The sequence below is a fragment of the Prionailurus viverrinus genome, chromosome A1 (assembly GCF_022837055.1).
Source record: "Prionailurus viverrinus isolate Anna chromosome A1, UM_Priviv_1.0, whole genome shotgun sequence".
In the NCBI taxonomy this organism is placed as follows: Eukaryota; Metazoa; Chordata; class Mammalia; order Carnivora; family Felidae; genus Prionailurus; species Prionailurus viverrinus.
In genome coordinates, this window is record NC_062561.1 from 205,979,947 (window position 1) to 206,556,662 (window position 576,716).

Below are 576,716 nucleotides of genomic sequence, written 5' to 3' on the forward strand. Positions count from 1 at the left end.
AGCCTTCAGTTTTCCTCTCCCTGTCCTATTCCACCCCAAAGGTTGCAGGTTGTGAAGTTTTCACGCTAAAAAATTTTCTTACGAATGAAACAGATGGACAGCATCCAGTAAGCAATTCTTCCTAAGCATTTTTGTGCAAGCCGGGATTAGCAAAAGAATAAACTTCGTGCAGGTTGGGTCTGATGCCAAACGAGTTCCGCAGTCCTGCCTCCATCTTGCACTGTAGGCTGGCAGAACAGTTTGGATTTGGGCATTGCTAATAAAGAACTGTGGAACTCTCCTCCGAATCCCCTCAGTTACGGACAAGAGGGTTTTTAAGGGACTGTCATTCTCTCAGTGAATTGAAAGCATGTTTTATTTATTACCCCCTTCCTCTTAAGTGTTACTATTGAAATCACTCCCCAGAAAAGCTGAGGATGAAATATAGAAACAATTCAATTCTGGACAATAATTTACCTCCCATCCTCACTTATCTTCTCTCTTAAACAAACCTCCCAATGGGTGGGGGGCGGGGGGGGGGGAGCCAAAAAAGAAAATGAGAGACGTCAAGTAATTAATGTCTCCAAAACACATCTATGATAACAGTTCCTAGGGTGGTAGGCTAGCTCATATGGGAAAACCCTCCCTTAGATACTTTTGTTTTGTTTTGTCTTTTTGAGACTGCAAAGGGAAAATCCCCTTGTGGTCCAAGACATGGAGGAGCAAGTACTTTGCAATTCACTGAGGACATGGTGTTCACAGTGGTCCAGCAACAGCATCCACACCAGCAGAGGTGGCCCAGAAAATCCTGAAGGAGAGGAGGGAGAGAGTGGGGCATGGGGTGGGATCTTGGAACAGAAGAGGCGAGGATATATATTTTACCTGTAATCGGTATTTTAAGTTGATGATACCCAATGGTATTAAGAGCATTAAGAGTGTAGGGCAGTGCCATATACGCTAAGTCAAATTTGTTGCTGCTGAATTTTGATTAGCAGTAAAACTATATTTAAACTTATAAAATTTACAACACAAGAACTTTATACAACATATAAATTTAACTTCCAGCAATGTATTCCACCATTCCATAGGATTAAGATAATTTAAGCCAAAAGGGAGAAACTGGGAAATGTCTAAAAATAGGAAATTGGAAATAAAAATTTCTGGCACCCCTCAAAATGACATATACAGTTGGTAAAAGAAAGAAAGCAGTTTCACTAGTAGGCGTAATAAAAGTTGGCTGGGTATTAAACATGTTAAGACGTAAAAGTGTGTCCCAATGGTGTCTATATCATGATTACATATTTATATATAACTAGAACACATACAGGACATGATAGCTTTTAAGAATTACTTAGGGCACGTTTGGTTTAAAATTCAGAAGGTAGAAAATTCTAGACAGGCAAGTGAGTGCCCATGCTGATAGAACATAACCCTGAGTATCTTGACCTGTGGTTGGTCCCACTCTGTCACATGATGTTTCCATTGTGGAAAGTATCACTATCTCTGTTAACTGGGAGAAACAAAGAGTGTGGTATACCTTCTCTTCACTTCAGGTCTGCTTTGATGCAAAAGAGTTTTGGAGCCAATTGTGTGTGTGGAGAGAGTCCAGGCTTTAAGAAGTTTGGGACTGTAGAATCTCCAGTAAGACATTCTAGAACTGTATTCCACACTCTACCAGTGGTTATTGGCAAGCAGGATTGTAGAATCCTTTCTTTTCTTGTCTACACAGGAGCAATTTATCCCTTCTCCCTAACCCCCATTGATTAGTTATTGCTTTGGAAACAAGAAAAGGAAAGGTAGAGAAAAAAGAAACAGTGTAATTTGTGGCCAATTTTATCTTCAATGATTGTGTCTTTTCTTACATATACTCACTCAGAACCAACAAATTACTGTGTTTAAATAAAGGCACACTAGCATCTATAACATACGTCAACGTCTTCAATTCTTCAGGGGGTAGTATGTATGTTCACAAGCCAAATATGACTGGAGAAATCAGCATTGAGTTTGAAACAGCAGGAATATTATCCTGCCGCCAAACAGGTGGACTAGACAATGGTTTTCAATTCTCCAAGAAAGGCCAACACTTGTTTACTGGATAAGCTCCATACAGCCTCAGACCAGTGAGGGTGATAGCTCAGAAAATAAAGTGGGGTGAAGGGAGTTTAGGAAATAGCTTTTGGGGATGAAAGCCTAGGGCATTCAAGTACCACAAATTGGTGAAATTTGTCCTCCCAAAGTTGCTGGAAAAGAGCAAATGGCATAAAATCCCAGTTAATATTTATCGACATTACGTGGTGCTGGATGTGTGCTTAAGGGAGTACACCATCTAAACACATTGATGTGGCGGCATGTATAATTGAACGTTGTTTTCCTGAATGAGGAAAATGAAGCAGAAGGGATAAACTAACGTTTGAACGTCAAGAGGTGAGAGATTTGAACAACAGAATGACCACAGCAGAATCCTAACACTGAGACCTTCAGCCTACATGGGCCAGGTGTCTAATTTCACCATGTCTGGGGCCACCATTCTCAGTGGACTCCCTCCTATCTCCCATCCCCTCACCGGGAACCCCAGACAACAGAGGCCTCTCTTCCTTGGACTTGCTCTGAGTTCCCAAGGTGACACCGAACAAGTGAACAAGTGTATATGTTTCTGGTGGGAGAAGGGAAGTTCAAGAAACACTGGTGCAAATGATGAACAATCCAAAGGTACTAGGAGGCACCTCAAGATAGACTCTATCGGACAATGTCCTAGGCCTCCCAGGGGAACACTGGTCTCTTAATTGTATTTTTTTACCCACCTGTTCTCCCCCCCACGCTGTCCTATCCCTTCGATTTTGGTGAGAATTGAGTCTTGCTGAGTGACTGCCTTCTTACAGCTAATCTTTTGCTTTTTGAGAAAGAAATCAGATAAAAAGCAGGCTTCATCCCAGGAAAACCACAGCGGGATCACAGTTGCATCACTCTGGTAATGCAAGTAGGTGGCATCTGTGGCCCACCTGACTTACAGGAAGGCTGTGATGTGGAGCTTATGGGAAATAATCTGGTGAGCACTGGTTATTGCACAGAACCAGTAATATTCTGATTCGGATTTGAACCATTATTGTGCCCTATAAGTAGAGTAATTCCAAAGAGGTGTATTTTCTCTAGATAAGTTTACATCTAGGAACTTATGTTAGAGGGTAGTCTATAAATTGGATTACCATGCTGCTTTAAGTAGAAGACACTATTTTTGAGTAAAAAAGGAAAGATGTCCAAAATATGAATAAGTGACAAGTTGTTGATTCCTGTACGTAATGCGATTTCCTTGGAGGGAAATACAAGTTGATTGTTTGCATTGGTATACGTTATAGAAATACTCCAAAATATATCAATAGTGGTTACTTAACCGTTGGGAGGTAGGAAAAAGGAAGGTATAACTTCTGTTTTTACTTTGTATCTTACTGTTTTATTTCACTTGGAAAGAAATATGTATCATTTTGGTGGTAAAATGTTTAGCGATAACTCAAAAGTAATCAAATAATTCTATTCACTTTCCTTTAAAAAATTATCCTGAGGGACACCTCGGTGGCTCAGTCAGTTAAGTGTCTAACTTCAGCTCAGGTCATGATCTCACAGTTTGTGAGTTGGAGCCCGTGTCAGCCTCTGTGCTGACAACTTAGAGCCTGGAGTCTGCTTTGATTTTGTGTCTCCCTCTCTCTCTCCCCCTCCCCAACTCATATTCTGACTCTCTCTATCTCAAAAATAAATAAACATTAGAAAAAAATTATGCTGATATTTTTGAAGAACTTACTATATATTATGTACTATTCTATATGTTTTATTTTTATTGTGTTATTTATTTATCATTTATTTAGATGTTATTATGTCTATTCTATAGGTAAGGAAATGCAGCTTTCCAGAATCTAAGTGTTTGTTGGCATGAGGGGCTGCTTAGCAAGTGGTTAGTCTGGTAATGTGGCTTTCCATTGGGAGACCCCACACCTCTGTTATAGTCAGCAGGGCCCCCATCTAAAGCCATCACCTTCGTTTTCCTACCTGGAGACACATTATCTAAAGTCATGTGGCTGCTGAATGGCTATAGAACCTATTCAATTTGCTTTTAAGGAAGATAAAAATGATGTACATTCCTTGTAAGATGGGGGGGGGGGGATAATGTGGCTTCCAAAGAGTCCCCCCTGCTCCAATGTGAAATCCAGAGAAATGAGCCCCCACTCCACTGCTGTGTCAAGTCTAGAGAAAGAAGAGGCAAATAATATTTACGTTATTAACAAATATGAATCCTTCTTTATTTTTATTTATTTATTTTTTTTGGAGAGAGAGACAGAGAGGGAGAGAGCACAAAGTGGGGAGGGGCAGGGGGAGAGGGAGAGAATCTTAAGCAGGCTCCATGCTCAGGACAGGGAATGAGGGGCCAATTGCAGGGCTTGATCTTAGGACTGAACCGTGAGATCATGACCTGAGCCTAAATCAAGAATCAGACACTTAACTGACTGAGCCACACAAGCACCCTGTGAAGCCTTCTTTAAAAACAAGAATGGGAACTCTCTTGAGAAATGTGAATTCCTGGAGGTGGACTCCAGCTGTCTGGAGGATGGACCCTGAAAGCAAGAGCAGACCCAACTGGCAAGTGGTCGTTGGGGATTGTAGTGGTGACCCCAGGAAGGTGGCTTCAGCATTTCCTGGGCTAAGGAGCAGGGATATGTCTCCCGAGGGTGAAGAGCCAGTAGACATTTGCATTGTAGAGAGTGGATGGGACGGGGCAGTAACACACAGAGGAGAGGGTCTCCCAGTGGGAACCTACATTACCCAGGTGGAGACCTGCTGAGCAGCCTTAGTTCCATGTCAGTCGCGTGGAAACAGAAACCACCCACTGCAGCAGGAGATGCTCTATTAGGGAATCTTGATTTACCCAATCTAAAAGTACACTCTTCTTCTTAAATCAAATGGTACTGGTTTCCTGGTCTCCAGTGACCATGAAAGTTTCCTTGAAGGATCACTTAATTATGTTTTATTCTTACACATTTTTTATTTTCTATTCTATTCTGGAAAATGTCTGTGTGTCTTAATGTAGAAACTAAACAGCTCAAATGAAATGGGGTAATATAATCTGACACACTTAGGAAGAAAATGTAACAACACATCTCCAAAGACATTTGGTTGGATCTCCCTTGCCAATCTCTTGGGTACATGTCTGGTCAATCTTATAATTGATTGGGTCACTGTCATATATTTGAGTGGTCTTATTGTCAGCAATCAATTGAAAGTGAACCAAAACTTCCATCTTTCATCTAAATCATTTCTTAGGTCTGCCTGGAGGCCAGCAGGCCCTCTTTGGACAGGATCGTTGCAGTCCAGATACCTCCCACCTGGGCCACCATTTGCCTTCTGTCTGTCCGTGATTGTATGAAACTTGTTCTAGACTCAGAGCTTTTGCAGTTTAATGTTCTCTCTTGATGATAACTCCTCTCCCAGGCTCTGCTTGGCTCCCTCTATCACATTATTCATATCTAAGTTGAAAGGATACTGGCACATCTCTGACAATTCTATCCTGACTACCCTAGCTAAGACAGCACCCTCCCAGCTACATTCCTTTCTAATTAACTTGCATAACGTTTTTGATAGCACTGTCATTCACACATAGTCTTCTTTCTTTAATTTGTGAGCATGTGTCTTGCTTGTTTCCTTCCATGGAACTGTCAGATACTTTACAGCAGAACTCATGTCTGCCTTGTCAGTTGCTGTATTTCCAGGGCCTTGATTACCATGTAGCCCAATATAGGCACTTAGAAGGTATTCGTGAATAAAGAAGGAATGAATGCATACAACATACTCTCCAGCCATTGGCTCAACAGAGGAAGGGCAGATGTAAATAACTTCCTTGGAAGCTTTGTTTGTTTGTTTCATTTTGCTTCTGGGAAGATGCAAGTAAGCTTGTCACCACCATCTAATGCTGGCGTGACCCAATCAATTAGACTTGCAAAGCTATGCTGAACTTCCTTTGATTAAAATCATGCAGAAAGAGCATGTTTATGTGCTTCATCTCACCAGCCCAGGCTTTCTGAAGCAAATTGCACTGAAGGTTAACATCAACTTCCAGTTTTCAGCACTTTGTGTCTGACAACTAATAGTCCTAGGCTGGAAGCCTGCCGCTTCCTTCTCCTCTCTCTTGGCCTGGACATATGAGTTAACCATCTAGGAGCCTGAAGGATTGGAGCTTCATTTCTCTTGCTCTGTGGGTTTGATTGTTTGCCTGCAAAAGTTGAGAGCCCGGGTTATTACCCCTTCGCACGTGATACCAGCCTGGGTCTGGGACGGATCCAGGTACTGAGAGGAGACTCAGTTGAATGCCCCAGACTACTGGGAATAAGGAGAATGTGGAGACTGTGTCTGTGCCCCCAACTCTTTAAAAAACTGCCTAGATGGGCTTACCTGGGAACTGATACTGAAGTTCTGACTGGGCCCTAGTAGACCCAGGGGAGGTGAGTCCTATAGACCATACGGCTGAGTGGGACCCAGAAAAGCTGGGCCATGCCATTGCTGGTGGAAGCTGAGAGATCTGCGACCTGGTGTCCACACATGCAGAGGTCCTGGGACTCTGCCCCCTCTAACCCTAACCTGGTGGTTTAGCCATAGCGCTTTCCTCTCTAACTTGGGTTTGTCCACTCCTTCCAAGCCTTGGTGTGGCCACCGCTAGTGCACGCAGTTCTGGGTTTGTGGTTCTGTAGGGCAGCCTTTCAAAATGATTTATTTCACTTTACTTCTAAGGACTGCATAGTTTTGGGTTTTCAGATGTACCATTGCTTCCCCCAACTCTTTCCTGAAAAACACATTTATTTGTTTGTTCTAATAGACTTTCTCTTTTTTTTTTCAACGTTTATTTATTTTTGGGACAGAGGGAGACAGAGAATGAACGGGGGAGGGGCAGAGAGAGAGGGAGACACAGAATCGGAAACAGGCTCCAGGCTCTGAGCCATCAGCCCAGAGCCTGACGCGGGGCTCGAACTCACGGACCGCGAGATCGTGACCTGGCTGAAGTCGGACGCTTAACCAACTGCGCCACACAGGCGCCCCTAGACTTTCTCTTTTAGAGCAGTTGTAGGGCACAGCAAAACTGAGCAGTAAAGAGGGAGAGTTCCATGTATCCCTTCCTCTACACCGGCATCGCTTCCTCCACAATCAGTCAACATCCTTCACCAGGGTGGTAGAGTTATTCCAATCTATGAACCTGCAGTGAAATTGTTACAGTTTCATGCTTGTAGAAGCAGAGCAATTTCTAGATAAAAAGAGTATTCACCTTTAAATATTTAATGCATATTGCCCTATTGAATTTACAAAAATCCTCTGAAATTTATTCCTGCTGGTGTGTATTAATCACGTTTTCTGTTTTCTGTGTCTTGTGACGTTTTGACATCTTAGAAAACCTCTCTGTCTGTGGACAGACCGCCCCTCCCAGAGCAAGCCCATTTAGAAGTAGCAAAGGACCAGCCAGGAGCCTGCCTTTGCTGTGCAAACAAACCAACCCATAGCCATACTTCCTATGGCCCAGCCAGTACATTCCTGGAGGCAATATTCCTGTGTCTAATCATTGCAGGGCCAGGTGCCAGGCAACTGGGGACCACCCCTGTAGCCCAAAGCTGGCCCTAAATATTCGAACTGGCCAATGCTAAACTATTTACTCCACATGCCTGGTCTTCTCCAAGGAAACTCCAATAAAGGCTCTGGCCTAACTGACTGCTTACTCCTGCTTCTGCTTCCTGACTAAAACCGGGTGTAATCCACTGGCCCTGAGTGGTGAACTACGCCTCTCACTTCTAGGGGCACTGGGAGTAACAGTACACTTCTCTTTCAATGGTGTTGACCTCTCCTTGGTGTTAATCAGTCACTTTTAGCAATTAAGACATGGGGACAGAACACAGCGGTGTTTGGGAGTTACTAATTTCCAAGCTGTCACCAATATGGGGTATAATAACAAAAGTGTAATATGTCCTAATGCCCTAGGCAAAATTATAGTCATTGTTTTAAATTGCATTTCTTTGATTTTAGTGAGATTAAACTTACCTTTGGAGGTAAGGTTTGAAGGACGCTTTTCTGAAAATTAAGTTTATGGAAATTAAATTTTTGTCAGCAATTATTTTCTCCAATTTTTCTTTGGCTTTCCAAAAATTCTTTTTAATGTTTTTATTTATTTTTGCGACAGAGAGAGACAGAACATGAGCAGGGGAGGGCCAGAGAGAGAGGGAGACACAGAATCAGAAGCAGGCTCCAGGCTCTGAGCTGTCAGCACAGAGCCCGAGGCGGGGCTTGAACCCACAGACTGTGAGATCATGACCTGAGCCGAAGTTGGATGCTTAACCGACGGAGCCACCCAGGCGCCCCTCCAAAAATTTATTTTAAGTTTATTTATTTATTTTGAGAAAGGGAGCAAGCACAGGTGGGGGAGGGCAGAGAGCAGGAGAGAGAGAGAGTCCCAAGCAGGCTCCACAATGTCAGCCTAGAGCCTGACATCGGGCTCAAACCCACAAACTGTGACCATGACCTGAGCCAAAACCAAGAGTCGGACGCTTAACTGACCGAGCCACCCAGGTGCCCCTTGAAAAATTTTTTAAGAGGAGAGAACAAAGAATATTTAGCATTTATATATTCAATTGTGTCAGTCTCTTTCTTTTTAGTTCTGAGTCTACACTCATTTTTTTCCATTAAATTTTTTTTAACGTGGTGAGGGCGCACATGTAGACTTTACCATTGACCTGTTTTCAAGTGTGTGGTCAGTGGCATTAACTACATGCACATTGCTGTGCAACCAGCAACACTGAATTCCATGCTCACAAATGTATTTCCACATTGGCCCCTCCCCTAGCCCTTGGCAATCTACATTCCTCCTTGTGTCTCTGTAACTTTGACAATTCCAGGTGCCTCATAGAGGTGGAATCACACAGAACTTGCCTTTTTTGTATTTTTTTTTAATTTTTTTAATGTTTATTTTTGAGAGAGAGACAGAGCGTGAATGGGGGAGGGTCAGAGAGAGGGAGACACAGAATCTGAAGCAGGCTCCAGCCTCTGAGCTATCAGCACAGAGCCTGATGCGGGGCTCGAACTCTCAGAGTGTGAGATCTGACCTGAGCCGAAGTCAGATGCTTAACCGAGGAGCCACCCAGGCGCCCCAAGAATTTGCCTTTTTTGAATGGCTTATTTCACTTAGCATAGTGTCCTCTTCCTTCATCCATATTGTAGCAGGTGTCAGAATTTCCTTTTAAGGCCAAATAATACTTCATTGTATGCATATTCCTTATTTTACTTATCCATTCATCTACTGATGGGTGCTGGGTTGCTTCCACTCTTTTTTTTTTTTTTTTTTTTTTTTTTTTTGAGAGGCTGAGACAGAGAGAGAGAGAGAGAGAGAGAGAGAGAGAGAGAACAAGAGGGGGAGGAGGCAGAGGGGCAGAGGGAGACAAAGAGAATCCACCACCAGAGTAGCTTGGTGATGGTTCGATCCCATGATCCTGGGATCATGACCTCAGCCAAAATCAAGAGTCGCTTAAAGGACTGAGCCGCCCAGATGCCCCTGCCTCCACCTTCTGACTGCTGTGAACAGTGCTGCTGTGAACCTGGCGGTAAAGATACCTGTTTGAGTTCCTGCATTCCCTTCTTCTGTCTTTACCCCAAAGGGGAATTTAGCTGGATTGTATGCTAATCCTATTTGTAATTTCTTTTTTTTTTTTAATTTTTTTTTCAACGTTTATTTTTCGGACAGAGAGAGACAGAGCATGAACGGGGGAGGGGCAGAGAGAGAGGGAGACACAGAATCGGAAACAGGTTCCAGGCTCTGAGCCATCAGCCCAGAGCCTGACGCGGGGCTCGAACTCACGGACCGCGAGATTGTGACCTGGCTGAAGTCGGACGCTTAACCGACTGCGCCACCCAGGCACCCCAGTAATTTCTGAGGAACTGCAGTACTGTTTATCATTGCGGTGGTTCCATTTTTTACATTCCAGCAGGAGTGCACAAGAGTTCCAATTCCTCCATGTCCTTGCTAAGGTATCTGCTCTCTTCTTCTTCTTTTTCGATAGTAGCCATAGTTATATTTACTTTTGTATTTTGGAAAACTGGGGGACAAAAGCCTAGGGCACAGTCAATGTGTGTTAAAATGTGGTTCAAAATAAAAAAACAAAAATCCTGTACTTTGAATTTAGCAGCTGTTTGGGCCAGACCTGTCCCCAGTACCTCACTGCCTTTCCTGAAAACTGTGGCTCAGAGAGTCACGTCATCTATTTTTACAAGATTGCACAGGAAGTAACACATGGTGAGAAGAAATATAACACCCAGAGGTCTGTGATGTTTATATTCTGGCTTTGAATCAATACATTGTATTATGCCAAGCACACAATTACTAAATTCCTTACACCCTCCATTCTATTATTTTTTCCTGATCCATAAGTGTTTTCAGTATAAAAATATTTCAAAACATTTATTATAAGCTTTCCTTTAAGAAATTGGTCATTAGAAGAATGGCATTGAGTAATAGAGTAATCATAGTCCTTATTTGAAGACATATGTGCTTGCATTTGTATTTACTTATTCTTTTTTTAAATATTTATTTATTCTTGAGAGAGAGAGAGAGGGAGAGAGAGAGAGAGAGAGAGAGAGAGAGAGAGAGAATCCGAAATAGGCTCCAGGCTCTGAGCTGTCAGCACAGAGCTAGATGTGTGGCTTGAACTCATGAACTGCGAGATCATGACCTGAGCTGAACTCAGACACTTAACTGACTGAGTCACCCAGGTGCCCCATGTATTTACTTATTCATTGATAATCCTATATTAAAAATCAATAAAGCCCCACTGGAGGGAGGTTCCCATTCCTTGCACACCATGCCTCTGCCAGCCCTTGTCTGTAGAGACTTAGAGTATCTGACTTACAGATATGAAATCCCCCCCATAACAATGGGGGAACAAAATCCCCCCCCCCCCTCAACTCACCTGCTTTATGGTAGATCAAGTGCACTAAGAGGAAAAAAACCATGGGATTGATTGGTTGTACCTCATACCAGAAACAGGTGTCCTCATAGAACAATTTAATGCCTATTGAGGACTCAGCTGTTGCACTATCTTGGAACAATACCCTGTGGAGTTGAGACATGGTTCTCCAGGATGTGCTTTGTGTATTGAAATAATGATGGACACATAATGTGATGTCATGAATAGCTATAGTGTGCAGATCTGGAAACTAAGGAGTGAAAGGAGAATTGGCTTCCCTCATGTCATTACCCATGACCTACACGTCCAGAATTTGTGATTTGCATTTCTATATCTCTCCATTCTGCTGGGTTGGAGGAGTTCTTGGTTTTTGTGATGAAGAGGATGGGGTCCCTTTTACCTGGGGACATAACATGGGTTCCATTAAACTTGATGCTATGCTATTGCCTAGGCACTTTGAGTCTCTATAATGGTGAACTGATAGGCAAAAGAGGAAAATGTTATACTGATGATCAACCTGATTATTGTGATAAGTTTTATAAAGAGGCACGGGGCAATATCTCTGTAATATGGGGGACTCACCCAGGTGGTAACGATAATCAGTCAATTGTAGAGGCCGTGAACTAGAGCTTATAAAAAGTGAGATCTCTCGGAGATAGATTGAACATTTCCCACTACATCAGTAGCATCACAATGCTGGTGTGCTTAGAGGTGAGGAAAATCTAGAATGAGTAGTAGAGTGGGGAGAAGGTGAATATCAGTGATGGTTTTTAAAGCTGCTGCTTCCATGAATATAGTGGGTCTTGTTCTGTGTTCCACTCACCCTATATTCATAAGTCTTTTAATAGAATTGCTATTGGCTACCACCTTGAAAATTAGTCCATGTTTCACCAACTCTATGGGTATAGAGGAACTTGTTCTGTGTTCCACTAATCCTATGGGCACAAATCTTTTCATACAGCTGCTATAAGTGCCACCTTGAAAATTTGGTGGCAGAATGGACTTAATATGACACACGGGAATATTTGTGGTACAAAGAAAGGACTGTAATATATGCTTGTGATGTGTGGGACCAACTGATTTTAGAAAACTGTGCTGGAGATTTCTATCCCAGCGAAATATCCCACCGAATACGTGTCTTGGTGGGTTTTCTTCTGCTTTTTCTGAAGCTATGGAAGACCACTTAGCCATGTGCAGTGTTCGTTCAGGAGTTAATATCCCTGGTTATAAGCCTCAGACATTTATGGAGCAGGAAAAATTAAGCGACTGGAGGGTGTATAGGAATCTGACAACTGTATGCTCGGCATAATACAATGTGTTGATTCAAGGCAAGCATGTAAATATCACAGGCATTAGTGTTATATTTCTTCTCACCATTTGTTACTTCCTGTGCAACCTTGTAATTCTCTGAGACACAGTTTCCAGGGGAAGGCAGTGAGGTACTGGCCCAAACAGCTGCTACAGTGTTTAACCATTATCAACCTTTGGCAATCTTGTTTGATGTATGTGTCTCAGATTTCAGATAGAATGTTTTAAAGAAGATCAGAGGCATCATATTGTTGCAACTCTCAATACTGGAGTCTCTACACAGAACAGATCACACCTTGTTCATAGTGCCATCATCATATCTTATAATTTTAACAAGAATTAACACCATCCAGTAGTCAGTACTCATGACCTTCTCCCCACTTGTCTCAAAAATACCCTTTTAGACTTGAGTTCTTTACATGAGGATTCAGAGAAGGTCCATGCATTCCATATGGTTAATATGTCTCTGAAAACTCTTGATGTACAATGATTCCAGTCCACTCTTTTTTCTTGCTTTTCATTTCTGAAAAAGCAGGGTAATAAATCCTGTAGAATAATCCACATTCTAGATTTGGCTGATTGATTGCTATGTGTTGCTTGTACTTCTATTCCTCGTAACTCTTTGTGCTGTCAGATTTAGAGGAGTGGTTAGATTTAGACTGAATTTGGGGGGACGAAAATACTTCATAGGTGATGCTGTGTTTCCTTTCAATTAGGGGCCACATAGCCTGAGTTATGCCCCTGTTAGTGGGTCCCACTGTGAGCGAAATTCAAACATTACTAGGGAAGCTTCTGGGTAAGAACCATGTTTCAGTATAAGCTTCAGTATAAGGACTGCCTACAACTAGGACTAAACGATGAGGACAAGGAGGTTGCTAGTGCAACGTGGAAATCCTGATGTGGTTCACCAGCAACAACGTCTGGGAAGAGGGACAGCATACAAAACAAGAAAAACTTCCATTCATTGAAGAATACACACAAAAAAGTGAGAGATGACAATAAATAGAAGATTACTGTAGCATGGCTGAATTGTATGTGAAGAGAAGCTAAAAATCATTCTTGATAAGATAACACGCTAATTAAACTATGCAACTGTCAAAAGGACACAAATTAGAAATGTGGGTAATTCATTGCTTTGTTGCTCAGGCTTTGAAGTGAACAGACCTCTCAAAAGGCTGGTATTCCTGTGAATTCTGGAAAGCATTATGGAAGTATTGGTGGAAAGCTTTGTCCTTTGTTTGTCTAAACAGTACTCTTGGACCCATCTCACAGAAAACATCTCATACAGGTCCCCAGGGATACATACATGAGACATTGATCACAATATTTTTTTGTGACAGAGGGAAGTTGGAGGCAATTGTGCTGTTTATGGAAAATGTCCTGTATTCATTCTATAAAATGTTCTGTAGCAGTTAGCTATAACAAACAAGTTGTATATAGAGCTCAACTGATTAATCTTAAAATCCTAGTGAGGAGTAACTAATTAAATAGAAAGAGATATATACCAGAATCACGTTTATATACGTGAAGAATATTTACATGCCCAAAGCTACAGATTCCATGGGATACATGCATGATTCCATGTAAGATCCAAGCAGGTGAGTTATCTCCTGCTGTGTAACCAGCTATCTCACATGTAAGGAACTTGAAACAGCAAACATTCTAAGATGAAGAGAGTTCTAGAGATAGGTGGGGATGATGGTTGGCAACATGAGTGCATTTAACACCGCTGGCCTGTGCACCTGAAAATGGTTAAGGTAGTAAATTTTATGTGATGTGTATTTTACCACAATTTGAAAAATTAGGGGATAGGAAAATCCTCAGCAAGCATGTACTATCTTACACAGCTTGTATTAACCAAGGAGGAACTTTGCGGGGTGATCATCTCACACAATTTCTGGAGATCAGGGAGGAGCTTAGCTGGGGTGTCTTGCGGAGGGTCTCTCAGGAGGGTGCCGTCATCTGAAGTATTGTCTGGGGCTGAGGGATCACTTTCAAACTCACTCATATCCTTGCTGACAAGAGGTCTTAGTTCTTTACCACAAGGGACTTTCCTAGGGATGTTCATACTGTAGAAGCTGGCTGCCGCACATGTAATGATCCAAGAGGGAGGAGGGATCATGATAGAGTAACCAAAATAGACCTGCAGTGTCTTTTGCAACCTAGTCTCAGAAAAGACACATCATCCCTTCCTACATATTCTGTGGGTCCCACCAACCAACCCATTACAATGTGGAAAGGGACTGCAAAGGGATGTGAATGCCAGGCTGCAGGGATCATTGGTTGCCATCCTGGGAGCTGGCTACCAAGTCACTTTAACATTTAGTTTCCCCCAACAATAAAGTTTAGTTCAAAGGGAGAAAATGTAGGAGCACCAGGTTGGCTCAGTTTGTTAAGTGTCTGACATAGCCTGGGGTCTTGATCTCATGGTTTGTAAGTTTGAGCCCTTCGCTGGGCTCTACATTGATGGTGTGGAGCCTGCTTGGGGTTGTCTCTCTTTCTCTCTGCCTCTCCCCCACTCATGCTTTCTTTCTCTCAAATGAGTAAATACACTTAAAAAAAATAGAAAATATAGTTACATAATAATTCTTAATGGCAATCAAATCATCAATGCTTCAAAAGTATTTACAAAGAAATAATAAAATCATGCTCAAACTCTCCAAAATAAAACTGGGATATATATATATATATATATATATATATATATATATATATTCAAATCACTTGTATATAATATATCTATATTGCCTATTATAGATATTTTAAGTTGATACCCAATGTTATTGAGAATAGGGCAGTATCTTCTCATATAATTCATATAGGAAGTTAGTGCTGCCATATTTTAAAGAACACTAATTTATATAAATTATATTTATTATGCACAGATCTTTCTACAACATAGAAATTTCACTTTTAGCAATGTATTCATCCAAAAAAGTTCCATACAATGGAGATTATATGAACCACAAAGTAGAAATGGGGAAATTTGAAATAGAATATTTTTACTCCCCTCAAAAAAGTGTAAGTAGGGTGAAAGAGAAGACTCCACTATGTGGTCTTTTAAAAGAAAATACCAGGATATTAAGAGGAAAAAATAATTATAAAATGGAGCGTTTATCATGATTTCATATTTATATGTAACTAGGAGAAATATAGGACCTCAATAGCTTTTATGAGATATTAGGGGCAGATGTGCTTTGGGATTCAGGTTGTGGAGGGTTTTAGATGGACTCGAAAGTGCATATTTTGAGATATGGTAACTGTGACCATCCCGGTCTGGGGCAGCATTTTGTAACATATCATTGCTATTATGGTGTTTATGGCATGAAAAAAATGAGTAGTCATGTTAATTGGGATAAATAAAGAGCATAATACATATTTACCTCAGTTCAGATCTGTTGTGATGTCTCATACTTTGGGGACCAAATTGTGAAATAAAAAGAGGAGGTTTTAAGAAGCTTTGGACTTTAGAACTGCTAATAAGAAATTGTGCTCCGATCTGAATCTGTGGTTATCGGCAAGGAGCTTTGTAGAATACTTTCCTTAATCCATTCGGGGACTGTTTATCCACTTTTCATTCCCCTCCCCCAGTGATTAGTTACTAATTTGGATAGAAGAAAATAAACAGTAAAATTAGAAGTAAAGATGGAATTTCTGGCAATCTGTTATCTTTGATGCTTCCCTCTCTATTTTCCTTGCTCGTCTTAGAAATAAAGATTAATCCAAGGAAATTGAAGTATTTAAGTAAAGGCACACACACCAGTGTCTCTGGCATGTATCAACCTCTCTGGTGGTATGATTTATGTTTTATGGGCTAACTTTAACTGAAGTACTCAGAATTGATTGAAATAAAGAGATTATCATCCCATGGTTTCAATTTTTCAATTCCCCATGGAAAGGACAATGTTTACTTCCTGGATAAGTTACAGTCTCAGCTCCAGTGAGGGAGGCCCAGAGAATCTCGTAACAGGAAAAATGGAAAGGGTGGTGTGGTATCTTAAAAAATAAAGAAAGGGTTCCTGGCTGGTTCAGTCAGTAGAGTAGGCAATTCTTGATCTCAGGATTGTGAGTTTGAGTCCCATGTTCAGTGTAAGGATTACTTAAAAAATAAAATCTTAAAAAAAAAGAAAAAGAGGTGAGTAGAAAAATGTTTAGGAAGTAATTCACAGGGAGGAAGGTACATTAAAACCTTGGTTTGCAACATAATTGTTCAGAGAACATGCTTGTAATTCAAATCACTTGTATATCAAAGTGGATTTCCCCATAATAAAGAATGGAAACTGAGATGATTCATTCCACAACCCAAAAATATTCATGTAAAAATGATTACAATACTGTAATATAATACAAAATAATAATGACAACACAAAATATAAAGAAAAGTAAACAAATTAATCTGCACTTACCTTTGAAAACCTTCATTTTTATTTTTTTTATTTTTTTTATTTTTGGGACAGAGAGAGACAGAGCATGAACAGGGGAGGGGCAGAGAGAGAGGGAGACACAAAATCGGAAACAGGCTCCAGGCTCCGAGCCCCATCAGCCCAGAGCCTGATGCGGGGCTCGAACTCACAGACCGCGAGATCGTGACCTGGCTGAAGTCGGACGCTTAACCGACTGCGCCACCCAGGCGCCCCTGAAAACCTTCATTTTCAAACAGAGATGAGAGAGGACGGTTACTGTGTAGGATGGCTTTCACTGTCACTAATGGAATCACGGCTATCTATCGGCTTAACGGAATCTTTTTCTTGCCATGGAACTTTAACAAGGAACCTATCCAATGACACTTGGTTTGGCCTCCTTTTGAGGATTTCGTGGAAATGGGACATTGCATTGTGGTTAAACAGATTCATCGCTCGCACTGCTACTGCCTTCTTTGGGTGGTTTCTACAACATTTTGCACTGTTTCCCACATTTTACACATCTCCCTAATCTCATTTGAAGTGAGGGATTCTCCACCTTTTTCTCCTCCTCCTCTGCAAAGGAGAGGCAGACTTAGACTTCTCATAAAATCCTACAATTTTGGCCACTCTCATCATACTTCTCAATGATTTTCTTCTTTTTTTTTTTTAATTTTTTTTTAACGTTTATTTATTTTTGAGACAGAGACAGAGCATGAACGGGGTAGGGGCAGAGAGAGAGGGAGACACAGAATCGGAAGCAGGCTCCAGGCTCTGAGCCATCAGCCCAGAGCTCGACGCGGGGCTTGAACTCACGGACTGTGAGATCATGACCTGAGCTGAAGTCGGACACGCAACCGACTGAGCCACCCAGGCGCCCCTCAATGATTTTCTTCTTAACTTCCACCGTAATCATCTCCTTCTTACCGCCTTTATTTTCAACATTTTCCTGCATGGGGGCCATTGTATATGCTCACAGGGATGTTGACTATAGCACAGTATTAATAAACTCTTGCCATATACTATATTTACAGTAACTGGCAATAAGGCAGCAGAGGAAAGGGTCTATATCTGCAGGCAGCTTGACCTAGAATGAAGCAAAGCATTCCTAAGCTTACTCTTGTATGGAAAAGAAAAGGACTGTCCATAGGTGCTTTGAAGTGACAAAAAATACACTAATGCCAGTTGTGGGCACCTTCCAACGTTCTGAAATATCACTGATTTCTGTCAAACACCACGGCCTGAGACCTAGCATCTGAGCATGGGAGCCAATCACCCACAATCTTGCAGTGAGAGAGAGAGAGAGAGAGAGAGAGAGAGAGAAGAACCATTGGCTCAGCTGTGATCATGTGATGTTCGGCATCACTTACTACTGGTATTATAAGATTTTGCTTGTTTATCAAGTGAAAATTTATTAGAAATATTTCCTCCTCTTTTGGAACACTTGCAGGGCAAGTTAATCACAAGGTTTTACTGTATGAGTTTTCAAGAGCTCCAAAAACTGGTACTGGTGAAATTTCTAGGAAGGAGGAATTAGAATAAACCCCTAGTTAACATTTTTTTGAGTTTACATTGTGCTAGATGTATGACTAAGGGAGAGTATCCATTAAAGACAGTGATATGGTAGGAATTACAATTAAATTCTGTTTTCTGTTTTTTTAAGTACTATTTTTTTTTTAACTGAAATATAGGGGCACCTGGTTGGCTAAGTTGTTTAAGGTCAGACTCTTGATTTTGGCTCAGGTCATGATCTGAGGGGCGTGGGATTGAGATCTGTGATAGGCCCGCACTGAGCGTGGAACCTGCTTAAGATGCTCTCTCGCTCCCTCTACCCTTGTCCCCCACTTGTGCGTGCACACACACTCTCTCTCTAAAATAAAAAAAAAATTAAATAAAAAATAAATTGAAATATAGTTCACCTAAACTCTATTTTCTTAATGAGTAAAATGAATCAGAAAGGATCAACTAACTTCTGAAAGTCAAAGCTGCAAAAAACTCAAACAGAGAAACCACACCAGAATCCTAGTGCTTAATCTTCCAGGCTATAGTGGCCCCATCCATGGCTGGTGTCACCACGCCTCAGCCATCATTGCCCCCAGACTCACTTCTCCATCTTCCAGAACTGATTCCCTGATGCCATGGGCATCTCTTCCTTGGGCTTCACCTGAGATCCAGGGAGAGGTGCACAAGGAGGCCTAAATTGTATGTCATTTGGGGGTGTAGGGGTGTTCAGTAAATGTTGGTAGAGACGGCAAAGCAACGTAAAGATGCTTGGAGAGCTCCCAAGGTGGACTTGGCGAAAACTATCTGAGGGCTGCCCCAAGGGGACTTCAGCAATTACACTCTCAGAGACACATGGGATCCAGTTCCTGTTGCTCAATTTCTTTCATCCCAGCCCCTTTTACTTGCTACTTTTTCTCATCTTCTCCCCCTTCTATTCTGTTTTCTGTCAACCTTTCTCCCTCACATTCTGAAACTGTTCTGTACCTGAACCATTTCCTCTGATCTCCATTTTTTTTCTTATCTTTTCCTGGGGTTTACTTTTCTTTGCAATTTCTAGTTCTTGCTGCTGGATTCCGAGGTTTCACTGACCTCTGATGTCGTGCTCTCTTGGTTCTTATCCATCTTTGTTCACAACCTGATTCTGTTGGGCCCTCAAACCCGGCAGCCCTAGGGCTGATGTGAGGTGAGAGCGCAGTCCCAGGGGCCACCTGGCCGCCCCTCCCCTGTGGGTATGGAACCGAGACCCTCCCCTGTGGGACCCACGTCTTTCCTCACTGTGGAGGCCAAACTGCCTGGCATCTTTGTGGTTCAAAAGAATCCCTGAGGACAGGGAGGGGAAGAGGAGCAGACTGACTTTGGGACAGGAAGTAAATCTGATCAGATTGGGAAGCCAACTCCACATCCAGACCACAAAACCACTCCAACTCCTCTTTGACCACCTATGTCCATTCTCAAACACCGACAACTGACATCTGTTTGATCAGTTCTGCAAGATGTGCAAGGCAAATGCAGCTTTGTCCCAGTTCCCAGAGATCGCAGTACCTCAACTCCTCCACACAGATGTCCCTGGTCTCCAACAGTTTGACTTACCTGACTTTATGGTGGTGCTAAAGCGATACACATGCCACAGAAATTGTACTTTGAGTTTTGAAGTTGGGTTTTGCCCCGGGCTGTGATATGCGGGATGATTCCTTCTTGCCATGCTGGGCAATGAGTCTGCAGCTCCCATGATCATAGGGGTCAAGAACCTATAGGCTTCTAACCATTCTGTTCTCATACAAGCATTCTGTCTTTCACCTTCAGGACAGTATTCAATAAATTACATGAGATATTTGACACTTTATTATGAAATAAGCTTTGTGTTACATGATTTTGCCCAACTGTGGCTAATGGAAGTGTTCTGAGCACATTTAAGGTAGGCTGGGCTAAGCCGTGATGTGATGTTCAGTAAGTGAGGTGTATTAAATGCATTTTCAACTTAGGATATTTTCAACTTATGATGGGTTCATTGGGACATAACCCCATTCTAAGTCAAGGATGATTTGTATTGAAATGTGGAACAGTCTGTGTAAAAGGAGAAATGTCTTCATAGGGAGATTCAATAATGCCAGCACCTAGTTTCTGAATCTTGAATTCTAACTTCTCAGGGGACAGAAACATTTAAAAGCCCAAAGTGTCTTTACGACATGCTTTTTCACTCCTTGTAGCCCAGCCATTTTCATGTGGTATGCAGACTGCAGGGCTGAGGACTAGAGAGCTTCCTCCTAGGACACCAGGAGAGTAACTCTCAGATGCATACATGCCAAATGGCTGCATGTATGAGCCTTCACTGTTGCTGGATCTTGAAGTACAGTCCCTGTGAGTCCTGGTACAAGGTGGGTACCAACAGAAGTCAGGGGAGTTGGATTCTGTAGCTGCCTGGAATTGTCTGACCTGGGGCAGATGCCCTGGAACTCCATGACTGTCAGTTCAGATAGCACAAGGCTTAAGATCTTCCTCTTGTCCCTCTTAAACTTAACCTCTCCCCCCCCCCCCCCCCCCCCCCAGCCCTTGCTAATGTATCCTTCAAAGCATTCAAGGAACACCGATGCCTGCTCTCTGCACTCAGCTGGAGGGCCACATTCAGCTTCAAGACAACCCTTCTCCCAGGAGGTGTCATCTGCTCCCCCTTCTCTCCCTAATAACCATGACATCTGAAAGGGCACTCTAGCTGAGCACAGCTCTTCCTGCCCCAAAGCCACCCATATCTCTTCCCATTCCATCTCGATGCCACGTTCTGAGAATCGGGTCCACAGTGGAGAATAGGAAAAAGGGTTTAAACCTTGTATACATATTCAATTAGAGAACCATGAAAATTATAAGTAGATCTGAAAGTTTCTTAGCACATTATTGATTACATTAAGACCGGCTTTTTTTTTTTTTCCAACTAAAAAAATCTGCAAGTCATTCAACGGAGGGAAGATAAGATAAGGCATGCTCTCTATAGCAGTGTAAGAACTCCTACTGTTGTGTCTCGGGCTCCTTCCAGCGCATCGGTTGAAGGGGCGCTGTGGGCCCCGGCGACGATGCTGGAATTCTTTCCCTCTCCGGCTTCCACCTTGCCTTGAGCCACGGTTTTCAGCAGCTTCCGGGGACGGCCGGGGCTCCTGGAGGCGGTCTGGCCGTGGGTCTGTACACCTCCGCTGGCGCTGGCATCTCCTGGCCGGTTCAGGGTCCATCGGGCAACACGGTCTGTCGCATGAGCCTCTCGTGGAGGGGACTGTAGCTCCATCGCGGTCTCAGCCGGGACGTGAGGGTCTCGGCAGCGTTTCTGGCCCCTCTCAAGCCGGAGACCATCTCCGTGCCAAGGGCCAGCGTGGCGCAGCCTCCTGCACGCACCGGGGTTCCAGTCCCCGCACAACTGGGGGCGTTGGCAGGAGGGGCGGCTCAGCGCCGGGAAGTTATCCAGCGCCCAGGCCCAGGCCTGTTCTCGGTTCAGGCCCGGGGGCATGAGGGGCTCCGGACGTGCCCACCTGCAAGACGGCCCTTCCAGCGTGGGCAGATGGGGGTCCATGGCTTCAACCTCTGACCGGGCCGAGACGTGCAGCCAGTCTGGGAGAAAGAAGATGCATCCAGCGCTGGGTGTGCCCTATTATAGAACTCTGTCATGATCCATACCCTGTAGGATCTCAGAAAGGACTGTCCTGATACTTGGGGCTGATCCTCATTAGCCTTGCAAATTACCTGGGAGCCGGATAAGATTAAGGAGAAAATTGCATCATGCCAGGAGGCACTATGGAAACTCCAAAGGGTGATGATTGGGGCATGAGAAGAAGGGTCCAGTTATCGACAGCTCCCTTAGATATAGAAAGGCTCCACACGTTTCAGATAAGCCTAGACAAATTGCACTTCTTATATCCAATTCTCTTCCCATCTCACAGAGGCACTGCCCGGTGGTGGAGCTGAGACTCTGGTGAGGTTGGATCGTCACAGATCACAAAGCTAGTTCATGCTGGCACTGGACTGAGAACCTTAAGCATGGGTATGAGGTAAGGGAATGAGCAAAGGAATAATTAGGTTGGGCAGGAAAAAGGAGAGTCTCAGACCTACTTAGAATTGTAATTTTTCTCTTTCTTTCTACACTTAATTGCCTGAATGAAAGGGATGTTCAAAACTGCTATGATTTTCATACCCTGTAGGCAAATGACTTAAGGTCACATTTTCAAGCGTGTTTTTGCTGGACCTTTTCCTTTGCAATGCAATTATGTGCATTCTTAGTTATTTCCCTTATTTGCTTTCCCTTCTTCCACTGCAACACTATTTACTTTAAATGTGTATTTTTCTATTAACCAGTCTTGTAATAAGTGATTTATTTTGTGTGTGCTTTTATTTTCAATACATGTAGAAACTATTAGATTGCATGTTATTTTATTTATTATTTTGCACTCATTTGCAAATTTCTAAGATGTTTACATGGACATTTGATCTGTTGCTTCCAAGTCTGGCATATCAGCCTCTGATGAGTCTCTGCCAGTCTTTACCTGTCTGCTGTCCCCAGGGGATACTCAGATTGCCACTTAGCCGCCATCACCATATATGACAGTCCCTTACAACCTGTAAAGAGAATTTCTCTAGGCTATGAACCCATAGCAGAATTGTACCATGGAAAATGTCTAAACCCAATTTTACCAAGTTCCGCCAGATTGTTTTTTTAGCACGAATGCAGCACTTACCTGGCACATGAGGATTACTTGGTGCACACATTCCCCCCAAGCCCTTGGAAGACCCAGCATTAGAACACTTGCCGGGGTGGCATGGTTCTGAAGAGACCAGCTGTGGTGGTGACCACCCGATTCAGTGTGTTCTGATTTCTGACGGCATCTCTCTTGGTGTGTCAGTTTGCACAGCTACACTTGAGATCTTTTCTCTGATGTTCAGTTAAAATGTGTGTTCACCTTCCTGTTGGACTTGAAGTTATTCTTTATCTGCTAAAATCCTTAAACTACTGGGCTTAAACTACTGTTTCTGTTGCAAAAAAAGAAAAAGAAAAAACAGAAAAAGAAACAACAGTGACTGCACATTCAACTTTATGTATATATATTTTTAGCTTATTACAATCTATTTTCTTTTTCTTTTTGTATTTTTTTATTTAAAAAAAATTTTTTTAACCCTTATTTATTTTTGAGACAGAGAGAGACAGAGCATGAACGGGGGAGGGTCAGAGAGAGGGAGACACAGAATCAGAAACAGGCTCCAGGCTCTGAGCTGTCAGCACAGAGCCCGATGGCTCGATGCGGGGCTCGAACTCACGGACTGTGAGATCATGACCTGAGCCCAAGTCGGACGTTTAACCGACTGAGCCACCCACGCACCCCTATTTTCTTTTTAACAACCTTGGTAGAATGAATGTAGTTTTTCCTCATAAACTATTTAAATATTTAACGTATTTTTTTTCTATTTTCAGGATATTTCAAGAATTGTTTTTGTTTTTAGATTTTATTTTCGAGTAATTTCTACACCCAGCCTAAGGCTTGAACTTACAACCAAGAGATCAAGAGTTGTATGTTCTATTGACTGAACCAGCCAGGCACCCCTATTCGAGAATGTTTGTTTGACATTGCACATGATTTTTAGATGAGAAAAAAGTAAATAAGAAGAAAAAAGAAATTTCCCTCATCGTTGCATCTGGAAACCTTACATTTTTCCTTTCTTATAAGCCCTTCCATCAAGAATTAAGTAAATTATTTAAATAAAGATATTTTGATCCTTTCTGTATATGTTAATTTCATTCACACAGGGATCTCGGGGCAGGAGCCATGAGGGCTGCTTTCCAGGACCTACTGTGATCCTGGTGGGGTTGTTGATCTAGATCACACATTGGAGCCTGACTCTATGGCTGGAGGGCAGAGAGGGCAGAGAAACTCAAGATGTAGGAACTACTCCTTGGCTGAACTCAGAAGAAAAATTGTCCAAGCAGAAATATATCCTCCTTAACCAGATTCCCAGATTCCTGTCTCATTGCATATCCACTCCCAGACCTGCCCAGATTTTAAGACTGGCTTTGAGTGAGGCTGAAATTAGCACTCCTTTGCCACTGGCCGCATTGAATACTTTTTACCCATCCTCCCAGGACCAAAAGGAGAGGAGAACTCTAAGTTCCCACTGCTAGTAGGTCTCAAGGATAGCTCAGGATCAGAGCTTTGTCCCCTACCCTTCACCCTTCTGCAGTTTACTACCTTTATTCCAAGTACTAAAAGGAGAGAAAAAGTGCTTCCTCACAGGTATACCCTCCCTCTCCTCTTTTCCCTCTTTTCTTTTAATTCTGTTTACTATGGAGAAAGATAACAAAACACTTACAAAGGCCTATAAAGAACATTTATTGTCTTACTAGTGAGTATATGAAGAGACTTTTATAAGTGAAACATCTCTCTAGAAGAGGATAAACAAATACAAGTTCCCAGGCTAACACCTCAGTTTTCCTAAGACCATATGGTCATGGCTCAGAGGCTCAAAAGTAGCATGTATCTGGGGAGCATCATTCTGGAAGTCCCCACTGCCAGAGATCTCAGTCTCCAGGGGTCTCTCCAGAGCTGGATGGATCTGGCTAAGAGAGCCTGCCATGGCAGGTACCTGTCCCAGTGTTCTGAGGCACCCTGCTCTCCTGGGGCTGACTTGCACTCCTTCTGGCTCATGGGTGATGGCTCCTAGGCAGACAGGTCTAAGTCTTGTTCCAAAGTGTTCTGGGCTCTAGACAAGTGTTGGTGTTGAGGGCAGGCCCAGCTCAGGAGTCCGCACAGACTGGAAAGCAGTTCCCAGTTGAAACTGGGCTCCCCCAGCTTAGGGTAGAAAGGCAGTGGTCATGGCCCCGAATCTTTTGAACTCAGAGACAAAGGCAGCTGGGGTTCCAGTGTCACCTCTGCAGAATCCCAAGCCAGCTTCACCCAGGGGCAAAAAGCTGGTCCATGACGTCAGCCTCTAGATCTGGAGGAATGGAGTATCTGGACCAAGGGAGGAGGCCAAAGATGGACCCCAGCATGGGAATTTGCACCGTTTGGTCTCTTGTCCGGTCCCAAATGACAGTGCATTAGGTAGGCTGGTGACATTACTTTTGGAGACAAATTGCTTCAGAAGGCCGAAGGCTGTTAAGTCGGAAGTGTAAACGAATTGACTGCAATTTTATTGAACTGGTATCAGTGCGTAATTGGATTAAGGTTGAAAACCAGAAAGGCCACAAATGGGGTTAGTGATTATGAAAAACCAGATACATTCTGTGTCCCTTATATATGTGATGTCTGATGTTCTCATCACCTGAAATCAAAGCACAGGCTCTGGTGGAGCCCAGATGAAAACCTAGGTCTCCAGAGAGAACATTTCTGTAGTGGGGAGCGGCTTGGAGAGGAGATGGGGGCCAAGGTAACTGATCAATTCTCCAGTCTTGACTTGGACTCTCAACTTTCTGTTCTGGTCCTCTTCTTTGCAACTCCTAAATTATAAGAACTGACACAAGAGAGCCAAAGGAGCTTTAGATACCAAAAGGTTACATATTTTGGGTTCCAAATCTGGTTTCGACCTTTACTAAACGTACGTAATTATTATTTAAACTCTCTAAGCCACAGGTTTTGTTTTTTAATCTCCGAAGGGAGGACAAAAATTACTAATTTCAAAAAGTAGCTTTGAGGATTTAATAAAGTAATATAGGTAAGGTGACAGTTCCTGACACAGAATATCATTAATAACCTTTGCAAAGGTATAATCATTATTATTTGATCAATGCTAGTATGGTAGATGTCCGCCGTTCTATTATGGCTCTTTATCCCCAGAAGAACAAATGGAAAATGCAGCTTTCAAGAAATGTCTCTAATGTAAGTAGATTTTTACATTCTTTTATTGGATCCACAAATTGTAGCTAGTGTACCTATTTTCTGTTTAGCATTTTGCATGACCCAAGTTTTCCTCTTCAGTGTCATCGACATTGCGTAATCATTCAATTAACAGGCGTATATTGAGAGCCTGCCTTTTGCCAGGTGCTGTGAAAGGAGCCACACATACAAAGGCAATGAAGGCCCATCTCTCCTCTCCTGCCTGAAGCAGGTGCGGGATTCTGCAGCCCCACAACTTGAGCCTGAAAGGGACCAGACGCTGTGGAATTTGCCCACCAGGGAACGGCTCTCTGAAAAGCACTGGGCAGGTAGGAACCCCAGCCAGCCTCCCTGCGAGCTGCTTGGCTCCGTGGTTAAAGACACGGACAAGGTCTGGACACCAAGCGTACATGGCCTCTGCCAGGCCATTTGGGGCCCAAGCTCCGGTCCTGGGTCCGAAAGCCCAAAGCAGCGCCAGGGGAAGTTGGCCCACCTTGGCCAGCCAGCGGGGGAAGCGTCGCAGGGAGGCCGGGCCCTGCACAGGGCCTGTCGTGCTTACAGAGCGATTCCCGCGGCTTACTGGAGTCTTCGCTACATCCCACACCCATCCACCCATCGCTCTTTCACATCCACCCCCCACCCGCACCCTTACACTGCCGCCTGCCCCCGAGCCCTGCTGCGGCCCTCTCCGCTCCCCCTTCTCTTCTGTTGGGTGGAGAATAAGCGCGCAGCGCGGACCCAGGTCGCGAGCCCTGGATGCATAGCCTTCCGAGGGCCTCAGCCCCCCGGGGGCCCGCTTCCTTTCCGTGCCCTTCGTTTTGTGCACATTTAAAAAGTCTTCCGAATTGAATCATCCGCTTATGATCAATAAAAACGTACCGAGATTTGTCTTTACGGGTTTTAGAGATTTCGAGGGGATGTTTTTCAAAGAAATTTTAACCCCCGCCCCCCAAGTCACAGTCATTTCGCTAATTCACTCGTTCAGAGGTGAAACAGGAGAGCAAAAAACTCCGTTAACGTTAACGGGAAAATGCAAGTCTTTTTTTGCACCCGCCTTTCATCTTCCAGGTTGAGCCCTGACACGCTTTTGAAAGCATTAGCTAGTGTTTCAAATCTAAGTTTGCTTAAAATTAGACTAGTGGCCCAAGGGCACAGCATTATTAGCTAATGAGAAGAAACAAAAGGCATTCACGTTAAAAACCAGCCCGCAGCTACTAGGCATTAAAGAAACAAAGTTTAAGCCAAACGCCAGAAGGGGGAGCACAAAGAGAGTGGATCCCTAAGTGTTTCCAACACACACACACACACACACACACACACACACACGCATGCACACAAAGGTAACGCTGTGAAGCGATGGATGTGTTAACTAACTTGATTGTGGTACACTTCGCAATGTATACAGTATATTAAATCATTACGTTGTACAGCTCAAAAAAAAAATTAGAGAAAATAGAAGAATGAGGGACCTGGAAGCTCGAACCAGAGAGAAGCTTCCTCCAGATGAGAGAAACAAGTTTCCACTCTGTTCTCTTCCCTCCTATCACCCAGTACTTTCCAGAAACACGGTTAATTACATGGGTTATCTCAAATGCACCCACGGGCATGCCAGAATAACAATTCCGACTCCAATAATACAGTTATAAAAAATCATTATAATTTTGAGGCACTTGAAAGAGTCTTTGGTCTATTCTACTAGAGAGAAATAGTAAAATTATGGTCTTTTAAAGTCACTTGAAATAGTTCCTCCTGGTGTGGTATGACACAAACTTGTTACACATTTAGGACCTTTGTTTTTCATTTTGGTTTCAATTTTTAAGAATTATTTTATATAATTATAAAACAATTTTTTAAGTATTAAAAATTTTCCCAAACCAAATTTACAAATTACATCCAGAGGTGTTCAGATTCTGTTCAAATGTCTTCCACTCTGTTCTTCTATATTCATATATATGGAGAGAGAGAAGGAGAGACTATATTCTCATCTCCTTGCTTTTTTCCACTTACTAGGTTTCCAACAAGCTTCTCCCTTGGGTTCAATCCTTCCCCCATCTTTCAGGATTCCATAAGGCAATTCTCACTACGTCTGTCTTCTTGTTGGTAAAGGACATAATTTATGATGGAAAATTGAGATTTCTCCCCCCTCTCCCAACTCCCTACCTGTCTTACTGATTTAGAATGAGAAAATTAGAGGGAGAAAGGCAGAGGGTGGAACATGAGAAAAGGGATTCCCATTCAAGAATGAAGAAACTTAATTTTGATCAATAATTAAAAGCATTCAGATAAATGGATTCTACTTTTCTGGTTTCCTATCATTTGATGTGAAAAGATAAAGACTCTCTTGATCTCTCATTGCTTATTATTGTTTTGAGGTGAAAAGGTGTTTTAGAACACAGGGAAAAATATTTAAGATTTTAAAATGTTTATTTACTTTTGGGGCAGGAAGGGGCAGAGAGAGCCAGGGAGACACAGAATCTGAAGCAGGCTCCAGGCAGCTCAGAGCCTGATGCGAGGCTCGAACTCACAAACTGTGAGATCATGACCTGAGCCAAAATTGGACACTTAACCGACTGAGCCACTCAGGCACCCCTGGGGAAAAATATTTAAAACATGGCTAGGGTGGAAGGTAGTGATAATCATTCGTAAGTGTATTATTTATCATTAATCACTCTACAGATCATTGAGCATAAAATGCCTTTATTGAGATTTAAAAATAGTTCCCACCGCCTAAAAAGACTCCCTATTCTCCAACACCATTAAAACCTTGGAGTGCCTTCAGCAATTTCAGACTGTAGTCTGACTGCTGTCTCTGCACTCTTGCCCTGAAGACAAGTGTTTCTGACTGATTTCCAGCAGAAACCATACAGAGCTTTGCTTATACTTAGATATCATCCACCTCTCTGTGCCCAACGGCCCCTCAAGACAAGTTTTTATACGTCCCCTGGTAAAGACCTTTCCTTCTCTCCTTTGTGCTGGCAAATTGGTGCCACTGCAACCCCCAATGGGAAGGTTCGATTTGTAAATAGAAAGCAAGAAGAGGCTTTTTCCCCTTCCCATTCTTCCCTCCCAGTGGGGCCAAAAGTAAGCTAGGATTTGTAGTCTAACTTGCTACTCAGCGTGTGGTTAGCAGATAGTACGGGCATCACCTGGGAGCTTGTTAGAGATGCAGTATCCCAGGCTCCACCCCAGACCTACCGAATCTGAATCTCATCGGTGGCAGGTGATTTGTGTTCGCATTAGAGTTGAGACATACTCTGCAGGATTGGGGTCTGGGAGTTTGGGAACCAGCTCTTGTAATAGGCCGAGAGGACACAGACGCCCAATGCGGTTGTAAGATCCTTGGGCACAGGCTTTGGAACACAGGTGGCACTCTAGCTGCTCAGTGCAGAACTGTTCTTGGGAGACATGCTGCTTCCTGCAGAATAGCTGCCAAACTGGCCCCGTGATTTTGAGTCAGATGAAGCCAGCGTCACCTCCCAGTAATCTCCAGGAGGCAACCTCGATGCAGCCATGGCCCCTTGTTGAGGACAGTTACTTTTGTTATTTGGAAGTTTTGTGGGACTGCTAGTCCATGATATTTTACACACAAATTAAAATTGTTCAATCCTGGTCAGATTGAACTAGAGGTTGAATCCAGAGACAAATGGCAAGATCCTTACGAGTGGATAAAAATGTTTTTTCTAAGTGTGAATGTTGAACTTTCATCAATGATTTTTCTGTATTTTTCTTTTGTTCTTTTAATGCATGGAGTTGCATTCATCAATTTACCCTTAGATACATCCAATTTGGTATCTATCTATCCATATCTATCTATCTATCTATCTATCTATCTATCTATCTATCTATCTTGGCTGGTTTCAATTTCCTAAAGAGAAAGGGAAGCTGAAGGGATTCCATAAAAATATGCTTTTTGCTCCTTTTCTTGCTAAGACTGGCACCCCCACCTTACACATGCCGTTTTCAGAAAACATTTTTTATTTATTATTATTTTTTTATTTTGGGGAGAGAGAGTTGGGGAGAGGGGCATAGAGAGAGAGAGAGAGAAAGAGAGAGAGAGTGAGAGTGTGTCCAGGAAGGGCAGAGAGAAAGGGGGATATAGGATCTGAAGCCAGCTCTGTGCTGACAGCAGAGAGCCCGATGTAGGGCTCAAACTCACAAACATGGAGCCTACCTAAGATTCTTCCTCTGGGGTGCCTGGGTGGCTCAGTCAGTTGAGCATTTGACTTCAGCTCAGGTCATGATTTCAGTGAACTCAATTTTTTTTCTACCAACAAGAATGAGTCACAATAGAATTTTACTGATATAAAGAAACAAACTCGGGGCGCCTGGGTGGCTTAGTTGGTTGAGCATCCGACTTCGGCTCAGGTCATGATCTCACAGTTCATGAGTTCAAGCCCCGTGTCGGGCTCTGTGCTGAAAGCTCAGAGCATGGAGCCTGCTTCTGATTCTGTGCCTCCCTTTCTGCCCCTCCCCTGCTCATGCTCTGTCTCTCTGTCTCAAAAATAAATAAAACATTAACAAAATTAAAAAAGAAAAAGAAACTCAAATCTATCATAGAACTTTGAAACTATTGTACCTAGAAATTTTAAACAAATTAAATATTTACAGTTTTCCTGAATAGCTTGTGTTTTTTTATCATAACCGTATAAAAAAGTAATGATTTTTAATATCAGGCCTCATAAACCTCTCCCCAATCATCTTCACTTTATCTTAGGTACCAAATATTTTCATCATATTCTTTTTTTTTTAAGTTTGTTTATTTTGAGAGAGAAAGAGACAATGTGAGTGGGGGGGAGGGGCAGAGAGAGAGAGAGAGAGAGAGAGAGACAGAGAATCCCAAGCACTGACACTGCGGAGCCCAAAGAGGGGCTTGATCTCATGAAACCGTGAGATCATGACCTGAGCTGAAACCAAGAGTCAGATGCTTAACCGACTGAGCCCCCCAGATGCCCCAAATATTTTCATCTTCTATGTGTGCCAGGATATGAAAACATTGAGAAGAGTTGTTTGAGATTATAGCACAACTTAGTTACAAACTATATTTATATTGCATATTTTTAAAAACTGGCCATGTACATATAACTTATCTGACTTAGGAAAACAAATATTTGGTAGTTTAAAGGCCTCATCCATTTCCAGTTTATGAAAAAATGGAATCTTTGCAAGGATGAATGCATGCTTGCAATCCGATAATGCTTTCTGTGTTAACTGCACTATTACTAAGTGCAAACTATAAGGTCCTGTTAGACTCTAGAAGCATTTAAAAAGTACTGGAGTTAGTAATTTAAAAAAAAATTTTTTTTTTAACATTTATTTTTGGGACAGAGAGAGACACAGCATGAACGGGGGAGGGGCAGAGAGAGAGGGAGACACAGAATCGGAAGCAGGCTCCAGGCTCCAAGCCATCAGCCCAGAGCCTGATGCAGGGCTTGAACTCACGGACCGAGAGATCGTGACCTGAGCTGAAGTCGGATGCCCAACCGACTGAGCCACCCAGGTGCCCCCGGAGTTAGTAATTTTAAGAGACCTTACTGTTGGCCGGAATCCCAGTTAACATTTAGCTCTCCTCCCACACCTCTTGTGGTTCCAGGTGCTGAGATATTCAGCCCTAGAAGAACAGTTGAAATAAGACAAATTTGAAACATTTCCCCCTGAGATCAGATAAAGTCGGAAGGAACATGTGAGTCCTAACTGGGCCACAGTTTCGTTAGGACATTTCCTTCCTCTTTCTCATTCCTCTCCTTGGTCCCATATTTCCCCTCTCTAGTACATCTTCCATCTACCCTTTGCCAGATGACTCCTTTTCTCAACACAATTTCTTCTTATCAAGCAAAGAATGGTCAATATTTGTTTAGTCAATAACATAAACAAGCATTAACAGGCTGAATTTCAAAAGGGAGTTTCCACCACAGCACAGATATTATTTGCTCACAGCTCGGAGTCCAGGGATGCGGTTAGGAGGCATCCCAGGAATGGGATCGGTCAGAACTATGAGTCTTACTACCACTAAGGACAAAGGTCTGGAGGTCTCCGCTTCAGGTCCTCCGGGACTGCAAGTGAAATAGCCCAGGCAGACAGTTAATCTAGTGAGTCAGGCAGAAAAAGGTGGTGGAGTCACGAGGGAGTGAAATGGTAAAATTGTCCCTTTTGGAGGCTGGTTTCCCATTGTCCTTAAGCTCTGGAGTAACATCTTAAAGAATTAAAAAAAAAACAAAACAAAACCTTCTTTCCCCAATAGCACCTTTCTATATGGAGAATTAGCCCTGCCCTTCTCTTTCAAATCCTCAGCCCTCTCCCGTTTCCTCCCTCCAGTATTCACTGTGTTCCAGTGTTTCGTGCTGGCCAAAAGCCAGTTCATCCTGCAAAGAGGGCATCAGAGGATTCTGGTGGGAGGAAAAGGTAGAGAAAGGGAGAGAAGAGGTTAGAGCGTCTTTTGGAAAACTATAAAATTTGTTCTATACTTATGAAAGGACTTTATTCACGGGTAACCACAATATTTTTATAGCATGTCCAGTGAATGTTAGCACTGAAGGGATATAATTTATTTCTCTATATTTTCCACTCAAGCCCAAGCAAGGAATTTCTGTTTCTGAGCTCATATATATATTATCTTCATTTGTATCTGACAACTTCTGCTAATAAATAAGTCAAAAACATATGTTTAGTATCATTTGTCTACTATTTTTCTTAAAAAAATTTTTTTAACATGTATTTTTGAGACAGAGAGACAGAACACGAGTGGGGGAGGGGCAGAGAAAGAGAGGGAGACAGAATCCGAAGCAGGCTCCAGGCCGGATCTGTCAGCACAGAGCCCGATGCGGGGCTTGAACTCATGAACCGCGAGGTCATGACCTGAGCCGAAGGCAGACACTTAACCCACTGAGCCACACAGGTGTCCCTACTATTTTTCAATCAACTGGGGGTCAGAGATGAAAAATTCTGTCCTCTAGTTATGAATATTTATATCTATTCAGACACACATACTTAACACATCATATACCAGGCACTGTGCTATGTCGTGGGAAACAATGAAGAACAATACAGACATGGTTCTATACTGTTTTGTCCACAACCATCCCTTGTAATTCACCTGAGTCTGGAAAGGGACCAGAATGCTTTCTCAACGTATTTCTTCTGGCTGCTCCATTGGCAGCAGATGTTGTTTCATAACTTCTTGGTGTATACTACACGACTTGGCTCACCCTTCATTATCCTCTTCTTTGAGCACCAAATCAAGTCTTGGAAGGAACCTAGGAATACATGAGGAACTGGAATAAGATTAGGTCATTAGGGCTACAGTTCAAGTGATTAGGAACTTACCTGCGGCAGCTTGTTATCCTCCATCGAGCAGGTGGGAGATTGAACCAAGAAGCAAGACCAAATTGAGAGCTGGGATCAGCACTGGATACTCATCCCTGGTCATCCTGACAGATCAGGGGAGGCTTATTTAAGCCCATTTAAGTTGGGTGGGGCTGGAGTGGGAGAGGCTATAAGGGACTGGGGCTATCTTGGCTCCCAGCCTGTCTCCAATCTTAGATGACTTGACAACAGAGGGAGAGAAGCTAATCTTGCAGGGGAGAGGTGAGGGGCTTCTAGGAGAACTAGCACAGAAGGCAACGACAGAGACAGAAAAATGTGGTTGGGGAGCGTTTATACTGGAAGTAATGAGACTTGGGAATCATTACATTTCCCTAGAGTGGTGATTCTCAGCCCTTGCTGGAGCTATGGTCATCTGGGGAAGCTTCTAGAAATACTAATGCCCAGGCACCATGCTTCCAGACTCAATCATTGGTTAGTGTGATGCTTGAGCACTGATGCCTTTAAAGCTCTAGAGGTGGTTCTAACATGTAGCCAAAGTTGAGGACAAACAGCATCACCATAACCTGGAACTCGATAGAAATGCAAAATCTTCAACCACCGATCTACTGAGTCACAATCTGCATTTTAGAGAGATCCCCAGCATTCTGGGGTGGCTCTGTGGTTGAGCGGTTGACTCTTGATTATGGCTCAGGTCATGATCCCATGATCCCAGGGTGGTAGGGTTGAGCCACTCTTCTGGCCCTCATGGGGCCTGCCTAGGAATCTCTGTCTTCCTCTGCTCTTCTCCCCCACTCATGCTCTCTCTCTCTCTCAAATTAAAAACATAAAAGAGGTCCCTAAGTGATTTGTATGCCCATTAAGTTTGATAAACATTGTTCAAAAGGAAAATGGACTGTGGGCAAATAGGAATTGGCTAGAGATGGGGCTGGGTGTGCTTCAGCCTCAGGCTTAGCCTGTCCTCCCTTTTTCATTAATGATGGACCCCTTTCAGCTCCCCCTTCTTCATCTTCTCTCTTATTGCTCCTCTTCTGTATTCTTTGAACCATTTGCTGTCACCTTGCTCTGTTTACAGCCATCCCTTCTGATCCCCAGGCTTCATCCTGCCCTTGAATTCATACCAGTGATACGCCAGCACTGGGATATACTCCATCCTTTGGTGTCCACATCTACCCAGGCTGTGTCGTCAGGGCTACATCATTCTGTTCATGAGTCTCCCTGAGCCATTCCCAGACCAGAGTTGTGCCATCATTAATCTGTCATCCTCAGCCTCCACTCAGCAGTATGACTGGCCTGTGTTCCCGTTTCTCTGTGTCCACCTTCTGCTGCCCATTGCTCAAGTTTCTAATTGCTGCCATTTTGTGGGGTCTCAACTGCCTTCTCTGATTCCCTCTGTTTTCTAAATTCTTGGGTTTAAGAAATGTCTTTTAGTATTTCACTATACCCTCATAAAATATGAGCCATTATAGAAGATATCATGAGCATTCAGCATGATCTTTCTGGTGTTCAAGCCAACCTTGTGGGGTCCTGGTGTTTCTTGTCTGGCTCTCAATCTAGACTAAGAGTGTAAGGAGGATGGGAACCAGGCCTCATTCGTTCATTTTTTGTGTGCCCAGCATTCAACACGGTGCCTAGCATGAAGCAGATGCTCAGTGTCTGTGAATTAGACTGTGTTTATTAAATTTTTTTTTTCAACGTTTATTTATTTTTGGGACAGAGAGAGACAGAGCATGAACGGGGGAGGGGCAGAGAGAGAGGGAGACACAGAATCGGAAATAGGCTCCAGGCTCCGAGCCATCAGCCCAGAGCCTGATGCGGGGCTCGAACTCACGGACCGCGAGATCGTGACCTGGCTGAAGTCGGACGCTTAACCGACTGTGCCACCCAGGCGCCCCTAGACTGTGTTTAATGGACAGAATTGGTTGTTTAATGGACAGAACTACTCCATTAAACATAGAAACAAAGGTACGATCAATCTATATGCTAGATGGAGGAAAACTATATTTGTTTCCACCAGTGTTTCTGAAAACAGAGGCTCAAGAATTAACTGTAGGTATAAGAAGTATAAAGAGATTTCACAGTGTATATGATTTAAAGAGTCAAAATTATCTTCTCATAGAAAGAACAACCTAAAACTCTGTTACTATTTTGGTGTTTATTCTTCATTAATGGCGAGTTGTTACCTTAAAGAATAGCAATAGAAGCAATAGACATTGACTGAGCACTTTCTTTGTACTAAACACTTTGGAAAGCATTTTACCTGTTGTACCATTATTAACTCTCTGAGGCAGGTACTCTTACTGGCCCCACTTTGCAGGTGGAGAACTGCCGGAGTCAGGGGTTCCCGAAGGATGAATGGCGTTGGCGAAAAATTGAAAACAAAACAGAACTAAAATAAAAAACTAAAATAAAAACAAAAAACAAAAATGGACACAGACAAACGCAGTGTGTTGATCTGACCGATTTATTGTAGCAAATGTGGCATTATATTTGCTAGTGATTTCCTTGTAGCATACACGTCATCTATGCTTTTCTAACGTTACCTAATTTTAAAAATGTTCCTATGTGTGATCAACCTTTAAGAAATAACATGGTGATTTTCTCCTAATGTTCCGGCATACCCTATGATTATTGATTAATTTCTTACATTATTCCATTATGCATCTGCGTTTATCTATAATCTACAAAGCATTTGCTTTGCTGTTCTCGTGAAAGGCCCTCCATTTCTCAACACCTCAAGTGGAACAGTTACAGGGACATGACCTCCTAACCACATGAGGCCAGAAGAACAATGTGTTTGCCTTTGTCCGAGGTGCCAGAAAGGGGCTGAAAAAGCCTTAGAAACCCACGCCTCATATGTTCTCAGAGAGACAATGCACCTAGGAACCGATGAACCATCCTGTACCTTAACCGACTAGGTTCAGTCATCATCTGGAATGCCTCCGGGGGCCAGGCGGGCCTAGGGGTTGAAGTCACCTGTGCCCAGAGATACACTCCTTAGTTGCCAGAGTGGGGCTTTCAAATCCATATGTCTCTCCTTTACAGGCCCTCTTTGCTGGCAAATGCATGAGGCTCTCCTTCCTGTAAGTAGAGGAGTCTCCATGGGGAATGGCAAGGGCTAAACGTAAGGCCGCACAATTTCTTGCTGAACCTTACTTTCTTCCCTAATGGTTCTTTTCCCAGGGGGCCTGCCGAGGGCAATTCCCCAACAGACAATACCCCAGGTAGTTTTAAGGCCAAATTACCTAAAAGCGGGAGTACAAGAAGCTTCTCTGTCGGGCTGCCCTGCAGTCACCAATCTGTCCATAGCCCGGGCCCTGCCACTCAGGCTGGGAGAACTCGGCTTCCAGCAGAAAACCTAAGGTTTTAGAGGTGATACTGACACAAAGTTACTCAATATTGAGGCCCATATAGTCTGAATCCCAGAGCCAATGATCTTGTACTTTATTTGCTCACGTGCACATAAACATATTCGTGTTCTTAGATTGGAATGTTCAAAAGTAGAAAATGAAAATAGGGAGATGTAAATCAATCTCGAGAGGGATTAGTGTAGATCTGAATTCGACTCCTGCCCCAGAACTAACTAGTACTGTAAACTGAACCTCGTCCATAAAACCAGACTAGTCTTACCTGGAAGAGATGCCTTAATGAATAGACCATGAACATTCTAGAGCAGACTTTCTATGATGGTTGGAAGCTACACCAGCCCTCAAAGGACCTTTCTTTACTAGGTCCTCTGCTGAAGTTTGTCCAACTCTGCTTCTGCTCCAACCCATATGACAGTCAATTCACATTGAAAAATATCATCCAGATCATCCCAGTTACCCCCTCAATTCTATCAGTTCTGGCATTTTGAATCAATGTCACCAAAGATTAATGCCAGCATCCGCCATTCTGCCCTTTATTGATTTCTGATATGCTTAGAGGTTTGGAATAAACTTCACCTTATGTCTCTGTCCAGACACACTGCTTCTTTAGGTCTGGAGACTGACTCTATGGCAAACCTACATGTTACCTGTGGAAAGTGGGCTTGGAATTCTGCAGTGGAGGAGACAGCACCTCAGGTGTTATTAGCCTGGCTATAGGAATGTTTTGGGCTGTAGGAGCTACCTTACTACCCCAAGTTGGGTTATCCCTTTCAACAGAGCCCCAAATTGTCCTTGGATTCTTGGACAATTTCTGTGTCTGTCATCCTGGAATTGCTCAATGTGGAGGTTTGCTCAAGGAAAACTGCAAACCCTGCCCAGAGTGTCCTGAGCCCCAGCCTGCAGCTGGGGATATGAATCCCAGGGCAATCAGAGCAACTGAGCTTTGGGAAGCTCTCAGGAGGCCAAGGCCCACCTCTGGGTTGACAAGCCTGCCGTCCTCCCCACAGGGCCTTCCTGGGGCGACCACTAGAAAGAGTGCAGCCTGTAAGGCGAGTGCCACTGGCCACGGTGCTCCAGTCCAGATGCTAGCAGTTCATTCGGGTTGTACAAGGCCTGGTGATTTCCAGGGGAGAAAGAAAGGAAGGAAAGGGGGAGACTCTAAGCAACACGATGGATGTTATTGTGCTGCCCTGGCCTTTACTGAGAACTGGGAAGCAGATAAGTCAGCAGAGTGGTGACTTGGCTCAGGATTTACAAGGAAAAACCATGCCTTGGATGGTTCGGTGAAGAAAGAAAGAAGAGGTAGCTTATTTGCCTGGTTCCCTGATGTCTCCATTTTTCGTTGGTTCAATTTTATCCTTAGGGGAGCTGACTGTATTGCGCTTTGGATTGTTTCATCCTGGATTCCAGGCTTTTCAGGATGTTAGATCCCATACCTGGTGGCCCAGTGTTTCATCTAAGACCCAAGGTGGCATGGCACCAAGTAGGAGAAAAATGGGGTAGTTGAAGGTGTCTAAGAAGATGTGTAAGTTTGTGTCTTAAAACTTTACCCCTTAAGGGAAACAAAAATAATATAAAAACAGGGAGAGGGACAAAACAGAAGAGACTCTTAAATGTGGAGAACACACAGAGGGTTACTGGAGCGGTTGTGGGAGAGGGGATGGGCTAAATGGGTAAGGGGCATTAAGGAATCTACTCCTGAAATCATTGTTGCACTCTATCCTTACTACTTTGGATGTAAATTAAAAAAAAATAAAATAAAAAACAAAACGAAACAAAAACTTTACCCCTTTTCCCACTTAGATCCACTCATATCTTCCCAATATATGCAGCTCCCAAACCACAATAAAGGGCTTCCCTTTCTTCTTTGGGAACAAAAATGTCCTCACTCTTTGCCTGTAAGGAGTTCAGGTCCAACCAGCCACAGATTCTTCTTCAAGGCAGGTAATCATGATCTCTTGGAAGAGGAAGGCAAGAGTAAAAACAAGGAACATTCTCCACTTCTTGGTTGGTCTCAATGCAATCAAACAGCTCCCCAGCTCTGCCACCAGGTGGAGCCATTGCACCCTCTTATTTTTTCCAGAAGGCAGCCTGTTTGGCAAATTTTCATTTTGTGATGTCTTCCTTAAGTTAATGGGCGCCACTGAAACTTTTAAGCAGAAAAAGGGCATGCTCAAAATCAAATAAAAAAGTATGGTGGCATTTCTATGGAGGATGGATTGAAGGAGGCCATGACATCAATAAGGAAAATTGTTAGGAATTTATTGAAATAGTCTGGGTGATAGGTTATTGCAGGTTTGAATTTGGACCATAGTAGTGGGTATAGAGAACAGGCCACAGGAGTCTATAGCACATAAAATAGTTAGGTCTCGGTGATGAACTGACATAACTTGATATAATTGGATTTATATCTACCATCTTAATATTTGTTTTCTATTTGGCCCATAAATTTAGTTCCATTTCTCCTTCTTTTTTTTTTATCTTTTGGAATATCCAGACATTTTTATCCTTCCAATGTTTTCTTCTATTCACTTATTGGTTATACATTATTTTACTATTATTTTTTTTAAATTTTTTTTAACGTTTATTTATTTTTGAGACAGACAGAGACAGAGCATGAATGGGGGAGGGTCAGAGAGAGAGGGAGACACAGAATCTGAAACAGGCTCCAGGCTCTGAGCTGTCAGCACAGAGCCCGACGCGGGGCTGGAACTCACGGACTGTGAGATCATGACCTGAGCCGAAGTCGGACGCTCAACCGACTGAGCCACCCAGGCGCCCCAACTATTCTTTTAATGATTATGCAAGGGATAAAAATATTCAAACTAGACTTATTTAGTCTAATAGATATTATTGATTTTATGGTTTTCCTTTTTTTTTTTTTTTTTTTTTTTTTAGTAACATCAATATCTGGATCATCTGTGGGTTTAGTTCTATTATCTGGTTTTTTTCCACTTAGTTATGGATTTGCCTTATTACCTATCATTTTGTTGTATGCCAAAAGCATGAAAAAGAGCTAGATGGAGCCTCCATATAATGTGATCTTCCACCAGAGAGGGCTCCCTCTCTGCTCCTTAGGCAGATAGAATGAAGGCTTATCAATGTTTGAGGAAAGATGAGGCTGGGCTCGAGACTTTGCTGCACTTTCAAAGAAGGTCCTTTTCATTGAGAGCCATGCTAATCTCCAACTTCAGCCCTAAAAGACTGAAGGAGATCTGGCTCTCTTCTTCAGAAGTTCTCATCCCAGCTCTAGAGTCTCCTGCTCTATGCAGCTCCTATCAGGTATCTGGAGGGAGAGAGTGGCCATGGGCTTGAGACAGGCCTTCCCTGCTCACGGGTCATGTTTCCTGAAAGGGACAAAACACTCTGCCTTCTAGAAGCTTTCTGGATAGTTTCTCAGCCTCTCATGAATTTAGCAAATGTCACGTAAGGAGAAAAGGCTATGTATTTGAGGCACATCAAGTTTTACATTTGCCATTTTAATATTTCTATTTGCCTGCAGAATTGGCCTGTGCCATGGTAGAGCCTGTTGTCTCCACTCAGAATTGGTAAATCCTCTGTGGGGTGTGTGTGTGTGTGTGTGTGTGTGTGTTGAGGGGAGGTGGCTGACACTGTCAACATATCTCAGAACAGTTCTGTTTTCCCTGGAATGTTAGCTCATGTACTTTTCTTTGATTTGACAGATCTCCAAGTCCCTTTTCCAGTGTGCCCTTGTTACTGAGCTGTTCTGACACTGGTCGCCTGACTGCTTCTTCCACTTCCTGTTTTTCTCTGAAAAGCATGTGTGAAGTCTTGGCTTTTGGCCACGATTCAGAGACTGACTTAAAGCACATTTCACTGGAAATCCACAAGTGACATTTCAGTAAAAGAGCAACATTTTTGAACATCAGAGGGGGAGGTCAGCTCCTGACTTGTTGCCTGGGAGTTCATTTCTCTCTGGGACCTACCTTCCAAGTCCCCACCTGCACGTTGGTAGTCTCTCAGTCACCTGCACTAATATTCGTTGGGCACATACTAGGTGCCAGGCCCAGTTATAGGTGTTGAGGATGTAGAATTTAACAGTTCAAAATCTCCTTGTCTGTATGGAGCTTATGTTCTAGCAGAGGAGAAAGAGCAATAAACAAATGTGTGTATCCTATAATGTCAGGATAAGTAAGAAGGAATATAAAAATATATGAGTAGGATGGAAAGGAAGAAGAATAAGGGTGGTGATTTAAGATAGAGGAGTCAGGAAAAGTCTCTTTGGGAAGGTGACATATGAGCAGAGATTGAACTATGGGAGACTGTGAATCCTGTGAATATCTAGGGAGAAGAATGTTCTAGACAAACAGGACAACAAACACAAGGGTGAGTTTGGCCCATCCTAGGAAAAGCAAAGAGGTCATTCTGGCCAGACTGAAGGGAAAAAGGCAAAGAGTGAAAGGAGGGGTGCCTGGGTGGTCCAGTCAATTAAGCATCTGGCTCTTGATTTCAGCTCAGGTCATGATCTCACGTTTCATGGGATTGAGCCCCACGTTGAGCTCTGTGCTGAGCATGGAGCCTCCTTGGGATTCTCTCTCCCTCTGTCTCTGCCCCTCCTCTGCTCATGTGTTCTCTCTCTCAAAATAAATAAATAAACATTAAAAAAAGAGTAAAAGGAGATAAAGCTGGAGAAATAAGCAAGATCCACATTGGTGATCTTCTAGGACATGGTGAGGAATTATGAGAAGCCATTGAAGCAGGGATGAGATAAGATGTAACTTATGCTTTGGAAAGAGCATTTTTCTTCTCAGATGTTTATATAAATTCCAGTTAGTTAACATACAGTGCAATACTGGCTTCAGAAGTAGAGTTTAGTGATTCATCACTTACGTGTAACACCCAGTGCACATCATAACAAGTGCCCTCTCTAATATCCATCTAGCCCATTCCCCACCCACCTCCCCTCCAGCAACCCCCAGTTTGTTTTTTATCTTTGTTTTATTTATTATTTTTAAAGGTTTAATGTTTTATTATTTATCTTTGAGAGAGAGAGAGCGAGAGAGCAGGGGAAGGGCAGAGAGAGAGGGAAACACAGAATCCAAAGCAGGCTCCAGACTCTGAGCTGTCAGCACAGAGCCCAATGTGGGGCTCGAACTCACAAACCACGAGATCATGACCGGAGCTGAAGTTGGACGCTTAACTGACTGAGCCACCCAGGCGCCCCTGTTCTTTACCTTTAAGAGTCGAGAGAACATTCTTTCTATCTGAAGATCTGACCAGTGAGGAGTGAAAAAGGAACCAGGGAGTACAGGTGGAGGGCTACTGTCACAATGTAGGTGGACAAGGATGGTTTCTTCAGTCTAGATGGTAGCAGTGGAAGTGGTAAAATGGGGTGAATTTGAAATAAAATTTGAAGGTAGAGAGAATAGAAATTTCTGATGAATTGAATGTGAGATATGAAGAAAAGAGTTAAAAAAAAGTGTCCTATATTTTGATTCTGAACAACTGGGTGAATATCTGGGCCATTTATTGAAAGGAGGAAGGCTGGAGGGAGGGCTAGGGTGAGGCTTTCACTAAACACCGACAGCTGGAGACATGAGGCGGGAGTTCAGGGGACAGATCAGAGTAAAGATGTGGGTTTGAGATTCTCCAGTATCTAGATGTATGTAAAGCTCTGGTTCTGAGTGAGACCGTCTAAGGGGAGGAAAGAAGATAGACGAGAGGGTTGAAGACCGAGCCCCAAGATGTTGGAAGAAGGAAGAGGTACCTGAACGAGATCAAGTTCAGGCGAGTGGTAGGAGTGACCACTTAATCGTTGTGTGTTGAAACCACAATCAGTAAGAAAGTGGAGGTCTAAGTATAGACAACTCTATTTAGACGTTTTGCTCTAAAGGAAAGCTGAGAAATGAAGCAGCGGTTGGAGGGAGATGACGGGCCTAAGGAGCGATCTTTGGCGCTTATCGGGAGAGATATTGCAGCATGGTTCCCTTTTCAGAGCTCAGGTTTAAGGGCAAATGTACAGGACTTGTTGGACAGAGCTCTGCTCCTGGCAGAGGCACAAAGAGCAGACTTTTGCCTGAGAACTTAGATTCGCCAGAAGGGATGGAGCCTATTGGCTGCAGCAGCGTAAACAACACCACTGGGCAAATTGAGCTGAGCAGATCTCCATTTTGTCCTGAAGTTTCACGGTGAACATTTTTTTTTTTTTAAGTTTGTTTGTTTGTTTGTTTGTTTTTAGTAATCTCTACACCCAACATGGAGCTGGAACTCATGACCCTGAGATCAAGTCACATGCTCCTCCAACTGAACCAGCCAGGGTACCCCTGATAGTGAACTTCTAATTGGGTAGCCCAATCATGTAGCCTTCAGCAACCCCACATGTGTTATCCCCCCCGTTATTGGTGAAATTGGGTCTAAGCAGCTGATGGGTGGGCTTGAGGTCGATGGACTATGCTAGGGCAGCGGGGGCTGTGTGCTGGGTGAGTGCAAAGACAAAGGGCACATCCACGGGCCTCTTTCTCAAGAGGAGATAACAAGGGGGGACCTACTGGTGCTATTCTCTCCATCTCTTCACCTTCTCTTACACTTCTTTGCCTTGTTTTTGGAGAAGATGTAGAAGCAGCCCTTTATATCCCTGTCACACGAGAAAAGTAAATTAAAATGCACTGACATCATCTGAGGTCATAAGAATCCCATTAGAGAGTGTGATTAAAGCATCCGAATGAGAATAGAATATCCCAGTTATCTTATGTTGTTGTGGAAATTGCACTAAACTAAAATCACGGTGTGACCTTGATTGAGCACGTTATCTTTGGGCCTAAGTTTCTTCACTTACAAAATGAAAGTTTTGGTAGGACAAGACAATGTCTAAAGTCCTAGCTGCTTAACAGTTTCTGGCTCTATGATGTATACAATTTTGAAGTTGTGGTGTGAATAGAGCTGGGGTTCTTAACGTTGGCTACACATTAGAATCATCCAGAGGAGTTTTAAAAGTTCTTGACCCCAGGATGCAGGCATCGTATCCTTTGTTCATAAAGCCTGTCCGTCACCTGACTGCACCATGCAAGACCTGAGGCTGAGCAGCAGGGCTTGGGAGCCTGGCTATGCCCAGCGTGCTTCATGAACCCAGAGAGGCGTCCCTTGACTGCTAATTAGACACACGGACCTACTGAATTAGAATTTGCCTTAAAAAAAATTGTCAAGGTAGCTAACATACAGTGTAGTCTTGCCTTCAGGAGTAGATTCCCGTGATTCATCACTTACATACAACACCCAGTGCTCATCCTAACAAGTACCCTCTTCAATGCCCATCACCCATTTTCCCCATGTCCCAACCCGCATCAACCCTCGGTTTGTTCTCTGTATTTAAGAATCTTTATGGTTTCCCTCCATCTCTGTTTGTATCTTACTTTTCCTTACTTTCCCCTATGGTCATCTGTTAAGTTTCTCAAGATTTCAAGGAGATTCACCTGCGCAGGAAAGTTGGGGAGGCTGTTTTAAGAGTTTTGCTGACACCTACTGGAGACAGCAAATTTTGAGTTCCCCAAAATAAGTTTTAAAATCCCATTGCAATACCAAGTGTCGCTGTAGTAAGTCAAATTTGTGAAAAACCAGTTTTGTGAATCCTGAGAACAATGTCTAAAGGAATGACCGTGCACTTCTTAAGAGTAAATAGTGAATACAAGAAACATGACAAACGTATTCCCTTTACTAGAAAAGAAAAATGAAAATTGCTGGTGAAAGCACCCGCCTTCTGTAAATATATGCCAAGATTTAGCTTTTCGCATGTAGATTTTTTTTCAGTTTAATTTCCGGTATTAAAAAAAGCACCAGAATTAGAAATAATTCAAGTGTTTTCCAAGAGGGGGAATGGCTAAGTAATTACTACATCCACTCAATGATTTTCAAGAAGATACAGTGAGGTTTTGGAAACATGAAAAAAGACAGCAGTCAAGATTTAGTAAAAAAAAAAATATATAGGTACACATTTGTACACAATGTGATGTACAATGTGAAAAATAAACAACGCAAAGCAAGCCCAAGGGCACCTTGCTGGCTCATCAGGAGAGGATGCAACCCTGTGGGCTCAAAAGGAACTTTTGCTTCTCTCTTAACTACACAGAAGAATCTAAATTGGGGGTCTTTCCCAGAATAAGGGTTATTAGCAGAGACAACTTTTATCTGAGTGACCCACCCGTATGACAGGACAAACATCTAATTCCCAAACATCAGCTCTTCTTATGGCTCCGTGAGGTGCATTCCTTTCCTCTGGAGTCCCAGACCCCACATCCTTCTCCTTAGTTCAAGATGACATATAGATCTCATTCTCCCAACTGTCTTTGGAATTTTCATGTCACTGTGGATTCCTTGTACATACACTATTAAATTTGATCGTTTCCTGTTGCTCTGCCTCATGTCTTTTGGATCCTTAGTCCAGCTAGAAGAACCTTTGAGAGGACGGGAATTCTTGCTCCCTGACACTAGAAAACCTCTCCACAAAAGTAGGAGAAAAAGAAAACAGTTTTATTATTGAATAAACACTAAATCAGTGAGCATCATGAGCAACCCATCGAGAGATCGCAAAGACAGAGGAAATCTCACCTTTCACATAGCCCAGCAGAAACGGCCCATCACATACATGTAGTGTACTTAATAATAGCTCCATTTGTCATACACAGTCCACCATAAATTCACCTGGTTATTGGGATACCTATTTGCATTAATTAGCTCAGTGGCTTTATCCAAAGGAGAAACACATTTCTATCTTCACGACAGGAGTTTTAAAATTTAAAGTAAGACACACACCCTGAAGTTGGACTCCCACTTTCCTGGAAACTGTGGCTCAACTTCCCTCATGTTTACATTTCAAAGAGATAGCTCCCAGGTCCTGGAGAAAGACATTCTGGGTCCTAAAGCCAGCGGTGGGAGCTGGGATCCAGCCTAGGCTTGACCTAGCGACCAGGAATTCCCCTGAGGGAATTTGTTCCTTTTGATTCGTGGAATTAGCGTGACCTTAAATGTTGGCTCTAGATTCAGGGGAGGCAGATTGTAAGATTTCTGTTCCTCCCCTAGTGTTGGAGCTTAAGAGGAGACACACATTTCGGAGGGGCTGGGGAAGCTGTTTGTCAGCTGCTTGGGTGGACTCAATTAAAAACGAGCAGATGCAGGTCGTTTCCTGTATTACATATACCTTAACATGGCCTTAGGAGTTAATGGCCTTCACAGTTGAAGAGGCCTCACCTCAATCCAGAAACTTCCATTGCTGCTGCAGCGGAGACCATCAAAGGCCTCAGGGTTGTTGTTGAGAGGCCCCCTCTATCTGGTTATGTCTCTGAGCCCAATTCTCCATATATCCCATGTGAGTAACCAGAAGCTGCTAATTTCTTATTCACTTGAACCCCAGCTGAATCCCTCCTTCACTAAAGCTGTGCTGATTGGATCTGTCCAGTGCCCACCCCCCAGAATCCTTCAGTCTCTGATGATGTAAACTCACTTGGCTCCTACTGTGCATTCATCTTTACCAGAGGCAATCCAAAACATCCCCAGGAATTTTAGGATTCTTAGGCCAGGGCACAGTGGCTGAGCACCATTTTGACATGGCCTCTGGTCCTGCTTGAGCATCATTCCCTGTTCCTCTTACCAGGCTTCTGTTTGGTTCCTGAATCTAAGCCCCTATCTCATACCACGCCAGTGTCTTGTCCAACTAAGCCCCTCTGCCCGAATGATGACATTTATAATCTACCCAGGACTCTACTTGCTCTAAAACCTAGGCTCCCACTTGATAGTTACGTGCTTGCCCTTGAACCACCATGCAGACTCTGGGCTCTTTCCCTGGTGCTGCAGAACCCCAATGCTCCTCCCAGATCCTCTGCAGAAGCATTTTCCCAACTGTCTTCTCCTCCTAGGGCCTTTAGGACACAGCCAGGCATCAGGCTTGTGTTCTTACTAAGTGTTTCGATGCCTTCTGGACACCACACCCCCTGGATTGGATCTGTCCTCCAACCTCTAGGCACTCAACATCTGCTTCACCCTGAAGAGCTGCTCTAGCTGTTCTAGCAGTCAGGAATCCACTTCTCCTTTGGCCACCCTATATCTTTTCCGTTCCAATGCCCCTTGTGTCTATCCCTTCCCAGTGTGGACACTGACTGAACTGGGCAATAGGAATAGAGGTGTTGGTTAAAGGTTAATGGTCTCTTTCAGGATGAAATGTGACTCTGAAACCCTGGATGAAGCTTGGGTAATATCTTCCTTTAGAATCAATACGATAACTAGTGTTCTAAATTACTAATGACTGTACTTTTAAGAAACGTAGTCATTACCCAAATAATACCCATTCATTATAAAATTAGAAATTATGCATAGAGGAAAAGAAATAGTCACTTATAAACTACTCAGCTAGGCTCAGCAATTTCCAGTGCTGTTTGTTCATCATTACTATATGGAGATAATGCTAGGAATACATATTTCTGGTCTCTAACCCAGAACTACAGAGTCAAAGTTTCCAAGGGTAAGGCCTGAGAATCTGTGTTTGCTGTTTTTTTTTTTTTTAACGTTTATTTATTTTTGAGACAGAGAGAGACAGAGCATGAACGGGGGAGGGTCAGAGAGAGAGGGAGACACAGAATCTGAAACAGGCTCCAGGCTCTGAGCTGTCAGCACAGAGCCCGACGCGGGGCTCGAACTCACGGACCACGAGATCATGACCTGAGCCGAAGTCGGCTGCTTAACCGACTGAGCCACCCAGGTGCCCTGAGAATCTGTGTTTTAAAAAGATTTCTGATGTAACAAGTTCACTAATCTGAAGCCACAAGTCTAGATAGAATCACTGTTAATATTTGGTAGAGTCTACCATGTTTTCTGTTCACAGATAATTTAATTTATTTATTTTAATAAAATTTTGGGATAATATTGTGTATTACTCATGATGGCACCCAAGCCCTAATTACCTTCAGCAAAAAGAATTTATTGACTCATAACTTAGAAGTCCGGGGATGGCTCTCACTTTAAGAATACTCAGTCCAGGGGCGCCTGGGTGGCTCGGTGGGTTCAGTGTCTGACTTTGGCTCAGCTCATGATCTTGTGGTTTGTGAGTTTGAGCCCTGTGTCTGGCTCACTGCTGTCAGCCTGTCAGTGCAGAGCCCACTTCGGGTCCTCTGTCCCCTCTCTCTGCCCTTCCCCGGCTTGTGCTCTCCCCCAAATACATAAATATATATAAAAAAAAAAGAATACTAAGTCCAGGGTGTCTGATATCTTTACCACCTTTAACTTTATTTGGAAGTCAAGGCCCTCCTCTCCTTTGACAACTGGAAGAAAAGTTCCAAGAATTGTCCTCATGAGCCTGTCTTTCGTGTTGTGCTAAGGGGATTCTGGTACTTAGGTTTAATCAGATTCACTTCTTTGACCTGTATGGGTTGAGTCAGTACCACCTGAAACACACGGCTTGTTCCTTTATGAGAAGGGGAAGTTCTATCACCAGGGGAAGGGGAAGGACATTTGCTGACCAGACGGAAACAATAGATACGCAACAGATTGCACAGATGGGCCTGCTTCCCATTATTTTCACTTAATATTGTCTGCTCTTCACATTTCATGGCATCATGTATTCTTTGAAAATCTGATATTTTATTGCTGCGCAATGTTCTCCTTTATGTGGACGCTGTATTAGTTCTCTATTGCTGCATTTCAAATTACTTCAAAATTTAGCAGCTTAAAACAACAAAAAAAACCTTCTTGTTTCACACAATTGCTGAGTGTCGGTAGTCTCAGAGTGCTTGGCTAGGTAGTTCTGGCCCAGGTCTGTCATAAGGTTGCATGCTAGCTGTCCCCCAGAGCTAGTCCTTGAGGACTTGGCAGGGTGGAGGGTCCTCTTCCAAGCTCACTCACGTGGCTGTTGGCTAGAGGCTTTGGTTCCTCGTCATGTGGGTTTCTCCACAGGGCTGCTGATGACATGGCTTGCTTCAAGGGAGACATCCATGAGAGAAGGCAAGGGAGGTATGGGCAGCGAGAAAAGAAAGCTGCAAGTTTTTATCTTATATTGTAATCTTGGAAATGCAATATCATCACTTTTGCTTTATTATATTGGTCACACAGACCTACGCAGGGGCAATGTGGAGGGGCTGCACAAAGGTGTGAATACCAGGAGGTAGAGATCACTGGGGGCCATCTTGGAGGCTGCCAATCACAGATACCATTTCTTTCTTGTCAGATAATTAGGTTGTTTCCAGTTTGTCAAGAGTTTAAAGCATCTTGTATAGCAAGCATTATGTTTAAAATTGGGAAAAAAATATAATTTTAAAAAAAGAATTAAGAGCAGGGAGCCTGAGTGGCTCAGTCAGTTAAGCATCTGACTCTTGGTTTTGGCTTGGGTCACGGTCTCACAGTTTGTGAGTTTGAGCCTTTCATCAGGCTCTTTGCTGGCAGTGCAGAGCCTTCTTGGGATTCTCTCTCTTCTCTCTCTGCTCATCCCCCACTCTCTCTCTCAAAATAAATACATAAACTTTTTTTAAAAATTTAAAAAATAAATAAAAGAATTAAGATCAATTCTTGAGAACTTTGATGATCAAGACCAAAAAAATTGTATCTTGGCCAAAAGAGGAGTTTCCTATTGATCCAAAGAGAACTTGTAACTCTCTTGAGCTTACATAACGCAAATGACAGGTATATAAGTGGTTCATTCTGTGGTAAAGCCTCTGGGCCACCATCAGACCCTCTGAGCCCACCTCTGATTTCGGGGGCAGCTGTGATGGGCAGGAGTGACTGACTCACATTTGGCTCTTGCCTTGTGTCTTTCCATATTCTTCCCCAGGCCTTTCCTTTGCCCTCGGAGCTTGTCTGGTTCCTGCTAAGGGCAGTTCAGAAGTACTAAAGAGTTCAAGCCCATGGGACACCCCTTGGGGACTGACATCATAGTATTGATTCCACCTTCCATCTTTCAGGAGAACCACTGAAGAGAAAATTCTGCATGCCACTCAGAAGTCCCAGCAGAATTGACTGTTAACTGTCTATGGCAGGGACCATAAAAACACACCCACCTTTCCTATCTCACTAAGTTGGCTTGCTCCTGCTTCCTGGGATAACCTCTCCAATAAACTCCCCGCACAATAAACACAGTGCTTACCTCTGGGTCTGATTTCAAGGGAATACTCAATAAGTCAGCATGGTTTTATAATTACATAGTAATCATCCTGTTGAATTAAACTGTGAAGTCCCAGAAAAGACCAAGGATTCTTTGCTTTCCTATGAAGTACCACAGGACATGGTATATATACCATGTCTTTTGTGCTTTTGGGTTAAAGAAACATCATTTCCCTATTTCCTTTACTGAACATATTACAACAAGCTACATTAATAGATGTTAATAGAAAACACTGCTGGGGAGCCTGGGTGGCTCAATGGTTAAACATCCTACTCGATTTTGGCTCCTTTCATGATCTCACAGTTTGTGAGTTCAAGCCTGCTTGGGATTCTCTGTCACCTTCTCTGCCCCTCCCTGCTCGTGCTCTCTCTCTCTCTCTCTCTCTCTCAATAAATAAATAAATAACTGAATAAACTTAAAAAAAAAAAACCAACATTGCTTCCCAGATAGTTTTCGAAGCTATATATTTCAAATGATCACAATAGTTTCTCCTCCAGAAAAAAGAGAGTAGTTAAGATCCACCTTTGGCAAGTCAAGGCCATTAAGGAGTGGGATGTTTCCATTTAAGCAGGAAGGACTTATACCAACTGCACCATCACTGGGCCAGATGTGGAACACACCAAAGCTACTATTCAGGACAATTTCCAATTTTGTGATGTGTCAATCCTAATAAAAAGAGTACAAAAGATAGTCCAAAGTCCTATGAGTTGGCCATGCACTAAGCCCCATGACTTTATGCAGAATCCAATTGCTAGGGACGTGGCTTCAAGTCAAATCTAAATTACCCTGGGTTAATGGGAGGAGGAGGAGAAGAAAGGCATCTGCTCTATCAATGTCCTTTATCCTTTCTGTACATATTTTTGCAAGTTATGGGTATGCCTTACTTTATGCAATAGAAATTTATATGAGAAAGTTCTGAGCAAATCATATCATTGTTTAAAATCGCTGTACTTATCTCTAAACTCATCAAGTTATATATACTAATTATGTACAGGTTTTTGTACGTAAATTTTTAAAAAATAAAATCACTATAAAAATGGAGGAGGAAGATGTTTATTTACTCCTGATGACATGAGATAATTTTATTTTATTTTATTTTATTTTTTTTATGAAATTTATTGACAAATTGGTTTCCATACAACACCCAGTGCTCATCCCAAAAGGTGCCCTCCTCAATACCCATCACCCACCCTCTCCTCCCTCCCACCCCCCATCAACCCTCAGTTTGTTCTCAGTTTTTAACAGTCTCTTATGCTTGGGCTCTCTCCCATTCTAACCTCTTTTTTTTTTTTTTCCTTCCCCTCCCCCATGGGTTCCTGTTAAGTTTCTCAGGATCCACATAAGAGTGAAACCATATGGTATCTGTCTTTCTCTGTATGGCTTATTTCACTTAGCATCACACTCTCCAGTTCCATCCACGTTGCTACAAAAGGCCATATTTCATTTTTCTCATTGCCACGTAATATTCCATTGTGTATATAAACCACAATTTCTTTATCCATTCATCAGTTGATGGACATTTAGGCTCTTTCCATAATTTGGCTATTGTTGAGAGTGCTGCTATGAACATTGGGGTACAAGTGGCCCTATGCATCAGTGCTCCTGTATCCCTTGGATAAATTCCTAGCAGTGCTATTGCTGGGTCATAGGGTAGGTCTATTTTTAATTTTCTGAGGAACCTCCACACTGCTTTCCAGAGCGGCTGCACCAATTTGCATTCCCACCAACAGTGCAAGAGGGTTCCCGTTTCTCCACATCCTCTCCAGCATCTATAGTCTCCTGATTTGTTCATTTTGGCCACTCTGACTGGCGTGAGGTGATACCTGAATGTGGTTTTGATTTGTATTTCCCTGATAAGGAGCGGCGCTGAACATCTTTTCATGTGCCTGTTGGCCATCCGGATGTCTTCTTTAGAGAAGTGTCTATTCATGTTTTCTGCCCATTTCTTCACTGGGTTATTTGTTTTTCGGGTGTGGAGTTTGGTGAGCTCTTTATAGATTTTGGATACTAGCCCTTTGTCCGATATGTCATTTGCGAATATCTTTTCCCATTCCGTTGGTTGCCTTTTAGTTTTGTTGGTTGTTTCCTTTGCTGTGCAGAAGCTTTTTATCTTCATAAGGTCCCAGTAATTCACTTTTGCTTTTAATTCCCTTGCCTTTGCGGATGTGTCGAGTAAGAGATTGCTACGGCTGAGGTCAGAGAGGTCTTTTCCTGCATTCTCCTCTAAGGTTTTGATGGTTTCCTGTCTCACATTTAGGTCCTTTATCCATTTTGAGTTTATTTTTGTGAATGGTGTGAGAAAGTGGTCTAGTTTCAACCTTCTGCATGTTGCTGTCCAGTTCTCCCAGCACCATTTGTTAAAGAGGCTGTCTTTTTTCCATTGGATGTTCTTTCCTGCTTTGTCAAAGATGAGTTGGCCATACGTTTGTGGGTCTAGTTCTGGGGTTTCTATTCTATTCCATTGGTCTATGTGTCTGTTTTTGTGCCAGAGATAATTTTAGATTTAGATTTTATTCTCATTAAAATTTTCAACATTCAAAAAGGATTCTGGCTAGTCTTTCAGTCCAGCAGCCTTTTTTAAAACACTTGTGTCCGAACTTAACTGAAAACACAATGCCCAAAGGACTTGGTAGAACTATATCTAAAAATAAAAAAAAAGAACTATATCTATAAACTTGCTGTGATTCAATGCATATTAAAAAGTTAAGATGAAATGTGTAAGAAAACTCTAATATTTAAACCCTGTGAATATTTTGGTGAAGTAACTATCAGGAACCAGTCTAATTTATGTTTGGGTTTTTCACATATTAGATTTTCTGCTGAATCACAAATTATCTGTAATAATCATTAAAATGAATTGACATAATTTTAGCTAAAGCAAAACCAAAAATGAACCCCCAAAAACACCAAACAAAAAAACTTGAGAGTCTAGTAAGTATTTGTACCATAAGGGCAGGCAAATGAAGATAGAGTTTTTTTGAAATACAATTTTTTTTAGAGTCCTCATGAACAATTTTTTTATATTTTCAATTACAAATACAAATTTATAGATGTAATCCAATCTCTGGATTTGATATATTTTCCCTTGCAAAAATACAAGTAATTTGAACACTACTGGACCCTTGTACCACAGCACTGAAAAAAATCAAAGGGATATAATTGGAATACCAAGAAACGGCACGTTTGTATAAGTGTAGTAAGATTCATATAAGCTATAATCAGTTTAGCTTAGTTTATATTCTAAATATTTCTATATATTTTATTGAAGTATAGTTGACATTGAAATACAATCTTAAAGAAACTTCTCAGACCCCATTACTACTTTCAAAGAACGTTGGGTATGTGAAGTCCCCAAATTAAGAGTCCCTGGTTTAGGTCATTCTATTTCTTGGAAGTCTGTCTGGGTCACTTGATGCAAATCAAGCTGAGGCCCTGGTAATCTAGAATTATCTCCCTTCTAATGCCTGACTGTCTGGTAACCTAAAGATCATAAAACCATGTCAGAGAGAGGACCTTGACCACTGGGAGATGAGTTCATAGCTAAGTCCACACTGGAGGTTACTCTTTTACCAGTAGATTCTGCAGGGAAAATGTTTGATTAGCATTTCTAGATCAAAGTGCCCATTTGTGAGGTCAGAGCTTTCCTGTGGTCTTACTACCCTGTGCTGGAGAGTGACAAGCTTGTGTTTGTGTGTGTGTGTGTGTGTGTGTGTATGTGTGGTGTGTGTGTGTGTGTGTGTGTGTGTGTGTGTGTGTGTGTGTTTGGGGTGTCCTCAGCGTCTTTTTCTCTCCACACACACACACACACACCCACACACACCCACACACACTTTGTGCTGCTTTGGAGCAGGAAAATGGACCCGAATACACAGTTCATTGTGCTTTTCCATGTTTGACATCTAATGACTCTAGATGTGGGTTATACTGGAGAAGAGCTGAATATCAGGACAAATATTCTATAAATATTCTCTCTTCTCTCCTCATGGTCTTTTCTTTCTCATTGAATGGGCTAAACACTGAATTCACAATTTTTATAGTGAAACCATGTTATCTTTTTCTCGATCGAACACTCAGATTTTTAAGTAGTTGGCTTTGGTCCTTAAAATTTATGAATTTTTTTCCCCTTCCAGCCCTCCCTTTAGAAAAAATCCAAAAGAGAGCTCATTTTGCATTTTGGGTAGTATATTTATGATGAGAATCATTCAAAAACAATGTGTGGCTCTGTATCTTGGCCAGCAGAGCAGCACTGGAATGCTGGCATAAAATCTATCAATGGGGCAGGGACCATTTCAGCAGCTTTTGTTTTGTTTTGTTTTGTGTTTTGTTTTGTTTTGTGAACTCTCTGGCTGTTGACCAAAGGGCGGTTGCTGTAATCGGAGAGGGGATAATTTTTCACGATTAATTTGCTTCCTCTTGTCTCCTTTTTTTCTGAACGTTTATTTATTTTCAAGAGACAGAGAGAGACAGAGTGCAAGTGGGGGAGGGGCAGAGAGAGAGGGAGACACAGAACCAGAAGCAGGCTCCAGGCTCTGAGATGTCAGCTCACAGCCTGACGCGGGGCTTGAACCCAACAGTGAGATCATGACCCGAGCTGAAGTCAGACGCTTAACTGACTGAGCCACCTAGGCACCCCTTGTCTCATTTGTTTTTAAGTTTGTAGTCATCGCATGAGGATTATCAGCCCTGTACTCTCCCAGCAAGGATGCTGCTTCCCAAGGCTGCTGCTTCCATCCCAAGGACAGTTCTGCTGCACTGTGCGCATCACTTTCTATACTCCTTCTACTCACCCTGAATCCCTGTTTGAGAGAGAACTTGATAAAACAGCCAAGAGGGAAGTGAAGGTCTGAGCTCTCTGGTCTCCTCTGGCCTTTGACCTGGCTCCCCATGTGTTCTTGAGTTTAGCAGGCCTCAGATAGAATTACCACAGATGAGAAGCTAACCAGCCTTTGCCTTCTTCTCAGAAAGGTCCTCTTTTCCCAAGGTCTCTGGACGCTCAAGCTTTCTCCAGCGATCCAAAGTGCAGGGACGGAGCACAGTGTAATTAATGATGACAGCAAGCAGTCCTGAGTACCTATGGTGTTGGGAGTCACGCACTAGCTGTTTACATGCTATCTCATTTCATCCTCAAGGTAAACTTTGCAGACTGTCACCTTCATTTAGGGGTGATGAGATCATTTACACACTCCCCTGGTAGAACTTTTTCCTACAGCCTGTGTCCCAGGCCTGCAAGCTGCTCTCTGAATGCCCAACTAAAAGCTACCATTTATTGAAGGTCTGTTACAGTCCCAGGCATTTTAACGGCAGCCTTAGATAAGTTCTCTTAGTTTATTCCTCACCACCCTATTAGTCAGCTACCATTACACCATTTGCTATTTCTCACTTCTCATTGCTCATGAGAAAATTGTAGCTCAGAGAGTTTGAGTTGCCCAGTCACCCAGCTAGTAAAAGAGAAAATATTCAAGCCCAGTTTTCTTGATTGAAAGAAAAATATTGTCTTTCCAAGGCATTAATTATGACTTTGCTTTCTTAACTGAAAAGTAATGCATGAATTCATATCAGATTCAGCATGTAATAGGGCCCCCTAATAGAATATTTGAAGTTATGATTGTCCTAAATGAATGGGGAGACAAGTTGACTAAACCCTATTTCATGGTCACCTCTTGTCCTGTCTCCCACATGCCCCAAACTGGTAGATATCAAGTAGCTTTTAGGAAGGAAGCAACGTGATGAAATGAGTCATCCAGATCAGGCTGGTGTGCTTGTTGTGTTGTGTTTTGTTTTCTTCTATGGTGTGAACAATGGATAGCTTCAAATTATGGAGTGCTTTGAGGATTTTCCTGTTTTTATGTGGAATTTTAACATATGTGATTGCTAACTTGACAAGAACTCTCTCTTTTCCTTTCTTCTTTCTTCTTGAACAATGTACAAAAGGCCCAAGTTTCCTATTGGCCTCACCCAGCAGATTCAAAGCCTTCCTTTGTCTGCCCTCTAGACAATGCAGGACCATGTGATCTCTTATCGATGTCTTTTTTTTCCTTTTAATAATCAGCTTTGTACAGGAAGGTAATTAACCCCAAAAGGAACGTCTAATTGGTGAGTTTCTTGCTGGAAGGGGTTTCTGATCCCTCTGAAATCACATACTGGGTGGACATGCATGCACCCCAGGAGTGAAGTGAGTACCGGGTGAAAGGAAGAAGAGGAGAGTCCATGAGCTCCCCAGCAGGGGGAGGAGGTGACAAATCCAGGGGTGCTGAGACTTCCCCACTCCCACTCAGTTATCTCCTGGACTATACATGAGGCAGGTGACCCAGGCCCCGAGGGGTCTTAAAGTAACGGCTTGGTGGTCTGCTCATCAAGATTGCTTTCCCTGCGCTGACTCCTGTCGGTCGGACTGCAACCTGTGCCCATTCACTTCCTGTTTTCAGCTTGACCCTGGGCTCTGCTTCCTCTTTCATCTCTGTGTCCTGAGGAAGAGGAAGCACCGGAAGAGGAAGGTGACTCCCCAGAGGAAACAGAAGCTGTGCTGAGTCCAGAGGCTTAAGTGATTGACTCAGCACGTCTCACTGGAGCAGGGAGTAGACATCCTGAGGGTACATTCTGGATCTTAAATGTTTGGAAATCTGGGGGCAGAGGAAAGGGCACCGGAGAAAAGGGGAAATTCATCAGACCAATAGGTTCTGGTAAAAGATGTTGTAGCATTATGATTAGGGGACTTGAGACCCAGATTCAGCGAAGCCAGTGAAGAGGGTCACATTGCTTCCCACACACTGGTCCATGAGGGTGCCCTCAGGTCAGTGAGAGGTTTTTATTAAAATTTTACAAGTTACTAACCTGAGATTTGCTGATCTTCTAGTTCACAAAATACTCAAATACTTTAAGTTGTTTTTGCTGCTTATTCATTTCTGGGCACCTTTTCACACGCATAGGGAGAAAGGGCATGAACACATCATAGCCCCCCAACCCCAACACAGGCGTATTTACTCCTAATAAACCACTGAGGCCAAACTCCAGTGGGCACAGGCAACCTGAGTTTGGTCAAGTCTCTGAAGTTAAGTTTCCTCCTTTGTAAGTGTGAGAGAAAATAGGGTGTTGTGAGGGTTAAATGGGTTAATAAATTTTCCTTCATTTTTTCCCAGCAGATATTTATCAAAAGCTTATCCTGTGTTCCCTTCCTCCAAACTGTGGGATTCTCAGCAAACACAATAGATGGGCTCTGATTATCAAGGCACTTCCATGGGCATAGTGCGTTAGTGGTTTCTAATCTTTAAAAAAACATTTTTTTAAAATTGAGTAACCCTTTGTCTAGTAGTAACCTTACCTGGAAATCACTGTGTGAAATAAGTGAAAAGGAAATAACTGCAGAAGCTAAAGTTCTGCTTGCTTATCCCAGTCCCAGTTTCCTGGTGAACTTTGGGAGTACTGTTTGAGAACCACCTCGTCAATTTCTTCACACACGCAAAAGATACAGATTGGGAACACGATGACTCTCAAATCTGCAAATACTCTGTGTAGATGCTGTTAGTGTCCTCCCAGACCCCCTATGCTGGCTGGAGCCCCAGCCTTGCTGCTGGGACTGTTGGCCACTCGCAGCTCACAGCTGACCCCCCACCCCGATCCAGAACTTTGTCCTTGGCTTTGGGGAGCCTACTTGTCCCGAGAAGCTAGGGACACCTCCTTCCTTTGACTCAACGTCGAGAAACTCTGTGGAGCCAGCCCTTCATGCATCAGAACGCTTTGTGGGACCCGGCTGAGAGTGACTTCAGCTAGAGCCCTCACCTTTGCCTGCCTTCTTTTCCCGCCTGTCCCGCTTCCTCCTTCCATTCTGATTTCCCCTGCAAACACCCTCTGCACAAATCTCCTACACAAGGATTCCCGTCGCAGGCTATGCTTTTAGGGAGCCCCACCTGACACTTTTCTCTGTTCCATATGACGCCTATTTGGCACAAAGGCACAGAAGCACAATGTTGATGGAACCCTAAAGGTTCTGTGTCCATCGATGCTCACTGTTAAATCGCGATACCAAGGCTCCTCAGTATATGTTAGCATTTCCTAAACTAAGTACTAGGCAAATGTGAATCTTTTTTTTTTTTTTTTTTTCTGGCCAGGAGTGATAGCAGCAGGAATGGTATAAGCTGCCTTCAGACACTGACTGCTCTTCCCCACCTTTCACTAAAGTTCAAGTAAGTCAGCAGAGATGCACTAGCTTCAGAATGCTTGCTTAACTGACCTGGTTGGGCTGTGTGGTGACTCAGAGACGACATTATTTTGTCCTCCCAGGAAGGACAGCGCAGGACTCTCGTGGGACTGAACAACAGATGCCTTGCAAAGCATTTGAAAAATTTACCATTTTTGGTAAAAAAAAAAATCTCATTCTTGAAAGTTGTTTGGTTACAGTTATGTTTTATTTCCATGGGCAAGGCAGAAACTTGGGGAAAAAAAACCAAATTCATCTTTCATAAATTATTTGTCTTAAAATAATTTTAGTGAAGTCTGCAAGTGGGTGGGCTTTTGTCTGAAATAAACGTTATTCATGCTGCAGCAGAAAATGCGGCGGTGTCTTGTGTCACTTGTGTCTTCTCAGCCCTTGAGGCTGGGGAACACGACGCACATAGGCCAGGGAGGTCTACAGCACGGTGTTGGCTGGAGCTGGAGATCCCTCTTGATCTGATCTTTCTGAGACATCCTGGGGAGAAAGTGTAAGTGTGTGATGCGTATGTGAGTGTGTGTACGTTTGTGAGAGTGTGTGTGTCCATGTGCACGTGAGGGCGCGTCTGTGTGAGCGTGGGTATGTATGCGGAAAGAGCTGGAACCACCAAAATCCAGGAGGGGCTGTGGAGTCCTCCAACCTCAAGGGGTTTCTCTGGTGGTGTAGAGTGAGCCACCAGAGTTGTTTCTCTGGACGAGAAGTAAGCATCCTGAGTGTGTGTGTCTGTGTGCGTCTGGGGGACGGGATTTGTGGAGCTAGAGCTGGGGTTCAAGAGGAAGTTTACTTTTCAAGCGCCATGCTCTTGGAAAGACTTTGACCTCTGAGATGGCTTTCATACCTAAGTTGTCAGCTATATGTTTTCCTGAATTACATCACGTCGAAAAAAATTCTTTGCAACTCCATAAATATTTATATGCATCCTTATTGGTTAGGGCCTTATCATAACACACACGAAAGAGAATTTGTGAAAAGGGGTGAGTGAACAGAGTTTAATGGGGAGTGTTTACAAAGGCAGGGGCATGATTAGAAGCAACGAACTCAGTGAGAACTGTAGCCAATGGAGAAGCTGCCTGATGACCTTTGCAGACTTTAGTAGAGGAATGCAGCGGCTGCCAAACCAAAGCCTGGTCAGAAGAGGCTCTGATCTCTGCCTCTTCCTTCCCTCCATCTCCTGTCAATGTTCTGCACTGGTGGAGACCAACCAGAAACTGAAGGCAAGGAGCTCCTGGTGATGGCAGGCACAGAGCAGGGTGGCGATGGGTGGGAGAGTAGACCTGGACAGGCAAATGGAGAATGTCTGTGACGGCACACTGCGACATGTGGGCTCTATGCGAGGTGCTGCAGGTACACAGCGGACGAGGTGTGGCCCCTTTCTAGAAGAACGCAAGTTAGTAACTCTAGGAGAGAGCTAGCTTAGAATCGTGGCCTAGATAGTGGCTGTCTTATGGCAGAGCAAATGACAGCTTATAATCAATCTAGAAACTGGAATCCATACGCCTAAGAATAGCAGCCTCTGAACCAAAACCCTGATATTGATATGCAATACCTTTCTCGTGTCTTTCTCTGACAGGGTCCTGTCAGAGAAATGCAGACCCTGACCCTTAGATATTTGGCAACCTGGGTTCCTTGTCAGTATGACCTGTTTTGCTAATGGCATTAAAAGGTGCCTTGCAGTAACGCAGTAGAAAGGAGAGGGACCCCACCCCCACTCCACTCCCACCTTACCTGCCAAGTTAGCTCACAATGTCCTGTCATCTCCGAGGGGGTGGACAATTGGCAACTGAAGGAAACATGATGAAACGTGAAACAAGGTAATACAGGACGTCCGTACATGACAAGTACGTGACATTACTTAACTTGTCAAACCTGTCACAGCTCTACATGGCAACACGGTAAACATCATGGGTGCGTGTGTGTGTGTATGTCTTATTTTTTAAAGTTAAAAAAATATATTTATTTTGGGGGGGAGGGAGGGGCAGAGAGAGAAGGAGAGAGAGAGAGAGGGAGAATCCCAAGCAGGCTCCATGCTGTCAGCACAGAGCCTGATGCGGGGATCCGACCCAGGAACTGTGAGATCATGCCCTGAATTGAAGTTGGACACTTTACCGACTGAGCCACCCAGGCGCCCCAGGTGTATGATTTCAAACACTGAAAACACAGACAAATTATGTGGATTGTATGGATCCACTCCTGCATTGGATTATTCCCTTCCCATCTCAGTAAGCTTCTGCTGTGATGAAGAGTAGATGTGGAGGTGGGTCTATATGTCAACCTAAGATGGGGGTGGCAGGGCTCCTGTCCCCTGAACATCGATGGCCCTTGTTCTGCGGTGGCTGACTGTCAGAAGGCAGCTCCCAGGAAGCCTGAGGGTTTGCTGGGCCTCTAACCTCCTGGGAGAGCACCTGCCCATCAAGAGTGGGCAAGAAATCTCCTCTTAAATGTTGTAGTTCAGTCTCCAGTTGAACTGGCACTGGATGGTTAGGAAAACTTGAAACAAATTCTTAATCAAATAAAACTGTGAAAAGAATTGTTTCTGGTCAGAAAACATGCGTTGATTTTTATATAAATGCCAGCAAGTATGTGGAGAAAACATCTGATTTATCCAATGCAAGACTCCACAATTATGACTCAATTTTTCTAAGAATTGGAAACGAAATCGTTTCCCTGAGATAGAAAGGAAGTGGTTAACTGACCCCCTCTCAGAATCAAGTCTTCGAGGGAAAGGGAAAGGAGGAGGCAGCACATAGATTGGCAGTACTCCGCCATGTCTGAGTCCCTGGGAAGGTGGGGAGGTTGTAACGAACCCTGTAGGCTCCCTTAGCGAAGCAAAACCTGCCTGACATGGTGTTCGTAAGTTCCTTTCTGAAAAGTAACACAAAAAGATCAGGAAGGTCTGTTTTGAACACAGACTCTCTAGTCTGACTTTGTTTTCAGAAGCTGCTGTTTCCATTCACCTAAGAATGTGCTTTTTTTTTTTTAATGTTTATTTATTTTTGAGAGATAGAGACAGAATGTGAGTGGGGGAGGGGCAGAGAGAGAGGGAGACCCAGAATCCGAAGCAGGCTCCAGGCTCCGAGCTGTCTGCACAGAGCGCGACGCGGGGCTCGAACCCACGAGCTGTGAGATCATGACCTGAGCCGAAGTCGGAGGCTCAACCGACTGAGCCACCCAGGCCTCCCGGGACTGTGCTTTTTAAAGGTGTACTATGCACAGAAAGTTCCTCTGGGTGGGACCCAAGGGAAAGGGGCCCCAAGCCGAGAAAACAGTTAAACAAACGTGCCCAGAACGACGGGTGGCCTACAGGTTTTAAGAGCAGACGATAGGGCTGCTCAGTCTTCACCTACGGCCGCTGGGTCGCTTGGTGTGGGGAAAGCTGGAGCCCCTCCTTGTCACCCAGGACGTGACAAGAAGGACGTACTTACTCCATGTTCCTGAGGAAATAATTCATGGATGGGTTGTTGGATCCACGCGACTCCTGAAACAGAATGCTACGGACACCAGTGACAATTGCAACAAAGTTTATTACAATGAGAGGCAAGGCCAACCGATCGGGACCAACACTCTTGATAAGAGTGTGGCCCGGAACAGCCAGGGTACAGAGTTTTTAAAGCCGATCACATCGTTTTATCATTATCTGGGAATAGAACAGAGAAACAGTTCCCAGATGAGTTAGAAACAGTTGCCAGATGAGTCAGAAACATCGAATGAGGTGATTATTTTAGACTTTCTGCCGCTAAGTTGCAACCAGTGGATCTCCTTGACCTTGTCTCTGATGCTCTTTTTTGAGCTTTTGTTTCCTTCATTGGTAAAGCCTGATTCACAAGAGTATGAAGTATGATTTACAAGAGTAAAAGCAAGGTTGTTATCTTTTGACCTTCTGTGTCAGAACAAAGTTGTTATCTTTCAAGGTAAGCGTTAGCCCTACAGTACCATTTAACCCTTACAGGGTCTGCACTTTGTCTTCTGAGATTCCTTAGCAAGTAATCAGTCAGGATGTTGGTAGGTTAAGGCTTGCTGATTTCCTCTTTCATGACTGTGAGAATGGTACACGTATAGTTTTTTAAAATCAGAGGTTGAAAGTATCAGTGTCATTAATGGAAAAAAATGGCTGGAAGAATGCTGTTTGGACTCACTGCCAAAACAGAGCTTCCTTCTGTTTTCTCCTTTGAAGTGTGTTAACACATTAAGCTATGGAGAGTTGAAAAGGAGCCAGTGGAAAGGGGTAGAAAGGTAGCTGGGCCTGCCCAGAGGGAGGAAGGCAGGGAGCCACTGCCTCTGGGTACTGGCTGGTGGGGGAGGAGGAGAGAGAATGAAGGTGGAGGAAAAGTGGGGCACTTGTGTCTTCCTGCCCACAATATTTTTTTCCCTCTGTTGTCCCACCGCTAGAATAGAGGAATGAATACCCTCCTCCTTTTCCTGTTTCTCTCCTCTTGTAGCAGCCACACATACCACTGTAAAATGCTGGGCGCGTGCTGTTCTGCCAACCCTTAGTGTGTACTTTGGGCAAGCTACTTAACTTTCTTTTCTATTTTATTTTATTTATATTCAAGTTAGTTACCATACAGTGTAGTCTTGGCTTCAGGAGTAGAACCCAGTGATTCACCTCTTACATATGACAGTGCTCATCCTGAAAACTGCCCCCCTTAGTGCCCATCGCCGATTTAAACCCCCTGCCCCCCGCCAGCAACCCTTAGTTTGTTCTCTTTATTTAAGAGTCTTCTGGTTTGCCTCCCTCTCTGTTTTTATCTTATTTTTCCTTCCTTTCCCCTATGTTCATCTCTTTTGTTTCTTAAATTCCACATATAAATGAAATCATATGATATCCGTCTTTCTATTCTATGACTGACTTATTTCGCTTAGCATAATACCCTCCAGTTTTATCCACATTGTTGCAAATGGCAAGATTTCATTCTTTTTCATTGTTGAGTAGTATTCCATTATATATGTGTATGTATATACATATATGTGTATATATATATATATATATATACACACACACACACACACACATACCACATCTGCTTAATCCATTCATCAGTTGATATTTGGGCTTTTTCCACAATTTGGCTGTTGTTGATAGTGTTGCTATAAACATTGCGGTGCATGTGCCCCTTGAATCAGCATTTTTGTATCCTTTGGATAAATTCCTAGTAGTGCAATTGCTGGGTCATAGGGTAATTCTATTTTTAATTTTTTGAGGAACCTTTACACTGTTTTCCAGAGTGGCTGCACCACTTCACATTCCCATCCCACCAACAGTACAAAGGCTTCCTTTTCTCCTCATTCTCGCCAATATCTGTTGTTTCCTGAGTTGTTAATTTAAGCCATTCTGACAGGTGTGAGGTGGTAACTCATTGTGGTTTTGATTTGCATTTCCCTGAGGATGAGTGATGTGGAGCATCTTTTCATGCATCTGTTGGCCATTTGTATGTCTTCTTTGGAAAAGTGTCTATTCACGTCTTCTGCCCATTTCTTCACTGCATTATTTGTTTTTGACTGTTGTGTTCGATAAGTTCTTTATAGATTTTGGATACTAATACTTTATCAGATATGTCATTTGCAAATATTTTCTCCCATTTTGTCAGTTGCCTTTTAGTTTTGTTGATTGTTTCCTTCGCTGTGCAGAAGCTTTTTATCTTGATGAGGTCCCAATAGTTCATTTTTGCTTTTGTTTCCCTTTGGGCAAGTTACTTAGTTTTCTGGTTCCCTCATTTGTAAAACGAAAATAATAAAAGTCCTTAAACATCCTAAACATCCACTGACAGCACTTAGAACCGTGTCTAGCAATAGCAGGTTCTCAGCAAAGCTGATAAAATCACTGCGCCTCCTGCTGATAACTCTTTGGATTTTCCCAAGGCCCATTGATCACCAACTTAGGGGTGAAGGAAGTCATGGTACAAGCAGCTAACTGGGAAGTGGAGAAAGAGAATTTGTCAACAGAACCCTCTTCTTTCTGGAAATTCCTGAAGAGGGTGAGGTCAGTGGCAACAATTGATTAGGAGACCACCCAATAAGCATTGAAGATCTAATGATAAGGGACCCTTGCTTCAATGCGCACTGTTGATTGTGCTGCACAGGCCTGCAGATTTTTCATCCAGAAGCAGGGAGGAGCAGTGTAGATAAAGAATGGGAGTAAAAAGGTGTGGGAGCACCTAGAGAAGGTTAGGATTAGCATAAAAAGATCTTCACTTGCAGAGAAAACTCGCACTGGCTTGGCCCGAGGGGGTGGAGCTGACTTTACTTCCGCCAGTAGGATTGAGAACTTGAGCAGAGTAAAACTGATAGAGGGACTTGGTAGGGAGAATTTTGAAATGTGAAGGGTTAAGGCCAGAGATGAAGCAGAGAAATCATAGCTACCACTTTCACCATTAATAACCAATATTCACTAAATCTCTAGACAATTTTTATCTCATAAGTAATATACACTTGGATTTCAAAACCGGACTGTTTACATGGAGTAATCTCAGTTGTATAGTGTTCTCACTGTAATGATTCAGGTTATAGCAAAAGTTTTTATTTCTTTTTTTTTTTTTTTTATTTTTTAAAAAAAATTTTTTTTTTTTTTCAACGTTTTATTTTATTTTTGGGACAGAGAGAGACAGAGCATGAACGGGGGAGGGGCACAGAGAGAGGGAGACACAGAATCAGAAACAGGCTCCAGGCTCTGAGCCATCAGCCCAGAGCCCGACGTGGGGCTCGAACTCACGGACCGCGAGATCGTGACCTGGCTGAAGTCGGACGCTTAACCGACTGCGCCACCCAGGCGCCCCAAAAGTTTTTATTTCTAAGTGACTGATTGAGTAGATACCCATGATGAATCTGCCCTGAGGAGAAATGCATGGGAGAGATAGAGCAAAGATGACAATGTGAGGTCTTCGCCCTTCAACATGGAATTTGCCTTTAGCCCCGATGGCAAGGACAGGGCAATGTCTTCACCAAACTACGTACATTCCATTCCTGAGCACTCAAGGAAACCACCCTTCTCAGTGTTTTGGGTCCATATGATTAATTCTGGCCAACAGAATATTAGCAGAAGTGGTGTAAGCCACTAACATTTCCAGATCTTCTACTCTCTCCTTGTCCGTTTTAGGGAGTAGAGCCATGGTTGGGAGGGAGCCTGTATCCCTGAGTCAAAGCTTGGAGAAAATCCACTTGGGAAAGCCACCTAACCAACATCAGCGTGCAAAGTGGACTAGAAATAAAACAGCTGTATTAAGCCACTGAAGTTTCAGGCTTGTTTGTTGGGGAAGCTAGTAGCCTCAATGACCCTGACTAGGTCATTGACATCAATGACCCTGACTAGGCTGACAGCCTCAGACAGCAAAAGTGTTGAAATCTGACTATTAAAATAACCATGGCATTTCATAGCAAAAATAATTTATTTTGTCTTAAAATTTTCCTGTTAAAGTACAAATATAGAAGTAGAATATATCATGTGATCCAAAAGGCATGATGACACCTGCAGAAGTCAGAGACACATGGAAATGCATAGATTCATTCATTCACTCAGCATTGAACAAGTGCTTGGCAATGGGATAGATGCTAAAGGGACTGGCATTGGTGCTGGTTGGTGATTTGCGAAAGGCTTGTCTACTAGGATGGAGAGGTTTTAATATTTATTTATTTATTTATTTACTGTTATTTTACATAATCTGTACACCCAGTGTGGGGCTCAAACTCATGACCCTGAGGGGCGCCTGGGTGGATCAGTCGGTTAAGTGTCCAACTTCAGCTCAGGTCATAATCTCACCGTTCATGAGTTCAAGCCCCGCGTAGGGCTCTCCTGCTGACAGCTCAGAGCCTGGATCCTACTTCGGATTCTGTCTCCCTCTCTCTGCCCCTGTATCGCTCACATTCTGTCTCTCTCTCTCTCAAAAATAAATAAACATTAAAAAAAATTTTTATTTATTTTTTTTTATTTATTTTTTTTTTTTTAATTTTTTTTTTTCAACGTTTATTTATTTTTGGGACAGAGAGAGACAGAGCATGAACGGGGAAGGGGCAGAGAGAGAGGGAGACACAGAATCGGAAACAGGCTCCAGGCTCTGAGCCATCAGCCCAGAGCCCGACGCGGGGCTCGAACTCACGGACTGCGAGATTGTGACCTGGCTGAAGTCGGACGCTTAACCGACTGCGCCACCCAGGCGCCCCTAAAAAAAATTTTTAAAAGCCCCTCATGACCCTAAGATCTAGAGTCGCGTGCTCTGCTGACTGAGACAGCTGGGTGTCCCTAGGATGGAGATTTTTTAGATCGAAATGAGAAGCTTACACATTCTGGTGTGCCTCCTCTCTGGGTTTTATTCCTCAGTCACACCAAGGAAGGACAAGGAAAGAGTGCCAAATGGTGAACATCTTGACTCACCCTTTGCAGTATAAGTGGAGACAACTCCCTGGTTGAGAGGCCCTGGGCTGGGCAGGGGAAGAATAGGGAATCCTTATGCACCGGAGAAGGGTGGGTAGGAGAGGACTATGTACTCATTTATGGTAAGGTAGGAGCCTGGAGGGCGTACAGAGAGCTTGGGATTCTTTGGAATAGGGACCTATTAGGAGGTCTTGATGTCTAACAATGTCCACTGTGTATTCAAACAAATAAAAGCAGTGTGTCATTTCCCACCTATAGATTTATATCCTTTGGAATTCTTTCAACTCTCTCAATATGATGGAGACTCTGAAGAGTGGGGTGAATGGCTGATGTAGAATTTTAAAATACTTTGTGAGAAAATTCCATATTTATAGAAAGATAGAAAATCACCTTGGTGTAGACATTTGTTTCACTTGACATTTGAGATCACTTGAGTGGCCTCCTCATAATTGTCCAAGATGAGAGTAGAATGCCCTGATGCCCTAGGAAAAAGATCTGAACATTAAAAAAAAATTTTTTTTTTAACGTTTATTTGTTTTTGGGACAGAGAGAGACAGAGCATGAACGGAGGAGGGGCAGAGAGAGAGGGAGACCACAGAACTCAAAGCAGGCTCCAGGCTCTGAGCTGTCAGCACAGAGCCTGACTCAGGGCTGGACCCAACAACCGTGAGATCATGACCTGAGCCAAAGTCAGACACTCAACCAACTGAGCCACCCAGGTGCCCCAAGGATATGAACATTTTGTATTTGATGAAGAGAGCCCCTTCCTTGGTTGGAACTTGCAGAGTTCTGGAGAAGGGGACCAATTGCATAAAGAGATCAGGACTTCCTGCAAGAAAGGGATGGGATTGTAGCTCCTGGGTGGCTCAGTTGGTTAAGTGTCTGACTCCTGATTTTGGCTCTGTTCACTATCTCATGTACTTATACCTGAGAAGACACTCCTATGCTTTTTAAGCACAATGTGACATTTATTATGAAATAATGAAGTTCCCCAAGATGGTCTTTCAATTTCCCTAAACGTACCAGGTTCTCTGTTCACGACCATCTACCCTAAGGAGGAAGCAAACTGGGTCCAGTTGCTGATATTACTAAATAGTGAACTTAAAAAAGTCTTGTAAGAAAAATAATACATGTATAGATATGATCTAATGATGTACAAATAAACAGTACATACATACTATGTGTGATAGGGTTTACTTTACAATGTGCCTTTGTATACATACCTAATTTGATTCTCTAACTTATCTGTAGCATGATTATTATTAGTGTCTAAGGATTACACATTATTCTTAATTTTGTTATACAATATAATGCTTGTATATTACAACGGACACTGCGGTTGCCTGCCCTTCTCCTTGTAACCACTCCATATTTCATTTGTAGGCACACCTCCTCATGGAGTTTCTAGAGCAGGTTTCTCACCTGGCAGCTATTTCCCCCCCCACCCCGAGGACATTTAGCCATGTCTGGAGACATTTTCAGTTGCCAAAACTGGAATAGAGATGCTTCTGGCAACTTGCGGGTAGATGCCAGGAATGCTTCCAAGCATGTGACAAAGCATAGGACAGTCCCTCACATCAAAGAATGATCTGTCACAAAATGTCACTAACATACAGAGAGGTTCTAACAGCGGGGCACATGGTTCAAGCCTAGCTTAAAAGTCACAATCCCATCTCCTTGCAAGACTTATGGATTCAGGGTGAACACATGACCATTAATGATCAACGAAGCTGAAGAAGATATTTTCTGAGGCTTTCTGGGAAAAGAAGCTTCCACACTCTTTTCTTTTTTTTTTTTAGATTATTTATTCATTTATTTTGAGAGAGTGTGTGAACAGGGGAAGGGTAGAGAGAGAGGGAGAGAGAGAATCCCAAGCAGGCTCTGCACTGTTAGCACAGAACCTGATGCGGGTTTCCATCTCACCAACTGCAAAATCATGACCTGAGCTGAAATCAAGAGTTGGGAGCTTAACTGACTGAGCCATCCAGGCAGGTGCCCCCATACTTGTTTGAGAAAGATTTTGAAATTGACTCTTGATGGTTCACTTTCCAGCCTAAATGGACTAGCAGTCACAGTTTTACCCTCCTGTTGGAAATTACTAAGAAACAGAAAAAAATATATATGAAATGATGGTTTTAAGACATTGGACATCAGATTGTGCAGGACAGTCATTCCTGAGAAAGGAAAAAAGCTGAAATAAACACAGTATCAGTGAGCTATGGAACAACTCCAAGCAACCTAATTCTATGTGTTACTGGATTAAATCGGGGGAAAGAATAAAAAAAAATAAAGAAATAATAACTTAAAATTTTCCAAATATGATTTTAAAAAGCTCCAGAAACTCAAGATCCAAGACTCTTGATAAGCTTCAATCATACAAAAAAAAAAAAAAAAAAGAGAGGGGAAAGAACATATTACTATAGTGAGAGTAATTTACATCAGTGGTGGAAATCCATAAATCGTTTTTCCTTAAAAGAGGTCCATATGATGTCTTGTAGAGTCTGTTGTAAATAAATTACTCTTCTCTAACTCAGCAGTACACTGGGGATAGTTTGGTTTCTGTTTTGGCAGAACTCAAAACTAGCTCGGATATGTGAATAAGTCTCATTGTCCTGCTAATATATTATTCATCTTGATCACATGTTCAGGCCAGACCACTCTTGAGATTGTTGACAGGCAGGAAGAGGATGTGCCCAGCATGTTGGCAAAGATGGTGAGTAGCTCATCTGTGATCCTCCTAATTGTCTGGGTTCGGCTCCAGCGATAATCTATCTTTATAACCAATATAAAGCATGCTGGGATCATGCAGACATGCTGTGTATCAATTTATAACAATTGCCCAATTAGACCATGAACATGAATAAATGTAGATTAATAGAGATTTGGAAAAGACTTTGAAAGGCTAAGATTACTCCTCCAGGAGAACCTAAGTGATAATCACACACTAGCGCATGGAGGTCGCCGTGACCTGGTGGGACAGGTTGGCTATGACTACTGCTCCAAGCCTGACTCAATGTGCTCAAAGTTCAGATATCTTCCAGGGATGCTCCACTTACAGAAACAGAAAGGAAAATGTCCTCTACTTCTGCTTCTGCAGGAGAGGAGGGCCAGCCCAGGCAAAACTGAGTCCTGCTAGTTTAGCTTCCTTGTTTGGTGAAGGTTCAGTGATTGCGGAGTATGTGATCAAGCAAAACCTGTCAATTAAACGCACCAGAAGCTGACTCTTTAGAAAAAATTAATTGTAACTTTAAATTTAAAAAATATGGAAAATAACAGACACGTATCTATTGAGTTAACAACTATTACCATATTGTCATATTTCCTTTAGATCATTCTTTTTCTCTATAGAAATTAATCACACTCATTCCTACATCCATCCTAAAACCACAATTTTGAAGTTCTCTTGCTTTGAAATTAGAGACTGTAATTTTATTTCTACAGCGGTTATTCTTATATTAAAAAAATCCTCTAAAGAGCCAAAAGTTAATAGAGCTATACTTTTTCTGAACAAAACAATGACTTTAGAATTCTTTACTCTCAATCACCTTTCCACCTTCCATTTTTTGTTTAATATTTTAATTTTACCTCCTTTTTTTTTAAATTAAAAAAAATTTTTTTTTTCAACGTTTATTTATTTTTGGGACAGAGAGAGACAGAGCATGAACGGGGGAGGGTTAGAGAGAGAGGGAGACACAGAATCAGAAACAGGCTCCGAGCCATCAGCCCAGAGCCCGACGCGGGGCTCGAACTCACGGGCCGCAAGGTCGGACGCTTAACCGACTGCGCCACCCAGGCGCCCCGAATTTTACCTCCTTTAAATCCCCCTCTTCAGCCGTTGTTATCGTTGTTATTTCAAAGAGCCAATGAGTATTAACCTGAGTACTTCCACAATTCTTTGGTCCCTACTCTTCCTGGTTCCTTTCCTGCTCCTTAAGTGCATCCTTTAGGGGTTCCCTGAAGGACTGTTTGAAAATGTATACCGTTCATTGCATATGGCATACACACTCGGACTTTTTCAATTTTCTCTCTTCCCTTTTATGATAATTTGGCTGACATGTTTCTTAGGCACTCTCTCTTATTTTGTGATCTTAGTTTTATTTCTATTGAGAAGTTTCCTTTAGTCTTATTGTTACTCTGTAGCTAATCTGTCTTTTTCTGATTACTGTTAAGATAGATCTCTGATCTAAAACACACACTTTGTTGCTTCCAATAGATTTTAAGAACTTAGCAAGAATTCTTTCTTCATCTGGGAGATGTTAGACATATAGAACATAAAAACTAGGAGGGACCTAGTATTATCTGGTCCATTTTTCATATTTCAGTGATGAGAAAACTGAGGTCTTGAGAGTTTAAGCAATGGCGCTATGGTTGGATCCTTTGCAATGGCTAGTAAAGTGTTACGTACATAGAAATGTGCTCAATAAATGTTCATTATATGCATGAAAGACTAGAAATAACTTTCAGATGGACACCAAAGCTGGCTTACCTTTCAATATGCCTCAGGAGCTCTATTCTAACAACTTTCAAGCACAAATGTCTGGTCAGAAAATGTGAATTGGATTTGCCCTCTACCTGCTGATCTCTCTCATCCTTGAGTTTTTGTGACATTGTAAGATTTACTGTATGATCTAAGTGCTTATTATCTGAAATACTTTTCTGTACATTATTGATGCTTTTCTGCACTTTAAATGTTCCGAGAGCATCTTAGTTTGTATTGCTCTGCCTCCCTCCATCACACCCAATCTTGGAACAGTGCTGGGATTTTAATAATGGTTAACTAAATTCTTTGTCATTAAGCACTGATAGATTACTGATGCCTAATTTCTGAGTAAAGGTGTTATACAGGTGACATTTACCTTCTTTGAGCTGAATACTGTCACTTGACATAGTCTTCACAGTAAATGGGTGAGCAAAGGTTAAATTCTCTTTCAAGCATAACTTTAGCAAACAACACATTGTGCTGCCTTGTTTTTGGAGACTCAAAAACACAAAATTTGGAAGTAACTTCCTGTTCTTTAGGGACATGTGATCTTAGTCTGCAAACATTAGTGCATTTGAGAACGATGTCTTATTTACTTATTACACAATGACAAATCCACAGCCTTGTGAATGTTAATATTTTCTGGAATGACAACAGACTTTGAAAAGATAAGAGGTGCAGTAATAGTCAGAAGTCACCTGCAGCTTGGAGCCTGAATGCCATTATTACACAGGAAAAGATGAAGATGAGGGGCCTAGAGCGGCAACAAATTAAATCTCCTGTGAGTCAGGAGGTTAGAGCTCTACTGGTTCAAGTCAGCTGTGAGGCCTCGGATAAGTCTATAAATCTTGCTGGGCCGACAGCTTCTCACTTTTAAAACCAGAGGATTGAATTTCAAGTGATTTGTAATGTCTCTTCCAAGTCTAAGAGTCTACCATTTATTTGAATCCATAACCACTATGATGGAAAGAACATATAATGGTGACAGCAAGTGTTAGCACTGGGAAGATGGGCTGCAGGATGGAGAGGAAGAAGCTAGTGGTCTTGGGATACAGGGAGGACTTAATCCTTCAACCTAAAAGCCCAAATTTCACAGCATCTGAACTGAATATTTAGGTGTTTATTTCCTTGCTTAAGAAGATTTTGAGGGGTGTCTGCTTGCCTTGTTGGTAGAGTGTGTGACTCGATCTGGGGGTCATGAGTTTGAGCCCCGCCTTGGGTATAGAGCTTCCTTAAAAAAAAGATTTTTGGGGCACCTGGGTGACTCAGTCTGTTGAGCATCTGACTTCAGCTCATGTCATGATCTCTCCGTTCGGGAGTCCGAGCCCTACGTTGGGCTTACTGCTGTCAGCCTGTGGGCGTAGAGCCCACTTCAAATCCTCAGTCCCCTCTCTGCCCCTCCCCCACTTGTGCTGTCCCAAAGATAAATATTAAAAAAAAGATTTTGAAGTACATAGATATGTCCGGTTGAACATTAAGTGAGTGAAACCAAGATATACGTAGACATAGATAGAAGTTCGTAGATACTAGGATCTCTTCTACAGTTTTCAATCAGTTGTTTTGATTCTGGGACTATGAAGACCAAGTTTTCATGGTCTCTATGACCAAAACTTCCAAATAATTTCTGCAAAGGTATTACTGAATTCAGCCAAAAGTCCATCTGACATGGAAGGCAGCATGTTTCCGAGAATGACGGTTATGGCTTTGTGAAGCCTATTCTGGGTGATGAGCCCACATGCCTCCCCCCCCCCCCCCCCAGCTCTGCTTTTTGAGGTTGGGTGTTGGTGGTTGCTCTTTCTCTGCCTATGTGTGAGGTAGTCCTGGGTAAGCATCATGTGATGAGTGGGCTTTTAGCTCTTTCAGTTAAAAGATATTAAGACTTACCCTGGCTGAGTGATCAAGGTTTATAGAGAGGATGATCCACGTGTAGAAAGGATAAACTTATAAAGTGACTCTAAGGGATACAGAAAATCCATGAAAAACCAGGGGAGGCTGGGTTGATAGTTTTCAGGGAGAAAAGAGGAACAGCATTTGGGTAACAGAAGAACAGAGCTTGAATAGCTGCGTTATCTTGCTGAACCTTCAGCACTGGACTTTCTTCTCTTCACTAGAGTATCACCATCAATGTGACTCAACTATGCCCTTATCTTTGTTTCTCTTTGTGCCTGGTCATTTCTCCCCTCAAAATCAATAGTCTGAGGCTATTCTTGTTTCCCAGATTCTATTCCGTCATCAAAGTTTACCAGTCTAGCTAATAATTATCACCTCTGTTTTGGGCCATGTGCAGAAATGAGTTAATACAGCAGGCCCAAGACTGCTATGTCTAGAAGGACAGTTTACAAAGTTGGCCCTCGGCTGGTATCTGGGTGTTTCCACTATTCTCATAACTGATAAGAGTGGTCCTCTGTGCCTAGACTGTTTGCATAAACAACATGATTCATGCTGAATATATTATTTCCTTCTGGGAGTCTGGAATTTGGAAAATGATAAGCAGAATGCAGATGTGACCAGCCCCCAATAAAAATGTTGGACGCCGAGTCTCTAAAGGGCTGTTCTGGGCAGGAACACCATACACATGTTACTGTACTTTTCATTGCTGGAGAAAGTATCATGTTCATGTGTACCCTTCACAGAAGGAGAGGGCACAGGATGCCTGTGCATGGATTTCTCTAGATTCGGCCTATGTCTTTTCCCATTATGATCTGATGGTGTATCCTTACTATGTCATTGTAATAAATCTTAGCCATGAGTCTAGCTATGTGTTAGATCCCATGAGTTCTCCTAGAAAATCTTTAAATATGGGGAAGGTCATCCCAACTCATGCCACCTCAAAGGACCCAGGCCAACTTAGGTATTGGCTGTCCTTGGGCCAACTGTTCAACATGGGTCCAATCAATCACATATGGGGGAGGAAGTGTGGGATTGTACTTAGCCTGGCCAGTTCAGCTTATGGAATAGTCTAGCACAGGGGTTCTCAGTGCAGGCTGAAAAACAGAATCTTCTATGGTGGCTTTAAAAATTAGACCCTATCCGGGGCACCTGCGTAGCTTAGTCAGTTAAGCATCCTACTTCAGCTCAGGTCGTGATCTCGAGGTCTGTGAGTTCGAACCCCACGTTAAGCTCTGTGTTGATAGCTCAGAGCCTGGAGCCTGCTTCGGATTTTGTGTCTCCCTCTCTCTCTGCCCCTCCCCAACTTGTGCTATCTCTGTCTCTCTAAAATTAAAAAAATAAACTTAAAAAAATTAAAAATTAGACCCCACCCAAGATTAATTAGAATCTCAGAATTAGAATCTGCAGGAATGGGGTTTAGATAGTGACATGTTTTTAAAGCTCTCCAGCGATTCTGATGTATATCCAGAATTGGGATAGATGGTCTGGAGCACAAGGCTCTAGGTGGCAGATTCCTCTAGAAGGAGACTATAGTCTTAGGAGGCATTGTGATCCATTTGGCCAGGGCAAAGTACATTTTTCACATGAAGAAAGGAACTCATATCTTCAGTCGTCTTGAAAAAAATGAGTGTGATTGCTTTGTGCTTATGAGCAATATTCTGGGAATTATGTCATTTTAGGGGTTCTACTGGAGCCACCTTCATAGCATAAAGTTCATGTTGACAACTTTCTGTGCTTCTAAACTGTGGTAGAAAAACAAGCAGGAAAAAATGAATTATAATGTATGTAATCAGTTACAGCAATATTTTGCCATGGATCCATATTCTTGAACATATTATTCCACAAAATCTGTCTCTTATGAGATAAACAGTCACATCTGTTTCTTAGGGTTATTTGTTATTCAAAGATCCATGTTAAATTGTTTATCCTTAGAGAGATTCTTTCTTTGTCTTTCTTTTTTAATTTTTTAAATGTTTATTTATTTATTTTGAAAGAGATAGAGAGAGAGAGAGAGCACAAGCAGGGGAGGGGCAGAGAGAGAGGGAAAGAGAGACTCCCAAGAGGCTCTGAGCTGTCAGCACAGAGCCCGACACGGGGCTCCATCCCACAAACCATGAGATTATGACCTGAGCCAAAATCAAAAGTAGGATGCTTAACAGACTGAACCACCCAGGCACCCCCTTTCTTTGTGTTTGAAAAAGCTGACTGGCCGAAAATCCCTATTGGGTCAGCCTGTGGTATCATGGTGATCCTTCCCTTTCAGTGCAGGGGGGCACAGCAGTTGACCCTTGGGTATGGGGGTGAGGGTGAGGGTTCCTCGGCCAGTCTTCCTGTTGCTCACTTCCTCACAGCCTCCAGTTCCAAAGCTGGCTGGAAGCTGCTGCATGAGAGAGCTCCCAGCTGCAGGACGCTGCCTTCATTGGGCAGGTCTACCGTGATGCAGTGTCCTGTTCACAGTGGATGCCTGGCAGATATTTGTTGAGTTGACTTGATGTGATGGAGTTACTGGAAGAAAAGAACTGCAGTTGACAGGTGGGCACTCACAGCCTTGTGTTTTCTAGAGAGTCCAAGTTCGCTCCACAAAGTGCGACCTATTTTCTATATGGAAGCCACCTTGGTCTGCATGTCCTGGGAGAGATCCTGAAGCCCAGGTGGAATGTGTCTTTTCCTCTGTAGCGTATTTGTAAGAGACCTCGACTACCAATCATGCCACCTCATTGCCCCCAGAGCTTAGACTGGTCCTTGCACATTCCTTAGACTGTTTACCTTGGAGGCAAACAGGACTTAACTTCCAGCTTCCCCTTTGGAATCAATGTCTTTCTTACCCACACATGCCACACGTTCTCTCAAGCTGTTCCCCTGCCCCCGTTAAAACCTGCTTTTGGAAAGAACCTGCAACTCATTTATCCTAAGAACTTGAGGTTTAAATGTTCTCGTGAATTTTTGCATTTTAGGAAAGGTCAGTGGACAGAACTTCAGGTGAAGGAGGTTGCTTTTCGGTGGTAGAGCCAGGATACGGGCACCGAGGGGGTAACTTCCTGGTACCTTTGGCACCACAGCTGGAGTCTCCTCCTACAGGCCTGCTCTGTCTTGTGGTGGCCTGGCTCTGTCAGAGGTGTGGGCTTGGGGCACAGCTGACTCTTAGAACCACTGCTAAAATCAGCAGAGGAGCAAACGTCCATTCAGCCACCACCATTTTGTGGTCTCTAAAGCATTTCATTTCACGATTCCATTTTGTTTTCCTTTCCATGAGTTAACCAAGACATCTGGCAGCTACAATGTGGAGTCAGCAGGAACGGTTCTGTTTAGTTTTCGCCTCCTGGCAGTGTCTCAGATTTGAATGAGTTCTCGACCCCAACTGTGCTTTTGGAAGTTTTCTCAAACACAAGGAGCCTGCTAAAAGATCAAGAGTCTTAGAACGGCATAGAATTCTATACCAAGAGGTCTAAAGGAAGGCTGTTCAAATGAAAACATCATGAGACCAGAAAAAACCATTCTTATGTATGGGGCATTTATATATCCAGAAATGAAACTTAATAAGTAGATAAAACTATAACAAACATGAGAAAATCTAGATTGCAAAAATAATGTGGACAGAATGACCCCATTTTGGTAAAATACAGACTTGGTAAAAAGACACAGAATATTTATTGTTTGCTTACTATGTACCAGCAATTAGGCGCTTTATATCCAGCACTCTATTAATATATAATTGACAAAAGCCCAGAGAGGCCGTTCTTATTATCCCCATTTTACAGATGAGCTCATAGAGGTTCTGACTGGGTCAAAGTTGGCTGAAGTCACATTGATGATATGTGGGAAAATCCATGATCCATTAGAATACTGTGAACCATCACTGCGTATATCTGCTGAGACAAATCATTGGTGCTACATCATAATATAAGTTGGTAAAGGATAACAAGTGATTTTTAGTTTCTTCATTTTGCATATGTATATTTTCTACCCTTATGTTTATTTTCTAATTTTCTAATTTCTCTATTTTCTAATATTCTCTAATTTCTAATTTCTCTCAAAACATCTTCTGATAACAGAAGGTTATTCCTTAAGTAAGAAACCCATACCAAATATAGGCTTCCCCCACTATCCAAGAGTTGTAAAGTTGTAAAATCTTCCATAGTCAAAAAGGCATAAAGTGAAGAAGCAATTGCCATGAATTTACATGGAAACATTTTCGAGCATTCCCAGACCCCAAAAATAATCTCCTCTAGGTTTTCCTAATACTTCAAAACACATCTTACTTAAAGATGATAAAATAAATTAAGATAAAGCACAGACGCTCACAGACCTACTCAAAAGCTGTAAAGGCTTGATACCGAGATGCTGAGTGTAGTTCCCAGGGAAGGCGTTGGGTGGCGCCATTCTCGCTGCCTCTAGAAGACTGCGAAACCAATGCTGTGCGCTATTGTCACTTTTTGCCTTTTTCGTGAAAGCAAAAATCCTCTTTGGATTTCTTTTGGTTAGCGGAAATAGGTACTAATGTAAATCTTTTTTGTACAAGCGAAAAGGTGTAAGGCAAACATTCAAAAAGCAGGGTAACCTGCTGCAAACAGTTTATAGATGAGTGAAAATATATTTACTATGAAAGAATGATTTTTAAAGTTTTAAGTAAATTCTCTTTATTCTGTTTGTGAAATGATAAAGACTTTAGTGTTAGTTTGCTAGGGCTTCCACAACAATGTACCACAGGCTGGGCGGGCAACCCTGCCGATACCTTGATCGTGGACTTCTAGCTTCCAGAACTGTGGGAAAATAGATTCCTATTGTTTAAGCCACCCCGCCTAAATCCCCGATTTTAGTGGGGGAGACAGATAATAAACAAATACAGAGATAAAGAAGCACCCAGAAAATCCAGTTATGGTATGAGCTGTGCTAGGCATTAAAATAAGATGAGGTGAAAGAGTAAGCCGAAGTCTGGATTATAGTACAGGGTAGGGGGTAAGAGCAGGGACGCAGGGACTTCGGAGCCACCTCTCTCATTTACTACCTGTGTGACCTTGGGCACATTATTGTGGTTAAAAAAAAAAAAGTCTTATAAAAAATCTACCATCTTGTCCATTTTTAATATTTTTTCAATGTTTATTTATTTTTTTGAGACAGTGTGAGTGGGAGAGGGGCAGAGAGAGGAGGGTTCAGAGGATCCAAAGTTGGCTCGTGCTGAGAGCAGCAAGCCCGATGCCGGGCTCAAACCATGAGATCACGAACCGTGAGATCTTGACCTGAGTCGAAGTTAGACGTTCAACCGACGGAGCCACCTAGGCGCCCCCCCATCTTAACCATTTTTAAGTGTACAGTTCAGTAGTGTTAAGTGTATCCACATAGTTGTGATCTTCAACACATTTTTGCAGGAATTTGCCTGATGGGAAGATTGCCTGGACCCAAGAAGACCCATCTCTCCAAAGAACAGTGAGAACCTTGTCTGAGGCAAGTCTCACCTGATTGCTTAGGCTGAGGTCAGGGCCTCCACTCCTGGGGACTCTGATCTTAGAGCTCATGAGACGTTTATCCTGGTGGTACCCTAGTGAAGTCAAAGTCTCTGGACAGACCACTGTGATCTACATGCTGCCAAGTGTGGCTGCTTGATTGACGCTCGATTGTTTGCAAAGAAACACAGGAAGGAAGGAAGGAAAGAAGGAAGGAAGGAAAGAAGGATACAGTCAGTATTGTTGCTAAGCAACTTTTACCGTCTTATGTAGACCCAGCTTTCATGGTGTCAGCATTGGACTAAATGATATTTCTTGTGTAACTACAAAATGACCAATGTGCATGTTCCAAGGGCTCAGAATGCTGGAGAAACTGATTGCAAGTCTGCTTCCTTGAGCTTTCTTCACTAAAAAAGAAAAAGAAAAAGAAACATATTGTTTTTCTTCCCTACAGGCCTTTAGCTGCCTGGCATAAATCTGTTTTCTCATATTTTCCAGAAAACCTTGCCGTTGGACTGAGATCAAGAAAACTCTAGGCTTTTCTCAGAGCAAATGCAAATAAGATTCTGAGTGAAGTCTTCAACTCTGAGGAATGCTCTGTTTACTTTCACCCAAATACATGCTTACCTGGCCCCAGGCCTGGGGGGCTCTGTCTGGGCACTGCTGGTGGAAACCCAGGAAGACAGAAGCTGCTAAAAATCTGCCAGAAAACCAGTCATGCCTCTTCTTTTCCTCTAGCTGTTTTGCCAACTCACAATTTCCCTACCTGAAACCTCCTTTCCCAGCCCAAAACAGAACCTTCTGAAGATTCTTGACTTCCTTATCAGTCACATCTGTACTTTTCATAGTGACTCTAAATTCTATTACTTGAGGGGAAAAAATTGACTTCCTTTTCTCAAGACAACTAACTACATATAATATATATTTGCGGTCACCAAGTTGACAAGGCATGAGTTTTGAGTCTCACTTGAAAGCTAGGAGGGTAGATAGGAGTCTAGCAACAACCTTAGGCCAACTCTTTAAATTGAGGGCACCTGGGTGACTCAGTTGCTTAAGTGTCCAGCTCTTGATTTCAGCTCAGGTCATGATCTCATGGTTTGTGGGTTCAAGCCCCACATTGGGCTCTGTGCTGACAGTGTGGAGCCTGCTTGGGATTCTCTCTCTCCCCCTCTCTGCCCCTCTCCAGCTCGCTATCGATCTCTCAAAATAAAGAAATAAAATTTTTTTTTGAATTAAGAAAAAAAAAAAAAGAACAACTCTTTAAATTGAGTTGGTCCTTTTTCCAGCCCTGAACTATTCTGGCCAGGTGTGTAAATAGCCCCTCCGAGCTCCTTTTGAGCCTCTGGGAACCTTCAAGAAGCGGGCTTATGGTTGAAAAGACAGAGATTGGCCTTTGGAGAAGCCTTTCTGGACTATCTAGGCTCCACCTGCCGTTCTTGCTGCCTTTCACCCCATTCCTCACTGTGCGCTAAAGTGATCTTTGAGAATACAAATCGGACATGTGGCACACAAAGTCCCACCAGGTCTGCATGGTCTGGCCCCTGTGCATGGCTCCTTTTCATCGCTTACCCTCTGCTCCAGCCACACGGGCTTTATTCAGTCCCTTCTGCCTGCCATGCTTCCTCTCACTATAGGTCTTTGCTCATGTTCTGCTCTCTTCCTCCAGCTTCATCTGATTAACCCCTCCATCTCACGTGGGTGGCAGCTCAGTTGTTAGCTCATCAGGGAAGCTTTCACCAACTCTATGAACCGGCTGCTTTTCCTGTTTTCTGCTCGATGTTACTTAGCACTCGCTGACATTTGTTCTACTGTTAGACTACAGTGTCGTAAGCGTAGGGCTGAGTATTCTTCTGCTTTTTCTTTTCTGCTCTCTAATATACAGCTAGTGCTCACAGCAATATCAGTATCTAGATACTCAATACATGTTTGTTGAATTAAAGAAAAAACACATCTTAGGAACAGTGACCAAGACAACAAACACTACATCTTCCCTTCCTGGGATATCTTGAGATTTTTGCCATAGTTTTTATTTTTATACTACTTTTAAGTGATAGGGTATCATTCTGACACCCAATTCCAATGTGCGTGTCTTTCCCCCACACCACCAAACAATTCCCTGAGACCAGCTGGATGTCCTACAATTTAACTCAATTCTGCCACTATCTACATGAAGATGGCATTAGATTCCACATGTTAAGGGCTCGGTCCCACACGACACTCCCTTCCCTCCCAATAAGATGTCCAGGTTATCACCTGCGTGTCTCACCACCCGGCTGTAGGTCAGAGGTTCCAAGGACCCCCTTCTTGGGTTTGATTAACTGGCTAGAATGGCTCACAGAACTCAGAGAAACATTTTATTACCAGATTACCAATTTATGGTGAGAGGATATAACTTGGAAATAACCAGATCGAAGAGATGCATAGGGCAAGATATGGGGAAGCAGGGGGAGGGGGGGGGCTCCCACCGTGGGCCATGCAGGCCATCCTAGCAAGTGAAGGAGAGGACAGGGTATGAAGAGTTCACTGGACAGTGGTTTTCTGCTCCAGTCCTAGGTCTTTTTATAGTCCGATTCCTGAGGTGAGGGGAGCTTGTTAGAATATTGTATCACTTGATAAGTAAGACAATGTGTAATAGTTATTGCTACTATGAATTAGCAGCCTTTCAAAACTTACCATTGATTAAGTATCGGTTCTATAGTAGCCAAAAGGTAAATAAAAAGAAAGGTTATTACCTAGATAATTTCATAAAAACCTATCAGCTGTACAATTCATCAAGAGAATTCCTTAGCTTTAAAGAATCTGGCCACAAAGTACAACCAAAAAACGTGAGGAAACAACTTTTCCAATGCTTCAGGGGTTCCAAAGTTTCTGAACAAGCAACTGATTATTCACCGAGCAGCACCGAGCAGAACTGGGCTAAGCATTGCAGGGAGAGCTCAGACTATCACATGTGCCCCCTACAACATAGTATCTACCTGCAGAGCTAGGAAATACAAGTTTAACAACCACAATACTAAAATTACAGCAGTGGGAGAGACTTAAGGCTCAGTGAATGGCGCAAAACGTAAGCTTGAGAGTCCTTTGAGAAGGGAGGTCTCATGCAGGCTGGTGGGCTTTGGAGCCGCTGGGACTTAAGGTGGGGTTTGAAATAGCAAAATCAATGAACACTTCATGAGCACTTACGAAGCCAGGCATTGCGCTAGGTGCATACGTGCATTTTCTTATTCAGTCCTCACAACTGTGCAAAGCTCTTAGGTAACAGAACCCCAACTATGTCAGCATAATGAAGGGGAAGCTTACTTGTCCTCACATAAGAAGGAGGCCAAGAGCGGGCGGTCTGGGGCTGAGGCAGGTGCTTGAGAAAACACAAGGCTCCAGCTCCTTCTAACTTCCTGCTCTACCGGCTTGGGTGTGGTTTTTTATCCTCGGTATAAAGTCCTTGACCGATCCACTTCGGGCGTTACATTGGCATCCCAGCAGAAACATAAAACCACAAGTGCTGGGGCACCCGGGTGGCTCAGTCCGTTGAGCATCTGACTTTGGCTCAGGTCATGATCTCACGGTTCTTGAGTTTAAGCTCCATGTAAGGCTCAGTGCTGACAGCGCAGAGCCGCTTAAGATTCTCTGTCTCTCTCTCTCTGCCCCTCCCCTGCTCTCTCTCTCTCTCTCAGAAATAAATAAACATTAAAAAACATAAATAAAACCACAAGTGCTAACAATGGAAAGAAAAACTTCCCTAGGCCTCCCCAGCAGACTTCAGACTTCTGCTCCGTTCCAGTGGTCAGACTGTGTCACATAGAGACCCCGGCTGCAGGACTGGCTGAGGAAGGGAGGTGTCTTTGTTTTTATTATTTAGCCTGAGTACAGAGCTGCTTAGAAACTTGAGAGCTGTGTGCAGAGAAGAAGGAAGGGAGTGGGTGTAGGATGGGCTGCTGGCAGGGCCTCTGCAGAGAGCACTGCCCCTCTCATTTTACACTTAAGAAAACCTAAGCATTAAGAGTTAAGTAACTTGCCCAGGGTCATATAGTTAATAAGTAGAAAAGCTGGACACACGCATAAGCAATCTGATTCCGGAGCCTGAACTTCTAACCCCGTGCTAGGGTCTGAACTGGAGAGCGGAGGGAAAGGCACTCTGGGGCAAGGGGGGCGGTGTTGACAAAGGTGCAGAGAGGGGCGCCATGTGTGAGTGAGGCCCTAAGGCTGGAACAGGGGAGCTACCCCAAGGCGTGGTAGGAGATAGGCTGGAACAAGTGGTTTGGGCTCATTCCATCTGCTTGGTTAGGTCTTCAGGGTCATGAGAATTGTCAGTCCTGAGATTGAAATAATGATAAAATACATAGGTGAGTGCTGGCAAGAAGCGAAAGCCTTGTCCAGAAGGCGAAAAGCCAAGTCAGCAAGTATGACCAGGGTCAGTTTATCAGGAGCTGCTAGATGTGAGCAGAGCCCAAACCCACAGTTCATGGCACATTCAGCACTGAACTTGGGGGACTCTGGAGCAGCAGCAGAGGTGTGGTCCAGGTCTGTTCTGGAGAACAGATGATTCCAGCTCCCCCAGAGCTGGAGGTCAGGGTCTGGGTCTGATGGTTTGGGTCAGAGAGGGGAAGAACTGGACCCCTGGATATGACATGCCTAAAGCCTGGTTGGTTTTATAGCAATATTTGTACACTTGAGCACCTTTGGAACGTTGCTGTCAGCCTCCAGAGTCGAACACTTAACTTTCGATAGGATGTGATGACACCAGATGTTTTCCATCGGGACTTACTGCTTTCAAATATTAGCTTTACCTTAGTTATCTCACAGAGTAACTGGAGTGAGGACACAAAGAGAAAGGCAGAATTCATAAGGAGGGGGCTCTTTCTGTAGAAGGACCAACCATATCAGGTTGAGCGCATATGCCTTTCTGTGTAGCTCCTGAGATGGCGCTTGTACCGTAAGACTTCAGGGTCATGTCAGGAGACATTATTTATGAGACGGGAGACTCAGCAAGCCTGCACACGACCACCCAGAGTGGGAATTTTCCACACTGGCAGTGTTTAAGCAGAGCCTCAGAGAGAGGTTTCAGAACTGTTTCCTGCACGGGGTTTGAGGACTTCAAGTTTACGTCTTTTATAATTGTACAGCATGCTCATCTGAAATCATCTGAATTTTAGGCTCTAAGTAGTTAATCTGAGAGCATGCTGTTCTGAGTTGGCTGCCATCCAAACGGTAGGAGCGGCTTTGCAGAACCTTCTTCCTCCTCCCACATGTTTATTCTTTCTTCAGTTGAAAAAGCCTAGCAGTTAAAGTAGTTTGGGAAATAGTTATAATGACATTTCTCTAGCAATCGAGAGAATGGAATTCAACTTTAGGTGTCACGCATTTATTTAAATGTACCAAGCTTCAGCACACATGTGCCTAGCCTTAAATGAAACCAGATGTACAGATGATTCTTGAACAATGTGGGGTTTGGGATGCCAACCCCCTGTGCAATTGAAAACCTGTGTATAACTTTTGACTCCCCTCAAAAACATAACTACTCACAGCCTACTGTTGACCAGAAGCCTTCTCAGTAACACAGTTGATTAACACATATTTTGTATGTCATATGTATTATATACTGTATTCCTACAATAAAGAAAGCTAGAGAAAAGAAAATGTTGTTAAGATTGTAAGGAAGAGAAAATGCATTTACAGTACTGTATTTATTTTAAAAATCTGCAAATAAGTGGATCCATGAAGTTCAAACCCATGTTGTTCAAGGGTCGACTGTACACACACACACACGCACACACACACACACACACACACACGTATTTACACGCACACATACATTTACGATGAGAAGTAAATTCACATTTATTACAGCAGTTGAACTCTCCAACTCTGGAACTGCTGAATTTGATCTCAGCTCCTCTACTTTCTAGAACCAACTCTGGTGGAAGCTACTCACCATCTCATCGCTTCAGGTGTGAGGATTAAACGAGCTGTGACCTATAAAAGACTTAGGATCGTGACTGGCACATAAGAAATGATAACCATTACTGTGAACTGTTTAGAAAAACCAACTGAGAGCAAAGAAGAATGAAGTTACCCTTATACTAAAGGAGAACCACTGGTCATTCTGAGTATATCTTCCCAGTCTTTTTCATGTGCATGTCTTCTGTTTATTTTCACTCTGGTCTCAGTGAATTTCTTGTAAAGGTTAGATTTTTTTTTTTCTTTTGCTTCTTGTAAAGGTTAGAATGTGTGCTTTAATGGTTAGATAATCCTGCACAAATATGCATTCAGGATTAAACTATGCACCAAAAGGTCAAAACTTGCTTTAATAGTTATCTTGGGGTCATTTTTCGAAAAGGGACAAATATTTTGCCATTTTCCCATTAATTTTCTAATCAGAGAAAGTATATATTCTTCTATTGGTTGCTTTGTTTGAATGTTTATATTTTTTAGTTACATAACCACAGAATATCTTAGGACTGAAATGGATGTCTATTTACACGGCCTGTTTCAAAAGGGAAATAGAGTATATTAGTTGCTTTAGTTGTAAATTACTGATAAATTGCCAATAGTGTTTCAAATAGCTAACAGGTCCCTTCATCCATCTGATCTGCTCCTGCCTTCCTCCCCTTCCTTCCCAATGTAGAGAAGTCATTTTATTTCACAAGGGTCTCTGCTCACTTATTTGTTGGTTAAGCGCCTGACTTCAGGTCATGATCTCGTGGTTCATGAGTTCAAGCCCCACATCAGGCTCTGTGCTGACAGCTGGGAGCCCAGAGCCTGCTTCAGATTCTGTGTCTCCCTCTCTCTCTGCCCCTGCCCCACTCATGCTCTGTCTCTCTCTCTCTCAGAAATAAACATAATTTTTTTTTTAAAAAGCATACTGTTATACAAGTTAGAAAACTGAAGCACAGGGTGATAAAGTTCCAGTTTCCAGGAAGAACTGGAGTGGTGTATCCCTCATTTATTTCCTGTTCTCCAGCAGGAATATTCTCTACCTAATTTCTTCCCTTCTTCACGTGAGGATTTCTGCAGGCTCAGGGACCATGTGTCTCATTGGTGAACAATATCACCCAATAAGTACATGAGAAACAATAGGTGATGATGACAATGTGACTATTTACGTTCTCTACAGTTCTAAGCTCTAAGTTGCATTATCAGACCCTCCTGGCCTCATTTCCTTAAGCCCGTGGCCTTGTTGCAGCACTGAGTTACTGTGCTAACGGTAGCCTTCTTTCTCAACTAACCATTTGCTATATCCCAGCGCTTTCTGGAGTCAAGGACAATGCTCCTAGGAGGACTTAAGGTACAGAGGAAGTAGTTTTGTGCCTCTCAAACTAAACCATATAGATGATTATTTACGTGCCTAAAAAGATAGCTGCTTCCACAGGCTGCTGTTTTCTTTATTTCTTTTTAGAAGGATGATTTTGTTTTTTTTTTTTTTCTTTTTTTTTTTCAACGTTTATTTATTTTTGGGACAGAGAGAGACAGAGCATGAACAGGGGAGGGGCAGAGAGAGAGGAAGACACAGAATCGGAAACAGGCTCCAGGCTCTGAGCCATCAGCCCAGAGCCCGAGCGGGGCTTGAACTCACGGACCGTGAGATCGTGACCTGGCTGAAGTCGGACGCTTAACCTACTGCGCCACCCAGGCGCCCCAGGAAGGACGATTTTCATGACTGCTTGCACCAACTACTGGAAGGGTTAATAAGAAGAAAATAGCAGAGGAGAGCCTAGAGCTAAATTTGGGTGCTGGCTCTACATATTTTGTTACTAAGATGTCTCCATGCTACCAGCATTACACTGAAACTGTGTTGTAGCAAACCTTAGTCTTAAAACTCCAAGAAAAACTGGGGTTCCAGGCTTCTGTTTGGTATTTTAAGGGCACGAGAAGAGTAAAATCCCTTTTGCACCTAGACTTATACTGTTAATAAGCCAGAATTTAAAAGATACACTTACATAAGTTGATATGTAAACCAGCAAAGAAAAGCACGAAGTGAAAGTATAATTTCGTCAATATACAAATAATCTTGGTAATAAATTTAAAAAGGTGACCCAATTAATAGTAAAATAGCCAGCTGGCATGTACTGGCATTTCACAGAAGAGGACCTACAGATGGCTAATACTATGGTCTGAATTGTATTCGTCCAAATTCATATGTTGGAATCCTCATTCCTAGTACCTCAGAATGTGACTATATATGGACACAGGGCCTTTGAAGAAGTAGTTAAGGTAAAATGATGTCATTCAGATGGGCGCTAATTCATCATGACCGGTGTCCTCTCAAGAAGAGATTAGGACGTAGGTACACAAGGAGGAAGACTGTACGAAGACAGAGAGAAAATAGCCATACAAACCAAGGAGAGAGGCTTCCAAATGAAATCGACTCTGCTGACGCCCTGATTTTGGACTCCTGGTTTCCAGAATTGTGAGGAAATAAATTTCTATCGTCTGAGCCACCCAACGTATGGTACTTTGTTACGGCAGCTCTGGCAAACTAATCGTTGGTAAACTTACAAATGATGAAATAAGCTCAAATTACACAACAATTTGATGGTGGAAACAAGTACTACCATGTACTTTTAGGTGGGAGTATAATTTGATACACTTTGCGGTGCAATTTGGTAATAACGATCAAATTGGAAAGATGCACTCCTTTGATCAACAATTTTACTTCAGGCAGAAATTATACGTCATTCACAAGTGCATGTATTGTATAAATATGGTCATTCGTTCGTAGAATGAAATTTTGTGCAATTTTTTTTTAAGAATGAGGTAACGCTATGCACATTGACATAGAAAGATGTCTACGGTTTGAGAAGATGTCCATGATAAATTATTAAATTAAAAATAGCTGTGGGGGTGCTTGGGTGGCTCAGTCTGCGAGGTATCCAACTCTTGATTTTGCCTCAGGTCATGATCTCACAGTCGTGGGATCAAGGCCTGTGTGGGGCTCTGTGCTAAGCATGGAGCCTGCTCGGGATTCTCTCCCTCCCTCTCAGTTTCTGCCTTTCTTTCTCTCAAAATAAATTAATAGACATTGAAAAAAATGGCTGTGAAACAGTAAGTAGAAAATGACTATGTTTATTTATACCCAGTATATACTTTTTCACCTTTTTAGGATATAAATTAAGACCGCATTTCCTTTTTTGAAAAGTTGAAGTATTTTTAATGAACACTATATAAACCCACCTGGTCTGATATTATTATACTTAGTCAGTTATTCTGTCAGAAAATTCATGAGACTGCTTTAAAATTTTATCAGAAACTCTTTAGATTTGAGAAATCATCAAACACAAGTCCTAGAAGACTTTTTAGTAGTACACACATATGTAAAATGGAAAGTGGCAAATTAAGACCACCATAAATTAATGTATGTTGTCTTGAAATATCCATTTAACTGAGATGAGAGGTGTGGTTCTCCTATATGAACCTGGCTTCTTTGCAAACTGGATAGCATGTTAGACATGCTCTTGGAGACAGCTCTCCAAGTTTTTTTTTTTAAGTTGATTTTTATTTTGAGAGAGAGATAAAGAGCAAATGGGGGAAGGGAAGAGAGAGAGGGAGACAGAATCCCAAGAAGGCTCTGTGCTGTCAGTGCAGAGCCTGATATGGGGCTCAAACCCATGAACTGTGAGATGATGACCTGAGCCAAAACGAAGAGTTGGACGCTTAACTGACTGACCCACCCAGGTGCCCCAAAAGCTCTCCAGGTTTTAAGGAAAGTGGGCATAAATGGTTTTTGATAGTCAGTCTAAGGCATTGTTAGTTTTGGAAAGGAATTCATCAGATACAACTATGTTTTGGGTTTTTCTTTTTAATCTGGGATATGAAAAATGAATATTCACTTGAGTTTTACTGGGAATACTGCAGCTCTGATCATGGCAAATATTCTGGATAAGAATGAAGGAAATGATTTACTTCATTATGTTTGAATGCTCTTTGGGCTACAAAGGATTTCACAGGGATTTCAATGGAATCTCATAATTCCAGAATTCAGACTTAGTTCATACGTCTCAGGGAAAAATTCACCATTAATTTACACATCCCTTCAGCAAATATTTATTGTGGATCAGTAATTTATCAAGCTGCCCAGTGAATCTCTACTGTTGTGATTCAGAAGCCCCAAGGGCCATGAGAAAATGTGGCATGTTCCTAGTGCTTGTCTGGGACACCCGTCTCTGGTCCTTGTCATATTGCCTTATCAAGTATGTGAGAGCCAAGTACTGTCAACATTGCCTGTACAGGTGTCTGTCCAGCCATGGCTTCCAGATTACTCTTTTGATTCCAAACTCCCTGATTCTTTTTCTCTCTGCTCCTTTTTCCTAGTTCCATACCTGATTTTTTTGAGCACTGACACTAGCTCCCCTTAGTTTGTTGACCTATTAGAGCCCTTACAAACCTCAGCTTCTGACTCAAGATTTTATCTTTATAGGCTCCTTCGACTTTAGTGTTTCCTGAAGCTTTGAGTTGAAGATAGTCCAGTCAGCCCTACGTTCAAGAACTCTCATCTGCTGGGCTAGTGGGAAAATTATAAAGGTTAAGCGTCAATTATGAGAAAATATAAGAATAAGACCCAGAGTTGCATTTAATTTCAGATTTTGGGAAAGCTAGATTGCACACTTAGGAAGAAATTCCATAAAATTTACTCCAGACACCAATCTAGACAATCGTATAAGGGCTGATCAATATTATTTTTTAAAGATTTTTTATTTTTAAGTAATCTCTACATGCAACGTGGGGCTCGAACTCACAACCCTAAGATCAACAGTCACATGTTCCACTGAATGAGTAAGCTGGGTGCCCTGATCAATATTATTATAATGAAAAATAATTGCAAGATTTGCAAGAATATTCTTGGCAAGAATATTCTTTTTATAAAAACCGTTTTCTAAAAGTTAATAGACTCACAGAAGAAATCCTTGATCAAAGCCACACATTTAGTTGGAGTGCTGGTTAACTACGATATCAGTGTGCTTTTTCTTCCCTGAGGACTGGGGGCATACCTACCTATAGTACAGGGCAGATGGTGTGAATCAGAACACCACTTTCCCACATGATCTCTGTCTAGTGTGGCTGCAGTTGACTCAAGAATCTCCTTAGTGCTTCTCTAAGCTCAACAGCTGTGTGTGTTAGAGCCCCAGTGCAGCTATAGTTAGGTGGACACCTCTCTAAAAACACAAAAATACTTCTTCAAGGCTTAAAAAAAACCTAATGAGAAACACTACTGATATTTTTAAAGATAAGCTAAAGTAAGTGAATAGAACATTGATTTTTCAGAGTATGTGATTCTTAATAAGTCACAATAATGTTAAAATTCCATGTTAAACACTTTAAAAAATTAGCTAATATATTATTCCCTATTTTTCAAACAATGAATGTTTTAAAAATCATGAATACTAACCTCATTGTTCCCCCCAACCCCCCCAATAACTATGCTTTAAAAAAAACTAAAAATTCTTCTACCAATTAGCAAATGCGTTAATAATACTTAAATACATAGCTGGTTTTTCATTGGTCAAAACACAAACGTCATACTCTATGAATGTGGTGTTTCCTTAATTCAGGGGATTATGTCACTTGGGGGCCATCTGATGCCCCTACATGCTTCTTGCATGTTTGTGCCAACACCGTGTCCCGTGAGGAGCTGTGGGCGTCAGCTCCGGCTTTGACAAGTTTGTTTGTTTTAATTAATAGCATCCTATTTCAAGCAAAATGTGTCTCTTGTTTGTTACCTTTGGATGTGCTCAGTCCCACGTGAAATTTGTCACCATATAGTTACCTCCATACCTGCATTTATGTTCGATACAGCAAACAGTTCTCAGATCTGTAAACTTGTGAGCTTGAAGAAAAGCTCCCATCAAAGCAGATCTCAGTCTCATGAATCGCAAAGGATCAAATTAGTCCTTATCTAATCAAAGCTGCTGTTTCCATGCCTTCCTCTGACTACTGTTCTTATTTATCTACTTTGAAAACATCTTGAGTTTTCCTAGGCATCCCTTCCATATCAGTGGCTTATCTTTCAACACGGATGCTCAAACAATATTAGATTTGGAACAATGCATAGGGTGAAGTCTAAAGCACCTTCTAGTATATGCAAGGGAAAGGACCTTTTAGTAAATGCAAGGGAAAGGAAGAATCATACAGGTAAATTGGTGCTATTTCCCAAGATATTTCCCTTTGCATGTAAAACCCCCACCTAACACTCAAGCTAAGGGGGTTAGTACTTTACATAGGCTCTTCATGTAGCAATAATACTTTCACTTTCTCATATATTGAGACATCAGTGTTTTACAAATGCTGATGGATCAATGCTGTATTATCACCTGCTGTAGCTAATAAAATCATTTATAGAGTCACAGCTCATAGCTCTTCTCTCTTTTAAGTGTATATTTGACTCAGATTCGTAGGGTCCTATTCTCCATGGAAATTACCTACTACCTATAAAAGGGTGAGCATGCTTCTTAAAACTTGGACCTAAATAAATGCATCAACATTCTGGGGCCAAATAATAAGGATGGGGAAGAATGAGATAGTATGCAGAGAGATCATTAGGATAAAGTTGAACTTGATAGAATGTAGTCGATGAACTTAATGTTCGATTGTGTGCTGGTGGCTGGAGCAAATGGTCAGATTTTAATCATTCATACAAATTGGAACAAAAAAACTTTCTAGACGGTGCTGTGGCCAGGTCTGCTGGGTGCTCTGAAGTAGAAGGTAAAATAAAAAGGGCCTGTTGAACTTGCTTGAAGTGTACTAATCCAGCATGCTGGCCTATCTGTAGGCTGGGTTTAATGCTGCTTTTTTCATTTCCAACTCTCCAACAGAACCTTGCGCATGCAGCCATTAGGACACTGTCACACTTTACGGTTTTGTTTTGTTTTTGTTTTTTTTCTGTTTGCTTGTATGTCTACCCTATTAGATTTTGAGATCCTTGAGTATAAGAGAACTTAATAGCATCGTAAGGAAACTTAGCATTGTGCCTGGCCTAAGCACCTAATTAAATGTTTAATTTCATTTGATTTAATGTAATTTAACATCCCAGAGAGGTTTGTTTGAAAATTCTGTTTTCTTTTTCTTTTTAAAGTTTGTTTATCTATTTTGAGAGAGAGTTTGAGAGACAGGATCCCAAGCAGGCTCTGCACGGTCAGTGCAGAGCCCACGCAGGGCTTGATGAGATCATGACCTGAGTTGACACGAAGAGTTGGACACTTAACTGACAGCCACCCATGCGTCCCCAAAATTCTGTTCTCTTAACAATGCTGACTGGTCCCAGTTTGCTTGGCACAGAAGAGGCTGAGGCTGTTAAGGATGGATTGGTTCCCTGCAAACATCCCCGCCCCCCACTCCCAGTCTTCTCCTTTTGCCATCTGGGGTTTTAGACACACGCTGACCTGCACTCACAATCCTGGGTACTTTGCTGTGTAGCTAGAGGCACATCTGGAGGGAATCCTTTTGGGGCAGGAGGCAGCTGCTAAGCCACTTGTAAAGGAGGGAGGAGCTGGTAAAATTTCCTGCTGCAGACCGACCCAAGATGACTACTCAAATAATCTGTCAGGGAAATGAGGTACAGGGGGGACAATTGGCTTTAAACAAAGATTTTTGACAAAAGTCTTTCAAAAAAATGAGTCTGTATATTTGCATTTTTATTCCCTGGAAAAACTAGGCATTTCTCAAAGGGATCTGGGACCCAAAATAGTACTACTGCTTAGTTTGAGTAAACAGTTTGGCTTTCAAAATCAAGCTTCTAATTTGATAAATTTCTTTGTGGGAAGGCTGACATCTGAGCCTCTTTGTATTCACCCCTGTGTGGTACAATAGTACTCAGTACACAACAATCAATAGGGGTTTGTTTGGGGAAAATACATTAATAGTATAAGCAAGGCTTACTTGAAAACCAGGGCTACCCAGGGATGACATTTGACGTTGCTCTTACCTTATACCCCATGGTGTGCTCACGTGTAGCAGTTATTGGGAAGCGTTTACCCCCTTCTGAAAGAGTAAGAACTTTCCATTTAATTTGTGAAAAATGTGAAATTTCTGTATCTTTTTCCATGCTCAACTTCTACCACTAAAATTTTTTATCTGTATGGTACTTATATTTGTAAATATTTCCCATTCAATTCTTAAATGCTTCTGTGGGATCCACAGGTCTTACAGGGAGTACAACATCTGTTACAATAAACTGAGGCTTGGTTTCCCTCTGCTAGGAGGCTTAGTTTCTTGTTCCTTTCCTTAAATGAAAAAGAAGAGAGCAGAGATCCTGTGAGATCCCACACAGATCCAAGTTTTAAACACAGTAAAATAATCCAAGCAACTCTGTAACAGCAGGAGAGGGAAAGATTTGAAACAGCAGGTGACTTTTGTAACAAAGCTCACACAGTCTGGGTCAAGCTAACCTGGCCACAACAGAGCAGAAGGAAAAAACAGATTTTTTTTTTTTTTTTTTTTTTAAAGCAGCAGCTTAACTTGCTGGCTCAGCAAATGTTTTTCCCTATTATAGTTTGAAAAAGAACATGACTTGGAGGCCCTTTTACCCTTAGTCCTTCCTCCCGCCCCCGACTGTACCATTAAATCCTAGATACTGGGGTGACTAAAAAGGATAGGGATTAAATCAATAATCACAAAAAAGTTCCCCCCCATTTTATGCCTGGCAGCACTTGCTGCTTTCTTTTAAGTTGATTGTAACAACCAGTTCAGGGGTTTGCTCTGCTTGCAAGGTCACAGCCAGAGGGGGGCAGTGAACTTTGGACTACAGCCGGGGAGAGAGGTAAACAACAGGACTATAAATATCAGGGCTTCTGGCTGTGGAGCTGCGGAGCTGAGCAAAGAGAAAGGAAGCAGGCTGATCCGAAGGGGTTGTGTAAGTAGGAACTTTGTGTTCTCCAGCATTTCTTTTAGAGTCTGGTAAATAATTTGATTTTGAGTCTGATAAAATGTTTCTGTCCTTAGAATAGATTTTTTTAAAAAGAGAGATGGGTAAAGTGATAAAAATAATACAAAAGAAAGAACAAAAGGGTCTGGACTTGGGTGTGGTGGGTGGAGGTCCGCAGCCCTTTGCTGATTTCTGCCCTGTCTTGTGCCCCCGGAGGATAGAGATGGGAGCAGAGGAGGCTGGAAAAATCAGTTACTCTGCAAAGAGCTGTGATGTTATAGAGGCAGTTTTGCTTGGTTAAGCTTAAATGTCTCCCACTGCAATGCAGAGTGAGAACTCTAAGGAGAAATCAGCCCGTGGGTTTGAAGAGCAGAGACTGAAATACGGCCATTCTACAGTGCTGTAGAAACATCCAGGGATACTGTGAGGAGTTTCAGGAAACAAACAAAAAAAATCCCTGGCGGCAGGGAGAGCAGGTTGGGTCCACTGGGCAGAAGTGGTTGCCCTTAAAAGAGTTCAAACTCATTCAAATCAGGTGGCCTGTGATTAAGTGCAAAGTTTTGCAGTTTACAAGGTGAGTGGGTACTTTTAGGTCAATGAGGAAGGACCTTCAGATGCCAGTTTGAAGTTAAGGGAGAAAGTTTCTGCATATTCTGCCTTTTAATGGGGGACTTTTAAACAAATGTTAGTCTGTATGTGGCCAGAAATCAAGTTCTGTGATTGAAAAGTGGTGAGATTAGTGAAATTTACAAATACTTTCAACAGCTTCTAATAGATCCTATTTAGTTATTTATAGATAGATATAACTATAGTCAAATGTTTATTATGCAAAAAAATGATCTTAAGACAAAGTTGAACGGCCTATTGAATATAACAGAAGAGGAAAATTTGCGAGTGTGAACACTGTAACCCACTACCCTTTATGCCTTTTTTCATCAAAAAAATTAAATGAAGGGAATAAGGGGAAAAGCCTTTTCATTTATATTCGCTACTTAGCCACTAGAAAGGGTATGCAAAAGTGAAAGGGTATGGCAAAGTGAGGAAACCAAGCGCTGAATTTATGCTGAAGCTTCTATAGTTACTGAAATTCTATTCTAGAAAGTAGGGGAAACCTCTCCATCCTAGTAAAAAACCAAACAGATTGAATTATTTTGATGTTCTCCTTGCCATCCCAGGGCATAAACAAACAAAACCCTGGCTACTATAGTTATTAAAGGTGATCTACCTCATAGCTAAGAGGTCATGTTTTGGATTTAGCAGAACTGGTTTGAATCTAGTTTCTTTGGTGACTTAATATCTGTGTGGACTTGGGCAAGATGCCTACACTCTCTTGGCCATGTTTCTTCAGCTGCAAAAGGGGGGTAATGGTCATATAGTTGTAAGGATTAACTGACATGATAAAAAAAAAAAAACTGCTTAGCACCACCTGCATAGAGTTCTGTAAATGCTCAATGAGCAGTAGCCATAATAAGGATAATTGTGTCACCAGTATAAATACTATCCTAAAGAAATTCCCTAGATTTAGTCCAGATATATCCTCTTTTTTTAAATATTAGAATTTTAAAAAACATGAGAATAGTTGGGATGGCCTTAATCATTTGATTTATCTGTCTCTCTTTAAGTTAGGCTCTTGGATTTTGTGATATTAAATGATATGAAAGATAATCAAGTTTTAAAAATTCTATACTTATCAGTGCACCAGATCCCAAATCAATCTGATTCTAACCTTTCTACTCCCATCTTAATTCTGGGCTCACTCTAACTTATCATTAGCTGCCTACTAGCAGCTATCATTAGCTCCCTCCTCCCATCCCTCCCCCCCCCCCCCCAAAGTACCTTTACTTTCTTATCCCAGATCAGTGCCTGAAAATGTGTCAACTTCCTAGTTCTGGAATGTTGCCCTGATCTCTCTCCACAGATTCTTACATCAGAATAAGCCTGTTCCTGGGTTTTTCTTTTTCTGCTCTTCTCTGCTGAATGTGTTCCTTGTTTTCACTACCTGTCTATAGTTCACCTGTTTCATGTGTACCTCTCTGCTGAGAGTTAGCCCTAGTCTGGGGAATATTTCTAGTCAGATATTTAACTTTTCTACTCAGAGGTACTTACCCAAGAACGTGCCATCTAGTCACAGAAATTTCTTGAAAGTAATGGTAGCCAATAAATAGACTGAGTGTGAATTGCAGTGGGTCTTAAATGGTTGAAGGGGTCGTGATTTGTGACATTTCTCCTTGGTCAGTCAGGCTTTTTCCTTTGGTTCCTATCTAATCTTGGATGTGGTAGTAACATTTTGGCAGGCAGTTTTATACCTGAAAAGATTCAAATCCTTTAATATTCACATACAGCTAGACTTTAAAGAATAAGAAGAACAAAAGGGAGCCGGACCCAAGAGACTTATAAATACAGAAGGCTTGAACATGAAGAACTAAGGGCCCCATATGGGCCACCTTCATGTTGGTAAACTGCCCTTACAGCCTCCTCTTTCTTGCGGGGTTCTCTTTCCATGCTGGCTCTTTTCATTTCTGTGCAGAATCCTCTACTTACCCTTTCCTTTCTTAGATTGGTGGAGGACAGAAAGCAGCAATCAGAACTTGGTGCATTTTAAATAAAAACAAAATCACGTCTGCAGAATGTTATTGGGTTATAGAGGGCACAGTCTCAAAATTTTTCTAAACATGTATATTCTCCTAGAGAAATACTGGGCTGCCTGTTCAGGCAGATTTCCATAGCATGCTTACTAAAGTATCTTGTCAGGTCAGGTAGTTAAGAGGTGCTTTGACAACTCCCTTGTCTCTGGCAGATTTTTTACTCCTTTTGGGAAGATTTGGTGCAGGAACGCCCAACGTGATGAATGAGCCCAGCAACACTGGGATAGAATCCATGGGCTAGATAGTGATAGAAAGGGGGACTGTACTGGCTGTATTTCTAGAAATTCCTGGCTATGTGAAGTCACCTGTGAAGATGACAGCAAGGTTTCCTCTTTTACAGGACAACCCCAGCAATGTGGAAAAGCCTGGGGCTTGCCCTGGCTCTCTGTCTTCTCCCATGGGGAAGAACAGAGAGCCAGGGACAAAGCTCTTTTTGTAAGCAGCCTCCAGCCTGGAGCATAAGGGATCAAAATCCAATGCTAAACTCAAGTGGTTCCGTGACCGTGGTTGCTCTTCTTCAAGCCAGCTGATACCTGTGCATCCTGCAGGCATCCAGGTGAGCTGGTTTCAGTGGTCTAGGATTTCTCAAGGGGAAAGCTATTAAATACATAATACATACATACATAAAATAAAATAGAAATGGAAAAGATGTGTTTATTAAATCACATTTTATAAAGAAGAGATATGAGTAAGTAAAAAAAAAGTAGTAAGAGAGTCTCATGTAAAAAAAGAGTGAGGAGAGAGAAGTCACTAAAAAATTCAATGAGATTTTTCCTTTTTTTTTTTTTTGTATTTTTCCCAAATATTTTAGATTGGAAGACCTGAGAGTAAAACTGGAGCAAGCAGGATATTTGAACATCTCTTATGTTGTTGTTAATCATCAAGGACTCTCTTCTCGATTAAAATACATGCATCTTAAAAATAAGGTTTCAGAACATATTCCTGTTTATCAACAAGAAGAAAACGAAACAGATGTCTGGACTCTCTTAAATGGGAAGAAAGATGACTTCTTCGTATATGACAGGTGTGTATACACACACACATGCACACACACCCCCCAAATTAAAAGATGCCTTCTTAGCATTTAATTTAATAGTGATTTAAAATAAGACATCTTCTTTTGTTTTATTACCACGTACTCAGAGTGAGCTATTAAAATGGTTTTAATGTTTTATCTCACAAACTGACTTTCTTTTGTGCAAAAGAATTCACCATTCTAGTAGGGAAATACAGAAAATTGACTATAATCCCCCACCCCCCCAATAAATTAGCATTCTGCCTGAATAAAAGGATCAATTTGTGTATCAAGTACAATTCAAACCTGAGCATTTGCAGAATAACTACACTTTGCAGACCACTTTTTTATCTTTAATCTGATTAATACTTTTTTTTTTTTTTTAATTTTTTTTCAACGTTTTTTATTTATTTTTGGGAGAGAGAGAGGCAGAGCATGAACAGGGGAGGGGCAGAGAGAGAGGGAGACACAGAATCGGAAACAGGCTCCAGGCTCCGAGCCATCAGCCCAGAGCCTGATGCGGGGCTCGAACTCACGGACCGCGAGATCGTGACCTGGCTGAAGTCGGACGCTTAACCGACTGTGCCACCCAGGCGCCCCAAATCTGATTAATAATTTAAAGGGTACACACCTGAATTTCTGAACTATAAAGTGTTAATCATTTAGATCTAATCTGCGTGAATCTGCTTTTGATTCCATGAATGAATAAAACATTTGTATCTTAAGGGAACCTCCATGCTTACATTATTTGATATTACCAACATTTTTAGTTGGTGCTGTTTTCTTTTGACTCTTCAGAAATGGTGAGGCATACTCTGCTTAGACCTAAGCCCTACTTCATCTTACTCTAAATATTTTTAATATTACATACTCTTTTAGGACTGCAGACTTCTAATTTAGACAGTTGCAAAGTGTAGCTCTTTGATAGTCACATAATATTATATATCCTGGGGAAAATGTGGGAAAGAAGGACATTTCAACTCCACTATTTCTGAGAATGCTGAGTATTATAATTCCATTTCTTTCATTATGCTGAAATTTTTGTTGCATCAGACATGTTTTTAAATAAATGGGCTATTGGCCAAGACTTGAGGATACTGTAATTTTTTGTTGTGTGGAATTTGTGCTGCCATAGCAGTTATGAAAACCTCATGTGATTTGCAGAGCGTGATTTATGGTAAGGTAGTGGTTTGTGCATTCATAGAATTTATAAGTCTATACCAAATTGTATTTGACCAAGTCACAATGACTTATGTATTTTGATATCCTTTATAGTGGCATATCTAGATTTCAAAACGCTGCTATGAGACTCCCGGTAGTCTTGCTCAGACCTAACCTGGTATGTGGTGCCAGGGAGCTCACGTGAGACCCCATTCAAGGAAGTTTATTGGAGGTGTGAATGGGTCTTAGTTATAAGACCATTAAACCAATAGCACCTATCCCAAACTGCTTGAGTATGATCATGATACAGAAAATATTGTAATGATATGTAATGATAAATGTAATGTTTGACCTTTTTTTTTAGATGTGGCCGTCTTGTATACCATCTTGGTTTGCCTTACTCCTTCCTAACTTTCCCATATGTAGAAGAAGCCATTAAGATCGCTTACTGTGAAAAGAAATGTGGAAACTGCTCTCTCATGGTATTTTATTTTTCTCAATTATTTCTCCTGGGAGAAAAGAGAAAGTCTTTTAAGCGTTCTCTAAATAAGTTAATATTTCATGACCAATTAGCTAAGCAATGTTTCTGTTGGTATACTAAAAATAAACAACAGTGATTTTTATAATTACTTCCTATTATGTTACATACACTGTAAGACATTTTTTCCAGATCCGTATTGCTGCTTTTATCTAGAAGGAGTTTATAAAACAAAAACCAACATAGATGGCATATTTCAAATACCACCGAATGATGTTGGGTGTGTTCAAAATGCCTAAAGAGTTCAGCCAACATAAAATATTATTGTAGTACCCTGAATGTGTTCACACGAGAGCATAGTGATGGCAAAGCTTATTCATGGGATTACCTGAAATGGAATTGAGGCCCAGATAGTTACGATATCCAAGATCTAAGACTGCAGCTTTCCCATGAAGCCCTTACACTGTCTGCCCACTCTGCAGTCAGAATTACTGCATTTATTTCACAGTGGAATAAGTTTTCTACTGATATTTTTCTCCTAACAACCATGAGAATATTTACTCCTTCTTATGAGAAGCTCTACATTTAAGTATTGTTTATAAAAAGATACTCAAGGAATTGATTTTAATTTATATTAACTAGACTCCCCCCCTCCCCATATTGAAAAGGAAAACAATTCCAAACAATGTTTTCTTAATAGGGAAAATTGGCAAAATTTGAACTCAGGTTTAAAAATAGTTCTGAATTTTATTTGAGAGCTATACATCCTTCAGATTTTTCCAGTTGTAAAGAAGCCATCTCGATTTGCAATGAATTATTTAATTAATTAATTTAGTTGTTGTGGAGCACAACAGGTTAATTACTCTAGTTATATAATTTTTCACATTTTAATCTTCATTATAATCCTATGAAGCTTCGTCTACTCTTTCTAAAGATGGGGAGACTGAAGTAATGCAAATAAAGTATTAAGTCAATGTCTGACTTCTACTAAGTATGTAATAAATGCTAGTTATATTGATTCCTCATATTCTGGGGCTATTTTGCATTTTTGCAAATGCCTAATAGTTATAAATATACCCCGTTATATTGAAACAAAGGCAGAAACAGTCCCATAACATGCTTAAAATTTATGAACCTCTTGTAAATAGGATCTACCATATATATCTGATGAGCCAAATCAAATTGGAGTTTTCCTTTTTCATAGTATCCTAGATGCCATCAATTGTAGGACACATTATTTTATGTACTATTTTAAAAATGCTGTCTGCTAAGGTAGGACACTGTTATTACAACACCATCAATAATAGGATGCATTCTGATTTTAAAGATATTAAAATGTGAAAAAAATACCTTGTAGGATCAATAAAACCTAGTAATCCATTTCAGAAACTAATTAGACCGCTACTGTCAACTTTTGAACATTTAGAACATTACATAGTATATTTTAAACATTTATCAAGTTGTTTATAAGCTTTTAATCAAATCACATTAAATACTCAAAAGGAAACAAGCGACAAAACTAAAAGGCATCCTGTGGAATGGGAGAAAATAGTTGCAAATGACATATCTGATAAAGGGTTAGTATTCAAAATATATAAAGGATGTCTAAAACTCATCACCAAAAAAAAAAAAAAGAATAATTCAATTAAAAAATTGGCAGAAGACATGAATAGACACTTTTCCAAAGAAGACATACAGATAGTCAACGGACACATGAAAAGATGCTCAACATCACTCATCATCAGGGACACACAAACCAAAACTACAATGAGATGTCACCTCACACCTGTCAGAAGGGCTAAAATCAACAACACAAGAAATAACAGGTCTTGGTGAAGATGTGAACAAAAGGGAACCGTCTTATACTGTTGGTGGGAATGCAAACTGGTGCGGCCACTCTGGAAAACAGTATGGAGGTTCCTCGGAAAGTTAAAGATAGAACTACCCTATGACCCAGCAATTGTGCTACTAGGTAGTACTAGTATTAGTACTAATTCAAGAGGATACGTGCACCCTGATGTTTATAGCAGCATTGTCCGCAATAGCCAAATTATGGGAACGGCCCAAGTGTCCGCTGATTGGTGAATGGATGAAGATGTGGTGCATATACAATGGAATATTACTCAGCCATAAAAAAGAATGAGATCTTGCCATTTGCTAAGGATGTGGATAGAGCTAAAGAGTATTATGCTAAGCGAAATAAGTCTGAGAAAGACAAATGCCGTATGATTTCACTCATATGTGAAATTTAAGAAAAAAACAAATGAACTCACAGGGATAAAAAAGCAAGGCAAACCAAAAAACAGATTCTTAATTACAGACAACAAACTGAGGGTTGCGGGAGGGGAGGCGGGCAAGGGGACTAGGGTAAATAGGTGATGAGGATTGAGGAGTGCACTTGTCATGAGCATCAGATGATGTGCAGAAGTGTTGAATCACTATAGTGTACACCTGAAACTAATATTACACTGTATGTTAATTAATAGGAATTTGAAGAAAAGCTTAAAAAATAGCATGAAATTCTCAAAAGTAATTCAGAAATAACCAAAAACTGTACCACTTAATAGTTGTATGCAAAAATCCATGGAATTTTTAACCTTTCACAACACGGAACCATACCACTTAGAAAATCAGTTTGAGAGATGAAAAAGACTCACTAAATTTATTTATAAATCACTTTAGGGTAAAAGTTTCATATGATATTGCGATATCTATAAGCTTTGAGCTTATATTCGTAGGCACACAAGACAATAAAGACTTGGCAGCAAATTAACTAGATTGAGGCAGAATGGGATTGTGTGCCCAATGGAAGATGGGCAGTAATTTGCTACTTGCAGCTGCCAGCTCAACAGTAGGGACACAGTAACAAGACTGGTGAATGGTGAAGTTCAAAACATTTCCTGGCATAAGCGGAGGCATGAAAAACTGATTTTCAGCAGAGTTTATTGGCATTTTTGAATTAGCAGAAATTAGTTTGCTTCAGAATAGAACATTAAGTATGAATATAATATTAGAAGTATCCATGTAGTTCAGCTGCTTTTAGGATTTGATATTTGTTTGACTTTACTGCAATCGATGTAAGTTCTTTTAACCAGTTTATTTAGTTTTGCTTCTGCAGATGTAAATATAGTGGTTTGGCTTTCTTTTTAAGCCTTCTGTATCTCTTAAATTCTTCTTCAGGGTTCTTAAAAATCGGGGAAACGCTCTTGATAAGAAAAGGAAAATTTGAATTCTGCTATTGATTTAACCAGTATAGAAGCTTAGGTGAACTGCTGAATTGTATTTATTTATTTATTTATTAAAAAAATTTTTTTTAAACATTTTTATTTATTTTTGAGACAGGGAGAGACAGAGTATGAACAGGGGAGGGTCAGAGAGAGGGAGACACAGAATCTGAAACAGGCTCCAGGCTCTGAGCTGTCAGCACAGAGCCCGACGCGGGGCTCGAACTCACGGACTGTGAGATCATGACCTGAGCCGAAGTCGGCCGCTTAACCGACTGAGCCACCCAGGCGCCCCTGAACTGCTGAATTTTAATTGTCTTGTGCTTTGTTTTATCTATTTGCAAAACATTAATGTTAATTCCTTTGGAAGATGCTTGAGGAGTCTCTGATTAAATGCAAACTTTGCACAAGAAGAACTTTATAATTATGTATGATTGGAACCAAATTTTAATAAAAAGTCTGGGTGTTGAAACACATCAAAATTTTATCTCATTAATATGATGCTAGAAAAACAAAGCCAGTTTAATCCTAATTACTTTGAATTTTATATATGTTAGCTTTACAAATAATTTTTTGTGCACAGCTCCTAAATCTACAAATTTGTTGAAAAATGATTCATAAATTTGTTCTAGACACCGGAAGATGAGGACTTCTGTAAAATTGTATCTTCAGCTGCCGTGGGAAATACAACTGAGGCTCCACAGCCACATCACCACCACGACCATCACCACCATCATCACCATCATAATCATGAGCATGGGCATCAGCATCATGGGAATGGTGAACTTGCAGAGAACCAGCAACCAGAAACACCAGATGCCCCTGGGCACCCCCCTTCTCAAGTCCCTCATAACCACCACAAGCACAAGGACCACCAAAGACAGGGCCATCCAGAGGACTGAGATATGCCAGCAGGCAGTGAAAGTTTACAACTTTCTGTCCCACCAAAGAAGCTCTGACGAAAGGGATGTATAAATCAATTACACTGCAAATTGCCCAAAGATTCAGAGTTGGCTCCTAGCAGCTGATGCTGACACTGACGACATCTGATATTTGAAAAAACAGGGTCTGCAATCACCTGACAATGTAAAGAAAACCTCCCCTCTTTATGTAGCTGACAGGGACTCTGGGCAGAGGAGAACGTCATTGAATCTTGACAGTGACGTTTGCCTCCAGCTGCCTGACACGCAATTCAGCAGCCCAAGCCCACAGAGGCCAGCACCAATTGAAGCTGAGAAAATAAGGCCAAAATGTGAAAATGACCTTCATACTAAATATTTTAAATAGGATTTTACTCCCCAAGTCAGTCTAGACAATTTCGTTTCCAGCATTTTTATATGCTACCTAATTAACAATGATCTAAAACTAAGAATTGGATTTGTACAAAACACGGGGAAATCTATTATATTGGCTCCCAAATTTTAAAATTTAAGTCAAAGAAATTTTGACCTAAACCAAATTTTTATTATTTTATTATAAAGGTGATTGCAGCACTTGGTTAATATGTTTTTCTTTTTCTTTTTCCAGCATTCTACTTGTATTAATGAGAACAGAGACATAAACTATGACCTAGGGGTTTCTGTTGGATAGTTAGCAATTTAGAATGGAGAAAGAACAACAAAGACATGTTTTCCATTTTTTTCTTTACTTATTTCTCAAAAAAATACTTGCCTTTTTAATCTTACATTTTTAACTGATTAAATCTTATAAAGAACTGCCTTTATAATTCTTTCAGTTTCCAGAAATACTGACACATGAATATTTTGCTGTGACTACATTTTAAATATCCATTTATACTTTGTATGTCTAACAGTCATAGTTCTTGATTTTTACTATCACATATGAATGAAACTCTTATGTCTTATTTTCTTTATCTAGCATTATTATAGCATACTGTTTAAAATTTGAGATAGTCTGTCTTGAAAGATGTAATGGAGAAGGTAAATGAATGTTGTCTGTCTCTTGATTGCTTAGGAAGTATTTCCATAGTCAATGATGGTTCAATAGGTAAACTACGTGCTATAAACCTGAACTCCTCTATGGTTAATACTATTAAGCAAGAATGTGGTACACACAGCTGGCCAAATGTGGATTTGTTTAAATAAACTCAATTTAAAATGTTTAAAGCGATCTTTTTTTCATTGTTATTATTTAGGTAATATGTTATATTAATGACAGAAGTGGCATTTTCAACTGCTTTTAAAGAAATTAAGTAGCAACTAATGAATTTACTGTCATACTCAAAACCATCTACGCTTAGGGCAAGAACCTTTGTCAAAAGGTTTAAGTTGAGAATCTTTGTCAACAGAGAGACGTTGCTCTAAATTGCGAATGGTATTACGAAGAACTGCAATCTCCTTGTTTTTTTCTTCTTGAAGATGTTGAAGCTTCTAAATAAAGCAGCAAAAAATTTGTTATTGCAATTCAGAAATAGTAAGATTAAATACAAGAAGCAATAAAACAACAAAAACTACATTTCTGGTTTAAGTAGATTAAAAAAGCTTGTTTTGAAAGGTTTATGATTTTATTTTTATGAGGCTTATGGGGTACAACTGGAATAAGGATATTAAAACACGTTTCAGCACCATTTGTTTTAGTTTATTCTCTTTTTTGTATATAGTTTGAAGTTATGAATCATAAAGTAGGAGTTGAACAATAAAAAAAAATATTACCTAAGTGCCTAAATAACTTCAGAATAGTAGGTCAGCCTTAGTTCAGAACAGATCATGGAATTCCTTACATGACCAAAGATCAGAGGACTTCTCTAACGTTTTAATTTACTGCTAAGCTTTACCATGTCTTTAAATTTTTTAAAGTTGTATGTATTTTTGAGAGAGAGAAAGGGGGGGGGAGAGAGAGGCTCAAACTCGTGAACCACGAGATCATGACCTGAGCTGAAGTTGGACACTTAACTAACTGAGCCACCCGGCTCAGTTCAAAACCTAGTATCTTTCTGGTTGTGTGATCTATTTTAAGAAAAACTGTTAAGTACATTGTTAGTAAATACTAGATAGCTTTTATAGAAACACACTGAGAACATTTATTTTCTTACACAATGGCTATGGAAAAAAATCTCACATACCCTTCTGTAGATACTCTGTGGCAAAACAGTAGACTCTGCATAGGATTTTGATTTAGTTTGAACTCTTGCTAGTTTGGCATCAAACTGAATCAAGTTTAAAAAGAAAGTCATTGAGAACATTCTAGTTAAACAACTGCTTCTATAAATATAAGTATAATCCATTATATCTTTTAACATGTAATCTCTAATTTTCTCTGTACAATACAATATAGAGAAGTTTTTCTTTAAGAAACAGTTTTTAAGGAAGAGCAAGGAACACCCAAACAAGATTAACCTTGCTCCATGTTAAAATTTCCTGGGGAGCTTTTTAAAAGTACCAAATACCTGGGCACTACCTTAGAGATTCTGGGATGGAGTCAGCATTATCTTTTTAAGACATTAAAAAGATAGATGATAGATGATTCTATCATGCAAGGCAAAGAATCTAGATAACTAGGGTTGAGAATCTAGTTAAAGATGGATAAAAATATTTTCACGTTACTGTGAGTATCCTTTTGTAAAGAAATGTAGTATAGTCAACAGTCATGGGATAAAAACTCATATACTCTATTGTAAAAACTTTGAGACTAAGTGGTAGAATCTGGATATAATTTTGTTGATTCAGTCTGAACTCTTACTATTTTGACATTAAACTGAATCAGGTTTAAAAAATTCTCATAAGTCATTCTTACAGGTCATATATACATATTTTTTTGCAAAATCTTTCATTATAATTCTTCCTTTCGGGTTGAGTTCAGTGTAGCCTCTCTGTGGTCTAAAAACAAACTCTGTGAGATTGTGTTCTGGTTTGAGGAGGAAAATGGATAGCTACAATGAAGACGAGGAACAAAAAGAGTTGTGTGCATCAGTGTAAACCACAGATTTGGGCTCCACCAGAGACAGGGCACAGATGGCAAACAAAATGCACATTTGCAATCAATGGATTAGAAGTTGATGGTAGAACCTGAAACATGGCTTATTGTTTCTCAGTTGGCTATCCAGACCTCTCCGTGGGTTGTGGGCACACTTGACCAGAGACAGTAGCAGCAGCAAAATGCCTCTCAAGTCAACATCAGTTCCCTTTTGCTCAAAGATTATACAGATTTCAACACTGAACCTCACCAAACACCCCAGAGATACCAAACTTCCATGAATGTGAATAGTAAGTTATCTTTAATAACTAAACTGGGGAATTCTGACAACATAAAGTAAGGTGGGAGTCAGACTGGGGAAAAGCAATGGAAGAATGATGGAAATGGAGATGGGTAGAATCTAGAAAAAAAATGTTAAAGAACAAATATATTGTCAAAACATCAATGTCTCTGAGATTCTGACATCTGGTTAAACAACCTACTGAAAAGGCTTTAGAGCCTAGAACTAGAACTGCAGCCTTTGAGATGCCCTATGTAAGGTCCCTTTAACATTTATTTATTTTTTAAATTTATTTTTATTATTATTTTTTAAATACAATTTATTGTCAAATTGGTTTCCATACAACACCTTTAACATTTTTTTTAAACATCTAGTTTGTCTGCCCTTCTGATATGTATTGTCCACACATTTATTAGGGAGCAACCTGCCTCTTTTTAATAAAAGTTGAAGGAATTTCTATTGGTTTACCAGGGTTCCACAATTTCTGCTGAGGAGAGAAAAATGTTAATGATTAGATACACTCTCCCCACTGCTGGAATGGTAGTCCTATGAAGCTTGCATAGACTCAGCTACAAAGTGTGGGTAATCCTTGAATTATCGATCTCCAGTCTCAGAGTAAACAGTACCCTCTCTGGAAACCAGGGCCTTTTGAATGACTGAAGAATCCCACCTTCCAGCCAAATGCTGCAAGGTAGCGTAGCTAGCGTGGTCTGGTGTTTGAGAACTGCACGTGATGGAGAATGAGTGTGTCGGGGTTGTTTCTATACCTGAAATTTATCTCACTGTGATGAAAAATAACCAAAATTCAATCTAGACTTAAGGGATGCATCTTCAAATTTAGCAGACCCTTAAACACTTACCTCGAGCTGTAATTTGATTATTTCACTTTGTTTTTCCTTTTCTTGAGTTTTTAACTTTGCATTTAACTCTGAAATTTCCACCTCCTTTTTCTCTATCACTTCTTTATGCTTTTCTTCATTTGACTCAACTGAAGACAACGAAAATAAATAAATAACTAATCAGTTAATTCATCTTAACATTTCAAACATTTTATAAGCTTGTATTTCATTAGCATTTTAAACAATCCATAAGCAAGTACATTTTGGTAATAAGTACACATATTTTAGAAACTGTTTATATGCAGGGTAGGTTTTATATATTTTGAATAAGCCCCTACAAAATGCTTGAAACACAAAGATCACCCATTAACTGCTTCTGAACAAATAAGCTGATTTGTATTCTTAAACATGAATTATATATAGGGGTGTCTGGGTGGCTCAATCAGTTAAGTGTCCGACTTTGACTTGGGTCATGATCTCGCAGTTTGTGAGTTCGAGCTCTGCATCAGGCTCTGTGCTGACAGCTCAGAGCTTGGAGCCTGCTTCGGATTCTGTGTCTCCCTCTCTCTGCTTCTCCCCTGCTTGTGCTCTCTCTCTCTCAAAAATAAACAAACATTTAAAAAATTTAAAAAAACATGAATTCTATATAATTATATAATATATAAATAATATAATATGTAATATAGTAATAATAAAATTAATAATTAATTATTAATAATATAACATTAATAATATAATACATATAATATTATATATATATATATATATATATATATATATATATATATATATGAGAGACAATAAATAGGAGACTTAGTGGTTACACAGGGACACAAGGCCTGGGTTCCTACGTACAGGGGGTCTCAAATTACTGGATGATTCTAGAGCTACATCACACCCCCGCTATACTCTGTTCCACGTGACTGGGCCTCTGTCATGTTCACACCATGTCTCTATGCTTCATCAAATTTCCTCTGCTCTTAACTTTCCTATTCCTACCAGTGATACCATATTATCCAGTATGGGAGTCTCAAGGACATTTCTGACTTTGGGGGAAAAGAAGGAGTCAACTCATCCACAAGCCCCACAAATAAGGGGTCTCCATCCCTGATTAATCCACTATTTACTTAGTTTCAAGCCTCATTTTTGCCTCAGTTGGACTCTATGTCCAGGCTCTTAATCACAAGTCTCTACACCCTATACACTGTTGCCAGGTTAGTCTTCCTAAAGCATACCTCTAAGTATGGCCATCACTTTCTCAGAAACCTTTAATCCCTCCCCCCCTTTTTTTTTATCCTAAAATTCAAGGGGTCAAAGAATCCAGCCCTAGCCATGGCTGCTGGCTTTTTTTCTTGCTAACCTTTCTGTGTGGTGCAAAGAAGAGGTAAGAAATAGACTATTATTCCCTAGAATGTCCTATGTCTTCCCCTCTCTACGTCTTGGCTTCTATTTTCTCTCTACCGAGAGACTCTTTTTTTCCATCCTCTCCAGTGAACTTTAGCCATATTCAGTCTTCAGGATCAGGGCCTTGTACTTAACAGTGCTGAAGGACAAAAGTTAGTAACTTTGATAAAGTTCAAGTTAGAATGTTTTCCTTCATTGTTTGTGCTTTTTAATTCTTTCCAAGGAGTTGTAGCTAACTCAAGTTCACAAAGATTATCTTCTATGCTTTCTTCTAGCAGTTTTGTAGATGTAGGTTTATATTCTGACATTCATTTCCAGCAAATTTTTACATATGTTGTACATAAGTATGGGCTCATTTGGAAAAGTTTTTATTACTTTTATGAAACCATATAACTCTCAGCATAAGATCATGAGACCTGCTTTAATAAAGGAAGAAATTTTATTATTGAAATTATATCCTATATGCCAAGTATATAAATATTAAAGGTATTATACATTTCACATTAATTTTTATATAAGGACATTAGCTGCTTCATATTAAATAATGTTAAGTACAAAAACCATAAATCCAGCTTAGAAATGTTGTAATTTATATCACATAAATAAATTGAAAGGTATAAAACCCAAATTAAAATGCATCAAGGCAATGTTCATTCAAGAATACGGGCAATTACTGAAAAAAGTTTATACATGCATTTAAATTATTTTATGATGTCTTAGAATTCAGTAGGTCAAAAATAAAAACTTACTTTTTTCCTGCATATCCTGATAAAGTTTCCTTATTTCTATTTTATGTCCCTCCTCTTTGATTTTCATTTCACTCATAAGTTTGGCAATATTATTCTTATATTCCTAAAGATTAAAATACATATTAATTCTTCAGTTTAAATATATGTACACAACTTTCCACTAATTAGAAAGGTGAAATTCTCATACTTTATATTAATTGTTAATATGTAACCATATCTAGAGAGGAAAGATATTGTTTATCGCTTGAATAATCAGCTTTGAGAAGGAACAATTTCTGGTCCAAGTAGATACAGCCTATCCAGAGACAATGTATTCTTATCTTTGCTTCCTGAATACTCATCACCAGTGTTTAACATATCATATAATCTCAAAGTATTTTGGTAACTGTATAAATAAATGCCATGATACCATTAAAATATGTCAATTAAAGCCAAAGTTATACTTTAGAGCTAATAGTACATTCTGTTCAATAGCTGGCAAGCTTAACCTAACATAGGATGACTCCTTTGAATGTGACCTGAAGTTCTGTTTCTGAAAATTATATAAACATCCCTAATTCCCAGAAGGAAGTTAAGCACTACCCATGGTAAAGGTTAGTTTTATGAGGAGGAGGCTAGAGAAGAATGAATTTGGGAGTTGAGAAGTGCTTGACAAGTGCCTGAGATTAGTTTCTTAGGTTGCTGCAGCATAGAAATGATTATTGTGTTAATGTGGACAGTCGCATTCAGAGAGGTGTTGGAAGAGAAAGCCCCCAACGATAAAATTTACAATTTTTCCAGAGGGATGTTCCTACATAAACCACTTACAGTCCTAAGATGTAGGCAGGAGAAAAGGAAAGCAGCAAGACTAAAAATAAAATAGGATACTAAGAAAGGTACATTAATGAAGGGAAGAGGTTCAAGAAAAGCTTCTAAACATCATAAAAGCAGGGACTTTATTTTTACTCATCATGATGTCTCCAATTCCTATAGTATCTTAGGCTAAGCAATATTCTATGGCTTGACATTTTAGAAGAGAAAGAAGGTAAAAATTTCTCCCCCTTTTCTCTGCCCCAATGATACCCTAACTGTACCATCTATCATTGAGCTTTATAGGAAAGGTATGGAAAGAATGGGAAAGAAGAAAGGAAAGGGATAAAGGAAAGGAAAATAAAGGGTGGGATATATTCCAGACATATTTAAATTAACTCAAGTGAGGAACCAGATTGAATATGGAAATGATACTTCAACTTGAAGTTCTAAGCTTGATACAGATCCAATCTGAGTTTTGGAAATCTTAGGTCTGCCAAGGTTTGACATGTTGGCTCTTGGGAAAGGAGAAAAAAATTATGATAATAAGCCTCCCAAAGGGTTGTGGGAACTGACATTTACTGAGTACTTTTTATGTTCTAGGCACTGTGTTATTTGTTCTATAATTGCTGCCATATGCTGTTCCTATAGGAGAAAAGAAAAAGTAGCAGAGGGCATGGTAGCCCTGGGGAGAGAAATAATTGGTTATCCACATAAAGTCTTCCCTTCGTTTGGATGATGCAATAAAACTGCAAAAGGTTACTTAAATCAGAAAGATCAAAGACTCATTTATTTTATGGTAAAAAGTTTAAAAGTGCTAATTAATATAATAGAGTATACTCTAGAGTAAAAGTTTTATTAACATAATTTAAAAATATGTAGCAAAATAGTTGTATCTCTTTTTGGTGGGAAGACAAAGTAATGTAAGTGATACCTTAGTGCGTTAATAGTCTGCAAAGAGACTAGAGTCCTTAAAACTGTTATTTCTTTAAGAAGTTTTATTCATTAAAAATTCTGGCACACACATACACACATATATATTTCCTTTCCAAATTTTAGCTGTCCTTATTAATGAAAACCACCCTCCTTTTTTTCTTTTGAGAAGACAAATGCTCTACAGGAATTTGATTGAATATAAAAATACATAAACTCACTTGTTCATGAGACTTCAGCTTTTCTCTCATAAGATCAGCATTTCTTTTTAGTTGTTCATTTTCACCTGTGTAAAAATAACCAGAGGGCATACTAATACACAAAACATTTTAATTAACATGGGAATACATTTAACATTTTGAGTTTCCTTTCATATATGCATTCAACACATACAGCATCTACTACACACGAGGTTGCATGCATGGCGCTGGAAATATTGAAACAAACAAAATTATTGCTTTTCAAAGAACTTATGGCCAAACGGTAAAACAGATGTGTAAGTGGTTATGATATGCTATGATAATTGCTCTGGAATGGCAGTGTGTCTGAAATACCATGGGGACTTGTGGAAAAAAAGTCTTATTCAGCCTGAAGTCAGGAAAGGATTTACAGAAGAGAAACCATTTGCACTAAGACTTACATGATAAGGGTTATCCCATGTGGCAGGAACACATTTCACATACATAAAACTGCACAGAAGACTTTGGGCTTGAGTGACTATAGCACATTTGGGCAAGTTACAATTCAAATACAGTATTGTTGGAATGTAAACTCTGAGGAGGATGTGCTACATAGGTTGAAGCCATATCCTAATAGGAGATGGACATATTGCATATGAATGGCTTTAAATTTTATCTTATAGGTTACAGTCAAAGAACTTTGAACAGTGAAGGGAAATGATTAGTTACATGTTGAAAAAATGATCTGGCAGTGTAGATGACGAATGGGCAGGTTTTGACCCTAGATGAATGGGTATCAGTAAAAATAGATCAAGTAAGAAATAACAGGAGCCTCAATTAGGTCAGTGGCAGCAGGACATAAAAGAAAATGAAGATAATTATTTAGATGGTAAGATTACCAGGAGACTTATGACTGACTGGATAGCAGAGGCAAAAAGGAAAGGGGAACTTTTGCTTTCTAGGTTTCTGGTTTGGGTAATTGAAAAATGTTTGGGTGCCTGGGTGGGCTCAGTTGTTAAACATCTGACTTTGGTTCAGATCACGACCTCAAGGTTCATGAGTTGAGTCCCATATCCAGTGAGTTCAAGCTCTGGTAAAACCTGAGACCCGCTTCAGGTGAGCCCTGCTTCTCTCTCTCTCTGTCTCTCTCTCTGCCTCTCACTCACTTGCGCCCCATCCCTCTCTCTCAAAAAACAAAGCAAAATTAAAAAAAAAAAAAAAAGAAAAAAATGTTCATCAGTTTGGGAAAGATTAGAAGAGGAAGACTTTTAGGAGTGAAATGAAGACTATAGATTTTTACCTGCTAAATTTGATTGCTTGAGATATCCAGAAAACATTTCTGGTAGGCTGAGAAATATTTAGAGGTGGCCAAAGGAGAGTATTCTGTAAAGGAGACTGAGAAGTGTCCAGAGATGCAGGAGAGAGTGGTACTGAGAAAAGAGAGGTTAAAGGGATCATAATAAGTAGCAATAAAAGCAGTAAGAAGATCAAGTAAAAGAACTTTGAATCTGAAAACTTTGGGAAATGCTCAATTGTTGTAAGTTGAAGACTAGGCAAAGGTAAGGCAATGGATAGAGTGAGTACACCAGACCATTCCCTTGAGGTTTGATTGTAAAAGGAAAGAGTGAGGGCATTTGGAGGGAATCAACCTAAAGTTAAGGAAACTTTATTTTCTTGTTTATTTAAAATATGGGAAAGATGTGAGTTGTTTAAATGCTGAGAGGAATGGACAGTAGAAGTAAATGAAAGACAGAAAAGAAGGGACAATTGAAGACGCAATACCCCAGAAGAGAGACAAGAGTTAAACCCAAGTGGAGGAATTAACTTTGGATAGGAAGAAGGACTTTCTCTCTCTTTTTTTTTAAGCTAAAGAGGAAGGTAGTAAGGATATGTCCAGGTATGTATATATTTGGAAGAGGTATAGTGGGAAGAAGAGGTACTAGGTGGTAAGAAATGAGATAATTTATGTCTGACAGCTTTCACTTTTTCTGTGAAATAGAAAGTAAAATAAGTTGAAAGAAAAGAACAGGTTTAAAGTTGGGGGCTAGAAGATTGCAAAGTTTGAAAAGTCAGGATAAATGAAAGGTATAATTGAAACTGAGATTCATAAATTAACATAGGTCTGCAATGTATGGTGTTTTTTTTTTTTATCATTAGTCTTCAGTAATTGCAGCCTTATAAGTAAAGCAGGTGTATGGTTGGATTGATCCATATTTGAAAATTACTATAGTTGGTATTACAGGATGGGTAATGGAAATAAAACCACTGCCAAACGAGAAGATAAGTAATATTCTAAGCTAGATATATAAGCTATAAAGGGAGGAAGGTTTTATCTTACAGCAACATTATTGAGAGCATTGTTATATTTACTTAATGTCTTTTCATGTAAAATGTAAATAAGAAAAAAAGAGAAACATATTAAAATATGGTTTTGCATCTTTAATTTGCCATATTGTTTCAGACCTACCATAATTGACATCTTTTGTATATAACCAAAGCTATCTTCTGACTTGGGATGATTAAGAAGGAGCAGTGCTTGAGTTTTCTATACTCACCTTGGTAATCTCTAGATTAGATCAGGAAAGAGTCCATCCTGATATAGTGTGTGATGAGGGTTTGAAACAGAGCCAGACTCTGTACCTAAGCCAGACATAAAAGGCTCAAAGCTAAAATATAGGCCAGAAGTAGACTTGGCATCAAGACTTGTAATTCAAAACCAGTGTGAAATAGAGGCCGGGGCTTAAGTTCAGGGACTACTGGGGACCAGTGACAAGGATGAATGAGACACTAGACTTGGATAACAGTAATTATAGCTTTGTATTGTTTAGAATCAGTTTGTCTGTCAATATAGACAAAAAAACATGCTAGAATTTTGATTGGGATCACACTGAATTTATAGATCAAGTTGGGAAGAACTGACATCTTGACAATATTGGGTCTTCCTATCCATAAACATGGACTATTTCTTCATTTATTTAGTTCTTTTTGATTTACTTCATCAGAGTTTTGTAGTTTCCTTATATAGATCTAGAACATATTTTGTTATACATATAGTTAAATATTGAATTTTGGAGGTTATTGTGTTTTTACTCTCAAATTTCACTTGTTCATTGCTGTTATATAGGAAAACAGTTGACTTTTATGTATTAACTTTGTATAATGCATGCAACCTCGCTATAATTGCTTATTAATTACAAGTAATTTTCCTCCCAAATCTTCTGAATTTTCTACCTAGACAGTCATGTCATCTATGAACAAGGACAGTTTTATTTCTTACTTCTGAATCTGCATACCTTTTATTTCTTTTTCTTGTCTTATTGTCTTGTCTTACTGTCTTATTGTACTAGAACTTCTAGTACAATGCTGAAAAGGAGTGGTGAGAGAGGAATATCCTTGCCTTCTTCCTGATCTTAGTGGGAAGTCTCTAATTTCTCACCATGAAATATGGTGTTAGTTGTAGGCTTTTATAGATTTTCCTTTTAAATCAAGTTGAGTACATTCCCTCTACTCCTAGTTTACTGAGATGTTTTATTTTCAATCATGAATGGGTGCTGGATTTTGTCAAATACTTTTTCTGCATCTACTAATATGATCATCTTTTCAATCTGTTGGTGTTCTGGATTAAATTAATGAAGCTTTGAATGTTGACCCAGTCTTGTATACTTAAGATAAATTCTACTTTGTTGTAGTGTATAGGCCTCCCAAAGCATTTTTCATTTCTGTTACGGAGTTTTTGATCTCTAGCATTCCTTTTTGCTTCTTTCTTAGGATTTCATCTCTCTGCTTACATTGCCAATTTGTTCTTACATGTTATCTACTTGATCCCTTACAGTCCTTAACATAGTAATCATAGCAGTTTTGAAATTCCCAGTCTGATAATTCCAACATCTCTGCCATGTTTGATTCTGCTCTGTCTCTGCAAATTGTGTGATTTTTTTTGCCTTTTAGTTGGGCTAATATAATAGAGAGTCTAGGTTCACCCTAACTTTTGGTAACATGTTAGCAGCTCTCTTTAGAATACGGAAATATTTAGCTTAGAAATATATATTTTTAAATCTTGTGCCCTAGTTAGTAATTTCAGGTTAATAGCACAAGTCCCACTCAAAATCCTATTACACTTTTCCTCCTACAATCTTAACATAACATAATCAATAACTAGTCACAGCAATAATGAATCTTTAAAGATTAAAAAAAAAAATTTTTTTAACGTTTATTTTTGAGACAGAGAGAGACAGAGCACGAATGGGGGAGGGTCAGAGAGAGAGGGAGACACAGAATCTGAAACAGGCTCCAGGCTCTGAGCTGTCAGCACAGAGCACGACGCGGGGCTCGAACCCATGGACTGCGAGATCATGACCTGAGCCGAAGTCGTACGCTTACCTGACTGAGTCACCCAGGCGCCCCATTAAAGATTTTTTTAATGTTTATTTTATTTTTTTGACAGAGAGAGAGAGAAAAAAAAAAAAGAGAGTGAGCAGTAGAGGGGCAGAGAGAGAGGGGGACAGAGGATTCAAAGCAGGCTCCATGTTGACAGCAGCGAGCCCAATGTGGAGCTCCAACTCACAAACTGTGAGATCATGACCTGAGCCGAAGTCAGACGCTTAACTGACTGAGCCACCCAGGCACCCCTAAAGATTTTGGATGTTATATGAACAATGCTTTAGGAAGGCTTGTCTTGCAATATAGTACTGTTAAGAGGAACTTTGGAAATGGAGTCTACATATGAAACTGTCGCAGAAGCATGGGTAAGAGGTTATGAATATGCAAAATTGATATTGTTGGAGAGGAAGAGTACATAGTAACTGCAAACTTTTGGAGTCCTGGTTATTAGGAGAATAGAAGTATTTGGGGCAGAAAGAGAAAATCCAGAACTATGTTTACAGGGGAAGATGATGAGTAGCATAAATATCCATTAAATCACAACGTTACAGTGAGAGTAGAAATCTAAAATCAGTTTGCTTTCAAAGGCTGTAATCAGACAGATAAGAAAGTGTTATATTTTAAAGGGTCATATTTTAAAATGAAGAGCTTAATCTGAATGGTGGCTTTAGTTTATAAAAATTTTGCTGGAAAATTGATATTTCCTTGAATGGAAAGCACCAATAATTTGAAAATATTTCCAACTTAAATACTTACTTATAAACAAATACTTTAGAACAAATACTTCAGATATGTTTCTCCCACTCACTCCCATTCTAATGGGATTTTCAAACCATAGGGACACAGTACATTAATAACCATGTAACCTGAAAGTTTCCAAGATGAAATGTGACTTGTTAATAGAATATATGTATTCTAGAATTAGGAACTGGAGATTTTGGAGGATTTTGAACTCTATAATAAAGGAGTTATACTTTCCAGTATCATTCAGTTTTGTATGATTTTCAAGTTTAAGATTTTCTGTTTTTTTTTTTCTTTTGTTTTGTTTTTGTCACAATAATTAAGGGCTGGGAACTGTGTGAAAAAAAAAAAAAACATTGTGCTAACTAGGCAACTAATACCTCTTGTACCTATTGGAAATGCTGAAGCATCCATCACTGAAAGATGAAAGAAAAGGTATTTGATGCTTTCTTTTTTCAAAAGTTTTTTAATGTTTATTTTTGAGAGAGAGGGAGACAGAGAGAGAGGGAGACAGCACAAGTTGGGGAGGGCAGAGAGAGAGAGACACAGAATTCGAAGCAGGCTCTGAGCTGTCGGCACAGGGCCTGATGTGGAGCTCAAACTCACGAACCACAAGAACGTGACCTAAGCCAAAGTCAGACACTTAACTAACTGGGCCACTCAGGTGACCCCGATGTTTTCTAATTTATAAAAGTATACATGCTTGTCTTAGCAAGTGAAGCATCTGTAAGGGGAAGCTAATCATCTCTACATGCCTTCCCTTCCACTTACCTCACCAAAGTTATCAATGTTAGCAGCATGGTCTGTATTTCTTTTTTTTTTTTTTTTTTTTTTTTTAATTTTTTTTTTTCAACGTTTTATTTTTATTTTTGGGACAGAGAGAGACAGAGCATGAACAGGGGAGGGGCAGAGAAAGAGGGAGACACAGAATCGGAAACAGGCTCCAGGCTCTGAGCCATCTGCCCAGAGCCCGACGCGGGGCTTGAACTCACAGACCGCGAGATCGTGACCTGGCTGAAGTCGGACGCTTAACCGACTGCGCCACCCAGGCGCCCCTGGTCTGTATTTCTTTCCTACTTTTCTTCCAGCTTATATAATCATATATAAACATATCACACATTTGTACTGGTTTTGTTTATTTTTACCAATATAAAATTGTACTACATACATTACTTTGCAAAAAACTTGTTTCCTAAAAATGGATGTTCCTTCAAATCTGTAATTTTTTTATGCATATATGTAAATACATTTTTATAATTTTATATACATAGGGTAATATCATAGATGCTGAGCTACCCTTAGGACACTCTTCCCTTCTCTCTCTTTCATTTTCTTTCTGCTTTCTTTCTCTCCCTCTTTTTTTTTCCTCCTTTTTCCTCACCCCTCACCCCACACCCCTGGTGTAATTGTGTTTCCTTCTCAGTTTTTCCCTTGAACTTATTAAACTCTGGATCACATGTATGTATATACATACACATTTCCATAGTTTTATTCATATCTTTTGTTCATTTAAAAAATTCTATTTATCCCTGCTGGTCAATTTGTAGATCTCTTTGTATATGGAGAGCTCTTTGTAGATTGTAGATATAAACTACATTTGTATTTGAAAACACTTTTTGAAATAAATTACTTGTTTTTTTTTTTTCACTTTTGCATGACAAAATAACATGCAAAGTTTTGTTGTTGTTGTTGCTGTTGTGTGGTACTTTTGTTGTGTTGTTGTTAAAAAAGTCTGTTAGGTCTTTTTTTCTTTATATAGTATCTGAAGTTTCCAGATTGGTCAAGAAGACACCCTGCAGCTAGCTCTAGGTTGTATCCTGGATACAGCTGATGATATATCCTGACTTTTCTTTTAAGTTTTTATTGTTCTTTTTCATACTGAAGTCTTTTCTCCATCTGGAATTTATTTTTAATGTGGTAGAAAAGAGTCCAACTTTCTTTTCTTCCAGATGGAAAGTTAGTTGTGCCAGTACCATATGTTAAAATGCCATTCTTTTCCCAATAAATTGACATATTTCTTGTGTCAGCTATTACATTAAAAAATACTGAGGCCTGTTTCTAGAATCTAGTTCTCTATTTTTTCTGTGGATGTATTTTTCCATTTTTATGCCAATACCATAATGATTTCATTACAACAGCTTCAGGGCATGTTGTTATCTGGTAATAAAACTCCCTTTTCTCTTCATTCTTCTTATTTTTTTACAGTTCTCTTGTTTATTTGTTTTTTCCATCAAATAGCTTCAAGATTATTTTATACAATCTCCTCCAACCCCAACTTAGAATTTTACTTCAAATGGCATTAAATGTGTATATTAACTTCAGGAAACTGACATTTTAATGATGATAAGTCTTCCCTCTGCCAGAATAACTGATCAACCCATCCAAATGTTATACTGCTTGCATATTATCTGGTTTTGGCACATCTATAATTATGCTAAATGCTAAATAGAACCATATAACTTATCTGTGAACTAAAGCCACCTACTGAAGAAATAACAAACCTTCCTTAATGCTTTATATTACACTTCAGTTGGCTCTATGTTGCCTTTCATTTGTAATACAAACAACATATGATTATTGTTGGCACCGTTACTTTTTCGTCATCCTACCAGATTCTACATTAGATTTTCAAACACAGGTTCCTACTCTGGCTACTTCTTCAAGTGGTAAGGCTCTTGATGCTCTGGCTAGAGTATCTGTAGATTCAAATAGTATTTTGTATCAGTGTAGAGTCCACCTGGTCCTTATATTTGGCAAGTAATCCTTCTCTGGCCCAGTCAAAATTCAACTTATTCTCTTGGACTCTAATAATTTTGCAGTATATTTTTCTAAAATTAGCTATTCTCCTTTAGTACTGAACTGGGAGGAAGTCCTTAAGTGTACATTGTCTTTATGTTCATTGTTCACTTACAGCGAGTTTTTAAAATATCATTTATGATTAGATTGCTTAGCTTTGTAATAATTTCATTCCATAATAAACTAGATATTTTTACATTCAAAGTTTTTACTTGATTGGTTGCCTGAATAAAGGCTATGTTGATCTAGGGGCGCCTGGGTGGGTCAGTTGGTTAGGTGTCTGACTTCGGCTCAGGCCATGATCTCGGGGTTCGGGCCCCGCGTTGGGCTCTGCGCTGACAGCTCAGAGCCTGGACCTGTGTCAGATTCTGTGTATCCCTCTCTCTTTCTGCGCCTCCTCTGCTCATACTCTGCCTTTCTCAAAAATAAAGGAAACATTACAAAAAATTTAAAAGAAAAATTTAAAAATTTAAATTTAAAAATTTAAAATTTAAAAGAAATGCTATGTTGACCTAAATTAAGATTGTCCTCCAGTGGCATTTACTCAGATCCTGGAAAAGTTTTTGTCTTTTAACTAACTGAATGTTTTTATTTTATTTTATTTTAAATTGGAAATTTATGGGGCGACTGGGTGGCGCAGTCGGTTAAGCGCCCAACTTCAGCCAGGTCACGATCTCACGGTCCGTGAGTTCAAGCCCAGCGTCAGGCTCTGGGCTGATGGGTCAGAGCCTGGAGCCTGTTTCCGATTCTGTGTCTCCCTCTCTCTCTGCCCCTCCCCCGTGCATGCTCTGTCTCTCTCTGTCCCAAAAATAAATAAACGTTGAAAAAAAAAATTTAAAAAAATAAAAAAAAATAAATTGGAAATTTATAGTTATATAACCATTTTTTTTTTCTTATTTTGTTTTGCCTTGGTTTCTAGAAAATTTAGAGCTAACTTTTGTGCAATACTGAAGCACCTACTCCTTAAGTGAGTTTTCTGATCCAAGTATTTTCCTAACTCTCTTCCTATTCATTACAGGCAGGGCCAGCATTATGAGTGTGCAACCTGTGTGTCCGTGTTGGGCCCTGCACTCGGAAGGGTGCAACGCTTGCTTTAACATTCTGCCATTAATGTCTTGAAGTTCTTTTTGTCTTCGAACTTATATTTTTAAGTAAATTCCAGTGGGACAATGGAGCATGCATGTGAGCAGAGAAGATAAGAGCAACATCTATGTCTACTGCTTCTTGCCACTACATTCATACACGGCACTTGCAATGCCCCATGAACACAGAATTCTGGTGGACTCATGATACTTGGGAGTTCAGCAAGACTCAAAAATACAAGTACAAGGTAAACATGTTCCATCTGCAACTAAGTAAGCAAGGGGCCTCATTTTCTTTTTCACTAGAACTCGCTTCAAATGCAGAAAGAAAGCAGTAGCATTCTAAGAAATATGAATGACCAAGGAACTCTACCACGTCCTTTCTTAATTCTGTTATTTCCCTCTATTAACCCAATAATTATGCTAAAAATGAAGACATAAAAGGAAAGAGAAGGATAGGAAAATTCACAGTTCCTTTTCCTTTTAGTCCATCTTTAGTAAGTGTAGGTAGAGAGTATTGGTAGCAAGGGCAGGTATCCAGAAGTAAAATGAGGGGCTTTTGGGTGGTTCAGTTGGTTGAAAGTTTGAGTTCAGGTCAGGTCATGATTTCACAGGTTTGTGAGTTTGAGCTCTGCGTCCTGGCTTGCTGCTATCAGCGTGGAGCCCGCCTGGATCCTCTGTTTCCCTCTCTCTCTCTGCCCCTCTCTTGCTCTCTCTCTCTCTCTCTCTCTCTCAAAAATAAATAAAATTTAAAAAAAAAGAAGTAAAATGAATAATAAATGGTTTAGGTAGTTTTGCGTAGCATTTACACTATTCTGGTAAGAATGAAACAAATATGCATGTGCAAGCTAGGAAGTATTAATTATGTACTTTTGTGATTCTGCATAGGAGTTAAATGCTCATGTCTTTGGATTGAAAATTCATTTGCAGAATATAAAGATGAATGGTAACATTTATGTTCCTAATTAAAATTTTTCATTCTTTTTTACTTACAGCAACATTAACAGCAAATACAAAACCCTGTCAAGTTGAGAGAGACCACAGAAGAAAGAAAAAAAGCTCTATATTTTAGAACTTTTAATGTTACTTTTTTCCTGCCTTTTGCACATTAGGCCCCACATTTTCATTTGGCATGGGGCCCTGCAAATTATGTAGTTGGCCTTGTTTATATGTTTTGCTCTTTAGCTTCCTTTTAACGTGCCATTAGCAAATCTCTTTTGGAAGGAGGCAATTTTTAAATAATGAAGATTCTGAAGTATATTCTCATAGCAGATCATTTCTCCATACAGAATATACTTATATACATGTAGCATTTTCCCAAGGATGTACTAGAAGCTAACATGTCAAATTACTGCATGTTGAAAGAAGTTTTTCTACATTTTTCAAACTACTTTTAATTTGAGCAATACTTTTTTCTTTAGGAGTAACTTGTCATTGATTAGTTTACTTTCTCAGATAATTCTTTTACAAAATAGCACTCAACTATGTGCTATTGTCCTTTTTAAAACATTCTTGTCAGTAATCAATTCTGATTAAATCACTCTGCTTACTACAATTTTGTAGAGTAAAGTTGTACTATACATAATGATGTCTTCCTGGAAACCTACCCTGATAGAGTCTAAGGGCCGAAATAAATTCAAATTATTCAAGTTCATTTCAAACAGGGGAAAAAAAGCAATACGAAATTGCAAGAAATCATTTAGAGATAATTGGAAAAAATGAGTTTGAATTCTACTGATTTTGAAGCTGCTCTGTGTTTGCAGTTGATTTCATGTGTCTCCCTCTTTTCTTCATATGACACCCTGCCAACGTGTTTGAATTTCTAAATTAAATTCCTGAATTCTCCTCTAATGGACAAAAATCTCTGAATCTTGTTTTCTTTGCCCTGGTAGTAACTAACCATAAGTTAGATAGCATAATGTAACTATCTTTAATACAATGTATTATAGGGGTTCTCCTAAACCAGTATATAATATATAGTAATATGATATAGGAAAAATCCCTATCATTTGATATATTGTGATGAGTTACTCTACTAAGGACCCATGTCCGTACTCTAAACTCCAAACACACATTACTTCAAAGACAGGATATTATGACTATGAAAATATTGTATTCTTGACCATTGGTCAATATTTAATATCTTTTGTACAAAAAATTAATTATAATTCAGTAATGAATATGTTAAACATTAACTTTCTGAGACTTCAAGTAACTTTAATTTCTGGTAGATGTTTTATTTGAACAAAATCCTAGGAAGAGTTCAATTAAAGTACCATTTGTATCCTAGAATAAGAGGACTGTAAGGATTATGCACATTCACAATTTTTTAAATGCAGCTGGGTGTTGTATTTAGTCACAGAGAAGGGAAAAGTTGTTCTGAACCATTAGCATTGAGATGGGAAAATGAAAGCCCAGACCAGGTGTGGGATGGGGATCAAACCCTGAAAAAAAGTGAGCAGACAGCTAGAGTCAAGAAAAATGAAAATCTATTGGACATAAGGGAATCAGAAGTCTGCAGGACTAAGCCAAAAGAAAAGGCATTGGAGAGGCACCTGGGTGGCTCAGTCAGTTAGGTATCCGACTTGATTTCGGCTCAGGTCATGATCTCATCATTTGTGGGATGGAGCCCTGTATTGGACCCTGCTTGGGATTCTCTCTCTCCCTCTTTCTGTCCCCACCCTGCTCGCACTCTCTCTCAAAATAAACAAACAGTAAAAACACAGAAAAGAAAAGGCACTGGAGAAGGTGTAGTTCTCTATATTACTCTTTTGCTCTCCAGAAGAGCTGAATCCTTTCTGTACTGCAGATGCTGCTTGACAATGTAAGTGTAAAGTCTTTTAATACAATTTCTATATTTGTTTCATCAACCCTTGAGGAGATATTTTAAGGTAAAACAATGGGGAAAAAGGAAGAATAGTAATTCTTAAAGATAAATACCAGAACATTATAAAGACAATAAGGAATAACATGCCACAGCAAATAAATGCAAGCATTCAATACAAGCAAATAAATACTTCACCTACATATAAAAAGTACTTTATGATAACAAAAGAAGACTAAGGTAAAAACATTCTTGTTTGATGAGAGTTTTATGTTGGAAGAGACTCTGAACTAGGGACTTTCATCTAGTCTCCTATATGAAAGGAAAATCCCAGTAACACTGCACTGTAGCTAACTCAGGACAAACACTTGGTTGCTTCATCTGTTTTGTCAATGAATAGGCCTATTGGGTTAGCATGACTAGTAAAAATAAAATAAGGTGAATATGCTGGCTTCATTTACACAAACATAGCTTTAGTCTCTGATAAAACACTAAATAATGAACTATCACTGCTGTTTGAATAGTATATTCATCATGTAACTACTATGAAATACCTACCCTTCAAAACTGAACACAGGATCATTAAAAACCAAGAGTACTTCTGAGAACAAATATATTTCTAAACTTTTGAAAATAATAAAGAGAATTATTATAACTGATTATAAAACATCCTCTGATGTTCCTGTCAGAATATGACTGAATTATTCTGTTCAGCATGGTATTTCTTATTTCATAACAATTTAGGAACGTATTATTTTGTAATGAGAAGTCTTGGCATTAGCTGATGAGTTTAACAAGACCAGATTAAAAGAAACTTACTGTCAGTGATGTAAAAACTCTATTTTTAAAGGCACTCAAATATATCATATTTTCAAAGATTTTTTTCTAACTTACCTTTCAAATTATGTTGATGTTCAATGGTCTGCTGTAGCCCTTTTATCATATTATGAAGAGCAGAACATTCTAAAATACGAAAGACACATTTATTTGAAAATTATTCTCTTTCATTTTGGAACTATTCTCTCAAAGTTGAAAGACTTAAAATAATTGACAATATGAGATTTCTAAAAATGTTTATTTTTGAGAGGAGAGAGAGAGAGAGAACGAGAGAGAGAGAGAGAGAGAGAGAGAGAGCGCATGAGCAGGGGAGGGGCAAAGAGAGAGAGGGAGACACAGAATCTGAAGCAGGCTCTAGGCTCTGAGTTGTCAGTACAGAGCCTGATGCTGGGCTCAAACTCACCAACCGTAAGATCATGACCTGAGCCGAAGTCGGACACCCAACCGACCGAGCCACCCAGGCGCCCTGACAATTATGAGATCTTTATGGAGCAGCCAGGTATCTCGAAGTAAATAATATAATAAGTAGTTTTTAATTACCCTTTAAACCAAATGCATTCTGGGATTTAGTAATGAGTTTTCCACAGCACAATAAATTTAGTATAGTAGGGATTCCCTACCGCATGTGCTTTAGCAATATCTACCCTAAAGGTAAGGCATACTTGGACATGCCTGGGGAACTATGTGCGGTGTATCCGTGTGAGTTTTCCATGAAAGAACATCTCAAGGAAAGAGAGTCAAGGTACCCTAAATTTTGTTAAGATCAAGAGCCAGAGTTGGTGAGGTGTCATTTGGGAGAAGATAGTGTTTTTCTTCCTCACTGTCCTCCAACCTGTCCTCTTAGTACTCATACCTAAGTCCCGGGGCAAAGAGGTAAAAACTCAATGTGCTGAGTTACAAGGAATTAGCAACTTTGGTACTTATGACTTCTGCCACAATGGGAGATGGAGCGTTCATTGCAAGCATTCATACCCTGACATGTGAATATAAGCTGGTTATAACTAGAAAAAGCTAAACCTTTGATGGGTAGCAACAGAGATGGACACTTCTGTAATTTCAAGCAGTCCACTTGGCTGTAAGCTGTAGGAGATCAGGGACTATTTTGTTTTGTTCACTATTTCTCTAGAGCAGTTGTGATCCATAGCAGGCACTCCATAAATATTTGCTGATTGACTGATTGATTGATTGATAGACAGGCAATGTAATAGTAAACTGAAGCAAGAAAGGGGTAAGTGGAAAAACTGTCTGAAAATAATATATATTATATTGCTATTCTAAATGCTTTGCAAATATTGAATAATTTAGCCCTCTTAACCCTATGAGGTAGGTCTTAGTGTTTGTCTCATTTAAATATGAGGAAGCTGACACATAGAAGTTTAGTGAATTGCCCAAGGTCACACTTCTACTTAGTAAGTGGTAGAGCTACAGCTTGAACCCCAGCAGTCCAACAACACGTCTGTGATTTAGCTACTTTACTACCACAAAGACCAGTCCAGGAGCCGTCCTTTAGAGTAATATGAGTAGGTTGGACGCCCTGGGAAGAGGACAAGAACAGAATCAGAGACTCTTTCTGATTGTTATTGCTATCACATTTTTACTATAAGGTTAGGGAGAACAGGTTGCACTAGTTTAAGTTTACAATTATACTAGCTAAATATACAGTGATGAATGCTTCATAAAAGACTAACAATATTTTTCAAATATTAAAACTCCTAAAGCTTAAGGAAAATTTCACCTTTTTTTTTCAATAGGACAATTTCACCTTTATGTAGTTGACTTAACAACTAATAAATATTGAGCCTTATTCTCTTTCATTAGGTTTTAGAGGCCCAAGACCAATATTCAGCCAGTATGCACTGGTATGACATACTAACTTCCATTCTAGTGGGGCATCGGTTTTGATGGTTAAATATTAAATACCATATTTGCATCTAATGAAAAGTTACTTGTGTATAATAATACCATTGATTGTTTACTCTGCCAGGTATTACACTAAGTGCTTTATAAACATTACCCCAATTAGTTTTCAAAATGATACTGAGAAGTTGGTATTATCCTGATTTTACAAAGAGAGATGGTCATCCATAGAGGTTTGGTTACTTGCCCAGGATTTTAGAGTTAATAAGTGGAAGGTATGGACTTGAGCATATGTTTTTCTCATTTCAAATCCTGCTCTTAATCTGCTATTCAATACCTCCTGGGGAATTATAGGATATAGTGATTAAACCATGAAACTTGGAGTCCAAGGAAATAGAATAGAGTTTCCTCTCCACTCTCTAGCTATGACACCCTGGACAAGCTTTTTGAGCTTTAGATTCTCCATCTGCAAAATAAAAGTATGGGTAATACCTATCCTCCTTCACATATAAGACTATTCTCATACATAAGACTAATCTGACAACCAAATGAGAAAATAGTACTCTCTAAATTTACTCACAAATGTTCAATATTGTTATTGTTGTTATTTCTCTCCTCTGTCTCTCAACAATTTGTATATATCTCTTTTCTCCTTTTATCACATTTCATTTATTTGTGGTTCCTCCTACTAGATGGTGAACTCTTTCAGGTAAAGATCATATCTTATCAATTTTGATATTTCTTGCTTCTAATATGGTGGCTATTTCATAGGTATTCAATAGTATTTCTATTTATGACTAAAGGAAAGAGCCCATACTGTGAAAGGAAAATGCAAAATTTTGCCTTTCGGTTAGAGGTCCTACACTCAGTCTCCAGTACTTTCTTCAACTATGCTAATAGAAATGAAAGTACTTTGCAGAAGTTAAAAGCTTTAAGGTTCTTCTGTTGTGGTTTTTCACTCTTCCTTGTACCCCCTCTACCACCCCCCACCACCTACTCAAAGTTCCCACCATCCTCCATTTTTTCTCTTTTACTATTTCTTAGTAATAGATTGATAGTTAAATCACCCTTGACATTGCCTACTTCATATATGTTACTGTGTTAGCTGCTATAATTAAAAAATTAAGGGGGCACGTAGCTGGCTTAGTCGGTGGAGTGTGCGACTCTTGATCTTAAGGTTGTGAGTTTGAGCCCCACATTGGGTGTAGAGCTTACTTAAAAATAAAATCTTAAAAAAACTAAGGAGGCATAGACTCTGCCATCACTTCTCTTTGTGCCTTTTAGAGGAATAAATAGCTGAAGCTATTTCAGTACAGTTGACTCTTGAACAACATGGGTGTTTAGAGGTGCTGATTCCTGTGCAGTTGAAAATCTGAGTGTGGATGTGCTTGGATGGCTCAGTCGGTTAAATGTCCAACTTCGGCTCGGGTCATGATCTCGCGGTTTGTGAGTTCGAGCCCCGCGTGGGGCTCTGTGCTGACAGCTCAGAGCCTGGAGACTGCTTCAGATTCTATGTCTCCCTCTCTCTCTGCCCCTCCCCTGTTCGCATTCTGTCTCTCTCTGTTGCTCAAAAATGAATAAACATTAAAAAAATTGAAAAAAAAAATCTGAGTGTGACCTTTGACTTCAAAAAGTGAATTACTGGGGCATCTGGCTGACTCAGTTGGTAGAGCATGTGACTCTTGATCTTGGGATTGTGAGTTCGAGCCTCACATTGAATGTAGTTTGCTTTAAACAAAAAAAAGTTCCAAAACTTAACTACTAATAGCCTACTATTGGCCAGAACCTTACTGATAACATGAAGTCATTAACACATATTTTGTGTTATATGTATTATAGCCTATATTCCTATAATAAAGTAAGCTAGAGAAAAGAAAATGTTATTAGGAAAATCACAAGGAAGAGCAAACACATTTATAGTATTGTACTGTATCAAAAAAACATGCACATGTAAGTGAATTCATGCAGTTCAAACTCGTGTTGTTCAAGGGTCAACTGTAATCAGCAAATTGAAAACAGAGCCCTGAAACTGAAAGTATACTGAATTTTTTAAAAAATGTGTATTTTCAAAATATGAACACAAGGTGGCTCTCTCAACACTTTTTTTCCCAAAGGAAAATGGCTCAATAAAAAATTGTTCATAAGGTAGAATAACATTCCTTATTTTAGAATAATGGCTTTTAATTTTCTTTGCAAACCTTTATCCACATTATCATTTCTGTTGGATTTTAGAATGAATACTATCCCATCCAATGCTTCTTAAAAGCTAGAGCTCAGAATATTAAGCTACTTCTTTAAAAAAATTTTTTTTAAACATTTATTTATTTTAGAGAGACAGAGCATGAGCAGGGGAAGGGCAGAGAGAGGGAGACACAGAATTCGAAGCAGGCTCCAGGCTCCAAGCTGTCAGCACAGAGCCTGACGTGGGGCTCGAACTCACAAACCACGAGATCATGACCTGAGCCAAAGTTGACGGCTCAACCGACTGAGCCAGCCAGGTGCCCCTAAGCTACTTCTTAATACTGTATAATTTAGTAAATAAATGGTGGTTTTGAGCTCAATTTAGGCTCTGCCATTAACTAGCAATTTGAACATTAATATCTATTTCACAAAGCACTTGGAAATGTTGAATACAATTATGTATGAAAAGTACTTGGCCATTAATACTGACATTATTATCATCTTCAACTGGCACAGAAATTCTTTATCTGGTATCCAATGTAGAAAATATAATGTCATGACCTCATTCTTTATTGTTGAACAAATCGAATCATATATGTAGTTTGTTATTCCTCTCTAGGTCAGTTGGTACACACTTGACTCTACAAACTTATTCCTACTAGTTCTTTTACTTCTGCTGCGTATTATCCAGTAAAAAGGCCATTAGATTTAGAATAAGTAGAGCTGGATTTTAAAAAAGTATTTAATTATTTTTTCAAATGATAAATACACACGAAATACTAGCATAGTAAAAAATGATTATCTCTCCAGTTTCGGCCTCTAGACTAACCAGTTTCCCTTCCCCCAAAGCAAGCACTGTTACCAGGATACTGAGGCTGTTTATCTTTCCAGAGATATACAAATGTACCAGGGAGAGGGTTTTCTGTGTGTACAAAGATATTTTTATAAAAATGATAGAAGACGGTTGTGAACACTGTTGTTTTCATTTATGGTATCTTGGAGATTAATGTATCAGGGAGAGGGTTTTCTGTGTGTACAAAGATATTTTTTTAAAAATGATAGAAGATGGTTGTGAACACTGTTGTTTTCATTTATGGTATCTTGGAGATTATTCTGTATCATGTAGAACTACTTTTTCTTTTATCAGCTGCCATAATTTAACCAGAATCCTACTGATGGATGTCACACTCGGAAAGGCCTTCTCCGTACTAAAAAACAAGCACACAAAAAACCCCACAAAAACCCATATTCTATTCTATTTTTTGGGGTGGTTTCATTTTTTTCACCTTTAATTAACTTTATTTGTTGGCATAGTTTTAGATGTACAGAAAAATCAGGAAGGTATTAGAGTTGCCAAATATCCTACACCCAGTTTCCCCTGTTATTAATACCTAACATTAGTATGAGATGTTTGTTACAATTAATGAACCAATGTTGATACATTATTATTAACTAAACTCTATACTTTATTCAGATTTTCTTAGTTTTTACCTTATGTTCTTTTTCTGTTCTAGGATCCCATCCACAATACCATATTGCATTTACTCATCATGTCTTCTTAGTGTCCTCTTGGCTGTGCTAGTTTCTCAGAGTTTTCTTGTGTTTGATGACCTTGACAGTTTTGCAGAGTGCTGGTCAGGTATTTTGTAGAAAAGCCCTTTTTGGGGATTTGTCTGACGCTTATCTCATGGTTAGATGGGGTTATGGGTCTTTAGGAGGAAGATCATAGAGGTGAAGTGCCATTTTCATCACACCATGTCAAGGGCACATACATATGGCTTTCTCTCCTTTCCCTCCTGACACAGGGCACTTTATTAGTGAGGAGTGTTGGTCTGGGAAAAGGGTGTTGGGATGAACAGGATCAGCAACTATCCTGGGGAACATTCCTAAACATCAAGCATTCCTCCACGAAAATTTAGAGAAAACTCCATCATGGATGAAACCTCCCCAGAGGACAGCACTGTGACCACCCGGCCCCGCCAGCAGTGGTACAAAGGGCACCTAAGGCACAGATGGGCTCCAGTACAGCAGGGCTTCAATGTCAGGCACAGACTGTTGGGGGCATACCAGGAACTTCTCATAGTTCCATGTGAACATGAGGGAATTCTGGCTCTCTTGAGTTCTCCAGATACCCTGAACTGGTTGCACAGTGAAGCCAAGCACTACTGGGCCTTGAGGGCTGCAGGTGCAGCTGAAGCTCACTTACCTGGGTGTAATCCCAGACCATTGTGCCTCAAAGCAAGTTGGCATTCTCAAAGAGCAGCGCCTTGCCCTGCAAAGAGCCTGGGTTTTCAGGTTCCCTGCAGGCTAGTGGGCGTGCAAAGGATGGACCAAGACCAGGGACACAGCCGGGAGGACAACTGGTTGCTGGGAGCTGAGAGGCACACATGGACTGGTTGTCCCAGAAGTAAGGGGAGAGCTTTGGACTAGAAGAGCCCATTTTTGGCACTAAAATTTTTGACCCATCTGAAATTTCTTTTGGTGTAATTGTGAGACAGGAATTCTACTGTTATTTTCTCCCATGGTTTTGAAGGCTTGGACTTGCCATTTCTTGGTTTAGTGGTCTCCAACAGATTATTTAATTTCTCTCATCCTATGTTTCTTCATTATTGAGGTGGCTTAGTAATACCAATCCTATGTATCAGGGCTATAAAAGATAAAATGAAATGATAGCTCGGAAAGTTCTATGTGAATTTAAAATATTTTACAAATGTATGGTATAATATTAATTGTTGTGGTACCAAAAAATACTCTTATGAGATTTTGTATTTCTTCAGGCAGTAAAGAACTAACCTTTTTTAATTGAAACCTCCTTTGTTTGCGTTACTTTTAACAAATAGTTAGTTTTTTCCAACTGCATATCCAGTATATTATTCTTTCCACTGGTTTCTATCATTTTCTGTAGAAGAAACAATATATATTACCAAAGCAAGGAATGTCGCTATTTTTATTTTATTTTTTTTACCTAATGATATGAAGACTAATGAAAATACAGACCACTTAATACCTGAAAGTCTAATAATTAAGTCTGGCATATGTTTTATGTAAGCCAACTTCCTCATTTATGTAATTTTAAAAGTAACATGGCAGAAAATTAAAACAGACTAACAGCTATAAAAAGTTATGAAAAGTAAGAATATGAGCTAACTTGGAATCCCCTTCTTTCCAACTATTCAACCCTCAGTCCTATGGTTAACAATTCCTTATACATATTTCCAAAATATCTTATGATTAACTATACAACTATAGGAAAGGATCATATTATACTCTGTTCTGCACCTTGGATGTTCCACTTAGAACTATGATCTTGGAGATGATGTCCATACAAGCACATTTAGGTCTACTTCGTTCTTTTTAAGACCTGCATTGAGTTTCACTTATGAATGTACTGTAATTTATTTAACTAGTCCCCTTACTGAGGATAATTTGTGTTGTTTTCACTTTTTTTTTGCTATTACAAATAATGAATAAACCTTCAACATACCTTTTTGGTATCTTTGTGTACAGTGTAATAGCTGACATATACCCTTCAGACAGCTTCAAAAATCCTCAATTCATTGTATCATCTATATCTCTACCCACTTCCCCATTCTCTCTGCCTCTGAATTTATCTTAAAGCAACTCCCTGACATTATATTATTTCATCCACAAATATCACCATCTATATGTATCTCTAACAGGTAAGATTCTTAAAAATACAATCACAATACTTTATCACATCAAAAAATCAACATTTCTTATTTAAAATATTTAAGGATATGACAGATATTTCTAAATAATCTCCAAAAATTTTGCACCAATTCCTCTCCCACGAACAGTGCTTCTTCTTTCTTTCTCTATTCTCTCTTATTTTAGTAAGAATCACTTGGTTAAGAAAACTCAAGTTCATTGTTTAAAAAAGTTCATAATGTAGGGCACCTGGGTGGCTCAGTCAGTTAAATGTCTGACTCTTGACCCCAGCTCAGGTCTTGATCTCTGGATCATGAATTCAAGTCCTGCATTGGGCTCTGCAGGGGTGTGAAGCCTATTTAAAAAAAAGCTCATAATGTTATCTCAAAATACCCATTGTCATGAAATTCCTTTATTATGGACATACCAGACTGTGCAGAGGAAAAGAAGGAATAGAGAAGAATGATAAAGAGAGAAAATAGAGATAGGTATTATTCTCTTTCCCACCCTTGCTTCAAAAACCCACTCCCCAAATCTTTCATTTATTCACCTTTATCTTCTCAACAACTATTCTTATTCCTCTCGAAGGCAGACAAGGGGGAAAAAACCTAATATATACTTGTGGGTTTGGTCTATCATGTAATTTGTCTATATTTGGGGAGAGGAACTTCAAATACATCTGTTTTTAGGCAACAGAGAAGGAAAAAGGAACAGCAGAGGAAAGAGTAAAAAAAAAAATTAGAGTTAGTCATAATGGTAAGAGACTGAGGATTGAGTTTATTTTATTTCAATTCTTATTAAACCATTCCTGAGTTTATGGACATTTTGAACATTTAAGTATGTATTTTCCTTTTTTTTTTTTTTAAATTTTTTTTCAACGTTTATTTATTTTTGGGACAGAGAGAGACAGAGCATGAATGGGGGAGGGGCAGAGAGAGAGGGAGACACAGAATCGGAAACAGGCTCCAGGCTCTGAGCCATCAGCCCAGAGCCCGACGCGGGGCTCGAACTCACGGACCGTGAGATCGTGACCTGGCTGAAGTCGGACGCTTAACCGACTGTGCCACCCAGGCGCCCCTGTACTTTCCTTTTAACTTTAGCCAAAGTATATCAACTATTTCCTTGTCCCAGAAACATTTTGATGTATTAGTACAAATGATCCAAAATGAAATATATTTTAAATATGGATTTTAAAAATGAGAAAGGACTTAGCAAAAATATATTTCCATTGTCTTTACTTTGCTTATTTTGGTACATTTTTCTTTACTTCCCAAATTCTTCCACTGGCAAAATCTATTTCCCTTTTATACTATAACTTTTATACTATATACTTTTATACTATATATAGTTTTTCTACTACAACTGTTTTATATCTTTACATACCTTTTCTATCTGTGAGAAATCACTTATAAGCTTGTCAAGATTCACACCGCTAATCTTTTTCATACATCCTTCGCTGCTTTGACTCATGTCTAAACTAGTGAAGAGTAAATAGGGTTAAAAAATAGATGAAGAAGTAAACAAAAGCTGTACAATAGTGACAATAAGTCAAATACTAACGTTTCTATACTCCACGCATACAGCACCTACTTGAGCTCCACTGCACGTGGAAAATTTTTGCTATACACATTATTAATAATAGTCAAAAGCATTAAGGCTTCTCCATTCTTCTGCATGCCACCCAAGTTTTCTCTAAACAAATCTAAAATTAGTGCAATGTTATGTGCATATGTAGAAATTATTTGTCCCTGTTACACAAAAAACTATTCCATTGTTCAACTCATCTTCTTGCCATCAGTATGACAGGACTCAAAATCTGGTGTACTGCTAAATCTGATGTGTGACTTTTAAATATCGGTATTCTCGGGGCACCTGGGTGGTGCAGTCGGTTAAGCATCCGACTTCAGCCAGGTCACCATCTCGCAGTCTGTGAGTTCGAGCCCCGCGTCAGGCTCTGGGCTGATGGCTCGGAGCCTGGAGCCGTTTCCGATTCTGTGTCTCCCTCTCTCTCTGCCCCTCCCCCGTTCATGCTCTGTCTCTCTCTGTCCCCAAAATAAATAAACGTTGAAAAAAAAATGAAAAAAAAATAAATATAGGTATTCTCAATGTACGGTGTTTAAAATATTTCATAACTATCATGCCACGAGTATTTTTTGCTGTATTTCCTGGTAGTGTGCTTATTGCCATGGACTGAATTGTGTCCCCCTGCCCCTCAAATTCCTTTGGGTATAACCAGCTAACTGCAAAGAATGAGTTTTAGTTTTAGTCCTATGGAACCAATCATAAGAAATTCTACATTATTCCAGAGGTAAACTCATCCAGTTAGGATGAAGAAATTGACTTTCACAAAACGGCTAGCATTTACACTTGGGGATGGGAGAGTGTTTAGAAGAATTAGGATTAATACAATCTAAAAATATGAGACATTTTAGACTTTTCACAAGCAAAGTGTAAGGAGAAAATACAAATTTGAAATTTAGGCATTCTGGATTAAGGAAAGAGCATATGCCAATGCCTGGTGTGTGAAAGTAGTAATGGAAACTAGTCCAAAGTAAAAGGTAAATAAAATTCCTAAAGTAATTTTACGGGTCATATTATTGTTTCAAATGAAGTACAACACAACAGACATTGCTTTGACAATTTGTTACTTCACAAATCTCGTTTCCTTCCTCTTTTTGATTGGACGTTAAATCAAATATATGACATCTGACAACTATTAGTGGTTTTTAAATGAAAGAATTTTAGCTGTGCATTTTCAGCTTACTGAATTATTATTCAAGTAAAACTATATAAAAATCCCTTTAAAAATTATAACTTGATCTTTAAGGCAGGAAAATAATTGTAATTAGCACCCCATAATAAATACAGCAAAATTCTTTTTTGGGGTAAAGCTTAACAATCATCAGTATTTGATAACTGTTACTCTTTAATAGAACTATAGGATAATCTGAGGTAGTTAATGCAAAACTTTCCCCCGTCCCCCCCCTCAACATTTTCCTTTTTAGTTCCTAACATTTTAAATAAAAAGGTTTTACTACAGTTCTCAGATCCCAGCTCTTGAATTAAATTCATCTTAATTTCAGCTTGATTTTCCTCCCAAACGCCTCTGTTCTAATGAGACTCTGGGAGTGTTTTTCTTTTTAAAACCATCGCTAATATTCCACTGGCTGTTATCGCATGCCGTTCCGCCCGGTGTAGGAGTTTGTCACACAGGCTGAAAAGCCATCCAATCCATTTCTAGGTGTCTTCACGGTACCCCCCAATTTCCTCCATCAACATCTCTTCAGTGGCTGTGGCCTTCTTGCCCGTGAAGCTAGGAAACAAGCTGGTGATTCAGTGCCGGTCAAGTTCATCGGTGAGAAGCAGGGACTGACTTGTGACCTTCCGGCCCAGCAGCAACCACCCCCCTCAGGTGGGTGACAGAGCCCTTTACTCCCTGGCTCTTATGCCAACCAGCATCTGGGCCTCAGCTCCGTCTCTCCCCCTCCCCGGGTTCGGCGGGGCCCGTGCGGGGCCCGAGGACAGACTGGGGGTGGGGGTGGGGGTGGGGCTCCTCCTCTCCCCTCCCTGCTGCTCTCGGTGAACGCACGCTCGGTCCCGAGGCCCGGGGCCCCCGCTCCCTCCCCCCGCGTGCCCGGGACCAGAGGGACCCAACTCTACTGCAGGACTCGCCGCACCAGGCCTGACGGGAGTGGATGGCTTAGGAGACGTGAGGAGGTATGAAGAAAAGAATTTCCAAGGCCAAAGTGGGAATTTCGAACCCGGGGACAAAAAGCCTGGAGCGTACCTGACGCCGCTCACAGTCCCCCACAGTCTCCCGCGTCACCACTTCCGGGTGCTGGTCCGCCCCGCACTGCTGTCCCCTCCCCGGAAGCAAGTTCCCCCAACAATAGGCCCGCCCTTCTCCCGGCCCCGACCTGGGCCGCCAGTTTTCCACCTCCGGTGGTCCCTGCCTCCTTGGCCCTTGCTCGCCTCAGCATCTGGTGCTTCTTAGATATTTTTTTCTGGTTTCTGGGACATGACCCAACATCCAGTGCCTGCCAGATTCCTAATTATTTCCCTAGCCAAAGAATAAATCACATTGGTTTTAAGTTTGGAGCAGTGAGTCAGCATCATTGAATTAATAATCCATATTTATTTGAGTAACTTATGAAATAGGCTTATAATGTACGAAGAGACTGTGCTAGGTGATGGAGATGAAAGCATGAATATAATCAGTCTGTGCAGTCCAGAGTCAGCTGATGGAGATGATCTCCCATCTACAAAACGGTCTTGGTAACTAATGGTAAAGGCTTAGGCTCCCTCCGCATGAATTCAAGCCCCCAACTCTTTTATATCCCAACTGGGTGATCTCGGGCAAGTTTTTAAGTATACCAGCCTCGGCTTCTTTATTTGTAAAATTGACATTGATAATGATGCCTACTTCATAGGCCTGTTGTGATGACTAAAGGATTAGAATTTTGGTCAATAACAGTTTGAAACTGTATCCACTGCCAACTCTGGCCTACTTTTTTTTTTTTTTTTTTGAGTGGGAGAAGAGAAATATTTTTTTATGAATTTTGTTTTCTATGAAATCCAAGATGTGGCCAGCACATACATGTATACTGTAATAGGATAATTCATACTTGATTATTGGGAAGGTAGTAGAGCATGATGGCAAGATAATCTGGTCAAAGTGGGAAATGTAGGGTGGAGCCCTCTCTCTGCTGTTAGTCAGCTGGGAAGGTTGATTCATCTTCCCAAGACTTTTTTTTGCCCCCCTAATTTTAAAATAAGAAAAGTGGACTAAATAAAAAAGCTAATATTTTAGGATTTTAAACTGGTCTTATCAAATATTTTGAAAAATGTTTTTTTCATGTTCTTGAGCTCATTAATTTCACAAAATTTGTGTATATTATTTATGCATATATGTCTGTGTGCATTTTTGTTTAATTTTTATTTATTTATTTATTAAAGTTTATCTGTTTTTTGAGAGTGAGAGAGAATACGCAAGCTGGGGAGGGACAGAGAGAGGGGATGCAGAGGATCTGAAGCAGGCTCCATGCTGACAGCAGAGAGCCTGACATGGGTCTCGAATCCATGAATCATGAAATCATGTCCTGAGCCAAAGTTGGATGCTTAACCAACTGAGCTGCCTAGGCACCCCTTATGTTTAATTTTTAAACTTCTGGCTACCCAATAAGCTTTCCTTGATGTAACAACACATAGGGATATTAAAAATGGCCTTTTGAATTGCTGGTTCTATCCAATTAGCACATATAAAATGTTCCATGTAACCCATATCATAATGGTTATTGAAATAAGCCCATTTTAAGACCCACCTAAGATGCTACCTTCTCCATAAGGCATTCACTGATCATATCGATCAGCTGTGACATGCCTTTCCTTGCTCTATGCTCCTATTACACTTCGGACCAGGCTGGCCTTCCTGTGGCCTTTGTTAGGGCTGTTGGAATTTTTTTCCCGCTGTTTGATCAGCTCCTTGGGGGAAGAATCTCTATTTTATATATATATTTCTCCATAGTGCCTAGCTAATGAGAATAAATAGAAATGAACCAACACACCAGAAATAAATCAGAAAAATTTAGCTTGATTTTTCTAGTTTGAAATGAGTCATAAGCTTCTCTTCCAGTTCATAGATACTAGTTTTTTTTTCCCCAAAGAGTCTAGTGAGTTCAAAATATCTCTGTCAATGAGAAACTATATAAACTTCCCATGATTTCATTTTTAAAAAGGGAATGCCTTTCACAGTTGTATTCACAGTTTTATTCATCAAGTATCATCCAATTGAGAAACAGAAAGGATTCATTGAGTATTTGCTCAGAAACTGCCTGAAAAACCTAAGAGGAATAAATTATATTATTGTGCCATATTAACAAAGGGAGTATAAAGAAAGTAATGTGCAAGTCCATTAAAAAATACCATGATATAGAAAATAAACATATGAGCCTACCCAACTGCAAAAAAATCAGAGGCTACTGATTAATTCATATAAGGATCTTAAGATGAGTGATACGTCGATTTTTTTTTTTTAGGTTACAAACAGCTTCAGTTATTAATTCATTCAAAAATATTTGTTAAGTCCTTGCAAGGTATCAGCTACTGAGTGTCTAGGCAGTATGGAGAGAAAGACAAATAAGGTGCTATCTTAATTTGGACCTCACATCTCATAGGATTGCCTTTTTAAGACCATGAGCAATTACCCATCTGTTCAATCAAGAAATACCTGCTGGGCACCAAACCTGTTCTGGGATCTATAAGAATAGGAATGAATAAATCAGACATGGTCCTGGACCTCAGAAGGCTTACAGTTTTGAGAGAGAAATACATAATAAATAAGTAAACGACTGATAAATAAAAACTGAAATACGAGCAAAGAAAGAAACACAAATCCAGGATATTGACTCAAAAAGTGAATGGGAGCAGCTTTAGATATAGTGATCAAGGAAAGTCTGAGGAGACTTCCTCCTCCTCTTCTTCTTCTTCTTCTTCTTCTTCTTCTTCTTCTTCTCCTTTTTAAGTTTATTTATTTATTTTGAGAGAGAAAAAGAAAGCACCGTTGAGGGTGGGGCAGAGAGAGAGGGAGAGAGAATCAAGCAGGCTCTTCACTGTCAGTACAGAGCCTGATACAGGGCTCAAACTCACGAACCATGAGATCATGCCCTGAGCTGAAGTCTGATGCTTAACCGACTTAAGCCACCCAGGTACCCCTCAGTTTCTTCTTAATGCTCACTTTCCCTGATCGATTTTCTTATTCTTATTTTTCACTAATCTGTTTTAGTGGCCTTTAGATCTCCTATGGGAATTCTTCATGACACTACTTACAAGGGAATTGGTTCTTGTCCTCCTGAGTTTTAGGGCACTGTTGGTTGGTAACCTTCCAGGAAGCTTCACTGATTTAATCTGAAACCAGTCCCCCTTACTGTGAGGGCAGGAAGAGACCAAAGAAAGAGACTTGCCACTCCAGATAGGTAGGTGGCAGTTTTAATAAACGAAGGGAACTTATGAGGTTTGTCTTGGGTGGCAGCAAGGCGAATGGATCCCCAAACCCACCTGTCAAACCATAAGTTTACATAGAGACTGTAACTAGGTTCAGTCATGTATACTATGCAGGTGGTTCTTAACACCACATCACTATCTCAAGGCCCTGCAGCCTCTAGAAGTGGGAAAGGCAAGTGGAACGCACATTTCAAGGACAGCAGAAGGGATGAAGAGCCTCTGAGTGCCCAGGTCCAGCTCATAGGTCAACTGGCAGTCTCATCTTTTTGATGACCTTCCTCAACAGGCACTTTTCACTCTTTGAATCTCATGACCAGGTGAGAGAGAGGCTTTCAGCTTGATGGAGACTGAAGGGATGCAATTTCTAGTAATATCCATTATACAACCAAATATAAATGTCCTATTTCATGTTAAGTTCATTCATTAATCTATCTTGTCTCTGACTTATAGTTGAAGACTGGGAATTGAGTTCTAACCACTTTCCAGTATCTTGAATGTGGAACAAGTTTGATAAAGCTGTTTGCAGCCTTTGTTGAAAAATGGGCTTAGCGATCTCCTCTGAGGCTGTGTTCAATCTTCACTAATGGAATTTACCTTGTAATAAGAGCTTATTCTACTCCATGGGATAATATCTTCATGTCACCGATTGTTTCTTAGGCTGCTCATGGAGGTCTGAAGCCTGTGTTCCAGCCGAGACTCAGCCCAAGTTTTTCCCTCCGTCCATTTCACCTGGGAGATTTTCTACTTCTCCACTCCATCCTTTCCTATTATAAGGAAGTATTTGTTTAGTCTACTTCTCTCCATAGTTAGGAGGCATAAATGGAAGTCTCGGGACTTTTCTGACTCAACAGTAATGTTTGTAAGGGGTGACGGTGGGTAGAGGAGCCCTCACTAACCTGCCTGTGTTACTCTCTTTGCTGTCATCTTTTTAAAAAATGTGTATTTATATATTTTGAGAGAGAGTGTGAGCAGGGGAGGGGCAGAGAGAGAGAGGGAGAGAGAGAGTCCCACGCAGGCTCTGTGCTGTGAGTGCCGGACGTGGGGCTCAGTCTCACCGTGAGGTTCAATCTCACTGGGAGATCATGACCTGAGCCAAAATCAAGAGTCAGTTGCTTAACTGGCACCTAAGGCTGTCATCTTTTTAAATGTATGATATGGGGTTGTCTGGTTCTTGTTGTTGTTGAACTTTTTTATGGTTTCATCTATTTTTTGTTTATCTTGCTAGGTTATAGGGTGATGGGATTCTGTGATTTGTTTATTATCTCCCATCTTTACCAAGAAGCATCAATAACAATTGTACACCAATTGTGTGCATAGTTTGAAGAGATTTAAGGAGATAAATCGTACTTGAAATATCATTTACAACTCCTACGAAACAATTTATCCATGGGCTTCATATGCTTGCATGATTCTCAAATTGCTTAGTGTCATGTCTCCTCAGCTACATGGCATGCATTATGAAGACTTCATGTCCATTTCTTAATTGATGTTGCTGTTAAAAGGCAATTTCCAGTTCCATTTAAGTTGATCTAGTAATCCCTAAAGGATTTATGCTAGGATTTTAAAGAGAGAATCTGGGTCAAACAGAAAGAAGTGATAACCTGTCTCTTCAACACCTTCATCAGCTACTCTGGGGCCCCCTGGGTGGTTTCCCCCTGCAGTCTGGTCTCCATCAGGAGCAATGTTGTTTATTTGCCAAAGTACTTTGAACTCTCTCAAAGCCTTGGACGGGAACAAACAAAACAACAATGGGAAATAAAATACTGCTGAGAACCAACAAGACTAATTTCGGCTCCAGGAACTTGAATTACAACAGAAATCTAAGTTATAGTCACCTCACGGGCTCAGCTGAAGGATTAGGCACCTCTAAGTGGTTGGGCTCAAAGTGCCAACCCTCCCCCTGGATCTTTAGGCCAAACACTCAAAACCAGCTCCCAACAGTGAAGCTGATTCCATCACAGCTGTTGTAAATACTGGAAAATAATATTGCCAAAAACAGGAAGAAGAAAGTGAAAATAGGCACACAGGAAACAAATGAAGATAATTAGATTCCACCTGGATCCTCTTGCTTACTGAAAGAATCAGAGAAAATCAGCTGCCCAGGGTTAGCAAGTGGTAAAATGAAACAAACACTGGCAGAATGTCTTCTAACCAATTTTAAATCGAAAGACTTTATGGCTGGACTTGGATTAAAAAAAATTTAAAAAAACCTTAATGAAGAAAATCCAACACATCAAAGATTTCCCTAGGAAAGGCTTAGTGTGGCTGAAAGTGCCAGGCTTCAAATCTTTTGACCAGAACTGGCTACAAAATTTGTGGGGCCTTGTGTGAAATGAAAGCGTGGGGCTCCTGTTAAAATAATATTAAGAATTTTGGGACAGAAGAGCAGAACATGAAACCAGGAATAGGCCCTTCTTTTTTTTAAATTTTTTTTTTTCAACGTTTTATTTTTATTTTTGGGACAGAGAGAGACAGAGCATGAACGGGGGAGGGGCAGAGAGGGAGACACAGAATCGGAAACAGGCTCCAGGCTCTGAGCCATCAGCCCAGAGCCTGACGTGGGGCTCGAACTCCCGGACCATGAGATCGTGACCTGGCTGAAGTCGGAGGCTCAACCGACTGCGCCACCCAGGCGCCCCAAACCAGGAATAGGCCCTTCTATACGTGAAGCTCGGCTCTGTGCTACTACTCTGGTCACACATCCGTGCAGCTGGCCCTGCCTTTGACTCCTGCACTCTCATCCCACAGCTTTTTCCTTTTTTCTTAAAAAAAAATTTTTTTAATTCATTTATTTTTGAGAGACAGAGAACAAGTGGGGGAGGGGGAGAGAGAGAATGAGGCACAGAATCTGAAGCAGGCTCCAGGCTCCGAGCTGGCAGCACAGATCCCTATGTGGGGCTTGAACTCACAAACTTTGAGATCATGACCCGAGCTGAAGTTGGATGCCCAACCGACTGAGCCACCCAGGCGCCCCTTTTTACTTTTTTCGAGTTCCTCTGTTATTTATATATTTTTTGCTTAGATGTTTAGGACTTGTCTGTGTGTGGCGGGTGGGCAGAGAATGTTTGGGATGCAGAGGAGGAGGGATACAGCTCCCTCTGTTGACGCCTCAAAGCACTGCATAACCCCCTGCCAGGAATGCAGGCTCCTCCTAGGTTCCCTCTTGTGCTTTATTGCTAACAGTCACTGTTTTATAGCTGTGAACCAGTGCGAAGAATTCTTTAAAGTGAGCTCAGAAACTATGGTGTCAGTGAGCTATTCAAAAGGTTACAGGTGTATTTGTTTATTCCCAAAGTTTCTTTGTTATGATCGGAGGGAGGAAACACTGCTCTTTCAGTAGGTCAGATTTGGTGGAGTCAGGGGGATACAGGACACAAGGCAAGGTTAAGGTCACTAAGTCATTTCGTTAAAAATAGAATCCACACAGGCCATCAACATCTTCAGGCCAAAGCGAAAGCTCAGAGTTTTAAGGATTGGCTCTAGATAGAGATAGGAGTTAGAAGTGCCTACAGAAGGCTGGTGCCGCAGGCCAAGTTTGTGATGAGTCTTAAAGATGAGGCTAAGGAGCATAAACTTAACCTTGATAGCCGTGGTGTTGCAGAATTTTTTTTTTTTTTTTACCGCAATACCTGGGATTCATGGTCTCACCATTTCGAAGAATGAAGAGGTGAGCAGCAGACAAAATGAGCAAAATGAGCAGCAGACAAAAGTTTATTAGAGAATAAGAAAATAAGTAGTATGAAAGCTCTCTTTATAGAGAGAGGGTATTCAAAGGTGAATACCCACGACTATAGGAGAGGGTCCTTATTTCGTAAGGTTCTGGTCACCCCCCCCCCCCCCTTCCCCTCATTCCTTCTCAGGTCCTACCCTTACTGGCTGGACAACTCTAGGTGCTGGGTTGTCCATTTCTGATTGTCTCGACTCCATTGTGTGAGGAGTCTGACTGGTCATACTACTGTTCCTCCCTCGTATAACATAGGTTTCATGGTTTACTTTCTGTAGTTAGGTATTTTGATTGTCAAATTCCTGAGGGGAACCCCAGGGAGAGTAGTGGGTGTCTGTTACATTCTTAAGAGGAAACTTAAGCCCAATGGGCTTTGCTGTGGTCAGATGCTCCCAGCAGTGTTCCAAAAATATGTGTTTTTCCCCACCCAGGGACCTCAGGCCCTAACCTTTCCCTCTCTGTCTATTTTATCCTATCTTTCCCTATCATAGTGGGAGCTCATCAACATGTTTTAACCAAAGGATTGGCGTGATCCCATCTATATTTTAGAAAGACAGTTCTGGTGAGACCAGAGCTTATGGAAGAGAAATTTGGGAAATCAGACAATAAAAGTCTGAACTTTTAAAAGAGAAAATTCAAGGGATATGTAGAGGTTAAATCCTGGTGATGGAATGGGTGTTTGGAGGTCAGAGAGTGGATAGTTAGGGCTTAGATATTTTGTAACTTAGATCATCATAAATGCTGATGCATTATTGGATATAGGGAGTACCAGAGGAATAACAAGTCAGTAAAATTCCTGTCTGGGGGCAAGTGTAGGGGGGCCTCCATCCTATGGAGTAAGATAATAACAAACCAAGAGATTTATCTTTTGACTTCTACCATTTGCAACCTCATCTTTAGAGATGTAGTGCATTATAACTTTTGAAATTATTGAGCAAAAGTAAACATCTATTGCCCAATAAACTCCTTTTAAATAAGGCCAAATAATTAGAATATAGCTGAGACAGATGTCTACTAAAAAGCTCTGATAAAAGTTTTAATAAAGTAAGGCATTATGCTATGCATAGTGCTCTTTGGCATGAGGATCATACTGAGCTGATTACTTTGGGAAACAGCAGACACAGGAGAAGCTCTGACAACAGAGTAGAAGTTGCCCTTTTCTAAGGGTAATTTTACATTAGAAAGGGGACCTGTACCAAGAAGAGAGCTATTACCAGAGATAATTTCATCTGAGAGACTTATCTACCCAGTAGGGCAATCCTTGTTGAACAAACATTTTCCTCTTTTCACTTTCCCATAAATTGCCTTCCCCCCACTTTGAAGCTCCGGACCCCTAGCCCTTTCTTTAGTTCCAGGAGGTATATAATCCTCAATTGTCTGGCTGCCTTTTGTAGGGCTCCTGTATGTTTGAACATAATTTAAATAAATTTTCTTCTCCTGTTAATCTGTCTCATGTCAGTTTAACTCTTAGACCAGACCACATAACCTTGAAGAGTAGAAGGGAGAATTTTTCCACCTCGACAATATTAACAGTCCAAAAAATGGATTTTCTGACTCTAGCTAAGTTACCTTATTTATTATGTAAAAGGAGATTTCAAAATGGAATAAGCAAGCCTAGCTAAGGGAGTCTCTTTTAAAATGAGGTCAGGTCGGGAGCTGAAAGGTTGGGGGAATTTATGCATGTCCTCATTGGAGGAACCATGAACTTTTTGCCTGCTGCAAACCTTCAGCCTGGGTTTAACTCTCTCTTCACCAGGACACCTGTATCATTTGCAGTCTTCAGTTTGAAAGGCGTCAAAGTGATTGACGAGTCTCAATCCCTCATCTGCGTATTAACTCAAGCAATCCTTGGCTCGCTTACTTTCTATCCCTGTTTTGCGTCAGGGACCTGATTAAGAACCACACTTGTAATCTTTTGCCTTTATAATCCTGCACCCTCGTTGTCGAACTTGGATATGGATTCAGGTTTCGACCTGAATCTGTGTCTCCTTAATTGCCCAAATAAATGCCTGTTTGCTTAATTTTTTTTAGCTAATTCTTGTTCAACAAATTCATTGTAACAGTCACCTACAAATCAGTGAATTATATTTCTGAAACTGATCTAAACGGAAATAGCCCATTCTTTTAGACTCATTAGAAATTCTAGTCAGAGAATGGCAGAGAAATAGAACAGAAGACTATTAAATGTCATCTTTCAGTTGAGCCCATTTGAGAAACCTTCAGAAATACATCTCATTGGGATATGTCTTTGTCCTGTGTGCGTGACCTTAGGCGATCAATGAACGCGAGGTTACTTTGGTCGTGTTACAAAATTAACCGAGGCATATTAAAAATTTCAAGAGTTTATCTGAGCAAAAATTGATTCCACTGGGCAGCTCCAAACCAGAAGTGGTCAGGAGGCCTCTGAAAACGGGAGCTGGGGAGAGATTGTTTACAGAGAAAAGGTGGAAGCCAAGCAAGGAAATTATTGATGGAATATAGCTTAAAGCCCAATTGGCTGTTTGTGATTGGTTGTCCTTAGGTTTTGATTTCATAACCTTGAGGCATTTACAGGCTTAGATTCTGGTTTGCTGACGTAAACCTCATGGCATTTGAACCTCCTCAGTCCAATGACCTCCTTGTTTAATTAATTTAACAGTGTCATAGGACTTGTCTTCTGTCAGTGTTATGAAAACTATGAGGCTGAGTCGATACTATACTTCTAGGCCTTTAGAGGTAGACTCCCCAAGAAATTCCAGGGAATTTCAATCTGAGCCCATTTTACCTAGCAGAAATATTTCTATAACCTTCCCCACCCTTCCTGGTGCTCTGTCCACTGTATTACTATAAAATGTAACTAGTCCAGAAATTGAGATAACCAGAAGACCATAGTGGTGAAACACACTGATTTTGCCTGTGGATGCTGGGAAGCTTTTACAGTGAAGACAATTCTTGTAGTTTTTAGCCTCTTCTAGAAGGAGGGGTAAGAATTGTTCTGGTTGAATAAAGAAAAGTGTAATATCAACAGGTGATTCTGGCTTGATCTCTTTGCAAAAGAGACTCTCCTCTCCCCTTTGAGAATTGGAAATCCTTAAGCAGGCCAGTGCCCTCTGGAGTTGCTCTAGTGTGATCTGCCCAATAGATATTCTCTATATGGATTGAGACTACCCAACAAAATCAGAACTTCTTTCTTAGACTGTGTCAGGAAGTAAAAAGGGGGATATAGAAAAAGAACATCAGGGCCACAGGAACAGGGTGGGATGATTAGAGGAGAGAGACCTCCAGATGAATGCCTCTGAGGAAATGTAAGAGTTAATAAGAGTTACCGTTGGGTCACTGTTGGAGTCTGATTGCATAGCTAAGAATGTGACTTTCTTAATTTAATTTCTTAAGTTGATTTGTATAGTGAGATCCACAAAATGGAGACTGCCCTAGTGGCCCAGCCCATGTCACAAATCTAAACCTAAGTCAGCCTGCTCTTACAAGAAGTATCTGTCAAAGAAATCTAACCACAGGTCTCCAACTCAGCTTTAGCTAGCTTACCTTACTCTAGAAAATGGGACCTGCTGGTCTTAAAAAGGAAATCCCTGACCTAGTCAATCCTGCTTTGCTTCCCTGTTGCTTTTTCTAGGCTCTATAAAACTTGAGCTTGCCTAAAATCCCTTGGGAAAAGTGCTTCGCTGCTTAGGAGACATTGTACTCCCCCAATCCATGGCTTTTTTTTTTTTTAATGAAGGACATCAAGGTCATTAATAAATTGGTTTTGTTTTGTCATTTGACACTTCTTCACTTTTTACTGTGTGTATGAAGGCTCATCACATAGCATGGTAGATTAAAAATGGCCAAAGATTCACTATAGCTCCTGCCCTCAGAGGGGGTTCTGTTTCTTCATCCCTTTTAATTTAGATTGGCCTTGTGACATTCCCTAAGAAGGGATGTTGTGAGATTTTGAGCCTAGGCCTCAGGAGGCTTTGCACATGAATCACCCTGTTTTAGAGGCCATATGGAAGAGCCTCTCTAGTGGAGAGCTCACCCAATGCCCAACAGGTGTGTCCATCCTAGACCATCCAGCCTCAGCCAAGCCATCAGCCGACAATTGAGTGAATGAGCTTGGCTGAGATAAGCAGAAAAATTGCCCAGCTGGGCCCAGCCCCAGTGGCCAACACACCAACTTGCAAGCTAATAAATTATTGTTGTTTTAAGCCACTAAGTTTTGGAGTGGTATTTAAGGCATCAAAGGCTGAGGATACTGCTCTTACTTGAAACGTGAGAGAGTGTAACATATCTGCAATTGAGAGTGCAATTGAGAGTGTAACAAATCTGCCAATTGTTTTTCGTTTACTGCCATTTTCCAGAAATGACCGTTTCAAATTAGATGAAAGGTAGCTTTCCTAATCTGATGCAAACTGGGGGACAATTTAGGAGATTAAGGCATGAGATAATCAGAGCCTGGACCAAGGTAGTGGAAGTGAGGATACTAATAAGAGGATGCATTAATGGGTATTTCAGAGACTTTCAAGTCACATTCCTGAGCAGGGCTATGGATGACATTTTCATTTTACAAATATTTCCTCTGTCATGAATAATTAGAAATAATAGAATAAAAATAATAGAATAGAATAGAATAGAATAGAATAGAATAATAGAATAATAGAATAATAATTATAGATTTGTGTGCCAATGATTGTCCTGAGCAATCCCAATAATTGAAATTTCTGGAAAAATCCTAAGTTCTGCAATTATTTGGGTTTTCCCCTTCAAACCACTGGTCATATGAGTGAAGAAAATATTTCAAATAGGTTTGTGCATATAAAATTTCAAAGAAAGTTAAAATAATAGGAACAACAAAATATGAAAACCTCATTTGAGAAAAAAAACCACAGACTAGAACTCTTAAGTTCATTTCTCTGCATTTTGACTTTTGAGAGAAAGAGGTATATGGTAGGAATTTCAGTAGAAAATTGAAAACATCTTATATATTATTTTATGACCCTAAAATAATAAATATTAATTATAGACAATGCAGGAAATTATATTGAAGTAAAAACAAGAAAAATTTAAACACCCATCTTCCTACTTGCCAGAGATAACCATTATTAACATTTTGATGTATATACCATAAATGTTCCATCTAACATATACATACATACAAGTACTTGTGTACATGTATATGTGCATATTATATCAAATTTAGACCATACTGATTATATTGCTTTATATCCTCCATTATTCTATTATGAACATTTCTTATCCCTTAAGAATATGAATTTTAGTAGTTGGGCATATTAAAATATATCTAAGTAATGTTGGGTAATAATGTTCTAACTTTTACAAAATACATGTGATAGACTTTTAGGTTCATCATTCTTTGTAGACTCTTTAAGACTAATTTTTCTGATTAGTCTTATAATTAAATTCGTAGAAGTGCAAATACTGGGTAAAGTTTACGAATGTTGTCAAGGTTCAAGATACATATTGCCAAACACCTATCTAGAAAAGTTGCACCAATTTGGACTTGCACCATTCGCCACTAAGTATTGTCATAAATGACAATAACTTATAAGACTTCCAGGATACATACGATCAGTAGATCACTTACATCTATATACATAGGGCAACATAATTTGAGTTGAAATCCAGGGTAATGACCTTGATACTTAAAAAAAAATTTTTTTAACGTTTATTTTTGAGAGACAGAGAATGAGCAGGGGAAGAACAGAGTGAGGGAGACACAGAATCCGAAGCAGGCTCCAGGATCGGAGCTGTAAGCACCGAGTCCGATGCGGGGCTCAAACCCAGGAACCGTGAGATCATGACCTGAGCCTGAGCTGAAGTCAGTTGCTTAACCAACTGAGCCACCCAGGTGCCCCTAATGACCTTGATACTTTATGGGAGACTAGAGAAGTGGACTCAGATACTTAGTAACATTTGACAGAAAGTATAATGAAGCATTCTTCAAATTGGGCATTCTAGTTAACCAAGGGTTTACCCTTCTGCCATCTCTTATTTTTCTAGTAAAACTGAAATCATCTAGAGACTGGTGTTCTGGTAACTATAAGCGTCTTTCACCACTCTGAATATAGGCAGAAAGAAGACAAGGAAAATAAAGTGTCTCTCTTGGTGAAAAAGAAACTTAGAGCAGAGAACAATCATGAAAACACCCAAGAGCCAGAGGTAGCTTTCCTGACAATTACATACCATACGCTCTGATCAGTTATCTCCTGAACAGAAGGAACCCTACTGGTCTGACTCTGTCTTTAAAGTTCAGATTTTTTGAATGAGATTCAAGGCTGCTGTAGAATAAGCAGAGAAAGAGAAAAAATAGGAGTAGATACAGTAGAGGGAAGACAAGTTTAAAACTGCTTGGGTGATCCTGGCTTCAAGGATATAGAGGAGAAAAGAAATAGGAATATAAATGTCATATCAATGGTGTGGTAGCAGTCAAACCACAGAGGGAGTAGGAGGGGAGAGAGAGAATGTTAATAGGCTTGCTCTTTTTATAGAGAGAAGGAAAGTGGAAGGGATGGGGTCAAAAAGACCCGGGATAGAAGTTTGGGTTGAATAAAGCGATAGGAATTGTTTGTAATTTTGAAGTCAGAGTCACGTTTTCAGCACTTTCAGTTCTTTTCATTGATTCATTTCTATCTTTTCTCAAAAATAGCTGGTAATGCATTCCCGGGGAACACGTATCTGACCAGGATTCCTGAAAATAACTTATTTTATTTTTTTAACAGTTTTACTGAAATATAACTGACATATAAAAATTATATATATTTAAGACATAGCACTTGATGTTTTTAAAAATTTTTTTTTTCAACGTTTATTTATTTTTGGGACAGAGAGAGACAGAGCATGAACGGGGGAGGGGCAGAGAGAGAGGGAGACACAGAATCGGAAACAGGCTCCAGGCTCCGAGCCATCAGCCCAGAGCCTGACGCGGGGCTCAAACTCACGGACCGCGAGATCGTGACGTGGCTGAAGTCGGACGCTTAACCGACTGCGCCACCCAGGCGCCCCTTGATGTTTTAATATAGTATAGCTTGTGGAATGATCACCACAATCAAGCTACTTAATATATCTATTAGCTCTGAATAGTTACCATTTTGTATGTGGGAGTGGGAGGGTAGAGATTTAATTCAGGATATATCCTCTTAGCAAATGACAAGTATACAATACAGTATTATTAACTATTATCACTATGTGGTACATTAGACCTCCAGAAAGTATTCCTCTTACAAAACTGAACCTTTGTACCCTTTGACCTATATCACCCTATTTCTCCCTCTCCCTAACCTCTTAACCTCTGTGTTTTTGTGAGTTTGACTATTTTAGATTGCATATATAAGTGAGATCATGCAGTAGTTCTCTTTCTGTGTCTTATTTTGCTTAGTGTAATTTCTTCTAGCTCTATCCATGTTGATACAAATAGCAGGTTTTCTTTGTTTTTAAGGCTGAACAATATTCCTCTGTGTGTGTGTGCACGCGTGTGTGTGTGTCTGACATTTTCTTTAGCCATTCATCCATCAGCGGACACTTTGGTTGTTTTCCTATCTTGGTTACTGTGAATAATGCTGCGATGAACATGGGAGTGCTGGCCTCTCCCTGTGATCCTGTTTTCATCTTTTCAATTCTAGAAGTGGAACTGCTGGATCATATGGCAGTTCTATTTTTTTTTAAGTTTATTTATTTTGGGAGACATCATGAGTGGGGAGGGGCAGAGAAAGAGGGAGAGAGAGAATCCCAGGCAGACTCCGTGCTGTCAGCGGGAACTCATGAACCGTGAGATCATGACCCGAGCCGAAACCAAGAGTCAGAGGTTAACCAACCGAGCCACCTGGGTGCCCCGGCAGTTCTGTTTTTAATATTGTTTTCCATAGTGGCTGCATCAATTTACATTCCCACCAACAAAGAACAAAGGTTTCTTTTCTCCACAACACTTGTCCTTTGTCTAATCGCCATCCTAGCAGGCGATAATCGCCATCCTAGCAGGTATGAGGTGGTATCTCATTGTGGTTTTGATTTTCATTTCCCTGATTATGGGATGATGAGAGTTTTTGTAAATACCTGTTAGCTATTTGAATTTCTTCTTTTGAAAAGTATCTATTTAGGATTTTTGCTCATGTTTTTCTCCCACCAAATTTAATAAGTGTTTGTATGGGGAATCCACATAGTGGATGATATTCCCCCTTTACCAATGTTTTAATTGGGTTATTAGTATTTTTGTTATTGAGTTGTATGAGTTCCTTATATATTTAGAGTATTAACTCCTTATTGGCTATATGGGTTGCAAATATTTATTCCCATTCTATAGGTTGCCCTTTCATTTTGTTGATCTTTTTCTTTGCTGTGCAGAAGCTTTTAATCTTGATACAATCCCATTTGTCTATTTCTGCTTTTGTTGCATGTGCTTTTGGTGTCCTATTCAAAAAATTATTACCAAGACCAATGTCAGGAAGGTTTTTCCTATGTTTTCTTCCAGGAGTCTTAATAATTAGAGTTTTAATAATTAAAATTGTTATAAAACCCAGAATGAATATTTGAAATGGGCAGTAAAATAGATAAACATCTGATGAGTTCAATGATGAAAAAGGAGAAAGAAAACACAAATATCAAATAAATAAGAAAGTACATATAACTGTAGCTGAATAAATTTGATAAAATTCATGACCAATTTCAAGATTTAGATAAAGTGCTGGAAAAGCATAGATAATAGACATTGACTAAGAGTTCAACAAAGTACAAGAAATTGAAAAATTTGTTAGCAATCTATTTCCATAAGTGCAATAGATCAAGGTCTATCAAAACTTTAAAGAAGTCCTTTGTTATTTAAATTATTCCAGAGAATAAAATAAAATTTCCCATTTTATCGATGAGCGTTATTTTAGGAACAGCATTCCTAAGATATAGAATATTCTGCTTAGAAAGAAAAGCAATGAAGACCTATACATTTTATTCCTCCAGCTGAAACCAGAACAGAGATCAAACGTTCCAGACAACGTTATCATGCTTATATTTAGACTGATGCTTTTTAATATACATAACTGTAATTCAATTAATATAGGTTGGTATCTCTTTTTGAAATTAATAATTCATTTAGAAATTTCATATTTTTGTGTATACATTCACATTTGATTATTGTTATTGATAGGATAGTTGTAATTTTTCCAGTCTCAGTCTGAACAAATCCATACAATTTATTTAATTTCTAAAAATTTTTAGGTTTTATTTATTTATTTTGAGAGAGAGAGAGAGAGAGAGAGCGAGCATGAGCAGGGGAGGGGCAGAGAGAGAGAATCCCAAGCAGGCTCCTTGCTATCACTGTGGAGCCTGATGCAGGGCTTGAACTCACGAACCATGAGATCATGGCCTGAGATGAAATCAAGAGTTGGATGCTTAACTGACAGAGCCACCCAGGCGCACGAAGTCCACACAGTTTAAATGAGGAAAGAACACAGAACATTTAGTGGAAAGACATGGATACAGTATCAGACACTCTGGTTATGTGGCTCTAAGCAAGTTCATTAATTCTCTGTCTCAACTCCGATAGGAGTGTAATTCCTCTTTTATCTACCTCATAAGCAAGTAGAGAATTAATTTTGTGTGAAGACACTTGGCTAAAGTGAGTAAACAAGTGCAATTAATGTCTATGTGTAAGGTGCTGTCATCTTAGCTTTGCCTTAATATTTGGTTGTTTTAAAAATTTACACTTTCAGACTATAAAATCCTGTATGCTTTTAGGACTATAACATTCAGTCATCTTGAAATCACTTGAAATATTCAAGTTAGTAATAACAAGACATGTATTGATCTATGCTGTCATTTCATTGCAATAAGAACTTACAAGTATAAAAATACAGGCAAAATATCATAAAAATATTCCCATTTACTGTAGTCCAGGAGTTCTTGCCCGTAGCACTGAATTACCTGGGCTCAGCCATTGCTTTGGGTACTCACAGATACAAACTGTCCAGATTTGGCAGTGTGGCCAAGGTATGTTGGTCATTCCATGGGCCAGATTAAGCTTTTCATCCTCCTCATCTGTGATTACATCTTACCTCTCAAATATATCAACGATGAAATGACAGAAAGCATTTGAAATTCAAAAGCATCAAAAGCATTTGAAAAGAATCAAAAGCATTTGATTCAAAAGCATCCAAATTCCCTCACATACACCCAAACTATCAAAATATTTATTTTCTTCACAATATTTAGCTGGGTCACCAACTTTTCTTTGATTTTTGTCACAAGCTGATTTCGTAAGAGTTATAATTCCTTCTGAAACTCTTTCTTCTTGCTAAGTAGTGATGTGGGACACTTGGTAGGTGAAGAATTTACTGTGGTAAATTCAACCACATAAATTAAGATTATTCTTAAGAATTTAACTTCTGGAAAGTTAATCAGAAAAAACATTTTATCATGTGCTTCAGTCAACTAAAATTGAACAGATGTAAACAACAAAAATACGCTTTGATCAATGCCCTTTGGCTGCCACCACCAGAGAAAACTGGCTGGATTCTGTTTTCTTCTAGACTGGTGGTCCGGGACCAGTAGCCCAAACTTGGCAAGTGGCGAATTCCTCTTTCCATATGTTGACCCTAGTAATCATTTGCTCTTCCAAAAATGAATTCCTTCTGTAAATTTCAAAAGGTCAATTCAGAATGTAGTAAACTTAAAAGAAGTTGGGCATAGATGTTTGTTTAATACCAAAAGGCAATGAGGAAAATAAAGAAAAAACTGAAAATCTAGAATGAAAGATTCCCTTTTTCACTGAGGGAAAAGAATTCTAGTAGTTTTGTCAAATGTCAACCCAACCTATTTTCTCTGGAAATTTCAGCATCCCTGATTATGAAAAAAAATGAACCCTACACATTAACACAGGGATGAATATGGAGATCTCACCCAGACTGGGCCAAGTTCATTTTCCTCCTGATACTTAAAATGGAAATTCAAACGTCATCAGTTATTCTTTTGAGTGGTTGGAAATGTGCTATCAGCTGCGGAGCTGTGTGGAGGCTGCCTTCTTCTAATTGCACTGGGGAACAGAAAATCAAGTTTTCAGGGGAGTGGGGAGAGAGAGGAGAGAGAGAGCGAGCGAGCGCTGAGACTGAAACCAAAGGGTGGAACGAAGTTTCTTTCAGGACGTTGACACCTTTCCAGTTTCTCATTTCGATTCATCATGAGGCTCTTCATTCCTGTGCTTAGCTTTTATGAGACACCACTATGACTTCAGAGAGAAATCTTTTTAGCCAGCCTTTTGTTTCTGTTACTTTTTTTTTAAAGTTTATTATTTATTTTTGAGAGAGAGAGAGAGAAAGCATACGTTTGCATGCACAGGGTGGGGGAGAGGCAGAGAGCAAGGGAGAGAGAGAGAATATCCCAGGCAAACTCCATGCTGTCAGCCAAGAGCCCAACGTGAGGCTCAAACTCATGAAACATGAGATCATGACCCAAGCCAAAACTAACAGTTGGAAACTTGATGGACAGAGCCACCCGGGCATTCCTGATTTCTGTTACTTGTAGCCAAGAGTCTTAACTACAACAAAGGACCAATGAGGTAAGATAAGCGGCAAGGAAGTAAAAGATAATATGAAGACATCAAATATTAATTCGTGGCGTCAAGAAGGCAGAGAACAGTCTCAGGACTAAAATGTGTGTTAGAAAAAGGCCCTTTGCTTCTTCCCTGCTCCACATCACTCTGTGTTGTTCTTTATCCTGGATGGTCTAAGAATATAAGAGATGGTTGATCTTGGGGGTTCAGTGGTCTGGGATATGTCCAACTATCCCTTTCAAAATTTAAAACTAGCTATTGCACCTTGAACCGTGACCACTAAAAATGCTTGATGGGATTCTTTGGATTTTGGAGACAACATACATTACGTTTGAGTGTGCTGCTCTGAAACATTTATTTAGTACCCCAGAAGGCTGCTGGGTTTCAGTGGGCCCAGAGTAAGAAAAGGCACTTCAGCAATTCCAGGATGTAGTACAAACAGCCCTCCCACTGGGAGTTATGAGACAGCAAATGCAACAACACTCAAAGTTTCTGTGGCAAATGGAGACGCTGAATGAAGTTTCTGAATAGTGCCAATAGGAGAATCACAGTTTAGATCTCTAGGGTTTGGGGGTAAACCATGTCCTCTGTTGTCCTCTATTTTTTGAGAAATAGTTCTTGGTTTGATACTGGATCTCGGCAGAGTCTGAATCCTGACTATGGGACAACAAATGGCTGTGGAACTAGACTGCCAGTCACGAACCAGGTGTTAACTAGCTCATCATGTTTTAAGGTTGGGAGTGTGTGGGGGGGGTGCCTGGATGCCTCAGTTGGTTAGGCATCCGACTCGATTTCAGCTCAGGTCATGATCTCACAGTGGTGAGATCGAGCCCTGCATCAGGCTCTGTGTTGAGTGTGGAGCCTGCTTAAGATTGTCTCTCTCCCTCTGTATCTGCCCCTCCTCCACTCTTGTAACCTCTCTCTCAAAAATAAAAATGGTTTGGGGGTGTGCAGCAGCAATCCATCATCAAGTGGAAGTGGTCTAAAAGAGACTGGGTTCAGGCAGGCAAGTAATTTGGTTCAAACTTGTACAACTTCTCTTCCTGCATGCTTCCTGTCTCTCAGGCTCTCAGACTTCACGCACACTCTACTCTCACGGCAATTTCTTATAGCCAGTTGACAAAGGAGGGGAGAATTCAGGTTTGGTGCAAATGGTTTTGCATGATATGCTAGCACTAACCACATTTATAGTCATAATCCGGAACGTCCTAGAAAGACAATACTGGAGGAAAAATCCTTCCAATAGGCAGAAATGTGAGCAGTACATATGGCTGCCCCGTGTTTTCTTCAGCCTACACCAAAACCTTCTTCAAATGCCCCAGGCAGATTATTTCCTTCCTTGTGCTTTCATTATGTTCTCTGTATAGCACTAATACTGATTTATCACTGTGTCACAGCCGTCTATCTGTTTGACCCCCCGTCTCAAGTGTGATCTTGAGGGCAGAACCTGTTTTGCACTTATATCCTCTTCATCTAGAAAATCCTTGGTGCACAGTAGGTGCTCAGTAACTTTCCTCAAAACCTCTTTATGGTGTTGGCTCCTCGATGATTATCTGTGGCGATGCTTGTTCCTGGGGTCAGGGAGGCCTGACAGAAGCATTGTGGTTTAGTGAGAAGGCTGCCTCCGGAGACAGAGGGGCCATCCTTCTTCTGCCTCTCACTGGCACTGTGACCTTTCGCACACCGAGGAAGCTCCTGAAGCTCAATGTCTTTACCTTTCAACTGTGAAGGAAGGTAACACTGACCCTGCATGGCCTCAGGAATTATTAGGGGTGGAGGTGGGGGTATGAGACAAACCAACCTTTGTGGTAGTAGGGCAGGGATTTTCTAAAAAAGTGAGATAATCACCCTTCGATGGTTTGAAGAAGGTTGGTTTGGAGGTTGTTTAGGAAGGAAGAGGTTGGGGATGTTCACGAGAGGTACCCTATTAACATGAGAGTAACCCTGTTTACTGTTTTCACGTGTTCACACGCGCCATAAAATAAAATTTTCTTGGTAATGTTATAATTCTGTCTAGTTAATCACAACCTTTAACATTTTTTAATACTCTATTTTATTCCCCCCAGTATATCTAAAATATCATCTCAACATGTAATCAAAATATAAATTTATTAATGAGATATTTTAAGTTCTTCCTTATGTGGCTGTTTGTACTAAGTCTTAGAAATGCAGTGTGTATTTTATACTTCTAAGACACACGTGGCTACTATACTAAACAGCACACCTCTGGATTATCTTCCCAGAACATTCGTTTAACAAACGGGAAAAGCAAGGTTCAGAGGGGGCAATGACGGGCTCCAGGGAATGCAGGCGGTCGTCTTTATCCCACATTACTCTGCTGTGTAAAGTGTCCGCGGTCCTGTGCCACCTGCGGTGACTCCCAGAATGGCGCCAAACCCCGGCCCCCTAAGGAGAGGTGTTGCCCACACGCGGATCGGGCTTGAGGTGTACAGCCTCTTAGTTAACCCACCAGCCTGTGATCATCTTCTGAGGGACTGTCAGCTGGAAGCACTGAGCTCACAGGCAGGGAGGGAATGCTTGGGGTCCGCTGCTTCTCTCACTCCCCGGCATTCGGTGACTGAAAGGGAACCATGAATCACACGTTTCTTCACAGCCTAGTTTAGGAGTGCTTTTGGTAAATAAAGGGAGCAGAGAGTCTCAAGAAATTTGACCTTCCCCAATTCACTGCATCACTAGTACAAGGAAGGTCTATGGTCTGGTTCTGTTCAGTGGCCAGCAGCAAACTTGGAGCAAAGGGGAACGGCACAAGATGAAGTCACCATGGTCATACGGAAGACTCAGAAGCAGCATTTGCCAATCTCTGTTTTTCCCAGATATGAATCTAGATGATTATCCCTGAGGGCCCGGGAGGATGATGCTGTGTTATGTAAAGATTAGCAATACTGAATGTGAACTATTTGCTTGGATTCTCAAGTGCTCAGTAGTTGGCTGACTTTTGTTTCATTATGTACATCCAATCTGGACACAATTAGCATCTGGAAATTGGCGGGCACTGAATTTAGAGCATAGGCTCTGGAGCTAGAGTGCACGTGTTTGCATCCTGGTTCTAATATTTCTTAATTTTGTGACTTAGGTCAAATTCATTAAACTATGTCTGCCTCAGTTTCTACATCAGTACACTGGGAATAACAGAATTTACCTCATTGGATTGTTGTAAGGATTAAACTAAATTCATGGATATAAAGTGCTTAGAACGGTGCCTGGCACATGATAAGTGCTTAATGATTGTTAGCTAGAAATGTGGTCTACTCACTATTAAAACTGTCATCCATTAGATGGAATTAATTATAAAATTGCGTAGACTCAGTGGCCTACTGGAGCCAGTTCACGCAGTCTCACGAGAGCCTATTGTACAATCTCTTCCCAATTTTGTGTTCAGTGATGAAACTGATAGCTTAAAATCAGCCACATTGGGAGTATTTACACAATGGAAACTGGCAAATGTTACACCTCTGACCTCCCCTCTCTCCCCCAGAGGGATTGTTAAACATTTATTAATATGCTGCTGGTTATGGTTATCAGAAAAAGAACATTTTATCTTTAGCAGGTGGTTCTTTGGATCCATGGAGATTATAAAACTATTTTCCATTTTCTCCAGACTATGAATAGGATCAGAAACTCCCTCCTCCCTCATCAAGAAATGTTATCACCTCCCCTTTTTTAGAATACTGCACTAGTCAGAAGTTCTGTATTTTTGTCCTGGCTCTCTTACTAGTTAGTTAACTCTGGGAAAATCTATTAGGTTTTCTGAGCCTTGGTCTTCTCTCCTGCAAAATGTTAAAAGTAATGTTTTGGGTTGTCTGCAACACATATTTGTTATGTTTAAATGAAATATTACATATGGAAGTGCTTTATGAAATAAAAATCCTATGCAAATAACTTTTATCATTTGGTACCATTTAAAAAAAAGCTAACAATACAAATCTTTCTACTTTGGCTTTCCCAATGGTACTATAATAAAAAATCCAAAGTGCATGCAAGTTCCTGACAAATTATTTCATGCTTACAGAAAATATTGGTAACATCTCTTAATGCCCACAGAACAATCATGTATAGATTCTTTTAAAAAAATCCGTAGAAAATTTCTCTTCTATATACCCTGCAAAGACTGTTTCCTGGGCCTATTGTGCAAAAGTTTATTATGTTTGAAGTTCCATCTGGGTATTTTTTTCAAAACTCAGCAGATGGCAGTAAGGAATGAATTATTTTTGTTCAGGTAGTAACAGATACATATTGTTCTGGAGCTTTACAGAAGCAAAATATGCTCCTTTTCATGAAGAGTGATATAAGCATTTCTGTGTTATAAACCTTAGTTGAGAGAAAACGAGGTGCACTGAGACTAAGAGTTTTGTTGATGTTGGCAAGTCTCACGTGTTAAGCATTCTCCTCCAGTCTTCCAGCCGAAGAGGTAGGAAATTCAATGTCTGTTTCCTCAAGGAGATAGAAAGTCCTTGGCACAGAGAGGACAACAAATGCTCTAAGACTTCCAAGCTCTTAGAAAATGTCATTCCATATATGAAAACAAGTAATGCATCTGAATTGTGAAAAATCTGTGGTTATTTTAAAGGTGTAGCTGCTTTGCCTTTTATATGAGAAGTGTTGCTGAGAAAGCAAGCTTAATGGCGTCACATAAAGATGCTTTGTTCGGATTCACATTCATCTGAAATTTATTATAACTTCATTTTGTGTTAGGCCTGTGAATTCTCAGAGCAGCTCTTCCCAAGTGTTAATAGATATAATAATGGGTGCTCTTTCGCCATTATATTTTTGGCTGTTAAATAAAGTAGGAAATGATGTGTTGAGTTTAAACAGGTGCGTGTGTGTGCATGCAGGTGTTTTGTAGAAGCTTTAAAATGTCAATAGGCACACTGGCTCTCCCAGAGGGAAGTGTAGTGTGAAGTGTTTTCCAAACTTATGTGACCACAGAAGTACTCATTTAAGAACATTGTAGAGAACATTTATGCTCCGGGATACATGTTGGTACACCACCCATCTTACATGGTTGTTAGGGGACCCAACAACCAGAGTGTTATAAACGCCATTAAAAATGGTTTCAAGAGGGGAATGATCACTTAATGTGACGGGAACTGGGGACTGCAAGAAGGAGGCATTTGAGTGGGGCCATGAGGGATCAGGGAAATTCCAACAGGTAGGTTTAGTAATTGGGAGGTTTTCGGGTGCAGGAAGAGGAATAGGCAAGGACATAGAGATGCTAATTGCCTAAGTTAATATAGTTGGCATAATACCCTTATTAGATTTCCAAAAGAACAGAGCTTGAATCTTAACCAAAGGTCACATTCTCATTCAGAAGCTGTACCCTTCATGCATAGCCTTCACATATTAAGCTAGCAAAGGAGACTGGGCAAATTGTGTAGATCTTGGATTCTAAACTAAAGCATTTGGATTTAAGTAATGTGCAATTTCCCCCCCCCCCCCCCCCTATTTCTTACCCTAAGCAGAGAACACGAACATTTAGTATTTTAGTGTAAAACTGTGTAAATATGCAACGGGAGCAGACTTCAGTGTTAGTAGGTCTGAGTAGAACCAATGAGAAGATTAAATACAGAAAAACACATGTGTGGCCATCTTCAACAGGACATTAATGTTCTGTCATCGAAAGGGTTGTGCTCTTCCAACCCAAGGAAGTAAAGAGGTCTTCTTTCCCCTTCACCCCCGATACCTCGAAGCACCCCATAAGACTGAGAAGCCTGTAATACCACAAGGCTGAGTTTTCTACAGCATCTGTAAGAAATAAATATTTCATGCTTAAAGTGGTGAGGTTTTATTTGGTTTGTAATGTTAAGGCAGTGTGTGTTCCAAAATCTTAGTGACAGAAGAGACGTGATTTTCTAAACCATATTTGCAAAGGAAGGACTAGGGAAACCCTGAGGCTTCACCCATAGTTCTTTCAGGTAATAGCTGCTCAAAGGGCAGAGGCAGCAGGTAGAGAATTATTTCTGGATTGAACGCAAACCCTCTCGTGTAACGAAAAGTTGTGGCAGTTTGCACTCAACTTGCTGCGGCAATAAATCATTGCTCCGTGGGCTTCACACCATCACTCCATCCTCACTTTTCATGGACCCGGTGCCTGCACAAGAGACTGTGATTTATTAGTTAACCCACCTGAGCCTGTCTCCTGAGGAGGAATCTGCACTTCATGGCTTTATTGCTCCTTCAGGCTCCGACACAACCTACCTACCGGGCATCCCCATGCAGGCCTGACTTATGTCCTTCCCATGATGACAAGTATCTAGTGTGACACACTTGTGCCAGTGTGTGCGTGGGACGGAAGGCCTGCCTTCCCTCCTCCTGGGCAACGTGCTCCAGCTAGAAGTGTAGCTTCAAGGCAATGCTCAAGTATGAGAGGGAAAAGCTAGGACAAAATAGGCAGAGAGGGAGAGGTTAGGACCTGAGGTCTCCGAGTGGGGAAAAAACCACATATTTAGGAACAATGCTGGGAGCGTCTGACCACAGCAAAGCCCCTTGGGCTTAAGGTTCCTCTTAAGAATGTAACAGACACCCACTACTCTCCCTGGGGTTCCCCTCAGGAATTTGACAAAAGACCTGACTAAACATAAGTAGACCATAAAACACATGACCCAGGCCCAAGGAACAGTATGGCCATAGACCATCCCTCATACAATGATTGAGCCAATCAGGAATGGACAACCCAGCACCTAGAGTTATCAGTCAGTAAGGGTAGGACCTGAGAAGGAAGGAGGGGGAAGGGAGAGGGGTGCTGACCGGAACCTTCTAAAACAAAGACCCTTGCCTATCTTCCGTGGGCATTCACTTTCGAATGTCCCCTCTCTATAGAGAGAGCTTTGCTACTATTTCTACTTTCTGGTCTTAGACTCTAATAAACTTTTACCCGTTGCTCATTTTATTTTGTGTCATTCTTCGAAGCGGCGAGACAACGGACCCGGGTATGGAGGTAAAATAACAAATCCTGCAACACAAGCACCACTTTCTCCTCCTCACTCTCCCGACTCCTCATGTCATACATGCTATGTTGCATCCAAAACATGGCTCTAAGAGCCTCTGCCCACGAGGTGTTACAGCCAAGGAGAAGGCACAGTCCAGGCAAGCTGGAATAGTAATTTTGAGCTGGGCTCCTGCTTCCTCAAAAAGAGAGGGAGGGAGCTGCCAGCACATAACAAAAATCTCCACATCCATTGCCAATGTGTTTAAACTAATTGTGCTCAGCTCCCCTTCCAATGAGAAGAACTGAAGAGCATGCGGTCTGGTGTAGGGTGCCTTTCATGTGGGTGTTTGACAATAGAAGCATGCCACCACGGGTCCAAGAAAATAAATTTATTAAACTTTGAAGGAAAAAAATCCACAGACATGAGGAGAGTTAAATATAAACTGCAGGACACAACTAGTCATACTAGTGAATAATGGCTTGTGTGGCCAGCAAAGTACCAGAATGACATTCTGAGACTGATTGAGGTATTTAGCTATTTTTGGCTATAGAAATTGTTGTCAGCCTATGGTGAAATAGTAAGATAGTTTTCCCAAGCACACAGTTTTAAGTTGAATTAGGTTCTACACTGATGAAATTGTATATGAAACGAAATTATGTAGCTCTTAGAGAAAACTATAGCAGCAAGGTAGCAGAAAAGATCTATTAAACACCTATTACAAAGTAACATGTTGAACTTGGAACACCCAGTTCTAGCTTTTCACTGTCCTTCCCGCAAGAAAGAGGGAATTTAAAATCACCAACCATTAAGCCTGTTTCCTAAAAAGGTCTGAGCTAAATGGCAAATACTATTTAAGTTAAAGCTAACTTTAAAGTTTCGTTAAATGTAAAAAAAAAAAAAAAACCAACCAAAACTTAAAGTGAGAAGCATTTTTCAGTGAGATGAGATTCTTCTCTTTGGACAAACCTTTTGGGGAATAATCCCAACGCTCCCAAGAATGATGTTGAACGATAATTTCAACATTACTTCAGGACGCTTCTTTCTCTTCTGACTGCCCTCTTGGAGGCCAATCCACTCAGAGGGGAAATAAAAAATGAGGACACTTCTTCGCTACTTTAAATAAACCCTAGAAAGAGTTCGGTGAGGAAGAAAGTTTCCCCATTGGTTGAAGAACATTTTGACTTATCTGAGGGGATTGGAAATCTTGTTTCTTCTGTTTCTTGTTACAATGAATAGTGGGTATATTTCTTGATCTTTTGGTTCCATTATCTGGTTAACTTCATTTTCAATTTGCTTCGACTTACAAAATGCTTCTTGTACTTTATTCCCTTCTTAGGTCACTGTGCAATAGAATCACATTGTGTTAGAAGAGATACTACTACAAAGGTTCTGGGGCCATCGCTCATGATCTGCCTGCCTAAACACTCACTCCGTGTGCAACAATAGCCCCTGAGCAGCCTGTCAGTAAGGACCAGCTAATACCCTCTCCTCCTCTTAGTAGGGAGCTCTCTGTCCTGAGCCGAAATTTGGGTAAGAAAGAGTCTTTTGTTTGTTTGTTTTGGTTTGGTTCACGATGAGTAGACCTGTGCATACATCTTAAAAGTTGTCTCAATTAACAAATATTTCTTTAAAAATTTAAATTAAGACAAGCATGTGCCAATAACGCAGGTAACAACAATCATTTCAGAATTGCTTAAGGAGTTTTGGGAGGTACAAAAAGGGCCGCGTAAAAAACTAACTTGCTTATTTGTTTTTCTTTAGGTGGACCGACCAAAGCATTAAACCGGCTTTAGAGTGCGGTTGCTACATTCTCCAGATGGGTCTGCATGAACTACGGTACACGGCGTGTAGTGTAATATAAAATAGCCATGCTTGTAGTGTAAATTCTTAAAAATACCTTTATAAATTTTATGTCAAAATAAATGTTTTACATATCCAAACTATTTCTTGCCTTCTTACCTATAATTTTAGTTCCGGATTATCTAAAAAACATTGGCGTGTGCTCTGATTTGCATTCGATTTTCCTGAACTGCAAAAGCCACCTGATTTTTTGCTTTTTCAAAAAGCTTGATTTACTATACATTAGAGACAGCCATTCAATGCTTAGTATCACAAAATTAACACCCACATTAACAAGACAATCACTGCCACTAAACAGTCTTTGAGACGATTCTTTAAAATATTTACAGTTCACAATAGGAATATCTATCTGATCAGGCGTTCTTGTTTCTTTTTTAATATTATCTTTCAACACTTCAGGAAAAAGGCATTTAGAATCCGCTCCCCCCATTCCCCCCAAAAGTTTAAACATTGTTTTGGTGTAAGCACTCATGCCCTAGCCAGCTCCTCACCATTCAATATGTAGCTTGTGGGAAATCAAAGAAAGGCTACGGCATGATTTTGTTCAGTTGGTCTGTGCTCACGTAGCCACACGATGAGAGAAACTCTTTGTCAGGCAAGGGCAAGGCTGTGGCATTGAGCACGAGACCCTGCGGAGACTGTACTATGTGAATGGAGGTATAGTCTGGGACAGGCATCTCAGAACCCGGAGCCCGTTCTGCTGTCCCAGACTGGCCAGCGGTAGTGGTAAGGCTTTCTGTGGTGATGTAAATGTCTTCCTGGTTAAAGCTTGGCTCCACACGTGATTCAGCCTCGACGTGAGGGGCCACAGCGATGCACTTTTTGGCGTCTGCCTCGCAGAAGTAGGCGTTGTCCATGATGAAGTTTGCTTGGCAGAGTGAGACCGCTTCTGGATGCATGTCACAGGGGGATATCCCTGCCTTATTCTTTTGGCCTGGGGAAAGGACCACACTCCCTGCTGGAGTAATGTCGCTTACCTGGGCATAAAAGTCGATGTTTGCCAGTGAACTCGGATTGCTCAGCTGAGTATGGGCAGCTTGATGAGTTGACTCAGTTCCACTAATAAGAAGCGGTCTTGGTTTGTTTTCCTTTGCTAGGATAACACTGGGCTGCTGAGTGGTAGGGGTAGCATCAGTAGAAGGTGAGTTATTTTGATTCTTCTGGTCAAGGCACAAGAGATCTACTTCCCCTTTTAACCTCTGTGGCTGAGCAACCTCTGAGGTACCATCACACATGTCACTGGCATTGAAATCAGTCTCCAAAATGTCAGGTTCATAACAGCTGGTACGTCCAGAGTCATCATCCTTTGCTCCAAGGATGTTAAGTGATTTCTCATGGTCATTGCTTAGAAGTCTGTCTGTGTCGGAGCCTTCAGTCTTTTCATCGGGGTCATCAATATCCAGCTCAATGAATTCAACCCAAGAGTCATCGTTGTAGAATTCAGGTTTATAGTTGTCATGAATGGCTAAGATTGTGTTCACCTCTTCTAATTTTCCTTCCTAGGAAACAGAAAGAAAATGAAACCTATCAAAAGGAACTCATAATGATGAAATGTTTTCACAAATAACATTCAGAGACTAAAATTATGGTCACAAGAAAAGCGATAGCAACAAAGCCATATAATAAACACATTAGTGTAGAACTTTCAAATACATCATAAGACATTCTCATAATTTTAAGAGATACATTATTATTTTGAAACATTTTTCTCCAGAGGGGTTAAAAATGGAATGGGATACACATAGCTTGCAAAAGCTCTCAACATAGGACAGCATGCTTCAGGCGGCATTTAATTAGTGTTATCTAGGCCTTAGATAATTTATTGAGTACCTTGAGGAGATCTGGATCAATTCCTTTAATCTTTGGAACTGGAACTGGGGGAAGAATCAGCATCTTAATCCTTGAAAACAAATAAAATTTTGGTTTGACGTATCTGCAAAGTTATACATTCTCATGTTTCAAAAGATAGGAATAAAATATTAATAGAACTATTACTTATTCCAAATATTCTGGTACTCCATATAAGTGGAGTATGAGAAAGAAAATAGTAAGCAGTAAATGATGAGGAAAAACTACAGAAGAAGAAAAAAGCAACAAAAATGAACAAAAAGCCCTCATGTGAAGTCAATTTAAATAAAACATAATAGGTTGATGGGGGGTGGGAGGGTGGATGATGGGTATTGAAGAGGGCATCTTTTGGGATGAGCACTGGGTGTTGTATGGAAACCAATTTGACAATAAATTTCATATATTAAAACAAATAAATAAAACATAATCTTTTTTTCCTTATGTCTTTATTGACAGCCAGCAGCAGTATTTGGGAATGAGAAATCTGACTCTATCTGAAGCCAATTTCCATTTCATCTATAAGGATGGCAATTTTAATGTACTTCTCATCAGTAGTTTGCAGAAAAGAGGAAGGAAGAAAGAAAAAAGAAAGAAAGAAGAGCTGATTCACTTGAAGCCAAAATTATTTGCACCCTCAAAAATGGGATGAATTGAGATAAGTTTGTACCACACAGCTCACATTAATCATAAAATTACCTAAGATGATCTCATAAACCAAGGTGTCATTGCAGGCTTCATTTCAGTTGGGAAAGGCTACACTTGAGCTATCTCTAACTGATCAATATGGATTTATATACCCAATTCTATGATGTGCTTGAATTTTCTGTTCCCAATATTTAAATTATTTCTTGATCATGATTCATTTCAATGTCTCTTCTGCCTGTCTTGCAGTTTATTGTATCCCTAGCACTTAGAACAATTCCTGGCACATAGAAGGTACTCAATAAACACTTCTTGAATAAACTTGAATACCTCATATATCTATTTTGTTAATAGCATAACTAGAATTTGTGTCTTAAAATTAACATTGCAGCTCTGGAATAAAGCTCAGAGATTAGCTATTCTAGTGAGTTCATTTGTTGTTTTAAAACAACAAGAGTCAGAGGCACCACTGTTAGGCAGGGATGATAAACTGCTTTTTGGATATTAGTTGATATTCCACTTAATGTCAATGGATCGTCTAGTCTATTCAATAGGGAACCCATCTTCTGAATATTTCCATTTGCCTTTTTACCTAACCAAGGAATAAGCCAAATTTCACTTTTTAAATTGCTGTAAGTAGCCTCCACTAGGTTTACTTAGCGGAGCAAGTGTTAAAACAGATTTTTACTGATGAATAGAAGATACAGAAAAAATATAAATTATGAATAGTTGCTACCATTTTTTTGGAATGCCTCTGATAAAACAGACACCATAAGATATATTTCACACTAACCTATGGGCTAGTAAATGATGGTCTGAGGGCCAAATCTGGTCTGTTCTCTGCTTTTGTAAATAACGTTTTATTGAAACACAGTCATGTTCATTAGTTTAGATATTGTTATGACTGTTTTCATGCCATGGTGGCAGAGTTGAGTAGTTGTGACAAAGATTTCATGGCTCCAGAAGCCTAATAATTTACTATCTGGGCCTTTAGAAAACAAGTTTGTCAACCAGACACTAAACATTTTATTTGTTCTTATAACTACCAGGGAGGCAGATATTATCTGTGGAAAGATTTAGAGGTTTAAGGAAGGTACTCAAATCATACACTAATACTTGGCACAGCTGGGGCTCAAATCCAAAGTACCTAACCCCCAAACCCAGGCCTTTTGCCTTCTGTCATGCTGCTGTGTTATTTGGTCTTACATCTCTAAATGAATATTTCAAATGTCAAAAACATAGAAAAATGCAACACAATTGTAATTGCAGGAAACAAAGATTCCTAAATGTCTAATGCTTGACTTTGTTTGCCTCTTGATTTGCAGAGTATAATGCATTTAGGCACATGTTAGCTTTCTCGGACTTGTAGTTGACTTCCCGCCAGGGTAACAGAGCCTGCAGCCTATAGGGCTCAAGCAGGTGATGCAAATGCACGAAGCAGGCCTGTTGCAATGTCAAAGGGAGGGATGGGAATGGTCACAGAGAACACATATCCTTCCCAAATGGAACAGCTGGTCCTCTGCTTCAACACATGTTGCCATGCAGGAATATCAACTGAATGTCACGAGATCTTTCAGATTTTAAACATGACCTGGAAATCTGGGTTTTTGTGTGGAAATTCCCTAGTTTGTAAACATTTTGTAGCAAAATTTTTACTCCAAAATCAAATACATAAAATAACAAAACATAAGATCTGCAGGCTGAGCTTGGCTTTCAGATTGCCAGTTTGCCACTCCTGTCTGATGCTGATTCAGTTGTTTCTTTCCCCGTTAGTAATAGCTCAAAGGCTGGGATGAGTGTATGGTGAGAATGACTGAATACAGAGTAAAGATAACCTGGCCTGAAGCTATGTTTGTGACTTTGCCATCATTTTATTCAAATCCAAATCACATTATAGATATGGAAAGGGAAAAGTGGCATGGACTCAAAACTTCATACAAAATGTAGAACCTGAGCCCTTTAGAGCCCTAACATTCTGGGGAAAGCTGACATAAGAATCTTATTCTTTGGAGGATCATTTTATTTATTTATTTAAAAATTTTTTTAATGTTTTATTTATATTTAAGAGAGACAGAGAGAGACAGAGTGCGAGTGGGGAAGGGGCAGAGAGAGATGGAGACAGAATCTGAAACAGGCTCCAGGCTCTGAGCTGTCAGCACAGAGCCTGATGCGGGGCTCAAACCCACGAACCAGGAGGTCACGGCCTGAGCTGAAGTCAGACACTCAACCAACTGAGTCACCCAGGTGCCCCTGGAGGATCATTTTAATCATTAGAACTTCATGTTCTTTCCACACCTGTTGACAACTGTTTTCTCCTGTTTCCTACTTTCGTTGGAACATGGAAATTTAGACCATGACAAGGGTTTTTATGGGCAAATGAAAGAACAAAACTAATTCTTTTCTATAAAGAACTTATTTAGTACAGGAAATGTGAGAGTACAGTGAAGATTTCAGAACAATTTTATAATTTGGTAATTCTGACTAAGCATTGAAGTTAAGAGCTTCATTATTCATAGAAAACTCTTTTATACAAAGATTAATATATTTTCTTTAACATCCTATTTGTTGAGAGAATTATTTTTTCTTTGAAATATTGGTAGCTAATATAATTAACCAATATAACAAATTTACATGGCCTTCACAAAGACTCAAAATTGACAGCTTATGTTAAGAGTGAATTACTTTATATACATAGTGGGTATGTCTACTGTACTTATATATAAATTAGTCCATCAACTATATAGATCAATGAATTCAATGAATTACTTGACTCTTCTGTTGTTGGCATTATTTAAATATGTAAATTGCTTAAAATTCTATAAATTTATTTACATTTACTTACTATTTCCCCCCAACTAATGAAAACCATATTGTCATGCTTTATAACATTCATGCTTGTAAAAGAAACTCTGTTAAAAAGTTAGATAAAAGTGAAATTCTGCAGAATGACTTCTGCTTTCCCATTGGTTTACAGTATGAAACTGGAGATGCTACTCTAATTAAAAAGCTTGTGCAATGTGTTCACATAGACCCTATTTTGATTTGTAGATGTCTCTAGGCTTCAGCTGGAGAACATGTCTTTAGTTCTAGGAAATATGGCCAACCACCTTGGTTTGTCTGGAACTGAGGGGTTTCCCAGGACACGGGACTTTCGGTGCTTAAACTCCCAGGAAAACCGGGAGTGTTAGTCACCCTAGTCTAGGAGAAGGGGCAGGATTAACCCAGGGGACTTAAAAAAATACTCTAAAAGTAAGAAAATTTGCAATCAGTACCAATAACATTTCCTATATTCCTATTTCCAGTCTGTATGGAATTTCTTTCAGGGAGAAAAACAGAGAGTGATAGCTCATACAGCTCAAGGGACATTTAAGCCTCATTATAATCCAACATCCTCATATTATTGATAAGAACATGCAGCCTGGAGAAATTAAGGGGATAATCAAACAGCAGTAGCAGAATAATAGCTGGAACCAAGTCTTCGACACCAATACAGAATAGAATCTCCTCAAACTTAGAAAGCATTGTAGCTGTATTTACAAATTCAGGTAATTTGTAACATTGAAATAAAATTTAATAATTTAAAGAAAACCCAGATTTACTTGAAATCGCCATCATACGAAGTCTAAAACGGTTACATTAGATTGAATTATCTAGGTGGCTTTAGTTCGCCTTTTAAATTTGCTTCTATTTTAGGCCTGTGTCAAACTCAGCCAAAGGTTCTGTGCCACCTTGTCATCCTAGAGTGGATGGGCCTGCTCGTTCAGGACTCTGAAGAGGTCAAGGGGCAGCTCAGAGGTAATGATTTTGTGAAGGAGGTTCATATCACAAGGTGTGCAGTCGCTAGCCTCAGCCTCCTTGTGTCCTATACAACTTCCCAGATAGAAAAGACACCTGTGAATTCTCTATGATGAACACAACAACGTGGTAAATGTATACCTAGGGATAATATTTTACTGCATTAATTAAATTTTTCACTCATGATTTGCAAAAGAAAATATCAAGTAACAAATGGAAACACATATGGAAATCTAAACACTGGAAGAAACATCTAAATATTAGACCATTTCCCACCTACCTTTGCTGTTTAGAAAATATGAATAAAAATAGTATCATCGTTAGCCCAAATATTCCAAAGATAGTAATTAAGAACCATGGAAACTGGAAATCTGAAACACACAAGAATAGCATCTCACTCATAGGGTTAGGAATAGTTGAAGTTTACATTTCACTTTCCTTTTTCACATAAAAAGATTTCTTAATTTGTATTCATCTAGTAAAGTCACCGATTTTTCCTGCTAATCACTAAAACAGAATGCAATGATTTGGAGTATTTTCTTTTCCAAGAACATTTCTGTCCACTGCTTCAAATCCTTTCACATATGAAAAAAAAATCGAAATGAAGAAACAGCAAACAATTAAACAGAATCCATGTTTGCATTAAAAAAAACCCTGCAGCAACCCCTTTAAATTAAGCACCTTATGTGTTCAGGGTGCATCATTAGTGGCTTCAGCTCTAGAAAAAAGTGCTGTTTGTTAACATACTACTTTACCTAAATAATGTCTACTTGGTTCTTTCTTTTTTTCTTTTTTTTTTTTAAGTGTGGTAATATTTTTTTTTAATCCTCCAGACTGAGGATATATCAAAAAGATGGAGGCAGAGTTTCTATTTTTGAATCATGACTGAAACTTCTTAGACATGAAGACCATATATTTTACAGCTTAAAAAATATCCTGTGATATGGGGCGCCTGGGTGGCACAGTCGGTTAAGCGTCCGACTTCAGCCAGGTCATGATCTCGTGGTCCCTGAGTTCGAGCCCCGCGTCAGGCTCTGGGCTGATGGCTCGGAGCCTGGAGCCTGTTTCTGATTCTGTGTCTCCCTCTCTCTCTGCCCCTCCCCCGTTCATGCTCTGTCTCTCTCTGTCCCAAAAATAAATAAAAAACGTTGAAAAAAAATTAAAAAAAAATATATCCTGTGATAGAAGATCACTACTGGGGCTCCCATTTTCAGATTTTAGTATACGTGTTAACAGACTTGGGGGAATCTATTTGTAAAACTTCCGTTTCATTTCTTTTTGAAAATTAAAAATTTTTTCTTTTTTTACCCTTTTTTCCCCAAAGTTTATTATTTATTTTGAGAGAGCAAGCGAGAACAAATGCATGCCAGCAGGGGAGGGGCAGAGAGAGGGAGAGAGAATCCCAAGCAGGCTTTGTGCTGTCAGTTCAGAGCCCAAAGTGGGGCCTGATCTCATGAACCATGAGACTGTGACCTGAGCCAGGATCAAAAGTTGGACACTTAACCGACTGAGCCACCCAGGTGCCCCACTTCTATCTCATTTCTTAAGACCAAGTGCCTACCAGCTGCTTGCAGTAGGTCCCCAGTGTTCTTACCACTTACCAAGAGGTTACCCACTTTTTAATTGAAATATAGTTGACATACAATCTTATTTTGGCTTCAAGTGTACAACATAGTGATTCAACAGTTCCAAACATTACTCAGTTCTCACCATGATAACTGTCGTTACCACCTGTCACCATACAATGCTATTACAATATTATTGACTACATTCCCTATCTTGTACTTTTCATCCCTGTGACTTACTTGTTTTATAACTGCAAGCCTGTATCGCTTAATCCCCTTTACCTATTTCACCCATCCTCCCTGTGCTCTCCCATCTAGCAACCACCAGTTTGCTTTCCGTTTTTATGAGTCTGTTTCCATCTTGCTTTGTTGTTGTTCTTTTTTTTTTTTTTTTTACATCACACATATAAGTGAAATCACAGGGTATTTGTCACTTAGAATTATACCCTTTAGCTTCATCTATGTTGTGAATAGCAAGAGTTCATTCTTGTTATGGCCAAATAATATTCCACTGTGTGTGTGTGTGTGTGTGTGTGTGTGTGTGTGTATGTATAAATCACATCTTTTTATCCATTCACCTATTGATGGACATTTAGGTTACTTCTATATCTTGGCTGATACAAATAATGTTGCAATGAACATGGGGATATATATATATATATATATATATATATATATATATACACACACACTTGAATTAGTATTTTCATTTTTGTTGTATAAACACCCAATAGTAGAGTTACTAGATTGTATGGTATTTCTATTTTTAATACTCCATACTTTAATACTCTATTTTTAATATTCCATACTGTTTTCCATAGTGGCTGCTCCAATTTACTTTCTCACTAACAGTGCAGGAAGGTTCCCTTTTTTCCACATCCTCATCAAGGTTATCCACTTTACACAAAAAAGACAGGTGGAGTTTGCCTTAATGTTGCTTTATTAAAAGTAAGATTTTATGCTGTAATGTTCCTTTATTATTTTTATTTTCTTATTGAGTTATTAAAATCTCCAAAGGAGATATTATGTATAGCATAAAGAATTAATGGAGGAGAGAATACCATTTTATATCTTGTGGTATCTGTAACTTTGCATCAATTGCAGAGTATCAATGACAGTTCCCATATGTATTCAGGAACATAACAAAGCTAGAACTTCAGGTTTTTTTTAAGGAAAACATTTTTTGGAAGGAAAAATCAGTTAAAAAAAATCTATACTAACTGAATTAAATGGCATCACAATAAGCTTAAAGGGTGTGTGGCAAATTTACTTTCGAAACCAGAATTTCATTATATCAAATATTATACAAAATAATAAGCCTGTTAACTAGAACTTAGAAAAAAAAAACCAGTGCTACAGGCATTTTCATTTAAGTGCTATTTAGCATCATGGATTTTACTTGTACCATCAATGCAAAAAGATAAATTTAATTTCTCTATTGCTTGTGATTGCTTCATTAACAAACTTCACATCCTCATACATAGCCCTGTGAACCCTCTGTGTTTAATTGTAGATGCACTATAGCTAATTCCCATGTGGGAGTGATAACTTTATATACTTATTGTTCATTATTAGGCAGACTTCTTTATGTCTGTATCAAAAGTTTTAATTCTTTTATTTTGAATTCATAGATCTCATTTCTCTGAACTTGCATTATCTTTGTATTTTTCTTATATAAGATCTTCAAATGTTCCATGTTATCCTTGCACATAACTAGCATGCTACTTATTAAGGCTTTCTCCCGGTGAAAACCATACCTAAGCTTTCTAAAACCACTAAGCAGCTGCCATTGACAACCTATGCTGACACAATAGTAGGCTTTTAGATGCCACATATCCATCCATCCATATATTTCTTCACTATGTATTTGAAATACACAGTATTTCTTCACTATGTATTTGAAAAACATTTTTCTGATTATAAATGCAAAACAAACTCATAGAAAATTTTAGAAGTATGGAAACATATAAATAAAAGAATCATCTGAAATTCTGATATCCAGAGATATCCCCCATTAATATCTTAGTACATCTTCTCCTCTCTAACTTACACCTCCCCCAGGACATTTCCTGAATTAAATAATTCAAAAACTAAGTTCTCCTTCCCCTTCTGTAATGAATAATATCTGTTATAGACTGTGAACTTGAGGTCTCTCACCCCGACATTTGAAGCTAATGGACTGTGATCTGAACAATGTTATGACATTGACAAAAGCCACGTTGGCTGCCATTTTAAATCTTTTACCTTCTTCACATGCAAATGGGCTCATTTGAGGAAGTGTTACATAGAGCACCTCACTGAACTCGCCATATTTTTCAGAGTTTCGTTGTCTGGATCTCACACGCACTTCATATTCTTTATCTAGTCTCAGTGAATAAACTGGAACTGATGTTGACAATACAGGGTCCATCTTTCAAGACAAAATATAAAACTTACTGGTTAGCGAGACAACAACTCAATGCAATAAACTCTATAAAGTGTTTCTGCATCTTTACTCAAAATGAATTCTGTGAAATAGCACAGGGGGAGTTTGCCACTTAAAGGAAGATCAAAGCAAATAACTTTGTTAAGAAACATTTTGTTACATGGATCACAGTTCTCCAAGCTATTTTGGAATAAACCCAAAGAAATAATAGGTTTGTTTATAGAATTGCAACTCCATTTTTGTACCAGGCCGTCAGATATTCTATACAATCAAAGCATAATAGAATTACTATGGAGAATGGTGGAACTATAAAGAAAACTACAGATATGTTTTCTACCCTTTGGGATATTACAGTTTTGCATGAAGACGTAAGAACAGAAAAAAAACCCCAACATTATTTCTACACCAAAACAAATTATAGTCAAACACACACACACACACACACACACACACACACACAGAGTTTGTTCTTTGGAAATTATGGGTAGTCACTCATAAGATCACAGAACTGGAAATGGTCCTAGAAAAATCACAGTTGTCTAAATTATTCTGTTAGAAGCAACTACATACCTATTCTGCTTCTTCTAGAAGGCTTAAAAGTACTTCAAATGGTTTGCTATTCAAAATTTGCAAAGACATGCCGCTAGAGTCCTTGGTAACAAAAATCAAGGTCCCACAACCCTTCTTTTACCTTCCTGGGGAAGGGTAATAAGGCTATTAGACTTTTAAGACATAAGGCCATCAAAGAAATAGACCCAAGTAATAATGGTGTTTTCCTTCAAGTTAAATTCTCAAAGTAGGTATTCAATATGTGCTTTTCATGTGTTTTCAGATAGAACACCTTGTTACCATTTATAGAAAATTAGGAACACTTACATTTTCAACAGCATGGATTTTTCCATTAAAAAGATTCTCATAACTTGTCTTATTAAGTCAGAGGCTGGGCCTGCAGCTTCTACAATAAATTTCCTTTCACCTCAGTAAGTTTCTACTCACAAAGTCCCTATTTTTTCCCCATGTGTACATGGGATGGTTAGTTTGTATCTTTTTTGAAGCTTTTTAATATATGATATATTTGCATGCCTAAAGTGCATTTTTATTTATTTATTTAAAAAAATTTTTATTATGTTTATTTATTTTGAGAGAGAGACAGAGTGCGAATGGGGGGGGGGGGCAGAGAGAGAGGGAGACACAGAATCCGAAGCAGGCTCCAGGCTCTGAGCTGTCAGCACAGAGCCCGACACGGGGCTTGAACCCACAGACCACAAGACCATGACCTGAGCCAAAGTCGGTCCCTTAACCGACTGAGCCACCCAGGCACTTCTAAACCTCACTTGTTTTTATGGTTATGGCATTTGTGCTCATAACCAATTAGATGGTGTGTTTCTTTAGCAGAGGTCAATTTTTTTAAACATTTATTTATCTTGAGAGAGAGAAAGAGAGAGTGGGGGAGGGGCAGAGAGAGAGGGAGAGAGAGAGAATCCCAAGCAGGCTCCATGCTGTCAGCCCAGAGCCTGATGCGGGGCTCAATCCCATGAACCGTGATATCATAACCTGAGCAGAAAACAAGAGTCAGATGCTTAACTGACTGAGTCACCCACTCAGTCATGAAAACCCTTGGTGTTCGTGACAACTCTGTCTGAGACCCTTGTAAAAAATACCATGAGTATATAACTTCACTTATAAAAGGTAAGTGAAGTAAAAGTTAACTGATCCCTTTGGACTATCTTATGAGATTGAGCAGAGATGCAATTAAAAGTGAAACAAAGCCAAGCTGGGATGCAGCCCTGAATGGTCAATTGACTGAGTCCCAAGCTCCCATGTACCTTCTTCAGGGTGTGAGTTTCATATCTGTGCATCAGCTGATACATAACTATATGCACACTGGGCTTTCAGGGTTGAAACTATGATTCCTAAATCTAAGAATGCTAATGTTTGGATTCACACCTTTGCTTTTTCTGGATAGTCAACCTTTTTGTTTCAGGACTCCTTTATACTCCTAAAAATTACTGAGAATCCTAAAGGTTTTGGTTTACTTGGGTTATGCTTATTGCTATTTACTGTATTAGAAATTGAAACTGAGAAATTTTAAAAATGGTATTAAATTGATTTTTATAAAAATTATACTTTGCAAGACAACAGAATTACAGTGAGAAGAATGACTTTGTTTTACATTTTTGCAAAATCTCTTTAATGGATTTCTTAATACAAGATGGTGGTATTTTTACATCCACTTCTATATATATATTTTTTCCAAACAAAAGGTCTCATATATTACCAGCCAATCTACGGGTCAGAAGCATAGTAACAGAGAGAAATCATTCCCCTGATAAAGCATGTCTATTGTTCAGGTAGTGGTGATGTTTACAGAGTAATAGGATAGGAACACATGACCTTCATGCAACATAAATATGTGTATCATCTCATGTGCAATCCCTTATAGACCCAGCGTGGTTTTTCTCCAATGCCTCCTCTTGGAGTGGTACTTGACTTTATTACCAGTTTTCATCTGAATCCACTGGGGAATGGGATGATTCTGCTTTTGTTTCTTGGCTAGGGATCACTTGATGCTGAAAGTTTTGTGAGAAGACGTGGCGAGGAACAGTGAACCGCACACACCATGATGGTGGAGAAAAGGAGCTACATCTGCTTCTGTATTACATTTGCATTAAATCTGATGTGTTGTCTTGGTTGAAGTACATGAATAAAATCTGGTCTCACATAGACATATAGTGAGGAAAAGGAGGGATATTTTAATAGCCTTTTCAGATAACGTGGATATTCTTTTTAAAAGATTTTAAAGTAATCTGCATACCCAATGTGGGGCTTAAACTTACAACCCTGAGATCAAGAGTCGTCAACTGAGTCAGCCAGTCCATGTGGATTTTCTTCTTTAACACTAATACCAAAACTCAACAAGTGGTAGTTTTTTTTTTTTTAAGTTTCTAAGAAATGTTAATTTTGAAAAAGTGCCCATTGGCACATCTTAGCCTACGGTATTAAATATGATTGCCTGCAGAAAAATCAATACTGGGGATAGTTCAGAGTAATTGTGACCTTCTGTTGGATAAAGAAAGTAGCAAAATATTCACTTACAGACATGTCTATGGATAGACATCTAAGAAATCTTGTTATTTAATAAAGAAATCTATGGATTTTGCAAAGATCACTCTGAGCCATGGAAAGTGATTTAGTGTGGGGGAAGGAGTGGGCAAAGAGTAATACACAGGAGCTGATAATAACACCAGTTCCTGATATAACTTGAGCATGAATCAATAGGAATTGGTAATTATTTGGATATAAGGAATAAGATTAAGAGACAGATAGATGTCAGAATAATATTCTGGTTTAAATTTGAACAACTTTATCGCCATGTTGTCATTTACTGAGGGGGGAAATTGGGGAGATAGGAAGAAGTTTGAACATGCTGTTTTTTTGAGATGCCAATGAGGCATCCCAGTGGATATGTTCAGGAGGCATTTGGATGTACAAGTGTGGAACACAGAAATGAGGTCCGGGCAGAACCACTGTGCTAAGTGCCCTCATGTGTTGACATTAACCTGGAACTTTCTATTTTTCAACTAGCTTCCACCAAATGGATTTTTTTTAAATACTCACAACCATCATGTGAAATAAAGTGAACATGACCAGTTTTATAGTACACTGAAATACTCCCAGCAATAAAAAGGAATGTTACACTCAGCAACATGAATGAATCTCATATGCATTACGAGGAGTGAAAGAAGCCAGAATCCAAAGGTTACTTATTATATCATTCCATTTGTATGACTTCCCGGAAAAGGCAAAACTACAGAGATGAGCAGATCAGTAGTTGTCAAGGATTAGGGTTTTGGGAGGATTTGACTTCAAAGGGACAGCATGAGGAAATTTTTTGAAGGTTATGATAAGTTGTTCTGTATCCTGATTCTGGTGGTAGCAACAAAGCTCTATGGATTTTTCAAAACTCACAGAATCATACAAGTAAAAAGTGGATTTTAATATGTGCATTTTTTGAGTTTTTATTAAAAGAATGTTAAGCGAGAGAGTGTTTTAGAATGATCACTCTGGCTCCAGTGTGAAGAATGGATGAGACGCATCAAATACCAGAGGCATAAGATCTGCTTGGGGGATGTTACATGAATGCAGTCAGATAGGACTGCAACTAGGAAATAACACATGGTAATTCCTTAAAGGTTAGTTGCAATGTGGAATCTGAAACTGTATCAATGAATCTTGCCTACCTTACTACATGAAAATACACCTTTCCATCTAGCACTTTGAATGGATCATCTCCCCATGCATGATTTTGCTTATATCATGTATTTGGCATTTGGAAAATACTGGTGCACTGAGTTATGCAAATTTTCTAAATGTTCACACATTTTATTATACAATATAAAAAATCACTTTGGCTAATATCACCATTGCATCAGGAAAATCTTCAAAGATTGGGAAAGCTACCAGGCTCACTGCTGCAGAGGCAAGTTTCCCAAAACTCTGATTTTCCTTTGAAGGTTCAAATATCATTGGTAACGACTACCGTCCATCGTTTTTCTTGAACTGATAAGCACACTTCATTCTTTTCCAAGAAACGTTTGCCAAATACTTGCCAATGCCGCTATGAGAAACCATCTATGGGGTTATCAGTTGTTCTTTCAAGCAAAAATGGCGTTCCACGCGAAAAGCAGCTGATCCGGCTGGCAACTTGGCTTTATTAAGACAACCGTGGGGGACTCAGTGTACAGCAGACGTATGCTATGTGTCCTTGGCATGTGTCATCCAGAATATTAAAAAGCTATGTCATCAGGGGCGCTGGGGTGGCTCAATTGGTCGAGTGTCAACTTCGGCTCAGGTCATGATCTTGCGGTTCGTGAGTTCAAACCCTGCATTGGGTTCTGTGCTGACAGCTCAGAGCCTGGAGCCTGCTTCGGCTTCTGTGTCTTTCTCTCTCTCTCTCTCTCTCTGCCTCCCCTCTGCTCGTACTCTGTCTCTCTTTCTCAAAAATAAATAAAATCTTAAAAATTTTTTTTAAAAAGCTATGTTGTCAAAGGTTGAGATTCAATAAAGTAAATGAAACATGCAGCTGCATCAAGGACATTGCTCAGTGAAGCTGGCTCTCCGCTCTCATTGACTGTGAGCGCATGGTGACCCTGCCAGTGCGGTTTGCAATGACAGCCTTGATTTTTCCTCAGGTGACAGTGGGTTTGCCACCATTGCTTTTGTACCATTGCCGCAAATCTCAACATGGTGAAAAAAGGCGATAGCATTTTAGTATGAGTAGGAAAACAGTCTTGACCTTGTGGATTCCCTGCCAGGCTCTCAGGACCCCTCGGGGGTTCACAGTTCACACTCAGAGAATCTCTGCTCTGGAGTATGCAGTGCAGTGCCTCGTGTGGGGTAGTCCTTTCACTGTCTGGCTGTGGAATAAATGTTTGACCGAAACCTGAATTTAGAAAGTCTTATTTGACTCTGCATCCAACCAGGGATTTTTGCACCAAGTTAGTGGAACAGATATCTAAATTAAAACGATTCTGGAAACTGTACCACAAAGTCCAGTATTTAACTGTTCACAGCCGCTCCAAAATTAACTTTAATGACAAAATTGGCTTCTTTTTCAGCAGAACATGGAATGGACCGGCCTGGTGTCTCAAAATTTTGGGAGTGAATCTGTCAGGGCACTGGGCACGACCTGATGACTGGCCAGAATCCACTGGGCTTGGCCAGGGCTTGGCTATGGTTATACTGATTTAGAATTAGTTATACAGGGAGCAGCAAGATAATCCTGTTTTTCTTCTTGTTGTGTGCCATGTGGAATTTATCTAAGTGCCCAGTTCCCATGAATTTGTCAAGGAGGTAAGGAGTTCAGAGGTCAACCACATCCATGCTGCTTGCCTACACAAAAACTTCTCAGCTTAATTCTCCCCTGAGGTATGGAACAAAACATCCTTCTGAAACCTCTAGGGAACAAATTCCCTTCCTCTGTTTCCCTCCTGGAGTCACTTAAGCACTTAATTTAATGGGGGTCTTGTGAGCAGTAGCAACTAAGATCATGGGAGAATATTTAGCCATAGCTCACTATTGGCCTCGATCACAACTCTTCTCATGTTTAGCCACATCCCCAAAGACAGCTTAAGTGCTAGAGTACACGATTTTGTTCTAATGTTAAACTGGACACTGAGGATGACTGGGGAAATAGTTTTCCTTCCTTTCCATAGGCTTCTGTATAAGCTCCCTGTCAGCACCTGCTGTGGGACAGAATTCCAAGATGATATTTTACTGATCATATCCGTTTCCCTCAAATAAGAAAATATGGAGTATACAGCACGGGCATGTGGTATTAAGTCAAAAGGAAGTCCAATGATAAATGAGAGAGGTGTTGTTGAGATACAAAGAAGAAAAGCCAAAGCATTTTTAAGTGTGATATGTAATGATATCTTACCGTTTTCCACTGGGACTCATTTACTTCTTTGTATTGCAGTTCATACTCCAGGACTATCCATCCCTTCTGAACGTCTGCATTGGGCGGTGGTTCCCACCTCACCTGGATATCTGCGTGAATCCCCGTTAAACTGATGTTCAGTAGAGTCCAGTTGAGGCCAATGGGTGGATCTGGTTGCACTGTGCGTTTCGACAGAGAGTTAGTGCACAGAGAGACAGACAGGTACAGCTTGGTATTAATGGAGTGCTTTCTTCTGAAGAGACCAATTACTTCATGCATTTTTATTGTTTACGCTCCTAATTCTTTCAATATTCTTATTATACACTCATTTTATAAGAGGGTACCATTTTTTTTGACTTGAGTACGATCTGTTTTTAACTTTGAAGAAAACCCCTACAAAAAATTCCTTTTCAAGTCTACAACCTGACCTAAAACTTTTCTTGAGGATCTGCCATGTCTTACAATTCTTTTAGCCCCCAAAGAATTAATGCTTTGGGATTTTGGCAAAGGAATTCATTTTAACTCAAAACTGAAGGAACAGAGTCAGAAAGACCTACAGCATTTAAACATGTGGCTGTTTTGGAACCAGGGATCGAAAAATCTTTTTTGTTCCAAATTGCTTATTACCTGCGCCAAGGATCTTATATTAACTTCTGTATGGCTACCAGAACAATCCTTCCAAACACAGCACAGGCTCCTTAGCTTGTTGTCCTCCAGTCACATGTCATGATTTTTTTAGACATAAGAAGGATGGGCATTGCACTCTACTCTCAAATGGTGAGGAGTCAGGGTTTTCTGCCTTTTACCTAACTGCATGTGAACAATCTGAAACAGTGTTTTGCTTGGTTTCTACTGACATATTGTACATTCTCTGGTAAGTCGGCTGTATTCTGCTTATTAGGACCGCAAAGACCACAATTTCCCAAAGGTTGATGCAGAGAAATACGGATTCCAAAGCTAGGAACATATCTAAATTTACGTTCTAGATGGTTCCCAATAAATTATTGCACTTCATGTCTCAGTACAGAGGTTTTCAAAAATCACTTGCAGATACAGAGTAAAATGTACTTTCTTTTCTACTGTTTGTAGAAGGGTACCCAGAGTGCTGCAAAGTCTGGATCCCCAGAGTTGACCACAGATAAGCCTACAAATATATGCTCTGAGGAACCATAATTGGCTATTAAAATCTGGTGGTCAAAGGGGAAGCTCTTGCATTTAACCAGAGCTAAAATAGACTTCACTGTGAAGGAGCATGATAGTGCCCCCCCTTTCCCCCCGCACCCCCACCCCGTAGAGTGGACACAACTTAAAAAATTAGGAAATCCAAATTTAATAATGAACACATTTCAGAAGTTAAATTGGAGGGATTTGCAACACAGCTGAGCCACAGTATGGCTACAATAATGACAGTAATGCTTCACTCTTCTGAATTTGTTGGGGACTGAGCAATTCTGAGAGCCGAAACTTAACACTTTAAGAGACCAAACGTTTTTTTATGGAAAAATTTCAACTTATTACTCATGTTTCATCTTAAAAACTCCCCTTTCTGCTTTAAATAGAAGATATGGAACATGGTCTTTTTCTTTTTCACTTTTTAAATGTTTATTTATTTTTTGAGAGAGAGAGAGAGAGAGAGAGAGAGAGAGAATGAGCGGGGGAGGGGCAGAGAGAGAGAGAGAGAGAGACAGACTCTGAAGCAGGCTCCAGGCTCTGAGCTGTCAGCACAGAGCCCAACATCGAGATCGAACTCAGTAACTGTGAGATCATGACCTGAGCCAAAGTCAGAGGCTTAACCTACCGAGCCACCCAGGCGCCCTGAACATGGTATTTTTTGAGTGGACTCGTATCACCGTTACAAGCATAATAATAACCTCTCCCTTTCCTCCGTACATACTGCCACATGCTGTACTTGACAGGTCCTCCAAGATGTTGGAAAAGCACCTGAGACTGAATACATCCCCAGGCAGCCCTGGTCCTCTCCCCAGAATATGCTCCCTCCCCTGTCACTTTCCCTCTCTCTGTTGCTGGTGCCTCCATTCCTCCAGTCGTTCAGGGTGAAATTAGTGAGCTCTTCCTGGACTCATCCCTCTCTTACCACCCCCACAGTCTGTCAGTTGTACTTTCAAGACAGTCTCCGAGCCCAGCCACTGCCCACTGCTGCACCTCTCAACCCAGGCCTGCCGTTAGGGTTTTTTTACCCATGTTGCTGCATTAGCCTCCTGAACGGTCTCCTCCTGTTGTTATTGTCCTCATTTTTTAAATTTACTTATTTTTGAGAGAGAGAGAGCGAGCGAGCAGGAGAGCAGAGAGAGAGAGGAGAGAGAGAGAATCCCGAGCAGGTTCCATGCAGTCAGCACAGAGCCTGACATGGGGCTCCATCTCACAAACTGTTCGCTCATTACCTGAGCTGAAATCAGGAGTCAGACGCTTAACTGACTAAGCCACCAAGGCACCCTGGTCTTGATCCTCCTTCAGTCTATTCTCAACACAGTCCTCAATACACTTGTCACAGTGGTTACTTTCACACTTGATTTAGAGCATATCACTCATAAAACCCTCCACAGCCTTCCTATCCCACTCCAAGTGGAAGCCAAAGTCATTCAACGGCTTCAGGTGAAGCCATTCAGGTACCATTCAGGTACATTCAGATACCATTCAGGTACTGTAGCTTTGCCTCTCAGCTCTCTCAGATGTGGCCTGTTCCAGGCCCCTCCTGGCTCACCCTGCGGCAGGTCCTCCCCAACCACGCTGTTCCTCAAGTGAGCAAAGGCAAGCTCCCACCACAGGAGCTTTACCCTAGCTGTGCCCTCTTGTTGATGTGATCTTTACCTCAGATGGATACAATGTTCTCTCATTTTTTTTCTCTCCCAGCAAAGCCAGCTCTGAAAACTCTATTAAAATTGCAACCTCTCCTGCATGCCTCTTCTCCTTCCCTATGTTAGTTTTCTTCATAGCCTTGTCTCTCTCCACCCCTATTGGGATAAGATCCCACGAGGGCAGACGTTTTCTTCTCCTGGCACCTAGAGATGTACTTGGCCCGAGGAAAAGACTCAATCGATATTTGATGAATGAATGAATAACAAATGTCTAATAATACAGTGCTTTAAATCCAAAGACAAGCCCTGTAAGGTAGCAGGATACTCTCGTAATACATGAGGACGCTGAGGCCCATGGTTGTCATCTTAAGATCTATCAGGCTTACCTTGTTCCTTGCTGTCTCCCCCTCTCAGCTCCCTCCCTCCCTGCTATGGTTGTAATATCTGTCATCATCTTTTGTCTTGGTTATCACAAAGCCTTCTAACCTCTATCTTTGCTCCGTGCTACTCCAATCTACTCTCTCCACTGCAGGACGGATTTTCCTGAGACATTAGTAATGCAACCGTACAACTTTGAGATTAGGAACATGGACTCTGGAGTTATGCTGCATAGGTTCAAATCTCAGCTCTGCCTACTAGCTGTTTGACCTTGAGTTAGCCTTTAAATGCTCCGAGCCTCAGTTTCATCATCTGTAAAATGGGGATTATAATAGAATCTATCTCACATGGTTATTATACCCGACCCATAGGTAAGGGCTTTGTAAGTGTTAGTTAGCTATTACTATCCCCAGGTCATTTTCCTTCTTAAATATCTTTAAATGCACCTCTTGGCAGTAAGATACAGTCTTATCTTACTGGATACACTTATGATTTCACATAGGAACACTTACGATTTCTCTTGGCTGATCAGTCAGGCCTGCCTAACCGAGGCAGTTAGGTCTCCTGAGTCCTTCAACATTCTGTGCTGTTTGTCACTTCCGGAACTTAGTAGTTGTTGGAAGACACAGGCCAGCCTGTATACTTGGCAGCTCCCACTGATGCTTTCAGAAGGAAGTGAACTGCCACGATTTCTGGGCACCCCTTTCTCATCCCTCAGGCCCAGTCAATCATCTGTATCTTTGGCCACTACCTCAGCTTACTACGTATTCCACACACCTTGAGTCCAGCACCTAAGACACGGTCCTGCGGTTATTTAACACATTGGACTCCCCTACTTGACCATATCTTACTCATTCTGTAGCCGCCATACCCAGCACAGTGCTCGGGGCATGGCAGGCCCTCAGTGAAGGCCAGTCACAGAAATGAGTGGGGCTAGCTATTGGCAGGGTCAGGATTAGAACATGGGTCTTGACCCGATATTCTTACTACTACCTATTCAGCCATTCAAAAGCTACATCTATTGATATTGGGGCATACACTGAATAGTCTCTCCAAGTTAAGCAGTCGGGTTCTCTTTTCTGCTTGTTCTTCTCCCTGACAGGCTATCAGATTTACTTGTTTCTGCCTGCAGCTTCTAGCCACATTCGCTCAGCCTCTTCTAGTCTGCTGATGCCTGGGAAACCACACACAAGCTTGTAAGAACAACACGTCTCAGAGGAACTTCAAGGAACTTCTATCTATAACAAATGAGCCTTTGTGGATAGATTCTGAGGCACCAATGTCATCTACTCAAAGTCCTTCTTTGGTTCTCTATATTTTGCTGTTTACACTATTCTAGTATAAACATAAAAATTCCAATTACAGTTGTTTGTTTTGTTTTGTTTCATTTCCCCTTGTGTCCGCATGATGGGCAAGGGATAATCTGTCTAGATCTTTCATTTAGTTCACTGAGCTGATTATCTCCACTGTTTGTCTTGAGGTCTTATAAACATGTTTTTAAACCGATTTGGGGTTATTTTGTAACTATAAAGTTCCAGAATTATTATGCCTTGTGATAAAGAAAATCTAGGCTTTGGCTATAGCAATGATAGGGATCAAAGGTCAACATATGTCAGATCTGAATATAATAATCCTATTGAATAATTAGGAATGAAGGAATCGTGGGAGTATGCTGAGTTTGTCTCTTGTGGTGGCACCCAAGAACACAATTCAGCTTTCAAGATCTCCTCAAGGAAAAGACTCTGGAAGGCTCCCATTCTTTTCTCGACAACATTTATCGCCATTTATGTTAGAGCCGACTTAAGTCCCCCGTGCCTTCTCTCTCTTGTTCACTGGCTGATCTCATGCCCTATAGAGCAGACTTCCATTCACCTAGTTTGCAATGACCAAGGCTTCCTACTTGAACACACTTGGACATTGAGGCTTCCCTGCTTACTTAATCTAAAGCCATGTCAAATAAAACACAAACCTGTGATTTACCTATTTCCTCAACAGAGAAACACTTTTGATCCACTGTACCACCATTGCTGGTTAGCTTGATACAGTAGGGTATCCAAATGGAGGTATAAGATGAATTAAAGTAACAGCTGTTTTCTCCAGCAGAGACATAATCGGGGCATTCTTTCCATTCTTGAGTCCACTCTTGAGTGCTCCTGAAATGGAGGGTAAAAGAGCATGAATTGTTCCAAGCATCATGCCACAGTTTAAGTCAAAGCGAAGAGCCCGACAGTCAGATTCAATAAACTGGAACACAAATATTTTACAAGCAAGTATTTTAGCAGCACCATTTCCAAGAAGTACCCCATCTGTGGACATCATCCATAGTGTCTGCAGACCGAGAGGAGGCCATTTGGGACATGGACTATAGCAAAAGCATCTGTTCATTAACTGCATACGAAGTGCCAGCTCCCAGATTAAGTCATTTGTGGTTAGGTACTTTATTGTCCACATTTTACAGATGAGGGTTCTGAGGCTTAAGGAGGTCTAAAATGTTCCTTTATTAAAACACTCCAGAGGGTCATCTCCCAAACTGTAAAGATTCCCAGAATACAATGGCTCTTTGGACTGGGTGTTTCCTCAGCTCATGGTGGAACATCGTGGGGAGGCATGTTCTCCAGGAGGAGGGACACTGAGATTTGGGTGGCTTTGAGGTGGAAAATTACCACACTACTCGGAATCACTATCATCTTCCCAAGGCTGTCTTATGCTTGGGCGAGTTATCCTGATGTCTTGAACTCCTTCCCATACTCCTGGTTCTTTCCTTAAGTGTATGAAGAGCCTTGGGAACACTGTAAACATGCTAGGCATCCAGGTGACATTTATGAAGCATGGGTATCCCAGCCTTTTTCTCCCCACCCGTAAACGAGACCAAAGGCCATGAACCCAGAAGTTAAAATAATTTTTCCAAACCTAGAAAGCAATTTTTTTCTATTTTGTAATTAGAGTGAATGTTTACTTATAATATAAAAAATGGAAACAAAATGGGCTCCACTGAATCCATGTGCTTGCCTATCTGTTCCTTTTTGTACTTTCTCTAAGAAAACAAATTCATATTTTCCTATATCTTGGATCTGATAAAAACACACAAACAGACAAACACAACAAATCATGGAGGAAAGATGGCCACATGGAGGATACCGAAGGAATCAGAGAAGCCACATCTCTGTAATTACATTCTGCCATACATTTATTCACTTCCGTCCTACTCTACAGAAAGCATCATTTACCCAGATGACCTAAAACACTGGCAGGGTGTGTGAGCTGGATGGAAAAGAGATGCTGGGAAGTTCACTGTGGAAGGAAGCAGAGGTTTGGGAAAGGAAATTCCCTGGTCAGCTGCCATGGGGACCTGAACAAAAATGCAGAGCAACCAAGGATTGCCCAGACTCAAGTCCACCACGGCAAGAACAGAGCAAACACGTGCTAGGATGTGACACAGCTCTCCAGAGTCCCATCCCTCTGGCTGACTGAATGAATGAGTTCAGCAAGCCATCTTTGGGGGGCCTACTATACAAGTACTACAGAAGCATTACACCTGGCACTAGCACTGTGTGGATACAATGGTGAATAAGATTTCATTCCTACCTTCAGGCTAGAAGAAGACGCAGAAATTACACCTGAGTACTTTTTATTTTTTTCTGTCTCCTGTATTCATTGCATTCATATTTAATAAGCACTGATTATATATCAAATACTATGCTGGATATTAAGGGGATGCACGTGTGTCTAAGGAATGACTCCTGCCTCAGAGGGATGACTAAAAAGCTGTATTACAAAGCATCATGAGTTTGTGCTCACAAATAGTGCTAAAAGTTCAGAAGAAGGAATGATTGCTCTGTTCATGGAAGGCTTCAAGGTGGAGGTGGTGTTTCCAGCAATTACATGGCAACAGGGAAAGGAAGGAGGGAACAGAGTAGACAAAGGAATTGAGGTATGCAAGTATGGGCACGAGTGTGGTGAGGGAAATAGGAGACAATGGAATAAATGGGATAACTTAAATTAGAATTGCTACTTGGGTGGAGTAATTCATTATTTGCTTATTATTCATGAGGTATCAGCTGAGAAAAAGGCTTGTAAGTCAAGGAGACATAAAGCCAGGGAGTCTGTGACTGAATGAGAAGAAGGTGGGAATGACCTTGTGTAGGCTGAAGTGCTTGAGGCTGGTAGGCCAGACAGTGGGGGGTCTGTGAGACTCCTTCTCAGGGAGGGGTGCTGGGTAGCAGCGAGCGACAAGACTGTGGGGAAGGCAGGGACCGGAAGGAAGGGACGAGGGAGATAACACACACTTCCTTCTTTACCACTGTTTCTCAGGCTGGTCTATTGGCACTAGGAGGAAACTTGTGCAGTATGAGGGGGTCCTTGAGACAGGTGCTCATCAGCTGTTGGAAAGAACTTGGGATTAACATGGCCAGTGAACTGTTTCTTAACTCTGGTTGAGGTTCTCAAAAGTTGCATACCCTTGGATGAGAGGGAGATCCATCCCTGATGGGAAGTGTGAGTGGTGTGTGTATACATGCATGTATGTGTGTGTATGTGTACGTGTGTGTACGTGTGTATATGTGTATGTATGTGCATGTATACATTTGCGTGTATATGTGGACATGTGTGCGTGCATGTGTGTGTGTTAAGAATAATAGGAAAAGGATTTAAAACGTTAGGGCTAGGTGGGTCATTGACATATAGTATGGTTTATTTTATCTTGACTGTCAAGCTAAATAAAAGTGTATTCAGGAGAATGGCTTAGCAAGATTGTCCAGAGAAGTGAGCCTCTTATTTAATAGCATAGATACAAAATGTATTTAGCATAGTTGATAGTATAAAAGTTAGCATTAAAATGTAAAGATGTAGAACAGTGCCTGGCTGGTCTGGACTGTAATAGGGAGTTTAGCTCTGTGTTTTTACGGTTTCTCAACTTGTGACATCCCCATGGGGATGGGGACTGTATGAAAAATCTTGTTTAGATTATTCCAAATCCATGAGTTCCACAGAGCAAACAACTCAAGCACTTATCTTAAGCACCATGGGTTGAGAACAGTTAGTTCAAAACATGACTCCCAATGCCCTCCCCATCTTTAACCAAAGTTGAACTTTATTTTAAATAAATATTTAAAACTTCTTTTTAAACTCTTAAATTTAGACAGAAAAAACCCCCAAGAAACAAATGGACTCACAAAACAGAGACTCTGTTGCCTGCTTTCCCCGGTTGAATTTGTATGCAGGCAAGCAAAGCCATATGGAAACTACTCTCCCTTTGTCATGCCGCTAAGAGTTAAGTGCACTACGTTTGTTCCTAGTCTATCTTGTGAAATAGAAGGAAAGCTGTACAATGAGACCATCAGTAAAAATCAGAATAAAGAGCAGAAGAAATGCTTTCTATCCAAATGCTGTTCCATCTAGCAACTGGAAGAAAAATCCTAAAAGTAAAACATCGCTTATGTTCCAAGGACGGCTATTTTCATTACATACAGATCATGTGTTTCAGGCTTAAAATTCAACCTTTTCATTGGGAAAAAAAAAAGTAATAGTGCCCTTTCTCCCTTCTAATCTCCCCTACAACCTTGCATGGAAGATCAACTTCCCTTTAAAAGGCTAGGATATATATATATTGTAAGCATTTGTATTGAAAATGTCCCATGGGGCGCCTGGGTGGCTCAGTCGGTTGAGCGTCCGACTTCGGCTCAAGTCATGATCTCGTGGTCTGTGAGTTCGAGCCCCACGTCAGGCTCTGTGCTCACAGCTCAGAGCCTGAAGCCTGTTTCAGATTCTGTGTCTCCCTCTCTCTCTGACCCTCCCCCGTTCATGCTCTGTCTCTCTCTGTCTCAAAAATAAATAAACGTTAAAAAAAAAAATTAAAAAAAAATGTCCCAAATTTCTAAATGAAACTTACTGATAAAAACTGAAAAAAAAAAAAAAAAAAGGCTAGGATAATTGGTTGAGGGGAGTGAGCACGAGGGAGGGCAGAGGCGTGGGATACAGCCTCAGGGACTGAGCCTTCCCATACCCGCCCACTTTCTTCAAAACTCAGGCGTCTGCAGGCAAGGAGCTGAGAGCACAGCAACTCTGACAGATTTCCCTGGAGCCTCCTGTTGGGGTGCCTGTGGGGTGCCTGTGGTTTGCATTCAGGTGGGGTCCTCTCCCAGGAGATGAGACCTGGCACCACCTCCATCCCAGGGGGGCAGAGACCGCTCCGCATCAGCTGCCCCTCCCTCCAGCTCACCTGGCTGGGAGCAGGGCCAGCCAAGCGTGTGGCTGCCTCTGGGCCCATCCTGTTGATGGCCTGACACGTTTAGGCTCCTCTGTGCTTTAGTTACCAAGGCCAGGCTGGTAAATGGAAAGCCCAGTGGCCCGGGCCCCTTCTGTGCCCCTCCCTGTCCCCTCTGCTTCAGTTCTGGATGACACGCTGTCACAGTGTTGTATGTCAGGGAAGAGGGGTCATGGTTCTATACTTCCAGAAGTTGCCTGGGAACTGAATTCTAAGAAACAACGACAAGGGTCAGAAAGTGCATTTGTAGAGTCCTCTCTGTGCAAGGGGGCCAATGGGAAGTGTAACACATTTGTGTACTAGATGCTGTGGTCTGGGCCTGACACTCCAGGCCCTTTGATTCTGCCCTTCCTAGATAAACCGGGTGGGGGCTTATGCTATTTTGGCTAAATCTTCAAAGTAATTACAGTTTTGTAGAGAAAACAGAAAATACTGGTTTTGCAAGTTTGGGTTGGCTCTGATCACGAGGTTGAAGATGTGACAATTTTTTTCCCCTGGGATCCCAAACTCCATTAGGGCAACAGTTAACGACATCCTTCCGAATATGTTCCGGTTTCCCTGCCACCTGGTCACACTTTCCGTGGCATTTCTGTTAGCACAGAGCCAGGGTTTGGAACCGGGGTGCTGAGAGGCTGAGGGTGGGCAGAGGAGGCCTGGAGGCAAAGGTCTGTGATCCTGACAGAAGAGGGTAAGGAACAGATACATATTTGTGAGGGCTTTCTACCTTTTGGGTTATCTTTTTGCTCACGTTCAGATTTGGAGACTAGTGGGGTGGTAATAACCCGTTTTCATAAAATGGGCCCGACTCTGCTATTTCTTTATCCCGTTTAGCTCATTGTGCCTGCACAAATAACTTGTTTTGTTTCCACTGAGTTGGCTCTCTGTTGCTGAGGCAAAACCAGAAGAACTGTACCTCCAAAATCTCTCTTCACTCAACAGTCAATTCAACAGGCATTCAAGAGAGTTACCAAACATATACGCTTCCTGTCTGACTGTATTCACACAATCCAGCTTAGCCTCTTGGCCCCTACCTCTCTGTAGGGTCAGCCATAACAGAGAAAAAGTGCATTTGGTGCCCAACCTTGTCACCTCCGTGGGTACATCCAGGAGACCGCTCTCACACCTGGGAAAAGGGGAAGGCCAGTAGGGGTTGCTAACTCAAAGTATTTATTTGTAAACTGAGTACCCAGTTTTGCACTAAAAATGGTCTTAGAGCACACCAATAATCACTAATAGTAAAGAATCAAAAGTCGATTTGGTAAGCTCAGGCATTGGATTTCTGTATCATTATTATTTTAAAGGATTACTATATTATAAACAATAATAGCAGCTACCACTTGCTGAGTACGTACAATGTGCCAAGCACTGTGGTAAGCGTGTTTCATGTATTATCTAAAACATCCTCACAGACGTCATGAGACCAGGTCTATGATCTCCGTTTTGCAAATGAGGTGACTGAGCTGTGAAAAAACTACTTTGCCTGGTGTATGCAGTGAGTGCCAGCCAGGCTGAGATGTGGCTTTGTTGGCCCTGAGCCCATGTCCTGAACTGCTCACCACGTCTTCACTCCCTTTCCCCACTCCTCAGTGGGGGTAGATGGCATCCTCCTTGGACTGATAAACACCCCCACCCTGGGGTAAAGGGTCCTGGCTGACCTTACCTCTCGGCTTAGGCCTTCCCTGGGAGTGGGGTGGAAAAGGGGAAATGATAAAGTGTTTGAACCTAAAAATTTTAAAAAAGCAAAAAGGGACAACATAAGAGTGAACAGAAAGGGAAATAATTCTAGGGGAGAAGTCAGAAATAAACTACTTGGGTGGTGATGATACCGAGAGACTCTGTTTCACTCTTCCTCTGTCATTTTGCAAGACAACCAGTCAAAATGGAACGGAAAAGTATTACAGTTCCTTACTGAGTATAACTAATTTAACAGGAACATTGTCCATTTTTTACATAGAAACCAAGCTGAGTCTTTCAAAACATACATCTCTTCTAAAAGCCCACCACAGATAAAGTCAGATTCAAAGCCCAGCCGTGACCAGCAAGGCTTGGCACAGTCTGGCTCTGGCTAACCTTCTGACGTCTTCAAACATCGCATCCCTACGTCTAGGCTTGTGCCATTCTTGCTGGCCTCCTGCTTTCCTCCAGCAGCTCAGCCTCAGGAGCTTTGCACTTGCAATGACCTCTGCCTGAACAGTTCCTCCCCCCGCCCCTGCAGATATTCATGTGGCCTCTCTCACTTCACTTATGTCTCTGCTATAATACAACACGCCAGCAAGGCCCACTGTGACCTCCTCATCTAAAGTATCACCAAGCTCCCTACACACACACACACACACACACACACATACACACACATACACTTGGACTTATCCACACTTTCACATACTATCTCACATACGTTTACACATTCACACATTTTTGCACATCCACATACCCACTTTCACACATTCTCACATGCACATACTATTCACCCTCTTGCACACACACTTGTACACACTCCACACACACTCATGCATATTCACACTTGCACCTACACTTTCACGCACTCACACATATGGTCACTCACTTTCACACACTCGCCCTCAGACACTCTCATGCACATGCATGTACTCACATACAGTGTGGACACTTTTTATCCTCTTTCTGGCTTTTACTTTTCTTAATAACCCATATTAGCAGCTGACATTTATTTTTAAATTTTTTATTGTCTGTCTTCCCCAGTTGGAAATGAAGCCCATGAGTCTAGGGCCTTTACCTTTTTTTGTAATCAATGCTATATCTCCAGTGCCTAAATAGTACTAAACACGTAGAAAGGGCTTAATTAATAATTTTTGACTAAATGAATACATTTAAGTCATCAAAATAAATTATTTCCATCTCCACCACTGCATGCAGTTCAGTATACTTTCATCAGAAAATCCATGGAGGAAAAAGTCAGAAAGGCACGAAGGCTGCACCTTCTAATATAGAACAGCTGTGTGGATCCTGGGCTCTTGAAGCCACGACGAACCCCATCTGTCCAGTGGCACGAAAAAGTCTCTAGTTCAGGTGAACGGCACTTGGTGAACTTAGGCTTCCCAGAAGAATCTGCAGAGTAAGCAGAAAAGGCAAAGCATGAAATCAGGAGGGTAATGTATGGTCCTAATAAAACACCTATTTAAAGTGGTAAAGAAGAACCACTTTTTCTAGACACAGTCTTTTCCTGGGTCACAGTTTCAGAGCTTGATGCCTGCTAGTTATTTCTCTGTCAGCTCTTGATTCCAGGAGCAAACTGTTTTGTCTTCATTGCAAACATTATTTTTTAGGGCCTATTTAAGAAGCCAGAGCTAGAGAGAAGGTTTATTTGGAAGGTGACCCCAGGGACAGGAAGTAAGGGCAAGGAGGAGAGGGAAGGGGAGAGTTACCATAGTGGCCAGCTAGGGCCCAACTCCACAGCGGACCCTCTGAAAAGCTGTAGAGTGTGTCCTAGAGAAGGATGGGAGGCTGGGCTGTTTATCCACCAACTCCCACCACCCATTGCTTGAAGGCTACCCTGGGGGTGTTCATGCACCTGCACATGGGCTGAAGGTCCTGCCTGACTTGGGAGAGGCCTGGGCAGGCACCTGAAATGTCCCGGCAAGGTTCATGATGGCGACTGTCCACCACAGATGCATGCACTGACATCAGGTGGGACAAAGGATGTGGCGTGGGATCACAGCTTCCACTATAGGGTTGTTCCTCCCTTTATGGATTGTTGGATAAAAAGCCACTTAGGTTTGCATTCTTTTAAAAGATTCAGCCATTACCTGCATTAAATAGATGATGACTAAAAAATTCATGCATACGTATGTGTCAACTCTAGTTTGGGAAATGATGACTGCCCCTAAGTGTTAGGATATTCGCCCAAACTCCTCTGCATCTATGAAATCTGCAGCAGACAAGTCTGAGGCAAAACCGATTTTTCTATATCAATTCTCATTGTTCTCTGACTTCCATGGCCTTTTTTGGAGATAGCCAAGTTTCTTTTTTCTTTTTTTCCTCTCCTTATCTGATTCTACTTCAATTATACTGTAAACTTAATACATTTGTTCTCTGATCTAAAGCTCTCATCCCTGAGCGACAGGGAGGCTCTCAATTTTAAAGTACCTTTATAAATACTTTAAAACATACTTTAAAAATAAATAGCATGCAACCAAACACATACAAATTCCTGATTCCAAGTTCCAGGTTCACATCTGGTGTTCTGAACCAAAACATGCCTCCTTTTTTTCCTTTGTCAACCTCGTAATGAATGGGATGTTATAAACCTTCTAAATAAATCCATCATTCAACCATCCACTTGACAAACACTTACTAAACATCTACTTAGTGCCAGGTTCTCTTCCAAGAGTAGAGCAGGAAACAAAACTGCTAACATTCTGGTCCTTATGGAATTTCCCTTCCGGTGGGGGCTGGGGGGAGGGGGAGTCCCATGTAGAAAAATGAGCAGGGTAAGGACATAATGGGCTGGGAAATAGAGGCCCCATCCTCCTTCCATTAACACCCATATTAATGCAGCAAAGAAGCTCAGGCTGGGGAAATGTGTCCTTGTTTCTGAACACCTGCTGCCCCAAATAGTCTGGCCATAAGAAAATGAATCTTCAGGAAATCCTGAGTTGCAGATAGGTCCTGCAACCTATCTGCAGATGGGGGTGGCAGAATGTCTTTATTAATAAAATTCCATGGTCATATTGTTGTAAGAAATATTCCTTTTCCTGTATTAGCTAAGGGATTCACAGAGTTTTGGGGAATGGATAGGATCTGCTCGGTACCAAGGGCAGATGGTCAGCCCTCTCTAGGTGGTCAGCATTTAAGAACCCCCTGAGAGCACTGAAGTGTAGGAGCCTGTGTGAGCTGCTACAAGTGAATATAGTGAACAGGGTGAGTGTTTTGTTAGGTAAGCACCTATTATATGGTAGAGTATCTGGAAAAGTTCCTTTTTCTATCAGCTGGAGCACTGAAAAGGGTATTTTCAGATCCTTCCAGAAAATAAGTAATTAATAAAACATATTTAAGCCACCACTACTTTTAATTCCTGCAGGTGTGAGGAGAGTCTTGCATATTGTGACTACTCCTCTGCATACAAGGCAAGAAGAGGAAATGTGCCGGGTTGCAAAGTGAGAGATCCGTGTTCTAGTCCTGGCTCTGATACTATTTAGCCCTGTTCTTCCCAAGCTGTTTGGGCCTCAGGCTCCTCAATAGAGAGGCTGGAAGAGATGAGATCCAAGGTACTTTACAACTTCATTTTTACAATGAAATGACATATACCACCACTAATAACAACGTACACAACCAAAACGTAATTTTGGCATTTGAAACAACCAGAGAGCACCAAAAGGAAACACTACTCAGTTTCTTCTATTCTCTGTGCCACAAGCCTGCCACATCATGGCAAGAATAGTAAACCCAACTCAAAAACTTGAAACAGAAAGGAAAAAAAAACCCAAAACTCTGTTAGCTGGGGAGAAAAAAACTTAAAAAATTTAATTTAAAACACATTTTTCTTACTTAAACATAGTACTCTTGTTTATTCTGTTTCCTTTTAACTCCAGATGTATAGAAAGCCCTGTATTATCTTCTCATTATACATAAGAAATAGGAGATTTCTGGTTGTGGTGCTAATGTGATGAAGTGTGTGCCTACACAGGCATTCAGATACAGACCTAGTGCAGCAAAGCTATTTTTAACTTGTCTTTTTTTGGTGTGTATTTTCACGGTCCACCCTCCTTTCCCTACCTTCCTCCTTTCTTTTCCTCTTTCTTTCTTTCTTTCTTTCTTTCTTTCTTTCTTTCTTTCTTTCTTTCCCTTCCTTCCTCCCTTCCTTCCTCCCTTCCTTCCTTCCTTCCTTCCTTCCTTCCTTCCTTCCTTCCCTCCTTCCACATGGGTATGTCCTGCTAAGTGCTGTAGACAGGACTAAATTCTCAATGGCCCCAATGATCCCTGCTTCCTATCATTTATAAGCTTATGTATTTAATCTCCTTGAATAACTTGCTAATCTAATCTACAGAATGTGGCAGCATCGAGGGGATGTCGTATCTGTGATTAGACTATGAAAACTGTGGCTTCCACCTCAGCAGACTTTCATTCTTCTTGGTTTTGATGAAGAAGCTGCTGTGTTGGTGAGAACCACATGAAAAGGGACTGAAGTGGCCTTTGGCCAATAACTAGCAAGAAAATGAGGCCCTTAGTCTAACAACCCTTGAAGAACTGAATCCTGCCAGCAACCACACAAGCAAGGATGGAAGCTGATCCTTCCCCAGTCTGGCCTCAGATGAGACCAAGCCCCAGCTGGCACTTTGCAGCCTTCTGAGAGTCTGAGTAGCAGAAGTCCCAACTGATGGGCTAATTTGGAGGAAGGGTAGGGAATAATATTAGCTGAATTCTATTTATACTGAATAAATGAATCCAATATATCAGAACTTGAAAGTGGTGTTCAACAATGGCATAAGCCACTTTTCTTAGCAAATGGAATGCCTCACGGTGCGTGTGGGGAAGTATGTAACTTCTCTGTTGGAGGCAAGAATAACTGTAGTGTAGCTGGCTGCTTAGCTTCTTCTCTGTTGCTTCCTGCTTCAGCTATTACTACTGTGGCTGAAGATAGCTGGCATTTCTAATGTTCAGCTCCTTAGTGTCATGCTGAGGTTTTTCCAAGTCTAAGAGGTACTGGCCTAAACTTAAAATGAGCACCTCTCTGATTATCTCTGAAAATCCTAGTAGAAGCTTGCTTTTTTTTTTTTAAGTTTATTTATTTATATTGAGACAGACAGAGAGCGAGAGAGAGAGCGAGAGAGAGAGAGCAAGAAAGTACACATGCATGCATGCAGGGCAGGGGCAGAGAGAGAGAGGGAGAGAGAGAGAGAATCCCAAACAGGCTCTGCACTGTCAGCACGGAGCTGGAGTGAGTCTCAAACTCATGAACAGTGAGATCATGACCCGAGCGGAAATCAAGAATCGGATGCAACTGACTGAGCCACCCAGGCCCCCCAGAAGCTTGTTTTACATTTCATTATAAAGACAACAAATGGCTATTATACATTCTCAGGTCCTCTCTGATGAGCCACAAACAATAATTTTGAACTAGTATAATTCCTGCTCTTTCATGTTTTTTTTTTTAGCCTAAATCTAGAGACAGTGTAGTTCAATATCCATTTATAGTATCTCTGTAAAGAAGGTTGCACTTCACAAGAGAGCCTACCTTCGGCCCTTACTAGAAGAATTGAGTATTCTAACTCGAGTGGTCCCACATTTTGAAGAAATGTTAGTATTAACACTGATCAGCACTCAAAATCTTGAGAACAGATTTGGTATTTATTTTTATTTTCTCTTTGGAGCCTTTATTTTGAAAATGTGGATTTTGACTTGCAACTCTATATTTATTTTAGTTATAATTACCATGTTACATACATCACCTTCCATCTTATATCATGTTGAATACTTTACATATATTGTCTCCTTTAATACTAACAATGATTACAGAAGGTGGGCATTATATCCACTTAGAGATGGGTGAAAAACTGGAGTTTAGAGAAGTGAGTTGCCCATGTTTATACTGCTGTAGGAAGCAGAGGTGAGACTGAAATACAGGTGGTGTGTGATTTTCGGTCTAAAGTCAGAACTAGCAAAAAAACAGTAGCTTTTTTGTTAGACAATTTTCTCTGGCTCCTCAAAAAATTCCCAGAAGGGAAAAATGACAAGCTCAGATGTGCTCTTGATTCAATTCTCAGAAATCAGTAACCTGGCAAGCCCTAAGAGCAGCATTTCCTAATTATAATTGCACAGTGGAATCAACAGGGGAGCTTTAAAAAATACTGATGCCTTGGCCTACTCCCAGAGACTTGAGTCAATTTGTCTGGGGTGCAGCCAGGTTATCACTATTTAAAAAATTTTTTTTCAATGTTTATTAATTTTTGAGAGACAGACAGAGACAGAGAGAGAGGGAGGGAGACAGAGAATCCGAAGCAGGCTCCAGGTTCTGAGCTGTCAGCACAGAGCCCAACACAGGGCTTGAACCCACGAACACTGAGATCATGATCTGAGCTGAAGTCAGACGCTTAACTGACTGAGCTACCCAGGCACCCCGGGTTATCACAATTTTTAAAAGGTCCCCATGTGTTTGCAATGTGTTTGCAATGGCACAGGCTGAGAGCTATGTAGAGAAATAAAGTTATAAGTAAGCACTGAAAAGTTGGCTTTATACATTATTAGGTTCTCTGATCAGTTCTAGCAGAGCTTTGTATCAAGAGTAACTCTTGGTTTGAGCACCTGGGTGGTTCAGTTGGTAGAGCATGCAGCTCTTCATCTTGGGGTCGTGAGTTCAAGCCCCACACTGAGCGCAGAGCTTAAAAATAAAAAAAGAGTGACACCTGGTATAAACTCCCATGAGCTTCATACAGGAGGGTGTGGGAAAGATATGAATATTAACTTTCACCTCAAAAGAGTAAAATAATCCTTCATGACGAGCACTGGAGAACTAAGAGATATTTTAAACAGGTGCACAAATGGTACATGTCTCAATGCTAATCCTGCCTAAACTTCTGAGAAGACTATAAAACGGCAATGGGAATTATTAAGAAGTTAAACCGGTATTCTTACTGCAGTTATCATTTAGAAAGCTTGAAGAGGGTTCTACCAAATTCACGTCTTTAAATGATGATCGAATGACAATGTGTTCAAACTGCAATGATAGAAGAACAGTGTCGGGGGGGCTGGAGGTCCCTCTGGTTGCAACACGTCACCGTTGACAGTGACCATGGCTGATTCTGCCAGTCAGACCGGCTGGGGTGGCCAAGGTTGGCTCCCCTCTTCACTGGCCAGTGGCTCTCCCCTTGGGGGGAGATGATCTTCCTGACAGTATGCAGAGCGAGAATGTCAAGTAGCAGTTACACACTGAAGAAGTCTTGTGTTCTTACTCTCCCTCACCAGACACGCTTTTCTATCCTCTACTCATGACAAAGAAAAAACAAAAACAAAGGAAATCACACGCCAGTTCCCAAAGTTGGCTTGGTGCTGGGTGTTAGGGGAAAGGGAAGAAGAGGAGGGGAAGGTTGGCGGGAAAGGACAACCTTCTTCAGAGAACTCTGGGTTGTGGACTGGAAGGCACTCAGCAGTCACCTGCCCCGAAATGTGGAACATCCACTGGACCACATCATGAAAGAGGAAATATTACAATGAGAGAGAAGCATGACACACATTGGACCAGATGCCTTTTGGGTCCTTTTTGGTAGATCTGAGCTCTGCTACGAGTAATCATCATATAAGTGTTTGCTGTGGTTATTATTTCCATCCTCGCAGTCAGCTGGGACTGCCAATTTATGGTTTGTTAACTGTTGCTACCTATGAAGAGCAAATGCTGAGCACGCTGCTAGATCTGAAATTTATCCTCCATTTTACATGTAATTATAAGTCCACTAGTGCTAGTTAACCCACATGAAGTGTATGTGGTCATATCGTGACAGCTATTTCCCTCACGGTTTAGAGGTGATTTTCTGTGGTTATCTTCTAGATAGTCATAACTACTGAAGTCTGAGTTCTAGATAACTAGAAGATGTTGCTATATTATTATATATTAGTATTGAAATAAAAAAAATCCAAGCACAGCCTTTCTCTGTGTTTTCTTGAGAAGCAGTTAAAAAAGAATGCTGTAAGTCTATGAAGAAGCAGCAGGAAGGAAAATTAGGGGCACCTCAGGCAGGCACTGTGGGGCTGGCCCAAGAGGATCTCTGGAACACTGAGAATGCTATGTGATGCTTTTCTCTAGTGACCTGGGTACCTGTGGCACAAGTGTTATCAGCTTCTTGGCAATGATCTTTTCAGAAAAAGCCCATTAAAACAGAAGAGGGCTGAATTGGAATTTGGAGAGTTCTGGTTCTGTCATGAAGAGTCCCTCCAACTATTTCAACTCTCTGAGCCAAAGCCACCCTGAATGGAATGGGCTGGGTGGTTGAATCATATTTTTAAGGTTTTTCCATTTCATTTATTTGTAGAGGAATCCAGCCTGTAAGTATTTGCTGGGGCTTCCTGGGGATGGGGTTCTGTACTGAGGGGTCCTGGGTTTTACACAGTACTTGTAAACAGATTCAGAGGACTAAGCCTCCCCCCCCACCGCTTGTGGGGGTCCTCCCTTTTGAAGCTCTGCTTTGAGGCCACATATCTATTTCCAAAGTACTTCTGTCATTTACAAAGTGCTCTTCTATCTGAAGAGCTTCAGGAAATCAGTGATTCCTCCTTATACACACTCCCTTTCACTGAAGGTCATGTCCTTGATGGATGCTGGTCAAAATATGGTAAAAGAAATCTGTAAACTTCCTGGTTGATCACTATTGTCAAAAGTCACTGGGGGCGCCTGGGTGGCTCGGTCGGTTAAGCGTCCGACTTCGGCTCAGGTCATGATCTCGCGGTCCGTGAGTTCGAGCCCCGCGTCGGGCTCTGTGCTGACAGCTCAGAGCCTGGAGCCTGTTTCAGATTCTGTGTCTCCCTCTCTCTGACCCTCCCCCGTTCATGCTCTGTCTCTCTCTGTCTCAAAAATAAATAAACGTTAAAAAAAAAATTAAAAAAAAAAAGTCACTGAACTACTTTATAGATAACATAATGTTAAAGAGCACATTAAAGAAAACTGGTAGGCTTTTGTTTTTAACCTATGCCATTGCCAAGTAGTTATGAAACCACAAACACTGAGTTTGCGTAGGCTATTGGCACAAACGGCTTTGAATTAATGGTAGAAATTGGCAAAAAAATTTAATACAGTATTTCATGTTGGACAATACCGAATGTAAGGAATTCACCTTCATAGTTGCTTTCCTTTATATGGGCCTCCGAGGCACTGAGGAAAGCACAGCTGTAAAATCTTCTGCTTAGGTACTTACTGTTTCAGAGTTGAGAACAAGGGTTCCCAAGTTCTTTCCTGAAATGTTCATCTTTTTCTTTCTATTTCAAATTAAACTCTAGTACGCTTTTAAAAATGGATTCTTGGGGCGCCTGGGTGGCGCAGTCGGTTAAGCGTCCGACTTCAGCCAGGTCACGATCTCGCGCTCTGTGAGTTCGAGCCCCGCGTCAGGCTCTGGGCTGATGGCTCAGAGCCTGGAGCCTGTTTCCGATTCTGTGTCTCTCTCTGTCTCTGCCCCTCCCCCGTTCATGCTCTGTCTCTCTCTATCCCAAAAATAAATAAACGTTGAAAAAAAAAATTTAAAAATGGATTCTTGGTGCATTAAAAAAATTGTAGGGCTGACTAAAATAAAGGCTTGGTGATCATGTCCAGTTACTTTAGGATGAATGTCAAGTCAACTGAACTGAATGGCAAGTCGTTAGTATCTTGGAGAAGTGTTTTTGGCACACGCCGTCTTCCAGGACATTGACCTGAACGGAGTCTACAGGCAGCTCATGTGGATAGCAATGTCAGAAAACAGAGTGTCACCTACTACTACCAGCACTTAAGCATTTATCTTTTTACCAAAACTTACTTTCTGTTGCTCTATTTGGTTTTCATGGAATACTTTATAAAATGTACTGAATTTACTTCCCTTCTTAGGTACTTACGATTGAACATGATTAATCCTGGGTTTCAACACTCAGGGGGGTTAATCAATCACCTTTCTCCTCTTTCCTTTCTTGTCAATAGCACGTAGCTGGTGCATTTAGCTTACTTAGTGTTTTCACATTATTTCATTTAATTGTCCTGGACAGAGTGATCATATACTTCTCTAGCTAATTTAAAATTTTCTCTCTTCTCCCTAGATTTCATCAATTCTCTTAAGACTCACAGGGCTTCTTGGTGGAATGACAGGGACACTATTTTCCTTGGTGTTTTTTCCTCTGGCTAGAGACGGAGACGTGCCAAGGCAGCTATAAGCAGCCCTAAGTTCCAACAGTGTAGCCTGCTGGAAGGTAGAAACAGGAACATCACTTCAAAGATACACATTTACTGCCCTGCAGAACTGACCTAGGACAAAGAATTGCCACGGTTTCATTATTTAAAAAAAAAAAGATTCCATATAGCATGGTTTTGAGATGTCCAAGTAACAATTGGCCTTACATTTAATAAAATTTATTTTCTGTTTGGTTAAGGTAAGGGACATCCTAGATAAATATCAAATAATTATATAATCAAATATGTTGGATTATATATATTACAAATATATTTATAATAGAAATTATACATTATATTTATAATAAAAATTACATGTTATAAAAATATGACACAACAGAATCAAATATTAAAGATAATATAATCAAATAATTAAAATATAAAGCAGGAGGATTAACTAACTTGAGTAGGTGGAGCTTCTGGACAGCATGTAAAATAGTACGGCCACCACAGAAATACAGTTAGGAGTTCTTCAAAAAGTTAAAGAGTTACTTATGACCCAGCAATTCTACTTCCAGATATATGTATACCCAACAGAAATGAAAACATACGTTCACAGAAAAACTTGCACAAGTATGTTCATAGTAGCATTAGTCTTAATAACAAAAAGTAGAAGCGGGGCGCCTGGGTGGCGCAGTCGGTTAAGCGTCCGACTTCAGCCAGGTCACGATCTCGCGGTCCGGGAGTTCGAGCCCCGCGTCGGGCTCTGGGCTGATGGCTCAGAGCCTGGAGCCTGTTTCCGATTCTGTGTCTCCCTCTCTCTCTGCCCCTCCCCCGTTCATGCTCTGTCTCTCTCTGTCCCAAAAATAAATAAAAGTTGAAAAAAAAAATTAAAAAAAAAAAAAAAAGTAGAAGCAACCCAATGTCTGTCAGCCGATGAGCAGACAAACAAAATGGCATAAACATATCATAGAATATCATTTAGCCATAAAAAGGCATAAAGTACTGATAACGTGCTACGCCATGGATCCAGCTGGAAAATGTTTTGTTACACGAATGAAGCCAGACACAAAAGGGTACGTATTAATTACATTACTCCATTTATAGAAAATGTCCAGAATAGGCAAATTCATAGAGACAGAGAGCAGATTAGTAGTTGCCAGGAAATGAGGGGAAGGGAAATCGGAAGTGACTACTAATGGGTACAGTGTTTCACGCCAAAGTTGAATTGATGGTGGTGATGGCTACACAACACTGTGAATACACCAAAACCTACTTTTAAATGGTTAAAATGGCAATTTCTTAATGTGAATTTTATCTCAATAAGAAAATCTATCTAAACTTTTTAAAGCCAGAAGTTATGCTTACTCTAAGATTTATTACATATAATTTAATTTTTATGTTTTCTAAGCCTTACCTTTTCAATTTTAAAATCACTTTTCATTAATTTTAATGAATTTTAACTTTAATGTTGCCGTGACACAAGAGGGATCGCCAACTCACTGAACAGAAGACACCACTGAATTCTTCGGTCCTATGAAAATATCCTGCATGAAATTTAGTTAAAGTAATTGCGAATGGGACTGTCAGGTTCTTTTTTTTTTTTTAAGTTTATTAATTTATTTTGAGAGAGACAGGGCGTATGTCATGCATGTGAGTGGGGGAGGGGCGGAGAGGGAGAGAGAGAATCCCAAGCAGGCTCTGCGCTGTCAGCGCAAAGCCCCACGCGGGGCTTGATTCCATGAACCATGAGATCATGACCTGAGCTGAAATCAAGAGTCAGAGCCTAACTGACTGAGCCACCCAGGCACCCCATCTTTTTAATGAGATTATCCCAATTCCTGAAAAACAGTAGCTGAGGAGTCTATAGGCAGAGTTAACCTGTTACATGCTGGAATCCCCTGGGGTTTAAAAAAATGCCGATGCCTGAGTTCCAGGCTTCAACTGGAAGGTAACTTATAGAATTATCAATTTAATTATCTGGTCTTTGGATTTTTAAAAGCTCCCCAGTGATTTTATTATATATTATTATTATTTTTTTAAAAAAATTTTATTTATTTATTTTGAGAGAGACAGAGAAAGCATGAGCAGGGGAGGAGAGAGACAGAGAGAGAGACAGAGAGACAGAGAGACAGAGAGAGAGACAGAGAGAGAGAGAGAATCCCAAGCAGGCTCTGTGCTGAGAGCACAGAGCCCAACTTGGGACTTGAACCCATGGAACTGTGAGATCATGACCTGAGCCAAAACCAAGAGTTGGACCCTTAACCAACTGAGTCACCTAGGTGTCCCAAAAGCTCCCTAGTGATTTTAAAGTGTAGCAAAATTTAAGAACTGCTGACTTACATCTTTTTCCTTCTGAGCTCAGAAGGCATTGTGCTTGTTTTTCACTGCTGGAGCCTCTTGTCTGGTTCTCATATGCAAGTTCTTGGCCAGGAACAGGAGGAAAAAGTAAGTGTGGGGACATTCTAATCCAAGCCTAAAAGTATGGCAGTGCTTTGCCAACATCAAATCTCTGTCACTGAAAAATATGAACCTCCTGAAGTTTAAGGGAAGCCTTCTACTGCCAGAAGAAACCAACTGACAAATGAGACGTTATTTTCCCCATCTTGTAATTTTGCTGAGGTCACTTCATCCTCGCTGATAATGATATATTCTATCACGTAATTTCATTTCCAAAGTTTGGAGTTTCAAATGCAATCAAACATCTTTTGTAGTGAGCACACCAAAGTTTTTTGGTTGTAGGATTAACCGCTACATTCACCACTCAGTTATTGATGCGTTCATTTATTCAACAAACAAATCAATGAACACCTGCTTATAAATCAGGCTTCAGATTAACACGTTCACTTGCTGGAATAGTGTATTTGGTCCAAGGATCATGGCACACAAGACAGACCATTTTATTTAAACAGGCTGGCCCCATTCCCCGAGAAAGAGAATCAGCCCAGTCATTCTTCCCTAACTTTTGCTCTGTGTACATTTTCTGGCTTGGTGGAATTGCTATGACCACTTTTGAATTCCCAAGTCTGTATTCAGATTGAAAACCTGTTCCATGTATATATTTCTATTTCCACAAAAGAATGGCCAATATGATAAATACAAGGATAAATATGGTGGATGTGGACACGGTCTCCACAATGCAGAAGCAGAGAACATTTTTTCTATAAATACTTACACAGGAACACAGCTTGTCATTCTTTTGTGCGCATGTTTTAATTTTTAAGGTAATTTATTGCTACAGTAAGGCAGCTGTGTCACTCTGCATTCTCCTAAACCAAGTGTCCTCAACCAGGGACGAGCTTCCTTCCCAGGAGACGTTTGGCAGCGTCTGGAGACATTTTTGATGGTCACGACTGGTGGAGGGAGTGATACCGGCATTTGGTAGGGAGAGGCCAGGGGTACTGTGAAACACTCTCTACTGCACAGGACGGTCCCTACAACAAAGAGTTATCTGGTCCAATATGTCAATGGTGCCGTGCTCCAAACAAATAAAACCACTAACTTACAAAGTAGTTCTCCAAAATTCACATATGTACTCACAGTGAAAAAAGCTAACATAAAAATCTACATCTCCAATCTCCTCTACCCCTTTACCTCTCTAAACTCTTTTCCTGCTCAACAAAAGAAAAAACACCTTGCATTTTTAAGTCCTTCAGATTCTGTTTTATTTTATTTTGTTTTCTTTGGATTTTTAAAACACACTTCCACACAGACATTCCAAATTTCAGTTATTCAAGAAGCACTTATACACCATCTATCATGTGTAAGGCACTCCCTAGGTGCAATGGGAATTTTAAAAAGAACATGACAAATGGATTCTGCCTTTGAAGAGCTATATAAGCTAGTACAGGAAATAATACATGTACATATGAGAAGTAGCTAACAATAAAAGTCAGTTAAAGATAATAATCGCTTTAAGAAACCAGAAAAAGTAGTGAATAATAAGAGCTGAGGGTGGAGGGACAGAGGAAGGTTCCAAAGAGGACCAAGGAGAGGGTGATGAACTCATCCCAGTTTGCCAACATGGAAAAGTGCTGACGGGTGATCACCAACCAAATGCCACTAGGGACACATCTGTACACAAATTTAGTGTTATTTACCCTCCTACGTACTGAATCAGAATCTGCATTCTCACAAGATCCCACGTCATCTGTACGTACAGTAAAGACTAAGAAACATTGACTTAAGGCAACTGACTGCCAGCTAAGGGCTCTAACTGGATCAGTGGTTCTCAACTCTGGCTGCACATTAGACTGACTTGGGGATCTCTAACAAAATACCTTCTAGAGATCTAATTTAATTAGATTGGATGATGCCTTATACAACATTATATGTCAATTTTATCTAAAAAAAATAACGCTATTTCGACATATTGAGTAAAAAGATTGGTGTGATGCCCGGACATTGGTATTTTTTCTAAGTGCCCCACATGACATGTGACTCTAAGATGCAACCAAGGTTGAGGACCACTGAATTAGAACAATGAGCTTCTATGTTAGATTAAAAGGTCCCTCAAATACCAAGTCCTGTGTGGAACAAACCAAACAAGAATCAGCAAGGTGAAACAGCATGCATTGAATCTCAGGGGGACCTGGACAAGCCCCTGTATACAATAAGGATCTGATGTTGAGTGTGTCTGTGTTGGCTCAGAGGGAAAGGCAGTGTGGTAAGAGCACAAGCCTCTCTTGTGGGTGAGCTTGCTGGGGTCTCCCAGTAAGGTCCAGCCTTAAATTCCACTTGTGTGGAGCAGAAACATATGCTTACAGCTGTGTTTCAAGGGTTCTAAAGTTGCAGTTTCAAGTATATATGGCAGTGAGAGTGCAGCTGCCTTAATTGTGGGAGTCATGGAAGTTAGTGTTAGATTCTTTGCCATAATCCTGGGAGCAGAGCCAACCCTAGGCTCCAAGATGGCCCCGTGTCAGTCCACACAGGAGAACAGCCATAGTCGGCTTTGTGGGAAACTTGCAACTTCTCAACAGAACACGTTATGCCAATCCCTGGCATCAATCGACTGCAACAAATTTCCTAAGCCTTCATAGTTCTTCATTCATTGGCTCTTTCTGGAGTTCTTTGTTGCAGAAATCTGTGTTTTTTAGAGAGATGCTTCTCAAACTTTAGTGTGTAAAGGCATCACCTAGGGGTTTTGTTAAAATGCAGTAAGTAAAATTCAGTTAAGTGAGGACTGAGATTTTGCAACTTTTGTTAAGTTCTCATATGCTGCCGACGCTGCTTCTGGTGACCACATTCTGAGGAGCAAGAAGTTAGATCTGTGCTGTCCAATATGGTAGCTTCTAGCCACATGTGGCTATTGAGCATTTGAGATGGGGCCACTGTGACCAAGGAATTGGATTTTTAATTTTATTAAATTCTAAGTAGTTTACATTCAAATTGAAAAGTGAAAATGGTACAGAGTGTTTTTTTTTGTATTAAATATAACTTTATTGTTTCAGTAGGACTACATTTCACTTTACTGAAAATTTAGTGTCCCAATTGAGGTGTGCTATAAAACACACCGGATTATGAAGAATTATTAGGCTAAAATAATGTAAAAATTCTTAATAATGTTTTTATCAGACTGATTACATGTTGGAATGATAATACTTTGGGTATATTGGACTAAGATATATTATCGAAATTACTTTTAGCTGTGTTTCACTTTTTTTTTTTTATTTTTTTTTTCAACGTTTATTTATTTTTGGGACAGAGAGAGACAGAGAATGAACGGGGGAGGGGCAGAGAGAGAGGGAGACACAGAATCGGAAACAGGCTCCAGGCTCTGAGCCATCAGCCCAGAGCCTGACGCGGGGCTCAAACTCATGGACCGCGAGATCGTGACCTGGCTGAAGTCGGACGCTTAACCGACTGCACCACCCAGGCGCCCCTGTGTTTCACTTTTTTAATGTGGCTACTAGGAAATTTGAAATTGCATATGTAGCTCCCATTATATTTGGTTTAGATGTAGAACTGCTTTCAAAGGAAAACGGTATTTAATTAAAAAGGAAGAATTCAGAAAATATATCGCATCGGGCTTAAACATGAAATACCTTTTAAATGTTGCTAAATTGGCAAACTGTAGATTATGGTGTAGCTCTAACCCCCACTTCAAAGCATCTATCTCCTCTGGTCCACTCTCCTGAGACAGTCAGAGTTTTCATCTAGTTCATAGATGTTCAAGGGCTCCTCAGCAGAGCCCCTAAAACTTGTTTAATTTTCTTTCCTACCTTTTTGTCTTTAAAACACACCCGCCCCCATTTCTGATCTTAGATCCTTGCTAAGTAGGGCTAATATGGAATAGTAGGAAGAGCACAGGCTTGGAGGCCAGCGGGATTTAGGTTTGAATCCCAGATGTGCGACTTACTAGAAATATTATATAAATTTTGTAAGCCCCAGCTTCCTCAGGTATAAAATGAGAGCAAATTATCTACACAGCTAATGAAGATTAAATCAGATTATTTACAAAAGTACCTGTCACATGGTTGGTTTTCAACAAAGAACCACCACCATTACTAAGAGAACAAATTCAGCATTTCTTGTGGATCCTGACTCCGTCTATTGATATTTTTGAAATAGATCAGGTCATTAGGCATGGCAAGGACTTAGCCTAGAAGTATACCTCATAATGAGAATCCAAAGCACTGGAATAGTTCCCTTAGAAAGACATTTAAGACTAGGCAAATCTCTTCATAATCCATGAAAATGGAAGCTACCTTCTTATCCGTGCACCTACTTGGTCTTAAATGTAAAACAAACTTAGCTCAGAAGTAACGGACTCCCGAGGTTCAATGGCATGATTTCTCAAAATGACACTACTTGTATTCTGGACCAGATAATTCTTTTTTGCAGGGGGTTGTCCTGTGCACTAAATATCCTGCATAGATATTCAGCATCATTCCTAGCCTCAACCCACTAGATGCCAGTATCACTCCCCTCTCCCCCAGTTATGACTAACAAAATGTCTAGAGAGACATTGCCAAATGTCCTCGGGGGCCAAAAATCACCTCTGGTGAGAACCACTGCTCTATGGGAATGTATCACCCACTTTATAACCCTGATTATATTAAACTCTGATTATATTAAATTTTTTAAAAAATCTTTTAATTGTTTTAATGTTTATTTTTGAGAGAGAGAGAGAGAGAGACAGGGGGTGAGCAGGCGAGCGGCAGAGAGAGAGGGAGACACAGAATTTGAAGCATGCTCCAGGCTCTGAGCTGTCAGCAGGGAGCCTGACACAGGCCTCGAACTCACGAACTGGGAGATCATGACCTGAGCCGAAGTCAGACACAACTGACTGAGCTACTCAGGTGCCCCTAAAAAAATTTTGTTTTAAGTTTATTATTTATTTTGAGAGAGAGATAGAGATAGTGAGTGGGGGACGGGCAGAGAGAGCTGGAGAGAGAGAGAGAGAGAGAGAGAGAATCCCAAGCAGGTTCTGCACTGTCAGCATGAAGCCTGACGCAGGGCTTGAACTCATGAACATGAGATCATGACCTGAGCTGAAGTCGAGAATCAGACGCTCAACCACCTGAGCCACTCAGTTGCCCTGAATATAATTAAATTGTAAAATTGCATTTAAATAGAATAATTTTTATTATACAGAAGTACAATCATTTTACTTAAACGATAGTTCTTTTTAATTTTCATTGATTGAGTTCCTACTATGTGCTAAGTTCTTGCCATTTGCTTTCTCGTTTCATCCTTAAAACTCTTCTGTGAGGAATGTTGTGCAAAGGATTATAATCTTCATTCTATAGGTAAAGAAGCTCAGCTTCAGAAAAGGTAAATACTATTTCGTCAAAAACCAAACTAACAAGTAACAAAGCTGGGATCTGAATCCAGATTTTTCTCACTTCAAAGGTTTTTTTTCCCTCATATGCGGCACTGCCTCTTTCCGTTTTATTTGGGCTTTCTCTTTATCGTAAGGTTACTTTTTTGGCATTAGTCTCAGAGTTATTGGCTTTTATGAACTTGTAGAGACTAGAGCTTAAAGGTTAACTGTCCTATATTTGATTTGAGAAGATCTTATACTTCATCTTTTACCCTCATTCTATGAAGCACATAGGAAAATCATCCTTATTATCAGACCCATATATATTTCCTAGAGAGCAATGCCAGATCCCCTCATGGAAATAAGAAATAGTCCCTGCATCTGCGAAGTTTTCAGTCTGGTGGGAAAATAAGATTTATAGGTATGAAACAATGTGAAAATAAACATTTTAGGATATATTGGAATAGAAAATGAAATATTTCAGGATATAGCTATATAGAACTTTATAAAGAAAGGAAAGACCAGTATGAGTTATAATAGACCTAGAACCTTTAATAGAGAAGTTCTGGTGGGAAATAGACAGAAAAATGGCGATCAAGTTTAGGAAGCAGATCATTTATAACAGGCATTATAATTCCAAATTTGCCATTGTGAGTTAAAGGAAGAGGTTAGATGTATATTGCTGAGTATCTAGTTAACTGTTGGTTGGACAACTCTTAAGAATCATGGTCCACATTTGCCTCTTTCTCTTCCAAGTCAGGCTTTCTGCTAACTTCTAACCAAAAGATGGATAAACACATAGAAGAGTCAGAGAAGCAACGTTTACTTCAGACATAAAAGAGGATTCTGGGAAAATGGCTTTGACAGCTTCAAAAAGAAAACAGTTTATATGTCGTCACACACTGTCTTAGAGCTAGTCAATAAGGCCACCATTTCATTTTACAGATGAAGAAAATGATGTTCAAAAAAAGAGAAGTGAATTGGCCAAAGTGGCACAGCTGGTAAGAAGATTTTACTTCCCTCCCTGAAGAGAAATCATGGTTGCTAATTGTGGTCATTATTATTTACTTTGGATCTACCAACCTCTAAGGCCCTACCAAATTTCCAACTGTCACGTTTACAGAGAGCAAATCCTGAGCCTTACACTCCACGACAATATTTTTTTTAAACTTTATTTTTACTTATTTTGAGAGAGAGAGAGCAAGTAGGATAGAGACAGAGAGAGAGAAGGAGATACAACCCCAAACTGGTGCTGATAGCAGCACAGAGCCTGATACGGGGCTCGAACTCATGAATCGCGAGATCATGACCTGAGCTGAAATCAAGAGTCGGACACTTAACCAACTGAGCCACCCATGTGCCCCGACTCCACAACAATATTAAGACCATGTTCAGGGTTCCAGTGATCAGAAAAATAGGTATCTGAGTAGGCATTTTGAAAGCTTGTAAGAAACTAAACTAAAGCATTATTTCAAGTACTAACGGTCAACCTTGTAATGAGTTCAGAATTCCATGCATAATCAACCTATTTTATTACACTAGATGGCAGCAAATAGGTATCTAGGTGTATAGTCAGTAAACCAGGAAATTGAAAACAAAATGAAACCACACAAAGACTGAGTCTAAATTTGCCTAAATCAAGTAAAAGTTCCCACAATTATCAAGCTCTTGCATGCTCTTGAACATTCCTAAAGAAGTTGTCGTTCTTCTTACATGTTTTTCTATGGAGGTTCCTCCTTACACATAGTAGGGTGCTAAAAATTGTGATGAACCGTTTCAACGTTGAATTGTGTAATCACTGATGCTTGAATAGGTAGGGCAATATTTTATATATTTCCAGAATCCTTGTCCTGGCTGTCAGAGGCAGAGCAGTAATCAGTGAGGGGGGGATAGGAAGTAGTGAGAAGAGGACTTGGATAAGATGTTGCAGGATAGGACATCAGGATGCATAAGACAGAAAAAGCATAAAAGAAGGCTGTGAATGCTGGCAACAGAGGTATTTAAAATTAGAAAAAGTAGGTTAGATAATCACTAGTGGGACTGAAAGATTTTCTAGGTTATTCTAGCTTATTGTCTTCAAAGTGGACCATGCAAGCTGATCTATTGGGGAGTGAAAAGAAAACACTAAAACTTTTATTTCTAGGTTTGGTATATCTCAAGTAGGACAGAAATTAAGGTTTAATAACACTGAACATTTAGAGTCACACGGAGCCTTCACTCAGTCTGTGTGTCAGAGTCACAGTCATATTTGGTAAGAGAGAAACCCTCAGAAAGAGTGGGAGAGCCACCGGTGGTTCAGAGGATGAGTTAGCAGTACCTTTACTTGTCTCTTCATGTTAGAGTTATTTTTCATGTGGAGTTATTCTACATGGCTGATTTAATGGATAAACACATTATACTGATATACATTCTGGTGGTTGATCATGAGGTAACAAACAAGTGGCTTGAAAGGATTCACGTAAAGAAATCTCATATAAAAAGTAACTCTAATGGTGCCGGCCCATGTCAACAAGAAGGAAATGAGCTGACACTGTTCTTATTGTAGAACAGTCTCCAACCAAATCTGACGGGAAGTTCACTTCCCAAATGGGAAATTATCCTAAAGACCATTTGAAATACAGATTGACATCTACTACAACTAGTGTTCATTTTTTGAACCTCTAACTTGCTGTACCTTGTGCCCCTTTTCAGGTAGGAGATAGTAATGAAAAGCAAATACTGAAGTAAATGTAACCTTCAAGTTGTGTATAAACTATTAAATGAGGACTCTCCCCACAAAAGAAGTAAACTTCAAACACACTGAAGGAAGTATTTTGTTCTATTAAAGTTAAAACGTTTTATAATATTGCTTGGTTCAACTTTATCAACACTTTAAAATTTATGTTTATATACATCGTACAATGAGCAAAATGTATACGATTCACAAATAGGTGAGCAATGTATATTGTGAGCATGTGTTTAAAAATTGCTTTACTAATGGCATATAGAATCCAAGTTTCAGTAACCGATAACTTTTGCAGATAAATGAATAAAAAATGAGGCAAGAGGCTTAGGGACTACCAATGTCCCAACATAGCACAGATTCCCAAATTCTTAGTATTCAAACTCTTTCCATTTTCTTCTACTCTGCTTTCATTCCCTCCTCAGGTTTGACTTATAGGGTACACATTTAGGTACACAGATCCAGGGCACAGATCTGGGCTCCTCCTCCTTTTACAACTCTCCACATGCCTTCATCCTTAAAGGATTGCTCTCTGGGAAGCACAAACAAAGGTAAAAGTAATATTAAAATGGAAGCATCTGCCCATCAGATAAAATGCAACTATGTGCAAAAGACAGACTCAGATATTAGAGCAGAAAGACACTGCAGTATAAGCCAAGTGCTTATTCCTATAATTAAATCTTTTCACATGAGCCCTCATAAACAAGAAAATTACTAAAAATGTATTCTCCTTTTTAAACTGTACAGGAGAATGAGGAATGGCTTAAAAATAAAAGGTTGACATGGGTTTGGAGTAAATAGTCTGATATTCTGGGGCAAACACAAGGGGGGTTTCCTTCACAGATGAGGGGTTTCCATGGCCCTGATGGGTTTTCTTCTACGTTGGCTCCCTTTTCTTTGTAGAGTTTGGCTGAGAGGCCATAATCAATGGTCTGTGTAAACTGTGCTACAGAAGGTATGAACCCTTCCTATAGGCCAGTGCTTCCAAAGTGTGGACCTACGAGTCTGATCTACCTCCACCAGGACCACTTGGATAAGCATCCAGATTCCTGGGCTCCACCTGAGATCTACTGAATCAAATTCTCAAGAAGGGGCTATTTTTGATTTCCCTTGTTGATTTGTATACTTTTGACTTTCGATTCTCAGGCAAAATGTGCTGTCTGGTAACCAGAAAAGGAGAAAAGATCAGAGGTTCCCCGACTGGCCCAAGATCATTAGAGGCTCATCTTTGAAAGACTGTATATTCACGTTATGGGCTTCTGTAAGATGGAAAACTTCTGGCTCATCAAGAAAATTAAACACTAGAATTAAACACATTTAAGGAGAGATTGTAAATCTTCATTTTAAAAAGGACTTGTTTAAGCTCTTCTAAGATGCACCTTTGCCTAGGTGGTGGGTAGGGCACTGAGACAGATCCAGCTAATACTACACACAACTATGTTCCAGAAACACATACATTTAATGCTCAAGATAACCACGGATGGCAGTTTATAGATGGGAAATGTAAATGTCCTCCTAAATTCATTCAGCTGGGAAGAGGCAGAGGTGAGATTTGTACCCAATCTCTGAAATTCACAACCAGTGCATTTTCAACTGCCTTTGTGTTGCTACCTTTCTAGTTCTAAAATTCAGGGTACCACTGGCAAACAGATGAGAAAAAAGGTAAACTATAGAGGAAACAGAAAAAAAGAAGGAAAAGCTAGCATATTTGACAAAAGAAAAAAGGCAGGCATTCCTTTTGACTATTTTATAGAACTACAGTAACTTACAACAGAGGCGGGTAAAGGAATCTTTCTAGACAGATGACTTAGCACCCTTGAAGTTGTAGGTCAACAAACAGGAAATATTCACTTGGTTTGAACTAGAACACAGAGTTCCTGTCTTAGAAATTTTATAGGACTGTCAACAGTGACAAGTGGTTGGGTCAGCTGTTGAGTTTCACGTCTTCCATGGACAGAGCAGGCTTAATAACCCTGGAGCATGGTTCAGTACTGATTTAAGAAGCAATAGCTTTCAATTAGGAGCTACAGCTGCCACTTCCTACATCCACCAAGATTTCTTGGGTGGTCTTTCACCACGCTGCAATTATCAATGCAACTTTATTTATGGGCTCAGACAGGTCTTAGGACAGAGCAGGATAGTTGTTATCCACTGAGTCAATACAGCTGCTTTGTTAACTTGCCCTACGGTGCAATTTCACAAGCTTGACATTACTTTTTCTCGTGTGTTTTGTACTCATGTTTTTTGATCAATGAATCAGAACTAGCTGAACAAACCTGAGCTTTAGAACAAGGCAAGGGTGGTAGAAGGAGCTAAGGCTTTGGGGCCAGTGTGCCCTGAGTCTGAACCCTTGCTTATTTGATTTTAGGAAAATAAAATCTTTTCTTGTAGTCTGAGTTTCCTCAAATTCATTGAACTGGGAATAGTAAGAATAATCTTACTGAATTATTATGAGATTGAACTCTAAGAAATGCCTGCTTAATAAATGTTTATCATCTTTTGCCCAGGATATTTGGGTGATTCATATTTCATATATTGAAGTTGATTTAAATATATTTGTTATAACAAGAGCTAACATTTATTTGGTACGGCCATCTGTCAGACCCTATGCTCAGAGATTTTGATGTATTATCTCATTCAATCCTTTTAACTGTGGTATGAGATGGGGACTGATGGTACCCATGGATGGGAAGCACCACGCCCAGGAGGTCTCATTTCAAATCCCATGCTCTCAACCTCTATATCACCACTTCCTATTATTCTAGAAGAAGAGTTCTACATCAAGAAGACATAAGGAAGTCGCATAGCACAATGGTAATGAGTAAGAGTGCATGAGTAGGATGCCTGGGTTTGACTCATGGTTCTGAACTTCTCAGCTATGTGGGCAAGTCATTTATTCTCCCTGTGCCTCTATCTCCTCATTTGTTAAATAAGGATAACAGTAGGATCTTTAGGATGACTCTTAATGATTTAAAATACATAAAGTGCTTAGAACAGCACGTGGTAATTGTAAGCACTACTGTAGATCTTCAACACGAACTAAAAACAATTTTTTTCTTGCTCCTTTCAATGATTACAAACTTTCCTTATAATTTTGCATCAGCTAATAACTTTGCTAGTGCTTTATAAAAAATAAGATCTGAATTTCTTTTTAACACAATAATCCATTCTGTCCTCTTTATGTTGTGAACAGTACTAAAACCCACTTAGGTCAGTGAAATCATAGGGCAAGAAAAAGAGAGAAAATAAAAGCATGGTCTTGAAAAGCAGGCACTCATCAGACCAGAGACCCATCCGACACTGTAGCCACACCCATCACATGCAATCTGTGATTTTGAAAACTCACACTTTTGGGGCGCCTGGGTGGCTCAGTCGGTTGAGCGTCCGACTTCGGCTCAGGTCATGATCTCGCGGTCTGTGAGTTTGAGCCCTGCATCGGGCTCTGTGCTGACAGCTCAGAGCCTGGAACCTGCTTCTGATTCTGTGTCTCCCTCTCTCTCTGCCCCTTCCCCACTCATGCTCTGTCTCTCTCTGTCTCAGAAATAAATAAACATTAAAAAAAATTAAAAAAAAAAAGAAAACTCACACTTTAGCACTGTCACACTTTTAAAGATCTTATTTTTCAAGGTCAAAAACTCAAGTTTAGGATTACATTTGAAAGTTCAGAATTCCCTTTGTCACAAGTACCTGTGATACAAAATCCAGTACTTTCATTTCACTTGTTTGGTGTAAGAAGTGGGAAGTGTGCAACATTTTCCTTAATTTTTGCAGCAGGGGGTTTACCACATTCTAATTCTGAATTTTCCTTTGGCCCCACAATTCCTGGTTTATGATTTGTAATTTGAAAGCTATGCATCAGCACAGCTACACAATAAAGTAGCACCTGCACATTTCCCTTTTTGAATGATCCTAAATAAACACAATTCAATAATGCCCCCAATAGTTTAATACATAGCTCATTTTACAGAATTTCAAACAGTGCCCTTTTTCTTTTGTACTTTTTTGACTAATTTTTTTAGCCTGGAGTTTAATTCAAGGGTGAAGCAACTATACCATCGGGTTTAAAATCACTGTAAAAAAATTTTTTTAGGGGCACCTGGCTGGCTCAGTCTGTTGGGCATCCGACTTCAACTCAGGTCATGATCTCATGGTTTGTGAATTCGAGCCCCACGTTGGGCTCTGTGCTGACAGCTCGGAGCCTGGAGCCTGCTTTGGATTCTGTGTCTCCCTCTCTCTCTCTGCCCCTCCCCTACTTGTGCTCTGTCTCTGTCTCTCAAAAATAAATAAATGTAAAAAAATTAAAAAAAAATTTTTACTGTTTATTTTTTAGACAGAGAGAAAGAGAGAGAGCACGAGTGGAGGAGGGGTGGAGACAGAGAGAGACACACACACACACAATCTGAAACAGGCTCTAGGCTCTGAGCTGTCAGCATAGAGTCCAATGTGGGGCTCGAACTCTGAACGCCAAGATCATGACCTGAGCCTAAGTCAGACACTTAACCGGCTGAGCCACCCAGGCACTCCTAAAATCACATTTAAAAAATATCTGTACTGGGTGGTTGTATGGAAGTGATGAATCACTAAATTCTACACCTGAAACTGATATTACACTACATTTTAACTAACTGGAATTTCAATAAAAACTTGAAACTACAAAAAAAAATTGTACTGGGACATAATGCTGAGGTTGAGAATACAGCAGAAGACTTACTAAATAAAATCAGTACAACTTTCCCTTTTAATAAAAACCTACCGCCCATCTTTTGGATTGATAATATCAGTCTGGAAAATATTTTTGAATAAGCAAATTAACTGCACAGATATGACTGGGAGAATAGGTGGAAATGGAGGAGCAGAGAGAAATAGCTGGAAACAGTTCAGCCAGTCACTCTAAGAAGTATGTCTCCCGTTTCTCACTGCTCCAGGAGACACTATGGGCCAGCTGCAAGAGAAGCCCATCTCTTGGTCCATGTGTGTCTACTAACCTTAGGCCCTGGCCTCTTCTTCTCAACATCTTTCTTACTGATAAATGGCTGCCACACACCAAGGTTTCTGTTTCATTCTCGACACTCAACCAGGGTATCCACTGAAAACCTGGTCCAGCCTCGAGAATCTGGAGTTTCTCTAACCCCTTTGAGATGTGCAAGATGTTGGGAAGGAGACAGAAAGATTACAGAGGTGCCTGGGTGGAGACTGAAGATTTCTTGGGACCAAACCTCTCAGATGTGAACCAGATACACCTGAAGGGAACACGTGAGCAGTGTGGCTTCTTTGGCATCCTATCATAGGAAGCCCAAGCCTTGTCAGCATTTATAAAAGCTCTCAGATTCATTGTAGAGGTCCTTAATACCCAAGTGGGGGCCCTTTTTACCAAGGATGGAGAAACCGGGCAAACCCTATTTCCAGGATCTCTTCCCCCTACTTGACAATTCCATTTTTTCCCCAGCAAAGTCCCCAAGGAGCAGACTAGATGAAATCCAACTTATGCTAATGAAGGCCTATAATGATATAAAATCACCTTAGAGTTTCTATGTGTAAACTGACAGTGGTTACTTGCACTCATGAATTTACGATGCTTGGAAATGTGTTCAAGATAAAGGCTATGTCACCGACTTAATTGGGGAATTTGGTTCAGAATCCCCAAAAGACAACCACAATTCTGGTATGAAGAATTGCTTCATAAAGACTTCCACATGCTGGATATATTTTTATTGTATTCACTACTCTCACAGATTTTATTTCAACTAATTAGTACTTAATGTGATTACAAAGTAATAAAACATATCATTTTAATCATTATGCCAGCACTCATATATTTAAAAACATTATCTTTAAAACTGAGTGGATTGGGAAGTTTTAAATAAATCCCAATGAGTTTGTTACCACTCAAAGGATTTTTAAAACTCTTCCTTGGGAATTATCTTTTGAGTTAAATGAATTCATGCGCCACGTAAGAAAATCAGTCTTACTACTTTTTAGTCCCAACCAATCTAATTTAATAATGCCGTGAAAGTGTTGGAGCAAAAAATTTCATTATGTGTAACTGGCTGGTACTGGCATTTTCCTGTCCCTACTTGCAATTTCCCCAGGCAACTGTGGATAACTGGGGTAGTAAACATAATGGAAGCATTTAAGTGTTACTGTTGCTCTCTATAATATTATCTCCAGTAAATTCATACCCTCGTGTATGACTTCGAATAACATCATGGTGTAAGGAAAATTGGGACAAAGAGGCTTCAATAAGTCGTAAGCACTTCAGGTGTTAAGTTCTTCTTTCTTTCTAGCCCCTGGCTCCCATCCGTCTACTTCCTGGATCCCTTAAGATAATTTTATGTTTGCAATAGTGCTCAGTAAATACTCCCAATTCACTAGTAGTGGGTTGAAGGTTGAAATCTACCTTTCTAATTTATTCTTCCAACTGAAATCTATGTTTCTTAAAGGAAAGGACTCTGGTTCTCCCCTGGATGGCTGGCTTACCCCCAAAATAAACAGGATTTTCAGAACATTCTGTTTTCTCAACCTGTCACACTGCTTTATAGCAGTCAAACAAAATCCTTGTATTGGGCTACTTTATTTTCAAAAAGACTGCAGAAATTACCCTACTCCATGTCCAGGATCATGCTTTTCAGATTTAATTATTTTAACTAGTTCTGATAAATCATTTCATCTCCTTTACTTACTCTGGCTGTTCTTTTTGTGCTTCAGAAGGTTGCTTATCCAGAGTAGGAAATAAGGTCCAGGGAGTAGACCATAATTTTCCAGATGTCTGTTTTCAAGAGCTCTTCAAAAAGAACCAGACTTTTTGGCTTTGTCTCCTCTTAAATGGGGTTTTATGGCTCTGTATTACTTTACAAATATCAAGGGCCCTGTACCTTATTAGTTTGATAATTTCCTCTTTTGCTGAATATTAATCTTCAGTTTATTCTCCCCAGGTTCACTAATTAAGGTATTTTGTTTGTTTATTTTAAATTAGTTATTATTATTTTACAAACAGTCCTTATTCCATTTATAAAATTCCAAATTCCAAATCCCTTTTAAAAAGTATCCTGTAGGACCTCAGATCTTGGGGTTGATACATTTATATACTTTTCACTTGTGTTAATGAAATGTTAATGGCTTCCTGCACCACTGCATTTTCAGAGCTGGATAGCAAAAAGGAAGGAAACTAACATCGGCTCAGTGGAAACTTTCACGCATGCTTACGAAGTTGGTTGTATTTATCCTTGTTTACAGATCAGCAGTTTGAGGCTCAGAGGTTAAGTGACTCGTCCAAAATCCCACAGCTAAGTGACCAGCAACGTCAGGATTCAAGCCATGCCTGTCTGAGTGCTTCGGCAAGACTTCTAAGAGGGCTGTGCCTTTGAGTTTCATTTTTCAAATACTCTCATCTGAAGGAAGTTTTAGGAAAATCACTTGTGCTTTCTGAACCTCTCAGACGAGAGAGATTATCATTACTGATTCCAGGCACAACAAATATTGGTCAGTTTTAAGAGGCAAGATCTCGAGAGCTACAGGTACTGCAGTTTGTCACGGTTTATTGAGGACACTACCAAGTAAGCTAAGTGCAACAACCCAAATCTGCAGGCAGCCGTGCACAGGAAATATTTCCATTTATTTTGATTTCTCTTCCTTATTGTTATTGTTATTGTTAGACATGTAGAACATTCATAGACCAAGGGAGTAGGGTAAGAGAAGGCCAAATGAAATCTCAGCTTTCTGATGTTTATGAACGAAGGATGGTGAGGAGTCCCTGTTTCCAGACTTGGGGCAAAGACAGGAATAAGGCTCTAGGAAAAGCCAGGAGTAGAGATGAAGCCAGGAAGACAAATTATTTTCCCTTTCATCCTCCAACACACACACACACACACACACACACACACACACACACACACACACACAACTTGCACTGCCAGACATGTCCCCCTTCACCAGAAAAAATAACCAGACCTAGTCACATGACAGAGATTCTTTGCCACCCTGTTTCACTATTTGGAGCAACCCATAATTTCCTCTCCTTTGAGAGGAAACCTGAGAACTCCTTATGAGTTACAGAGTCCCAGAACACTTGGAAGCAATGTGCACATCATTGTCATACCTGATCCTTGTGAAGGTGAGTGTGTAAATATAAATATTTGCATTTTGGGGCTGCCTGGGTGTCCCAGTCAGTTAAGCATCCGACTCTTGGTTTTTGACTCAGGTCATGATCTCAGTGTTCGTGAGTTTGACCCCCGCATCGGCTCTGTGCTGACAGCATGGAGACTGCTTGGGATTCTGTCTCCCTCTCTCTCTGCCCCTCCCCTCCTTGCTCTTTGTATCTCTTTCAAAATAAATAAAAATAAACTTTAAAAATAAATACATATATATATTTCTATTTTTGAAAAGAAAGACATAGGCTTCAAGAGGTCCATGACTTTTATATGGTGGAGCAGGTACACCAGGCCAGGTTTTCTAACTATGCTCTTTCTACTTATTCTTGTTGCTGGAAATCTCTGGTCTTTAAAAACTTAAAACCATTTTTTAAATCAAGGTACTTTACACATAGTGCAAAGCATAAATTTAAGTTTACATTTCAATGACTCGACAAAAACACGCAGTGTCATCCATATCCAAACCAAGATACAGAACACTTTTTAAAAAATTGATGGTAGCATAAAATCTTGGACCATTGGGTGAGTCTATTCAAGAGGGGGAAAAAGCCATATTCAGGGAAATAAAACTTTAGGCACTTGATATACTTGTGTAAGATCCTTTTGCCTGGAGGGGAGAGGGGAGAAGCCAGCTAGAGTGCTGATTTTTCTAAGCTATCCCCTTGTTATTTCACACATGCGTCCTGAAAGTTGGTAAGCCCCTCCACTCTTCTTTATACTTTCATATAAGATCTTCTAAGAACATGTGAAAGTTAAAGAAAAGCATCAGGTTTTCCCATCATTTGTACTTAGGCTTTTGATTTTCTTATAGTACTAATATCATACCACAAAGCTCTTGGTTGCAGTTGGCTAATTAGTCTCATAATGAAAAAAAGGACCCAAATCCCGTCTTAAACCTTACACAGTGCAGCTCAGTGTTTTCTAGTCAGATGGTTCTCAACCGTAATGTTATAATTACACCATTTTCTCAGCAGCACCATCCACTATAATTACAGTCAAAGCTAAGACTATGTTTATAGTGTACTAAAGAGGATGGAATTGCTTCATTTTAAGTGATTCAGTTACCTCCTCTGTTGGTAACAGAAACGTGTGGTAATGGAAGAGTCATGGTCTGAATATACTTCTCCCAACAACAATTTTGGATACCTAGAAGTCAAAAAAGAAAATAAAAACCCCAAACCCCAATATGAGAATTCCTGGTCTGGCTGCCACAATGACTCCTAATTTGAAAATCTAGGATGGGTAAGGTGATGGAGACCAACATGCTGGTGGCCCCTGTGGGGCCTAGAGGATGTCCTCACTTGATTGGCTTTGCTGCACATCATGCCCAAGCACTCCAAGTCCGTCTGCAGGACCAACATCGTGGCAGTATGTTCTATCTAGGCTCTGAAGCTACATGATAATGACACATCCAAACACAGAAAACTTCTGTCCTGCGGGACATTCATTCCTTTAAGACATATTTCATTCATTGCCATATGGGCCAGTTCTGGGTACCAAGTACATAGCAAGGAACAAGGCAAAAATCTCTATCCTCATGGAACTTAACTATAATCTATTTTAAACTTGTCTTTTGACTATTTACCTGGATGCATAAAAAGAAAGCTTTTGCTTTTAGTAGGAGGGACTGGAGATTTATCCATATTAGCTTGCATGTCAAACCCTCAGTCGGGTATAGACTGAAAGCTACTATTTTCTTACTATATGGGTATGGACTCAGTCTGGCAAAGAGAGAAATGGGAAGTGAGTGGAACATGCTGGGATTATGTTTGCTGGGTAGTCAGCTAGGAGACAGCACCTGTCAATTCTGTGACACTGAGAGAGGCCGAGACAGATACTGCATTTTCAGTGCACCTCTCACTTGCTTGTCCAAAGCCTCTGTTTTAAAATGTTTCATAAAACCTTGATGCTCTTTGCCTTGTCCTGCTCCGTGGAACCTTAAGTGTAGGAAGAACAGGAGACAACACTGTGGTCAACCGTAAAGGATGACTTGGTGGGAAGACATATCTAGGTACATGTCTTGTGATTGTATTTTAGGGATTATTTCCCAAGTATATGGGGTTTTGTTCTTTTTCTTTTTAGAATAGGTGTAGGCAAGGTTATGAATAAATTTTGAAAGCTTTTAGGCTAATAAGCAAATGCATATGGTATAAATGATCCTCTCCTTGGTTCTGAGACATCTAAGAGCTGAGCCTAGGGCTCCTAGAAATCAGTCAGCAACATTAAGGTAACTGAAGAGTCCTGGAAATGAAATTCTATTATTTTTGGTTATCATTTGGATTTCTTCTTATTTATGTGAACTTGAATGACTATGTTACCTGCACTGCTTTCAGCCTCTAGGCTCCCGACTTGGGACATTGTGCAGAGGTGATTGGGGAGAAAGCAGGCCATGTGGCATGGACAAGGGCAGGGGTGGCTGGCCATATTCCAAATGTTCTCTGTAGTCTTGTAAATGGCAAGCCTTCAAGCTGTGGCTTTAAGAGAAAATAGCTAGAAAGTAGAAATGAGAAAAAGACTCCATTTTGAAAATTGCAACTAACTCGTTCTGTCTTCTTACTCTTTCTTTTTGATTTGTGACTTAATCAAAAGCCTGTTGGTTATCTTTCCTATTTCTTGTTTTATGAGTGGTGAGAGGCTAACCCACGGGGGCAGAATGTAAATGCTCTGTGGCCGTATCATACCAGAATCTCTACTTGGATACAGCAGTGTTTACTATAATGTGACTTCAGCTCTAGGAAAATGTTTGCACCAGCGTCAGACCTAGAGCAGAGCTGGTGTGCAAGCAAACAACATCACACTAGGTAATAGCAGCAATGAAATCTTCCAAACTGGAGCTCAAATACGACTTAGAACCGCAGCCTTAAATTTTAGCCAAGTCGTTTATATTTTTCCTTGCCAACTGAAACCAAGGACGCCTTTCAACATCAACCCTCATGATTACACCGTGCAGCGTAACACATTAATGTCTAGTTAGCCAGAATGCAAACATTTTCTGGTTTTTTCTACAGCAGTTCTCTAAACTGATGTGTTCTTATGAGGGTCTTTCCTACTTTTCAGAGAGATAACACTCTGGTCACTAGTAAGGCTAATTTCATGGGTCTCACTGGGACTATGAATTGTCTTTACTAGGGGATGGGGGTTGAGATTGTTTATGAGGTATTACTCTATTTTTATTATGGAAATACACACAGATAAAAATATGCAAATACACACAAAAATAGAGAGCCTGGCTTAGTGAACCATGTTAAATAATAATAAGAGTAACACTAGTAAAACCATGTATATTATTGTCAATAATAACAATAAAACATATATTCATCACCCAGCTTGAAATATTATTAGCATTTTACCAGTCCTGTTTTGTGTTGTTTATCTATTTTTTGGTCATCTGCTTTTAGCCATAACTACCTACATGGCTATCTCTAAAAGCTAATAAAGACACTCCTGTTAAAAAATTAATGGGGTGCCTGGGTGGCTCAGTCGGTTAAGTATCTGACTTTGGCTCAGGTCATGATCTCACAGTCCGTGAGTTCAAGCCCCGCATCGGGCTCTGTGCTGGCAGCTTGGAGCCTGGAGCCTGCTTCTGATTCTGTGTCTCCCTCTCTCTGACCCTCCCCTGTTCATCCTCTATCTCTCTCTGCCTCAAAAATAAATAAACATTAAAAAAATAAAAAAAAATACGAATATTATGCCTAACAAATTAATAATGATCGCTCAATACCACTAAATGCCCAGTGTGTGCACAAATTTCTAAAAAATATCTTTAAACATGTCTTTTGACAATTCATTTGTTTGAATCAGGATGCAAACTAGGCCCACACAATGTCTTGTCTGTTCAAATCCATGACATTTCTTCTCTCTTCTTTTTATTCTGTGATTTTTTTTTTTTTGGTTGAAGATATTTTCCTTCAGCTTATTGCATCTTAGAGTCATTTACAATGTTCCTCTATGCCTCTTATTTCCTATAAACAGGCAGTAAGACCTAGAGGCTTAATGTAATTCAGCTTAACACTCACGGAAAGAGTCTATCATGGGTGGTGTGGCAAACCCCTGTGTCAGGGACATATGATATCAGACGTTGGCAAGATTGATCTGGGTTCAAGGTGTTGTCAGCCTGAATCACCCAGAACAGAGTTCACCGAAGTATTTTATCATTCACTGACAACCTTGCCCAAATCTATAATTTCATTAGGGGTTCTAAACTGGTGATTTCTAATCCTACCATTTCATCTATACATACACATTCATACACATATTCATATTTATATACACATACACATGCTAGCTAATGTATATTAGCAAGAGAGAGACACAAGAAGAAAACATTTCTTCACCAACTATTCAGTTACCCTGAAATACAATTCATACAAAAAATTCAAAGAAATAGCGTATTTCCCTTGATGTATCAATTTTTAGAATAATGAGTACATACCCTTGTAACCTCCAAAGGTGACCATTTAAAACAATATATTGCTATGAACTTACTGATGAATCACATTTTGATGCCATTGTTGAGAGACTGGAATTACAGGAATAAAAATGATGAAATCATTTCTCCTTTTTCGGCTATTCTGGGCATTTTGGAGAAAAAAAAATGCACATTGTGTAATGTTGGCTACCTTTCCTTTTCCATTCCCCCTTTCTCCACTCTATCATCACAATCCCTCCGAAAATAGCAGAAGGCAAGACCAGAGACTAGATGACATCTAAAAATCCACACACGTACACAAACTTTCCAGACAACCCCGGTGGATATTTACTGAAGGATGCACTCATACTCAGAGAGGGATCAGTACACCCTAAATGTCTGAACACTCACGTGCTAGACCTGCAGCATGCGCAAATCACTGACCAGAGCTGTGAAAGTGCCAGTTACCTGCAGCCTGTGCTCCCCTGAGCACCGGTGGCCACTGAAGCAGTAATAGATAATCCCTTGAAGAGAAGTTCCCCAATCAACTATTTTCAGGAAGTCCTATTTTTTTTTTCTTTTTCTGGGACAATCATAATGCACCCAAGCAGATTAGAGAATCTGAGTAGTTCTGCAGTAAAGAAGCCTATTTAACTCTGCATGGCCTAGTATTTCCTAAGCACTGGGGAAATGGTGGGCTAATACATGAAGGGCAGAGTTCTTTGCAGGAGTGTGCAGAGTATCATTTTGGGAGGGGATTTTTTTTTCATATACATGTGTAGTGGGTTAAATTGTATCCTTCAAACATATGCCCAAATCCTAATCCCTAGTACCTGTGAAATGTGATCTTTGTTTGAAAAAGGGTCTTTGCTAATATAATTAAGGTAAGGATCTCAGAAGGAGATTATCCTAGGTTAGAGCTCCAAATTCAATGATGGGTATCCTTATAAGAGACAGAAAAGGAGAACAGACACAGAGACAGGGGAGAGGCCTGTGAAGATGGAGACAGAGAATGAAGTGATACATCTACAAACCAAGGACCATCAAGGATTGGCAGCAGTTTCCAGAACCGAGGAGAGAGAGGCATGGAACGGATTCTCCCTCAGGGCCTCCAGAGAGAATAAACAGTGATGACACCTTGATATTTGACTTGTTGCCTCCATAACTGTGAGAGAATAAATTTCTGTTATTTTAAGCCACCAGGGTTATGGTACTTTGTTACAGCAGTCTCAGGAAACTAATACAATACCTATGAGCTCCATCAATGCAGGTCTGAGGGAGACCTCTGGCATTTGTATTTATTGAAAATGTCCACAGGTGATTCTGATGGAGACACTCACCAAGAACCATCATTTCAGGATCTTGGGGGTTGAAGGGTTAGTCACCTGCTTATATTGACATCCTGTTAGGATTTTAGTCTGTGGCTGTGGCTCTGGATGCACCAACCAAGCCTCCAGCCCTTTATCTCCAGGTCTCTGTTTTTCAAAGAAAGTAGTCCAGAAAAAAATATTTATGGGCCATCCCTTAAGAGGTACGTTAGAACTGTTACAGGTGGTGACAGTGGTCAAGGCTGTGTGAGTAGAGGAAAGGATTTACGGGCTCAAACAGGGGAGGGAGACCAGCTTTTGTCAGATGAATCATATGATCTCACTTGAAGGGAATTCTCATTTTGCAGCCCAAATAAAGCTGAGCTTCCCTTTTTTTGGTAGTTGAGAAATCTTGGTCTCCTAAGATTCTAATCCTTCTGGACTCAGTTTGCTTCTTTCACTCAGTTGCCTGAAAAGGCTGCTTCTTTCATCCCAGACTCTGTCCATATGAAAATATGTTATTTCTTTTCTTAGTTGTTCTCTTTCTTAGCAGCCTAGCTTCCCCAGGTATCTTTTTGATATACTTATCTCCCAGGCTTTGGGTATCTCCAAAAGGAGCTGGAGACTCCTCTCTTGTCCTGGCAATAATTGATGACTAATAACAAGGTACCTGCTTTTATAAAAACCTCAACAGGGGGAGGTATGCAGGGCAGGAAGGAGTTGGCATGTGTTATTCTGGTTTGAAAACTCACATTGAGGCTGACTATACCCTAAGAGATTATTTAGTCATGGTTTAGCCAAGATTGTTCAGTCACAAACCAAATTTGGGGGAAGGCACCAAAGAAAAATTTCATCTAATTCACAATTTTTGCCTTCATCCAAGAAAGGCAGGGTATTTAGAGTAGGGCATAGGGGGAGACAATGGGTAGGGATAGTGAGGTGTCATGAAGTAGGGTGGAAATTATCCCCCCTCTTTCTGTTCCATTGAGCTCCTGCTCCAATGCTCTGGCACAGCCACAGTTCACCTGTAGCGTGAGTCGAATGGGCTGTCATAGGTGCTGGCCTGAGTATGTCACCACTAGTTAATGTATTATTTGTTGCGGCTGTGAAATTTGATCCAGGAAGCCTCCTTAGAGCTGAACTCCTGAAGCAAAAACAAATTTTAAGTTAGTGACTCCATATAAGAGAATCCTAACAATAAAACAGCACACGATTATTGTCAAATGAATCATCCAGATAGTAAATGTTCCTTGGGACTGAGTTTAGTCTAGTAGGGGGTAAAGATACTTTTTGGAAAAGTAGAGTTTGTTTTGATGACACACACTTTAGTGATCTGTATAGCCTCATCTCTTGTCTATGCCTAAGGACAGTCTTTCAGGGAAAAGAGGAAGGAAAGGCAATAACATTTCACTAGGTGCCAAACATTTTACCTAATCCTGCCTGCGAAGCAAGTAGGCTGGGCTTCAGGCTGCCCTTTTGCTCTCTTCCCCAGCACCCTCTTCCTTAGGAAGGCTCTTGCCCGGAGCCCACGTCTTGTCCTCTGGTGTCTAGAGTGTGGCAAACCCCTCAGGCTTCCCTTCCAATGCCCCTGCTTCCCTGGCTTAAACAGGCAATCCAGATGGCGGTGCTCATGGCAGGACCCAAAAGCAGGGCTTCTGGGACGAGGGCCTCTCAGGCCATGAAATTAAGTTTTGCACTTTTTTAAGAGATTAAAGCAGAATGAAAAAGACATGTCCATAACATTAAAATTTATTTGTTAAATCAATTTTTCTCAAACTGGGTGATACAAACATTCCCTGAAATCTGTGAGGGTTTTCTTTTCTTTTTTTTTTTTTATATATTTTTTTCAACGTTTTTTTTTTATTTATTTTTGGTACAGAGCGAGACCGAGCATGAACGGGGGAGGGGCAGAGAGAGAGGGAGACACAGAATCGGAAACAGGCTCCAGGCTCTGAGCCATCAACCCAGAGCCCGACGCGGGGCTCGAACCCACGGACCGTGAGATCGTGACCTGGCTGAAGTCGGACACTTAACCGACTGCACCACCCAGGCGCCCCGAGGGTTTTATTTTCTTAAAATATACACTACTCAGATGTGAGATATACTATATAAGATCAAGCCTCTTTCCTACTGTCCCTCACCCCCAGTAGAAATGAAGTTAAATTGGAGATAAGCTTTGGTGAGTGGGGTCAGGAGGGAGGGAGGGTACTTCTGGGGGCCCAGGCCACTACTGCTCTTTCTACCACTCTGCAGTGACAGCAGTAGTAAAGATCATAAAATAGCTGACAAGTATTCCATACCTATTTTGTGCCAGGAATTTTTCTATGTACCTATTTGCTCCTCACAATGACCCTTAAAGACGGCTGTTGACATCTTCGTTTATAGCTGGATAAGTTGGAGCTCGTGGCATATTGGCAGGATGCTGGGGGCATACACAGAAGGCAACCTGTGGTCTCCACTCCCAAACCCTAAAGTCCTCATCAGATAGCCTATGACATCAACTGGAACTAATAAGAGTTTGCCAAAACCAATACTGTCTGATAAGAGCAAATATTTCCAAGGCTTCCGTAGGACCTTCTTCTCTTCCCCATGAGAAAGAAAAATGGCAGAAGAGGAAATTGTATCTATTGCTCTCAAGTTTGAGGAAACAGTTATGTTACTCATCTGCGTGTGTGTGTATGTGTGCGCACGCGTGCGCGCGCGCGCGTGTGTGTGTGTGTGTGTGTGTGTGTAGGGGGAATTGGGATGCTAAACTCAAATATCATGATAATCTTCGCTACACCTCTCCCTCCACTTCCCTTCTAGAAGCAGTTGCTCTCAGGTAATTCCTGGAACTCCCACATGATATCAGTCTGACAAATATTAAGCTCCCATTTTGTGCAAGGCCCTGTTTAAATTGTGAAGGAAAGGACAGAGCATATAAAGATGAGGAAGACTATGTCCTTGCTCTCAAAATAACTCACAATCTAGAAGGGAAGACACCAGGTGTACACAAGCCACTTGAGTTTAATGCAAAAGATGGGCAACTTAAAATGCTTTTGGAATTCAGAAACAGAAAAGCTTCACTAGCGGAAAGGATGCTATCCAGGTGCTTCTCCCTTTCTTTGGGGTTTGCCTGGCAGGAGCTTCACAGCGACAGGTGCACATAGCCACATGTGCCGACAGCACAGACCACAGATGGGCTCGCTTGCAAATATTTGCTTTCCCACTAATTCAAATTTGGAGTTTGAAAATTCTTATTTATTAAAGAATTTTAAGAGAGAATAAAGAAGTGTTCAAGGCTGCTTTTCCATAAAACATGAAAAATCAGAAGTTAGCCTGTAGGAGTAAACACACGATTGCTACTTGAGAATACCTCGAGGACTCATGAAGGCTATTCATCTGGATCCTAACATCGATGGTGATGCTGTGAGGTTTCAGGTTTAGGAGTCTCTTCCATTACACGATTTCCTAACAAGAGAGTCTTCTGTCTTTATTCTTTGGCTGGAATTCAGTGGCAGCAGTCAGTTTATAAAAGATTTACAGACCTACAAAGTCAGGTTTGCCCTCACACTAGAGCCATGTGATATACTGACTATAATTCTTCAGAAGATATGTATTATGTGAAAATGATGATGTATGCAGACAGTTGAGTTGCAAATTATTACCTGTTTCATCCATCACCGAGCATTTACAGATGCTTTCATCTGACAGAGTACCAATAACAATGCCACCACTGCCACCACCAATAATAATAATAATAAACCCACATGTCCACATTGATTAGAAGATACTTTTAATCTACTTTACAATATAGTGTATTTCAGAAGAATTGACTGTGAAGTAAATTCATATAGTGAATCTAGTATCCTCATTAATGTCAGTTATCAAATTGAAAATAATTTTCTATAGGAGACTAAGAGACAACAACCGATACAAACATGATGACTAGTCTATCCTCAGAGCAGCCATAGACAATCTGAAGCAAATAGGCATGTTTATTTACAAAAGCAAGCATCTAGTCTGGGAACTATAGTTTGCCAACCTGTAGTTTAAATAATTGTTGACCTTAAAAGAAAATAGCTTATTTTGTATCACAGATTGCAAATTACGTGCAAAATCAATTTCTTGTAAATCATACTTTTTTTGAGAGAGAGAGAGAGACAGAGAGAGAGAGAGAGACAGAATGCAAGCTGGGAGAGGGACAGAAGGGGTGAGAGAGAATCTTAAGCAGGCTCCACAGTCAATGCACAGCCCAAAGCAGGGCTTGATTCCATGACCCTCAGATTATGACCTCAACTGAAATCAAGAGTCAGATACTCAACTGACTGAGCCACCCAGGTCCCCCTAAATCATACCTTTTTTTTTTTTGGAGTATTGGCATTTTCTTTTTTAAAACTTTTTTTTTATTTCAGAGGGGTGGGTCAAGGAGGGACAGAGGGAGAGAGAGAGAAAGAATCTTAAGAAGGGTCCATGTTCAGCACAGAGCCTGATGTGGGGCTCGATCCCATGACCCTGGGATCATGACATGAGCCAAAATTAAGAGTCAGACACTCAACTGACTGAGCCACTCAGGTGCCCGAAATCATATATTTTAAGAAGCCCTTTGAAAGTTGTATAACTTCTTTTCTAAGTGATATATTTTTCATTTAGTAATTAATCACCTGAGTTATTTCTTACTTAAATATGTTATTTCATATTGCATATATTTGCCATGAGGCATACTCTTATTTGAACTACTATTTAATGGCACATGTGTTTGAGTTCCATGAATCTTTATAAATGTGATGTAGTATCGTCTAAGTGTATAGATTAATTTGTATTAAAATCAGTGCACACCTACGTAACAAATTCAAATTTTTCCCCCAATGTACACGTGTATATTATCTGAAGAAACTGTTCATCACAAGTAGAAGCTGGTGTGGTCAAAGGCTCTTCTGGAATGACAGATTCAGGGGTTCTTTCCCTGGAGAGGCTCCTGTGTGCAGAAGCCAGAGCTCTCTTGAGAGCGGTAATTACAGAGTTGGTTTTGAAGAACTCAGCAGTGAATCAGAAGGCTGCAGGCTAGAAGAACTCCAAGGTCACAACCAACATTGGGAGGCTTTAGCTTTCTAGAGTCTAAAAAGTGTTCACCACCCACTGAGGTCACCCAGGGTGAAAGAACGTTTATCTTGGATTTCATCCTTGAAAAATGTGTGTTATGCTTTGGAAGAGAAACCAAACTAGAAATTGGTGTATAGAGCACACAAAGGGCCCACTGGGATTTTTAGGGAGTTGCTTAGTCATCCTTTGCAGACTTAAAAAAAAAAATCAGTCACTTCTAAGATTCCAGGCTTTTAGAGGCCTATGTCCACAGATTTCTAAATACTTTCTTATTGTTTGGGTTCCAGAAGAAAGAAAAGACCTTGATAAATGTTTATAACCCGTAAGGAGCTCCGAGTACTTGAGGAGGCTGGCCTTGAGCTGCAGGCTTACTTCCCACTCCCACAGTGCCGCTAACACTGGCTGATGCATCTGCACAGAGAACAGCTCTCTTGTAGATGAAGTAGTAAATGTCTACCTACCCCCGATTGTGGCTCAGCAAATTGCTAGGAATTGAGGAAGGATAAAAAAGTTAAGACCTAGTATTTATCTTACAAAGAATCTTTATCTCCCAACAATTACATGTGAAAACAGGACGGTGTATGATAAAACACGAACAGCTGGGGAGTAACGGCAGGCATTGTCTGGGTGTTTGGGGCTGGAAAAAAGTCACTGCCAAGGCCATATTTTGCCTTGTAATTGAACACTGTTATTTGAATTATCAATAATATGCATTGTCTACACTTTATTTTGCGTATCCTGGGAGAGATACAAAGTACTTTCACTGACAGTATCTTCTTTACTCTCTTGTTGGTCTTGTTGGTCTAGGAACGTCTTTTCTCTGCACCTCCATTTCGTCTTGTGTAAAGTACATAATTCTGTCTGTCTTCCTCGTACTTCAGAGAAGCAAGGAAGGGGGGGGGGTGTAACTAGTACCTGTAGGATGCTTGGCGTTACCTGGAGATTAGTGCTATGAGTCAGGAAGGGCTACCACTAGTCTGGGTGCAAGAGAGAGCCAACATAAACACTGTTTCCTTAAAAGGGATCATAATAATCTGTGTTTACTTACTGAATCATTTACTGACTTATTTATAAACAGTAGCCTGTCAAGAATTCAATGTCAGCTTTAATTTCAGAACCCATTGTCAGAACTGCTCTCTAAAGCATGTCTGAAGCTCAAGTTCTTTGTTAGAAGTAAATCCTGCAGATTCGCAGATACCATCCCTGCTCTGACACACGCCCCTGTGTTGTGCTTATTTTAGCCCTATTGTCAGCTAGTAAGCCCATAAAGTTGAAAATATCTGATGAAAAAGAATGCGCAAAGCTGAGAGGGTCATTCAGCTTGGATGGGGGCAATGATGGGTCACAGGCAGGAGTGGGGCTATGCTTCCCTCAGCAGCTGAAGTGCCAACAGAATACCACAGTGATGACATAGAGGTCCTGTGACATACCCTAAGACTAGACCATGACACCAGTCCCATGACCTGAAGTTAAGGTTCTGTGGAAGGCTTTTGGGAAAGACTATACGTTTTTATAGCAATGGACAAGAGAAATTTTTCTTCCTGTATATATTTGTCCCTCTCCTTTCATAAATGCCTGCTGGAGGGCATAGAGGTGCTCTGTGCTAGCCAAAGAGTAATTATGCTATCAGGGAAAACCTGGATTTTTTTTTACATGTGTGCGTGTGCGTGTGTTCAAAATCCAGAAACTACTCATTAAGCACTTGGCATGTGTCAGGCACTGTGGGAGACAAGGACATATACAATAGAGCCTCTACCCTTGAGGATAGTATAGTCTATTACAAGGGAATAGAAAGCATACACAAGAATCCATTAGGTTGAAACAAATGACATGATATTAAGGTCCAAAATAAAGCTGAGTATAGGACATTTCATCCAGTTCAATCCTAATACCTGTTGGAATAAAATAAGGGCCACGAGAGAACACAATAAACACCATGGGGCCAGATACTATTCTAACTCTTTTAAATATATCAACACTTATAATTCTCACAACAGCTATGAGGTAGGTACTGTTAGCACCCCTATTTTAGAGACAAACAAATAAACAAACAAACAAAAAACAAACAGCCAAGGTACAGAGAGCTTATGAAACTTAGGAAAGATCACTCAGGAAGTACGTGGTAGATCTGGGACTTAAACAGTCTGTCTTGCTATCTTGCTCCACAGGCTGAGTTTTGAAAAGTACTGTGTTATATACTCTTTCCTTAAGAGAAAGCAAGGAAGGCCTACACAGATTCCAAGATGGAAGTACTCATCCTCTTGGGGGATAAAGTGATATTTGAAATATGCCTGAAAGAGAACAATCCATGAAGGATGTTTCTGACTCAGAGGAAAGAAGAGGGAAGTTCTGGTGAAGGGGTAATTAGGAATAGATACAATGAAGCAGGAAAAGCAGAGACACGAACGTGGGTGTCCACAGCATACAAGGGCGATAAGGCTAGAAAAGCATTTAGAATCCACATGATGGACCTTCTTGAATGCCAAGGAGATGAGCTTCTTCATAAGGTAGAAAATAGTGGGGGGCTACTGAAGGTGTTCAGGCATAAGAATCACTGCATGAGACGCAGGCAGGAAGAATGAACATGGGAGCAGAGAGCAGGATGGCTTGGAATAGGGAAAAGCAGGAGGTAACAGAGAGAAATTAGCAGACGAGGACAGGAGTCTGGCTAAGACCGTAAGATAAGGACACGTAAAGGTGACGATGACTGTATCAAACTTCTGTCTCATAATCATGTTTCTATTGAAAAGTAACTTACGATGTGAGGGAAGTTGTTTGTGAACTTATAAAACTGTAAGCAATTCATTTGTTGTGCCCATCTAAGATGATAATCTTTTGGAATCCTTTCAAAACTTAACTCTGACCTCGGTCATTATGTTTATGTTCAGAATGCCCATTTTCATAAAATCTTGGACTCATTGATGCTCCAAATGCCAGTCAATGAAACTTCAATATTTTCCTCCGGTTGGATATTCATTTTAATTTCAGGTGGAAATGCCACTGATCACAAAATTTACACTCTCACAGCAATATGCAGTAAATTCAGTGAAAAGGAATGGCTTTTAAAAGTGAGAGAACAAAATCTCTTTCAGAAAGATGTGCAGGATATATAAATCTGTCAATGCTGCTTACCAATGTAATTTGGTGTACAATCCGCACCTAAAGTGGAACCTGGGGACTGATGGTTAAGGGCGTCCAAACAGTTAGAATGTGCTTACATCACTGGCTTACTATAGAAAACCCATCATGAGAAGACTTTGGGCTTCCTGGTACAGAGGTGTTTGGCAGGCACTTAGGCAGTGATTCCAAATCTGGAGACAAAGAACATCTGTGTTTCACAGAGGGGACAAAAAGGCCCACACTTGGGTCAGACCCTGGCCAATGCATACCCTTCTTCTACTGTTACCATATCGTAGCCTTTGCCTGTAAGGTAGCTGTCCTCGGAGTATAAACCATTTGATTCCTAGGAGTCCTTTCCACAATGGAACAGGGTAATTAATGTGTAATTAACACAAGTGGGGAGATCTGATCCTCCATGACGGTTCCAGCCAGCCCAGAGGCCCCATAACAAGGGGTGCTTGTGGGAATTGTTAAATGTGGAGAAGGATGGGTAACCAGGGAGCTATGAAGGGTGCTTCCATTTAATTAATTCATATGCAAGGTACCGTTCAAGGTACCATGTTCAAGGTACCGTTTTAGGCCCCGTGAATTACACAACTCTGAATAAGATCCAGCTGTTCACAATCCCGATGGGGAGATAAGAGAAATATGCAAATAGCTCTACTGCAAAGCAGCATTTGATAAATTCCTTAAAAGTGGTATAAAATAGCATGATCTCCCTCGAAGATGAACATGGCGAAGGGAAGTACTGCTTTGGGCCAAGCACTGTGTTCTGGCTGAGCCTTAAACACGGGCAGGATTTATATTTACCGAATGCAGGGTGAGGTGGAAGGAGGACTTTCCCAGAAGACGGGCTGAAATGAGCAAGTCCCAGGGGTGGGAAAGCACAGTGTTGTTGGGGAGTACTAAGTAGTGTAGACTTATAAGCGGGGATGAGGGATGTTGGATTTCAGTGGCTTGGGGTAGGTTTGACGTTTGAAATTTGAGTTGTTTAGAGCAGAGTGATATGTTGGGTTCTTAAAACTGTCATTGGCAGAGGAAGGTGGATACAAGAAGGGAGAGATGAGTAGGGGGGAGAAGGGGAGAGGAGGGAGACTGCTACTCAGGGGTTACTACAATAGCCCCAGAATAAACTACAGGTGGCCTGGCGGGGTGTGGTGGCATCTATGTATGTTAGGTCAGTTCTGCCTGGAATTTGCCCTGAGGGGGTGTAATTTGTTTTTCCTCCATGGGGGTTTTGCTTTGAATCTGAGAATTTAGAAAAATGCACATAGGAAATGTATGAATTATAACTGCGTAATGATCAGACAGTTCACGTTGAACACTAGCTTCGTGTGTGAAGTTATCTCCTGAGTGAGAATATGAGATTGCTGATGTTAGGACAATATCTTACTCATGTCTTTCTTCCCCAGGGTGCAGAGTTAGGGCTGGGTGCCTAGCAAAGAATTAAACGCTTGGGATACAGTGACAGGGAGGTGATAAGAGCACCAGGGTCTGTCGCATCTCAATGAGATGCTCGGATGATAAAGGTGGCCCTGTGTCCAAGCATGTGCACTGTGGAAAAGTGTGCACTGGTAGCCACATCCACGGATGGGAGTAACTTTATCCAATCAGTCCTGGGATGGAGGGGAGCTAACTTTTGAAAAGGAGAAGCTAGAAGGATAGTATTCTGCCTTGTGTGGGCAGGTCAGTATCTCTGTGATATATCACAGAGAAAGGGTAATTGGTATTCTTGCTTATCACAAAGACAGAAAATCAACATATGCCAAATGACTTGGCAGGACTTTCTTCAACACATCTGCCATACCCAGAGGTGGTATTGCAACAAGGCCCAGCGTGACTTTACAAAGAAAATGGGAAAAATCGTACGACCCCTCCGAGGGAAAGTGAGGAGCAGAGTCCTACGTGTGTGGAGGAGAGACCAATGCAGGGCGGAGCTTGCACATCAGTAAAACATTCTCCTCTCTGAAGTTTTTAATTTTAATTCCAGTATAGTTAGCATACAGTATTATATTAGTTTCAGGTGCACCCCTGTGTATAGAACAGTGACCCCACCATTCTATACATAGGAAGACATTCTTAACGGATTCCTTTTCATTTCCTTGCAGAAAGTAGCAATAAGTTACATTATCTGCTGTGTGAAGGCTTTGAAAAATACTGGCTGGGAGAACCGAAACATCACTAAAAAGCCACCCCTTTTCTAACCCCTCATATTAGGGGGTTATTAGGGAACAGACGAACATGGTGGAGGCTTCTAAAACAGGAGGGTTTGAGTTCTGCGCACAGGACCAGCATATACGCTCAGACACCATGAAGTGGATCTCTAATGGAGCAGTGGACAAAGGTCCTTGGGAGCACAGAGGCAGAGCAAGTCTTTGGTTCTAGCCGATGTAGAGAAGCGTCCCCACAGAGCTGATGTCTGAGTTCAGTCTTGGGGATGAAGGGGAGATTGTCAGAGGACAAGAGGGTGATGTGCAAAGGCGTTTTAAGGAGAAGAGCTCGCTTGAAGGCAGAATTTTGGATCATAAGACGATATGGTTGAAGGGAGAGCTTTACTGCCAATGAGATCACTAGGTAAATAAACATCTCAAAATCATACTGACAACATAATACACGATTTGTAAAAGAAGGCAGTTCCTAAATTCAATAAACGAATTGTTGGTCCACAATTATTTTATCTTTTTTTCCCCTTCACATTAATTTGGCTTTACTTAACCTCTAAAGATAAGCAAATTAGAGAGATGAAAAAGCCCCCTTGTAGAGAAGCTGAAAAAGACATCCTTTAAAAGTATATGTATATTTTTGCTTATTTTTGCAAATTCAATCTGTCATTTATCCAGGTACCAAATCTCAAATAAGGCAGAGAAAAAAATAGTAGCTTGAATACGGTAAAGCATGGACAATATCACTGATGACAGAAAAAGGACTGAAATTCTTACTTGTCCCTAGGCCTGGATTAACTCTTTGCAGACTCTGGGATGCTCTGCCAAGGATAGCTGGTGTGGCTGGAACAGAAAGAGAAGAAAACCATTAGTCATCCCTGTAAAAATGGTCTGATGTGACTCTGTTACAAATTTCACTTTCAAGTGACAAAATGTGACCTGGCTCAACCTCACAATAATCCTCTCCCTTGTTTTCTTTTTCTTTTTAAAATTAAAAGTGTACCTACCCTCTAAAAAGAACTCATAAATATCAGAGCACATGGAAACCCTGGTGTTAGTCACCTCTGGTCTCATGGCTAGACATGGTCAGAAACAATGGAAAATTGCCTTCCTATAACATCTGAGTCCAAGCTTGAGCCTTGCTTGTGAAAATGCAGAGGGACGTAAATTCTCGTTTCAAAACAATATTAAAAACAGTTCAGTCAAACAAGTTTATTCTTGGAAATAAACATGTGAGCAATCTTGGGGGTGGGGAAGGGATGAAGGGAACTGAAAAGTTGCACAGGAGGGACACAGGATTTGTGACGTGTGGCATGCAATGAGTCATCTATTCTAAAAGTGGCTATAATTCTATGGGTACCACTATTAGGTTGCATTAAAAACAGGAAAAATGGAAGATGATCAATGCAGTTGTCTTTGAATCTCTGAACCAGGTTGTTTTGCTACAACTGTTGCTACTATGCAACTGTTATCTGGGTGGACAAGGGGATTTCTCTAGGATTCTGCACCTCCGTAGAGGCGCAACGTGGTCCAGGCTCACAATAAACTCTGGGAATCATGTGGAAGCGGGGAAGCTGCTGATGCTTTTGGGCCTCCGTAGAGGTCTGCAGAAACAATGCTAAGAAATCTCTCTCTGATTATGAACAAAGGGCAAGGAGCAAAACAAAGATGCATTGGGCAGCGAGCTGACTCACTCCTGTCTCCCTGAATTTCAGAGTCAGGCGGGTCCTGCCCACCAGCCCCGGTCCACTCTTCAATGTGCTTTTTCACTAACTGCTCCCACTGAGCTACCAGGAGGAAGCAGCTGTCGGGTGTGGTGTTCATAATATAGAACCCAGCAGATGAAATCAGGATCCTCTCACTAAACCCTGCAGGATTCTAACCTTTGTAAGATTTTTTTCATTCTGGGCATATCAGTGAGAGCATTTTTCCAAGTGAAGTTAGGCTTTGGGGGTTTTGGTGAGTTAATATTTTAAATTCTGTGCAACTATGACTTCTGAACTATGAGTTCTTTTTATTCTCTCTCTAAATGTTAATATTAGAAGCTCATTTGCTGCCAAATGCAATAAAGAATTATGACAGAAAGCAAAGAGAATACATATTTGCCCAGAATAGATAATGTATTACACATTGATTTTAACGTGACCAGAAGGAAAATTGCATTTTATGAAAATACCCTCAAGTCTACTTGACCAGAGGCCTTGATATCCTCAGTCTTTATTATTACCATTATCTAGAACATGCTCCCCTCCAATTCCTTACCACACATCAGAGAATGCTTTGTTTTATGACCCCTTGCCTTAAGTTGGGCATTAAAACATTATTTCAGTTGGTAAGTTTACATAATTTCTGACTGTAAATGACCTGTTCCACTGACAACTGTATGCACCTTAAGAAACTCGTGACAGCTCAAAGGAAGAGTAAAATTAAATCAATCACAGGACAGCAAACAATCCTACGTGTTATTTTGGTCAAAATTATCCAGCAAATGTGTCTCAGCTTAAAACTGGGAACACTAATGGACACCAGTTTCCAGGCACAGATCAGCAGTAAAGCTGACAAATTTCTCCAGAATGATGACTGAGATGGAATGTGGGGGTCAATTATGAGGCCCCAAGGGAGCATGCAGAGCCAAACCCCAGGCCCGGAAATGCCTGGGGAGCCCTGGCTACCCCTGACTCGTCACAAACGAGGATTTTGCTTTCTTTGCAGATAGACATCTGGTGCTTTCCTCTTTATGGTATCAGCATTTGGTAACATTTTCATAAAGCAAATGTGCTCCTCAGCTAACACTCTCCACAATATGTGATGAGTCAAGACATAAAAGGAACAAATGGCGTCCTCAAGGAAAGGCCACAGATTTGCACCAGGCCCAAAAGGGTGCTGGTTACAAAAGTAAAACACAATGAATAAAACTGTCTTCTTAGCAAACAGAGGTGTCATGCTAAGTTGCTAATTTTAATTAGTGTCAAAGCTGTCCTTAATGTCTGTAAGTGCTGAGCAGTGAGGGAAAAACGAACGCATGCGACAGTAAGCAGATAATGAACACTCTGACATATTTACATAGGAGCTTTTAAATGCTGCTGTTATAAATGGTCAGCTGCAGCCCCTGGCCTCAGCGAGCCCACAGTCTTCTGGGTAGGAATCTGTAAAGGAGCAGTGGGATGGCCCTTAGCAAGTCTGGACAAGCTTCCTGGGGAAGGGACTCTTTGAGATGGGTGCCGACCTTGGGATGAACAGGCAATGGAGAGAAAGGGAAAGGCAGCTGGGGCCAGGAGAACCACTGCACAAAAGTGAGACACAGGCTGGGTAGGTAAAGAGCCTCGATCTCTCTGTTGGGAGTGGGTGGAGCAAAGCTGAGCTGGGGTGTGTTGAGTTGGGGGGGATGTCAGGGTGCATTGGGGATGGTCATTCCAAACAACTTAATTTTGATCCTGCAAATGTTGGAGAATTCCTGCTTTGCAGTATCCTGAGTAGAGCTCCTCAGGGTGGACCTGCCCAAGAACAGGACCCCAAGACTAGAACTAGCTGCAATCAGATCTTTCCTACTTATGTGCAACCTTGTACTCAACTTTTAACTATGGCATATATCTGCCCCTGGTTTCTCCATCTATAAAATGGGGACAGTGACAAGTATCTATACAATCAGTTATACTAACAAATCAGTTAGTACACGCAATATACTAAATATACAATATAAGTGCTTAGTAAATGTTAGATATTCTTATTATAGCTATTATTATTTTTCAGTTATTATTGCTAGCCATTACCCTGAAAGCAAGGGCCCATCTTTTCTCATGAAGAATGTGACAGTGTTTTTCACGAGGCTGTGTGAGCTTAGGGCTTTGCACTTAGGAGGACAGGATGTTGCCCTAAGCCCAGTGAGACCCTCCACTATTTACATCCTCCTGTGCAGGCTGAATGTAGACAGTGGGACTCTGGGGAGGTGATTTTGGTCAAAGACTCAGGCTGGGACTAAATGCAGTCAATTCTAGTTTTTGTAAGTTAGTGAATTCTCTACTGTACCAGGAAGGGAGCTAGAGGGGAAGAATCAATGTTCTGGGGAGTATCGTAATTTACCAGTTGTGCAGCAATGGCATTTGGACCCAGCTCCGAATAGACCGTGCAAACACAAGTCAATAAACAAAAGTACTGCATGTGGCAGTCACGTGACGAGAGGTAACGTAAAGGGCCTCACATGGAATCTGCCATAAATTAAGCATTGATTAATGTTAGCAGTTGTTATCCCTACGAGTTTAGGATTATGATAACGATGATGTAACTGTCATGAAATCTTTATCTCAAGACTGCCTCTGACTGTGATAATTATTTTGCAATACCTACATCTGTCAAGTTATTACATTGTACACCTTAAACTTACACAATGATTTATGTCAATTTTGTCTCAATACAATTGGGAAAAAAACCTTCTGAGAGGTTTTGCTTTCTCCTTCAGGAAGGTTAGTTGTTCTCCATCCGACAGTCCTGGATACTGCTTTTACCCCCCTTGCTGTCACTGCTCATTTGCCTGTGCCCTTTGACAGGCAGCGAGCTTCCTGGGGTGGCTATTTCATCTTTGTAACCTCTGTTAGGACAACAGGGCATGACACTTTTTAGAATCATGATGCCTGCTACATAAATGAGGCAAATGATGATGACTTATAAATGCTCTATACTTTGGCTTTGAGGCTAAAAGGGAATCAAACAAAAATAATTTATTCTCAGCAAATTGTGTCTCTCTTTGGAAACCTCACATTTGATTGACTATTGCCTGTATTTCTGAGGTCTGTTTATCCTTGACCGTATAGCAGAAATCTTCTCTCCTTGGGTTTCAATGGCTACAGCTCTTTCCAGATCCACCTGTTGCCTTCCTGTCCTTCTTTTCTGTCAAACTGTGATCAACCTCACTAAAAAGTATTCAGTTTAAAGTCCTTATCTCCCTTCAATCTGCCCTTGCAGGCTCAAGGTCAAGCTTGGTATCTGGTCACACTGATGCCACACCCCAAACTATCCTGCTGTCTGAAGGCGCTGGCTGATGGCAATGTTAAAAAATGTGAGGTGCTTACGTCTCACATTGCTTATGTGCTTAAAAATGCACCAGGCACTACGCTAAGCACATTTTATAGATTTTCCCATTTTACCTTCACAACAACCCTCTGAAGTATTATTAGTTATGATTTATGGATGGGGGGGTCAGAGGCCCAGACCAACTAGCTAACTTGTCTTAGGCTACCCAGCAATTACATGGTAGAATCCAAATTTGAACTGGAGCCAGATTCTGAATCCACCCCCGCTCCACTGTTTCCCAAACTGGCCTGACCATCAAGATCCACTGCGACATTTGTGAAACATACGGATTTCAAGGTCCTGTCTCAGATCTATAGAATCTGAATCTCCAGGGCCCTGGTCAATCTGTGTATTGGCAAGGTCCCCAGAATCTATTAGTTTATCTTCTATGCCCCATTCCCCCGCCAGGTGATTGTTATGACAAGGTGTATTTGCTCTGGTTGGAGTCCCTGTGTCCTCTTTGGGGCTCTACTATGAGGACTTCCTCCACACAGGTGATGCTCATGAGGGCATACTTGTGCTATAGAGCGCAGGATGATTTGTCTGAATACTGCAGACATTCTGTCAAGATATATTGATGGGGCCAGGTTGCTGGGGCTTTGAGCAGAAATACCCTTCAGGGGTCGATTCATGAGAGACCAGGTAAGACGCATGACAGTGATGCTACACAGCAGGTCCTGGAACAGCACTGTCTTCTTGGCCATGGCTACCCTTGGGCACAGCAAATCCTGGGCCTGACTGCAGGGATACTTCTAAGCTGGAACTTCCTTTCCTTTGTGGCTCACTGGATTAACTGAATCCCCATCCACAGTTTCTCCTGAATTAAAGCATATTATCTCGTACATATTATGACTCTTGGCAGCTCTAAAGAAGCCTGTGTAATCTGAACAGGAAATCTTTGGACCTTTGGAACAGACAATATTACCTCCCCAGAGCTCAATGAGGGAGTGTGTTTCTTTTATACTGGAACAGTAAATCACAGAGCACATCACGTGAGATAACCGAAACAAGCAAACAAAAAGAACCATGAAATGATGCAGATGGTTTCAAGCACGTTTTCATGCTAAAAAAGTTTCTTCATGAAACAATATATAACAATTTGGAAGAGAAACTATCATCAGGAAAGGCGCATGCTGAAATAAATCCGCAGTGGCCATATTTTGCTATAAATGTATTTTGAGAGTAGCTGGGTCTCAAGGTAAGAATCCATGTGCAGCGAGAGATCTTAGAGACCTCCTTTTCTCACAGGCCAGCCCCTTGCTTAGTGGGCCCAATGGGGGAAGTTTCCTAATAATAACTTTAAGTTTCACATATTCCTTTCCTGTCTGGCAGCGGTCTCCTTGGTGAATTTTTTTTGAAAAAACATCCTCCTGACACAAGCTTATGCACGTACTGAGGACATCTGCTTGCAATTAAAGACAGATACTGGGGCCTGGCATTTCAAATGTAACCCTTTGGGTGATAAAACCAGTTAAAGGTGCAGTGGCTGAAGGAGAACACATTGGTGGTGCGGCTTTTGTTGTCGTGGTGGTTGTTTTTAAGGAGAACTAAAAGGAGCAATTAATATGAATTCCCGGTCTCAGCTGGCTTGCATCTTCCTTCAGCAAAGCTTCCCAGCAATTTCTCTGGCTTTCCCTTCCAACTGCTACAAGAACAGTTAAACACCCTGCCCAGCTAGCCAGCCGCTCCTAGAGCTGCTTTTCATTATGGAGACAGCAGGGGTGTCAACACCGGCAATGGGCAGGAAGCCAGTCCCTGTGCCGAGCGATAGCCGGCCCGAGCATTCATAGACAACACTAAGAAGAGCACCAGAATCACAGGTTGGCACTTGGCCAAGATCAATACTAGGTAGGCCAGTCGGGGACATAGGGCTGAGAACAGAAGGACAGACAAAGAGTATTAAAAGGTCAGACTGAAGCGGAGGGAGAAGGGCAGAAGTGTCTCTTCCCTTATAATGTTGTTTTAGAGGTTTTTAAGACCTGTGAATCCACTCATTAAAGCAGGAGGGTCAGACTGATTTAATAAGGTCCAAAGCTCAGATGGTGACTCATAGATGGTGTGCTGGGGCTGGCACTTCTTCCCAACTTTGTATTCAGTGGCATCACGTCATCGACTTGAGATCAGCCAAACTGGGAATATTTACACAATAAAAGTCGGCAAATGCTACACATCAAGGCCCTCTGCCATCTAATCCTATGGAAATTCCGTCCACCTTTCAAGAGCAGTTTGAGTGTATTCTCTTCCATGAAGTGTCTTATTTTCTCCCACTTGGACTCCATCCCTCCATCCTTTGTGTTTTTACACTTAAAAAAATACCTGGACTGGGGCACTTATTATTTCCTGTTACCATCTTAGTTATCTGATGTGCCCAATGAGTGAGAAATTCTTTGAAGCTTGAAGGCAAGAACCATGTCTCATTCTCCTTTGGGTTCACCATCCCATTAGCATAGTTTGTTAAGCATAGTGAGTGCCCCATACATATTCATGAGATTACGGAATACTTCACCATGAACTCTTCCAACAAGGAAAGTTGGGAGGCATCACGACCTTACTTATATTATTACTTTGAATTTATCAGACATCCTGTGGCCTCTGGAGTCTAAATTTGCACAAAAGAAGACTCTCCAGGAACCATGAATGCTCAAACCTGAGGCAAAGTCAGCATATTTTAACCCATTTTCATGGCGTCTAGCTCCTTAATAGTGTTCAGTGAGGGAAAGAAATAATGAAAATAAGATTGTTTAATTTTCTCACTTCCCTTCCTGTCACCTGGGTGGTTCACTTGCCTGGCTTTGCTTACAGCACTGAGCCAGTCTTTTGATATCATGGCATACGGTTCCTGGTGTCCGTTTACGAGGCTGAGACTGGTAGCAGTGACTCTTACGTCCTGGGAATTGGTTGTTTTGGCAAATTTATGGATCTTGTTTAGCCAAGGCGCCATTTCAGAAGCACAGCATGCTAAAGGTGTCCTAAGAAAGCATGTACTTTGCCAGAGGTTTTAAGGTGTATTTTCCCCTTTCTGGGCAAAGGCATTTTTTATAAACAGGTTGGTCTGGCTCCTGCCACCCTGTCTCTTGTTTCCAAGCTCTACTCATCAATTTCCACATAACAGTTCTTGAACAAAATCTTGTTCCTTTGGGAAGTAGGTAGTTGAGAGCTAGGGAGAATGATCTCCAGTCAGAATTGCTGTGTGTGAGGGGGGCCTGGGTGGCTCAGTTGGTTAAGCGTCTGACTTCGGCTCAGGTCACAATCTCACGGTTCATGAGTTCGAGCCCCGCGTCGGGCTCTGTGCTGACAGCTCAGAGCCTGGACCCTGCTTCAGATTCTGTCTCTCTCTCTCTCTCTCTCTCTCTCTCTCTCTGCCCTTCCCCCACTCCCTCTCTCTCAAAAATAAATAAACTTTAAAAAAAAAGAATTGCTGTGTGTGAGTACTTAATGGCATGCCTGGTGTGATCCTAGATGCTGAGGATACAATGGTGAAGAGAACAGGTGGAATTCTGCCTTTCTGGGCCCATGTTCTAGTGTGTGTAGGGGAAGACAGCAGACAGATAAACAGATAGTGCCAGGGGGCAGGGCAGGGTAGCCAGATGTGGCGAGAGTGGCTATTACAGACCTGAAAAGTAGGGTGGAGGAATTTGGGCTCTGAGATTGGTTTGAGGGATAGCAAGGAGGCCCCGGTGGCAGTAGAGGGAGGGGAAGAGGGGGGAGAAGAAGGATTTGAGGTTGCAGAGGTGCCCAGAGTCAGATATCGTACAGTCTTGCAGGCCAGAGTGAGGACTTGTGAACTGCTCACCAGGTCAGTTTCCATGACAGGAACCCCAGGGAGTTGCAGCTGCTGTTGCTGTCAGACCTGTCCCACTATGGTGTAGCTTTCCCACTTGAATCCCTTACTGTAATTGGGGGACTGGGAGGTATTGGCATTGGGTTCTGAGACTATTTGGTATATGGCTCTAATTCACTAATTACTCTTATCTCACTGTACTTGATCTGGGTTATAGACACAAACCAGAGGGCTTTTTTGTTTTGTTTTTGGTTCATGATATATTTATTGAGCAACTGTTTTGTGCAAGGCACTATGATAGGCATTGGGATATGGTGGTGAACACACTAACACAGGCCTCAAGGTTCATTTCTTTCTATCCCCTAAATGGGTCTTTAGCCTCCGATCAATGTATCTGCTTGCCATCTGGCATATTCCTGATTCTAGATCTTTGCCTCATTCTTCTTTCTTTCTTCAGAATGGGGAGAAGATCAGAGGTAATTCCCATTTTTAGAGCGAGGATAGTACTTCAGGAAATGAAATAATGTACATAAACTACTTAACAGAATGTCTGGCACATAGTAAGTATTAGTAATTATTTATATACTAGTAGGTATTTATTACAATTAACTCTCAATTAATGACATTTATTATTTTTGCTACTTATCTGATAGTTACTTGTGCCCTATACTGTATGTTGCACTATTTAGTTTGCATGTGTTTCCATTCTTGCCCCCTCAATTAGATTGCAAGTCCTTTGAAAGTAGAAACCACACGTTATCCTTTCTAACCCTGCATACACAGGCCCTCAGTAAATATCTGTAATATGATGCCTCTCTGACTTTTTATTCTAACAACCCCTCTTTTGATGTGTACCTGTCTGATTATAGGTATGTTCGTTAACAGAGCGTCTTGGTGGTAGGTCACGTACATCCTATAGATCTATTTGTCGCATTTAGATACAATAACAACAACAACAACAATAACAACAACAGAAAACTTTGACACAGCTTCGCTCAGATACCTGATTCAAAAGGTTTAAATTCATTTTCTGAAGGCCAGCTTTGGAAAGAAATTGTTGGAGCTCTGCTCTGTGGCTAACACGGGACCAGCTCCAAGAATTATTTCGCAGTGGAAAATGGAAGCTCTACCCAACAGTGAATGGAGACGGGTAAGGTGACAATCCATCACAGACACGTACCTTGGCAGCAAGGTACCTGATGCTTGTTTTTTTGCACTTTGTCCTTTTCCTTATGCCTTCTGTAGTTCTTGGCTCCAGTGAGAAGCAACCTTTATGGGTGCCGAAGCTCACTTCTAAATCTAACTTCAGTTAGAGTTTCCAAAATGGACAATTTACAAGCAGAGTCAAAACAGTCAATCAAGTCACATAACATCCACTTAAAGGGGAAAATTATACTGGGTGTAAAAAAAAAAACTTATGACATTTTTCTGGAAGGAACATGCTAAAACTGAAAAGTAGGTACATTTCTTTGTAGCTCTAGGGCAGGCAAAGTCTTACAGCGTAGAATCTAAGTTTTGTTTCTTTGCTCGAATTATGTTTAATGTGATGATGACATGACATAAGGAAAAATCAAAAGCCTTATTGATAGTCCACATGTGGCCCCTGCTCTGGCCATAGACACTTTGCACAGTGAGTCTTTGTGGCGGCCTGAAGGGGCACCCTGCCCATAGGTTTTCTGGCGGGACAGGGACACTGTATGGCTTTAAGTGTTCCCTGATCGAATGTGGGAAAAGAAGCAGCTAGCCAAATTCTGAACAGAGTTTTTATTGTGCTGTGGCCAGGAGGTGAGGGGGAGGGAGAAGGACAGGAGCCCCACACAACTTCTGCCCTGCTCTACTTTCTGGTGGATGTAAGTTAAAGGGACTGAAAAGGACACCTTTGGGTAGATGGGGCAAAGGAAAATCAGGGACCTTATAGAGTTCAAGTTTAGGATCTGTAGCAAATGCAACAAGTATACATATATTTATATTATTTAACTCACATCTATATTTAGTTTACATTTACATTTAATTTACATTTATATTTAATGAATGTCCTAGCAGGAGCTGGTGCAACTGGAAGAGCAACTGAGATCCCAAAGGAATCTTATCAGCCCCCTGCCCTAAATTGCAAAATCTCAATTGCCTAATTTCCTTTTAATAGAAGGACTATGTAGGGAAAAGGAATCTATAGAAGCTAGAAATGGTGGGGCCACCAACCTCATTTCAAATGAAGACCCCAACAGGACATTTCTCTTTCCAAAGAATACCATCAGGGGCACCCGCCTGGGTGGCTCAGATGGTGAGGCGTTCCGACTCTTGATTTTGGCTCAGGTCATAGCTCATGGTTTGTGAGCTCGAGCCCCGCATTAGGCTCTGTGCTGGCAGAACCTGCTTGGGATTCTCTCTCTCCCTCTCTCTCTGCCCTTCCACCCCCCCACCTCTCAAAATAAATAAACTTAAAAAAAGAAAAAAAAAAGAATAACATAAAAAAAAAACTCCTCTGGAAATTATACTCTAGTTTTGGGTTCTTAGGAGTTGTCGTCCCAGAATCTTCTTTTATTCCTGCATCTTTTAAGCCCTGCCTGAATGACTGACTCCACTTCTAGTTTCTTCTCTTTTGAATCCACTTCAGCTATACTTCTGACCCTTTCCTTCCACTAAACCTGTTCTTATCAAACCCAAAGCTCTCTTCTCAGTTCTCAGATTTCTCAACTTTTCAGATGCATTTGATTTAGTGGTACCATTGCCTTTTAAAGACATGTTCGTTTGCCTAGTTTTATGATGCCAAATTTGCTTGTTTTCCTTTTTATCTCTCTGGCTGCTCTTTCTTGGTCCCCTTTCTTGGCTTCTCTTTCTCCTTATTGTGTTGCAGACTCTGCTTCCAGAGCCTTCCCCCTCCCACCACCCCTCAAGGCATATCTCATCAAGTCTCATGGTTTTAAACATCATCTATATACTGATGGTTCTGTAATGGTTTCTATCTTCAGCCTGAGCCTCTCCACTGAACTCCAGACTCTACTCAGCCTCTTTTGGCATCTTCACTAGATATTCAATATTCAATATTCTCAATCAAAACACTGAACTCTTGATAGTTCCTAACAAAACCCGATCCTTCTCAACTTATCATTATCTCTGTAAACTATTTTACCATCTAACCTGGTACTTAAGCCAAAAACCTGGAAGTCATTTTTGTTTCTTCATTTTCCCTAACTCCTACTCCCCAGTTCAACCCATCAACAAGTTATGTCAATTCCATCTCAATTCAATTCTCTCCATCTCCTTTGCTATTTTTTATAGTTCAAGCTCCCAACATCTCTTTCCTGGACTATCAGCTTCCCACCCAGTCTTCCCACCTCCCCTTTGTTACCTTTCAATTAACCACTAAAACATTTCACAGAGTGACCATTTATTTATTTATTTATTTATTTATTTATTATTTTTATTTTTTTAGACAGACAGAGAGAGAGAGAGAGAGAGAGAGAGAGAGCGAGCGAGCCCGGGAGAGGGAGAGAATCTTAAGTGGGCTCCTGGCCTGATGCAAGGCTCAATCTCAGGACCCCAGAATCATGACCTGAGCAAAAATCAAGAGTTGGACACTCAATCGATGGAGACATGCTCCCACAGGGTGACCTTTTAAAACCATAAATCAGATCATGCTACTTCACTGTCTAAAATTCTTCAATGGCTTGGTGTGTATACAGAGTAAGTCCAAACTCTTTATAATGGCACTAAGATCCCTTATGTAGTAAATATGGCTGGTTGCCTTTCCAGACTGCCTTTCTCCTTCTTCTTTCCTAACAGAATCTTAATTTTATTCAGGAGCCCTTCCTCTCCAAGCAGCTCATGTACCTCAAGGGAAGCTGACCCAACCCCTGCACTCTAAGCAGGTGTAAGAGGGTGGAGGGTCACTCCCATATGCTTCAGAAGTCAAGAAAGAGGATGTGGCCCAAAGGGAATCTTACTGAGGGGATTAAAGAAAATTTAAGGGAAAAAATGTTACAGTATGCCATAATCTCCTTGCTTTATCTACTTCAACCCAAGCCCAAAGATGAAGTTGATATACCTAAGACAGCAAAGACAAAACTCTTGGAAAAGAACTTTGGAGTCACTGGATTTAGTCAATCTACCTCTGGTTTTCTAGTTATATGTATGAGTTTTCTTGTTCTTTAAATCCGTTTGAATTATGCTTCCTGTCACTTGCTCCTGATCCTAATACATTCCAAGAGTAGCCTCCTGCTTTCCACTTTTACTTCTTATACCAATGTCTTCTTATCATTATACTCCAGCTCTGAAACTTGCTCAACTAATTCAGTCCCAGCTCTTGCTGTTCCTTGCACCTAAATGACCTGTGCGTGATTGAGGTCTCAGCTCAAATGGTATCTTCCCAGGGATGCTTTCTCTGATCAAATAATTTGAAAGAGGTATCTGCAGTCACTTGTGGGACAACACAATGTTTTATTTTCTTCAGAGCCCTTATTTATCTTTGTGTTATTTTATTCATTTAGTTGTATTCTTGATTGTTTTCCTATTTTTTTCCCCCATGAGAATATAAGGCCTGAAAAAGCAAGAATCTACTTTCCTGGCACAAAATAAGCATTCTATAAATATTTGCTGAATGGATAAATACATGAATGAAGCCCTTGGCCCTGTAATAGTTGGAACTTTACCTACTTCCTGTTTGTTACCTTATCTGCAACAAATTTAAAAGTTGTAGGCTATGTGTTCTACAGATGCACCTGTAAGTATTTTCCTGGAAACTTGATGACAATTCCTTAAAATCAGCAACAGATAAGTGGTTGCTAATTTGCTTAGCTGGGCATAAAGGGCTGTAAAGCAGGAAGAAGCTTTGAATGCAAATAGTTGGTCATCTAAAGAGTAGCTACTATCTTTTCCAGCAATGGCATCTCCAGCAATGGCATCATCACTGTTTTCTTAGACTCTTAGGCTTAAAATTTTGGACTTGTCTACAACTCCTCCTTTTCCTGCTAGTTGTCAGAACATGATGTTGGTTCTTTCTTTCCTTTATGGATTTCCTAGGCTCTTCCCTTCCTCTCCTTCCCTCTTAACACTTCCCTAATGAGGCCTCATTTCTTCACTCATGCCTTACTCCAAAGTCTTGTGTTATCTCTGTCTGGATCAAGGATTCCAGTCCACTCTTTGTATGCTTGCTGGATTAATCTTCCTAAAATACCATTTGCATTCTGCTATGTCCCTGCTTATGAACTCAACTGGCACCCTAAGTCCAAATTCTTCAGTCCAGCATTTAAAGCATTTCTTCAGGGGTGCCTGGGTGGCTCAGTTGGTTAAGCATCTAACTTTTAAGCTCAGGTCAGGATCTCATGGTTCATGGGTTCGAGCCCTGTGTCAGGCTCTGTGCTGTCAGTGAGGAGCCTGCTTGGGATTCTCTGTCACCCCCTCTCTCTGCCCCTGTCCCACGGGCATGTGTACTCTCTCAAAATAAATAATTAAGCTTAAAAGACATTTAAAAAAATAAAGCATTTCTTTAGAAGGCTCTGCTCTACTCCTCCAACTCCTGTCTCACAACTTGTGAATGCAAACAGATGCCTCAGACAAGACAGTGCCCTTATGATCATTAGCCTGTGTTCTCTCTTCTATCTTCTTAACTTTTTTCTCTTTATCTTTTCCTGCTGAACGTTTCCATCTTTCCCTTCCTAGGCAAAATCTCCAACTCCTTGCAATACACCCCTCCTTTCTAAAACCTCTCATAATTGGCTTTATTCCAACAACTGTTGACATTTCATCCTTCCCTTGAACTGGCCACTGAAGTTCTCCATCAGTAATTTTTCTTGAAAAGATTGCTGAGGAGGAACATGGAATGCAAACTATTTGTATACAGTTACTATCATTAGGATGATCTCTCCAAACAGGAAAATGTGACCCAAGTGTATGCTATAAATGAGTAGCATAACAGTGTTAGAGGACACAGAGACTTCCAAAAAGTTCTTGAAGTCACATTGGAATGTGGACTATTTGGAATACTTATTTCCAATAAATAGAATCTATCCCAAGCTTCTAGGAAATAATTTTCATTGTTTTCCTTCCTTGGACATCTTCCTACCATAGACTGGCACAAATGAGTATATTTTAGAAATATGCCAATTTATAGCCACATAATTTTCTTTAATTAAAACCAACTAAGTGTATTTTTTTTTTCAAATTTCTACTTCTGTAGTGTGGTTTTAGTAGGTAACTTCCTGTTTCTTCAGCTTAACCACAATACCCATGTATATTCATGACCAGTGGCACGCATGAAGGTAAATGAATGGTATGTCCATATTTCTGAAAATGTCTTCTCTACAGCCATTTCTTGATGATCACAAATATTGGGATGACAAACTGATTACATATAATCATTTCAGTCAAGGCACTGCCTAAATGCCTCGCTCTTTGCTAGGTTCTGTGGGCTCAGGAAAAGTGTTGAAGACATGATTCCTGGGCTTAGAAATTACAGTCTAGTCGGGGAGCAAAACTAACAGAGCAGATGCTACCAGAGGTTCCTAAGGCCTAAAATGTTTAGAAGTCATTGATGAACAAGGAGTTTGAGAAGTAGGAGAGCAGCACAATCAGGAGAAACTTGATAATTTTTAGTGTAAGTAATGGGACTAAAATTGATTGTGAAAGCTTGGAGAATGGAGGGTGCAGATAGACAGCCAAATGAGGGAAATAACATGCCTCAGGGAAATGATAAAAGGCAAGACTGGCTTGTAGCTGCATTGCTAGGGACAGGTACGGCCATGATGAGCGGGGTGTGTCTGGGAGGAGAAGGAGGAAAAGCTGGATATTCAGTATGGAGCCAGATGGCCTCAAAACACAGACCTAGAGTGTGGTGGGACAAAAGGGCTGTTTTAGGAAGTGGCACTCTTCAGCTGCATGCCTGAGGAATTGAGGAATCTAAGGGGCTCTTACAATGGCCCAGGAATAACCTCTGGAAGTACTAAGGTCATATCCATTATTCTCTGTTGTTCCTACTTGTTCAGAAGACCTTGACAAAATAAGGCTTTCCACATGACTTAACTTCTATGTGAAAGTTTCCTTTTCCATATCTCCTGCCAAGTCTCCTAAGAGCCATCCCCCTAGCTTGCCTCCTTCAGTGGATGATGACTTCCTCTTCAGTACCCCTCTCACCCTCATGACCATTAAGTGCTAAAACATATAAGTGATCCTAAATTTGTGCTTGCTAAAACATCAAACCCAGCAGTGTCCAAAAATTAATAAAAATGTTCATTTCTTGTTGAGAAATAAAAGTAAAATGTTATAAATTTCTATCAAATGTTCCCCACCTCCCTGCAGTGTAGGCTATGTCAAATTCCCCCTTTCTCTTGAGTTGGGGCTCCTGCAATGCCATGTTGGGAAGGTTCTAGAAAATTTCAACACTTCCACTTAATGGAATAATCTCATTCTGATATTAAAGACTCCATCTGTTCATTTTAAGATAGGGCTTCTCTGGCAGAAGAGGAAGTAGAAGGCCCAGGCCGGCCCTCTAAATACATTTATTTGCTTCCTCTCTGCAGAAGGCTGTGGGAAAAGCCTAAAAATTAAAAAATAAAATGAAATACCTGATTCAAATCATAATATTTCAGAGGTTATCTGTACAAATACTTGAAAATTTATGAGGTACTCGTAACAACAGAATAAAGCACTGTTTCTACTCATTCATTAAATCGACCCATGATGCCTAGTAACTTACTCTACCTAGCATGTGACTGGTATGACTGAAATATCCCTGCCCTCATGAAGGTTATATTCTATGGCTACCCTGTCAACAGTATCAACCTGGTTAAAAACGCTCAAGACAATATCTGTCTTGTGACTTCTTGAAAATAATTTAATTTCTTTAATGAGCAGAGAAATGAGACTGTGATGATGAAGAAAGTAGAGAATGAATTTGGAAAATAACTAAAATCTTAGTTAAACCTCCTTTAGTTATCTAACTCAGTATTCAACCAACACAGCCATAAGTTGTATATAAAAATGGTTTCTGGAGTGGGGCGCCTGGGTGGCTCAGTTGGTTAAGTGTCCAACTTCAGCTCAGGTCATGATCTTGCGGCTTGTGAGTTTGCGCCCCATGTCAGGCTCTGTGTTGATAGCTCAGAGCCTGGAGCCTACTTCTGATTGTGTCTCCCTATCTCTCTGTTCCTGCCCTGTTCACTCTCTCTCTCTCTCTCTCTTTCTCTCCCTCTCAAAAATTAATAAATATTAAAAAAATGGTTTCTGGAGAATATGCAACATAATAATCTAAGTAAATGTCCAGCATTATGTACTGAATGCGTATTTCTAACAAAGGTTCAAGTCTATATGGTGGGTTATTTATGCCTCTTCTACTTCTCTCTCAGTTAACAGCAGCACATCAGTGTATGTGCCCCAAAATATCCTTATTTTCTCTGTAGGATTTTTTGTTGTGGAGGTTAAAAAATCTTTGAGACACAGTCTTGTAAACTGGCCAGGTATAGAGATCGTGTGAAGCAGGTATGAATTTTCTGCAAAGTCATCAGCATGTGAAGAAGGCCACATTATTATTATACTTCTCTAAAACTGATTTGAGCGTGACTCTGACATCCCCAACTCTTACCAAGTTGGTGGGATATTCAATTCAATTCCCTCTCCTGAGTTGAGAAAGGTCTTTGGCAATCTTATTCAGAGACAAATATTTACAAAAACAAAATCCATTGTCTTTCTCTTTCTTCCCTTCAGGTCCCAACTCTCCTTAACTCCAAAGATGCTCACCTCTCTCCCCAGTATTTATAAACAAACCTAGGAAGAAAAGTCCTGTTCTAGACCTGCAAATCCCCGGGAGCCAAGAGAATGTGAAGACTTGGCTGTCTTTCGGAATGGGAGCTGGAACAAAACACAAATTAATGCATCAATAAATGCTCCTGTCACATTTGAAATGTTAAGTGGCCAGTGTTAACCTTTCATTCTTACAAAATGACTCAGAAGTGTTGAAAGGCAGCAATTTTGAGTCATTAATTCCTTGGAATTGTAACCTAGACTAGAGTAGGAATTTGTGTTCATGCAAAACTGTTCTCTATGTCTTAGAGAGCTTGCTACTCTGGGTTCTGTGCTCTTTGGACCAGCAGCGTCAGCATCACATGGGTGGGGGCTTGTGAGAAGGGCAGAAACGCCGGCCCCACCCCAGCCTTCAAAATAAGAATCTGCATTTTAACAAGTTTCCCAGGTGATTCATATGCACATGAAAGTTTTAGAAGCACTTCTTTAAGTGTTTTTCCTCCTGTTTTTTCTTTTCTACTTCTCAAACACTAGGCATAATCTTTGCATTGCTTAGGGACCCCCCCAAAATCTTCCAAATGGGTAATGAAAATTAAGCTTTTGAAAGGCGCTTCCTTCTGTTCTGCAACCCTTGGATGAAAACTGTGTCAGAACATCTGGGATTAGGTAATCGATAGACTTTCAATGGAAAGTCCATTCCAATTTTCTTCTAGATGGAACAAGGCATAGTTACACTCTGGTTCTGTTCACGCTGCTAATTCTACTAAATTGTGTATGGAGGGACTTCCAAGCTGGGATCTCTACACTGTAATTTGAGAAATGAAAGACCAGCATTTGGTCCGGGTTCCAAACACAGCTTACCGACTGCTTACTACAGAGGGCAAGAAAAATGCCCTTTGAGCCAGGGTACAAGTAGTTTTCAAAAGTCATTTGACTTGCAAAAATTCTATTTGGCCTATAAAATTTACACTTGGCTTAACCATTTACACTGTGCAATGCCAGCTTATTTTCCAACTAGATATCCCCTTCTCTGAATGTCCCTAACTTTAATATGCCAAGGATCAAGAACCAGTTTGTCCCTACTCCCCACCCCCAGTGGAGATTAGACAAGGAAAACAGATTAGATTAACTTTTCTTTTTTTTTCTTTTCTTTTTTTTTTTTTTTTTATCATTTCCACATTTCATGACACTTAGGTACATCAGTCACTCACTCATTCGTTCATTTACATTTTTTCCACTTTCAAGTAGCTATTTTTAAGGCAATTTTATGTCTTCAAGACAATGTCAAAATCAAATACCTGAAATAATTTACACATGTTTTTGAATGATACTCTCCAAATTACACAGCTTCCTATAATGATGCCTGGTAGAAAATGCCACCAAGAAATACTTGGCTCACTCATTTCCTAAATGTATTTATCAGGTGGTAATTATCTGCCCAATCAGTTATCAAACACAGAATAAACAACGTGAGGCAAGGGTCATGGAAAGCAAATAGTATAAGACAAATCCCCATGCTTGAGTAGATTACAGCTTCATTGGAGAAGCTTCACTGTCTCACACAGTGAGACAACTGCAAAGATGAGCCAGAATTAACAAAGCATTACTGGAGGGACTTCCAAAAACGCTGCCTGATAAGTCACTAACTAGGTCAGTGGTGTGGTCTGAAAGTTGGAGCAGTCTGGGAAACCTACCTGGATAAAGTAGGACTTGAAGCAGAGCCTGGGGGATGGCTAAGGTAGGAGTTACAGGAAAAGAAATGCCAAGAGGGCACAGTCATAGATAATGTTATACACTTATTTTGACTTTGAAACAGCTTTATCTGAAATAACTATAAAAAATATAATTTCTCCTCTGGAAGAGCAATTTGGAAGCAAGGCTTGATTTGTAGAAGGTTCTCTCTGGATCTCAACATTATACAGACAGTAGAAGAGACTTAGAGGGCCACACTGCATGCTGGGTAGGCTGAGAATTTCAGACCAGGAACCATTACAGCAATATTTGTGAGGCTTGGGACCCTGGAATCGGATGGCAATCTCTGGAAGGTGCAGCTCTTCCTCTGAGAGCAGGTGCAGTTCTAATCTAAACCAGGAAGGATAAACAGCCTCCTAAATCTTCATTCAAGCAAATATCTTGAGGTAAAATTAAATAGCCAAAAGTTTTATGATATCAAAAATCTAAAACAAATAATAACACATTAGAAAAATACTTGAGCAACAGTTACACAACCTCAGAGACGTTCTGGTCTAGAATGTGGTTACCAAATACATCCTCGGTATGGTCTTTCCATTCTTCCCATTATTATTCCTCATCAGTTAATACTGCCTGATGGAGTCACCATTTGACACGGCACTAGTAAGGCAAAGTCATTGCAAATTCTTGGCCTCTATCCAAGGAATGCTCAAAAAGTTGTTAAAAATCGAAGTGCCAGAAAATAGTTTTATCTTTATCTATGGGGCTGTGACTTGTGAAGGAACTAAAGAACAGTCAAGAGTTGTGGTGAGTTGCCAATACTAACCCTCCATGTGTGGCAAATCACCTATTATTGTGAAAATTATTAATATGTCAAAATTAAATGGCTTTCCTAGCAGGCTCACTGGCAAAACATTTCCAAGAAATGTTATGCCTATAACTTTAGGTCAAATAAATAAGACAGCTCATCTTCCCAGAGACTTAAGTGAAATGCCTACTTTTTTTGAGTTTCCGTAAGTCATAATACTATAGAAAGGCCAAATTGATGTCTTTGCACCAAAACTATTTTTACAATGGGGCTAGAGTCGTTCATTCATCATTGAGGCAGAAGAGCTAATTCCGTGTGTTTGTGTTACAGACTTTCTTTTTGGAAATTAAATACCTAAATTTGGTGATTTTTCAGTCAGCCTACTCTAAGGGAAGCAGGTAAACAACCATTTCTCTGGCATTTCACAAATAGCCATATTAAAACCAATACACCAAGAATCTATAGGCATATTGCTGCTATTTGTGAACTTTAGTAAAGACATTCATGTTTTCATTGCATGTTTTACCATATCTGTTGCCTCCTTTTCCATTCTTATCTCTACTTTACCTCTAGCTTTTTGGCTCTTCATCATTCAGGATAATAATTTCTCATCTAAGTACAAAATTTCCTTCACCAAAAAAAAAAAATCAAAATAATAAAAATAAATGTCTTTGTTGTATTTCATGTATCACCTCCCTAGATTAGAACTTGGGCATTTTCAAAAATTTTAATTCACAACAGGCAGAAATGAGGACGTTATGTGGCAACACTCTGCACAGTGCCTGGACACATAGATATTTAACATGGAATAATAATATTATGTTATTTAATAACCACTTTCCATGGGCCAAACACCATGTTAAGCATGTTCTCATTCAGTTTGTGAGAAAAATCTCATGACACTATTATGCAAGTGCTCTTATCACCATCATTTTAAAGACATGACTAGTGAGGTACAGGGAAGGTAAGTAACTCACCCCACGTCAAAAGGTGCTAAGTAACGGAAGTGAGATTTTAAGCCAGGCAGAGGGTCTAGAGTCACATGAGTAAACCCTACAGTCTAGTTGATATTTCTTCGGGTGTTTCTATGTATGGAAACTTTCACTTGGGTCATCATTGGAATCCAACAGCAACAAACAAAATGGACATGAAAGCAACAAACAAAACAGATCATTGAGGGCTAGGGTTTGAGTGGACCTAATTGTTAAATGGGCCACAATTTTATAAACAAAATACTTGGGTCCAGAGTGGTTAAGGGACTGATCAAAACCAGACAACTAATTAGTTGAACTGAAAATATAATCTAGGTCTCCAGCCTTGTCTGTAAGGTCTCTTTCTACTGTGCCATGCACTCTTTCCCCTTTCTTCTTTTCCTCCCTGCCTCCTTATCATTCCTCTGCCATTTTATTCCTCTACTCTAGGCAAGGCTCAGGGCATGAAGATGTTCAAAATCATAAAGACAGAGTATGAGTTATAAATTAAATAATAGTGCAGAATTAAGCTGGCATATACTTTATATATTCCTTTTGATGGCTTTATCTCTACTGAAAAAGTATCAGTTAACAGGTTTTTTTTCCTATGATAGATAACACTTTAATGAGAAGTAAAAAATGTAGAAACGTATTAAAAGATATATCTATATTGGACTAATTGGTTACATGAGATTTTTTTCACCGTTCTGATATAGCCTTAATTTGGGCAATGTGAATTGCAAGTGTGTGGGGGGAGCACAGAGGTTAAGAGGATGAGAGACAGTGGTATAATAGGGACGGGAATAAACTTCCAAAAAAAAGGAATGATTTCAGTTGTTAAAAAGATACCGGCAACAAGTACCTCTTGCCCAGCAAATGAGCGAAATGGTAAACTGGGTAGAATTTCTAGTACTTGCTATTGAATGGAGACTTACATATATAAGGTCAAATTTTATAATATTTAAAAAATCTAGCAGATGTTAAAAGGCATGTTAGTGTTTACAGGCAAAAAAAGTTAATTTGACGTTGATTCATTTCAAATGAATTATGTCCTAAACACTTATTTCTGGGAAATATTTAGGTTACAAAAACCAGTACAGAAGTTGGGTAAGTATCATTCTTATTTACTTGTTCTTTTAAAATACTGTGTATGGTCTCTTTAGTTCTAGGTGAAGGCTGGCGTAAATCTTTTCAATCTTTCTACTGTAAGCAACCTTTGAGGAAGTAAAATTAGGTATAATAACACTGGATTTAGGATGAGGAACATTCCCATACTGGAGAGTCAAGGCACTGCAATGTGCAAATCGCAGTTTTGTCTTCATGAAACTGCCTATCGTGGGGTTTCCTGTAGGAAAGGAAATGATATCATTAAAATAGTCCTCATTGAGGAGAAAGGTCTATTTTAAATAAAAGTGCTTCTGTGAATAAGCTCTGAAGTGAAGATCTGAGATTGTAGCCTATCAACAATACATCATGTTCCTTCTCTTTGCAACCCCTTGTTTCTGAGAAGACAGGGAAAAAGACAACAAAAAATAACAACTGTAAAAATCTGTATATTGCTACATACCGAGCTGTAGGTCATGTGTAAGGTGAGGTTGTGTTTGAACACACATGGTAATTTGATACAGTAAAACAACATTTTAAATTCTAGCTGCCAGTGGTAACTACCTACTGAAGAGCTGTTTCAAGATAGTAACTGATTTACTACTTGGCCGGGTGTTCTTCTTAAAACTTGTTATCTGTAATACCTGATTTTCAAATAAATGATAAACTTACAATATCCTATCCTGAACGGAACCTACAGTGCATTCCCTCAACAGAAATGATCTCATCTGCTTAGATTTTCCTCTGATTGAAGTTCAGGACTCTTTGGCTAAGTGAATGGTATTTTCCAACTATGATATGAAGTCTCCATTTTCTTCTACAATTCTGATAAATGTCAGAAAGGGCAAACTTGCAGAGAGCGTGACATTGTTCATGTATTCAACAAGTGTTTGTTGGATGCAACCAGAGGGTGCTATCCTAAATACCATGCTAGATACTGAGAGATGAATGAGACATGATTTATCAAAACTTCAGCTTATAGTCTGATAGGAAATATGAAATACACAAGAATATACTATAACTTACAACATTTTATGTATAAACATGTATTATGTATGAAGGATGTACATAACACGGGGCTCAAATGGTTGAGAATCTGATGACGCAAAGACTCTACGAATGCCATGGCAGTATCTTGCAAATGGTGAAATTTGTACCTGCAGAGCCTAAGCTCTTTATGTGACTATACCTCTGTCCTCATTCAAGTTTCACGTTAAGTACCATCTATTCTGTGACTGCTCTATCTAAAAGAGAGCCCTCCTCAATTCTGTCAGAACATCTTGTTCTTTGACTTCTGATGCTCACACATGATTTGTAGACATGTATTTGTCTATTGACCTATTTAGTGTCTGTTGCTTCTCCACTAGAATCAAAGCTTCAAGAGGACATAAACTACATTTGTTTTGTTCCCTCATATATACCTAGTTTTAACTACAGGGCTCAGGCTATGGGAGGGGAACAGTAAACATATGTAATGAATGAATTATAGCTGAAAAGAACAGGATGAACAAAGAGATAGCAGTGGATAAACAAGAATCGTTTAGGAAATGGCAACTATTTCAAACGCCTAAAATACGGTAAGTGGTGACTAGGGTTGGAAGGTGGGCTGGGACTAGACTGTGGGAGACTGAACTCCAAGCTAAGAAAATTTGGACTTTATTATTTGGATGCTATAGCCATATTTTTTCCAGCCTAAATTTAGATATATTGTGTGCTCATGGGCCAGTGGGCCATCTGAAAAAGTAGTGTTTCACAAAACCTGGGGTATAAGATCACACAAGTAGAGTCAAGGAGAAAGAACTAAAAATTCTTTGATGGGAGGAATGAGATGATAGCTGGGATGTGAAAAATGAATCCAATTGTTAATAAAGGGTCTTCATCAATGTATTTCTTCATCTGAAAAATAAGACCTCTCCAAATTTTGCCTGTATAACCCATTGCTCCCCAAAGGTTTTGGGGTTGTGGTGGTCTGAAAAGGCATCTCTCAGATCTCCTACCGCAAAAGCATCCCTGGCCTATGCCCGCAGTTGCTGTGTTCTGAAATCCATCCAGCCAATGACTTAGCATGGCAAGGACACCAAGGCAGGTCCATTCCTGGGAGACGGGGGATTCCTCTGTCAGTTGACTTTGGCTTGAAGACTTCCCACTGGCTGCCCAAACTTTCCTAACATAGTCTGCAATCTAAGATCTTTCCCCTCTTCCTCTTTCTTTCTTTTTTAATGTTTCTTTATTTTATTTTTTTTTTAATTTTTATTTTTTTTAATTTTTTTTTTTTTCAACATTTATTTTTGGGACAGAGAGAGACAGAGCATGAACGGGGGAGGGTCAGAGAGAGGGAGACACAGAATCGGAAACAGGCTCCAGGCTCTGAGCCATCAGCCCAGAGCCTGACGCGGGGCTTGAACTCACGGACCGCGAGATCATGACCTGGCTGAAGTCGGACGCTTAACCGACTGCGCCACCCAGGCGCCCCAATGTTTCTTTATTTTTGAGAGAGAGAAAGAGCGAGCAAGCAGGGGAGGGGCAGATAGAGAGGGAGACACAGAATCCGAAGCAGGCTCCAGGCTCTGGGCTTCAGCACAGAGCCCAATGCAGGGCTCGAACTCACAGACTGCGAGATCATGACCTAAGCCAAAGTTGGATGCTTAACCAACTGAGCCACCCAAGTGCCCCTTCCTCTTTCCTATCTTTTCTTCTTCTCTCCTTCCTTCCCATATTTCATTCCTTCTTTCATTTCTTTTCTTCTTCACAGGGGTTGGTCCTGAATTGTAGTCTGACAGCTTGCCCAGTCTCAAGTTTCTTCCCCAGTTTTCTTCACAGGCATTTCCTCTAAAATAAATCTCCTGTACCTCTTATCTCCCAGTAAATCTCTTGCAGGACTGCATCTCAGAAAACCAAGACTAATATAGCAGCCAAACCTTGCATTCCCAGAATCTCAAAGACTTGAAAAAAAATAGATGATTTCAACTGGTCAGCCAGTAGCAAGCCACTGTGGAGACCCCAAAACACCATACCATGAACTTATGAGCCACTTTTCTTTGCTGCTTCTCCTAAGAATGAAGTGTGAGCCAGGTAAAATGGCTGCCAAGCTTTGAAATTTTAAAAAAGTCTCAACGGATTAGAGGGGTTCAGATTCAGGTTAGATTCACTGCCAAAGGTATGCTTGCCAAGCAGGACCCAGAGGCTGGAAGAACATGGCTAATCTCAGCATCTAGGACCTTCTCTCTTACTTTTCATTTCCCCCTTGAACATGCTATCCTCACATTTCCTTCATACTCTTGTGATTTCTGTCTGGTCTTCTTCCTTTAGAAATTCCCTTTCCATTCTTTGACACTTGAATAAGAAAAGAAGAGTAACTCCTGTCACCCACTTATAAAATTTTGCCTCCTACCATTCAAGGGCCTCCTAAGAGCCTTGGCTGTCAAGAGCCTTTCATGATTCCTGATTTACTATTTAAAGTCATGTTCATATTTTAGTGACAGTCACTAAGGCCACCTCATCTTCCAAGGTTTTTCTTAGTTACTGGACCATTACTTCCCCCATTCCAGCATGGTACCAAATGATAGACAACATAGTCATTAAGGTGGAAAAGGAGGTTGAAATTTCAAATGACACCTGAAAAAGATTAATCTTGCAGAAGCAAAAGATGACTGTAACAAGAATTACCAGAAATGAATCTGGCCACTTTGGGCCTTCCTACCTCCCTTCTAACTAACTTCCTTCCTTCTTTGATCCTGTGACCTAGAACTTGTGTCTATGAAATCGGTCAGGACACTGGACTTTACCCTAGTTCTTCTTTTTTTTTTTTTTTAAATTTTTTTTTCAATGTTTATTTATTTTTGGGACAGAGAGAGACAGAGCATGAACGGGGGAGGGGCAGAGAGAGAGGGAGACACAGAATCAGAAGCAGGCTCCAGGCTCCGAGCCATCAGCCCAGAGCCTGACGCGGGGCTCGAACTCACGGACCGCGAGATCGTGACCTGGCTGAAGTCAGACGCTTAACCGACTGCGCCACCCAGGCGCCCCTTTACCCTAGTTCTTCTAAGAAGTTCCTGTGGGCAGGCACCATTAGTTGGTTACCAAAGTCCTCTATACATGTGCCCTGAATTGGGATTAGCCTAAACTAGTTCAGGCATCCCATTCGCCTTCACCAGATGCTGGCCCTTCTGACAGCCTTTGTAACCGGAGGTAGCAAGAGACAGAGTTCTGACTAAAGAAATTTAAGTGGAAATTGGCTGAAGACTTCTGGAAAGGTTTCAGATGCCTTACAAAATGGACAGGCACAGGCAAAGAGCTTGCGGACATCATTCTCTTAATCTTCAGGCCCTGAATATGTGTGTGATGTCTGGAGTTACAGCTACCATCCATTCATCATGCAGAGACAATCATGAAACCCAAGCACTGACAGAGGGGTAGAGCAGAAAGCCAGGCAAAGCCAGAGATCTTGATGAGATCTCAGCAGCTTAAGCTGCCCAAGCAAATCGGAGATCACTTACTTCTAAACTTATTTTCAGTACGCGGTAAATGTCCATATAGCTTGAGTCACTGTTGGTGGGATATTTTGTTACTTGCGCCAAAAATAATTTAAAGCCCCCTCCCCGCTTCTCTCTGTTTCTGTGGCAGAGACTGTGTTCCGCTGTGATGGTTCTGGTCATGGGGTTCTTCTCCCACTGCTCCAGTTAAACTCTTTCCTCCCTGGACCGAAACTGATAAAATGGATTTGTATACACACTGAGCTTTATGTTTTGATTCCACAATCCTGAGAGTTTTCAAAAACTATAAAAAGTAGGGGAAGATGAGGTTCTAAGCTTACAGATTTTAATGGAAACAAACAAACCCTGTGCTTTCTACACCGAATAGAATGGGAGACACAACTGGAATTTTAACAACAGACATAAGAACGAAATGCCACAAATGTAGTTCAAAGCCCTATTTCATCATAATGTCACTTTCTTTACATAGTATAACTCATCTTTGAAACTTTTTGGTTAGTTTAACTTGAGGGTTCAAAAATGAGAACTGAACGTTTTTCACTTTCGGTACTATACTATTAAGCAGTGCCTTTCAATCTTCTTTGACAGTCCACAAAAAGCAATATATTTTACATTTGACCCATAGGTCCATCACTTATGTCTTTGTGCGTCACTAAACAATACTTAACATTATGATGAATGGTATAATCTTCCATGTTAAAAAATACAAGATGTGTCTTACTCTTCTGTTCTTGCTACCTCATTAAAAAGTATTAATTGATTACTGTTAATATATATTAAATATTAATTAATATACATTAATATATAATCAATACATCAATTGACTGAAATATTAATTATTACTAAATAAATCTCATGGTGGTCTGATGGTTGCTACTTGTAGTGCAAAAGCCATTGCTGAATACATGTAACTTTTTAGTGAAAATGAATCTTTCCAGTGAGGGTTTTTAGTGAAAAGAATCTAAATCCATAGCATAAAAGTACGGTCAGGCAGAGAGGGTAACAAAAATATAATAGTTAAAAAAATTTTTTCCCACATTTAGTAATACAATTTAACAACCACAATAACCCAGGAAGATAGATAAGACTGTCATTTACATTCCTAGATGGGAAAACCAGGGCTTAACAGAGATTAAATGATTTGCTCACATCCACACTGCCAAACAGTGCAGAAATTTCCATCTTGGACGCCTAACTCTTGCTTCTTCTAGGTTACCAGTAGGGAATCAGAATCAGTCCAAATTGTATTTGAGCAAGTCAATAATCTCAGTTGTAAATCAATAAAAAATACCTGCTTCTTTCCCTTTGCCAGGAAATCTTGAAAGTAGATTCAGGTGCTGGATGTTTTCAACACTCAGAATTCTTAGGAGAAGTTAGTAGTAAGTTCTCACCAACATCAACCCTCTGCTGTTCTCATCTTTATAAATCTCGGTACCTCTACCATCCTTGTTACACAGGAAGGAGACTCTTCCTTTATTTCTCCAAGTCCCACCCCCTTCCTTGATACTCAAGTTAGGCTCCTTCTCTTCCCTGCCGTCTTCCCGACCAATCCCCCATCTATCTTGTCCCCTTGCAGTTTTCTGAACTCTACCATCATTTATAAACTATCACAACATTTAGCAATTGATTCTGGTGCCTTGTTATTTTGCTTTTATCTTATATGTCTCAGTCTTTGCTCCCTGATTAGACTGTAAGCTGTCTCAGAGTAAGGATAACAAAGCCTTTGATGGCTGTATCTTCCTCAACCTTTAGCACAATATGGAACGCCTAGTTAGTGTGTTTAAGAAATTAGTTAACTATTAAAAACTGCCAGACTTATTTTTATACTGTTTCCTTCCCTCTTTCTTTTTCTAGTTTTCACATTTCCAGACAAGAGATAGAGTTTTGAGCTATAAAACCTATTAAAAACAACTCTGACACACAGTAAGTTTTCATTAAATGTTTAGGGATGAATACAAAGCTGAGTAAGAGGCAGGAAAGATAAGATCCAGCACAACTGAATTAGAAACGGCTTCTTTAGTATTTGACAGCTAAGGGCAATTACCTTACACATATTTAATACAGTATGAAATTATAATAAATCAGATTAGATTTTAGTAATTAATGACATTGATCCTGTCAGGGATGGGAGAGAGAGGAGAGTAGTAGGAAAATTACATTTGCATTAAGGCTTTACTGAGATTTTAGAAAATAACAAACCTATGATGTGTTTGGGACTGTAATTTCTTATTTGGGAAAACTGTTTCAGAACCACTTAGAGAAATGTATCTATTACTGGGTCAAGTCCCCCCACATCCCTCTTGCAATGAAGTGAGCTTTTTTTTCAAATGCCTGTGGCAGTAATCTTCATGAATAGATTAAAACAAAATAAATAAAAGTAAAAAGTTGCACCAGCAATTATACAAACCACAGTTGAAGACATCTGATTACTCATTTGGTGGTTAACACAGCAGAGTTACAGGTTTGGGGGAAGAAAAGGGAAAGAAGATTCTGGTCCTTTTCAAAAAGCATTCTTTTCTGAAGTTAGAATAAGATATAGTAAGAATTGATTCAGATTTCTGGACACAGAGTGGTAACAGTTTGCTGATCTAATATTATGTGAAGATGAAAACTATTTCTGCAGTGACTGAATAAGTCAGTAAATGGGGTAGAGAGTATCACGGCACCATACTGCTCTCTTTAGGGCCAGAACTTGATTCCGAATCAGTCTGAAGAATTTAGGCACAGCCTTGGGTAACCTGTAGGACAGGGTCACACTCTGTACCTAGAGGCAGAATTGATATTCATCTGTTCTCACTGGCACAGCTCTGGTTGTGATGGGCACTGTGGTTTGCTCTCCAGACCCCTTCAGTGAAGGGCTTGTTACTCCAGATGCTGGAGGTGCCCTAGGCCAATAGCCTTCAGGTTCTCAGCCCCTTTGAAGGATTGCCTCAGCAGTAGAGGGCTGCTTCAACTGAGGGCAAGACCCTTGCAACCCTCAGTGAGTGATGTGTACTGGGGCAGAATGGCCTGACCATCTTAGTCCCATCAGAAACAATTATGAAGGGCCATTCTGGCTCCAGAGTTCCTCATGGAGTTAGCTGAGGTTGCCACGAGCCTGTTTTGCAGCTTGACTTCCCCTCTGCCCACTTCTGCTCCCTTTCTCTCTCTTCCACAGGTATTAATTGATTAAGTGGTGTCCTTAATAAACATCCTGTATGCCAATCTCCATTTCAGAGTCTGCTTCTTGGAGAACCCTACCTATGACATAGATTTTTAACATTTTGAAAATACTTCCATGCTACCTGGTAAAAAGCTATTAGCCCAAGCCCCTGAGGGCCCCACAGCCCTCAGGCTGTGCCTCCTCAGCCCTTCCCTGGGAATTTCTGGTTGTTTCCATGATCCAGTGACTAAAGGGACAATGCCCAGCCTAGCAAAGTCACGTTTTAGGACTCTGTCTTGGTGCCTAGGCCCGGTTTCTTCTGCCTGTATTTGACTGCCTGTGTGATACCTGCTATTCAGTCTTTTAAATATGACCGTGGCCTATTGAAACCAGTGGGTAGCAAAAATGTCTGAAGCCACCATGAAGGGAAACAGTAAAAGAGTGGAGAATGTTTGCTCCATCTAAAAGGGGCAGAAGCTACTTAGATCCAGCCAATGGTCTTAAGAATTCTGGACCAGGCTTGTCTAATTAGTCAAAGAAAAGCCAGAAATAAGAGTATGTTTTTGTTAAATCATTCAAATTTTAAGTGATACGAATCAATTTGACTTCATAAAAATGCTGCCTGGGTAAAACAAAACATGTCCATGAACTAGATATGGCCCACAGACATAAGTTTATGAGCTCTGTGATTCAAGTTCTCTCTGGTTCACATGGCAGTAGGAGGCTAATTCCAGTAGGATTTTTCTCCCTGATCTGGAATCCATGGAAATGTGGAAATACCTGCAACTTATGCAAGTCAGAAGACCAGGCTAGGGGTAAGGATGCCAAAATCTACCTCAGATGGTCTTGATTGACTTTCTTTCTTTTCTTCCTTCCTTATTTCAATTTTATTTATTAAAATTTTTTTTAATGTTCATTTTTGAGAGAGAGAGAGCGAGCACACGAGCGAGCGAGGGAGGGGCAGAGAGAGTGGGAGACAGAATCGGAAGCAGGCTCCAAGCTCTGAGCACAGAGCCTGATGCACGGGGCTCGAACTCATGAACAGTAAGATCATGACCTGAGCTGAAGTTAGATGCTTAACTGACTGAGCCACCCAGGTGCCCCATATTTTTAAGTAATCTCTACATCCAACATGGGGCTGGAACTTACAACCCCAATCAAGAGTCAGATGTCTTATAACTGAGCCTGCCAGTGCCCTGGTCATGACTTTCAATGAGGTATGTGACACTGACCAAACTTTCACTAAAGCTATTGATATCATACAGGATAGCTTTGTCCGCTGCCCCTGGAAGTGGTCACAGAGAGAGACTCAATAACTCAAATTTATACTTTCTGGACTACAAAACTGAATGACCCAGAGCTCTGAAATTATGCCAAATAATCTGAGTGTAAACGAAGTAGCACTCTCTTGAGAAGCTCCTGTCTACAGATACCCTTCATAGTTTACATTCATATCTGTACTCTCAAGTGACATATCTATTTTCTTAAGTTTTTCCTTTTAAGATGGTCTCAAGTAATTGGTCCTTAATTTTTTAAAGGTTTTAAGAGGCTTTGGCTATGTGTATTTTCCCAAATTCTCAATACAGATTTATAGAAACATACTTCCTGAAAATGACAGGACACAAAGTTCTATAACTACAGGCAGAAGATGAGTCTGACAAGTGCAAGATGCAAGCATAATGAGTTCTGGGGGTTCACAGCCATTTATGTGCAGAAGATCAGTGGACAGTTACTTAAATGATGAAAGATTAACTGTCTTGATTAAAGGTATATTGCTTTTCTAATTTACCTTGTGGAAAGGAGTAGAATAACTTGAAATATGAAGACTACTGTTTTGGCATTGAGCAAACACTCCCTTTAAGAACAAGTTGGGGCCAACCCCTAAAAGGCCCCGGTGTTGAAATAGCAGGCAAGAAGAAAGCCTCAAGCGGTACCCAGCAGCCTGTGTACTGACTTGGGAAATTTTACCATAATCCCCAGGTGATGGAGTGGTGCCCAAGCATTTTTTTTTTAATTCTTACAAAAACAAACCCGATTCTTTCAGTCCCTGCATATTCTAACATCTTTCTGTTACTGAAAGGAAAAAACTAGAAACTCCTTACTATGGCATAAAATGCCCTTGACAACCTGGCCCTGAATCTCATCTTCCACTTTTATCTTTCCTTGCACTCTGGGCTAGAGAGCATTAGAGGGCCTCTTTTACAAGGGCACTAATCCCTCCACGGGCGCTCTATTCTCATGACCTAATCACCTCCCAAGTTGCGCCCCTAATATCATCACCTTGGGGATTGGGATTTCAACATATGAACTTTGCTATTCAGACCATAGCAGCCCACTACCCAGGTACCCAAGTGGTTACCTGGACAATCCTGAAACGCCCTATGCTCCTTCACACTCTTACACTTTGTCTACCGTGTTTCTTCCACCAAGGATAACCAGTCTTTCATCCTTCCCTCCCAGTGTCAGTGATGAGTCTTCTCTACTCATCATTAAAGACCCAATTCAATGATAGCTTCCTTCCTTCACTTTCCTTTGAACCATTTCTGCCTATTGACTATCCTACATTCGAATCCCTCTAAAAAAATGTTCCTGAGACTGTCTCAAATTCCTTGGTGGAGTTCTCACCAAATACATCACTGGGTTTCCTACTTGGTACTAGATGTGGCAGGGTGAGAGCTAGCAATCATTCCAGTGTCTCCTAACAATATCACTCTGCTCTCAGGGCCTCCCAGTCTCCTGGCAAAGCTCATGGAGTAGCTCTACACAGTACTTTGCAAATGGAACAGTCAACCATAGATACAGGACCTGAAGCTAGGTAGGCCATTGAGGACGACTCACTCTCCCTTGAGAATGACAGTTTCCTGGCTGTTGGAAGAGACGTGGAAACAATACTGTAGCATCTAATTGGTCTTGCCTCAACCCCAGAACCACGGACAGTTGGAGCATTGGAACCATGGATGCCAGTGTTGGCACCTTTCTTGGGAAGGACAAAGTACTTCTTCCAGTTGTTCTTACCTAGTGGTATTTGCCAAATTTTAAGGAATTTTGTGAGCTGGTTATTAAACACAGTCACTATTAAAAATTAAAACATATCAAGTTAAATAAAACATTAAAAATAAATGTAATACTTAAAACCCATCAGTTCATAATTATTTTACCAAATTTAATTATTATCTATGACATTGAAATTATTGATGTCTGTTGTATCTGTATGATAGAAATACTATATAATGGTGGATGGCTGTGCCTCTTCCCAATGCCTTTTTCAATCATACTGGTGGCTGGAAGTTGGCCATGGTGGGTGTATTTATACCATGGAAATCAGCAAATGCTACAAATCGCTGCTTCTCCTTCCCCTGCTCCCGCCCCACCACCAAGAGCAGTTGGTGAACATTTACCAGCATACCACTGCAAATGGTCCTTGCCAATTTACCTTGAGTGAACACAACCTGCATTGAGCCTGTTCTAATCATTTTTCATTGTGTCCGGTGGGGATGTCAGGGACTGGCCTCACAAGTCTTATAGGTTGAAATGCAATAGGTTACTAGCAAAGCAGAGTGCAGTGCTTATAGGCCACCCTCTCACTTAGGCTGGTGAGTTGAGTTAAGAACTAATCTGCTCAAGACTGATCTCCCTACAAGCTGGCCTCCAACAACAGGAGGTGGATTCCTGCAATGCTCTGTGGACGAGTTCTGGTCCAAGGCTGAAGCCAATCAATTCTATTCAACCTGAAGGCTTGGACCTCAGACACTTGATCGTGCCAGGCAAGAGGCTGGTACTACCTGTAAGCACAAACACTAAGCTGGTGGGATTGGGCCAAAGTTCTCACATACACTTCAATTGTATCCTGGCTCTTGATCATACCGGGGAAGAAGCTGATGTTTTCCTCATCAGGTGACTTAAAAATCCCACAGTCAAGGGCCCTGACCCTGCAAGACTGTTGATGTGCTACCCCTGCTTTTGGGAAAAGGCAAAGCGGGGTTATCCACCTGCTTCTGCCACCTGTCGTCTCTATGGGTTTCCCTGGCTGACTGTAGCTGCATGCTTTCTGCTTGTCCTTGTTCATAAGACCCTCCCAAAGCAATCGATGCATGGTTCGTTTTATCTACTGATTTACCTATCTACTTCTCTTCGTCTTCCTTGGAGGCAGGGACACATTTCATTCACCTAACACAACACTTCTGAAGCACCCACTATGTGCTCCCTGCTGGGGTAGGCTCTGCATGCAGTGAGGGATAAAGCAGACCTGGCAGCAAGTCAATAGTGAACTGATTTTAATGCTGGTCAGCGACAAAAGCTGGCTGCAATTCACTGATTCTTCTCCATACTCTCACGTGCTTCTCCCTACTTGTGTTTCGACAGGCCTTTCTTCCATATATACCATCAGAATTTTCTCCTAATTGGCCTCTCAGTCTTTAATTCTCTACCTTCTCATTTATTTTAGAAACCGAAGTGAAAATCCTTCTTTATTAGGAAACTGACTCCACCTTTCCTTAGCTCCCATCCTCAGCTGCCTCTTCGATCCAATAAAAACATAAAAAGGCAGTCAGCTCCAGTCCCACAGTCAGACAGATCCCCTTACTGCCCTCAGAACATCACTCACTCAGTCCACAGCTGCACCTTTGTTAGAGCCAATCGCTCACTTGAAACACCCCTCGCCTTCAGCAGCCTGCTTCCTTTTCCTCCTAAGCTCCACTTAAGATCCATTTCATCCATGAAACCTTATACAGCAAACTCTCCTTGGTCTGCACCACTCCCGGTACTCCACTGATCCCTCTAAACTGGATCACATATCTTCATTCATTCATTCATTCATTCATTCATTCCCCCTGGAGATTAAATCCACCACAAGACATAATAAAAAAAAATATATGCAAAGAAAAATCAGAACAAAGGAAAATCAAGATCCAAAGGAATAAGATAATTCCTGGGAAATTTTCATACAGAAGCAGTGCCATTGGGCTCTGAATGTTAAATGAATAGAAGTTGGGTTTTCAGCTCTTATCTTCCTGGTAACCAAAGCAGACCACAAAGCACAGTTACAAGGTTGACAGTGGCCATGAGATAAAAACACAGTACATTCTGAGGAGAAGCAGAATTTTTACTACGGCGTTTGGCATTTCTCCCACAGGTCGTTATACCATTTCTCCCATGGGTCATTACAAAAGGGAACCGTGTGCTCTACATCATTGCTAAGGTTATGGGAAAAATTTCAGAGGGCTGTTTCTCATAAAATGAAAATCAGTTGAAGCAATTCTGCGAGGTAGGCAATAACAGAGTAGTCAATACCAAGTGGCTAATGAATATATGCTGGCTTCTATCTATATTTTTAGGATTATTGCAGGAAGCATCATTAAATCAGAATTGAAATGGGATCACATCATTTATTAGTATTAATCTTCGGCCTTGGATTGTAAGTTTCTAGATGTTATGGAATGTGTCATGAATATATTCTATGTTGGTGGGTCCACAAGTAAAAACTATTATTGTAATACTACATCATTTATGTCTTTCACAAGTGTAGTTTTCCAGAAGCTAGAGGACATGATGAAGTCATCACTCTAATGGCTATGTTCCAACATTTCTCAGTTTTAATTTCAAATACAGTAAATATCAATGTAACTCCTATAAATAAAAGCTCTTTGGTGTCTTCAATAATTTGGAAGAATATATAAAGGGGCCCTCTGACACAAAAATGGGGCCTCCTATTTCACTACATTGGTTACTTACTAAGTATGTATAGAAAAATGTTAAAAATTTACAGTATGTGTGCTTTATTGTTACTAAAGTGAGCATTCTAAAGGGATTCTACAGTGGGCATTGCTACCTCTGTGGCTAGGAGGAAAATGTCAGCTTTATCTAAACTCAGCCCTGGTCATGACATTATTTTTGTTTCTTTTCCTCTTTTTCTATTTTAAAGTTTTTGTTTAATTCCAGTAATTCATACATCACCCAGTGCTCATCCATCACGACAAGTGCCCTCGTTAATCCCCATCACCTATCTCACCCATCCCCTATCCACCTCTCCTCTGATAACCATCAATTTGTTCTCTATAGTTAAAAGTCTGTTTCTTGGTTTGTCTTTTTCCCTTTGTTTGCTTGTTTTGTTTATTAAATTCCACGTATGAGTGAAATTATGGAATTTGTCTCTGGCTTACTTTGCTTAGCATTATACTCTCTAGCTCCTAGCTCCCCAGCTCCATCCATGTCACTGCAAATGGCAAGATTTCATTCTTTTTCTTAAGTCTGTTTATTTATTTTGGCAGAAAGAAACATAAAGAGAGAGAGGGAGGGAGGGAGAGAGAGAGACAGTGCATAAGCAGGGGAGGGGCAGGGGAGGGGCAGAGAGAGAATTTCAAGCAGGCTCTGCACTGTCAACATGAAGCCCAATGCAGGGCTCCAGCTCATGAGCCCTGAGATCACGCCGGAGCCAAAATCAAGAGTCAGATGCTTAACTGACTGAACCACCCAGGTGTCCCAAGATTTCATTCTTTTTTATGGTTGAGTAATATTCAATTGTAATATATATACATATACACCACACTGTCCTTATCCATTCATCAATCAATGGATCCTTGGGTTGCTTCTATATCTTGGCTGATGTAAATAATGCTGCTATACACATAGGGGTACATGTATCCCTTTGAATTAGCATTTTTGTGTTCTTTGGGTAAATGCCCAGTAGTGCGATTGCTGGATCATAGGGTAGTTCTCTTTTTAACCGAGGGACCTCCATCTTGTTTTCCACAGTGGCTGCACCAGTTTGCATTCCTACCAACAGTATAGGAGGGTTCCCCCTTTTCCACATCCTCACCAATACATGTTGTTTCTTGTGTTGTTGATTTTAACCATCCTGGCAGGTATGAGGTGTTATCTCAGTGTAATTTTGATTCACATTTCCCTGATGATAAGTCATGATGAACATTTTTTCATGTGTCTGCTGGCCATCTGTATGTCTTCTTTGGAGAAATGTCTGTTCATGTGACCATGACATTATTCTAATGACATATAAAATGCAGTCTTAAGATTTTCAGGAAAATGAAAATAAGCATGTAAGAACTATAAAAATGATGAAAGGTTTAGGGTTATTTAATCCCAAACTGATTCCTCTCAGCTAAGGACTGCATTCATCTATGTGGGAGAGAGGAAACCCAGAGAAGGGAGCTATTTGGATCCACAAATCCACATCACTTTCAAGGACCGTCTAGCAATTCAGTAAATAAAGATACAACCATGACAAAGAAGAGCTATAGAAGTTGGCAGTAAATAGGGATCACATTTGAAAGTTTGGGAACTTCTGATTTAGAAGACAGGAAGGCTAATGTGATAGCATACACAAAGATATAAGATATTTTCATGAGCAAAATGCTGACAAAATTCTGGCAATGCAAATACGTTCCCCATTCACAAAGAACCATTTAGGTTAAATACAGAGTAAAACTCTGATGGCAAGGGTTTCCAATAGAAATAGTGCATCGGGGATTGTAAGAGATTTTTTTTTTTTAATGGTCTAAGGATGATTCAGGTACAATCTCGGATGGTGACTGGGAGGAGGGAAGCTGAACTAGACTATTCTAAGTATGTTTATTGCCCTGTGCCCTTTTTAACCTTCAACTTCAAAATACTCTGCCTAAGAAACCAGCAGCTGAATTCCCAATTAGGAAGATCCGTCACTATTTCAAAGCCTCAAGAATGGTTAATAGCCTATTCAATTCAAAAGAGGAAACAGGGTTTGGATCAAGTATCTGAAATCACTGGCTATTTCCAGCGAAGGGGATTCCCCCACAAGTGGAAAATGTGTATGATGTGCTCTTGGAGCCTCACTTCAAATTCCAGGCCCAGGCACTACATTCCAGAGCACTGCCTTCAGAGATACCTTCAGCAGGGCCACTCGTTTCATGGCCCACTAAATACAAATGGGCCACTTAGGAGGTGGCTCTACCAGTGTAAAGTCTGGGATCCAGTTAGGGAAGCAAGAGTGAAGTGACGATGCCTCACACTTCTTCAGCTGCCCAGTGCTATATGTACATATATGTATATAGATCTAGAATGTTCACCAACTCAGCTGAATGTTTTTGCAAAAATAGTTTGTTTATGCAAAAATAGTTACTTTGACATCCATATTCATAGATAAGAGCTTCTAAGAGATAGCTTCCGTAGGCTTAATCTCCCATATCCCAAGGAAAACATAGAAAGCACAATAAAACAAAAATTAAACTACACTGACTCATTAAATAAGCATTTGTTAATTGTCTACTTTACACAAAACATTTTGCTAGATGCTGTGTAGACCTACGAGATATGGTACCTGACACAAGGCATTTGTATCCAAGGAAACGATAACAGGGAATTACACAGCTGACAATTTAAATCCAATATTGATTTCTATAAATGCTTTTTACAGTGTCTATTGTTTTGTAATAATGAACAATGCTTGCACAATTAACTAGCATTTTAATAAGAATGATGCTCTGAACTACATGCTTCTAAATGACAAATTTATAACAGAACTTTGAGGGTAGAGGCCAGGTTTTCCACTGCAAACTGCTTGGCCTTCATGGAAAATTTTAAATCATTTCCCTCTTATCATTGCCTTCTAGAGGGCAACTACTACCCTTATTAACCAGACTAAGGTATCTATCTCCCTTTATAAGTTGGCATTACTTTGAATCTGATTAACAGAAACTTTCTGAAGTTTTAGCAATCTATAGGTAAGGCTGTCAAAGAGCATCTTCAATTCAGCTGGAGACTTGGTTTAACACCCTGAATTAAAATGGTAGCTCCTCCTCCTCCAAAAGCCTTCTCTTTTATTTTCACTGACCTCAATGAATTTTGGCAAAGGTGTGGAGATAAATGTTTTCTAAGACATGACTGAACTCTACATCTTAAAAAAAGAAAATAATGGGAAGTTGGAAAAGGCATTTACCCAGAGAGTACAACCTGAGCAGCTAAGGAAAGAATCCCTTGGCTCCCCAAACTGTCCATACCAACTGGTGCAGGAAAACAGAAACTTCAACATCAGAGATTTATTCATTTGGATGACTCATGGTCCCCTATCAAAATGCTCATACCCCTTAGTTATCACATTCAGAATACTCGGCAAGTTATACCTCAGCATAAATCATTTTATCTGGTTCTTTCCACGGGCCATCAGTTTGGGGCACAGGTAAATAGGTTTGGAGGTAAGGCTAAGGTCCGGACCTCTTTCAGGAGGGCAGGCCTGGTTAGGGATGGCAAAGGAATGCCTTGGCAGCAAAGGGCAGTGGGAGGGTGCTGAGTCGAGCAGGCACGGGGAGGATAGGAGACAGGAGAGAGGGAGTCTCAGAGAGAGAGGTGTGAAGGCCTTTAGATGATGAAAACCGCTGTGCCAATGGCACAATTCTCCCTGGCTGGCAAGGTTCGGTGCAACAGTCCTTGAGGTGATTTGCCCACCCCTGGGGAAGATGGTGGACACCGAGGGATAGCAGGAAATACCAGGTCTCATTCCTCATCTTCCCTCCCTTCAGCTGCAGCTATGAAAACGTCTAACTCGAAGTAAAAGTGAAGCAGTTCAAAAAGCAAAGATCCTACCCTCTGGTTCTGAACGAGAAAACTAGCCTGAGAAATGACAGAACGAGGGCCCGGAGAGCCGTTCGCCTCACATGGGGTCAAAAGTTCACTTCACGAACCAGGCCGCTGCCACTGCTTTGACCTAATGTGGAAAGCGTCTGCCCTGTTTCTGGGCCTTCTAAGTGCTGTCAACAGCCCGCACAGCTCCTACAGACAGCCCCTGACAGTGTTACAGCTGTTTCCTCGCCTGCCAAAACCGCTTCAACTTGCAGGGCTCCCTGCATTCTTTTAAATCAGGGCTGGAAGCTATAGCTAACGGTAGATGATTCAGCTCAAGTGTTTTTCATTTTGATGGCAGAACTGTATATTTGCCTAACGTGGAATGCTTCGACACAGAGTCCCCTTTGAGCCACTGTGAGGTGGGTGGCCAACAGGGAGTTCTCTTCTGCTCAGCTTTTACTGTGCTGAACTGAAAAACAAGTTGCTAGGCTTACATCAGGGAAATCAACCATGGTCCCGGCAACGCACGCGCGCACGTGCGCGCGCGCACACACACACACACACACACACACACACACACACAGCAGTATTAAGAAATCCAACATGGAAGGCCAGGAGTCTTTCACTGCTGTACAACTCGTGAGCAGCTCTGTGAGTTCTAGGTACACTCGTACTATGTTTCTGATGCTGCAAATCTGTAAGTTACCTGTTGGAATGTCAGTAACATGCGCTTACTGTCATGAGTAACAGCTTCTTAATATCAAAATTGCCTGTTTTAGATGCTGGTTTATAGTCACATTTCCCACAGTAGAATTCAAGCAGCAAAAATCCAGGGATAATTCTATAACAGAAACTTTTTAACATTCTGTAGTCGGTTTGCAATCCAAGCATGTGGCAAAACCTGATGAACTGTGGTTGCTTTTAGGGAGACAGTAGCTCCTGAATACTGAATGGATTCGTGTTTCCATTTCCTTGACCACATCGCTAGGATGCTGCCAACACAGCAGTCCTCCTATACTAAACACTAGCCTTATTAACTTTCCCCACAAAAATGCTTCTTCCTTTCTGATTTTCATTTTATGTCTCTTTAAATAGTTACAGATAGACTCTTCTGGAATCTGTCTTTTTATTATTTTGAAACATTATATGTCGAAGTAGAAGCTGGCTAGAGCTTATTTCTTTGGTTGGTTGTGTGTTCGGGACAGAAAAGCATATCGATATGTGGACTGGTCCAGCTGTTGTGGAGGATGGAGAGTGATTCCTAACTCATTTTCACTTCTCATTTTGTCTCCCTCATTATCCTAGTTTCACTGAAAAGGATGTCAGGCATGCAGGGTGCTCACAATAAATATTTATGAAAGAAAGAAAGAAAGAAAGAAAGAAAGAAAGAAAGAAAGAAAGAAAAATTGGTCAGTGTTGCCTTTCCCTTCCCCATCTTCCCAATGACCTCCTGTTGACTCTGAAGGTCCCAGAGCCATTCACACATGTTTTCCCCTCTAGCTGTTCCTCTCTGGCTCTGATTTTCTCACAACCATTCCTCTCTACCTAAACTTAATGGTCTTGAGTTTTACTGGGTCTTGCCAAGTAATGGCACCAAATCTGATGATTTGCCATATTTAGTTTGTAATTTTGAAACTTGTAACTTATTCCAAGAATAGTAACTCAAAGCAATTGTCTCCACCTTAAATTAAACCTCATGCATGGGTAGCTTCTCAGTTCTCTCACATGTAGCACAAGTGACCTTTAAATATTCAGGATGCACTGAAAGAATGAAAAAAAAACCTATACAAGCACATGTAGGTGCACGTGAGAGTGCGCGCGCGCGCGCGCACACACACACACACACACACACACACACACACACACACACAGAAGATAGAGATCCTACAGACTACTCTTTTAGGATGATGCAATAATCAATAGTTCCAAACTTTTACACTTAAATGCTAAAGTTATACGCTGAGATACATTTTGCCTCATCTCACAAAACTAAATATGAAAAAGAATAGACAACTCTGAGAAGAAAGGGAAGGCAAAGGGAAACTGTTAGAGTTTTCTTCTTAGTCAAGGGTAATAACAGGAAGACTGAAGAGTACAGAATAAATATGGTTAACAAAACTGAAGTCTAAAGTCAATGGACAATAAACACGATCTCAAACTAATAATGAATTCAAACATTTGAGATCAGTTGAGACCTACCCAAGATCCGGGAAATATTAAATGGATCAGTAAACTACTCGTTATTGCTGAGGATTTTTGGAGGACAAAAACAGGAGATATCACAATGTATGAATAGGTTTAAAAGGTTGATTCTTAAAGCTATACCTTTAATCTCAATCTCCCCCAACCTTCTAGAATGAATTTTTAGATGGTTTCTGAGTACCGAGAAAAGAAACAATAGGTCACTTGATGTCAAGATGGATTCACCAAGAACAAATCATTATAGGAAATGTACGTCATTTCCTTTCATGGAAAGAATTATCTGACTGTTGTTAGGCGAGTGTTGCTCATCTAATGTTTCTCAATTTCAGTGAGACAGTGGTGTAGTCTCTCATATGTTGTGAGTGAAATATATTACTGTGACCTTAATAACTATAAAGATAAGTGAATTCACTGGTAGTTAAAGAAAAGACCCAAGAAAGTTCATTAGAGAATCCTGAACAGCCTGGGGCACAAGCCTCAAGGGCAGGTTACAATGTTTTGAATTTGGTTTTGTATAAAATCTTTGGTAGAGGACCAAAAGAAAAAAAGGAACGCTTATGGATTTATCAAATCCAAGGATGAAAGAAAACTGGTAATGTTGTCATGGAGGAAAAAGATCTCATTAGATTCCGCTAATGGACTAAAGTGAACTAAAATTCTCCAAAATTAATTTGGAGATGTAAAGTCCTGAGTCTGAATTTGAAATTCTCCTGAAAAAGTAGAGGGCACTCTTTACCACCATGTACCACGTCCTGCCCTCCAGCTGGCAGTCTGTGTTATCAGAGAAGCTTCCCTGACACCCCCAGACACTGCATCAATATGATCAGACACTGGGCATCATTTTGATTTTGAAGTTGAGATTCAAGGAAGACCGGAAATTATTATAATGTTAAACAATGAACACTTGAACTCTGACAATCTTAGTCTCCCTGACTCACACCTCTCTGGCAACGATAGAAATCCTGGCAAGGATAAAAGACAAGTTCAGTCCCTGCTCAGAAGATTGGCCCTGAGCCAATGGATTGCTCTTCCTGGGAGATTATAACTCACAGTCAGGGGCAGGTGGGTAACCACAAAGTGTGATGGATATGGATGTGGGCTAGGGTGGGAAAAAGAGGCAATGGGAGACAACTCCAGGGGAGGGCATGCTGACCCATTTGTCTAAGCTCATGATCTTGTTCTTTAGTTAGTTGTGGTTTCTGTGTGCCACGGAAGAAGTCTATGAGAGCAAGTCAAGTCTCTGTTTCTTTAAAAGAAACAGCAGCAAAAGCTATCCCCTAAAGTTCATATTCCCATCTGAAAGAGAAGGGAGCCAAACTTTTGCCACTAAACAGGAAGACCAGGCAGTTGTGTTTGCACAAGGTTCCCAGGGAGGAAGGAGGAGGGATCTGGACTAGTGATAAGATCACAGCTCCCAGCCTGAGTGGCTTTCCCTGACCATTTCTTTGGTCTTGGGAGTTCTGGACCAGAATTCAGATCCCTTCTGGCTTTGACAAGGGAAAAATAAAACCAAAAACAGAAAGGGGAAAAGAAAAAGAAAACTTTCCCAAGTTAACGATCTCCTTTCCCCCTCATTCCTTCTGTCTTTAGTCCATCCATCCCCTGCCATGATTTGGAGGAGAAAAAACTATTTCAGTAAGATCCCTAAATATTCCCACCTCTGCAGCATCCCAGCCTTACAGACCATCCTCAGGAAAGCATAACACCTTCATGGGGTTTGTTTCTGGCTTTTGTTTTGTATTCATTTGTTCTCAAATTACACATGTTTTCCAACGTATTCCAAATAAAAGAAATCTTGTTTAAAAATTTGGCTTACTAGACTTAAAAATAAGCCCAGGCAGAGTTCATTTCATCCACAAGATCCATTTTTTAATGTGCACTCACCTTGAGGTTCAGTGTTAGAAATGGTGAGACTGACCTCAAGTATCAGACAACAGCTCAATATTTTGCCCCTCTACCCTTTTCCCTTTCCATGTTATTTATAAACCATTTCTCCAACAAACTGACCTGCTGTACCCAGTGCCACGTGTTTGGGCTTTTTTTAGTCATACATTTTGCACCTTCATTCAGCTTTGGCCGTAGTCCCAGGCCTCTGGCTCAGATGTGCTTCATGGCCTGGCAAGAAGGGCCCTTTGAGGTCAGTGAGGCCTTGGTAAGGAGGGGTGAAGATCAGCGAGTCTGGAAAGACACACTAAAGACACTGAAGGCCAGAGGGACAAGTTGCTCTTAGATTTTGACTTCCGTTATGTTTCCATGCAAACTGCAGCAACTCAGGCCAAAGGTTGGTGAAGACAAGGGAGCTTTGCATAGTAAATTCTCCTAAAAGCACACATGACATTCTTTTCACCTTCATCCTGTAGATCCCTGAGTCCACCTGTCCTCCTCTGTCACTGAGGCAACTTCCATGTACCCATATGAAGAGGCCCAGCCATCAAAAAGTTAAGCCCATTTCTTAAGAAGTAAGCTTTCTGATGTCACAAAGCCCATCACTACTGGACACAGCCTCTTCAGCCGACAGGTATACTTGCCTATCAGAAAGCCTGGCACCCTCCAAAGTTTGCACCTCTTCTTTTCTTCTAAACGTTTTGCCAAAAATTCTTAAGTTGTGTGGAAGAGAGATAGGAGGCAGAGGTGGATTGGGAGGAAAGCCAAGTGGGAGCAGAGAAGGCAAAGGGGGAGGAAGAAAGGATCCCACCAGACTGAATGACTTCTGGGCTCTCTTTCTTTAGTTTTATAACAATAATAGCTTATATCTATTGAACGTTTATGTGCCAGGTAGGCTTGAAAGTTCTTTACATGTATCAACTTATTTACTCCTCGTCATAACCCTGTATGCTAGGTGCTATTATCCCCTTTTACATGAGGTAACTGAGGCACAAAGAGGTGAAAGTGGTAGAAACAGGATTCAAATCCAGTCTGTTCTCTGCATCACTCTGCTTTATCACCTCCATGTTACATGGACGCCTGTAATACTGGGCAGGTGAACATTCCAGGTTTAGACAACGTTCTCTCTCTTTCAGCTTTACTAACTCTGCCCCTCCTTTTTTTTTTCCAAGTTTGTTACAAAGATTACATTGGTACATTTATTTAGTATTTTATTCATCAGAAAAATGAAGAGATGGTTATTGCTCGGAATCCTGAAACTTCAAATGGTCAAAATTTGGGGGAAAGAGTTTTTTAAATTTTGATTGTAAACAGGTAAGCTGTGAGAACAGTAATAAACTGAAAAAGTGTGCAGCAAAAGGGGGCAGGAGGGTGTGTGGCTATAATTCTTAAACACTGCAAGCTTGCCAGTGCTTAGCCGTAGGAAGGAAGCACAGGAAGTTGTAAGGAACATTCCAGGATCGGGGTTGGATAATGACAGACTGCCAGGAACTCAGCCTTCATCTATCAAGTCAGATGTACCCTGCACCCGAAAACTTGAGATCACACACACATAAAATGAAATTAAAAACAAGATGTCATTCTTTACATAGACATTTTTGTTTTATGAAAGGTGTAATCTAGGATTTCTTTGAACTATGCTATGCCAGGGTAGTGCTTATCTGTAGGCTGTTTAGGAACCAGAAGAATCATGAGAGAAAACCAGGTTGAAGGAATTCTCTCATTGGAGTACCTGTCAGAAAGGAAGGCAAGCATCATTCATGCAAGCCAATGGAAAAACAAGATCCAACCAACAGAGACTTAATTTTGATTAACATGGTTTTCATGTAACTATTCAGTGGCTTCAACTGTTGTACAAATCAAGGTACAGCTCACAGGCCAGAGAAGCCAAAGGAATCTTTTGGATAAGACTATTTAATTGAGCCATATATGTAATGTTGTCCTGGGTTTACAAGAGCAACTGAGGCTCACATTTTATTTACCTCACCAAGGTAGCAAAGTTTAAAAATGGCGGGAGGGTGGTACCTGGGTGGCTCAATCAGTTAAGTGTCTGACTCTAGATTTTGGCTCAGGTCATGATCTCACGGTCATGAGATCAAGCCCCAAGTCAGGCTCTGCACTGAGTGAGGAGACTACTTGGGATTCTCCCTCTCCCTCTCCCTCTGCCCCTCCCCTGCTTGCTCATTTTCTCTCTCTCTCTGTCTGTCTCCCCCCCCCCCGCCCCCGCCCCGCCTCAAAAATAAATAAATAAACGTTTAAGAATGATAGGAGGTCAGGAACTGGAATCCAGATCCTAAGTACTATTGTTTCCAGTGGGTCTAGAATTCACAACAAATTCTCTTATGTACATAGATACGTATTGTCTTTTCTATCATTACAGGGAAAAAAGGCATCCAGGTAAGTGTGTGTGTGTGTTTGTGTGTTTGCGTGTGTGTATGTGTATACACATCCCAGTAAAGAAATTAAATAGGCACATCCCAGTAAAGAAATTAAATATTTCAATAATAATGATCACATATAATGGTAAGAAAAACATCAGCCAAATGAAATCTTGTATTGTTTATGTTCCTTAAGAAAAAAATTATATGGCTAAAAAAATCACTTACCAAGATATTAACAATCAAGGATAAAAGAAGAATGAAAAACCACAAAAGGGGTAAACTCATGCTGGTATATCAGTCATGAAGGATCTTGTGGGGGATGAGATACACACACACACACACACACACACACACACACACACACGCACAGTTTATATCAGTTCTTGGCCTAGGAGTTCCAATCTATCTGCTGGTTAATATAGCTAACTACTTAGTTTCATCAAAGCTTGCAGGATATGTGGATTCTACCCTGTGATAGCCAGTCTCAGCTTTGCATCGGCACTGTGGCTTCTGCTGTTCTCGCCTCCTACCCAAACTTCCCCACCTGTTCCTCTGCTAAGCAATTCTGGATGCAAGAGTATTAAAAGTGAGGTATGGGGATTGTGCGGAGATACGCTGATGATTAAACATTCATTAAAGTTGAATGATTTTACTATGAGTATAGTACCAGGAGACTTAATTTCATTTCCCATGAAAGTTATAATTTATTACTCAGAAGACTAAACAATCACTGCATGGGGGTAGCATAGCACATTAAAGGAACCTACAAGGGCTTGCCGTCAGCCACACCTGAGTTCTAGTTCTGGCTTTGCCCCTTGCTGAGTGATGTACCACAGTCTTCTCAAACTCTCTTGACCTCAGTGCCTCATGGGTAAAAGAGAGCTACTTCAGGTATCTCACAGGATCTCAAAGGGATGCAAGGTGAACACATTGCTGCCTAAGTGTCCATTACACTGTAAATGCTGAATTCGCATCAGTACCTCTTACCTGGTGACTGGAGGCTTCTAAACTGTAAGGATTAAAAAAAAAACTTTCTTTCCTTGCAAGATTTGAGAAACCCAAAGATTAGGAGAGGTAGGGATGAACCACCTTCTTTGGCAAGAGGTGGAATTTGGATAAATGATAGAAGAAAGAACTGGGGAGAAAGAGGCAAAAATATCCCAAGGATAATCTTTTCCTGGTAGATTTCTGAAACCTGGAAAAAACCCATAAAGAGATGCAGGGGTCTTCATAAAGCTCTGCTCTCAATGTAAGTTGTGTGTCAACAGTGTCCAAACAGCTTGAGGCTATCCTAATGATTTCTCTCATAGCTGTGGTCTGTGGACACCCCTGTGGGGACTGCGTTGACTCCCTGTGAGCTCACCTGTTTAGACTGGTCAACCCCCGGTGCTCGCATTTAAATATTTTGCTGCTTGTCAGCACCTCCACTAGAGGGCAGCAGGTGGAAAGAAGAGGATGTCAACATGGATTATTAATGTAGACACTTGGCAATAATAGCTGTCAAGGTGGGGTGCCAAGCACTAGGGGTACAAGGGGACAAGTTAATGGAGTGGAAAAGATGAGAGCCTGGGTAATTATTGGTCTTCCGTTTCTAAGTGAAGCCATGGGTAGCAGGAGAAGGAGTTCAGCATTAGTAGGAAGTTGGAGCAAGGTTTCCCAAACCCGTAATTTTTAGATTCATGTTCAAAGTTTTCCTAGAACAAACACAAACATATAACATTAAAATAAATTTCAAATCACTCTAGATCTTCTGCATTAGATTCTCTAGGTATAAAGTTTATGAATCTGTATTTTTCAAAAACTTCCCAGCTTATTCTGAGTAATAGCCACGATCGGTTCCCTAAGGATGTCGGAGGTCCCTTCCAACTCTCAGAAGACTAATTTCACTAACAACAAATATGCCTAAAGCAACCTTGAAAATAATGGTAACTTGTGTATCCCTCTAGTAACCTGTTTTTAGAGACAAAAGGGGCAGAAGTAACTGAAATTGCTAGTGTGGACCACCATTTACAGTTTTCAGAGTGCTATGACAGACACATTCTTCCTCAACCTTTTAATCCTCACAACAAGATTGTAAATAAAAAGATTTTAAAACCCTGCTTACAGTTAGGGAAACCAAGTTCTAGCTAGGCTGCCTTATGGTGGTAAGTCTAGAAACAGTGCCTGTTGACTACAGTTCATTCTGTTCCATCAGAGTGCTGTGCCTTTTCAGTTCTGTTCTTGACCTGGATTTACCATCTTTTCATCAAATGATTTAGTGGAACTCTAAGAATGATGGCCAAGTCTAAGTTATATTCAGAAGAGAAATGGAGACAGTCTTAAGAGAAAGCTGGGATGGCAAGGCCAATAGACCATCTCTAACTGTGTCTTCCGGAGCTCTAGGAAACAGAAAGAAGTGAACGGTGACAATATGTGAGTGAGAAAGATGGATGAGGGTACATGAATCAGAGCCCATGCTTCTGTGGTTGGCCTGCCACATGAAAGAGCAGAGTGATTTCATAGAGGCCTTATCTCAATCTAATTCATACATTTCAAAATCTTTCTGCTACTGACCTTTCTGTCAAGAGGGTGCCATTCTGCATGCACCTAAAGACATTTCCAAATTTTCAATGTTTCAAAATAGATTTTCAAGTGGATTCCACCAACTAGGTCACTTGCTCTCAAAGCGATCTATGGAAGAATGCACAATGGAGCAGGAGTTTGCATGTTGGCCCCACTCCTGCCAGTAACTGCTGGAATCTTGGGGAAGTCACTTAACCCTTTTGGGCCTGGGCTTCCTCTCCAATAACCAGAGAGAGGGCTGGTGCTGCAGATTCCAGACAGACCATGAGAATAAGTTTAGTGTCAAATGATTTTAGATTGGTGTCTAACATTTAAAACCAAGGAGATTCATATAAAATATTGATGGCCAACCTTGGGGAACACTCCAACAAGGAACAAATGAAATGGTTTCCTATGGCCCCTTCCAACATATTAGACAATTATTTTTTACTATTACAGTCTTTCATCTGCCTCACCCACCCACATACCCTCTGCAAACACCTCCTCCCCCCGCCTTCCCCCCCCTCCCCACACACCTCCTGTGAAGGAAAGCCCCAGGACAGTAGGATTTTTTATCTTTCTTGTTCACTGGGGCACTCCAATGGTGCCTGGCACCTAGTTGGTGCTCAAAAAATATTTGTTGAATGAATTCATGGTAACTTTGTGAAAAGTAGTTTTTGTTTTCAAATGAGGGAAGCTAAAGACAATCCACTCAATCCAGAAATAAGACACGAATATATCTAATAAATCCCTGATTTATCACAATACAGACTTTGTTTTCATGGGCTGCTAAATAAGGACTATCAGTATATATTAATTTATGCCTATATGGTGTGTTTCTCATACATATAGTCAAATTGAGACTAAAAAATAACAATGGTGAAGTCACAAGGATTCTGAATGTACTATAAGATCCACCTGTCAGCTGTTTGTTTCACTTGTAATGCTTAAAGAAGCAGCATGGCATGGTTATTCTAAAGGCATGTGACAGTTCAGTATGTGGAATGTTCCATATTAGTGTAAACTTAAATATGAAGATTGATTTCTCTGGTGGTAAAAGGCAGGTCTTAAGACTGATGAAATTTAATCTCACACCAATTATATTAATTTCAACAGCTGGCTTTGCAGTTACCATACTCTCCCATGCTTCTTTTAATAAATGCTCATGGATGTCTTCCTGTTCGCTCCACCAGCCTTTAATTCTCAGAGCGGTAGAGGGAGAAGTGACAGGAAGCATTTGCTGGAAGCAGTCAGATGTGACTGTGCATTCATGAGGATTTGTTAGCTGATGTTTAAGTCACTGCGCTCCTCATAAACAAGCATGAGTGACAGGCTTTAAGGGTAATCTTCCAAAACAAATGTGACTCATAACCATTAGTGCAGCACATGCTACAGTTAACAACTCTTGTTCTATCTAACCTATGAGTACCTCTGGAGCATGGAATAGGCAGAATCACAGGAAAAGTTTAAAGGGGAAAGAAGTTGCAGCCTTTAATGCAAATGTGGCTACACCAGGCACACCAGCCCTTAGATGGACTTTCCTCGTCAGTGACAATTTTATTTAGAACACCGTAGAAATTTGGAAATTCTGGTACTTTCATGATGGTTAACCCAATCTCCTTGGTACAGAATTATTTCTGTCGAAATACACAATGTCAGATTTAGCGTTTCAAACAGGTGTTTATGTTGCTAAGAATGTTTGTTTTTGAATCAATAGACCTAAAATTATAAGCTTCCTGGTGTTCCTTGCGAGTGTTTCTGACATTTGTGCCCTCCTTAAGGAAACCTGGGTTGGAGTTTGGGGCTTTATAATTTTTATTTGATTGTTTGATATGGTTTGCTATCATTTAGCAAGTATGGAAAAAAAAAGATGGGAAAATAACAGGTGTCTGTAACCATTTCAATTCTTAAGTTGCTCATTAAGATTTCATATCACTTTATAAGTAGCCCTAAAAATGATAATACCTTAATCTGTGTTGCATACTGACTGTTGGCAGGCACCTTAAATACTTCTAGCAACACTGCACAAATTTATGACATTGTATGAAAAAGAATTAGTCCATCTGTAATTACTATCACAGAGCTTCAGCTGTAGAGTCCAACTAGTTTTCTATGGTTTGGGTCAAAGGCAGGCCTTTCTTTCCTGGGACTCCCACAATATTTTGTGCATGTTATATATACACATTCATTTTGGAGGTCTCCATGATCTTTTTCTTCTAACCTCTTTGTTTACTTGGCAAACCCTAAAGCCTCTAAGTTTATTTATTGGTTTCCAGCACCTGCCCACCCCCCAAATCTTAGATGAATGAACGTATGAATCAGTGAAAAGGTAAGAGATGTACTGTAACCAAACATGTAAATTTTTTATTTTTATTTTTTTTTATTTTTATTTTTTTTTTAATATTTTATTTTTAAAAGTACTTAAACACACTTTCTATAATTTGACTCCCACAACAATCCTGGCACTATCCGTTCAACAAGCAATCACCAGATCTGGAACAGTGGTTCTCAATGGGTGTCCATTTGCCCACCCCCAGGGAATGCTTAGCAATGTCTGGAAATGTTTTGGTTGTTACAACTGAGGGTAGGAATGCAGCTCCTACCACCTACTGGGCAGAGGTCAAGAACGCTGCTAAACATGCTACAATGCATAGGACACCTCCCACCACAAAAAAAAAATCACCTGGCTTACAATATCAATAGGCCAAGTTTGAGAAACCCTCATCTAGGCCCTCCATCTCTGAAAACTAGTATAACTCTATGTTCTGTGAGCTCCTGTCCAACAATATTTTTCTGATTAAGTCTATCCTGTAAGAAATTACTCAGTATTATCATATCAAACGACCTCTTGCACTCAATCATCTTCCTCAAAACATAGAAACAACTAACCTTGCATGGGAATAGCAAGTTCATGGTTAGATTCCTAATTGCTGGGTCAGGATGAATGTTTGGTTTGCTAACTCTGTTCTTTTAGAAAAGACAGTTGGGTGTAGTTAGTACCTGGATACCTCCGTGCATCTCAATAGGAATGAATTCAGAACATTCACCAGTTCAGCTGTTTCTTATGATCAGAGCTCCTAGGAGGATAGCTAGAGAGGCCTAGGTGGATTTAAATATCAGCTGTTAAAAAAAAAACTTCAGAGTCAAAATGCTGGCAAGTGAATTCCATGTTTTGCATTTGAGAAAACCATACCTGAGTGAGTGGGAGGGAGCAGGAAGTGATGGCGCTAGAGAGAACTAGAGAGAGAGTGAGAAAGCCCTTTTGTTTGTCACAACTGAATATCTTTCTATAACTTCCAACAATGATTCCCTGACTTATTGGGTGTAGTGAACAACATATCTGGATCCTTTATAACTCAATCTCCAGCAATAAATTATAGTTTTAGTAAGCATCAATTCCAGCAATGCAGAAGAGCATAAATCAGGGAGAACAGAGGAGTCTTAGAGATCACATTACTCAGATTTTCTGCCTATTTTTAATTTTCTGAATTATTTATTCACACAAAACATACCTGGAAACCTACTCTGTAAAATCAAAGTGTTATTACATGAAGCTATGTTTGAACAAGAATAGGGCACCAGAGTCCTTGGCAAGTTAGCTCCATACTCCCACATCTTAACCCCAGCCCTCTCTGACCTATTAATTCATCCTACTTTGGGATAATTATAATTGGCATAGAGCACTTTTTGTTTGAATGTTTATTTTTGAAAGAGACAGAGAGAGAGAGAGAGAGATTGGTAGACAGAGAAGGAGACAGAGGATCCAATGCAGGCTCTGCACTGACAGCAGAGAGCCCAATACAGGCCTTGAACTCAAGGACCGTGAGATCATGACCTGAGCCAAACTAAGACACGTAACTGACTGAGCCACCCAGGCGCCCTGGCATGGAGTATCAACCTAATTGCCCCCGTTCTCCTGTTTAAAAAAAGTTTGTTTATTGAACATGAGTCGAGGAGAGGCAGAGAGAGACAGAGAGAGAGAATCCCTAGCAGGTTCCACATTGTCAGGATTGAGACCAATGCGGGGCTCAAACCCAAGAACCAGAGTTCGTGACCTGAGCTGAAGCCAAGAGTCAGACGTTTAACCGAATGAGCCACCCAGGTGCCCCTGTTCTCCTTTGGAACTAAAGAGGAGATTAGCCTTTATGGAAAACCTAACTCTTCCAGGTAACTATGCCACCTACTGAACATGCTATCTCATTTCATTCTCATGGATAATTTTATGAGCAAGGATTATTATCTTTATGTTTTAAGATGAGAAATGGAAGTGCTGAGAAGATCATTTGCTTAGATTGACAGAATTGATACAGGTTGAGCTGAAATTCATACATGCATATGTTTGGTTCCGAAGTCTATTTTTACGGTATAATATTTTACCACACTATATAAACAGATTTGGTTATAGCCCTCCTCAAGATGATACACTTTAAAAGCAAATATCTTGTCACTGCCCCTTCATTACCCTCAGACTAAACATCACTAGTTCCTTCCACATGATTTCAAGGATCTTCACCAATAAGTCTGTTTTGTACTGGTTTGTCAATATCCTTCTTAAATCTTGATGTCTGCAGCTCACCAGATTATTCTAGATATCTGTGGCCATTGCAGAGTCAAGACTGGTAATTTCCTTGTTCTGGACTCTCTATTTCTAATTAAAGCAGCTCCTTGGCAGCCACATCATAACAGGTTAGTTACACTATACTTGCAATGAACTCAATAACCAAGTCTTTCACAAAGGACTTGCTGTAAGCCAAGAATCTCACTGCCTTTATTTGTGAAGTTAATTTTTTTAAACCTGGACAAAGGACTTTACATTTATCCCCATCAAAGTTTATCTTGGTAGTTTTGGCTCCCAACTGTAGGCTGTTGAGATACTCTGGATCCTATGTCTGTCCTACAGCACGTTAGTTATCTTTATTTAGCTTTGCATCATCTGCAGATTTGATTAGCCTGTCTTCCTTGTCTGCACTCTAGGACATTTATTTAAAAAACAAAAGTCCAGAAGAAGAAGGCCTATCACAAAGGACCTAAGATAGGGCTTGGCAGGAGGGAATCTGTTCCACAGTACCACATCCATGTCTAAGAAATTATAGAAAAAATAGTTTTCAAGTTGAAAGGGACAGATTAGGCATTTTTTCTCTGAAAGTTCTATTAATAGATAGGCAACTGAATTTAGAGAAATTAACAACTTTTGCACATAACCATAGTGCTGATTACTGATTCATAAGCAGGGTTGCTGATTGTTAACTTTTTTTTTCTATCACATCATTAGATGGGATCACTAATGGCCAAGAAGACATCTCAAATTTGTTTCTAATAGTTTATTGACACAATTTTCTTTTCTGACAACTTGTCCCTTTCTCCTAAAACAGCAACACAAAAAGAAATTCCAGTGAACTGAAGACTCTTGTTCTTATAAGCTTGGTTTCACTTTCACTGACTTTTATGGACAAATTCTATCAGAAAAAAAATGGCATAAGAACAACGCTCACCCGACATAAGTCCTATATGCAAAATAGGGTCTATTAATCCTATGAAAGGTAAAACTTTGGGTAAGGAAGTGTAGATTTAGAAGCAGGCAAAAGAATATGGCATGAAAGTGTCTGTTGTGTGTAGCATAACTCTATAGACCTGTTAGGAGAGAGAGGAGACTGCTTCCCTTTACTTGGATAGCTTCTGGATTCATAAAAAAATACGTGAATGATACAGAAGAGAAAACCCAGAGTTGATTTCATAAGCAGTCCTTGTACCTCCCTACAACAATGGGGGTAGAGCCTTGTGGGTAAAGGACTGGACAGCAGGAGACAGCTGTTCAGTGACCCAGGAGGTACTTTTCATGGAGTTTTTTTCCAAAGGGTAAGAGGTGGTTCCTGTCCCCATAAACTTTGGCTATTGATTTAGCTTCAGGAGGAGATGCCCAGTTGCTTTGAGAAAATTACCCATACCTCATCAGAAGCTTTATATATATATCTGATAATTTATACATATAACTTATACCAGAAGTTATATATTAATTATATTATATTAACTATATTATATATCATATATATCATATCAGAAATGAGGTCCAACAGTGAAAGTCTAAGTACTACATTAAATGTAATTAACCTGAATCTAAAGGATTTACTGAAGTAGCTCATGGCATCACCTCCTGTCTTTTTGACGTAATATAACCATGGTTCTTTCATAGGCTGATCAGGTAAACCAGCAACTTCCAGGAATCAGATGAGATCCCTACAGAGGCATTACAGTTAGATAGTCACCAAGAGAATCCTAGGACACGACAGGCAGTGTAGTATGCACTCTGGCTTGGACTCTCACTTTTGCCCTCATTAGCTTTGTAAACTAGGTATGAAATTATTCTTGGTGTTCTTCCCTAAGGGTAATATGGAAACTTCTTCTTAGCATTGCTGTGAAGATTAACCGAGGTAGTAATATAAGGGACTTAACACTGGAACCACTAACAAGCTTCTATATAATTATTGCAATAAATTTGTTTTAATTCTGTCTTTCCACATCCCTAATTCACCTAAGTGACTAACCTGGGGACCTGCCCTCATTCCTCTTGACATTGTGTCTGCCACACAGCAAATGCTCAATAAACGCTCACTGAACTGAATTGACTTGCCCAGTATTAACTACCAGCAGCAGATTCAACTCATGCCAGACCCCTTTGCTGACTTGGTCAGATTTAATTTAATTAAAAATACAAGAAGTAGAGCACTAAGGTTTTTATCAAACTTACCCTCTGAAGACTCATTACAAAAACTGTAAACAGAATAGTGTCTCATTTAGTAAAAGCTTATGCTGTAATGTCAATTCTATTGTTGAAAACACCTTAAATATTAGAATGCTCTTATCGACAGTGTTCTGAAGGCATTATTACAATTATCTTTAGCTTTCAAAACTTCCTTGTGCAATTGAAATGCTTCTTTTAGGCATATATTCTTACAAATCAAATTCTGCACATATCTGTTTGTTTATTTAGGCCTCAAGGTTTGCAGTCACTCACTTCAAAGCCAATAATAGTTACCTTATTGAATATCTGTTTTTCCCATGGAATCTCAACAGGTGGTCTATTTGTGTTACTTCCCCAATGATTTTAAACAAGTTATTTTCCTTCTATTTAACAGATGAAAAAACTGAGGCTCAGAAACTAATAATCTACAAAAGGCTTTGGAGCAGATGTTGCCAGTCCTTTGCTGATGTAGATCCCTTAACCAATTTTTACAAATGTTTATTTATTTATTTTGAGAGAGAGAGAAAGCCCACGTGTGGGGAAGGGGCAGAGAGAGGGGGAGAGAGAGAGAGAGAATCCCAAGCAGGCTCCGTGATTGGTGCAGAACCCTACGCAGGGCTCTATCCCACAAACCGTGAGCTGAAAACAAGAGCCAGATGCTTAACCAACTGAGCCACCCAGGCTCTCCCTTAACTAGTTTTGTGCACACAGATTCCCTGTGTGCCTTCACTCTGGACACCCGGCACCTGTGTCTTTGCAGCCCTCAGGCTGCTGGAGCCATCTTGATCTGCCCTTGGAGAACTGATAGTGTCTAGGAACTTACATCCACCTGGGTCAGCCCTTAACCACCAAATGAGGGCTGATCTGGACAACTTGAAACACTGCTTCTGGACGGGAAGGTACCAGATACCACCCTAAACAGTCACCTCACAGTACTTGATATTGCACCCTTGCTTGCTTTTGATTTTTTTTTAAATTTCTCTATTTTATTTCCCTACTTCCCTGTCAGCTTCTTCCTGGAACATTTTCTAACAATTCACTTTCATTTAAATCTTTGTCTCAACTTCTGGCTTCTGGGAAACTCAATCTTTTTTTTTTTTAAGTTTATTTTTTGAGAGAGAGAGAGAGAGAGAGAGAGAGAGAGAATCCCAAGCAGGCTCCATGCTGTCAGTGCAGAGCCTTACGTGGAGCTCAGTCTCACAAACCGTGAGACCATGACCTGAGCTGAAATCGACAGCTGAACATTTAACTGACTGAGCCATGCAGGCAACCCTGAAGAATTCAATCTTAAAAAAAATCACGTGACTCATAAATGGCAGAGCTGCATTTCAAACCCAATTCTGACAAAGTTCAAGATCTGAAATCCCTACCTTAAACCACTTCTCCTCACAATGAGAGAAGAAACAGGAGTCTGATATGATTGGTACAGAGATTTGCTTGCTGATCCTTTCCTCCAAGCACCTCTGTACGTTCTCTGAGTACCAGCCAAGCCACATGACCAGCCTCTTCTCTTCTTGGCAAGTTCCTCCACAGTGTCTCTCAGCCTCTGACAGTGTAAGCCTCTGGCTGATGGCTGCTGCCCCAAGGAAGTGATAGCCATGGGCAGGACCACAGCACCAGAGGGACACCTTGCATAACCAAATCAGATGAAAATCAAACTGGACTCCTGTCAACTAAATGCAGAAATCAATCAGTGGTCTATGCAGTATCTACTGAATGCCACTGTGGGCTCAGTGGCAGCCAGTCTCTCATTACAGCTTGGAATTTCAGTCCTTTCCTTCTATCTTCCGGTTTAAGGCATCAGTTGACTCTCCCTATATCAGAGGCTCTGACTTTGGGTTCATAGCAATCCACTCCCAACCAACATGTTGGAAAAATCACCCCCTAAATTCCACAGGGAAGAGTTCTATTTTAGATACATCTCATGTTAATGAAAGTGTTTAATATTCTTATTTTTCATGAAGTTAAATTTTTTAGACCTAGGAATACAGGTTTTTAGCACCCATTCATGGAAATAAGACAGGTCACACAGGGAGTAGCTACACTTTTGCCTTTCACACCCACAATGGCTATAATAAACATGAGTTTGACATACAGATATAGCCAAGGTATGCACAGAAATTAATCCAGCTCTTTTATTCCTCGATCAGAGCTTTCCAGGAAGTCAGGCTTAATGATAGCTGCGAAGAGTGAGAATGTTAGTCAACCGTGCTTATGAAGTTCAGAGCAAACATCCAGAGAATATGGTGCTGGCATGGTTCACACAGGCAGCTGGGCACAGACATACACAAGCCAGGCCTGTCAGAGCATGGCCCCTTGGGGACTTCGCTGCATTCTACTCCTTGCTACATCTGACCAAACCGCCTGATGTGGAGCAGGGCTCTCTGATGGACTCCTGTCCATTTCCCTATTCCCTTGCTATCTGCACAACACATTCTTCCATCACCAGCTATTGTTCAGAACAGCATAGTGCCTCTTGCTCCAACCAAGGAAGCAGCTGGGTCAATGGCTGAGCAGAGGAGAAGGGAGGGTAGGTCCTAAATGTTAAGAAGCCACAAAATGGTCCTTTCCTTTAAAAATGACCTCTTGTTAGATGCTGGCAAGGATGTGGAGAAACAGGAGCCCTCTTGCGCTGTTGGTGGAAATGCAAACTGGTGCCCCTCTGGAAATCAGTGTGGAGGCTCCTAAAAAAAATTAAAAATAGTACTACCCTATGACCCAGCAATAGCACAATGAGGAATTTATCCAAAGGATACAGGAGTGCTGATGCACAGGGGCACAAGTACCCCAATGTTTATAGCAGCACTTTCAACCAATAGCCAAATTATGGAAAGAGCCTAAATGTCCATCAACTGATGAATGGATAAAAAAGATGTGGTTTATATATACAATGGAATACTACTTGGCAATGAGAAAGAACAAAATCATGCCATTTGCAACAACGTGGATGGAACTGGTGGGTATTATGCTAAGTGAAATAAGTCAGGCAGAGAAAGATATCATATATTTTCACTCACATGTGGAACTTGAGAAACTTAACAGAAGACTGTGGGGGAAGGGAAGGGGAAAGAAAATAGTTTCAAACAGAGAGGGATGCAAAACATAAGAGACTCTTAAAAACAGAGAACAAACTGATGGTTGATGGAGGGGCAGGGGAGAGGGGAAAATGGGTGATGGGCATTGAGGAGAGCACTTGTTGGGATGAACACTGGGTGTTGTATGTAAGCGATGAATCATGGGAATCTAACCCCAAAACCAAGAGGACACTGTATGTTAGCCAACTTGACAATAAATTATATTTAAAAAAAAAACACGAAAAAAAATGACCTCTTGTTTTGGGGGAGGCCAAGGCTCTCCAAAATATAGTGGCCAACATCACCAATTCGATCTCCAATGATGTGAATCTAGTAATTCTTACACATAGCATGTGGCTATCAAGAAGTCAAATGCTCTAAACATTATTTCTCATTCCACAAATTTGCAAAGTTTTACCAAATGATTAGACAATACACAAAATACCAGTTTTTATTCATATTCAGAGACTAAGAAACTAAGGATTTAAGCAGTATAACTTTGAATTTTAATTTTTGAGAGTTTCATGCTTTAAGATGGGTTCTCACTGGAAAATTGGAAAGACCTGATATTTAAGGAAAGGAGCTGGGAAAACTGATCTAGCTATCCATATAATCACTAGTCAGAGTTTTCGTAATCTAAAGTTCAATGTCCAAAGGGGCAGAGAAAACTTGGATTTGGGATCTGCAGGCCTCATCATACCTCTCTATGTCTGTCAATATTTGAAATGATTTAATCAGGTAGGTGGGGCACAGATAAACGTGGTGTCTATCTGTGGGGGTTGGTGCTGGGTGACTGGTTCTTTCAATGCAGGATGGTAGGCAGTGGCTGGTGCATGGGGTACAGAGTTCAGTCACTTGGGAAAAGGTTGACAAGACTTAGGAAGGGCATCAGCCTCTTAGACATTGGTGTGGAGGACAGATTTCTGACCTTGATGGCATCTGAAGTATATAGCAGAATGAGATCATTCCATCCACGGAGAAAGCCCATAAATCAGGGCTTAGAGTAGGACACATGGATGCTCTGGGCTTCTTTGAAGTCACTGGGTTCTAGCTTCTATAGCTGCACAGCTATTTCCCACTGGAAGGGGGTCCTAATTCAGCCCTCAGTCTGGCTAAAACAAGATAACAGATCCCTAGTGACAATTGTGGGATATGACTAGAGAAGTCCGAGGTCAGGATTTACATTCTGGTTCATTCATTCACTCAAGAAATAAATGAAGATCTACTGTGTGTAGGGGAGGGGGATATAGGGAAGAGCAAAACATCCTTCATTGATTTTAAGGTTTGGTGAGTTTTAAATCCATATAGAGGGAGGGGATATAGGGAAGAGCAAAACATCCTTCATCGATTTTAAGGTTTGGTGAGTTTTAAATCCATGACACTTTATTACACAGGTACATGGGGGTCATTTTGTTAATCATTTACTTGAAAACAATTAGGTTGCCTAGTTCAAGCCCAATCCAGACTTTGCCACATAATTTAAAACACAGATGTCATTACAACCTCATTGAGAACTGGGACACACAACAAATGTTACTTTTCCTATACCCTGATCCTACCTCCCCTTCCCATCCCCTTGTCCAGCCTTTTGGTGAGAGATTCTATTAACAACATCCTAAAACATTTCCTTCATGCTTGGGGCATGATCCACCATGATTTGGTACGTGAAAACCTGCCAAAAAAATGTAATGAAGACACTGTAATGAGTTAAGGTTAAGGCTTAAGGCCAGTAAGTTGTTGTATAAACAAAAGCAGAGATTCCTGATAGATGTATCTGGTGAAATACTGTGGATTCACTTGAACAGATTTGAGAAATATGAGCCAGAGAAAACTCTGATTTGCAGCTGAGGCTGAAGAAGGGTTCCAGGCCCCTGGCCCTTGTGGTCTGCACAGTTACCACCAGCCAGGCCACCACAGAATCCTAGCTTTGTATGGTCAGATGCATCAGATTTCAAAGTGTGTTTATGTTACACATCATTACCGCCTTTACGCTGCTAACTACAGATCATGAGGAAGCTTCTCTTTGGGTTTGAGAATGACACTGTTGACAGCATTACTTCAACACCCATACAAGTGTTGGAAAAGCCAAAACAGGAAGGTGATGCCTGCTGCTTGTGAAAGATGAGGGTCGTGGCTGCTGGGGACTGCCTGATGACAAGTTAGAAGCACTGGCTATGGATAAGCTGGCAGTTAAAAGGAGCAGGGGCTAGGCCTTCAAAAATGCCTTTGTTGCTGGCTCTGAAATGCTTAAAATTCTATATCACATAGAGATTAAAATTAAGGTTTAACCTGAATTAACCCTGGGGAAATAACTCACTGACTTAAATTCACACTGAGGAGAAAACCATCAACCACAGGTTCTTCCCAAGAGGGTTTTCTAGGGAAAAGGTGCTGGGTGGTTGAGGAATGCTGGGTCCCCTGTCGTGGAGGACGATCTCAGGCAGAGGCTGGCTGGGCTGGTCCAAGCTGGTGCGGACTTCTGCACAGCCAAACGTGGGTTAGCCTCCAACCAGAGGCAGGAAGCCCAGTGTGTCCACGAATAGAGGCTCTGGCCACATATCAAATCTATTATATCAGCCTCGTTCCTGTCTACCCCATAACCGGAGCCCCAGTTTAGACTACCGAACCAAAGTGGTGGGGATACATTTTGCATACCAGGATTGGCTCATCCCGAAAGAGTTGGAGTCTGAGGTGGAAGACTAGAAGCACAGTCTGTCACTGGCATGCGTGAATTGAATGTTCCAGGTTCAGACTATTCCTGGGCGGTCCCAGTCCTTTCATTTACTAATTAGCTGAGGCACAAACCTAATCACCCACACTGCCAGTTGCTTTGTAGGGGTGAGTCACTTAGCTATGTGTAAGCCTGACCGACCTCCCAGATTGTGCCCGGCACAGGGCTTTGCTGCTGTCAACTTATCCCGCATATATTTCATTGTGCTCCATGAGGTAGGTACATACTCTGGTGATGATATAATATCTGGGGGTATGTCCAGGTCTCAGGATATAGTCATGAATGTCCGGAGACTACATGGGGAGACAGCCAGGCCTTTGTTCCATGGCAAACCCTCAGTGCACAGTAGCCTGAGCCATACCACAGCCACATGGCAGAGGCGGGAAGCTAGCTGTGCAGCCCAAGCTGGGCGCGGGCAAGAGTTCTGGAAAACGGTACACAAGGAAGGAAGCTTAGATGCCCTGTTATATCAGTGTGAGTATGTCTCCTCCCTTGCAGAGCAGCTCCATGCAAGTACCACTTCACTGCTAACAGTCCAAGCTGTGTTCTGGGACTTCCCCGTATTAACAGTGAGTCATTGCTGATGCTGATAACCTTAACTAAAAATATGAGAACTTAGAGATGGATGGAGGAAGAAAGGTCTGACAGTTCCTGAAGTCAAAAATGCACACATAATTGGGCTCCAAGTACCGACGATTCTGTCTCCTCAACATCTCTGTGATCCATCTATTTTTTTTATCACAACCATCACATTTATATCTTCTCTCTCCTGACCTATTACAATCATCTTCCTCTACATTCATCTCTCTCAAATTCACTTCCATCCTATTACCAGTAGTATTTCCAAAGTGAAAACCTAGCAGTGTTATTACCCTGTTTAAAACTCTTTTAGTAACATAAGGGGATCACAATTAAATAAGGTTTACTTGTCTGTCTTCTCTTCTATAAACCATGGTCAATCTAAAGGCAGGAACATAAATTTAAAATTCATCCTTGGATCCATAAACCGGCCAGGAGGAGGTCAAACTTTCACTCCTCACAGATGACATGATACTCTATATGGAAAACCCAAAAGATTCCACTAAAAAACTGCTAGAATGGATTCATGAATTCAGCAAAGTTGCAGGATATAAAATCAATGCACAGAAATCGGTTGCATTCCTACACACCAACAATGAAGTGACAGAAAGAGAAATCAAGGAATCTATCCCATTTACAGTTGTGCAAAAAAACCATAAAATACCTAGGAATAAATCTAACCAAAGAGGTGAAAAATCTATACACTGAAAACCATAGAAAGCTTATGAAAGAAATGGAAGAAGACACAAACAAATGGAAAAAGATTCCATGCTCCTGGATAGGAAGAACAAATGTTGTTAAAATGTCGATACTACCCAAAGCAATCTACATATTCAATGCAATCCCTATCAAAGTAACACCAGCATTCTTCACAGAGCTAGAACAAATAATCCTAAAATTTGTATGGAAGCAGAAAAGACCCCGAATAGCCAAAGCAATCTTGAAAAAGAAAACCAAAGCAGGAGGCATCACAATCCCAGACTTCCAGCTATACTACAAAGCTGTAATCACCAAGACAGTATGGTACTGGCACAAGAACAGACGCTCAGATCAATGGAACAGAATAGAGAACCCAGAAACGGACCCACAAACGTATGGCCAACTCATCTTTGACAAAGCAGGAATGAATATCCAATGGAATAAAGACAGTCTCTTCAGCAAGTGGTGCTGGGAAAACTGGACAGTGACATGCAAAAGAATGAACCTGGACCACTTTCTTTCACCACACACAAAAATAAACTCAAAATGGATGAAAGACCTCAATGTAAGACAGGAAGCCATCAAAATCCTTGAGGAGAAAGCAGGCAAAAACCTCTTTGATCTTGCCCACAGCAACTTCTTACTCAACATGTCTCTGGAGGCAAGGGAAACAAAAGCAAAAATGAACTACTGGGACCTCATCAAAATAAAAAGCTTCTGCACAGCGAAGGAAACAATCAGCAAAACTAAAAGGCAACAGACAGAATGGGAGAAGATACTTGCAAACAACATGTCAGATAAAGGGTTAGTATCCAAAATCTATAAAGAACTTATCAAACTCAACACCCAAAAAACAACTAATCCAGTGAAGAAATGGGCTAAAGACATGAATAGACACTTCTCCAAGGAAGACATCCAGATGGCCAACCGACACATGACAAATGCTCAACATCACTCATCATCAGGGAAATACAAATCAATACCACAATGAGACACCACCTTACACCTGCCAGAATGGCTAACATTAACAACTCGGGCAACAACAGATGTTGGCAAGGATGAGGAGAAAGAGGAGCTCTTTTGCATTGTTGGTGGCAATGCAAGCTGGTGCAGCCACTCTGGAAAACAGTATGGAGTGTCCTCAAAAAACTAAAAATAGAACTACTATACAACCCAGCAATTGCACTACTAGGCATTTATCCAAGGGGTACAGGTGTGCTGTTTCGAAGGGACACATGCACCCCGCATGTTTATAGCAGCACTATCAATGACTGCCAAAGTATGGAACGAGCCCAAATGTCCATCGATGGATGAATGGATAAAGAAGATGTGATATATATATATATATATATATATATATACATACACACACACACATACACATACATACACACACAATGGAGGATTACTCGGCAATCAGAAAGACTGAAATCTTGCCATTTGCAACTACGTGGATGAACTGGAGGGTATTATGCTAAGTGAAATTAGTCAGAGAAAGACAAAAATCATATGACTTCACTCATATGAGGACTTTAAGAGACAAAACAGATGAACATAAGGGAAGGGAAACAAAAATAATATAAAAACAGGGAGGGGGACAAAACACAAGAGACTCATAAATATGGAGAACAAACTGAGGGTTACGGGAGGGTTTGTGGGAGGGGGGGATGGGCTAAATGGGTAGGGGGCATTAAGGAATCTACTCCTGAAATCATTGTTTCACTATATGCTAATTTGGATGTAAATTAAAAAAAATAAAAAATAACATTAAAAAATTCATCCTCGGATCCATAAAAGTGCTTGATTAAAACTTGATGAAAGACTGTTTTGTGTCATCATCTGCAGAGGTCTGTGCTCACATCTTCCACTGGCACCCTTTGAATTGTTGAGGCCAGGAGCTCCTCAGCCTGGTCTGCTACGTCCTGCTGAGCTCCAGTGTGGAAGCGGTTTGTGATATCAAGAGGACCAGGTGACACAGGGTTGCTGATGTACATGGATGCAGGCTATGGCATGACAGCAGAATGAAAGATTTCTTCTTGCCTCCTGGTGACAGTGAAGACAGCAGCAATCTAGAGCTCTGTGGAGGTTATCTTCACTTTCAGTATGCATGGAAAGCCTAGAACTTCTTGAAATCATTTGATAGGCACATCATTTACTGGTTACCAACTATAAACATGACTCTAATCCTTGCTTGATATATATCCTACAGGTCTTGGCAACTTCTCAGGGCCCTGTGGGGCCTCACTGTTGGGGTGGGGGGGAGGACTTATTAAAAAAATACAATGTTCCTTCCACTGGGTCATTATTTCCTTTTTGTTAGCAATGAGAAGAGAGGTGTCTTTTTTTCCTACATAAGTGCTGTGTCAGTTTGTGTAAGTTTATAAAAAATGTTCAAATATATGCAGAAAATATTATTTTGAGGATCCTGATTCCTTTAGGATGTAGCATCTCACTCCTAGTGCACATTTCTTACCTTGACTGATACAGAATGATGTAGCACCTTTTAATCTGCCGATAAAATACTAATTATGTGCTTTGCCTGCAATCCATGCCACATCCACACACATATATATAATGTACACTATACATAAATATTATAGATGCAATTTACACATATTAGACACACACACACACACACACACACACACACACTCACATAATGTCCCATCATTAGGACTTATGCATGGCCTACAGCTTTGAGAAGAACTATGACTTGCAGGATATGCTTTACACTCTGTCTCTTCTCTTTCTCTCCAAATACCATCTTCACTCCTCAAGACCCAGCAAGACCTGCCTTTTCCACAAAGCTTTTGCTATTGCTAAGCCTTCTATAATTTAACTCCAATCTATTGACCTAAGTTTACTTCCGAAGTGAATAATTACAAATGAGTGCTCATGTATAGCACACTCTGGCCAAATGAATCATATGCCTTCTGCAAAGTAAGTGCTCAAAAAATAGCTGTTGAATACTAAATGTGTAAAATAGAACCACTCATTGCCTGATACAGTGTCTGTACATGGGAAAAACTCAGTAGCTGAATGAGTTGTTCTCCATGTACACCTTCTACCTACACCTGTGAGCTTCCGTTTATGTTGTTCCTCTATCACATCGGCTATTCCGAGAGTCTCCTCCTGCTCTTCTCAGCCTTTTAAAGTCTTAAACAAGTATTGTAGTTCTGCTGAATAACACCGACCTCCTTCATGAAGTTCTAATTCACTACAGCAGGAGGTGCCCCTCCACACTTCACTCCTCCTAAGGAGTGTAGTTCGGGGCCACTATTTCAATTGTTAATAGACATGGTCTTACACGGCAATTCTTTGTGCAGGTTCCTGATCTCTGAACTCATGGTAACTTCCTTGAGAGAAGAATCACTATATTCCTCATAGCCCTAAGTTGAATCTTTGAAAAAAGAAAGCTCTAAAAAAATTATCTATACATTAAACTTGAAGTAACTATTCCAGTCCATCTTCATTTACTCTTTTTCAGAACATCTTGACCATATGTATCATTGCACAATATAGACCTTAAAGCTATACAGTTTCTCATTAATTTCTAGAAGTTCCTTATGTCCCAACTAGACTGAAATTCTTCAGGGCAGGGGCTAATATGCTCCCATGTTTGGTTGTTGAGGTCAAAGAGGATGCTCAGTTGTGGACTGACTGAAGCAGCAGAGATGTGATCTAATTTACAACAGGCACTCTTTTGAAGAATATTTCAAAATCTTTATACACATTTCTCATTAAAAATCATCATCCCAGGAGCATCAGTTCTGATGCAGCCAGTTGACAGTTTAACCTGTGAAGCCCCTTTGAAAATAAGGCACTGCTGGTCATTCCTGATTTTGGGGTAAGAAATTGTCCCGGAGACTATGTAACTGGTCATGAGAAGCAGATGTAGAGACTAATATAAGGATGAAAGACAACGAGAGGGCACCTATTACAACATCGGAGCTAACACAATGGTGCACTGTTCCATGTTTAGCTCTCATTAAATTTCTCACAGGGCAATTAGACATAATGAAAAATCCTCTCAGGGCTGGTATATTTCTAACCACTCATCTGCCCAAGCAAGAAAAACCCTGCTCCAGGCTTCAAGTGCCAACCTTCCCTAGGCATAGAGATGTGTCATCTTTTACCAGCTCCTAGGTAACTTTTCTCCAAGTAACACTTGCCACATGCCTTCCTCAGCAGTGTCACATCTTTCCCTGACCAAACTGATTTCAAATGAATGGTTTCACGGTGAAACTACAGTGGTAGCAGGTTTTTGTTTTTGTTTTTGTTTTTTTTTAATTCTTACCTGTATGTTTAGTCTGCCTCATATAATGGGAGACAACATAAGAACAATTTGGCTACAATCTGGACCTGGCAGAAGAAGGACCACATGGCCCCTGAATGTCATCTGAGATTCAATCCACGTTGTCACGTGACCACTCTGGCAGAACTCATCAGATAGATGGCCAGAACTGGTAAACACACTCATGTGCGTGCACACTCATGTTGGAACATGTTCATCTACACCTTCTTATGTAGACATCATACTCATCCATAACAATCCCCAGGCCATTTTAAGGTAGAACCCTGGAGTAGCCACATATTCCAAAAGAATTTTGGTTAGCCCACTAAATTAAAAAATTAAAAAAAAAAAACAGAAGAAAAAAGAAATTTTTTTTCTTTTGCTAAATTACTTATTATGTGTAAGTACTGGTAGGCTACATGATTTGTTTACAATAAGCCAATGCATTTTCTTATCTCTGTTACCCCCAAACAGAGCAAACAAAAAACTATCAAAAAGCAAACATAAAACCAGTTAATGGTGGTGTTTTCTCCACTCTCCTTATGAAGTTAAAGGTTTATGTCAAAGCTAAAATGTCAAAGCAGCTGAAATAGATGCTCTTCGCAGCCCTCTAGGTCTAAAATGTAACTTGAGCTCTACTCTTTCAGCCGGGGCTACGTTTTTAATTTTCTTTAAAGATTTCCTTTGCCATACTTTTCCTTTCACAGGTTTTTTTTTTTTTTTTAAATTCCTCAAGCCTTGCCCAGTGGAGTGAAAGCTACCTTAATGAAGAAAGTAGAGATTAAACTACCATGACTTTGGAACAGCAGAGGCTCTCAGCTGTAATTCTTTGGCTCAGAACCAGGGTCTAAAACCAGCCATGGGAAAAGCTGCTGACATGGAGCCTGCAATTCTCTCCATGTTTGACTTGCATAATGTTGACATTATAACACCAGAGAGACCCAAAAATATTTCAAACAATTATGACTTCTTTTCTATAAATATTTTAAAATTGCTTTACAAGATAAAATAACATATTTTACCCGTCTTGTTTTTTTTTTTTTTTTACTTTGGTGGCCCTCAGCAGCTCACTACTACAGATTTATTTTTGGCTCAAAGGTCAGGGAGGACATCTTAAGGCACTACCTCTGTTGTTAAACTGTGTTTTCCAACATGAGTTGCCCAGTGAGTAGGGGAGTCAGCTACTCTTAAAGCAACAACTGAATGCAGTGTCAGAGCATAGGAGAAATAGACTTTATTTCTTATGTTGGACACTCAAGCAAGGAAAAAAAAAATCACGCACTCAAGACAATCTTTTAAAAAGTCTCGTACCCCTTTATAAGTAGAGTTTACTTTCTGGACAGAAACATCCTTCTTCTCATTCCCTTTCATTACTCATTCTCGCTCCAGTTATTTCTGCTATGAGACATACGTTTGAATGTACTGGGACTTCACTAGGAAGAGTGTATAAAAAAGGAAGGAGACTTATAGAGATGGCCAAGGAAATCATGAGTTCTGAGTACATTATTCAACTCTTTTCATTTGTGTCTTCCTTCACACTTTGCCAAATGGTAACCATCCAGAGTGTGAGAGGTGAAATTTATTTGAAACCTGCAATTTCCGTTCTCAGAGAATATGATTCAGAGACCTTAATTCTGAGCTCTGGAAATAGGCGATGATATCCTTAGTCACGGATGAACAGAGTGATCAGTAGGTTAATAACCAACCTTCCAGTGCAATTTCAATATCTCTCCCAGGACCAAGAGACCTGGCTTGCTTTCAATATAAATGTCCTCAGCATGATTTGCAGCATTTATTTTTGATGTGAAAAGATCAGATGCCAAAACTGTATTCCTCCTAAAACATCCACAGAAAAGTCCTCCCAGTTTATGATTTTAAAGCTAAGACCAGTTTCCCATTTGCTGCTACTTAAAACTTACCTCTTCTAATTAAAGCATCCAAAGAACTTATATTTAACAAATAAAGTTCAGTGTTATTTCAAAACACTGGGGGTGGGAATGGGAAAGTAGAACTCACCTTCACTCCCAGAAAAAGCACTGCTTGATCCTGCCACTGCCAAGGTCAACAGCAGCTGCCAGAGATCCATACCTGTAGGACCTGCAATCATACAAAAAGGAGTAATCATACAAAAAACAGTAAGATAAAAGCAGACCATTATCATTACACACTGTTTATAAGCTGGCTAAACCATGAATGAGCTGACATGCATGTCAGTTCCAGAAGGAATCCCAGTAAATCTTTCATTGCCCCAAATGTATTATTATACTTTTCATAAGGGCAAACAGTAGGTTTGTAATAAATTCTATTTCCCATGTGTGCTTGCCTCAGGAAATAACATGGACACTAGAGAGTTTCCCATCTTGGCCAACAGCCCTAGAAACACTTTACAACAAAGGACCCCCTCCCCCTCCCCTCCCCCCCTCCCACTGCTTCAATAATAGGGCCAGTGTGGTTTCACGTTAATTTGATCTGGAAATAGAAAAACTTGTCAGCAGTATCACCAAGCATAGGGCCTTGAGCTGGACAGGCCATAAAAGGAAAAACACAACAAACCACTTGTAATAGTAAAACTCCTCCAGTGTTTCTCACTGAATAAAGGAGCTCAACTAATACTTAGAAACCCATGCTGAACATGCAGAAGGTTGAAACTAGACCACTTTCTCACACCATTCACAAAAATAAACTCAAAATGGATAAAGGACCTAAATGTGAGACAGGACACCATCAAAACCTTAGAGGAGAAAGCAGGAAAAGACCTCTCTGACCTCAGCCGTAGCAATCTCTTACTCGACACATCCCCAAAGGCAAGGGAATTAAAAGCAAAAGTGAATTACTGGGACCTTATGAAGATAAAAAGCTTCTGCACAGCAAAGGAAACAACCAACAAAACTAAAAGGCAACCAACGGAATGGGAAAAGATATTCGCAAATGACATATCGGACAAAGGGCTAGTATCCAAAATCTATAAAGAGCTCACCAAACTCCACACCCGAAAAACAAATAACCCAGTGAAGAAATGGGCAGAAAACATGAATAGACACTTCTCTAAAGAAGACATCCGGATGGCCAACAGGCACATGAAAAGATGTTCAGCGTCGCTCCTTATCAGGGAAATACAAATCAAAACCACACTCAGGTATCACCTCACGCCAGTCAGAGTGGCCAAAATGAACAAATCAGGAGACTATAGATGCTGGAGAGGATGTGGAGAAACGGGAACCCTCTTGCACTGTTGGTGGGAATGCAAATTGGTGCAGCCGCTCTGGAAAGCAGTGTGGAGGTTCCTCAGAAAATTAAAAATAGACCTACCCTATGACCCAGCAATAGCACTGCTAGGAATTTATCCAAGGGATACAGGAGTACTGATGCATAGGGCCACTTGTACCCCAATGTTCATAGCAGCACTCTCAACAATAGCCAAATTATGGAAAGAGCCTAAATGTCCATCAACTGATGAATGGATAAAGAAACTGTGGTTTATATACACAATGGAATATTACGTGGCAATGAGAAAAAATGAAATATGGCCTTTTGTAGCAACGTGGATGGAACTGGAGAGTGTGATGCTAAGTGAAATAAGCCATACAGAGAAAGACAGATACCATATGGTTTCACTCTTATGTGGATCCTGAGAAACTTACCAGGAACCCATGGGGGAGGGGAAGGAAAAAAAAAAAAAAAGAGGTTAGAGTGGGAGAGAGCCAAAGCATAAGAGACTGTTAAAAACCGAGAACTGAGGGTTGATGGAGGGTGGGAGGGAGGGGAGGGTGGGAGGGAGGGGAGGGTGGGTGATGGGTACTGAGGAGGGCACCTTTTGGGATGAGCACTGGGTGTTGTATGGAAACCAAGTTGTCAATAAATTTCATAAAAAAAAAAAATAAAAAAAAAAAAAAAAAAAAAAAAAAAAAGAAACCCATGCTGATGAGCCATCATGAGGAGGTGTAGCTAGAAGGGAGCAGAAAGGAGAAGGTGAGAAGCACAAGAAAACAAAACACCTGTGCTTCCTAGGTGGCCTGCCTAGGATACCCTGCCTGTCGTGGGTTGTTTTCTGTTTTAGGAAGAACGTGGTCTCTGAAAGGCCCAGGAATGTGAACACCCCCCCCCCCCCCCCCACTCAAAGAAAGGTCAGTTGGAGGCCTTGCTAGCTATCTGGGTGTGGCCACGCCTTAATCCCTTCAGTTTGATGAATAGGGGAGCAGATCATGCCTCAGCCAGCCCACACTTTTACCTGGGGGAAATAAGCTTCTTTGGAATAAATAAGCCAGGTGTCCAGTTCTAGGACCTCTGAAGAGACAAGTTTGGGCTGATTTAAAATGAACTCAGCACACTGTCCTTTGGAGAGCTGTTGCTACATCTGACAACTAATGCCAACTACTTTAAAGCTTAGCGGCAATATTTTCATAAAATTACATTACTTACACATCACTCAGGCATACCTGATCATCACATTGGGAGCTCCATCGGGGCCTCTATTGGCCTCATTTTCTCTATGGTACATTCTTGACAATAATGAAATAGCCTTTCTCATTACCCCTAATCAGGCTGAAATGATGAACAAGAACATTTGTTCTCATGGGTAATGGAATGGTGTGGTTCCCAGTAATGGCTGTGTAATTCTGAATAGGTATAAAGTGTGATATTTCAAACTTTCATTTCTAGATAGTGGATGGCCCATCATTTTTTTGTTGTTGTCCCATATGATTTCACATTCTTAAGAAGTTGTAAGAAAACACATCTCTACATAAACTGAATATCTTCCTGGGCCTGAATACCCATGTATATGCCTATCGTATAAAGAATGCCCTCAAACATTGCCTCGCGGAGTCACTGACAGAACTGAGTGACACTGCATGTGCACACACTGCCAATTACAGGATTGCACACAAATGTGAGTTGCAGTTATTGTAGCATCCATGTTTTAGGTTCCTCACCTGGAAGGCTCTGGGCTAACGGCCTTTGCATCGTCCTCATCTGCTTTGCAAATGTGAACCACTGAGCGGCTCTCTTTACTGCTAGGTGAATAGGCTATGTGATCCTAGCTGGAAGCCGCCAGCAGAAATGTGTAAAAAGGGCAAAAATAAATATGTGAAAGGCTGAAAATGCCATCCTTTTGTTAACTGGATATTTCCTTTTAAAATTTATTTTTAAGGTTGTTTTGTTTTGTGTGTGTGTGTGTGTGTGTTTGTCAGGAGGAAAAGCATCGAGGAACTGGGCTCTGAACAGTGTTAGTTTTCCTAGCAATCCCCCAATGCACTTAGTGTCAGGTAGAGACACCTCCTCTGGCACTCGCTCTCTCGATATCAGGTTGTAACAGGGAGTTCCAGTTCTAGGCAGGGTTTTTTGCTTCCCAACTGAATCAAGATATGAATAGGTCTGCCTTTCTCAGAAGGCTGCTTTCTCTGGTTTGGAAGTCACATCTTCAAATATTTCAAAGACACTTGGCAGATGCCAGAAACAAGCAAGTTTTGCTTCAGATGAACTGCAGTTGACTCCCTCTCGTCCCCAAACTTTTGAAAGCTGCTGCCTGCAAATGAACTTCACCTCTTCCAAATTTTCACAACATATCTCCATAGAACGCATTCTATCTCATAAAGAAACAAATAAATCAGAGTCCTTAGAGCAAAATTAGCCATACATCTGTTTGCACAGCCCTACAGAAAAGGAGGTATTTAAAACTGCTATTTTACCCCTAGGAGATAAGAACAGGTCACTGCACTGAGAGCATTGCATAGGGCCCCAAGTCTCGCTCCAACTAGGGAGCAGAGAAGAGGATGGAGAAGTGTGGCTGGATTCAGGAAGAGCTAACTGCTTCATCCAAAGACTAAAACTCTCCTTCCACTGTTGCTGGCTCAGTGGGGCTGACTCTGAAAGTAGTTCCTTACTGAGCGGTCCCCAGAGCCAGCATGTGGCTGGGCTCATGGACATTCTGTTCGATTTGACTAGAGGCTGCTCCCTTCAGTTTTGCAGAACTCCATGTGGCAGCTTCTAGGTGAGAGGAGCCTTCTTTATTAGGTTTAAGCTGAGAGAAAAATGTCCCTAGGAGAGGACAAAGTGTCAACACACAAAGTCTGAAACTTTAATGTAGTTCATCAGTGATGTGCCCATGTGAGAAGGAGAAAGTACCATTATTCCCCTTCCCCACCATAAGTCTCTATGTAGAGGCAGGTGCTCCAGAGGAATCTACCAAATTGTACCTTAGCCTACTGGGTTCTTATTTTGCAATGTAAGTTTGTAATATTTTTCTAGGGAAAATACCTCTGTAAATTTCTACTGATATTTATGCGTTCTTTGGCTATAGCCTCACAGCAAGATTTTCATTTGGGGTGGGGCGGTGGTTGGGTGGGGGAGACAAGTTTCTATTCTTGCATAATGGAACTCACACCATTTCCACTTTCAAAGCCTGAGGCATTTTGCCTGCCCATGCCCCCAACCCCCACTTCCACAAGGGAGAGCTAGCTGAAAAGCAGTGTAATCCAGCTGGTGTGAGTTTTCATTCTATAAACTGCCCAGCAGAGGAGACTTCCAAATTACAGTTAGGCCTGTGATATACTGACTTTTATTCCTCGGCTATAAGACGGTACATAAACACATGAGAAGAGATGGAGATTAAACATGATATTTTTTTCCAATATGTTATAACCAATTCCAGGCCAAGAAAGGAATCGCTTCCATTTTTTTTTAATCTTAAAATGAGCAAGTAGTTGTTGAATTCTTAGTTCTAGAATTGTGCAGGGCACAATGGAGAATACAAAAGCAATCACAATCATGGTTCTCTACCCCAAGAATTAGGCAAGATAGGCACGTGAAATTATGAAAAGAGGAAGTGTACCTAAAAATGAAAGAAAGATCAGAGTGGGGAAATAACGAGCGACTGAATGACAGAGAAGATTGTGCTAGGTAAGGAATAGTGGGGGTAGGATGTGAACATGCATTATGGGTAAGAGCTCAGATGGTACAAATGTCCTGGGTATGGCTTTGGATCTGATTAGCTCAGGGCAGTAGTTGGAACGAGCTGGTGAGATAGAGAACAGGTTTGAAACTATGAATAAAGGGGAATAAAATTGGACTGGCAAAGGAGGACTAGCCCGAAATAGCATTTCAACTCATATTAATCAGAAAGTCACTAGAAGTTTTGGGATAGGCAAAGCATGTGTAAAATGGATTATTCTTGGGCTAAATCTGCCCCTCATACTTTCCTCATTAAGTATCACTGAGAAATACTGACAAGATATGGTGATGACTGGATATAGAAGATGATAAAACATGTCTATTGTAAATGACTGAATATATGTGTGGAGGAAAGATGGCGCTATTGATAGAAATCGGAACTTTGGGATCAGAGCTGTTTAGAAAGGATAAGATCACATGACTGTCTTGGGATATTTGGTATTAAAGTGATTTAACAGTGATTGAAAGACTTGTGGAAATGTCTCCACATGTCTCCAAGACTTGTGGAAAGACTTGTTAGAAATGTCTGGTAGGAAGATGAAGGCAGGAGACCAAAGACTGGGAGAGAGAATGAGGTCATTACTGGATTTTAGAGATATTTACATAGAGAGGATGAGTACCAGATGAATTTAATGTGAAGACTAGACTATTTCATGAAGAACCCCCATATCAACTTTATTAAAAGTAATCTTAAAATCCATGTTAAGCCATATAGGGGAACATGTGTTCATATCTGGTTTGTAATTTGGCAGGGACAAAATGAACCACCACCCACAGCTACCTACACCCTCTGATTTGTATCAAGTATTTAAAAGGAAAGAGGTCAACAGCATCTCTAGAAGAATGATGTTAGCATATTTATATATAGGAGGAATAGTATGGAAGATTAAGGAACTTGTAGCCCTGTTAGGGCAAAATACCAGAGTGGCAGCTGAATTGATAGAAATAATTTATCCCCAAATTTTCATTTTACTGAACTAGCTATTCTGATACCAAAAAAGTAAGAGCTGATTAAAAAATCCCTACAGAAGCAGAGGTGTTTATATTGCAAAACCAAGACTCTAGTTAGATAACCTAATAAATGTGTACTTTCTGATGCAGGTGTTGATTAGTAATGAAATATTGCAAAACTGAATCGAGTTGATTTCCTGGTGAAGCTGTGCTAAGAACTCAATGCTGAAAAAGAGGCTAATCCAAAAGAGTATTTGTAACAACCCATTGTAATTAGTACTGGGCACTTATTTGAATAGTTTACATTTGTTCGTGTCATTACCCACTTTTTATAGTGGTGGTCACTTGAAAATTGTTCATACCTAAAATGCCTAAGGTCATTTTATTTCTTTCCTGTTAGTGAGACAGAAAAAGTTCACAAACATTACTGACCTCACTAGTTTTGCTGAGATTTCTCCCTTCTCAGAATCTAATGGGGAATACAGGATAGGAAATTATTTTAAATGTGTAATGTGTGAGGGAAAAAGGCCTTTTGGAATATTATATATACTAAGTCTCCTTTTTTATAAAACATTTAAAGCATAGATCATATGTACCTGCATTAACCAATTCAGTTACCAATTCAGTGTCCGTGGTGCATTGGAAACAGGGTTAATGTAACTGAGGAAATAAGTATGCAAAATTTTTACAAAATTTCAATTAGATAGTTTCAGCATTTAATTAAGTATATTTGGGACAGGTTGAGACGTGAATCTAGTGAATCTAGATTTTTATGAAATCTAAATACAGATCAGTATTTCTGATGAAATGTTAGCATTCAAGTTAAGATGTGCCATAAGTGTAAAATATACACGGATTTTAAAGGCTTGGTACAAAAAAGGGATGCAATATTTTGACAAGGCCTATGCTTACCATACGTTAAACCCGTATTTTGGATTGCTGGGTTAAATAAAATATATTATTGAAAACTGATATTCCTTGTTTCTTTTTATTTTTTAAATATGATCAGTAGAAAATTTAAAATCACATAAGTGGCTTTCATTATATTTTATATTTCTCTTTGACAACACTAACATATACATATTATGGTTTGTATGCTTGTACTTGCATTCAGAAACATTAAACTGTTACAGTGGGCATATATGCTTTTGTAACAAACAATAATAAAAAATTATATTTCTAATGATGTATCAAATCCTGTGGTTATATTTTAAGAGGTCGTCCCAAATGCAGAATGATGGGGACTGAAGATTCACTGAAGAATTAGGCATGATTATTTTTGTAGGCTTTTTTTTTTAGGGTACTCAGTATGCCTTAGTTTACCTTTAGAAGGGTGACAATTCACACTGTATCTCTCTTTGAGTCATAGACAGTGGTGCACTGATAAATGTGTAACAACTGTCTCTCTGGAATTTAAAGAGAGAGAGGGAGAGAGAGGGAGAGAAAGAAGGACCATGATTGGTAGCATTTACCACTTTCTTTGGTGTAAATACCTTCACCACAGCTGATTTTATCAAGTCACTGAACCTGGATTGCCTGAAGTCACTGAACGTGGACCCACAAGCTAGTACAAACGGGACCCAGCACACCATCAGCTCAGGAAATGAATGATGTTATCTAGGCTCCATGCAGGTGACAGGTACAAAGATTAATCTGCTGACATTGATAGAAGATGTAAGAGACAGGACTGCTGAGTGAACCCTGGACACAATTTCATTTGATGCCATCTGTTTTACTGTTTGCTGATCATATTTAGTTAATAATCATTGACAGATATTTTCCCAAGTCTTTAGAAATTAGCATCAGCCTCTACCATAAATGCCATCTTTGATCATCATTTACAGAGAGGGTGAGCTTGGGGCTAAGTGCATGTGTTCTGGAGTCAGAGAGAGCTAGGTCCAAATCCTAGCTTTACCAAACCTGTTTACTAGTCTCTAATATAAGGATGATAATCTTATTACCTTTTTCATAGGAAAATCAGGGGGAGATTAAATGAGATGTTCTATTGAAAGCATTTTACATGTATCCAATAAATAAGTTCTTTATTAGACTCTTTCTGATACTAGTAATAAATAGATTATGTTTTGTAATGCTTCCATTGGGTGGATTGGGGTTGGGGCCCTCATCTATATATCATGAAATAGAAGCCTAGGGAGGTGGTAAAGCAATCAGTAAATATGTTCTCGGGTAGCCACAACATGTACAACTCCCTTCTTCAATCATGCACTTACATCACATAAGGGTCCGAGGAAAATGAAGAGTCATCATAATGTAATGTGTGCATCTTCTAGGATAAAGCAGGAATGCTGCTCATTTTTGCTTGGGTGTATAGGCAATTGTACATCTTTGACATGGATGCCCAGTTGTGGGAAAAAATCTAGAGGTTGATTTCACCCGTAATTACTATCTCAGCTGTTGTAAAAAAAAAAAAAAGTCTATGCTGTTGTTAACTGGGTCCAGATCATTTGTCTTGTGAATCATGCATTTCTAGAGATGAGAACTGGGTAGATGAATTCCAATGATAAGAGGCTTGACTTCAAGCTAGGACTTTCCCTGTGAGAATACAAAAAGCAGCTGGGTTATAGGAATTTTGGTATTAAACTCTTCCTTTCTGGAGAAGTGAAAAAATACAGGCCTTTTCAGAACTAAATACTTAGTGCTGCCCCTATCTTGGTCTGCATGGGCATTCTGCTAGGAGTGGACCTTTATTGGTGCATGGGGCAACCTGTTTGAGTTTATTAGTAAGATCCGGTGGCACTTTGCAGTACCTTGACATAACAACTACCCTTGTGGATGGTGGCCAAACTCACCCAGCTTGACTCACTTGGTGCATCCACTGATTCACAATGTGGGTGTATCTCTCACATGAAAGAGACAATCAATTGCATAGGTACGTATTTGAACAGTGCGTTCCTTTTTATATCATACTTTATACCACTGCACCTACAGAGTCATTTTTGTTTTTCCAAAACAGAATTTGAAAAAGCAAGTCTCTTACTGGATTTCTGCTGTGTCTCTCTCTTTTCACAAGTGACTTTTTTTTTAAACCATTTATTTTTTTAGTGCGATACATCATATAGAACATGGAGAATATACTTTTTAAACAAAGTTGAAGAAGTTGGAATTTCTTTCAAACTCTCACATGGAAATTGGTTTTGTTTTACCTAATTTAATAGGAAATGGATAGGCTGTTGAAGACATGATCACAGTGAGTGAAGTCTTCAAGCAAAAACATTCGTTATCTTGATGAGATGATAATCTGACAATGATTAGTAAAGTAAGTCAGTGCACTAAAAGGACTTACTAACAGACCCAGACAACATATAGAGCAAACATTGGGAGAAACTCTTCTTTCCTTTCATCAAGTCCAAAATGAACTTGTTCTTTTAAGGCAAACAAGTTGAGAAACCAAGAGTGAGGCAATATGATCTTCTGGAAAAAGCATTTCCAGAGAAGGTGTCAGCAATCCCAAGCCTTGGTGCCAGCCCGACACTGCCTGACCTGGTAACTCAGGCACTCATTTAATCATTGTGGGTCTCAGTTCCCTCGTCGGCATGCCATCCGTGATTTTGTGGTAAGCCAAATCCCAGGCTGCACAATGTAATGAAAGCTGCCATTCTTTGAGGACTGCTTGTCCCGACGCTGCCAGGCTCCTTGTCCTTCTCTTCTTTTAGCTGTGAGTAACTGGGGGCAGGAGGTCTGCCTCACATACACGTTGTGTCCCCAACAACTAGCCTTGGGCCTGACATAGAGTAGATGCCTCCCCTAAAAACTGCCTTATTATTTCATTCAACTTTTACAAAGACTCTGTGAAAGACAGCCTCATTTTAACGTTGAGAACCCAAAAGTTTAGAGGAACTTTGAGAGGTTCCATGAATCCCCCGACAGAACCATGCCCAGAGTCTCCAAGGCCTATCTTCACCTTCCCATGCTGCACCGTAAATATGAAACTAGGCCAACCGAGCACATGAGCAGAGTACCAGTGAGGCAGGAAAGCTACAGAGGGCAAGAAAAAAAGAAAGAGGAAAAGTTTGGATTCGAATTATGGACAGGGTCAGACCACAATATTTTCAGTGCTCCGGCCTGTCAAGGGCGGTAATAATTCATAAATGCCAACACAGTAGGTTCTTTAGGAGTATTGCTCAAGGGATATAATATTCATCTCTAGGCCTTACAGCCTCCAAGAGCACCTGGCCTACTTGCGGGTACATTACTTAAGAGCTATAAAGTGTGCGCTTTGCATGACATGGGGCATCCCCCCACCTCCTTTAAGCCTATATATATAAATAGAAAGGAGTCTACTTGGCCAGACTGACTGGCTGCCAGATAGATGGCAGACACGGGGCAGATCAATGTCAAGTCTCAGCTCCAGGAAGTTTATAATATACCACTTCACTCTTCGAGATCATAGGACGTGTAACAGTTTGGACTTGGACCACTCATTGTTAATAGCTTTAATAGAAGATGTCCTCTAGAACAGTGCTGGGTCACAGAAATATAACGTGAGACACAAGTGCCAGCCACATACAAACTTTTGAATTTCCGAGTAACCACGTTAAAAAAGAAATACATAAAATTTTAATTTTTTAATATTTTCATAAGATATCTTATTTACCCCAATATATCTAATATATTATTTCATCATATAGTAAATATGAAAAGCACTGAGGTGTTTTTCATATGGAATCTTTGAATCTAGTGTGTATTTCACGCAGCCCATCACAAGTGGCGCAAGCCAGATTTCAAGTGTTCCACAGTCACATGCAGTTAAGTGGCTACCATGTGAAAGTGTGCAGCTCAGGGACACAGAGACTGCGGGTGTCCATGTGGCCAGCTCCCTGGCTACCGCAGAATGTATGTGCGCTCATTACTGCTCATGAGCAGAATAAGCTGCTGAGAAGGGACCTTGAAACAGTCATTTTTCAAGATGTAATAGTTTCTTAAAGTCCTGGAAAGAAATAAGTCTTGCTACGAAACCAAGAGGCAGGATGCTCCAGTCCTTCCTAACATCCATTTTACATATAATCACCGAGCACTGAAATCTACGTACAGTTAAATCATAAACCCTTTGTTTGTGGCACAGAACTGGCACAGAGCACCAGATCTGTCACTGGTTATGGGACTTTCAGCAAATCATTTCTCACCCTCAGCCTCAGCTTCCTTATCTTCAAAACAGAATGTCTGGAGCATATCAATAGTTCTCAGCCTTGACTGCAAATTAGAACCATGTGGGAAACAAACAAAAAAAAAATGCCCTGCCTTTACCATATATACAACAGCATCTCTGTGGTGGGGCCTGAGTATTAACACTTTAACATTTGTTATGTGATTCTAAAGTGCAGCTAGGGTTAAGAATCACTGACTTAGTCCAAACCAAATGTGCTATGATGTTTCAGTTTGTGCAAATGGAGCTCATATGCCCCAGGGAGACTTCCTCAGCTGAGTGGAGGGAGAGAAAACAAAACAAAACAAAACAAAACATCAATCTTTCCCATCCAGTCAACCAATAAATGTAATTTTTGCAATAGAAAGCCTTCTGTGCCAACTGGGGTTGAAATACTAAATATAAAGGTAGGAAAAGAAAATATTATCCCATGAAATGGCAAGATAAAAAGAATACATGTAATGGATGAAATCATTCATAGATAAGATCACTCAAGGAATGATGAAACATTATTTCAAAGTGTTGCTGATGAGGTCCCCTCAAGATGACCATCTCTGGGTTTTCAATCAAATGCTAATTTAGGTACTTCCCTGAGGGAATTCTACAGATGTAATTAAGGTTATTAATCAACTGATTTTAAAATAGGGAGATTATCTTAGATCACTGAGGTGAGTCCATGTAATTATCCTATAAAACAGAAGTAATCAATGAGATGTGGCGGAAGAGGAAGCCTGAGAGGTGAGAAATGTGAGAGGGATTTGATGTGCTGTTGCTGGAGGGGACGGCATAGAAAACATGAGATGCAATGCAGGCAGACGAAAACAGGAGCGAAAACTGGCACCTAGCTGACAGCCATCAAGGGAGCAGAGAAGACAGTCCTACAATGACAAGGAATTAAATTGGGTTAGCAATCTTAAGGAGTGTGGAAGCAAATTCATCCCCAGAGCCTCCAGAAGGTAACAGAGCCCTAAAAAGTTTTTTTTTTTTAATTTCAGCATTCTTTAAGCAGAGAATTCAGTTGAGCCATGCTGTGTCCAGACTTCTGACCTACAGAATTGTGAAGTATTAAATGGGTATTGTTATAAACCAATACATTTATGATGATTGCTTATGGAAGCAATAGAAACTAACACAGTCTCTAAAAGTCCATTAGAGATTCCTAGGTTGATTTCCTAAACATCAATCAGGAAGATAATTATCCAGTCACCTTTGAAACATGTCCAAGTGAATAAGAGCCTTTTTCCAGAGCACAGAAACTTGTGACTTGAGAGGCAATCTAGTTCAATCAATTAATGATGGATAAGGAATGCTAAAAAAAAACTTAGACACCAAATAATCTGTGGCTTTGTCTCCTCCAACTATCCTTGGCCAAGAGCACTTTAATCAGCCAACAAGAATGTGCCAATATGGAAACAGGTACAATAATCTCTCAGAGCTAGGTGATGCTCTCACCTGAAGTCATTCAGTTCCCTCTATTCCAACTCTACGATTGCCAAATAAACTTCTGATTCTTATCTTACTTTCTGGGTTTCTTCTCTTTCTGGATAACTAACACAATAAATAGCTGAAATGAAATTGCTTGACAGATGAAATGGAGCCTAAATGAATGAACTGGCATTCTGGTATACTGGTCCATCTCTTGAGCTTGGCTAGTAGAAATTGAATTCCTAGAGTCTAATCACCTCTGGGTCATTTGATGGAATTTATTTTTTGAACACATAGATCTGGAAATGAGATGATCCCAGGGAAAGTGAGAAACACTGCGAGCACTTGTCTGAATTAGTTTGTTGGCCTTGCTTCTCATCTTAACCCCTGGTCTAGCCAGGGAATTAAAAAACAGATGATGTGTCAATGGGAAGGTAAATCAAAACAAAGGTCAAGGTCTGTGACAGAATAGGGTAGGGGGAAGACAAGGATAAGCAGCATTTATTTTATGGAAAAGGTGGTTTGGAAGGGGGAAGTACAGGCTATCTTTGGAACATGTCCTTGTAAATTTAACATCTTGGCTCAGGAGAGCCTGTTTTTAGTCCTTTGCATTAAACATTTAATTCCCAGGAGCCTTGTGTTTACCACCCCATGAGACCACAACGTAACTCAGGAAATGGAAATTCAATGAGCTGGACATGTTTCTCCTAAATCAGTTGGCTGGTGGATGATGACTGGAACAAGCAGGCTGAGCCAAACCCTGACCCACTCACTAATGAATCACAGAGACTGTCCACCTACCAAGAAGTCAAAGAAACAAACACTTCAGTGCTTTTCCATTGTAATCTCTTTGGGTGATTTCAGTTTCATATCTTGTAGAACAGTAATACAACATTTATCTTCTAACCTGAAAACTGATTCAAATGAACTTTTTTTATACTCAACCTCTTGTGATCATGTTACCAACTAAAACTTTACTTCCAAATGAGGAAGAAAAGCTACAGGGAATCCCCAGGGTGGTAGTTTATATAAAGCCTCATGTAAATACAGAACTAGAGAGCAGGTTCCCCAGACATAGGGACTAATACCCATAAGCATCTGAAATAACTCCTGCCCAAATTGAACTCAGCACCTCCTACCTGTCCCCAATCTCATTCCTCATATTCCCTGTCTTGATTGATGAGATTAGGGTTCTGCAGCTACCTGAACTAGATACCTTGGTTACCCCATTCCTTTTCACAGGTAACTTGATGCTATAAGAGAGTGATTCTGCCTCAGAATTCTCTAGGAAATGTAACTCCTCCTCTCCCAATCCTAGCCCCACTGCCTCTTTCCTGCCTTTTTTACACTTGATGTAGCCTTCCTCGTGGTCTATCTTCCTTTACTTTTTAAGGCTGCTGCCAGACAAATCACAAACGTATGTATGCTTCCATGAAGCCTTCTACACTCCCCGAGAAACCTAAGTGTTAACTCTTCTGTGCGTCCACACAGACTTTTTTTAACCTCTGCTATACACAATGCCACAGTCAGAAGATGATGAACCCATTTGTGGAATAAATGAGTTCTCAGTGCCTGTGTTACTATCTAACGCTCTGCAGGGCAGAAAAAGTCCCACTTCCGCTATTTATTACTCTACCCCACCACCAAAGTACTTTGCAGGATTTGATGAGTGGACAGATATGTGGGTTGGTTTTGCTGGCGAGTATTGCTGGATATAAGGTGGGCCAGAAGCACTAGAAGTTCTCCCCTCCCCCCAAGAACATCCACATTATCATCTACCTATAGTTTCTGGATCTTCAGAAGTTAGTTTGGGTAAAAGCACAGCGCAATTTTGGGGTTAGAAGATGGGCCCAGGACTGAACTTTGGGCAGCCAGAATATAGTCTGAGGGTGCCAGGTATAGGTATGAGAGAATTTCACAAAGGGACAGAGGGTCACAGGTCAAAATTCTGCCTAGGACCCACCTGAATGGCTGTGAATGCTGACTAAAGGCTGCACTTGTTTGGAATATGGCAGAACTCAGCTTCCACAGGTCAGCCTCCCCATGAGTAACCTCACCCTCAGTCCCTTCAGATTCCCCATTCAATTTCCTCTCTACCTTTGCAGGAGGGGCAAGCAGGAAAAGTCAAGAGAAAAAAAGAAGATGTATCCAGGTGGCTTTCTGCTTTCCTTTTATCATCAGCACAGCACAGAGCATGCAGTGCAATTATTTTCCTGCAAGTTATTTGCCACGATCACCAGGTTACGTTCTTTAAACTACAACTGGTTTAAACAGAAGTGGTTTTGCTAGTTTTTCTCTTAATCAGAATGTCTGGAAGTCCGAGGTTAGTGCTGATGGAGGGAAGGAGAGCCAATGTGGAAGCCAGAAGCCCAGTGAGAATCCGAGAGTTGGAGGGAGCTCTAAGGACCATGTTAGTCTAAACGTTTCACTTCACAGCCGAGGTAAGCGAAGTGCAGTGAGACACCACTGCTGGTTACAGCCGAGCTGGGAGCACCACCGAGGTCTCCTGCCCCTCCTCCAATGGTGTTTTTTTTTTTTCTTTTCTACAACTCCACATTGCTGTGATTTCAAGAAGCAAAAAGCCACACTTACCCTCAGCTCACATGTGCTGTCAGACGCAATATCATTTATCATTAGACATTCAGGACAAGCAAATCATAACACATCTGGGCATACAGCCACCCAGTTCTTCTGGCAGCCACAGAGGGCTGGCCACTACCCACCCTCAACAGGAGCTGAGTGCCCCCTGCCAGCTTCTTTAGGGTAGGAAAAGAGGCCTTGAGTCATTGAGAAAAGGAGTTTACTCATAACCAGCCCTAGAGTCTGGACCAAACTGAACTGAAATTTCTGAAAATAATCCTGGATAGAACCTTGCAAAAATCTATCCTCTACACGGATGTCACAGTGATTTTCCTAAATTGCTGATCAACAGCCTCTGATTCAGACTCCTCATTATCAAATGATAAACTCCTAGAAAGGTACATCCAGCCCTGGGTAGTCTGACCTGGGCTTTTTTTTTTTTTAATGTTTATGTATTTTTAAGAGACAGAGCATGAGCAGGGGAGGGGCAGGAAGGGGCAGGGAGGGGCAGAATCAGACGCAGGCTCCAGGCTCTGAGCTGTCAGCACAGAGCCCAACGTGGGGCTTGAACCCACAAACTGCAAGAGCCTGACCTGAGCTGAAGTTGGACGCTTAACTGACTGGGTCACCCAGCACCCCTGACCTGGCCTCTCTCTACTCTTCCATTCCTATCTTTCACTAATTTCCCAAATCGCCCCTTTCCTCTGTCCACGAGAGGGGAGTTCTCTGAAGTTTCCAGACTCTTCACCTCTTTGGCCCCTCTGCCACCTGTCTTCTTCCGACTTCTGGTTACTCATCCCCCCAACCCTCAGATCAAGGTCACTTCAACTTAGATGCATTTCTTCACTTACCAGATAAAATTAGGAGCCCCTCCTCTCTACTTCCATACAGCCTTGACAAACCCTTATCAGAGCAATGTAAGATAGCCATGATTTTCCCATCTCTCTCCTGAGATGCTATTTCACACGTGCCTAGCACACTCCGTTTAAAATGAATTTTGAAGGAATGAACAGAGACACCTGACACTGTTTTAAAAATGGGTATTTTAAGGGGTGGGAGCATGTCCTTCTGTGGAAAGTTCATCTGAGTGCATTTTAATGAGATAAAGTGGCATTTCCATCATATCAGGCATGGTGGGATAGCTTGATTCAGGCATGCAGTAAGGAACCCAAAGCATAGAGAGCACAAAAGCATAGACAGCACAAAGCATAGCTAGGCTAGAAGCACAAAAAACCAAAGTAATGTTTTCTTTTTCTTTAAACTGTATCTTTTCTCCTTACACCTGTCAGAATGGCTAGAATAAGACAGACAGGAAATAATAAGTGTTGGCAAAGATATGAGGAAAAAGGAACCCTCATGCACTTTTGGTGGGAATGCAAATTGGTGCAGCCACTGTAGAAAACAGTATGGAGGTTACTTAAAATATTTAAAAAAAAATAGAATTACCATATGATCCAGTAATTCTACTAATGGGTATTTACCCAAGGAAAGTAAAAAAAAAAAAACTAATTCAAAAAGATATATGCGCCCCTAGGTTTATTGTGTTATTAACAAGAGCCAAAACAAAACAAAACAAAAAACAAGAGCCAAGATATGGAAGCAACCCAAGTGTCTATCAACAAATGAATGGATAAGGAAGATGTGGTATATATATATATATATATATATATATATATATATATATATACACACACACACATACATACACACCACATAGCATGGATGGTATACCATGGATGGATCTATAAGGTATTATATTAAGTGAAATAAATCAGAGAGATAAATATCATATGTAGAATTTAAGAAACACAACACAGAAAAAAAAGACACAAAAATTCATACTCTTAAATACAGAGAACAAACTGGTAGTTACCAGAAAGGACGTGGGGTGGATAGGTAAAATAGATAAAGAGATTAAGAGTACACTTATCATAATGAGCACTGAATAATGTATAGAAATGTTCAATCATTATATTGTACACATGACACAATATAACACTGTATGCTAATCATATAAATATAAACATATACACAAAAAAGTGTTGACCTTTTCTAAGACTTCAGAAAACCTAGAAGAAAATGAAAAACACACATGGACCAGAATCAAAACTATGAAGTGTTTCTTGAACGCAAATTATAATCTCTATTGACATTCTCAAAATGTATGAGCCCCTTAAATAATCAGAAAACTAGCCTTTCATTCAAAGAACAAAGTTTGGAAACCCAAATTATATCTTACATGTTCAGCTAAGGAGTATGCCTTCAGTACACTAACATTCATATGTTCAGTTTTGTTTTGTTTTGTTTTGGCAGTTGGCAAGAAGTTAATTCGCTTAAGGAAAATCCCTCAGTCAAGCCTTTCTAGCTTTTCCTTGCCGTTTTAATGTGGTACATGCTATAGCCCCACAAACGTGTTACTGCAGTATAATCTGCAGCGTCCTAACTAAAGTTACTGACTGGGTCTTATCTGCACAGTTTTTGTGTCCTGTTTGCTTCTTGAATCTGATTAACCAGAATATTTCTCTTACCTCTTTTTAATATGTGAAGTCACGTGACCTAATTTATGTGTAGAAGCACTACACCATTGGTTTCAATCTTTATATTCTGTGTAAAAACAAAATCCAACTTATATAATAAAATCATTTCTCTAAAAATTTAAGTCATTTTCAGATAAAAAAATAAACATGCATTTCTGATACGCAAAAAAATCTGTTTTTTCTGATAATATTTTATGAACTCCAGCACAAGGAAAGGGGGTTTTGTTTAGAGTAGAAAGGAGAAGGATGAAGAAGTAGAGGAAAGAGGGAGCAAGGGAAATTAGGGCAGTTAGGGGAAAGAGTGAGGTGGGAGAAGAAAGAAAGCAACTGGCTGAGCCATCAGAGATTTACATCAAAAAAAAAAAAAAAAAGAGACCTGACTCTCAGCCTCTTAATCAAAGTTAAAAAGAACGGCACGCTAACAAATAGTCCGGCAGACATTCCTGAAGTAGAAGCTGGATTTTCATAGGGTTTCCTCTGGGCTTTACGGCAAGAGGTTTTTAGATGCCCTTTTTCATTCAGTCATGTGTGCAAGCAGACCATATTATACAAACTTGGTTAAAATCTGTCAGAAAGAGGAGGCATGAAGGTGGAATATGGTGAATTTCTTGGTCACTGCTTGGCATGTCTTAATCACTAGTTTCTCGGACTTGCTGCTTTCACTTATATATGGCAGCAAAATCCTCCCCAATCAATTATATTCCCTCTCGTGAGCCCTGCCCCCCCTCACATGCGTGCGCGCGTGCACGCACACACACACACACACACACACACACACACACACACACACGCCTCTGGTACCAGAAGAGTAGATGAAAGCACACGACCATTGCCTCATATAACAACCTCCCCCCACCCCCCGACCTTTGCCCAGAACGTCTTCGGGTTCTGCCAACTGAAGTGAAGGCCAGGCCTGGGCTGGAGCCTCGTGAGACCCATCACAACGTCACAGTAGAGCCAGCCAGGCCAGAGGAGAAGGCAGCCAAGTGTTAAAATTCAACAAAGAGTATGAGCTGGACAGGCTGACGACAGTGATAGGTGTAACTAACTCTAATCCCGTGGTCTAAGGAGCGCAAAAATGAAAGCTCTCAGAGGGCAGAGGTGTCCATCTGCTATATTCACTGGTGTTTCACTGATGTACACCAAGTGCCCAGAGTGTAACACTTTGAATACTTGTTAAATGAAGGATAAATGAATGACTTCCAAAGCTTTAGTGCCCATTGGAAATCTTAACACACTTAACTGTTAAATGTTTAACCATAGTATCAACGGTGCAAACTAGTGGACTAGAAAATTATTAGTACTACCTACATATTAACTGGATATTTATCCCACTAATAGGATATTTGGGTTGACTGCAGGAGGACATAGTACTGAGATTATGCGGGTTTCTCTTTTGAATTAACTTGTAATAAAGAGAAGTAGGTCTCTCTATGAAAAAAATCACAAGTCAGCAAAAGGTGCTACACACTCAACATTTAGTGAATTAGGTCCACAAGCGGCACAAGAGACAAAATAACTGCTTTCTAGCTCTGGAGTTTCACCATCTTTCTTGTTGTTCCTCACATGGTTGGAACATCATGATGATTTCCATCACCGAGTGCGGGCTGAGTTGTTATAAATGCAAGGCTATGTTACTAACATTCCTGTGTATGATCAACACTCCCGTCCATCCTATTAGTACGAGAAGACTGCTCATGATTTGTGACCACAGCCGGAATTAGCAAGGCCTGTTGGTGGTGAAAACTCCTTTCTGCCTACTTGGCTTTCCTAAGTTTGTATGCAAGAAACCATTCTATGACATCATCCACACAAAGTCCTATAATATAAGAAAACCTCACAAGGGAACATTCACTTGACTAGGTTAATTAACAATGACTAGATAGGAGTCTCATTAATTGTGAATTGGAGGTTAATTTATTACGAACTCATGTTTTGGATGTGTAGAGGCAGCCTTCCTGACGGAGGTCTCTAAAGCACATTTCTGAAGTTGAATTCAGGGGTCCAGAAACACTTCCTCCCTCAACTTGGTGTTCCTGCAGTATTTGTAGCACAAGCCAGAAACAGAGGAGTTACCCGGCCATCTTCTCTACCTCCTCTGTCCCCATTTCCTCTGTCAACATCACCTCTTCAGCATCTTGAATTCGTTTCACGCCCTTATCCTCTATATTGCTATCACCAAGTCCCAGCCACTCTGTCTCACTTGGACTTCAGGAATGCCCTCTTAACATCCAATAAGACTCCCTCCAATCCATTTTTTACACAAAGATTATGTGTTGAAACACAATTGTGATTATGACACCCTTCTGAATAAGACATTCAAATGACTTTCCTTCTCCACAGTACTCATACCACAATCCATTAAGGTGGTCTCGTATTTACCAGTTGTGCTTAATAGTCACTCACTCTACTTTCAACTAGTAATGGAATCCAGTGCAAGAAGACATTTCCCAGCCAACCTTGCAGCAAACTGTGTCACGTGACTCAGTACTGGGTAGGAGGATGTGAGCAGAAGTGGCAAGTGCATCTTTCAGGGAAATGCACACCTCCTCTACTTCCCCTTCTCCACTCCCGTTGGCTTGGATGTTGATGTGCTTGGTCACCAAACACATGGATAAGAGCTACCTAGATCTGGGGAACACTTCTGGAAGTCACTCTGCAGAAGAATCACAGAAAATGTGGGTTTGAACACCGGCAAAGGACCGAGGGGCCAATGGTTTTTTGACCAGCCAGCATAGATCTTTCTAGCTCATCCTTGAAAGAAGAAGGTCATTTTCACCTAATTTTTTAGGCGCAACTGTAAGGGTAGTTGGAAAGAGTAATTACACAGGACTTGCACAAAAACATAGGCTGAAATTTTATCCTTAATACCTATTTTTTTTTCTTTCTTTTCTTTTCTTTTTTGAAGAAAGAAAATGTACCTGAATGTATAATGTGACAGGGCTTTTTTTTGAGTCCTTTATTTTTTTTTTTTTACAAGAGTTATGAATCCTATTAGTGTGCTACAACCAGAAGTATTTTTTACTTTAGAACCTGTGAATTGTTTTATTGGGGGAATTATTAAGGCCACAGAAATGACCACCATAGTCAGATAGAAATATTTTGGTCTAATAAGAAAATGGGACAATCTATCCCACCCTATCCCAAACCAAATTTCCAAACCTCAAGTTAGTAAAAACAGTTAATAAACACTGGTTATACAAAGAAGAGTAGGGAAGTATAGGAAATTAGGAAAAGGAGCCTGTCCTATTAGTGTCATGGGTTATATTTTTCCAGGTTTGGGCACCCAGCTTCCCAAAACCAAACTGTATACTGAGCAATGTATTTTGAAATGGTGCCAGTGGGACAAGCATGAGGCTCTCTGCTTCAAACAGCATTTTATTCACAGATGCTTCATATTTGTACCAAGGAGATGAGCTAAATCAAGAGTAGGAGTATGTGATGCTGGTTTGCAAAATGATTGTTTTTCCTGAAGCCAATCTTTATTTTATTTTTCTGATAATAAATGCACAATACTTATGTAGAAGTTTGGTAAGTATTAATACAATGTAAAACAAATTATGAATTCCCTTTCTGTCATTCTCTTTCCAATAAAATTTCTAAAGAAAGCTGAAAACAGACCCTATACAAAAAGCTGTCTCATGTTTTTTCTTTTTCTTTTTCCATCTAACATTAGTGTCTCTTCAGTACCTGCAATTAGATTGCCACTTTATCTAGGAAACGCAGCTTTTAGCAATTCTTTGTTGATTCCAATGAAATCAACCTGACTCAGCTAATATGAACTGATTAGATTGAGAATGAAGTCCTAATACCAACTGCTGTCCAATAGTAATTACTTGACATTAAATTTTGGGTGACCCAAGAAAATTGTATAAGCTTAGAGAAGTTTCAAGTAAGAGGATAGGGAGCTTGAAGACATTATAAAAGAATCCATGAAGGACCCACGATGTACTGAGAGAGGGATACAAGAGAATGGCTATGCACAGCAGCAGAGATCTGATGTCATCATAGCAAATCTCAATTATATGGAATTATATGGCAGCATCCTCTTCCTTGCTGGCTAAAAAAGCATAATACCCTCCTGCCCAACCACCACCACCCCAAAATACAAAAACTGAATATAAAATTTAATGGCTGCACTAATTAATATTCCCCCATATTCTTGTTTTTCTAACTGTGAGTCACAGCCTATTATACTGTAGGGTCAGTCTAGTGGGCCAAACCCGGCTTTGTTTGCTGGCCTATTTACACAAGTAAAATGGTGCTATAAGGCTAAATGTTCATACCCCCTACCCCAATTCATATATTGAAACTTTATCCTCAATGTGATATTTGGAGGTGGGGCCTCTTAGGAGGTGATTAGGTGATTAGTGCCCTTATAAAAGTGGTCCCAGAGAACTCCCTGTACTCTTTCACCATCTGGGGATATAGTGAAAACAGCTGACTATGACCCAGGAAGTAGGCCTTCACCAAACATGGCATCTGCCAGCACCTTGGTCTTAGACTTCTCAGCCTCCAGAATTGCAAGAAATAAATTTCTGTTGTGTATAAGCCACTCAGTCTATGGTATTTCTGTTACAGAGCCAGAACAGATGAAGACAAATGGAGAGGAGAAGGGAGGAGAGTAAGATAGTTTCTTCACATGGACCTTTGTGCTGGCCAACATGGCACTGCAAGTTTACACTTTGAACTTCCTCCTCTGTGCCAACTACTGCAATGGTAGATTTATTTATTTATTTATTTATTTATTTATTTATTTATTTATTTATTTATAACTAAGACAGTAGTACTGGAAAATGTTAAAGAGCAATTACAAGCCATGGAAGGCAGATTGAGGAACTCCAACCCACATATGGTGGGAGTTCCAGGAGAGAATTTAATTCAACTGCAAGAATCATTTTTGGAAAAGGTTATTATTAATTTTATAAAATTAAAAGAATGGAATGAGTTTTCAGATTAAAAACCCACAATACTCACCGAGGATTATAAATAAAAAGTAAATTCACAATAGGGCATCATGATAAAGAAAAACTCTTTAAAGAGACTTCAAGTAAGAGGCCGGTTATCCACTAATGAATTCAAACATACCAGTAGAAGATTTTTCCTCAGCAACAACAAATGTCAAAACACAAATGAAAACCTTTAAGTGTCAGAGAAATAACCATCCATTTAGAATTTGATACCTAGCTAAACTGTCACTAAGTCTTGTGGTGAGCAGGTGGCAGAGGACATATGAAAACAGTTTTCTACCTAAAGATTCTAATTTAAATAATTATTAAAAGAACTATTTTTGCAAGAAGACATCAATCATTTTAAAAATATACTGAAAGTCTTTTTTAAAATGTTCTATCCCAACTATTCCAGTTATTATACCTATATTTGTTGACCCATTTCTCTGCCCCCCATTTAAAGCCAAACTTCTCAAAGGAATTACATTAGACTCTTATTCTCAATTCCTCTTTGTCCACCTTCCTAAACCCATTAAAGTTAGGCCTTAACCTTCACCACTCCAATGACATAGATTTGTCCTTGCCACTAATGACCTCTACATTGCTAAATCTAGTGGTTAGTTCTTAATCATCTCATTTGATTTATTAGCATCCAACATAATGGATCACTCTTTGAAACACTATCATAATTTGGTATTTCGACACTATTCTCCATTGATTCTACTACCTCACTGGATACTTCATCTTGGTCTATTTTGCTGTGTCATCTTCATTTCCCAGCCACGTGACATTGGAATACCTTAGTCCTTATCATCCACTCTTCTCTACCTACACTTATTCCTAGGTGATTCCATTTGTAATATGTCATTAATATCATCTATATAATTATGTTCTCCAAATATATAACTTTAATTCAAAACTCGAACTATAGGCTTATACATCCAATTGACTAATAATCCCCTTGGGTGCTTGATAGGAATCTCAAACTTATTTTTTTTTTTTATTTAAAAAAAAATTTTTTTTTCAACATTTATTTATTTTTGGGACAGAGAGAGACAGAGCATGAACGGGGGGAGGGGCAGAGAGAGAGGGAGACACAGAATCGGAAACAGGCTCCAGGCTCTGAGCCATCAGCCCAGAGCCCGACGTGGGACTCGAACTCACGGACCGTGAGATCGTGACCTGGCTGAAGTCGGACGCCTAACCGACTGCGCCACCCAGGCGCCCCTGGAATCTCAAACTTATAAATCTATAAACAAACTTTTGATTTTACCCTCTTAACCTTTTCATTCCACAGTGTTGGTCATTTCATTAAATATCACCTTAATCCTTCCAGATTCTCAGGCCTTTCAGTCATACCTTGAAAACCAACCCATCAACTAATTCTCTCAGACATGCCTTCAAATTACATCCAGAATGTGATAATTTCTTTCTATCTTTATCTCCCTCACCCAAGTCACCAATATTTCTTATCTGGATTCTTATAAACATTTCTTAATTAGTCTACATGCTTCTGGTCTTGAAAACCCTTATCCCCAAATATATAAGTCACCCATCAAGATCTTGCTAAAACAAGAAAATGTCAGTTTTTTGTTCAAGACCCTCAGATGGCATCCCATCTCACTTAGAGTAAATGCCAACGTGCTTACAGTGGTCTAAAAGTCTTACTTGGTCTCCTTTGACCCTCTCCCCCCACCATTAATCACTATCTCTGCCTTCATCTACCACACTTTTCCTGCCCATTCTTCTCCAACCACACTGGACTCTTTGATGTTTCTTGAAGACCCCATGCAGCATATGCTATTCCCTCTGGGATATTTTTCTCCCAGATTTTCATCAAATAGCCATTAAAATATCACTTCATCTTTGAGCTCTTCCCTGAAAACCCAGATTAATAATAACTCTTATATCTTATTCTTCTCCATAGCGCTTATCTTTATTTGTTTTCTGATTTTTATTTATGTCCTCTTACTAGAATGTCAATTATATGAGTTCAGGGATTTTATCTGTTCTGTTCACTGTTATATTTCCAAGCACCTATAACCACAGCAGGCCAATAGAAGACATACAATAAGGATTTATTAGATGACTAAATAAATGGTGAGGAAAAACAAAGGTAAAACATGATAACCAACTCAAACAAATATTGTTTGTAAAAACAATATAGGCCACATTTTCTACTGATCAAAAACAGTTAAAGAAAATTTTAGATGAGGAAAATAGGTGAGTTTACCTCAAAGAACAATTAAAATGTGTTAGATTTTCTACTTTGTTTGGGAGAAGGATAGATAATCTGTGTGAAATGGGAACACTAATGTTGCTTGATGTGGGAGTGAGCGGCCCAGCTGAGGGGTGCATGGGTACATGGGTGTAAGGTCAGCACTGATGATGTGGCTGTTGCAGGCTTCTGCTGCCTTAAGAATCAGCACAGTTGTTAGGGGACCCACATCAGGGAAGACTGAGAAGGTCACAACCCACCCAGACTCTAAGAAGGGAAAGAGAAGGTGAGCATAATCATGGTCTTGGGAAAGTGGCAGGCCTCACATAGTTTAGGAATAGAAAGAGGAGATGTTATAGACTCATGTTCTGTGGATGTTTTTTCTCAGTAGGCAGAAATGAGAATCATTATTGCCAGGTAATAACTATACGTATTTGAAAAAAAATGAAAGAAAAACCTCTGCATTTTTAGCTTTGCAAAGAAACATTTCTGAAGAGTGATTATTTAAATCAATACCTAAAAAAAACCAAGTCTGCCAAAATATGCTTCAAGACATTGTGAGGGAAAAAAAGCCCCAAAACATAATACAATAGAAACATCCTGTACAAGTAACATTTAGACCAGGAATGCAAGGACAGTTCAATATCAGAAAGATTTAGCAATATAATCTGCTGCATTAATAATTTTAAAGAGGTAATCAAATGGTTATGCTACCATGTAGAAAACCAGTGTTTATAATTTAACATTTATGATAAACTCTTAATAAACTAGAAATCCAGAGTTTTCTGAATCTGACAAAAATATGTCACCCAAAAACCTGTACCTAACAGCATACTTAAAATGAAACTTTTCAAGCATTCTCACAATTATGTGGCACAAGAAAAAAATGCCTATTATAAAGGCATACTATTTACATGGCATGGTACCTTATAAGGATAGGAAAGTTGAGATCAACAGGGAAAAAAAAAAGCCTAGAAACGTTTAAAGCATATATATGATCTTAGAACACAACAGAAAAGGCACTGCAAATAATGGAGAAAGAATAGAGCTCAGTAAATGGTATTGAGACAACTGGTTTTTCATATAGAATAAAAATAGATCCATGCTTTACACCACATATACAAATTAGCTCCATGTAAATTCAATGTCTACACATGTAAAACAAAACTTTGAGAAGTAAATTAAAGCAATTTAGAGTACAGGAGAGATTTAAATATAATGTACTCATGGAGGAGAAAGTGATTGCTTAAGCAAGGCACAAAATGCAAAATAATAAAAGAAATTTAACTTTATCAAAATTTTAAAATTGTGTTAAAAGAGGTCATGAAAAAAATTAAAATGCCATCAACAGACAGGAGGCAAAAGTTTCAACAATATATTTTTCAATATATGAAAAAGTATGAGTCATATGTATGAAATATAAACACATATTAAAATACATATACATTAGGATCATACACATTTACACGTTTTTGTAAATCAATAAAGAGAACAGACAATAAAAGAGTAAATAAAGAGTAGAAATAGATAATTCACAGAGGAGGAAATCCTAATGGCCCTATAAAAATGATGTTCAATTTTATGAATAATCAGAGTAATGAAAATTAAAACAATGAGATACTGATTCATATCTACCAACCCACACATAATTAAGTCTGATAATAAGTGTGAGCAAGGACCTGGTGGGAGTGTCAATTGGTAAGAGAGCACTATGGAGAGCAATTTGTTAGTGTCTACCAAACACGAAAATGCACATACCCTATGATGTGGTAAGCCCACTGATATATACTCCAGAAAAGCTCTATTACATGTATCCTAAAGGAAATGTCTAAGGGTATTGATTTAAGTACAACTTATTTTTGTAAAACAATTGAATCATTTTAAATTTTCAGTAGTATGGGAATGGATAAGTTGTAATATTTTCATGAGATGGAGTAATATACAGAAATTTTTAAAAGAATGAGCAAGGGGAATATAAAAACATAAATTCTGAAAACAGAATGTTTGATAGTAAAAGTAGTGATTGCCAGAATACCACAGTCCATATTTGAAGTAAAACATATGGGGGTACCTGGGTGCTCAACTCAGTCAGTTGAGTGTCAGACTTTGGCTCAGGTCATGGTCTCCTGGTTCGTGAGTTTAAGCTCCACATCGGGCTCACTGCTGTCTGCCTGTCAGTGCAGAGCCTGCTTCAGATCCTCTGTCCCCCTCTCTCTGTCCCTCCCCCCACTTGCGCTCTCTAAAAATAAATATTTAAGAAATAATAAAGCGAAATATATGAAAATTTTATTTATTTCTTTTGAGAGAGAGAGTGTGTGCAAATACATGTGCATGAGACAGAGAGGGAGAGAGAGAAGCCCAAGCAGTCTCAATGCCCAGTGCACAGCCTGACATGGGGCTCAATCTCATGACTGTGAGATCATGACCCGAGCTGAAATCAAGAGTCAGACGCTTAACTGGCTGAGCCATCCAGGCATCCCATGAGTATTTTAAAATACACAAATAATTTGTATTTCACGCATACAATAATCATGTTTTATATATGTAGCAAAATTTAAATGTATAAAAACAGGACTGTACAAAGGTCAACACATGGCAGTTGTTCTGGGGTAGCAGAGAGTAGGGTGATGCCGAGAAAGGCAAAACAGGGAACCTCAAATTCACCTGTGTACTTTGTTTCTTTACAAATAGAAGCTAGGCAGCACACATGGGAAAAATATTTACTTTTGATGTATTCATCTGGGTGGCAGGTACATGGACACTTATTTTAGGGTCCTGAGTATATTAAAAAAAATAAGAGTATTAGAGAGCTCTAAATCTATATCCCTGCCCAGGGTCAAAAATAACAAGCCCGCACAAATTTATGCAGATAGAAAGATAAAAAGAGGTTCTGATAAAGAGAAGTTTGTGTAGGGCACCCACTCCTGGACAACACTGACAGAGGAGGGTTGGAATGGTTACTCAGGTGAGTTCCGGTCACTGAATCCATGACTGTCACCCCCAAATGCACCCTACCCACCCTCATGGCTCAGCAGTTGGCCCTCCCCAGACACAGTGTTATATGACAAGGAAGGGGAGCTTTCTCAATACCTGTTTCTAGGCTAGGCTGAGGAACATTTTCTTCATAGATTCCAGAGAAAAGCCACAGAGTGGACCTTCCAGGAAGAACGGCAAATCACATGTGAGATTGCACAGGCTAGGTCCTGTCACAAGGCTTCCCAGAGTTCTGGTGCCAGCCGTGTCTGATTAGTGCAAAAAAAAAAAAAAAAGAAAAGAAAAAAAGCATATTTTTAACTAGCTTCAAAAAAGTTAATTTAAGCACTTCACTCCAGTGAAAAACTGATTTGGGGCACAATGATTAACAAATGGTTCTCAATCTCTGTCCCTGGAAGTCACAAACACATGCACAAGCCCTAGGTAAGCTGGACCTGGGGATCTTATTTAGTCACGTAAGTCACAACAAATGGGTATGCCAAAGCTGGTTTATCTTACTCACGTAGACCACCATGGAACCTTCCAGCAAATACTTATTAAAACAAGAACCAAAACATTTCACAGACTATAGCATGTTTCAGTTGGTTGAGAGCCATCATAATTAATAATACAGTAACAATAAAATGACAGCACAGGCAGAAGCCCTGTAGTGTAATGATCCAGAGTGAGCTTCACACATCTGTGGTTATGTCAGTTTCTGAGTGCAAGAGCACCAGAATGCCACATTCATGGTCTCAAATGATGGCAGAAAGTATCTGGAGAAAGGCCATAATTCATCTTCTTTTCTTGTCACCAGAACCACTGAGGATAAACTCAGAAGCTCTTACTGGGAATTCCTTAGAAAGAGAATCAGTGGCTTAAATAAAAGGATTTTACTCTTAAAAAAAGATATTCCGAATAGGCTTCCTTTTATATTTCATGTGTGCAGAAGTATTTTCCTTATATATTTATTCTGCATGTCATATAATAGTATCCTTCACAAACATTTCCCATAGAGTTGACCAGCAGCTTCAACTGCTTCCCTAGAAAACACTCCAGCTATTCCTCTCATTAAAAGAGACGAAAAGCCAAGAGGATAGGTGACTGACTTAGTTTGTGCCAACAATCTATCTCTGAATATGACAGAGCTTGTGCAAAACAGGCACTCCTTATATGTTAATAAAATATTGGGCACTGGTAGTCATTTCTAGAGCCCCAATTGAGTTGCATCAGTATTTAGAAAATTTAAAAGTCTGTGATTTGACATCTAATTATTTCCCAGTCTGAAAAGATTTTATTTTTCATGTTCCAATGTGGTTCCCGCTTTACAGCAAAAAGGCAAAGTATGCAATAGATAACACCATATGTGCCACTCTGAGTTCTATCATGGCTCTCTGTCTTGCCCCTTCAACTAAACTGGCAACATCTGTTATTCTCTAAGACAGTGTGGACATTTCCTTCCATGTCAGTCATTTCAGAGGTAAGTGCCCCCACTCATTCACAAATGTTTGACTGTCTGAGTCTTCCTCATTATCATTTCTAAAACTGAACATCCACATGACAATTTCTCCTCTTTGATCACAATTTTAATTGTGTTGTAAGTTGTAGCCTGTTTAGTGCTAATGTTACATTTAACTTGTTGCAGGTGAGGAAGGGGGGCGTGTGCGTCATAGGGAAGGTGGGCTGAAGAGTCCCTCCATTTGTTCACTTTTCTTTTGGTCCTGAGAATGAAGTTTGGCTCCATTTTTAGTTAATAATGGGATATTTTTAAATCATAGATCCCCCCCCCCAAAAAAATCATAGATCTTATATCTCAAAGATGAAGGGATGACAAGAGTGAATGCATTTCATTAACTCAGCTTAGGCAAGGAGGGTATTTCCACCATGGATCTGAAATCAGCTGAGACCTCAAATGGAGCAGGAACTGAGTGACCTACCATGAGTTAGGCAGTGTCTGTGACATGGGCTTCAGTTAAACACAGTGTGGAACACTCACTCTCATGAAGGCTGTCAAATTCAAAACTTGCCAGACAGATTCACTTTCAGGACTCAGACATCTTGTAGTTGTAGGGAATGAGCTGCCTTAACTGTTGGCAAAGACAAACAGCCTTCCAATCTTCAGCATTGCAGATAGTAAGAAGATGGCCAGAATTTTAACAAGTAAAGAGAAATGTGTACTGATGTATATACTTGAATATACATGTCCTACAGGGTTTATCAGCTCACTGTGATCTGCATCATCATGAGATATTGTTCCTAATTCCACAGCTGGATCACCAAACTAAATCCCATTACAATGAAACTCCACTGAATTGTTCCACTTAATTTGTGCTCTAAACAGATACTACTCCTTTGAAATACACTAATCTGTGAAGAGGTCTTACTGTAATCACATACAAAAGTGGATCTATTCCCTTTGTTCATTTTGGGGACTATTACCACACAGTCCCTGTTGTCCAACTCTTCTGTCTCCAATTCATCATTTAATTTTCCGCCAGGAATTGAAAGTCTATCTCCAAACATGAAATTTTCTTGTTTAATATTCTTTAATGACTTCCCTAAGGACCCTGAGTCCTTAGCTGACAATCAAGGCCCCAAACAACTTGTCCTGGTCTATTTTTAAGCTATATTCCTCTCTATACTCAACTTCTTTAACTTTGCTGTATGGACTGGCCCAAACTCTTAGTCAATAATGTACAATACTACTTGGCATACCCAGCTATTTCTCTCGACACTTTAGCTCTTTTCATCTTGTAAGATCTACCAAGCTTTCCAGGCCTACCCCGCCTGTCATGAAAGTTGTCCTCAGCTACCAAATCAGGAGGGACTTTTCTTGCTCTGTAGTTCCAATGTATTTTCTTTGTCACCTGAGCTCACTCAGGTTACCACAGCCTGTCTACGACAGTGAGATGTACAGTGTCTTCTCTTTACCAAACTATCAATGTCCTTTGGACAGGAGAGACTTACTGAATATATTTGCTGTTAAACTGACACTGCTTCATATTGGAAAAGGTGCCTGATAAATGTGATCATGTGGGTCACAAAAAAAAATCTACTTAAAAATGATCTAGAGCTTTTCAGTTCTGCCCCTTCATTCCTCAGTGCCCAAAGGGAAAGAGATCTGACATTTGGAAGCAAGACCTCATCTCTGCCTCCTTCATTATCTTGCATAATGTCCAGAAAGTTATGAGCCCTGATAAAATGTTATTTTTCTCCTCCAGTAAAGGAGGCTTGGTTGAATGGAAACAGAGCCAATCTCACTACAAGGAGGCACATCTTTGGGTTTTGATCCTCTTTCTTATGAAGGGACAAATAACCTTGTGAGTGAGAAAAGTTGCCCAGCCAGCAGCTGCAATGACAACCCACCTTGGCAGCAGAAAAGAGTGATAATTAGACACCAATTTCTTTTGTAGGATGAGTAGTGGGTGGAGTTTTTTTTTTTTTTTTTGACTTGTTATTTCAAGATCAAAGAAAAAAAAATTTAAATGTTTACTTATTCTTGAGAGAGACAGACAAAGTGTGAGCAGGGGAAGGACAGAGAGAGAGGGAGACACAGAATCTGAAGCAGGCTCCAGGCTCTGAGCTGTCAGCACAGAGCCCTACACGGGGCTCAGACTCATGAAGTGCAAGATCAAGACCTGAACCAAAGTGGACGCTTAAACAACTGGGCCACCTAGATGCTTCCTGAGAAAAATGTTTTTATATTTAGCAGTTTTATTTTGATCACCATAGTTAATATTATTGCCAGAGTGAAAACGTGGTAAAAAGATGCTAAGACTGAATTTATCTGTATTTACATTGTCACTTTTAAGCTTCAAATAGGAAATGCCTTTGATCAAGATTTTTCAACAGATTGCTGAAAACAGAAAGTTTCTTTTGCTAAGTACTAGCATGCATAAATTTCTTACATAATACATGAGAAAAAAATTTTTTTGATATATGGATGTTTTTTTCTTGTGTTGACAGAAATTTGGCAGTTACTGTGCACCACCCTTCACACAAAAAGTGGCTCAATCAACCACTGGCCTTTTCTTATAAATCTGGTAATCTGTGTCCCCTTAATAGAATAATTATAGGGATGTTTTCCTATTTGCAATACAAAACTATGGAACAATGGAGTGTTTATTTTGGCCCAATGACTTTGTACAAAGGTCCCATCTATGATCCCCCTTCAAAATCCTGCTTATAAATTCCTAACACCCAACAAGTCAACCTGAGAAAAACCATGACTTTAGCATTTCCTTTTGGCCAAAATCTTTAATTTGGAGAATGCAAATAAGACTTTCAAAATTATTTTTGAGCAGCTGAGAGAACCCATGAATATGCCAAAACCTTTCAACCCAAACTATTTCCAAAAATTATCTGCTTGTCCCATTTTTGATTCAGTTAAGAATTAGAGAAGTACATTTTATGTAACTACAACTCTCCGCCTAAGTAACATCTTCACTTTTTAAAAGAGAAGTCAGTTTTTTCTCTTCCTTTATTACAGGTTTTCCCAGCAAAGCAAAACAAAACAAAACTAAAACAAAATTAACTTAAGTAATATGAAATATATGTGCCAAAAGTGTCTTCAGTGATCTGCTTTTTAACTAGACAAGCTCTCTGGCAGATGAAAATCATTAGCAAGCAAAACTGTAGAGCTTTTAAAATGTGCTGGAAAAGTTTCAGAGAAGATATACAGCATAAACAGCTTTATAAACCCGAAGCAAAATTCTAGATCACACCTGGTATATCAGTTGTGTGAAAGGCTCAGGTTAAGAAACATGAATTAAATCTTGAGAGATACTGGCCTCAACAACATTACAGCCTAAAGGGAACCTGTATCCAAGATGCCATCCTTTAATCGAAAAACATCGATATGTGTGTTCCTAGTGCCCACTGTTGCACATGTAGAGAGGTATGGGCTGGAGCTAAGGCAAAGGCACCTCAAGCTAAGGCAAAGGCACCTGATATTCTTGCAAGAAGTTTTCTTCAGGCAAAGAGCGTAATAGGACTGCAGACCATTTCCCTCAGCACCTAGCCACTCACACATTCAATTTATCATTCAATAAACATGTGGGAGTGCCCATCATATGCCACACAATTTCCAGGGCCCTCTAAACCGGTGATAAAGGTCTCCTATTTCATGGAAGTGACATTCTAGTGAAAGAAAATTGACAATAAAAAATAAACAAGTAAGCGAGAAAAGAACTATTAGACGGAATAAATGCTATAAAGAAAGCATAACAGGGTGATGGAAATGGGGGTGGGGGACTTACTCATCTAACTGGGATCACAGAAGATCTTTCAGTTGAGTTGAGACTGGATGACAAGAGGAGTCAGCTATGCCAAAATCTGAGCACAAAGCATTCCAGGCAAGGGAATAGCCTGGTGGATGAGGTAACAGAAGGAAAATCAGTGTGGCTGGAGCTTAGTCCTCAATTCAATCACCTATAATTGTGCACGCTTATGTCACTGTAACATGTTCTTCAAACCTGGGGCAAAACAAGGAAACCTACAGACAAAAACATACCCATGCCTGTAAAACATGAAGAGGTCTTAGGGTCTTCTGGACACAACAACAACCCTAAGAACCTTGATGTCAAGAGCTTGAGCTTCATTCCAGTTTGTTTTCCAGTACTGATATATTTGACCAGTTTCTCATGGTTGAAGGCACAGAAAGAGCATGCAAGGCTAGTAGGACTAAGAAGTGTAGGATGTGGCTTTGAAAAGAACCATAACTGCTTATTTCCTGGGACCTCTGACCAAAAAGGAAACACTTTTCTTGATTTGTCAGGAGATTTGCATAAGATCACAAGATATCCTGTGGTACAGTAATCTCTCTCTTGCTTTTGACTCTTTATTATGTTCTCCCTTGTATAACAGTTATTTTAGTATTGCCTTCTTGCCATTGTTAACCTGTAAGTGACTTCCTGTCAGAGACGGTCTTACTGATTGTTCTCTGAAGTACCGAATACAGTGCCAGGCACATAGGGATGTTCAATAAATGATAAATTCCCCGGGGTTGGCTTTGGCTTTTTTAGTCCAATATTCCAATTATAGGTACAGTAATGGTATCCAAATAATGTAATTGTTTTTGTTTTGCTGTATATGTAATAAATCCTTAAGAACTTCTGTGCTATCTGACATAGTACAGATGGATTCCCAGTAATGCTTTGGCACAAAGTAGACAATGTTGCTTGTTGAATGTATGCATGCATGTCTGAGTGGGCAAATCTATGAACAAATTCCAGCAAGAACAACTGCACCCAAGGCCATTTTATTCAATCAGCAATGGGTTCTACTGTATGTTCAGCAGTAAGCTAAGTGCTGTAGAGACAATGGTGAGTAAAACAGATGGTCCTGCCCTAATGGAGCTATTGGTATGGTAGGGAAACATATTGAAGATATCACGCATGTATGTAAATATAAGTGCTGTGAAAGGATGATGATCAGAGAAGCATTCTTTGAAGGCTACCTGAAAGACATGGTCAAGTTTATTCAAAATTCAATGCCATAATCATGAAGTCTTTTTAGGAACCAGGCCTGTAGACATAGAGCAAGTGGTCAAGAAAGATGACAATTGATGATAGCTCAAGTTGCCTCTGGTAACCAGGGATGGGTTACTGAGAAAATATTTGGAATCTTCCATTTTGGCCATCTTTAAAATTAAACTCAAACTTTTTATGTGTCCTGATTGTGTGTGGTCTTGTTTAAAGACAGAATATACCAAGCAACCTAAAATCATCTTCTGCGGGCATTCTTTACTGTACCATGATTCCTTTACTAAATGCTTTAAATATAGCAGCTCAGCTATTTTTCTGAGGTAGACCAGGAAAAATTGAAATTTATTTTATGAGCAAAAAAACAATGCAGTGCCCTTGTTCTCCCATCATTCAGGAAAAATAGCTAAGTGAAATTCTGGTCAAACTTTCCAAAAAGCTTTGGGCTGAGGACAAGCATGGAAAAATTCAAGCCCAAAGGAGAAATTTCCAGAAATTTAGAAGCAAGTGAAAACAGGGGGTTATAACAGTTCAGTACTTGCTGCCAGGAACAAAGTATATACGATATTATTTATTGCTGAAAGCTTTTCAGAGAGGCAGCATCTGGTTTCAGTGAGGTCTTGCTTTTTCATCCCATCCAGCAGCTGGACTGAGCACTATGGCACAAGGAGATCAACCAATTGGCCAAGGTGACGCAGCGAGTCAGTGACTCTTTCCAGATTAGACCACAAGAGCCTCTGGCTTCTTGAATGCCAAGAATAAGTCACATGACAAATGGAGAGTTTAACACTTTTAATTGACTCCAAGTGGATTCTTCAGCTTTAATTTTCTATTTGTGTTTACATTTTCAGAGTCCCAAAGAATAATTCTTTCTCCCTTTTCTCCAGTGGACACATCAGATATCAACTTGGTTCTCTGTGAATGCCAAAATTCCCCACCCCCCTCAACTAGGAATTATTCATCTAGGCTGAGTGTGCTAATGGCAGGAAAAGTCAGAAATGGTCATGCAATGTTCCATTCGCACTGGAAAGAGGAAGATGGAGATCGAAAGGCTGGCTAACTCTGAGCAGAGAAGCTGGGCACTCTGCTTTGGTCATTCCAAATGTGCCTCTCTGAGGCAGGGGAAACACTGAAGAAGGTAAGGTTAATCTTCCAGGAGAAAGTGTCATAAGCTTTTACTTCTCTGTGGGTCTTTTTCTCTACCAGTGTTATTTCTCACAGAGCCCTGGCAAGAGAAAACACATCCTTTCATTCCTTCTGCATATGTCTTCCATACCAACAGGAGAAAAGGAGGCTCTGTTTCCTAAGCATATGTGTTTCTCACATCCCAAGAAGACTGTAAGGGAACAAACAAGCAACAACATGCACACACACAAAATACATTTAATAAGAAATTTCAGCATTAATATAATCGCCAGTGTAGTACTTAATTATTCTAAGAAGCAACTTCAGCTACCATCAGTTGTCATCTCTCTTGACCACTTGCTGTATGTCTACAGGCTTGGTTCAAAACAATGGCACACACATCCCCTAATAGTATCAGTACAATAGTATCAGTACAATTAATTAATGATTAATATTATTACTAGTTTCATGAAATAAAAAAAAAACATTTTTAGGGAAAGAAAGGGAGGGGAGGGTGGCGAAGGGAAAGGATTTTCACCATTTTTTTTTTTAATGTCTAAACTTTTAGATGTAATCGGAGAAGACTAGAGAACTGAGCCAGTTAGTTGTGTGCATGAACTTGATGTATTGTGAAATGATCAAAAGAATATCAGGGAGGGAATAAGCCTAATCTGGTTATCAGACTCTGCAATAGCAATAGGGCACAGCATCAAGAGAAACCTTGCAAGCTTTTGGAGTACCCAGCGATGCCCAGAAGGCATGCCATTTTAATAACGTAAAACATATGTCTACTCTATGGAAGCAACCTAATTTCACTTCAAATTGGAACGAACAATACCACTAAGAAACATCTGACAATTTCAACACAATAGGAATTGGGGAATTTTTACTCCAAACTTAATGCAGATGTCAAACACAATATGAATAGAACATCTCACTTTGTTTCCTTTACATCACAATTTTCTCTTAATTGGAACAGACGAAGTAATTTCTGACCAGAAAGACGTGATGACATTTCAAGCATAAGGACTTCAGTTTTGGCTTACAGACATCTTCTATCCCCCTTTGGCTTATTATTACTCGAAGGGACAGCCACAATACTATAAACATTGTACTCATTCATTCGGCATTTATTGCGTGTCTATGACCTGGGTACTAACCGAGGCCCAAAGGTTAGAGTCATAAACAACACAGACACATCCCTGCCCTCCTGGAGCTTCTAACCTGGCAGTTCGCTCTTATTTCAAAGTTCAGTTATTGTTTCGATAAAGCTCAGTTCAGGTTTTAAAAAGGAAACCTTCATCTAAAGACAATTCTTAAGTTATCACTGTCTTTCCAAAACATATTTTTTCAACCCTCCAATTAGTCCATTGATATTAAACTCCCAGTTATGGTCATTCTTAGAAGAAAGAACTAGGACATGATTAAGGGTTCTTTTTCTTTTGAGAAGATAAGCTCCTAAATTATAGATGTCTAATGAGTTAACCAGTAGGTTCAACTGCTACATGTCAAACTAAGAAGTGTCACAAAAGCCTGGACAGGTTGCCTGAAAAAGATGCCTCCAAATAGTAAATGTAATCCTTTCTGGGCCAAAAACCCTGAATGGATTCCTTAGCAAGCGCTGGTGAGTAATTACACATTTTGGCAATCCAGTGCAAACAGCCAGGTTAAGTTTGCCCCAATCCTGTCCACGAGATCCTTTGTTCCAACAGGGCTCAATCCGACCAAAGGGATGCCCAGGCAAATGGCTAGGATGTAGGTCACACAGGCCCACCGTTCTGCTTCCGCATGAGTTTCCACCTTTTGCTGATGAGTGCTAAGGTGTTTCAAAGCTACGTGAGCACACCTATATGTCTCTTCTTAGAAAACAACACAAAACAAAAAAATAGCCATTTTATATTGGAGATTTCTTCTACCTTACCTTTTTTAGCTTTCTCTCACTGCCCCCGCCCCTCAGCCTTGCCTCCTTTCCCCTTATCATTTCTCTCCTACTTCCCCGGCAACAGGGTGAAACACTATTAGAAGCTCGTTACATTTTGTGAAGCTCTGCAAACATTGTATGTTGCCGGAGAGGACCCTGAAGCCCAAGGTCACACAGTGGGGAAGTAGCCGAACCAGGATTCCAAGTAGCCCATCTGATTTCAGAGTCCTCAATTCCTGGACCATACTGCCTCTTTAGGAATTTTTGGCTTTAAGTGTTTATGATAAAGATGGACTGTTTCTAGGCATTAAGAGTAGCAGTGAAACATAAGAAATTAATGTTAACCTCTGCTACACTTGAGAAAAATCTAACAAATTCACTGAAGTGCTTTAAAGGAAGTAATTAAGGGGACAATTTATTAAGGTTTTACATCTCAATTGCACCAGTTTCAGGTCTTTTTTTCCTCCAGTTTTATTGAGAAATAATTGACGTACGACACTGTATAAGCTTAAAGCACACAGCATGATGGCTTGGTTTATAGATACTGTGAAGTGATGACCATAAGGGGTTCCATTAACAGCCATCTTCTCATATGGATACAATTAAAAAAAAATGTTCCCCTTATGATGAGAACTTTTGGATTTACACTCTTAATAACTTTCCTGTGGATCAAACAGTAGTGTTAGTTTATATTCATTATGTTGTGCATTACATCTGTGGTACGTATTTATTTTATAACTGCAAGTTTGTACCCTCTACCACCTTCCCCCTTCCCCCTCCCCATCCCCCACCTCTTCTTTCTACGAGTGTTGTTCTTTTGCTTGTTTTAGATTCCAAATATAAGTGAAATCATACATACATACAGGACAAATACTGTATGACTTCTCTGACTTCTTTCACTTAGCATCATGCCTTCAAGTTCCAAGCATATTGTCCCAAATGGTAGGATTTTTTTTTTAATGGCTGAATAATGTTCTATTGCATATCCTAATTTCTTTATCCATTCATCCATTGCTGGACACTTAGATAGCTTCTAGGTCTTGGCTATTGTAAATAATGTTGCTGTAAACATGGCAGTGTACATATCTTCTCCTATTAGTATTTTTGTTTCTTTTGGATACATTCCCAGAAATGGAATTACTGGATCATATGGTAGTTCTATTTTTAATTTTTTGAGAAACCTCCATCCTGTTTTCCAGACTGGCTGCACCAATTTACAATCCCACCTACAGTGTAGTGGGCCCCCGCCCCCGCTTCCTCCACACCCCTGCCAGCATGTGTTATCTCTTTTTTGATAATGACTATCCTAACAGGCATGAGGTGATATCGCATTGTGGTTTAATTTGCATTTTCCTAACAACTAGTGATGTTGAACATCATTTCATGTACCTGTTGGCCTTTGGGCATCTTCTATGGATTCAGGTTCTTCATTTTTTAATTGGGTTGTTTGTTTATGCTATTGACTTATAGGAGTATTTTATATATTTTGAATATTAACCCCTTATCAGGTATATGGTTTGCAAATAATTTTTTCTCATTCTGTAAGTTGTTGTTTCACTTTGCTGAGGGTTTCTTTGGCTGTGCAAAAGCTTTTAGTTTGATGTAGTCCCATTTGTTTAGTTTTGCTTTTGTTGCTTATGTTTTAGGTTTCATGTCTAAAAAATCATTACCAAGACCCATGTCGAAGGCCTTTGTTCCTATGCTTTCTTCTAAAGTTTCATGAGCTTTCAAGTCTTACATTTAAGTTAATCCATTTTGAGTTAATTTTTGTGAGTGGCATTAAAATATGGGTCCCATTTTCGGGGCAACTTTGGCTCAGGTCATGATCTCATGGTTCATGGGTTCAAGCCCTGCATTGGGCTCTATGCTGACAGCTCAGAGCCTAGAGCCTGCTTTGGATTCTGTGTCTCCCTCTATCTCTGCCCCTCCCTGGCTCATGCTCTGTCTCTCTCTGTCTCTAAAAAATGAATAAACATTAAAAACTTTTTTTTAAATATGGGTCCCATTTCATTCCTTTCCATGTGAATATCCAATTATCCAAGCATCATTTATTGAAAAGGTTATCTTCTCCATTGAGTGTTCTTGGCTTCCTTGTCAAATATTAGTTCACCGTATATGCTTGGGTTTATTTCTGAGCTCTCAATTCTGTTCCATTGGTCTATTTGTCTGTTTTTATGCCAGTACCATACTGTCTTGATTACTATAATTTTATAGCATACCTTGAAATCAGGAAGTGTGATGCCTCCTGCTTTATTGTCCTTTCTCAGGATTTCTTTGGCTTTCATGGTTCCATATAAATTTTAAGAGTGTTTTTTTTTCTAGTTTTGTAAAGAAAATGACATTGGAATCTTATTTGGGACTGCATTACATCTATAGATGGCTTTTAGTAGTATTGACATTTCCAGTCTATGAACACAGGATATATTTCCATTTATTTGTACTTCTTTGATTTCTTTTATCAATGTCTTGTTTTCTGAGTAGAGTTCTTTCACCTCCTTAGTTAAATTTATCCCCAAGTATTTTATTATTTTTATACTATTATAAATGGGATTTATTTCTTTTTCAGAAAATTCATTGTTAGTGTATAGAAATGCTACTGATTTTTATATATTAATTTTGGGTCCTGAAACTGTACTGAATTTATTGATTAGATCCAACAGTTTAATTTAATCTTTAAGATTTTCTCTATATAAAATCCTTCATCTTCAATCAGAGATAATTTTACTTCTTCCTTTCCAATTCTGATCCTTGCTTCCTCCCTTTCTTCCTTCGTTGCTTCCGTCCTTCCTTCGTTGCTTCCTTCCTTCCTTCCTTCTTTCCTTCTTCCTCCCCGCCCCCTCCCCCCCCCCCCCCCAATTGCTCTAGCTAGGACTTCTAGTACTATGTTAAGTAGGAGTGGTGACAGTGGACATCTTGTCTTATTCCCGATTTTAAAGAAAAAGCTTTCAGCCTTTCACCATTGAGTATGATGTTAGTTGTGGGCTTGTCCTATATGGCCTTTATAACGTTGAGATACATTCCTTCTATGCCTAAGTTGTTATGAATTTTTATCACAAATGGATGTCGAATTTTGTGAAATGTTTGTTTTTCTGCATCTATTATCATATGATTCTTTTCTTTCATCCTATTAATGTGATGTATGACATTGATTTATTTGTGTATGTTGTACCATTCTTGCATCTCAGGGATAAATTCCACTTGATCATGGTAAGTAATCCTTTTGTTTTGCTGCTGATTTGGTTTACTAGTATTTTATTGAGAATTTTTGCATCTATATTCATCAGAAATAATGGCCTGTAGTTTTCTTTTCCAGTAGTGTCTTTTTCTGGGTTTGGTATCAGGATAATGTTGGCCTTGAAAATAGGTTTGGGAGTGTCTTCTCTCTGTCTCTTTTTTTTGAAGATTTTGAGAAATATTGGTGTTAATTCTTTTTTTTAAAGTTTACTTATTTATTTTGAGAGAGAGAAAGAGAACATGAGCAGAGGAGGGGTGGGGGGGGGTTGGAGAAGGAGAGAGAGAATTCCAAGCAGGCTCCATGTTGTCACTGCGTAGCCCAACGGAGGGCTCCATCTCACAAACCATGAGATCATGACCTGAGCCAAAATCAAGAGTCAGATGCTTAACTGACTGAGCCACCCAGGTGCCCCAGGTGTTAATTCTTCTTTGAATTTTTAGTAAAATTGCCAATGAAGTCATCTGGTCCTGAGATTTTATTTGTTGGGAGATTTTTTAATTACTGATTCAATTTCCTTAACTAGTAATTGGTCTCCTCAGATTTTCTATATCTTCCTGACTCAGCCTTGGTATGTTGTATGTTCCTAAGAATCTTTCTATTTCTTCTAGGTTGTCCAATTTGTTGACATACAGTTATTCATAGTAGCCTCCTACAATCCTTCAAATGTTTTATTGTCAGATGTAATGTCTCTTTTCTCATTTATAATTTCATTGATTTGGGTTCTTTTTCTTTTTTTCTTGGATAGTCTATCTAGGGGTTTGTCAATTTTGTTTATCTTTTCAAAGAACCAACTCTTAGTTGGGTTAATCTTTTCTACTGGTTTTCTCCTATTTCTGCTCTAATCTTTATTATTTCCTTTCTTCTGCTAATTTTGGGCTTGGTTGCTCTTCTCTTTTCTAGTTCCTTAGGGCACAGAGTTAGGTAGTTTATTTGGGATCTTTCTTGCTTCTTAATCTAGGCATTTATTGCTATGAACCTTCCTCTTAGAACTGTTTTGCTGCATCCTACACTGTGGTAGGCTGTGTTTGTATTTTCATTTATATCAAGAAGCTATTTTATTTCTCCTTTAATTTCTTCTTTGGTCCACTGATTGTGGAGCAGACTGCTGTTTAATTTCCATGTGTTCATAAATTTTTCAGTTTTCCTCTCATTATTGATTTCTAATTTCATGTCATTGTGCTCACAGGAGATACTCAGTATGATTTCAATCTTTTTGAATTGGCTAAGGTTGTTTTGTGGCCTACCAAATGTTCTATCCAAGAAAATGTTCCACGTGTGCTTGAGAAGAATGTGCATTCTGCTGTTGTTGGATTGAATGCTCTGTATATGTCTGTTAGGTCCATTTGGTCTATAGTGGTGCTCAAATCTGTTTCCTTATTGATTCTCTGTCTAGATGATCTATCCACTGCCGAGAATGGGGAATTAAAATACCCAACTATTATTATATTACTCCTTCTGGCTCTGTTAGTTTTTGTTTTACATATTTAGGTGCCTTAATGTTGGGTGCATAAGTCTTTACAATTGTTATGTCTTCTTGATGTGTTGCCCTCTTTATCATTACATTATGACCTTTTTTGTATCATTTTCACATTTTTGATTTAAAGTCTGATATATGGATAGCTACCCCTGCTTTTTATTTTTGTGTTTTTTTCTTCTTTTTCCTTTTTTATTTATTTATTTTTTTTGGTTACCGTTTGTTTAAAATGTATTTTTCCATCCCTTCACTCTCAGTCCATGTGTGTCTTCTCTAAAGCTAAAGTGAGTCTCTTGAAGCCAACATATTGTTAGATCTTGTTGTTGTTGTTGTTTTAATCAATTCAACAATTCTATGTTTTCTAGTTGGAAACCCTAATTCATTTATGTTTAAAGTAATTACTGATAGGTAAGAACTTACTATTGCTATTTTGCTATTTTCTGGTTGTTTGTAGATTCATTGTTCCATGTTTCTTATCATGCTGTTTTTGTGTATTTTGATGTCTTTTGTTATCAGTACACTTTGACTTCTTTATCATGTCCTATTATATAACTACCATAGGATTTTCCTTTGTGGTTATCATTAGGCTTACATAAATTTATAATACCCTATTTTGAACTGATAACAGTTTCAATAAAATGCATAAACTTTATAATTTTACTTCTCTTCCTGGTCACATTTTAAGTTTTTGCTTTTAAAATCTACATGTTATTTTATTGTAACATGAATTTTATAACAGAATATTGTAGCTATAAGTTATTTGTACTACATTTGATTTTAACTTTTAAACTAGAGTTTTAAGTGAATTATGCCCCACTATTACCATATTGTAGAACAAAACATATTACCAGAAGGATTTACTCTATCTTTTTATGTTTTTATGATGTTAATTAGCATTATTTTAATTTTCAAAGAACTCCTTTTAACATTTCTTTTAGGGCAGGTCTGGTGGTAATAAATACCCTCAGCTTTTGTTTGTTTGGGAAAGTCTTCATCCCTTCTTTATTTCTGAAAAACAGCTCTACTGGGTATAGAATTCCTGATTTTCAGTTATTTTCTTACAACATCCTGAATATGTCATCCCATTCTCTCCTAGCCTGAGAAATCTGCCAGTAGTCTGATGGGGGTTCCCTTGTTTGGAACTTCTCTCTTCTCTCTTGCTGCTCTTAAAATTCTTTGACTTTTGATGATTTAATTATAATGTGTCTTGGTATAGTCCTACTTGGGCTCAATCTATTTGGAATTCTTTGGGCTTTATGGATCTGGATTACCATTCCTCTCCCCAGGTTTGAGAAGTTTTCAGCCATTATTGCTTTAAATATACTTTCTGTCCCTTTCTCTTCTCCTGGATTTCCCATAATGCAAATATTCCTTTTCATTGTGTTCCATAATACCCATAGGCTTTCCTTACTCTTTCATTCTTTTTCCTTCTCTGACTGGGTAATTTCTAGTGTCCTATCCTCCAGGTCACTGATTCTTCTGTATGGCCAAGTCTACTTTTGAAACTCTGTACTAAATTCTTCAGTTCAGTTATTGTATTTTTCAACTCTAGGATTTCTATTTGTTTTTTTGATGGCTGCTATCTTTTTGTCAAACTTCTTGTTTGTTCATGCATTATTTTCCCAATGTTATTTAGTTGTCTGTGTTTTCTTGTAGCTCATTAAAATTAAGAGAATTATTATTAATTCTTTGTCTGACAGTTCATAGATCTCCATTTTATTAGTGTCCTATTATTGGAGCTTTATTATTTTCCTCTGGCGGTGTCATATTTACCTTTTTATGATCCTTGACTCCTTACATTGCTGTTTCCTCATTTGAGTAATCAGGCTCCTCTCCCAGACCTTACAGGTCTCTGCTTTGGCAGAGACAGTTTTTCACCAGTCCGCTCATTTTGGGTTTCTGTGTGTGCTTGCTGGTAACGTCCTTGGGCAAGTGGCACCTGCTTTTATCATCTATTTTTGAGCAAGGCAATTGCCAAGCTCAGAGGATGGGGATGGTGGTAGGAGTGGTTTGCCACTGGCTGAGAACAGTTGGATAGGGCTGCTGGCTTTGTTTCCTACTTAAGTGAAGCTGTAGGATGAGATCCACAGTTGCCTAGATTCTTAGGTCAGGCTTACTAGATGGTTGGGACTGGGTACTATATTCAGTAGTAGATGGGGCTATGAATTAGCTTCCCTGCCCTATCAAGACAGACCTATACAATCTGTTGTTTGAGGACCCAAATGAGTCCAGACTGTGCATTCAATTTCCTGGTCAGGTGAGACCACAGACAAAGCCAAGGGTTGTGCTCTCTGTTCAAGTGCCACTATATGTAGGGCTGCTGAATGGGCTCTACAGCTTCCTATGTGCCCGGGTCTGGTTCCCTGGTTCAACAGGCTGAAATCTGTATTCAGCAATGGGTGGGGCTATGAATTAGCTTCTCTGCCTGGGCACAGCAGGAGAAGCAGTTCTAGAGTTGGTAAAGCATGCTAGTGGCTATCCTACTCAAGCCAACCTGCATTCCAAGTTCCCTGACCAAACAGGGCCACTGGCTTTGCTCTGCGAAGTACCAGCTCTGCCAACCTCTTGGTTCAAGTGTCACTGGACTGCACAGCTTCCAGTAGTTATCTCCAGCCCTTCTGGTCAGATGGGGCTGGAAGATACTCTCCATGGTAGGTGGAGCTGTCTCAGCTCTCATGCCTGGGCATGAGAGTAGGGGCTGCTCCAGACTGCTCTCAGTTTCCCAAACAGGCTCTCTGATTGGGAGGAGCTGGGAGCTACCCTCAGCCTTGGCTGTGAATTCATCTCCCTGCCTCTGCATACATTGGGAATGTTCCATGCCTGGTACTGGCTTTGCTCTGGGGATGATCAACTCTGCCTGCTCGCCTCTCAGCTCAAGTGCTGCTAGGCCACACTGCTTTTAGGAGTTGTTACCAGGCCTTCTGGTCAGATGGGGCCAGAAGGCATTCCCCATGGTGAGTCGGACTATGATTCAGCTCCTTGTTTAGGGCTAGCAAAACTCCTCACTTGAGGACCCAAATCAGGCAGACTTGCACTCCATGGAGTTCCCTCATCCGAGTATACCCTGATTTGGTTCTACAGATGAGCAAATCTTCTGGCTGGGTTTACTACGAGGACACAGCAGGCATGAACCTGGTCTGCCAAGATCCATGTGCTGCTTGTTGCAAGTCCCTCTCATTTTCTCCATCATAGTCTGGTTCCCAGTGGCTGAGATTCCCTGAAATCCCCATGGTGCAAGATTAGAGTGGGGGCTCCTGAAAAGAAACCTACAATGCTGGGGGTGGTGCTAACTGTCCCCCTGGGGTTCTCTTCCCAATGTAGGAACTGGAGGCTCAAGGGAGACCTCTGCCTTCGGTGCTGGCCTTGTGGAGGGGCAATGTGGTCAGTGTGTAGCTGCTTCTTTTACTCTTGCAATCTGTCTTAGCCTCTGTGGTGTAGGGTGGTTCTTCAGCTGCACCCTCTGTTTTAGGATTCTCTCAGTGGTGCCCTATTCTTGAAGAGTTGTTATTTGTTTTTCTTACGAGGGGGAAAACCTATGTTACCTTGGTGATGTTAATCCCAACTTCAAGCCTTTTGCCTGTCCCATGTGGGTGCACGTTGACTAAAGTCAGGAACAAATACCAATTAGAGGTTATAATGACCCACATGAACACATAAGTAAATAACAAAAATCTACTCTATAATATCACAGTTATGCTCTGTAACTCGCTCCAAAAGTAAGCCAAATGAAGCCTTTGTTTCTATTAGCATTTACTATTGTTACTCATTTCATGGGTCCAGAAGAGCCTTTGGTGGGCATAGTTCTTAGATTTATACTAAGCAACTCGATGGAGAGAAAGCTGAAATAATGGCTCCCACAAGACCAACGTACCTAATGAACTCATTTACAGGCCTGTAAAACAGACGACATGGAAGGATTCCTACTGGCCTCCTTACCAAAGCTTTTACAGCCCAACTCCCTTCTTACTGGTTATGAAGCCTGGACCACCCACTAAATTTTCTCCAGCTAAATAAACAGTTATAGTTGAGAGAAGTGCAAACTTCTGGGCTTACTGTTTTTAGATCCACCCAGTGTTCACTCAAGTCTGAGTTCCAGCAGGTAATAGACAAATCCCAACAGAATGAAACTGGGATCTTAATTAAGCCTTACCGCCAAATGCATGAAATCATTAGGTTGGTCCTCAACCTGTGTCTACCATCACTCTTCTTTCCATTGAACAACTGCCTGACTCAGAATAGCCAATGCTTTTTAGATGAAACAGATCATTATAACACTGATTCCATGGAAAAAAGAAAAATGGAGCAGCTTATAAAGGAAGTTCCATTAGTAAACTGACAGCATTTAACAACAGAGAGACCATATACCGGGAGATGAAGAAGGAAAAATATGACAACAACAGTTGTAAACAGTAGCTGTCTGCATGAGAGAGACACTAGCCTCTGCCAAAACAAACTATGAGGAGAAGAAAACTGTTTACCAGTAAGGCAAAACTGGTTTCTGGGTTTGTAATCATTTCCCTTTAGAGTCGTTCTTTGGTTTTCTGAAAGGCACCACGTTGAAGGTCTATACAGAATTCTGATGAGATCAGGGGGAAAAATAGCAGCTAGTATGTATTTAGCAAACATACATTAAATGCCCACTGTGTGTAAAGACGTTGCATTTTGGTAAAGCCTGCATCATGCTTTATGACCTTGTGGCATAAGCACTCTTTGCACTTTCAGTCGGTGTTCTTGATAAAAGATGACTGCCCCCTCCTGGCCACCTTTTATGAGATTGTCTTAAGAATTTGTTGTTCCCATCACCTGTCCTCATTGCTCTTCCTTCTCTGAGATGTCACAAACTTCCAGTGAAATGGAGTGTCCCATTGGTCTTTAAAGGGCTAATCTACTTTCAGATGACAGAGACTAAACACAGGAAATCTTACAGAGCTCCTTTATCCAATAGGGCTGGCATCATATTACTTAGAGGGACCCTCCACTGTCCCTCCCACAATCTTTTCTTTCCATCTTCGTCTGTCATTGTGTAATGACTACAAACCTTCACCAATGTTCTCACCATGGCAGAGTTCCAGAGACAGGCCTGGGTATTACCTCACCAGAGATCCCAGTCTATTTACTGCCCTAGCTGCTTCTCTTACTTAGGCCCTGCTCCAATTTTCCATTTCTATTTCTCAAACCCACACCTGGTTCTGCTAACTCTGTACCCTGAGACTCTGTAATTGGTCTCAGGGTATCTTTACATTTCTGAATCATTTCTTTCTTCCTGCATCTAGAACCATTTATGTCTAGGATCAGAGCTAGGTGGGAGTTTGCATAAACCCAGATAAAACTTGCTTTTTGAGGATAAGTTTTAACAGGAAGTAAGAGAGGTCTGGTTTTTAGAGAAGCAAGGCTGGAAATCCTACCACGTAGTACAGTGAATTTATCTTCTCAATGCAGAATCTCTGGACCTTCCTCTCCAAGGAGGGGACCTTGCTCATGGTGGATTTGCAGAACAAATCTGGACTGGGGACCTGTACCCAGAAGCCACTTGTAAGCAGTCAAATTCCCACCTGCAGAATCCAAAGCATAGGTGTTAAGATGGCTACACTGACTTTAGTAAATCTTTTATTATAATTAGCCACTCGTCGTCAAGACCAGCTGAAGAACTTCCCAATGCTGACTAGGAAAAATAACATCCAGAGCATAGTAGGTTTTATTTCATTTTGATTTTCCTGTAAGTGATAACATAATTTTTTCAAAGACCTATAGGATCATAAAGAATTTTCATACTGGCCTCATTAATATTGGTAACCAACTCACCCTTAACCGCTAGTAAAAAGGAAGCAGGGAAAGGAGGAAGGTAACGTACATAAGTTAAAGTCACAGACAATCCCCAGACCTCTTCAATCCAGTTTTAACCTCATCCTGCTAAGGCTTTTATCAGAGTTGCTAAGAAATAACCAATGTGACATATTTAAGCTTCATCTCATCTATTTCCTCTCCCAGGCTTCTACTTGGGCTGCTAATGAGCTGTGAAGTGGCTAAGACAGCTGGCCTCCACATGGGAGGGAGAAGACTACAAGCTGGATAATCCACAAAGTCACGTGGATACCACGCAAGAAGGCACACTCTTGTTACTCCAGCTCCGGTAGATAGGAATGCAGAGTCTAAACAGGACTTTTTCTTCCCAATAACTGTCCCTACGCAGTTGAAATCTCGCAAAAGAGGTACTTTTGTTGTTGTTTAAAGCATTGGGTCTCTAGCAATCATCTGATTATCAAATTTGGCTACATTAGCCTACTGAGATGCGGAAATGTACAATAGTTGGTAGTGAAACACAACCTGCCAATGGCAGAGCCGAGAAACGGCTTACAGCAGGGCACTGTTTTCCTCAGGAACCTCACTAAGGATCTCTCTAATTCAACCTTATTTCTTTGATCATTGAAAAAAAAAGTTTTCTCCCAGAGCCATGAATCCAGGATACCAAAGTAAGAACCTTAAGGTGTTAAAAAATGTTTAGGGTTGGTGAGCTGGGGGGTGGGGAGCAGTGACAGCACCACAAGCCGAGAGGTGAATCAGAAGTGGCAGAGAGACCTGGGGAAGAGGATGTGTCAAAGCTTTGAATTCAAGTCAAAAACAGTTATGGGCAGTTTACTTGTTCCATTACCTTTATTAATTAATAGTCTTAGCTAGTTGCCAATGGGCAGCTCACGTTCAAGTATAGGGCCCTAAAGGATTTAGATACAGAGTAATTTTTGCTGTAGAAAAACATGCAGAAATGAATATTGCTAGTTCATCAGTACATATATATGTACTTATATACCCACACATATATATACACACATGTAAATGAACACATAGAAGTACAAATATAAATATATATTCATGAAATATCTTTACAAACAAAAACAAAATCAGAAAAGGTAGAAAGGCAGATGGACTATTCTCTAGGTAAGAAGGAAATGCAGGTGAATTCTAAAGGAATTTGAATTTCATTAATTCAACAAAGATTTATGAAATGCCTTCCACATGCTGGGCCATGCTCTAGGCACTGAAGATACAGCACAGAAAAACAAGGGAAGCAAAGGAAACAAAAACGACACAATTCTCGCCTTCACAGAGCTTATATACTCATGGATGCAGGTCAGGCAATAAATGAGTAATATCTATCAGGTGATGAGTACTATGGAGAAAAATAAACAATGGCATCCAGGGAAGAATGTCTGGAGGGGGTGAGAGCGTGGAACTTTTAAATGAGCTGTCAGGGAAGCTGACGCTATGAAGGACAAAAATCTGAACAGAGATCTGCAAGAGATGAAGAAATCCAGGAGGACTCCTGGAGGGACAGAACTCCAGGTGGGGAGAGCAAGTGCAAAAGCCTCAAGGAGATGCTCGCTTGACACATCTGAGAAAGAGACACGATGACAGTAGGTGAGAACAGGCCGTTCTGTTACAACATGTGTTTCTGTAACAGCAATTAGCTCATAGAGTATTGGTTAATAGTAGGATAGCGTTGGTATAAGATGGCAACAAGATTTTCCTTAGGCAGAAAGAGCCAGAATAGGAGCAGAATTCTAATCTTAGCAGGAAAGGGGAAAGCCCTCAGCTTGGCTACTGCACAGGCTGGAGTGTCTTCAGCTCCATTTAAGAGAATTAAAAAGGAGTACCTGCACCAGAGGTATCTCCCCAGAAATGTGTCCCCTCTCACCTGAACAGCTTTTCCAAGTTATCCTTTATTGCTTTCATTAGTGCTGAGGTTTTAAATCATGTAAGACAGGAGAGGTCTGCTCCAATCCAAATTTTCCCAGAAGCCTTGTTATTTTTAGAGTAGGTTTTGCAGAGCACAAAGTTTTTCAGAACACATAGAGTACTACAGTAGAAACATCTGCTCAAGTGAAGCCAAGGATTACAGAGAACCGGACCACAGTGGGCCTTATTGGCCACTATGAAATGGGGAGGCACTGGAGAGCTTTGAGCAGAGGCATGCGATGATGTCATGTACTGAACACAAACTGGCAGGGGGAGGGGATCAGAGGAGAGAGGCTAAGCAAGTACAGAAGCAGGCAGACCAGATAGGAGCCTTTACAATAATGCAGGTGAGAGAGGATGGTGGCTTGGACCAGGAGGGTAGGAGTGGAAATGGTGTGAAATGGTTTGCAAGACTCCAATATGGTTCTGCCTAAGCAACTCAAGGATGGAGGTGTCACCAGCTGAGATGGGGATGGTTAAAGGATGACATAATTAAGGGTGATCAGTTCAGTTTTGGTAAAGTCAATGTTATGTGCCTATAAAGCATTCAAGTGGAGATTTCAACATGTCCAGAGCTCAGGGGAGATTAATTTGGAGCTTTTCAGTGTATGGGTATTATTTTAAGCAATAAGAGTAAACATATTCCAATTCCTATCAAAACCTGACTTCCCAGCAACCTACTGGCAGCTAGACATGCTAATATCTACAAAGCCAATGGACTTAATTTTATTTCTTAGCACAACAGTCTAGATGCCTGGAACAGGAGCAGGAAGTGTTTATGGTGGCAGAGGAGTACCCACCCCTCCCCCAAAAGAAAAGGGTCTAAGGTTTGGTTCCTGGGTCATTCTAACAGAGGTTGGGGTAATGAGCAAAAACAGCAAAGAAAGCTTAGAAGGAAGACCTGTGAGATGTGAAGAGTATCAGGAGAGTGTCTTGTGTCCTGGACACCAAGTAAAGAAGGAGGGGGTTGGTGATCAAACAAGTCAAAGAAGAGGAAGACTAAGGAATTGCTACTGAACTGAGCAACCAGGATATGGTGAGCAAAGTTCCCAGTGGCCAAGCACAGTTTCAGTTTCCATCTGCCATCCCACCATGATCGGTGTAGTATAGACAAGTCTCCCAGGGAGTTTTGCTGAAAAGAGGTATAAAAAAAATGGAGCAATGGCTAAATACACAGGATCGACAGCCATGTTTACTTTTTAATAGCACTGGGACATTACAGCATGTTTTTATGGTGACTGGAATGGTCCAGTGAAGAGAGAAAATATATAATACAAGAAAGAAAGGGGAGAATTTCTGGGGTAATATCCCTGTGTAGAAGGCCAGGGGGAAAGCAAGCGTCAAGTGGAGAGGTCCGTCTTAGCTCTTTGTTAACGGGAGGTAGGCAGAGCATATGGGCACCGATTCTGAGACACAGTGGATGTGGTGGTGGGAGCTTGTAGATTCTCTTCTGATTGCCTCTGGGTTTTGTTTTGTTTTGTTTTGCAGTAAAATAGGAATACCAGTTATCTGCCAAGAGGTAGGACGTGGGAAGTAAGTGTTAGAGGCTTGATGATAAATGAGAAGGTGTGAAATAGTTGTCCGGAAGAGTAGAAAAGAAAACGGACTAGGGAAATAAGGGCACTGCCAGACATTACTAAGGACTCTATGAGGGTAGTGGCTGTGGATTTAAAGAGAAACCAAGTCAGCATGGTGTGTATTTTCTCCAGTGTTACTGAGCTCTCAGGTACACGCATGGTATAGGTGGAGAGCTGGATATAATCTAGGGTGGAATTTTGCCAGAGAGTATGATGAAGCAAGAGAAGTGCAAAAGATTATGATAATGAACTTCTATCTATGGTTTGAATGTTTGTGTCTCCTCCAAAATTCATATGTTGAAATCCTAACGCCCAAAGGTGATGGTATTAGTAGGTGGGGCCTTTGGGAGATAATTAGATCATGAGGGTAGAGCTGTCATGAATGAGATTAGTGCTCTTATAAGAGATCCACAGAGCTCCCTTCCACCACATGAGGACACAAGAAGTCTGTGACCTGGAAGATAGGCCTCGTGTGACCATGCTGATGCTCTGATCTCAGATTTCCAGCCTCCAGGACTATAGAAATAAATTTCTGTTGCTTTTAAGCTACCCAGCCTCTGGTATGTTGCTACGGCAGCCTGAATGGACTAAGACATGAACCGTGGAATATGGTTGTGGTAAGAATGTTTATTTCTTGTCAGCTGAAAGTGGACAGTTAGCCCATGTAGGCTTTCAGCAGTTGTCATAGAGCAAGTGACCATCCACAGATACACATTTCATCATATAGTGATATCTTTTCCTCCTTATTTTAAAATGTTCCTTTTCCCCTTCAAGCTGGTGGAACAACAGTAACCTCAGACACTAACTTCCTGTTGGGAGATGGGTAAGATGTGTAATATCTCCACTCATACCATGAGTACACATGTCTTGAGGTTCACTACTTATAATAAAGAGTCTACCAACCGTGCCCTCAAATGAGGGCTCTAGAAGATAGTGGAGGGGACCAGTAGCAGGAGTGTGGGACAGAACATTACCATCTTGCTGTGAACTCATTTGCAAGTCATTTTCGTGCACATGCCTCCTCCAGGCTTCCCTACTGCTCTTATTCCATCCCTAATTGTAACACTTCTGGGGAGATTCTCAATGTCTTTTCTATTTTTTTCCCTTTTGACCTTCACCCATCAGTGAGCTATAGAATGAGCCCTCTCAGTCCCACAACCACATACAGTCTTGAGTGAGGAGACTGAGCCAGGCAGAACTGACCAGTGACTCTGGCTGCTGTGAGGCATTTACAAGTGTCTTTGCAAGAAAGTACCAGAAAGTGGATGCTACCCCAAGATCAAATGAGGTCAGGACCCTGAATTATTTGAATATACTATTCTTTTTTGGCAGCTTGTGGACTCTAAAATAGCATTTCCCATCTGGGCTGGTTATTCTATTTGGCTTTGCTCCCCTAGCAGATCCATTCTAGGTCTTTCTCTCCTCCTCCACCTCAGAAGGCTTGCCTGCTATGGGCTGCCATCACCATGCTCACTTGCTGGCTGACTTCCTACTGGGTTTGAACAATTTGGATTTGAAAGAGAGGTCAGAGAGGACTTCCCCACAACTTCTTAGAATCCTAAGTCCCGACAGGATTCTAGCTTCTGTCACCTGTCCCTCCTCTGTGGCACCTGCTTTTCCAGAACTAGAGTAACACCATTTCCTCCCACTGCTGCTTCACATATAGGGGTGGTAACAGCCCCCACCTCGTGGCGAGGGTCTGAGTGCCTCAACACACCTTGTTGGTGACTTCAACCCTACCCACACTTCTGTCAATCTCCCCTTCATTAAAGTCTCTTGAAATTTCTAAGTTAGACTGTTTCTTGACAGGACCTGGACTGATACAGCATTTCAAATTCTACCATGTGTAATTTTACAACTGCATGTCAGTCCTGAAGCTGCTAGAACAAAGGAAGGAAAAGCAAATCTCAAACATGTGTAATATATTCATTCATTCAGTCAGTCAGTCAGTGAGTCTAGGTGAATATGCTAACACCTATGTCCTATTAAAAGTAGAGACAGAATACTTTTTTTAAATTAATTAATTAATTTTATTTTATTTTATTTATTTTTTTAAAATATATGAAATTTATTGTCAAATTTGTTTCCATACAACACCCAGTGCTCATCCCAAAAGATGCCCTCTTCAATACCCATCACCCACCCTTCCCTCCCTCCCACCCCCATCAGCCCTCAGTTTGTTCTCATTTTTTTTTTTTTTTAATTTTTTTTTTCAACGTTTATTTATTTTTGGGACAGAAAGAGACAGAGCATGAACGGGGGAGGGGCAGAGAGAGAGGGAGACACAGAATCGGAAACAGGCTCCAGGCTCTGAGCCATCAGCCCAGAGCCCGACGCGGGGCTGGAACTCCCGGACCGCGAGATCGTGACCTGGCTGAAGTCGGACGCTTAACCGACTGCGCCACCCAGGCGCCCCTGTTCTCATTTTTTTTTAAGCTAAGTCGTTTGACATTTTTTTTTCATTTTTATTTATATTTATTTATTTATTTATTTATTTATTTATTTATTTATTTATTTTAATATATGAAATTTATTGTCTGACTGGTTTCCATACAACACCCAGTGCTCATCCCAAAAGATGCCCTCTTCAATGCCCATCACCTACCCTCCCCTCCCTCCTACCCCCCATCAACCCTCAGTTTGTTCTCATTTTTTAAGAGTCTCTTATGCTTTGGCTCTCTCCCACTCTAACCTCTCTCTTTTTTTTTTTTTTTCCTTCCCCTCCCCCATGGGTTCCTGTTAAGTTTCCCAGGATCCACATAAGAGTGAAAACATACGGTATCAAGACAGAATACTTTAAGAACTTCAGAATCATTTAACAGGGAACCAGCTCTACATATCCCTTTTTTTTTTTTTCTAATCGAAGTTTCACTTCCTAAATTAAAGGACACTTACAAAGGCTAGTGGTCACCTTTGTTAAAATCTTTTTCTATTAACTTTGAAACTATAATCATTTTGACAACAGAGCTTATTTAATACCATAGACAGCTGGTCATTAGATTATTTGAGAGGTTCTCCTAATAAAAGCCCCTAAGTTTCTGTTTCAGAGAAAGAAACACAGGGAATAAAAACTTTAATTTACCTCAGGGCACAGGGGTGGCCCAGTCGGTTAAGAATTGACTCTTGATTTTGGCTCAGAACATGATCTCAGGGTTGGTGAATTTGAGCCCTGTGATGACAGTGTGGAAGCTGGGATTCTCTCACCTTCTCTCTCTGCCCCTCCCCTGCCCCCACATGCATTCACTTTCTCTATCTCTCCTTCAAAGTAAATAAATGAACTTAAAAAAAGAATTTTAATATACTTCAAAAAAAGTCTTCAATAGTAACAACTGGCCCGTTGGATAGCTAATTTGTGCTAAATGTCAACAGATTAGTAACACAGTCTTATATGTATCCAAGATTAGCAGTTTGGCTGTAAAGATTAAGGTCAAAGAATACTTCTGTTAATTTTCAATGATTTTGCTTAATAATCAACTGTTAATGACTACATCCTTATTTCCTCGTAAGGACCTAGGTTCCTGAAAGTCTAGGGAAAAATTTGCTATTACTCAGCTGAACTCAGGTCAGGGTGAAATTTCTAAAGGAGATCTATGAGTCTAGTGGTTTCTTATCTTAAGGAAAATAACTTTTCAGATTGACCAATGTCACCAGTGATGTCAACATCAAATACATGTGAACATTTCATTGTGCAGGATATATAGTCTATAAAGTCTGGCTAGGAAGACTAAAAATGTACTTCTGTTAAGAATTAATAAATAGGAAACCTACAGTTCAGCCTAGCGATGGATCAAAACTGTTTTGCTATGGAAAAGGAAGTGAACAAAGATGATACACTGGCAACTTTTTATATACTTTGTTACTAAAAAGTGTGGTAAATGAGCAAAACCAGACAAATCTCAGTTCAAATACTGGCTTTGCCTTTGTTACTTCATTAATCTTGGACATGTAAATTTACACCGCCAAGACCCAGCTTTACCACCCAAAATACAGGAAAAAAAATATTAGTTTCCTTTGCTTCATAGATACCATTAATTATGAGATGTCCTATCTCACTTAGAAATGGCTTTTGGGGGAAAAATTACCACATTAAACGTACTTATTATATAATGAACCCTGACTTAAGAAATATTCAACTGGATAAAATACTGCTTAGAAGATAGGAAACAGGACAAGATTATCCATTTTACTGAGTGTGTCACATGGAATGAATCACAAAGAAAGTAAAGAACCCATATGGCTCCTGACTCCAGAGTAAGTCCTCAGTAAATACTGATGATTTATCGTTAGCATTAGTATCCCAAAGGAGAAGCATCCACTTAGATTTTTGCTCAATACATTTCAGTCCAAAATAACGTGGAATTTTAGAAGTAAAACACATCGTCCAGAGATTTTTTTTTTCCTTTCACTTTATAGATGATCTACACATGTGGTAGGATAAAGTGACTTATCGAAGTTATCTAATAATTGCAGAATCAAAACTAGAACCCAGGTCTCCTATTTGTCTAATCAAGTAACAGTAGTAAGTGCTTCTCATGTGCCAGCCTTCTAATTGCTTTGTGTATAATATTATTGAGTCACCAAAGCAATCCAATGTGACAATGTAATAGATATTATCATCCTAGTTTACAGAAGAAAAAAGCTGAGGCCCCCATAGGATAAGTGAATCTCACCAGGCATGCTCTTGGTCAGAGTCAAAGCACTGATCCAAATCCAGGTCTACCCGATTCCAAAGCCTGGACTCTTTCTGCTGAGCTAATGCCTCCTGTTTGGCTTCTCACTTGCTCCTTCTTGGAATTCTTGTTTTTTTTTTTTTTTTTTTTTTTTTTTTGCTGCTGCAAGTCTTGTATCTTTTTAACAAAACTAACTCTACAAGTTCAAGGACAATGTTACCTAAGTCTTTTGGACATGTATGGCATAGGACTGGACTCTGGGTAGGTGCTCAGGAAAGGTTTTCTGAGTGCAAAGAAAAAGAATTTTTTTTTAAATTATGACTTGTAAAAGCAAAAAACCATAAACACTGAAGCACTTGAAACTTGCAAACTATGGACAAAATTGGTCAAGTAATGACTTGTGTCTGGATGCCATCCCTTTTCAGGAAGTACTTCCTTGCTTCTTTAATCACTCTTGATTCATCAGTCCCAGGATTGGGCTTGAACAGAAATTCTCCTCAGCTCTAAGAAGTAGAATTCCAGCATATTCTCTTGTTGGTCCTATGCCAGTCCTGCTTTCTTTTAACAGTCAACAACTCTCAACACGCATGCTCAACAACCCCGAAGGCAAGGCAATCCTGAGAGGCACAGAGGTGAAATCTGACTGTCCTGGAGAACAGGGAAACCACTTCCAACGAGCACATGTGACCCCATTCGATGTTAGGCATTAAAAAACCTAGAGCAATTCCTAGCTGCAAAGAGCAGCTGATGCCTCTTTTCTTTACATGTTTAAGAAGAATAAAGCCCCTCTTGAGCTAATAAGGAGATGCAGAATAGAAGGTAAGAATTTCCTGAAAGACTCTTGGAAAGGTTCTATGACTGAAGTCCTCAGCATCCTTCCCCTGGCCTGGAGAACATGTCACACCCTTTAGAAGAACATTTCGCTCATATGAGACCAGACTAGAGGGACATGAAGGCAATGTGAAGCCAAGTAACATGGGATCTTTACCTATACTCTTCTGTTTTTCCTCCTTAAAACTGCCCTGCCCAGCAAGCTCTCTTCCCATTAAAATCTGATCAAATGGACTAGGGCCCACAGTGAGGCCCAATCTGGTTGTTTTACTTCCCGGCCCAGATGAATAACATCCTCTAACCTGGGCAATGTTGATGAACTGTTGTTTTTTGAGTTATCCTAAGCTTTGCAGGACAGCTCAAAAAGACAATCCCATCTTCATTATAACTCAAGTTTATACAAAAGACAGAGCTATGGGTCTCATATTTAAAAACCATGTAAAAGATTGGCAAACACATAATTCAATTTTACGGTTTGTCTAATCAGTGTATAAATTCAGTGAACACATTCAATGTGTCTCTATTGCTTTCCCTAAGCTCCCCCTTTTATCTTTCCCTCCTTCATCTAAGCACATTTAGGCCTGCTATTCTGAGTCCTAATAAATTTTCTGTTGGAACATTTATAATGGTTTCTAATATCTTCCCACAGATATCCATAAGACTCTCCGTTTTATTTCCTTCAGTTCTCTGAGCAAATGTCACCTTACTAGAGGCATTCCTTGATGATCCCATATAAAATACTAAGTTCTTGGTCAATCTGCTTCACCTATCCTCTTACCCTGTTTTGGTGTTCCCCATATCACTTATCTCTATGTGACATATCATATATTTGTTTATTGACCGTCTCCCTTCATTAAATGTAAACACGATTTTGTTTTGTTCACTGTGTAATCTCTACCACCTATAACAGTGACGAGCTCATAACAGGCTCTCAGTGTTCGTTAAATGCATTAACAATCTTCAAAGGGATTCTTCATTTCACATCATTGCCAAAAGGTGACAGCACAGTCCTAGGTAAAAATACCGTATCTCTTCAACCACCTCTCTCTTTAAAATCTGGAATAGATCGTATCTCCACTCCTCCAAGAAGCATTATTTTTTAAAGTGAATCATGTGCTTATTTTACTAGCACATTTTGTATTTTGACACCATACCTATTTCTGAATAAGATCATCCTTGAGATCCAAAAAAGGTCGAAGGCATTTCCTGAAGTCTTTTGACAATCTTTATACCGCATTATAAGAGGAAGCTTTCTTTTTATTGCTTGGGCACAGGAAGATATTTGGAGCACAGGAGAAAAGTTGGATCCACACCTGACCTTGGAGAATTGTTTCAGAGACCCTGGTAATCATAAACTAAAGTTAGACAGAGCCTGGGGCACCACACCAGGCAGCAAGAGTACACCTTGTAATCAAAACTTGCACATACCAGGACATGTTGTACCTTTCCTTTGGTGATGTTCTCATATTCCATTTGAACACCATCTGAATCTGATCATCTTCCTGCCTTACTCTTTTTCCTCTGGATCAGGAGCTGACCACATGGAGAAAACATGAATACTACGTATTCTCCATATAATACTATATATTCCTCCAATTCGTTAAAGAAATTTGGATACAGGGATGGGTATCCTGTACCAATGTGATGAATTCATTCACATCACCTTATTTTAGAATTATAATCTGGGTGAAGTTGATAATGCTGCATGGAGGTGGGAAGAGAAAGGGTGAGAATATTTGTTCTGTCTTAAGGACAAATTTTAAACCATAGTTCCTTTCAAGTTCCAAATAATTCATTTAGTGGGCATAATTCATAAGTATGATAAAGCACATTAATGGAAATCTACCCTTTCCAATCAGTTGATACTATGCAATCATGTGTTATCAAGAGAAAATAATTATAAATTTTGGGATCCTGAAGCAAAAGGTACACTGATAGTATTTTTAATTTTTTGAATTTGAAAAACATTTTTAATTTTGTCTCTGGTTTCTCTTAATTCCTAAAACTTTGAAAATTGACTTGAGTATATTTTTAACATTTTACTCAGTAATTCTGTGCCTATACTGTTCTATACCTGTATTGCTGAAAATTTCAGGCTAGTGTCTGAATCACCAAAGTTTACCATAATAAATTATGTTGCAAACTATTGTCTGGACCTCAGTGCTTTGTCCTATAAACCATAAGAAGTGGATTTGATCTCTGAGGTCCCTCTTACTCTTACTCTTACTCCCGATGAGTTTACACCTGAAGAGCTTTTGATGCAAGCGCCAATGGACAAGCAACGCTCCTGTTTACAAGTCTGGATAAATACTTTAAGGGTGATATGGATGATTTGGATGACGACTCATCCTTCTAGACTGGTTAGCAATTTATCTAGTGTGATAGCAATTAACACAACACATGGAAAAGCTGCCATGAAGCTTAGCAAAATCACCCATCTGCCAAACATGGTCCATACAGGATTTTTCTCTAAGCATTTTGGACACAGTTTGCAGATCAGCTTATTTTCAAAACTTTTCCAACTCTAGGGCCTTTTGGTCACACACACACACACACACACACACACACACACACACACACACCAAAACCTGTTGTGTTTACAAATCTCAACACTTTTAGCCAAGAGCAGTTGTTCTCAACCAGGAAGATCTCCTCAAGGTGGCATCTGGTGATGTCAGGGACTTTTTTTATTGTCACAAGTTGGGGGGGAGGGCCCTACTGGCAGCCAGCAAGAACAGATAAAGGATGCTGCTGAATATCCTACGGTGTGCAGCACAGCCTCACAATAGAGAATTACCTACCCAAGATGTCAACAGTGGCAAGACTGAAAAATCCAGGTGTAGAGAGCACAGCTTTGGATTTATGGTAGCCCAACCAAGTCTATGTGAAGGAAATAAGAATTCCTGGGGCGATCCTTGTCTTCCCAAGTCTCACCGAGAGTCTTCGTATTTTTTTAGGACTTACTGAGTACTTAGGGGAAGCCTAGATATTAACGAAGTGAGAGAAAAGTTAATTGGATGTAGGTAGAACTAAATACATTGTTTCTTGGATGCCCTTTCCTGGTCATGTTATGGAATAGGTTGACAGGCTGCCTTTTCTTTAAAGAACATTATTGAACACTTTGATAGGATTGGACTTCCCAGAGCAACACTTTGCCTCATTTCAACCCAAATCCTTGCAGAGTCAGTCCTGGATCATCACTCTTCTCAGTAGAGTCTCACTGATGGGAGTTGAGCTTACGTAGAGCCTTGATGCACGTTGGATGCAAAGAACTATGATGGTTTTTAACAATAGAGTTATCTACTCTCTGCCCCCCACTCCAAGAGAAGAAGCCAGTTTATAAAATGAACTCAAATAATTGAGCCCGAGTGTCCTGAAACTCCAACCCTTTTAAATTGTAAATTATTCTAAAACGTATCTCACACACCACGCCTTTTGCAACAGATGATACTAACTTTAATCTTTTCCTAATGATTTTAAGGCATCATGTTACGGATGTCAGCTGTGAACCCCTGTAACTGCTTTATGCAGGGAGACAGAGACAGTGGTCCAAACGTCTACTTCACGAAGGTTTTTATGGCCCTGGTAGGCCCATTGGTAAGTAATGCTAGTTTGAGCTCCCTACCCTCACAAAGTTACCAGAGGCAGAGCGTAAGCATTTTCTGTATAAATAGGAAGAAATCCTGAAGGTCTGAAATGTACTTTCTCATCCATTTCAGATGCTGTGAATTCTCCAACAAAACTTGACTTGCAAGGATAGGCCAATGAATGTGCAAAGTCTGTTTTTTACATGATTTTGATATTAACTAACACTTATCAATGCTATTAGCCATACTCTGAATGGCTAAGTGCATTTCATCCATTATTTAATCTCAACCTCGTAATAACTCTGTGAGGTAGGTCCAAGTATTTATACCCATTTTACAGATACTGGAGGTGGAAGCAGAGAAAAACTGAATAATATGCCTAAATACTAAATAGATTTGAAGCTGGGTAGTCTGATGCTGAAGCTTTGTTTAAACCACAACCCCAGGGGCTTCAAAATGATAGTCTGTGGGCTAAGTGTGGACCACAATATCAACGTTACGTGAGCCAAACAAACGTAACTTTTGGGGCCATGTCTCAAAATGGGCAGCTGGTGGGGTGTCCAGCTGGCTCAGTTGGTAGAGCATGCAGCTCTTGGTCTCAGGGTTGTGAGTTCAAATCATATGTTGGGGTAAAGTTTACTTACAAAAATAATAAAATAAAATCTTAAAGTTGGGCAGCTTGTGTCTGGCACAAAGACTCTGCCACGGGGCAGGCAAGGATTGATATTCAGCCCGCACTTGACTTGCACAGCCATGGGTCCATGTATGAAGAAAGGGGTGCCATTTCCTAATCTGTACAAAGGAGTCAGATGAGCTAGCAGCAAGCCTGGTCGGCAACACTAACAAATTGGACTATGACACAAAACTCCACATTTATGGCTTCTCAGGGAAGGGAAGGGGAAGGAAGGAAAACCGAAAGGAAGGAGGGAATCAGGACTAGCATTCCCCTGTAGCAACCAGTTCTACAGAAGGGACACATGCTTGCCTGTGTGCAACTGGCTCATTTCACACCTTTGTGTTACTTGCCAAGACGCTCCAACCTTTCCGAGTTTGTAACCTCTGTACTACATTGCACTTCTGGCATTTTGTTTTAAAATCCCCTCCCTTCTCCTTCTGAACAAGGGACCAGTCACAGTACCTCAACTGTTTTGGCCCCCTCTGCAGAGTACCATAAAAGTCCAGCTCCCCTGAGCTGACTGACTCGTGCAGGTGACCAGGCAGGGTGGATTCTGTTTTCCTTTGCAGGCTGAAATTCTTGTTTTTAGGACACCTGTTCTCTTCAGGCTCTATGACTGATGGAAAAAAAAAACCCACCCCCCAAAAACATGGAAAAGAACTTTGTTGTGGGTAGCCACGAATGGGGGAAAGACCCACGTATTTGATAACTGTTCCCCTTAAAGCACTTCCTTATGAACGTGCACGTGAAAACTACCCACGTGAGTGTTTACATTTTGGAGGCATCACTATTTCTTCTCCTTAGACCACAGCAGGTCTCAGCCAGGTCTGGGGCATGTGAGCAATCAACAAAGAGCCACAGGGGATTGGCGACTGGAAGATGAAAGTTAGCTGCTGACTGAACAGTAGTCACTTGGAGGGTGCCAGATATTTTCCTAGCCCGCTAGAGCTCCAGTAGGGGCCACATTTGTCTCTGCAAGCTGATGCGGTCCAGCAGCTCCAAGCGGCCTCCCCATGCCCTCACCAAAGGGACTGTTGGCTGGTCCACAGAGACACCTGTTGTTAATACACAGCTAGAGGACTTGGAACGTCATCACACCTCCCCACATTTGGCTGAGGACATCAAGCAGTCACCACTCCTCACTGGCATGTGTCTTGTTTTAGTATGGAAGCCAGAAGGAATTAATTCTATCTGCTGGATCTCTGCCCTGTACCAGGAGATTAGAGAGGGATAATAACCTTTATTCTATCAAATTCATTTGAACTGAGGAAAAGCAAGATCCATGAGAGTTTAGATCAGAAATGTTCAATCAGTCCATGTATCAGAAGGACCTCTTGAAGAAAAGATTGTAAATGGCCTATTGAAAAACATTTCTCCCCCACTGCTGTACCTGCAGAACCTATTTTTGTGGGAGTGGTAATGTGTGCAGCTTAAGACAAACAAAACAAACTGCATATTTTCAGGTTTCCCTGCAGAAAAGGATGCCCTATGATGGTGACTAATGAGATGTAAGTTGAAGTCACCAAGTAGGACATCGAGGAAAGGACAGATGTGGCTAGCTTGTCTGTTTGCCTTCTGTCTTTTATCCTTAACCTTCTTCTTGCTTAGAAACACGGTGCTTAAATCTCTAGCAGCTATTTCATGAGCATGAGAAAGGGGCCAACAAGGTAAGGATTATGGAACAGAAAGCTAGAAGAAGCTCGTGGCATTGGCTGACAGAAACTATCATGGGAACTGGGCAATTTACTTAGTTTTTCTGAGTGTCAGTTTCCTGAAGTGTATTACCTCCCTTGCAGGGTTTTTTATGAGTATCTAAATGAGATAATATGTGTCACACTGCCTCACAATGACTGATATAAAAGTCAGTCCAATCAACAAATCACTCCTTTCCCCTTCCCATCAGATCTCCAGAGTCAAGGAAAAGTTAAGCCCGACTTACTTGCTACTAGCTGACATTTTGAAAGTAGGCCTCTGTATAAAGTGGTTTTTTTGACTTGCTGTCAACTGGCGCAGATACTACGGAGCAAACAAGCCCCGAGGCAAGTGAAAGAGATTCCCTTCAAGGTGAGCAGTAGGAACCCAAGGTAAGTAGCAGATTGGGCCTTGCCAGACTGGAGCAGGGAGAAAGCACAGCCTTGCTCAGAAGAGAACCTAAGAATATCTGAGATAAAGCAACCATCAGGAAGTATCCAAATCCCCTTGTGGTCTAACGCATTCATCCCTCAGGGAAATTACGGCAAAATGGAAGAGTAAAGAGGGAGAGCAATCCTCTGCATGACCTCCAGCCTGGAGACCTCCACACAAAGAGAAGGCCTGTCATTCTTTCCCCCAAGTACAAGCGTGCACAGTGTCTTGATACCTAAATGCATGCAGGTCACCCGTGAACAAGCGACTTTTCCAATGTGTTCCATTTTTTAAAAGAAAATCTAGAACTCTACAATTTCTCTTTTCTAGCCAGCAGTTCTTTGGCACCATATAAATCTGATAACTCTTTCTCTTCAAGGCAGCCATAAGCAAACCTTTACTGTAAAGGACCAGAGGGTAAATATTTTAGGCTTTGTGGTCCACAGGGCCTCTGTTGCAACTATTCTCATCTGTGCCATTCCGTGAGACCGCAAACACTGGTAACACATGCAGGAATGGATATGGCTGTGTTCCAGTTAAGTCCCATTTACAAAAACAGGTGGCCTATAGCTTGGCAGTCTCTGCTTTAAAGGACACTGAAACCATGCAAAACTAAACAAGAAACGTTCAATAATAGAAAAGACTCTCTCACCAATAATCATTACCATGAGAGTTTGAAGTAGAGGAAGGAAATGAAATGCGGAGAGTCAGGCATTCCTACATTAGAAACAGTGCCTTTCACGCAAAGCCAAAGACTCAAATGTTCCAAGATTATTGCAGATTGTGATAAGGAAGGGCAGTGAAGGCAACCTGATTGCAGAAATAGGTTAAGATAAATATTCAAGTGAATAAAACAATCTGTGAACTACGGCATGGGGGTTCCACGCGAAGGAATGAATGAATGGGAAACACCATTACGAGCCTTTGACTCTTGAAGCACAAAAGTAGGGCACGAGTAGTAAGTGTGTGAGGTAAGGGCTAGAGGCAGTAGCAGAACGTAGGGCCCAAACAGGTATCCTTCAAACATCTGAGGCCCCTGGGTTCCTGGCCCCAACACCACTCAGCACTGGTGACACCGCTTTGCTTTCTTTTCTACTCACACACAAAATGTTCATATAATGAAAAGAACTTACATGGAATGGAACGTGGAGAGAGATGGGAAACAGAATTCCATGAAAAAACTTAGAGGAGGATCATCTGGCACAGCTTTCAGGAAGGCTGGTCTTTTGGCTGTTCTATGGCCACATGCTTCTTTTTTTTAATGTTTATTGATTTACTTTGAAAGAGAGAGAGAGGGAGAGAGAGAGAGAGAGAGGGAGAGAAACAAGTGGGGGAGGGACAGAGAGAAAGAAAGAGAGAGGCAGGGGAGGGAGAGAATCCCAAGCAGGCTCCGTGCTGTCAACACAGAGCCCAATGTGGGGACTGATCTCACGAACCGTAAGATCATGACCTGAGCTGAAATCAAGAGTTGAATGCTTAACCAACTGAGCCACTCAGGCACCCCTGGCCATACACTTTTGTTTCTACTGTTCTTCTTTCCCTGAGCTCCCCTTTGCCTTCTCTCATAAATATAGTAAAGTGCTAACGCCATGCCAATGTTCTAATGTATGCCACATTACATGCACACATGTCAATCCTCCTGATCCTTATAACCCTGTACGTAGGTGTTATTATTGTTCTCACTGAACAGACGAGACAACTGAAGCACAGAGAGGTCAAGGAATTTTCCCAGGGCTATCCAGCTAAGAAGTGACAAAACTGAAACTGGAACCCAGACAGTCTGGCTCCAAAGTCCATGCTTCCAACTGCCACTTTACCCCAAGTTCACGGTCTTCCTCCTCCACATTCCAAAAGCCAGCCCTGACTGGGCACCTCATACCAATGACTCCACTTTACCCTCCAGCGTTCATCAGTGCTTAACGTTTTCATTTTCTCGAGACAGTAATTTAACACAACTTTCAGGTACAATTACCAACGTATAGACTATAGGGAGGACAGAAAAAACATGGCAAAGGATACCATGGGGAAATAATCAGCAAAATGCAGACCGTAGCAAACTCTCCCAACAGCTCGGTTTCTTCAACAAATAAATTGCAGATAGAAAGAAAGATTCTGAACCTATAGATTAAAAGGAACTTACAGACTTAAAACCAATTACAGTATATGGAAATTATTTGGAGTCTGATTCAGACTCTGAAAAACAAATTATGACATTTGAAACAACTAATTTGAACACTACATGTATATTCAATTATTTAAAAATGTTTATCTCTTGGGGCACCTGGGTGGCTCAGTCGATTAAGTGTCTGACTTCAGCTCAGGTCATGAACTCACAGTCCACACGTTCGAACCCCACGTCGGGCTCTGTGCTGACAGCTCAGAGCCTGGAGCCTGCTCTGCATTCTGTGTCTCCCTCTTTCTCTCTGCCTCTCCCCTGCTCGTGTGCTATCTCCCTCTCTCTCTCAAAAATAATACACCTTAAAAAATGTTTTAAATATAACAAAAATGCTTATCTTTTCATAAGTGGGGTGATGGATATGTTAATTAGCCAGATAGGGGAATCCCTTCACAATGTACACGTATATCACATCATCAGAAAGTACACTTTAAATATCTTATAATTTTATGTATCTGTTATATTTCAATAAAGCTGGGGAAAAAGAAGAAAAAATGCTCATCTTTTGGAGATTGATTCTGAAATGCTAATGAATAAAATGGAACGTGGTCTGGGATTTGCTTTCAAATAATACAGGAGGGGGAAATTGTGTGGGCAGAGATGAAGTGAGTCTGCCCTGAGTTGCTAACGACTGAAGCTGGGTAACAGATATTTGAGGATTCGTTATACTATTCTGCCTACTTTTACAAACCTTGAAAGTTTTATATAATAAGAGCTTTATAAAAGCTTGAAGGAAAGACACACTAGGGTTTATAATTAAACTTTAGTCAGGAAGAAGATTCTTGATTTATTGGTATTTCATCTGTATGCCCATGCATAGTTTTGTTTGTTTGTTTGTTTGTTTGTTTTCTCTCAATGGGTATTTTAAAGATTAAAGGGAGAGTTTAGAGGAAATACAAGCGTGGGAGCAAACTGTTCTTATTCCTGAAAGATAGGCCTTGGAGGTGCCGGGATAACCTGCAACTTAATTTCTTAATGAATGAATTTCTTGAATGGCACTAAAGTACTCTCACAGCAATGAAACATAACCCTCTGTAACGCCCTGGCCAACACTTCATCCTGCGGCTGACAAGCTCAAGGCAGAAAGTACGAGGAGGAAGAAAATCACACCCAGAGGTTTTAGGATTGGCGGATGAAAAGGAAACACTGAGTGGAGAAGATTATGGAACATCTACACATTTGACAGAGTGAAAGGTCATTGGGGTCTTGTTCAAAGCACCATCCCAAGAGCCCTAAGTTTCTATTCTGGCCCTGCAACCAATTGGCTGAGTAATCTTGGATGATCACTCTACCACTGTGGTCCTCAACTGTTTTATTTAGAAACTGAAGAATCTGGACTAAAATTCACAGAAAGATCCATAATTTAAAAGATAAAAAAAAAAAACCCTCAGGATTTATGCTCCTGCAAGCCAGCCAGAAAACACTAGCCCCTGCCACATTGCCTACTGCTAGTCTAGTGAGCTGCTCTGAAATGTTACCACTGAGCCACAGAGCCCTGGGTTTTTGGCAAGACAAAGAAACAAGGTAAAATTAGTAAAGTTAGGAAGAGACCATACCGGAGTAAAATGGAATGTGAAAACTAATATGCCCTACATTGGGGTCAGTGTTTCAACTAAAGGGATAAATTATGAATGCAAATGACTAATGAGAGCAAAGGAGTTTTCTGTTAGCTGTGAACTCTGGGTATTCAACCACCCATGGGTGCCAAATGTCCTGAAGGCAATCTGTCCTTCAACAGCTGCAGTCGATATGCTGTTGGACAAGGCATACCTGACACAAACTTCACAGGCCAAAGAATACTGGCTTAGCTTCCAGAAACTAGGCTCCCACAACACAGCACATGGATTTCCACTCGGTGCCTCAGGATCAGGCACAGTTCCAGATCTGCATCTCGACATAGATGCATCCAACATATCCGGCCTTAAACTCTCTGCATGCCATTAGCTCTGAAACAAGATTTTTAAAGAAAATACTCAGACCAGTTTGCCCAATGACCTTCAAAGAGAGAAAGAGTCATTGGAAACGATGAGGAAGCCTGGCATATTGAATTAACTGACGATACTTTTTGACCTTAAATTGCAGGAACTGCTCACTAATCAAGAACTAATTCCCTCTACTCAGAAAGCCTAATTATTTTTGTGCTTATGCTTCCCCTTCTGACATAAAGTACCTCTTCACAAAGCAGGGAAGTTCCTGACTGCGTTGCCTCAACTGGTCTTGACAAAAGAAGAGATGAATCACCGGAGCAGCCTGGCACCATCTCAACTTGTAATAACTCTTTACCAAGGGCTAAATCATAGCTGGCTGGACACGGGGAGCTCTTCCTTTCTCCCTCCTTTCTCTCCTTCCTTCCTTTAATAAAAAGAGGGGCATTCACCAAGGATCACTCCTACTTGACATAATTAGTAGAATCACTGGTGAATTAGTGGACAGAACTGCTGTCAAGAGAGGATCTATGTATATAGTAAAGGCAAGGACAGACAGGTTGACTTGATCTTCAGGAAAGCTTGTTGATGGCCCCCAAACTAATCTGTAGCAAGAGATGGAGAAGTCAACATAATCTCCTATATAAAGATGACAGAGAGAGAGAGAGAGAGAGAGAGAGCTAATTACCTCTGAGATTTCTGAGCATCACCTCCATTAGACCACTACAAGCCAAGGCTCTCAGGCTTCCTCTACTGCAAATGTTTCTTCTTATGATTTGAAGATATATATACAAGCTTCAGTTATCTGGATGAACAACTCTCCTCCAACCCAAATGAACCTACTACCCCATATGTCTGGGTTGGGCTAACTTTGAAGCCTGTGCATTTTTTCCTGATCTCATAGGAATGGGGCAGTAACAAAAAGCTGTCCAGAAGAAAAATATGGGATGGTAATGGGTGTGTGTGTGTGTGTGTGTGTGTGTGTGTGTGTGTAATACAAACAGGATGAATAGCCTACATAAGGAAAATATGCAAATAAATAGAGTAACCAATATTAATAATCTACCAGGCTGGCAAGCAACAGGTGAGATGATTGTAATCTTGGTGGAAAAATTAGCTAATAAATAATTCATAAGTCTCTGGGTGGGGGGGTGAACAGGGAAAAAATTATATTTACTCTGTAGCCATACCATGTCACTCTCTAAGGAGCCCACTGCTGTATTCTTTTTCTGTGTGTGAATCTCCAAGTACACACAAGGTGACTGGAAGTACTTATTAGACTGTCTCTAAGTACTTATTAGACAGATGGAGTGACCTGAATGTGACATGGGAATACCTTCCTTCTACCCATTATTTTCTCTTCTCTTTTTTTCCTTGCCTATAAAAGTAGCCAGTACCCTTAAACAACACCTGCACCTTAAATTTTTTTTTTCAACGTTTTTTATTTATTTTTGGGACAGAGAGAAACAGAGCATGAACGGGGGAGGGGCAGAGAGAGAGGGAGACACAGCATCGGAAACAGGCTCCAGGCTCCGAGCCATCAGCCAGAGCCATCAGCCCAGAGCCCGACGCGGGGCTCGAACTCACGGACCGCGAGATCGTGACCTGGCTGAAGTCGGACGCTTAACCGACTGCGCCACCCAGGCGCCCCTACACCTGCACCTTATAAATGTAATTTATCCTCCTCCTTAGATAGATAGATAGATAGATAGATAGATAGATAGATAGATAGGAATTGGGAGATATGTCATCTAGTTCCATACAATAAAGTGTAGATGTTGGCATATGTTTCAGTGAAGCAAGATTCAGAAATTCAGAGATTCAGAAATATCAAGAAACACTCAGAAACAGCAAGATGTGGGAACTTCCATCACCTATCTAAAGGGGGTTCTGCTGACAACTTAATTCCAACCATTTACAAGTTTGGCTCTGATAGTCAAGCACTACAAAAGAACTAATCCATTCATATAGCACCAGGTTATACCTTCTTTGCAGTTCATCTATCTATGAAAGACAATGTTCAGAAATAAACATCTAATATGTCAAGAAGACTCTCTATTGGACTTTTAAATTATGGCTAAGGATCAGTTTGCTATACATAAGTTGTATTTAAGGTAGTATGTTTTCTCTCTTATCCTCCTATTCATGCTAGGCTATGCTTAAAGGTACACAGAAATGCCTGACTTCCTCATGGCAAATTTCCAGAAGATAGAGTGTTGAATGAATGCTTAGGTTTGTAGGATTAGTTATGTGTCTCCTGGATACTGCCACTTTCATATATATCCATCCATGCTTGATGATGCTTGGGAATTTAAGACAGAAGACAACATCTGGCTCTTTTATTCTGCACCCCTCCCCAACAAGTCTTAAATAACCAGAGTCAGTTTCTAAATATTAGAAATTTAAATAGGGCTCCATTACATCTTGACCTATGTTACTAGTATCCAGGAATGAAGATAAAAATGACCCCTAAAAATGACCATCCCACCACTTCAATCAGCCAGGATACGGTTGCCAATACTTCCAGCAGGAAGAGAAGTGTTAGGTCAGCCACAGAGAGTTAAGGTCCAGTCTTGGTGATGATGTTCCCTTTAGTTTCTGTTGTTCCTTTTGAGTTCCTAAAAATAGGTCAGCAATAGAGCTTATGTAGAGTCTGGTCATGAGAGGTAGAATAAAATATATGCTGCACTATGGAACTTATATTCTCAAGCATTTTCTGGGCACCCGTTTAGAACACCTATTTTCTGCTGCAGTGAGTAATATTCCCAAGAAACTGTAAGATTCACTTTCTGTCCTCCAAGTGCTCGCTGTCAGTGTCTTAAAAGGCTTCTCTGTGCTGATTATGTAAAACCATGTTAGTTGGCCTCTAGATATCTAGACCTACAACAAAACCACGATGGAGGGTTTGCAGCATGATCATAATGTAGGCAAGATAAGGAAAACTAAATCCACCTGGCTGTATCTTACTAATGGATAGTCTGTCCTGGCAAATGAAAGCTGGAAGAAATAGTTCAAACCTAATACCTGTGTAAAATGTATATGAAACTGGTAATCGGGTATATGGATACAAAAGCAGTACTTCTAAAAAGATTTCTTTTGCTCTAAATTTATAAGTATTAACAGACTCTGAAAAGTTTACTTTCTTTTCTGCTATCCCATTAATTCTGCTATCCCATTTCCCACGAATAAGAAACAGACAATGCATGATCCTTCTAAATTATGTGTTAGATCCCTCCACAACAATCATTTATAATTGGATACCAAGGTCCTCTCAGAAAGTCACATACATAGGTCTGAGACTATGTATCCTGTATGTTCATGTAACTGCAAAAAATAATTTTTAGGTTCACAACCCTCCACTGAAACAGATTTCCCTTCCTTTTCTTTTCTTTTTTTTTACTTGAAGCCTGGAAGTGTTTAGGTATTTAGGGAGTTTGAAAAAATAGACTTGATAACTTAATAATATTTTAAAATCCAGCATTAAAAGAACATTTTCCCTGATAGGATATACCAAATTCCTTCTCCTTTCTAAAGAAAGGCTGGCTTTATTCAAAGCAACAGCTTTCATTAAACACACTTTAAGTCCTCTATCTCCCCACCTCCAGAAACACATTTGGCACAAAAAGCTGTTTTCCCTACAAAATTATTAAAACTGGAAAACGCCCCAATCACTCATAGGGAGAGGGGAGCATTAGCCCTTTGAAAACACAATTTCCATTTTATCTTAAATGTACCAAATAATGGAGTTTCTACATACTAATAAGACTTTCCTGACAGCATGGATTCCAATTTCCTGTTACATTCCATTATTTTATTTGTGGTGATCTAAACTGCTTCTGACATTCTTTGATGCCTCCACCCTTTACACACTTGCAGGCTTATCTGTGTTTTAAGTCAACTGTGCCCGCTGTTTGCCAAATTCCCATTTAACTCTCAAAATCTTTACCCAGGCAACACGGTTTTTGGTTCCCTTGCCTTGAATTTGAATGCACAGAAAATATGTCCTTTCAGGATGGCCCATTTGTAAAAGCTCTCTCTTAGGAGTACCTTTAAGCTGTGATACCAAAGTGTGCTCCATCAAAAATATTTAAACGTTCTAAATATATTTCTCCACAGATTTGTTTTCCAAGTCCGCAGCAAAAAGAAAATCTGGATTATAACCAACATTTGCAAGTGTTAGTTTATGAGTTAGCATTAGTTCATTATATTTAAAAATCACTCTTTCCTCTCTATATAAACAAAACCTTAAGCCAAGTGGAACCACAGCCTTCTCCACCTCCCTGGGTCACCTCAACTACTTCTGCCTACAGAGGAAAAACTCTTCAGCATCTTCCTGAACATGCCTCCCCCTTCTCAAACCAACGACAAGAACAAACTCCAGTTTTTAGCTCCACATATCAGAGACATTGTTCCATCAATCAATTTCTATATGGCTTCAACCTGAATCGTTAAGTAGTCCCTTCCCCATATTTCACTTCACTTCTTACTTATTCCCACTATATTTTACTTTTCTCTATCCTAATCCTCATATTCCTCAACATTAGCCACTCATTGTTTTTCCCACCACTGTCCACTATATGGATTTGCTAGTTTTATCAACTCAACCAGCCTTTTGCCTCATCATTAGAGTCACCATCTCGTAGTTTGCAGAGCTTCACAGGGACCATACAAGTGGACATACAAGTGCAGACAAAAAGGGATCCCTTCCTGCATGTTTGACTTCTTAAAATTGCTTAAGGAATTGCACAGGAACAGACAGCAAGGAAAAGTTGGAATTGGTGAATATGACACAGGCAGGAGGGGAAGTAGCAGGGGAAAGGAGGCCTGTGATTTTTCTTTTACTCCAGCTAGTAGTCACTCTTCCATGAACTCCCAGTCTGCTTGCTGTTCAAGATCTTTACATCCAGGCTTATCTAAAACTTCCTAATCTTTTGCCCTGTAAATGCCACATGCATTCCTGCCTTCATGCCTTGGCGGGACCCACACCTGCTGTCAAGAATGCCCTCTCCCTCCACCTGCTTAATGGTGTCCCACCCACGTCTGTTCTCAGTTCCAGCTGACCCTTTGGACAGCAGACCCCCTCATTCACACCTCCTGCCTCCTTGAGCAGGAGGAAAGGAAAACTGAGAAAAGGAATTGAGCCTCAGAAAATTTAAGTGATGAGCCCAGGGCCATACCTGCCTCTGAAACCCTTGTCTGTTTCATTATGCTAATTGCCTCTAAAATGCTTTAACACCAGACCTGTGTCTCACATCTCTCAGTGTCCTCAGCTTGTACGCTGTGAACACTTAATGAATATTCATGGGAGCTTATATTCAAACGAGGTCATATTTCCCCAGTATACCACTATAGAGGGAGAGAGCCAAGAGGCAGAGGAGAACAAGTGCTGGATTAAAATTTCCGTAGATAATCCACCAAGTGAATGATCCACAGGCATGATAATCCAGTGTTGGCTAGATACCCAATTCCACACAGGTCTCCTGCTTCATGTCACAATGTCAGAGCATAAGCACCAGCCTGTGCTTCCATGGCCGTTTCTGCTCTTCCAATGAACTTGCTGGGCCTGGAATTAATCCTCGGTGGATGTTAGAAATATTATGACAACAGCTGGCACTGTCATTTGCAGTGTCCAAAATGGAACTTCCATTTCTTTTTTTCCCCAAGGAAGATTTATGTGTTTCTCTTCAAGTACCAGGCTTACTTCAAAATTAAAATATTCAATTTCTCTTCAACAGTTGGATTTTCTGATGATTTCAAACAAAGAAAAATGGCTTTCTAACATCAAACTAGCCCCTGTGTTATACAGGCTGTGATATATTCATGTTTTACATTCAAGGTAGTGTTTCTTAGAAACATGTTTTTGATGATGATTTTCGAATCTGTGCAAGTAAAAGGTGTGATACAATGGATGCCACCATAGTGCTTTTCGTAGGGGATGGAGAGTAGTTTCTATTAAAAAAAGAAAGAAGGAAAGGAAAAAAAAGAAAAATGCCTCAATTTTTGTTTGTTTGTTTGTTTTTCTTTCTGAAACTTGGTCATGGAAACGTCAATCCAGAAAGACCAGGCAGGATATTGGGGGCCAGGCTAAGGCTGAAGCCCTGTTTACTAGGGCAGCCATGTCTATGGCATTAACAGCCTGGGCACAGCAAAGTGGCATATGCCAACGAAGGCTATCCCAGCTGTCACAAATGCAGTATAATCAGGCAAATTTGACAACACAGCTCTGCCAAGATAATTCATATTCCTGGGCCAGGGTTATAATCAGTTTGTGCAATTTTCAAATATTTTTGTGATCCTTCTATGCAATGGTACGCAGTATTCATAATATAATTCATGTGGTGATCCCATTACTGATAATAAATGTGGTTTTAGGCAGCACAGAGCCTAATCTTTCTGTAAGAATTAAGGTAGAAGCCGCAGGGGATCCTATAAGCCATTCTAGTGTTTCAATGAGTAAAACTGGATCTCCGGGAACATTTCAATAACCAAAACTTCTCCACACCATTCCACAAGCTCAGAAGTTCATTCCATGGTTCTTCTTCCAAGTTCTACTGGTCAGCTTTAAGTACTTGCCAATTTTTGTACTTTTCCATGTGGGAATCTCTCTTACCAAAATGTTCTTACTATATTTTTCTTTAGAATCTACTGTAATTGTTAGGCTTTTTTTTTTTTTTTGGCTTCTCTTCTTTAGAGAAAAAAAGTGGGGGAGGGTGTTTAAATGAGATTTAGAGTTCAAGGCTAAATAGAAGGGCAGTTTGTTTAGGCATATCCAACGCTGTGTCTTAAATGTTTATTTTATGGCTTTGTCCTACTTTAAAAGTCTTATTTAAAAGATGAATGACCATGACTTCAGAATTTGGACAGAAAAACAAAATGCCTAAGCCCAGACATCCAAATGAGACTCCAGTGGTAATTCATATCAGTGTATAATGATCTCCAAAGTAACTCTCTAGACAATAGAACACAAGAAGGAAGGCCATGTGATGAGCCTATCTATGCTTCTGTACGATAACTTGAATTATTTTGTGGTTGTTGTTGCATTGCTAAAAATATGCTGCCCAATAAAATGGCCATCAATGCATAAAACAATTTTGTGGGGGCGCCTGGGTGGCGCAGTCGGTTAGGCGTCCGACTTCAGCCAGGTCACGATCTCACGGTCCGTGAGTTCGAGCCCCGCGTCGGGCTCTGGGCTGATGGCTCAGAGCCTGGAGCCTGTTTCCGATTCTGTGTCTCCCTCTCTCTCTGCCCCTCCCCCGTTCATGCTCTGTCTCTCTCTGTCCCAAAAATAAAAAATTAAAAAAAAACAAAACAAAACAATTTTGTGTGTGTTTAAATAGTGCTTTATTTGGATACTTAGAAACCAGGGAGTTCACGACATTATAGTCACTCATCCTTTATGTCTCTAATAGAAAAAGTAAAGAAATTCTTTATTTCAATTCTACATTCTACTTCTGTTTTCACCTAGCTAATTATTATCTTATATGGTAATGATTAGAAATTGCCAAGGAAGTTAGAGGGTCCAATGTTAGGCGTGAAGGTGTTTTGTTTTAAGATTAAAAGGTTAAAAAAGTGAAAAGGGGGCCAGGCAAATGAGGTGGGAGGGCACTGGGAAGGTGGGAGTGGACCAAAAGAGGACAAAGTTAAGAAAGAGGAAGATGGAGAAGATTGAGTGGGAAGGAAAGAATAGGTAGGGAGGGAAGTGAGAAGTAGAGAGAACAGATGGTAAAGAATGGAAGGAACAGACAGTAGGTAGAACCCTAGATCCCACTGATGGAAACATGGGGGTAGTTAAGCATGTGGAATCGGTGTTGGATAGACTCAAGCTCTACCATGTAGTAACTGGATGAACTTGGGCAAGTCTCTTAACCTTGAGGATAGCAATATAATCCACTTGACAGGGTTATTGTGAGGATTAATTGAAATAATCCACGCAAATGTCTGGTACATGGTAAACACTGCCTAGATGTCAGCTGTGCTGATGAAGATGAGGAAGACTATTGGGGGTCAGGAATGTATGTGTTTGGCTCAGTGGAGAGTCCCTAAATGAGCAACTTACAATTACTCTCCACCAGAAACTTACATTAGAAAGGAAGATAAACATGTAGACAAAAGAATCACTATTATGTAAAATAAGAAATAGTTGGTGGGTCTTCAATATTAACACATGCACAAAATTAATACACTGAAACCCTTCCAAGTGAAAAAAAATGGGAAGTTAAAATAGAGAGCAGGTGAGATGTGAATAAGGTTTTGTATCATAGTTAGCAAAAAGGGATATGGCGACTGTGTACATAGTAATTAAAAGAGTGGGCTTTAGAACTCCATGCACCTGGGTCTAGCTCACTCATTTACTAACTTTGAACATGTTACTTGTTCTGGACCTCTGTTTATGCATCTATAAAAGGAGAATATAAATCCCCATCTTGCAAGATTGTTATGTGGATTAAATGACGAAATATACAAATTTAGCACAGTATTATGATAAAGGTGATGTCATTATTACTTTATTAGAGTTTAGTACTATAGTTAGAGTTCATCACAGATTTAGAGAATACTTTATATGAGAAAAACAAATACAGCTAGGCTCACTAAGCTTACAGAAAAGATGACAGGAGCCAGAATACAGGGCACAGGGAGTAGACAGAGTAGGTATGTTGTGGTGGGCAGTGAGAGGCAGAAGTGTAAGCACATTAAGGGCCGTATCAAGAAAGATAAGCAGCTGTTTTCATTTTCTGATGTGGCCAAGATAAGCCAGAAAAAGTGTTTGGTTTTTTTTTTTTCATTTTTTTTTAACGTTTATTTATTTTTGAGACAGAGAGAGACAGAGCATGAACGGGGGAGGGTCAGAGACAGAGGGAGACACAGAATTGGAAACAGGCTCCAGGCTCTGAGCGGTTAGCACAGAGCCCCACGCGGGGCTCAAACTCACGGACCAGGAGATCATGACCTGAGCCGAAGTCGGACGCTTAACCGAGTGAGCCACCCAGGTGCCCCTCAGAAAAAGTTTTAAGTTAAATGTTGGCAGAAAAGTTCACAATACCCAAATGTTCAGAGCCATGACAAAGATCCTCAACAGTATAAGCTTCCTTTGGAGGATTTTTAAAAAATTTTTATTTATTTTTGAGAGAGAGAGAGAGAGACTGAGTGGGGGACGGGCAGAGAGACAAAGGATCCAAAGCGGGCTCTGCGCTGCTTGCTTGAACTCACAAACCGTGAGCCACCCAGGCACCCTTTCCCTTTGGAGGGTTTTTAAGATATATAGGAAGTAATCTTTACTAGTGTTTTTAAATACAAGTCTGCTTGCAGGCTGATGGATGGAGTAAATAACTCTCTTAGTCGGGCCTTCTACTCTAGAGGACAAATGGCATTTGCCTCTTAGTTGAAATATAGTTTCTTTCTTCCTGGAAGAAGAAAGAGGAACAAAGAAGGCCCACTATCTTGAGAAACTACATCTAAGAGTCTGGCATTATCGGGGCGCCTGGGTGGCGCAGTCGGTTAAGCGTCCGACTTCAGCCAGGTCACGATCTCGCGGTCCGTGAGTTCGAGCCCCGGGTCAGGCTCTGGGCTGATAGCTCAGAGCCTGGAGCCTGTTTCCGATTCTGTGTCTCCCTCTCTCTCTGCCCCTCCCCCGTTCATGCTCTGTCTCTCTCTGTCCCAAAAATAAATAAACGTTGAAAAAAAAAATTAAAAAAAAAAGAGTCTGGCATTATGGTAGATCACCTGTGTTGGATTTGTAGCAATTCTGCAATCTGTTCCACAATGATCTTTTTATTATGTTGTATTTCATGATCTCTATTCATTTTATTTTTTTTTTTAATTTTTTTTTCAACATTTATTTATTTTTTGGGACAGAGAGAGACAGAGCATGAACAGGGGAGGGGCAGAGAGAGAGGGAGACACAGAATCGGAAACAGGCTCCAGGCTCTGAGCCATCAGCCCAGAGCCCGACGCGGGGCTCGAACTCACGGACCGTGAGATCGTGACCTGGCTGAAGTTGGACGCTTAACCGACTGCGCCACCCAGGCGCCCCTCTCTATTCATTTTAATCCTACTGATGAACAATATTGTAGTATAATCTTTATTTAGCAAACTTGGAGACTGAGGCACAAGGAAATTAAATTAGTGCCCAAAATAACCATGGAAGATAGAGTTTTTCAGCCTATTTGTCAAAGCTTATGTTAAAAATGGCAGTGAATTGCCAATGAGTTATTAGACAAAGAAAAATGTTTCCCATACCAAAAATTGATACACTAAAAAATATTCATGATAATATTCTATTTGATAAAACTGCTCTAACTAGGAGAAAACCTTTCCATAGCTTAGGATCCAGAACCACTTTGGCCCCTTAATGTGAGGAGAGTTCAATCATCAGAGTTGGACTGTGATTCATCATGAAAAATTATGGTTAAATTGTATGAAATTTTCTAAAGAAAAATCAACGTCATAATAGTAACAGCATGTTAAAAGAAGAAGAAAAAATGAACCCTGAAATACTGAGCCTATTAAGGATATAATTATGTAGAAGACTGTTATCTACAAATTTGAAAAAGTGATGATTTGGAACCCATCTTCTGGATTAAAAATAAAAAAAAACTATTAAATAATGATAACCAGGTATTTTTATAAATCATGCAGAGAGAGGACAAGAGGGAAATTCTGAACCATCTCACAGCATTAAACATTTATTTAAAGAGCATCATTTGAATTCAAACAAATGAGACTTTTAAAGGATAAAGTTAGAGGCTTACACTCTTTCACTCATGACTACCACTCATTCATTCAATTGGCACTGATTAAGCTCAGAGCCCTCTATCAGAATGTTATTAAGGGTTCAAAAGGAATAAAAGATATGGTCTTTGATCTCACAGAATACACACCTTAGATAGGAGATAAGGTTTCATTAGGTTTCCTCTGGATAATTTAAAATCTAGAGTTATATATGAATAAAAATAAAGTTGCATGTGTTATAGGAATATAACCAATTTTTAGAAAATGAGTAAAGCAGGGAAGTTTCCATTTCTTTTATATGTCTTGCCTACATGTTTTATCTAAATCCTATGTATTTTAAAGAATACCAGTATTAAATTAGGAAAAGCATTAATAGTAAGAACACAGGTAGGAATGATTGCAAAATATGTTTGGATAAGATTATGATTCATTATAAGTAATCAAGATTAATGAAGCAAGGTGAATGCAAATGAGAAGGGTAAGTGACCATCAGAAAAACAGACAAAGCATCCTTATGCAGCAAAGTCCTTAAGGAAGGAGAATAATCATTAGAATGCAAAGGAGTTCATTGTGAAATGTTTCAAAGTACATTTGCCCTCCCCTCTCCCACCTCCAACTGCTCAATGTAAGGCTGGCGGCAGTCCTACGATGCCCTAGAGGGCAACAAATTCAGGTCAGTGAACCAAGTCTGCTATTCCAATATGGTTCCTAGAGGAACCATCCTTATTAGAATATAGAAATGTACAAGATAACTCTTTAGTGATGTGTCATCAGTCTCTTCCATCCACCTCCATAAAAAAAAAAATAATAACATGGCTGAATTCTGCTGTCTTCAAGCCAGTCCCCAGATTACAGTATCTCAGTTCCTAACCAATGGAAATGAATTTGAAATTGTCATGTATTCTTACAGAAATCATTTTGTTTACGATCATTAGATGTGCCAATGTATCTTAAATGCTACCCCTGAGAGAAGAAATTAAAGCAGTTTTGTTAGTAAGGGAGAAATAAAGGCAATAGAATGGGTGATATAAAAGCTGCAGAGGGACCGATGGGCTACAAGACCCTGAACCAGACAAAACGAGCTGGGATAAAAACTTCGGGTAAAAGGGTTTGGCTTTGGAAGAGATTAGTCTTGTCTGAATTGTCATTCACAGACAGAAAGGAAGGCTAACAGTGGAGAGAAGTTTTGTATTGGAGGAGACAGCCATCACACAGAATGGACTAAATCAGTGGCTCTTAAAGTGTGGTCCTCGGGAGAGCTGCACTGGCATCCTCTGCGAGCACCACCCCTGAATCAGATGTAGCGAATCAGATCCCTGAGGATGAGGCCCAGGGAACTGTGCTACAACAAGCCTGTCATGTGATTTGTATACGCACTAAAGTTTCAGAACCAGGGACCTAAATCATCTCGGTTAAAGCAGATCCTCCGCTGAGAACAAGAGGGTGGGGTCCGGACTTCAGGGTGGAGATTTAGAACAGCTGCAGGGAGGAATGTAGGATGGAGGTGAGAGATGAATTAAAGGCCTGTATGAGGCTAGGAAGCATATCCCTCGGAACTGAAAAATCTTGTCAGATGGCTTCTGGGTCTGTCTTCTGAGCACAATAATAATGAGTCTACGTAAAACTGCATTCAGATTATCACATAACTGACTACGAATCTGGAAAGACAGCTTGATTATGATTTAGGGACTGCTATATATGGCACATATATATGTAATCCACATATGGGGTGTGTGTGTGTGTGTGTGTGTGTGTGTGTGTGTGTGTGTACACAGAATGGGTCAAATGGAGCAAAAAAGAAGAAAATCTTCAGATGTCTAGCAGAGAAAACACACTGGCACAACAGACTCAGAATGAAGTCCATAACTCTTCTGTGTGGCCCTGGGAAAATCATTAAACTTCTTCATAGCTCATTTTCTCATCTGTAAAGTTGAATCCAGTATTCATTTATTCAAACAAAGCAGGGGTGAGGGGGAGTAGACAAGTCCATTAATAACTACAGCACAGAGAAAGGCTACGATAGGGGTATTTATGGATATTTACAGAATGCTTAGATAACAGTAAGGAATTACAATCAATTCTAAATAAGGAAAACAAGGAGGCCTTCACCCTGAAGAGGCCACAGAGCTGGACCACAAAGAAGGAGAGAAAATTCAACAGATGTTAGACCATACAGGTAGAGCGTAAGAGAATGCAGGGCAATCAGAGGGAACAGAAATAGGCCAGCACGGATTTGTAGGCATGAGACTATTCTGAGGGAGGGAGAAGGTCTCTTCTAGCTCCACAGCTGGTTTTTCAAACATCTTTCAGCAGCCTGAAAATAATGGGCAAATTTGATAGTGTACTTTTATCCACCAAGCCAATGCTAGGGCACTTTTTTCATTTTTGAACAGTTCATAAATATTGAGCTTTGGGTAAAAGCCTCTCAGAATTCTTCCCGGCTGGTTTTAAAGTAAAAGAACCAGGAGTGTAAACTGTCGAAGGATGCCTAGCCCTTCCATTTTCCATACTCCTGGCATGGGGATCACAGGTATTCTGGGGGCCACTTGGCAGAAGGGTTTCTTGCCTCTATGAAAAATATTGCTGTTCAGAGGCCAGAATTTAAATTGATTCCATCGTAGGAAAAGGAAGAACACGCTGCAATGAACTTTTGATTACCCTTTTATAAGTGGGCCAACTTTTTATTCTTGTAGTAAAATTCATATATTGAATCTCTGGCAAAGAGCCCTTGCTAAGCACCCTTTTCTTGTCTTGGGTCAAGCCTCAGGGGACCTGAATGAGCAGGAAGCAGTTGTCCTCTTGAATTTAAAAGCAGTTCTGAGCTCTCCTCAGGGTAGCTCAGTTACACTTAAGACAAAGGAGTAGCAGACTGAATTTCTGGAAGAGAACACACATAAGAAGAGTACCTTTTTCAGTTTGATCAGATTCCACGATTCCAGGACAAAGCAACAGGATGATCAATCACAGTATCATACCTCCCTCTTCTGGAAAATGTTTCTGATCAGTCACTTTTTACAACTTCTGAAAACCTTCCCAGCTGCCAGCCTGAAAGGGCATCCTCACAGGGGACACCTATGGTTCTACTTGAAAGAATGAATCATTTATTCAGGTAATGAATTATATACCAGGCACATGAGCCTCAAAAGTTTAGTCCAAAGAACATTATTTCACTAAGTTCTAGGTTCACATGGAATAAATCACACACCTATCTATTAAGATGATTTCTCTGGGCTTTTTAAGGCTTCCCACAGTGTGGAACCTCCAAAGGGAAACCATCTCCCCAGAGCAAAGCGTTCAGGATACGCACTCACACCATTATCGGGCTGGGTGATGACCAGCAAGCATTATGAAGCATCTACTTTGTGCTGAGCAGAGACTACAGTGGTTGGTTCGAAACACAAAAAATCTGAGTCAAATCCTGTCCCGGAAATATAGCCCAGAATGTTACAGTTGTTGGTTTTTAATCCTTCTCTGACCGTGTTCTGACAGAATGACAGTGAATTTTGAGACTTCAGATCTGGGTGAATTGGTCAGCTACCCTTTCCCCGTCTTTATGTTAATGATAATGTTTTGAACATGGGCCAAACCTTCACTGTGTAAGTTTTTCTCAGCTCTTGCTACATCACTTGGCCTCATAAAATGGGTATCGCTTTTAGATTTGATTCCCTCCCCTAACATGTTAACTAGGTATCATTCAGGAAATAGTTGATATCATGAATGATCACTCCTTTCCTCAATAACCCTTATCATCAATAAAAGTTTTGGATACTGTAAAGAAACAGGTTTTTGTTTTGTTTTCACATATCCAAATCAAATGAACCTTGGAGATCTCACAGAATCATAAACTGACAGATGAGGCTAACAGGAAACTTTCTCCAACAAGCACAAGCTCTTTGGGCAGATTTCTCATTTGCAAGCCAGGCATAATGCCAATTAAAAGACAGGCAGTGTGAATGCCAACAAGAACCCCAATTTGTGTGTGAGGGGAGATGGGGTGGAGGACACAGAAGACAAACCACTGCCTTGACAGGATTTCACTGAAAGCCCAGCAGAGGCAGTGATACCCGGAAGCACTGTAATTGTTAGAACCTCAGAAGTCTCCAATTTCTGCTGAATTTCTGTTGGCCATTATTTCTCCCTCAGAAGGGAAGTCTGAGGAAAGGTATTATCATTATGTAAAGTGCCAAAGAAAAGGGAAATACAGTTTTCAAACAATTTTTCTCTTCAGTTTTCTCACTATCACTTTCACAATTAACTCAATTTGTATTATTTTCAAAAATTCATGACTTTAAACATTATTTAATCTGATGTATTTTTCTTAACCATTACATGCAACCGTTCCATGCAACGGGTAGTCTGTTCAAAACAGACCCCAAAGACCAGGATAAAAAGCCCGATTTCCCTACTGGCAAATGCTGGTTGGGACATGGATTCCCATTTGCCCTCCCTTATGGCATCTCCCTGGTTTTATTTCTGACTCTGACATTTTGGCTCTGATTCATAGGCAATTTCTGATTCATTAGCTATTCCATTCCTATGCCCAGGGGAAGATCCCTCTTTATAGTGCTTGAAACTCCTGCAATTTGAGGGATCCTTTTTAAGAAAAGGATACCACATAACAAATACAAAATGCCGATGATAACTTGAAAGTCACCCATGTGAAGGGGAAGCACAAAGGAGGGAAGTTGAATTGGAAAGTGACAGTGATTTTAACACTTACCATTGAAATACATTGTGTTTAGAGTTTTTACAAAAAACCACCATGACAATACATTACTAGAGCCCTTTCCAGAATGCTGGAAAGGGCCTGTGCAAGTGAGGAGCTTCTACAGTTTCATGACAACAATCCTGCCTCTGCTCTTGCGCAAATCTCCACTGCCACCTTTACAGCCAAACCAAGGGGGAGCTCCAGCCCAAGAATAAGTCTAACCCCCTTTACTGGTTTCCCTGAATCCAGAGAAAGATCAAGCTCTCAAAAGAGACATAGTTCAAATTAGTGTTTTCATTTTCCTTAGGTAAATACCCAGAAGTAGAATTACTAGGTCATAGGGTACTTCTATTTTTAGGTTTTTAAGATACCTCCATATTGTTTTCCATAGTGGCTGCACCAATTTACATCCCTACCTAAAGGGCACAAGGGTTTCCTTTTTCCACATCCTTGCCAACACCTGCTATTTCTTGTCTTTTTGATACTAGCCATTCTGACTGGTCCACTGACAGATGCGTAGATAAAGATGTGGTGTGTGGATATATACATGTATATATGTACGTAATATACACATGTGTATATATATACATATGTATGTATACACGTATATACATGTATACATACGTGTATATATACATATGTGTATATATACACGTATGTATACATGTATATATGTGTGTGTGTGTGTATATATATATATATATATATATATATATGTACACAATGGAATATTACTCAGCCATAAAAAGAATGAGATTTCAGCATCTGTGAAACATGGATGTACCTAGAGTATATTATGCTAAGTTAAATAAGATAGACAAAGACCAATACCAAATGATTTCACTTGTATATGGAAATTACAAAAAACAACAAAACAAACAACAAAAAAGAAAACAGACTCCTAAATATAGAGAATAAACTTGTGGTTGCCAGGGCAGGAGGTGGGGAGTGGGGGGGGGGGGGCGGGGCAGTGGAAGGATAGGCAAAACAGGTGAAAGGGATTAAGAGGTACATCCTTCCAGTTAAAAATAAGCCACAGGATGAAAAGTACAGCATGGGAAATATAGTCAATAATCTTATAACTTTGTGTAGTGACAGATGGTAACTAAACTTATCATGGTGAGCATATAGGATATGTATATAATTGCCAAATCAGTGCTGAACACCTGAGACTAATTAAACATTTTTTTTTAGTTTAAAAAGTTAAAGAATTAAAGGTAAAAAAGTGAAAAAATATTGTAGAAAATTAAAGTATTGCTCCTAACTATACAGGTTTCTGATCCTCAAAATACTACCCAATACCTCCTTGATCATCTCATCTGAGCATCCAGTTTTCTTTTTTTTTTTAATGTTTTTTTAACGTTTATTTATTTTTGAGACAGAGAGAGACAGAGCATGAACAGGGGAGGAGCAGAGAGAGAGGGAGACACAGAATCCGAAACAGGCTCCAGGCTCTTAGCTGTGAGCACAGAGCCTGACGCGGGGCTCGAACTCACGGACCGTGAGATCATGACCTGAGCCGAAGTCGGACGCTTAACCGATGGAGCCACCCAGGCGCCCCTGAGCATCCAGTTTTCATAGGATGCACATTACCATAATGTTCCTCCTCATGGAATGTTGTATTTAGTGATCAAAATTTACTTCTCTCTTAGATTCCATGCCCCCCTCCCTTTTTTTCTTTAAAGTTCAAACAGGATCTTCCATTGTGGTTCCGGACTCGGGTCAGAGAGACACGTTATTCACAAATAATTTGCCAAAGACTTCTACAGGCTTCTAGAGCTATTTTTGATGACTCTCACAGAAGGGGTTTTATTTAACAGTCTAGTCCCAACTGTGTTCCATCAAGTGACTGGCTCCCCAGGCAGCCGCTAGAGCTCACGGCCATCCTGAACCAGGCACTGCCACAGTAGCAGAGGGGCCACTCAGAAGCACGTTGGCAGACAAAAACATTGCCATAAACCATTCTAATTCACTTACCAGCTTTCCTGAACCTTGCCAAAGAATAAGTCCTCATCTTCAGAATGCACATTGTATGATTCACCTAATTATGTTCTGGTTATGACCTACTATGTATCCAACACAGACCCAGAGAATAAATTCTTTCTAGCCACAGAGAAATCTTATTCTGGAGCCATTCATATCTCTCCCACTTAGACCAGCTTCATTCTGAGCCTCAGCTGCTTATATGGCAAAAGCCATGCTGATGGCCGCATACCAATTCACCCAATCTTTAGTCATACACCTTTTTTTTTCCAGTTTCGTTATTTACTTTTTTGTTAAAGTATAATCAACATACAGTGTTACATTAGTTTCAGGTGTACAGTATAATGTTTCAACAATTTTATACATTGCTCATTGCTCATCAAGATAAGTGGACTCTTGGGGCACCTGGGTGGCTCAGTCAGTTAAGTGTCCGGCTTCAGCTCAGATCATGATCTCGCAGTTTATGAGTTCAAGTCCTACATCGGGCCCTGTGCTGACAGCTCAGAGCCTGGAGCCCGCTTCAGATTCTGTGTCTCCCTCTGTCTCTGCCCCTCCCCCACGTGTGCTCTGTCTTTCTCTCTCTCTCTCTCAAAAATAAATAAAAACATTAAAAAACTTAAAAAAAGAGTCTCGAAAAAAGGTAAGTGGACTCTTTTTTTTTTAAATATGAAATTTATTGTCAAATTGGTTTCCATACAACACCCAGTGCTCATCGCAAAAGGTGCCCTCCTCAATACCCATCACCTACCCTCCCCTCCCTCCCACCCCCCATCAACCCTCAGTTTGTTCTCAGTTTTTAAGAGTCTCTTATGGTTTGCCTCCTTCCCTCTCTGTAACTTTTTTTTCCCCTTCCCCTCCCCCATGGTCTTCTGTTAAGTTTCTCAGGATCCATATAAGAGTGAAAACATATGGTATCTGTCTTTCTCTGTATGACTTATTTCACTTAGCATAATACCCTCCAGTTCCATCCATGTTGCTATAAATGGCCAGATTTCATTCTTTCTTATTGCCAAGTAGTATTCCATTGTATATATAAACCACATCTTTTTTATTCATTCATCAGTTGATGGACATCTAGGCTCTTTCCATAATTTGGCTATTGTTGAAAGTGCTGCTATAAACATTGGGGTACAAGTGCCCCTGTGCATCAGCACTCCTGTAACTCTTGGGTAAATTCTTTGCAGTGCATTGCTGGGTCATAGGGTAGGTCTATTTTTAATTTTTTGAGGAACCTCCACACTGTTTTCCAGAGTGGCTACACCAGTTTGCATTCCCACCAACAGTACAAGAGGGTTCCCATTTCTCCACATCCTCTCCTGCATCTATAGTCTCCTGATTTGTTCATTTTACCCACTCTGACTGGTGTGAGGTGATATCTCAGTGTGGTTTTGATTTGTATTTCCATGATGAGGAGTTGAGCATATTTTCATGTGCCTGTTGGCTATCTGGATATCTTCTTTAGAGAAGTGGACTCTTAATCCCCTTTATCTATTTCACCCATCCCCCACCCTAAGCATCCCCTCTGGCAACCACAATTTCTTCTCTGTATTTAAGAGTCTGTTTGATTGTTTGTTTTATGTTTTTTTCTTTGCTTATTTTTTCTTAAATTCCACACATGAGTGAAATCATATGCTCTTTCATATTTGTCTTTCTCCTGTCTGACTTACTTTACTTAGCAATATACCCTTCAGGTTCATCACGACCCAAAGCAATCTACAGATGTAAATGCAATCCCTATCAGAGTACCAACATTTTTCACAGATAATACTAAAATTTGTATGGAACCACAAAAGACCCCAAATAGCCAAAGCGATCTTGAAAAAGAACAAAACTGGAGGTATCACAATTCCCTATTTCAAGACATACTACAAATCTGTAGTAATCAAAAGAGTATGATAATGGCACAAAAAGAGACACATAGATCAATGGAACAGAAGAGACATCCCAGAAATAAACCCACATTTATATGGTCAATTAATCTACAACAAAGGAGGCAAGAATACACAATGGGGAAGACAACCTCTTTAACAGATGGTGCTGGGAAAGCTGGACAAGCCACACACAGAATGAAACTGGACCACTTTCTTACACCATACACAAAAATAAACTCAAAATGGATGGAAGACCATTACATAGGAGACTTGAAACCATAAAACTCCTAGAAGGAAACCTAGGCAGTCATGTTTTTGACACTGGCCATAGAAACATTTTTCTACAAATGTCTCATCAGGCAAGGGAAACAAAGGCAAAAATACACTATTGGAACTACATCAAAATAAAAATCTTTTGCACAGTGAAGGAAACCTTCAATAAAATGACAAAGCAACCTACTGAATGGTAGAAGATATTTGCAAATGGTTAATATCTTAAAATCATAAAAAAATGTCTACAACTTAACACCAAAAACAAATTATCCGATTAAAAAAGTGGGCAGAAGACCTGAATAGTCATTTTTCCAAAGAGGACACACAAATGGTCAAAACACATGAGAAGATGTTCATCATCACTCCTCATCAGGGAAATGCAGAGCAAAACCACATTGAGAGATCACCTTACATCTGTCAGAATGGCTAGAATCAAAGAGACAAGAAATAATAAGTCTTGGCAAGGATGTGGAAAAAAGGGGACCTTCATGCACTATGGGTGGGAATGCACACTGGTACAGCCATTACAAAACAGCATGAGGTTTCTTTAAAAAATTAAAAATAGAATTACTATATGATCCAGTAATTCCACTACCGGGTATTTACCCAAAGAAAATGAAAATACTAATTTGAAAAGATATATGCACCTATATATTTATTGCAGCATTGTTTATAATAGCTGAGATATGGAAACAACCCAAGTTTCCATCAATAGATCAATGGATAAGGAGGAGATGTGGGGGGGGGGGGGGAGAGGGAGAGAGAAAAGAATGTGATCTTGCCATTTGCAACACCGACTTAATATTAGACTAGCTAGCATAACAGCAGCATTGGAGCTAACATCCAAGTCATGAAATCACAGAGTAATGGATTTTTAGAATACAAGGAGCCTCCAAAGTGATCTGGTTGAACGTCCCATCTAGCAGAAGGAGTCTAGTCCCTAGAGCTCAGAAGCTTGTCCATCTGGCTGCAACTGCATAGATCCACTCACACAGAGCTCCTCCTCTTATATGGCAGGCCATTTCCTTGGAAGTTGATTTTAATGTTTAGAAACTCTTCCTTATATTTGCTCATTTCTAGGCCATAGTCCCCCATCTACCATTCCTATTCTGGGAGCATTCAAGAATAATCCTCGGGGCGCCTGGGTGGCTCAGTCGGTTGGGCGGCCGACTTCGGCTCAGGTCATGATCTCGCGGTCCGTGAGTTCGAGCCCCGCGTCGGGCTCTGTGCTGACAGCTCAGAGCCTGGAGCCTGTTTCAGATTCTGTGTCTCCCTCTCTCTGACCCTCCCCTGTTCATGCTCTGTCTCTCCCTGTCTCAAAAATAAATAAGAAACGTAAAAAAAAAAAAAAAAAAAAAAAAAATTTAAAAAAAAAAAAAAGAATAATCCTCTTCTTACTCTACCAATGACAGACCTTTTAGTTCTTATGAACAATATACTGAGTTCTACTTAGGCATCTAATTCTTTTTCTACTATTCACCATTTGGCATGGTTTATTACCCTTTCACTATTCTGGCACCTGCTTCTAGGTGTTCTCTAATTTGTCATATTCCTCTTAAAACATCTCACCTACACCTGAAATTACTAACCTAAATGTGGTCTATACATATTTATAGTAGATACTTCTTTTTTGTGGAATAGCATTCAAAGAATATACAACTGAATTAATTTTGGGAGTCAATTGTGTGAAACCCTTGGCTACAATTAAGCTCATAACCAATTAGATTTAAAACAAGAATGTTCTCTAAACTAGATTCTCTAAGAATAGAATATTATGTCTCTAGAAGGATTTAAAACTGTCTTATAATGATCATCTTCCAATTGATATTAAAAGAATGGAACTCCATAATAACCATCCCCCATCCAACTGTGTTGACCTGCTGTAGAGTTGGTAACCTAAGGTCTGCAAACTCATCCTCAAATTCTGCCAAGTGTCTACATGGTACCATGCTATATACATAAAAGTTGTCTTGCAATTTATAACTACAGTCTTCAGTGGAATGGTCACCAGTCCTAAAAAAAAGTCATCTAGCCTAACCCATGTTAATGCTCTATAAATTTCTTGTATTTTTATACTTGTCTTCACATTGTTGATATCATTCCAAGGCCTATAGTAAGCATTATATCAATACTTACTAAGCCATCAGATAAATGAATGATGAGTTCCCTTGCTCTCACCCTCTCTTTAATAATGTTGATTGGCTTTCCCAGCCCTTCAAGAAATTGTAAGGGGGACTTTCTGAGGGGAGAAAAGATATATATTTATATAAAAGATATACATTTATATAAGAGATATATATTTATGTAAATATATACACATCTCAAAAGCAACAAAATATTAGAAAGGACCAGAGAACACCATCAGAAACTCCAACTTTACAAGCATCATAGTGGCAATAAATTCATATCTTTCAGTACTCACTCTAAACGTCAATGGACTCAATGCTCCAATCAAAAGACATAGGGTAACAGAATGGATAAGAAAACAAGATCCATCTATATGCTGTTTATAGGAGACACACTTTAGACTTAAAGACACTTTAAGATTGAAAGTAAGGGGACGGAGAACCATCTATCATGCTAATGGTCAACAAAAGAAACCCAGAGTGGCCATACTTATATCAGACAACCTAGACTTTAAAATAAAGACTGTATCAAGAGATGCAGAAGGGCATTATATCATAACCAAGGGGTCTATAGACCAAGAAGACCTAACAATTGTAAACATTTATGGGCCAAATGTGGGAGCACCCAAATATATAAATCAACTAAGCACAAACATAAAGAAACTCATCGATCGTAATACCATAATAGTAAGAGACTTCGACACCCCACTCACAGCAATGGACAGATCATCTAATCAAAAAATCAACAAGGAAACAATGGCTTTGAATGACACACTGGACCAGATGGACTTAACAGATATATTCAGAACATTTCATCCTAAAGCAGCAGAATATACATTCTTCTCCAGTGCACATGGGACGTTCTCCAGAATAGACCATATACTGGGACACAAATCAGCCCTAAGCAAGTACAAAAATATCGAGACCCTACCACGCATATTTTCAGACCACAATGATATGAAACTCGAAATCAGCCATAAGAAAAAATTTGGAAAGGCAACAAATACTTGGAGACTGAAGAACATCCTACTAAAGAATGAATGGGCTAACCAAGCAGTTAAAGAGGAAATTAAAAAGTATATGGAAGTCAATGAAAATGATAACACCACAACCCAAAATCTCTGGGACACAGCAAAGGCGGTCATAAGAGGAACATACATAGCAATCCAGGCCTTCCAAAAGAAGGAAGAAAGATCTCAGATACACAACCTAACCTTATGCCTTAAGGAGCTGGAAAAAGAACAGCAAATAAAACCCAAAACCAGCAGAAGACAGGAGATAATAAAGATTAGAGCAGAAATTAATTCTATCAAAACCAAAAAAAAAAAAAAAACAAAAACAACAAAACCCAGTAGAACAGATCAGTGAAACCAGAAGCTAGTTCTTTGAAAGAATTAACAAAATTGATAAACCACTAGCCGGTTTGATCAAGAAGAAAAAGGAAAGGACCCAAATAAATAAATCAAGAATGAAAGAGGAGAGATCACAACCAACACAACAGAAATAAAAACAATGATAGGAGAATATTATGAGCAATTATATGCCAATAAAATGGGCAATCTGGAAGAAATGAACAAATTCCTAAAAACATGTACACTATCAAAACTGAAACAGGAAGAAATAGAAAATTTGAACAGACTCATAACCAGTAAGGAACTCGAATTAGGAATCAAAAATCTGCCAAAAAACAAAGTCCAGGGCCAGGTGGCTTTCCAGGGGAATCCTAACAAAGATTTAAGGAAGAGTTAACACCTATTCTCTTGAAACTGTTCCAAAAAACAGAAATGGAAGGAAAACTTCCAAACTCTATGAAGCCAGCATTACCTTGAGTCCAAAAGCAGACAGAGACCCCACTAAAAAGGAGAACTATAGACCAATTTCCCTGATGAACATGGATACAAAAATCCTCAATAAGATATTAGCCAACCCTATCCATCCATACATTAAAAAAATTATTCACCACGACCAAGTGGGATTTATACCTGTGATGCAGGGCTGGTTCAATATCCGCAAAACAATTAACATGATTCATCACATCAATAAAAGAAAGGACAAGAACCATATGATCCTCTCAATAGATGCAGAAAAAGCATTTGACAAAATACAGCATCCTTTCTTGATAGAAACCCTCAAGAAAGTAGGGATAGAACGACCATACCTCGAGATCATAAAAGCCATATATGAACGACCCCAACACTAATGTCATCCTCAATGGGGAAAAACTGACAGCTTTCCCCCTAAGGTCAGGAACAAGACAGGGATGTCCACTCTCACCACTGTTATTCAACATAGTATTGGAAGTCTTAGCCTCTGCAATCAGACAACACAAAGAAATAAAAGGCATCCAAATCAACCAGGAGGAGGTCAAACTTTCACTCTTCGCAGATGACATGATACTCTATATGGAAAACCCAAAAGATTCCACCAAAAAACTGCTAGAATGGATTCATGAATTCAGCAAAGTTGCAGGATATAAAATCAATGCACAGAAATCGGTGGCATTCCTATACACCAACAATGAAGTGACAGAAAGAGAAATCAAGGAATCGATCCCATTTACAGTTGTGCAAAAAAACCATAAAATACCTAGGAATAAATCTAACCAAAGAAGTGAAAAATCTATACACTGAAAATTATAGAAAGCTTATGAAAGAAATGGAAGAAGACACAAACAAATGGAAAAAGATTCCATGCTCCCGGATAGGAAGAGAAAATATTGTTAAAATGTCGATACTACCCAAAGCAATCTACATATTCAATGCAATCCCTATCAAAGTAACACCAGCATTCTTCACAGAGCTAGAACAAATAATCCTAAAATTTGTATGGAAGCAGAAAGGACCCCGAATAGCCAAAGTAATCTTGAAAAAGAAAACCAAAGCAGGAGGCATCAAATCCCAGACTTCCAGCTATACTACAAAGCTGTAATCACCAAGACAGTATGGTACTGGCACAAGAACAGACGCTCAGATCAATGGAACAGAATAGAGAACCCAGAAACGGACCCACAAACGTATGGCCAACTCATCTTTGACAAAACAGGAAAGAATATCCAATGGAATAAAGACAGTCTCTTCAGCAAGTGGTGCTGGGAAAACTGGACAGCGACATGCAGAAGAATGAACCTGGACCACTTGCTTACACCATACACAAAAATAAACTCAAAATGGATGAAAGACCTCAATGTAAGACAGGAAGCCATCAAAATCCTTGAGGAGAAAGCAGGCAAAAACCTCTTTGATCTTGCCCACAGCAACTTCTTTCTCAACACGTCTCCGGAGGCAAGGGAAACAAAAGCAAAAATGAGCTACTGGGACCTCATCAAAATAAAAAGCTTCTGCACAGTGAAGGAAACAATCAACAAAACTAAAAGGCAACCGACAGAATGGAAGAAGTTATTTTCAAACAACATATCAGATAAAGGGCTAGTATCCAAAATCTATAAAGAACTTATCAAACTCAACACCCAAAAAACAACTAATCCAGTGAAGAAATGGGCAAAAGACATGAATAGCCACTTCTCCAAGGAAGACATCCAGACCAACTGACACATGAAAAAATGCTCAACATCACTCATCATCAGGGAAATACAAATCAATACCACAATGAGACACCACCTTACACCTGCCAGAATGGCTAACATTAACAACTCAGGCAACAACAGATGTTGGCGAGGATGCAGAGAAAGAGGATCTCTTTTGCATTGTTGGCGGCAATGCAAGCTGGTGCAGCCACTCTGGAAAACAGTATGGAGTTTCCTCAAAAAACTAAAAATAGAACTACCCTGTGACCCAGCAATTACACTACTAGGCATTTATCTATGGGATACAGGTGTGCTGTTTCAAAGGGACACATGCACCCTCATGTTTATAGCAGACTATCAACAACAGCCAAAGTATGGAAAGAGCCCAAATGTCCATCGATGGATGAATGGATAAAGAAGATGTGGTATATATATATTACAATGGAGTATTACTCAGCAATCAAAAAGAATGAAATCTTGCCATTTGCAACAACGTGGATGGAACTGGAGGGTATTATGCTAAGTGAAATTAGTCAGAGAAAGACAAAAATCATATGACTTCACTCATATGAAGAATTTAAGAGACAAAACAGATGAACATAAGGGTAGGGAAACAAAAATAATATAAAAAAAAAGGGAGGGGGACAAAACAGAAGAGACTCATAAATATGGAGAACAAACTGAGAGTTGCTAGAGGGGTTGTGGGAGGGGGGATGGGCTAAATGGGTAAGGGGATATTAAGGAATCTACTCCTGAAATCATTGTTTCACTCTATGCTAATTTGGATATAAATTTTAAAAAATAAAAAATAAAATTAAACAAAAACAATAAAAAAAATAATAATGTTGATTGGTTTTCAATGTATTTCATTCCCCATATCCTTCTTAGGGACTATGGTTCTCCACTAGGGCACTAAGCAGTGATACTATTCTTGCCTCTGCCATTGAGTGATTGTGTTACTTTGGAAATATGTGTAAGCCTCTAAGGATCCTTATTTCCCCATGTGAACAACATTTCATGTATTTATTTTTTTTTAATTTTTTTTAACATTTATTTATTTTTGAGACAGAGAGAGACAGAGCATGAATGGGGGAGGGGCAGAGAGAGAGGGAGACACAGAATCCGAAGCAGGCTCCAGGCTCTGAGCCATCAGCCCAGAGCCTGACGCGGGGCTCGAACTCACCGACCGCAAGATCGTGACCTGAGCTGAAGTCGGACGCTCAACCGACTGAGCCACCCAGGCGCCCCAACATTTCATGTATTTAAACAAAGACACAATAATACTTCATTTAATTTTCAGGCAAATCAGAATGAAGGACAGAAAGGTTAACTAATTTTGCCAGGGTCATTTTGCTAGCAGGTGGTGGAGATGGGATCTAAATCCCGGCAGTCTGGCTTCTGCATGTGTGTGCTCAATCCCTGTGCCATACCATCTCTCCATGTCTCCTGAGGGCATAATGTTTGGGAAATAAGGAAGAACTTTGTCTTCTCTTCCTTGGGTATTATGGAAGATCACTGATCACATTGGTTACATAATAAGTGAATCTCTCAATATATAAAAAACTGATTGGGGGCATCAGTTGTGGTGACAGCTCAGAGCCTGGAGCCTGCTTCAGATTCTGTGTCTCCCTCTCTCTCTCTTCCCTCCTCCACTTGCACTCTGTCTCTCTCTCTCTCTCTCTCTCTCTCTCTCTCAAAGATAAATAATAAACATTAAAAAATTAAAACAAATAAATAAAAATAAAAACCTGATTGATTTTTCATTAGTTCCTCAGAGAATAGCCTCTTCTGAATCATATTTTTTAAAGTTACCAACCAATGGAAAAATCACTCAAAATACAGTGCCTTGAACACAGAATGGATGCAAATGCCTTGAACTGATTTGGATTCCTTCCAGTCACAACTGTTGGAAGTATTTACCCGAAATGTTAAGAACCATGAGAGTCAGTTGACCTATTGCCAGAACAACAGCAAATCAAAAAAGTGCTACACCAGGCACCAGGAATCCGAGGGAAAAGGAAAAACGCATTTCCTCAGAAAAACATCAAGGTACAGACTATTCCAGAGCTGAGCACTGGAGCACTGGCCCAGTTGAAGGTAAGAACAGAAAGGTACTCAGATACTTGCAGGCAGTTTACAGTAGCATAAATAGTTACTTATGACCTCACAAATGAGAAAATTCTCAGGATTTATTACCTTGCTCTAGGCTTGTCCACACACATGCCCCCAGTCAGTGAGTTCGCTTGAGTTCAGTATTTCCTGGGTGCCCACTACTCTCAGGGCTCTTATCCCAATGGGTTCAGTGCAATGTCTTTTTACAAAATAATTAAAGCCAGTTCCCAAAAGCTATAAACAAACAAACTCCTCAAGAATGTGGTGATAGGGAGAAAAGGAAGAGTTGGAAGGCAAAGTGGTCACAGAAGCAGTTCCACTGAGTGGCATTTTTTTTACTCCAAATTTAGATTCAAACTGAATCCAGTATTCCTTCAGCTGAATAAGAAGTACTCTAGCACCGCACAGAGCAGAACCCTAAGGGGGAGGTTTCTATTTCACAGTGGGCTTCACAGAAGGCAAGATCTTTCAATGTAAGGTTAGCATCTGTGGCAAAGTAGTCTCTAAGTTCAGTTATTTCTGAAGGGAGTTTATGATGATTAACTCTAATCATCAGAAAGATAGACACTGATGGTCTTCTGAATGACTAAAAGTCACACTTCATTTAAATTAAGCAGCAGGACACAGCAATAGAACATCTGCATTCAACTAATGTTAGAGATAAAATGATCCACCAAGATTCTGGAGGGAAGCTTTTGGGAATGCAAATATGAATCTGGACTTTTACCTTTGGCTAATCGAAATACTCTTCTGACATATTAGATGAAAGGAATAAAGAGCAAGAAATTGCCAGACAATTTAAGAAGATAATGCAATATATATGTATACTCGTTTGCGCGCGCGCACACACACACACACACACACACACACACACACACACCTACATTCCTTCCACCCTCTTTAGGGGGTAAAACTGTTAGGTTGTTGACATAGGCTAATTCTTGACATGTTTTTCTGAAAGATAAAATGAATATTTGCCCCCAGTGAGTAAGTATTCCTGGGAACTTCCCAGAAAGAAACTATTAAAATGTGAAAACCAGTAAACAGAAAAAGAAGCAATAGCCCAGGTAAAGTCCAAACTTAAGAACTCAAACACACCTTACACTTATTCTGGCACCAAGGGCTCCATTTCCCAGTTGAGGAGGTGACCCAAATACCATGAGAACAGAGTCCAGGAATGCCCTGGGTCTGTAGGTCTGAGGAGGCTGCTCTCCTCTCAAGTCTTCCCTGGGCACTGGTCTGATTGTACTGGGAATTAAGTTTCTGGAAGATGCCTGAATACTGGCAAGAGAGGAAAATCTCATGAGACTCTAAGGCAAGGTGCTTCGACATGTCTTGCAGAGGCAAAGATGGGCAGTAGCAATGGCAAGGAGAAAGCAGACCTTTTTCCTGCCACCATGAGACTCTTTTTTCTCCTTGATCTCTTCGGCATCTCCTCTAATATAGGCTGAGGCAGATAATGGACTGTCAAAGTGGAATACTAGATGTGAACAGGTCTAAGTCTCAATCTCTTGATCTGTAAAGTGGGGATAACTATACTGTCTTCCCTATCTCAACAGCTTGCCATGTAAAATCCCAGTGTGTATGATCCACCTGCTATAGACTGAATATTTTGTGTTCCCCAAAATTCCTATGCTGAAACCTGACACCCAATATAAAGGTATTAAGAGGTGAGGCCTTTGGGAGGTGATAAGTCATGCAAGTAAAGGCCTCGTGGATAGGATGAGTGTACTGAAAAGAGACCCTACAGAGCTCCTTAGTCACTTCAGCCACATGGGGACAAAGTGAAAACATGGATGTCTACGACCCAAGAAGCAGACCCTCAGCAGAGACTGATTTTGTTGGTGCTTTGAGGTTGAACTTCTCGGACTCCAGAACTAGGAGAAATTTCTGTTGTTTATAAGCCACCTACTCTTCTGTTATAGGAGCCCAAATGGATTAAGACACTATCCTAGTATTATATTTCTTCCTTTATCAACAACTTCTAGACTATAGAAATATAAGGAATAATTTTCCTTCTTTTCTCACTTCCCATGAGGCTATCATAAGTTCCCTGGACCTACCTCTCCCAATAAAAAGTGGGAAAATGCAGTTTGTTAACAGAAAGTAATAAAATGACAATATCTGTCTTGTCTCAACCTCCCAAATTGCCTCTTTCCCAAGACAAGAGAACTTCTTCCCAGAATAAAGTTATTTGGAACTACCATTTATCATAAACTCATAATTAAATATGACTCCATTTTATGGACTTCAAAATGCCACACTGAAATTTACCTTGCCTGACATGTACAGACATATTTAAAACAAACTTGTTCTTTAAAATCATCATATTCCATAAAAGAAAAACAATCTCCATCCAAAGTTACAGTTCTGGCTTTGTCAACCTGATGGCAGCCTCTGGGCCTAGTTATTCTGTTTTCTTCTTGATTCAGATGCTCATTATTTTTTTAATGTTTCATTTATTTATTTTGAGAGAGAGAGAGAGAGAGAGAGAGTCATGAGCAAGCAAGGGAGGGGCAGAGGGAGAGGGAGAGGGAGAGGGAGAGGGAGAGGGAGAGGGAGAGGGAGAGGGAGGGAGGGAGGGAGAGAGAGAGAGAGAGAGAGAGAGAGAGAGAGAGAGACTCTCAAGCAGGCTCCACGCTCAGTGGGAAGCATGATGCAGGTCTTGGGCTCACAACTGTGAGCTCATGACCTGAGCTGAAATCAAGAGTCAGACACTTAACTGACTGAGCCACTCAGGTGCCTCCAGATGCTGATTATTAACCAGTGTATCCCACTGCTTTTCATTATATCTTAGACTAAAAGGAACCGGGGTCTGTGTCACACGGTACCTATGATGGAAGCACCTTTAACAGAATGATCATTCTCTATGTTGAAGGCCACAGAGTTGGTCAATCGGCAACAGGAAACGATTATTCCACAGAGGAGAATCTTCTCCTAATGTATTTCTTCATTATTTTCATGGAAATAAACATATTCTAGCCATATGAAAATCCTGGTTTTTCAGTTTAATTCACTCACTAGGTTCACTACAGCCTGGTAATTTCTAATCCGAAAAGAATCTGATTCTCTTCCTTTATCTGTGAAGATAGAAGACACTTGCTCATAATGACAGACTTTAGCCAGTACATTTTGTGTGTGTGCATGAGTCAGTGCAGACATTCATAACTGAGAATACAGACTCTGCTAAGGACTCCAGGAGGCCCCCTGCCTCAACCCTCTTTGATCCCCATTATAACCTGACAAAACTGAGATAACATGGCTGAGACTTCCCTGGTTCTGTTTCTTCTTCCAGTCCATCAGCCCACATATGCAGAATGGATTCATGACCTTCCTACCTTTCCTCTCCTTCCCACTTGGCTCTTTCTCTGTCTTTTCTCTCAACCAGGTCCACTTTGTTCAGCCTGCACACCTTTCCATCAGCTGCCACCTTCCAGAGACCTCATTCTCACAGTGCATCTGAGTTTTTCATGGAAGTGTTTCAGATGACATGTCCCCACTGCCAATTCTTTCAAAAATGCAAAAGTATCAATAAACTTAAAACTGAATGCTGCAGATCAAGCCTCAAAAGGGCAGTTTCATTCGGAACAAGAAGAGAGAAAACTAACTTTTGAGCCAGAATGCAAGCTCCCATTCACCGTTGACATTATATCCTCGGCATCTAAAGCAGTGCTCAATAAATACACACGTAAGTGCTCAATAAATAAATAAATACAAATGTAAGTGCTCAATAAATACACACGTAGATTACTGTGGAGCTCCAAGGACCAGTCATTAGCGGATAGAAGATCGTAAAGCTAGAGCATTAGAAGTCAGAAGCCCTGGAACCTAGTACTGGCTCTGAAGAAAATAAATTTTGTGACTATGAGCAAATTTTCTCCTTGGTAAAAATCAATGGATTACCACTAAATTATTTCTAGGGTAGCTCCTATTTTAAAAATTCTATAATGATAAAATACATGAATCACAGCTAAAGGTTGAAAGGTCTCTGAAGAGGTATATGGTCAAGCCACCCACCTCTCGCCTTTTTTTTATATTTCCAGAAAGATGACTGACTATCCTATTTGGAAAATTTCCAGGAAAATATCTGAATTTCCTATTGTCATCTATGCTGAGATTTTAGTTCAAAAAAGTCATTCTCAGATTTAACCTAAAATCCATTTCTATGCTGTTTCTACTGCTGTTAATCAATTTAGGGCATAACTATCCAATTATAAAATTCCACAATCCTCATAATCTTGGAATGTAACTTTATTTCCAATTCAAGTATTAAAAGATATGGCCAATAAGGCATAAAAACATTTTCCCTGAAGTCGTATCATTGACTAAATCATTAAGCTTGTCTACTGTGCTTCTCTGTAAATATACATTTGTAGCAGGACTTGATTAGTTTTCTACCAAGAAATACATGTTTATTGAATTATATCTCATGCACCAGGGCTCCTTATTTATCTTAGTAATTTTTAATGGAAAAGTAAATGAAACATTATTACATAAATGCTTAGAGAGATGACAGTAATTTTATTCTAAATTAAATAAAGAAAAGGTTAAATAAATGTTACAATCTTTCAGGAATTACAGTATAAGCCTTAAAATCATAAATCTCCCACTTGCTTTTTTATAACTTATTCTTAAAATATTTATCAGCATAATATTGAAACTAAGTTCTTGTTAATTATTTTCTTTTTTTTTTTTTTTTTTTTTTATGAAATTTATTGACAAATTGGTTTCCATACAACACCCAGTGCTCATCCCAAAAGGTGCCCTCCTCAATACCCATCACCCACCCTCTCCTCCCTCCCACCCCCCATCAACCCTCAGTTTGTTCTCAGTTTTTAAGTCTCTTATGCTTTGGCTCTCTCCCATTCTAACCTCTTTTTTTTTTTTTCCTTCCCCTCCCCCATGGGTTCCTGTGAAGTTTCTCAGGATCCACATAAGAGTGAAACCATATGGTATCTGTCTTTCTCTGTATGGCTTATTTCACTTAGCATCACACTCTCCAGTTCCATCCACGTTGCTACGAAAGGCCATATTTCATTTTTTCTCATTGCCACGTAATATTCCATTGTGTATATAAACCACAATTTCTTTATCCATTCATCAGTTGATGGACATTTAGGCTCTTTCCATAATTTGGCTATTGTTGAGAGTGCTGCTATGAACATTGGGGTACACGTGGCCCTATGCATCAGTGCTCCTGTATCCCTTGGATAAATTCCTAGCAGTGCTATTGCTGGGTCATAGGGTAGGTCTATTTTTAATTTTCTGAGGAACCTCCACACTGCTTTCCAGAGCGGCTGCACCAATTTGCATTCCCACCAACAGTGCAAGAGGGTTCCCGTTTCTCCACATCCTCTCCAGCATCTATAGTCTCCGGATTTGTTCATTTTGGCCACTCTGACTGGCGTGAGGTGATACCTGAGTGTGGTTTTGATTTGTATTTCCCTGATAAGGAGCGACGCTGAACATCTTTTCATGTGCCTGTTGGCCATCCGGATGTCTTCTTTAGAGAAGTGTCTATTCATGTTTTCTGCCCATTTCTTCACTGGGTTATTTGTTTTTCGGGTGTGGAGTTTGGTGAGCTCTTTATAGATTTTGGATACTAGCCCTTTGTCCGATATGTCATTTGCGAATATCTTTTCCCATTCCGTTGGTTGCCTTTTAGTTTTGTTGGTTGTTTCCTTTGCTGTGCAGAAGCTTTTTATCTTCATAAGGTCCCAGTAATTCACTTTTGCTTTTAATTCCCTTGCCTTTGGGGATGTGTCGAGTAAGAGATTGCTACGGCTGAGGTCAGAGAGGTCTTTTCCTGCTTTCTCCTCTAAGGTTTTGATGGTTTCCTGTCTCACATTTAGGTCCTTTATCCATTTTGAGTTTATTTTTGTGAATGGTGTGAGAAAGTGGTCTAGTTTCAACCTTCTGCATGTTGCTGTCCAATTCTCCCAGCACCATTTGTTAAAGAGGCTGTCTTTTTTCCATTGGATGTTCTTTCCTGCTTTGTCAAAGATGAGTTGGCCATACGTTTGTGGGTCTAGTTCTGGGGTTTCTATTCTATTCCATTGGTCTATGTGTCTGTTTTGGTGCCAATACCATGCTGTCTTGATGATGACAGCTTTGTAGTAGAGGCTAAAGTCTGGGATTGTGATGCCTCCTGCTTTGGTCTTCTTCCTCAAAATTCCTTTGGCTATTCGGGGCCTTTTGTGGTTCCATATGAATTTTAGGATTGCTTGTTCTAGTTTCGAGAAGAATGCTGGTGCAATTTTGATTGGGATTGCATTGAATGTGTAGATAGCTTTGGGTAGTATTGACATTTTGACAATATTTATTTTTCCAATCCATGAGCAGGGAATGTCTTTCCATTTCTTTAAATCTTCTTCAATTTCCTTCATAAGCTTTCTATAATTTTCAGCATACAGATCCTTTACATCTTTGGTTAGATTTATTCCTAGGTATTTTATGCTTCTTGGTGCAATTGTGAATGGGATCAGTTTCTTTATTTGTCTTTCTGTTGCTTCATTGTTAGTGTATAAGAATGCAACTGATTTCTGTACATTGATTTTGTATCCTGCAACTTTGCTGAATTCATGTATCAGTTCTAGCAGACTTTTGGTGGAGTCTATCGGATTTTCCATGTATAATATCATGTCATCTGCAAAAAGCGAAAGCTTGACTTCATCTTTGCCAATTTTGATGCCTTTGATTTCCTTTTGTTGTCTGATTGCTGATGCTAGAAGTTCCAGCACTATGTTAAACAGCAGCGGTGAGAGTGGGCATCCTTGTCGTGTTCCTGATCTCAGGGAAAAAGCTCTCAGTTTTTCCCCGTTGAGGATGATGTTAGCTGTGGGCTTTTCATAAATGGCTTTTATGATCTTTAAGTATGTTCCTTCTATCCCGTCTTGTTAATTATTTTCTGGCAATTTCCTGGTTTTTCAAAAGTTTCAGTTAGATGATGTGCCAATTCCCATTCAGAACTTAAATATTACATTTTTAAACACATTCTAGTTTTCCAGTTTAGTAATGCATTTTTGTGCAATAGGAAATGCTGACATTTCAACCTTCTATCATAATCTCTGGATTTTAGGGTATATATATATATATATATATATATATATATATGTACACACACACATTCTCAAACACACAAAACATTTTGTTGTCAAATATGTAAAACAAAGTACTCAGTCTCATAACCATAATAAACCAGAAACAGAGGAAGAAACCTGCTTTCAGTAATAAGGAATGGCAAATATCTGGATAATCTCATTATCTATTTGAAAGTACATCTCCTTCATGAAGAAATAATAAATTAAACATTATGACAAAGTGGTTAAATCTACATCTGGATTAATAAAATCATTAAAATCTAAAGTTCCTCCCCCCCACCCCAAATCTTGCATCTTTTTTGGGTGCAAAATTAAAAAAAAAAGTTCTAAACAAGTACTATTAAATTTAATTTAGCTTCATTTTTAATAAGAAGTGACCTCATAATTCCCATAGACATGTTGAAAAATAAAACCTATCTCTGACTCGGAGAGTCTGAGTTGAGAACCATCAAAATAACTCTAAGGGCAGAAACACAGCCATGACCTGTTACAGACGACAAGAGAAAACCAATAATTGAAATAAATCCTAAACAGAGTAATTCCCAGTTTTGTGTTCAAGTCAGTGTCTGTATCTGGGCTGGAAATGTGAACATTAGATTTGACACTCATTTTTAAGACCTTACTTCCAAAAATGTGACCCTGAACAATTTCATCAGAATTCACTTCTTATGAGGCAGTCCTTGGTCCCTGGGTACCAACCTCTCTGATAGGAAGAAGAAACCACATACTCGAGGGGTTATGTCTATAAGCTTTTAGGCATGGGACTTGGAGGTGGTCGCCAGAGGTGAAATTGCAGAAAGTAACACTCATTCTCTATGCTCTTCATGCTCCACGCTCCTTAACTAGTTTCCACCAGCCTCTCCTGCTAGCACCCTGCTTCCCTAAGGTCCCATCTCACTCTCCCTAGATAAATCTTCATGCATTTCTTTTCCTCTTTTCATGTTCTCTTCTATAAATACTGAAAGACTTCTGGTGTTGAACCCAGCACCAAGCAAGGGAGGGGTTAGGGGTAGAGTTGGAACCAAAGTCACGCACAGTCCCATCCTCATGATGCTGACAGACTACCAGGAAAAGATGACCACAAATCAAATAATCACATGGATAAACATACAGCCAGTCAAGGTGGTTGCATCTCTACTTTCTTTGCCTCCTTAAGGAAATGACAACTGAGCAGATCGTCATTATATAAGGGGGACACAGTGGGGGAACAAAGAATCTCATGACCTGAAAGATGATAAATGTGGCCACTGCCAAAAAGGAGAATTGTGACAGAAAGCTGGAGAGGTAGTCAGGTGCCAGACCATGTGGCTTTTCAAGGAAAAAAGTAAAGATTTACTCTAACAGCACTGAGGAACAACTGAATAATTATACACAGATAACGAATGAAATAATGAGGTCTGAGTTTAGGGAAAGGTCATTCTGACCAAATGTGGTGGACAACAGAGTGGGAAGAGGACAAAATCTAGCCAGCCTGACTGCCCAGCAAGTTCACTTGCCTCCTTCTCCCCTCTGCACTTAGGAGGAACAGTTGTGTCCTCTATGGTCAGGATCTGCCCTTCATTGAAGTGGGCTCCTCTTAAAATCATCTATGTCACTTTGTTTTCCTTATCGGCAAAGAAGGAAAATGCCCACCCCAGGATTGGAAGCAGATCCTAGATATGAAATACTCAAGGGATCTCCCACTCCTCAGCCACAAAGCATGATTAACGGCGGGCTGCTAGGCTGCTGCACACCTTAGGATATATTCAGGAACGTGGGAGCTTTCTCATGTCTCTCAAATGATACTGAATAAGGTCCTAGAAGTCCATCTGAAGAAAATGCACTAGAACTCTAATTTTGCTTCATTGATTAATAATGAAAGACAATTATTTCCTTACTGACAGGCATTCAGATGAGCATTATTAATATAGCTTTCATTATTACATGTTTGGTTTCTTTCAGATTCCCTATTAGCCCATCAACTATTAAGAAACATTTATATTGCTTTTGGGTTGAGCACTGGTATATGCAGATTTAACACCCTGCAGATAAAAATTAAGTTTAACATGAAAAAATTATTGCAATCAGTCACCAGACTATTCCAACAGAAGGTGAACCCTTTGCAAAGGAATAAGCACTCCCCAAGGCAAATATTTGCATAATTAAAGATCCTTTCCAAACTTCCTGGAAATGAAACCAACTTTAAGAGCCTACTACGGGTCCGCATTATGAAAAGCAAGGTACATAAGGTACATATGCGACTTCATTTAAAACTCAGACAAAACCATTTTGCAGGTTGAGGAAAAAGAAATGGGCCTATATGACTAGTAAATGCTAGAAGCAGGATGTGAAATTTTAAGTAACTTACTCACCTATGAAGTAAATTCAAGTAACCTGCTTCCATGATAAATTAGTCTGCTCGGGCTGTCATAACAAAATACCACAGGCTAGGAGGCTTAAACAACAGAAAGTTTTTTCTCACAGTTCTGAAGGCTGGAAGTCCAACATGAAGATGTCAGTCAACCTGGTTCCTGGTGAGAGCCCTCTTCCTGCCTTGCAGGTGGAAGTCACAGCCGTCTAGCTGTGTCCTCACATGGCAGAGAGAAGGCTCCAGGGTCTTGTTCTCTTCTTTAAGGCCACTAGCCCTATTGGATTAGAGCCCCACCCGTATGACCTCAAGTAACTTCTATCTATCACCTCCTCACAAGCCCTGTCTCCAAGTATAGTCATACAGGGGGATAGGGCTTCAAACATAAGGATTTGGGGAGACACAAATAGTCCACATATAACACGTGGCTAGAAAATGATAAGAGCAGGACTTGAATAGAGGCCTCAAACACTCACGATCAGTCTACTTCTCCTGCTGTCCCTCTTGGGGTGAGAGATGTAGAAGTTTAAGCTTCAAAAAGCTAGAACATCATTAGTGTATCAGGACAGTGGGACTTCTTGATCAAGTCTCTAGCCTGCTAGCAACACAAAGAAGTAACTCATTCATCTCACTGCCCTCACGTCACACTCCTTAGTCTTTCAATTTCTTCTTTACCTTGCTCACAGGCTCTTTATAAATGAAACTGATTAAACATTTTCACAACTATACTACAAATCCACCCTGTCAAGCATTTCGCCCCAGGGAACAAAGTTTAGTAAAAACCTTTGACTGAAACACAGGGTAACAACAACGGGCATTTAGCCTTTGAAACTGAAGTATAAACAAGCAGATAATTCATTATGTTGAACATAGTCAAAGGACTAATTTATTAGTGCCAGAAAACAGGTATTCGATGGTGTGATTTATACAGCTTCTCTAGTTTGGCATCATTCTCTTTCAAGTTAGACATTACTCACGAGGTTGGAAATAAAAATCCTCTCCTTTAAGCAGAAATTCACATTAACTGAGTTTGAGCAAATAAGAGTTATAACTTGTATTAATAAGTAGCTCTTAAAAGACTGCAAGTTATCTTGAAACCAAATAAAACCTCAAAATACATTCTAATTACTAAATTAAAACTCCTAAACTTCTTTTTAATAAATCTTTAGAGGAGAGATTAGAGAGCTCAGAACATTTATCTTTCACTACCTTTAGAAGATTACTCTAAGAATTAACAAATATTGGTTTTTATGTGCCAGAGAACTTTATGAGAAAGTTGTTTCAAAATAAATATTTATCTTATCCCACAATATGAAAAATGGAGTTTCTCGGGTGGCTAGAGCATTTACTAGGGAAGGTTATGTTTCCTGGCCTTTTTCTAACTGCTGTCATTGTTGAATTCATTGCAGTGATTACAGGTAGTATTAATTATAGTAAGTATGCACACGTTCTGCCTATATATGTAAATTCATATCTATATATACATGTCTAGGTGTGCACACACATACCTATATATATATATATATATATATATATATATATATATATACACACATACACGCACATAGCCACTGGGACCTGAGAAGAATATGGATCCCTGTTTTTAGTTTTTTACTTTTTTAAAGGCTATCTGTACCATAAAGTAAAAATTAATGATGACAAGCACACAACCACACGTGACACAATGAATGAAAGAGTCAACTCATAATTTAAAATACTTAGCAGATGGGAGAAATTGTGCCCCCCCACCCCTATTCCCAGCAAATCTTTTCCTGACAAGTTAGCATGAGCTATACAAGGAGATTCACTTCGTGTGTCGACTTATGACAAGGTTGAACACACATATAAGCAACCTTTCAGGACAAAGAGTAGACATGGCTTCAACAGGAAAAAACAATCCATCACATCATCCATTTGCACTGAAAACAGCTTGCCAGCTGATGCCTCGAACAGGTATGGAAGGAGACTGTTCTGGGAACAAGTGTAAGAATGAAATCAACTTGCAGCCTGAGCTTCAGAGACAAAAATTCCTCTTGTCTGATCAATCCACATACCTCGAAAGGGATTAAATCTCTAAAATGGAAAAATCGCCATGGATTATTGTCCCTAAGCACAAGTATGTTTACCTCATAGTCTACATCATAATGAATACATCAGTATCTAAGATAAACATGGACATCTTCTAGGGTTGATGAAATACATTTTCATTCATTAACACATTTGATCCTAGAAACATCCCTGTGGGCTGAGATTAGGTATATATTGTCATTTCCATTTTCCCAACAAGGAAACCCAGGGTCATGTGGTTAATAAGTAATTTGCTTGGGTTACAAGTGCCTTTTTTTTTTTAAGTTAAAGGTAGGAAATACAGGTGATAAGCTTATATTCAAGATTTCTGAGGTTACTGAGAATTCTGTAATCTAGCACGAGTGAACAATATCAACAGACCATAAAAATATAATCCAGTGAAGTAACTGGAGGAACTAGGGGGGAAAATAACAATTAATCTGCAACAATGTACCTTGTCTTTGTCAAAAACAATACCAAAAAACTGCTAACAGAGGTCTGGTTATCCAGGTAAATGGGTCTCACCTGGGCTTTGAGGCTTAGTATTCCTCATCTATAACACAGGGATAATAATAATACCTATTTTATAGGTTAGTTGTGGCGAATAAATTAGATATACGTGTAAAGCAGTTGTAACATTGCTGGCACATAAAATGCTCATTAACTGTTATTTTTATTATTGTCATCACATATAATATATCATAAAATACTGTTTTCTTAATAGAACACGGCAGAGAGGATTATTCACTTTGGGTAAGAAGTCCTGCACAAACCAAATGCATCTCTTCAACCTGTAAAAATCCTATCAATTCAAATATACCCACTTAGATCTCACTCCAGGCGGCTACCAATTAACCACACAAATCAGTCCTCTCTCCCACCTAGGTATTTGCTCTCAGGCAGACACAGCAGGAAGCCACAAGGAAGCTGAAGGAGGGCAAGAACCTCAAGAACCTTCCACAACCAAGCACAGGAAGAAGAGAGCAAAATCTCTGATAATTGCCTCTTTGCTCCCTAGGGAAAGCCGGTCACATCCCAACTAATGATCCCACTCCTAAACAGGAAAGAATGAAAAAGAGGAGGAGAGGAAGCTTCATTAAAAGTCACCGGAAAATGAATTAATCCTCTGCTGCCCCCCCTCCCAAGCAGGTGTTCTCTATACAGCAGTATGAGGAGTTCTGCTGGTAACAAGACACATTTCCCCTTCCTCTGGACCCTGGGATTTTTCCATCTTCAAAGATTGAGTTCCCTTTGATTTCATATAACGACTAGCTTATAGATAAAGGTGTCATTTGTTTGCCATCACTTTTCTGGTTTTGGAAACAAACGATTCAAAGAATTTGAGACTTTAAGACAATCTAGTTCAGTTTCACAAATGGAAATGCTTTCAAGAGCCGGGAAAGTAACACAAATGGATGAAGTGGGCCCAGCAGAAACTGTGGTTTACTTTGTGGAATTTATGCCACTCAAAAATATACACTTAATTGTTGCCCAATCTTTCCCTTTTTTTCAAGAGAAACTGGACCTTTCTTTTGAAATGTTAACAACAAATTTAAAAAATAATTAAGCTCTATTCCCACATTCAGAGAAAATTCCCCTGTAGATTTCCAGTAGGGACCTCCAACCTAGTGCAGCTTCCAAAACAACAACAAACAACAGAATCACTGGGACCTTTAAAAATATGCATGCCTTCTCCTCCAACGGCAATTCTGACTTAATTGGTCAAGGGTAAGTGTTCAGGTGATTGTAATGGACAACCAACGTAGAAAACCCCTACTCTGGTCTAACCTACGGATTCTACAGATGAGGAAACAATGGTCCAAAGATGAACACAACCCACAGCGAGCAAGAGAGCAAGAACAGGACCTCTCATTCCATTATGCTGTTAGCAAAACCCTAACACAAATGCTACTTTTTTGCCCATGAATGGGAGTTTGGGCTTCAATATACTTGTCTGTAAAACACTTCAAATGTTTCCCCAGCACAAGTGTCAGTTTTTGATGCTAGAGTTCTTTTTTCCCTAAATCCAGTGACTCTCAGGCCACATTTACTTGGACTATGAACTTCATGAAAGCAGAGGGCTTGTCAGTCCCTCCCTCACCTGTGAAGCAAGTCAGCGCCCCCGTAAGTACTGAGTCAATGAATGATGTGATTAGGATTTTCCAAATTCTCTTCCCGTGCAACCTGGGAATCCAGTTTCATGAAAGCTCGAAAATTCATCCCATACAGAAAAGTGTCCATAAGCAGGTCCGAGTCAGGGGAAACAAACTGCCAAGTGTTGGCTTTAATCTAATGGGAAGATCACTTGGCTCACTTGATAGAAAGTCATGAACAGTAAGTGGAAGAACAGCAAGCTGTTCACAGGAACCCATATCACTGGATTTGAAGCTTCCTTTCCCTGTGACAGCACAAAGGAACAGAAAACTCTCCTCATGTCACCCTCACCGCCACTGACTTGGTGTATTTACTTTCCCTGGAGCTGAACCCTTGCCAATACCAATAGCCATACTTAACTATCCTGTCTGGTTTCCTGCCTGCCTGTGACAGAGAACTCTGTGTGGCATGCCCTCATCTGACTGCACGTGATGTGCTCTTCACACACTATGTCCTCGAAAATGGAATACAGCCTTGTGTTAGAGTTACATCGCAAAAGATTTGGTGACGAATACCAGGCTTCCTTTCATCTTACGAAGATGCTGGCAAAATCCTACTCATTGTGCAAGAGTAAGACAAGTTATTGCTCATTCGGTTTATTATTGAAAAATACACCTCCGCCCTACCTGTCAGTTAACACGATGCAAGCGTCTCACTCCTTCACACTGAGCTATCTTTCTAAAATAACAAATCAGATCATGTCACTTACCTACAGAAGATATTCTGGTACAGCTACCTACGGTGCCCCAGAAAAAGTCCAAGATCCCAGACACAGCTCATGAACTCTATCTCCTTTTCTAGCCTCATCTCCTTTCAGCTCCCTCAAATATCCTCCAGTTCAGCCACCTCAAACCTTATTTCTCCCTGACACACCATATTCTTTTATATTTCCATGCTTCTGGGTTGTCTCTTTAAAGAACACCTTTCCCCTTTTCTCAGCCTAATGGCCTCTTCTAGAACACTCAAGAATCACCTCAAATGGCACATTTTCTGGGAAGCCTTCCATGACTCCTCCAGGAGTCCCTACTCCCCATCTCTGCAGCCTCCCATTGGGCTTGCTGTGAGTGTGGCAGTGCGATGCCTCAAGGCTGTGTCCCCCAAAGCCCAGGTCTGCGCTTTATCACACCCCTGGTGCCTGACTCATGCAGGCACTTGGTCTGGAACATGGGTTTACTGAGTTCACACTGATGCCCACTGCCCCACCTGTGTGGGTAAAGCAGACAAAGGTGGGTTCCTGGGCAGTTCTGCCTTCTACGGCAACTATGGCTTCTATCCACAGTGAGCCTTGTTAGTATTTGTGGCTGTTTTGTTTTGGCTTCAATTAGGAATCTCATAAATTGTTTGACCCCATTTTTAAGTCTGTCTTGTGAAAGAAAAAAAACTGCAATATCTCACTTGTATGTGCAACATGAAAAAGCCCAACTCATAGAAACAGAGAACAAATTGGTAGTTACCAGGGGCTGGAAGGTGGGTGAAATGAGGAGATACTCGTCAAAGGGTATAAAATTTCCATCATAAGATGAATAAGTCCTAGAGACCTAATGTACAACATGGTGACATAGTCAACAAAACTGTATTACATACTTGAAATTTGCCAATAGAGTAGATCATAAATGTTCTCACAACAGACACACACACACACACACACACACACACACACACACACACGAAGGTAACTATATGAGGGGATGGATATATTAACTAACCTTCTAACCTTAATATAGTTATTATACATATGTGTCTTATATATGTGATATATATATATGTATATATATATATGTATATATATATATATGTATATATATATATCTCAGGGGACCTCAGTGCATGTCTTAAGCTTATACAATGTTGTTCGTCAATTGCATCTCGATAAAAACCTTAAAATACATTAAAACAAACTAATAAACAAAAATTTGCCCTCTTCTGTGAATCACGCTGAGCTTAAGTCAGACTCTCCTTACTCAGCATTGCGTATGACATATGAGCAAATGTTGAACTGAAGTACATTTTTCAAATCAGAAGACAGATACCATAGGCAGTCTCTATTGATATTTATCCAAGTCTCTTTTGCTGTGATTTAAATCAGGAAACATCAGGAACATTTTCACAAAACTTACCACCAGAGATTGGAGGAAACAGAAAAGCACACTCATGCCCAGTTTATAAATAAAAAAAACATTTTCTTTTAATCACAGGGATTGCTGGACTACCGAATCTCTTCCCCAGCAGAACACGCTCAGACTGCTCTTTTAGTACATAAAGTTGGCTATGGGTGCTCTCAGAGTGGGGTATTTTCTGGAGACATCACCACCAATACATTAGAGTTTGACGGTAACGCAATTCCACCGATGAATCTGACTCATGACTGATTCATTTTTCTCTTTCCTGGGCTTTAAAAGATACCATAGTTTCCTCCCATGTGCCTCAGGAATAATGCTGCCTTTCGAGACTTGTATCATCAGACCAAGCCTCCTTTAGCCTGAAAGCACCCAACAAACTTTATCAAAAAGAGAATAAATCCATCAATTGCTGATTAGTGAATGCCCACTGTGGGCCCACTGCCTAGAATATCACTAAAGTACTGTGGAGGATGCACAAAAAAGTCAACAACAAAAAAATCTGTCCTTGGATGAAACTGATAAATCATACGAGGCTTTACCCATCGGGTCCCTCACTTTAATCTTCTCGGCAAGAACACAGGAAGAGCACATCACGTGCAAGGTACTGCAAGGAGACTACTGGGGAGTCCGCAGACATCGATCGTGGCAGCGGGCCACACAAGGTGAGCCAATGCCCACGACAAACTCACGAGTGAATCTACGCAAATGTGCCAGTATTTACTTAGGAAAGAATAAAGGAGCTTGTAGCTGGAAAGATGGCAGGTGGGGCAGGGGAAGGATCAGAGCTGACACTACGGAGCTGTGTTTCGTGGCGTTTGAGCTCAGCCTCAGGGTAGCAGAATGAGACACAGAGGGGCCAAGGCAGAGGGCACAACATGCACTGAAGCTGTTGGGCAGACACACACGAGATATTTTGAGGGCCAAGGAGTAGTTCAGTTTGAAGCTCAGCAGAAAATACAGATAGATAGGTAGGCTGGGGTAATATCACAGGGCTGTGAACACCAGGCTTAGGAAACCTGAAAGTCAATCCATAAGCTGGAAGATGGTTTTTGAGAAAGTGAGTGGCCAGAACAGCATTTCAGATGCTTTGGCGGCAGTGAGAGAGAATTAAAGGAGGATAAATCAGGACTGCTGTGGCTGTTTATTCTGTTCCAATCCAGGTGTGCGAGCTGAAAACAACAGGGAACCTTCTGGTTAATGTTTACAGCCACTTCCAAATTGAAATCTATTAACTGCTGTGGTGTCTTGTTTCACAAAGCTTTGGCTTTAAACACAAGTGTGTGAAGTCACTTGTCACTGGCACTGAGCACTGTGTGTGCTGTGTGCACAGAGCCACCGGAAATGTTATAAGACAATGCCAAAAGACATATATAAAATACCCCAAAGAAGACCAAACTTGTAGTATAATGTCTATATTCCACATAGCCCCTGACATACGTTAAGCACCCTACAAATAACACATTGGACTGAATTCAATCTTGTTGAATCCAGAGAAGAAAGCATCATAACTTCCCTTGGTGTGATGGTTAATTTTATGTGTTAACCTTCCTGGGCCACGGTGCCCAGATAGAAGCATCCCCCACTTTTCAAAAGTTCATGTTACACCACTTCACTTTTATGAAAGACCTACATTAGTACTTGTTCTCGCCAACGGACAGAAATCCAAAGAAGACTTTTGCTCTTAGGAAAACGGAAAAAGTGAAAATAGAGCTCAGCAAGCCATTATAGAGGCAGCACCCACCCCAAACAGTAAGAGTGGCACCACCCAGCTCCTTTGCTGGGAATTACACTCAGCATCTCAACATTGAACCACCACAGCTTTGAACTGTGTCTGTGAACATCCGTGCTTTATCTTGATTTATTTTGTGTATCTATTAGCAAGATACGTCCTAACGTATCACAAAAGCCTAAGAGAGGTTATTTTGGGGATCTGGGAACACTCAGAAAGTTTTCCATATAAATTAATAGTAACTGCTTCTTTGCTTTATGCCATTTTAGTTTACAAAAGTGTTCACAGGAATGCTCCACTTTCAGATATTGGGGGAAACCTATATGTGGTCAAACATAATTATGTTTCTGTGAGGTGATTTTGGATAAGATTAACATTTAAATCAGTAGACCCTAAGTAAAGCAGATTACTATCCATAATGTGGTGGGCCTTATCTCATCAGTTGATGGCCTGAATAGAAGAAAAGACTCACTTGCTCTGAGCAAGAGGGAATTTTCCAACAGACAGCCTTGAGACCTGAACTGCAGCATTGGTTCTTCTCTGGGTCTCCAGCCTGCCAGCCCACCCTGCAAATTTTGGACTTGCTAGCTTCTATAATTTGTGTGAGCTAAGTCTTTAAAATAAATCTCTTTCTATACACACACACAAACACACACACATCCTATTGGTTCTGTTTCTCTGGAGAACCCTGATCAATATACTAGTAAAACATGCTAGTATTTTCACAATGTGCTCTATGTCTATGAATCTTTTTATGACGGTCTTCTCTAGAAAATGTCCTTGATCTATACAGTGGACTTCTATTTAACATGGAAAGAACAGAGATAAGTTTCCTTAACTGAAAGAGCTGGCAGTGATGACCCTTGTCACTGAATTCCAGACAAAATCTTAACAAACCCTCATATGTGATTTCAATGAACAGAATTTTGCCACTATTTCAAGATGAGTGGACTGTAATACAGCCGCCAAGTCCAAGGATCTGGGCTGAGGGCTGACCATGCCCCATATAGGGACCTGAGCCACACACGCAGACCTCTGCAGCCAGTCTGATACCATCCCATGACAAGTGAGCCAAGCATTGTCCCTCCAAAGAGACTGTATAGTCACCATGCTTCTAATTCCAGTTTCCATTAGTCAAATACCTAAGCATCTAGCCCCCAGGTAAGTCATCCTGAATTACACCATCTTCCTCATAATAATCTTTAATTCTTTGCCTTGGACATCTAATAGCAGAGAGAATAAAAAGAAGGCAAGGCTTATGACTTCAATTTGTAAAGAAGGAAATGTGTGGTTTCTTTTTATTTTTTATTACTATTGTTTTTATTTGAGAGAGAGAGAGAGAGAGAGAGTGCACACACGTGCACACAAGTGGGGGAGAGGCAGAGGAAGAGAGAAAGAGAATTCCAAGCAGGTTCCAAACTGTCAGTGCTGAGCCCGACATGGGTCTCGATCCCACAACACTGGGATCATGACCTGAGCCGAAATCAAGAGTCGAAAGCTTAACCAACTGAGCCACCCAGGCACACCTATTTTATTTTAAAGGCACAATTCTTTGCTTTCTCTTTTTGTCTCTTCAACTTGATTTCACACTACTAGTATCTTTTGCCATCATGGGCTTAATGACAATGACATTGGCATTATATTCCTTTTTTAAAAAGCACTGGACTTGCCTGAGGACCTTTAAACAATTGATAGGCCCCGCCCCTGAGATTTGGATTTAATTGGTGTGGTATGCACCAACCTGTTCTCATCACTGACTTCTGTTCTCCCATCACCTTTAATCAGCTTCTCTGACTACAACCTTCACACAGACCTCTACTCCCTCCCTCTCCTGTCTACTTTATGCTTAACCAGCTTTGGCTTTGACTTTGACTCCTGGTTTGTCATTTCCATGGCTCCCGTGCTGCTGTCATCTTTCCATCATACCTCTCAGACAAAGCCCTACGTCTAGATGATTCCACTTTCTCTGTGCCTGGTGAACTGTGGAACACCTCCAGAAAGGGTCACATATTTTGTAATACTTTTAACAGTGGCACTACCATGAATTTGTGATCATCGACCCCAGTCCAGCCTTCAAGTAATGACTAGCAATCCTACTAAGCTTTACTAATTTATTCCCTTTTATGTTCTAGCTTTCTCTCTCCTCCTCAAACACCTGAAATTATCTCCTTTCTTTTCCAGTATGCCACCTCCTTCCTGTTTCACACTGACCTTCCAAAGCAGATAGAGGCCATAGAACACATAGAGACCACGGAATAGAAATGTCTTTAACTTTCAGCTACCATACCTCAACATCTGCACACATTCCTCCTCCTTCCTTCCCTGGACAGAAGGGCTAGCACCCTTTCTCCTCTCCAGTTACTCCCAAGCGCTCTGGATCTAACCACTCCTATCTTCTCAGGAACCTTACGTGATTAGGGTTTCACCCAACTGGCCTTCCCTATCAACGTTTAAACATACTCAAATCGCCCACCTTTATCAAACCCTCCCATAACTGTTTCCTTCTCCAGCTAAAGCTCTATCCTTTTGATTCCCTTGACAGTCAAATGTCTTGAGTTACCTTTATCCATTGTCTCCTTCCTTTTCCACCCACTCACCAAGACACTTCATTCTGGCCTCTGCCCCCATCACTGCACCCATGTACCTCTCCTTAAAGTCCTATAACATCCACTTTACTAATCTAAAGGACATGTGCAGGACTTTCACTTTTCCCTTTATCAGCATTTAAACTGTTTTCTGTCCTTGGCCTCTGAGAGCCAGGTAATCTCCTTAAAATGCAGACCTCATGGTGTCACACACCACCCCTTACCCCCCCTCATGCTTCAAAACCTTCTATGGTTTTCTATTGCTTTTATGATAAATAAAGACTATAACACAGTCTGCAACACCATGTAAGATATAGTCCCTTCTTTGGCCCCTTCTTACATCATACTCCTTCCCTGCTCTGAACTCTGGGCACCCTGACTGTTTTCTGTTCTCGAAAGTACCAGGTATCTTCTTGACTCCTGTTCCCTTTGCCCAGATTGCTCTTCTGTCTTCCTCCTACTTCTACTCCTTTAGATTTTAAATATTTTCTTTTGAAAACCTTCCTCAACCACCAAGCCCCAAACAGATCAAATTCCCTTATACTTTTACTTCATATTACTTACAACAGGTTTTTAAAAAATGTTTATTTATTTATTTTGAGGCAGAGAGCGAGCACAAGTGAGGAAGGGGAAGAGAGAGAGAATCCAAAACAGGCTTCACGCTCAGCACAGACCCTGACACAAGGCTCGATCCCATGACCATGAGATCATGACTTGAGCCAAAATCAAGAGTCAGACACTGAATCAACTGAAACACCCAGGTGCCCCACACCAGTTTTTAATTTTTTAATTATACTTGTTTAATGTTTTTCTCCATCTTAGACCATGAACTCTAATAGAAAAGAGACTATTTCTTGGGGCGCCTGGGTGGCTTGGTTGGTTAAGCGTCCGACTTCAGCTTAGGTCATGATCTCACGGTCCATGAGTTTGAGCCCCGCGTCGGGCTCTGTGCTGACAGCTCAGAGCCTGGAGCCTGTTTCAGATTCTGTGTCTCCCTCTCTCTCTGCCCCTCCCCTGTTCATGCTCTGTCTCTCTCTGTCTCAAAAATAAACGCTAAAAAAAAAAAAGTTTTTTAAAAAAAAGAAAAGAGACTATTTCTGGGTTGCTTATTAAAGTATTCTAGCACCTAGTCCACTATTCTGGGCAAAGTGTAGATTAAATTAGTGAGTTTGTGAGTAGGTGAGCATATGAATGAATGTGTACTGGATTTTTACACTCATGCTATCAGTATTCCTCTTTATCTCCGTCTGCAGCACAAACCCATGAATCAAGGTCAAGTATATACTATCAAGTCCAGTTGAATATAAAAAATGGTTTTGAGAACTCACGGTGCAAGCTGCATGGAGGAAAACACATTGAAAGGGAAAGACTAGGAGAGTCTGATCTATGTTTTCCAGCTTAGGCAAGGAAAAGGTAGCAGCTCTACCTTACTTTCATTCTGATTACCAAACAAGAACTAGCCGTATCTATTTCATGATGAATTCCTTAACTCACTTAAATTGCTTTGTAAATATACAAGAAAAAAATCACTTTCACATAATTTTTAAAGGCAAATCAAGTGGGATCTTTTGTAAGGACTTATAAAGCTTCAAGTTTAGGGGGCACCTGGGTGGCTCAGTTGGTTAAGCATCTGACTTTGGCTCAGGTCATGATCTTGCATAAGTTTGAGCCCCACATTGGGCTCGTTAGTATGAGCACAGAGCCTGCTTTGGATTCTCTGTCCTCCTCTCTCCGCCCCCCCCCCCCCCCCCCCGGCTCGTGCTCTGTCTCTCAAAAATAAGCATAAAAAACCCCTCCAAATTCAGTACCTATGCATGTACTAAAACCAACACCAATGCACCTCCTTCCAGCTTTCAGAGTCCATCTTTAAATAAGTTTATAGTACTATATCCCAAAGTCTTATACAAATTCTTAATCTCAAGCTAAAAGATATTAATCAAAGTCCAAGTCATTTATTAAACTGCAAGTGGCCATAAAGCAGAATTCATGCAATTTGTCAGGCAGAGCAAATCAAGAAACTGCTTGACCTATGAACTTTTAGGACCCTCTTTGAAAAGCTGGGTAAAATCACCAGGGAAGAGGTTAAAATTCAACTTTGCTTTATGTCCCTCTTTAAATCACATAAAGTGCAAGCATGCTCCTGACAACTTAAGATTATGAGTGATAACTTATCAAACAAAACACTTCCTGAGTTTTCCCATGAGGATTTTTTGAAAGTTCAAAATGCTATCTTCAGCAATGTGGTTATTATTAATATCCTTCCTCTTTAAATCACGGATTTTTAAAGCAGTTGTCATTTTGATTACAAAATCCCAAATCCCAGAGAAATCATCGTAACTATTATGTTAATTGGGTATTAATATTCTACTAGTTATATTGAGTAGCATGTTTTTTCTGGAAAACTCCTCCTTGCTGTGTCAGTATTTCAAACTTTAAGATTCAAGGAAATTAAGACAATTTCTTTTTTAAAAAAAGTAAGGCAATGTTAGGCTGCCTTAGTTATTCTATTGCCACATAACAAATTAACCCAAAGCTTAGCAACTTAAAACAACAAACATTTATTATCTTGTAGTCTCAGGGCAGGGACCTAGAAGAGGTTTGGCTAGGTTGTTCTGCCTCAAAGACGTTCATGAGGTTGTAGTCAAGCTGTTGAGGGGCGGGGGCTACCGTCATTGTGTAGCTGGACTGGGTCTGAAGGCTCTACCTCCAAGGTCATTCCCATGGTGGTGGTCATCAAGATGCTTCAGTTTCATACTGGCTATCGGACTGGGGGTCTGAGCTCTTCAGTCCCCACCGGTTATGGGACTCCCTTACTGCCCTTCCATCTGGGTGTACCCATAGGGCAGCTCAAGACATGGCAACAGGTTTCCCCCAGAGAGAATGATCCAAAAGACAGAGCAACTAAGACAGAAGCCACAATGCCTTTGAATGATCCAGTCTCTAAAGCTGCACATCTTCACTTCCATTCTATTAAATTAGTCATTGAGTCTAGCCCACATTCAAGGAGAGGAAACCTGGACTCCACCTCTAGAAATATCAAAGAATGTGTGAACATTGTATTAAAACCATCACATAGTGGTGGCTCAAATGGTTGGCAGCATGGGAGTTAGAGTCAGAATTAGGAAGATCTGTTTGATTCTTGATTGTGCCACTTGCCAATGGTGAGTCCTTGCACAAATTACTTAACCTCCTAATGCCACAGTTCCACTAAATGTAGAATTCAGTGGATCATGGGGGTTTTGCATGGGATTAAACAATACAATATGAAGAAGAACTTTATAGAGCCCTGGGTCATAGTAACCACTTCCTTAATGCTGCCCACACAACAGTAACTGGTGAAGCCAACTGTTGTGTGCCCACTAAGTAGAGATTATGCAGTCCTTTACCCTCTAGGAGCTTAGAGTTGAGAAGTTGGAAAGTAAATTTGAATGTGGACACAGAAAAGCTAATGTGATTTTTCATCTAGAAACCAAGGGACTGCCTACCAAGAGATAGAAAAGCAGTCTGTTCCGCATAAGGAACTCTACAATGGGATTTTAAAACCTTTTTGTTTGCTTGCTTTTTTTAAAGAGAGAGGCAGTTTCTTCAACTTAGAATTTCTCAGACGTGCTATGTGTAAAACAGATGGGCACACGGCCTCTTGCTCCGTTTGGAGGCCTGCAATGCAGCCAGCCTGGCCCTCTCTTCTGGAGCCCCCAGGGCCCCTAAGGGAGCTTGCTACAGCACAGTTTGCAAATCTGCACAAACAGATTTTGCCAGTAATTGCCCATACAAAGGATCGAAGGTCATGGTTTAAAACCATGCCAATTTAAAGTAGCCATTTAAGTAAAGAAAACAGTTTTGAGCATAGGTTCTGAAAGGTAATGGTTTTTCTCCTTTAAAAATGTCTAATGCTCTAAACATTAGAGTCTGAAGCGATTACCTTTCAGTCAATCCCTGTTTATTCCTTCTTCAAAAAAAAAAAAAGTCCATTTTCACATGATTGTCCCTTTGTATCTTCTTGGAAGTTAGATTTCATAGTGAGCCAATAATTTGTGTTTTACATAGATTGTGTTATTAGATCCTAACTCTAGGCTTCCAAAACTTGTAATCAAAGTAAAAATAAATAAAAAACCTTAAAGCCTATTCTTTTCTGAATTTAGAATTAGAGGTTAGAGGAATCTCAGCATTGGTTAGTCTAGATATTCATGTTGTTTATTTTCCCAGAGTCAAAGCCCAAATAATTTATAGGAATTTTGCCTTCTGAATTTCATGTCCTGCACTCTAAGGCAACCAAGGCAAATTTTCGGTTGGGCCACTGCAAGTATAAAGATTAATCAAAGATTTCATTGAATGCTTCATATCCCTGAGGTAACACTTAAAAAAAAAAAAAAACTATGAAGACTGAAAAATGGAGGTCAGCAACCGAAACTCAAATGCATTATAAAACAGTAAAATATTTTAATTATTACACAACATCAATGTCCTGCTCTTTAGAGATGCTTGCTTCTAAGACTGTTATTAGCCCTGTATCAAAACTTTGTCATTGGGGCGCCTGGGTGGCGCAGTCGGTTAAGCGTCCGACTTCAGCCAGGTCACGATCTCGCGGTCCGTGAGTTTGAGCCCCGCGTCGGGCTCTGGGCTGATGGCTCAGAGCCTGGAGCCTGTTTCCGATTCTGTGTCTCCCTCTCTCTCTGCCCCTCGCCCGTTCATGCTCTGTCTCTCTCTGTCCCAAAAATAAATAAATGTTGAAAAAAAAATAAAAAAATAAAAAATAAAAAAAACTTTGTCATTGATGTATGGGTGTCTTTCTGAAGAGCTCTGTGGTCAATGTATGTGTATACCAAGATGACAGGTTTTACAAATGTTAGGTGGGCTTTGAAAAAATTCACAGATTTCAGGTTGGTGCTTAACCCAGCTCACTTAGAAATATACCCTGCATCCACATCCACTGCAGTTTAGTAATACAGACTTGTTAAAGAGCACATGCCTAGCAAAAAGTCACCACAATGAAGTGTTGGGCAAGCAGAAAAAAATGGGGATAACTGAGTATAGTAGTAAGAGTGTAGGAGCCAAGGCAGGAGACGTTTTTCATCTCAGTGGTGACATTTACCATTTCTGAAGAGCCCTGAGCAAGTAAGCCTAACAGTCTCAAGGCTATGTGACTCATAGCAGAATTAAGTGCAACACGCACATACAATGCTAGGCACATTGGAAGGACTCAGTCTTGTCTGATTTAGGGGGTCCTGCTTCATATTTGATGATCAGGACACATGTGCAGAATCAAATTTCTTCCAAGTCATCACACTGTTATGAGTACTTCCTAGCTAACTGATGGAGGCTCAGTTACACATATGTCTATTGAGTAGACTTTTGCTCTTATTGTTGTTTTGATGTATTTGTTTTGTTTTCAAAACATAGTCTTGTCTCACAATGATGCTGGATGTCAACATCATTGTATTTTCACTCAGAGAAAGTGAGTAACCACCTAGTTACAAAGACTAGTTAATCACGAGAAGGCTCAGATAAAACAGTGTATGCACGGTATTTAAAAATTGTAAAACTGCAATGTGATATTATAAATTGAATCCTACAATACAAAAAGGCCATTAGCTGAAACAGAGAAAATACAAATAAAGTCTGGAGTTTAGTTAATAGCATTGTACTAATATTTGTTTCTTAGTTTTGATAACTAGACCATGATTATGGATGTCAACATGAGGGAAAACTGGACAAGGAATATATAGGAACTCTAATATTTTTCTTCACAGGTTTCTGTTAATCTGAAACTAGTCCAAACAAGAAGTGTATTTAAAAAAACACATGGTCTTATTCGGGGCAAGTTGCCTGTCCCCTCCCCAGCCAGATCCCCTCACCTCTACTACTTCCCACTGCCTAATGCCTAACTGTTAGCACCTGCATTTCTTCTCCTAAGGGTTCGCTTTTGCATCCGGAGACTGCTTTGTCCTCCCCAGAATTACTGATCAGGAACTAAGCCTGATGAAAGCTGGTTGGGGAATATTCAAACCTTTCACTAAGAGGGACTCTGAGATGTGTATTTTGCCTGGGCTCCCAGAATCTCTCTGGGAAGATCAAAAACTCCAGGGCCTGAAGGTATCTTGCTTCCTAATGCACCCTTTATTGGCTCCTTTCCCCTCCTTACTTCACTTTTCTAAATAAACTTTTACCTGAATCTTTATCTCATCGTCTGCTTCTGGGAGAAATCCAAAGCAAGACATTATTCCTAACTGTATTTGCTGATAAAGTGGCTACTACATGTATCAGTTCAAGGTAATTTACAGGGAGGTATTCTAGCTGTCCTGGATTATTTTTGGTCCCTGGAAGGCGCTCCTCACTCCATACCATGAGGAAAATCACCAAATTATAAACATGCTAGGAACTGGCACATGAAAGCTATACATTTTTGGATGTGTGAAAGAGATTTAAATATCTGGAAGAATGCTAACAAAAACTTCTCTTAACTACTAAAAGGCATTCATTTATTTATTCAACAAAAACTTCCGGAGGATTTTCTATAGGATATAAAGTGAACAAGACAAAAAAAGTTCTTACTATTAAGGAGTTTACATTTTTGTCAGTGGAAATGGACAAACAACAGGAAATCTAATAAACAAGATAGTATCAATAGTGATAAGTAATGTCAACACTAAACAGGGGCATATGATAGAATGACCTAGCTGGGGGAAGGTTACTCTATTAGATTGGGGTCAACGAGGTCCTGTCCTTTCTGAAAAGGTGACATTTGGGCTGGGGCCTGAATGACAAGAGAAAACCATTGTGAAGATAGATACACACACATACACATACACACACACACACACACACACACACACACACACACACTGATTTTACTTTGTTGAAATGACCCCTTAACATATCAAAAAAATCAGGCCTGAAGAGTATAATGTCCCCTCCAAGTATATCTCTCTATCCCCATAAAATATAGACTGTGTGGTTACTAAAAAATAGGAGACTTACTTGTTAGACATGCATGTTAAAGTATTTACATGTACAAATGAAAAAACACAAGATGTCTGGGGATTGCTTTAAAATAGTCAGGACCACGGTAGAAAGATGATGAGCAAAATACTGATGACTCTGGAAGCTGAGGAATGGGCACCTGAGGCTCAAAATACTATTCTCATTATTTTGTATGTACTTAAAATTTCCCATAATCAAAAGTTTTTAAAACTAAAGCATATATTTGGGAAAGATGGAGAATTCCAAAGGTTATAGGAATCCCACTTCCCCAAATTTTCATCAGCAAATTAGGAGTTCAAGTTCAAGCCTTATGGAATCATAAGGGTGTAAGGAAAACTTTTGACTTTGAAATGAGCAAGGAGATTACTGGATATCCTTTCAATGGAATGCTGAGGCCCCCAGGGATTAGCTGATCCTATGGAGATCAGAGCCTTTGTCTTTGACTATGCTGTTTTTCAGCTCTGAGGAGACAGAAGTTAACCTGTAGAAATCATTCATAAAAATAATTTTTGTCGGGGCGCCTGGGTGGCGCAGTCGGTTAAGCGTCCGACTTCAGCCAGGTCAGGATCTCGCGGTCCGTGAGTTCGAGCCCCGCGTCGGGCTCTGGGCTGATGGCTCAGAGCCTGGAGCCTGTTTCCGATTCTGTGTCTCCCTCTCTCTCTGCCCCTCCCCTGTTCATGCTCTGTCTCTCTCTGTCCCAAAAATAAATAAACGTTGAAAAAAAAAATAATAATAATTTTTGGCCATACAGTGCAAGTCAGCTGTGTCCAGCGGAATGTAATTGATTACCGTCCTGTGGATAGATTGGATTTTGCAAATTCTCTTCAACATTCCTTTATATACATTTGCAGTTCTTTGAGTTCTCCTCTAAAATGGCTACACAATTATCTTTTTAAATTACTTCATTAATTAATATCTGTATCATTTTACCCTTTTAGAGAATTATCTTTTAACAAAGAAAAACAATTTTAAAGTGTTCCAATAATGGGAAACTGTGTACCTATGTGTCAAAGTCTGCATATTTCCTCAAAGTCAAGGACTGAAACACTCTTAGGCTTTTGTGTGCATTCCTCCAGGCTCTTGTATCTTTCAGTGGACCACCATAGGCTGTTCTTTACCCAGAAAGGCCTTTTACCACAACACTACCACCCCAACTGGCCAACTTTCAATTGTCCCTGAACTTACAGACAGTATCACCTTGCCTGAGGAGGGTCTCCCAACACTGGTAGAGATCTCTCTGACAAACATATACATCCAGGAATAACTTTTAATATATTGATTTTTAAAATCCAAATTTTATAAGCCACCAATAATCATCTGGATATAGGTTTTGTTTCTGTTGTACAGGAATAGTCTAGGCACACTGACAGTGCAGTCATGAGCAACTAACCTCTGGCCAGTAGTACTCTACCGAAGGAGAGACGTTTCAATAGTTTAAACAAAAGAAACACTTCAAGAACTCATTAAAGCCCTAAATTTGGTGGAATGGGGAAAGGCGGAGGAAGCAAAAAAAAAAAAAAAAAAAGCAGATACCAAGTGATCTTTATGGGTGAAGGTAGGAAGTCTCCTCTCTCCAAGTCTCTCAAAAGGGTGCTGCAGGGAATCTCTTTCTGCAGTGTCCAATATGAGTCGGGCATTGCTTTGACTCCTATAAACTACAACAGCTTCGTAAAGTAAGAATCACTATCCCCACTTTGCAGATAAAGCCGAGAGAGTTTAATGAACTTGCTGAGAGTTGCAAAGGTAGTAAATGGCAAAGCTGGATTCAGATCTCATCAGACAAGCCAGATTTATGGGATTCCAAAGCCTACTCCATGACCTTTCCAGAATTCCAACCTACCTTCAGGCTTTCACAGTGGTTGGCCCCTCAGAGGGCATCTGCCAGCCCTAATTTACAGTGAAAAGAACTGCTGGTCAGGTGTCATTTGCCTCAGTTCACAACCTCCCCACTCAGGTGGTTAACACAGCTTAACTATCACCCTCACATATGAATGACAGAGGTAAACACCACCCTATTCCATGGGTAAAGTCCACGTTTATGGGTGGGAATGCAGTATAGCAGAAAAAACCCTTGAAAGAATGCTAGAAGAACTGGGTTATAAACCTGTCACTATCACAGTGGAGTTTTAATCCTAGAGAAGTCTTGTCACTTCTCAGGGACTCCCACTTCCTCACCTATAAATAAAGTGAGGATGTTGCACTCAGTTTTCAACAGCGGTCTACTGGCATTTGAGGACATATAATTCTTCCCGGGGTATAAGGCTACCCCGGGCATTACAGAAATTTAGTGTCCTGACTCTGGGCACTAAAAAAAGCCTATAACTCTTTTTTAAGTTTTTATTTAAATTTCAGTTAACATACGGTGTAATATTAGTTTCAGATGTACAATGTAGTGTTTCAACACTTCCATAAAACACCCGGTGCACAAGTGCCCTCTTTAATCCCCATCACCTATTTAGCCCATTCCCCCTGCCCGCCTCCCCTCTGGTGACCATCAGTTTGTTCATAGTTAAGAGTCGGTTTCTTGGTTTGTCTCGCTCTCTTTTTCTCTCTCTCTCTATATATATCATAGTTTAAGTACTAATTCAGAAGCCACTTTGCCCATAAGTGCTTGCCCCAAATACTTCAGGCCAAACAAATCTCCTTTCTCTCAAAATAAATATAGCATTTATACCCTGTAACACAATTTTTCATTAAATTGTATAATTGTCTACTTAATCACACAACGGACATTATTAGTGTTGCCTTCCTAGCTTGAATGATAGGCCCCAGAGTCAAGGGTCATGTCTTATACTACTTTTATATTCCCCAGGGTGTCTAGCACATTCCTGGGAACACAGTAATGGCTCAATAAATATATGTCCTGTCTTTGATTTTTCAGTGATCCCAAAAATACCACTAGCTTGGCCAAACTTACATCCTGCAGGCTAATAAAAAAATTTATTTATTCAGCATCTTTTTCCCAAGTAGTTTTCAAAGTATTTTTCAGATGACATTCCTAATTCTCACATACCCTACATGTACTATAAGGAATAAATAAAAGCAATGAAGTTTCAGGACAAAAGCAAAGAGAATTAAAATTTCATGCTCTTTGATGAGAGGCATTCTGAGAGCTGGCAAACTGGATATGTCTCCCAAGTCCTATTGATTCGCACAGAAAAACTCCAACACATCTCCATCTTGCTTCAAATATTAAAAACTTCTCGACATTGCCAAGGCCCTGAACAGGATCCACCTGGGAAAGCTGGTCATCAAGTATGGGTGTTATCATTAACCTAAACAGAATAATACCAAATTTGCATTATGAGCTTAGATTCTAGTCATCACCTGACCTGTTCAATATCCCTTTGCCCCCAGCTCTCCACATCCTTCTTATCAACACTTCCATTTCTCTGGTTTACTACAAACTAAGGTCATCAAAAAATATTTATTAAACAACTGTTCTATGACAAGCAGAGCACGGTTTTGCCAATGTCTCTAAAGGAAATAAGATGCTATGCTGACTGCGAATATGAAAGAAATCATTCGCCTTTATTCCTGCTCCTCTTTCTTCAATCTTTCTGACATGCTAGGTATCAACGTGCTATGTTTTCTTCATTCCTCATCATCTTGCACAGGGACTCTGGTGTCCTCCTCTACCCCTAGGGGAAGAGGCCATGCAGAGGCTCTGTCTTCAGTATTCTTTCCATAATTCATCATTCACATATGTTGTGCCAGACTGTTTTTCACTCTGCTTTGCCAAATTGGGGTTTTCCGGGATAACAATAACATAGCTTGAAGGTGTCTAAAGAAGCCACAGAGACGGTGAATTAGAATCATATGCCATCATCCTGACCAAGGACAAAGGCTGCTTAACCAATGGCAATCAGAATTGGAAGTCTGACTAAAGTTTGTCACCTGCCATCACCAAACTTGATGTGAGCTGTTTACCGCATCACTTAGCACCTTTTGTTTCAATAAGCATCCCGGGGGAGAGCTACGGATGTCTATTTTGTACTAGTTACACTCTACTTTTTTCTGACATGGCAACTCAAAGCAAAAAAAGATAGATATGATATTTGTTATGATAAAGTACACTTTTTAAGCAAGAAAAAAATGAATTTCTCTTTTGACCAATGACTTTATGATATATCTAATATATTCTACAGGAACAGAGAGGGATACCTCTCCAAAGTTTTCAAAAAATATATTTTCAATGCTTTATTTTATAAACAACTGAAGAAACAATCAAGGAGGAGTCACTATAGCAAATGTCTAGCATAGCAGGCTGTCCACCACAGGTAATTACAGAAAAGAACCTATTCAACTTGCAAAATCTTTTGATGTTCTAATACCGAATAAGGGCTTTATCAGGGTATTCTCTATCATCTGCCTCAAATCCCCATGAAATGAGCATCTTCACCAGGATACACTTTTCACTCAGAAGCCCAGCCAGCTGGAGATAGATTTGTTTATGTTTACACAAATTCACAATCTAGGAAGTGTAATTCATTGGGATTATAACGATATTATTCTAAAGAAAACTGACTGAAGTCTTGTCAATACCAAAAGAAGCAAGGCCTAATCAAAGCAGTAAACACATCTGGAAGTTTTAAGGACTCTGTAGAAGAAATTATCTATGATTTTGAAATGGAGTATTTGAAGGTGGGTTTAGATGCTAATTAAAAAGACACAGCCCAACAATTTCTGACAAAATCACAGACTTCTTATAAATCATTATTAAGTAAAATTGTTACCTGACCTAAGGCTTCATTGCCTATATTAAAAGGCAGCGAGAGGCACCGAAGAAAGATGTTGAAACTAAACCATGACTGTTTCTGTCACCCTTCTTTTTCTTTCTTTTTAAAAAAATATATTGGTGACATTTTACTTTTTTAAGAGAGAGCATGAGTGGGTGAGGGGTAGGAAGGGAGAGGGAAATGCGGAGGGAGGGAGAGAAGGAGAGAGAGGGAGAGAGAGGGAGAAGGAGAGGGGGACAGAGAGAGACAGAGAGGGAGAGAGAGAGAGAGAGAGAGAGAGAGAGAGAGAGAGAATATCTTAAGCAGGCTCCACGCACAGAACCCCACTCAGGGCTTGATCCCATAACTGTTGAGATCAGGACTTGAGTCGAAATCAAGAGTTGGACACTTAACCCACTGAGCCACCCAGGCACCCAATCATCCTTCTTTTGAGATTCTGGTACTCCTCATGGCAACAACAAACAAACAACAAAAGAACACAGTTTCAGAAAGATTTTCTGCATCAGACCTCGGTGAGCTGCTATGGCTCCAGAAAGCATAGCGTGATTATATTTTTATCTGTTTCCCTTAATTGATTAAAAATATTAATGGTGAAGGAATAAAATAAGCAAATGCTATTTCTCGATGCTTATATTGAAAATTATTGAGGCACCTAAGTGGCTCAGTCAGTTGAGCATCTGACTCTCGATTCCAGCTCAGGTCATGATCCCAGGGTCATGGGATCAAGCCCATGTTGGGCTCCACATTAAGCATGGAGCCTCCTTAGGATTCTCTCTCACCCTCCCTCTCCCCATGTCCCCTACTTGTGCTCTCTCTCTCTGAAAATAAAAAAAAATTTAATGAAAATTGTATCTTAAATAAGTGATATGAATTATAGCTCAACTATCCAAAGCATTCCATGTTAATTACACTAACGCTCTTTCCACAGCTGCTGTGTTTACAAGCATTCAGCAAAGAACGGAAAAATATAAAAATGAATAAAATTTATTTCCTGTTTCGAGGAACCCTTCCTAGCAAGGAAGACAGATAATGAAAAAGTAGACCACGAAACTGAAAGCGAATGAAATAGGTGTTCTTAAAGAGTTTCAAGCAAAGTCCCAAAGGAGCTGAGAGAAAAGAGAAATTCAGTAATCAAATGAATTCAAATCATAGCCCTGTAAAGAATCCTAAGAAGGCATCTTGTTTATTCCTCATTTTTGTTGCTGTTGTCTGTTATTAATGTGTAAGAAATATGAAACCCAGGAAAGTTCAATAGTTTGCAAAAATCACATTGCCCATTTGAGGCACAGCTTGAAGGCACACAAGTTCCCGGACATCGAGTTTACTATTGTTTCATATTATGCCATCCTAAGCTGAGGGTTTCTTATACCAAAGTAGAACTTTGGGTTGGAAACTGCATGTCTAAGAACTTGTTGGGGATGTACTGCAATTTTTTGTTTGTTTGTTCATTTTTGCAGGAGGTTGGGGCTAAATAGGAGGTGGAGAGTTGTGAAATAAATTTTTGAGCTTTAAAAAAAATATGTACTTTATCATTGGTTATTTCCTCCCTTTACAGGAGAACAAAATAAAGCAAAGAAGAAAATGTAATATAAATGGAGATCATAATTCAAGGGGCTTAGTGAGCACTCTCACTGCAAACACACACACACACACACACACACACACACACGAGGGGGACAGCATGAACAATTTTATTAAAGAGAACAAGGCTGCATTGGCCCCTTGTTCTGACAAAAGGTCAATGCACAAAGTAGGAGCTTCTGATAGGCCCAGATGTCAGCCTATATCACAGGTTGGTTTTCTCTCTTTGCCAAGAAAAATGGTTATTTTGTTCACACTCAGACTTGCTGAGAAAAACAACATTGTCATCATCATCAACCATAAACATTTCTTGCAAGAGGACAGAAGATTCTCAGCTGAGGCAGATTCTCAGCTGGTAGCAGGGGAAACATAACTTCCTTGGGAAGCCCCAGACAGATACATAAAAGGGAAATCAATCATGCCAGGCAGGTGTCTAATATGCAGTGCAATGCCATAAATGCTACAGAGGTTGTGTGGAAATACCTCAGCCCAGATGGTAAGCATCGTAATTTTCACAGAGGAGAAGAGTGAGTCTCAGAGGAGCTAATCCGCACATTGGTGGTAAAGCTCAAATTCAAACTAGGGTCCAATGGGCCTCAAAGTACTTGCCTTTGAACCAGACCCTCTCCCCCTGTATATACCAGCTTTGCTTCCTTCCCCCAAGAAGGTTAGAACTTGGTAAGTGAAGACCATCAGAGCCTTTGTCTGACTTGGATCCAGACACACAGCAGGAGGGAGGAACCTTCCTCAGAACCGATGCAGTGATATACCTGCTTTGGACTTCTCTGCCACATCACAAGCCATTTACCTCCAGGGGAAGAAGAGGTTGCTGACTCAGTCATGTCCTGTATGTACATCTTAAATCCCAGTTGCCAAAGGAAGCATTTCTGTCAGTTGTACTTTTACCTCATTTAGGGCCAGATGGCATACGGTCTGACTTGGACAGAATGAGCCATCAGTAAATGCCTGATTACTAGTACTGACTCATGCTTGTGGAAGCAGACACAATAAGGTCCAGGAAAATAATACCTTGTAGTCCCTACCTGTCCATGATATGCAACTTCAATCTGCTTGTCTCCAGAACATTCTACGTCTGTTTTTGTGTTTTTGTTTTTGTTTTTGTTTTTGGCTTGGTGTTCCTTGACAGGGAGAAATTAAGCAGCCATTTTCATTGCATGTAGAATTCTATACACCTGCACAGTAAGACACTTTCCATAGATTTATAGGAAGTTCAGGCATGAAAAGAAAATTTTTTTATTATTGAAGTACAGTTTAAAAATATTTTGAAACAATTAGAATGTTTCGACTATGGATGACTAATAATCTGAAAAGACTAAATTGTTATCTTGTTTACAGGTTTGAAATTAGTGAACAGTGTAATGAGATGGCTAAAATAGTACATGAAGATTAACCTGCCTCAATGGATACAGAAAGTCTAGAACTAAGGATTTCATATCTGTGTTTGAGATGACAACCATGATGAGGGGCAGCATAAATGCGGACTCTAGGGCATATTGGTCAGGGCAGGGAAGGGTGGGACCCCACTGTGGGTGAGAATAGCTGCAAGAATAAGCAAAAAAAAAAAAAAGGTATTCAGGAAGAAGGGGCAAAATGTTTGTTTTCAAACACAGCACTTAAAAGGAAGAGAGATTAGATTCATTGTGTGTTGCTCCAGCAACTGAACAGTAGGTCAATAGGTAGAAGAAAATGTTGATTTAGTGCAAAGCAGAACTTTCTAAAAATGAATCTCTCCTAGAATGGACAGGCCAGTGGACAGAAGCAAGATTCCCCCCTCTGATTATTTTCAAGAAGAGGTGGGCTGGCCCACTTATAGAAAGGGCTACTGAAGTGGAAGTTCATCCCTATGATAGGTACCTCTGAAGTTGGCTCATACTCGCCAACCATTTTATTGGGCACATCATTGATATTATATTGCCCAAGGTCCAAAAAAAAAATGACTTGCCAAGAAGACATCCTACATTGTTTTGTTTACACAATGAACAGAGGTCTAACTCCAAAGCCTTACCAAACTTCAACTCATTTTTTTCTGTTTATTTACTTTTGAGAGAGAGAGAGAGCGTGCGTGCGCATGAGCAGGGGCAGGGAAGATAGAGAGGGAGACAGAGGATCCAAAGTGGGCTCCGTACTGACAGCAGAGAACCTGAGGTGGGCTCAAACCCACTCTGGGAAATCATGACCTGAGCAGAGAGCTGAAGTCAAACACTTAACCGGCTGAGGCATCCAAGCACCCCAAACTTCAATTCTTATCTATTCAATATTCAGAAAGTGATTAGATGATTTGAAATCTCATATTATTTGAATAACTACCATAGAGATTATAGAGTTTTCTCTTTTTAAAAAAAAAAAAGGGAGGGTTTTTATGGACATATGTAAACACACTAAGTTATTTTCATTACTGACATGTTTTTAATTGTTCTCTAAAACTAAACCAAGTCTCCATAATTGTGCAATTTATTAGCAGAATGACCAGAGAAGCTTAATCTTCAGGATAGCAGATTTAATCAATATAACCCATGCCTGTTTTTCTAAGTTAAGCAATTTGCTGTGCCACATTCTCACTGTATCACTCAAAATTTATCTTTACATTAACAATGCTTACCAGCAGATAGCCAAAAAAGACTTGCCAAGTTGGACCAACTTCAAGGTTTGTTTCCATGCTGGGGTGTTTCATGCACTTGGCAGAAGCAGGCTGCAACTGGGGCTCCATTTATTACATTCTGCTATAAACATTATGTCCTGACCTAACAAGACACTGCACATGACAATCCCATAGGTTACCAAGCACCGTAAACATCTGTTAACACAAGCACCAGAGATAGCATGGAGAAAATGTCTAGTATCCATTCTAAGTGGTTTATGATGTGGAGTCTGCTGTTTACACACAAATAATCAAAAACACAACCCCAAATTCTGCCTAGAACAAATATTTGCAAGACAAAGTTATGCTCGGTTTGAAAAAAAAATACACTGGAGTCATCACTTTGTCACTGCATTTACAGACTTTTATTTCACACCTTTGCCTATTAAGTGTTGGCTTTCCATGACATTCAGTAGACCTAAACTATAATTTCACTGTGACATATTTACTCCACATGAAAAGCTGAATGTTGACTTACCAACTTTCCTTAGACTTATGTGAATCAAAAGTTTACAAGTGTGGAAGGAGATAAGGGATGGGTGGTGCCTAAACTCAAACGATGTTTTCCAAGGGTCTCTGGGTGAAAACACATCCTTCCAGCTCCATCTAAAGTCCATCTGAAGAGAAACCAGAGACCCCCTTGAAATCTAACCTGGGAACACCAAGCTTTGCTTTTCTCAAAAGGAAACAAATCCCCAATCACAGAAAAGATGGAACCAACAGTCCTGTCTACTAAATTATTTTATTTTGTTTCTATCCAGCGTCTTAATTTCTGGAAAATGTTTCCTACTAGTTACCTCCAAGGTCTATATACCTTGGCACTCCAGAGAAAAGGATTTGCAGGGTGACCCAGGTGGAAACTAGCCTAGAACACCAATCGCTTAGGGCACAGCTGCCACAACATGTCTGAGGAGAGACGGGTGCCTTCCCAGGCACACATGCCAGGGATTCTAAAGGTAAACATCACGGAGACCATGTAGTCTCTGGACTGTGCACAGCAGCACCCCGGGAATCTCAGATCCACAGCTCCAAGTTGGGTCTGGGCCTCCAGGGTTCTGTGCCTACACATACACACGTCTTCGAACCCTTGTCCTCCTCTGCAAGTCTCCTGAGAGCTTCAGGAACCTTCACCTACAGCCCTCAGCTCCTCAAAGGCAACGGGTTTAGTTAGTGTTTTAAAGTCCGTGGTATTTAAATCCTACGCAAGGTTGCGACTTCCCAACCCTCTGGCCTCCCGTTACCTTTCCCTGTCCCTTCCAAGGTCTCCTGGCTGCACAAACGGGCGGGCGGCACCTCTCTGGCCTCCTCCTCCCACCCTGCACACCCTACTGGCTCAGGCGCCGACACGCCTCCCCAGGCGCACACACACGCGCGCGCACACACAGTGCTCACGTACACCCATTCAGCACACGAACCCGGAGCCAAGTTACCAACTCCCGCAGCCCGGCCCGAGAAGGCGTCCCCCACTCCGGTTATATATAAAGCACTCTCCCCAAATTAGACTCCCCCACGCGCCCGGGAGTGGTGACCCTGCCCGGCACCCTGCACGCGCGGCCAGCACCCTCTCCCCTGACACGCCGCTACCCCACTCACCCGCAGCTCTCAAGATCCAGGCAGTTCTGTCAAAACTTTGAGCCTGGTTGATTTCATAACCACTAGTGTGTCCGGGGCTGGGGGTGCTCGGCTCGCCACGGTTTCCACCCACTCCAGCTCATGGGGACTGGTGGCAGTGACTCTACTGACCCCAGCTCCGCGGGTGCCAAAGCGTGGCTGCAGCCTGCACAAAGGCGCAGAGGGCGGTGCGCTTTGGGGAGGAGCGCACGGTGTCGACGAGCACAGCCCGACGACCTCCCCTCTCCTCCGGTCGCGCCGCCAGGGACCTCTCTCCCCGCTCAGCAGCGGCAGCCTCAGCAGTTCCTGCCCCAGCACCGCTGATGATGTCAAATAGAAACACTCGCAAAACTTTTACGACTTCAACAAAACTGGCTTCGGAGGCAGCCCCTCCAGACACCGCAAACATCGGTCACAGCAGGCGCCAGCGTGGGATGGTTCGCCTGTGGCCCCCAACTCCTTGACGCCCCCCACCAACGTGCACACACGCGCGCGCGCGCGCGCGCGCACACACACACACACAGCGTGGATCGGGTTACGACAACCCACCAGCAGAAAACAACTTCGCGAGGAGGAGGGGAGCACAGCCAACCCCCAAGTCACCCGGAAAAAAATTACTCGTGTAAATACATAATCCAGACCCCCACTTTCATAAACAACTGGTGCCCCAGGGTCCACTCCCAGGTCCCCTGGCACAAAAGGGGGGAAAGAAGAGCCCGACTCCCTCAGCCCCCCTCCAGTACCTCCGAGCCTCGCCTCCGGATAGAGGGCGCGGGTTCGCTTCCGCGCTGGGGCCGAGGGCGCGGGGGCCTCCGGCCTGCGTGGCCCCAGCCCGGGGTCCCCGCCGCCGCTTCGGCTCAGCAGCAGCAGCCGCCGCCGCCGCCGCTCCAGCAGCCGCCGCTGCCGCCGCCGCCGCTCCCTAGACCGCCTCCTCTTCCCATGGCTGCGCCCTGCTTGGCAGCTCGCGGGCTGTCAGGCTTGGGGAGGAGGAGGGGGCGGGGTGAAACGGGAAGGGAGGACGGGAGGGGATGGGTGGGAAACGGCGGCCGCCGCTCACCAGGGGTCACTCCTGGCCGGGCCTGCCGCCCCCGCGACCCGGGCTGCCGCCGCGAGGTGAAGCGGGAGTTCGGGGCGACCGGTTCGAGACCCGCTGCGGAGGCGCGGAGCGCCGTCCGGGCCAAGCATTCCGAGCAGCTGGGATGAAGCGTTCCCCGGCGAGGAGTTGGAGTTGGTGCGTGTCACTCTCTTCTGGGCTGCGCGGCTCCTCCTAGAGGAAAATATTGGTAGTTGCAGGACACTTCCTTCCTCTCCGCCCACCCCTATTCCCAAAAAGAAGGCAGGACCTAAAAGAGCATGAAGTGCAGTCGACAAATTGAAAAGAACACTTACAGAAAAGTTAGCTATCTGCAGGAATGGGAAAAAGACGAGCAGGATAGCTCGGAAAGCGTGATGAGCCAACCAAACATCGCCTCTCTCCACCTGCAACCAATTTCCAAACTCTTGCTTCCTGGGTAAAAAGATAGTTAAAAGTAGACAGGATCTTATTTTAGAGGTTAGAAAACAGAGACAGAGAGATGAAGTAATTTGCCAAAAACACAAGGCTTGTTAGGAGAGACGTCTGTCCCGAAGCCAGAGCACGGGGCTACAGGGTGTCCGGACACAGGCCTCAGCCGGAGGACTGTCCTTGTGTATGACTAAGGGAACGCAGTTTAACTGCCCTGCGCAGAACACAGTTCATCTGTCAAATACGAGCCTGTCCACCACTTTTCACCGTGGGAAAACAAAGTGACAGGAGAAGTTGTCAAAGTGCTTCAGAAAGTTAATATCGTTGTGCACAAGCATGTCGTTTTGTAAAGCATCAAACTCCCAGTCACCACCACATGCTTTTCTCAGCAGAAAGTATAAAAGTCCAGTTCTAGGTTGTCTGAGATCTGAAGGAGCAGCCAGTCATGCTACCTTTTTACTATTTACTTTACTACTGACAGCCAGTTATAATGTCGTTTAACAGCTTCTAAACAGCTTGGGCTTACAAAATGACTTTTTTTTTTCTTTTACAGGGCTCCAAACACAAAGCCGAGTTTATAACAAGAGAGAAATGTTGAAACAACAATCTAAAGAAACCAAGCTTCTTAGCACTGGAATAAAAGATTCCTGGGGTGTGGAGAGCAGCATATGGTGAGTGGTACATGGCAAGTAGTACAGAGAAGGCAAAAGGAAAGAAGGAACTCAGGACCCAAGAATGCATCACATAAGACACTCCTATTTTTAAAGGAATCAAAGATATGGAAAATTCTGTTCCTTAAGAGTCCTTTTTGAGTCTCAGCTATGGCTCAACAACCCAAATGTTCCAGGCAAAGAAGGACATCCAGAATGAAAGAAGGAGGAAAGATTCTAGAAGGGGTTTGTATCATCACAGTCCTATACCGTGGCAGGAGTCAGGTGGGTGTTGATTTTGAACTGGTCCTGTTCTATCCCACCTGAGTACAAGGTGTCTCTCCTTCTCTTCTCCAGTCCCTTGATTTCTAGGGTTCCGGGCTCTGCGAGAGCAGTAGGGTGCTTCCCAGTGTCTAGAGTTTTTAAAACAGGAGTTGCTCACATGGACAAAGATGAGGGCCCAGGCAGGCGGAACTCCCTGCTGGGTGTTCTATCCATGCCATGTCAGCTGAAAGGGCATGAAAGGGCATGACAGGAGGGAGACAAGGCAGTCCTCACGTGCTGACTCCATTCCTGTTTGAGATGACCTTCCGAGTTGGCCCTTCAGACTCTGGCACCACCACCTTCTCTCTTTATATGCCTTTTCATCCTCTTTCCCCCATCCTCCAGCCCAGGGAATCTTGACATAGTCCAGGAGGTGCCAGATGGACTCACAAAATATTTTCTAAGTTCTATTGTTTATGGCCTGAGATGATTTAAGAGCAATGCTATAAAAGAAGGATTGCCTTCTCTTTTTTTCTGGGTTCAGCAGTAGCTTTCATTCCCTGAGTCAGGAAAATGTAGACTGATTGCTTTGGCTTCGGCTCCATCTTTGGTAAAATAGTCATTGTGCACCAAAGCACAGGAAAAGACATGTTGGTTAATATAAAATGTTATGGAACTAGATATAGCCTTGCAACTTACACGAAGGGCAGTCTTTAAGTCCCACAAATAAAGGTCCTTGATCTCATACATGACTATGTATAGGTCTATAGTGGTATGTCCCTCTTTATATTTTCTAGGTTATGGGGGGAAATGTATCAGGTCTTAGGTTGACTAATATGTTACAAATTAAGGCATACCAAAGCACACTTGCCTTGTGAAATGTGCAATTGCATCTCCTCATGCCTTCTCCTCTGCCTGGAATATCCTACTTTGACCGTGTAGGGAAGTTCTCCTTAACCTTCCACTTCCAGCTCAGTTGTGTGGTTTCTCTATAAAGTCCTTCCTTGCTCTTCCCAAAGGCAGAATTAATGAATTATCTTTGCATCTGCATCCTGATAGGCTTTTATACCTACTTTCATTACAGTTTTTATTGATAGGTCCACTTTCCCCATTAGTTATGAGACCTCCAAAAGAGGCACAGGTAGTCTTAATATTAGTACCTAAAAAGTCTAGGTTTGTGCCCAGCAAATGGTAAAGTGCCTGACAAATGCTTAACCAAGTTAAACGAAAATTTATTCCATCCAAATTTGTATCTCAAACCCAGATCTCTATACAGAGCTGCCATGTTCCATGTCTCTCAAACTTACTTTAAAGGATTTTTAAAAACTAACCCTGAATTCCCATCCACCAGTTTCTTTCATTCAACAGATGTTAGAGAGCATATACCATGACAAATTTGTTCTAGGAACTTAAGATGCACCAGGGAACAAAACTTATACAGCATCCCCATAAAGACCTTGCCCTCAAGGGGCTTGCATTCTAGTTAGGAGAGACAATGAACACAGTTAAGAAGTAAATCACTGAAGTGCTGATTATAGAGAACTATAGCAGGGTAGGGGGCTGAGGAATGCCAGGTAACAGGTACAAGAATGCTGGGAATTCTCTCGTTGCTCAGAACTGAGCAGTGTATTAGAGGAGTCGAGCATGTGATGGTTATGAACACATTGTAAGCGATCCTTGAGCAGGATAACCTCTCCATCCTCATCCCCAACTCTAGCCACAAATGCCTTGGTTGAGAGGATGCAAAAGGAATCATAAAGGGAAGAAAACAACTTAGGAAACTTCCTCTACTGAAAGGCAACATGGGAAAACCCATTTCATGATCTAGAAATTCTTAGCCGAGACTTATGAGGAGGTCCCAGAACTAGAATTAAAGCTTCAACCCACCACTGATTTTGTGAATTTCAAAAACAGTAGGTATTTCATTTCAGAGCTCATAAAAGCTAAAAGGAATATGATTTCCTTGACTCTCTGGTGGATTCAGAGCCACCCACAGGAAAGCTCAGGGCCTGAGCAACACCAGACAATGGACAGACACCTGGTGGAAAGGAACAAAATAAGACAGGTCTCAGTAGGGACTCATTTCAGTGTAAATCATTTCAGTGTAGGGGCGCCTGGGTTGCCCAGTCTGTTGGGCAGCAGACTCTTGATTTCAGCGAGGGTCGTGATCTTGTGGTTCATGGGTTCACGCCCTGCATCAGGCTTTGCGCTAGCAGTGTGGAGATTGCTTGGGATTCTCTCTCTCTCCCTCTCTACCAGCCCCTCCCCTGCTTGCATGCTCTCTTCTGTCTCAAAGTGGGTAAATAAACTTAAAAAAAAACCATTTAAGTGTAAAGATTTAAAAAATAAAAACAATTTTTGAGATTATTTTTCCCCTCCTCCCATCAAATGCAAAACCTTGTTTTTAAAAAACATAATAGAAAGTCATCTGGCTTCTGTCTGGATAATTATGTTGATGAGTAACCCACTAACTCCCTTACTGGGAAGCAAGCATGTTCCATTTTGTGACTACACCATTCGTTAAAAGTACTTTAGCCAGACTCTGCTATTCTATTATTTATACCCAGTTCTATCTCTCAAGCTCATAGGAACAAAATTAGGCATTTAAATTTTTTTTTTTTTTTTTTTTGGGACACACTTTCACTCATGTCAGTGCAAGTTACTTCTTCTCTGGGCCAAATGTGGCAGATCTTTTCGGTTCTTCTCATGCAATGTGGTTTCCAAACCTGACAACATCCTTGTCCTTCACCTTAGTGTGTGCTCTGCTTCATCGAAATCCTTTATAAAGTGCTGTTCCCAGTATCAAATTCAGTCCCATTATGGACACCACAAGAGAGAGGAGAACCGTGAACTTCCAACTACACCTTCTGGAGTAATGGAAATGGTAGAAAGAATCCCTGGAGTCTGGCAGATGGGGCCGGAACCCCAGCTCTGACCCAACTTAGCCTACGCTCTAAGGAAGTGAATTTAGCAAACTTAACCTTGATCCTGGCATTTGTATCTCTTCTTTCCCTCCACATTCAGTCCTTTCCTACTTTTGTCTTCACAGATTATTTTGTTCTTTGTTTCTATACTTCTCATCTTTAAACTTTTTTTTTTTTTCTCAACGTTTTTTATTTATTTTTTTGGGACAGAGAGAGACAGAGCATGAACGGGGGAGGGGCAGAGAGAGAGGGAGACACAGAATCAGAAACAGGCTCCAGGCTCTGAGCCATCAGCCCAGAGCCTGACGCGGGGCTCGAATCCACGGACCGCGAGATCGTGACCTGGCTGAAGTCGGACGCTTAACCGACTGCGCCACCCAGGCGCCCCTATACTTCTCATCTTTAAAAGAGGTGGAAATATAAAAGCAAAAAGGGATGTGAATGAAAGGAACCTGAGGAGGTATGAAAAAGTTTCTCATAGCAACTTTCCTTTATAGAAATTAGGCACACAGAATATTCCAATTACTAAATAAACTACCAATCTAATTTGCTTATCAGACTTCTCTGAAAACGACCCAAGGGGAAGAACATTGAATCCTTTGCACATAAAAGGAACAGACCTACCTACCTACCACCAAGGTTCTACCCAGTGAAATCAGGAGAGGTCAGGGGAGGAGATGTGAGAATTCCTGGCTGGAAATTCCCTTAGGTATATTGAAGAGAGAGAGGGCTTGCAGGGTAGCAGCATTTTTCTCAAGGTTACCAGCCCTCTGTAGCAATTGCTGAACCAAGCCTATGGTTCTCACCACAAGAAAGCACAGTATCTTTAATAAGAAAGTTTGAGGACTAAATAAAATAGGTCTCAGCTATTGTAGACAAATAATAGATTAGAATGTCTGTCCAAATTGCATTTGCCTCATAAATTTGTTTCTCATACTTCCCTAATACTCAGTATTCCAAAACATTCACATAAATTATGTCAATTTTTCTTCACAGTAGCTCTGTGAAGAAGGTGCAATTATCTTCTGTTGACCAGTGAGGAAGCTGGCTTAGAGAAGCAAAGGGACTGGACCAAGCACACAATTAGGCAGATTCAGGTTTGGATGGGGACCCAGAGACTTTCTGGGCTGAGTCCATTCTTTGGACTCCTCTACTGCCTCTCCATCTTGTCCATCTTGTGTGTGTGTATGTGTTTAAATATTAATTATAGTATAGTTAAAATACAGTGTTATATTAGTTTCAGGTAAAATATAATGACTCAACAATTTTATACATTACTCCGTGCTCATCGTGATAAGTAAGTGTACTCTTAATCCCTTTCACCTATTTCACCCATCTCCCACCGACCTTCCCTCTGGTAACCATCGGTTTGTTTTTACCCCAGCAGACCACAAGCATCTGTCTGAGGCAAAAACTTTAAAATTTCTTCAAATTTCCAGGAACCAAGTTAATAGGGAGTGGTGGGGGGACATAAGCAGTCTATTGCATTTTTAATACCGTTCCATGCAGGTTCACCTCTAATATTTGTGGGGTTCAGAGCCAGAAGATAAATGGAGCCCACATACCACAGGTCTAGATATCCAAAAGTGATGGTCAAACTAACAAATTGTTGGATACAATATACTCTATCTTCTTATCTTGAGAAATGTACCTTCAAAATGACCTGGGATGACAGATGTGAGTTTGGATTTCTCAGAGTTCTGCATCGCCAAGTGGTAATGTGGTAAGATCGGCTTGATCTCAGTGTCCATCCTCCCCACTTCTCTTCCCACTCCTGGCTCTCCCTTACACACAGAGAGGTCTCCTATACATATGTGAAGGACCCTAGTTCACATGTGTAAGCTCTAACCAATCTCTCTCTCTCTTTCCATCCTCAGGACTTCAAGACATTTAGGCTGGGAACTCCAAAGTCTGAGATATCCAAAGGATAATCTAAAGAAAGCACAGCCCATGGATAGGCAATCTCATTCACCCAAAGGTTCCTTGTCTTGTGAATTAGGACATGGCCCCAAGAGAGCCAGTGGAAGGACCTTTCTTTCATAGATCTGAAGGCAGTACTTATTATTTTATTTCATTTAGATGCATGTACATTTCTTTAATGGAGGCATTGGTCTAAGGGCATCTTGGAAAGGACATCCAGTTGAGGAGCTCAGTGCAGAATGCAGCATGCATTAAGTACTCAGCAAATGCTTGTTTAAAAAATTGAATTTCAGGGGCTCCTGCATGGCTCAGTAGGTGCAGTGACTGACTTCGGCTCAGGTCACGGTCTCGCAGTTTGTGAGTTCGAGCCCCACTTCATCTCTGTGCTGACAGCTCGGAGCCTGGAGCCTACTTCGGATTCTGTGTCTTCCTCTCTCTCTCTCTGCCCCTCCCCTGCTTGTGCGCATGCTCTCTCTCTCTCTCTAAGAATAAATAAACATTTAAAAATAAAACATTGGATTTCATATTTAGGGCAATTTGATGCTCAATATTGAAAACAAACTAAAAGAAAAGCAATATATTACAAAATATATTTGAAATATATATCTAGAAGACACCAACAACCTGATAGTAAAAATGCTTGTATATATGGGAATTTGGGTAAATTGCAAATTTTAGTTATCGTAAGTAGTTCTCCTATGGACTTCTGATATGTATCTTTTGGTGAGCATTTATACCCATTTCTATTGGGTACATACAACCAAACGCTGCTCAAAGTGATTGCATGAATTTGTACTTCTGCCAGCACTATATGATAGTGATTGTTCATATCCTCACCAACACTTAATATTTTTCACCTTTTTGGATTTAGTCATTCTGGTGCCTGTGGAGTAGCACTATATTCTGATTTAAATTAGTATTTTCCTGATGTCTAAGGAAGTTGAGCATCTTTTCATATATACTTGTTACTTGGACCTCCTCTTTTTGAAGTGTCTGTTTAACTCTTGCCATATGTGTGTGTGTGTGTGTGGGTGTGTGTGTGTGTACACACACCCACACACACACACACACATCATTATTTTTCAGTTATTTGTAAAAATTACATTAAATTAACTGTGGTTTCCTCTAGGGAGTGAAATTTTTTGGAAAGTGGGAGGTGGGTGGAAGGAATGAAAGAACAAGGTTTTTTATACTTTTAAGCTCTAGTTTTGTTTTCAATCAGGAAACGTAAAATCTGGATATGCATAACAAAAACCTCATCCGTATCAGAAGCTGAATATTTATACAATATTCATATGATACTAAAGCTCTGTGCTTATGAAGCGCTCAAATGGCAAGTTCCTGTAGTAGATTAGATATAGAATTTGCTTTATAATAATCTGATTCACAAGCAACGTTCTACAAATAACATCTGTTGTGTGATGTGATACAAGGTACCATCACTAATTAATTAATTATTTTTATACAATAAAAAATATGGATAAATCAAAGCAGTTGATACATAATAATTACTTTATTTCTGCTGACTTGAATAAACCAACATATGATGTCAGAATTTTTTAATTTGCCTATATGCCTTATTATCCACTTTATCATTCATTTACCTTATTTGTCTAATTATTTAATGCTTTTCTAGTTTCCTTATTCTAAACGAGGACTTGAGATGGTTTGCAGAGAAATATATAAGCCATAAAGATGAATAAATAAAACAAATGAGAAAATGGGAAAGAAAGGAAAAGAGGGGATAAAACTAACATAACAAGCAGGGATACTTAGCCTTTGAAATTCGTATCATAATGTCCTGTTCATTTGCCAGAAGTCAGACACAATATTGGCTCTGACAATTGGTGACTATAACAAATAAGAAGAAAACTATAACCAATAAAAAACATCTGCAAGGTGTACCCTACCCATAGGTGAAAGCCAAGCATTGGAAGGGCATCTTCTTCTAAAACGAATACATTCAAGAACTTGTTCCTGGAGGTCATCTTACAGGGATTTGACATGGTGGGCTGGATGATGTATTGGTGACGTATATGATAAGACTGAAGGACCTTCTTTCCTCTGAAAATTTGTGTGGAGATACCCAAAACGGAAAACTTTGCCAGAAATTACAGGCAATCTCATACTCACCTTTAACTTCTTTTTAACACAGCCATTGATAACATTTAATTTTAAGAAACAAAGTGTTTACTTCATAGTAACCACAGAAAGTTTGGTTCAAAAGTTATTTCAATTTGCTAATATCTTAGATTTGAGAATATTGGTGTTTAAAATTTAATTGCCCTCTGGGGCACCTGGGTGGCTCAGTTGGTTGAGTGTCCGACTTTGACTTAGGTCATGATCTCACAGTTCGTGAGTTCAAGCCCTGTGTCAGGCCCTGTGTAGTGCCCCTCTCCCACTCATGCTCTGTCTCTCTCTGCCTCTCAAAAATAAAGAAATGTAATAAATTTTGTTTTTTAAATTTAATTTCCCTCATAGCTCATGAAAACATTAAAGAGTCTATGGAACTATGTGTTCCAGGGTTTAAACAAAATCCATCCAGATAAGCAAAAACCAAAATGAGCAAGGTATCTGAGATTTATTTATGATTTCCAGCTTTATTGGGATTATTTGAAGTAAAAGGTTGATCTATCAACTGCCTTTTCTGGGGTTTATTAAGTTTACTAGAAATATATCAATTGTTTCATCCATGCTTATGACATACAAAAGAGTTAAACAATTTTAACCACATTTACATGCCTTATACATGATGAATGCTGATTTCATCCTGAAAACTATCAAAATACAACCCAGAACCTGTTTTTTTACCCCTTGAGATCACTATCTGAAAATAATTTTACAGAAATAAACAGCCTCATTAACTTTAAATTATTGTAAACATCCATAACAGGACTGGTAGGATCAGCAGCCCTACCAGAATTTCTGGACATGAAATTCCAATTTTAAAATCCCTTCTTTTGGTCAAGATTTAATTTGTAGAGTGGTCTTGTCAAGATTCAAATATATTTATTTGAGATGAGCAACAAAATTAATTTATTTACTAGAAGTTGTATATGCATTCACAGGGATGAATGAAGTGGTTATACATTTTTAAAACAATTTCTAAAACATTTTAAAACCTGTTTAATTTATATTTCCCCCAATAATTCCACATTTGAGATTGTATGCCAGATATTACATTCATTTATTCCCATTTTTATTAATTTATCCATATAAATACAAAATTGAGCTGCTGATCACTATGAGATAACATTGAGTTAACACAGTTTCATTCAATAGGGAGGAATTTGGTGTTGTAGATTTTCTATCTGGTTTTATTATAGGTAGTGTATATTTTGCATTAGAAGAAAGTGACTTAGATATAGATGTAGCTATGTCATAATACTATATATGTATGCACATTTATTCTAGAATTTTGCTTTAATTTTGAAATATAATATATCTCTATGGTAAAAAAAAACACAAAAGGATATAGAATGAAAAATTATTTGCAACAGATAAAACAGAAGAAAAATTTAATTAACATAAAAGGAGATCTTAAAAACTGATTTATTGGGGCACCTGGGTAGCTTAGTCAGTTAAGCATCCAACTTTGGCTCAGGTCATGATCTCACAGCTTGTGAGTTCGAGCCTGGCATTGGGCTCTTGGCTGACAGCTCGGAGTCTGGAACCTGCTTCAGATTCTGTGTCTCCCTCTCTCTGCCCCTCCCCTGCTCATGTGCTCGCTCTCTTTCTCTCTCTCTCTCTCTCTCAAAAATAACATTAAGAAATTTAAAACAACTGATTTATTAAAAATAGACAATCCAATGGAAAAATAGGCATTTCAAAGATGATTAAGAAGAGACAATTCAAAGAAAAATAAAAATAAAGTATTATGAACATATGAAAAGATGTTCAAATTCATTTACTGCTAAGAAAATGTAAATCAAAATAATAACTTTAAATCTATCAGATTGGAAAAGATAAACATGTTAATAGCATACATTATTAGTCAAGGTGCAGGGACAAACACCTTTTCAGGACAATTTGGCATATCTATAAAATCTTCAGTGCATATATTCTTTTTGCCAGAGATTCCACTCTTAGAGGTATATATTTATAGATAAACTCACAAAATTTTGCTAAATTATATGAATGAAATCAATTTCAAAATAATTCTACATTCTTTACCTTGTAACTTTTTAAAATGGTATATTGTTTTGATACAGAAAATAATTTTTATATGGTCATACTTATCCATTTACTTATCACAGGCTATTAGTTACCTTATATAGTCAACTCCTATGAGATAGGACAAAGTACCCCCACTTTTCATCTGAGAAAACTGAGGCTCAGAGCATTTAGCTACTCAGAATGAGATTAGAGATTTGATCCCAGTTCTAACTGACTTCAAAACCTATGATATTTTCACCACATCAAACTCCATTTTGAAAACTTGAAAGATTGAAATCTTGAAGGTAGCTTGGGCATCATCACCACCACTGTTTGAAATCCTACCAGTCTGGGGACTACCAGACAGGAAGAAACTACTCTTTGCTAATACACAGTTCCACTAGTGAACTTAATTCACTTATTTCACTTCTTAGTTTTTGGTATATCGAGTATGCGTCCAAACCTTGCTCCACTATAGAATGTTGGAATAAATGAAATCACATTTCCATATTTGGAAATGTATCTCTGAAGATACTAATGTTTTCAGAGATTTCCACATGGGAAATTAACACATCAAAAAGATAGTGACAGCAAGCACATGGGGAAAAGGACACCCCCTATATAATGATGAGATAGATGGTACGGTTAATAACATTTTTAAAAGGCACTTTGGCAATAAATATCAAAATTCAAATTCCATGTATCCTTTGCATCATTTCAAAAATAAATAAACATTTGGGGCGCCTGGGTGGCGCAGTCGGTTGGGCGTCCGACTTCAGCCAGGTCACGATCTCGCGGTCCAGGAGTTCGAGCCCCGCGTCAGGCTCTGGGCTGATGGCTCAGAGCCTGGAGCCTGTTTCCGATTCTGTGTCTCCCTCTCTCTGCCCCTCCCCCGTTCATGCTCTGTCTCTCTCTGTCCCAAAAATAAATAAACGTTGAAAAAATAAATAAATAAATAAATAAATAAATAAATAAACATTAAACAAATTTTTATTTTTTTTTTTTATTTTTATTTTTATTTTTTTTTAAATTTTTTTTTTCAACGTTTATTTATTTTTGGGACAGAGAGAGACAGAGCATGAACGGGGGAGGGGCAGAGAGAGAGGGAGACACAGAATTGGAAACAGGCTACAGGCTCTGAGCCATCAGCCCAGAGCCTGACGCGGGGCTCGAACTCATGGACGGCGAGATCGTGACCTGGCTGAAGTCGGACGCTTAACCGACTGTGCCACCCAGGCGCCCCAACATTAAACAAATTTTTAAAAAAAGAATGTGATAGACCAGTCATCCCTGATATGGGCTACTGTCAGTGATTAAATAAAAATAATTGCCAAAAAAACCCCTAAAGTATGAGTCAAATTCTATAAAAATGAAGAGCGAAATATCTGGTTACCCCTAGGGGTAAAAATAGAGGAAGGGACAAGTGGGGAAAGGTGAATGTTCACTCCTTATTTCATATAGTTCTGTGTACTGTGTGAATTTTTCCCAGTGAGTATGTAAAACTAACAAATCCACTCCTCATATAGTTTTATTTTATGAGCTTTTTTTTCAATGAGCAAGGACAACTTCTGTAATTTTTTAAAATGCAATGATGTTTGTTTTTTGTTTTTTTTTTTTTTTTTTTTTTTTTTAAATTTTTTTCAACGTTAATTTATTTGTGGGACAGAGAGAGACAGAGCACGAACGGGGGAGGGGCAGAGAGAGGGAGACACAGAATCGGAAACTGGCTCCAGGCTCCAAGCCATCAGCCCAGAGCCCGACGTGGGGCTCGAACTCCCGGACCGTGAGATCATGACCTGGCTGAAGTCGGACGCTTAACCGACTGCGCCACCCAGGCGCCCCTGCAATGATGTTTTTTAAAGCACCGTGATTTTTATGAAGATAAAAGTAGCACATATGCTTTGGTTTAAGAAATAGGTAGTGTAGTCAAGCTGTGTAGACCACGTATTGAAATAAACCCGTGAAGCAAACTGAGGATGAAAGCTCACTTCTACTAACACAAAGCATTAGATTAGACAGCTTTTCTTTCAGTAAGAATTTTTTACCTTAAAATTTGGCTTTGTTATTAAACCAACTTTCTTGAGATGGCTTCATACCCTTAAGCAAAAATGAATCGCAGAGAATGAATGATAGTTGTGTTAAAAATTCCCATAAGGACTCTCTTGGGGAGATTCAACTGATTCATATACTTTGAGGAAAGGAAGAGCTCAAGTGGAATAAGGCTGGTCATTATTCCAGCTCCTACTAGAGATCAATTTCTTTTCTTTCTTCTAAGTGCTGGCACCCTATCCCTGTGCTTGGCAGAGTATTTTCTCTGCATAAGTTAGGGAGGGGTTGAGCATTCTTTCTTGTGGAGGAGCTGTCAGAATCCTTGGCACATTTTAGGTTAAGGCTGGATTATGCTATCATGGTAAAAAGTTTAGCTCAGGAGCTAATCTCTACTTTGTTAATTTATCCAGACACAGGATTTACCAAGGAAAAACTGTAATTATTGCTCCTTAGTGGATTCAAAGAAGACACAATAGCTTTTCTGCTTGAATGCTTTGTATATGATGTACAAATCTCTACCCAAATTGAAATGTTTTAGTTGGAAGTTTGAGATGATTCTTTTAAAAACATAAATTCCAGATATGCCAGAAAGAAGGCTGGGCTGGTCAGAAAGTGTGCGGGTGGTGCTGTTATAGTTTACACTCAGTTGTTATGAATTGATAGAAATACCTCTAGGTGTTGTGGTGAGAGGTCTAGCAGTGTTGTGCAGAAGCAAGGTGTAACTGACTATGGTTTGTTTCTTCCCAGGCTCAGTCCCTAGGGTTTCCTCCCAAAGACCAGAGACATAAAACCCACCCTCCTTCGTCACCACCCTACCTTCTCTGGGTAAAACAGAAGTAGCTCAGAAACAGAACTTTGTGGGATTTTTTTTAATGTTTATTCATTTTTTTGAGACACAGAGAGAGACAGAGCATGAATGGGGGAGGGGCAGAGAGAGAGGGAGACAGAATCTGAAGCAGGCTCCAGGCTCTGAGCTGTCAGCACAGAGCCCGACCCGGGGCTCAAACTCACAGACCACGAAATCATGACCTGAGCTGAAATCGGACGCTTAACCAACTGAGCCACCCAGGTGCCCCAGAACTCTGTGGGATCTTAAATGCGGTCATCATTTCCACGTAATTTTGATTGTCAAAGAAGGAAGAAGAATCCTTTGTAATAGTTGTTGTAAAATTAGGAACAGTCATCAAATTACTGAAATAATGTACATAGAATTCATGTAACAATAACTCTGCAGTTGAGACTGATAATTTTGTAGTATTATTAGTAATATGGTCAATTATTTGATGGAAAAGCCATTTTAACGTAGAACTTCATGAAACTCATGAGGGGGATGAAGGAAATCTGGGCCATGAAATAGTCGAGAAGGAAATCTGAACTCAGCACAACAGAAGCAATTACTTAAGCCATGCTTCTGAGCCCCAGCAATTGTCTGTATTTCATTGTATGTAATAACATATATATACTAAACTGCATTTAATTGTTGTTTCAACCATTGTTAACTAACCCTCTTGTCTTTTTAAGTAGCACGGTTAGAGAATCCTGTGGGCATTATTTTAGAAAGCTATCTGTGGCAGCCATGGTGGTGCTCAGATTTCCCCCCCAGAGAACTTTATGCAAGTACTGGGGTTGGCAGACAGCCTCCAGTGGCCACACCTTGGAATCTGCCATAATGTGTATGCCAGGGCCACACTTTCTCTAGGCTGCTCCCAGCCAGTGACTGGCTACTAGAACTGAGCCATTTCTTTCCAATAGCAGATTCTTCTAAAGGGCAGTCTGTGCTCTGGGGCTCCCTGTCGACCTGACCGAGTCATTCTCAGAGCTGCAGTATAGTCTGAGACTCTTCCCACATGATCCTCCTTCCTTCTTTCCTTAGGTGCTAGACCTGCATCATAGTGTGATGCTCTCCTTGCCTATTCTGCTCCCACTCCCCCACATCTTTCACAGGGGTCTCCTACAGTAAATCCTGCAAGCATCTAATTCTGTCTTGGCATCTGCTTCTTAGACAACTGGAAATGACATAGCATTTGAATTAAGTGGACCCTAACTTGCAATAGAGTTAAAAGTTCTCCTAAGTACTTTTTTTGAAGAATTTTCAAGCAGTAATTTAAAGCTTGCTCCAGCAAGAGTCATTGCTGTCTGGATGTGCTTTAGATTATTTACAAGGAGGCCTTGATTAAGGAGCCCCTTATCTGAACAATGGAGCTATTGCTGTTTAGAATGCTATGTATGAGAGAATCCTTAGGGACTTGGCTTTCTCTCTGACCCAAGTACAATTTGTCTATCAGCCAAAAAGAGTTGCTTCAAAGCCAGCTGGCCATAACTGTTTATTGGCATCTCATTGGCAATACTTTGCAAACATATGTTTGATGTTCAGGTTCAGAGTTCGTACATGCAGAAATCAAACAACTGAGTAAGAGTATAATGTTGGATTTTTCTTACACTTGCCTCTGCTTAAAATGATAACCTGTTCACTTTGGATGCCAAAATATGATTTTAATATGATTAGATTCAGATTCAATTAATTAAAAAATAAATCAAGAGGGCCAGTTTACTTAAAATTTTCAGTCACATATATATGTATCTATAATATGTTACTTTGCCCTGCAGATGAGTGTGTGGGGTCATGCACTTTTTCACTTCTTGTTTTCTTATCCATTCTGTTACCCTATGTCTTTTGATCGGAGCATTGAGTCCATTGACATTTAGACTGAGTACTGAAAGATATGAATTTATTGCCATTATGATGCTTGTAGAGTTGGAGTTTCTGGTGGCGTTCTCTGGTCCTTTCTAATCTTTGTTGCTTTTGGTATTTATATATATATATATATATATATATATATAAATATATATATTTGGTATTTATATATATATGTGTATATATATATACACACACACACACATATACATATGTGTATATATACACATATATAAAATATACATATATATAATATACATATATATAAAATATACATATATATATTTTTTAATCTTCTCTCCCCTCAGAGAGTCCCCTTAAAATTTCTTGCAGGGCTGGTTTAGTGCTCACAAATTCCTTTAATTTTTGTTTGTCTGGGAAACTTTTTATCTCTCCTTCTATTTTGTTTTTTTGTTTTTTTTTTTTGTTTTTTTTTTTAATTTTTTTTTTCAACGTTTATTTATTTTTGGGACAGAGAGAGACAGAGCATGAACGGGGAAGGGGCAGAGAGAGAGGGAGACACAGGATCGGAAACAGGCTCCAGGCTCTGAGCCATCAGCCCAGAGCCCGACGCGGGGCTCGAACTCACGAACCGCGAGATCGTGACCTGGCTGAAGTCGGACGCTTAACCGACTGCGCCACCCAGGCGCCCCTCTCCTTCTATTTTGAATGACAGCCTTGCTGCATAAAGAATTCTCAGCTGCATATTTTTCTGATTCAGCACATTGAATATATCCTGCCACTCCTTTCTGTCCTGCCAAGTTTCTGTGGATAGGTCTGCTGCAAACTTGATCTGTCTTCTCTTGTAGGTTAGGGCCTTTTTTTTTCCCTTGCTGCTTTCATGATTCTTTCCTTGCCTGAGTATTTTGTGAACTTGACTATGATATGCCTTGTTGATGGTCAGTTTTTGTTGAATCTAATGGGAGTCCTCTTTGCTTCCTGGATTTTGATGTCTGTCTCTTTCCCCAGGTTAGGGAAGTTTTCTGCTATGATTTGCTCACATAACCCTTCTACCCCTATTTCTCTCTCTTCCTCTTCTGGGACTCCCATGATTCTGATGCTGTTCCTTTTTAATGAGTCATTGATTTCTCTAATTCTTAAATCGTGCTCTTTTGCCTTAATCTCCATCTTTTTTTTCTGCTTCATTATTCTCTATAAGTTTGTCCTCTATATCGCTGATTCTCTGTTCCACCTCGTCCATCCTTGCCGCCACTGCGTGCATCCATGATTGCAGCTCAGTTGTGGCATTTTTAATTTCATTCTATGTTTTTACTTCTTTTATCTCTGCAGAAAGGGATTCTAATCTATTTTTGACTCCAGCTAGTATTCTTATTATCATGATTCTAAATTCTGGTTCAGACAAGTTGCTTGTATCTGTGTTGGTTGAACCCTGGCTGTTGTTTTTTCATGCTGTTTCTTTTGGGATGAATTCCTACTGAATTCTGTGGTTCAGGTTGTACAGATTGTTGTGTTAATCCTCCAATCAGTTTTCTAGGTGTATAGGATGGTTAAGTGTTGGTCTGGCTCTATTTCATGGACGTGAGACACACAAAAAACTTCCATGCTGTTCCGCCATCTTGGCTGCTCCCCAACATTTTTTCACTTCTATAGCCCTCCTTCAAAGTGGCTCGGTTTTACATAGAAGGTGCCCCAGGTTCAATGTTATACCCTGCGCAACTAATGAGATGCACAAATATAATTTAAATAGCCTGAAATATTTCTTGATAAAACTCTATTCATATTCAATTTTTAAGCTATTAAGAGCAGATTTTATTCACTATGTGTTACAATACTATCAGGAATTTTAGCATGATGAATTTATATGTTTCCTGTGTTATCTTACTGTTCTCTATGTGTGATGACCTATTAGATTGATTATCTCACAAAACTCACATTATAACCTTATGTGGTAGGCTACTTATTATCTCCAATTTAAGACATGGCAGCTGGGTTTTACAAAGGTTGTATGCTCGCTCAAGGTTACATAGCTAGCTATCATTTTAGCAAGGATTTTATTGTGGGTTACTCTGACCCCAAGTCTATACCTTTATGTACACATGGTACTTCATTCCTAAATAAATTCCCTACACGATAAAAGAAAGGGGCCATGTTACACATTAATATGACATTGGGTAAATCTCTTAACTTATTTAGGAGACTTTATAAAATAGAGTTTATAAAACAAGAAGGTTGGATTGGCCTTAAGCCCTAGACACTCTCTAGGGGTCCCTTCTGTTCTAACATTCCTTTACTTTAGATCTCATCTGGATAAGTTCCTACTAAAACATAATCTGAAAGAAAAATTATATACAGTGTAGGGTGCAAGCCTCTGCACATGCTGATTGGGTATGCCATGTCTCCTGAAATGTCCTTAAGTTTTATTCCTTCCTCTACCTTAAAAATGGAGTATATATGGCAAGAAAAGAAAAAGGTTTATAGTTTTGATGAATGAGTGTCCTGTGCTCCTGTTGAGGAATATGATTAAATTAAAAGCCATGAATAAATTTCAAAACCAAGACATCATGATTTAAGATGAATGAGTAGCTGTAAACTATATTTAACTATGCAAGTGAATTCACCCCAAGGTTTAAAAAGGCCATATATCCTACAAAATTTACATTAGTGTTACTTATTATAAATTCTAATTTAAGCAATATTGTTCAGGGGGTAGGTCTCTGATATGTACATTTCCTCACCTGCACTCATCTTAAAGTCTCTAATCTGATAATACTAGTAAGTTATAATATCTGAGATAAAGGCCATTTGGATCTAGAAAGGCCACTTCAAAGCTGTTCAATAATCAGTGAATGATCCAAATAGAAAGTCTCCTACAGGCAGTATGACATAAATTGTTCTGTTTGAAGGACTGGCATCTAAAATTTATCTTATGCTTGAAAATGTATAATTTCCATACAAAATATAGTCAATTTCATGTTTGTATTAGTAGAATGGTGCCATATGGACAGAGTACTATTGTATAGGCCAGGTGGCACTGTGACACAATCTTGTAATTTCTTCCTCAGGGTTCTCTTCAGTTTTATTCATTCATTCATTATTCCCATTGTTGTATACTACTGGAAGCCTAGGGTGAACTTTCTGCCATTTTGGCTGTAACAGATTGTTGTTGAATAACCTGCTCATCCTCCACTTGCTATTATCAGACAAACAATAGGAGTACTGAAAAGTGAAGTACTGAAAAGTGAAGGACTTAACTCAGCAAAGCACTGAGAGTCCTAAAAAGCACTAAGCCCAGGATTTACTTCATAAAATTACTCTTTTCACACCTTCTCTCTCCATCTGTTATTTTATCATCCACTTCAAGTTAAAGACACAACTTTTGCCCAATGGACCTGCCATTGCATTTTTATTATTTTTTTTAAAAATCAAATTGTGCAGCTTATTGAAGACATATTGAGTGATCAAAATGAAAGAGTTCTATAAAGCTTCGTCTTCCTTTCCTATTTTTTTCACAGTGGCAGCTGGAAGAGAAGCTTTCATGTTATTCAGGAACAGACAGAAATTGCTCCTTTTTATGGATACATTAAAACAGACCTGGAAATATAATTTCCTTTTCTTTTCCCCACGAGGGGAGATAACCCAGATTTTAATACGACAAATATGCCTGTAAAACAAAATGGAGCTATCTCAGTTTATGTGGATAGTCTCCTTTTGATACACTGTCACCAAAATGAAATGGAGAAACATAGATTTTTCTTCCTAGTTGAAAGAAAGAATTAACAAAAGGAAATGGAAGAAACAAGCTAAAAATATTTATTCTTTATCTTGCCAGAAACACACACACTCATCCCTTCCCTGAAGGTGCCACACAGCTGATATGGCTCTTGTTAAACAGTAACTAACAGTGAAATGTCAAGCGTCTAAAAGGAAATTGGTTTATAGTTCTCGATTCCAAAGTGAAATATAATGAAAGTCAAACGCAGCAAACATGTAACTCAGTATCTTGATGTTAAGTCATGGAAGGTAACTGTCAGAATTGAGTTTTGTGAGAGCAATGAGACTTTAGTCATGCCCATATTTTTCTCGATAAATAATGCTTACGTTTTCAGCTGCTTAATTTTCTGACTAATGCTGCTACCCTCCCAGTCTGAACCCATTTAGAATGACTTACCAATCGTTTAAAAAGCATGCAATTTCAGATGATTATTTCACATCATTAATCTCCCCTCAAACCTGCAACACCTCTTCTTCACCTTCATTTTTGGCTGTTAACACTGCTTCTTAGTTCACTAAGAAAATTGAAGTAATCCAAGGAGAGAATCCAGAGACCGGTGCCCCCTCCACTGCCAACACCACTGCATCTACCCACATTCCAGCATCTGTCCACATATCTCTGATGGGTCAGTTTTTTCACTTATACTAAACCCAGACTTCTTTCTTGTGCACAAACTTCTATGACATGTCACTCCGGACATTACTGTCTCCCTTCTCTCCTACTATCAATTTTTGCTCTCTCCTGAATCATTCTTGTAAGTAGGCAGACATATTGTCATAATTTTTATATCAAGAATAAAAACTGTTCTTGATGCCATTTCCCCTCCCAACTCTCACTCAATTATTGTTACTTGCCTTTGACAGCAAAACTCCTCAAAAGAGTTACTTACACTCACCCTTTCCAACTATTCTTCTACAACTGCTCTTAATTCCACTCCACTCAGCCATTTCCTCAGCCACTCCATTAATACTGGCATTAATACTCCATTAATACTAGGTGATCAATGAACTTCCCATTGCTAAATCCAATAGTCAATTCGTAGTCTTCATCTTAGTTAACCAATCAGCAATGTTTGAAATAATTGAGAGGTCTCAACTCCTAGATTTTGCTTCTTCATTAGGCAAGCAGAGACATACAGATGGCTTTGGAAACTCATTTGTTCTTCCCTTCTGGTAGTTTAGTGATGCTGAATTAGCTCAATAGAACTGGCAGGGACCAGTGCTGGGTTCCAGAGTGGACTTTCTAGGAGTCCTTTCTCAATAAGGAAGCTTTCATTGTTACATAGTATCTAGACATTGTTGTCTATTCTTGTGCATACACAGCACATTAGAGTGGTGGTATCCTTCTGGATTCCTGCCTGTGGAGATGGTGGCTCAGGGGATCCCTGTGTGCTCTGCTTGGCTTGTGAGATTTTACCCAATATAACCTATTCTGAGTGTAACACGGTGCTCACAAGTAGTGCATGCATGAGACTCTTCTGCTCTCAAATGGCTCCCAGAATGCTTCATTCAAATATTTTTTCTCCTTCCATGGTGGCCACTTTCTGAATGATTTCACCCAGTCTCATGACTTCCACTTCTAAGCCAGACTATTCCATTGACCATGAGAGGGCAAGAGTGAGGATATTGGGTGCTGATAATGTTTTAAGCCTAGATATGTGTGGTGATTAAACAGGCTTGTAAGAATTCACTGAATTGTACACTTCTTACGTGTTCATGTTTCTGTATGTTATCTTTCAATAAAAATGCATCCAGGGGTACCTGGGTGGCTCAGTCAGTTGAGCCTCCAAACTCTTGATTTCAAAAAAACACACTTAAAAAATTTTTTTAATATCCAAAAAAATCATGTTGGAGGTTGTGTCTTATCTCCAAAATGGAAATAATAATACTTACTTCATAGAAATGCTATAAATATTAAAAGAGGTGATACCTGTGCAAAATACTGTCAGTTTCCAAGGTGGTCAATAACTTTTATTTTACTCCTTCACCTTTCTTCTCTTTAACATTCTGATATTTACTCATTTTTCTATAAGCAAAATTCCTCATGCATTTAAAGAACTAGTAGGTCTTATGGAGGCTACTTTTGTCACAGACTGGAACACTGACTAACCATGAAACCATTAATAAGGGATTATAGTAACCTAAGGTCAAGGGAATATTGATTCTAAGAAGGAGGTGATCAAGTATGTGTCTGATCACAAGGAAAAAGATGTGTGTGTGTGGGGGGGGGTTAAAAATAATAAGATGAACTAATTGGTACTCATCTGGAGCTACAGAGAAAAAATACAGTGCTGAATGATGTGTAGAATATATTACCGTACCATCCTCTGTGTGTGTGTGCCTGTACATGCACATGTGTGCTTGTGAAAACATAAACACACACACACACACACACACCCTTAGATGTTTGCATAGGCACAGAAAGATAACCAAGATGCTAAGTGCCTCTGCGAACAAAGGAAGGGACAGGGTTCCCCAACATCACACAGCTACTGCATTTGCTCTGGACTGCCTATTCCAGACATTTTCACTTGGAAGAAAAATAAAACTCTGTTTTGTGTAAGATATCTGTCATACATGGTTGAACCTGATAGTGACTGCCACAGTTCTATTTCTTAGTGATTAATTTTTTTTTTACTGAGTAGGTAATTTTTTGAAAATAGTAATAGAAATGAAAAATTGCCATTTGAATCTATGCCAAAAAACCAAAAGTAGATTAACTGACAGAAACTAATAAATCTAGGAAAATATGTGGGATTTATGTCTTATATATGAAAGGTCAAGGGAGATGATTTAGGTGAAATTAGCACATAGATGAATTTTGTGTTTGGGGTCCTATCAATTGCCTTCATCCACACTTTCTCTCCTTCTATAATCTCTAGTCTCTCTCCTGCCCCTAATCATTATTATCCCCAACCAATATTTCCATGTTTCATTTTGTTCTTTTTTTAAAAGATTTTATTTTTAAGTAATCTCTACATCCAACATGGGGCTTGAATCACAACCCGAAGATCAAGAGTCATATGCTCCACTGACTGAGACAACCAGGTACCCCTTATTCTTGTTCTTTGATGACTTCCACAAATGTTCTCTTAAGAATTAATAGTTAATGGATGAATGGATAAAGTAGATATGATATATATATGTACATATACACATATATGTATATACATATATATACATATACATACATACACACATACACACACACACTAGAATACTACTTAGCGATGAAAAGAACGAAATCCTGCCGTGTGCAACAATGTGGATGGAACTAGAGGGTATTATGCTAAGCAAAATAAGTCAGTAAGAGAAAGACATCATAGGATTGCACTCATATGTGGAATTTGAGAAACTCAACATATGAACATGGGGGAAGGGAAGGAAAAATAAGAACAGAGAGGGAGGCAAACCATAAGAGACTTTTAAATACAGAGAACAAACTAGGGTTGCTGGAGAGGGGGATTGCTGGGGAAAAGGATTAAATGAATGATGGGCATTAAGGAGGGCACTTTTTAGGATAAGCACTGGGTGTCATATGTAACAGATGAAACACTGGGTTCTACTCCTGAAACCAAGACTACACTGTATGTTAACTAACTTGAATTTAAATTAAAAAAAATGGAATTAATAGTTAGCAGGAGTGTTAAAAGTGAACTGTTAACATTGATTATCTGCTGGGATTATAGAGAGGTGGGTCTATATGGAATGAGGTACTCTAGTATAGCAGGAAGAAGCTTCCTATTATTCTTGCCTCTTCCATATACTTGACATATACATTCCATGTTATAAGGCACTGTTTTTTAATCAATGGTACATGTTCATTTAAAGGCTGTGCAATCAGTTTAAGAGGGCCATGGCCAGATTAAAAATGGAAAACCAAATGGAAGAACATTTATTTGTAATAGATTCAAACGGGAAACAGTCCAAATGAATACCAACATGTTAATGGGTAAATAAATTATGATATATTCACATGATGGAATACTATTCAGTAATAAAAAAGAATGAACTGTCAACAAATACAGCATAGATAAATCTCAGAATAATTACATATTTAGTGAAAGAAGTCAGACCAAAAACTGCATACTCTATGATTCTATATTTATAAAAACCTAGTCAATGAAAACTAATCTATAGTGACAGAAAGCATTGGTGATTATCTGTGGGTGGGGGAGGGAAAAAAGGGAGAGGAAGGCTTAACAAAGGAATATGTGAAAACTTCTGAGTATGTCGGATAGTTTCATTATTTTCATTGTGTTGATGGATACAGGTGTATGCATATGTCAAAACTTATAAAATTGTACACTTCAAATATGTGTAGTTTATTTACCAGCTTTATCTCAACAAAGCTGCTAAAGAAATTCATAACATCAGAGTATATCATACAGTGAGTTAAAACTTTGTCTCATGAAAATTTTCAGTGTATTTTTGTGTATATGTGTGTGTGTGTGTGTGTATACAGCTCCTGTATTTACATACTGATTCTTTAAAAAAAAAAATTCTGGGGCGCCTGGGTGGCGCAGTTGGTTAAGCGTCCGACTTCAGCCAGGTCACGATCTCGCGGTCCGTGAGTTCGAGCCCCGCGTCGGGCTCTGGGCTGATGGCTCAGAGCCTGGAGCCTGTTTCCGATTCTGTGTCTCCCTCTCTCTCTGCCCCTCCCCCGTTCATGCTCTGTCTCTCTCTGTCCCAAAAATAAACGTTGAAAAAAAAAAAAAATTCTGACTGGTTAATTTCTGCTTTTATTCTTCTTATTTTCCTTAGGTATGTTTTTTGCAACCCCCCTCTGTTTTTCCTCCTCCTCCTAAATTCTGGAATTAAGTGCATAATTCATTTATTTTCATTCTCTTTAAGAATAAAATAATTTAAGGTTATAATTGTACCCCTAAATAATGCTCTTGGGGATTCTCATATATTATTTTCATGTAGTATTTTCAGTGTCATTAGTTTGTTTTGGGTTTCTTTTTGATGAAACACAGATTAAGAGAATTTTTAATCTATCTTTTTTAAAGTGTAATTTCTATTATTGCTTTGTGCTCAGAGAATGTGCTCTGATCAGCTTCTCCTAATAAGAATTAATCAGTTAGGAGCATAGCTAGAATAGCATAGTTAGAATTCTATCTCCCTCACAATAATTGTGATTTGGAGGCAATAAATTAGATAAGTTCTTTAAGCTTCAGTTCCTAGATCTTTAAATATGTTTAATAGTGTCTGTCTATCTCTTGTATTATGGTGAGAATTAAATGAGATGATATATACAAAAAAGTACTTGGCATAGTGACTGGCCTAAAATGGAATTAAATACATATTAGCTAAATAATATTAATATTGTCAGTTCATTTTGGGACTAGGAAATAAGCTTATTCTAACATGTATTCTCAAGATATAGCATTTGTTTTAACTTCTAAAACATCTTTTATTATTTAAATCTACTTATTATTTAAATCTATAATTTTATTATTTAAATATGTTATGTTCTTATTTTGTCTGTTTTAGAATGGTGTGTTAGTCTCCCACTAAAATTGTAATTTTTTGAGAACTTGTTTTGGCAATCACTTGTTTATATATTTCACTGTCTTGATATTTATTCCACAAAGTTTCCTGATTATAATATCTTCTTTAATACTATACTTTAAGTAAATATAAAATGGTGACCTTCCTCATTTAATCAAATGCTTTGAGGCTTGAATTCTACATTGTTTCTAATAATAGATTAGCTACCTGATTTTTTGTTTGTTTATACTTACCAGAAAATATTCTTTTTACTTAAATCTTTATAAATTATGCTTTTTTTTTCTTCCAAGCTTTAATTACATTCAAATTAGTTAACATATTGTATAGTATTGGTTTCAGTAGAATTTAGTGATTCATCACTTACATACACCACCAGTGCCCTCTTTATTTTTTTTTATTTTTATTTTTTAACGTTTATTTTATTTTTGAGACAGAGAAAGACAGAGCATGAACGGGGGAGGGTCAGAGAGAGAGGGAGACACAGAATAGGAAGCAGGCTCCAGGCTCTGAGGCAAGTGCCCTTTTTAATGCCCATCACCCATTTAACCCATCCCCCCCCCCCACCCGCCCACCTATCTCCCCTCCAGTAACCCTCAGTTTGTTCTCTATAGTTAAGGGTCTCTTATGGTGTGCCTCTCTCTATTTTTTTAATGTTTATTTATTATTGAGAGAGAGACAGAGCGTGAGCAGGGGAGGGGCAGAGAGAAGGGGAGATACAGAATCCGAAGTAGGCTCCAGGATCTGAGCTGTCAGCACAGAGCCCGATGTGGGGCTGGAACCCACAAACCGTGAGATCATGACCTGAGCCAAAGTCGGACGCTTAACCTACTGAGCCACCTAGGCGCCCCAAGCCTCTATTTTTGTTTTATTTTTCCTTCCCTTCCCCTATGTTCATCTGTCTGAATTACACCTTCAAGCACATCTTTGTAATTAAAATAAAGATGGAATTTGATAAATTCATTAGCCTTTATTTTTTTAGTAGAGGGTATCAATACAGTTATGTTAGGATTATGTATTTCTGTGTTAATGCTTTTTAGAGGTTATTTTTTACTCTGATATTTTATGGTTTTCTTTTTTCCTTTTGTTCAATAGATTTTTTTTAAAGATAAACATGACTTAGAGTTATCATTTTTATTGGAAAAATTATATCTGTTTTTCTGTAATTATGAATGTCAAGAATGGAATGGTTTCTATTGACACACCTATAAAATAATTTTGTTCTTTTCTTCCTCTCTCAATTTACCAGTTTTATTAACATAATCTATTATTTAAATTAGGAGTCTGTTTTATAAGATTCTTATGTTTTACAATTTTATTTTTAACATTTGCATTGGATTTTCTAAATATTTAAAAGTAACTAAAATTTAAAATGTCTCTAGCTTTCTAGTTTCATTGCCTACTTACAGTTCATTTTATTTTCCTCATTCTTGAGTTCTTCACTTAGTTTTATCTCTTAGATAGCTCTAGTAAATCTTTGAGTAATATTTGAAGGGATGGTATCTTGAGAGTATATTTTCAAAGCCCTGACATTTCTATTCTTTGATGAGTGTTTTTGATTAGTAGACTCAGATCTTTCTTCAATTCAGGAAAGATTTTATTTTCCTATTTTTTATTTGATCATAGCCTTTGCACAGTATGCCTTATGCTTTTCTTCTTGAATTCCTATTAAACTCACTTTGTTCTATCTTCAATCTATATACAGAGCAGTCTCCATTTGCCCCATAGATTCATTTTTGTCCCTCAGCCCCTCTTGTCCTGCTACATTTCGCAGAAGGCTATCCTCTATTGACTGTATTATCTAGCTTCTTTTGCCCTCTAGTTCTGGTTGTCAAAAGAAACCAGCAAGGGATCAGAAGGATGAGGAGTGAGGTTGAGGTAATTATTCACCTGCTGTCTTCCATCGGCCTTGGTTGGGACAGAGGCTGCATTCCTCAACCAAATGTCATATCTCCTGTTGGATAGCATCTCTCTTATGGCTGATAGAAACGAAAGATAATAAACAGTGGGGTGTTGTGGTAGAGAATACCCTCAGGACTCTACTTAGGAGAGCATGGGCAAGGAAACCTTCCCTCTGGAGGTAACACTTATGCAAAAAGATGAGCAAGACTGGTCATATGAAGGCTGGAGAAAGAATGGCCCAAGCAGAAGAAAATGTAAAGCAAAAAGCTTTGGCCATTCTAGGAATGAAAAAAGTCCAGTGTCACTAGAGCATAGTGAGAAAAAACAGCCATGGCATGAGATGAAGAAGACAAGGATTTAAAGTGCAGTGGAAAGCCATTTGAAGTCTTGTCAGCAGAGAGAGATGTTTTGGTTTGTTGTTGTTGTTGTTGTTGTTGTTTTTAATTTTGAGAGAGAGAGGGAAAAAAGTATGAATGGAGGAGGGGCAGAGAGAGAGAAAATCCCAAGCAGGCTCTGCTGTCAGCACAGAACCTGACATTGGACTCAATCCCTGAGCCATGAGATCATGACCTGAGCTGGACACTTAACCTACTGAGCCACCCAGGTGCCCTGACAGATGTATGTTCTCAAAGGACTGCTTTGAATGCTCTATGGAGGGCAAATAGGTTGTAGAAAGGCAAAAGTGAAAATAGTCCAGTTAGTTGGCTATCTCAGGAGTCCATGTGAGAGATGTGGCTGGACTAAGGTGATGGCAACAGATTGCTCCTGAAAAGATTTGCTGATTTACTGGATGTTTTGCTAAAGGAAGAAAATAATTCCACAGTCTTTTGCTTGAAAACAATGGGACAATTTGTAGTGATAGGAAAGACAGTAGAGAAACAGTCATGAGACAGCCAATAAGCCATTGGAGATGTTAAGAGGGAGTTTTTCATATGATACAGAATCTCAGAGGAGAAGTCTGTTCTGGAATTAGAATTTCAACATTGTTAGCACATAGACAGTATTTACATCAAGGGAAGATCTGGAGAAAGGATGTATAGATAGAGGAGGGAAAGTGGCTCCATTTGGATCCCTGAAGAACTTCAGCACTGGGACATTGGATGGAGGAGTTGACCGCGAAGGAGATGTAGAAGAAATAGTTGGTATGATAAGAAAAAAAAAAAAACCCGAAGAGCATGATGTGAAAAAGCAGAAAATGGGAATATTCTCACTGAGAAAAGAGTACCAATTATTTCAAATGTGGCTGAGAGATCATTAAGGAAAAAGAAGGTATCCACTGGATTTAGCGATATATAGATTATTGTTGTTTTTAATAAAAACTGTGTTAGTGGAGAGGTTGGGACAGAAGCCAGATAACATAGGTGGAGGCATGAATATTTGATGAAGAACTGGAGAAAATGAATGTAAGCAATTCTTTGAGATATTGTGCTATGAAAAGCAGGGAAAAAATGGTGTAGAAACGGGAATAGCAAGTTTTGTGGTAAGATGAGCACTCTTATTTAATTATTGTTAGTTTTTAATCCGAGAAACTAAACTATGTGTTTAGGTTTTTGGGAATATGCCTAGATGATATAGGTAGAGGGACTGAGAGATTGATCTTGAAAAAATAATTTTTTTAATCTTTATTTATTTTTGAGAGACAGAGAGAGACAGAGCACAAGCGGGCAGGGTTGGGGGTGGGGGGAGAGAAAGAGGGAGACACAGAATCTGAAGCAGGCTCCAGGCTCCAAGCTGTCAGTGTTGAGCCTGATGCGGGGCTTGAACCCATGAACCATGAGATCATAACCTGAGCTGAAGTTGAATGCTTAACTGACTGAGCCACCCAGGCACCCCAGAGATTGATCTTTGAAGAGGGTAAGGACATGTCCTCTTCTAAAAAAAAGGAAGAAAGAAAAGATGGTAGTGAGTATTGCATAATGTATAGAATTGTTCAATCACTATGTTTTACACCTGGAGCCAATACAACTTCGTATGTCAATTTTTTTAATAATAAAAAAACCTTAAAAATATAAACAAAGTTAAACTCTAATGTTTAGGAATGCATAGCCTGGAAATAAAAGCAATTAAGAAAGGAGTTACAATAAAAGTTAGAATAGTGGTTGTCTTGGGGGAAGAGATAACAATGGGGGGAGCAGAGGGGGATTTTTGGGTGCTGGTGATGTCCTATTTCTCACATGGATGGTGGCTGTCGAGGTATATACTTTGTGACAAATCATTGAGCTACATTTTTCATTTTGTGTATATTTCTGTATGTGTGTTATTATATAACTAAAAAGGTAAACACTAGCTTCTCAGTTAAAATTTTGAGCATAAAAAATCATTTCAGGTTGTAATGAGTAATTTTTAAAGAGGATGATTCTTTGCATTATTTTTCATAAACATACATATCTATACCAGTCCAAAAAAAAAAAAAGAGGCAGGTTTGTATGTTTGCTGGTGTAAGGAATTCCCAAACTGATGGCCTCTATATTCTTAATAAAGATGAGGTAAGATTATTCTCTGAGTGTAAGATGTCCAACTTTTAAAAAATAAAAAATAATATTTTAATCTCATTTTTAACCACAATTACTTGCTAATGGGATATGCATATTCTTGACCACAACCTCTCAAACTTTGGAATCGTATTAGATACCGCCGCCTTCATTTCCTGCTCTGCATTGATTCTAGCATGGTCCTTGCTTATGTAGAATGTCTTAAGTGAAGGTGTGAAATGGTCAACTCAACTAGTGGAAAACCGCATTTACTTGGAAAATGTAGTTGAATTGTTGGGAAATGTTGAATGACAAAGTAAAGTTTTTCAATCGTCAATTTAAAGTACAATCACTTATACAATTGTAAACTACAATTGTAGTTGAATTGTTGGGAAATGTTGAATGACAAAGTAAAGTTTTTCAATCATCAATTTAAAGTACAATCACTTATACAATTTTATTTTTCCTAGTTCCTTGGGTGTTGACAGATTAAAAATAAACATCTAGGTTGATCCAAGTTTGGGGTTTGGAATATACAGCATTCATCTAATCTGCTTTTTATTATCTCCATTGCAAATTTAAATTCTAGGATCATACATTACTTTGCATGAAATCTTTCTTAGTCTCACAGTATAATCACTCATGACTTATTCTTCGTCCATGAACTTAATGTTGGATTGAACCTTCATACGACATAATTCAGAACACACTATACTTTTATTTCTTGTGGCAAGTTTATCTTATGGGGAATGCTGATCATCGGCTGATTTCTCAGGGAAAAAAAACTCTTTTGAATGCATATATTATTTCATATGTCCAGGGAGGTGTTTTTTTGTTTGTTTGTTTTCTTTTCTTTTTGTTTGTTTTAATTCTTTCCTCATCCTTATAAGGGAAAATCTATGATTGGCAGGATTGGGAATTAAAATAGATTATTTCAGGTACCTTGTGAATTTCTGTTCATTTTTTTAAGATCATAGAAAGAGAGAAGAGAGAAGTTGGAGATTATTGCAGCTAACTCTCTTAGTTGAGAAATCTAGAAATATGGAGGGTGTGAGAAGAAAGAGACAGGGCTAGACAGAGTGGTGACAGGAATCCTTACCTATGTAAGGAATTATTTTTCTGTCACCATTACTGTGGTGCCAGGGGGAGGCCAAAGCAAGATCTCCACTCTTTGCCTGGAGGTTCCTTTATTAAGAGCCCAGTGCAGGGGCACCTGGGTGGCTCAGTCAGTAAAGCGTCTGACTTCAGCTCAGGTCATGATCTCACAGTTCGTGGGTTGAGCCCTACATCAGGCTCTGTGCTAACAGTTCGAAGCCTGGAGCCTGCTTCATATTCTGTCTCTCCCTCTCTCTCTGCCCCTCCCTTGCTTGCACTCTGTCTTTCTCTCTCAAAAATAAATAAACATTAAAAAATTAAGAAAAAAAAGAGCCCAATGCCATACTCTCCATCAGCCTGGTGGTTCAGAGAAAGGGTAAGCTTGCCATCAGCACCATGGGCGTCTCACATACTATGGTCCTGAAACCTATTACACTTCCTGAGACCATGGTGTGTGGTCTTTCTGGGCTTACTTTGCTTCCCTCCACTCTTCATTCTTTGATTTAGACTCATAGCAGACTTGTATCAGGTTTTCTGTTATTCCCTTCCCAAATAAGTTGCCAGGTAGATTCTTTTAATCTGTTCACATATACATAGTATCTGGAGAAATCCTTCCAATATTCTGATTTGGGAATATTACTGCTTACCTATTCCCTGGACTGAGTGGGTTTTTCCTTTATTATTATATGAGATGGCCATTTGAATGGGAATCTGGATAAAAGGGAACATAGTAAATCTCTGTTGTTCCAGAGACCCTGCATCCAGGCACCTTTTTGCTGTAACCATAAACCACCTTTCCTTTGGGGAGCTAATCTGCAAAAATATCAGTCCCTGTGCTTAAATATCAGAGAATGAGACAGATAAAGCCTTTTGCTGCACTTTCTGGGAAGAGGTCCTTGTTCTCTCCCATGGGGTCTGCGCCTGAGAGAATGTGGTGCTAGATAGGCTGCATCAGTGCTGTTTGCAATTATGAGGGGAGAGGCTGTGTAAGAGTGGATTTGCCATAGTCAGTGGCAAAGCCTCAAACCAGAGGCCTGGCACTATCATCTGAGCCCTGGAGTGTAAAAAGTGTATCCCTTACACTTTTCAGATACGTGAGCCAATTAATATGTTTTCTGGCCAAAGACAATTTGAATTGGGTTTCCTTTCATTTGCAGCTGCAAGATTCCTAATTGATAAACAGAGAGGTGAGAAGCTAAGCTCAAGATATCATCTTATCTAGAAACCTTTCCTTTGATAGATCACATACTGGGTCACAAAACAGCCCTTCATAAGTATACAAGAATTGAAATCATACCATGCATACTTTCAGACCACAATGCTATGAAGCTTGAAATCAACCACAGGAAAAAGTCTGGAAAACCTCCAAAAGCATGGAGGTTAAAGAACACCCTACTAACGAATGAGTGGGTCAACAAGGCAATTAGAGAAGAAATTAAAAAATATATGGAAACAAATGAAAATGAAAATACAACAATCCAAACGCTTTGGGATGCAGCGAAGGCAGTCCTGAGAGGAAAATACATTGCAATCCAGGCCTATCTCAAGAAACAAGAAAAATCCCAAATACAAAATCTAACAGCACACCTAAAGGAAATAGAAGCAGAACAGCAAAGACAGCCAAAACCCAGCAGAAGAAGAGAAATAATAAAGATCAGAGCAGAAATAAACAATATATAATCTAAAAAAACTGTAGAGCAGATCAACGAAACCAAGAGTTTGTTTTTTGAAAAAAAAAACGAAATTGATAAACCTCTAGCCAGGCTTCTCAAAAAGAAAAGGGAGATGACCCAAATAGATAAAATCATGAATGAAAATGGAATGATTACAACCAATCCCTCAGAGATACAAACAATTATCAGGGAATACTATGAAAAATTATATGCCAACAAACTGGACAACCTGGAAGAAATGGACAAATTCCTAAACACCCACACGCTTCCAAAACTCAATCAGGAGGAAATAGAAAGCTTGAACAGACCCATAACCAGCGAAGAAATTGAATCGGTTATCAAAAATCTCCCAACAAATAAGAGTCCAGGACCAGATGGCTTCCCAGGGGAGTTCTACCAGACGTTTAAAGCAGAGATAATACCTATCCTTCTCAAGCTATTCCAAGAAATAGAAAGGGAAGGAAAACTTCCAGACTCATTCTATGAAGCCAGTATTACTTTGATTCCTAAACCAGACAGAGACCCAGTAAAAAAAGAGGACTACAGGCCAATATCCCTGATGAATATGGATGCAAAAATTCTCAATAAGATACTAGCAAATCGAATTCAACACCATATAAAAAGAATTATTCACCATGAGCAAGTGGGATTCATTCCTGGGAAGCAGGGCTGGTTCCACATTCGCAAATCAATCAATGTGATACATCACATTAATAAAAGAAAAGATAAGAACCATATGATCCTGTCAATCGATGCAGAAAAGGCCTTTGACAAAATTCAGCAACCTTTCTTAATAAAAACTCTCGAGAAAGTCGGGATAGAAGGAACATACTTAAACATCATAAAAGCCATTTATGAAAAGCCCACAACTAACATCATCCTCCATGGGGAAAAACTGAGACTTTTTCCCTGAGATCAGGAACACGACAGGGATCCCCACTCTCACCGTTGTTGTTTAACATAGTGTTGGAAGTTCTAGCATCAGCAATCAGACAACAAAAGGAAATCAAAGGCATCAAATTGGCAAAGATGAAGTTAAACTTTCACTTTTTGCAGATGACATGATATTATACATGGAAAATCCGATAGACTCCACCAGAAGTCTGCTAGAACTGATACATGAATTTAGCAAAGTTGCAGGATACAAAATCAATGTACAGAAATCAGTTGCATTCTTATACACTAACAATGAAGCAACAGAAAGACAAATAAAGAAATTGATCCCATTCACAATTGCACCAAGAAGCATAAAATACCTAGGAATAAATCTAAGCAAAGATGTAAAAGATTTGTATGCTGAAAACTATAGAAAGCTTATGAAGAAAATTGAAGAAGATATAAAGAAATGGAAAAACATTCCATGCTCATGGATTGGAAGAATAAATACTGTCAAAAATGTCAATACTACCCAAAGCTATCTACACATTCAATGCAATCCCAATCAAAATTGCACCAGCATTCTTCTCAAAACTAGAACAAGCAATCCTAAAATTCATATGGAACCACAAAAGGCCCCGAATAGCCAAAGGAATTTTGAAGAAGACCAAAGCAGGAGGCATCACAATCCCAGACTTTAGCCTCTACTACAAAGCTGTAATCATCAAGACAGCATGGTATTGGCACCAAAACAGACACATAGACCGATAGAATAGAATAGAGACCCCAGAACTAGACCCACAAATGTATGGCCAACTCATCTTTGACAAAGCAGGAAAGAACATCCAATGGAAAAAAGACAGTCTCTTTAACAAATGGTGCTTGGAGAACTGGACAGCAACATGCAGAAGAATGAAACTAGACTACTTTCTCACACCATTCACAAAAATAAACTGAAAATGGATAAAGGACCTGAATGTGAGACAGGAAACCATCAAAACCCTAGAGGAGAATGCAGGAAAAGACCTCTCTGACCTCAGCCGTAGCAATTTCTTACTTGACACATCCCCAAAGGCAAGGGAATTAAAAGCAAAAATGAACTACTGGGACCTTATAAAGATAAAAAGCTTTTGCACTTCAAAGGAAACAACCAACAAAACTAAAAGGCAACCAACGGAATGGGAAAAGATATTTGCAAATGACATATCAAAGGGCTAGTATCCAAAGTCTATAAAGAGCTCACCAAACTCCACACCCGAAAAACAACCCAGTGAAGAAATAGGCAGAAAACATGAATAGACACTTCTCTAAAGAAGACATCCAGATGGCCAACAGGCACATGAAAAGATGCTCAACGTCGCTCCTCATCAGGGAAACACAAATCAAAACCACACTCAGATATCACCTCATGCCAGTCAGAATGGCCAAAATGAACAAATCAGGAGACTATAGATGCTGGCGAGGATGTGGAGAAATGGGAACCCTCTTGCACTGTTGGTGGCAATGCAAATTGGTGCAGCCACTCTGGAAAACAGTGTGGAGGTTCCTCAAAAAATTAAAAATAGACCTACCCTATGACCCAGCAATAGCACTGCTAGGAATTTACCGAAGGGATATAGGAGTACTGATGCATAGGGGCACTTGTACCCCAATGTTTATAGCAGCACTTTCAACAATAGCCAAATTATGGAAAGAGCCTAAATGTCCATCAACTGATGAATGGATAAAGAAATTGTGGTTTATATACACAATGGAGTACTACATGGCAATGAGAAAGAATGAAATATGGCCCTTTGTAGCAACATGGATGGAACTGGAGAATGTGATGCTAAGTGAAATAAGCCATACAGAGAAAGACAGATACCATATGTTTTCACTCTTATGTGGATCCTGAGAAACTTAACAGAAACCCATAGGGGAGGGGGAGGAAAAAAAAAAGAGTTTAGAGTGGAAGAGAGCCAAAGCATAAGAGACTCTTAAAAACTGAGAACAAACTGAGGGTTGACGGGGGGTGGGAGGGAGGGAGGGTGGGTGATGGGTATTGAGGAGGGCACCTTTGGGATGAGCACTGGGTGTTGTATGGAAACCAATTTGACAATAAAGTTCATATGTTGAAAAAAAAAGAAACCTTTCCTTTTATTTTGTTTGTATAAACTCATTTAATATTTTTAATGGATTCCATTTAACAATTTAGCTTTATGCACTGAAGTCAATTCTAAAATAATTGACTTAAAGTCAAATGAATGTAATTTTGAATTTCATTTTTGTATTTCAAATTGAAAAGCATGACAGCTGAATGCTATTACTCCTGTTAGAATTTTAGTCAAATATCATTTAATAAGTAATTCAAAAAGTTTTGTCAATAAACATATTCTAAAGCCCATCTGCCCATTTATTTGTCTGCAACCTTTCGGTTTGCTATAAATTTGAGTAGCCCAGAATGAGACAAACTGCATCTAAAATATTCCTACCCATTCTCTTCTGCAAAGTGCCCATGCGGTGCACTTGTTTCAGGATAACTCAGGGTGTAGAAAGAGTATATGCTTAAAGTTTGGAAACAGTCAAGAATTAGATATGTAATCTTGGACACATCGAAGAATAAAATTACATTTCTATACATGCAAATATATAAAAATAAGTCTCATGTGGACCAAAAAATAACTAAATATGAAAAACAAAATTTTAATCTGCCATTAGAAGAAAATATGGCTGCAAATCTTTATGTGTTGGATGGAGAAGAGCTTTTTAAACAGGGTCCAAGAAACACAAATCAAAAAAGTAAAGTTTGGCTATATCACCAGTTAATCTTTCTATATAATTAATAGTCCCACAAACAAAGTGAAAAGATGATAATGAAACTTATAGGAAAATATATTTTCAATGTATGCAACAGATAATGCATATTATGATAATGTATCTAGAGTATATTGAAACAAATTTTAAAAATCAAGAAAGAAAAAGACTACTAAAAGAAAAATGGGGGAAAGACAAGAACAGACAATTTACAGAAGAAAAAAGAGAATCAATAAACACATAGAAAGGTGTTCAACTTCATTAGTAATCAGAGAAATACAAAGTAAAAGAAAAAAGATTTTATTGTTTACCTATCATATCTCTTAAATATTTTTAAATGAGTAAGATCAAGACTGGCAAAGCATGTAAATTTTAATTAAATGCTACAGAGAGCTTAAGTTACTATAGCCACATGGAAGAATGCACTGAAAATTTTATAAACTATAAAAAGCATATAACTTGTGGCCCAGTAATCCTGCTACTATTTATATAAATCCTAGAGCAATTATTATGCTACACACACACACATAAACACATATATATTAATTTCAGAATTGTTTATAGCAATGAAAATTTTAAAACAATATATCTTTGGTGGCCATAAAAATCTCCAGCCTGCCCTCTGACTCCATCATTGCCTTTAAGCTAAGATCAGACTTCCCACAGGCTGCTCTTAGCCAATGATTGAGCACAATGAAGATAGTAAGGCAGTCCCTTTCTATAGGACATATCTGCAAGTGACACTGAAATAAACCTTGCTGAAACACTCTTAGAACTACAGCACATCTGGTTTTCCTTTCTTTCTTCCTTCCTTCCTTCCTTCCTTCCTTCCTTCCTTCCTTCTCTGCCTCACAGGAGCCGGACCTGCATCCCAGTCTGATGGCTCTCCCAGATTCCTATAGCTACCTATACATTGTCCCTTATAGGTAATTTCTCCAATAAATTTGTTGTATAACTAATCCCATGTTGGTATATGCTTCTTGGGACTCCTCAACTAGCTCAAAGGATGCCAGAAATGGTCCAACAACACAGGTGGTAAAATGACATGGATATTGCTACTGGTCCAACTGCTACAAATTTCACTGAAGGTTACCTGGGAAAATCTCATAGTGGAGGTGGGGTGGGGGAATCCCTTTATGGGTGAATTGATTCATAAATTTAAAAGATGGTGGTGGTAATGCAAATGCTTACAAAGACAGCAGAGCTGGCTATCTACCGCTAAATTGTACTGATGTCTTTCTGAGTAATAATGAGAAACTTAGATCCATCAGTAAGAAGTTATAGGTTAAGTGTGAAGACCAGAGGTCCTCACTAGTAACTAACAGAGGCCCATATCTCCTATAGTGGGATTTATGACACAGTTAAGCAGCAAACAGTTGGTAGTTAGAGTTACAGAATTATAGAGATGTTTGAATGCTCAGCTAAGGCAGAACTCTTACACTAACAGACCCAAGTTGGGAAAACCTAGGATCTTGAAATATTGGATACAAATATCTGGGTGGATGCCCTTGAGGATGCTGGCTCTGAACCCTCAGAGCCTACAGAGGTACCACACTCCCTAATAAGTGTTAGTACCTGCCCTGTGAGACAGAATACTGCAGAGGTCCCTCTCCCACAAGGCAATAGGTGCCCACCCCTTGGAGTTATCTGCATCTCCTCTCCTGGCTGCTAGACCAATAACTAGCAAGGCCTTGCCAGGGAAGTGTTAATTCTATAAAAGAGAGAGAGAGAAATGTTATACATAAAAGGAGATACAAGAATTAGCTAGGTTGTATTGGCAGGAGCCATTAGAGCACCTTTGGGATTGGACTTTGAGGGTGCATGATCAAGGAGGCCAGCATGTAAGACAAAGCAAGAATTTATTGAGTCAGGGTCAATTTATCAATACATGGGATTTATCAATTTGCCAAGGCTTCAGGGGATGGGGCAAACTCACTGTCAGGGTGGCTCTCAGAGGTCCGGAAGACACTATAGCCAATGCTGAGTGAAGCGGAAATGCCCCATCTGCGCTGGCAGACAATAAAGGAAGGGATTAAGAGGCTGCTGAAAAGTAGGCATACCAGAATGGATATATTGTTATATGAGACCAGAAAAGCCAACAGAGGATTGTGTTCTACCAGAGCCCAGAAGACACACAACTCACTAAGGCCATTACTGAGGACACCAGTCAGCAATATCCAAAAATGTGGTAGTAGCTCTCCTTTGTCGACCAATGTTAATAGTAAAGGAAGTGGCCAAAGAGTTAGGTTCATTAATATCATGGGGACATGGGGCCTGAAATGATAAAAGCCATTGGCAATGCTTAACTGATAGGAGCCAGGCAGCTGAAATTACCATAACGCCTGGCAAGGTTATAAAGGTAGCAAGAGGGCTTAACTGGCAAGGAATTGCAGAAAAGGTAAATAGAGCATGACATCCCCAGAGGCATATTTGAGGGCAGCCAATAAGGATGATGTTTACCATCTGCAACCAAAAAAAAAAAAAAGTAGTTCTAGAATTCTGGCTAAAGTGCAACTCCTAGTGGACCCACTCTAATTATTTGCCCAGTCCCTGAATGTATAATTGCAATTGTTACACTTGGCATTGAAGTTACATGCCCCTCCAACACACACACAAACTGGTCCTTTGCCTCTGCAGTAAAAGTTATCTTAAGGGAGAAGGTCAGGTGGAAAACTCTGAAACTACCCCCCACCCTGGCTAAGAGAGTAAATCAAAAGCAATATGACAGTTGGGTGAGATGGCAGAAATGAGTGTATCCATTACAAATCTAAAAGATTGCAGGGGTAGTATTCCCTATCATATTTCTGCTCGGTGTGCCAGTCTGGCCTTAGCAGAGACTGTATGGATCCTGGAAAATGACTGAGGACTAGTGCAGCTTAACCAAGTAGTAGCCTCAGCGCAGTGAGAGTGATTGGGTGGCCAAGGAGGGTATTGCCATTAGAAGAACAGATTAATAATGCCTCAGGTACATGGTATGCAATCATTCATCTGGAGAATACATCCTTTTCACTCTGAATCAGGAGAGAGGATCAGAAACTGTTTGCATTCATGTGGGACAGCAATATTCATTTACAGTTTTGCCTCAGGACTCTCTGAACTCTTCTGCTCTGTGCCATGATATGGTCCAAATAGCCTGGGCATTCCACAGAACATCACACAGATATATTACATAAATGACATCATACTAATTGGGAAAAACAAACAAGAGTTAACTAATATGCTGGAAGCCTTGGAAAGATACACATGTTGCAGAGGGTGGAAGATAAACCTTATGAAGATTCAAGTACCTGCCATTCAGTGATGATCTTAAGGATCCACGATCAGGGGCATGCCATGATACGTCATACAAAGTAAAAGCCAGAATTCTGCACCTCTCCTATTCCCCCATACCCACCCTCTGCCCCAACAAGAAGAAAACATAAAGCTTGATGGGTCTCTCTTGGTTCTGGGATCACTGTGAACTAGACTTCCATGACTGGGATCTCTGGGCTGGGTAACTGGCGGACGGTAAAGTCATTAACTGAACTAGGAGAGGCAGAGGAGGACAGTTTTGCTTGAGGGTAGAGAGAGACTTGAGGCTGCAATAAACACAACCTCAGACCTCAGATCAGAAAAGGCTCCAAGACACAGAAGGGCTGTTGGAGTGTAGGTGTAAATGGGGACAAATAGCTATTTTTTATCTATGTATGAAGAGAGTTGCAGGGATAGAGTCCCAAGTGAGCATTCTTCTAGCATGACACTGCTTAGAGTGTGTGACAGTTTTGAGGAGTATTATTTCACTAAAGTCATTATAGATGTAGATGTAAAAAATGCTATTTGTTTGATGTTCTTACTAACCTCCATCGAATAACATCTTATAAGGACATTTTAAAGCCCTTGTTTACTCATCAAAGAGTAACTGTTGTTTGCTCATTAAGATCAGTTAGTTTATGAAAACATCCTGCATTAGTACCAGATGTTTTCAGTGAGTTAGAGAAAGAGGTTGAACCACCAGAAATGATGTCTATGTTGAAATCTAGATGTAATTAAATGACACTAGGTTGAAAACCCTATGTAATATCTTTCTGCATCATGTATGTAACTTATTCCTGTGCTGTGAAGATGAAACATCTTCATTTTTAAAGTTATATAAGGACCTTTTACAAACCTTAGAAGGGAGAAAAACAAGGAAAGGTGTTGGAGGAACTTTCACTGGATACTCTTGAGTGCATATTTTATTTTGATCCATGGGTATATATCTTATGTTTAAAAACAAATAAATATTTAAAAATACACAGAAGTGAAGAAAAACAGTTCTGTTCACAAAGTCATCCAAATTATAACATGCATAGGAATAAAATATAGCAGGAAAGGGGTAGGATTTTTATGACAAAAGCTATAAAATATACTTTAAAAACATACAATAAGACTTGGATTGGAAACAAAACCTATGTTCTTGGATGGAAGATTTACTATAAAATATCAATCCTTCCCAAATTAAAAAAATAATAATTTTTTTTTAATTTTTTTAATGTTTATTTATTTTTGAGACAGAGAGAGACAGAGAATGAATGGGGGAGGGTCAGAGAGAGAGAGGGAGACACAGAATCTGAAACAGGCTCCAGGTTCTGAGCTGTCAGCACAGAGGCTGACACGGGGCTCAAACTCACGGACCACGAGATCATGGCCTGAGCCGAAGTCGGAAGCTCAACCGACTGAGCCACCCAGGCACCCCCCCCAAAATAATAATTTAATGCAATTACAATCAGAATTTCAATGGGTTGGGACAAAAGCATTTTAAAGTACATATGGATGCATAACTGATTAATAATAACCACGACAATTTAGAATAAGGAGGGAGCATTGGTGAAGGATCTAATGTTATTGGATGTTAAAAATTTGCTGTAATATTTTTATAACCTACTGTTTTGGATAGTATACCGTTGAAATTTATTGTTCTAAGTGCTTTACAAACATTAACTCACTTAATCCTTAGACAACTCCATGAGAGAGATACTATTCTTATTTCCATTTCATAGGTGAAGAACTAAGGCCAGAGAACCTTGCCCAAGGTCACAAAGTCAATACATAGGAGAACCTGGATTCAGTCATGCCCTTGCTTAGTGTATTAGGCAACTTCTCAAAGGCAATAAATCAGTGGACTAGAACAGAGTATAGAAACGGATCTGTTCCTGGGTGATGGGTTGTGGAACTCCTCAGTCCTTGTCTTCTGGAAAGAATTCAGTGAAGACATTCAACAGAGAGTTAAAGTAGCAACGTTTTTATTTAGCAAAGAGCGGCAGTACTGACCCGAGGATGGATGGCAATGCTCTGAGTCGCTGACACTTCTCCTTTATGGGGATTTATTTGGTGTGCTCCCTCCCATCTCATTATCATCACTCCACCCTTGGATCCACCTTGCTTTCCTCCCCTTCAACATTTTGCTCAAATTTATGTTAGTCCTTTTCCCCGTGAGTGCCTAAGTGTAACCCATGGCAATGCAATGATGCTATGGTGATATTATAATAACCTCGAGGTTACTAGTGGACAAGGTCTTTCTCAAGTAAGTGTGCTTCAAAGTTGTATCTTCTGCTTGTCAGTCTGTGCTAAACCACAATAGGGAGTGGTTTATGGGAGTTGGACAATCTCAGGGTGGAGATCAGGTGGTCTCTGGCAATTGTCCATTTGTCATTCCATCATTCTTCTTTCTCCCCTCCTGCTTGTGTCTATCCGCCTACTCTAACAGATCCACTGGCAAACAGGATCTTATTAGATGCAAAGAGTAGTGTTTCTATTCAGTAAAACATTACTCTCTAGTACCAACACAACTGGTTCTTCAACAAAACTCTAACTTGTCTGATCCTAGATGACTAAAATCATTTGAAAAAATGGGTCACCAAAAAAGGTTTCTTGGAGGCGAAAAGAAGGTAAGGAATGACTGTTGTATACTTCTCTAATCTCTTTATCATAAGAATTCATGTATGGAAGAGTGTTTGCACAGATACCAATCCTCTGGGTGGGGATTATGTGGTAGAGATCCTATGAAAAGAAACAGGATCTAAGGTCTTGACCAACTGGTCAGGGATGTAAAGACCAGAGAACTACTTCAAGCTGTTGGTGGTAGAAATAACGCATCCCACCAATCAGCACAAAAATACCCAGGAGCTAACTGAATTTGGCTACTACCCTGCTTTTATCCACAGGCAATTGTTCTGTTTCTTCTGTTATTTCAGCTATAAAAATAGGATTTGGGGGGCAGCTGGGTGGCTCAGTCAGTTAAGCATCGACCTTGGCTCAGGTCATGATCTCATGGTTCGTGAGTTGAGCCCCGTGTCAGTCTCTGTGCTAACAGCTCTGAGCCTGGAGCCTGCTTTGGATTCTGTGTCTCCTCCTCTCTCTCTCTGCCCCTCTCTGCTTGCTCTCTCTCTCACTCTCTCCGCTCCCCCTGTCAAAAATAAATAAATATTTTTTAAAAATATGATTTTCATTGATGTATTTGTTATTTTAAGATCATCCAACATAAGAAGACGCTGTATCACCCATTCTACAGTTCAAATTGGAACTGCTTCTAAAAAAATCACCTTTACCCATTTTCACATTTCCCCTAATTCTTGAATTTCATTAAGAGAAAAAGAACACATTAAAGACATATACAAGCAGATATGTACATGGATTCCCATGAAAGCCAAATTAAACTGAAGAGACAATGAAGATACATTATAATGCGTGATTTCACTGCCTCATTTTCTTTAGAGCTATTCTGAATTCTTTTAGAGATTGACCACTTCTCTCCCCATCTCTCTTCCTCCTTCCCCCTTTCTCTCTCTCTCTGTCCACGCTTTATCCCTCCCATCAATTGTCTTTACTTTAGATATAGCTTAAGGCTACAGCCATTTTTTATTCATTTTCTTTGCAAACATTTTACCTTGGCAGTGTTTCTCAAAGTGTGGTCCATGGACTACCTGCAGCAGAAATACCTGAGATATTTGATATAAAAATGAAGGCTACCATGTTCCACTTTGTACAAACTAAACCCAAATCTCTGGGAATGGGGATCTAGATTTACAAGCATACCGTGCAGAGATGTGATTCCCATACATGTCTAGATGTGATCTAGACATAATATTTAACATAGATACATCATTTTAGAATGCTAGTGATTTGCACATGAAAAGAAGTCCCAGCAGTCATTTCTTTAATCAATAACGTTTTTTTTAAGTTTATTTATTTATTTTGAGAGAGGAGGAGGGGGGGAAGAGAGACAGAGAGAGAGAGCGAGCATGAATATGGGAGGGCAGAGAGAGAGAATCCCAAGAAGGCTCTGTGCTGTCAGTGGGAGCCGGATGTGGGGCTCCAACTCGAAAACTGTGAGATCATGACCTGATCTGAAACCAAGAGTCAGATGCTTAACTGTCCAGCTTCACTTAACTGAGACACCCAGGTGTCCCTCTTTAATCAACAACTTTTTAAAGGACAGTTACTATGGGCCAGGCACTGAGTTGGGTACAGTAATATGATAATGAGTAAAGCAGACATTGTCTTGCCTTTATGGTGCTTTTAGACTAATGGGGAAGAAAGATATTGATCAATTAATCATCTAAAACTGTTATGCTATGAAGTAGTACCATATAATACAATAGAACTTGGGATTCAAGGAAGGCTTTCTGGAAAGAAGTCCCACTAGAATCACACTTAAATTGAACTAGGGAAGAAATGGAAGAGAGTTTTCTTTCTAGACAAAAGGAATGTGATGTGCTCGTTGTGCAGTAAGTCCAGTGCATGGGACAGAGGAGAGCTGTATGGCTACCTCTGAGACAGTGGGGAGGGTACCTAGTGCAGAGTGAGAAGGAGCTTGGGGCTTACAGGACATTTTTAGACAGTTTCTCAGATTGTAAAATCGGGTTTGTAGGTGATGACCTATCTTGCTAGGATGATGCAGCAGGATATTTTGCTAAGAGTACTTGAGAGATTAAGACATGTTACCTTGTCCTACCACCAACTAGTTGCATGATAAGCTATTTAGCTTCCTTACATATAAAGCATGGGTACCTTCCCTGTCCCTGTATACTGTCAAAGTGGTTTTTGTGCTTTAACCTTTATTATTACCCAGGACAGGGAAGGTACCCATTTCTGAAGGTCTATCATGAACTCAGCTCTTGATCTTTGCTTCTGCTGGCTTTTACCCACTATTTCTTACTACTTCTCTGAGCTCTTTTCCTGATGATTACACTAGTCTTATCAGCTTTAGATGACTGATGTCTCAGTTCATAGTTGTTAAAAAGCACTCTGAGGATGTATTTTCCCCTGAGTTTCTGGCACCTTTTCCTTTCTTTCTTCTTTTTGCCTTTTTGAAGTTCTACTGTCCTTTATTCTTATGTCTTGTATTCCAGTCTAGAATTCAAACAGCTGAAAATACCTTACAAACACCCAAAGTTTGCCCCTTTTTTGCAGTACCCCTTTCTTAGCTGTTTAGTCTTAGAAATTTCTCACTTGCCTCAACTTCAGTGCCAGATTTGATTCTACTTTAAAGCAGAGCATTAGGTCCCTTTAGTTCATACATTTTCAGAAACACTTAAATTGAACAATGTGTCTGTATTTCTTCTCTTCCTTAGCCTTGGCCATCTCCACTGTCATAAGCAGCACTGACTTATCTTACTTTCCATAAATATTAGATTTGAAAAAATATGCAATGATTTAGACTCTACTTACAATTAACTCTGCTGGTATTTCAGAGGAGCTGAGTCTTATAATCAAGGTTATCCCTTATCACAGTCTGGTGGCTGACCATGAAGAAAGTAGATGGTGAGTCTCCAAAGTCCTTGGAGAGCAAGGCCATGTCTTCTGTTTCTTTCATATCCTTCAAAGTTCAGAGCTGAGCCCAGAATTAGTCTCAGCTCTGGTACCAAATCAGTGAGTAAGGGAACATCTCAGAGTTATGCTTTCCAGACCTCTACATGGCAAGTTGTAGCTGTGACTCTCTTTATCTAATGACAGACTTGATGTTTGACAGTTTCTTCTAATTCACTTAAACCTACTTCAAGTTTAACAGGGAACTAAACCTCCTCCCTCTTCTTCTCTGTCCTGAGGCCAGACACCATTTCTTGGGTCTCTTGGTTCATGGCAAGCCTGTTGCCTTCCCTAAAGGATTTGTTCTTCATTTCATTCTGGCAGTGTCTCAATTCTAGAGGACTTGGCAATAATCCCCAAATGCTTTGCATATGTTGTCCCATAAGGACTGAGAGAAATGTAAACAAATTTAGGGACAGCCCCATCCTACAGTATAATATAAAAAGTAGGCATATTAAAATTCTTCATGGTCTTAGCTTATATGGTTATGAAAATTAGTTTTAGTTCATGTGTCCAATATCTAAATGAAGCAAATGTGGGACACGTAAAAACCAGACAGTAGCTCTTGGAAGACCTGCCTTCTTCTGTTCTCTCTCTGACCCAAGAATGAATTGATAATAAGGGAAAAACCCAAGCAGAGTATATCTGTTAAAGGAAGACAGTTAAAGCTTCCTGGGTTTTATCTCTGCATTCATGTGCCTGAGTCAGTTTTAGCAGAGTCAAAGTAGTTGCTAAGTAGAACGTCTCAGAGGCAAAAAAGGTTGAAATGACTAGTTGTCTGTGCTATTATGCTGTTGTTTTGATTTTCCATTATCAGGCTAAATAATTTATTTTAAAAATGATTAATCAATGAAACATAAGCATAACCTAAAAATCAAGTTTGTGGAGTTATTAGTCCTACATGGTTGATGGAAACTAGAGAATAGATAAGAATAAATCTGCCCTTGAGGGCCTTATTCACTAAAGTGTGGGAACTATTCTAATCAATAGAATACAGAAGATAAATCACAAAACCAAAGGGAGTGGAAAGAAAGGAGCTCACCAAAGTACCTTTGAGAAATAGTGTTTTGACTGAATAGAAATAGACTAAATAAAAATTTAAAAATTCTGAAATGACTTTGTTTTTATACTGTAGTTAATAAATAAGTATATATATGGTAGATAATAAGAGCCAGGTTTCTCACCATCAGAGAAAGAAGATATAAATAAGGAAAAGGAGGAAAGCAGAATTAACCCTGCAAGGGCGGATTGGTATCCGAGGCATCAAAATGACTCATGTTTGTTTTTAAATACTTATACAGATAACTAAATAAATAAATAGAAGTTAGAGTATATTGGCTTTATCCACTGAGAGTGGCTAGAATAATGAAAGCTCAAGAGCAAGGAGAACATCTAATACCAAGATCCCATTTTCTAAATACCATTCTCAAACTAAAAACAAACAGACAAACAAAAACAGAAGTCTTCAGAGAACTGGTTTATTCCAGACCTGAGTCAGGGAAAACACAAGTTTAACCTGAGCATCTTGTAGTGTCTAAAATAAGGAAGTGCTAAACAAACAAACAAACAAACAGACAGACAAAAAATGAGATCATACCAAAAAGACACTGGAGATCCTCTAAAAGTTCCCAATGGCCAAATTTAGAATAGTTTGAAGAACAAAATAAATAATGATAGTATTGGATTATAACCCAAAGACTAAAATAAATATCTATGAATGTATATTGATACAAATAAAAATAAATAAACGGTCTAGAAGTGACAACTTACAAAAGAATTCCAATTAATAAATGGAAAAAGAATGATAGAAATAGAAAATCATTATTAGCATAGCATAGTAAGAATTGTTGCAGACAAGGTCCATTATGGAATGCTTAAATCTGTTGACTAAACTTTAATTAAAATAGGGTATTTGCATAACCTTAAAGTATCTTTGTCAAAATATTAATTTCAAAAGGAAAAATAGTACATTTCCACCTTAGTCAAGTGATCAAGGTTAACATCATCATTAAAAATAGTGACATCATGTTTGATGATTTGATACCCTGAGAAGGGCACATCATGCCTTGGTAGCCTTCCCCAAAATACGTAATTTCAATATAATCATAGGAAACTTCAGATAAACTTAAGTTGAAGAACATACTTCAAATAACTGACCAGTGCTTTTTCAAAAATGCCAAGGTTATTCAATATAAGACAAGACTAAGGAATTGTCAGAGTGAAGGAGACCTAATTTAGATACTACATCTAAATTAGGGGTAGGCAAAGTTTTTCTATGAAGGGATACATTGTAAATGTTTTAGGTTTTGTAGGCCATGTGACTTTTGTCCAACTATTCATTGCTACCAAATTTAGTGTAAAAGGTGACAGAAATAATATGTAAATAAATGATCTTGGCTATGTTCCAATACAAGTTTATTTACAAAAAAGACAGTGGGCCATATTGATATCTGGAGCCATAGTTTACTGACCTCTGATCTAAATGTATTTTAGGATCCTTGCACAGAGAAAAGACAGTTAGTGGAAAAAACTGATAAAATCTAAATGAGTTCTGTTTTTTAGTTACTAGAATTATATCAAGATTACTTTCTTAGTTTTCATAAATGTTCTATGGTTATGTAAAATGCAAGCATAAGAAAACTGGGAGAATGGTGTGTAGAAACTCTGTACTATTTTGCTATTCGTCTGAAAGTCTAAAATTATCTTTAAAAAATTCCAAAAAGCCATTAGTCAAATACATACATTCATAGCTAGATACATAGATACATAAATGGAATTGAAGATGGCTAGGAGAGAGAAGAGACGGGGTTAGTACTGTAGGAAAAGTCAATGCAAACATAGCCAGAAGTATAATATTCATTGACCTTGTGAGCTTTTAAAACTACTACATATTGAACTCTTATTTAAGTTTTTGTTCAAGTCACTAAGATTTTTCCCCATAAGCATTTTTCCCCCTTGTGATAAGAGATGGGCCAGGGGCCATTAGGAGATTTTTGAGACAATGCACACAAAAAATTGTTCATTTGTAGAGAAAGCTTGCACAACTTTAAAGAACTACTAACAGGTACATTTATGAGCTGGTCAAAGCAGCTTCTTATACTCACTGTTGAATGATTCTTTGATTGAATCCAGGCTGACCTGTCAATTTGTTTAGGGACTGAGGCCTTTCATGTGGTTAGAAACACAAAAAGACCTCTCAAAAAGACAAAGGCAGATATGTTTACATATGCATATCCACAGATTTAAAGGGATCTGCATTCCCTTTAGATCCACTTTAAAATGCTTAATTCTTTTCCTAAGAAGTATAGAAATATGGGAAGGAAATGGAGGAAGGGATTGTGACATTTGGGCTCAGGCTCAAATTGAAACACCAGCTTCTTCCCTTGGTGAGAATCATATGTACATATCTGCATATCTACATACATATATTTGTTCATTTTTATATTGTTAACTTATACTTGGAGGATCTTAATTACTTACCTTGGAAGGATCTGAACTCATAAGCCATCAGCCAATCAAAAAATCCTTATTGAGTAATTACTGTGTGATAACCCTCTCTCACACCCCATCTTATCCAATACAAATCCTTTTGGTGCTAACTCTGAAATCTATCACAAGTGTAACCATTTTCTCCACTATATCCTAAGTCCAAAACTAGTACAAACCATCATTTTTCCTTACCATTATTCCTGCACTATCTCTTTCCTTGTCCCCTGGTCCACTCTTCAGTTTGTACTTCATATAGTAGCCAGAGTGTTCTTTCAAAACTGGAATTCAGGTCACATTACTTCTTTGATTAAAACCCACCTATATTTTTCCATGCACCAAAAGTAAATCTGAAATCCTTTTCAAGTACTGCACAATCTACACAATCTCTCTCCTGCTTACCTCTCCAATCTGATATGATTATTCCCTTTAGTGTGAATATCACTCCTCCAGATCTTTCCTTGGCTTACTTGTTCTTACTTAGATCTCATTTCAGATGTCAGGAACCCCTCCTGAACTTCAGAAATAAAGTTGATCCCACCCCATCAGTCTCTATCTCATTACATTTTTTTCTTCATAGTACTTACTAGTCTCTGTAATTATCCTATTTGTTTCCTTTCATATAGTGATTTCCCCCAACTAGTTCCTTAAGGATAGTGGCCATATCTGTTTTGCTTGCCACTGTACTTCCAATGCCCAACATTGTAGTTGGCATAAATATCTCCAATAAAGAAATATTTATTTATTCCAATAAATATTTGTCAATAAATATTTCTTGATGGAAATAAGTGAACATGTAAATGAATTAATGCAAGGCCCTGTGCTAAAAATAGCAAGTGTTCAAGACTGATTTCTGGGCTCAAAGAGTTTATAATTTGGGGGGATATTTTGCAAGATGGAGGCTTAGGAGGACGCTGGGCTCACCGCACATCCTGCTGATCACTTAGATTCCATCTACACCTGCCTAAATAACCCAGAAAACCGCCAGAGGATTAGCAGAACGGAGTCGCCGGAGCCAAACGCAGACGAGAGGCCCACGGAAGAGGGTAGGAAGGGCGGCGAGGCGGTGCGCGCTCCACGGACTGGCGGGAGGGAGCCGGGGTGGAGGGGCGGCTTGTCAGCCAAGCAGAGCCCCCGAGTCTGGCTTGCAAAAGCGGAGGGGCCTGACGGACTGTGTTCCCACAACAAGCACGACTTAGAGTCTGGGAGGTTATAAGCTAACAGCTCTGCTCGGAAAGCTGGAAGGCTGGAGGACAAAGGGAGGGAGAGCTGCTGAGCCCCCTGACAACAGAGCTCAGTTTGGTGGGGACAAAGGCGCTCGCCAGCGCCATCTCCCCCGCCCATCCCCCAGCCAAAATCCCAAAGAGAACCAGTTCCTGCCGGGGAACTTGCTCGCTCCGCGCAAACACCCAACTCTGTGCTTCTGCGGAGCCAAACCTCCAGCAGCGGATCTGACTCCCTCCCGCTGCCACAGGGCCCCTCCTGAAGTGGATCACCTAAGGAAAAGCGAGCTAAGCCTGCCCCTCCTGCCCCCGTGCACCTTGCCTACCCACCCCAGCTAATACGCCAGATCCCCAGCATCACAAGCCTGGCAGGGTGCAAGTAGCCCAGACGGGCCACACCACCCCACAGTGAATCCCGCCCCTAGGAGAGGGGAAGAGAAGGCACACACCAGTCTGACTGTGGCCCCAGCGGTGGGCTGGGGGCAGACATCAGGTCTGACTGCGGTCCTGCCCACCAACTCCAGTTATACACCACAGCACAGGGGAAGTGCCCTGCAGGTCCTCACCACGCCAGGGACTATCCAAAATGACCAAGCAGAAGAATTCCCCTCAGAAGAATCTCCAGGAAATAACAACAGCTAATGAGCTGATCAAAAAGGATTTAAATAATATAACAGAAAGTGAATTTAGAATAATAGTCATAAAATTAATCGCTGGACTTGAAAACAGTATACAGGACAGCAGAGAATCTCTTGCTACAGAGATCAAGGGACTAAGGAACAGTCACGAGGAGCTGAAAAACGCTTTAAACGAAATGCATAACAAAATGGAAACCACCACAGCTCGGCTTGAAGAGGCAGAGGAGAGAATAGGTGAACTAGAAGATAAAGTTATGGAAAAAGAGGAAGCTGAGAAAAAGAGAGATAAAAAAATCCAGGAGTATGAGGGGAAAATTAGAGAACTAAGTGATACACTAAAAAGAAATAATATACGCATAATTGGTATCCCAGAGGAGGAAGAGAGAGGGAAAGGTGCTGAAGGGGTACTTGAAGAAATCATAGCTGAGAACTTCCCTGAACTGGGGAAGGAAAAAGGCATTGAAATCCAAGAGGCACAGAGAACTCCCTTCAGACGTAACTTGAATCGATCTTCTGCACGACATATCATAGTGAAACTGGCAAAATACAAGGATAAAGAGAAAATTCTGAAAGCAGCAAGGGGTAAACGTGCCCTCACATATAAAGGGAGACCTATAAGACTCGTGACTGATCTCTCCTTTGAAACTTGGCAGGCCAGAAAGAATTGGCACGAGATTTTCAGGGTGCTAGACAGAAAAAATATGCAGCCAAGAATCCTTTATCCAGCAAGTCTGTCATTTAGAATAGAAGGAGAGATTAAGGTCTTCCCAAACAAACAAAAACTGAAGGAATTTGTCACCACTAAACCAGCCCTACAAGAGATCCTAAGGGGGACCCTGTGAGACAAAGTCCCAGAGGCATCACTACAAGCATAAAACATACAGACATCACAATGACTCTAAACCCGTATCTTTCTATAATAACACTGAATGTAAATGGATTAAATGCGCCAACCAAAAGACATAGGGTATCAGAATGGAAAAAAAAAACAAGACCCATCTATTTGCTGTCTACAAGAGACTCATTTTAGACCTGAGGACACCTTTAGATTGAGAGTGAGGGGATGGAGAACTATTTATCATGCGACTGGAAGCCAAAAGAAAGCTGGAGTAGCCATACTTATATCAGACAAACTAGACTTTAAATTAAAGGCTGTAACAAGAGATGAAGAAGGACATTATATAATAGTTACAGGGTCTATCCATCAGGAAGAGCTAACAATTATAAATGTCTATGCGCCGAATACCGGAGCCCCCAAATATATAAAACAATTACTCATAAACATAAGCAACCTTATTGATAAGAATGTGGTAATTGCAGGGGACTTTAACACCCCACTTACAGAAATGGATAGATCATCTAGACACACGGTCAATAAAGAAACAAGGGCCCTGAATGAGACATTGGATCAGATGGACTTGACAGATCTATTTAGAACTCTGCATCCCAAAGCAACAGAATATACTTTCTTCTCGAGTGCACATGGAACATTCTCCAAGATAGATCATATACTGGGTCACAAAACAGCCCTTCATAAGTTTACAAGAATTGAAATTATACCATGCTTACTTTCAGACCACAATGCTATGAAGCTTGAAATCAACCACAGAAAAAAGTCTGGAAAACCTCCAAAAGCATGGAGGTTAAAGAACACCCTACTAACGAATGAGTGGGTCAACCAGGCAATTAGAGAAGAAATTAAAAAATATATGGAAACAAATGAAAATGAAAATACAACAATCCAAACGCTTTGGGACACAGCAAAGGCAGTCCTGAGAGGAAAATACATTGCAATCCAGGCCTATCTCAAGAAACAAGAAAAATCCCAAATACAAAATCTAACAGCACACCTAAAGGAACTAGAAGCAGAACAGCAAAGGCAGCCTAAACCCAGCAGAAGAAGAGAAATAATAAAGATCAGAGCAGAAATAAACAATATAGAAACTAAAAAAACTGTAGAGCAGATCAACGAAACCAAGAGTTTGTTTTTTGAAAAAATAAACAAAATTGACAAACCTCTAGGCAGGCTTCTCAAAAAGAAAAGGGAGATGACCCAAATAGATAAAATCATGAATGAAAATGGAATTATTACAACCAATCCCTCAGAGATACAAACAATTATCAGGGAATACTATGAAAAATTATATGCCAACAAATTGGACAACCTGGAAGAAATGGACAAATTCCTGAACACCCACACTCTTCCAAAACTCAATCAGGAGGAAATAGAAAACTTGAACAGACCCATAACCAGCGAAGAAATTGAATCGGTTATCAAAAATCTCCCAACAAATAAGAGTCCAGGACCAGATGGCTTCCCAGGGGAGTTCTACCAGACGTTTAAAGCAGAGATAATACCTATCCTTCTCAAGCTATTCCAAGAAATAGAAAGGGAAGGAAAACTTCCAGACTCATTCTATGAAGCCAGTATTATTTTGATTCCTAAACCAGACAGAGACCCAGTAAAAAAAGAGAACCACAGGCCAATATCCCTGATGAATATGGATGCAAAAATTCTCAATAAGATACTAGCAAATCGAATTCAACAGCATATAAAAAGAATTATTCACCATGATCAAGTGGGATTCATTCCTGGGATGCAGGGCTGGTTCAACATTCGCAAATCAATCAACGTGATACATCACATTAACAAAAAAAAAGAGAAGAACCATATGATCCTGTCAATCGATGCAGAAAAGGCCTTCGACAAAATCCAGCACCCTTTCTTAATAAAAACCCTTGAGAAAGTCGGGATAGAAGGAACATACTTAAAGATCATAAAAGCCATTTATGAAAAGCCCACAGCTAACATCATCCTCAACGGGGAAAAACTGAGAGCTTTTTCCCTGAGATCAGGAACATGACAGGGATGCCCACTCTCACCGCTGCTGTTTAACATAGTGCTGGAAGTTCTAGCATCAGCAATCAGACAACAAAAGGAAATCAAAGGCATCAAAATTGGCAAAGATGAAGTCAAGCTTTCGCTTTTTGCAGATGACATGATATTATACATGGAAAATCCGATAGACTCCACCAAAAGTCTGCTAGAACTGATACAGGAATTCAGCAAAGTTGCAGGATACAAAATCAATGTACAGAAATCAGTTGCATTCTTATACACTAACAATGAAGCAACAGAAAGACAAATAAAGAAACTGATCCCATTCACAATTGCACCAAGAAGCATAAAATACCTAGGAATAAATCTAACCAAAGATGTAAAGGATCTGTATGCTGAAAACTATAGAAAGCTTATGAAGGAAATTGAAGAAGATTTAAAGAAATGGAAAGACATTCCCTGCTCATGGATTGGAAAAATAAATATTGTCAAAATGTCAATACTACCCAAAGCTATCTACACATTCAATGCAATCCCAATCAAAATTGCACCAGCATTCTTCTCAAAACTAGAACAAGCAATCCTAAAATTCATATGGAACCACAAAAGGCCCCGAATAGCCAAAGGAATTTTGAAGAAGAAGACCAAAGCAGGAGGCATCACAATCCCAGGCTTTAGCCTCTACTACAAAGCTGTCATCATCAAGACAGCATGGTATTGGCACAAAAACAGACACATAGACCAATGGAATAGAATAGAAACCCCAGAACTAGACCCACAAACGTATGGCCAACTCATCTTTGACAAAGCAGGAAAGAACATCCAATGGAAAAAAGACAGCCTCTTTAACAAATGGTGCTGGGATAACTGGACAGCAACATGCAGAAGGTTGAAACTAGACCACTTTCTCACACCATTCACAAAAATAAACTCAAAATGGATAAAGGACCTGAATGTGAGACAGGAAACCATCAAAACCCTAGAGGAGAAAGCAGGAAAAGACCTCTCTGACCTCAGCCGTAGCAATTTCTTACTTGACACATCCCCAAAGGCAAGGGAATTAAAAGCAAAAGTGAATTACTGGGACCTTATGAAGATAAAAAGCTTCTGCACAGCAAAGGAACAACCAACAAAACTAAGAGGCAACCAACGGAATGGGAAAACATATTCGCAAATGACATATCGGACAAAGGGCTAGTATCCAAAATCTATAAAGAGCTCACCAAACTCCACACCCGAAAAACAAATAACCCAGTGAAGAAATGGGCAGAAAACATGAATAGACACTTCTCTAAAGAAGACATCCGGATGGCCAACAGGCACATGAAAAGATGTTCAGCGTCGCTCCTTATCAGGGAAATACAAATCAAAACCACACTCAGGTATCACCTCACGCCAGTCAGAGTGGCCAAAATGAACAACTCAGGAGACTATAGATGCTGGAGAGGATGTGGAGAAACGGGAACCCTCTTGCACTGTTGGTGGGAATGCAAATTGGTGCAGCTGCTCTGGAAAGCAGTGTGGAGGTTCCTCAGAAAATTAAAAATAGACCTACCCTATGACCCAGCAATAGTACTGCTAGGAATTTATCCAAGGGATACAGGAGTACTGATGCATAGGGCCACTTGTACCCCAGTGTTCACAGCAGCACTCTCAACAATAGCCAAATTATGGAAAGAGCCTAAATGTCCACCAACTGCTGAATGGATAAAGAAATTGTGGTTTATATACACAATGGAGTACTACGTGGCAATGAGAAAGAATGAAATATGGCCCTTTGTAGCAACGTGGATGGAACTGGAGAGTGTGATGCTAAGTGAAATAAGCCATACAGAGAAAGACAGATACCATATGGTTTCACTCTTATGTGGATCCTGAGAAACTTAACAGGAACCCATGGGGGAGGGGAAGGAAAAAAAAAAAAGAGGTTAGAATGGGAGAGAGCCAAAGCATAAGAGACTGTTAAAAACTGAGAACAAACTGAGGGTTGATGGGGGGTGGGAGGGAGGAGAGGGTGGGTGATGGGTATTGAGGAGGGCACCTTTTGGGATGAGCACTGGGTGTTGTATGGAAACCATTTTGTCAATAAATTTCATAAAATAAATAAATAAATAAATAAATAAATAAAAATAAAATAAAATTAAAAAAAAAGAGTTTATAATTTGGTAATAGTCACATTAGGGAGCATAGTAGAGTGCATCTGCATGAGGTCTTAAAAGAGAGGTCTTAAAAGAGAAGAGTAATGCTGAGTTAGGATTCATAGGAACAACTAATGGATTCTGACCAAGGAGATCAAAGTGGTGTCATTCAGATTAGGCGTTAACGAGTGAGTAAACATAAATGCAAAAACCTGGGGTTGCAAAGGGGATGGATAGATTGCCCTTCCATTCACCCCTCCAGGCCAAAACAATAATATAGCCTATCAATGAATACAACAGTTGATGCAGACAGTGGGAAATAGGAGCCAAGGATGCAGGGTTTCTTGGGTCATTAAGTTTCTTGTCTCATTAAGTCACAATTGGAACTACAGAAGTGGAAGAAATCTGGGAGGCAAAGAGGGAAAGTGTACAAATGAAGGTAGAATAATTATATTTAAGAAAAGTAAGCATAAAAGTCACTACCAAAAAGAGACAGAAAGAGAGAGAGAAAAAAAAGAGACAGAGACAGAGAAACAGAGAAAGAATGGTCAGAGAGGTAGCAAGAGAACATGTGATAGGAACTCATATTATTTACCAGCCCTCTGTAGTCAATTCTGAAACAAACAAATGCAAACATTCTCTCATAGTTTAAGTAGGAGGATTATAGAAACCAAGGGAAAAGAGATTCAAGAGTGAAGAATTGGTCAACAGGGTCAAAGAACAGTTATAGAGAACTGGGAATTGGATTTGGCAATCAGGTTATTGCTGACCTTCTGGGAACAGTTTCAGAGGCATGCTGGAGGGAGAAGCCAAAGTGCAGTGGGGTAAAGGGTGAGTGGCAGGTGGTCAAGTAGAGGCAAGGCAGTGAATTCAGCTTTGTTCTTCAAGAAGCTTGGTGGTAAATGGAGGCACAAGAAGTGTGTTTTATGTTTTGTTTTGTTTTGTTTTGTTTTGTTTTGTTTTGTTTTGTTGGGAGGACTTCTGGCCATTGCAAATCATCTCAGGGAAGAGGGTGGAGCAGGTAAGTGAGCCAGCGGCATTCACTGAGTGAGTCCTAGTCAGGGAAGTGACTTCAAAAAAAATTTTTTTAATGTTTATTTTTGAGAGAGAGAGACAGAGTGAGAGCGGGGAGGGTCAGAGAGAGAGGGAGACACAGCATCTGAAGCAGGCCCAAGGCTCCCAGCAGGTTGGGCTCAAACTCCTGAACCGTGAGATCATGACCTGAGCAGAAGTCAGACACTTAACCAATTGAGCCACACAGACACCTCTGGAAGTGATTTTTGATATGCCAATGTACTCAGTGCTGAAGGAAAGTAAGGGGTGCCAGCCAATTTCACCTGTTCAAGTTAGTGAACTGAGTTAAATTTGGCTCAGAAACATATGCTTTTAAATTCATCTTTTCCTATATTCTTTGTTTTGTGCTCTCATTTTTTCCCCTCTCTTAAAGTTTTCTTTTAAAAACTCTCACCTTGGGGCACCTGGGTGGCTCAGTTGGTTAGGCACCTGACTTCAGCTCAGGTCATGATCTTGCAGTACGAGTATTTGAGCCCCACATTGGGCTCTGTGCTGACAGCTCAGAGCCTGGAGCCTGCTTCAGATTCTGTGTCTCCCTCTCTCTCTCTCTGCCCCTCCCCCACTCATGCTCTGTCTCTCTCTGTCTCTCAAAAATAAATAAAAACATTAAAAAATATAAAAATTCACCTTAATTTGGCTGAATTAAGAAGACTTTTTTTTCACTTTAGTCAAGATAGACTAGTATATAATTGGGAAAAATGTGTGTGTGTGTGTGTGTGTGTGTGTGTGTGTGTGTGTGTGTGTGTTGGGGGAGGTGTGAGTGATAGTTAAAATGATTGAGAATAGATGGGTGGGATTGGGGACAAGGGGTAGGGACAACTGTAGACACTGGCCCTTTATTACTTACATAGTTGTCCCTATTATATTTACAGAACAAAAATCAGCTGCGTGTCAAACTTTTGGGGAGCTCAAAACCTTATGCAAACTTTAGATATGTTTGAATGCCTGGTTTATCCCTTTGAGGATAGGCATCTCAACTTCTGCATGTGACTGTCTCCCAACTCTGTTCACCGTCACAATGTCTAATATGAGATCATGTACTTCGTGTGTTCTCTACTGATGTCCATGAACAAAGTTCACAGCAGCTATAAAATTCCTGCTGAATTTTGGTATATCCAATGTGGACTGAGGCATTTATTAAGACATAATAACTGAATCAAGGATGACACTAATTCTATATCTAATGTGAACCCTCTTAAATTAATGGCTAAGGTCTGGAAGTTGTTTCTTCTTCCCCACACCCAAGGCAATAGCTAATTATTTCAGTGTGAAGGCTATTGATGGAGCTAGTTGAAGAAGAAAGCCACTGAGGGGCACCTGGGTGGCTCATTCAGTTGAGCATCCAACTCTTGATTTTGGCTCAGGTCATGATCCTAGGGTTGTGAGATCAAGCCCCATGTGGAGAGCCATGTGGAGCCCCGCACTGAGTGTGGAGCCTGCTTAAGATTCTCTCTCTTTCTGTCCCTCTCATCCACTTGCATTCTCTCTCTCCCTAAAATAAAAATTAAAAATAACAAAAAGAAGAAATCTAAACTCTTGACTGTACCTGTGCCCTGGTAACAAAGGATATCTTTTTTCAGAAAACTATCTGAAATGGGTTTCACTGGATTCTGTCTGGTGACAGTATTTTATTAGTGACCACAGTCTATCAGACTGAGGAACCAAAATAAGGCAGCAGCACTGGGCAAGAAGCAAGTGGGAAAGAGCCGCTAGCCTTTGGCCAAAGCTGGTAGTTTGGGTCAGAAAACCTGATTGTGTCACCTTTTCAAATAAGCTGGTCTGTAAGAATACATTTAACCCCTTTTTCTGTATCTGTCCTAAGTTCAGAATCAAATATGTGGCAAGAGAAATCACTCTCTCTATTTAGACCGAGTTCTGGACCAGAGGTTTTCACACCTTTCATCACCTGAAGTGTGTGTGTGTGTCTGTGTGTGTGTGTGTGTGTGTGTGTGTTTGCGTGTGTGTGTCTGTGTGTGTCTGTGTGTGTGTGTGTTGTGTGTAATTCTTCTTTTTAAAGAGCCATGATACTTAAATCTTCAACCAAACTTTAACCAAAGCAGGCAGGCAGATTTATGTGATCTATGGGAATTCAACTTTTACTCTGCTGCCCTTAAATCACTTTTCTTATTTCAAATTTAGACTTTTGTACATCAGCAGAATATCAAGCATTACCATCCATCTCTGGCCTAACAGCCAACCTATTTGGTTTCCATAAAACAACTATTTTTATATTACAATGGTACTTGTTTGTTGATCCACTTGAGTGTTTTATTACGTTTTCCTTCATTGTTTAAAATAAATAAATGTAAGATGGAGAAATTTAACATGCTAACATTAGAAATAATACAGTTAAGAAAAAGATGGAGAAAGCATGCAGTAGACCACACATTGGTATTGCAACCTCAATAGTTCCCTGGATGAAATATGAAATTGGCTTCCATAGAGAGAGGTCAAAGAGAGACTGAAAAAAGAGACAGACCACTCCAGATTGGTAAGTGAAAGTTTTAAGAAGCAAGGGAACTTACATGTTAGGCTTTTCTTGGGTGGCCACAAGACAAGTAGCTCTCCACACCAGCCCACCAGAATCTTAAATTTTTGTAGTAGGCTTAACTGGGTTCAGTCCTGTTTTAAGTCCAGATGGCCTCAACAACACTTTACTCCCTCAAGGCTATGTCCTTGAAATAACTTCTAGTGTGGAAATGGTGAGCAGAAGGACAGGAGAGAGGGTAAAGAGCTTCCACTGGCCTGGGTCCAGCTCACAGTTCAACTGATAGTCACGTCCTCTCAATAACCTCCTCCAACATCAAAGGAGGTGTCTCTTCCGTCTGGTTTGGATGCACATTACAAGTAACCTTGTTGAGAAGAAGTCAAACCTTCACTCTGCAAATGACATGATACTCTATGTGGAAAACACAAAAGACTCTAAAGAAAACTGCTAGAACTGATATATGAATTCAGCAAAGTCACAGGATATAAAATCAATGTACATAAATCTGGCATTTCTATATGCCAATAATGAAATAGCAGAAAGAGAAATCAAGGGATTAATCCCATTTACAACTGCACCAAAAACCATAAAATACCTAGAAATAAACATACCCAAAGAGGTAAAATATCTATACATTGAAAACTGTAGAAAGCTTATGAAAGAAATTGAAGAAGGCACAGAGAAATGGAAAAATATTCCATGCTTAGGGACTGGAAGAACAAATATTATTAAAATGTCGATACTACCCAAAGTAATCTACATATTCAATGCAATCCCCATCAAAATTATAGCAGCATTCTTCACAAAGCTAAAACAAACAATTCTAAAATTTGTATGGAACCAGAAAAGACCCTGAATAGCCAAAGTAATGTTAAAAAAAAAAAATCAAAGCTGAAGGCATCACAATTCTGGACTTCAAGCTGTATTATGAAGCTGTAATCATCAAGACACTCTGGTACCAGCAAAAAAACAGACACATAGATCAATGGAACAGAATAGAGAACCCAGAAATGGACCCAAAAATATATGGCCAACTAATCTTTGACAAAGCAGGAAAAAATATCCAATGGAAAAAAGACAGTCTCTTCAGCATAATCGTTTTGGGAAAACTGGACAGACATGTAGAAGAATGAACCTGGACCACTTTCTTACACCACACACAAATAATAAACTCAAAATGGATGAAAGACCTAAACATAAGACAGGAAGCCATCAAAATCCTAGAGGAGAAAACAGGCAACAACTTCTTTGCAGTAACCTAGCTGCAGTAACTTCTTACTTGACATGTCTCAAGAGGCAAGGGAAACAAAAGCAAAAATGAACTATTGGGACCTCATCAAGATAAAAAGCTTCTGCACAGTGAAGGAAACAACAAAACTAAAAGTCAACTGACAGAATGGGAGAAGATATTTGCAAATGACATATCAGATAAAGGGTTAGTATCCAAAATCTATAAAGAACTTATCAACTCAACACCCAAAAAACAAATAATCCAATGAAGAAATGGACAAAAGACATGAATAGACACCTTTCCAAAGAAGACATCCAGATGGCCAATAGACACATGAAAAAATGCTCAACATCATTCATCATCGGGGAAATACAAATCAAAACCACAATGAGATACCACCTCACACCTGTCAGAATGGCTAACATTAACAACTCAGGCAACAACAGATGTTGGTGAGAATGCAGAGAAAGAGGATATCTTTTGCATTGTTGCTGGGAATGAAAGCTGGTGCAGCCACTCTGGAAAACAGTATGGAGTTTCCTCAAAAAGCTAAAAATAGAACTACCCTATGACCCAGCAATTGGACTACTAGGTATTTATCCAAAGGATACAGGGGTGCTGTTTCGAAGGGGCACATGCACTGCAAAGTTTATAGCAGCACTATCAACAAGAGCCAACGTATGGAAAGAGCCCAAATGTCCATCAACTGATGAATGGATAAAGATGTGACTATTCTTCTTCCATTCCATACAGTGGAATATTATTCAGCAATCAAAAAGAATGAAGTCTTGCCATTTGCAACAATGTGGATGGAACTAGTGTATTATGCTAAGCAAAATAAGTCACTCAGAGAAAGACAAATATCATATGATTTCACTCATATGTGGAATTTAAGATACAAAACAGGTGAACATAAGGGAAGAAAAATAATATAAAAATAGAGAAGGAGACAAACCATAAGAGACTCTTAAATACAGGGAACAAACTGAGGGTTGCTGGAAGGGTGTTGGGTGGGGGAAAGGGCTAAAGGGATGAGGGGCATTGAGGACATTTTGTGGGATGACCACTGGGTGTCATATGTAAGTGATGAATCACAGAATTCTATTCCTAAAATTATTATTACACTATATGTTAAGTAACTTGGATTTTAATTAATTAATTAATTAATTAATTAATTAAATGGAACAAAGAACAACAGGAGGCCTTGCAACAACTGAAAACTAAAAACAAAACAAAAAAAATAGTGTCCGACTTTGGCTCAGGTCATGGTCTCACCATTTATGATTTTCAGCCCCCGAAATGGGCTCTCTGCTGTCAGTGCAGAGCCTGCTCTGAATCTTCTGTCCCCCTCTCTCTCTGCCCCTCCCCCCTTTCAAAAATAAACATACATTTAAAAAAACATTTTTGGGCTTTGGGCCCTTAATAGACACCTTACCAGAGAAGATACACACAGGGCAAATAGGCATATGTAAATATGCTCCACCTCATGTCATCAGGGAAATGCAAATTAAAACAACAATGAGATGCCACTACATACCTATCAGAATGGTCAAAATGTGGAACACTGATAAGGCCAAGTGCTGGTGAGGATGTGAAGCAATAGGAATTTGCATTGCTGGTGGGAATGTAAAGTGGTATCTTCACTTTAAGAGAGAGTTCGGTGGTTTCTTCAAAACTAAACACAGTCTACCATTCAATCTAGCAATTACATTCCTTAGTATTTTCCCAAAGGATTTGAAAATTTATGTCCACACAAAACCCTTCACATAGATGTGTATAGCAGCTCTACTCATGATTGTCAAAACCGATGAATGGATAAGTTAACTGTGGTACATCCAGATGATGGAATATTATTCAGTGCTAAAAAAAAGAAATGAGCTATTAAGCCATGAAAAGATACAGGGGAAATTCAAATGTATATTACTAAGTGAAAGAAGTCAATCTGAAAATGCTATATACTATATAATTGAACCATATGACATTCTGGAAAAGGCAAACTATAGAGACAGAAAAAAAATTAGTGGTTACCAGGGGAGAGATAAATAGGTGGAACACTGAGGATTTTTAGGGCAGTGAAAATACTCTATATGGTACTACAGTTGAGCCTTGAGCAACACAGGCTTGAACAGTCCCACCCATAAGTGGATTTTTTAAAGTATAGTACAGTGCATGTATTTTATCTTATGATTTCCTTAATATTTTTTTCTCTAGCTTATTTTGTTGTAAGAATACAGGATATAGTACATATAAAATACAAAATCTGTATTAATCAGCTTCATGTGAGTGGTAAGGCTTCTTATGGTCAATAGTAGGCTCTTAGTAATGAAGTTTTTGGAGAGTCAAAAGTTACATGTGGATTTCTGCAAGGGATTGGCACCAAAGCCCTACATTGCTCAGGAGTCAGCTGTAGAATGATAGCTACACGTCATTGTACATTTGTCCAAATCCACAGAATGTGCAGCACCAAGAGACAACCCTAAGGTAAACCAAGGACCTTGGGTAATTATTAATGTATACCTGTAGGTTCATCAGTTGTAACAGACGTGTTGCACCACTCTGGTTGGGGATGCGGATAATGGGGAGGTTATGCAGGTGTGAGGACGAGGGAACACATGAAATCTTGGTACCTTCTTATCAATTTTGTACAAACTTAAAACTGCTCTTAAATAACGAAGTCTTTAAAAAATAAAGTCTACTCCCTCTGTCTCAAAAATAAATAAACATTTTTTAAAAACTAGGGGAACCTGGGTGGTGCAGTCGGTTAAGCGTCCGACTTCAGCCAGGTCACCATCTCGGGGTCCGTGAGTTCGAGCCCCGCGTGGGGCTCTGGGCTGATGGCTCAGAGCCTGGAGCCTGTTTCCGATTCTGTGTCTCCCTCTCTCTCTGCCCCTCCCCCGTTCATGCTCTGTCTCTCTCTGTCCCAAAAATAAATAAACATTGAAAAAAAAAATTAAAAAAAAAATTTTTAAAAAGGCGGGCGCCTGGTGGCTCAGTAGGTTAAACATCTGACTTCGGCTCAGGTCATGATCTGGCGGTTTGTGGGTCGGAGCCCCGCATTGGGCTCTGTGCTAACGGCTCAGAGCCTGGAGCCGGTTTCCGATTCTGTGTCTCCCTCTCTCTCTGCCCTTCCCCCACTAATGCTCTGTCTCCCTTTGTCTCAAAAATAAATAAACATTAAAAATTTTTTTTAAATAAAGTCTACTAAAAATAATTTATAAAACACTATCAAAGTTATAATTATAATCTCCTTTCCATCTGTCTCAAATTACCATCAGGGATTCCATTTTACTTCATTACACTTTTTTTTTTAAATCGAATGTGATTTCAGTGAAACTAAGAGAGCTAGGCTTTGAGGTAAGAAATTTATAAAATTAATTTTCATCGCACATTATTAATGTTTAATCCTTGTTTTGAATATTCATAGATATAGTGTATGACATACAGGGGTTAAAAAGCTGCAGTAATCTTTGTGTGAAGAATTTTAGAATTATTATTTATTCTCTGAGAAGATACCTCACTCCCCTTTACTTTCTTTCAATCACACTCTCAGGAAAGCTTCATTTATAAAAGTAGCAAATTGTGTCTTAATGAAATATTAGTTTCATACCCTCACAAAACTTATAACCTGACTCTGTCTACAATTCCCATTTTTAGACTCACCTTTGGGTTAAGGCTGTTACTACAATGTAGGCAACAGAAATAAAGCCCCGTTATGTTTCAAAATGAAAACATAAAAGATTAACTTTTTTGATGGGCATTTTTCTAAAATGTATTGCTCACGTTCCTATATTCTTAGGGTATGTAGAACATAATGACAAGTGTTCTTAGTTATCTGTAATCATTACCATTCCGTATTATTGTGCCATTTGGTATAATATTCTCAGGGCCTAATGAAGTAGAAGTATAGGGTTTTATGGATTTAGTTATAGGCATATTTAATAGCAACCATTTAACTTATACAAATTTCATGTCTGTTTTTTATGTATTTTATTTCTTCTTTTTCTTTTTCTAATTACATTTTACTTCTTACTACTTTTAGCCAATCTTATAAAATTACATTTAATAGGCTGTAAATAAGGATCTGAGAGTTTCTGCTAGGAATAATAATTATGAGTTTGAGCATATAGTTTTAGAGTTTTTGTTTGGCAACTGAGATGCCTCTTGGTCTCAATTGTCTTTTATATGATGGAAATCACCCAATGAGTGACAGTTGGAAATGTGAATGTTATGTTTCAGTTTACTGATAACTTTATGAGTATTCCTAAAGGATTGGTAAGCTTTCCCTCTTCTATGACAAAATATTTCAAGAATGTCAAAAATACCAAAAAATATTTTTAAATTTATTTTTAATATGTGCATATATGCCAAACAGATTATATAAAATATTGACATTTTCCTATATTAAGAATTTTTGTTAAGGGCACCTGGGTGGCTCAGTCAGTTAAGTGTCTGACTCTTGGTTTCAGCTTAGGTCATAATCTCACCATTCGTGAGTTCAAGCCCTGCATCAGGCTCTGTGCTGACAGTGCAAAACCTACTTGGGATTCTCTCTCTCTCCCTCCCTCTCTCTCTCTGCCACTCCTGCGCTCTCTCTCTCTCTCTCTCTCTCTCTCTCAAAATAAATAAATAAACTTTCAAAAAAGAATTTTTGTTAAAGAAATAAAATGCATGAAGACAATTGAGGTTTTTTATATTATCACAGATTCCCTTCTCCTTCTTTCTCAGATGCAACCACTTGCCTGAAGATGATGGGTATCCTTTCTGTCCAAGGTTTATGCATTCACAGTGCACATGTATTAATAACTCATTTATGTAATATACTGTTGTATGTTTTTTAAATTTTAAATAAGTAGTGTCATACTTATGTAGCATTCTGCAATGTGTTTTTCATTCAAACTTTTTCCAGGTTGGCCTATATAATTCATGGAGTTCTAGTTCATTAATTTAAAATACTGTGCAATATTCCATTGTATAACTAACACAATTTACATGAATTTTTCACTCTTTTAAATAGGATTGCTATAAACATTCTCTTGCATATTTCATTATGTATATTACATCTTATATGCATGTTGGAGAATTTCTCCAGGGTGTATAGCAGGCATTAGAATAGCTAGGTTACAGAATATACACATCTTCACATTTACTAGATGTGGTGAAGCACCCTCAGGTAGTGGCAACTTCTATTTACTCCAGCAACGCCGCGGTGGTCCCATTATCTCAATTCCTTACTAACTCTTGATTTTGCCAAATTTAAACTTTTTTCGCCATTTTTGTTTTTGTTTTGTTTTGTTTTGTTTTTGTTTTGTTTTTCATGAGTGAGGGCATGCCAGAGAGAGAGGGAGAGAGAGAATCCCAAGCAGGCTCCTTGCTGTCAGCGCAGAGCCCAATGCAGGGCTCGAACCCACAAACTGTAAGATCATGACCTGAGCCTAAGTCAGATGCTTAACTGACTGAGCCACATAGGTGCCCCATTATACTTGTTTTAATTTGTATTTCCATCATTATCAGGGAAGTAAAACATTTTTCTTATATTTACTGGACGTTCAGGTTTTGGTTTCTGTAAACTGCATGTTCATATCCTTTGCTCATTTTCCTATTACATTTTTGAATTTTTCATATTCATTTGCAGTTATATTTATATATTGAAATACCAATCATTGGCCAGGTATTTGTGTTACAATGGTCTTTTCCTAGCCAATGGTTTGTTTTTTAAATTTATTTATGGCAACTTTTATTTCACACAAAACATTCTCGTTCTTGAATTTAAAGGAATTGAATATATTAGTCTTCTGCTTTTTGTTTCTTAATGAAATATTTTCTACCCCAATGTCTTAGAGATGTTCTTTCAGCTGGGATTTATCTGTGCGCATTGTGTGACACAGATATCTCACTTTGTTTTTTCACACAAAGAATCTACTTAGATCTCTTTTGGAATCATCAACATCTTTCAGATATTGAGTTTTCATTGGTGTTAAATATTCATTTTTTGGATAAAAGTGTGGTTATGTTTCACCCTTCCTTTTAGAGGTTAGTTCTTTGAATAAAGTGACCTTTCATCCGTCAACTCAATATCTGTTAATCATGTTGTTGTTATTACTATTGTTAGTGATAGTAACAAGCTATGCTGAGTTGGAATGCAACAGTCCTCATTTGTTCAGAGTAAGCATCACACTTGTTCATGTGCAAGGGCAGTGACTAGTCCATGGAGCAAATTAACAGAGCTACAGTAAATAATAATGATTAGTTATTATGTGCCAGGCATTATACTTAATATTTTACTTGAATTAAGTAATTCAATCCTCATAAATATTCCTTGGGATAAATTGTTATTATCCTTGTTTTCCAGAGGATGCAGAAGAGGTTTAATAACAGTCTGAGCCATTGTCAGTTTTGACCACAACCAAAAACCTATTTATCCCAAAGTCTTCACTGTTTCTTAGGGAGGTGGTTATTGTGAAAACAGCAGGAAAGAGAAGTATCTACCCAAATTATTTGGCTTTTGTTGTGGTTCTTCACCAAAGAATTATTAAGTTGTACCACAGCCTAATGTTTGCCCTCCCTTGAGAATAATTATTAGTATTTCTAGGATAAGACATGTTGTTAGTTTTTTGGTTTTTCTTTTTAAATCAAAGCAGCAAGCCCTAATCGATCCGATAATTGACAGAAAGGACCAGTTGATGGGTGAGATTTTTAAATATGGCTGTAATAGCATAACATATCGAGAAGTTGAATCACTATGTTGTGCATCTGAAAATAATGGAGTATTATGTGTCAACTATACTCAAAAAATAAAAACAAAAAAATAATACAGACGGCTCTTTCATAAGTGAAGAACAGACGCATATAGAAGAAAACTGCAATAGATATTTCATCACCGTGTGAAATACTCTAAAAATATTCAGGGCAAGGAAGAATGATAAACCAGTGTTTGGCTGAAACCATGCAGAAAATAAAGAAATCTAAAATCACATGAGATGTTAACTCAGAGTAGTTCCATCTCTCCACTTGGAGAATTCCCTAGTAATGTTAGTGTAGCTGCTTTTGTCCAGCTATTAACTGAAAGCATTCTGTTGCTCATTAGTGAAGAAACATATTGAGTCCCCAGCAAAATATAAAGGAGTTATAAGCTAAATAACGTTTTAAAACATGCTATGTAGTAAAATTACGGCTTTAGATTTTTCTAGTAATGGGTAGTAGTCCAAATCAATACAATAACATTCTATAAAACATACTGTTAAATAGTTTACTTAACTCTTAGAGAAGAAAAGGTAGGAAAGACATTTTCCACAGTAAACATTAAAAAGTCTTTGTAAACCAGTTTCTTGTCATTTCAACAAGTATTTTTTTTTTGAGAGCTTGCTTTGACCCTTGTATTGTACTAACCAAAAATACCAAGATTAAAAACTTAATTATCCTTACCCTTAAAGAAATTGTCATCTTGATTAGTGGGCCATTAGTGGCCATCACTTAGCTATATCCTGAGAGCATAGACTAAAGACAGATAAAGTTTGATGGTAGACTGACTGCAAAAATGGCCCAAACATTCTATTCTCTGTAATCATGACTTTTGCAATATGACTTTATAGCTCCTCCCATTAAGAGATGAGTCTGGCCTTGTTATTTGCTAATAAAATGTGATAGAAATGATAGCATATCAGTTCCTCATTTAGGCCATAAGAAACTTCTGCTCCCTAAAGCCCTGCCACACCCATGAAAACAAGACTGGAATAGTATAGATCAGCCAGTCTGCATCATTGATTACCTAGTTGACCACAGAATGAATTAGGTGGAGCAAACATATTTGAGATCAACTTATGTTGCTCCAGATCGCCAATACTGCCCAGCTTACCCACAGCTCATGAGAAGTAATAACTGATTATTGTTTTAAGGCTCAAAATGTAAGACACTAGGTTTTGAGGTGGTTTGTTTTATAGAAGTAGCTAACTGATAGAAATACGCAAAATATTTATGTGGCTGGAGTATGGCTCTAGAAAGTCAAGTCCTTCCAGAGCAATTCAGGAAGTTTAGGCAACTGAATGTTCCTTGGCAGGTATTTGGTGGGAAAATATGAAAATGAAGACAGTTGAGGAATTATCAAGTCAAACTTGACCAACTTCACAAGATTTTCAAAGTCAGGGCCTCTGTACAGGTGTTGCCAGGCTTCTAAATGTCTTCTTTTATGCTTTTGACAGTCAGTGTTTAGGCTCAAAATCTAGTGTCAAAAGACCATAGAATGTGAGAACTAATAGAAACTTCAGAGACTTCATACCCTCATTTTGCAAATAAATAAGAATAGAGACCCAAAAGTGATCAATGACCTGTCCTAAGTCACACAGAGAACTTTCACCTCTCACTCTTATTTGTCACTCACAGTTAGTTACAATTGTCAGTGTTCTATGGATTGGTGCCTCTTTTTCACTGCTTCCTTCAAAGTTTATGGCTTTATCGCTCGGTATTTGATTTACTTCAATGGCCTATTTCTTGATATTTCTTCTTATTGCAGTATTTCATAATAAGAGCACCACTGTCATTTTAGGTAGGAAAATTCTTCACTGTGGGAGACTGCCTTGTGCCTTGCTAGACATTTTGTCTCCTTGATCCCAAGGTAATAAGTGGTATGTTATGTGAGTTTTGCCACACCTAAAAATAAAAGTTAAAAAAAATACCCCTACATAGTTACAGTTATGCCCCTCTCTCACTGACACTATGGAGGGTGTACTAAGCCACTACAAAGACTCTTGAGAAACCCTTTGGAAATTCCTCCTAGAGCCTTCCCTGGTGAATCTAGCCCATTTTATTCTTTGAATTTTCTGACCATAGCAATAATTGACCTTTATTATATTTATTCATAGCTTCAAATTATTAGTATCACATAATCTGATATTTTATACATTTTGTTTCATTAAATGGCTATTATGGATAAGCTCTGTGTTCTGGGCTAGACCTTAAACTGCTTGGGCTTTTGCCTTTCTCATAGCACCTTGCTCAGTAGTAGGTCTGTGGTTTATATTCTACATATACTTGTTGATCAGTTGACTATTGGAGACTTGACTGGAGAGCAACAGAAAGCTACTAGAGTCGTGGTTACTTTGAAATTAAATGTTGCATTGTGCACTTTACCTTGCCTTTCTCTGCATTGTCTAGCGTACTACAGCACTGTGAGCTGCTGTCCTCCTACAGACTACAAAAATACACCATTGTCCTGTGGATTTTGAGTCTTGCTGCCTAGTTTTATGGAAAATCGTAAAGACCTCTTTAAGTTTGAGCTCCCTTTATCCATGTAACACACAGGATGGCTTTTAAATCCAGGGCATTGTCTAGGCCCTCCTGGAGGAAGCCTCCCTTCAGTTGTCACATTCACCAATAATGCCAGACCTTTCCCACCTGTTTGTGTTGGCCTTTTCATTTACTATTCTTTGGAACCATTTCAAACTTACTGTCAAATAATAACCTGCCATCATGTAACTGTGTACCTTACGGCTGTCTTCCCTCCTGCACTCTCTTCCTCCTCATGTAACTCTCCTCACCCACTCCAATCCCTAAACTAGACATTACTGAAAAAGATCCATGAGGTTTTCCAGCATTCAGCATTTCTCTGTCCCCAACAATTCATTTTAAGAATCATAATGCATTTAATCTTTCTAAATTTCTCTGACCTTAGGCTTTCATGCAGGAATAAACACCATGCTCAGTTTGTCAGACTAAGTAGTAGAGCGGGGAAAAAAGAACCTTTGCAGTTTGGTACAGGGAAATGGAATCCTGAAAATCTATTTGAGGCATAATCATCTGACAATTGTTCATGCTCCGGATGGAGCAAATCAGATTTATTATGCTCAAAAAACACCTTCAATTTTGATAGAGTTTCTATACAAGAAAAACAGTCATTTCATGCTGATATTACTTCTTATATTTTTGTTCAATTTTAACAGCCTATGCAAGAGCAATAACATTTCCCCCCTAATTTTTGCCCTTCATATTTGTTCGGAGGTCATAAACCCTACAAGTCATTGATGACCATCTTGACTGATATTATTTAGTAGAGTTTTAGGTGGGCTCCATGATTTTGGCTCACACTGGAGATGAATTATACAGGTCCTGTTTTCAGCATGAGGCTGTGATTCCAAGTGTTAACTTGAACATCTGTTGATTTTGATATCTGCCTACCCAGAAGGCGTGTGGTTCTCTTCTGAAGAACTCACGTTAAATGTTAATTGGCTCCTTAGGGGAGTCTTCTTTGTGAAAATAGAAGATAATTTGTACTTTGTCCTAAACATTTTTCTCCATTGATTTTGGCATAGAGCTGATGGGAAATGTCATGTTTCCTTTAGCCACAGGGAAGCAATGAGGCTGGAAGGGTGGGTAGAGGGCTTTATTTACCTGTTTCCTCAATGTTCCTTTCTTTCCAAGGCAATGTTTCAGGGTAGAGAATGTCCTCTTTGAGCACAAATACTGGTAATGCATTTCTCAGGGCAATATAGTTAGCAAGGTCCAAATCCATTTTTGCTAGGGCAGTTTTGGAATGTTTCAAAGTAGTCCTGAAACGTCATAAAGTCTTGTATTTCCATGCTCCATTAAGAAAAGGTGGCTATTAATGTAACGGAGAAAGACGCAGGTGTGCTTGGCACACTTGTATGTTTTCTAATATGTGATCTGAACAGATGGCGAGGAATGTGTAGAAATCCCGATGTCTCCTGGTCTTCTGACAAGTTTATCTCTGTGCTGCAGTGTGAACAAGAGTGGACAACTCTTCAAAGGAAGACCAGTTGTTATGTTGGAAACTCTGTCAATAAAATGATCCTGCTCAACATAAGTCCAAATCTGCCAAGGACTGAGGTTAAAAGAATTCTATTCACTTCAAGAATTGGTAGTCCTTGTACTGCTAATGTCGTTATTTTAAAATTAGGGATTCAAGGTCTTCCTCCTCTAGGTCTGTGGTGCCCTATAAAGTTGCCCAACACTACAGGAAACAGACCTACCTCTGCTTCATAGGCATCATCAGTTAACCCTTTACTTAGTGTTTTTGAGTTTCCTGGGAGAATTACAACATAGCTTTAAAATGTGTGAGCTGTGAATTCATCTGTGTGATTACCAAACCATAAATCATTTGGTGGCAGTTCTACAAGTCCAACGTGGGCAGAGACTGCAAACACATGTTTATGTTCTCTCTCTTTGTGGCAGTTAGATTCAAAGTGACTCCCATAAAGTCAAAATGATCCTCCTCAGATGAGAAGGTGGTGATTATTCCTTTGACACAGAGAGAGAGAGAGAGAGAGAGAGAGAGAGAGACCTTGGATCATCTGGAAACTCTTGGTGAAGGGTATACATGCTTGGAGGTCAGGCCGGCTTCAGTTACAGCTGGTCTATCTTTGTGTCATCTACACATTAGGCTCATGTATAAGCTTTTATTCAAATTAGGAATCCGAAAAGTTAAATCCATGACAAAAAGCTAAAAAACTACTTTTTAGCATATTACAGTTAGCAAAATTAATTTTTGATGCCATGTCTCACTTCCACCCTCTTTCTATGTCCTTATTTTCTTGATTTTATTCCAATCAATCAAGCCTCTGTGGCCTCCTTTTAGAAAGCTTAAATTGAAGTAGGAATAGAAGATGGCACCATCTACGGCTCAGAACCCCCTTTTTTTTGCAAGACCCTTCTCACTACTCCATTATCTTCTCTCTTTCTCTACTTTTCTCACTTTGACTTCTTGGTCTTTACTCTGCTTTCATCTAAAATTTTCTTTCCTTCCTTCTTTCTTATTCTTTTCTTTCTTCTTTCTCTCTCTCTCTCTCTCTCTCTCTCTCTTCCTCTCTCCCTCTCTCTCCCTCCCTCTCTCCTTCCTCCACCTCCTCCCCCACCTCCTTATCCTCCTCTAATTCTTATTTCAAGTGGAACTATAGAAGATTGTGAGGCAGAGAACAGGAGTCAGAGAAAAAACTGCATGTCTGTGATATAGATACAGTTATTCTTTCCTTGTTTTCTGTGTCCTAATTTGTTCACCTTTTACTGGATCTTAGTTCTTTCTCTTAAAAATATGCACAAAATTCTTTAGAGCAAAGCAAATAGCAGCTTTAGCTGCAGAAAACCTGGGACCCTGGGTCTTTTAAAGCTCTGCCATGCTTTTCCAGGCATGTCTCCTCCACTCCCTTAAAGCACTTGGCCCTGCCCCAGGCGTGCTCCACCTCGCTGCTGTACATCACAGAGCAAAAGCAAATTCTCAGTGGATATGGAACAGGGGTTGACAAATTTTCTCCATAAAGAGCCAAATAGTAAATATTTTAGGCTTTGCAGACCATCTATGGTTTCTGTTGCAACTACTCAACTCCAGCAGTTGGGCCACAATATCTGCCAAAAGCAATACATAAATGAATGGGCATGGCTGTGTTCCAATAAAACTATATTCATGTACACTGAAATTTGAATTTCAAATAATTTTCATGTGTCGGAAAATATTCTTCTTCTTTTCGTTTCCCTCAACCATTTACAAGTATAAAAAGTAGTCGTACATGGTAGGCTGAACAACAACAAAAAAACCACCAGGCTGTGAGCCAGATTTGGCCTGAGAATTATAATTTGCAGACACCTAGTATAAAGGATAAATTCACAGAGACTAGGAATTTTATGTGAATGGCATGAAGTTTAAACTACTTCTATTTTGGCACAAGTCATGCTCTCAGGTTGGGCTCTTTACGTGTGATATATCTCAAGATTTTCTTCTGTCATCCAATTATCCCAAATTGTAATAGAGGAGAGACAAGTATTCCATCTTGAAAAACCTGAAAATCATTCAGGAAGTCAGATTTTGGAGCATTATGATCCATACCTGTCACCTTTTATATTCTCATGACCACAGGTGGTCTCCCCCTGTGGTGTGTTTCCTTCTGCATTTACCTCCATCTGAAAGGAACCCAGAAACGGTTGCTACCTAAATGATGACACTCCCCTCTAAGCAGCATACCTTAAAGAAGGGGAGCAGCAAGGTTGGGGAAAAATCACGTGAATGGAAAAAAAGATTTTTACCCCCTGATGGAGGTTTCCATAGCCAAAACCAATACAGCCATGACCCAAATCTAAATGGGGATAGGAAGTTCAAAAGTTGACTCCAGTGACCTCTAGGTATATTTGTACAATACCCCACTCTCTTCCTCTCCTTTGAGTAAAAACTGTCTTCCAAGAAGAATAAGATTCCCAGGGTGTGCCCTTTTTTGACAGCCACTGGCCAACACTGTTTTTTGATGTGGGAAACAAAGGCAAATGAAAATTAAATTTACTTACTGCCTACAGCCCACTGACAAATCCTTGAGACAGGAAGAGTAACCTTCTTTTGGGAGCTCACTGCTTCCATGTTAACACTTTGCTAAGGGCAAAAGGGAATCTTAGCTTAACATTATCCTGACCTCCCACAATCCTTTAAGTCTACTTTCAATTTTTACATATAAAAATTCCTTTGGAAACTTCCTTTATGTCTACCCCCCCCCCCAAGATATATGTTAATAATCATACTCCAAGCATATGGCCCCTGATATAAATCTGAAGGGTCTCATGACTGAGGTTTTACGAGATAGTAATACATGATCTTTTCTTAACAGCTAGTCCCCCAAGGTTTTGGAAATATTGCTTCTAAAATTGCTTAGAGATTTACAGTATCCCTAACCCCCTTCCAACTGAAGGTTGGAAGGTATACATATTATATACTGAAGGTATATATTCAGTCGCCCATCACAACCCCAGTGCAGCTCTTTCTGCCCACGGGTCCTGTCCCTGTGCTTTAACAAAATCAGCTTCCTTTTTTTTTTTTTTTTACCAAAAATGTCTCAGGAATTCTATCTTGGCCATTGGCTCCATACCTCAACACTTCAAACCACATCACTTTTCACCTGCACTTGCCTTTGATCTCTTCAAGAAAAATACAAAGGACCTGGACAAAAGATTAAAAGACATTGGCTTCCTGCGAGGTTCTCACCAACTTTGTTGCTCTCAGACTGAAGTTTAGCATCTATATCCAAGCAACGAAACAACTGCATCATTTGAACAGCAGAAAATTGAGTAGGAAAATTGAATTCTGAAGCTGAAGGACAAAGTATAGAATCAAAGGCCTTTGCTTATAAATGAGTCCTGTTTAATCTTGCTTTTTCATTTATCTTCTTTTTTATTGTTGTCAGACTATTTTCCCCAACTAGATATTCATATTAGGAAGTTCTGCTTAAGCAATTTGTTATCTAGAAGGGAAAAAATGTACAACTTGAAGAAGCCGTGGGTTTTCAAAGAAATGAAAAGAACCATTTGTTGCAATGACTTGTAAAAACCCTGTGGCAAAGATCTTGTGTTGGTACAAACAGCTCTAGACTTATAAGTGGATTGTGAGCCAAAAGTTTGTTTGTAAGTCATTTGTTTATAACTTGGAAGGCATTTGCCTATCGGAACGGTGTTGTAGGTGGTGGCTGAACACTAGCATTTAGTTACCACAGCTTGTGTAATACACCGTCTTACATTTGAAATGGTAAAATAACAGGGCTTGAGGCTCTCAGACTGAAGTATGCAGAGACATGGCAATGAATACTTCTGGCCATGGAATATACATGGTGCATCTCTCTGATATGTTCGTTTTGTTATAAAATTTAGGGAAGTATCCCTTCTGAATTAAAAATAGGTAATGCAGGGGTGTCTTAAGTACCTCAGTCTTAATTTCTGCTCAAGTCATGATCTCACAGTCGTGAAATCGTGAAATGGAGCCTCCAGTTGGGGTCTGTGCTGGGCGTGAAGTCTACTTAAGATTCTCTCTCCCTCTGCCCTTCCCCCACTCATGCTCATGCTCTTTCTCTCAAAAAAAAAATGGGTAATGCATAATTTATCGAATAAAACATAAAATCCCTGAAAAATGTAAAGATAAAGGACAAGACTCAAGAATATTTTGTGCTCGTAGCTTGAAGCTTTGGTCCAAATCCCCAGGCTTCCTTGATTTCCCTATTATGCAAACTGGAGATGTGAGAGAAGCAAAGCAGGTCAGCATTCCAGCTCCACCTTTGTCTGCAGCATGGCAGCTTCTAGAAGTAGACTCCAGTGGCTCCAGCCAGGCAAGGACAATAAATGAAACTCACTTTATCTAAAATGTAAATTACCATCTTGCTGGGGTAGAAGGAAATAAAGTACCCAAAAGTGACTGGAAGAGACAAGGAGTCTTGACCACTTCATGCAAGGTGGATCCTAGACTGGATTGTGGAATAGGAAAAGGACATTAATGGAAAAACTGGTGAAATTCTTTTTTTAAGTTTATTTATTTTGAAAAAGAAAGAGGAACAAAGCGGGGAGGGGCAGAGAGAGGGAGAGAGAGAATCCCAAGCAGGCCCTGCTCTGTCAGAGCAGAGCCCGCCACAGGGCTCGAACCCATAAACTGTGAGATTAGGATCTGAGCCAAAGTTGGACGCTTAATCCACTGAGCCACCAGGCAACCTAAAACTGTTGAAATTCTACTAAAGACCAGAAATTAGTTCAACTATTGTAACAACGGTGGAATGCCAAAGAAGAGTGGGGAGGTCAGAAGCACATGCTAAAAATTAAACTGCTAAAAACAGTGCTCATATCAATCTCAGTCTTTTTCCTTAAACATCCTTTTATTAATTAATAAGATAAGGGGATATCCTGATATTGTTTCCACATCTGTTATCTCTAGAGATAGGAATGGTGAAGCAAGCCTGGGGCTTAGTGTAAAAAGAGCTTGCTTCAGATGGTTCACACATCTGAACTGGACAGTTCATGGAAATGGATCAAGTTTTCCAGACTCTACTATGGCTGGGAAAGTTTGGGGTGAGACAGAGCTTTCCTGGGAGACTTCTTGGTTAACTTTCTAAGTCAGAGGTCTTGTTCCAAGACAGTTGACCTGAAAGGCTGCCCCTGCTCCCAAGGTATTGGTGGATCCAGGAGTATTTCCTGCTCACTGGGGTTAATCCAAGATTTAGTATCATTTTGGCATAATGTGCAATTCCCCAAGCCCTTAAAAACTTCATGCCATCCATGAATGGAAAAGACCTGTTATATTAGCCTGACAGATACACTGTCAATACAATTAGTACTATTGAATTTCTTTCTCCTTTAGGAGGGAATAGGAAAGACAAAGCAGAAAAAGAACTAGTCATGTAAAATGAAAAGGCAGATGCGGGGGGATGACAATTAAAGAGAAAGGGGAAAAAAAGAGACTACGGCAGCAGGTACAAACTCAGTGACTGCAGTTTTGCTGCTCCCCTGTGGAAGGACAAATAGAAGTTTGGAGGTTAGTATCACGAGAACTCCCTAAACTACAGACACACATGTGCACATTTAATGGGACTTATTCTGACCTATGCTTACTTTAATTCCAGAGAGCAGAGTCTAGGGAGGGTGTCAAGGGCAGGGTGGAGGGAAGAGTAAGGGACGCTCATGATTCTTAAGGTAAGTGTAAGGGACAGAAAGAAAACTCTGCATGTAGCATGGAAGTCTTCCTCTAGCACACACTTATGCCTAAGGATGTTCTTTATGTCTCCAACTATTTGAGAACAAACAAAAATTACTCCCAGAGGTGTTCTAAACCATGCATGGATCATAAAAAAAAGCACGTCACCACTTTACTGTTCTATTGCTGGTTCTGAGGTCTGCAGAGCATTTAGTGAGACTTTGAAGTCTCCAAGAAAATGCCTTTCTCTGCAGAGAAAATATCCCCTGTCCCAATATGCCCCAGTCCAGCCATCCAAAGGAGGAATTAATTATAAATGGCTTCACCAAAACCAAGACATACTTATGTATTGTTGTAAGAGTGGTTTTTCCTTAATGTTTAAGTTTTTATTTTTTAAAATGTTTGAACTTAAAGAAAAGTTGCAAAAATAGCACAGAAATTTCCCACATACCCTTCACTGAGGTATTCCCAGTGTTAACATCTTACATGACCATGATACAATGATCAAAACAAAAAAAATTAACATTGGTACAATATTGTAGATAATCCACAGACTTTACTCAGATTTTCTTAGCTTGTCCCCTGATGTCCTTTTCCTATTTCAGGATCCAATCCAGGATCCCGTGTTTGAGTTAACTGTCATGGCTCTATAGTCTTCTTTACTATGTGATAGTTCCTCAGTCTTTCCTTTTCTTTCATGACCTTGACACTTTTGAGGAGTACTGATCAGTACTGAAGTTATGCATTTTGATCAAGAGTACCCTTCTTGGAGCATCATTTTGGGAGTTTTTGATGTCAGTATGTTTTATTATTAATGATGCTAACCTGGTTAAGGTGGTATCTGCCAGGACTCCCCACTGTAAATTTACCATTTTTCCTTTTATAATTAGTTAATATATTATAGTGAGACACTTTGAGCCTCTTCAAATATTCTTTTTCATTATATGTTACTAAGTTTAACATTCATCAATAGTTCTCCTTTGTAACAATTATTATGATGTCAATCACCTAAAGATGATTTTCTATTTCTATCACTTTTTCTACATTTATTCATTAGAATTCTACTGTAAGGAGGAGGTGTCCCTTCTCTCCCATTTATTTACTCATTTGATTATTTATTTATATCAATATGGACTCAGGATTTTTTTTAGCCATAGTTATAATCCAATTCTATCATTATTTGCTGGAAGTTGTTTTTGTTTTGTTTTTTAACCTTATGCATTTTTAGCTCCTAAAAGGTGAAAATTATACCAGGAAAAAGAGATCCTCTCATCTATCTTAGATATTACATTTTAGTGCTAGACCTGAATGAATCTTTCAGAAATACTAAAGACAGACTGGAAGGCCTGGGGAAATGTTTGGTACATTTTGGTAATGCATAATTCTGGAGAGCCTTGTCTCAAGCAAGCAATTTAGAGATACCCTTAGTGGCTAAAGATAAGATTTTAAACCAGGAAAAAGAGAATTCTTCAATTAAGAAGATAAATAGGAAGATGAACCCATATTGGAATCCTCAGAATTTGACTTTGAATGCTCAGAATTTGTCTAAATTGTAAATGTACAATTGCTTTGCTTCTAATGGAATCCCTTGCCCTGTTGTTTCCTGCTTACTAGGGAAAAGGGAAACAACACAAAATCCACAAGTATTCCATGTAGAAGAAGGACTTCCTCCTGTGTACTATTTCAGAACCACTTTTCTGAGAAAAGCCAAAAACAAACACTTGTAAAATGTCCTAAATGTCGATCCTTTCCCTTGGGTGAGATGTTCTTTAATGCTGGAAATCATCCTCCTTTCTGCAAACTCCCACAGCTCCTTTGCACTTTTCTTAGGACTGTTACCACATTTGTTCCTATCTTGTAACCTCTGTATATATCTAAACTTCCCAATAATTCCAAGTCAAAAATAAGCTGCTTTATTTGATGATACTAATAAATTATTCTTACATTTTTAAAGCTTGATAATAGTATTGTGGGTTTGTTTTTTAAGAACTTGTTTTTTTGAGATACACACCAAAATATTTATGGATTTCATGGTATGTCTCAGATTTATTTCAAAATCACCCAGCATGGGGGTCGGGGGAGTAGGTAGCATATGTAGAGGGTGGAAGAGAATATCCTCATGACCTTGAATGAAAAAGAACTTCTTAAACAATACTTCAGAAACATAAACCATCAAACAAAGGATTGATGACTTTGATTAAAATTAAGGCTTTTCTTTGAAAAATGGTGGAACATGGGTAAAGGCAAGACAGATTTGGAATGACAAAATATATTTGCAATATTAGAACTGATAAGAGGCTTATATCTAGAATATACACTACACAATCTTCAGATCGGCAACAAAAACAAAAGAACAGTCATCCCCTTCAAAAAAAATGAATAGAGCAATCTTCAGCAGAGGAACTCCTCAAAATTAACAGGCATATTAAACAGAGGCTCAATGTTATTCATAGTTCTAAGAAATGCAAGACAATACAGTAGATATATTGTTTTATTAAAGTGGCAAAAATCTGAAAGTTCTTTACTGTCAAGTAAGTAGGGACATGGGGCTCTCATAGTCCTCATTCTTAGTTGGTAGATTGTAGGCTGGAATGGTCATTTCAGAGAGCAGACAAGCAGAACTTAGTCACGTTAAATTTACAAATGCCCCATGATCCAGCAACCATGCTACTGCATGTATGTCCCAGGGAAAACCTCAACAGGTCTGTAAAGATGTTCATTGCAGCATTACTTTAAAGATGGAGATTTGTAGTCCCAAATAATCTTATAGGCAACACTAAATAAAAATATTCAAGAAACAGATATTCCATTTCTACAAATTCTTCCAGAGAATAGAAAAGAAGAAATGCTCTCCTACTCATTTTCTTAAGCTGAAATAGCAGCAGTAGATAGATCAGTGATTCTCAGTTCTCAAACTTTGCCTCATCTTAAAAGCATGATGTTTTTCTTGTGATCTTTCATATTTCTGTGGTATCGTTGTAATGTCTGCTATTTCACTTCTGGTTTTACTTACTTAAGCCTTCTCTCTTTTTTCTTAGTCTAGCTTAAGATCTGTCAACTTTATCTTTTCCAAAACAACTCTTAGTTTCATGTATCTTTTCTGTTTTTCTAGTCCTTACTTTGTTTATTGCTACTCTGATCTTTGTAATTTCTTTCCTTTCTTCTAATTTTGGGCTTAGTTTCTTCTTCTTTATCTAGTTCCTTGAAGTGTAAAGTTAGGTTGTTTATTTGAGATTTTTTTTATCAATATAAGCATTTATCATTATAAACTTTTGCCACATCCCATAAATTTTGGTATGTTGTGTTTTCATTTTCATTTGTCACAAGATACAATTTTTGTTTCTCTTTTGATTTTTTCTTTGACCCGTTACTTGATCAGGAGTATATTGTTTAATCTTCACATATTTGTAAATTTTACAGTTGTCCTTCTGTTATTGATTTCTAGTTTCATTACATTGTGGTCAAAAAAAGATATTTGAAAGGAGTTCAGTCTTCTTATATTTGTGAAAATTTGTTTTGTTACCCAATATATGATCTATACTCGAGAATGTTCCATGTGTGCTTGGTAAGAATGTGTATTCTGCAGCTATTGGATAAAATGTTCTGTATATGTTTGTTAGATTCATTGGTATAAAGTATAGTTCAAGCCTAATCTTTCTCTGGTTTTTTTTTTTTTTTTTTTTTTGGTCTGGATGATCTACCCATTATTGAAACTGAAGTCTTGTACTATTTTATTGTTTTGCTGTCTATTTTTCCCTTCAGATCTATTAATATTGCTTTATATATTTAGGTGCTTTCATATTAGGTATAAATATATTTACTATTTTCAGTTCTTGGTGAATTAACTATTTTATTATTATACAATGATTTTTGTCTCTTGTTATATTAGACTTAAAGTCTATTTTGTTTGATATAAATATAGCCACTGTTCTTCTCTTTTGATTTCCACTTGCATGGAATATCTTTTCATATCCCTTCACTTTCAGCTTGTGTGTGTCCTTAAAATTGAGGTGAGTCTCTTGTAGTGCACATAAAGTTGTGTGTGTGTGTGTGTGTGTGTGTGTGTGTGTTATCCACTCAGCCACTCTGTGCCTTTTGACTGGAAAATTTAATGCATTTACATTTAAAGTAATTTGTATGTAAGGACTTACTAATATCACCTTATTAATTGTTTCTGGCTGTTTTGTACTTCTTTTGTTTCTCTTTTGCTGTATTCTTTTGTGATTTGATGATTTTCTACAGTGGCATGATTTGATTCTTTTCTTACTATCTTTTGTGCATCTATAAAGGTTTTTGCTTTGTGATTATGGTGAGGCTTATATAAAACATTTTTCCTTTTATTTTTTTATTATGAAATTTATTGTCAAATTGGTTTCCATACAATACTCAGTGCTCATCCCAACAGATGCCCTCCTCAACGCCCATCACCCACTTTCCCCTCCCTCCCAACCTCCATCAACCTTCAGTTTATTCTCAGTTTTTAAGTCTCTTGTGGTTTGGCTCCCTCCCTCTCTAACTTATAAAACATTTTGTAGTTATAACAGTCTGTTTTAAACTGATCATGTAAAAACTCCGCCCTTTTATTCCCACCTCCACATTTTATGTTTTTGATGTCACAGTTCACATCTTGTTTGTATTGTATATCTAGTTATATTGGGTATTTAACAAATTAGTGTCGCTATCATCATTTTTAAAGCTTTTTTCTTTTAATTTTTATACCAGAGTTAAAGTGATTTATATGTCACCCTTATAGTATTACAATAGTCTGAATTTGACCATATACTTATCTTTACCAATGAGTTTTGTGCTTTTATGTTTTCATATTACTAATTAACATCCTTTCTTTCCAGCTTGAAGAACTCCTTTTAGCAATTCCTATACAGCAGGTCTAGTGTGAACCTGCATAACTTTTGTTTGTCAGAGAAAGTCTTCAGAAGAAGGAGAACTTTGTCAGGTAAAGTATACTTGGTTGGCAGTTTTCTTTCAGCACTTCAAATATATTATCCCATTCTCTCCTGAACTACTAAGAAATCTACTGATAGCTCTAGGGGATTCTCTTGTATGTGATAGTCTCTTCTCTTGCTGCTTTCAAATTTCTCACTTCATCTTTGATTTTTGGCAGTTTAATAATGTATGACAGTATAGACCTCTTCAGGTTGAAACTCTTGAGGGACTTTTGAGTGCCATATATCTGCATGCCCAAATCTTTCCCCAGATTTGAAATGTTCTCAGCCATTATTTCTTTAAATATACTTTCTACCTCTTATTCTCTCTTTTTTTTCTGGAACCCCCATAATTCATATATTAGGTCTCTTTATGGTATCCCATAAATCTCATAGTCTTTTTTAATTCATTTTCTTTTTTTTTTCTCCTCTGACTAGATTATGTCAAATAACTTGCCTTTAAGTTCACAGATTTTTTTTCCTTCTGCTTGGTCAAATCTGGTGTTAACACTCATGATTGCGTTTTTCATGTCTTTCATTGTATTCTTCAGTTTCAAACTTTCTGTTTGGTTCTTTTATTTCTCTTTTATAATTTCTCTCTCTTTTGTTCAGCTTCTTATTTTACTTATGTATTTTTTCCTGATTTTATTGAGTTGTCTATTTTTTCTTATAGCTTGCTGAGCTTCCTTAAAACAATTATTTTGAATTTTTTGCCAGAAAATTTACAGATCTCCCTTTATTTATTGACAGTTACTAGAAAATTATTGTTCCTCTGATGGTAGCATGTTCGCTTATTTGTGTGTGTGTGTGTGTGTGTGTGTGTACACTTTGAAGTCTTGTATTGCTATCTTTTTTTTTTTTTAATTTTTTTTCCAACGTTTATTTATTTTTGGGACAGAGAGAGACAGAGCATGAACGGGGGAGGGGCAGAGAGAGAGGGAGACACAGAATCGGAAACAGGCTCCAGGCTCTGAGCCATCAGCCCAGAGCCCGACGCGGGGCTCGAACTCACGGACCTCGAGATCGTGACCTGGCTGAAGTCGGACGCTTAACAGACTGCGCCACCCAGGCGCCCCATGTATTGCTATCTTTGAATTTGAAGTAGGTGTCACCTCCTCCAGTCTTTACTGGATGGGTTCAGAAGAGAAATGCTTTCACAAGTCGGGCCAAAAAAGGTTTCTGAGACTCTCTCAGACCTTTTGTATGGATGTGCCCACTCCACAACTCTTTTTCCTTCTTGGGGGATTAGTCTTAAGATTGTATGCCCTCTCTTGATCCTGCAAAGCCAGGTAGAATGCTGAGAGCCTGCCATTTGTTTTCCCTAGGGCAGTGTCCTGAAGTGCTCGTGTTTGTGTGCCTTCTCTCAATCCTGCAGAGTTGGTTTGGCATTCTGTGCATGCTTGCAAGCACCTGCAAAGACTTGCACTCACAGTCCATATGGGAATGTGCAGGGAGCTGGCCATAGGGTGGTGGTTAAGGTAATGGAGCATTGGGGATTGGCCACATTAGGGATCTGCAGGCAAGGCATGCCTAGTGGCTCACGGATGGGCTTCCTGTTGGGAGTTTACAATGTGGTTAATAGGATCAGCAGCCCTGTGATGAGTTCCAAGTGCTGTTTGATGTGCTTCCAGCCTCTCCTAACCCTTCAGTCATGCCAATCACTTGAGTATTTTGCATTTGATAATAAATAAGTGGGTTTCTTGGGCAGTGTCTCACAGAGCTGAGGAAGTCAGACATTCACTCACTATGTTCTCACTTCCCTCTGTGAGAATTTGGCACTGAGCTGTGCTGCCTTGGAGGAGGAGTTGACATGGATAAACTGAAATTTTTCTTACCCTCTTCAATGCATCTATTCTTAGATGTTTTTTCTCTTATGGTGTGTTAGAACTTCTCCACTGGACTCCCAGTCTCCCACATAGTTACAATTACCTATGAGTGGTTGTCAAAATTGATGTTCTGTGGGGGATGATGATAGAAAACTTCTATTCCATCATCTTGTTGACATCACTCCTTCCCTTCTGTCTTTATTAATGGGAATTGTATTGTAAAGAATATCTATCCATTGTTCCCAATTTATTTATTTATTAAAGAAGAGAAAAGGATGGGAGTTAGATGTCTTTTATTTCCGTTACTTTAAAATTTTTTTAATGTTTATTTATTTTTTGAGAGGGAGAGAGCACGAGCATGGGAGGGGTAGAGAGAGAGAGAGACAGAATCTGAAGCAGGTTCCAGACTCTGAGCTGTCAGCACAGAACTCCATGTGGGGCTCAAACTCACGAACCACACATGAGATCATGACTTGAGCTGAAGTCAGACGCTTAAGCAACTGAGCCACCCAAGCACCCCAGATGTCTTTTATTTTAAACTCAAGTTTTAAAAACTAATATTTTAATTAAACATGATACAGATAAGTGTATAGAACATATATGCACTACCTTACAAATATTTTTGAACACATTGTTCAAGAAATAGAATATTAATGACTTTCCATAAACCCTTAGTCTATTCTTTCCCAGTGAAAATTTATCCCCCCCTTAGAGATATCTGCAACTGCCATGACTTTTATAGTAAACATTTCCCTCCTTCTCTTTACGTATCCCTAAACATTAAAGCTCACTTTTGCCAGTTTCTGGATTTTATATGAAGAGAATCATGCTCATGCTATATGTGTTATTTATAACATGCTTTTCCTTCTTCATCATATTTTGAGATGTCGATAATTCTTTAGATTTCTGAAGCTCATTCATTTTTAGTGTTGCATAGTATTCTATTGTATGACTAAAGCTCAATTTTTTGTTCTATCGTTGATGAGTATATGAATTGTTTTTAGTTTTTTGCAATTATGAAAAAAAGTTATTATGAACATTTTTCTGTGTTCTCCCTAGCTCACATGTCCACTTATTGCTGGGGCTATATATGAAGGATGAGAGTGCTTGTATAATAAGGTAAAGGTATCTTTCATTTACTCCATAATACCACAATGTTTACAGAGCCAACAGCAGTGTATGACAGTTTCTGACCCTTTACATATTTGTCAACACTTTATCATGTCTAACTTTTAAACTTTTGTGACTCTAGTACATATAGTGTTATCTCAGTGGGGTTTTGATTTTTATTTTCTCAGCTACTAATGATGTTGACACCTTTTAAAATATTTGTTGGTCATTAACATATCCTCCTTTATAAAGTATCTGTTGTAATCTGCCCATTTAAAAAAACTGGTTTTGGGGGGTGCCTGGGTGGCTCAGTCAGTTAGGTGTCCAACTCTTGATTTCAGCTCATGTCATGATCTCATCGTTCGTGACGATGCCATCAGGTTCTGTGCTGACAGTGTAGAGCCTGCTTGGGATTCTCTCCCTCTCTTTCTCTCTCTCCGTCTCTCTCTGCTCCTCCCCAACTCGTGTGCACACATGTGCTCGCTCTCTCTCTCAAATAAATAAACAAATATTGAAAAAAATTAAAAGGCTGGTTTTGCTGTCTTTTGGGATAGACCTATAGTTCTCTGTATCTTCTTATATGTTAGTAGTTCTTTGTTGGTTATACTACTGCAGACATCTTTCTTCCACCTGGTGGCTTATCTTTTCATTCTTTTTATAATGCCATTTGGTGAACAGATGGCTTAATTTCAATGTAGCCAAATTTATCATATTTTCCTTTATGGCTAGTGCTTTTGTATCTTGTTTATGAAATCTGTCTATACCACAAGGCCATAACGATATTCTCTTCTATTCTCTAAAACTTTATGATTTTGGCTTATACTTGCAGACTTTCAATCTATCTGTGATTGATTTTGTGTTTGGTGTGAGGTAAGAATTAATTTTTTTTAACCCATGGGTAGTTAATTGTCCTGAGATCATTTATTTAAAGGAATGCTTTTTATTTAAAAGAGAAGTGGTTGCCAAAAACCTCTTTGATCTTGGCCGCAGCAACTTCTTACCCAAGATGTCTCCAGAGGCAAGGGAAACAAAAGCAAAAATGAACTATTGGGATCTCATTAAAATAAAAAGCTTCTGCACAGTGAAGAAAACAATCAGCATACCTAAAAGGCAACTGACAGAATGGAAGAAGATATTTGCAAACGACATATCAGATAAAGGGTTAGTATCCAAATCTATAAAGAACTTATCAAACTCAACACCCAAAAAACAATCCAGTGAAGAAATTGGCAAAAGACATGAATAGACACTTCTCCAAAGAAGACATCCAGATGGCTAACCTACAGATGAAAAAAATGCTCAATATCACTCATCATCAGGGAAATACAAATCAAAACCACAATGAGATACCACCTTACACCTGTCAGAATGGCTAACATTAACAACTCGGGCAACAACAGGTGTTGGTGAGGATGCCAGAAAGAGGATCTCTTTTGCCTTGTTGGTGGGAATGCAAGCCACTCTGGAAAACACTATGGAGGTTCCTCAAAAAATTAAAAATAGAACTCCCTACAACCCAGGAATTGCACTACTAGGTATTTATCCAAGGGATACAGGTGTGCTATTTCGAAGGGACACATGCACCACAATGTTTATAGCAGCGCTATCTACAATAACCAAGGCATGGAAAGAGCCCAAATGTCCATCGATGGATGAATGGATAAAGAAGAAGTGGTATATATATATACAATGGAGTATTACTCAGCAATCAAAAAGAATGAAATCTTGCCATTTGCAGCTATGTGGATGGAACTGGAGGGTATTACACTAAATGAAATTAGTCAGAGAAAGACACATATCATATGACTTCACTCATATGAGGGCTTTAAGAGACAAAACAGATGAACATAAGGGAAAGGAAACAAAAATAGTATAAAAACAGGTAGGGGAACAAAACATAAGAGACTCATAAACATGGAGAACCAACAGAGGGTTATTGGGGGTGTGTGGGAGGGAGGATGGGCTAAATGGGTAAGGGGCATTAAGGAATCTACTCCTAAAATCATTGTTTCACTATATGCTAACTAATTTGGATGTAAATTAAAAAAAAATAAAATCAAAAAAATGATAATATAACAAGTAATAAGCATAAAAACAAATGTTCTTTCCTTCTCCAAAAAAAAAAAAAAAAAAAAAAAAGAGAGAGAAGTGGTTGCCAGAAGTTGGGGCTAGAGAGAGGGAAATTATAGGTAGAGCACAAGAGATTTTTAGGGCAGTGCAACTATTCTGTATGATATAGACATGATGGCCACATATCATTATACACTTGTCAAAATCCATAACATGTGCAACACAAAGACTGAACCCTAATGTAAACTATACATTTAATTAATAATAATATATAAAGACATAAAAAGAGCAGCATGGTCCCGGCCCTCTATGAACTTAATGTCTTTTCAAGTTTAGCTGGATACATTAGTTATTTATGCCCTTGAGATTCTTTGCAAAAATAAGAGGGGCGCCTGGGTGGCGCAGTCGGTTAAGCGTCCGACTTCAGCCAGGTCACGATCTCGTGGTCCGTGAGTTCGAGCCCCGCGTCGGGCTCTGGGCTGATGGCTCAGAGCCTGGAGCCTGTTTCCGATTCTGTGTCTCCCTCTCTCTCTGCCCCAACCCCGTTCATGCTCTGTCTCTCTCTGTCCCAAAAATAAATAAACGTTGAAAAAAAAGTTTAAAAAAAAAAAAAAAGAATGGAACTTGCTACATTTACAAAGAAGGTGATTATAATTGAAATGTACAATATGTAGCCTTAAAGTTTGATCAAGATGAATTTTATACTAGAATGTTATAAACTGAAAGCAGCTAAGCTGTACTTCCACAATGGAATCTTTATATCTTTGAAGAGAGCAGGAGACAGCTCAGGGGTTCTTTCCCCTAGGTCTGACCCAATTGCAAAAGGATGTGATATTTCTTGGGAAAGCATTGCTCTTTAGAGTATTTCCTTAAAAAATAAAGATGTCAAAAAAACAGTGATACAAAAGGAAAGAAGAAATAGAAATAAAGAGAAAATGTTCAAAGCCTAAAAGAATGGATGAAAGGAAAAGAAAGAACTGGAAAGAACTGGAAAGAAAGGAGAAGGGGGAAAGAGGAAAGAGGAGCAGGGGAAGGGACAGGAGGGGAAGGAGAGAAGAGGAGTAGTTTGGGAAGAAAGAGGATTCAGTAAAGACTGGTGGTTTCCTGAGACACAAAGGGGAAAAAATAGCTACTAAAAGAATTTTTTATCTTAAAAGAAAAAAAAGAAACAAACATTGCACAGTCATCCCTTCTGTCCCTGGTGCTCCACTCCAGCCACACTCTTATCTGAGGCATTTCCAGGGGAGCTTAGGTCCCCTTGGGCCACTTGCCTGTTTTTTCTCCAAAGCATCTTACTGGAGGCTCTCACAATTGTAAGTCTTTGAGGAGAAAAGCATTTCTAACTTAATTCTGAAATAGATATAATTAGATAAAATAAAACCAGCCTTTTAAAAACATGGCTTTATTAACATCATCTGCTTCTTTTTTTATATAGCTTTTCTCTGAATCCCTTCTATGAAGGACCATGCAATGAAAAAAGGTCAGGGAGAAAGAATGAATACATTTTAATGAATATCTTTTATTATGGCAACTGGACTTTAAGGATTCACAAACATTTAAGCACTGAATACAACCTTAAAGATATTTTTATCCAAATACTTTGTTGCATATGTCGTATATGAAACAACATATCCATATATTTTGTTTCTAAATAATTTTTGGTGAGGGGCGCCTGGGTGGCGCAGTCGGTTAAGCGTCCGACTTCAGCCAGGTCACGATCTCGCGGTCCGTGAGTTCGAGCCCCGCGTCGGGCTCTGGGCTGATGGCTCAGAGCCTGGAGCCTGTTTCCAATTCTGTGTCTCCCTCTCTCTCTGCCCCTCCCCTGTTCATGCTCTGTCTCTCTCTGTCCCAAAAATAAATAAACATTGAAAAAAAAAAATTTAAATAATTTTTGGTGAGAAGCCCATTTGGGAAGAATAAAATGCTGTCATGTATAGAAGTAAACATTGATCTGTGTGATTTGTGCTCAGTGCGGACTCTTGGCCAGGTCTGGGCCTGTTGTGCAATGCAAGGCACAGAACTCAAAATCTCTAAGCCCCAATGTCTTCCACATGTAAAATGGAAAGAATACCATTTATCCTTTAGGATTACCAGAATTAAGGAAGATATATTCGAAGGCAGATGGAACGCAAGAAATAAGTGTCATCCTCTATTAGGGTGCCTGCCCTACGTGCTTCCTTTTCTTGACCTAGCTTTTCTGTTTCTTTTGTGGTGCCTGTGGCTCAGGCAGCATACCAGCAAGCATGTTAGACCTAGAATTAGAGTTGACAGCAGTCAAGAGGCTGTCTTAATGGCAAACTGCATCACCTTTAAAGTTGGGAATCCTTGGCCTCTGTTGCGCTGTTCAAAATCTTTTTTTCCCTTTTCTGATACTCAGCCAAGTACACCAGTCTGTAAGTGGTCTATGCCTAAGTAACATATGGCTATAGCTTTGGTGATCCACTGGGAGGTTTTCTGATTCAAGTGCAAGAAGTTTTGTTTTGGCATAGAAACTTTGAAATCTTTCACACTGGGAAATCACCCATTTTTCCAATCTGAGTAAAGTAGTATTGAAGAGAGATTATGTAGCTCTCAAGAGTAAGTTGTCTTGAATAAAAGTTTCAGACCCTCCCTTGTCTTCTCCCAGGATATTTCCTCAAGATGTCAATTATATTTTGTAGTGAGACAGTGACATTTATTTCAAACTGTTTATTTCAAACAACACCAGTAAATCCAGACAGATATTATGTACTCCAAATGGATTGTATGTATGTATGTATGTATGTATAATTTAGAATTTATTTTTCATTTTCCAGAAGAGAAGGCAGTGTGGGATACCAAATATATAGTGTATTTTTTGTTTCCTCCATTCCTATTAGAGCCTCTTAGACTTCCACAAAACCCCAGCATCTTTTGAGACTCATGTCCTTCCAGAATTATCTTCTCTGGCCTTCTCTCCTCAACGTGACTCTCTTATTCATGAATTCACAACTTTTCCTTCTTATTTCTCACATCAAAATTTATTTGTGCTGTGTCCCTTTCATATATTTGTATAATCTTGGAGATTAAAGGACATGATTATCTAGTAGAATTAGGAGTTCTTATTATGATAGTGGTTCTGAGGGGTTTTTGTTTGTTTGTTTGTTTCAGTTTCCCTTTTATACTCATAAATTATTGAGAACCCCAAAGCTTTTGTTTTTGTGGGTTATAGTTATGAAGATTTGCCATATTAGAAGTTTAAACCTAGACCTATTACATTTTAAGATAAGTAACATTTTTATGAGAAATAACTATTTCCCAATAATTTGTAAGAGCAGTGCTGTTTTACGTATTTACAAAACCTTTTTTATGTTAGCTTAATAGAAGACAGCTGGGTTCTCATATCTGCTTCTGCATTCAATCTGTTGCATTATTGCATTCAGGTAGCTTCTGAAAAAGCCTGTCGTTCACTCATGAGCAAATGAGAATGGAAAAGCCAAATAATATCTTTGGATTTGTATTGGTTTTCTACTGCTTCTGTAACAACTACAAATTTAATGGCTTAAAATAACACAAATTTATTATCTCATAGTTGTGGAGGTCAGAAGTCCAAAAACTTTTTCTGAGCTAGAATCAACGTTGGCAGGGTTGTGTTCCTTCTGGAGGCTCTCAGGGTCAATAGGTTTTTGGTCTTTTCCTTCAGGCTTCATGTGGCCACCAACACTACTAGGTCTGTGGCCCCTTCCTCCATCTTCACAGACAGCAACAGTTAGGCCCAGTCTCCTTCTGTCTGGTTCCCTCTCTAGATTCTCTCTTCCACTTGTAAGGACCTTTGTGATTACACTGGGCCCACCCAGATAATACAGGATAGTCTCTTTATTTCCAGGTCAGGTGATTAATAACTTTAATCCATTACAATCTTAATTCTCTTTACCATGTAATGTAATATATTCACTAATTCCTGAAATTTGACCATGGACCTCATGAAGAGAGTGTTATTTTGCCAACCACAATACTATTATTAAATTCATTTTGACTTCATGGATCCCATGAAACAGTCTCAGAAACCTTCAGAAGTTTCCAGATCCTACCTTGAGAACCACTATTCTATAATATCCCTAACAGGTAGCATGTGCCTGACAAAGCATCTCACAAGGAAGCCTTTTCGAAAAGTAGTGAAAATTGAACACTTAAAAAAAATCTGTCTTCTGTAATTCCCACCCAGTAATGTTCTTCTATTTTTTGGAGCTACAAATAATAAATCTACTCTACAATGTTGACAACCTTTGAAATATTTAAAGAACATTAATGTGCCCCACATGATTTTTCTCTTTATGTTATATATACACAGATCCTTATGAGAGAAGTTATGATGACATTAGCAGCAATAATATTTGTCCAAACTCCACCTCCCTTCACAGCCCAGCCTACGTGTCAAGTTTTCTGCAAACTTCCTCAGATGCCACTAATGGAAAATTATTTTTTTTCCTCTAATCTCCCACAGCACATTATCAGAGAAGTCATTTACATTCAGGGCTACTCTGTAATATGATTGTAGATTTCTTGAGTGCAAGGTCTTTCACTCATTTGTTCTTACATTATACACAGCTTGATATCTATTGGAAAAGAAACACCCTAAGTGATGTCCTTTTGAATAAAAGGACCAAAGAATTAGAGCAGGAGTCCCAGCTGGAGCCCATGCTTACCCTTGGTTTCAGGGTTGAAGGTTCCATGTAAGAACCTCTTACCTGCAGGGTATGTACTCCAACGGAAAGGAGAATAGAGACCCACTCTGAAGTGAGGAGGATGCACAGGTTTGAGATTAGGAATGCCTGAGCCCAATACAGTGTCCATCACTGGGGCTGTCTTGAATCCTAGAGAGAAAGGACTCAGAATGAAAATGAAAAGTACTATTTCCTAAAAATCCCTAGAAAGACCAGGTAACAAAGTGCAGCCTCACTCTGGGGCCCATGTTTTAGTGATTATCACCTGATGGTACAACGCACACCTTCTCTGAGGCACAGACTGGGGTATCATCACATGGGGCCTGCTCAAGGCTTCTGTTCAGATGGAGCCAGCTTCTCAACACTGGACAATGGCAGCTTTAGCAGAGACAGATTGTTTGCTAAAACTTCTTTCTTTGAGCAACATCTTCCTATTTCCCTCATCCCTTGTCCCAGTAACCATCATTCTAATCTCTGCTTCTAAGAGTTTGACTTTTTCAGGTGCAACATATAAGTGACATCATGCAGTATTTATCTTTCTGTGACTTGTTTGTTTCATCTAGCATAATGGCCTTAGGGTCCATCCATGTTGTCGTAAATGACAGGATTTTCTTCTCTCTTTTTTAGGCTGAATAATATTCTGTGTGTGTGTGTGTGTGTGTGTGTGTGTGTTTGTATATATACATCTTTGACCTTTGAACAAAATGGATTTGAACCGTGCAGGTCCACTTATATGTAAATTTTTTCAATAAATACCGTACAGTAATGCAAATGTATTTTCTCTTCCTTATGATTTTCTTAATAGCATTTTCTTTTCTCTGGCTTACTTTATTGTAAGAACACAGTATATAATACACATAACATACAAAATACGTGTTCATCAACAGTTTACGTTATTGATAAAGCTTCTGGTCAACAGTGGCTATTAGTATAGTTAAGTTTTCGGGGAGTCAAAAATTACATGCAGATTTTCAAATGCTTAGGGGTAGGCCCCTGGCCCTCACATTGCTCAATATATATTTCATATTCTTTGCCCTTTCACACATTGATGGACACTTAGGTGGTTTCTATATCTCGGCTATTGTGAAAAGTCCTGCAGCAAACAGGGAGGTGCAGATTTCTTTGATATACTGATTTCATTTCCTTTGGAGTTTCAGATATGCATGATGACTATAGTAAATACTGTATCATGGAGCACCCGGGTGGCTCAGTCGGTTGGGCGTCCCAACTTAGGCTCAGGTCATGATCTCACAGCTTGTGAGTTCAATCCCCACATCGGGCTCTGTGCTGATGGCTCGGAGCCTGGAGCCTACTTCAGATTCTGTGTCTCCCTCTCTCTCTCTCTCTGCCCCTAACCCACTCGCGTTCTGTCTCTGTCTCTCTCAGAAATAAATAAACATTATTTTTTTTTTTAATTCTGTATCATAACTGGAAATTTGCTAACAGAGTAGATCTTAATTGTACTCGATTTTTTTAAAAAAGGTAATTATGTAAGATGATGGAGGTGTTAATTAACTTGACCGTGAAATGTTTATAATGTATATGTATGTCAAAACATCACATTGTACACCTTAAATATCTACAGTTTTTATTTGTCAATTATACCTCAATCAAGCTGGGGGGGGGGAATCCTCTTTCTTTGTGAATAAACACAAATATTACCTTTAATAATATGACTGAGAAGACGAGAAACAGCAGCAGTAGCTTCCTAACCTCTCGGGTGGAGGCATATTCCTTCTCTGAACTCATGCAGGGAGGCAGGAGCAGAGGTGGCTATTCCACTGTTTTCAGAGGCGTATAAAGCAACAAAGCACGTGGGTGAGGAGAGGAGGGTGGAGGACACTTATCAGATGCCATATGACAGCTTGGGAGCCAGTGCTTACCTTGGAAGACATGGTCTAAACAGAGGAGTTGGGCTTAAAATGGGGCATGGAGGCCCTAGAATGGTGAATAGGTAAGGCCGGAAGAAGAGAAGTTCTGTTTCGGCTCCTGTTCATTAACTCCAGAATGGCATAGCCCACAATGGGCCGTGACTGGGAATCCTGGCTTGACTTGCTCACAGCTCTACTTACCAGAGGAAGAATCTTGGTCTCCCCATTTCCCACTTACTTCCACTGTTATAGCAGTTCCTGACTCTTTCCCCAGTTAATGAACTCTAGCACTTTGCCATAGGGCTAATACTTAGCTTCTGCAAACACTTGAGTCAGCTCTTATTGGAATCAATGTTTTTTTCTTGAAACCAAATCTGTTTACTATTAACAGTTCAGACATATTAACTTCAAGCTAATTAGAAACATACACAGTGTAAAAGAGCAAATAAATATTGTAATTCATTCCTTGTTTGTTTATTAATGAAATTGGATGAACACGCTGATCTTAGTATTCTAATGATTTAACTGTATATGTGGCACTAACTACATAATGACCCCCAAAATTAAGTAATCAAGCTCTTATCCAACAATTGTATAACACTAATTTTGGTCCAGGGCTAGATACATCATAAAAACACAAACGCTGCTCTCCACCAAATGGGAAGAGCATTAGTAGCTCCCTACCCTCCCCATCCAGACATCTGTGTTTGCACACGTCCTTAGTTACTGAGGTCTCTATCACCCCTGAGTGTCTACAGCAGCATGTACTATGGGGTCCCCTGTACATACTAGTATTTGCTGTGGTATAGCTCCTCTGCATGTGTGCACATTGTTTGATGTGCTCTGGTAGCTGAGATGTTGTTAGTCCCACCTGGTTTTCAGACATAAGGTACTGGCCGGCATCATTGATAACTGATATCCGTGGTCTCTGCCTTTGTCTCAGATCACAACATAATTTAGTGTCATAGTCACACTGACAAGAGTCCTGTGAGTTGCCTCATTCCAAGCCAGCTTTTTGGATGCTGTGTCATACTACACTAAGCTAATCTGCCAAGCTGCCTTTGCCTGTCATTGGCATTTGACCACCCACGTGTTGTATTGGACTTGAGGCTTGACTCCTAGACTTGCACTCTTTCAGGCAGGAAGCAAGTGCAAGTCCTCTCTGCTGTAAGATTTAGCCTAATCTACTGTGGATTTCTGGGGTTATCATGAAAGCACACCTCTCAGATGTCTGACTATGGAGAGTATAACTGATCCCTAGCTCTACCTGCCGTGCTCAGAAATGCGTCACTGTGTTCGAAGGATGTTACACTTTCTAGGGACTGTTCCCAGTAAGTAAGGAGCATGGCTGGGCTATGAAGGTCAGAAAACCACCTGGGAGGCACAGGGCTCATCTGATGGGGGACTTTGGCTTGAGGACTCACTGTAGGCTTTACCAAAATCTTCTTAGAAATTGCACTGCTGTCTACATCTTCCTGCCCCCTCCTTTCCTTTCTCCTCCACAGGCTCCAGATCATGGTCTGACAACTGTCTTGTCTTCACCCCTACTTTTCTTACCCCAGGAAATCTTCTTCATTTCGAATCCCATCTTGGCATCTATTTCTCAGGGGGCAAGGACTATAACAATTTAAAGCAACTAAAATTTTCATCTTCCTGCCTTATTTCTTTGGGATACTCTCTTTGGGACCTAAATATTGCCAATTTCTTCTACTTCCCCTCTTCCTTCTTTCTAATTGAACTTATTTTGTGGGTGGGAGAATGGCTAACATTATCATTCTGTAAACACTTCAATTTTATTGTTTATTTTTGAAACTCTATAATCTAGCTTTTAGCTTTCATCTTGCTTAGAAAAGTTAAGCTTTTGGAATTTCAGAAAACAGAATCTCTAAACCAAGCAAATCAAACAAAAATATCTATTCTTCCCACAAAACTTGTCTCTTACTTTGTTTCCATACAATGTGTTCATCAAAAACCCATTCAGAAATTCATCTATCCCTTGATTTTTGGATGTGTTCACTCTCCTTTTGTGGGCAGAGCAATGAAAAAAAGCTATCACTGATAATTAAATGGTGGGAGAGGTATAAAAGAATTGTGGGGAAAATGTAAAGTAAAAGGAACAAAAAATAACATGTAATTTAGAATCAAAATCACTAAAGTATCATTTAATATAATTTAGCATCAAAATATTTTTAATCCCATCTAAAGTTCATCTCTTCCTTGTGATTCAGGATCCATGGGAAGGAACTGACGGTTCCCTAGTAGGTATATTTCAGTTGTAGGAAAAGATTATATCTATTTTTCCCCCTCCCCCTCTATTTCTTTTGGGAACACCAGCCCAGAATTTCAAAAATTCTTGTGCACTATTACAAACCATATATGAGAATTGGAGTAAGTCAGCTTGAGGCAAGGACTTTAACCCTAGGAGAGATGGTATATGCAGAGAGGGAGCCAGATTTTGGTTTTAGAGCAGTGGATTAATTAACATTTATCTTGAAAGTATACTACAGGGGCGCCTGGGTGGCGCAGTCGGTTAAGCGTCCGACTTCAGCCAGGTCACGATCTCGCGGTCCGTGAGTTCGAGCCCCGCGTCGGGCTCTGGGCTGATGGCTCAGAGCCTGGAGCCTGTTTCCGATTCTGTGTCTCCCTCTCTCTCTGCCCCTCCCCTGTTCATGCTCTGTCTCTCTCTGTCCCAAAAATAAATAAAAACGTTGAAAAAAAAATTTAAAAAAAAAATTAAAAAAAAAAAAAAAGAAAGAAAGTATACTACAGAATACTTTAAATCCCCAGAAATAATCAGCAGAAGTAAGAAAAGAGGAGGAAGGGGGCAGTGTCATGGAAAATTAGGATTCTCTTAGACTATGAACGTTGAAAAGAATTGAAGCTTTTCTTTAAGAGAAAAGACTGATTCCAATGATATTAGCCCAAAATGCAAGAGAAGGATCTTGAGGGGGGAAGATTTTCATGATGACAGTTAAGAGTTGCTCTCCTTTTGGGTTTCCTTTTGGTAGGAAAATGGAAATTTGACATTAGTTTTATCACCAAAAAACAAAAAACAAAAGGCATTTAGACAGAGTTCAGATGGGGTTCAGGAATTCTCTGGAAGTTAGAGGGAGACCAGAGACTGGAGCCCAGGTCCTGGGATCATGCCAGGCTTGGTTGGTGCCTGCTCTCCTTATAGGTCAAGGCCAGTATCTGAGCAGTGACTCATTCACACTCTGTCAGTGAAGCTTGTGGAGTCGGACACACACAGGGAAGCTTCTCATGCTCCTGAGGGCAGAGCCCTGGAGGATGAGGGAGTGGTAGGAAACACAGAGCAAGGAGCATAGAGGCGTCAGGTGGGGGGGGGGGGGTGAGTTTTTAACCCAGTATCCAGGTCCTGATATATGATCTCAAGAGCTTGGCATTATATTCTAAAGAAACAGACTCTGGAAAGAGTCATAATCCCACCTGTTTAGAAGGGAAGAATTTAGATGAGAGTAAACATCCTTGTGGTGGCTTATTGGGAAAAAAGAAGGAAAAATTTATATTATAAATTTTCTTGGTAAGTTACATTTTTCCTAATTCACTTTCTTTTTACATCCTTCCCAACATTTAATGGTGATGAAGGTTTCATCTTAAAGCCATGACTATCAGGATGGGAACGACACAGAAAAAGATAAAATCTAAATTCTAATTTTCGAATTATTTTATAACCTTCTGTAACCTACAGCAGAAGCAACATTTTTGAAAGACATGACCTCAACTGCAAAAGCAAAGCATTTAAAAAACTAATGATTTATATTTAGCTACCTATTTATAATTTTTTTTTACCATTTCAAAAGCTTCCTTTAAAACATTAAAAACTATATAGGCCAATACAGAGATATAGAACACAGAGTTGATAATACAAACAACAAAGTCTGGAAGAATCCTTGATTTAAGAGAAAATTTCCCCACTATGGCAAGAGAAGGCTCCTTTCTAGATCGGGAAAAGGAGTTTATAAAGGAGAACAAGAGAGTTTTAAGTTAGTGTTGGGCTCTGAGCACTGCTCTAATCGTCTCTAGGAGTTGAAACATTGGTGTGTGTGTGTGTGTGTGTGTGTGTGTGTGTGTGTTATGTGATAGAAATCTCTTGGCTATGTTTGAATCACTGAAAGCTGATAGGTCTTGTGTCCCATTTTATATCTGAAACTGTAGGTGATAAGATCATAGGTTTTATTTCTCTCCTGATACCTTTTAAAAGATAAAAAAAAAAACTCTGAAAAGTGTAACAGGTAACATAATTGATTCTTTGGGTGAGTATAATACTCTGTGGTGGGGGCTGTTTTGTGCATTGTGAGATTGTGGGGTTTATAGAGTATCCCTGGTCTCTATTCACTAGAGGCCAGTAGCATACCCCCTCCCCCAGCTGTGGCAACCAAAAATATTTTCATACATTGAAACATCCCCTGAGTGGCAAAATTAACTCTGGGTAAGAACCAGTGCCCTACAGTAAATTAGTTTGTTAGATCATTCTCCTTCATGTTATGGGGACTAGGATGTCATAGGCAGTAAGGACAAGAATGGAGAAAGGGCATTGAAAAGGAAGTTGGAACCAAACCCCCAAGCTTCCTCTACCAACATTTTGTCCTGGGTTGGGTCTTTGTTCAGTCTTCAGATTTTTATTAACATTTTTTTAACAAGATGTCAAACTTAAGGAATGAATTCATCTCCTTAGGAACCTCTCCAAGTATGTGGAAAGAAGAATTATTCCAAACAACAGGAAATAAAAAAGACAATGTGTGTGTCTAATGGCTTGGGGTTGGTTAGGTTGCAGTGAACAAACTAGTTTCATTTAATGGCTCATTAGTGGATGGCTGAAAAATGTGTAATCGTTCTAATATAAAATCTGCAGCTAGACCAGAAAGCAGCTTGAGTCCCAGACATACATAAAAGTGTCCCAAAATAATAAATTGGAATTCATTTAACAAAACATTTGCTAATGCATCCGAAAAAAAATATATGCCACAGATATTCTGATGGTAATATATACCTAACGAATAATATTGCCAAAAAAAGCCCATGAGTGTGCACACAGAATGAATTCTGCAATCTGATACCCAAATAAGAAGGACCAAAACAGTGCTTAGTTGTTGTGGAAGGCCTGGAAAAAGCATTAGCTTCATATGCTCTGACCCTGAGATTCTGGGCGGTAAATATATCCAGGTGAGGTCACACCTGCCATTTTAAAATGTACTTTGGCTCATTTCAGGTTTGGATAGACATAAATTATTTGGCAAGCATTCAAGAATGAGCAATGATGAAGGTAGGGGAGGTGGTGGATGGAAAAAATAGAAGGTAGAGGAGACAGAATATTACCAGGAGCCTCCCCCAAGTAACAAGAGTGAATGCTACGCTATATGCACACATTGTCAGAGACCAATTTATGGTTGAACCATTTAAAGTGACTCATACTCTAACAAGCATTGCTATTAACAATGTACTAAGGCAACCTGCAGCCAACCCAATTTGAAAGTAGATTATTGAGACAGAGGTCTGTAAGAGACATTACTTATCTAGTTTATCCATTTGGGGTACCAGAATTAATTATAATAGGTAAGGTTTAAAATATCACCTGGAACCGTATATGTTACTATTGGAAGGAGATTCCTTAGATTGAAGCTTTAAAGAAAACAAAATGACACCACCCTATATATTTTACTGACCCCAACAAATTGTTGAGAATCTATGTATATGTATATTTACATGCTCTCTCTTTTTCTTTTTTTTCTCTCTCTCTCTGTCTCTCAAATATTTTGAGATCTATTTCCTAACTGAGGAATTAGAAATAACTCATAACTAGGGGCGCCTGGGTGGCTCAGTTGGTAAATCATCCGACTTCAGTTCAAGTCATGATCTCATGGTTCATGAGTTCTAGACCTGCATCAGGCTCTGTGCTGACAGCTCAGAGCCTGGAAACTGCTTCAGATTCTGTGTCTCCCTCTCTCTCTGCCCCTCCCCCACTCATGCCTGTCTCTCTCTCTCTCTCTCTCTCTCTCTCTCTCTCTCTCTCAAAAATAAATTAAAACATTAAAAAAAATTAAAAAAAAAGAAATAACTCGTAACTAGCATGGTCAAGAGAATAATCTGCATCCTTGTCTGATGTTGATCCTAGTTTCCATGTCCCATGATGTGTTCCTCCCAAGCAGTCTGTGTTGGGTATCCATTTCTTATTGAAGGGGCTCTGAATTAATCCTAGAAGGAGGACAGCAAATAAAGGCTGGGTTTGGGGGAGGTGAGCTGATAAATTTCCTTATAGCATAGATATTAAAATGCTTTGGAGATACTGTTTTTTATGGAAATACACCTGTAAATTTTCCTTGATAAAATTAGATTCATTATACATAACTGTTTTTAAGATCATCCTTTCAGGAACATATATATTCTATGTGCATTAAGGATAATTCACATATATTAAAATGATTCAATTCCAGTAATGTTGTCATTTTTACATGTTCAAAGAACCTTAAAAAACTTAATTATATGAATCCCCTTAAAATGGTCAAACAACCAAATAAGAATGTAGAAAGACTTCCCACCATAATACTTTAATTTGACTTGATAAATACCATTCTGTGTAGGTTCCTGCAATGGCTTTCTTCTCAGTTGGATGGGAAAAGAGAGGAGTCCAATAAGACTCTCTTAGAGCTACTCTCTTCCGGTTCTGACTCCTGCCCCCAACCCTTTTCCCCTCAAACTTTCCCTTCACACCCTCTTGCTCTGGTTTGATTTCCCCAGATTCTGTAAAGTTGCCTAATTTATAAATAACTAACATTTATTTAGTGGTAACTGTATGGTTAAATATCTAGTTAAAAGACTAATGGCAAAATATCCTTGTCTCTTTATGAAAAGAATCTATGATCCTTTGTTTATTGTAACTTATGCTAACTGGGCACAAAGAAAAACTACTGATGGGTGTTTTGTTTAATCCCCACAGTGTTTTAGAAATTGTCCAATTGGGGACAGAACGTATTTAAATGGGAAGGAATTCAGGGATCTGACAGCCAGTGAGCTGAAGCTGGGTAGTCTGTTTCGCTAGGCAAGGCTGCCTGCCAGTGCTTGAGGACAGGCTGGCATGCTTTAGGTATCAAGGATATTTCTGATGACATCACAGAGAAGGTGATCCAGAGGATTGGTAGAAAAGTCAAAAGATCACCCCAGAATATGGCTGGTAGAAAGTTCTAAAAAGAAGTATCTTTGGCAGAATAGCAATATTACTTTATCATCAGTTAATTTGCTGATGTTGGTCTTTATAGAGATTTGTTTCACAACCAGAATTTTGAAGTTACTTGTCTTACTTCAATCTGTTCTCAGAAGGTTACAGTGTTTGACCAAACTGTTTCATTCTGATATGCTTTCAGAGGTATAATGAGCCAGAGGCCCAGGAAATGTTGAAATCCTACCACCTCAGGATTCTTCCATATTCACAGATGGCCACAGTATTGTGATTATAAAAGGAAGCACAAGTCTGTATTATTATGTAAAGATTAAAATGTGAGTTCTCCTGACTCTTCTTAGTGAAAGTTTATCCACATGATTATTCACACCAGGCCTAATGGTTCATCTGTGTGTTTATAACGTTAATGAACCTTTTGAGTTTTCAGATTCCAACCTCAAATATCTGAGTGATAATAGAAGTTTCCATGTAAAGGTTATATGATTTAAACAATAGATTTACTGTTTTACTAGGGACAGCATTTTTCTTCTGTCTGAAGGCTTAAGGATGAGAGAATGCTAGCACTTGGTAGTTTTTTTGTCACTGTTTTTCACCTTTCATACATGTTAAAAGGGATGAAAAACACCATATTAAAAGGTTGGTGATGAGACCTTTGAATTCTGTATCAATATTTCAGTCCCTTGACTAGATCTGCAACCATTTCCTTTCCAATAAGATTAAAATTGAAGTATTATGTGATGAACATAGACCAGTTTAATAGAAATAATTAAAGTGTAGCAACATCTTTAATTAAGGACACTTGAGATAATTTCCCTTTCCATCTGCATGGCTATTTAAAATTGTCTCTTATGGACTATAGATGCTGGAGAGGATGTGGAGAAATGGGAACCCTCTTGCACTGTTGGTAGGAATGCAAACTGGTGCGGCCACTTTGGAAAACAGTGTGGAGGTTCCTCAAAAAATTAAAAATAGACCTACCCTATGACCCAGCAATAGCACTGCTAGGAATTTACCCAAGGGATACAGGAGTACTGATGCATAGGGGCACTTGTACCCCAATGTTTATAGCAGCATTCTCAACAATAGCCAAATTATGGAAAGAGCCTAAATGTCCACCAACTGCTGAATGGATAAAGAAATTGTGGTTTATATACACAATGGAGTACTACGTGGCAATGAGAAAGAATGAAATATGGCCCTTTGTAGCAACGTGGATGGAACTGGAGAGTGTGATGCTAAGTGAAATAAGCCATACAGAGAAAGACAGATACCATATGGTTTCACTCTTATGTGGATCCTGAGAAACTTAACAGAAACCCATGAGGGAGGGGAAGGAAAAAAAAAAGAGGTTAGGGTGGGAGAGAGCCAAAGCATAAGAGACTCTTAAAAACTGAGAACAAACTGAGGGTTGATGGGGGTGGGAGGGAGGGGAGGGTGGGTGATGGGTATTGAGGAGGGCACCTTTTGGGATGAGCACTGGGTGTTGCATGGAAACCAATTTGACAATAAATTTCATATATTAAAATTAAATTAAATTAAAAATTAAAAAAATTGTCTCTTATGCCTAAAGTTTGCCTATTAATCTACGGTCATCCAACATTTCAATCCGATAAACATTGCATTTTCAATCCAACAAAAATACTCTAACTCAGTGCTACATCTCAGTTTGGGTTTCTGAAAACTGTAGGTGCTGACAATTCTGGTACTATAGCAGTTTGAAGAGAAAACTTTCTTTCCAATGTTTTCCAAAGAAAATGCAGTATAATTTTGTAACTGCAAGGTACCCTAGAAGTATTTAATCCAACGTCTTCATTTTACATAGGAGAAATAAGACTTAAAGGAATGGAAAAAGTTGTCTATCACACAACCAACTGGCCCTAAAATCTCTGTTTCTTTATTCTGGGTCCAAAGTTGGTCTCCCTATGTCATGATTGTACCATATATAGAACTTCTCTCATCATGTATCTGATAGCTGATAGCTAAGGAAGGAGCCTCTGCAGAGGCAGAAGAGCTTAGTGGGTAAGGGTTTGGACCACGAGCTGAGAAGATTCTGGTCTAGAAACCTGATTCTACTGGATGTGATTTTAGGTAAATTACTTAACTTCTCTGGCCTCAGTTTTCTCATCTGTAAAATGGAGTTTGTAATATCACTAAGTTTACAGGTCATTATAAGAATCAAAGGAGGCCCTGACACATATTATAAACTCACTATGTTTCCAGAATAAGTATCCTAACCCCGCTTTTGATAAGCATGAGTATAGTTCAGTAACTTTAACATTGAGACCTTTATCTCTTTATCTTCAGACAACATAATTCAATAGATAGAGAGTAGGGAGATCCAAATCAATTTTGACTGAAATACTTCTTATAATGTTTTGACTTGTCAAATCCAGCCAGGCTGTATAAATTGGAAATCTGAGTCCTTTCCCAGAGATTCAGATAAGTATTACCACAACCATTTCAGGCCGCAAAGCATCTATCTCAACTTGTGACATCTCCAGAGAAAGAGATTTGAGAGACCTGTGGTGAACCCATTTTTGAGCTCTAATCACCATCTTCTTTTCAGTTTACCTCACTAATTAAACATCAAGAAGAGAATAAAGTTGAATTTGGACTTACTGAATGCTTGTACCAATGTGTAAAAGATTTCCTAAGTATCTGCTTTGGGTCCCCTGAGAAGCAGATGCTAAGACAAAGATTTGAGTGCAAGTGGTTTATTTAGGAAGCCATCTCAGAGGGAATCAGTAGGGGAGCAGAAAATAAGACAGAGAAGGGAATGAAGTACCTTATCAAGCAGATTATTGCTGGGAGCAACTGGCACTCAGTCTCTCTGGGGAACTACATACAGAACACACATGGATTTATCAAACCTGACAGGTTGGGGAGGTTAGGATATTTATTCTTCAACGTCAGCCATGCCTGAGTGAGAGCTGCTCCTGGAAGATTTAATTCCCCAACATTTCTGGCTTGTCCCATACTTGGACTGAGAATAAGCCATGTGGCAGGGTATTGTAGTAGAATGCTGCCAGCATAAATTTGATCAGTGAATATACAAGGAATATGGGGGATGTCCACTGTAGCATGCCTTGTGATTAAAACAATAACCACTGGAAAGTATCTAGGCCTAGAATGTGACCCATGAAACCGAAGAATCTGATAAATTTATCTAATGAAATGTCACTGAAGAAAGAGTCATAGACCATATTATATCCTTCTTAGAAAAAGCAGGGGTAGGTGGATTACAGGTGCCCTTTTGCACATTCAGATGCATACACATAAACCCACATAATTTCAATCCCATCTTCATTTCTCATTTCACTAATACCTTCTGGAAATATAGCCTATTGGAAACCATTCTAAAACACAATAGGCTGTTATCTCTCTAGTGCCCATTTTCTACTCAGCACACAGTGACAACATGTTTATCAAGTTTGTGGAAGTATCAACAGTCCAAGACTTGACCCTCCATTAAGCACTGTATTCTACAAAAGCTCAGTTGAGGAGTAATTGTAAGTAGGCACAGAAAGATAATGCAGATAGTACTGAAAGAATAACAAAATAAGGAAAGTTAGCATGAATCTAACTCAAAGTTCAGAATAAGTTCAAGCTGTTGCTCTGGCATATGCTTTCACTTGGGACCAGAGTGAAGGGTGGGAAATTTCAAAATTACCCAACATGTTTTCTTGTTATACTTGGAAAGATGTCTAGTGTTATTTTTTCTTTTTCCATTTATGAAATGAGCCCAATTGCTTGTGTTTCTATGATGCATTCACAGCACTAAGAATTAAAGCATTATCTGGGTTCTTTCTTCTCTACCCAGGCTCACTAACCTGCTAATTGGGAAAAGTCATTAACAGCATGTATTGAATTTATTTGCATGTTGCGACTTGCTGTAACAATAATGCAATGGTATCTTTACCTTTTGCAGTCAAGGTTTCAAACAAAGGAGCCTTGTTAAGGATGTCTTATCAATAAATTTTGACAAGACAGATTGTTAATAACCTATTTTCCAGAGGCAGTCTTTGGACAAGAATTTTATATTAGACTATCAGCTAAATGATCACTGTAAGATCCACAGCTATAGAAGTAAATTAATTTCTCTTTTGGTATGCCCTGTGACATGGTAGGAACACTAAACCCAAACTATTTAAAGTGAGTCTGTGCGAGCAGAACATTTGTTTCCATTGGACTTTAAGGTGGGGAATTAGGCAGAAAGCTGGGTCCGGTCAACACAATGCTTTGCTGATTGTTTAGAGATCAATCACCATCAAGGCAGGAAAGTAACATTTTATATTTTTTGGTTCCTTTTGATCACTGCAATAAGCTAATGGATTGTTAGTGAACTGGAAATTAAATAGCTGACTAATGACTAAGCAATCCAAGAGGAAATGGTTAAATCTTTTGCATTTTTTAAATGAATGCATTATAAAGCAGGGGGTTAGCAAACTATGGGCCACGGGCCAAATCCAGCCCACCATTGTTTTTATAAGTAAAGTTTTATTGAAATTTTAGCCACACTCCTTGACATATTGTTTAAGGCTGATTTTATGTTACAACAGCAGAGTTAAGTAGTTGTTGCAAAGACCAATAATACCCAAAGCCTAAAATATTTACTATTTGGCCTTTTACAGAAAAAGTTTACTATATCTACTATAGAGATGTAACTCTTTTTTTTTTTTTTTTTTTTTTTTTGGTACAAAATACGCTTGATAGACTGCTTACCTAGAGAGGCCAAAGATGTGGATTTCACACCACATACACATGTTAATATCACCTTCTGATGCAAATTCTGTTCTGCCCTCTTAAAAATAAATGCTATTAATCGTAAGAGAAATTGTTGTAGCAAAAGTTAGAATGTAAATTATTAGAATTGGGAGCATGCCATAGAGACCATATAGTTTGAGGTTCTAATTTTATAGATGAGGAAAATGAAACCCAGAAAGGTTAAGAGGTTTGCCCAAGGTTACTCAGCTAATGGCAGAGGCAGGTCACCATTTCTCCTCCTAAAACAAATAATCAAACAGCAAAAGCCCTTTTGATGAAGCCCAGTTCTTCCTGGTAAGAGGCAGGGAATATTAATTTTGTTCTTTCAGGAACAACCCTCATTCTATGTCGAGTAAATTCAGTTACTTTAATATAGTGGTTCTCAAATTTCAGGGTGCATGTTGTTTAAAATGAGGATTTCTGGGCTTAATGCCTCCTTTCCAAATTGCTGATGCAGTGGGTCTCAAGAATTTGCATATCTAACAATGTTTCCAGGCAACACTGATGTGCGGGTCTTGAGAGCACATTTAGGATACACTGGGAATGATTAATTTCTGTCTCTCTCATGTGTAGGGATTTGCTCTAAGGTTGAAACAATGATAACTTGCTCATGGCTTATTAGAGGATGGTAATCAACAAAGAGCTAGCAACACACTATTTCACTATACCAAATAAAGCAAAAAGAAAGAACAAGAACAAATGAGACTAACCACTTTAGTCTAGTTAGCAAGCTCCTGGAAGGTGCAGGGACAGAGATAAAGGAAAGATGATGTAGAAAGTTTTCGTTCTGTGGGGTATAGCAGTTGACAACAGAAGGAAGAAGGGTTTGTGAGGGTAGAAGAGATGACACAAACTGTCAGGATGTCAATATGTTCTCAGCATTTTTAAGTATGTGATTCATTAGGTAGTGATTCAGCATTTACATTATAAGAAATTACCTGGTACTATCTTCTCCCCCACATACAAATGAGTTAATTTAATATGTATGTATGCAGATTTATATAAATATTTAGTCCATAAAAGTTTTATGTGAAAGAAAATAACATGTTATTTCCCTATGTTCATAAATTCACAAAATCTCTTTATGGTCAAAGATTTCTTTTACAACTAGAAAAACAAGAAATAGAAATTACATTAAGTACCTAATAACTATGCAACAAACCAGTAAAAAGACAAAGAAAAATGCTCAATTCCCTTGATTCTTTGAGAAAAAGACATTAATAGAAATGAATGAGGAATAGAGGTTTATTTTTCTTGGATACTTTGTAATTTAAGTTGTTTTGCCTTTTCTTGAGAAAAAATGGGGGAGATATTTAATCTCAAAAGATTGAATTTGAACGGGGCAGTGGTGATGAAGAAAAATAATTCACACCCCACCCTCTCACCAATCATCAATAAACACGATTGAAGTGGCTTCTTGTAAGAAAAAGCTCTAAAAATTTAGAACTGAGAAAATTTAAACCTGATGTTTCCATTTCCTTCCAACTTCTCCTGTGTCTGTTGCAACACTTGACTTTTCTTCTGCATCTTTGCCTGTGGATTACTGGATTGCTGGCACCATGGGCTCCCTGACTATTCCTCTTGGGATTATGAGGCCCACTCAGGGCATGGCTGAAACTGAGCTCACCCCTACCCTGCCCCTCTCTTGGCCCCAGTTGCTCCCTCTCTGTACATCCTCACTTCTGTCAAAATTATTATCAATTCTCCTGTCATACAAGCTCGAAAGAAACCTCAGTGAACCCTACCAACTCTTTCTTTCCTACCAAATTTAGCCTGCTCCCAATCCTCTTGATTCCCCCTTTATAATGTTCACACTTATCATGTTTCTCTCCCTCTCTTCCACTCCCACCCACCCATTCTGAGCTCTCTGCAGGGAATAGTGGTTAGAGCAGGAACTTCAAATTCAGATACCTAGACTGCACTGCCAGCTCTGAAGCCTCCTAGCTGGGTAACTTTCAGTGGTGAAGTGTCTGAACCTCAACGTCATCCTTTTATTTCTAAACTGGGCATAACAATATTGCCCACAGAATTGTTATGTGGATAAGATAGCATATTCAAAACGCTTAGCACCGTGTCCCATACAATGCTCACAGTGACACACAGAAATGCAGTCACTAGAGTGACTATAACAGTTCTTATGTGAGAGGAACACTTACAGTGTAGCTTCAACTTTCATTTGCCCCTTATATACAAATATTCACTCTCATCTATAATCTTGTATTCAAAATTCTATTTTACTTTCTCATATATAATCTTTATTGTTTTTAACGAATGATTCATCCTCTGCTCCAGATGAGAAAGAACCCTGTGGAAAGAGAAAAGCAAGAAGTATTTCCTTCCACATTGACCGTGTAGGGGTAGTGGTGAAATTTATTCCTTTGTGCAAATGTCAGGAAAATAGAGAAGGCTCTGTCCTTTCTCCCACAGTAGTATTTATATATCCCATTTAAGTTTCTAGGGTGCTTTCACATTTGTCATTTCTCTGAACCCTAGTGTTATGGATCAAATTGTATCCCAGCTCCAAATTCTTATGTTAAAGTCTAAAACCCCAATACCTCAGAATGTGATATTATTTGGAAATCGAGTCATGCATATATAATTAGTTATGGTGACGTGATTCTGGAGTAGAGTGGGCCCCTAATCCAAGGTGACCAGAGTCCTTATGAGAAGGGGAAATCTGGACACAGATGCACACACTGGGAGAACATCATGTGAGCATGAAATCATGGGTAATGCAGAAGTCAAGGAACACCAAAGATGGCCAACAAACTACCAGATGCTACAGAGAGGCATGGAACAGATTCCTCTTCGCACCTCAGAGGAAGCATGGCCTTGTTGACACCTTGACATCAGATTTCTAGCCTGAAGAACTATGAGATGATAAATTCCCATTGTTTTAAGCCACTCAGTTTGTGGTAGTCTGTTACGGCAACTAGCAAATTAATATACCTGCAAAGATGCTATGAGACAGAGCAGATGGTGACTCTCAAGCTGGCTATGGTCTGGTGGATGGGACCAGGCAAGGTGAGAGCAATGAGTGGTGCCAGGCATGTCATGGGACCAGGTTGGATCCTTATGCAGCACCTCTGTTTCCTTCTCTGCTCACGTCTGGCAAGGAAGGGACTAGGAGGTTAGATTAGAAAAGGAGGTTTGAGTTAGCCTCTGAAAAGCCTGGAAGTATGGGTAGCTACATCCCCATTTGCTGAAGGTTCATCTTACTATAAGGGAGGGGAGTTCTACAGGGATGTTAAAGAGTGGAAGGTTTCTTGCTCCCAGCCCAACCAGCCTGGGATGGTTTTTAGTTTGTAGAATTTTCCATCTAACACAATTTCCCAATACACTGGATCCTCATACTCAACCAACACACTCCCTGTTGTTTTTAATCCACAGGCCAGAACAAATCATAATCATGCTTTTAAAAGCAAGAGGGTAAGTTTACCCATAACCATACCAATAGGTATAGAATATATGCCGGCACTGTCTTATTTTCTACTTCTGAGGCTTTTCCTCTTTAATTGTGAATTTATGACATTTAATTGATAACTAAATTGCCTGGAAGTCTGATATCAAGATAAGTAAGATTTTATTTTAATCAGAAAATAATTCCTTTCAAATTTACCATCTGAAAAGCATGCAGGTCTTATCCCTTGGGAGCTAATTATGGTACCTTCATGATGATGAGAATGGCAGCTCAGCTTGACCCAGGAAACAGATCATGCCCTAGGTAATATAGACCATTTTTTTCCCTCTATACAGACACTACATTCCCACAATGCTAACTATTTTTTCCCACAATACCAATGTGAAGACATCTGAAGATACCAGACAATCTGAAGACACCTTGTTTTCTCAATGCCTTCTTCACAGTCTTCATCTATACATCTCCATCTACCCTCCTCTTTGTCTTTCTGAAAAAAATGCCCATTTATCTTTTTATCAGCTGGATCATTTCTTTTTTCTGTGAAGCTTCCCCTGATCAACCCCTTCATCCCCCTCCTCCACCCTTACCCCCTAGACAGGCAAGACTGAGGGACTCTTTCTAGCCTCTCATATCACCAAGGAAAGAAATGGAAGCCGGGCAGATCTGGCCATGGAAGATTTGTAAGAGACCATGTCAAGGGTTTGCAGAGTGCTGAAGTATGTTAGGCTCAGTGAGGGTAGAGACTGGGAGACTTCTGTGGTGGTAGCATTTAGGACAGGGAGCAGATGAGGTGACAGAAAAGGAAAAGTGAGTCTAACATGACTGAGATTTTGATCCTGGCTGACTTAGGGCAGGTGTCACAAACTTGTTCTGTAAAGGTTCAGATACTAAATATTTTAGGCTCTGTGGGCCATAGAGTTTCTGTCACAACTACTCAACTCTGCCACTGTGGAACAAACACAGCCACAGACAATATATCGATGAAGTGTGACTATGTTGCAATAAAATTTAATTTACACAAACAGGTGGTAGATCAAATTCGGCTTGTGAGCTATTGTTGCAAACCCAGTTGAGATGATGGGGGTTTCGTTATCACAAATAGAGGCTCTAAGTGCTAAAGCCTGCAGATGAGGACAAACTGGCAGAGGTGGGACTCAGCTGAATTTGGATGAGCCGAGTCTGAGATGTCGGCATGATTTCAATATGAAAGGGTCCAGTTTGGAACAGACAACTGAAAAAATCAAGATGGACACAAGGCTGACGTATTAGTTTTACTTTAAAATAATTTCTATAGGAGATAATGTATATGAAGCATTTAAAAGATATGAAGTTATGCTTGTTACAGTTTCCAGAATTCAACTTTCATGTGCAAGTCATTTGAAGAAGGCCTGCAGTTTGAGACTAGCAAATAAGGAGTCAGGGGGCCCCCTTAATGTCACTGATTGGTCAACATAGGACTCTAAAATAGTAAGTCTGCTGTGGCAACTTGAAAACAAGCCAAATAAAAAACAAAACCTGCTTTTTCCCCTGTTTCTTCTATCCTCCTTAGTAGTAACCTAAGATAGGGTCATAGGGATTATCTGAAATTTCTTATTCTCCTTTAGAATACTCCTTCTATTCATTTGGCTTACTTCATATTTTTAGTATTTCAGATGCTGATCTTTCCTCTTCATTGCTGCTGCCTTACTTTTAGGCTCCCATTAGTTTTTGCCTGAATCACTACAATAATCATTCTCCTAATCCTTGACCTTATCTTATACTACTACTAATATTATTATAATATTATTAAATACTAATAATCCCTATACTAACACTCACTCTTGCATTCTCTGTGCTGGGTTTACCATTGATTTCAGAGATGCACTTGAAGAATGTGTGCTTCCCTTCTCTATAAGACGCTATTGGTCCAAAGAATTTGCTCCCAAAGGGAGAAGGCTTTCATGAGGGAAAATAACTGGTTCTTCCTGGTCACTTTTGCTCCCTTGTATCAAGACCAGTAGTTAGGCAAGGAGGAAGCACCGTCCCAACAGAAATAATTGACCCTAATGACCAGGAGACAGTAGGGATGTTTGTTACACACTGGTAACAGGGAGAATATATTTGGCACTCAGATGATTCACTGTGGTGTCTCTTGCTTCTCTCCTAATTTTGATAATAAATGGACAAATGCAGAAGCAGGTTTGTCCAATTGTGACAATAAATGGACAAGTACAGAAGCTGCACTTCTAAACTTAAGGATGAGAGTCAGGGTCACCCCCTCAGGTAATCCCCTTAGATTAGCAGAGGTACTAGACTAGCAGAGAATAAGAATAATCTAGAATGGGTAGTCAAACAAAAAGATGATAAGAATTAGTTGCAACTCTGAGACTAGCTATAATCATGGAGACTCCAGTTTTATTCTGCTAACTTTTCTTATGTTAAGTCTTCCTGGAAAAGAGATGAACCAGAATCCTGGAAGAGTTCTTCTCAGTGGGGATGAAGCAAGCAGATCTGAGTGATGTAGGGGGTGAACTCTAGTGGATGCTGAGGTGCACAGCCTAGGTCCCCTCTGCAGGACCAAGGCCCCCACACTCCTGCCTGACAGGAGTGTTGCCTGTTGACTGCTCCAAGCTGGAGCCTTCCTCAGGGTATAAAACCTAGCCCCTGTTTTAGTTTGGGATATAGCTAAAGAACTAAACCAGCCCAAGGGCTCCTGTGGGAGTGGCTGATGCCTCTGTTGCAAACTCATCAGTTCAACTTCTTCCCCTGCCCAGTCCTGCTTCCTTTACTCCCTTATGAGTACTGTTCCTGAAGACACTCCACAATAAGCCACCCACTTGCAAATCCCATCCCAGCGTCTCTTCCCCTGGGGTCCCAACCTATGACATCAATATTACAACATTTTCCAAGTGGGTAGGTACCATTTCAAGTCTTGGAATTAAGTACGCACATTTTTTATTAATAAAAACTGTGTTCTTGATTCTTTCAAAGTTCAGAACCTACAATGCTTCCTATCTACGGCAGCCTCTCTGCTCACAGGCCCAACTAGTTCAGTCACTGTTCATGGCTTCTCCTCAGGCACATCATTTAAATTCTTTGGCCTCATTTTAAGCCAGCCAGGAAATTGAGCCCAAACTCTAGCCTGGAGACCTTTGAAAATCATGTTAGAGCCATATTAATTCAATTTCTATTACTTTGGTTATATTTTATGATATATTTAAAACTGTCACTTTTTAATCATCCTGATTTTCATTGTTAAAAGATGAATGATGTACTCTAACCTGATTCAATCAGCTGGACCCAATATGTGAGATGAAAGCCATGTAATGTTGAAAACGCTGCTGACCAAATAAAATTTTCCAGGATATAAAACAAGTAGATTAAGGAGGTCAATATTTTGCTTCATGGTCACTTTACTGCAATCGTCAGTGATGAAGATAAATGTAGTCTGAAATTGTGTCCATGTTACGTAGTCAGTCAATACATCCTAATATGGAGGAAGTGCACTTATAAGGTGAATATGACCTTTGGCATTTGATGGTGTTTCAAAGTACTTCCAAGTAAGACTGTCTGTTTAATTTGTGGAACTCGGTGCAAAATGAAAACACAGGGCTCTTGTTGAAGAATTCTCAAGAATCTTTAAGATAACGACAGTAGAGCATTAAAACCAGCACAAAGCCCTTCTAAGCCAGGGGCTCTGTGCAGATGCAGAGGTCTCATGTCCATGAAGCCAGCTCGGGCCCTAACCTTATGATTCACTTAATTTGTTCTAGAATTTTATTTGATATTTGAAAAAGCAAACATGTACTGGAGGGGAGAATATAACCGTAACCAAGAAAGGAGGTAAGCACATTTTATCATATTATTGTCTAAATAACTGCTATGGAAAATAGCATTGTATTTTTTAAAATTTATTTATTGATTCTGAAAGAAAGACAAAGAGAGTAGCAGGGAGGGGCAGAGAGAGAGGGAGAGAGAGAATCCCAAGCAGGCTCCATGCTGTCAGCACAGAGCCCAGTGTGGGCTTGAATCCACTAACTGTGAGATCATGACCTGAGCCGAAATCAAGAGTCAGATGCTTAACTGACTGAGCCAGCTAGGCACCCCATAACATTATAATATTTTTAAAAAATGTTTCATTTAATATTTTTAACTCTTAATTACTCAAAATCTCAAAAATCAAATTAGTAATACGTTTCATGGATATGTAGGATTTTAAGGTTTAAAAGGCAATTGGTCTGCAGATACTTACTTTGGAGAAGGAAGAAATTATCAAATTTTTCCTTTTATGTAAATGAGCCTATGAAATGAGCCTATATTGTACTTTCTACTGAGAAAAAATTATTTAGGAAATATTTGTCTTTCTGTGTCTGGGTTATTTATTTCACTTAGCATAATGTCCTCCAGTTTCAACCATTTTGTTGCAAAGGGCAAGACATCCTTTTTTGTTGAGAGATTTTATCATGAATGGATGTTGAATTTTTTCAAATGCTTTTTCTGCATCTATTAAAATGATCATATGATTTTAATTCTTCATTTTGTTTATGTGGTATATCACTTTTACTGATTTGCCTATGTTGAACCATCCTTGCTTCTCAAGAATAAATCCCAATCGGTCATGCGTATAACTCTTTCTAATGTGCTGTTGCATTCAGTTTGCTATTATTTTGTTGAGAATTTTTACATCAGGGATGCTGGCCTATAGTCTTTTTTTCTTGTGGTGCATTTGTATGGTTTTGGTATTGGGTGATGTTGATCTGACAAAATGAGTTTGGAAATATTCCCTCTTCTATTGTTTGGAAGAGTTTAAAAAGGATTCTTTTTTAAATGTTTGGATTAATTCACCTGTGAAAGCCTCTAGTCCTGAAATTTTCTTTTTAGGAGGTTTTGATTACCGATTCAATCTCCTTATTTGTTACTGATCTGTTCAGGCTTTCTATTTCTTCTTTGGTCAGTCCAGATGGATATATGCTTCTGGAATTCATCCATTTCTTCTAAAGTGTCCAATTTATTTGTGTGTCATTGTTCATAATAGTCCTTTATGATCATTTTTATTTCTGTGGCATCAGTTATAATCTCTCCTCTCTCATTTCTGATTTTATTTAAGTCTTTTCTGTTATTTTCTTGATCAGTCTAGGTAAGGGCTTATTGACATTGCTTTTAGTTTCATTACTTTTAGTTTCACAGATTTTTTTCTATTGTTTTTGTTTTTGTTGTTGTTGTTGTTGTTCTCTATTTCATTTATTGCTGTTCTAATCTTTGTTATCACCTTCCTTATGCTAACTTTGGGCAAGTTTTGGAGCTTCTTGGAAGGAAGGGACAAACAGAAAAAAATTACTTGAAGGTGATTTATACAGTGGGAAATTAGTGGCATATGAATTATATGCTCTTTGGAGGGTGAGGCCATTTGTAATTTGTGAAAACCCAGGCAATTTGTGCTGTTGGTTCCTTAAAATCGTTTTAAAAAGAAAAACTGGCCATATTTAACCAAGTATAATCTTCTCTGAGGAAGTACTCCAATCCCACTCTTACCCAGTGACATTTTCTGGCTCTGTTAATGTTTGGGCAGATGAAGAGGGAGTCACAATGACACAATAAATTAATACACTTCCAAGAGACTCTTGTGAAATACTAAAGTATACTTCCAAACCAGAAAAGGCTATTTACATGTTGATAATAGTATTTAATTTTTGAAACTTTTCTGAGGATCCAGAGGGATACTTTGTGAATTATACCTCATGAAATGAGAAAGATAATTCAGTTCTAATGGTTTTTACATGGCCAAGTGATGCATTTTCAAATTTGGCAACAATCTATAAATATTATAATTCTCATGCTTGGATGATGATCAGTAATTAGAAGAAGGGAAGGCAGGAACACATGTCTCACTGAGGAGCTTTTCAAATGAGCAGATTCCCCATCTTCTGCCAGAAATTGTGACCACTGTGTCCAGAGAGTTGTATGTCCACATGCAACATGCATAGTAGATGATTCTCATGCAAATGGCCCACACTCTTAAATACACCAGAAGAAACTCAACCTGCTGTAATCAGTCCAAGGAGTATCTGTTTTGCTTTTCCATTCACTTTTTAGGTCAGTTAGCATGATTCCATCTTCTTCTTCAGAGCTATTGATTTAGAACATTCATGGGTGTGACCCCAAAAGAGATCATTTAAAAATGGTCCTGGGGGATTATAATAATCCATTGGTTTCCTACTGGATTTGGTATCCAGTGCCCCAGAGCAGTGTTTGTCAAAGTTGATTCAAGAATCACTTGTATCAGCACCACCTTTGAGCTAGATAAAATGTAGATTTTGGGGCTCTATCTTTAGGCTCATGTACTCTGAGTTGAGACCTATAAAAAATAATTTTTAACTAGCTCTGTCCCTGATGTCTGAGAATATCCCGGTAAACAGTTTGTTCCTGGTAAAGCAACAAAGGATCAAAACTACAGTAAAAATAGTTACAGGACTGGTTGTCCTACTAGGCATGTCAAAGATTCAGATCAGACAGAGCATGAAAACCAGCAGGATGCCAGCTTCACATTAGGTGGGTGTAAGAGAAATGGGCTTACTCAATAGTCTATAATTAAAGAATAAGGGGGAAATGGTGAGAATCAGCAAGAGGCATTCACAAGAGGACACAGAGGTCTCTCTGGGGAGTTCTAAGGACTGCAGTCTGAGCAGGATGAATTCAAGAACTGCAGAGCTCGCTTTCAGAGTTAGAGTTTAGTCATAGGATAATGAGATGATTTTTTTTATTAACAGGTTTTACTTTCAGAAAAAAAATGAAAGTTTTACATTGGAAGTGTCCCCTACATTTTATGTTCAAATAGGAGGAAAAGTAATTATCTAGATCAAATTAAATAAACATAGATTTACCAGTTATAGAGTGAGCTCCTTTAGGGCAGAAATTGATCATTTTGATTTCCTTTCCTTATTTTCATTTTTAAAAAATTGTATTTAAATTCAAGTTAGTTAACATATGTAGAATTTAGTGATTCATCACTTACATATAACACCTGAGATATCTTCATTGTATTGTCTTAGGGCTCTTTGGTTTGAAAAATAGTCATTCAGGCTAACTTAAACAAAAGGAAATTTACTGTAGGAATGCTCATAGAGTAAAAACCAGATGAAATATACAAAAATGCAAGGGCTCAATGCTAGAGATGGAAGAGGCTCTAAATGCCTATAAACAGAAAGCTTAAAGACTGTCACTCTGGTGCCCTGCCATTAGCAACACTCAGCTGCTCTCAACCCATCTGGAGTGTTCTAGGTTTTCTGCTTTAAAATGAGTATTTTTTTCCCTTTGATTTCCATTCAGTTTTTCAAAAAGGGAATCTAACTGCCTAAGCCAATTGTTGGTCTGTTTTTCTCCAAGTTGGCCAACCTACGGATCAGGTTGCCAACATGGGTCTAATTCTTGCCATGGCAGAGGATGGGGACATGGAATTGGGATTCAGGCATATGCATCAAAATGACTACTTTGGAAGCAAGGGGTGTGGGAGACACAGATTCCTTTAAAATACAGAAGGTAGGCAGCAGACAGGCAGAGTAAACATGTTTGGGACCTTCCTCTTTTTACGTGAATCACTTAATGTCAGCATTAGTTTTTACCTGGGAACATGATAATTTTGCTTGACCTTTCATGTCGGGGCACATAAGCAAAACAGGCAGAATGGCCTGGCTAGAAATTCAGGGAAAGGGCTGGAACCCTGATAGCTAGACAGGACACTGTCTGGTGGCTGAGACTTAGGAAGACAGAGCTCATTGTTTTGGCCTATATTTCAACAAATTTGTATACCTTGGAATTAGGTCTACACAAACAAATTGATAGGTTTCTACCTTACTTTTCATTTCAATCTTTTGTGGAATTCAGGTAAGTATGTGTGATTTCAGACTATGCTTCAGTACCTTTCTGCCAACTGCAACACTACTGACTTCGAGGTTTCAAATCTTGCTAAAATTACAATGACTTCTTTATGGATACATCTCAGGAGATCTATATAATTTTCTCTTCCTCGCTTTGGTAGTTGGTTGGAAAAAGTCCAAGATATGCCACAATTTCCATGTCTCAGTATGACAGATGTTTTTGTTTGTTCGTTTGCTGGTTTGTTTGCTGCTTATATTCTATAGTCATAGTCAATCCTTTTGAGACTCAGCAAAGGTCAATTTTATTTAGACTTGTAAAAATGTGAGGCATTACAGTCATTGGTCTTCTCTTATGACAACTAATTTTCCACTTCTTTCATCACAAGAAATCCTAATCTGTAGGGAATAAGTTTAGGAATCCCCTGGGCTTACACCAATGGGGTAACAAGCATAAAGAAGTACAAAGTCATAGGATGCTCACACCTAAGTGTGGGTAAACAAGATTAGCACACCAGAATAGGGAGGTGAAAAGGCACCAAGAATAGGGAGGTGCAAAGGCACCCCAGAATAGAGAGGGGGTGCAGAGTCCCCAGAATAGAGAGGGAGGAGCAAAGACCCCAGAATATAGGGGGGGCAAAGGCCCCCAATACAAAGGTATATGAGGTAAGCAAGATTCAGGGCGAAAACAACCCCCCAATTTAGTACTATAGCAGAAAGCTGCTTTCACAGGAAGGAAGGACCAAATTAGGTAAGCAGGTAAATAGGGCTATAGACCACACGATGAGGGGCGGTTGATGCTCCCCAGAGTGGAGCTGACTAACAAAAGAAAAGATGCCTTGTTAACCCTGAGGTTATTCCCCTTACCTGTCTTATCCCCTAGGCTAGCTAAGATAAACAGACACAGCACCTCCTGTCTGCCTTTAACAACCATCTGCCCGGTGCCAGGATTTTGTCTTATATTAACCCAAACCCCAAACACCGTATATCTTCAAAAGCCCCCTTTTCCCTCATGCCCATGGTCTCTTTGTGCATGCCCATCACGTTTGTAAGCCTTCTGATCCTAATAAAACCGGGGCAAGGACACTTACTCAGGGCTCTTGTCTTCTCCTGGACCTTAGCCATCTCTCACTTTTCATCCTGCATCCCACTGTTTTGCTGGCCAAAAGAGAACTTCAGACTTAGAGTCTACGACACTAATCCTACATTTTCTGTATGCCTTTGAGAAATATCAGTGACTGGCTTTCTGAGGCTAAATTAGAAGAATAATTATTAAATTATTAATTAATGTGTATTAATTAAATACATAAATTAATAATGATTAAATTATAGCTAATATTTTCAATAATGAAGAAAGGAAAAAATATGGCTAAAAGGGTAAAGGTGAAACATCTAGAAGTAAAAACATTGCATCATATGTCCAGGAACCAGAGTCTAGTCCCAGCTGTGACATTAACTCTGTCTTCTTGGACAAAGTCACCTAAAACTCTTGAAAAATTAAGGAGTTACATTCGTTCTGTAAACTATACGGTATGAGAGGTTATTTTGGGAATATATATGCATATATATGTATGTATTTATGTGTATATATAAAGAGTATGTCTATATGTATATGTGTGTATGTGCATATTTAATATATATGTAATATTATCTAGGTAATATATATTAAATATATAAAATACATATGCAATATATTAAAATGTAATGTGTTATATTTAATATATATTACATTTGTAATCATATATGTAACATATTGTTTATATATACAAAGAAAACTCAAACTTTCTATATGATTTCTTTGTAAGCTCAAGCTCCCTCTTTGGAAAACCCAGGACTATGTGCTAAGGACTTTGAATTCAGTCAACAGTCAATGTCAATTAATCTATCCATCCATCCATCCATCCATCCATCCCCCCATCCATCCACTTAGTGTTCCTCAAACTCTAAGGTGCTAGATAGTGACACGGTAAGGTTTGATATGTGAAAGGAGAGGAAATAAATCATTCCAACTCTATTTTGTTATTGTTTGTTTGTTTGTTCCTTACTTTAAGTCCTGGGTTTCATTTTATGGAAGGAATTGAGGCAATGTGTCCCTTAAAGGAAGTAGCATGTATCCTTATCTATCCCTAAGAACTACTGGGGTACTCAAAGATATTTGAAAGCATGAATAGGTGAACATATGTGTGAATGTACTTCAGAGACCAAAATGCTAGAAATTTCTCTATGATCTATGCCTTTTGAAGAGCTCCTGTCCAAAGTTTACTATGACTGACAAAACCAGGGACTTGAAAAATGGAATATTTCTCATTCCTCTTTTGTTCAGATTTTACTATGTTTGTGCAGTGGAGGACATTGGAGAGCAGAGAAAGAAGAGGAAAATGGAGGGAAGAATTGAGAAAACATTTTGGAATGTTGTATGCATGGTCAAAAGAGGTCAAAAGTTAAAGAACCCAGATGGTGCATCAGAATGGCATTACCACTAGCTCTCTCAAGCCCTCCACCCCCACCCCCCACTTCAAACCCAAATCTCTTCTCTTAAGAATAATGAAAATGTTATACTGATGACATGGATGAATACTAATCCATGTGAAATATCAATTTTGTAAAGACAATTTAGAAATAAAAATTATTCTATCCAAATTCCTCATTCCTGTGGCTAGTCAAACTTTCCCTAGATTTAAATAATAGCAAAGGAGAGAGCAATATTTATAGTTGACTTTGTCATTGTGGGAACACAAGCAACCTCAGCCTGAAGGATGCTGAGACTTCAGAGGCAAGCAGGCAAAGAAAGGAGCATATGTTAGGACAAGCTGGCATAAGAGAACTGGAGAGAAATGTAAACCAGGCTACTTGTGGTTGTCTTTGCAAAGGCATTTAGATTTTAAGTCGTTTTTTATTGCAGCTAGCATCCAATTACAGTGACGTGGCCATGGGAGCTTAAGGACCAAGCACTGCCACTTTATTTTTTTATTGTTGCCTATATGTTATAAAATGGGTGAGTTTAATGCCTAGATCTTTGAGTATATGATTTCTTCTGGAGGCATGATAATCTCACATCCTTTCATAAACGCCATCTAGTCATCCTCATGTGGGCGCTCAGTGAAAGTCTATAACATTATAAGAAATGGAGTTAAATAAAATGCATTTGAATTTTAAAAGCTGCCCTTTATTGCCCATGAAATACCCAGAGGTCTCCTTTTAGCACAAGAAGTCTCTTTTACACTTATGGACAATGGTAGCTATTGCAGACCATTATAGAGTTAAGTTAGCACTTAGGTAAAATTTGGTCATTTTATAAAATCCTAAGGAGTCTATGATGTTTCCGGTTGTCAGAAAAAGTTCTGAAAAGTTATCTATGCTGCTGACACCATGCATGTAAAATTAGGTCCTGAAATGTAGCTTGGACTCGTTGCAAACTGAAATCTTTTCAAAGGTGAAAACACAGGAAGAAGGGATCAAATCAAAGAGTAACCAAATTTGACAACTGCCACAAAGAGAAAAATGGGAAAAGAAATGACACTTTGTGTTTGATCTTGATCATAACATGGAGAAGTTTCCTCCTAAAAAAAGTGGCTTGAATTCCCCCCTTTAATTGATTGGCAAATAGACAATGCTACACCTGTAAGCAGTCAGGTAATAAGAGCAATTAAAAATCAACCCTTCCATTTAAATAAGACCTTATCAAAACTTGCTACCAGAACTTCCCTTTTGAAACAATTCTTTTCAAAGGTTAATTTCAACTGACAGTTGGATATTTAGCATTCCTTTGTGGAAGTCATTTCAATTAAAAATAGGAATTTGTGCCTTGGGCCCAATTACCCCACCCCCGCCCCCACCTTTCTAAATTACATCCATAGTAACAGGAACAGCTCTTTCTACCATGGAACATATTTAACCTGGTGTCAAATCCTGGTATAAATCTAACATAGTAATTCCAAAATTTTTCTGAGCCTCCTCTTTGAGAATCTGATGAGAGCAAAAGTAAGAATTCATATTTACACAACAACTTGTCAAAAGTTCAGCAAGTTAAAAAAAGACTTGAAGCCCTTCATAACTCAAATGAAAAATTCCTGAAATAGAGCCTTTGCACTAAAATGTCTAGATGCCCAGCTATACACATAAGCTATTGCTATTGAGTCAGTAGCAGATTCCTAAAAATGGAGTTGCAAAAGAGCTTAGCTATGTCTCATAAAATCTAAGATATTCCTGAAATCTGTTCAGTTTATTGTGCTCAAAGGAGTATCAAAATATTACACTGTTCCTTTGTTTTCATTTTTTTGTAATTTGAGGAACAACTTGTTGTGTTCATTCTGATACTCCAGTGAACCCTTCATGACACAATGTTACTGAAGCCATATCAAATTTGGCAGGTTTAGAGCATGATGATAAATGAGGGATATCCTCTGGCTACCCAATGAGGATGTGTGAATCAGCAACACTGTATCATATGAACATTTGAGGTCACTGAACCCATCTTATAACCAAATCCAGGGATTCCCTCAAGAGTATTCCTTGACCTATAGTTTTCAAGCCTCTGCTGAGACACCCCAGTGAAGGAGAGTTTATTACTCCTCGAATGATTCATTGTATTTTGGCAGAGCAGAAAATATTAATAAAATTAATTAATAGTAATAAGGTAAATTTTATTCATTCATGTTGAGCTGAAATCTTCCTCCTAACTTCCATCCTATAACCTCCACATGAAAATAAATGATGTATAATTTTCAAAAATACAAGGTATGTTCTTTTGTGCTTGCTCCTTCTCTTTAAACTTCTCATAAAATTGTTTAATTTGCAATTACAGAATTCATTAAAGCAATGTTAGATATTGATCAGAAGATCATCATAGCAATGCATCACAAAGCTAGAGAGGGATACATTTTGGTAACATGCATGATGCTTAGGAGCATAGCCCCTAGGTTAGACCACCGTGTTTTGAATCCTAGCTCTGCCCCTTACTAGCTGTGTATGCTCCGATGAGTTACTTAACAACTCTGTGCCTCAGTAAGATGGAGGTTTTATTATCTACTTTACAGTGTTGGGAGGATCAAAAGAGCTATCTCTAAAATATCTAGAACAATGCCTTGCTTATAAAAATAATACTTTGGTTCACTGTGAAGAAAAATGTTAATCAGAAGAATATATTTCTTGGCACTAATAGAAATTTGAACAAAAACGAGACACCTGATTTTCAGGATTAAGTGTGCAGTCTTGCATCATGTACCAGTTTGAATTAAGACTGAATTAAGTCATCTGCTAAATTTAAGGCCTCAATTTAATTATAACTAATCCAAGGCAAATTCATGGAAGATTAGGCCTTTACCACTTTCACTGTAATGCTTTAAAATATGTAAGGATTGCGCCTTATATAGCTACAGTTCCATCTCATATTTTAGGCATTCTTCATTTCCTTAGGTCTTATGCTTAAGCCACTTTGTATCATTCAGACAGTGAAAAGTACCCATTGATGGAAAGAGTGATTTGTGAAGCCAATGAAGAGGAACAATAACAATGCACATACTTAAGGAAGCTCATGGTGTCTTCACATAGGAATGGTAAATGGCCTTCATCTGCTTACACCAGAAGGCCTGGCAGATATGAAATTAAGTGCTGTGAAAAAAAATAATAAATCTTTATTTCTTTAAGAATACTCCATAATTCACCAACTTTGCCACTGAGTTTGGCTTTTTTTTTCCTTCTGAGAACACAAAAGTAGCAATAACAACAATAATAAAAGGTATTCTTAACTGTCCTCCTTTTTTCCATACAGTTTTGGCAGAACTTGTGAACATCCTCTTTCAACAACTTGTCTAGAGCTCTCAACACTTCCAAGTAATTTAACACTCCACACGGAGCCTTTGTGTCATCAGGCTTATTTCTTGCCCTTGTAGCTGCGTTTCCAAATAATTCGATCCCATTCACTGGCTTCCACAGGTGGCCTCTGGTTTCTCAGGACTAGATAGAAATAGGCCCCCATGGGATAATGAAGTCTTCCATGGCTGGCCGCAAGTTTGCCTTTTAACACCGAACTCTTAAGACTCCAAAATATTCATCATTTGTCACAGCAGATAGTCTGCAGGAGATACTTGGCTTTATAATCGGCAAAACAGGTAATTGTAGTGCAAGAAGGAGTTATGGTCTGAGGTTGGGCATGCGGTTTATTTTCCATTTGTTACTGGGAGTTGAGTGAGCACCTGAATAGGAATGAAAAAGTCCTGCTGCTTTTTTATTGAATCACAGTAGCAAGGTCTTCTAGGTAAGGCTATTATAAATTGGGAAGTTATTCTTAATTTTCTATGGCTTATTTTCTTCTCTCATGACTGCCAAGATAGAACTTTGGAAATTGTAAGTTATGTGAATATCATTAGAGAAGATACAAATGATGGAGATTTCAGCACAATCCCTGTTCTTAGAAACCAGAGAGAAGGGCAATCTGCAGCAAGCCAAATCTGTTTCTACACAAAATGGGGTTCACCTGACATCTCATTCCAAATGCTTACAATCAGCAGTGCAAGAGGACATGCCTGTGGTTCCCACAGCTTTGTCCCTTTAGGATCATTCTGCAATTTGTAGTCACCAAAGGCACTCCTGGGCAATACATAGGGGACTGTTTTTTTAACAATGCCAAGTTTAATAAAGCCAAGATTAAAGGTTACGAAAATGTAACACTGAAAGTTGAAAAGCCACACACAACCTAAGATCCCTGGTCTGAGGAAGCATCATGGCTCAGTGAGTCTATTTATTAACCCAGCTTTATGTTTTGGTTTGTCTTCAAAGCTAGAATGGAGCTCCAAGCAAGAAAAATAACCACATATTTGGTTGCTCCAAGCAACCAAATAATGCCCAGTTATTTTCTTGATTCCTATTATTTCTTCTTCTGTCACTTGTTCATGCCTTTTGTCTTTATACTGCTGGTCTGTCCCTGGGTTCAAGTGAAGATTATGAAATAACAGAATTTCCCCCGTGAAAATCCCCCAAACAAGTTTAAGAAAATATTCAGAAGATAAATAAGTCATATTCTGAAAATTGGTTGGTTAGAACTGAGAAAATAATTCATTTAGAGAAATAATGCTGTGATGGTTGGTTGGTCAGCAGCTAGCCCAATCCACAAAAGCCACTTTAGTAATTCATTCCACTAATAACTGTTTATTGAGTATTTGCAATGGGTCAGGCACTATGCTGAGCACTGAGAATACTATAATGAAGGAACAACTTCCTCTGTCCTGCAATTGTTTACAGCTTTTCCAGGAGACAACAAGTATCAGACAATTGAGAGATAGTAAGATAAATTGTATTTCAGAGGCAGATTAAAAGTCTGGATTTTCTTTTCTTACTTTTATGATATGATTAATAAAAGTGAGTCTTGGAGCACCTGGTTGGCTCAGCTGGTTGAGCGGATGACTTTGGCTCAGGTCATGAGCTCACAGTTCATGAGTTTGAGCCCCGCATTGGGCTCTGTGCTGCACAGCTTGGAGCCTGAGCCTGCTTTGGATTCTGTGTCTCCCTCTCTCTCTCTCTCTGCCCTTCTCCCGCTCACACTCTGTGTCTCTCTCTCTCTAAAATAAAATAAACATCAAAAAAAAAAGTGAGTCTTCATTTCCTGACCCAATTTCATTGTTTTCTAGAGAAAATGGAAAACACACTTGTGAGGACTGTTAACTTCTGCTGGTTACCTTTAAGAATCATGGAGAATGCAAAAATTAGAAGACTCAAGATAGGGAAATATCTTCATATTATCAAAAAAGACTAAGCTGCAATTTCCATAAAATATTAACTAGTAGATGTGATGTCAATCTCAAGTAAGCTTTTAGGAAACATTAATGAAGAAATAGTTTGTAAGCACCTAGAAGTGAAAGCAGAGATTACTAGTTTCAAAAAGCAGTGAAATTCTATATTAAGAAGATTTTTTGATAAACAGAGCAGAGAAAGGCACTTGGTGGAAATCTAAATTTTACCAAGATACTTGACAAAATACATCATTATAACACTATGCATAAATAAAAGTTGGAGTAATATGGTTCTCTTAAAATACAATTCATCCAATTGAATCCTTTTTTTTTCTTTTTCAAAAAAAATCAAAGTATCTAAGTTTGCAACAGGGTTCTGTCCTAGCCAATATTTATCATGACTTGGAGAAGATACAGAAGGTATTGTAATGGGACTGAGGTTCACACAGAGAGTCGTGACACTGAGGCTTTTCTTTCCAGGAAGCAACTTTATTTGTGCTGGCATGGGCTCAGTGGGTTTGTACCTGAAAAACACCCCCAGCACAGTGAGGTGTATGTAGCCTTTTATAAATTTTCTTCTTCTTTATCTCCCATACATGATAACCTACAGACATACAATCTGATTGGGTGGTCTCATGTTACAGGGACATGAGGGATGTCACATATGCACACATAGCCAGGTTGCCTTCCCTTATCTTGAGGGATTTTTTCTCACCACATTCTTTAGGAAGGGGACTCTACCACAGTGTGTTCATCCAATTTGAGGATAGAGAAAATTAAATCTGGAGGAATAAAGAGTGTTGAGTAACAGACTCAGAAACTCCAACAATTTTCACAGGCTATAAGGAAACAGACAAACCGAAGCTATTAGAATGAAGATGACAAAATTATCTAGCATAAAATAATATTACCCTAAAAGTAGAAGCTTTAAAAAGTGTAAAAAGAAATATATGTAGAGCTGAAGTATATAATTCATTTCAATTTTTCTTGAAATGAGGAGCTAAATTTTTCTTTACATTATGTGCCAGGAAAAACTGAAACAGAAACTTGGACACTAAAACACATTCTAATTACTGAATGTCATGGGTAATTTCAACAGAAAGTTAGACATCAAGACATATTCTAGTTTTATTTATTTATTTAAAAAAAATTTTTTTTCAACATTTATTTATTTTTGGGACAGAGAGAGACAGAGCATGAACGGCGGAGGGGCAGAGAGAGAGGGAGACACAGAATCGGAAACAGGCTCCAGGCTCTGAGCCATCAGCCCAGAGCCCAACGCGGGGCTCGAACTCACGGACCGTGAGATCGTGACCTGGCTGAAGTCGGACACTTAACCGACTGCGCCACCCAGGCGCCCCGACATATTCTAGTTTTAAACTTCAAAAAAGGTCACCTTCAAGTGGGAAGAATCAGGCTGTCTCAGTTTTCTCTCTAGTGATACTCAATTCTCAAAGATAAAGGAACTTGTCTCCAAATTTGAGGAAAAGAAGGTGACCCAAGAATTTTTTTCCAGCCAAGTTGTTGGCTGGAAACTTTATTCTCTGACATAAAAGATATCAAGAAAATTCACAACTGTAAGTTCTTCTTCAAAACAAAATCTAACTGAGGCACCTGGATGGCTAAGTCAGTTGAGCATCCGACTCTTGATTTCAACTCAGGTCACGATCCGAGGGTCATGTGATTGAGCCCCATGTCAGGCTCCATGCTCAGCATGGAGGTTAAGATTCTTTCTCTCTCTCTCTCTGCCTCTCTCTCTGTTTAAATTAAAATTTAAATACAAAATTTTTTTTTAAAAAGGAAAGAAAATCTAACCAACTAGAGGATAATTCAAAATTAACAAAAAATTAAGAATATATGGAGGAAGGACTGAGAGTGAGCATTGAACTCATTTAAACATAAAATTGGTGGTTGAAAAATAGAATATAAATATTATAAAATCTAAACTTACAAAAATAAAAGAATTTGGGACTAGGGAGAAGACACCTAATTATAAGTTGGAGAATACATAATCTTTTTTATTTTTAAAATACTTTAGATCTATTTTAATTTGTTTGGGGTTTTTGTATTTTATTTATGCTGACCCTTAAAATTTTATTTATTTATTTTTGTTTTTCTCAAAGTATAATTAACATACAGTGTTATATTAGCTTCAGGTATACCATATAATGATTTAGCAATTCTATACATTGCTCATTTTTCATCACTATAAGTTTACTCTTAATCTCCTTTATCTATTTTACCCATCCCTTTATCTACCTCCTCTCTGGTAACCCTCAGTTCATTCTATTTAAGAGTCATTTTTATATGTTTGTTTGTCTATTTTTAATCTGTTCATTTGTTTTGTTTCTTAAATTCCACGTGTGAGTGAAATCATATGGTATTTGTCTTTCTCTGACTTATCCTCACTTTTTAGTTTTTGTTTTTAATTAATGAGATTTTTAAAAAGAGTAATTTTAGGTTCACAGAAAAATTGAGCCAAAAGTACATAGTATTTGCATATGCACCTCTCCCTAACCACACAGTTTCCCTTATTTTAACATCTTGTATCACTGTGGTCCATTTGTTACAATTTATGAGCCAATACTGATAGATTATTATTAACCAAAGCCCATAATTTACCTTAGGGTTCACTCTTGGGTGAATATTCTGTGAGTTTGAACACATGTATAATGAAATGCATCCACCATTTAGTATCATATACAATTGTTTCATTTGTGCTCTATCTATTCATCATTCTTTCCTTCCCCCAGAACTCCTATCCCTTAGTAACACTGATAATTTTACTGATCCATAGTTTTGCCTTTTAACATAATAATTTAATTATCAATTTAATAGATACTGTCTAAAATGAAATGTACTAAAAAATTCATATGGCTTCCATCCCCAAGTTTTCACTTCCTTTTAACTTTAGAAAAGACATCATGTATAGAGATATTTGAAATTTATAATTAACTTCAATTTTAATTCTTCTCCTTTTTAAAGTTTAATAAAGAATACTTTTATACTGATAACTTTGAGAGTATATATAGGGTAGATATATACTATGGAATATTACACAGCCGTAAAAAAAGGACGAGATCTTGCTATTTGCAACAACATGGATGAACCTAGACAGTATTGTGCTAAGTGCAATAAGTCAGACTGAGAAAGACAAATAACATATGATTTAATTTATATGTGGAATCTAAAAACAAATTTAATTTATATATGGAATCCAAAAACAAAACAAATGAATAAACAAACAAACAAACAAAAAGCAGAATCAGACTGATAAATACACAGAACAAACTGATAGTTGCCTGAGGGAAGGTAGTGGGAGAATGGACAAATGGGTGAAGGAGAATGAGAGATACAGTCTTCCAGTTATGGAATGAAGAAGTCACAGGGATGAAAGTCACAGCATATGGAATACAGTCAATGATATTGTAGCAGCATTATATGGTGACAGATGAGAGCTACACTTGTAATGAGCATAGCACAATGTATACAGAAGTTGAATCACCATATCGTACACCTGACACCAATGCAACATTGTGTGCCAACTACATTCAAATAAAAATAATTTAAAAAATAAAATAACATGCATAGTATAATTATATTTGTATTAGTTTTTTTCTGAATATATCTGTCCATTGACCCAACTGCACATATACATAGAGATAGATTTGGAATCATGTTCAACAACTATCATAAGGTTATTCCAAGGTATTGAAATTTTAGACAATTTGTAGGGTTTTTTTCAGGTGATTTATAGCTGCAGGTTGTTTTGCTGTTTTTCTTTCTTTATTTTTTAATTCATGTTAGTTAACATACAGTATAGTATTGGTTTCTGGAGTAGAACCCAGTGATTCATCACTTAGATATAACACCTAGTGCTCATCCCAGCAAGTGCACTCCTTGATGCCCATCACCCATTTAGCCCATCCTCTGCCCAATGTCCCCTCAAGCAATGCTCAGTATGTTCTCTGTATTTAAGAGTCTCTTATGGTTTGCCTCCCTCTCTGTTTTTATCTTATTTGTCCTTCCCTTCTCCTATGTTCATCTGTTTCTTAAATTCCACATATGAATGAAATCATATATTTGTCTTTCTCTGACTGACTTATTTTGCTTAGCATAATATACTCTAGTTCCACCCACGTTGTGGCAAATGGCAAGATTTTATTCTTTTTGATCACCAAGTAATATTCTAGTGTATATATATATACACCACATCTGTTTAATCCATTCATCAGTTGAGGACATTTGGCTCTTTCCGTACTTTGACTATTGCTGATACTGCTGCTATAAACATTGGGGTTCATGTGCCCCTTTGAAGCAGCATTTTTGTATCCTTTGGATAAATACCTAGTAGTGCAATTGCTGGGTCATAGGGTAGTTCAATTTTAAATTTTTTGAGGAACCTCCATAGTGTTTTACAGAGTGGCTGCACCAGTTTGCATTCCCACCAACAGTGCAAAAGTATACCCTTTCTCCACATCCTCACCAACATCTAGTGTTTCCTGAATTGTTAATTTTAGCCATTCTGACAGGTGTGAGGTATAAGGTATCTCATACGGTTTTGATTAATATTGCCCTGATGATGAGTGATATTGAGCATCTTTTCATGTGTCTGTTAGCCATCTGGATGTTTTCTTTGAAAAAGTGTCTATTCTGGTCTTTTTCCCATTTCTTCACTGGATTATTTGTTTTTTAGGTGTCGAGTTTCATAAGTACTTTATAGATTTTGGATAGTTGAGTTTGATAAGTACTTTGTAGATTTTGGATACTAACCCTTTACCTGATATGTCAATTGCAAATATCTTCTCCCATTCTATAGGCTGCCTTTTAGTTTTGTTGATTATTTCTTTCACTGTGCAGAAAATTTTTATCTTGATGAGGTCCAATTGTTCATTTTTGCTTTTGTTTCCCTTGCCTCTGGGGACATGTCAAATAAGAAGTTGCTGTGGCTAAGGTCAAAGAGTTTACTGCCTGTTTTCTCCTCTAGGATTTTAATGATTTCCTATCTCCCATTTAGGTCTTTCATCCATTTTGAATTTATTTTTGTGTATGGTGTAAGAAAGCGTCTAGTTTCATTCTGCTACATGTCACTGTCCAGTTTCCCACCACCATATGCTGAAAAGACCATCTTTCTATCTTTGGATGTTCTTTCCTGTTTTGTTGAATATTAGTTGGCCATATATTTTTGGGTCCATTTCTGTGTTCTCTATTCTGTTCCATCGATCTATGTCTGTTTTTGTGCCAGTACCATAGTGTCTTGATGATTACAACTTTGTAATACAGATTGAAGTCAAGAATTGTGATCCCTCCAGCTTTGGTTTTCTTTTTCAACATTACTTTGGCTATTTGGGGTCTTTTCTGTTCTATACAAATTTTAGATTTCTTTGTTCCAGCTCTGTGAAGAATGCGTTATTATTTTGATAGGGATTGCATTGAATGTGTAGATTGCTTTAGGTACTATAGACATTTTTACAATATTTGTTCTTTCAATCCATGAACATGGAATGGTTTTCCCTTTTCTGTGTGTATTTTTCCATTTCTTTCATAAGCTTTATATAGTTTTCAGCATACAGATCTTTTACCTGTTTGGTTAGGTTATTCCTAGGTATCTTATGGTTTTTGGTCAATTGTAAATGGGATAGATTCCTTGATTTTTCTTTCTGCTACTTCATTTTTGGTGTATAGAAATGCAACAGATTTATGTAGATTGGTTTTATATCCTGTGATTTTGCTGAATTCATGTATCAGTTCTAGCAGTTTTTTGGTGGAGTCTTTCAGGTTTTCCACATACAGTATTACGTCATCTGTGAAGAGTGAAAGTTTAAAGTCTTCCTTGCCACTTCGTATTTCTTTTATTTCTTTTGTTATGTTATTGCTGAGGCTATGACTTCCAGTACTATGTTGAACAAACAGTGGTGAGAGTGGACATCCCTGTAGTATTCCTGACCTTAGGGGGAAAGTTCTCAGTTTTTCCCCATTAAGGGTGAGATTAGCTGTAGGTCTTTCTTATATGGCCTTTATGATGTTGAGGTATGTTCCTTCTACCCTTTCTTGAGGGTTTTTATCAAGGAAGGAAACTGTATTTTGTCAAATGTTTTTTCTGCATCTATTGAGAGGATCATATGGTTTCTACCCTTTCTTTTATTAATGTGGTGTATCATGTTGATTGATTTGAGAATACTGAATCAGCCCTACAGCCTAGGAATAAATCCAACTTGATTATAATGAATAATTCTTTTAGTGAACTGTTGAATTTGATCTGCTAGTCTCTTGTTGAGGATTTTTGCAACCAGTTTCATCAAGGATATTGGCCTGTAATTCTCCTTTTTAGTTGGGCCTTTTCTGGTTTTGGAATCAAGGTAATATTGGCTTCATAGAAGGAGTTTGGAAGCTCTCCTTCCATTTCTATTTTTTGGAGCAGTTTGAGAAGAATAGGTATTATCTATCCTTTAAATATCTGGTAGAATTCCCCTGGGAAGCTATCTGGCCCAGGGCTCTTGTATGTTGGGAGATTTTTGATAACTGATTCAATTTCTTTGCTGGTTTTGAGTGCATTCAAATTTTCTATTTCTTCCTGTTTCAGTTTTGGTAGTGTGTGTGAGTTTCTAGAAATTTGTCCATTTCTTCCAGATTGCCCAGCTTGTTGGCATATAAGTTTTCATAGTAATTTCTTATAATTGTTTGTATTTTTGTGGTGTTGGTTGTGATCTTTCTTCTTTCATTCATGATTTTATCTATTTGGGTCTTCTCACTTTTCTTTTTGGGAAGTCTGGCTAAGGGTTTATCAATTTTTTTTCATTCTTTCAAAGAACTAACATTTAATTTCATTGATCTGTTTTACTGGGGTTTTTCATTTCTCTATTGTTTATTTCTGCTCTAATCTTTATTACTTTCCTCCTTCTGCTGTCTTTAGGCTTTATTTGCTGCTCCTTCTCTAGCTTCTTTAAGTGTAAGGTTAGGTTGTGTATTTTAGACTTCTCTTGTTTCTTGAGGTATGCCTGAATTGCAATGTACTTTCCTCCTAGGGCTGCCTTTGCTGCATCCCAAAGGGTTTGGACTGTTATGTTTTCATTTGCTTCCAACTATGTTTTTATTTCTTCTTTAATTTCATGGTTAACCGATTCCTTCTTTAGTAGGATGTTCTTTAACCTCCACATATTTGAGGGCTTTCCAATTTTTTTTCTGTGGTTGATTTCAAGTTTCATAGCATTGTGATCTGAAAATATGCATGGTATGATCCCAATCTTTTTGTATCTGTTGCAGGCTGATTTGTGACCCAGTATGTGATCTATTCTGGAGACTTTTCCATGTGTACTGGAGAAGAATGTGTATTCTGCTGCTTTAGAATAAAATGTTCTGAATATATGTTAAGTCCATCTGGTCCAGTGTGTCATTCAAAGCCATTGTTTCCTTGTTGATTTTCTGCTTAGATGCTCTGTTCATTGTTGTAAGTGGGGTGTTAAAGTCTCTCCTATTATGCTATTATTATCAATTAGTGTCTTCATGTTTGTGATTGTTTTGTATATTTGGTTGTTCTGCATTGGAGGTATAAATATTTACAACTGTTAGATCTTCTTGATGGATTGACCCCTTAATTATGATATAATGTCCTTCTTCTTCTCTTATTATAGTGTTTGTTTTAAAATCTAGTTTGTCTGATATAAGTTAGGCTACTCCAGCTTTCTTTGACATCCATTAGCATGACAGATGCTTCCCCATCCCCTCTCTTTCAATCTGCAGGTGTCTTTAGGTCTAAAATGAGTCTCTTTTAGGTGGCATATAGATGGATCTTATTTTTTTTTATCCATTCTGATACCCCATGTCTTTTGATTGGAGCATTTTGTGCATTTACAGTCAGAGTGATTATTGAAAGATATGAATTTGGTGTCATTGTGTTACCTGCAGAGTTGGTGTTTCTGATGATGCTCTCTGTTCCTTTGTAGTCTTTGTTGCTTTGGTCTTTTTTCCCCCCAATTCAAGATAGTTCTCCTTAAAATTTCTTGCAGAGATTTTTAGTGGTCACAAAATCCTTTAGTTTTTGTTTGTCCGGGAAACTCTTTATCTCTCCTTCTATTCTGAATTACAGCCTTGGTGGATAACGAATTCTTGGCTGTATATTTTTCCCATTCAGCACATTGAATATTTCCTCCCACTCTCTTCTAGCCCGCCAACTTTCAGTGGACAGGTCTGCTGTTAACCTTACATGTCTACCCCATGTAGGTTAAGGACTTTTCCCCTAGCTGCTTTCAGAATTCTGCCTTTACCTTTGTATTTTGCAAGTTTCACTATGATATGTCATGGTGTTGACTTTTTTAGTTGAAAAATGCCTGTTTCCTTCCCCAGATTAGGGAAGTTCTCAGCCATATTTTTTTTTCAAACAAACGTTCTGCCTTTTTTCCTGCTCCTCTTTTTCTGGGATTCCTAAGATACAGATATTGTTTTGTTTTAGGGAATCACTAAGTTCTCTAAGTGCCCCCTCTTGATCTAATAGCTTATCTCTCTTCTTTTCTAGCTTTATTATTTCCCATAATGTTATCTTCTATATCACCTATTCTCTCCTCAGCTTCTTCAGTCCTTATTGTGACTGTATCCAGTGGGTTTTGCATCTCAGTTATAGCATTTTTAACTTTCAGCCTGACTAGTGTTTAGGTCTTTGATCTCTCGGGCAAGGGTTTCTCTGGTGTATTCTATGATTTTTTTCAAGCTCAGCTAATAATCTTTTGACTGTTGTTCTAAATTCTTATTCAGAAAAATTACATATATCTGTTTTTGAGCAACTCCCTGCCTTTGATTTCTTCTTGACCTTTCTTTTGGGGAGCATTCCTTCATCTTGTCATTTTGGCTAAGTTTCTGTCTTGTGTGTGTTTTAAAAGTTTGTTATGTTTCCTGCACCTGAGAATACTGCTATATTAAAAAGGGGTAATACACCATCCAGGGCCTGGCACTTCAGGAAGTGTTTCTGGTGTATGCTGTGTGCACTCTGCTGTTGCGTTTTGGCTGCTCTTTCCCACTGGTCAGTCCTCTGCAGAGCTCCTCCTTGCTTGCAGTGGGGAGTGTTTGGACCTTCAACTAGGTGTGTTTTGATTTGTTTGTTGAAGTAAGCCTGGAAAAAAAAGGAGGAAAAAAGCCTAATCCCAAAAAAAGAGAAAAGGAAAGGGAATTTAAAAAAGCCAAACAGAGACTCAAACAACTATAAGACTGAGTCCAAAGAAAAAGAAAGGGAAAAGAAGAAAATAAAAATAAAAGGATAAAAAACCTGAACCAAAAAAAAAAAAGAGAAAAGGAAATGAAAAAAAAAAAAACAAAAAACTATGAGCCTGATTTCAAAAGAAAAAAAGAAGAAGGAAAAAAAGAAGAAGAAAACATAAGCTTAGTCCTATTTCCACCATAACTGCAGGTGACACTTTGAAGCACTTGATTTTCAGTACACTTGGTGTATACAGGGTTCTGGTTGTGCAGGTCTTCTAGACGAGAGGCTCACTGAATAGGCTCAGGGTCAGTCTTACCCCAGTAAATAAACAGTTGCAAACCATGGGCGAAGGATGGGGGGTGGAGGGTGAGGGGGGTGTTGGTGTAAGTGGGTCCTGCCTCCACTGGGGGTCGCTGTGTTGCTCTCTGAAGTCCAACCATGTTGGTGTTAGGGGGAAACGGCACCACCCCAATCTCTCATCTCCAGACAGGGGATCTCACACCCTCCCTCCCCACTGTTCAGGCAGCCCTCACAGAATAGCAAGGGCAGTCAGCTCACCTTGTGCCATAACTCTCCTGTGTTTTTTCCCTTTGTGCATAGCTGGGATTCAGAACTTGAAGTCTTAATGGCCCCCACTGCTGGATCTGCCACCCTCCCCCAAAGTAGAGCCTCTCCATGCTGTGTCTGGAGTCCTTTGTCCCTGAAAAACAATCCCATGCCTGCACATTGTACAGAATTTATGGTATAGCACTGCTAAAAGCAACAAAGGTTATATTCCCTCTGGGTGTGCCTCTGTCCTTTGCTGATGAAAAGCCTTTTGCTAGTGCCTGCAGGGTCTTTTGTCCTTGTGGAGGCCATATATCCTCTTCAAAAAGTACTTCACAAAGGGAATGATCTCTCCAAATATGCCCTGGAGATCCTTACACCACACAATGCACTCAGCTGCCAGCTCCCTCCTCCCCAGAACTGTGCACCACAGCTCCACTCTGGAGAAAGTGGTGCACTGCCAAAAACCTCAGTTTGCAGTCCAAACTCTGTTTCTAAAAAAACACCTGAAACATTCCGTACTTCTCGCTCTCCAGTCAGTGGTCCAGAGAGATTTTCATCTTGTGTGAACATGATGCCGCACTTCCTCAACTTCTCTCTCTTTCTCTCCCTTTGTCTCTCCAGGGAAAGGGTTCTCTCCTCTCTGTAACACCAGTTTTTCTCTCCCCCAATTCACTTCCACGCAGCTCACACCTGCCACACTGTCTCCCTCCAACTATAGAGATCCCTCTGTCACTCCATACATCCATTTTCTGGGTGTTCCAAATGATCTGACATCAATACAGCTATGTTTCAGGGATGAGAAAAGCTCAGAGCACCCCTACTTCTCCACCATCTTAACTCCTGCTGTTTTTCTTTATATATTTCAGGTGCACATATTTTTAATAAGAATTATTATTTTAAAAATCAAATATATTAAAGTAAATGTAATGAAATTATGTAAAACTTTTCATTTGGGTCAAAAATGCATCTCATAACTACAAGATAAAGAAATGAAGACTAAAAAGTTTTAAAATACTTTTATTATTGATGAGAGTGAGCTTAATGCATACACCTGAAAAGCTTAACAGAATATTAGGCTATATTAATAATGAATAATGTCAAATGAAGAAGTCCTTGTGGGTTTTAAAGACCACATGTGGAAGTTGAATTCAGCTCTGGATGCAAATTCAAATGCTTTCAGAAAAAAAGTGACTAGGATTTTGAAAGAATCAAAATGAATTCATGATAGACCAGCTTATGAAAGTGTTAGTATTCTTATGTTTTGTGATTTCAAAGAATTCAATATGTATTAATAGGTAGAACCTATGGACAGAAATAATTTGATTCAGTAATAGAAAATCTTCCTGAGAGGACTCTCCACCATAGATGTCTGAGCATAAGTTGATCATTCCTTTTGGCAGGGATGCTGTGGTAAAGAATTCAAACTTCAGGCAGGTGAAAGAGTGAAAATATCTAAAATGTTACCAGTTTTAAGACCCAAGTCTGGAAACAAGCAAAGATAATGTGATGAGTACAGTGTTTCACAATCAAATAAATCCACTGGGAGCCATACTGATGCTATATTGGATCACCATCATTAAGTGTGAACCACCAGTGTTTCAAAAAGCAGTTGTTAGCCTTCATTACTCCAAATGTTGACAAAGATTTTTCTTTTCAAGGGGCAGTAGTAGAAGAACGGGGAAAAACTATGCTAATTAAGATATATATTTTTTTATGGTTAAAAAATTTATATTTATATTTAGCCAGCTGGACTCAGTTTGGCTGACCCCAAATTTGTTGTGGCAGCATCCAAAGCATCAGAGTCAGGAGCCAGTCAAATATATGCCTTCTTCTCTCCATTGGGCCTGATCAGAGTGTTGACCTTGGCCATGCCAATGTCATAGAGCTTCTTCTCAGCCTGTTTGATCTGGTGCTTGTTGGTCTTGACATCCACAATGAACTCAAGTGTGTTGTCTTCTATTTTCTTCATGGCTGACTTGGTGGTCAGGGGAACTTGAAGATGGCATAGTGGTCAAGCTTGTTTCTCCTGAGGGAATTCTTTCCAGCCACCTTCAGAGATGTGATGTCTTGGGCTGTTGGAACATAGGTGACATGCAGATCTTCTGGGGGGGGGGGGGAGAGTGAGAGAGAGAGAGAGAGAGAGAGAGAGAGACTGTGGATGCCTTTCACCACCGCTTTCTTGGTTCTTCAAAGCCTTTGCTTTGGCTTCAGATTTGGGAGGGGCAGAGGCTTCTTTCTTTACTTTTGGTGCCATCGTCATGAAAGATGTATATTTTTTAAGGGGTAAGTTTTTATGGTTGATACAAAGACAACATTCCTTGCCCCCCAATTTTTCTTAGCCTGATTTTCAAAGTTAAAATTAAGGAGAAATTTATAATTTGTGTACATATAACATGTGAAAATATATGACTGAAGGGCAATGCTTGTGGAAATACCTGCTTCTGTACCTTTATTTTCCACGCACTTACTTCTTTCTAGATTGTAGAGATTTATAGCTCAAAATGGTCTTAGAAATCATTTAATACAACCACTACATTGAAGAAACTGAGCAACTTGCTCAAGGTCACATAGTTACTTCCTAAAGGAGGTAATTCTATTCCTCAGTACCTCTGATACTCAGCCCAGAGTTCTTTACATTACATCATGTAGTGAAATTTCTGTGCTTTATTTTCTCTTTTCATATTGGCTTCCTGATAAAGTGCAATGCTTTGTGCAAGAGCCTTTTCTGTACATACCTGTTGCAGACATTTTGAATAAAATATAATCTTTGACATTCTCCTGTTTTTGTGTCTATGAACTGTGCCTGTGAACGAGTGTCTATGTCTATGAACGAGTGTCTATGTTCACTGTGCCTGTGAACGAGTGAACTGTGTCTATGAACGAGTGCTGTGCCTGTCTAGTCTCTTTCTTGAATTTTGACTGTTTTGCAAAAACCATTCATTTTCCTTTGTTTAAGGGGATATATTATTTAAAGAAATTCTTGGGGTTTTGTTTTGTTTTGTTTTGTTTTGTTTTGTTTTGCTTGAGAATATTGAGTTGAAGAGAGAATCCCTGAATAGGTCAAGGTTCTGGTTTGCAAACACTAAGATCCATTCTGCCCAACTTCTTAGGTTTAAGCAATAAGGAATTTATCACCGAACATTAATTAGCTCAGAACACAAGATGGTGATTTTTTAAAAAAATTCACAACTATTATGCTCACTAATCCAATTTATGAGAACTCATTCCACTCAACTGAAATTTTGGAAACCCTATTATCAATGGTATTATATCAGAACAAAAGATGAAATTTCTGACATATAATTGGAATCCAATATGCTCCACAAAGTCTAGACTAGAGTGAACATAAATGCTTGGATATAGACAAGCAGGTGAAACCCAATCCATCTGACATTCTGCCAGGTATATTTTCTGCTAGAAGTGGTAATACTTTGTAAGGAAAATTCACTTTCTGAATAAAGAATTTATTTAATATCCATATACACCAGGCTGGGCACCAATTCATTATAAAAACATAATATCTCACAGAACTAATAGTTTGCAAATGAAAATAGATGAATAATGATCCAGAAAGACATATGACAGGGCATTTGTACACATACTGAATACGGAAATTATTAAATATGTTTCTATTATGTAAAGTCATCAGGGGGAGTCTGAGGGTAGATAGGAAATTGTTTGAATAGTAGTGTAAGACTTATGGAAGGTGAAGTTTTCTCCCTTCCTGTTATTTGTGAGAGACTTGGATTTAAAGAGAACCTTGAACGAATATTCAGGTTTGAGAGCTATACCAAGTCTAATAGAGAATCAGAGCATTGGCTCAGAAATACTTACAGCACAAAATTCATATGTTAGTTAGCTTTGTTGCCATAACGAACAATCTCAATAATTGACAAATATTTATTTCCTGCTCTCATTACATTTGGGCTATAGGTCAAATAAATAAGGCTTGGCTTGGCTTAGCTTCATGCATTTTCTCATTCTGGAACCCAGGCTATTGGAATAGCTACCATTAGGACATGTTGTTTTCAAGGGCAAAGGTTGTAGAAGAGGATGAACAGAAGCATGTGATGGCATTAAAGCCTCTGTTCAGAACTCACACACTGACATTTATATCCACTTTCTATTGGCTAAACCAAGTCACATGGCCAAGCCCTAAGTCAATGGATGAGGATGCACATTCCACCCACTGCAAGATGCTGCAAAAGGTGTAGATGAATAACTTTATCACAGTGAGGGAGAGAATAGTTGGGAACAATAATCTGATCTACCAAAATGTATCAAGAATAATTGTTTAAATAGATGGCATAAAGGCTAGAGGGGGCAAGATTAGGTCATCCAGGGTTTTTTCGAAAACAATCTGTAAATACAGAAGTTTGTCCTGATTTAGAGAATAACCCCAAGCAAGTCAACCAGATAGACTCATAGCTGGAAGTAGGTGATTTGTTTTAGATACTTCAAGTCTCTGCTTTCTACATCCTTCCCTCATCCCATCTTAAAATTTGCAGTCACTTTATGAGCTCCCAAGTCACAACATCAAATCTTACTTAGGACCAGGACCCATCAAAGTAGGGTATTCACCATAGTCTTCAAACTCAGCATTTTGATGTTTTCTCTAAATGGCAGTATACATGGAGTCACACAAACAATATTGAATATTTAATTTTAACCCTTTCTTGAGCATTTTTTCAATTTTTAATGTAATAAAAGCCTAAAAAACAAAAAGCTCTATCTCAACTTCTGAAAGGCTCAGCCTAGGAATATATTAAATAAGGTATGTCTGGTAGAATAGTAGTTCCTTCAATGAAATTTTACAGGGATGCCCAGTGGATACAAATAATATATTTTGATTTCGGCAGTCCAAAGGGAAGTCCAGAGTTACTTCCACCTTCAACTCTATTCTTTCCAACTACCTTTGAGGGACTACTGAGGAAGCCATATCACTTTTTGAAACACCACCAGTATAAGTGTCTGATAAGGCCTAATGAGTTACATCTTTTGAAACTCTTAAACAGTCCCCAGTTTGGTCAGGCAAGGACACAGAGTATGAACTCTGGAATACATGGCTCTTTGGGTGGGTCAAAGAAGTACTGAGGAGCAGGAGGCACTTCTGCCATCCCAGAAATCGTGCCTCATAGAAAACTACTACTCATAAGGTAATTATCTTCAGCACTATCAATGTTACTACATAGGAGATTACATCTGATGTCACATTAGATTAGAATGAAACTTATCAAAATCATAATTCCTGCAACCAATTAAATAAAGGCCATTTAAACATATTCCTAGATGGTACTGTACTCTCTGATACAACAGTCAAGCTATGCCAAGTTGTGTAGATGCAAATTACCTTAATGTTTATCTCAGATAAAACAATTTTACTTTTAGAAGTCTCAGTCTGAAATAATGGAAGACAAGTATACATGCACACAATTACACATTTAAATAAAACACTAAAATTCTTTTGGGAGCTCATAAACAAGAGTAAGGAATGGTCCATGAGTCATTGCAGAGATCATTTTGGATGGACCAGGACCATGTAATTAACTTTAAAATGAAATGGTTCTTGGGCATTAAAATATGAGGAATAATTATTAACTATGTAATTAGGGACATCTCTAAGGTTTCCAGTTTGATTTAGTATCATCCCTTTTATCTACATACAGGGGATCCTCTGTATTACACCTCCTAATCCTCTGTATTAAGGATTATCATTCTTCATTCAAGAATGATATTCAACAAACATACTGGGGAATCATTAGCTCAATAAAAGGACAGGAATTTATGGGGGGGCTTAATGAATAAAAGGAAATATTCACTAATCTCTTCTTGAACACCTATTATGTGCAAGAATTGTTCTAGATTCTAGAGTTACAATGTTAAATAAAGCATTAAATTCCCCCAAGAAATTTGCAGTCTACTGGGGGATACAAATGCATGAATTGATTACAACGTGCAAGGTCCTGACCTAACAGACCCAGGCACAATGGGCACTGAGACACATATGCTACAGTCAACATGTGGTCAAAATATAAAATAGAGTTTATTGGTGATAAACGGCTAGCAGAGAGAGAGTAAAAACCCTTAATACTCTGGGTTCTCATTTTCTCATGGAGTGGTGTGCCTAAGCCAGCCACAGCAAACTGCCCCTGAAACACTCTTCATTTTTATACAGAAAGGCCACAGTCCTCTAGGTGACTATATAACAACGGAATATTTGACAAGAAAATGGCCTTGTTATCAAGGAGGAGCCTATAGCAATTGGTCCCTGGATCAGCCTGTTCTTCAGGTGAGTTACTCAGGCTTGCTGAGCCAGCAACTTGCCAAGCTACAAAGGGAAGGGATATTAACCTCAAGGACCATCTCTGAATCTGCTGCTTGTTACTCTGGAAGTTCAGAGGATGGCATGAGGATTCAGAGAAGGTTTCCCAGAGGAGGACATTAGAATTGAATTTTGAATTTTGAAGAGGTTTGCAAGATGAGGAAGAGGAAGATCATTCTGGTAAAGAGAAGAGCAAGTAAGAATGAATAGCATAAAGGACAGTATAGTCAACATACTCCTGGAACTGCAAATGGTCCAGTGTAACTGGATAATAGTTAGAAGTGAGATAAGTCTACAAGGCAAGTGGATACCAAATCAGTGCATTATGCAATTTCTAACAGGTCAAAACAATGAGGAATTCATCAGCATATATTCTTTCTATTTAGTCTTCATTTACTGATGTTGGGGAAGAGAGATCACCAAATAACCAAGAAAACAAAGATGACAAATTCTACCTCTTAAGTTGAAAAAGCCACTGGTTTAGGTATAAACCAGAAATATTCTGATGTATATGTACAGACAGAACATTCTTGCTCCTTTTCTAGACAAAAACAGTCTGATGGGAGAGGGGAGAGGAGAGATAGCAAGTGGACAGAAGAAATCTGCAAACCCCAAGAAGCTACCAGGAGTCTCCAGAGACAGGAAGCTAAAATAGATGCAAAACAAAACCCAGAGACTGCTCTATCTCTGGGCAGTGTACCCCTGAATCTCTTGATTCCATCAAGTGAGATCTGTTGATCAACAATATTCTATCACCTATTGATTGTCCAACAGGATGAAGGCCCTCTTGTGTGCTAAGACTGTGCTTAGTTAGCTCTTTAAACAGCTCACAAAGACAACTCCATTTTTAAGAGCCTAAGATACTGTAAATTCCTAGGAACTCTGGACCTCCAGAGGGTTGGGGATGGTATGGAAAGGAGAGTGCCTCCAATGGCCAAATATGTGGTAATGGAGCTATATATATGGTAGAATATCAACTGTAGGTAGCTTGTGAGAAGCTGTGGTGAGCTGGTGAGACTAATATGGTTATTTTCCAGAATGGAATATCCAAACTAAGAAGGGTTTAGAGGACTATGAGGAGGACCAATCATGATGTGAAATCATAAT

General features: G+C 39.8%; 3 protein-coding genes across 10 annotated transcripts; 1 reads left to right on the forward strand and 2 right to left on the reverse strand.

Moving 5' to 3' along the window:
- Positions 1–92,844: 92,844 nt before the first annotated feature.
- Positions 92,845–103,661, forward strand: SELENOP (selenoprotein P). Of its 2 annotated transcripts, none has more exons than XM_053447935.1 (5): positions 92,845–93,000; positions 95,998–96,213; positions 96,469–96,681; positions 98,198–98,315; positions 102,168–103,661. In XM_053447935.1, exons 2-5 carry the CDS (start codon positions 96,011–96,013, stop codon positions 102,807–102,809), a joined length of 1,176 nt encoding a protein of 391 aa, XP_053303910.1. In that variant the 5' UTR covers positions 92,845–93,000; positions 95,998–96,010; the 3' UTR covers positions 102,810–103,661. The 2 variants fall into 2 exon arrangements, with proteins under 2 accessions (XP_053303910.1, XP_053303911.1); XM_053447936.1 differs by having other exon boundaries at positions 102,168–102,859.
- On the reverse strand, positions 103,122–134,970 carry CCDC152 (coiled-coil domain containing 152). The gene is made up of 9 exons (XM_047866917.1): positions 134,664–134,970; positions 132,392–132,485; positions 130,133–130,238; positions 123,359–123,427; positions 110,684–110,748; positions 108,741–108,843; positions 106,609–106,736; positions 104,618–104,701; positions 103,122–103,925 (listed from the first exon to the last, which is right to left on the reverse strand). The coding sequence occupies exons 2-9, from the start codon at positions 132,476–132,478 to the stop codon at positions 103,776–103,778; spliced, it is 792 nt and encodes a 263-aa protein (XP_047722873.1). The 5' UTR covers positions 132,479–132,485; positions 134,664–134,970; the 3' UTR covers positions 103,122–103,775.
- A 25,608-nt stretch (positions 134,971–160,578) lies between these two features.
- On the reverse strand, positions 160,579–436,781 carry GHR (growth hormone receptor). Of its 7 annotated transcripts, none has more exons than XM_047866685.1 (11): positions 436,561–436,781; positions 331,090–331,241; positions 303,244–303,324; positions 235,544–235,609; positions 191,193–191,322; positions 183,954–184,126; positions 178,780–178,958; positions 172,160–172,325; positions 168,631–168,721; positions 163,896–163,965; positions 160,579–163,564 (listed from the first exon to the last, which is right to left on the reverse strand). In XM_047866685.1, the coding sequence occupies exons 3-11, from the start codon at positions 303,311–303,313 to the stop codon at positions 162,593–162,595; spliced, it is 1,917 nt and encodes a 638-aa protein (XP_047722641.1). In that variant the 5' UTR covers positions 303,314–303,324; positions 331,090–331,241; positions 436,561–436,781; the 3' UTR covers positions 160,579–162,592. The 7 variants fall into 7 exon arrangements, with proteins under 7 accessions (XP_047722641.1, XP_047722624.1, XP_047722650.1 ...); XM_047866668.1 differs by having other exon boundaries at positions 436,247–436,781; XM_047866694.1 differs by lacking the exon at positions 436,561–436,781 and adding an exon at positions 435,486–435,885.
- Between the last annotated feature and the right edge of the window lie 139,935 nt (positions 436,782–576,716).

What these genes read in the sequence shown, in the direction of transcription:
- CCDC152 (XM_047866917.1), bottom strand. Translation starts at nt 132,478, where the DNA reads ATGAGTCAAAGCAGCGAAGGATGTATGAAAAAGATTAGCGGTGTGAAT. An exon ending in GGAGGTTTCAATTAAAAAAG is followed by an intron (nt 123,428 to 130,132) that starts GTTAGTTCTTTA and finishes TTCGTATTTTAG; the next exon opens with AATGTTCTGCTCTTCATAAT. An exon ending in TCAGGATATGCAGGAAAAAA is followed by an intron (nt 106,737 to 108,740) that starts GTAAGTTTTTAT and finishes CGTTGTCTTCAG; the next exon opens with TTGAGTCAAATGAAGAAAAG.
- GHR (XM_047866660.1), bottom strand. Translation starts at nt 303,334, where the DNA reads ATGATTGCAGGTCCTACAGGTATGGATCTCTGGCAGCTGCTGTTGACC. An exon ending in ATGAGTCCCAGTGGAAAACG is followed by an intron (nt 172,326 to 178,779) that starts GTAAGATATCAT and finishes TTGTCTTGAAAG; the next exon opens with ATGGACCCTGTATTGTCAAC. An exon ending in TTGATCCAGATCTCCTCAAG is followed by an intron (nt 163,565 to 163,895) that starts GTACTCAATAAA and finishes TCTGTTTCCTAG; the next exon opens with GAAGGAAAATTAGAAGAGGT.